Source organism: Phocoena phocoena, chromosome 16, assembly GCF_963924675.1.
Source record: "Phocoena phocoena chromosome 16, mPhoPho1.1, whole genome shotgun sequence".
Taxonomy (NCBI): domain Eukaryota; kingdom Metazoa; phylum Chordata; class Mammalia; order Artiodactyla; family Phocoenidae; genus Phocoena; species Phocoena phocoena.
In genome coordinates, this window is record NC_089234.1 from 78,713,894 (window position 1) to 79,290,609 (window position 576,716).

The following is a 576,716-nucleotide window of genomic DNA, read 5'->3' on the forward strand; positions in this document are numbered from 1 at the left end:
CCGTTTGGTGTTTTCAATCTTTGAAATTTTAGCCATTCTGATGGGTGTGAAGTGGTATTTCTTTGAGGGTTTAATTTGCATTTCTCTAAGGAATAATGATACTCACACCTTTTCAGATGCTTACATTTGCACATCTTCATTTGTTAAGTGTCTGCTCAAGACATTTGCATATTTTTGTTTGATAGATATATGAAGAATATATGTTGAAGGAAACTGATTTTATTGGCACATTAAATGTTGAAGGCAATGCATATTTACTGACACATTCTAAGTAGGCTTACAGCTGAACCCTTTACGCATCTGTCAATGGAAAACTGAATGACCCTGAAATACGGAAAAAAAATCTTGCATATATGATGTCAGATAACTGTAAATAACTTTAAATTATATAAAACCAAAAATCTAAAAATTAAATAATTTTAAATTACATAAAATAAACTTAAATAACTTTATCCATTATGCTTATTACACATCAAGCTCTTTGAAGGTGAGATTGTGACTTCTCCATGGACTTCTCTATGGTTGAAGGCAAAGTGAAAACCCAAGTCATTGATTCAGTTTGCCTAGGATTGAGCTAGAAACCAAACCAGTACCGTGCATGCTAAGGTGAGGTTTCTGTACTTAGCAGTAGATGCTGTCAGATATACAGAACATACAGACACGTGGACTATTTGGGGGACTCTACATGTGGGAGCATAAGCATTGTGTGCGAAGGGCTGCATGCAAGAGTCCACTTGGGCATTTGACTGCCGGCGTCGTGGTGGGTATCTCGTTTTCAGCCCTATCCCTGGCTCATAGCTAGAGTACTTTTCAGGGCCTCTACCTCATTCTTGGGTTTTCGTTATTTATTTTTTATGCAGATATCGGGAACCCATTTCGGACCCAGTGTGTCAGTCTCTGTGTGGGTGGTGCCAGGCTGCACCTTTTTGAAAAAAGAGCTTCTAGGTGATCGTGAGTGGTGTACCTCTGGCCCATCCTCACAGCGCCTGAATGATTTAAAGCCCTCGGGCGGGCCAATCTCCAATTAGGAATCGATGGAGTTGGTATAGATACGACATTAACGTTTAACGAGGGCCTCTTTTCCTCTTACAAAAGTAAGGGGCAGAAGCGAGAGGATCAGATCCAAGGCAGTTCTGGTGAGACCTGCCCAAAGCACGCCTAGCAGGACTAGGGCAGGGCTGCAAGCCCCCTACCTGCGGGCGCGCGCCCGGGCCCACCGCGCACGCGCACGCACTAGCGCACGCCGGCGCCTTCCTGCGGGCGCTCGGGTCAAATGGAGTGGGTGCTGGCGGATACGCTGCTCTCGCAGAGCCGGGACCCTCGGGTCCTGCTTGGGGCGCTGTGCTGCGAGGAGGCGTCCGCGGAGCGCGTGGAGACGCTGCGCTTTCTTCTGCAGCGACTGGAGGACGAGGAGGCGCGCGGCGGCGGCGCGGGCGCGCTCCCGGAGGCGGCGCGCGAGGTCGCCGCCGGGTACCTGGTGCCGCTGCTGAGGGGCCTGCGCGGGCGCCCCGCGGGCGGCGCGGACACCGGCCCAGCGGCCCGCCAGCGCCGGCGCGTGCTGAGAGCGGCGGGCGCGGCCCTGCGCTCGTGCGCCCGCCTCGCCGGGGGCCCGCAGCTGGCGGCCGCGCTGGCCGAGGAGGCGCTGCGCGACCTGCTCGCCGCGGGCCCCGCGCCCGGCCTCGACGGGGCCGCCGAAGCGGCCGTGGAGGTGTTGGCGGCCGTGGGGCCCTGCCTGCGGCCCCGCGAGGACGCGCCGCTGCTGGAGGCGGTGGCGCGGGCCGCCCTCGCCCTGGCGCTAGGCGGGGACGAGGCGGGGCCCGCCGAGGGCGCGGCGGCGCTGGTGGCCGGTCGGCTGCTGCCGGCGCTGGGCCGGTGCGGCGGGGCGGCGCTGCGGGCCTTGTGGGGCGGGCTGGTCGCCCCCGGGGCTCCCGAGGGCCCGGGCCGAGTCGGGCCGAAGCTGCTGGTGCTGAGCGCCCTGGCGGAGAAGCTGCTGCCCGAGCCTGGCGCGGAGCGCGCCACCGCGGCGCGCGAGGCGGACCCGGACGCCCGGCGCTGCTGGCGCTTCTGGAGGACGGTGCAGGCGGGGCTGACCCGGGCCGAGGACGCCCTGACGCGCAAGCGGGCGCGTTACCTGCTGCAGCGGGCTGTGGAGGTGTCGGCGGAGCTGGGGACCGACTGCGCCTGCGCCCCCCAGGAAGGAACCGGTACTTGCTTCTTTGCCCCCGGGCCCATCCCTACTTGGCTTTCTGGGAGGGAGGCCCCCTGCTTCCGGCAGTCAGCTCCTGGGGTAGTCTCCGAGATCCGTACTGAATTGGATTATTCTCATGGTCCCCATAAAGCCTGAAAAACCTTGGGAACCTCGTGTCGAGGGTGTTTTCTGAACTGACACAGATCACTGCAGCCGAGAGGAGTCTGCATCTCCTAAACTTTCTGAGCCAGAGCAGGTGGAATACTGCATCCGTGGGAATAATTTAGGAACGAGCCCAGGCAGGATTTTACAGACCAAATTTGCACTATATCGTGGTAGGTCCGTTCTAACAGGGAAGAAGAGTTAGCGCCCATCAAATTGAAAGGAAAATTATTTACATGTACTGAGCGATGAATTGAGTCTCGAGTGTTAGAATTTTGTAATGGAAACTAGCACATTCTTTTGAAATTTCCCTTGGTAGTTCTTTTAGCAGGATTTTAAAATATTTGTTAAGCATATGGACCTTAAGTCGACCTTTGGAGAGTATTTTTGAAATTGATTTAATTGAGTGAGGTTTCAGTTTTTTTACATTTTGAGCCTGTGCTTCCTACCACTTTATTACAGAACAAGAGTAGATGAAATAGCAAGGCCTCCCTTCAATTTGGTATGTTCCTATTGATTGATTTGCTCACTGAAATTATGTGAAAGTAAAATTCTCGTCTTAAGTTTGAGCTATCAAAGTCAAAAATGGATTGACTGATTCAAAACTGCTTCAATTGATAGAAAATGTCTACTTTTTCAACTGGAGCTGCCTACTTATTTATACTGGTAAAGGATTTTTGTTTGGCTGAAGTTGTGAGTAGATTAGATTTTTATATAAGCTTAAAACATCAGGTAGTAAATATTTTAACAGTCCAAAAGTTGGTGATCATCCAATGAGAGTCGTCACTGGAAAACATTTTTTAAATTACCAAAGTTAAACACTCATTTATTTTAAAGAGTCAGTCATTCTGCAGTTTTAAAGATAAGCAGTGGTCTCATGCTTGTGCCCCCGCCCATTTCCTTCATTTCAGAGGGCAGCCACCTTTACCTCTTTTAGCTGATTATTTTGGTATTTACCCCCGTATCTTGAAATGATCTAGTAATGTCATAAAGTCCATTGTCATTCTTGTAATTTTGGTTAAATGTGAGTTCAACAAAATTATGACTATGAAAATACTGTTCACAGGTGATCTGTGTATATATATGATGGTTTTTTTCCTTCCTGCAAGTTTTTGCTAGATTAATGTCATTTATGTTTCGTTGTCTCCATTCTTATCACTAATTCAACCCCAGATTCTTAGTTAATTGTCTAAATCTTTCCTGTACAAAGTCAGATCATCAGGCATTATAAGTTTTCCTGAAGAAGTGTCTCCTAGAGTCCTCTTACAAGCTCAGTCTGGTGCACAGCTGACGTTCTTAGATCTGCCTTCACTATCATCTGGGAAATTCCCTTCACCTGATTCTGTGTTGGGGCTCTTGTTTCCTGGAGTTCATCCTCTTCTTTGGTTTACTCATTTGTTGTAATGTATTTTCTAATAGTTCCCTGAGATAAAACTTTTTAAGACCTTGCATATCTGATAATTTAATCAAAGGATCCTTTATGTCTGATATGTTTTCATTTCTATCATTTCTATCTGTCACTTTTTTATAGTTTCCATCTCCTGAAAATCCCCAACTGTTCATGCATGTTGTCTACCTTTTCCATTAGATCCTTTAACATACTCATCATAGTTATGTACAAGTTCTGTACTTGGACCATATCTGAGTTTGGTTTTGTTTTCTGTTTTATCTCTTGGCAGTGGGATCACTTTTTTCAGCAGAGACTGAAATATTTATGCCTTCGATGATAGGCACTCCTCTCTGTTAGACTATTTGGGTTGAGTCACTCTGGTGAGCTGGCTTTGGATTTTGTTGGTGGTGGATTGTTGCCTCCTAATGTTTAGTGTGAAGCCTATAAGGTTTTTCTCAGTGTTCTAGTTTTTCTCAAGCCCTCGATGCCGACTCCACGGATGGAGAGCTTCCTCCATGCCTTTGTCCTTCCCTCGAGGGTAGACTGCTGGTGTTGGTTACCTGGTGCAAAGCTTGAGATGGGGAAGGCGGAAACTTTTCATTTCTCCTACAACAGCCTCTTCTTAGGCCCCATGTGCCCGATCCTTAGGGTTAAACTTTTTTTTTTTTTTTTTTGGTACGCGGGCCCCTCACTGCTGTGGCCTCTCCCGTTGCGGAGCACAGGCTCCGGACGCGCAGGCTCAGCGGCCATGGCTCACGGGCCCAGCCGCTCCACGGCATGTGGGATCCTCCCGGACCGGGGCACGAACCCGTGTCCCCTGCATAGGCAGGCGGACTCTCAACCACTGCGCCACCAGGGAAGCCCAGGGTTCAAACTTTTTAGCCATCTCTGCTCCCTCTCCAGTGGCACATAACCTCTGCCTCCTACTTAATGAAGGGTTAAGAGTTTCCTTAACTTCTCCTGTGGCGGCTGCATTCTGCTTATATCTGTGGTGGGTCTTGAGGGCTGATACTCTGCCCTCCTCCACAGCAGCAGACCTGCTTCATATGAGTGCCGGACACATAAGAGGCTTTCCTCGTGTCAGTGCAGGGTCGAGGGGAGAGCAAGTGTTTAGCCATCCCCAGGGGCAGCCAACTTTGCCTGGTGTGAGAGCAGGGACAAGGGTGGGATTGTGGGAGGGTTTCCTCCGGCGGCCGACAGCTTTGGCCTCCTGTCAGGGAAGGGTCCAGGGTGCAGGCAGGCATCTTCAGTTGACCACCACCTTGTGCTCCTGCAGGGCATGGATGGGCCCTGCATGCCCACGCCTCTAGGGTCCCCTGCCCTGCCCACAGTCTTTCTTGAACACATGGGGGAGGCCTTGAGGAAAAGAGCTGGTGAGTGGGTGTAGACTCCCTTGGGGTTCCCAGAGTTTCTAAGTTGTCCACACTTGGCTTTTAAAAACTTGTCAAATTTTTATTTTATTTTTTAACTGCAGTTCGTGTGTCCTGTCTTATTCTTGGAGAGGCTTTTTGCCCTTTGGAATTCAGAGAGCAATGCGACCTCAGCTCTCTGATGGACCTCCCCCCACAAAAAAAAAGTTTAGGGTTTTGTTGATAATCCAGCCTTTCTTCTCTTTGTTGGTGTGGCAGTAATGTTTTCTTGTGGCTTTCTTGGAAGCCAAGACCAAGCATATCTAGACACTTTTATTTTGCCCTCACATTCAAGTGATGGTTTGATTGGGGTAGAATTCTGGCTTGGAAAACATTTCTGTTCAAAATCTTAAAGGCATCCATCCATCTGATGTCTTAGAGGCTCGAGCTCCCATTGTTACTGTTGAGAAGTCTGAAACCATTTGAATCCTGTTTATTTGTATGTGAGCTGTTTCTTCTCCATGGATGATTATAGAGACTGTGTCCCCAGCTTTCTGCCCTTTCCGTTTTGAGGGCCTGTTTACATCCTGGTGTAGGGCACTCGGACCTTTTCAATCTGGAAATCGTGTCCTTCGGTCCTGAGAACTGCCCTCGTATTACTTTGATTTCCTCCCTTCCTTTTTTGCTTTCTGTTCTCTTTTTGGTTATTGAACCTCCTGGACTGGCCTTTAACACATCTCTTCTCTCATGTTTTCTGTGGTTTTGTCTTTGTGCTCCGCTTCCTGGGTGATTTCCTCAACTTTATTTCCAGTCCTTTCTTTGAGTTTCTTCTTTTTGCTATCAGATTTTTATTCTCATGAGATCTTTTTTGTTCTTGGAATGCCCCCTTGTTAATAGTATCCTGTTTTTATATCATAACCACACTATCTTATCTCCCTTTAAAATATTAGTGAAAGTTTTTTCTTTTTTAGGTTTTCTTTTTCCTGTGTAGTTTTGTTTTCTCCAGATTTCCTTGTTTATTTGTTTTGGTCTTGATCTTTAGTGTAGAGGTTTCCCTAGATGTCTGGTGAGCCTTAGACACCTGCTTATGTACGTAAGAATGTGGGACGAAAAGTCAAGTTTAAAGCTCTAAACACATGCGTGGTGCTTGTTGACTGTGCACTTCGCTGTAAGGCGATCTGGCCAGGGCATTTTGTTAGGTAATCTCTGGTGAAAGTATTTTCAGGTCTTTCCTCTTGGGGTGGCCACATGCCATGGAGATGGTCCTCTGGGACCTGAGAGGCCAAGACGGTGATGGGGGCAGGTGGAAGGGGGTCTCAGCATCCAGGGTGCATACGTGTTCACTTCCCATTTTCATGTGGCACTCACCCTGACATCAGCCGTGTCCAGTGCCCCTCAATCTGGAGACCCACTCTTTTACCTTCCCCAGAGAATCAATCCCAGTCTTCTTCCTGTTCAGAACACAGGAAAGGGCATCTGGGGATCTGTTTCTTAAACACGTTAAACAAATCCTTTTTAGTTTAGCCTTGATTTTCACCTCTACTTACTGAAGTATTTTTTTCTGCCAGTTCCTTAGGCTTGGGGGGATTTTGTAGTGTGAATCAGATTTTTTTCTTTGCTTTCCTTGTGCCAACTTACTAGGCACTTGTCTTGATTCTGCTTGCTTTTAATCTGATCTGTGGCTCCTGATTTCATTGCTGTTGTCTGCTCCCCTGTTTTCTCCAATTCTTGGGTTTTTGCCTTTGAAAAATCTCTTACTGTTATAGTGAGATTCTTAGGGAGAGAAAGTAGAGTACATGTGTTCAAATCTGTCATCCTTACCCAGAGTTCCAAGGTAGTAACCTTAATTTTTTTTGAAAAAACCTCCTTTTGAGATTCTTGTTTGCCCAAGCCTCCTACCTAGGCTCTAATACAGGGGCACCCTCCATTGTTAGAGAAAACAACATTTGGTAATAGTAGCATAATTTTAAGAACTGTTATCATTTGGAAGCTTATGAAAGTTTCTGATTTAGGAACTAAATCTAGGAACTAATTTTCTTTTTTAAACCATATCAGGCCCAAGTCTGTTTTGGTGGTCTGAGAAGAAAAAAGATGAGCTTCTAAAGTTTTGGGAAAACTATATATTAATTATGGAAACTCTTGAAGGAAATCAGGTAAGTGTTTTCATATTTTAACAAATCCTATGTAAATGCAGTTCTTGGGGGTTTTTCCCAAACATTCTGTAAAAGCAATACAAAAAGGCCAACTTGGATGTAGCATAATGGAGTAAAGCTCCATAAAGCGTACTTTGTTTTCTGGCAATTTAAGATTGAATATAAACTCAGGAAATTAAAGAATACTTTCAGGTGACTTAAGTTATCATTCAAAGAATTCAGTCTTATTTGATCTTCCCTTGGCATTTACTTCTAAAATGTTTACGAGTTTTTAGTTTCTTGATGTTATGAATAATCTCCTAAGAAATGCACACTAAGGGAAATGTTACTTAAAGTCTGAGGTAAATTGTTATTAACTAAATAATGACCCTATAATGGCCCTTTGATTTTGTAGATTTCCTTCCTTCCTTCCTTCCCTCCTTCCTTCCTTCCTTCCTTCCTTCCTTCCCTCCCACCCTCCTCCCTCCCCCTCCCACCCTCCTCCCTCCCCCCCACCCTCCTCCCTCCTCCCCCTCCCTCCCACCCTCCTCCCCCTCCCTCCCACCCTCCTCCCCCTCCCTCCCACCCTCCTCCCCCTCCCTCCCACCCTCCTCCCTCCTCCCCCTCCCTCCCACCCTCCTCCCTCCTCCCCCTCCCTCCCACCCTCCTCCCTCCTCCCCCTCCCTCCCACCCTCCTCCCTCCTCCCCCTCCCTCCCACCCTCCTCCCTCCACCCCTCCCTCCCACCCTCCTCCCTCTTCCCCCTCCCTCCCACCCTCCTCCCTCCTCCCCCTCCCTCCCACCCTCCTCCCTCCTCCCCCTCCCTCCCACCCTCCTCCCTCCCCCTCTGTCTCTCCCTCCCTCCCTCCCTCCCTCCCTCTCTCTCTTACATCTTTGCATTCTTGGTCCTGAGAATGGAAACTTGAAAAATCATTTGCAGTCAACTTTGAGTTCATTTTTGTAGGATCTTAAGAGTTTTTAAGTTGAGAAGAATCTCTTAAGATTACCTACTCTAGTGCAATGTTCTCAAACTTTAACATTCATTAGAATCACCCAGATGGCTCATGAAAGTGTCTGGCCTGCAAAGTTTCTGATTCAGTAGGTCTGCGGTGGGGCCTGAGAAGTCAGATATTTTACATGTTCCTTGGAGATCCATAAGCTGCCATTCTGGGCACCACACTTGGAGAACCCCTGTTGTAGGGGTTCTCAGTCCATAAGGTGCGGGGCCTGCCATCGTGGAGCCGCTGGGAGGTGTCAGTCCAGACGCATTGTTTGTGGACTAAAATAAATAATTACTCATATGTACTAAATATATGTAGGTACAAGGATGAGCAATAAAGGAAAAGCATTTCTAAACTTATGGTTTTCCTGAATCAGTATATCCTCAAGACCCTCGCTATTTAGAAACTGTGATTTACCTTTAGTTTGTAGGGTATGTAAATTAGACGCTGGTATCTGTAGCAGAGTCTAAGAACGAAGAGCCTTGAACTCAGAACTGACTCTGCTTCTAAATGTGTGGCCTTGAGCAACGTGAGTAACTAGATAAAGCATCGCAGTATTTTTTCCTCTTTGTAACATATTGGTATACAGGCCCTGCCTCTTCTCCAGGGTGGTAAGGAGGAACAGAGTGACTGTTGTATAAATAGATGAAAAGTCTTTTGAGTTTTGAACGGTGAATTTTCATTTCCTGTGGCTTTTTGCTTTTGTTTTTTCAGATACATGTTATAAAGCCAGTTTTACCAAAGCTAAACAATCTGTTTGAATATGCAGTGTCAGAGGAAAATGGTAACAGTTACTTTATTTTGCTTTTTTGTAACACTTACAGTTTTTCCCCTTAATTTTATAATTAACTCTTATTCATTATAGAGCATGTTATAGGAATATATGAATTTACTGCTACCAAGAGACAGCTGCTAACATTCCAGATACACACCTTGTGGATTGATTGTTCATGGTTTTTTCTCACTCAGCAGTATAGCCAAATGCATTTACCTATGTCCTTAAATAGTCTTTGAGAATTTAATTTTAAATGGCTGCAGAGTTTTCTATAATTTAGAGGTCTGGTAACTTATAAACTTCTGATTATAGAAAATTTCAGACATTCATGGAAGGAGAAGAGTTTGTATGATGAACCCCACCACCCGGCTTTAGCAGTGATCAACTTGTGCCAGTCTCTGTCTCACATCATACGTGGCCTTTCCTGCTCCCTCCCCATCAAACGATTTTGAAGCCCATTCCTAGACAGCATATCATTTCATCTGTAATTTTTTTCAGTATATATCCTTGAAAGATAAGGGCTCTTTGGTAATGTTTTAGTCATGGTGTATTATTCATTTTTAATAAGAGCTCTTTGGTATTACATATTTTAAGTGCTTTCCATCCTTATTCTCTTAATGTATCTGTTTCATTGTTAGAGTTATTTTCTTCGGGTTTCAGCTATTCTGTAGGTTGGACTTCTTAGGAAGAGAAAATTCCAAGATGCTATTTGAAATACGGTTTTTAAGTCCTGTATCAGTTCTATATTATGAGGGCTTTTCAGGAGAAATAAAATGAAGCTGGAGCTTCTTAAAATTATTTTATGAAATTAAGTTTAGATCAACGAGACAGCTAAATGCAAGCTCATGGTGTTTTGTATTCATATGAATGATAAAATGCTACATTATCATGTTTACACATGAGAAATAACCTAGGTAGATGGGTTTTAGTGCCTACTTTAGATAATTACAACTTTAGTAGTTCGACCCCTTAGGAATTGAGCTTTATTCAGCTGATTGCTATGGTTGTTTTCTGATACACTGGGATTTTTCACAGACCGTAGGAATCTGTAGTCCCACCTGGGGCTAGAATTTAATTGAATCCTGTTGTGACTTCACTTATGCATTTACTGTTAAAATGATTCTCTTATTACCACGTCTTGCCCACAGCTCTTGGCAAACCAAATCAAATGGCGGTGACAGATTTTGTAAAATCACTGCCAAAGGATTAAACAAGCATCTTGGTGTAAATTAAAAAAAAAAAAAAAAAAAAAAAGACTGATTTATTTATAGAATGCCATGAGTTAAAAATGCTGAGTTTTTTTTCTAATAGTGTTAAAGGATATTTCAAAAAAGTTAAAGTATGTCCAAGGTACATACTCCATTTTTTGTTTCTCACTCATTTGTATATTTACTTAATAGATGTTTACCTAGTGTCCAATACATGCTAAGCGCTGGGATAAAGTGGTGAGACAGATGTACTCTTTTTCACTTGATTTTTACCTGTTTTCCAGGAAAAAATAGCTTTGATGGTAAGTTCTAGACAGGCAACAAACAAGAGGCAGAAATGGAGTTATTTTGATGATAAGTTCTAGACAGGCAACAAACAAGAGGCAGAAATGGAGTTATCTAGTGAGTGAGGCCATACCTTGGAGAGGGCAGCTAGGAAAGACCTGCCTGAAGAGTGACACAGAGGTTGAGGAGACAGCTCTGGGTGCAGAAGCCCTGAGATGGGAACAGCTGAGTGGGGTAGAGGACCCAACCAGTAAACCACAGCACAGTGGTGTGGGAAGGCGGGTTAAGGTCGGAGTAGTTGTCAGAAGCAGTTCATGCCTCGCTTGTTTTTCAGTCTGAGTTTTGAGAAGCCACGCAAGGGTTTTAAATAGAGCAGGGACAGTTTCACGTTTCTGTATGAAAAATGGATTGAAGTAAGGTGAGAGAAGAATTGGTTGAAATCACCCCAAACCTAGAGTTTCAACCTGCGTGGGGTTGTATTTAATTTTTGTACGCTGTAGCCACTATGACACTCGCTTGCGGCCTTTCTCAATGAATCTCTCTGAAAATGGAATGCCAAATACTGAAGTTATTTTGGTTATTCAGTAATTAAACACCCTCAGATGCGATTAAAAAGAGACTCACTTTTGCGGTGTTGTAATGAAGTTAATGTGTTTGTGTTTAGTTTTGAATATATAGTCTACATGGGGCAACATGATGTGAGAATCTGAAGTCAACATTTGGTGTTTATTTCCACAGGATGTTGGCTCTTTCACCCATCCTGGCATCTGTGTATTTATAAAAGAATGTTTGAAAGTGAAAATAAAATCCTGACCAAAGAAGGCGTTACCCATTTTTTGGAGCTCTATGAAACAAGGGTTCTTCCATTTTCAGCAGAATTTTCTGAGGTAATGACAGCCTTTCCCTTTCCTTTTTCCCTTTGTCAAAAGATGAGGGGCGAAGGTATTTGTTTTATCCTATGTGATCTTCAAAAAATATACACTAGGCCTTGAAAATCACAAGTAGCATTTTAGAGGTTTGCATACAACAAATCCTATTTCTCTAAACTTAGCTATCGTACTGGGAGAACGCTTTCTGTCATGTAGTTTGTCGATAGGCTGCCTGCATCATTACCAGTAGTTCTTTGTTATCAGTATTCTGAACAAAAGTCAACAGCATGAAAACTGGTATAGAAGCGTGTTAGTGATATTGTTTCCACAGTTCTGAATCACAGAATTACCGCTCTTTGTTTAGTCACGCTAGTCCCCCAGTTCTGAGTCGATGAATTACTATCGACTGTACTGAGCAGAGGTTGCCTTTAGAGCTATATTATTAGCATCTATGCTTCCATTTATCAGAAATCACAGAAAGCAAAGAGAGTGTGAGAGCTACAGCTGTGACTTAAAGTTTTATATTATGGTGCCACATGAGTCAGGTGGTCCCTGACTTTGGTATGGTAATGTACCTCTCATTTAGAGGTAACTGAAGTAAACTTTCCTAATTGTCCAACTACATGTATAGTGTTTTAATATGCATCATTTTTCTACATTCTCGTAGCCTTCTTGCACTTCTGGAAGCTTGCTTTTTTGTCTAGTAACATTTTTGAAGATATACTTTTCCCCCTTTATCTTCCAGGCATAGGGGCTTGAATTTCCTCTTGAGTATCTTTTTGTTTTTTCCTTTGTTACTATCTTTATTTTCCACCATGTGTCCCTTCTTTGGACTCTTTTCTTCCTTCTCAGCACAGCATGTACTCACTCTCCTCTCAGTATTCCATATGTTTTTATCAGGTGGGAAAATTCAGTATTTGTTTTGTTATTCTGGTGGAATTAAGGTATCCTCCAAGACTATCATAAACCAACCTACAGCATGAGAGATCAGCTTTGCTTGTAACAGCTCTTCTGTAGCCCTGTGTAGGATATGCAGTTACAGCAAGCTGACTGTTCAAAATTACAGTTACAACTTAACATCAAATACTTTTTTCCTTTTTTTTTTTAGTTTATTGTTGGGGCATTAATGGATGCACTTTCACAGAGCTCTCTATACAGCAGGTAAACAAACATTGTTATTTAGCAGCAATGCAGTCATATGTATTTGGTATATAAATTTAATGTGATTATGAAGTATGACCAGATTGTTTAATGAATTTGTTCCATAAATATACGTTGCCTTGTAGATATTCAGCTTTTTCTAACCATGTCATCCCTTCTGTGTTTGTTATTCTTCTTGCCTTTCTTCCAGTAGTTGTGTCAGGTGTTTCTCTTTTTCTTTCCTTTCCTACTTTGAACCCATCCATTCTTGACCTTTTGGGAAGGATATCTTACATAGCTACTTCTTCTCCCTTACTCCTGATTTCTGCCCTCTTGGAAATTGTAGTGACTTTGGCTAACCAACACTTGACACTTATTTTTTCCTTTTTCTTTTAACTTTTGATCTTGACTTATAGAAAAGTTGTGAGAATAATACAAAGAATTCTCATTTATCTTTTATCCACATTCCCTAAGTGATACTGTTTAACCATATGTGCTTAATCGTCTTCTCTCTCATGACGATTTTGTGTGTGTGTGTGTGTATACCTCTGTTTCTTAGCTCTGTCTGCTGAGCAGACTTACCGTCTATATTTCAGTATCTGTCTGTCCATCCATCCATATTAAAGACCATCAGTTCACACCAGCACATCCATTTCTAGTCCACTACCACAGGGTTCATTCTAACTTCCCCCTTTCCCTATCTGACGGTGGAGGCCATTCTCCATGACATATTGTTTATTTGACGCCATTACCCTTTGTCCAGGTTGATACTGGGAAGAGTTTGTCAGTATTGTGCCTTATTCTCATTTTTTGAGCATTACCTGTATTCTTGAATTATATCTTCAAAAAGTTCCCTTGCTTTTGAAATTATGTTGTCTAATTTTGAAAACTACGTTTTTTTTATACTTGCAAGTCTTGTTTGGTATACCTCTAATAGAAAAAAACTCACCACCAACTTCTTTAAAATTTTTAAGTTAGTCTGTGCTAAGTTATATTAATATTTAGTCCTATTGAATATCGAAAGAGCATAGCAACGCTAGATTTGCCGATTATTTTTCAATTTCAAATAATCATTACTGTTGAATAGTTTTCTGAAGCAATTAGACCGCTGGAAAGCAGTAAAACCAACGTGGTGCTTTCTGAGAGTTGACAAACACATTTATTACGAAATGCCTTCAGTTCCCTAGCACCCTAATGTGTTCAATTAACAGATAATGTCCCTGGCCAAAGCATATAGCAAAAAAAAAAAAAAAAAAAAAAAAAAAAAGACAATGTGACTTCAGTAGATGTTAATAATTAAATGCTCTTGCAAAAGTTACTTATTACTAACATATGTCTTTCTGTGAATGTTATTCCTTTTATTTAATACTTAAAGATTTAAAATCATTGGATTAGGTGTTGGGAACAATAAAATATAATTTTAAAGTTTCATTTTTAGACTTTTTTTTAAACGATACTATTTGGCAAGGTTCATATATGTGTGTCAGAGAAAGTGTCATTAAAAAAGAAATCCATGCCTGCTTAGTGTCGCACATTGCTAACTCACGTCTGTTTTCCTAGAAGATCTCTGATGTTTTTAGCAGAAGGATCCTCAAGATTTTACTGAAAAATAGAATGCAGGTTTAGAAGAAGAAGATGGTTTTATTGTTTTATTGTTGAAAGACATTTGGGCCATATTCCATTTAGTTTCAGTCTACTTATTTGTAAATAGATTTAAAATATTTGTTTTTTTTCCCCTTTGTCTGTAGGTCCCCAGGCCAGCTGATAGGAAGTGGTTCTCCACTGGGATTGAAATTACAGAAGTTCTTAGTCACTTACATTTCTCTTCTTCCAGAAGAAATAAAGAGTATGTGTCAGTAAAGAGTTTCTTTTTAATTTATTAGCTTAAATTTTTAGTATGTTGGTTATAAGCACCAACCTATGACTATTATAATCAGTATTATCAAAATAGTTCCTTTTTCCAGAGTATGCAAATTTTGTCAGAATTATACACATGTCCATTGAAACTGAGTACACAATTTTACTTTTGTATGTAACGTGATACCAGTATTGGTATCCGTAGCATGGAAGCAGTTTTGCAGTGTGTGCTGCAGTTGGCTGTTCTTTCCACTTGTCTCCATTCAGTTTCAAAAATGAGCAAAATAGGTCGAAGAAAGAAAGAACCTGGGCTTAGGAAAAAGTTATAAACAGAGTGTCTATTGTGGCAAAGTTGTCCCTTTATAGATATTGACTCAGAAAGATAAGAAAGGGAAAAAATACTTGCTTTTCGTAAGACGTTGTATCCTAGAAATATCCCACTTCTTCAGGTTGGAGATGTACTTTTCTTCCTGATGGGCTATGTTGGTAAGCAAAGCAGAAAACCGGTGGTATTTTGCTTGCCGAGTAGCAGGGCCCGCTCTTCTTTCCGAGTCTTTTTTTTCATTCTGGGCTTTGTGACTTAGAAAGTGACCCTGGCTATAAAATATATATATATATATATATATATATATATATATATATACTTTTTCTTTTGTATTTAATCTGCAAATAGGGTGACCAATGACCAGTGGTACTATGTATTCAAAAGTCAGGGAAGAAAGAGAAAAGATGGTCACCTGTATATCACAACTTTAGATTTATAGAAAATGGATTGTTTTGATGACTTTTTTAAAAAGTTAAACTGGAGAAGATAACTGTCAGAGCCGTTCTTTAGTTTGCTAGAATTTGGAAGCTTACAGTCTGGGGATTCATTTGCCAACCACATTGGCACATCTCACGTCATGACGGTGATCAGTGCCCCCCAGAGTTTGAGCGCCTAGAGTTTGTGGCCGTGTGACCCTGTCAGTGTGGTGAGTGAACAAGCAGTAGAGGCATGGCTGTTGCCATCGTCCTTGTGTCACGAGAGAGCTGTGAGGCAGAAGATGGGAACTGAATTAGTCCAGCAGGAGGGAGGGCAGGTAGAATGTTTATTTACAGTTCTTACTTTGTAGTTTTTTCTGTCAACAATATCCTAAGCGTATCTAGTTCTGAGCTAGGCACTTCGGGAGATATAAAATACAGGTCATACCCTTTGAGGAGCGTCCAGGGATTTCTTAAAAGTCATCGTAAGTGATGATCTCAGGAAACAGACATTTTTATTAACTACTATGACTTGAAGATCCTTAAGATATCACATATTAGCAGAGAAAGCGGGATAGAGCACCATCCTTTTGTATCTCAAAATACTTAATTACAGTGATTAGATCCAGGGTAGGTACGAAATAACCTGTGAGAAAGATCTAATATCACTGCTTGCAGATACCAGAGGCCAGCTACCATTGGTACTTCTCATCCTGTGTTTCTTTAATATCTCCAACAGATGAATGGTTTCCAACAGTAAAAAGATTATCTTTTACCTTAACTATTAAATATATAGCTACATGGTTATCAGAATTTCTACAATGCACTAGAATACTTACCTTACTAAAAAGGAATGAAATTGAAATGACATTGATTTTTTTTTTGTTCCCAACAGCTTTATTGAGATATAATTCACACACCATAAAATTCACCCTTTTAAATTGTTCAGTTCAGTGGTTTTTTAGTATAGTCACAAAGTTATACAACTATCACCACTAGTTCCAGAATATTTTCATCATCCCCAAAAGAAACTCCTTGCCCATAAGTAATCAAGTCTCATTTTCCTTTCCCCTGGTTCCTGTCAGCCGCTAATTTACTTTCTGTCTCTCTAGATTTGCCTATTCTAAACATTTCATATAAATGGAATCATATAATACGTGGCCTTGTATTTTATGTCTGGCTTCTTTTGCTTAGCATAATGTTTTTAAGATTCACCTATGTTGTAACATTTATCAATATTCCATTCCTTTCTGTAGCTGAATAATATTCCACTGTGGAGATACTTCACATTCTGTTTATCCATTCATCAGTTGATAGATGTTTGGATTGTTTCCACTTTTAACTATTAGGAATAACTCCTATGAATATTCACATACAGGTTTTTATATGAATGTAATCTTTCACTTCTCTTAATTATATACCTAGGAGTAGAATTATTAGGTCAAATAGTAACTCTGTGTTTAACTTTTTTTTTTTTTTTTTTTTTTTGCGGTACGCGGGCCTTTCGCTGTTGTGGCCTCTTCCGTTTTGGAGCACAGGCTCCAGACGCGCAGGCTCAGCGGCCATGGCTCGCAGGCCCAGCCGCTCCACGGCATGTGGGATCCTCCCGGACCGGGGCTCGAACCCGTGTCCCCTGCATAGGCAGGCGGACTCTCAACCACTGTGCCACCAGGGAAGCCCTGTGTTTAACTTTTAAAGGAGCCACCAAACTCTTTTCCACACTGGCTGTACCATTTTACATTTCCACCAAGAATGTCTGAGCGTTCATGTCTCCACATCCTGGTTAATACTTGTTATTGTCTGTCCTTTTGATGGTAGCCATCCTAATGGGTGTGAAGTTGTATCTCATTATGGTTTTTGATTTGCATTTCTCTACATAAAGTATGATGTTGAGCATCTTTTCATGTGCTTGTTGGCAACAATGACGTCTTAAAACTTTTTCTTTCAGGTAGTTTCCTGTTAAAGTTTATTCAGAAGATGACGAGCCGACATTGGTGTGCTATTCCCATTTTGTTTCTATCTAAGGCTTTGGCAAATATCCCAAGATGTAAAGCCCTGGGTATAGAAGGGCTTCTTGCCCTGAGGTAATGTACTCTGAGTATGTTCACATACGGTTATTTGTTGTACCTTTCCATTAGTAAATTTTGTTTTTCCTTCTGCTTTAATCCCTAGTGAGTGGTTTTAGTTAATATCAGCATCGGGATTTTTCGCTCTTAATTTTATATAATAAAAAAGTAAATTAAAAAAATCTGTTCATATAGTTGAATTTATTTTGTTTTATGAATTACTAATTTAAATATATGCCATAATACATACTATTGGATTATGGTCACTTTAAAAATAAGGCCAGTAAGTTGTTTTTATTACATTGATATGTAGGAAGCTAGAGATAAAATAACAAATATTACTATTGATTACAAAGTATTTCAAAAAAGTGTAAAATTCTTACTTTGAAATTGTCTTTTTTTAAAAAATAAATTTATTTATTTTTGGCTGCGTTAGGTCTTCATTGCTGTGCGCGGGCTTTCTCTAGTTGCGGCGAGCAGAGGCTACTCTTTTTTGCGGTGCGTGGGCTTCTCATTGTGGTGGCTTCTCTTGCTGCGGCGCGTGGACTCCAGGCGTGCGAGCTTCATTAGTTGTGGCACACAGGCTCAGTAGTTGTGGCTCACAGGCTCAGCAGTTGTGGCACACGGGCTTAGTTGCTCCATGGCATGTGGGATCTTGCCAGACGAGGGATTGAACCCGTGTCCCCTGTATTGGCAGGCGGATTCTTAACCCCTGCGCCACCAGGGAAGTCCTTATCTTGTTGTTTTTAAAAGGAGATTTGTTTCATATTAAAATTGAGCTCCACTAGAGGCCTTAATTATTTAATAGCTTTGAAATTCTCCTGGCAGTGACTGTCTGCGTTAGAAAGTGTAGATATATTAAATCAAGTTGTCAGTTACCACAAACTATCAGAATTGTCCTGAGACCATGGAAGTGCATGTGTTTTCTCCTGTGTCAGGGACGTTCTTCAGTGCACCATGATCACACATCAGATCCTGCTGCGAGGGGCAGCGCAGTGCTATCTCCTTCAGACGGCCATGAATCTGGTAGACGTGGTGAGTTTATCTTTCTTCCTAATGTTAACTCCAGTTTCCTAGTCTTTCTTAGTGAGCGGCTGTTCATAGAAGAGTTAACACAGCAGGCCTGTGATGCTGTCGTTAGAAAGCCCTGCTTATAAGGTTGGCCCTTGGCTGGCATCTGGGAACTTGGATTTCAGGAGGGTTCCCACCATCCTACCTACTGTGCCTGCACTACTCATACAAACAGTGTGGTCTCTACTGAACACCTGCTTTCCTTCCCGGGGTCTGGAATTGTAGCTGCGATGCAGGGGGTGTCTGTGTGACCAGCTCCCAGTAAAAACCCTGGGTGCTGGGTCTCTAAGGAGCTCCCCTGGTAGGCATTTTACACGTCGGTGGGGTAGCTGGATGACCGTACCGGGAGAGGACTCTTGGAAGCTTTCACCTGGTTTCCTCTGTACTTTTTGTGCACGTCTTCCAGGAAATTGACATTCAAGGAAAACCTTTATTCTCTGTTTTTCACAGAGCTCCGGTAACACTACTGCTGAGAACAGGGATCAGCAAACATTTTTGTGAAGGGCTGGATTAGTATATATTTTAGGCTTTTTGAGTCAAACGGTCTCTGTCACAACTACTCAAGAGCAGCCATAGACCATTTATAAATAAATGGGCATGGCTGTGTTCCAGTAGAACTTCACTTACAAAACAGGCTGTGAGTGGTTTTGCTGACCCCCGGCTTAGAGCAAGCTATCTTAATTGAAGATGCTCAACCTTCAGGGAATGAAAAGACCCGGGTGGTTTTCTTAAGGCGGGGTCATTTTTGCAGCGTTGAAAAGTAAGATTCGCTTTTAAGTAATAAGTAATTTCTTACAGGCTGTTTCTGTTTTTGCTTTTAGATCTGTGACTGTTTTACCTCTAAGATAGCAACCTCGATTTTAAGGAAACTAGATATATGAAGTGATCTTTCATTTTCTATAATGGTCATAGATAATTGCATATAATTGCATGTTTGTAGTCAATGTCTTCCTATTAAAAGTTGAATAATGTTTTCTTTTTAGAAAGTAGCTTTCGATTTACCAAATAGTATTCTACTGTAAGTGGTCTGCTAGACTGCTTTTGCAGTGATTTTGATTCAGTGATGTTTGATTCAAACATTTTTAAATGAGTAATTTTTTTAAAACTGCCCTGCCCCCCCCCCCAGGAGAAAGTATCCCTCTCTGATGTCTCATCTCTTGTCATGTCACTGAGACAAGAGGAGTCCTTCGGACGAGGAACTTCATTGTGGACAGAGGTGAGCCTGAAAATAACTTAATGATAAGGTCTTTGAAAACTTTGTGAAAAATTGTTATCTAATTGAATTCGTTACTAGCCTTTTATGTAAAATATGATTGCTTTGCTATCTGTCACCAGGGGTTTTTAAAACTTGTTTATTTGCTTTGAGTGGATGTAACCAGTAACGCTGCTGAGGTTCCTATGGAGAAACGGGGGCAGGAAGTATCTGGAATAGAGAAGGACCGGTTTGGGGTCGGGGGGCAGTGTTAGTGGGCAGATCCCGATTCCGGATGAGATGTCCTGGGAGTGATGATTTTAAATGATATATTAATACATATGATATTTCTAAACAAATTAAGATTATACTGTTTTTGAATTTTATTTTTCATCTTTACCTACATTTGAATATTATATAGCATGTTGGCTAAATAGTTCCCCAATATGGGATATTTAAAAATTCGGTTGATTAAATATTTTAGAATTTATTTAATCAGTTCCTTTTGTTGGACTTCTGCTTCATATCTTATTTCATCTAGAAATATGTACTACTAAAAGATGAAGATACTGCTAAGAAATATGCCCTTATCACACCTAAAAATGTTATTAATTTCTTGATTCAAATATTTGGTGTTTAATTTATCCAGATGTTCAATAAATGTGTTCTTCTGTTTGTTTTTTGCATTTTGTTTGTTCAAATAGTCAGTTTTATTCAAGTACCCAAATAAGGTCTATTCATTGGATCAATATGTATAGTTTGTAAATGGTGGTTAATCCACCTGGAACTTACTTTGATATCTGGTGTGAGCTGTGAGGTTTAAATGAAAAAATGCATGTAAACATGTTTCAGACTGTGCTTGGCCCACGCTAAGTGTAAATATCTACGGCTACTATTGTCTTTTTCCCTTGGTTTGATCAGATAGCTGCTTGGTTTAAGTTTATAGAAAAAAAATGAACAGAAAGTACAGAGTTCCCATATACCCGCTGGGTACCCTCCGCATCCAACACCTGTGGCTGTTATTATTAGCATCTTGCGTTAAACATGGTACATTGTTACAATTGATGAGCCAATGCTGATACATTATTATTAACTACTGTTCATAATTTACATTAGGGTTCACTCTTTGTGCCATACATTCTGTGGGCTCTGGCATGTGTCCACCGTTGCAGTATCACACAGAATAGTTTCCGTGCTGGAAAAATCCCCAGTTCACCCAGTAATTCCTGTTTTCTCTTGCTCCCCCAGACCCCTGGCAGCCCCAGGTATTTCACTGCCTCCATAGTTTCCAGAACGTCCTGCAGTTGGAATCATACGTTGTGAAGCCTTTTCAGATTGGCTTCTTTCAATAAGCTATAATATGCCTTTGAGGTTCCTCCATGTCTTTTCATGGCTTGGTAGCACGTTTCTTTTTAGCACTGAATAATATTCCTTTGTCTGGGTGTGCCGTTGTTTATCCATTCACCAACTGAAGGACATCTTGTTCGCTTTTCAGTCCTGGCAGTTATGAGTAAAGTTGGTATAAACATTTACATACAGGTTTGTGTGTGGACATAACTTTTCAGCTCATTAGAGTAAATACCGAGGAACACAGTTGCTGGATTTTATGGCAAGAGTATGTTTGTTTTCTTAAGAAACTGCCCTTCATCTGAGGACGTGTACAACCATGGATCATGAAGTATCATAGTATTTACTACTGAAAAAATCCACATGTAAGTGGACCTGCACAGTGTAAACCCGTGTCGTTAAGGATCAACTGTATTTTTTTTAAACATCTTTATTGGAGTATAATTGCATTACAGTGTTGTGTTAGTTTCTGCTGTATAACAAAGTGAATCAGCTGTATGCATACGTTTATCCCCATATACTCTCCTTCTTATGTCTCCTTCCCACCCTCCCTATCCCACCCCTCTAGGTGGTCACAAGGCACTGAGCAGATCTCCCTGTGCTATGCGGCTGCTTCCCACTAGCTATCTATTTTACATTTGGTGGTGTATATATGTCAATGCTACTCTCTCACTTCATCCCAGCTTACCCTTCCCCCTCCCCGTGTCCTCGAGTCCATTCTCTACATCTGCATCTTTATTCCTGTCCTGCCCCTAGGTTCATCAGAACCCTTTTTTTTAGATTCCATATATATGTGTTAGCATACGGTATTTGTTTTTCTCTTTCTGACTGACTTCAACTCTCTATGACGGACCCTGGGTCCATCCACCTTACTACAAATAACTCAATTTCGTTTCTTTTTATGGCTGAGTAATATTCCTTGTATATATGTGTGACATCTTCTTTATCCATTTATCTCTCGATGGACGCTTAGGTTGCTTCCATGTCCTGGCTATTGTAAATAGAGCTGCAGTGAACATGGTGGTACATGACTCTTTGAATTATGGTTTTCTCAGGGTATATGCCCAGTAGTGGGATTGCTGGGTCATATGGTAGTTCTATTTTTAGCTTTTTAAGGAACCTCCATACTGTTCTCCATAGTGGCTGTATCAATTTACATTCCCACCAACAGTGCAGGAGGGTTCCCCTTTCTCCACACCCTCTCCAGCATTTGTTGTTTGTAGATTTTCTGTTGATGGCCATTCTGCCTGGTGTGAGATGATATCTCATTGTAGTTTTGATTTGCATTTCTCTAATGATTAGTGATGTTGAGCATTCTTTCATGTGTTTGTTGGCAGTCTGTATATATTCTTTGGGGAAATGTCTATTTAGGTCTTCTGCCCATTTTTGGATTGGGTTGTTTGTTTTTCTGATATTGAGCTGCATGAGCTGCTTGTATAATTTGGAGATTAATCCTTTATCCGTTGATTTGTTTGCAAATATTTTCTATTCTGAGTTGTCTTTGCATCTTGTTTATGGTTTCCTTTGCTGTGCAAAAGCTTTTAAGTTTCATTTGGTCCCATTTGTTTATTTTTGTTTTTATTTCCATTTCTGTAGGAGGTGGGTCAAAAAGGATCTTGCTGCTATGTATGTCATAGAGTGTTCTGCCTATGTTTTCCTCTAAGAGTTTTAAAGTGTCTGGCCTTACATTTGTGTGTGTGGGGGTTTTCTTTTAAACCTAACTTTTTGTTTGTTTGTTTTTGGTTGTGTTGGATCTTTGTTGCTGCGTGTGGGCTTTCTCTAGTTGCGTCAAGAGGGAGCTACTCTTCGTTGTGGTGCGTGGGCTTCTCATTGTGGTGGCTTCTCTTGTTGCAGATCACGGGCTCTAGGTGCCCGGGCTTCACTGGTTGTGGCTTGCAGGCTGCAGAGTGCAGGATCAGTAGTTGTAGCACACAGGTTTAGTTGCTCTGCAGCATGTGGGATCTTCCCAGACCAGGGATTGAACCCGTGTCCCCTGCATTGGTAGGTGGATTCTTAACCCCTGCCCACCAGGGAAGTCCTGGCCTTACATTTGCATCAACTGTATTTTAAAATGCACATATCATAGAAAATAAACTTGCAAGAAGGGTAGGAACTTTCATTATAACTTATATCTCAAATTCTATGTTCTCTCATAAATAAATATATACCTCGTTTTAGTATATGAAGCTGGAATAAATTTTAATTTAAGACTGTAATTTGTTGTGCATAATGTTGTGCATTATTTTTCGTAGAGATGTTCGTTAGAACACCTTATCAAAATGTGCATTTTATATTAGGTGCTTTAAAAATTCTTGCCTGTTAATGAAGTTTATAAGTTCTTTGAAGAGGTTAGAAAACACACACACACCACACACACGTATGTGTATATACACACATACATACGAACACTTTTCTGTCTGAGCTATCTGCGGAACTCAATCATGACAATAAATGTTCTGTTACTTTGTTGTGTTCAGTCATTTAAATTCAGTTTATTGTGGAGGAAAGAAAATTGGCTTAGGGAAGTTAGAAACCCTTTGTTCAGTTAAGCTTTTAAAATAAGTAATCACTTTTCTTTTCTAGCTCTGTGATTGGCTGCGTGTTAATGAAAGCTGTTTTAGGCGACCCTTAACTTGTAGTTCCATGGGACTTCACGAGACATCCTCTTTAAATGCTTATGTAAAGAACCTAGTCCAAGAGTATATTAAGTCACCTGCCTGGGAAGGTAAGTCTGAAATCATTTTTATGGACTGATATATCCAAAACATTTTCAAAGAGCTTTTTAGTAGTTTTTCAGATCGAGATTCAGGCTTAACCAAATATATGCCAATTTATGGATGTCAGACTTGTATTTCAGCCAAATAATGTGAATAAACAGAATGTAAAAATACTGTTTCGTAACCTGTACTTATTTGTTCTAGAACTTGAGATTTTAAACATTTTAAATGTTTTAAGAAGTTGCCTGGGTAGGACTCGGGCACAAGTCCATTTATTAATTTATTCTATAAGTACAGAATCTTTGTTGGCTCGATCTGCAGATGGGTTTTTGGAGCCTCGGTAGTGGAAATATTTGTAGATAAATCTGTTCATCTTTTGTTTGTTTTCAAAGCATTACATTTAGTGTGAACTGATTATGAAAAGTAATTTTAGAGAAAAATTATGTTTGTTCGTTTCTTCTTTTTACCAGATACTTAGCAAAGATCAATTTTGCATCTTCTTTAGGGAAATGTGTTAAGACTGCCTTCTAATGCTTCCTCATCATTAAAGTCATTAGTGATAATTGGGGTAAATTGCACCTTTGAATTTAAGGTGTCTTAAATTTCCTAGCTTTGTCTCAGACCAAGTCATTTTCATCTCCTGATTTCTCTAATCTGATCATGGAATAGGTCTTAAATGGTTAGATAATTATCCTTCCAAAATACATGAGTTTATCTGTTTGTTCTTCTTAGAACATTTCTCTTTTATGTTTTATTCTCTTTGTCGTCTAGTAAATTTTCTGTACTGTTACTTGCGAGATTCTTTTCTTAGGCCTATAAAAGTAAATAAATTTTAGTCCCTACTAGAGTAAACATAGATTCAACTCCCTGAAGTATCTATAGAACTTGTCTTATAATTCAGTACATAACAGCATCAAGTCTGATTAAATAATTCAAAATTGGATAAAATAAGATTTTTAGAGTTTCTTCCTTAACATTTCTAGAAATTAAAATATACTGTTTATATAATATGCTATGTTAAGTTTTTAAAAAATTGATCTCAAGTGCAAAGGAGGTGTGTGTGTGTGTGTGTGTGTGTGTGTGTGTGTGTGGAATATTTTTGACTCTTAATGCCCTTGGCTAAGTGCCTTTATAAAATTTTAGTTTAGTTATCAATTACTGGGCAGTTTTCAGAACAAGGTAATAAATTCCAAAGCACACATGTAACTTGAGTTTTTGAGCATAAAATACATATAACATTCAAATTTGTTTTTATATAAAGACTCCTCAGCTCAAATGTTTTTAATCAGATTCTACGCCTGAAGGAGCTTTTTCCTTTGGGTTTGACATGGTCAGTACAGATAGATTTTACACGGATGATTCAGCAACCATATATCAAATGTTAGTTCTAGGTGCCAGACACTGGAGTTACAGAGATAAAAGGTATGTCCCCTGCCCTCAGAGAGAGCATGGTCTAGCAAGGGAGTTGATAAGTGAGCAGATAATCTTAGCGCAATGCCCTGAAAGCCATAAGCACTGGGATGGGGAACCCGGGTAAGCAATACTGATCCAGAACAGGTAGACCTGTGGGGGTCAGGAGAGGTCACCAGATGAGGTGACAGCTAACGAGTGAATAGAAATTAAGGTGGAAAGGGAGAAGGCGTATCCTGCAAGGCTTGGATGAACTTGCATCCAGGGAACTGAAAGTAGGTAGGCATCCATCTGTTTCTGTCTGTCTATAGCATGGACCCCAGGTAGGAATGGTTAAGAGATAAGGATGGATATATGTTAGGTAGATATATATGTACCATACCATATATGTGATATATAGCAAAACAAAGCAACAACAACTAAAACCACACAAAACCAGCGTCATCAACAAGCAGAAATGTTGGAGAGCTTTCAGAGAAGGCTTTCAGAAATAGAGAAAGTGAGATAGAGTTCGGAAGCAGCAGTAAAAGCTTGTCAAAACTTGGAAATGTTAAGATCAACCAAAAAGTGAAATATATTTGAAGAAATTTATACATAAATTAGAGAGTCCATCAGAAAGGATATTTTGAGTCAAGATTTTGTAGTTAAATGATGTGCCTACTTAAAACGTAACCAAGCTGAAGATGTGTAATAATCCCAAAGTAGTATACTGCAGCTGTGTAACGGATTTTAGAAACAGCTTTATTGAGTATGACTGGCATACATTAAGTTGCACGTATTTAAACTATGCAGTGTAATGGGTTTGACCTCTGTGTATGCTCACAAAACCATCAGGATCACAAGATAATGAACACATCCATCACCCCCCACCCCCGAAGTGTTTTCACACCTCTTTGTATTATAATCCCTGTCTCCCACTTCTACCTGTCCCTCTCCATCCCCAGACCAACCCTGGTATGCTTTCTGACACTATAGATTACTTTGCATCTTCTAGAATTACACTCAGTTTTTAGAATTCGTGGTAGCAAGATTTGAGTGATAATTTAGGGGTAAATTAAGGTGATTGAAGATAGCCAGTGACCTTTTGTTTCTTTAAGACCATTGTTGCTTACTTTCACTTTTCTAGCCTCAGAGAGAGAAAGGGGGGAGAGCGTAAAAAGGATTCTCTGCCAGTCGTTCTCCGAGAAGGATTTCCAGACAGGCAGCATCAGCACCACCTGGAAACATTTTAGAAATGTGAATTCTCAAACTCTATCCCACACCTGCTGAATCAGAAACTCTGAGTGTAGGGCTCATCCTCTGGGTTTTAACAAGCCCTCTGGGGGACTTCTAATACATGCTGAGGTTTGCGACCCACTGTTCTGTAGCCTGGATTTCCCTAGTGTGGTGGTAGAGGACTTGGCAGAAAACTCTGCAGGAGTGGCCTCCACTGGCCACTCTAATGTTATCAGCCTGATCCTGTGGCTCTCCTTGAAATCAGAAATCATTAAAAATCCACTAAACTTCTGATTTATAACCTTCCCTTTCAGTATCTGAAGTGAAAAATTGTTTAGGACTTCAAAAAGTGGCATTGTGATTGGAAACATTTCATTCTCAAATAGCACCCCTACCTGATCCCTGCCTCCTACAAGGTCAAAAAGTATCTGATTATATGATTGCTAGAAATTATAGGCAACTGAATACTGAATTGGCATTTGATTTCATTTTAATCTTCATTAATGAGTTTTTATATGTAAATGTGGGATATGAAGCTAATGTGAGTAAAAATGTTTCAGAGAACAAGTTTCAATAATTCACTTTTATAAACACCTATAAACTTAACCTATCTTGGAGAGCACCAACTTTTAGATTTTCTAAAAAATACAGATTTCTTACTGATAACTAAATGATATTTATAACATCTTAAAGAATAAAGTTTATCCTTTTGTTGCATTTTTAAACTAAGTTGCCCTCCATACGAGTGTGTTTTTAGTATTGTCTGTCTTCTGTACTGTTCTAACTAATTTGTATCAAAATATATTAAATTACTCCCCAAATTTATTAGAATATTTAAAAATATGTTTTAAGTATCTGAACCGCTGGGCTGGAAAACTAGATCCCTTAAGCAAATTTTTCTTGGGAGTTGAGATGAAGAGTATTATCTTACAACAGAATGAAAGTGAAATGTTCTATCTATGATTTATTTTATTTTAACTGGCTTTCAGTGATAGGAAAATAATTTTATCAGTTAACCAAGTTCTGTCTTCCAAAAGTTGTTCTAGGAACTCTGCATATATTATTTAATTTTTATAATAAACCCAAGGAAAGTCATAGGTTTATTTAGTTTGATTTCATAGAAGATGACCTAAGCTTTCGGAGAGAACATTCGTCTGTCCCAGACTCCCACAGCTAACAAAGAGTAGGACTGGGGTTTGAACACAGGTCTAAGAAGCAAAGCCTTTGGTGTCTGTATCCAGTCCATCCCCTTTCTGGTTCCACTTCAGGGAACTCTCACCTCTCAACTGAGATGCCAGAATTGCGTCTTAACCGGTCACCTTGCACCTACTCTTGCTTCCTCTAAAATCGCTTTTCCACATTGTACCTAGAGAAGTCTTTTCAAAATACAAACTTGGATCTAACAGATGTCTCCTCCACTTCTTTACACACATTCACTTTGACCTTTCGTGTCTTCCTCTTGCCTTTGGGATGAAGACAGACACCCGTTACATGCCTACGAAGTCCCTGGTCTCTCCCGCCTGGTCCTGTAACCTCATCTTTGGTGCTCCCTCCTATTGTTTACCTCAGCCCTTTCCCGGAATATGGTGTGCCTCTCCCCTGCTGGAGGCCCCTGACATGTACTTCCTTCCACCTGGAAAGGTCATGTCTCCCTTCACCTACCTCATTCTTTCCCAGCTTTTTATACCCAGCTCAACTGTCATTGCTTCAGAGTGACTTTGTCTTACTTCCCATTATACACTCTACTTGCACCATTTAGAGCACTCACTACAGTTATCATTTTACATTTCTCTGCATATTCTTTGATGAATGCTCTTTTCTTCTGCACTCTAAGTATCGTGAGGACAGGAACCATTGTGTCTGCAGCACTGAGGCCAGTGCATGGCACGTAGTCGGCGTGCAGAGATGTCTTTGTGTTCACAGTTAAGTATGTAACAATGAGCCATGCTGTGGGGTGTTCTACTATATTTCTTCTCCGCTGTATTCCTCTAATATGGATAAAACATAATCATTTAGCTGTGTTATTTTTGAAACATCATCTTGGAAGGATTTTGATAATGCTTTGCAAACCTTAACTATTGTTATTTAAGGAGGAGAAAACTGCTGTATGCCTGATTGGCTTGAAGCCAAGCTTGTTGCTGTGATGGTCTTGCTGGCCATAGATGTGGAAGGAATGAAGAGTCAATATAGGTAAGTGTTTCTAAACTTGAAAAGAAAACTTTCTTTAAAAAAGGCTAATCAGATTTATGGTACATATTCAGACTTTTCAATGATTGGTATGGAATTGATCAGTGTATTCAAGGAAGGAACTAGAACATTGGCAGTATACTTTAAAAATGTTTAAAATTAACAATAAGTTCATAGGATGAGAGGTTTAAACTAGAGACGGTCAAAAAAAAAAAAACTGTATACACGAATCACAGGTCTTGTATGAGAATATTAGAAGAATGGGTTGTAAGGTCCTAGCATAAGATTAGGTAAAGACATTTACTGGATTTTACCCTTTTGTAAAATGTGTTATTTTTTTAAAAGGTAATAAAGATAGAACAATCTCATCTATATTTTGAGAAACGTGAGCATATTGTCACCAGATTATAATTGTTGCAGTAAGCAGCTTCATTAGGTAGTGTACACATTTGCATGATAATACAATTAATTTGATTAACATCAAATCTCTTTTCTAGACAAAGTTTTAGTACTAAAGTTAGTGACAACAGTTTTTCACAAATCTTCAGTGCTTCGTATATATTTTTGTTAACATATCTCATTTCCTTGGCTGGCATGTATTTGTTTTGTTTTTTGGTTTTTTTGAGATATGGAAGCGAGGTCTCAGCATTGTAATTTGCCAGTAAATCGGATATAGGATTTCATTCGTACTGTGCCCAGAGTTGAGAACAGAGTTGTGTTACTTCCTGTGCTTTCTCCTCCAGTGAATCGCTGAACCCACTGAAAAAGCACAAACAGAAAGGTCCATCCTAATAGGTTCTAGGTGTTTGGATCATCCCTAAAAGTAATTCTGTCCAATGGAATCATTAGCTAACCAGTTCTACGACTGTAGCTGGAAAACAATTTCTTTTTGCTTTTGAAATGCTTGATTTGGGCGTGTCTTTTAATGTCTAGTGAAAAGCGGAGGACACAGAATGTATTAAGGATATTCTTAGATCCTCTCCTGGATGCCCTTGTGAAGTTTGGTACAAATGCCTACATGCCCTTGCTGAAAACTGACAGATGCCTGCAGTTGCTGTTGAAGTTACTGCACACTTGCTTGTTGCAAGGTTCCGGTACCCAAGATGGTGAGGATCATTGGTTTCTGTTGGTGTTTTGCTGGATATATCGTTGGTACTCAGAATGAGAGGAAATTCCTGACCCTTTAACTTCGTGCATTCAACAGATATTTACTGAGTATCTCCTGTTGGTGCTGGGGATGCAGAGGCAGAGTAACAGACTGCCCTCACCGAGCTGACATTTTAATGTTTACATTTGTTGCTCGCTGTTGATTTTAGAATGTGATTGCATTTGCTTTTGCTCTTTTTTTTTTTTTTTTCCAATGGGCTCTCACTGATTTCCAGACTACTGAAAATGATCACTATTTCATACATGTTTTAAGCCAAGATCCATTTCTAATTGCCACTGTGCTGCTGGATGTTGCAGAAAGTAAAGCATGAGAATAGCAATAATTTTATAATTATTTGTTTTTAAATATGTTCATCCCTCAGCACCTCTAAGTAGAAAATACTTCATCCAGGAAGTACAGGGGTGGTAGATGGAAGCATTGAACACTTTCTTCGTTCCTTAAACTAAGATTTATATAAAACAGTAGTTGAAAACCCATGGACATCAGATATGAGAATATCGATGGGTAAGCCTTGATTCCCAATCTTTCTGACCAGTTTCATTTGGAATTTTAGAAATTTTCTATTTAGAAAAGAGTATTCTAGAGAAGCATTGGTATTAGGTTAAACCTGAGGATAATGTGGAAGTTTAGGTTTTAATATAGGCTTGTGAAATATTAAAGCTTGTTTCCAAGTTCTGGTATTTTTGGTAATGGTAGCAGAACCGAATGCTGTACACGTAACAGTAACTTTTTATAAGACTTTTAACTCCTTTAAGGGCATAAATTTGGGTTCATTTGACATGTCTTGACTGTTGAAAGCACTAGACTCAGTGCCTTCAAGTGCAGGACTGGGTTACAGGTACCTTTTGGAAAATCGTGATATTTGATACACACAAGAACGTGTGATGGTTATATGTAATTATGATGCAAAATAATGGAATAAACACCCACGAACGCACCACCACGGCATTTGCTGCTAAGAAGGGATTTACCTGTGACTCCTCAATCCCTGCCTTTTGCCTCCTTATTTTGACTTTTATCTGTATCACTTCCATGCACTTAAAAAATGGTTTTACCACATACATCGATGCTCCTCAGCAATATATGGTCTCATTTTCCTGCTTTTGAGCTTTATAGAAATGTCACTTTACTGTAAGAAGCCTTCTGTAACTTCTTCACGTAGCAGGTTTCTAAGAATCATCCGTGCGTGTCCTTTCTTACACTTGCGCGTTTTCCCCGTTGTGTTACCTTCCGTTGTGTGATGACACCACAGTTATGCGTTCTTCTGTTGCTGGACACTGGATTGCATTCCGTCTACTACTATTGTGTACAGCGCTGCCTTAAACACTTGTCTACGTGTCTCTTCTAGGCCTGTGTCTCTCCAGGGCACATGCGTGCCCCTGGGGCCAAAGTGACCGGTTCTTAGAGTATGTGCATATTGGAAAATTGGTTTTCTAAGCAGTTGTGTACACGTTTTATGTTCTCATCTGCAGAATGTAAGTTCCCATTGATGCTCCTGCATCTCTCATTATACTACAAGCGAGAGCCAAAGAAATCAGTGTGTAATTTTGATAGTAACTGACTTCCAGATAATTGGTAAACCATAATAAGCTTAATTAACTTTATGGTTTTTTAGTTGAAGTATAGCTGTTCACACTGTTGTGTTAATTTCTGCTGTCCAGTAAAGTGACTCAGTTATACATATATTTACCTTTTGTTAATATTCTTTTCCATTATGGTTTATCATAGGATATTGAATATAGTTCTCTGTGCTATACAGTAGGACCTTGTTGTTTATCCATTCTATATATAATAGCTTACATCTGCTAATTTAGATCTATTTAACGAACTTTAAATAGATCTAAATCCTGAAAGGATTTCTTTGATGGGGGAAGAGGAAACGAGTTTTTCCGTTTTATTAATGAGTAAATAATCTAGGATTAACTACTAGTACAAGGGTCAATGAACACATAATGGTAAAGTCAGAAATAACTAGGTACAGTCAGCCGTCTGTATTTATGAATTCAACCAACCATGGGCAGAAAATATTCAGGGGAAAGATTCCAGAAAGTTCCAAAAAGCAAAACTTGAATTTGCCGTGCTCCAGCAACTATTTACAGCTATTTATATAGTATATACAAGGATACTTGGCTAAGCCTGGGTCTGCTGCAGAAGGGAAGATATGTAAAATTAAAACATACTCCTGGGAAATGCAAACACATTTTCACCTACTTATGAGCAATAATGGCTTATGTGGGAAAACCCGTTTTACTTAAAACTCCCCCAAAGATGTCCTAAAATGTTCAAAATAAACTAAAGCCTAATTCATAACTTTGGTTAAATGGTCTTTGCTGCTTCTGTCAGCTTAAAGCTCTAAATAAATGATGTTCCAGTGGTTATTTTATTTTAATTCAGAATAATTGTACAATGTTTATTTTAATATTTGAGGAAACGTACTTATAGTTACACTGTAACTCTCCCTTTGTTGCTTTGGATTATATGGGTCAAAGTAACTAGCCTAATCACTGACTACTTGCTGAATGTGTCACAATATCTACATATAATATATTGGGTTGGCCAAAAATTGCGTTCCGTTTTTGCCATACCATCTTATGGAAAAACCCAAATGAACTTTTGGCCAACCCAATATATGTGGATATATCCACATACAATATCCACTTGTAATCCTTGTTGCTGTCAGTTTTTTCCTGAGTTGCTTTTGTTTTCTGGCCTTGATCTTTTGTGTCTCTTTGAACTTTTCTTCCTGAGGTAGCTTTTATTTTTTAAAAATTGTGGTAAAATATACATAACAAAATTTACACTTTAACCATTTTTTTTTTCTTTAACATCTTTACTGGACTATAACTGCTTTACGGTGTTGTGTTAGTTTCTGCTGTATAACAGAGTGAATCAGCTGTATGTATATCCCCATATTCCCTCCCTCTTGCTTCTTCCTCTGACCCTCCTTATCCCACCCCCTAGGTGGTAGCAAAGCAGTGAGCAGATCTCCCTGTGCTATGCAGCTGCTTCCCACTAGCTATCTGTTTTACATTTGGTAGTGTATATATGTCAGTGTTACTCTCTCACTTTGTCCCAGCTTACCCTTCCCCCTCCCCGTGTCCTCAAGTCCATTCTCTACGTCTCCATCTTTATTCCTGTCTTGCCCCTAGGTTCATCAGGGCCTTTTTTTCTTTTAGATTCCATCTATATGTGTTAGCATACAGTATTTGTTTTTCTCTTTCTGACTTACTTCACTCTCTATGACAGACTCTAGGTCCATCCACCTCACTACAAATAACTCAATTTCATTTCTTTTCATGGCTGAGTAATATTCCATCGTATATATGGGCCACATCTTCTTTAGCCATTCATCTGTCAATGGACACTTCCATGTCCTGCCTATTGTAAATAGTGCTGCAGTGAACATTGTAGTACATGACTCTTTTTGAATTATGGTTTTCTCAGGGTATATGCCCAGTAGTGGGATTGCTGGGTCATATGGTAGTTCTATTTTTAATTTTTAAGGAACCTGTATACTGTTCTCCATAGTGGCTGTATCAATTTACATTCCCACCGACAGTGCAGAGGGTTCCCTTTTCTCCATACCCTCTCCAGCATTTATTGTTTGTAGATTTTTTGATGATGCCCATTCTGACCGGTGTGAGGTGATACCTCATTGTAGTTCTGATTTGCATTTCTCTAATGATTAGTGATGTTGAGCATCTTTTCATGTGTTCGTTGGCAATCTGTATATCTTCTCTGGAGAAATGTCTATTTAGTTCTTCTGCTTGTTTTTGGATTGGGTTGTTTGTTTTTTTTGATATTGAGCTGCATGAGTTGCTTGTATATTTTGGAGATTAATCCCCTGTCAGTTGCTTCATTTGAAAATATTTTCTCCCGTTCTGAGTGTTGTCTTTTCATCTTTTTTATGGTTTCCTTTGCTGTGCAAAAGCTTTTAAGTTTCCTTAGGTCCCATTTGTTTATTTTTGTTTTTATTTCTATTTCTCTAGGAGGTGGGTCAAAAAGGATCTTGCTGTGATTTATGTCGTAGAGCATTCTGCCTATGTTTTCCTCTAAGAGTTTTATAGTGTCTGGCCTTCCATTTAGGTCTTTAATCCATTTTGAGTTTATTTTTGTGTATGGTGTTAGGGAGTGTTCTAATTTCATTCTTTTACATGTAGCTGTCCAGTTTTCCCAGCACCACTTATTGAAGAGGCTGTCTTTTCTCCATTGTATACTCTTGCCTCCTTTATCAAAGATAAGGTGACCATATGTGCATGGGTGTATCTCTGGGCTTTCTATCCCGTTCCATTGATCTATCTTTCTGTTTTTGTGCCAGTACCATACTGTCTTGATTACTGTAGCTTTGTAGTATAGTCTGAAGTCTGGGATCCTGATTCCTCCAGCTCCATTTTTCTTTCTCAAGATTGCTTTGGCTATTCAGGGTCTTTTGTGTTTCCATACACATTGTGCAGTTTTTTTGTTCTAGTTCTGTGAAAAATTCCATTGGTGTTTTGATAGGGATTGCGTTGAATCTGTAGATTGCTTTGGATGGTGTAGTCATTTTCACTATGTTGATTCTTCCAATCCAAGAACATGGTATATCTCTCCATCTGTTTGTGTCATCTTTAATTTTTTTCATCAGTGTCTTACAGTTTTCTGCATACAGATCTTTTGTCTCCTTAGATAGGTTTATTCCTAGGTATTTTATTCTTTTTGTTGCAGTGGTAAATGGGAGTGTCTGTACTAGACACGATTAAATTATACACTTTTAATGGGTGAATTGTAAGATGTGATTTATAGCTCAATATTTTATTGACCATATTTATGTGGATCTGTTTCTGGATTCTTTTGATCTGTATTTTTATCCCTTTGCCAATACTGTACTGTTTTGGTTACTGTAGATTTACAGTAAGTCTCTAAATAGGTATTGTGATTCTTTCAAATTTATTCTTCTTTGTCAAAGATATTTCTAGCTATTCTAGCTCCTTTGCCTTTCAATATAAACTTTATAATCAGCTTGTTTGCATTTACCAAAAAAAAAAAAATCCTGCTGGAATTGATTGGAATTGCATTAAATCTACAGATCAATTTTTTTAGAATTGCTTTCTTTATTATATTGAGGCTTTTAATTCATGAATATGGTACGTCTCTTGATTTATTTAGGCTGTCTTTTATTTCTTTCATCAGAGTTTTTTAGCTCTCAGCATATAGATCCTGTGCAGGTTTTGTTAGATTTATATCTTTTGGAGGAAGATTATTGTAAATGATATATTTTAAAATGTTTTGGTTTTCAGTTGTGCATTGCTGGTATACAGAAATGTGATTGATTTTTGTGTGTTGACCTTGCGTCCTGTAACCTTGCTGAAGCTCTTATTAGTTGTAGCAGTGTTTTTAATAGGTGCTTGGGATTTTTTGGTAGACAGAGATGTCATTTGTGAATGAGGACAGTTGTGTTTGTAGGGTTGTGCATAGTGCTCCCTTATGCTTTAAATGCCTGCAGGATCTGGGGTCTGATGTAATTCCTTTGTAACTCCTGATAGTGGCAGTGCTCTCTCTCTGTCTCTCTAAGACTGGCTAGTGGTTTATCAATTTTATTGACCTTTTCAAAGAACCAACTTTTGGTTTCATTGAATTTTCTCTGTTGATCTTTCTCCTTTCAATTTCATTGATTTCTGGGTTTTTATATTTACATCTTTGTGCTTACTTTTGGTTTATTTTGCCTTTTTATTGACATTTAGGTGGAAGCTTAGATCATTGATTTTAGATCTCTCTTCTTTTTTAAAATGACATTTAGATTTTCTTAAGTTTTGTTGTAACTGCATCCCACAAATTTTGGTATGTTGTATTTTCAGTTAAGAATATTTTTTTTGGGAGACTTTCTTTTACCCGTGAATTATTTGCAAATGTATTTAGAGATTTTTCTATTGTCTTTCTGTTACTGCTTTTTTTTTTTTTTTTTTTTTTTTTTTTGGCGGTACGCAGGCCTCTCACTGTTGTGGCCTCTCCCGTTGCGGAGCACAGGCTCCGGACGCGCAGGCTCAGCGACCATGGCTCACGGGCCCAGCCGCTCCACGGCATGTGGGATCTTCCCGGACCGGGGCACAAACCCGCGTCCCCTGCATCGGCAGGTGGACTCTCAACCACTGCGCCACCAGGGAAGCCCTCTGTTATTGCTTTTTAATTTAATTCTGTTCTAGTCAAAAGAGCATACTTTGTACAATTTCAACTTTTAAAAAATTGTTAAGGTTTATTTAATGATCTAGGTATGGCTTATTTTGGTGACTGTTCCATGTACACTTGAAAAGAGTATGTGTTCTGCTGTCGTCGGGAGGAGTGTCCTATAAATGTCAGTTGTATTCAAGAGCTTCATGGTGTTTTTTGTATTCTTGCTGATTTTAGGATTGTTGAACCCAACTATAATTATGGACTTATCTTTTACTCTAAGGATTATGATGTACATACTTTTTACAGTCAGCTTAGAATTAATATTTTACCACTTAAAATTAACATAGAAATGTTACTACCTTATAGGTCCCTTAACCTCCTCTCCCCCATTTATTACAGATATCTTACATTTACTCTTGTTGAAAATCCTACTGGACAATGTTCTGTTTTTTGCTGTCAACCATCAAACACATTTTAAAGACTCAAGAGAAGAGTCTGTTGTATTTACCAAGATATTTACAGTTTCTTTTGCTCTTTCATCCCTGACCTTCCGTGTTTTCCTGTGGCATTGTATACCGTGTGTTCGAAAAATGTCTTTTAATATTTCTTTTGTAGCAAGTTTCTTGGCAATGAATTCTCATAGTTTCCCTTCATCTGAGAATGCCTTTATTTTGCCTTCTGAGTAGTATTTTTGTTGGATATAAAATTCTGCTTTGATAGGTCTTTTCTTTCAGCAATTGAAAAGTGTTGCATTTGCTTCTGGCCTCCATGGTTTCTCAGTAGAACTCTGTAGTCATTCACATTGTTTTTCCCCCAGGCAATAAGTTGTTTCTCTGTGCTTTCAAGATTGTTTCTTCGTTTTCGGTTGTCAGCAGTTTGGCTACACCGTGTCAGATTGCATATTTTATTGATTGGTTTTCAAGTTCACTGATTCTTTTCTCTTGCATCTCCTTTCTATTAATCCCATCCAGTGAGTTTTTAAATTTTCAGTTATTGTACTTTCAGTGATAAACATCTCTGTTTGGTTTTTGTGTATATCTTCTCTTTCTTTCCTGAGACTTTCTGGTTTTCCATTTGTTTCAAGAGTGTGTGTTGATTGATTGTTGAAGCATTTTTTAATAGCTGCTTTAAAGTCTTGGTCAGGTTATTCTTAAATCACCATCATCTTGGTGTTTTCATTCGTAGATTCTTTTCCCATGTGAGATAAGGAATAGCTCATGCTTCATATACCCAGTTATTTTTGATTGTATCCTAGATATTTTGAATATTGTGTTGTGAGGCCCTGGATCTTGGTCAGATCCTGAGACAGTGTTGATATTTTCGTGTAGCAGACAGTCAGTCTGGCTTGGTTTAGGCCTCAATTCCTGATGTTCCGGCTTTTGTGGGTGCTGGTTCCACAGTTTTGTTTTCATGTCCTCTGCAATGCTATCTTGACCTGTGCCCCACGTGTTCCATCTGGTGGTCAGGCTGGGACCTGTCCAGTTGTCTGTTAGCTCCATTCTGAAAGTCTTTGACGTGCTGAATAGTATCACATCCAGGCCTAGCAGTTCAGGGGTGAGCCCAGCACTTCATAAGCCACTTGCTGGGGCCATTTTCCTGAGCGCCTCCCTCTCTGGAATCTCCTAAGTACTCACCGTCCGGTTCTCTGAGATTCTCCTTTTTCATTCCCTGAGCAGAAGGTGGGCGCCCAGTCTGCCGCCCACTTTCTTGACTGCTCCGCCATCTGGGTCCAGTCTGTAGGAGGACAGGCGCAAACTCACCGCCGTTCAGGGTTACTTCTTTCTGAATCCATCTGCTGCTTTTTGCCTTTCAGAGTCTTCAAATAGCTGTTTTGAATATTCCGTCCAGGTTTTGTAGCTGAATTCAGTGAGAGAGGGCAGTGTGTCTTTGTTGTATCTTATCCAGAACTAAAACGCCTAAATGATTTTTAAGATTAATTGTAGAGATCCCCATGGTATCAATGACTATTCTATTAGAATTCATTTTTGGTAAGTGATTCATGTATATGCTTAACATAGGTGAGCTTTTACTAGACCGTCGGGTGTACTTTGTACCAAATAAACTTATTTCTCTCATTTTAGTTGCGCATACAGATGAGGTGTTTACTCTCCTTCAGAACTTTGTCATGTCTACCACAGAGAGCGTTTCGGAATTTATTCTCAGAAGACTTACTATGAAGGAACTAAGTAGGGTATGTATGTATTGGAGTAACTTTTCAGTCTTTTCATCAATATTTTGAGTGATTACTGACTGGCAGGCCCTGAATTAAGTTGAAAATTAACGTGATAGTTTCTCAAAAAGTGGCCTTTGGGAGCAGAAAAAGATACAAGCTTTAGGGCTTCCCTGGTGGCGCAGTGGTTGAGAGTCAGCCTGCCGATGCAGGGGACGCGGGCTCGTGCCCTGGTCTGGGAGGATCCCACATGCCGCGGAGCGGCTGGACCCTGCGTGTCCGGAGCCTGTGCTCCGCAACGGGAGAGGCTGGGCGGTGAGAGGCCCGCGTACCGCAAAAAAAAAAAAAAAAAAAAAAAAGGAAAGGTTAATGTGATTTTATCCTTCAGATGGAAAGATTTTTAAAAGTAAACTCATTATATAATAGTTTAAAATTATTTTGAAAAACCCACTCTTTAATACATTAGGTATTAGAATTCCCAATTAAGCACATTTGTCTGGTAGCTTATTAGAGTTTAATAAAAATCTCTTCCCCATTTTCCTTCCCCTCCGCAGCGTGATGGTCAGTATTTAACAACTGGCTCTTGGGGGAAAAGCCCTGATTTGTAGTGTTTATTAGTTCCTGTGGTTGATTTCAAGGTACCCGCACGGGGCCATGAATCAGGGAGAGATGAACCGTCCCCCTCACTTCACAGAGGAAACAGCAGCCTCGGCCGGCGTCACCCCCGCTTCAGACTGCCCGGTGTCTGCCTCACCCGCCCCTGAATCCATCCTCCCTGCCTTCCCTCCCTTACAGGAGAGGAAGGTGGTCTGGACCTCATCCCCTCCCATTTGCTCAGCGACTTTACCCTGTTGATCAGCCTCTCTCTTTCTTGTATTTCTCACCTCTCCTTTCCTCCTGGATCCTTTCCATGAGCGCTGAAACGGCTTTAAGGGTCCCTCATCTAACAAGAACCCGCTCAATTCCGCGTTCCTTCTGGTGCCCTGTTTCCTTCCCTTTGTGAGCTGGTCTGTAAACAGACCCCGCAGCTCTGGTGAGTAGAAGTGGCTCCTTTATCCTGCACCTGGCGATGCTTTGCAGACCACGTTTCTCTCGACCCCCTCAGCCCCAGTGGACACTGTTGACGCCTCCGCCTTGAGACGCCGGCGTTTATGACATCCTCCTCCTGCTGTTTCCCCTCCCTCTGGCCGTTACTCCCACGAATGTCCATTCTCTGCTGCGTAGCCTTGGAAGTCAGAGTCTTTCAGGTTGGCCCGGGCCCCTCCTTTTCTCATTCTCTCCTGTCTAGGTGACCTCACCGGCATCCCCAGCTTTAGTTATGCCGGGGACCGTCACATTCCTTTCTACCTCAGATTGACCTGAGGTGAACGCCCATTCAGCGAGTTGCTGTTTGGCAACTCAGGTTGAATTTCCCCCATATACGCTACTTAAAACTGAACTCCTTTTCGTTCCTGCAGGAGGTTATCCGCCTTCCCCCGCCCCAGGTTCCCTTCTCGGGGGATGTGCGTGATCCAGCCTGTTTCTTCAAGCCTAAAACTTGGGAATCCTGGCAGCTTTATCCCTCACTCTCACCCGCTGTGTTCAGTCTTGGCACCAAGCCCTGGCGTTGTTTCCTTCTCTCTGCATTGTATCCTAGCGCTCGGCAAAGTGTCTGGCATCTAAGCATTGCTCGGTAAAAACTGATAAACTGAATGGATTCTGTGCTTCCTGTGTGCCACAGAAGCCTGAGGGTAGAGGAATTGGCACGGCGATAATAAGCAAGGCTACCACTCAGGGCCAGTCCCTTCAGAATGCTTTCTCTCACTTAATTCAACAAAAACCCTGTGATGGAGAGATACTACCCTCCCCATTTTACGGGTCAGGAATCTGAGGCCCAAAGAGGTTAGGTCATTGGCAGTAGGTCACAGAGCTGGTGATGATAGAGCTGGACCGAACCCAGTCTGCCTGTGTCTATGAGTCGAGAAGCCCTGCCTTTAATTCTGCCCCCTTCCCTGCCCCCCATCCAGCTTACTAGCTCTGATATGCTGGGTAAGTTGTTTAACCTCTCTGAACTTCGGAAAGCGGGACAGTGACCGTTCCTTGTGAGAATGGAGTATTACAACTGCCTGAAGGAAAGGAAGTGGCAGTGGCAGTTGCTATACTTGTTATTGTGATTATTTATGATGTGTTAGCCTGGGATGCAAGAATTGGTAGAACATAGTTTCTGCCTTCCAGGGTCTCGTAATCAAGGTGGGGAGCCAGCTGAGTAAGTCGTGCTGATTGCAGAGTCACCGTCTAAGCACAGAGGAGGACGTGCTTAGCTCTGCCTGGGGAGTTGATGGAAGGCTTCTTGGAAGAGATGACTTCTCTCATCAATGTCATCTTTCAGTACTTTTAGATAAACTAATTTATTTCCTGCCTAAACTCTCATAGCTTTGTGAAAATCATGAACCTTGCTTGTTAAGTGTTTTATTGTTTCTCTTAGGTTTCAGATCTGGAACGTTGCCATTTGTACCTGATGGTATTAACTGAACTTATAAATCTCCACTTGAAGGTTGGATGGAAAAGAGGCAACCCTATTTGGAGAGTTATTTCTCCTTTGAAAAACGCATCCATTCGGCATCTTCAAGAGATGGACCGTGGACAGGTAATCCTCTTTGCTTCAAGGCTTGTAATTATGTTGAGTGAGGCATACACAGAATACATATTTGACTATTGGACAATATTTTGATACATAAAAAGCATCTGCTGAAATTTAATTTTGAAAATAATATCCCTTGTTCATCATATTTGATGAAGATTGGGACTCCTGTCATAATATTAGGCACATAATGAAGGTGTGGTGAACTGCAATCGTAAAATCATTTAGATACAGATAGTGGATTTTCACTAGGTCTTTTGCCTGGGTACCAGTAAGGGACATTTTAATGTGTCCAAATTCAGTCCAGTGTCCAGAGCCTCCATGCTTGGATTTCTACGTCATTTTCTAGCCCAGTTCACAGCGTCTCCCCTTCCTTTCCACAGAGCCCCTCTATGCTGCAGTCACGCTAGGCCACCATAGGGAGCGTCACAGATCACAGCACATGCCATATCCTGCCTCATCTGGGCTTTCATTGTGTCTCGTCCTTCCACTGAGAACGCCCTCCCCTCAACATACACTTGTCAGTATCTGGTGCATCCTTTTCGTCCCAGCTCAAGTTACATTTTCTCTTAAATGAAATTTGATCAGTGTCTCATTCTTTTCTTCATTTACCTGTTGCTCTTTATGCCTCCATTTTTGTGTTTTTTTCCATCTTACTTGTTTTTGGAATAATTTATGTATATATGTCTTCTTCACTAGATTTCAGTACCTAGAGGCATTTCTGAAACATGATATAATAAGGCATAGTGGTTATGAGCACAGGCTTTGGAGTTAGACTTCCTGGTTCTGAATCCTGGCTTTATCTTTACTAGCTGTAAAGATACTAGCTGTAAAGACCTTGGGGAACTTACTTAACCTCTCTGTGCTTCATTTACTGCACCTGCGAAATAAGGGTTATAAGGTTGATGTGAGGATTAAAGCAAGCTCATGCATGGTAAACCTTTAGAACAGTACCTGGCACGTAGAGAGTCCTCAGTAAATGTTAGCTGTTTTCACTTAACACACACGGTAAGGGTTTTAAAAATTTGAGCTGAATCATAGTCTAGTCTGGGCTGCTAATTAAAAGAGCTACTTGATTGCTTTAATAATCTAATTTTTAAAGTAGTTTTCGAGAACTGTATTAAAAGAAAATTATAAGGAGGACTGATTAATATTTCAGCATCCTGTCTACTGAATATTAATGTATTAGTGTTACAGAAGGACATTGTGAGCTTTGAATGTAGACCAGAATTGTGAACCATACCACAGTGATTTTTAAAGATTGGCTTACTCCCTTTACTAATTCACTGAATTACTTTAAGGTTAATAGGGAACGTACTGGCTCAAAAGTAGCCCTAAATTTTATTTCCTGTATTGGCAGTGTTGCTGAGTAAAATTTATCTGCACAGAGAGTTGATTTTCTGTGGTGGTGGTGAGGGAAGGTATGAAATAAGTAGTAGAAGGTTCCTTTCTGTAGAGATGTTACTGGTGGGCGGTATTTGGGAGAACTGCTTTGGTCTCTCAGGGAAGTATTTTCCCTATCTAGGTTCTTACCTGCACTCCTGGCTTCTTGGTTGAGATTATTGACTTTCTCTCTGTAAGAACAAAGCCAGGCTGTCTTGGTTTCCTCCTTTCTGCTCCTGCCTGTAGAGTTCCAAGTGCTTTACATGAAATAACCGATTTATTGAATCTTCGCAATAATCCTGTGAAGTAGATTCTGTTACTGTCCCCATCTTACGGATGAGTAAACCAAGGTGTAGCGTGTCCACAGTCAGCTGGTGGTAAGTGCAGAGCCAGGGTCCAGACCTAGGCCATGCGGTTCGAGTCCAGCTCTTAACTGCTGTGCTGTATCACCAAAAGCGGCATACAGCTGACTGAAGGAGTTGTTTATATATATGCCAGGAGTCTTTTTTTAAGTCTGTTTTAGCCAAACAGTTGAAGTAAGACTCACCCATAGGAACTTTGTATCCAAGTTGTCTTTCAGTCTGAATTGCTGAATTTTTATTGCCACCTTGTTTGCCACCAGTCTGTACAGAAATGGTAAAGAGTGACGTATATTGGATTTCCTTTTATTTCCTCTGATATTCAGTAGCAGGCACAAAGAGGGGAAGGAGGGCGTGAGATTCCCATAGACTGGGAGCTCAGGTCCTTATTGGTTAGGATTTGCTTATGTTCGATAAAAGATTGTCCCATTTGCTCCCCAGGAACCGACACTGGGTAGACAGATTCAGAGAGTCGTTAGTATGGCTGCCTTGGCCATGGTGTGTGAGGCCATTGACCAGAAGCCAGAGCTACAGCTGGACTCTCAGGATGCGGGAGCCACGGAAAGGTTCCTCTCCTCTCTCCAGCTCAATCAGACGCTGCAGAAGCCCCACACAGAGGAGGACAGCAGGTGTGTTCACCCCTTGGAGAGAAGCATATACGTGAAAGGCATCTTTTTTGCTCATGTTTAAAAGTCCATTTTTGTTTGAGTCATTGAGATAATTAGTGATTGCTCAACCTTACGTAAAGGGTCATGGAAGCTTCGAGATGAGGCTTCATTCAGGATGATAACGTATTATCAAATTATTCATCCCTGTTACTGGAAGCCCATTAACTTTTCTGCATTTAGTTTTCAGTGAATCATTTAAAGTGAGTGCAAGCACCTACTTTCAGTGTAGTTAGGAAATTGAGGTTTGTGTCGTTTCCTCGTTTATTGGTAGACAGGATGTTTAATAATGACTGTTTAATTTCTCCCCTTGTAAGGGTAGTGTACTACTACACGCAAAAGAAGTGGAGACAGGCTTAAAGAAGGATGGGGTAGTGACTTTATTTTTTGTCTCAGTTTTTTTGAAGAGTCGTCATCTTCCCAAGGATGGGGGAAAATAGTTGCACAATATATTCACGATCAGTGGGTCTGCCTCTCTTTCTTGTTGAAAAAATATCACACCCTTATACCAGCCTCAGAGGATGAAATTCTGGAACCCATTCTACCTGCTGTTCAAATGCCAATAAGGACTTTGCAGTCCGCACTAGAAGCCCTCACAATTCTTCCTTCTGATCAAGTTTTACCTGTGTTCCACTGCATGAAAATTTTGGTTCCCAAGGTAAGATACAGTGAGACCTGAATTAAAGAATAACCATAAGAACAGACCATCAGTTTCTGAAATTGTGATAATTATGTATTTCTTTTTCTTTTTTTTTTTCCCTACCAGCTTCTGACCTCCTCTGAATCTCTCTGCATAGTGTCTTTTGACATGGCTTGGAAAATCATAGCTTCTTTAAGCAACACTCAGCTGATATTCTGGTCTAACTTAAAAGCTTTTGTTCAGTTTGTTTTTGATCCCAAAGTTCTTACCATTGCTGCAAAAATCAAGGGCCAGGCATATTTCAAAATCAAAGAGGTAACTTTTTTTAAAATTGGGATTAAAAAACATGTAACATAGGATGTGGCATCTTAACCATTTTTAAGTGTACTGTTCAGTAGTGTTAACTATATTTACATAATTGTGAAAGACCCCCAGAACTTTTTCATCTTGTGGAACTGAAGCTCTGTCCCCATTAAGCATCTCCCCTTTCCCCACCCCGCCTTCCAGCCCCTGGCAAGCACCGTTCTACTTTATTTCTGTGAATCTGATGATTTTAGAAAAAAGAGGGAACTTTTTGTTTTCATTTTAATTTGTGTGACCTGTAGCACATGAAGAAGAAGAGAGTTATATTTGTAATTACGTATTAGATTTGTTGTTATTTATTTATTCAGTCAGTAAATATTTTGAACCTTCTTCAGTGTCATGAGTAAGAACAAAGTCTGCTAGATGTAAAGAAGTAGGTAGCCCATGAACCACATCTGCCTTACAAACATATTTGGTTCATATAATCAAATTAAAATCTTTTGAATTAGTTGCCAGCTTTTAAGGATTGGGAACTTTGCATGAAAATCTGTATTTCCTCTTCTCTTGGAAAATTGTACGATCTGGCAATGCTGGTCATTCCTACATGAGAGCAGTGTCCCCCGGTGGTCACTGGTCCCTGGCCCTTCCGGGTGGGGCACACCCTTTCTGTTGCTCCACTCCAGACCGTGGCTTGATTTCTCCTGGACCCTGAGGGCAAACGTCACGTGCCATTTGTCAGTGCATCTGTGCGGTTGCTTTTCTTGTTCAAGGAAATATTTCTCTGAATATAACCTATCCAAAGGTCTTTCTGGTTTCTGGAGGCATGTGTGTTTACAGTCACTGATACGTAGTAGGGAACATAAGGTGATGGAATTACATCATGCCTCAGACTCACATACACTCCTTATCCAAAGGGGAAGATGGAAAATAAATCCATTTATTACCCTGCTGTCTCTGCATCCTTTCCTGACCCACGGTACACACTTAGAGAGGGGGGCCTCTTTTGTTTTGAGGCAAGGGAGGCCCCTGGCAAGTGCAGAGAAAACTGAAAATGTCAAGGGTGAGGCGTTTTTTCTCCCTTTCATTCCCTATCACTTTGGGCAGTTGTTCCTCTGGGATAGTTCTGGGTGAATATCAGTATCAGTAAAATTTTATTTATTTTTAGTATTAAGAAATGAGAAATTAGCATTCTGTGATTGGTTAACATCGTGCAAACAGTGAAGAGTTTTTAATTTTTTAGACTCTATTTATGGTTATGTTGAAACTATCATTTGAAGGCGTTCAAGTAACAGTTTTTAGCAACATGAATTTTTTTTTCTCTTTTTTGAAAAAACTTAATTGGTCAAAGGATAAAGTAACTATTGTATTTCATTCCAGATTATGTACAGGATAATTGAAATGTCTGCTATAAAAACTGGAGTCTTCAATATATTGATAAGTTATTGCTGCCAATCTTGGATCGTTTCTGCTTCAAATGTGTCTTTATCTACTGCTAAAAATTACAGCGAACTTGTCCTTGAGGCGTGTATATTTGGAACAGTGTTTCGGCGTGATCAAAGGTAAAAGATGCCATTATTTCAGCCTCACGTAACTTATAGTAAGTGTCCATCTGGGTAGAATTGTGTCTTTATCTTAAGGCTTTCCGTTAGAAGAATATTGATTAATTTTTAATTTGGGACTTTAATTTTTTTCTTCTAAAACTTGTTGTTCTTTGTCACATGTGTTTTATGGAAAGACTTATTCAGGATGTACAGACCTTCATAGAAAATCTTGGGCATGAGTGTGCAGTGAACACGGTTATTGAAAAGTAAGTATGGTGGGTCTTCCATATCTTGATATAAATGCGGCATTCAAAATGTGAGAAACATTCTGTATAAGATACTGCATGAGCCTTCCAAATTCTGTTAGAAATTATATTGCCTTGCTCATATGTTTTCTTCAGATCTGTCACTATTTACTGAAACATGATAAACTTTAAAAAAATTTAGTGTGGGGCTTCCCTGGTGGCGCAGTGGTTGAGAGTCCGCCTGCCGATGCAGGGGACGCGGGTTCGTGCCCTGGTCCGGGAGGATCCCACATGCCGCGGAGCGGCTGGGCCCGTGAGCCACGGCCGCTGAGCCTGCGCGTCCGGAGCCTGTGCTCCTCAACGGGAGAGGCCACGGCAGTGAGAGGCCCGCGTACCGCAAAAAAAAAAAAAAAAAAAAAAATTTAGTGCCAAGTCCAGCATAAATAAGGAAATAACTGTGGGGAATATGCAATTCCTATCCCTCTTCTTTATTTGGGTGGAGGGGTGATCATCAGTGCACATAGTTTATTTTTTTTTTGGCTAAAATCCACTATTTAACAAGTCACTATGCTCACGCAAAAATAAAATTACTGTTGGAGTAGGCCCTAAAGTTTTGATGTCTGGGATAAGCCTATTCTTATCTAACCGCTGAAATAATTTTTTTGGAGCTTTTTAAAAAGTTTTTATTTTCTCACATAATTTTCAAAACTTTGTGCATAGGTGTTTATGAAGAAGATAATAAATTGTGTTGTCATGATTCACTTTGATTTTCGAGTTTAGGACAACAAATGACAATTGTGTACAGTTACCACAAAGTTTATTATTCTAAGAGTCACAGCTGTGTTTTAACTCTGCCACTCTTCATTAAATATATACATTTTTCATTGTTAATTATTTTAATTAATTTTTTGTTTTCTTGGCTGGTTGGAGTATAACAATAAGTGAAATTTATTTAGTTGACGTTTCCAGAATATTTTGATTTCTACTAGACAGATATTGTTAAGTTAAAATGACATTTACTCACATGATAGTCATTTTAATGAACCTGGAAATAATTAACAATTTCAGTGAATTTATTTTTCCCCGTTTGGATACTGAAAATGCTGGGATGCTCAGCACACACAGTGAGTGCTCTCTGAGTTTGCCCTTCACCTAGAGACGTGCACTTAGACTACACAGTGACGACAGCATCGAGGTGTTGATGTGTGTTCTTGCCCCTGAGCAGGAGGTGTCTGTGGTCCTCTTCCAGGAACAGTGTCATGAGCTGTGATCTGTTTTGTCCACAGATGAGGTATTATTGACCCAGTATCAGTAGTGTGTGCCTTGTTTTTCCAGAAGTCTGGGTGAATTTGTGCTCATTCAGACTTTGTGTACAGGATCTCCTGTTGATGTATTTGTTACCGTCCACTGTCTATCCTGATTTAAAATGCATTGTCGGGGAGGGGGAAGGGTGAGCTGTGACAAAGCGAGAGAGTGGCATAGACACATATACACTACCAAACGTAAAATAGATAGCTAGTGGGAAGCAGCCGCATAGCACAGGGAGATCAGCTCGGTGCTTTGTGACCACCTAGAGGGGTGGGATAGGGAGGGAGGCGCAAGAGGGAAGAGATATGGGAACATATGTATATGTATAACTGATTCACTTTGTTATAAAGCAGAAACTAACACACCACTGTAAAGCAGTTATACTCCAATAAAGATGTAAAAACATAATAATAAAATGCATTGTCATTAAATATGAAGCTACTTAATTTTAGAAAACTTTTGGAAGGTTTTGATATTTTGAAATTAATATCTAATGTATTTTTTAATTTTGAAAATGTATTAACATAATCTATCATTTTATATTTTTTAGTACTAAAAGAGAGGACCATTATGTGAGAATTTGTGCTGTCAAATTCCTGTGTTTATTAGATGGCTCAAATATGTCTCATAAGTTGTTTATGGAAGATCTTGCAGTCAAGCTATTAGAAAAAGTAAATATGCTTTATTTTACCTTCAGGTATCTTAACTTAGCAGTTCAAGCAGTAGCAGTGACGTACCAGAAGTAAACCTGCCAGTTGGCTGAATTTAGACAGCCCAGACCATTAAAGCCGGGGAGAGCGCTGCTCACGTAGGACTCTGTGCTGCTGTTGCCTTGTGTCTGGTGATGGCACTGTCCGTTTACTGAGGTGCCCCTGTCTTAGTGGGGTCTATATCAAATTGTAGATCCCATCATTCCAAACTTACACAATCAAGGGGCGTTGTATTCCCTTGCTAATATATATTCTTCAGATCTGTCACTATTTACTAAAATACGATAAACTTAAAAAAATTTTTAGTGCCAAGTCCACCCCTGTGACCCCATGTCTCCCCCTTAACTGGGCACAAGGAAGGAGAAGTATATTTTCAGGTACTTTTTTTACTACGTAAATTTGTATGGTTCCTTTTCTAATTTTAAAAGCAGATAAGTTTAGACTTCCTGGTGGTCCAGTGGTTAAGACTCCACGCTTCCAATGCAAGGGGCATGGGTTCGATCCCTGGTCAGGGAACTAAGATCCCACATGCTGCGCGGCGTGGCCCAGAAATAAAAATAAATAAATTAATTAAATAAGAATAATAAAACTTAAAAAAAAAAGATAAGTTAAACAAAAGAACGAAATTCATTGTTTTGAAAGGAAACTTGGGAAAAGTATCATAAGAAAGTGTCTTTCTTATCCTTCTGCCTTTCAGAGTATAACAGGCTCCTATGCCCAGTTTATACTTTTTAAACTTGAAGTTGTCACTGATTTTATTTTCATTAATCACGAATTCAGTAGGTAATTTAATATTGGTTCCACCCTCTCCCCCGCCCCCCAAGGATGAATTGGTGTCCAAGTCAAGAACTCGATACTATGTGAATTCTCAACAACATAGAGTGAAGAACCGAATATGGCAGACTCTGCTTGTACTTTTCCCCAGATTCGATCAGGTATAACATTTATTACCTTCGTACCTTAAAGCGTAATGTTTTCATATGAATAAACTATGTAGTAGAAATTGTCACGTGCTACTTTAAAATTGAGAAAGTCGTCTGCTTAAAATTTATACTTTAGTTCTTAAAATTGAAGTTTATTCAGAAGTTTTTTTAATAGAATACTAAGGCAATTAGGTGTTGTAGAAATAAATTGGAAACTGATTTACATGGCCCCATTTAATATATTTTTCCCCTCAGTATTTTATTGTAATATTTTAACTGTTTAAAGACTCATATGCCACGATAAAACTTTAAGCTGTTTTTTAATAGTGACTATTTCTTAATTAAAATTAGTAACCATTTTCAAAGTTGATAAGGAATAGATTTTAATTTTTCCCACCACAGAAGAGAAATCACTACGTGACATGAGAGAGACTAGTGCTGCTAAGGTGGTAGTCATAATGCGACGTATAAATGTATCATCACAAAGTGAGAGAGTGGCACTGACATATATACACTATCAAACGTAAAATAGCTAGCTAGTGGGAAGCAGCCGTGTGGCACAGGGAGATCAGCTCGGTGCTTTGTGACCGCCTAGAGGGGTGGGATAGGGAGGGTGGGAGGGAGGGAGACGCAAGGGGAAGAGATATGGGGATATATGTATACGTATAACTGATTCACTTTGTTATAAAGCAGAAACTAACACACCACTGTAAAGCAATTACACTCCAGTAAACATGTTTAAAAATAAATAAATAAATAAATGTCTCATCACATCAACATGTTGTACACCTAAACTTATACATTATATGTCAGTGATATCTCAATAAAAATAATTTTTTAAAATTAATAACCATAACAGTTTAATTTGTGTGCTTTATTTTTCTCAGAATTTCTTGAATAGAATTATTGACAAGATTTTCCAGGCTGGTTTCATCAATAATCAAGCATCCATAAAATATTTTATAGAATGGATTATTATACTGATTCTTCATAAATTCCCTCAATTTCTTCCGAAGTTCTGGGACTGTTTTTCTTACGTAAGTAAAGGAGATTTTTCATAATTTTTTTTTAATGAGGAAAAGATCTTAGCTATGCTGGGAGATTGTTTCACTTCAATAGTTTTCTGGCTGTCAGTTGCCCTGCCCCTAATGTACTGATATCCTAAATTGTGTTTTGCAAGATTTGAATTAATTTAGACAGAGACAGAAAGCCCTGGCGTTTATCTTGAGTATGGCATAATCTTTATTTGAGAGTTCTTCTATTCCAACAAAACAAAGAGGGAAAAGGTTTCTGTTGTTAAGGAGTAAGGGGAATAGGTGCTTTCTATATTTTCATTTACCAAGCAAAGTCTTTGTTTGATCTTAGAGGTAAGAATGCTGAGGAATTGGGGACTTCCCTGGTAGTCCAGTGGTTAAGACTCCATGCTTCCGACGCAGGGGTGCAGGTTCGATCCCTGGTTGGGGAACGAAGATCCCACATGCTGCAGGGTGCAGCCAGAAAGTAAAAAAAAAAAACAACAACAACAAAGAATGATGAGGAATTAAATGCATTCCTTACAATTTTAAAGAATTTCTTAGTAGGGAAATTTCAAATATAACCAAAGCAGAGAGAGTAGAAGGGAGCCCCTACCACCCAGCCAAAAGCAAGTGTCAGTTCGTTTCCATTCTTACCTCCTCTGTACCCTCACGCACACCTCTGACACCTCATCCCCAACATTCTTAAATCTTGAAAATCATTTGTAAGGCATCGATACTAAGATTAGTGATAGAGTTTGCAGTTGCGGGCTTCCTGACAAATAGCAAGTTGTTTCTAAACATCAGTTCTAAATACTTGCCTCAAGTATTTTCTGCTGGTTCCCAAGTTCACCCTTCCCTTTCTGGGTAAATGACCTTGCCTTCTGTGTGTGAAAAGCATCTCTTTCTGTTTCTTCCTTTCTGTTTCAGGGGGAGAAACTGTTGTTCTCTCTTGCTCATCTGTAGCTGTGTCCTTATGTGCCCTGAGCTCTTCACTCTTATTCTGTTGACTTTTGCTCCCTCCTGCCATCGTCCTAGTGTCTTCTTTTCCTTCTATTAAACTTCGAGAGTGAGTATCTTTGCCTTTCTCTCTTGCTCTTCTTAAACCACTGGGCTTTCCCGCATCTTCAGAAGTCACACGTTGAGGGCTTCATGTGCAGCTACAAGCAGCCTTGTCTTTTTCTTCCTCTTCCTTACTGCCGCGCAGCCTTTCTCGTTGACTGTTGCTTTTTTTCTCCAGCTGACTGTACACTGTGGTGGTCCCTTCTCCAGTCCCTTGTCCTTCTCTTCCTATACTCCCTGTCTCTGCTGGTTTGCTGCATCCCAGCCACCTCCTAGGCCCTCTAACGTAATCACTTCAAACTTCATCCTGTGTAACACGAAATTGATGAGCATGTCTTTGCCTGAAATCCCCCCCCCCACACACACACACACACACACACACACCGCGGTCCTTCACACACACACACACACACACACACACACACACACACACACACTCCTTCCTTCACTGTCCCAGGCTCCTCTCCTGAAACCTGGACACACACACACACCCTCACTCACTCACTCACTCACTCACTCACTCACTCACTGTCCCAGGCTCCTCTCCTGAAACCTGGCTGTTACGATAAGCATGGCGGCATCATCTTCACAGTGATCCTGAAAAGTAGGTCAGAATTTTTACATTTTACTTAGTGAAAAAACTGAAGTCCAGAGAGATTAAGTAACTTGTCACACCACTAAGAAATGACAAAGCTCTAATTCAGGTGTCTGTTTCCTTTCAGAAGCCGCGTTCGCCTTCACTGTTCCAAGGTTCCTCTCCTGGCTCTTCCTTCTTCTCTTCATGCCCATAGAATTAAGAAACATACTTTGACATTTTTTCCTTGCGTTGCTTCTCAGACCTGTTGCTTTATTAATCTTGTTTGTCTGCTCTCGAGAGGGTGGGCGCTGCCTCAGAAATTCTCACGGAAGGCCCCTGGCTCTGGTGTGCTTCCAGCCCCCCTGACTCTCCTGTCCCTGGTCAAGCCACCAGTTCCGTCCCGTTTCTCCACTCTGCTCAGTCTCTCATTTTCCATAAAGAGCTCTCAGAGCTGGTATAGTCTCTTCACATCTTTTCCTTGTGGACATCAGGGTTTTTCACTGTAAGCAAGTAAAACGTTTGCTGATTGAATCAAAGGGATGGAAAACAGACAGTGGAGATGGGGGAAGTGAGGTAGCCCAGAAAGCTGCAGAATCCAGCTTGGAAAATAGGCAGGAACAAGGTGGGGCTCGGTGGTTTCCAGAACCGTAGCCACAGGCGTGCCGTAGAGCGGGTCCACCAGGGACATTGCTTCACCCCACTGGACGCCTGGCGCCGTCACGGCAGTGCTGCAGCCTTGGCCAGCCGTCCGCCTGCATGGAGTGGGTTCTCTGTGGGCTCTGCCTCTCTGGGTAAACAGTTCTCAACCCAGCATTCAGGGCAGGTGTCTCCGGATCCAGGTCAGGTGACTTCTCTTAGCTGCAGGGAGGCTGGGAAAATGAATGTCTGGCATTTCCAGCTTCTCACAAGACCTATAAGGTGAAGAATTCCCTGAACTGGGAAGGGGATTCAGAAGAGATACCCGCAAACAGGCAGTGTCCACTACACCCTTTTCCTCCTTTATTTGAAGCAGGTGACCTTAGCTTTTATGTTTCTGAGAAAGTGGCAGTCATCGCATAGGAATACCTTTACCTTCTCAAGAGCAGTCACGCAAATAAATATATAGGATTGGCCGAAAAGTTCATTCAGGTTTTGCTGTAACGTCTTCTGGAAAAACCCGAACGAACTTTTCGGCCAACCCAATACCTTGTCCATATCCACCCAAGACTGCTTCCCTCCTATATCATCAAGGACCTACCTGAATCTGCTGTTGGGGTAATTCCTCTGCTTGTTCTCCGGCTTCTCTTCCTGTCTGCCTTCTCGGGAACCTTAGCCCTCGGTCTCTCTCCTATACCTAGTGTCCCCTTCTTAACCAGGTGGTTTCTCATCCATTGTTACGGGTATTTACACTGAGCTGCTCCTATAGAGGACGCCTGTAATCACCTATCTCCCTACCCTGTCAGAGCCAGACTTGCTGAAAGAAGTGTGTGTATGCCAGTTTCGGGGTTTTCATGTTCTCTCTGCCCACAGTTCAGTCCAGCGGACCCACCTCCGGCTTGGTCACTTCTCAGACGACCCTTCGCCAGGGTCGGTGGTCAGCCTCCTGCTTCCCCCCATCCGTCCATGCTGCAGACGACCTCCTTGTTCCTGGTTCAGTAACACTTCCCTGGTTCCCCCTGCCCCTGTGTTTCCTCTTTTCTGTGTCCTTTCTGGGCATTCCCTTCCCTGCCCAGCTGTTAAATGTCAGTGCCTCTCAAGGCTGGGCCGCCTTCTTTCCTTAATTTCTCCTTGTTTTATAGTCAGTTTTATCTGGGTCATGGATTCACTTATTATCTGATGTGAATCACCCAATAATTTCTCTTTCTCTTCCAGCCATCTTCCCCTAAGTGCCCCATCAGGCTGACTGCAGCCACGCCCGGCCTGGCCACGTTTGATGGAGCACAGCCATGCCTGTTCATGTATCAGTACCTATCGTTCATGGCTGTGTTTGAGCTAAAAGGAGAGTCGAGTGTTTGCAGCAGACTGTATGGACCTCAGAGCTGTATTTTTATTCACTGTTTGGTCCTTTACAGAAAGCTTTGCTGACCCCCGCTGTGGACATTCTTCTTGAATGTTTATAAATCATCTAAAACTTGGATGTCTGACACCAGGTGCCTTATATTTGCCCCAAACTTGATCTTTTTCTACTATTGTAAACAGCACCACCGTCTGTACAGCTGCACAAAGCAGGGAACTCAGCGCTCTTCCTGACTCTGGACCAGATCCTGTCGCTCTTACCTCCCGAGTGTTTCTCAGTCACCATCTCCCGTCTCTGCGTTTGGCCTTGGTCCAGGCTGCATCGTCCACTGCACCGCTCCCCTCGGTGGACTGCGTCCCCTCTTCCTCCCTTTCGATCTCCTCTCCACACCGAGGCCAGAGCAGGTTCTTCAAAATGAAAATGTGATCAGGTCGTCCACTTTCAGCCGTGCGTGGCCTACAGGTCTCACGTGGCCTGTGCCCTCTTCCCCGTCCAGTCCGTGTGCCCCGCGTTCCCACCTCTGCACTCGAGTCATGGATGCATGCATGGGCTCAGTTTTCTGTTGCTGGAACATTCCAAAGGCCAGCGGTGTGAACAACGCTCTGCTATTTTTCCTGCTTCTGGATTGACAGGACCAGGCTGGGCTGTCGTGCCTGTGGTGTCCACTGGGCTGGGACCTGCAAACGACTTCTTTGGCCATGTGATAAGCTCACCTTGGCTGCAGTAGTGGGGACAGCCGCGGGGCCGGGCACCACTGGTTCTGTAGCTGTGTGTGTGGTCGCTCAGGGTGCCGAGGACTGCTTATTGGCCAGGGCGGATGGCGTGACCAAGCCCCCCAGGGGGCGTGGCCCGCCTTAGGGCCTGATTACTGGACAGCTTGCTTCATCGGGGCCCCCATGTGGCCGAGTACCACCCTGACCTTTTCTGTTCTTTTTCCTCTCTGCCTGCATAACTGCTGCTCTTCCTTCAGATCGCAGTTCACGTGTCGTTTGTGTTTTTTTTTTTCCCTGTACGCGGGCCTCTGACTGTTGTGGCCTCTCCCGTTGCGGAGCACAGGCTCCGGACGCGCAGGCTCAGCGGCCACGGCTCACGGGCCCAGCCGCTTCCGCGGCACGCGGGATCCTCCCGGACCGGGGCACGAACCCGTGTACCCTGCATCGGCAGGCAGACCCCCAACCACAGCGCCACCAGGGCAGCCCTCTTGAGGCTCTTTTTAAGCAGCTGCAGGGCCCCATTTAACCTCTGCTGCTCCCCTCCGCACGGGGGCCTTTGCTTCCCGCTTGCCCGTCTTGGTTCGTCTTGGTCATCTTCACCTGTTCCCCCGCCCACCCCCGCTTTCTCCAGCCAGCCCTTCTCTCCCTGCAGTGAGCTCACCCTGGTCTCCCCCAGGTACTCCTCGCCTGAGTGGTTAGCGGCCGTGTGTTGGATGAGTGCTGTGCGTGCCGGCATTTCGCTCTGGGACATTCCTGTGCGTTCTCGCTTTTCCTCCTCTCCTGCCACCCAGGCCGTGGCTGCGTCGGGGAAGAGCCGGCCTCATGGCCCGGGCCCCAAGCATCCAGCCCGGTGCCTTGATGTGCACGGGCTCGCGGCAGCCTTGAGTGACTGTTTCGTGTATCTGATTTATTTTCAGGCCGAAGAAAACCTTAAAACAAGCATTTGTACGTTTTTATCAGTTTTGTCGCATTTGGACATCATTACTGAAAATATTCCAGAGAAGGTAGGTTTATATCGTTTCTGAGAAGAGTTCAGACTTGACATCAAAATAGAACTTACACATTTGTGCTAACTGTTCTCATTTAGAGTAGTCCTCGTGTGTTTTGCCGTTTCTCCCCTTCCCTTCCACTCCCCTCCTAATGGCACACGCACTTAGACACAAATGCACAGTAAGGTGTTACCACAGGCACACACACACACTGAGATAACGCCTGAGCCCATGTTAAATCTCTAGACAAATGAATGGGCTTAACTTGATGCAGGTATTTACGTAAGATTATTTAAAGACGACCTTCCCCTATTGCATTTAAGTGTTCCTTGGCTGGCAGAGTTACTTAACAAATGCTGGTACAAAGAAACTCATGGTCAGAGTATTAAAAGCCATTGTGTTACGGAAGGTTTATATAAAATGACTGTCACTATGCAGAGTGTGAAAGCCAGTTCTTCACCTTTCTCGGGTTTAAAGCATCTTCCCTAGATAAGTAGAGATCTTAGCTCATTCTGGTTAATCACCGTGGTAACTGTGGAGAATTCAGGAAAACCTGCCGGTAAAGATCTAGAGCAAGATTCTATATTATTGAATCTACACAGAGTGTCCTTATATGTTGTAAACTCTGGGAGAAACTTAACACGGTCGACCCTCGGTCAACACAGGAGTTGGGAGTACCGACCCTCTGCGCAGTGGGAAATCCACACGTATCTTTACAGTCACCGTAATCCAGGGTTCCTCATCTGTATCTGTGGATTCAACTACCCGAGGATCCTGTCGCTCTGTAGTACGTCTTTAGTGAAAACAAATCCACGTATAAGTGGACCTGCACAGTTCAAACCCCTGTTGTTCAGTGGTCAGCTGTCTGAAAGAAATGTTGTTTGGTGTTGAAAGTGAGGCAAAAATATTGGGGGGATAGGTTTCCTAGAACTTTTCAAAGTGTTGTCTTTGGGCATGGTAACAATCAGATTTCGTTGTTCACCTATTTCATCAATCCTAAGAACAGGTCTTTCTTCCCACCACATTTTAACCTCAAAAACCATAATATCTTAAAATTGATGGTGTGTTACAGTGTCTGTCCGCCAGATGGCAGTGTGTTAGTTATAGTTACGTGAAAACTTGTGTTTCTGGTAAGAGTTACGAAAGCTCTAGCATCCGGTAATAGCAGTTGTTCTCTTTCTGTTTTAAATATGTGCAGGGAAGAGATTTGCTTACAATCTGTTGAGAGAAGTAAGACAGACAGGAAACTACTATTGCAGGGCTCTTAGCTTGGTGTAGCCCAGTAACATTTACAGATGAGCCGTCTGTAGGAGCATTAAGGTAGCTCCTGATAACTGTATTAAAAGTTTGAGTCCATCTGGTTTCCACATTAATACATGTCACTTCCTTTGCCTTTCAATATCTGTTGAACTGTGTGGCTTTAGAAATCAGGGATTATCATTGCATAAAATCTCCTGGCTGTGAAGGTGAAAAACTCTGTGAATTCCCAGGAAAAGACGACAGGGAAGTTTAAACTCTTATTATTTTTCTCCCCACTTCTTAATTTTCCTGCCACCACTCAGTGCTGTGTGGGTCCAAGGTCACTATTAGGGAAAACAGAGTAGTTCAGACCATGGGAAAACAGCATTTTATGAGGTACCTTGCTCAAGTTCACTTAATATTTCTAACTTTTTCAGCCCATGGTAAGGTAATAAGTGATGGAGACATCTTTAAAACACTGGTCATACAGTGGTTAGCATGAAAGTACTTCATTCAGATTAACCTAGGTACCGGAGTATGGGGGAGAACATGTGTGGCAGCATGGTAAATAAAAACTAAAGAGCTGGGAAGATACTTTTCCTTCTTGAGGAAATCACTCCTGCCAGTTTATCTGTCTGAGAATGACGATGCAGAAACAGTGAAATGAGATTTTACTTTGTAGCATTTTTGTCACCTGTTCTTGGTCATACAGTCAAGGGTAAAATGGTCCATGTTTACATCTGAAGAATGTTTCTCCTTTTCAGAAACTAATTCTGAAGCAAGCCCTTATTGTCGTACTGCACTGGTGTTTTAATCACAACTTTAGCATCCGACTGTATGCCTTAGTTGCTCTTAAGAAAATCTGGAGCATGTGTAAGACATTGCACGTTGAAGAACTTGATGCGTTGACTTCCGTTATTGAATCCAGTCTGAATCAAGTGGAAAACATGCATGGAGCAGGGTAAGCAGGCCTTGTCCCCTTACCCCTCGGTCCAGCATTGTGTGCAGAGAGGGCAGAGAGGGTGCCCAGCTTTTAGCAGCTCCTGTTGGGCCCATCACGCTGCAGTGCACAGAGCTCGGATTAAACAGCTCACTGTTGGATGTGCGGTTTTATTACAGTTCTGGGTGCTGTCAGCTCCGTCATTGACTTATTTTCTTTTTCTTTTTTTTGCTCTTTAATCCTTGATCTTTAATTTAGGGACCTCTAGACGTTTCTCTTCAGCGTAGCCAAATGTTTTCATCCTCTGTTGTCAAAGAACTGCTGAGAAGTAGCATGACTGGACTCTAAAGCCGTGCTCATAACCCCTCAGATGTCCGGGTTAAAGCTGGAAGCTCTTGCCTTTTTCTTTTCTAAGAGAACTTCTCTATCCCCCAAACAAAATCCTAGTCAGACGCTCAGTATCAAACAGATACAACACCGCTGCTGTGATGGAGTAGGTCAGGGCGCACGACTCAGTAGCAAAACCCAGGGGGATGGGAGCTCGGACACACATTGGGGTGCTGTCCTTTGAAGAGACCCTTGAAAGCCAAGGGGCGGAGAAGACAGGTGCATAAGGAGGGGCCAGTCTCTCATCTCAGGTCTCCTCTCCTCACGCCGCTGATGTTGGGGCCCAGCCGGCAGTGCAGGAGGGGCTGGGAACTCGGGGGTGAAGGGGGTACGTTGGCCAGAGCAGAACGATCTCACCGGGAGGGCGTCTTGAAATTGCTGCGTAGCTTTTGGGTTGTTGGTCATGAATCTAAACTGAAACCTGCCGGTGGCCATGTTTTGTCACTTTTATTCCTCCCTCTTTTGCCTTCTAAAACTTGACAAATTTTTGGTTTTTGTTGTTTGTGAGTATGTACCTAAGTATTTAAAACCTCTTACTTTCATCGGGCTTAACAGAAGTTGGTAGAGTTTGGCTGCGTGTCGTGGATCTTCAGGGTAGAAAACGTGACTTACGTGGACTTCCCTGGCAGTCCCGAGGTTAAGACTCCGCGCTTCCACTGCAGTGGGCAGTCAGTCGCTGGTCGGGGAACTGAGATCCCACATGCTGCGCGGCACAGCCAAAAACAAAAAAGTAACTTATGTAACGATTTTCTCTCCTGGGAAAAAAAAAAAAGCATTTATGGCCAGAGAGAGACATAAGGATCCCAGCCTAGATTTCTTACACGGTTCCCTTTTAGAATTCTTTTTGCCCAAGCAAGGGAGTTGTACCTGCGGCAGCCGTTCCTGTGAGATTTTCCCATCGTTGTCTGTTGACTGACGACTGTCTCTTTGATGGAGTGGAGACCTGAGTTTCATTCTTGTTGAGTCATTGTTTGACGTAGGACTGTGAGAGTGTTATTTAATTTGTCTGTCTTTCAGTTTCACTTCAAAACGTCAGATTTAGGGTCAGCTTTTAAGGACGCTGACCTTGGAGATAGGGGTTATAAATCTTGGGATAAAATTCACAATATTTTCCACTCATTCTAAATTCTGCAGTGCCTCTTTAAGAGAGCTATTTGGTTTTCCCCCTTACCAGAGTGGGTTCACTAGTCTGTACCTCACATGTATCTTTAACACTTAGGAACGCGAAGAAGAATTGGCAACGGATCCAGGAGCATTTCTTTTTTGCAGCGTTCCACCCACTTAAGGACTACTGTCTGGAGGTGAGCAGAGGGTCTCATTTGGGAACGACTCTCTTCCGTATCTTTAGTCCCGGTGCTTCCTTTCTGCCGCGGTTGTTGAAGTGTACTGAGGTTAACTGTCCTTACAACACCGCCTTCACGGTCGTAAAGTGCTCCGTGTAATTTTGTCACGGCTGCTTGCGCTTCACTCTTCAGCACTGAAAACTGGCTAGTCATTTTCACTTTCTGTTTCTCAGGCAGTGTCTGGCTTGTAAACACTGGAAGGGGGAATATTTAACTCTGAACAGAAATCTGTTCTGACATTAAAAGGAAATGAGTGAGAACATTTGTGCAGGTGAGATTTGTTGTAACGAACGAAGCCCATTGTTATGAAAGAGCGAGAAGACCAACTCTTTTGTTAAGTGCCTGTTTTAGGTTCTGGATGGCTGGAATTGTATAGCAAATGACCCACCATCTCAGTGATCCTAACACAATGTGCTTATAACTTCTTTAGTTACAGTTAGCGTGTGAATCAATGTACAGATTATTAAAATTTGTACATATGTTACTTTCTCCTTTTCGACTACAGTTACAGCCTTGGAATTTAAAACGCGATCTAGGAATCTGGAAGTGTCAGAAACTTTAGCGACCATGCATAAGCAGTTTTTTTTGTTGTTGTTGGGTTGTGTGTGTGTGTGTGTGTGGATTACTAGTAAACTGGCCTTTAAAAAAAATACAGATATGTTGTGAGATAGTCATCATAAAACATTATTGTGTACTTTGTTGCTTCGTTGCAAAAATTATTTAGGATTTTTCAAATATTTTAACGTGCTCTGTTCTGTGTCCTTTAGCACCCAGAATGCTTTGTTTGACATCTTTCTGAAGGACTCTTAATAACTCTCTAGTGCTAAGTCAGCCTTTTCTATTCAGTTCTCCAGCAGGAGTAAGTCCCTTGCTTCCACTTTTCCTTCATCCTGACTCTGACTGCCTCACCCTCATATGTTTTATATATTTTATTCTCTATTAATTATACGAACTATAACTGTACATATCAATAAAATAGTGGCACACAAGAACTCTGTTTCTCTGTACATTTGGAGCTATACTTGGTACCTACTTAATAAGCAGTTGCATTCATCATGCCAGTTTCAATTTGCACAGATATTGCTAATAAAGAGAAAACCATATTCATTCTAAAAACTTGTATGAAGACTTGGACATTGTTATCAGTTTATTACTTTGTTTTTAAATTGCCTCCTGTGCTTCTGACTCCTGTGCCTTTTCACATTTGAGGGTTATCTGGATCTCAGTTTTCTTGTCATAGGTAAGGAAAGGGGAGGATTGTCATGTAGTGACTGAATAACTGCTGTCCACAGTGGTGTCACACTGTACAGTTTACAGATCACTTTCATGTGCTCTTCTTACCTGATTTTACCCTCGTTTTACCAGCGAGGAGGTTGAAGCTGAGAGAGGCTAATGGCTTGTCTAAGGTCACACAGCTAAGATACAGTCGAGGCAAAATCTAGACTCTAAATTTGTATATTGGCAGCGAGAGTGAGGATCTGGCACCACAGGAGCTTGAGTTTGATTTTGCTTACGGAGGTGTCTGGTTGTCAATAAATAGCATTTATCCAAATGTTGTCCAACATTAATGCTCATTAATTCCAAAACACTTCTTGCTTGTATTAAGAGCACGGTGTATACTATGTTACATACAGTTAGAAATACTGGAGTGGAAGATTTGCCCGCTCTCAAGGATTTCCTAAATTAATCCCTTAATTTCTTAGAGAAGATAAGAAGTATAGATAGTTGCTACAAGATATAAATGAAAGTATGTCATTTGATCAGATGTGATAGTTTGGGAGAACACATCAGTAATAATAATTAAGTTGTACTTTAAACATGTTATCATGTATTTCTTTGTTATTTTTAAGGGAAGAAAATTCAGATGTTTACAATTCTCCTTTCAGACCATATTTTATACCCTTCCACGCCTTTCTGGCCTTGTTGAGGACGAATGGATTGCCATTGGTAAATTCACCAGGTTCACTGACATTCCTTTAGACGCAAGATTTCAGTGGTACCTTTCTCCAGCTCAACTTTGTGAACTAAAACCAGGTGACTGGTCCCAGCAGGACACAGGTAAGAAAAACTTCTGTTTTACTTGTCCTCCCTGTAGCCTTGGTCAGGCTCATTGATTCACGTTACTTAGAATAGGTGGTTGATAGTACCACTTTTTCATTGATGTGGTGAATTCTGCTCCACTTAAGAGGAAAGACAGAAGGCGTGCTGTCACTCTGACTAGTACTTTCTGTTGACGTTGGCTTTGCTCTTAATAGCCAAAGAGAGCTTGACCGGCTTTACTATATAAAGCTAAAGGCTTCTGTCTTCTTTGAAGTATTGATAATAAATATTCATTGCCCTTCTACTCTCTATTTCTGAAAAAATACAGATATAAAAAAGGGCCAAATTAAGAAATCTCTTTTCTTGTCCTATTTGGGAGTGAAGCAGAGCTCTCTGCATTCCCTGCTCCGTCTGGCCGAACATCACTCATCTCTTACCCCTCTTTTCCCTATGGCTCCAGCCCTCCTTCCATGTGCCCCCGCCCCCATCCTTCCCTGCAGCTTTCTCAAGGACCCCCCCTTTTCCCTCTGTTACTTCCCGTCCTCCTCCTTCCCTTCACAGTCCAGCTGCCCCAAAAAACCGGGAACAAGTCCCCCGCCCATTTTTAAAATCACAACTAACCTTAAGAGATGTGTAGTAGCGATCTGCGTTCTCAGCATCTCTGTCAATCACATTTTGTCCTCCTTCTGGCTTCCCCAGCCCATAAGCATCATGGAAACTTCTTTCAGAAAAGCAGAAACTGTCTTTGTCTACTTCTTTACAAAATCTAAACAGATGCTCTTTTCTTACCATACCTGACCCTGCGTAGCATTTATTTGCTCATTTCTTGCTCTCCTGATTTTTCTCCTCAGTCTGACTTTCCTCACTCTCCTCTGAGTTCCCCTCCCTCGTCCCTTATATTTACAGTTCTCTCAAATGTTAGCGTTTTCAGGAATCCCTTGGACATCATGGTGAAGGTGCAGATTCTTGGGTCCCACCCTTAGATTTTTGTCTGGAGGAGAGTTCTAGGAAAGTGCATTTTTTTAATCGAATACTCTAGGTGGTTCATTTTAAGACGATCACCTTAAATTTATTTACTAGGTCAACAAAGATTGACTTATTGCCCCCTGTGTGCTGAACAAAAGACAGAGGCCCTGCCCTCAGGGCACTTACATTCCTCCAGGGGGACAACCCTAAACAAACAGATAAGATGTCAGGTAGTATGGAGAAAAGAAAGCAGAGTAAGGAGTGTGAGAGAGGATTAAAAAGACCTTTTTAAGGAGTTGACATCGAGCAGAGGCTACATGAAGTGACAGCAAGTCAGGCAAAGCCTGGGGAAGAGCAAATGTGGATTTGGGGGCAAAAGACAGTGACGGGAGCCTTCTCAGGGCGGAGGGGCCCGCCTGACCGGGAGGGGAGGGGAGGAGAGGGGAGCCGCACATCTGCACATCTTGTCTGACGTGAGTGGGGCAGAGAAGTGGGGAGTTACTGGATGGGGAGAAGGCTACAGAGGTCTTTCTGTGTGTTTTGTTTGTTTTTGGTAAAGAGGGGGATATTGCAACAGGGTTTCTCTGCTGAGACATGAATGCTAAAATGCTTTCATTGGCCTGGTTTTCTTCTCATTCTGTTTGCTCTCCCTGCACGTTTTTATTAATTTCCACAACTGGAAACCACCACCATGTAACTGCAACTTTCAGATCCTTATCTCTGGCCAGCCTCCTTCCTGAGCCTTCTAGACGCTTCACTAGCTCATCTGTAAGCTCTTTAAACTCAGCATCCAAATCCACGTTACCTTTCTGCCCAGACGCGCCTCTTCTAATCCCCTTCCTGTTAGTGGTCTCCCAGGAGTCATTCTTCTGCCGTCCCTCTAGCCACATCCGTCTGTCCGTTATCAGATCTTGGCGATTCTGCCCTTCCTCTTCAGCCCCTCTTGCAGAGACTGTTTTTGTCTTTTTTGGGCTAGTGTGAAAGCCTCTCGGTGGTTTTCCCTCCCCACTCGTTTTTAAGAGGGGTTTTTTCTGCAACACAAAACCAGTACTGTTACCCCCCTTCTTAAAACCCTGTACTGCCTCCTGTCTGTAGAATAAATTCTTTATCATTTTATACACAAAGCCCTAACGACCTGGTCTGAGTCACGTCCCTCCCTCCACTGCAGGCTGTGAGCGATGCCTGAGTCCGTGTCCTTCCGCGTCTGCCCGTGTGCAACATGTCCAGTCTGCCCCGCCCTTCCCACTCGCTCTCCTTTGCAGACTTTTACACTCCCTTCCCTGAGCCCTCCTGCGTCTTGCTTTTTGGCCCCTCCCTCCCCCAGACATTAGCAACTCCTGTCTGTGTGGGCACACCCTCAGTATAGTACCATGCGTGTCTCTTCCCTCCCCAGTAACCTGAGTGCCCCCGTTTGCTCAGTCAGGTCTGGAGTGGGAAGGAGAGCCTGGAAGGAGAGTCTCAGTCCTGAACTAGAGATCACAACGCACATTAGACAGCTCGGTAACATCCGTGTACTCATCGCGGTAGCCAAGAGATAACTGCTCCAAAGAACAGTCCTCGTTTTTAGAAAAGGTCCCCCAAGTACTTGCAAGATAATTTAAGATAAAGCCTGTTTGTTGTTTTCCGGCATACAATATTTCTACAGAAAATTCCAATCTAATAACACCCTTGTTTGTAAGATACGCCATTATTTTATGTAACTCTAAGAAAAAAATGCTGCCAAACCCATGGTACCCTTATGGATTCTAAGATGCTTCCCAATTCGGGGTATGCTAAAATGGAAAAAATGTGCATCTTTGATTTTCATGAAATACTGTCGTATTTTGGTTAGCAGGGTAGAATTTGAACATTTTAAACTGTTACCGAAAATGACAAGTGTATCTGAATCCAAATAAAGTTCTTTAGTCAATGAATCTCATTCTAAACTATCATTTTAAGCTCTTAAAAAAGTATATATGCATGTAAATCAATAGAGAGGGAGATTTATATTTTCTTTTTCTTTCCCAGGTTCTAACTCAGGCGAAGCAGATATCGAGTCAGAGTGCAGTGATGTTCAGAAGAAGATTATCCCCTGGAGAAGCAGTGTTCCCGACTTAGACCTGGAGCTGGTATTTCAGGATCGTGTGGCCAAACTTGGGAAGTCACGCAGCAGACTGATTGTGGTGGCCTCACTCGTTGACAAACCAACCAACTTAGGAGGTAAAATTGGAGTTTCCACTGGGCTTGCTTAACATCTTCTGATCCCGAGAATTTGTAATTGACCCAGTGCCATTTGTGGCCTCTCTTCCACATTTCCCCCCCTCCGGGAGCTTCAGAGGAATGCCTGGGACCTAGTGAACTTGGCCTTAGACTGGCGGCAGTAACCCCGGCTTGTCCTGTGCAGGGCTGTGCCGGACCTGTGAGGTGTTCGGGGCCTCGGCGCTCGTGGTTGGCAGCCTTCAGTGCATCAGAGACAAGCAGTTTCAGCACCTCAGCGTTTCGGCAGAACAGTGGCTTCCTTTAGTGGAGGTGGGCGCAAAGTGATGTATTATTAAAATTTTCATTTGCTAGACTCTCTTGTAGTACTCTGTCTTCACGTTATCAACCCTTTTGCAGTAGTCCAGCCTTTGATAGCTTAAAAATAATACTGAAAAGTAAACTACAGCCCACTCTGTTCTCATTATCTTTCACACTGTTGTATTTTTAGAAATCAATAATGTAGAATTCTTTTCAGTAAAATGTGTCCTGTTATAAGTCACTCTCGTTTGATAAATTTATGAGCTGTTGGGAGCGTTCTTTTTTATAGTGTATAATAATTCTGTCCTTTTCCTTTTAACAAATTTCGGTTTCATGAAAGTGTTTTTTTCTTGAACTGATTTTACCCCCAGGAGGGCTGTAAATGAATGATTTAATATTCTGCTCTTTGTAAACGAATATTAAGGTAAAACCACCTCAGCTGATCGATTATCTGCAACAGAAAAAAGCAGAAGGTTACACCATCGTGGGTGTGGAACAGACTGTGAAAAGTTTAGACCTAACCCAGTACTGCTTCCCTGAGAAGTCTCTACTCTTGTTGGGGTAAGAACACTGTCTTGAGAGTCTGTCTAGAAAACGTTTCAGAAGGTTTACAGTTTGATCATACACCTGTACCTGGCTTTTGACTTGCAAGGTTTATGGAAAGCCCCCCTAAGTTTTCGTTTTATTTCACCCGTTTGGGATGGTCAGGTGAACACAGAATTGACCCATAAGCCTTCTTGTTACACTCTTCTTTATCTTCCTGGTACCACAGACTTGTGTCATTGTGTTAACCTGTCTCTTCCAGTAACATCCAGGATAGCTGAGAAGAAAATTGTTTATTATAAGAAAACTAACCTTTCTTCTCCCATTTTTCTGAATCAGAAATGAACGGGAAGGAATTCCAGCAAATCTGATCCAGCAACTGGACGTGTGTGTGGAAATTCCTCAACAGGGCATCATCCGCTCCCTCAACGTCCACGTGAGTGGAGCTCTGCTCATCTGGGAATACACCAGGCAGCAGCTGCTGAAGCAGGGGGACCCCGGGTCCTGAGGCTTGTGCCTTGTCTGAGACGAGTTATCGAGTTATCTATCGGTGCTGTTGAAACATTGTTTAGAACTATTTGGACTGATGAGATAGATTCTGAAATCTGTTGGGATAATTTGCATTTCTTTATTTGCAGTTTAATGCCAAAACTTTGTCATGTGCCTTAACTATATTGCTGTATGTTGTCCCCTTTAATAAACCGTTTTTAAAGCTAAGTTGTATTGCTTCTTTAATAAAATTGCTTCTTTTAAGCAACTGTGGAAATAAAACAATGTATTATAGAAAGGTCATTTCTGTCCTAGAAACTAGTATTGTCAGAAATGTGGCCCATGGTAGGAGGAAGGCAGAATTAGGGCAGCTCTGATTGATTACCTGTGAATACCACACCCCTGTCACGAGCGAGCACGGGGCGGGGGGAGCAAAGCTTCAGCGTGAGGAGGAGCCATTGGCCTCTTCTGATTCGCAGGGAGGAAACGTGCTTGGCAAGGTGCCAAACCAGCTTCCCTGTGAAGTTCATAACTTATTTTTAAAGCCATAAACTAGGCCATAATCGTTCATATGAAGTTTTTAGGAAATTTTCACATGCCATCTTCGCTCAGGGTTCAACTAGTGATTAGAAATAGTCTACCTTCTGACGGTTGTCAACGTGGACCCGAAGGAGGTGACACCCTTGCACATCGTTACCAGTAGTGGGAATGGAACCCACGAGGGTTGATGTGCTGTTTCTCTTCTTCTGAGGGTTTTTTGTTTGATATTAGGATTACTTTATTATTTAATGGTAACTGTCACCATCCAGCAATGCACTTCAATCATGTCTGGGTCCTTCCTTTTTTTTTCTTTTTTTTTTGTGTGTGTTTTTTTTTGCGGTACGCGGGCCTCCCACTGCTGTGGGCTCTCCCGTTGCGGAGCACAGGCTCCGGACGCGCAGGCTCAGCGGCCATGGTTTACGGGCCCAGCCGCTCCGCGGCATGTGGGATCTTCCGGGATCTTCCCGGACCGGGGCACGAACCCATGTCCCCTGCATCGGCAGGCGGACTCTCAACCACTGCGCCACCAGGGAAGCCCCTGGGTCCTTTTTTAATAGTAATTAAGTTTCAGAGTTCGTTACCTGTTATGTACTTTTTTCTTCTGTAGCTTTATTTTTTAATTTATTTTTTTACTCTACAATATCACTTATATGTAGAATCTAAAAAATAATACAAATGGATCTATATGCAAAACCGAAACAGACTCACAGATACAGAAAAAAAAAAAAACCTAGTGGGGGCTTCCCTGGTGGCGCAGTGGTTGAGACTCCGCCTGCCGGTGCGGGGGACGCGGGTTCGTGCCCCGGTCTGAGGGGATCCCACGTGCCGCGGGGGGGGCTGGGCCTGTGGGCCATGGCTGCTGAGCCTGCGCGTCCGGAGCCTGTGCTCCGCAACGGGAGAGGCCACAGCAGTGAGAGGCCCGCGTACCGGAAAAAAAAAAACACACACAAAAAAACCTAGTGGTTACCAAAGGGGAGAAGGAAGGGGGGAGGGCCAAGTTAGGGGTATGGGATTAACAGATACAAGCTACTATATATAAAATAGATAAGCAACAAGGATATACTGTATAGCACAGTGAACTATACCCAGTATCTTGAAATAACCTATAATGGAATATAATCTGTAAAAACACCGAATCACTATGCTGTACACCTGCAACTAACAATATTGTAAATGAACTATACTTCAATTTAAAAGAAAAAAAGAAAATGAATACAAAGAACTTGCATTTAAAGAAAATAGCCGAGACTATACAAACATATAGAGGAAGAAATGTAGAGAATAATTAGAATTAGGTGGGGTTTTCCACCCATTATATCATAAAGCAAATTTTGCACTCACATTCTTCATTCCACTTTGGAGGCTCAAGTCAGAATTAAAAGAGTCAATTTGTTGCTGGTCATTTGACATTAGCTCTTCGTTGTTACTGTAAGAATAATACATTCTCATGAGGAAAAAATTAAAAGTCTGGTGAAGGATGGAGAGGGGACAGTAAAAGTGGACGCCACATAAATCCAGGGTAGAATATTCAGTGGTGGGATTGAATAGAATTATATCATTTGGAAGCCCCAGAACAACATTTCTCCTCCTACTTCTCTATACTTCAGGTACAGTAATCCACCCCCATCACCTGGCACAGAGACGGAAATAAATAGGAACAAAGTGATAAGGTGACTTTCTCACAGTCTCACACATCAGTTGGCTTCAAAAATCAGACTAGTGTAATAAGAGTCAGCTTGATTTCCAGACAAAAGGATGTGAACATCCTCGGTTCGGCACCGAAAGCCTTGGCCCTTCTGAAGTCACTCATCACAAATTCCAGACATAACCTGCTGGAATTTGTCAGTGAGAATGCAGGTTGCAGCAAGGGCCAAGCTAGTCAACGCGGATGCCAAGTTCTCTGTCGTTCATTGTTTCTGCATTCCAGGCACTAAGCACGTTACGTGCATTTTCTCATGTAATCCCCAAGGACCTACGTGATGAATCTGGGAAAGGAACTGGAGACTGGGAGGCTCAGCAGTTTCTGGGCTCTTACTTTTCCAGGGAGAGTTCTCAAGTTGTAAGATTACCATGTGGGGGCTTGCCGCGGAACATTCTGGATTGTTTCCACTTTTCCAGTGAAAACAATGCCGCAGTGAAGACTCGCAGACGTGGTCTTGCTCGTTCCGCTGCTTTGAATCATACTGTTGACTCGTATTTCCGGGGTTCCGTATTGGCACACCCGACTCAGACTAGTGATAGAGCGGCCACCGAGCTCCAGCAAGACCCAGACCAGGAATTCCACGCGGCGGGGCAGTGCCTCTTCCCGGGAGGCGTGTCTGTAGCTTTATTAAAATAATTTTTGTTTTGCAGGAGAGCTGCAAAGATAGTGCATCGTTTCCATATGCCCTTCACCCAGATGCCTCTAATAGGATCTTACATAACCATGGACATTTATCAAAACTAAGCAGTTAACGTTGATAATGGTGCTGTTCACTAAGCGGACTACAATCCTGATCTATATCCAGATTTTCCACTTCCCACTAGTAACACTTCTTCTGTTCCAGGAGCACTGACTTTGGCATCCAGGATGCTGCTCCTTTATTACCTGGAATTCCTCTGTAAGGAAGTCTTGTCCTTTCGTCAGTCATCTGTTTATGGCAGGGTGGATGGTTGGCTCTTGTGTCTTTTGGCATGCCCTTTTTTTTTTTTTTAAAGTACTTTCTTACATTCTTATATACACAATGCTCCAGGCTCATCTTTACTCCCTCTGTACCAGTTGTAGAGTCAGACATTTCTCCAAGGATCACTGGTTCCATTTACTGGTGAATACTATTAGAAATCGAGATCTGGGTGCTGGATGTGCTCGTTGCTCCTGGACTTGTCACTGCAGGCCCTCTCAGTGGACAGAGCTAGGGGACCTGGGTGTCCACCAGCCCATGTGTGTACAAGTACTAGGTCCAGATATGTTCACATAAACAGGAATTCTTCCCGCTATCTCTGACACCAATCCAACACCACAAGGTTCATTCTAACATGCACCTCTTATTTTTAACTGCTTTTTCCTAACACAAACCTGGTTCTCATGACTGTAGTTTCAGAATTGCTGCCCCACAGCCCTGTGAAATTTAGCGATGTGCATAGTTCTTTTTGTCTTCAGTCTTACAGAATCCAGTCAGAACTCCATTTTTCAAAGTTACGTGGGTCAGCCCCTTTCTTATCCATCCCTTTCAGTGAGTTTGTCATATATTTATAATACTTAGATTCATTTACCATTCTTCGTTCCAAACTAGAATTCCTCCAAAATCCTGGTTGATTTCATTTTTATTTATTTACTTATTTTGAGATGGATGGGACTAATATTTTCTTTTTTTCTTTAGGCTGTGTGGGCTCTTCGTTCCTGCAGACGCACGGGCTTCTCTAGTTGCGACCCAAAGGCTCTAGAGCGCGTGGGCTCAGTAGCTGTGGCATGTGGGCTTTGCTGCAGTACGTGGAATCTTAGTTTCCCGACCAGGGATCGAACCCGGGCCCCCTGCATTGGGAGTGCAGAGTCTTAACCACTGGACCACCAGGGAAGTCCCCCTGGTTGATTTGATTTTAATGTGCACACAAAGTCACTCTCTACAGTGTACAGTCCTGTGGGCTTTGACAAGTGCATACATGGATGCACCACCACAGTGCCAAAGAAAACAGCTTCCAGCTAAAAATTCCTTTGTGTAACCCTTTCAGAGTCAACCCCTTTCCCCACCAGCAGTGAATGCCAGGTTTCTGTTGCTCTGCATCTTCATCAGTACTTGGTACTATCAACTTTTTTTAATTTAAGGCACTCTAATAGGTGTGTAGTGATAGGTCATCACAGTTTTAATTTACTCTACAAATAATATGGAGCATCTTTTCATAATATAATATTTCTAACACTATGAATAGAGTTGTGAAAATATTCACGTAATTTGCCTATTTTTTAAACTTGGGCTATATTTAAAATAAGGGTTTGTTATTCTGGATACAAGTTCTTTGATGAGATATGTGATCTGCAATATTTTGTCCCAGTTTTATCTTTTCATTCTCTTAATTGTATCTTTCACAGAGCAGAAATTTTTAATACTGATAAAGTCCAACTTAGCTTTTTTTTTTCCCTCTTATGGATTGTGCTTTTGAGGTCATCATCTAAAAATTCACCTCCAGGGCTTCCCTGGTGGCGCAGTGGTTAAGAATCCACCTGCCAGTGCAGGGGACACGGGTTCGATTCCTAGTCCAGGAAGATCACAGATGCCACGGGGCAACTAAGCCCATGCGCCACAACTACTGAGCCTGTGCTCTAGAGCCCGCGAGCCACAACTGCTGAAGTCTGTGTGCCTACAGCCCATGCTCTGCAACAAGAGAAGCCACTGCAATGAGAAGCCCACACACCACAAAGGAGATCCAATGCAGCCAAAAATAAAATAAATAAAACAAATTTTTTAAAAACTTAAGATGTTATAAAAATTCACTTCTAAACCCCAAATCATGCAGAATTTCTCCATATTTTCTTCTGGAAGTTATATAGTTTTATATTTTACATTTAAGTCTATAACCCATTTCGAGTTTTTTTGTGTTTTCTTTTTAACAAGGTGTAGTTTATGTCAAGGCTCTTTTTGTTGTGCACGGACATCCAATTCTTCCAGCACCATTTGCTGAAAAGATTATCCTTTACAGGATCGCCTTTTCACCTTGTCCAAACTCAGTTGACTCTAGCTGTGTGGGTATATTTCTGGGCTCTGTTCTGTTCTACTGAACTATGTGTCTATCCTTCTGCCAATACCATACTATCTTAATCACTGTAGCTTTACAATAAGCATTAAAATCGTATAATATGAATCTTCCAATTTTGTTCTTTTCAGAATTCTTTTGGCTATCTTAGGTCCTTTGACTTTCCATACAAATTTTAGAGTCAGCTTGTCAATATCTACCAAAAATCTTGAGATTTTGATTGGGGTTGTTTTGAACATAGAACAAACTGGGGAGAACTTAACAGTAAATTAACAACACTGAGTCTTCTAATCCATGAACACTGTACCTCTCCCCAATTAAGTTGATCTCTGATTTCAAGTGTTTTGTAGTTCTCAGGATATAGGTCCTGCACATACTGTTAGATTTATATGTAAGTACTCCTTTTATTTTTAGTTTTTTTAATGCTATTGTAAATGGCACATTTTAAATTTTATTTTAGATTCCAGCTGTTCATTGCTGGTATACACAAATATGATTTTCTTTTGTATATTGACCTTGTTTCCTGCCACCTTTCTAAGATTCACTTATTAATTCTAGGTGCTCTTTTTGTCGATTCTTTGGGATTTTCTACAGAGATAATCATATTGTCCATGAATAGAGCCAGTTTTATTTGTTCCTGCCCATTTGTGTGCTTTTTTTCTTTTGAGGTAGCTAGGAATCCAGTACCATGTTGAATAGGAGAAGTGAGGATATCCTTCCCTTGATACTGATTTGAGGGAAAAAGCATTCATTGTCTTATCATTAACTATATTAGCTGTAGGGTTTTTTGTTGATGGTCTTTATTATTTTACCTGTATATTTTAAGTTGAACCTTCTTCCATTCCTCATTTTTTTCTGTCTGTGTTAAAATGCTAACTCCCAGGACAATGGCAAATCTTATTTTTTTCAGTGTATATCCATATCTCTATCAATAATAGTATTTGCCTACTACCCATCCTCCAACAACAAAAAAGGTACATGTTTTCATAATAAGCTTTAATTTTGTTTTTTTTCTTAAAATATGTGTTTTTTACTCAATTAAGCATATTTCATACCATTTTATTTCAAGTCTGTCTTTTGAAAATTGGAATCTTGTTACTTGACCATTTAAATTAAGAGTTGTATATATGGAACAAGCATTGGTGTTTGCCATCATTCAAACTACTGTTGTCACATAGAGCATTTTTGAATGTCCAGAAAAAATAATTTCAACCTTTCTGAAATGTTCAGGAACAGCCTAGGACTTTGCGGCTGTTTTCGGAGGCTGGAACTCTCCGGCTTCAAATTTTTCTTTGAATTTTAAGTAGTCTCTTCTTTTATCAAAATATTTTATCTGTTGAGAAAAAAGGGTCTGAGATAAGGGCAAGCTATGCAGCTTAAACAAAAGCACAGATTTAAATGTAACTAATTATTCAATATAAATCATGTAAGTAGCCTAAGTAATTTATATTTTAGAACCATTTTGAATCAGTGCATCTTATGTATAAGAGTCTCTAAAGAGAGTATAGACCAGTGAGTCCTAACCCTTTTTGAGTTACTGATCCTGCTGAGAATTTGAGTGCCCTGTGCACCTTCTCAAGAAGTGTATGTGCTTACACATGTGAAATGTACTATGTAAGTTCACAGTCCATAGGACTCTCAGGTCATAAGACTTCATGATTTAGAACTCCGGCAGCTCGGGGTCTCTTCCCTACGCCGTCACGGAACTCCCCGGAGGCCAAGGGGAGGGCGGCCTCACTGAGGCTGCCGGTTCTGGAGGGGCCCCGGAGGCCGAAGCTGCGACACTCGTGTGGACGGCGGGCCGGAGATTTATCCTGTAATAAAATACCGTCTATCGAAAGACGTACATGTGAACCACTATCTTTTTTGCAGTTTATAAATCTTGGTTGCAATTTACTCACAGAACTGAGCTTTGGAACTTCCAGGCCCAGCATGGAATGCACTTTTTCCACAAGTAATACACCAAAAGTACATCTACACGTGGAACAACTGCTACAGAACACCTACTGAACACTGGCAGAAGACCTCAGACCTCCCAAAAGACAACGAATCATCACAAATTGAGGAGGTGGACTATGGAGAGCAAGATTTATGATATTTTCCCCTTTTCTTCTTTTTGTGAGTGTGTATGTGTATGCTTCTGTGTGAGAGTTTGTCTGTATAGCTTTCCTTCCACTATTTGTCCTAGGGCTCTATACATCCTTTTTTTTTAAATTTTTTTTCTCTTAATTATTTTTATACTTTAATAAATTTATTATATTTTATCTTATTTTATTTTACTTTACCTTCATCCTTTCTTCTTTTCCTTCCTTCCCTCCTTCCTTTCTTCCTCCCTCCCTCCCTCCTTCCTTCCTTTCTTCCTTCCTTCCTTCCCTCCTTCTTTCCTTTCCTTCCTTCCTTCCTTTCTTTCTTTCTTCCATCCTTCCTTTCTTTCGTCCTTCCTTCCCTCCTTCCTCCTTTCCTTTCCTTCCTTCCTTCCTTCCTTTCTTTCTTTCTTCCTTCCTTCCCTTTCCTTCCTTCCTTCCTTCCTCCCTGCCTCCCTCCCTCCCTCCCTCTCTCTCTCTCTCTCTCTCTCTCTCTCTTTCTTTCTTTCTTCTAATTCTTTCTTTCCACTTTTTCTCACTTTTATTCTGAGCCATGTGGATGAAAGGCTCTTGGTGCTGCAGCCAGGAGTCAGTGCTGTGCCTCTGAGGTGGGAGAGCCAACTTCAGGACACTGGTCCACAAAAGCCCTCCCAGCTCCACATAATATCAAACGGTGAAAATCTCCCAGAGATCTCCATCTCAACACCAACAACCAGCTTCACTCAACGATCAGCAAGCTACACTGCTGGACACCCTATGCCAAACAACTAGCAAGACAGGAACACAAGCCCACCCATTAGCAGAGAGGCTGCCTAAAATCATAATAAGGCCACAGACACCCCAAAACACACCACCAGACGTGGACCTGCCCACCAGAAAGACAAGATCCAGCCTCATCCACCAGAACACAGGCACTAGTCCCCTCCCCCAAGAAGCTTACACAACCCACTGAACCAACCTTAGCCACTGGGGACAGACACCAAAAACAACAGGAACTACGAACCTGCAGCCTGCAAAAAGGAGACACCAAACACAGTAAGATAAGCAAAATGAGAAGACAGAAAAACACACAGCAGATGAAGGAGCAAGATAAAAACCTACCAGACCTAACAAATGAAGAGGAAATGGGCAGTCTACCTGAAAAAGAATTCAGAATAATGATAGTAAAGATGATCCAAAATCTTGGAAATAGAACAGACAAAATGCAAGAAACATTTAACAAGGACCCAGAAGAACTAAAGATGAAACAAACAATGATGAACAACACAATAAATGAAATTAAAAATACTTTGGACGGGATCAATAGCAGAATAACTGAGGCAGAAGAACGGATAAGTTACCTGGAATATAAAATAGTGGAAATAACTACTGCAGAGCAGAATAAAGAAAAAAGAATGAAAAGAACTGAGGACAGTCTCAGAAACCTCTGGGACAACAGTAAACGCACCAATATTCGAATTATAGGGGTTCCAGAAGAAAAAGAGAAAAAGAAAGGGACTGAGAAATTATTTGAAGAGATTATAGTTGAAAACTTCCCTAATATGGGAAAGGAAATAGTTCATCAGGTCCAGGAAGCACAGATAGTCCCATACAGGATAAAACCAAGGAGAAATACGCCAAGACACATATTAATCAAACTGTCAAAAATTAAATACAAAGAAAACATATTTATTAAAAGCAGGAAGGGAAAAACAACACATAACACACCAGGGAATCCCCATAAGGTTAACAGCTGATCTTTCGGCAGAAACTCTGCAAGCCAGAAGGGACTGGCAGGACATATTTAAAGTGATGAAGGAGGAAAACCTGCAACCAAGATTACTCTACCCAGCGAGGATCTCATTCAGATTTGATGGAGAAATTAAAACCTTTACAGACAAGCAAAAGCTGAGCGAGTTCAGCACCACCAAACCAGCTCTACAGCAACTGCTAAAGGAACTTCTCTAGGCAAGAAACGCAAGAGAAGGAAAAGACCTACAGTAACGAGCCCAAAACAGTTAAGAAAATGGGAATAGGAACATACATATCGATAATTACCTTAAATGTAAATGGACTAAACGCTCCCACCAAAAGACACAGACTGGCTGAATGGATAAAAAACAAGACCCATATATCTGCTGTCTACAAGAGACCCACTTCAGACCTAGAGACACATACAGACTGAAAGTAAGGGGATGGAAAAAGATATTTCATGCAAATGGAAACCAAAAGAAAGCTGGAGTAGCAATTCTCATAACAGACAAAATAGACTTTAAAATAAACACTATTAGAAGAGACAAAGAAGGACACTACATAATGATCAAGGGATCAATCCAAGAAGAAGATACAACAATTGTAAGTATTTATGCTCCCAACATAGGAGCACCTCAATACATAAGGCAAATACTAACAGCCATAAGAGGGGAAATCGACAGTAACACATTCATAGTAGGGGACTTTAACACCCCACTTTCACCAATGGACAGATCATCCAAAATGAAAATAAATAAGGAAACACAAGCTTTAAATGATACATTGAAAAAGATGGACTTAATTGATATTTATAGGACATTACATCCAAAAACAACAGAATACACATTTTTCTATAGTGCTCATGGAACATTCTCCAGGATAGATCATATCTTGGGTCACCAATCAAGTCTTGGTAAATTTAAGAAAATCGAAATTATATCAAGTATCTTGTCCGACCACAACACTATGAGACTAGATATCAATTACAGGAAAAGATCTGTAAAAACTACAAACACATGGAGGCTAAACAATACACTACTTATTAATAACGAAGTGATCACTGAAGAAATCAAAGAGGAAATGAAAAAATACCTACAAACAAATGACAATGGAGACACGACGACCCAAAATCTATGGGATGCAGCAAAAGCAGTTCTAAGAGGTAAGTTTATAGCAATACAATCCTACCTTAGGAAACAGGAAGCATCTCGAATAAACAACCTAACCTTGCACCTCAAGCAATTAGAAAAAAAAGAACAAAAAAACCCCATATTTAGCAGAAGGAAAGAAATCATAAAAATCAGATCAGAAATAAATGAAAAAGAAATGAAGAAAAAAATAGCAAAGATCAATAAAACTAAAAGCTGGTTCTTTGAGAAGATAAACAAAATAGATAAACCACTAGCGAGACTCATCAAGAAAAAAACGGAGAAGACTCAAATCAATAGAATTAGAAATGAAAAAGGACAAGTAACAACTGACACGGCAGAAATACAAAAGATCGTGAGAGATTACTGCAAGCAACTCTATGCCAATAAAATGGACAATCTGGAACAAATGGACAAATTCTTAGAAATGCACAACCTGCCAAGACCGAATCAGGAAGAAATAGAAAATATGAACAGACCAATCACAAGCACAGAAATTGAAACTGTGATTAAATATCTTCCAACAAACAAAAGCCCAGGACCAGGTGGCTTCACAGGCCAATTCTATCAAACATTTAGAGAAGAGCTAACACCTATCCTTCTCAAACTCTTCCAAAATACAGCAGAGGGAGGAACACTCCCAAATTCCTTCTGCGAGGCCACCATCACCTTGATACCAAAACCAGACAAGGATGTCACAAAGAAAGAAAACTACAGGCCAATATCACTGATGAACATAGACGCAAAAATCCTCAACAAAATACTAGCAAACAGAATCCAACAGCACATTAAAAGGATCATACACCATGATCAAGTGGGGTTTATTCCAGGAATGCAAGGATTCTTCAATATACGCAAATCTATCAATGGGATAAACCATATTAACAAACTGAAGGAGAAAAACCATATGATCATCTCAATAGATGCAGAGAAAGCTTTTGACAAAATTCAACACCCATTTATGATAAAAACCCTGCACAAAGTAGGCATAGAGGGAACTTTCCTCAACATAATGAAGGCCATATATGACAAGCCAACATCATCCTCAATGGTGAAAAACTGAAAGCATTTCCACTAAGATCAGGAACAAGACAAGGTTGCCCACTCTCACCACTCTTATTCAACATAGTTTTGCAAGTTTTAGCCACAGCAATCAGAGAAGAAAAGGAAATAAAAGGAATCCAAGTCGGAAGAGAAGAAGTAAAGCTGTCACTGTTTGCAGATGACACGATACTACACATAGAGAATCCTAAAGATGCTACCAGAAAACTACTAGAGCTAATCAATGAATCTGGTAAAGTAGCAGGACACAAAATTAATGCACAGAAATCTCTGGCATTCCTACGCACTAATGATGAAAAATCTGAAAGTGAAATCAAGAAAACACTCCCACTTACCACTGCAACAAAAAGAATAAAATATCTAGGAATAAAGCTACCTAAGGAGACAAAAGACCTGTATGCAGGAAATTATAAGACACTGATGAAAGAAATTAAAGATGATACAAATAGATGGAGAGATATACCATGTTCTTGGATTGGAAGAATCAACATTGTGAAAATGACTCTACTACCCAAAGCAATCTACAGAGTCATTGCAATCCCTATCAAACTACCACTGGCATTTTTCACAGAACTAGAACAAAAAATTTCGCAACTTGTATTTGTATGGAAACACAAAAGACCCCGAATAGCCAAAGCAATCTTGAGAACGAAAAAAGGAGCTGGAGGAATCAGGCTCCCTGACTTCAGAATATACTACAAAGCAACAGTAATCAAGACAGTATGGTACTGGCACAAAAACAGAAAGATAGATCAGTGGAACAGGATAGAAAGCCCAGAGATAAACCCACGTACATATGGACACCTTATCTTTGATAAAGGAGGCAGGAATGTACAGTGGAGAAAGGACAGCCTCTTCAATAAATGGTGCTGGGAAAACTGGACAGGTACATGTAAAAGTATGAGATTAGATCACTCCCTAACACCATACACAAAAATAAGCTCAGAATGGATTAAAGACCTAAATGTAAGGCCAGAAACTATCAAACTCTTAGAGGAAAACATAGGAAGAACACTCTGACATAAATCACAGCAAGATCCTTTCTGACCCACCTCCTAGAGTAATGGAAATAAAAACAAAAATAAACAAATGGGACCTAATGAAACTTCAAAGCTTTTGCACAGCAAAGGAAACCATAATCAAGACCAAAAGACAACCCTCAGAATGGGAGAAAACATTTGCAAATGAAGCAACTGACAAAGGATTCATCTCCAAAATTTACCACCAGCTCATGCAGCTCAATAACAGAAAAACAAACAACCCCATCCAAACATGGGCAGAAGACCTAAATAGACATTTCTCCAAAGAAGATATACAGAATGCCAACAAACACATGAAAGAATGCTCAACATCATTAATCATTAGAGAAATGCAAATCAAAACTACAATGAGATATCATCTCACACCAGTCAGAATGGCCATCATCAAAAAATCTAGAAACAATAAATGCTGGAGAGGGTGTGGAGAAAAGGGGACACTCTTGCACTGCTGGTGGGAATGTGAATTGGTTCAGCCACTATGGAGAACAGTATGGAGGTTCCTTAAAAAACTACAAATAGAATTACCATATGACCCAGCAATCCCACTACTGGGCATATACCCTGAGAAAACCAAAATTCAAAAAGAGTCATGTACCAAAATGTTCATTGCAGCTCTATTTACAATAGCCCGGAGATGGAAACAACCTAAGCGCCCATCATCGGATGAATGGATAAAGAAGATGTGGCACATATACACAATGGAATATTACTCAGCCTTAAAAAGAAATGAAACTGAGTTATTTGTCATGAGATGGATAGACCTAGAGTCTGTCATACAGAGTGAAGTAAGTCAGAAAGAAAAAGACAAATACCGTATGCTAACACATATATATGGAATTTAAGGGGAAAAAAATGTCATAAAGAACCTAGGGGTAAGATAGGAATAAAGACGCAGACCTACTGGAGAACGGACTTGAGGATATGGGGAGGGGGAAGGGTGAGTTTTGACAGGGCGAGAGAGAGTCATGGACATATACACACTAACAAACGTAGTAAGGTAGATAGCTGGGGGGAAGCAGCCGCAAGGCACAGGGATATTAGCTCGGTGCTTTGTGACAGCCTGGAGGGGTGGGATGGGGAGGGTGGGAGGGAGGGAGAAAAAGAACAAAAAAACTAAGCAATACATTAACATGGGGAAAAACTGAATTTTTGTAAATTTTGTAATATCAGAGTAACTCACAAATTAGCCTGGAGACAGAAACCGTTCTAATCGAGCTGTCTTCTTAAAGGCAAGTGTCTAAAAGGCTCTGGAGCTGTGTTTTTTGTTGTTGTTTTTTTTATTTTAGAAGAATCAGATCATCAGCTTCCTCTATGGCAAGTAATAAAGTCTTGCTTAGTGGAAAAAAAAAAAAAAAAATCTTCCAACAAACAAAAGCCCAGGACCAGGTGGCTTCACAGGCGAATTCTATCAAACATTTAGAGAAGAGCTAACACCTATCCTTCTCAAACTCTTCCAAAATACAGCAGAGGGAGGAACACTCCCAAATTCCTTCTGCGAGGCCACCATCACCTCGATACCAAAACCAGACAAGGATGTCACAAAGAAAGAAAACTGCAGGCCAATATCACTGATGAACATAGATGCAAAAATCCTCAACAAAATACTAGCAAACAGAATCCAACAGCACATTAAAAGGATCATACACCATGATCAAGTGGGGTTTATTCCAGGAATGCAAGGATTCTTCAATATACACAAAAATAAGCTCAGAATGGATTAAAGACCTAAATAGAAGGGAGGAAACTATCAAACTCTTAGAGCGAAACATAGGCAGGACACTCTATGACATAAATCACAGCAAGATCCTTTCTGACTCACCTCCTAGAGTAATGGAAATAAAAACAAAAATAAACAAATGGGACCTAATGAAACTTCAAAGCTTTTGTACAGCGAATGAAACCATAAACAAGACCAAAACACAACCCTCAAAATGGGAGAAAATATTTGCAAATGAAGCAACTGACAAAGTGTTCATTTCCAAAATTTACAAGCAGCTCATGCAGCTCAATAAGAAAAAAAACAAAGAACCCAATCCAAAAATGGGCAGAAGACCTAAATAGACATTTCTCCAAATAAGATATACAGACTGCCAACAAAAACATGAAAGAATGCTCAACATCACTAAGCATTAGAGAAATGCAAATCAAAACTACAATGAGATATTATCTCACAGCAATCAGAATGGCCGTCATCATAAAATCTAGAAACAATAAATGCTGGAGAGGGTGTGGAGAAAAGGGGACACTCTTGCACTGTTGGTGGCAATGTAAATTGATACAGCCACTGTGGAGAACAGTATGGAGGTTCCTTAAGAAACTACAAATAGAACTACCATATGACCCAGCAATCCTACTACTGGGCATATACCCTGAGAAAACCATAATTCAAAAAGAGTCATGTACCATTGCAGCTCTATTTACAATAGCCCAGAGATGGAAACAACCTAAGTGTCCATCATCGGATGAATGGATAAAGAAGATGTGGCACATATATACAATGGAATATTACTCAGCCGTAAAAAGTAATGAAATTGAGCTATTTGTAATGAGGTGGAAAGACCTAGAGTCTGTCATACAGAGTGAAGTAAGTCAGAAAGAAAAAGAGAAATACCATACGCTAACACATATATTTGGAATTTAAGGGGAAAAAATGTCATGAAGAACCTAGGTTTAAGACAGGAATAAAGACACAGACCTACTAGAGAATGGACTTGAGGATATGAGGAGGGGGAAGGGTAAGCTGTGACAAAGCGAGAGAGAGGCATGGACATATATACAGTACCAAACGTAAGGTAGAGAGCTAGTGGGAAGCAGCCGCATAGCACCGGGCGATAAGGTCGGTGCTTTGTGATCGCCTGGAGGGGTGGGATAGGGAGGGTGGGAGGGAGGGAGACGCAAGAGGGAAGAGATATGGGAACATGTATATATATATAACAAATTCATTTTGTTGTAAAGCAGAAACTGACACACCAGTGTAAAGCAATTACACTCCAATAAAGATGTTAAGAAAAAAAAAGGACTTCATGATTTAAAGACATTGTACAGGTTTTTCCTGTCAACTAAGTTCAACAAGTTTTTTAATTCACCAGCCATCATATTTGTATTAAGTTTATCTTATCCGGAACATACATTTAAGGAGATAGACACATAGTTAAAAATTATATTCGTGAACTATGAATAAGTAAACTGATGGCAAAACTTTCATACACTAAATATTTCATTTTATTATTTCTATTTACATCCTCCTCTTGCCATAGGGAATTTGGAGTTTCTTAAATCCCCATATCCTGAAACAGTAAAATCACAGAAGTAGAAAATCAAGGCCAACCACCAAATCCTCATAGCATCTGCACCTGAGTTGCTTTGCAGACAAGACAAAGGCATGATACCACACACGTTTTCACTGTCAGAACAGAAAAGCTTTTCTTAGGATTTAATTCTTAAATATTTCAGTAGAGCCTGAGTTAAGAATGTAAAACTGTGCCTGCCCTGTCTCAAGCTGGGATAAGAGACTCAGATAAAGCCAGCTACAAAGTTAACGTTCCTCTGTAGGACACACCGCAGCCAGACACTGTCCTAAGAGACCCCTTTGAGTGACTAATGCTTTTTTTTTGGGGGGGGGCTGTGTTGGGTCTTCGTTGCTGTGCGCGGGCTTTCTCTAGCTGCAGCGAGCAGGGGCTACTCTTCGTTGCGGTGCACGGGCTTCTCATTGCAGTGGCTTCTCTTGTTGTGGAGCACAGGCTCTAGGAGTGCGGGCTTTAGGAGTTGCGGCACGCAGGCTCAGTAGTTGTGGCTTGTGGACTCTAGAGCGCAGGCTCAGTAGTTGTGGCGCACGGGCTTAGTTGGTCCGTGGCATGTGGGATCTTCCCGGACCAGGGCTGGAACCTGTGTCCCCTGCACTGGCAGGTGGATTCTTAACCACTGCACCACCAGGGAAGTCCCTACCGCTTTCTTATTCACCAAGAAACTCTGTTCTCTAAAATCAAACTATCAGAAATTTGCTCTTTGAAGTTGTTTTGGTAAGAATGCAACACCCCACTTTTGCCTGGGAGGGATCTGATAGGCACTTTGACAAAAAGAAGCAGTCTTGATTTCCAACTCAGGTGCAGGACTTCACATAAGGATTTCTGAGCATGACGACATGGAAGCATTAATCTTTGTGGAAAATAAGACCCTGGGTCCACTTCTCAGTCCAGAGTTGACGACCTGCTTATACACAGCCCTGCTTTGCTCTGAATCTATCAAAGCACCACTTCATTTCAGTTTCACCTAAACTCCATCCTTCCCCAAACGCTCTGATAGCTCCTTTCCCTTGGCTGGTGAAACGCCCACAGCAGCTCCAGTGCGTGGGGCTCCCTGGTTAGAGCACGTTAATAAATCTCACTGTCAGACTCCACACCCCTGGTGTCCTTAGGCTGACTGAGCTGGGACGGGTGTTATATGTAAAGGGCACCAGATGAAGAAGTGGAGAATGCTCTTAACGTTTTTGTGGCAAATCAATAGATCTTTGCATCTCTTGTCACATCTCCAACTGCCTAAATGACAATGCCATTTAGTGGTCCTACTTATACTTCAGTCCCAACTTGTCCAGAACTCAGCTCCTCTCCAGACATGTTTCTCCTCCCGTCATCTATTTCAGTGACCGCGTCACTGTCCACCCAAATGCTCCGATCTCTTTCCCCCTCTTGATCGCGACAGTACAGGCCCACATCATTCCTCACGTGGATTGTTTTAATAGCTCTTTAACTGGTTTCTCTACCCTCCTTCATCCATCCATCACACCGCTGCCAAGAATAATCTTTTTGAAATTCCAATTTGATCATGGCACTGCTTGTTTAAAGATCTTTCAAGGTATCCCTACTGCCTTCAAGGTCAACATCCAAACTTCTCAGTAAGACAAATCAGGTCATTCATGGCTCAATCTCTGCCCATCTGTCTATCTTCTGGGTTTACCACCAGTCCCTGAAATGCTACCCGTCCAGAGCTACCCCATTTCCTGAATGTGCTGATTTCTCATGCATCTTGCTTCCATGCCTTTGCATATACCGTACTCTCTGCTTGAAAAGCTCTGCTCCAGTCTTTTCCATTCAATTAACAGTTGAGGACCCTCGACATGTGGCACCTCGAAGAGGCTAATGTCCAAAAGGCTAATAAACCAACAAGCAATTCTTGAGAAGCACTGTGTATGTATAATGCTAGTGTCCTCTAAGCCATTAGATGAGATGCAGGATAGTAGCATGAATGCCAAAATACTGGAATTTCTGAGACATTTCAAAGGTTCACAGGGAAAAGACAGTATCTGAAATTGATGTTAGGATCAAGTATCTTGGCTGTCCGGTTGCTCTATTTGTGGAAGACCGCGTTGGATGATGCTACAATAACAGACGTGATCCCTGCTCCTTCCTAAGTTACGAACCAATAGGAGGCTTTAAATCGGGCCATTATGCAAGGCCGACTGAGGAGCACTATAAAAGGGATAAGCAAAGGGGCAGAGAAGAGTAATTTGGTTTTGTGACAGCACAGTTTTATGGCATATTTATTATGTAAGAAATTTTTATTTTTAGTGTTTTATCATAGAAGTATTCATTGTGAATCTCTATTTGGTGGTTTTATTTTTACCTTTATTCTCTGGCTGTGGCTTCAGCTAAGTAAAAGAATCCAAACTTTGCAATCAGAGAGACCTACTTTCAAATCCCCTCTCTACTACTTGGCTGGTTAGCCGATCTTGAACAAATCATTTCACCTTTCTGAGCCTTAGTTTCTATTACATAAAAGAGATACAATAGTACCTCACAAGACTGAATGAAAATTAAAGCTAATGGAAACACAATTTCTCACACAGAATGCACTCAGAGAATACTCCCATCACTTCTCCCTCTGTCTCCTTCCCCACCTTCTCTCACAAATCTCTGTAAATACCGTTCGCTTTTATTCTATGGCCACTGGGCATGACTCCTGAGTAGAGAGCACGGGTGAAAAGGGAGCAAAGGGCTGAGGGTGCAGGCTGGGAAAGGGAGCTCAGTTACAGACTAAGAATAGTCTGCAGATGACAACGGTTTTCCCTGGGAGCACGGCTGTCAGTGTCAGATGCAGCAGCAGTTATTCTGATTGCTTTGCTCTACCGCTCCCTTCTTTGTTGGCGTAACCTATAACTTTGTAGGTTACTGTCAGTTTCTCTAACAATGTTCATGTCATAACTCTTGCGTGGTTCAGTATCCATGTGGTTGATCCTGCCAGACCCTGGCCTCTCAGGTCCTTGGCCTCTTTCTTCAATGATCTTGTCCTCCAACCCACCTTACTGCCAGGATCAAAGCCTAGGCCTCGTCCTTACCAACAAACACAGCCCTGCCGTAATCTCAATTCCGAGCATCCCATTCTCCAGCCCCAACAGTGAAAAAGCAAGTTATTTCAATGCTCTGGGCTTCAGTCGCCTCCTCTGGAAATTGACGGCAACACCGCCCATCTCAAAGGGTAGTGATGAAGGAGCATCAGGCACTCACACAGGGGCACTTACTAAGCCCAGTGATGTTAGTTCCCTTTTCCAACCCCTCCCATTCTAAGGACTGGCAATACAGAGCAAGAGCCCGTGTCGGCGAGGCACTTGGAGCAGCTGGTGGCAAAATCCACCATATGATCATTTAGTTTCTTCCACTTTCTAAACTCCTTTGTATTTGCATTTTGGGTATATGACCATATGATTTGTGGCGGGCAACTGGGAATGCTTTATTTCTGATAGCAGCTCTAGGCCAATGAATTTGCCAACTCTTGCCCAAGAGTAAATACTATCCCTTCAGAAGATCCAGGAGAAATCTACCAATTTAGAAGGCTGGAATTTTTTGGTTAGCGTGCGTATGTTTTGCTTTCAATCATCTTTAAAGTGTCAGGTGACATTTTCCAAAGGTGTGCCTGCTATGTACATAAAACAAGCCTGGATTACGAGACAAGGTTTTCTCTGCTGCTCACGGAAACCGCTCATTTGACATGCCTCAAACGGTGCCTCATTTCATAGCCCACCACTCACCGTAAGCTCTATGTATTTTGACAGCAAACAGAAACACGTCCCAGTGTGACTTACCCACTGTTGGGGACAGCTTGATTCAAATGAGCTTCTTAACTTCTTGCACCGAGAAGCGTCCTCTGTGTTCTCATCTAAACACTTCCAGTACTCATCCCGGGCTCCCCAGCAAGCCTGCCTTTCTTTCATAGATGGGGCTGCCATTCCTAGTGGGCTCAAGCTGCCAACCAAAACATGTGATATTAGCAAGGAACTTGTAATTCGAGAGAAGGTAAGCCAAAGAAAACATACTGTTGCTCCCTCCAAACCCCTCTTTTTTCAAAGTTATGCCTCCGTTTCTTAATGATGTGACTGAAACCAATCAGTTCTATTACATTAACGGTATCGTAAGAGCACTCGCTTTTGACGCTTATCCCTTACACCAGGTAATTTGCTCCATTGCTGGAGTGGCAGCTTGGTCTCAGAAAGCCGGAGTTAGGGGCTTCCCTGGTGGCGCAGTGGTTGACAGTCCGCCTGCCGATGCAGGGGACGCAGGTTCGTTCCCGTCTGGGAAGATCCCACATGCCGCGGAGCGGCTGGGCCCGTGAGCCATGGCCGCTGAGCCTGCGCGTCCGGAGCCTGCGCTCCGCAACGGGAGAGGCCACAGCTGTGAGAGGCCCGCGTACCGCAAAAAAAAAAAAAAAAAAGCCGAAGTTAGAATTACGGCTCTCACACGGTCTGTCACTAAGACACTTCAGTTATCCTCTCGAGCCTGTTTCCCCTTCGATAAAACAGGGGAGCGGTGCCCATTTTACGAGGTTGCTGTTCGAACCAAAGTGCTATACAAATAAATGCACGAGGGCAAAATCACCAGGCAGTACACGGAGTGCTGCTGCGTCTTGCAGAAGGCTCGCAGAAAGTCAGCGACCTCCGGGGTCCATACCCTCCCCGGCCCGCCCCGCCAGCCCCGCCAGCAAGCCCACCTCTCCGCCCGCCCAGAACCAGGCTCCCTTCGGCGCCGACTGGAGCAGAGGCACGCAGCCCAGCAACCAAGAAAGAAGGTCGCGGTGCCGAAGACTGGCGCCGCACTGCCGCCTCGCCCGCCGGAACTCAAGCGTCGTAGAACCCCGCCCCCTCAAGGAAACAATCCACGCGGCGAATGCGCTGGCCTTGGAATGATCCTTACGGGCTACCGTTCGCTGTTCCAGGAGGGCGGGACTTCCTGTTCCGTTCTGTTACCTGTCGCAGTGACTTCCGGGCCTGCTCGGGCGAGGGAGGCGGGTCCTGGGGCTGTGGGGGTGGGAAGTGAGTGGGATCGGGTCACTCCTCAGAGCGGTCTTGGCTTTATTAACGTCTCGGTGCCTCTCTCCCTGCAGTTTTTCGTGATTTTAACGAACTGTGCTTCTTTCATGAATCTAAATTTCTGCATATATCTCGCCAAGCGCCGTTCGGAAAGCTTAACGTGCGAGCCCTGCCGGAAACGGCGGCTTTGTGTGGAAGTTGGCACCTGAGATGAGAGCGGGACGAACCGTTAAAGGGCCGCGAAGGCTTAACTCGTCGCTTTTTAAATTAAAGGAAAGAAAAGAAAGAATTGATCCCAGAAAGAGGCGGGTGACACCCCAGGACACTTGGCAAATAAGTGACAGAGCTGAGAACCCAGGGCACCCAGCTCCCAGTTTCCTGATTCACATTTGATCCTGTTACACTTACCAACATTGTCACCTTTCCCTTGCTTGAACCTTTGCGGCTTTCTTCTGTAGATGGACAAGATCCTTTTAGTTGGTATTGGGAGACATCTAGTGAAAGAATATGAAAGCCAAGTTCCAGTCGGCTGAGATCTGATAGTTCGTGGGATTAAAATGTGAGCCCGATTAGAGTTTACAGCTAAGATCTTTGGACTTGGATCTGAAAGTTGACGGAGGTAATACAAATTGGTCAGGAGAGTGGGTAAAATTAATACCTGTATTATTGTTTTAATCTTACTTGTGGCTTTTTTTACTCCCTAAACGCTGAGGTGTTTTTCAAAAGGAATGAAAAGCGCTGCTCCAGATATTTTGAAATATGCTCTTTTTAATATTTTAGTGAATATCTCAGCAATATCTTTATTTGAAAGCACGTTTGTAGATACAGGTCAGTCGTCCAGGTCTCTTAAAGATCCCATCTGCGGCATCATCTAGTCCTGTTGAATTCTAAGTGCTTATAAAACTCACAAGCAGTTTACAGCTCTGCACTCAGTGCTGGTATTTAATCCTTTACAAATAAACATACGCAGATTTTCAGGTTGGCTGTGTGAAGCCTAAGTACCACCAAACATATGTTCTACAATATGGGAAGGATTTCTGTAACAGTTAATGGAGTCTACTAAGTGGATTGCTTTAGCTTTACCAGGACCACCAATTCTTTTACACTGTGTCTATCAAGGGCAGTTTATATAAAGATAGTATTTTTAAAGTATGACTAATGAGATACAAAAAGGATGGAAGGAGTCTTGAATGACTTATGAGTTGAAAAAAAAATATTTAAAGTTTAAAATTTTTATGCACTTAATAATAAATATATATATATGTAATATATAAAGGGAATCGATGAAATTATAAAGAAAAAAATATATGGCCATAGTGGGTGATTTTAACAGGCCTTTCCCAGTCATTGTTAAGACAAACGAAAGAAAAATCGGGGTATAGAAAATTTGAATAACATGATGTACAAACTTGACCTAATGAATATACACAGAAAAACACAACCAAAATCAGAACATGTTTTTTGGAACGTAAACATGACATATTACCAAAATCAACTGCACGCTTAGCTGTAAAGCAACTCTCCACGAATTTAAAGATTGAAATCATTGAGCACGTGTTTTCTGAGCACAGTGCTGTTAAGCTAGAAATCAATAAAGAACTCTAAAAACAAGTCCATGTAACCCAGAGCCAAAGAGTCATAATGGTAATGAGAAAATTTTTTGAGCTGAATAATAAAATATAATAGCAACACCTGTGGAATAAAGTTAACGTATAGTACGTAGAGGGAGGTTTATAGCCTTAAGTAAGTACATTAGAAAAGAGGCTGAAAGGTCTTTAGCTAAACATTCCCTTTCAAGAAGTTAGAAAAAGGAGAGTAAAATTAAGGAAAGTGGAAGGAGGGACATAATGCTGAAAGCAGAAATGAATGAAATGGGAAATGAAAGTAGTGGTGTGCCAGACACTGCCTTCACTGGCTCAGGAGAGCCAACTGTGCACACCTCTTCTGGTAGTGTTTTGTTTCATTATGTTCAGAACTAATTAACTAGCACACCACTGCATACAGTAGATTTTAAAAATCCAGAAGTTGATTTTTTTTTTTGGAAAAGACTAATAAAATTGACAAATATTTAACAGTATTGAGCAATGAAAGGAGAGATGTTAACAACCTATGTCAATAACAAAAACTATACTTTAGAAATCAAAACACAACATCTTGTAAACAATCTGATGCAAATAAAATGTAGATGATTGTACAAATCTCAAGAAAAACACTAGCTGACTAAAGAGGAGAAAATATGAATAGTCCCAAACCATTAAAAATTTGAATCAGTAGTAATGAAGGTTCACACACAAATTCCAGGTCAATGGCTCCACTGGTAAGTTCCTTCAAACTTTGAAATAATTCCATTTTTATTGTATGAGGCTACCATAACTTTTGTACTAATTACAAAATCCCCAAACCTTGAAACATCAAACTCTTTGGAACTCATTTGTTGAAAAATGTAACTTAGTGTCACGATAGTCGTTATTTATACATCACTTAGTTGACTATAAGTTTTGCTGTAGAAATATTGATATTTTTGATTATAGGTACTGTCCCAGTTCTTGCTACATAGTATACATTGTACATTCCATGGTACCTTTCCAATATCCAAAAAAGTCTGTATTCCAGAACACATCTGTCTCCAAGTATTTCAGATAAATTTTGTGGACCTGTATGGAAGAATGATTCTATGACTTTAGGATTGAGAATAATTTTTTTTTAGCCATAAAGGAAAAGATCAATAAATTCAACTACATTAAAATTAAGGACTTTTGTTTACCAAATAACACCATAAAGTGAGTGGAAGAGTCACAATATGGGAGAAGAAGTTTGCAAAGCATATAACAAGGAATTAGTACCCAGAATATATAAAAAACACCTACATCAGGCTTCCCTGGTGGCGCAGTGGTTAAGAATCCACCTGCCAATGAAGAGGACATGGGTTCGATCCCTGGTCCAGAAAGATCCCACATGCCACGGAACAACTAAGCCTGTGCGCCACAACTACTGAGCCTGCGCGCTAGAGCCCGTGAGCCACAACTACAACTACTGAAGCCCACGCACCTAGAGTCCATGCTCCGCAACAAGAGATACTCTAATGGTAGTATAAATTGATACAGTCACTTTGGAAAACTGACTTTTGTAAAGTTGAAGATACACATTCGCTATCACTCAGCAATTCTATTCAGAATCTCTTGTATATGTGCAAGTTTGTAATAGCTAAAAACAATATACAATCCAAACATATCAACAATAGAATGGATAAATTATGATGTCATAAGGTGAAGTATAATGCACCAATGAAAATGAACAACTATAACCATTTATAATAATATGATGAATCTCAGTATTGAGTGAAAGAAGCAAGTCAATCAAAGAATAGATATCTTGTGTTTCCACTTACATAAGGTTCAGAAATGCAAAACTCAACTCTCCTGTTAAGGATACATACATCAAATAGCAAAACTATTAAGAAAAGAGAAATGGGATGTGACCAGGGAGGGCTTCTGAGGGGCTGACAATGTTCTGTTTCTGAAACTGGATAGTTGTTTTATAATTATTCTTTAAATAAACTGTACAAGTAAATCTTATACACTCTTCTGTGAATGAGAATGAATATATGTCACGTATATGCATGACATGTGTCATAATTTTTACGTAAAGTAGAGTAGTTTGCCTGAGAAAGGTCATCTTTAGTACATTTGATTCACAGAAAGGTAAAAATAATGGTCATTCAGAATATTTATAGTGTGATGACTAAGTTTTTAATGGATTTACCATCTTATGTGGCCTTCAAGGTCAAAAGTCAGTAGTCTCTAGTGCTAACTGTCACTTGGGCAGCTAAGCAACTCCTACTGGTCAGTAGTAGGCCTAGGGCAGAGATAAAGTATTACCAAAGAGTCAATGAATTGCAATAATGCCCCTTCCCCCACCAGCTTACTCTCAAGGAGCTCTGTGGTCTAGCCAACAGAGCAAAAACAACTAGAAGAGAGAAATTTTGAGGTGTAGATATGGTAAAAAATATATATATATATGTTAATAACAACAGCAATAATGCAGGATAAGAGTTGGAGAGGCCACATTCACCTTACAAAATTTGGAAGACTATGGGCAAGTAAAAGAATGTGGGTGCCATGAGATGATTTCAGATGTGCTGTTTTGATACAGAGAGGGTGTAATCTCCAACCTATGTTTGGAGGAGAGAGGAGGTGAAGAGAAGTCAGTGTGAAGAGGTGGAAGACATGTCGTGTTACCATCGAGAGGAGTTTCATGTGGGTGTTCTCCGGTCTGAACTAAGTTGCTCCCCAAACCAATGGTGGGCAGGGCCAGACAGACCCAGTAGCACTGAAAACGTATGTGTTGTTTTTCTGTTGCTGCCCACAGACTTTTTTATTTATAATCTGTACTGTTTTACAAAGCAGTCATCACAGACACCTACTCAGGGACACAAACAAGAAAGATTCCTTTGACTTCAGTGTTGCTGCAGAGATCCTTCTGAATTTCTTTTAGATCTCTATGCTGACTCCTTGTCCTTTTTCCTCCTATTAACTATAGGTACGCTCCAAGATGCTGCCTTTTTTTCTCTCTTTTTCTTTTCTTTGCATTCTGTTTTCCATGGTGAGCTGATTCACCCCCGGAGCTTCAGTTAGCACTTCTTTCAAAAAGACTTGGAAGTCTATGTTTTAGTCCTAATGGAACCTTTGTGCCCATTTTCTCTTTCCAAGTCCCTTGACGGCTATCTCCATTTGTTTGTCCTTCCATCACTCCAATAAGTTCAAAACTGGAACTCGTAGTATTCTTTCTCCAGGAAAGCTTCTCTTTCTAAGCTGTTCCTTTTCATCGGATCTACTAGTGCTTCAGCTGCCAGTTGGGAACCGTTGATCCTTCTTTCATCCTTCTTGCTCTGTACTTACATAGCTTGCACAGTGCCAGGCACTGTGGTCAGCCTTGGGGATATAAAGATGAATAAGGATAGATCTTGGTCCTTGAGAAGCTCAGTCTTATGGAGGACACAGGCCATACTCTCCTCTAATAAAGAGTAATAAGACCTATGAGAGAGGCATGCACCAAATGCAGCGGGAGCCCAGCAGGAGTTAAATCAAGAAGGGAAACACAGGCAGTATTAGAGGCAGCAAAGTTCAGTGGCTAAGAGTGTAGGTTCAGAACCAGACTGGGCTTGAATCCTGCCCCCCTCCCCCACCAGTGATGTCAAGCTGTGTGACCTTGGACAGGTTCCTGAACTTCTACATACATGGGTTTCCTTAAGTGAAAATGTTGATGATTCTAATATCTACTTAGGTTTCTTGTGAAAGTTAAATAGAATAATCCAAGCAAAGCACTTAGAACAGCACTTACAAAGATTTCATTCATTCACTCAACAAGTATTTATTGAGAACTTACTCTGTGCCAGGCACTGTTTTAGGGGCTTGGGAGACATCAGAGAACAATATAGATGAAAACTGCTGCTCTACCTAGCAGGGAGACAATAAGCAATAACCATAAACAATAAATTCTATATATAGTATGTCAGAAAAGTGTCATAGGAAAAAGAAAAACATAAATGTTAGTTATTAGTATTACTATATTTTAGAGGTCATTTGATCTTGGACTTAGAGAGAAGTCCTTTAAAGGGAATAATACTATGTTTCATCAAATCTAAAATGCATTAATTATAATTTGCCCCATTGTTTTACGTACCCCTAAGAAAGGAAAAAGCGCTGCCAATTAAACTATAACACAATGCTTTTTCATTACCTAAGATTCTTATCTTAAACTTATTTAGACGTATTTAGGCATGAATTTTAAAAAATCGTATCACAGTAATACATACAGAATAAGGAAAATAAAAGCAGAAATTGATTACGGTATTCATGAAACTTCATTACATTTCAAGTTCCAGTCATCAGAATCACTTTTTGATTCGGTCACCAATGTCTGTGTTTTTCCACCAATCTTATCATCAATGGCATTAGGCACTTTGAGCAAGTCCTCTTACCGTATCTTCTCCCCTCCCCTCCTCTTGTCTTTCCAGATCCACTAAAGAGCTAAAAGCCATTGGTGCTGAACAATTCATCCAACTTTGTAATTGGGTACAGGGAGCTTACTCTTCACTCCTATTTTGGGAATGTTGCTTAAACACGTCAGAATGACCCTCCACCTGTCTCCTTAACATTTTGATTCTTAGAGGTTAAGAGTGCCCCCTTCTGATCTCCTAGATTGTCTTCTAGGCCACGGACACTCACTCTGCAAGTACGGAATGCTAGTGCTTTCGACGTGTATGCGCACACAGGCAGTGACAACTATGTTATGACTGGGGTCTGGCGACAGTTGGGTGCCATCCCCGGTACGATGAGTCCGAGGTGTGAAAATGCAGGAACAAGAATGGACGTGTTAGAGTCAATGAAACACTACGTTATTAACTAGTCTATTTTCCTTTTTCCGAGTATTTACTCTTTGACAGGCACTGGGCTAAACATTTTACACTTAGGATCTCATTTAATCTTTCTCATTTTATAATAGAGCGCCATTGAGGTAGGCACTCTATTATTCCCATTTTATAGAGCTGCGTTATCCAATAGAAATATAAGGCAAGCCACATATGTAGTTTAAAACTTTCTAGTAGCCACATTAAAAAAAGTAAAATAGAAAATAGAAGCAGGCGGAATGAATTATAGTAATATATTTCTTTTAACCCAATATATTAAAAATATTATCATTTTATCCTATAATCAACCTAAAATATTTGATTTTCCTTTTTTCATACTATTCTAAATCCAGTGTCTATTTTAACTTAAAACACATGTTAATCTGGACTAATCACATTTCAAGTCCTCAGCGGCCACATGTAGGTAGCAGCTACCGTATTAGACAATGTACTTATAGATGACAAGAGGATTCCAGTTGTCCAAGACACGCATAAAATATGTGGCCGAGTGGATTCTCCAACTGAGATGTAGATATAGCTATGTGACTAATTCTTGACATGCGAGTAAAAGTATTTTCTTGCAACTAAGGAAACTTTCCTAAAAAGATAACTGGTGTGATCCATAATGCACATGTGGGCATAGAAGGAGCCCGATGGGGCCTCTTCATAGAGCAGAGCTGTCATGCCAACACTGGGCAGCCTACCTCTGGACTTTTGCATGAGAGATACTTAAACTCCTATCTTGCCGAAGGCATGACTTTAAGTCTTTGTTAACTTGAGGTGCAGAAATAAAAAGAACTTGATACAATCTTCCTGAAAGACAAAGAAAATAAGAGTAAGATGGAATATAAGAGAAAGAAAGAAAATTAGGGGATCAGTCCTTTAAATCCAAACATCCTACTAACAGTTCAAGAAAGAGAGAAAAGAGAGGGGAGGAAATTTCCCAGAACCAAAGGACACAAGACTCTAGATTGAAAAGGCTCACCGTGTGCCTAGCAAAAGGTGTGGAAGAGACTCAAATCGAGGCATGTTGTGAAAGTTCAGAACACCAGAGATGCCCCTGGAAACTTCTATTAAGCTAAATAAAGACTACTTACAAATTACTGGCAATCAGAATGGCTTTGTCTTTCTCAAGTGGCATCAGAAGGCAAATGACAACAAATCAAATACCTTCAAGATTCTGAGGGAAAATTATTTGCAGCTTAGAATTCGAGAGCCAGCTAAACTATCAATCAATTGTGAGGGCAGGATAGAGACATTTTCAGATTTTCGAAAACCTCTCATACACTTTGCTGTAACAGGCTATGGAGAATACCTTCCACCAAAAACAAGAAATCAAAAGGAAGACATGGCACAGGATCCAGGAAAGAGGATCTGTGGCACAAAGGGAAATCTCACAATGAAATCTTTGCAGAGAGCCAATAGGTATCATAGCAGAAGAAAGGAAGGAAAGTGTTCTCAGGAAATAAACACACAAACTGTTAATGTACATATGGCAGAAACATTGGCACATTTGAGAAGAAAATTAACAATAGGTAGGTAGAATTTCAGACTCCCCAAAAGGGCTAGTATCAAGCCTCAGTAAAAAGGAAGGAGAAAAAAGAAAAGAAATATGTAAATAGTATATTACTTGGCTCAGAAATTAGCAAGGTTGGCATAGCCACAATAATGTAAATACTAACTATTCATTTAAAAATCATAATCGGGACTTCCCTGGTGGTCCAGTGGTTGAGACTTCACCTTCCACTGCTGGGGGCATGGGTTCAATCCCTGGCCGGGGAACTAAGATCCCACATGCCTCGGGGCCAAAAAACCAAAACCAAAAACAGAAGCAATATTGTAACAAATTCAATAAAGGCTTTAAAAATGGTCCACATCAAAAAATCTTAAAACAAAAAAATCATAATAAAATTAAGTTAGGGGGATGGAGGGAATACAAGCTGGGGTGGCGAGGGGGGTGTAGAGAGCTAACAGAATAAAGGCTTAGTGTGGAGTAGCCAGATTGCCTTACTTCACATCACAGCTGTCTTCTTACTGGTTGTATGATGTTAGGTAAGTTATTCCATTTCTTATCTCTGAGTTTCCTCATCTGTAAAATGAGGATAATAATACCACTTACCTCAGTTGTTGTTTTTTGTTTTATTTTGTTTTTTGGCTGCACTACTCAGCTTGCGGGATCTTAGTTCCCCGACCAGGGATTGAACTCGGGCCCTCGGCAGTGAAAGCACGGAGTCCTAACCACTGGATCTCCAGGGAATTCAAACTCAGTTGCTGTAAGGATAAAATGAGTGTGTGTTTGTGTGTATGTATATAGTTTAAGTATATAAAATATACTGGTAGGGCTTCCCTGGTGGCACAGTGGTTAAGAATCCGCCTGCCAATGCAGGGGACATGGGTTCGAGCCCTGCTCCGGGAAGATCCCATATGCCGTGGAGCAACTGAGCCCGTGCGCCACAACTACTGAGCCTGCGCTCTAGAGCCCGCGAGCCACAACTACTGAGCCCACGTACCACATCTACTGAAGCCCACACACCTAGAGCCCGTGCTCTGCAACAAGAGAAGCCACCGCAATGAGAAGGCTGCGCACCGCAACGAAGAGTAGCCCCCGCTCGCCTCAACTAGAGAAAGCCCGCACGCAGCAATGAAGACCCAACGCAGCCAAAAATAAATAAATAAATAAATATTTCTTTAAAAAAAAAGAAACTCTCTTGTGGTGTGTAGAGGAGAGAAGACAGTATTAGCTATTACGATTATTTGCATATCTAAAGCTTGTTTTTCTGGCAAAAACAACCACCGCTATTAACAAATATGAACATAAAAGGCCGTCACCACCAAGAACAGTTCAGTTAGCAATAACTATTTGGTCTTTCTTAGATGATGCTCTTTCACCCCATTAAAATTCAAAGCATTTCTTTGATACAGACCAATGGGTTTCCATGGAAACCTGCTTTATTACCTAGGCAACTAAGGGCTCATGCTGGTACTGTTAGATTATTTAAAAATTGTCAGGAAATTCAGGTCTACTTAGCTTCTTGGCTAGGTTGAAACTGTATTTCATTATTCCCCTGTGCCAGACTTGAAACTTTCTAGTTAGCCTCAATAAACACAAACAATAATGAAGTTTCTAATTGATCTTGTGAATTCTACAATTCTTTATATTAACCAGGTAGATATTAAAGGAGTTACAGTTCACCAAAGGTTTTATGAAGGATCTATTTGATAAAATCCATACTTTCTTAGAAGATTGATTGAAGACCAATCCATTCAAGGTTGAGATTCAAACGTCTGGGATGGGAAAGATTTTGCAGTTTAAAAGAATGCACAGTAAACTTCAATAGCTTCATCTCAGAGGGCTGGCGAAAGGTTTAAAAAAGATAATGAGTGTAAATCATGTGTACTGAAATAAGCAATCAATAATATCTGCTCTTGAGAACTGTGGACTAGATGCTGCTATACGTGAGTGATACATGGTTGGATAAGCATAGCCCAAGGAATCTGGGTAATCACCCTGAAGGAAGGTCACTTTTAGAGTTGTGACTAGGGTTATCACTTTTATATATTTTGTAGTTGAATTAGAGAAGCGTAATCAAGGATGCTTATCAAACCTGCATAGGGTCTGGGGATGGAGGCGATAGCTCATAGTTTTAGTGAAAGACTCAAGGATCTCAACAGGTTAGGATGATGGGCTGGTATAAAGAAGATTGAATCATGCTACTTAATTAGTTAATTAGTTCTAGTGGCTTACTTAGTTCTAGTGGCTTTCTATTGCTGACCAACAAATGCCCTGATATCCCAGCATGGCACTGAAGACCCTCACATTAGGACTTAGCCTGTCTTCTGACTTTATCTCCTACTGCTCCCTACAGATGCCCATCTCTTTATCTTAGCTATTTGCTGTTCCCAGATCTTGCCTCTAACATTCTGCCTCTCTTCCTGCTCTTCCAGTCATCTGAACTGCCCAGCCACCCACCTGTTTCTGAAAACCCTATTCATTAGGCCCAACTCAAAAAGTTATTTCCTTCATGAAGTAGTTTGCAATCCCTCCCGATCCAAACAGCACAAAGTCTGCCCCTGAGAGTCAATCGTCTCACGCTGCCTTAATATCAGAGGTCCTGGTGACCTTGGTCAGTCCTCTTATTAATTTCAAAGTTTCTTAAAGACAGGAGCTGGTTCAGTTATGCAGATTCCATTTTTACAGTATTTATGGGACAAACAAATAAACGGTAAGTGTGAAATCCTGTTTGTGTCCAAAACAAAACAATTTCAGGGGAATAGGACGGAATGAACATCTAACTAAATCTTAGGGGTCTAGTTGACTGCAAGTAAAATAAGTACAATTACCGTGGGCACTAAGAGCTAATGTAAACATAGGCTACATGCTCCAGGTGAGTGAACAACTGTCGTGTTACGAGATGTGAGGCAATTATCATTCTATACGGCCTCTGATTATCGGATGCTTAGAGAATTGCTAGACGGTGTGCTTATGGTGGGAAGGGCTTCACCTGCAGGGTGGTGAATTCTCGTTTACCTTGCCAATAACAGCATATTCCTCACCCTGGGACTGGAGTAAATCTCTCCACATTCTCAGCCCTACAGAGACGAAGAAGCTTGAATCCTATGTCTCTGGCCATGGCCAGAATGGGGACACACTGGCCAAAAAGGAATGGGTTTATCTTATGGTGGGAAATAAGGGACAGGCTGAGAATCATGAATCGGCATGGGAGCCCAAGAAGGATGACCACTGCAGGAGTTAGGCTGAAAACGTGCGCGTCAAGCCAAGAGCCCTGATGGAAGTGACCACTGGAGAAGGGGGAGGGGCAGCCGGCAGCCTGCAGAGTAGAACAGCCCTTTCGCTGAAGGATCAGAGGGTCGGATGGGAGCGGCATCTATGTCTGGGCAGTCTGTGCTTCTGTAATCATTTCTGTTTTGGTCCACCTCATTACTTCTTAGAGTATTTTGAAAGAGTAAGGAAAGCCCTTCTGGTTTCCAGCTCTGCATGTGGGGAGCTTAGAATTTGCCACTCCATCCTAACAAGTAAAAAGCTGAACAGACTAAAAAATCAACTGTTCTAGGACAGAAGGCAAACCACTGCCCCCAAGACTGGAGAGACAGACAGATGAACACAGAGAAAACTTAGCAGAGACAAACAAACAGAAACTACGTGGGAACGAGTGCCAGGGTAGGAAAGTCAGAACTGTAATTGACAAATGCCAGAGGCTCAGTGTGGACCACTCTGAGAGTTAAAAACTCCAGGGGGACCCGGTCATAGGGGGCCTCCACGACTGTGAAACTGACCTCCAGGAGCTCAACCAGGTTCCCACAGTAAATATCGGAGGAAAATTCCCTCATGCTTCTAGCAGGGGGAGGGGAAAAGGAGCCATTCTGAAATATGCTGGTGCACTCTGTTCTTCTTAACAAAGCCTTCCATCAGAAGAAACTAGTTAACCAGAGCCGAACCTGCTGGGGGTATTATCAGACCCCAAGAGACCTGGGCAAGGGAAATACCCAACTCCAGACAGCAACAGCCTTCCACGTGGGAAAAGGGAAATACCCAACTCTAGCCCACTCTAGCCATCCTCTCCCACCTAAGAGAGGAGGAAAAAAATAAGACTCATTTGAGAAGTCTACAGTCCAGAGCACAGGCTCACTGAAAGAGACCTAATCATACACAGGACTATAGAATGGTTCCCCTCCCCTTATACCTTACCACGTTACTAAAGACCTATTTACAACAGTTCCTTTTAGCTGGTACAGCATGTCCGGTTATCAAGAAAAAATTTACAAGGCATACCAAAAGGCAAAAAAAACATAACTTGAAGAGACAGAGCAAGCATCAGAAGCAGGAATGACAGGGATGTTGGAATCTTCAGATTGGGAATTTATCACAACTATAATTCATGTGTTAAGGGGTAAAAGAGACAGCAGGCAAGAACAGATGGGCAATGTAAGTGGGGAGAGATGGAAATCCTAAGAAAGAACCAAAAAGAAACGCTAGAGATAAAAAACACTGTCATAGAAATGAAGAATGCCTTTGATGGGCTTCTTAGTAGACTAGATACAGTTGAGGAGAGAATCTCTGAGCTGGAGGATGTATCAATAGAAACCTCCCTAACTGAAAAGCAAAGAAACAAAGACTGGAAAAACAGAACAGAATATGCAAGGACAGTGAGACAACACTGACAGGTAACACACCCAAAATGGGAATACCGAGAAGGAGAAGAAAGGGAGAAAGAAACAGAAGAAATATTTGAAACAATAATGGCTGATAATTTCTACCAACTTAATGTCAGACACCAAAACACAACTCCAGGAAGCTCAGAGAACACGATAATATAAATAAATGCAAAAACAAAAACAAAATAACTCAGGCATATCGTTTTCAAACTATAGAAAATCAAAGATAGGGAAAAAAATCCTGTATCTACAGAGAAAGATAAGAATTACAGGTGGTTTCTGCTCAGAAACCAGGCAGGCAATAGAAGCAGTGAAACGGACTTCCCTGGTGACACAGTGGTTAGGAATCCACCTGCCAATGCTGGGGACATGCGTTCGAGCCCTGGTCCGGGAAGATCCCACATGCGTGGAGCAACTAAGCCCATGCACCACAACTACTGAGCCTGTGCTCTAGAGCCTGTGAGACACAACTACTGAGCCCGCGTGCCACAACTACTGAAGCCCACACACCTAGAGCCTGTGCTCTGCAACAAGAGAAGCCACCGCAATAAGAAGCCCGTGCACCACAATGAAGAGTAGCCCCCGCTCGCCGCAACTAGAGAAAGCCCGTGCGCAGCAACGAACACACAATGCAACCATAAAATAAAAGTAAGTAAATAAATAAATAAATTCCAAAAAAAGGAGTGAAACATTTAAAGTGTTGAGAGAAAACCCCCACCAATCTAGAATTCCTTATCCCACAAAATTATCCTTCAAAAATGGAGAAATAAACAAACAAAAATCAAGGAAATTTGTTGCCAGTAGACCTGCCTTGCAAGCAATGTTTAAACAAATTCTTTAGAGAGAATAAAAAATAGGTCAGAAACTTGGGTCTACATAAAGAAAGGAAGAGCTTTGAAAAAGGAGTAAGTAAAGGTAAAATTAAAATTTTTATTTTTATTTCTAACTGACTTAGTGGATAACAGTTTATTAAGAACGATAATAGCAACAATGTATGCGATTATGTACGCTTATGCATCTTTTTCATATGTGTGTATATGTACACTTACATATAAATAAAATGAATGACAGCAATGATAACAAGGGATGGGGGAAATTAGGATTATTTTGTTATTATAAGGTACTCACACTACACATGACGTGGTATAGTGTTATTTGGATTAGTTGTAAATGTATATTGCAAACTCTACGGCAACCACTAACAACAGTTAAAAAAAATAAGTATAATTTATATTCTAAAAAGGAGAGAAAATAGAATCATGTAAAGTGCTCAATATTAAAACCACAAAAGGCAGAAAAAGAGTGAAAGACAAAAATAAGAACAAAGAACAAGGGCAGCTGCATAGTAGAAGAGACGTGCGCATCCCCTTCAGCTGAGCCCTGCACCAGCCTGGCAGCCAGCCCAGGCAGACCCTCACCTGCCGCCGGGCCGCTCAGCTGAGCCAGGCCTGGCAGCCACAGCGCAATCCCTTGCAGACCCATGAACCCAGGCACACAAATGCGTGTTGAAGCCACTGAGTTCCAGGTGGACTTTTAATGCGGCATCATCGTGGCACTATTTGACTAAGAAAAAGAGCCTAGCTGCCCTGTGTCACATTCTCTCAGGGGTGTAAGGGGTGACTTGGTGGCCGGTCACTGAAGCGAATTCTGAGTAACAGGCTCCATGAGCTCAGTGGATGGCGGATGGCTCTTTCCAGATTCTGACTTTGAATTTCAAAAAGGCCTTTCTGGAAATGGTGTGCTTTGCCTCAAAAAAGTGGCTCCATAGTATTTTCCAGTGACCGAGGTAGTGAGCTAATAGCTGTAGACACATAGCCAGAGCAGATCAAAGGACTCTTTTCTGCTTCCCCACTCCCGGGGCTGCTCAGAGGCCTGGTGTAGACTGGACAGAAACTGCAAGCCACTGAATATAATGACTGCTGCTTTTTCTTGCTGTTGCTGCACAGCTAGAACTGTATCAAATGTTGAATTTAATTAATAGAACCTCAAAAGTAATGCACTAAAGCAAAACATCATAGATGCTGAAGAAATCACTTTAGTTTCTAGTTGTTAGTATGAATTGTTTAGAACAATTCCCAGATTCATACACGAGAGTGACAGACTACTACAGATGAAAGAGGAAATATGTTCTTTAGCATACACAGAATTTTTAGAATCGATTTCTTCATCGTGAGTGACGTATAAAATAACCTAGCAACAGCCTAAAAGAGTCTTAGGATTCCCTATGGTTGAGTTGTTTGGAAACATGTAGTGTTTCCTGCAAACATCTATTATTAATTCTAATGTTAATAAAATCGTGTAGTATACACTTACGAGTTCCCATAAAAGTTAAAAGAGTTTCTATTTTTAGTTGACTTTTCCACTTGCTGACTCTTCATCCACACGGAACTCTCTCTGCCAGACCTTGGCTGGGGAACTGAAGTGCCCTCCTTATTGATTCTTTGCTTGCTTGATTGATCTGGTCACATCTCTGTTGAAAGCAGCCACTCTTGAGTCCATTAGCTGATCTTATCAGCATGGCACCCATGTACAGTCCCAGATGGGATTCTAGGACCAGCCTGCCTCCACCTGCTCTGACAGTGTGTGATCGCCCCTGGCTCTGCTCTTTGTCAATTTTTAGACAGATGCCTGCTACCTGCTCCCTCCTAGAGTTCCATCATGGTGCTTTGTGAGGATAGGACACCTCCCCAATGGTCCTTTTGGCCTAAGCTCTTTTTAGTCACAGTTTATGCATCAGTCAGGAAAAGGTGGGTATTTGGAAGGATTAATACTCATGATTGCACCCTACGTGTCTCTCTAGGATTATCTTCTGCCATAAATATTGCTCTTCCCTCTGTTTTTAGTACTCCTCTCCCACTTTATTTACCTTGAAAATGCTCACTTAAGTGGTACGTCATCTATAAAGTCTTCCTGGGCTCCTTCTTTCCTAGGCCATTAGTCAGTTCCAGTCCCACCCCATCTGTCCTTGGATATATGACCATCGTAGTACTTACCACATTCTATTTTCTGTCTCCATCCATAGCCCATGCTTAAAAAAAAAAATTGTAGTAAAATAAAGGTAACATAAAATTTGCAACTTTAACCATATAAATCAGTGTCATTAATTATATTCAAACTGCTATGTAACCATTGTCACTATGTATTTCCAAAACTTTTCACTCCAAACAGAAACTCTGTACCCATTAAGCAATAACTCCCCATTTCCTTCTCTCCCTCCTGGGCCCTGGTAACCTCTCATCTACTTCCTAAGCCTATGTCAGTAAGTTTGTGGAGTACCTAATATTCTAGGTACGTTGTAAAAGTGAAATCATACAGCATTTGTCCTTCAGTGACCAGCTTATTTCACTTAGCTTAATATTTCCCAAATTTATCCATGTTGTAGCATGCATCAGAACTTCATACGTTTTATGGCTGAATGATATTCCAGTGTATGTCTATATTTTATGTTGTTTATCCATTCATCTTTTGATGGGCACTTGGGTTGTTTCTACCTTTTGGCTGTTGTGAATAATGTTGTAGTGAACATTGTAGAAGTGTTCAAATATCTGTGTACAAATATCTGTTCACATTCCTGTTTTTGATTCTTTGGGGTCTATACCTAGGAGTGGAACTGCTGGGTCATATGGTAATTCTATGTTTAGCTTTTTGGGGAAATGGAAAACTTTTCCACAGTAGTTGTACCATTTTACATTCCCACCAGCAATGTATGAGTTCCAATTTTCCCACATCCTCACAAACCAGATCAATGTTTAAAAATACATACACACACACACACACACACACACACACACACACACACATATATATTACAGGGCCCCACCAACCAATCAAAAATGGGAAGTGAGGCAGCTCTTTAGGTTTTTCAGGTCAAAACTTGACTGTTCCCAAATTCAGGTAAAGGTTGGGAGTTGGGATTTGACATTTCAGTTGCAGTTGTAAGTTAATATCCAAGTAAAAAGTCATAAATAATTCAATATTTATTGAGCACCCACCATGTAGCAGGCATGTCCTAGAAACTAAGATTATAAAGCGAAATTAAATACTCACTTTACCCACTCATTTATTCAACAGAGAGGCATTGGGGCAAACCAAACTTTTAATTAAAAAAATATATATAAACATTGCCATCCTAGTAGGTATGAAGTGGTATCTTACTGTGGTTTTGACTTGCTTTTCCCTAATGATTAGTGATGTCGAGCATCTTCTTCTGTGCTTATTGGCCGTTTGCATATCTTCATTAGAGAAATGTTTATTCAAGTTCTTTGCTTATTTTTAATGGGTTGTTTGTCTTTTTATTGTTGAGCATTAGAAGTTTTTATATATTCTGATTATTCAACCCTTATCAGATATATGATTTTCAAATATTTTCTCCCATTCTGTAGATTGTATTTTTTACTGTCTCGATAATGTACTTTGATGCACAAAATTTTTAATTTTGATGAAGTTCAACTTATTTTCTTTTGTTTCTCAAGCTTCTGGTATCATTGCCAAAGTCAAGTCATGAAGATTTACTCCTATCTTATCTTCTAAGAGTTTTAAGAGGTTTTTGCTCTTTTATTTAGGTCTCTGATCCATTCTGAGTTAATTTTTGTATATGGCATAAGGTAGGGTTTGAACTTCATTCTTTTGCATGTGGAGATCCAGTTGTCCCAGCACTATTTGTTAAAGAGATTGACCTTTCCTCATTGGGTGTACTTGGCATCCTTGTCAAAAATCAATTGACCATAGATATATGGGTTTATTTCTGAATCTCATTTCTATTCCATTGGTCTATTTGTTAATCCTCATGCCAGTACCACACCATTTTAATTACTACAGCTTTGAAGTAAATTTTGAAATCAGGAGGTGTGAGTCCTCTGATTTTGTTCTTCTTTTTCAAGGTTGTTTTGGCTATTTGAGTCTCTTGAAATTCCATAAGAATTTGAAGATCAGTTTTTCCAATTCTGCAAAAATGGCTGTTGAAATTTTGATAGGGATTGGTTTGAATCTGTATATCACTTTGGATAGTACTGATATCTTAAACAATGCTAAGTCTTCCAATTCATGAACATAGGATATCTTTCCACTTATTTAGGGCTCTTTAATTTTTTTTTTTTTTGGCAATGTTTGTAGTTTTCAATGTACAAATCTTTCACTTCCTTGGTTAAAGTTATTCCTAGGTATTTTATTCTGTTTTGGTGCTATTGTAAATGGAAGATTTTTTCTTTCTAAATTTCTCTCTTGGATTGTTTATTGCATATATACAGAACACAATTGATTTTTGTGCGTTGATCTTGCCCCCTGCAACTTTGTTGAATTAGTTTATTAGCTAATAAATAGCTAATAAACTATCTCTATTTTATTTATTTCCACTCTAATCTTAATTATTCCTTCCTTCTATTAGCTTTGGGTTTAGTTTGCTCTTCTTTTTATTGTTCCCCAAGGTGTAAAGTTAGATTTTGAGATTTGAGATCTTTTTTCTTTTTTAAATGTATGCATATGCAGCTATTAATTTTCCTCTGCATACTGCCTTTGTTGCATCCCATATGTTTTGGTATGGTATGTTTTGTTTTAATTTTTCTCTCAGTATTTGATAATTTTCTTTATGATTTCTCCTTCAATCTGTTGGTTGATTGGGAATATGTTGTTTAATTTCCACAAACTTGTGAGTTTTCCAGTTTCCTTCTGTTATTGATTTCTAGTTTCATTCCACGGTGATTGGAAAGGATAGTTTGTATGATTTCACTCTTTTAAATTTATGGAGACTTGTTCTGTGGCCAACATGTGGTCTATCTTGGAGAATGGACCATGTACATTGGAGAAGAACATATATTCTGCTATTGTTAGGTGGAGTGACTGCATCTGGAGATAGGACAAAAAACCTACCACTGACTTTAGTTAGAAAGAAATAACAGAGGGGAACTTATGGGCATAATGGTATTTGTAGAAAACTTCCAGCTTACAGAGATTTCATGATAACTGAAATCTTTCAAAGTCCCAGGAGACATTTCTTTCAGAAGGGCCCTAGACAAGGTCACTCAGCAGGGAAGCTTGTCCTAAGACCTTTTCCCTTTGTGCAGTCTCCCCACAAACAGGGCCTGGGGGATGGGACAATCTGCTCGGCCTCTCCCAGCCATATGGCCTTGTGCAAGTCCCTTGATAATTACTTAACAGAGCCATAGAACATTCTGCAGATTGTAAGTTACTTTCACAAACATATCCTTGACAACTCTGGAGACCAGGTTTCATTTCATTTTATGTATTATGATTGATTTTAGCAGTTGACATTTAAGAAGCAGGTGGCCCTCTATTGTCCCTGGCCTCAAAATCTTTTCATTCCTCTTATACTCCGAAGTCCTGGACAAATGTTTTTTAAGTGATCTCTTGGCATCTAAAGTTCTAACAGCATTTGTCCTGGATGGGAAAAGATAACAGAACATGGCTTATTCTCTTAATTTCTGAGAAACACCAAGCAAAAATGCTCTGCAACAGGTAAAACCTAGAATTCACTAGAATTTCATCTTACTAAATGGTCATTGGTAAGAGAGAGCAAAGGTTCTGACAGAGAATTCAGAAAAGTAGTTGAGACTGCTAAACAGTAACTCAGCACCTTCTCTCTGCTTAAAGAAAAGACAGGAAAATAAATGCTATCAGAAAATATAAGAAAATCTAGACAAAAGTAACACGTTAAACTTTTGATGCAATAACGCTCTCAGGAAAGCCAGATCTGGGGGGCAGCTAAATGTCCAAATGTACTTTGGACTTTAAATTGGTGCTAATGGTAAGACTTGGTTTTAAAAGTTAAGCTTTGGAGAAAAACACCAGGTCCCTAAATGATGATTGCATGGGATAAGGGGTTAAAGACAGTCACTAGGTTGTAGCTGGATAAGTATACGTCTAACTTTAATGGTATCATTAAAAAAATTAGTGATTATTATGTAGTGATTGGTTTGCATGAATGATTTACTTAAACAAAATTTAAAAAAAGTAGAAATAGCCTAATTGATTGGAAAGATGTGCTAACTATATGCCCACAGTACATGTGGCAAATGCATGCACACACTCACACATGAGGTCCTTGAGGAAATCCAACATCTGGTGCAGTACCATTCAGCAGGGCTATCTACAAAGTATAGACATTTGCAAAATCCTTGAAAAGCGCTAGGCTACCAGCATCCCCACAAGGCTGCCTGCTCTGCACCCTCCAGATTATAAAGGAAAGTACGTCATAAATGCAGTTTTCTCACTATGGGGATAAAATCGGGTAACAAGGAGAGTGAGGGAACACTGGCTGAATAAGTACATCTACTCGGTGTAACTGAATCTACAGTTCCCATAAATGGGGTGTCACAAGAGGGTGGCCAGGGGCATAAAAAACATCGAACTCTAGTCCCTGATACATAGGTGTATGTTGAAAAAGAACACCATAGTGATATGCTAACTGCTTTTCTTTACTTATACCCAAATTTCCCCTGCACAGGTACTGCTGTATGTGGGCATAAGCAGGGCCCTTTAACCCTTGTCTCTTCCTAGCCTCTGAGATTCCCCAGGTCGATAGCATAGCATAGATTCCTAACAAACTGAATGCTTTAGGGGGCCAGCAGTCTTGTTTCTAATGGAGAATAAACACTGGGGACTCCTGAAATTTCCATCTGGAGGTTTTGAAGTCCCTCTCATTTTTTTCTTATGGCAGAGAGCCTCTTCTGTGGGGTGCCTGTCACCCTCAGAGAGGAAGAGCCTGGGGGTTCCCTCCAGCTCTTCTTGGTGAGATTCTGGGCTCACTCTCCGGTGTCAGAGGCCACTGCTATTACTGCTACTGCTGCTTTGGGTACAAATGCACTTCTTGCTGGCTTGTGGCTTGATGGGTATTTCCCACTTTTTTACAGGAAACCTATTCTTTTTTCAATAAGAGGAAAAATTCACAATGTTTTGTTTGAGTTAAAATTTACAATACATAATACATTACATTACATAAAAATCTCATTTGTTACTAGTAACTCCACATTTTTGGATAATTTAGAGATTTGCCTTAGCTGAAGCTTACCACCATTTTAACTCAAGAAAATGACTTTCTCAAGATTTTGACAATGCTGAATACATGAAAAATTATGTAAGGGAAAATATTATTCTTTAAAAAAATTTTAAATGTATTTTAAGCATTGTGAAAAAATTTTAAACCCTCTTTATTTATATATCATGGGTGTATTTCTTATGAATCAGTCTCCTCCATTCTTTAAAGCAGTTTGACCAAGGAGTCCTGCTAGGCCATAATGAGCCCAGATTCAAGAAGTGTGAGTACCAGAAAGTAAAAACAAACAAACCCCCAAAAAAGAGTCCAACTTTTTTCTTTGAACATTCCAGTTTTCTCCCACATATTATTCAGAGTTCTTGGATTCAAGCAATAGCAGTGGCTTCTTGCTGTCTTAAACAAAAAAACATTTTTTGGAAGCCTCTTAGAGACTGTATGTGTCTGAAGGATCTGTTTGGAAAAGGGAGGAATACAAACCTCCATGGTGGGAGGAGGCCGGAGCCACAGCAGGACCCTGGAGGACTGGCCGGTCAGCATGGCCTTCCTGGGCTGTTCTGTGGGGTCTGGTTAAGCCCTGGGAGACTGGCCCACTGGCCAAGTCCAGTTCACACCCTCCCCTTCTCCTCCGGACGCTGGGGTCTGAAATGGAGACTCTATTCCCTTCAGCTTCTGCAACAACAGCAAGATGGTATTTCCAACAGAGATCAGATGCTGGGCAGCCAAAACCAAGCCAACAACCCCACAGATGTCCTTCCTACTGGTGAGATTTGGGCAAAAGAATTTTAAATCATTTTGTGAGGCAACTATTTATTCACTAAACCACTTGACTGAGATATACCAATAATTCACGGACCATAAAATTCACCCACTTGAAGTGTACAATTTTTAAAAATGTTAGCATATTTGTAGGATTGTACAACTACCACTATATTCTAATTTTAGAACAAATCATTTGTATTGAAAATTGAAGATAAAGAACTCCATGTTACACATCGTTGCCTAGATTCGGAAACACCTCTGTTCTGTAAGGAGGTAGGTCTCTGACCACAGCTTCCTGCCTCTGGAGTCTCTTTACCCTTGTCAGCCCAAGTAAGGAGGAGCTCAGGGTCTGCACAGCGGGTGGGTTCCTAGAGACAGCGCTGACTCAGTGTGGCAGGGGGGCGCTGGCTGATCACTTTGTATCCTCTGGCCCCAAACGTCCACATTCTGAGGGGGGCGGGCTGGAGCAGCAGAGACCCCATAGCCTCTTTGTACCTTCCATCTTCATTTTACTTTTGTTCCTTAAAGGAGCAAAAATAGAGAAATCCTTTAACTGTTTTCCAGACTGGCCTCTAGGGGGCAGACAATCCCCCCAGGGGGAGCAAAAATGGAGCCTGTTTCCCAAAGCCACCCCCAAGGTTCCATCAGAAGGAACCCCTTCCTGAGATTTTCTGTTCATGGGTCCTTCCTGGTTTGCCATAGCTCCTCCCAATTCTCGAAATCTGCATGGTAGGGATAGAGGGGGTCAGAGGAGTTGTGGTTTGCATTCTTGGAAAGAAATCTCTTACATCTCCAACCCTCACCCCAACTCAGGTTTATAATGTCCTGAAAGGGGCATGAACCTCTCCTGCAAGTTTTAACCTTTCTATTTCACGTACCTAACCTTTCTATTTCACATACCTTACTCTTCATAGTCTTTTTTTGTAATTGGAGTAAAACATACATAACATAAAAAGTTACCATTTGGACCCTTTCTCAGTGCACAGCTCAGAGGCAGGAAGTACATTCATACTGTTGGGCAACCAGCACCACCACTGACCTCCAGAACGTCTTTGATCTTATAAAACTGAAACTCTGCACCCATTGAACAATAACCCCTCATTCCCAGCCCCCAATAACCAGCATCCTACTTTCTGTCTCTGTGAGTTCCACGACTCCAGGTACCTCATATTAGTGCAATCAGCTAATATTTGTCCCCTGTGAGTGGCTTATTTCACTTAGTATAGTGTCTTCAAGGTTCCTCCGTGTTGTAGCCTGGGTCAGAATTGCATTCCTTTCTAAGGTTGAATACTATTCCATTGTGCGTGTTTACCACGTGTTGTGTATCCATTCATCCATCCATGGACACCTGGGTTGCTTCCACCCCTTGGCTGCTGTAAATAATGCTGCTCCGATTATAGGTGTATAAAGATCTCTTTGAGTCCCTACTCTTAATTCTTTGGGGTCTTCACAGTCTTTTATGCCCATGGGAGAAGAAGGTAAATCTGCTCTCGTGTAGGGTTTCCCAATTTTTCAGGTTATGGCTTACAAAGGAAATATTTGTTTGGCACCTTGGGGTAACTCGAGAGGCTGGGAGCCCAGACAGTCATGGAGGTGATGGGCTCGGGCTCCACTGTAGGGCTCCCGGCGAGCACGGGAGACATGGGCAGGGGAGCCCTTTGATCTGGACGACTACACTCCCCAGGTTACAACCCCACGTAGCAAGTGTTGCATGGTGTACAGATGCTCTAGGGATGGGTGTCGGGGCAAAGTGTCCTAAAGAGGCTGTCATCTCCTCTCCATTCACACGCCCTCTTAGAGAACCCAGCCCTTTGTGGCCAGAGGATGAGAGACATTGGACCTCAGAGCGCCTGGCCACAGCTGCCTGCAACAGTGACATACACGTTACATCAAATTCCCTCTAGAGCCTGAACAGGTCAGGGCACCTAAGGCAGAAGTCAGGTGTGGGAGCTGAGCTGGAAGACCAGGTCAGTTTAGGGACCGAGGCTGCCACTCTGAGGCCCGAGTGTAAGGGAGCCAGGGAACCGGGCTGCATAGGAAAGGGCTGCAACCCCAGAGCTACACAGAGGGCGGCATCCGAGGAGAGGAGACAGGACGGGGCAGGAGGACGGGAGGGGAACACTGCCCGGAGACCTTTCCTTCGAGGCCGCCTCTGTGTCTTGCATTTCTCTTTTGTGAAAGTCAACTCTGTCTGCAATAAGAACTTTCTTCCCTTGAGACGGCTGAATGGCTTCCTGTGCCTTGAAGGTTCAGGAGAGTGGGGCTCGCTGGGAGAAAAGTATAAGGTGAGGAAGCTGGAAAGTCAGGTCTAGCCTAGTGGGAAAGGAACAGAGTTGCCACCAAGACGGCGCCGAATGCTTCTTTTTTAAATCGTTTATTAATCTGTTTGGTTAAACAGGTAATGGAAACCGAGAATAATAATTTGCTTAAAAAGTTCAGGTCACGAATGCCCTTTCCCCTAGGAAACGAAAGACTCCATGGTTACAGAGCACACCACTGGGTTATGACACCGTTTCAAAATAAGGTTTCCAATTCGTTATGTAACAATGTAAACTTCAAAAATAGTAAACTCTAACCCCCTTGTCCCTCTTTACAGATCTATCACAGATAGAATTTTCTGGCAGACCTCAATTGTGGAAGTAAACAGCCCGGTGCTTAAAAGTTTCATAAAAAGGTTTGCAGATTCGGTAAATCTTGCGGTCTTGTTCAGGAAGTAAAAGCAACCAGCAATTCATCTTCTGTGGAGTCTACCTTATATGCACACCATGACCCGTGTTCTACTACACCGGTCATCAGCTTTGCCACTTTTGTACACACACACACGCGCGCACACACACACACACACACAATGTATAGTCTTTTGTTTCTAAAGATTTCTACATCTAAATGATAAGACGGCACCAGTGACCTATAAAGTCACCTCGCTTCACATAGGTAAAGACAAAAATTCTGTAGAAGGCACTGTAACTTCTCTTCCATGATCTTACATAGACACGTGAGAGCAAGCCAGCTGGGGCTGGGACTTAACCTTCCCTTTCTGTTACCCGGCTCGGGCCCGTCCTCCTCCGATCGCCACCCCCAGTTAGCCACAGTCCGTGGTTTTTTTCCATGTCCATTATCCTTTTCTGCTCCAGCTTTTCACACCACATCAACCCATCCATCCAACAATCCGTTTATCCAGATGAACTCAGAGTGATCTTTTGGTTCATTGAAATCCCTTAAAATTAAGAGTACAGCTCTGGTATAAAACACGGTATGACCTACCAGAGCTGAAAAATAATCAGCATGCAGTGTAATTTTCAGTTGGGAAGAGTCCAAACACCTGCCCTGCCTTGTCGAGAACATCTGTCATCCCAAACAATCTAGGCAAGCAACATTTTCTGCTGCTTTATCATCTAAAAAGAGCGGAGAGGTTCTTTTCTCTCCCGTATTTAACTGGTACCCTTAAGTTGAAAGGTCTGATGTGAAAAAAAGTGCAAGCAAATTGGACATGCCAATAAATACCATATAACTCACCGCAGATTACCAAAACTGTACAGGTATGTACACCTCACCAAACCGAGGTTCCCCCTGCGGGGAAGAGATTCCGAGTCACCCACGCGAGCGTCACACAGAGTTCTCGGGCAGACCGTCAGCGGGCGAAGGAGGGCCGGGCCCTTCCGCCCTTGTTCTGAGGTCCCGAGCCCAGGTCCGCGCCGCCCTCCGCCGCCTCCTCCTTTTTCCTCACTTTCAGGCGGGTGAGCAGCTTCATCAACCAGACGTCCCACTCCTCGGGCAGAAGCAGGAGGAGGAAGCCCAGGCCGATGATGACCATGGCGATGACCCGGACCCCATTGAAGACGATCTTACTGGTGTAGCGATCAACAACTGCAGGGGATGGAGAGCGTGGGTTACCGCGGGGGGCGATCTTGCCAGGCCATCAGGAGAGCAGGGCCCCGGCCAGGCCAGAGCCTGGGGGGCGCCCCCTTCCGCGGGCCCGGAGCTGTTTTCCCTTGACCAGGCGGGCAGAGGCTGCCTCCCAGAAATCCCCCGTTAACTTTACAAACCCTGTCTGCTGCGAGGCCTTGCGCTGTGTTTCACTTTCCCCAATTGACCTGATACCTTAGTTCCCACATTAATCTGTGCGAGAGACAAAACGAAACACCAGGGGCAGTTGGAGATGTGCGTGTGTATTAATATATACATCCACCAAAGTTAATCGTGGCCACCTCCGGGTTGGCAGGATAATTAAAACGTTACTGCTTTCTTTATATTCTTGGCACTTTTCACATTTTCTACAGTGACATACTTTATTTTTATAATTTAAGAGCATGATATATATAATATACGTTTTGAAGACCAAACTTGACCTGGTTCTTTGAAGATAATAAATACCAACTTTTGTTCCACCCCAGGATATTATTAGTGTGAGGCTCTAATGCCACCTGTGTCACCACCGATTATGAAAGTTGATTAAAGGCCCAAGAAGCTCATTCCTGACCCACATCAGGTGAGGGAACAAAATGAGGACAGGATTCATGTCAGGTCGTACAAATCTAGATCATCATTCTCTTCATAACTAAAGATCAAAAGCGTTTCAAATGTTGGTTTTCTTTTTTTGCTTTCTTGTTCTCTTTTCCTAACTAAATCAAACAAAGAAAATTTAGGGCCTGCCTCTCCACAAGGGAGAATTAGATTGCTTTTTTTTTGCGGTACGCGGGTCTCTCACTGCTGTGGCCTCTCCTGTTGCGGAGCACAGTCTCCGGACGCGCAGGCTCAGCGGCCAGGGCTCACGGGCCCAGTCGCTCCGCGGCATGTGGGATCTTCCCGGACCGGGTCACGAACCCGTGTCCCCTGCATCGGCAGGCGGACTCTCAACCACTGCGCCACCAGGGAAGCCCTAGATTGCTTTTTTTGAATGCATTTTGTGAAAGAGGGTTTTCTGACTTGCATGTGCCGCTTCTGAAGCCTGACATGCTGGACCGCTGTCCCCCGCCCCCAGCTCGCCCGCCGCATGAGGGGGCTGCTCTGTCATCCCCCCTTGCACCTGACTCTCACCTCTGTCTGGAGGGTGGGTAGAGAGGTAAAAGTTAAACCTGAAAAAAAGCACTTTGTGGGCTTCCCTGGTGGCGCAGTGGTTGAGAGTCCGCCTGCCGATGCAGGGGACACGGGTTCGTGCCCTGGTCCGGGAGGATCCCACATGCCGCGGAGCGGCTGCGCCTGTGAGCCATGGCCGCTGAGCCTGCGCGTCCGGAGCCTGTGCTCCGCAATGGCAGAGGCCACAGCAGTGAGAGGCCCGCGTACCACCAAAAAAAAAAAAAAAGGCACTTTGTTAGTAGCCCTTTTGTGGAATTAAAGTGCCACTTTTATCTCACTCTAATTCAGAAGCAGTTTGATTTTTAATATTGGCAGCATGGCCTGTTAATTCACAGATGGGGAGAGTCAGTTAGCAAGCCATACAAGCTGCACTAGAGAGGGCGTCAGGGAAAGTCAGAAAGCCCAGCAAGGGCTCTGCTGTGACAGTCGGGTAACAGCCGACTCCTCGGCTTCTCTCCTCCTCTGGAGAACTGAAGGTAATTCCTTCCCCTGACACGTTACGGACCCTCTTACGTTGCAGGTAAGTAGTAAGAGAATTCTGATTAACCTCTCACACACTCGGCTGTATGATATGGTCAAAGTAGCTTCTATACCAGGGCCGCCTGGAATATGCCTCCTTGAAATAAGAACACTGTGGGACTATAAAGACACACCAAGATGCAGCGGGGGTAAGTTGATGCGTTATTTTTCAGAAGCCTGTAGTGTATGGAAACTGACAAGCTGGACCACTTTTTTTACCAATTTTCCAGGAGCTCAGGGGGCTTTCCTACCTTTGGAAGTTCTGCCTCATAGGTCATCTCATGTGGTTCTCGTATCAACCAAGGTGATGACGTGGGGACGACCTTCACTTTTAGGGGACAAGCAAAGGCCCAGAGAGGTGATGCGTGGGGACCGCCATCCTCCCTCTGGGCAGGGATGGTGCTGGGCCCAAGGAGTCTGGGGCCAGGGTGAGGCATATACAGAACGTGTGAAATGGGACAGCAGGAAGAGGTTTAGGAAGTTGATTGCGGCTTTGCCTGTGCTTCCAGGCTTACTAACGCCAGACTGAACAGGATAAGGGGTTGCCATCCCCTGGGGGCCTAATCCTCTAATGGCCCAGAAGCGGGAGGGTCAGGAGATGGCTTTGGCGGGAGCCCAAGGGGGTGAATGCTCTGGGGAGAAGTGATTCACAAACAGGTTCTACAGGGAGGGCAGGTGTGAGGCGGGGGGCGTTCTGGGAGGAAAATCTGAAATTCATAGCAGAAGAAGCCAGGAAAAGGAAGGAGGTGAGGGGCAGGTCAGCTGAGCGTGTCGGCGAGTCCCCAGTGAAAGAGCGAGCCGGGTCCTGAGCAGCTGGGAGAAGGGCTGTCTTCTGGGACTCGGGGAACAGTGTTTACGCTTTTGCAGTTTGCAGACATGCCTCTACCTCAGGCCTTCCATAACCTGAGCTAGCGGTCTCTTCTGGAAAGCCACTTAACAAAAAGTAAAAATTTCCTCTGCTACATATTTGTCTATACTTATCAATAGTATTCATGATATACATCTGATCCCCCCACGCCAGTTTGAATGGAGATGGCTTTAGACTTTCTGTATCTTGGTGTGGCATGTGAAAATCAAGCCGCCCTGGAGAAAATATTGCATGTGTCACAAACGGCAACGTTTTACCGAAGTGCTTTCTTTCTACAGAGAAGGTTAAACATGCCTGCTATACCACAGCCAGAATACACGTATGTGTGCGCACATGCGTGTTTGTGTGTGTTTGCATGTGTGTGTGCTTACAAGCAGATACAGAAAGCCATATAGGTTTACCTGCATTCACAGGTACACTGAGGACGATTCCAAGAGACATCAGAGTGGGATATGTAACAGCAATTCCAAAATTTAATACAATATTGAATGCTGAAATACAGAATTAAAAAAAACAGGTGTTATTCACGACTGGCCCTAGACTTTCCCCTGGTCCGTCGGACCCCAGCTTCTCTGATGAGGCTGGAGTCGTAGGTGTTTTGCCCTTTACTCTGACTCAGTGAATTCCGGGTTCCTGCAAGGGCTCCAGAACTGGGGGATCAGGGCCAAACATCCTGCTGACTCAGCTCTCCTCTCTTTCCTGAGCTTTGAGGAAGGGAAAAGAAATCTGGAAAAGGTAACCAGCGAGCAGGCACTAGAAAAGAGGATTGGGGGCCCTCCTATGTATCCTCCTAACTTTGCTTTTCTCTGTTGCTGGCAATGATTCTGGGATGACTACGAATAGGAGCTTTGGAACGTACGTTTTTATTTTTAAATTTATTTTAATTTAGTTCTTTTTCTTTTTGAATTTTTTTAATTGCGGTAAAATACATAGAGCATAAATTTTATTATCCTAATCGTTTTTAAGTGGTATGTACAGTTTTTGATGGAAAAGGGATGAGGCACCTCCTTGGTTTCCTTCCTGCTTAGGACCAGCCTTATGTCAACTAATGGTGGTGACGACACTAATGTTGATAATCGGTGGTATTTACTGAACATCATCAGGCAGTGCTCTAAGAGCTCTCTGCATGCACTAACTTACTAACCTCTTACCAGCCCTCTATAAGAGATGTACTATTATTAGTAGACAACACGCAGCACACTGGGCTACCAGTTCACTATCCAGAGCACCAAATGACCATGGCCACTACTGCAGCGACCGTAGTCCTGGAATTAGAATCCAGTGTCACCATTTCAAAGGCTTTCCTTTTCGCGACACAATGACCTAGAACAGCACGGGGAACTTAAGGATAATAACAGACTCGTTTTTCTCCTTCAGGACACGGGTTTCCAAAGACTCCCCTTGAGCTGGCCGGATGCCGCTCTGTCAAGTCCCTGCTTTCTGGTGATTCTGACAGCGTGATCGCCACTTACTCAATAAGAGGACCGAAAATCCACAAAGGTTTCCCCATGGAATGTCATCGAAAGAGCTCCAGTATTCCACTTTGGTAAAGTAGAGGATGACAGGAATACAGGTGATGAAGAGGATGTTAAACACACCCAAAATGGACAGAAATAAGGCGGCTTCTCCAAACTTAGCACTGCCCAGGAGGAGCTTGAACAGGACCTGACGGAGAGAGCAGAGGAGGAGGGGTGATGGCTCACCTAAGACTCCAACTTGCCATGGAGAAGCGAGTGCACCTGGCAAGCTGGGGCTGGACCACGGGACCGACAGCCACGTTACAGGTAAATTCTACCTCATATGGCCTTCCGTGAAGGGTGGTGGGCTTTACCTACGCCCAGGAGCAACACGATGGAGAGTTACTCTCCAGGTACACAGAGAGCAACTTCAGAAACCACAGGTTGTCACACTAGGCTTGATTCCTCTGTGCTGTATTCACGACACCACATCCCGGCTTCAGAGCACTGAAGACGAGGAAGCCACATAAATTAGAAGCCACTTAAATTAGAAGCCACTTAAATTAGAAGCGTCTGCCATGATTACACATTCCTCTCGGGGACCCCTAACATTCATCTCTGACCTTGAACAACACGGTTTGAAGACCACTGCCCCCCAAACAACAGGGCTTTGGCTGTAAAGACATTTCCTATAAATCAAAGGGAGAGGGATTATAACACTCACGGCTCTCCGCTCCAGCTCACCACCCCTGTTGCCGACGTGGCATGGGTTTTAGCAGAACACACCCGACTTTGGTTTCGTGCACCTGTTCCTGTTTGTACGTATCTGAGATGCATGAAAAGCCAGGAGAGGGAAAAAGGTGACTGGAGAAGTCGGGAAGCTGAGCTCCCAGAGGCCACCGTCCGGCCCCCATGTTTACTGAACCGTCCACAGTTACGGACCTGATGGTCCAATTTCAGTCTCTGCCTTGCTGTCCTTCCTACTTTCCTCCTTCTTCCTCTTCCAGCCATTTCACATCTCTCTCAGGTATCTCTGGGCATTTCTGGGCAGGAAGCACGGAAAGGGAAATACAGTCAATTGCTTTCATCCTTCCACCTACCGGCCTCTCTGTGTAAAGATCAGGCAGTGTAGGAGATGGAAATGTAAGTCTAAGTCAGAATATCTGTGTTCATCGTGGATCGCGTTTCTACCCGCTCTCGGCTTCCCGTTAGAAGAGAGCAGAGTGTGACCTCTCAATATTTTCTGCATTTTGGACCATGGCTCTGGAGTCCCAGAATGGGGCTAGACTATCACATCCTCTAAGTGAGATGTGTCCCAGAGGGGGAAGATGGCCCATGTGTGGTGGGGCAGTGAGGCCAGGGAGCTGACGAAAAGTAAGATGGTACAGATGTTTCACTTTCCAAAAGTGTCTTCCTCCCAGTGCCGGAAAAAAGCTCCTTTTCTTAGAACTTTCTACAATCCTTTACGTTCTCTGCCCAACCGTCTGGATCCACAAAGGGCCAATAAGTTTCGAAGCTAAAATCTCATTTCTCACCGAATCCTCCAGTTCAGTTTCCCAACCCTGGAGACCACAAAATATTTGCATTCTTGACTTTGGATCCAAAGAGAAGGGCAGGTGAGGGGAGAGAGTGGCTGAGAGGCAGAATGGCGCAGGGGAGAGAGTGAGGCGCGAGTGTGGGGATAAAAATTGTTCTCTCGAGACTTGCAGTTGGCCACGCCTCCCAACAGTTCCCAATATTTTGTCAAAAATATTTTATAATTCCCCATATGATAGTAGCTGTGCTTTTATTCGTTCAGTCTACGGGCAACGCTTGAAATGCATACGGATTCATGTTGAATACTGGTGAGCTCAAAAACCATGTGATAAAAGATTTCAATGCTGTACCAGATATTCAAATGTTCATTTCCAATCTGGTAGGAAAGTATCTGACCGAACACTGAGCCAGCCAGTTAGGGCCCCGGATCCTTCTCCAGTCCTTGCCAAACAAGAAAGTCACCAATCGGACTCAGCCAGTCCATGGTTCCACCCGTTTTATCCCAAATGCTGCAAATGTACAGCCATTGATGGAAAGGTCTGGAAAGCCAGGGCTAAGAGCTGCTGTGTGTCTCATCACCACGAGGCTTCGTGTGCCCGGTGCCCCCTGGAAAACAACGGCTCACCTTCAAGCCCAGCCTCCCCCAAAGCAACAGGCTGGCCACGCCGAGGCCTGCCCTTCCCTCCCAGGAGGGCCCAGAGAGCCTGCTCCCCGCGTCTACCTTGTAGAGTGCGGACACGGATGCCGAGCCCACCACCAGGGCTATGCCGATGACAGAGTGGCTGTGGAAGCCATCCGCGTAGGTCATCATCACGATCCCAGCGATGGCGAGGATGGCGGCCACGATCTGGATGGAAGGAAGACACGGTGGTCAGGGCAGCGGTGGGGAATCGGAGGGGCCCCCTAAGTGCCAAGGGGTAGGCATGTTCATGGGGGTGCGAGGGCGGGGAGGCTCCTTTTCAGTCCTTCTTTGGGGACCAGGCAAAGGCTGCTTTCCTGTCTAAATATTTGCCCCTGCTTGCGAGGGGGCACTCGGCAAAGCCCGGCATGACCCAGGAACTGGGAACGGTTGGCAGCAAGGAGTGGCACCGTGGCTCGGCATCACGTGGGAGGGGGGCAGCCGCGGGATTCCCGGGCACCCGAGAGAAGGCGGTCATAATCCCAACGACAGGCCATTTGGTCGTGACGAGGCCTGGTGGTGACCACCTCTTAGTTCCCTCGCAACCTTCCGTAAGCACCTCATAGGGTCCCGCTTTTATGTATCTCATGTCTCAACAGAGAAGGCACAGTGACGACCACAGGCCTTGGCCCCATTTTACATGCCAGCAGTAGGACCTTTTGAGGGAGCGTGTGTCACGGGCCAATCAGGGCTACAAACAGTGTCCTAACCCTGGCTACTGCAGGGCCTGACCTCCACGGCCCACCCCCTCCAACCTCTTCTCAGGTGGAGTGGATGCTCCAGGGACACATACACATTCCTGCTGTGCAAAGTCAAACTGTCAGAGCGCACAGGAGATCCACTGACTTGGGATAACACTTCGCAAAGGAGAAATGCATTAGCACCCAGAATAAGCGTAAGTTCTAATCAGAGGTGATCGTGGAGCTGCAGAGACGTTGCTGGGTGGCAGGTGCTAAGGGGCCGCTGTAGGCAGAACCCGGGGAGGGCAGGACAAACGAGCGCAGCACAAGTTCTGACCGCTGGATCTACTGGGAGTTTCTCTCTCTTACGGATTTGCTCAAAATTCCCTCTGCTCTCTGTAGCAATATCGAGTAGCTGACATTTACTGAGTGGTCACGGGATACATGTTTTCTGTGTATCTTCTCATTTAATCCTCAAACTAGGTAGACATTATCATTCATTTCATTTTATAGGCATGGACACTTAGGCTCAGAGAGGTTCAGCAACTTGCCCAAAGTCACAGAGCTGCTGTGTAGCAGAGCAGGGACACACATTTCAGGTCTAATTGCAAAGTCAGTGTATATATAAACACAGAAAGTAGGATTCACATAATAAGCCACTGCCAATTCTACTCTGAGATCTAAAGAGAGGTTTCCTGCATGGTTGAAGCACGCAGTGTTTAGGTTAGTGAGAGGTAAAGTGCTTGGGTCCCAGCAGCTCGAGTTGTGCATTCCTCATGCAGTGTTTTCATATAAAGACACATACACCCACACACAGAGGCCCTTGAGAGAACAGGAGATCATCATTTCCTAGAGAAGTGCCATCCCTGCTCTGTCTACTTGCTCCTTCTGGTTTAGTGATTCACCTTTATCTCTCATTATCACATAATGCACACATTTTATATTCAAATGCTACACGTACTGTGTACGACTCTTCATTAAGAGAAAGAAACAGAGGCACAAGACAGTAAGTGACCTTTTTTCCCTCCAGGAGAACAAGGGGCTAATGAAAAAGCAGGCAGGGCAAGGGGTGTGGGTTCTGCTCCAGAGGACACGCACGGTGCAAAGATGATGTATCCAGCAGCTGGATACATCTGGCAGCTGCCAGCTGGCAGCCAGGTAAACAGAGAGAGGGAACTAATTAGAAAAAGAAGGGAAGGAGAGAGAGAGAGGGAAGAATACAGCTACATTTCAGACGATGTGTCGCATCTCCAAAGGTACTTGAGTCTTTCCAAACATAAAGATGAAGTTTGAGGGGATGAAGGAGAACAAGCGTTATTTTTTCCTGAAGATTTACAAGGCAGATTTTGGATCTCCTCACTCTCTTTTCTCTATTGATTAAATGACAAACAGCTAAAAGCTTCCGCCTGAGCTGTGCTGTACAGAAGAGCTGAGGGAAGAGGCAAGAAATAGAGAGCGTGGGTGGCCACCGGCTTCCTGGCCAACATTTGCCCAGTCCAGGCCGGTGGGTTCATTCCGACAGGTGGCACCGGGGACAGTGATCTCCCCGTTCACGCCTCCAGGGCTTCCCCTCTTGGGGGTCCCCGCCACACGTCACAGGCTTGACCCACCCGATTACAGGGCTCTCACTCTCTGGGCATCAAGAGTTCCCCTGGAACCCCCGACCCGGAGCCTGAGGCCCTGACCGCCATGCTGGAGGGGAAGCTGGCGCTCACCTCGCGTCCAACACCCCTAATAGCAGAGCAGAGTTGAAACATACCCTGCAGCTCTGGGGGGCAGAGCCTGAGCGTCCTTCCCCCAAACCTGCCATTCCCTTGAAGATAGATACCAGATCTCTTTAAAAAATAAGTGCAGAGTACATTTTCACCCTAACATGTCTGGTTTCTTGGTTTACATTTGGAAACGTTCCCTGCCTGTTTCCTGCACTCAGATGAACTCTCCGGGAAGGCCGGTCCTGCGTGTCCTGTGGTTTCACGTGGTCCTCACCTTCTAGATCCGGGCCTCCCTGGGGGAGAACGGCGAGTCTCAGGATGGAATCAAGTGAATTTCCCTCCTTCCCCCCACCCCTCCTTTCTCACACTTTCCTGTTGCCCCCAACCCCAATGTATCCCACTGAACAAGAACTTGGGGATCCACACAGATGGGTGACAGTGGCCTGAGACCAACAGGGGTGACAGCCACCACCTCTACTTCGGCTGGGGAAAATCTTCCCGGGGAAGAGGAAGAAACATGGGCATGGGGGACGCTGAGGCCAGCATGCTGCCGTTTAACCTCTTAATGGGGGCCTTGCCCGTGTGGTTATAACCTGCCCGGCCCCCAGGGCTCTGGATTCAGGGCCCCAGCAACCCACCGATGCCCCCGTCTCCCCCATGGCACACTGTTCCCCATCAGATGTCAGGCCGAGAGGTAAGGTGTAGCCCTCAGTGGAGTCTGCCCGCCTCTCAGACCAGCGCCACTTCTCACTCCTGCTAAAGATGTGACGGGCTGCATGTTCTCTGCCAGACAGAGCCCCGTCTGCAATGCATTTCAGATCTGCACAGTCTGGGGCAGTTTAAAAAAGGGAGAGGACAGGCTCATTTTTAAATTTACCTCCCCTTAACATTTCCCCTCCCGACCGCCGTGCTGCCCTCATCGACTCCAAGAGAGTCCGGAGGAATTTCCAGATGCTCTAGTTCACCCCTCTCGTGTCGGAGGCTGGGAAGGGGTCTGAGCCGGGAATCCCCCGCCCCGGGTTCCCCTACGCTCTGTGTGCCCTGTGCCCTCCCCCAGGCTGTGCTCAGGTGGAAGGGGACAGCCGCCCAAACAGAAGTCGGAGTCGGGATCAGTAGCTGGGGTTACCGTTCAGGGATGGCCCCGTGGGAGAGGCCGCCAGCGTGTCACTATGGAAGACATCAGCTGGGACCTTACTGAGATGGGAACTGCTCTTGGAAGAAGTCCAGGCTCCCCAGGACCGAGCTGCGGTGGTTGGATGCCGCCCAGATGATCCCTCAGCTTGTCTCCTTGCTCCTCCTCCAGTCCTCCTGGTGTGAACGCTCTAGCTGCAGTGGGTGATTTTGAAGAGCTGAGGGTCCCATCTGCCACCTCCTCTGAGATGCGGGCTGCGGGCAGTGCAGCTGGTCAACCGCTCCTTCATCCAGCTGCGGGCCACAGCCAGGCGGACTTTGGCCTGGGAGGGGCCGTACCTCCTGCCCCCAGAATTCTACTCGCTCTCATTCTCCTGCTGCTTCTGCTACACCAAACCGCCTCCCTAAACAGTTGCCAGCCTCTGACACTGTCGGCCAAAGACTGGACAGGTCGGTCAAACGCCTCTTATTGAGAAGGAATAAGAAGAATAACAACGCTGAGGAAAGATGACATTTATCGGGTTTCACGTGTCGGGCACGCATACCTTATTTTATTCTTACAACTGTTCTCTGAGTACTAACATTCTATTTTAACGTCGGGTAATTAACGCTCAGAGATGTTAAGTAACTAGCTCAAGGTCCAACAGCTCATGAGAGTGGACCCAAACCCTCATCGCTCGACTCTAGGTTAGAGGACCCATTATGACCCCAAGCCTGGAAGACACGTGAAACGCACATCTGAGTACACAGTCAAGGGGTGATATGGGGGCCAACGTGGGCTCCTCTCATACACTCATCACTGATGCCACATGTGGCTACGATCTCCCCAGCATTCGAAGATAAACATTTTCTTCTCTCTGGTCTGTCTGCATGACTCGGCCCTGTTGATGTTTTCTAGGAACCACAGCCCTTGTGATTTGAGTCACTGCCTTAATAACTCAGGCCCTCTACGTCACCTGTTCCACAAACATCTGTCCTCTACATCTGTGTGACGCTCAGGCCAGTCTGCTCAGCCCTCCAGGATGGAAAAGAGTGTCAGTTGCCTTCAATCTCTGGCAATGACCCAGTAGAAGACGCCAGCTAACCCAGCATTCCGAGGGCAGTCTCAGAGAACCTGTGTACTGGTTAGGTCTCATCCTGGGCTCAAATCTCCATCTGTTTCTCAAGGGGGGCCTTTCAGTCACACCGGCCAGCTGCCGACATCTTACAGATTTTACTAGCTCTCTTAGTAAAATCTCGGCGTGGGATGACCTTAGAGGACAGGTCACGTACTTCTAAGAGGGGTGATGATTATTAGAGAGACTCACAACTGCGTGGTGCTTTACAGGTTACGAAGTTCCATCACCGACACCGGCTCCTGGATCTTCATTTCAGTGCTGGCCTCGTGCCAAAGGCTTCAACACGAAAATCTGTTCAGTCTACAGGGGTCGGCACAGCCCAAGCTGGGCAGGCGTCCAGGATGGCAGGACTGAATCACAGCTCAGGGATGTTAGCGGAAATCCTCTTTAACCATGAATAGCAACGAAGAGAAGATCTGGGTGTGCCACTCTGTTCTCTGTGAGTCCAAGTGGGTTTCAGTGTTTTCACACCTCCTTCTTTTAACCTCAAAAACTTTCTGTTTTCTTCTGCTTAGATGCAGGATGAACCTTGAAGCCTCTCTTCACAGTAACAATCTCATCCGGAATTTGTTTTGGACATCAGAATCACGCCTCCAAATGCTCCACGCATCCCCCTGGCTTTTGGCCTCAAAATAAAGCCGCAGTGGGTCCTAGGACATCCGAATCTTTAGCGTCCAGGCGATTGGACCGATTGCCTCTGGCCGTACCTCATTTCTAGTGGAGGTGTACTCGATGGTCTATTGGCTCAAAGCTTTTCTGGGTGGTAGCACAGCGAGCTGAGTTCTTATTCCAAAATTAACACGAGGCCTCAAAACAAATTTTCCCCCTACTGCAAGCCAAAAATCTGACTCAGCAGTTGACTCACGTCCCCTCTGCTGTTTGAGAAACTAGGTGGGCGTGAATCCACCATGAAGGTGATGCCACTGTCCCCAGGACAATTAGCCAAGGACACAAGCCTGGAGTCTGCCCCTTGCTGGGTTCCCAGCAGGGTTCACTCTAAAGCAGAGGTCCCCAGCCCCTGGGCCGTGGACCGGTACCGGTCCGCGGCCCATTAGGAACTGGGCCGCAGAGCAGGAGGTGAGTGGCGGACGGGCGAGCGAGCGAAGCTTCATCTGTGTTTACAGCCGCTCCCATCGTTCCCATTACCGTCTGACCATTCCCACCGTCCACCTCCCCACCCCCGTCCCTGGAAAAACTGTCTTCCACGAAACCCGACCCCGGTGCCCAAAAGGTTGGGGACCGCTGCTCTAAAGGGACTGCCCTTCAAAAGGACTCTGAGCTTCGTGGGCTTCCTACACGGCCTGAGGGTGCAGGAAGGAGTAAGCGAGGCGCTCTGACTACAGGACTACCAGCTGCCTGGTCGAATCCTTTCTGTCCTTGTTTGTGACAAGGTGATGGTGGTGCAGTGGCAGGTCCTGGCCAGCAGAGGGAGACAAGCAGAAGCCGGCAGGATTCTGTCAAGGCTAAATATCACCTGTTCCTTTTATCTATATTTCGGCTCCTGTTTGATAGCGCACTTGTCATATTTCACACAACTGTTCTGAAATGTGACTAGCTAAATCTGGCTCGATTTTAAGGGAATTTACGCAGTCTCAGATGTAACGACCAGAGGTGATTCGGGGGTATCATTTCATTCTCCCTTGCTCTGGGGTTGAAGGGAGTGAAACTGTCCCTCCAAAGTTTGGACTTAGCATAAGCGTGTCCGGCCCACTTGGGCATTGAACCCACGGTCCAGACAAAGGGCCTCCAAGACTGCACGTCCGTGTGGATGCAGAAGGACCTCTGGCTTTCAGATACCTCCTAAGCAGACAGTGGCAGTGTTAGCAGAGGGCTCCAGGCCGCAGGACCCCTGAAAGGCGGGGTGAGCACATCACTCCTCCCAGAGGGGGTCCCCGAGCAGCACACACTTTAGGGAATGCTTGTTGAAATGCTTGAAATGAAAGGTGCTTTAATGAACGCTTGTCTAGAATGGTTCGCAAGCAAGAAGGTTGGCAAGGCACCCCGAGAGCCGGGCTCCCTTTCCACTGCAAATGAGAAGGAAAGTGGCTATAGCAGCTTATGCTTAACGGCCCAGCACAGGGGGCTAAGCAAGCCGATGGGCAGGTTTTGGTTGGCATGACTGAGTGAGGGAGGAAGACAGAGAATAAGGAACTTACCCTCACTCCCATGAACCTGTCCCTGAGAACGATCCACGAGAGCAAAAACACAAAAGCTTTGTTGCAGCAGAACAATACGGACACGTCCGTAGTGTTTATTTTCTTTATTGCATGTAAGTACAGGTAGTTTGTGAGTGTCCAAAGAACACCAAAGGGTGCTGCCTTGGTAAAAAACACCTTCAAAGTCAAGCCATTGTCTCCAAAAAATCGACAGCATTCCCTAAAACAAGGAAAGAGAGTCAGTGTTATTATATTCTCGGGTTGAGACAGACCATTTTTTCCCCCTCTACCCAGTTTATTTATTTATCTTTAGCAGATGCAGGACGGGGTGGGGTCCTTTTGTTTATTATTATGTTTTAGCAACATCTTTCTATCAAAGCCCTTCAATCTATGCTTCAGTCCATTGAGGAAAGTGTCGCACAAGGATGTGCTGTCGTGGATTACTCCTCTGTCCATGTTGGCTTTGGAATGGGTGGTGCCGGCAGAAGGTAATGCTGGGACCATCTGATCTGAAGAAGCCCCAATTCCACGGTGACTGCCTAAGGGATTCCGCCACTTGGCTAGTAAGACAAGGACATCTCTAGACCTTTTCTTCTCAGGGGGCTGGATATTGAAGAGAATTCACTGAAACGTATTTTTAACAAATTTGCCCCCAGGTGAAATTGTCTGTGATCCGGCCATGGCAGTCATTCCCTGGGCACATCGAATATAGTTTGGCTATGATATCAATGGTGTCAACCGTCTATACATTTTCTCCACGAGGCCCTTTCTAGAGTTTGTCATTTCACCAAGTGCGAGGGCCTGTCCCCACGCCATCTGAGAGGTTAGCACAGGAGGAATGAACAGGTCCAACAGCTCAGCATCTTAAGAGAGGAAGAGGTGAGGAAATGCCTGTAGAAGAAAGTTTTCCAGTGCCATCATTCCAGATTCTAGGGGAAGGATCATTGATATCTGAAAAGCTGCTTGAGAAAAAGAAAGCCAGGCTTCCCTGGTGGTGCAGTGGTTAAGAATCCGCCTGCCAAGGCAGGGGATGTGGGTTCGAGCCCTGGTCCGGGAAGATCCCACATGCCGCGGAGCAACTAAGCATGTGCGCCACAACTACTGAGCCCGCGCTCTAGAGCCCGCGAGCCACAACTACTGAGCCCGCGTGCCGCAACTACTGAAGCCCGCGCGCCTAGAGCCCGTGCTCCGCAACAAGAGAAGCCACCACGGTGAGAAGCCCGCGCACCGCAATGAAGAGTAGCTCCCGCTCGCCGCAATTGGAGAAAGCCCGCGCGCAGCAACGAAGACCCAACGCAGCCAAAAATAAAATAAGTAATATAAACAAATTTAAAAACGAAAAGAAAAAGAAAGCCAACCTGGCCCAGGCAGAAGAAGATGGGAAGAGGAGGCTGTGGGCAGAGGGTGTGGAGAGAGGGCTGAGGGGCCTGGCTCTATAGACAGCTGTCCGCTGCCCTGGGTGGGAGTGGAGAGCATCGTTCTTGCCCCACGAGCCCGGCCAAGGACAGGGACGAGTGAGGACATGCAGCCCCACAGCCATCACTGTCCAGGCTCACAGGGTGGCCCACGTACCAGCGAGTGAGCAGTCAGGGAGAGAAAAGAGAAAAGATGGAACAAGAATGAGCCATATGCGCTAAGGTGGGGAAGAGCTGCAGCCCATGCCACTCGGCATGAAAATGCAGCAGTCACGGAGGAAAATGGAAAACAAGAGTCAAAGGGGATGTGATGTGATTTTAAATTTAATCCTGTTTGTTCTTTTCATCAATCTCAGATGCAATCTGCCTTTATTCATTGCTCCACTATGGGATCCACAGAAGAAACAGAAAACTCATCACCGTTTGCTGAACCCAGAGTCTTACGTTGCTTCTAAACCAACAGCAGGTAAATATAAAACATTCAAATCACTAAATTTACCATGAAACCAATTCAACTGAATTGATTCCCTTTTGGCTCTCTATGAATGGAACTTTCACCTAACTGACATGTTGATATTTCTGTTTGCCGTGTAATTTTTGTTTTGTTTTTTTTTTTTTGCGGTACGCGGGCCTCTCACTGTTGTGGCCTCTCCCGTTGCGGAGCACAGGCTCCGGACACGCAGGCCCAGCGGCCATGGCTCACGGGCCCAGCCGCTCCGCGGCACGTGGGATCTTCCCGGACCGGGGCACGAACCCGCGTCCCCTGCATCGGCGGGCGGACTCCCAACCACTGCGCCACCAGGGCAGCCCTGCCGTGTAATTTTCATACAATAGTTCAGCTGCATTTTCCATGGGTCTTTCTGCAGCCCCTATTTACAGGGCAGTCTTCTTTCCCCCAGGGACCGTGACCAGGGGCAGCTTCCTTCATGTTTGTGATTATGGCGGCTATAAAGTGATGAGAGTGATCAACAGGAAATCCAAGTATTCTTTCTTGTCATTTTTTATGTCAACCTATTCTAACCCAACTTAGAGGCTGTTACCCTACTTAAGGAACATAACACAAGGAGGATTTCCAAGTTTCTCCTATTATAAAAAATGATTCATGTTGCTGCAGGGGCCATACAGAGTCAACCGGGACACCTTACGTCCTCTCTGAGAATCTACGTCTGATTCATCCAATGTGTGATGGTTGTAGAAGTGATGGGTGGGGTACAGACATGGCTGGGTAGTGAATGGCCCAAGCTGTTGACCAGAAGTGGGGAGGAGAGTGGGGACCCATCCTGGAGATGGAAAAGGCAAGATTTCTGGGCCCCGCAGAGCTCTGTTGGCCCTTTGAGGACTCACGGTCAGGGGATTACGGGCCAGGTGGGCAGATCTTGGTTCTAATGAGACCAAGATGATTGATCCCTGAGCCAGTGAGCCTAGTGCTGTTTTAAAACCCAAGACTGTGCACTAATCCACGTCAGCTGGCTTGGGTATATGGCCCACATATACCCTTGATGGCAAGGGGACCCAAGAGAGATGATAAACACAAATCCACCTCTTCTTGGTGTATCAAGAAGAGAGGACAATAGATACTCTCTCGCCTGATTTCCACTTGGCTGACGCGACAGTCTAATAATGCCCTTCATTCCTGGCACAAGAAAGGCCTGAGGCTGGCAGGTTACTGCCCAGCATGCCCAAGCCCTGCGGTTCCTACTAACTGAATCATGTGTTGGCCAAGATTTCAACGTCTTTGTTTCCAGTCCTGCTTGTGTCAACTGTTCTTGGATGTTTCAAGCACATAATTCAATTAAATATTTCCTAAATCAATGAAGTATGACTGAGAGAAGAAAGTTGTGCTTTTCCTACGAAATCTAAATTGAGAGCTTCAAGGAAGACTTAATAAAAGCAAGTCACTAAAATATTGCTACCGGATTAGATGTGAATGAAACACTGTGAAAGATAGGGAAAACCATACAAATCTCTAAGTTCTACACTCATATTATTTAACAAAAACCTATGTTCTCGGTTCTCTTTAAAGAACTCTGACTGGGACAGGCTGGCTTGATGGGATTAGGATGGCTTGCCATTTAATTCAAATCAACAAGCACCTGTTTATCACTTGTTATAGTCACAATTCCAGACACTGTAGCTGATACAAAACAAGTAAATAGTCCCTCCTCTTGAAAAAATTATGGTAGGGCTTCCCTGGTGGCGCAGTGGTTGAGAGTCCGCCTGCCGATGCAGGGCACACGGGTTCGTGCCCCGGTCCGGGAGGATCCCACATGCCGCGGAGCGGCTGGGCCCGTGAGCCATGGCCGCTGAGCCTGCGCGTCCGGAGCCTGTGCTCCGCAACGGGAGAGGCCACAACAGTGAGAGCCCCGCGTACTGCAAAAAAAAAAAAAAAAAAATTATGGTAAAATTGGGAGGATAAGACTGATTCCTCAATAGGAAGTAATGCAAGTTTAAATAAAATCACCTATTAGGTGGTGTGGAATATAATAATGCTATAGAATTCCCATCAAGTGGAGAGAGTTGGACTGATTGGAAAAGGTCTCATAAAAGATAAGATTTTGAGTTAAACCTTTAAGGATAGCTAGGATTTATACAGTTGGGGTTGGGGAAGATATAATATCCTTAGAGAGAAGAAATTGCACCCATGACACAAGAACAAATGGCTATAAAAATGGAAATAATCTTGCAAATTAAATACAGAATAGCCAAATTTTAAAACTTAATAGAAGAGTTAGAATATACAGTCAAGATAAACTCGAGCAGGGGGGAGAGAGTGAAAGTGAGAGCGAGACAGATAGAAAGAAAAGCTAATATGAGAAGGTCAAGCCAGAAGGTCCAATATTGAACTTAAAAAGAAACACCAGAAAGAGAAAATGAAAAAATGAAATGGAGGAAATTACAAAATAAATAATTCAAGAAAGTTTTTTAGAACTATAGGACATGGGTCTTCATAATGAAAGGACTCACCAAGCACCAAGCAAAATGAAGAGCCACGACAAGACATATACTTGTAGCAAAAAGGGATAAAGACAAGACTTAAGGCTCCCAAGAGAAATAAAACAAAATTGGGAGAATTGGGAGTGACTGAGAGTGAGTGGGTGTGGAACAGGAGTTAGCATTTTTTAATGATAATTCTTTTATTATTCATTTGCTTTTCTAACGTATGTGCAAGTATTAAAATGCTAAAAATAAAAATTATTTAAAAACACGAGAGGTCAAGTTGCTGTGACTGAAGCTGCAAAGTGAGTACCCTGAGATAGCTTTGAGGGGTGCAGTTTGAAAGCCACAGATACAGAGAAACCCTACTAGTTACAGATAAGGATCCCGTAGCTCAGACAGATTAAATGACGCGCTCACGTTCAAGTTCAATCAGATAGTGGCGGAGCCAGACCTGCAGCCTGTGCTCACTCCTCAACGAACACTCCCAGTGACCCCCTCTCTCTTCTGGATCCTTTCCATCACCATTTCAACATGTCTAAGCCTCGCCAACCTTGAAAGACGCCCCCAAAACACGAGCAAGCACCTTCAGCCCCTTTTCCTCTCTCTTCCCCTCTTTCAGAGGCAAGATTTTAGAACCGTCAGCTGCATTCATGCCCCCGTGACCACCTCTCTCACTCTTCAGCTCTCTCTGATCCAGTGTCTGCCCCCACCACTCACCCAAACTCCTAGACTGATTACCAATGACCTCCCAGTTGCTGAATCCCATGGGTGCTTCCCGGTGTTACTTTTGGGAGCCTTTGACATTGTTGACTGTTCCTTTTTTTTTTTTTGCGGTACGCGGGCCTCTCACTGTTGTGGCCTCTCCCGTTGCGGAGCACAGGCTCCGGACGCACAGGCCCAGCGGCCACAGCCCATGGGCCCAGCCGCTCCGCGGCATGTGGGATCTTCCCGGACCGGGGCACGAACCCGTGTGCCCTGCATCGGCAGGCAGACTCTCAACCACTGCGCCACCAGGGAAGCCCTTGACTGTTCCTCCTTTATCCAACCTTCTTGGTTTCCAACTCAGCACACTCCCCCGGGTTTCCTTCTACCTCTCCACAGCCTCCCAAGCCTTCCTTGGTATTTTGCTAGGGTTCTCTTCTAGGTCCCCTTCTTTTGACCCTACAAACAGTCACTGAGCAGTCTAATCTACTGTCAGAGTTTCAAAGCCCAGCCACAGTGACTCTGTAGTCAGGACGCTTCTCCTATCTGGTGCCATCTGCATCCTGGACATTCCCAGACACCAAAAATTCAGCCTCCCCAAATGAACTCCCCAAATTCCTCTCAATTCTCAATCACCAGAAGGTACCACGATTCATATTTCTTCTACTGGCTAGATACTTTGGAATCATTCTTAATGTCTCCTTTTTCCTCCTCACATCTCATTCATCAACAAGGCTTACAGGTTCCTTCTCCTAAGTATCTCATTGCCATGACCACCACCTGGCCCATGCCTCTGTCTCCTCTCACTTGGACTATGGTCACTGGAATCTGAGCTTCTCTCCACGGTTGCCTCTCCTCCAATTCAATCCATTCCATACTCCATGCTGCAGTCAGAGAGATCCTTCTCTTCCCTCACTTCCCCTTAGGATGAGGGTCAAGCTCCCCACAGACTCACCAGGTCCTTTCCGACCTGGCCTCTGCCCATCCTGTAGCCTTTATCCATCACTTCTCCACCCCTACTCTGAAGTTAAGCCATCTTGAACTCATTACAGTCACTTGGATTCAGTGTTCTTTCTTTCTCCGCTCTGGGTCTCATCGGATCCTCTATTCCCCTGAAACACTCTTCCTCCTTCTTTAGTTGGTTTCTTTCCATCCATTGGGTATCAGTTCATATACCCCCTTCAGTGAAGTGCCCTGAAATGTGCTCCCCAAATGCCCTGGATGCCCCATCATACGTATAGGACCCTTTATTGTAACTGCTAATTTAATCATCTGACTTCACTAGAACGTAAGCTCCGGGTATAAGCTCATTATATTTCTGCTTCATCTTATATCCCCTGAGCTTGACTCATGATATGTGTTAATAAATAATTTACTTTTACAGAATGAATGTGCTTATTGCTTTACGGGGGACCACTGGTTTTCAAACAGTGATGCACAGACCATCAGTCTTAGAAATCTCAGGGAGCTTTTAAAAATACGAATTGCTTCGATTCAGCTCTAGACATATTCAATCATACTTTCCTGCGAGGGGCCTAGGATTCTGTAGAGAATGGTGCAGTTCGTATGAGGGTGTCAGTCCTGACAGCATTCCATAATTCAACATTTACACATCTTGATTTGTTTTCCCACAGTAGCACCATGTTTCTATTTGCCAGCTCACGTTAACACTGCCACCTGGCATTTATAGTTCCCTTGGCCTCTCCGAGTTGACACTGTGATCCTTGTTTAACTTTTAAAATCTCGAGGGAGTCACATTATTTGAAATTTTATGCATAAATGAAACATTAGTCATACCTGTATTTTGTTACTGCAAATTTGCATTAAAATGCGACTGCATTGTATTTTAAAGAATTTCCAAATGATTCTCAAGTGCCGCTAAGTTTGGATCCAAAAGTTCACGCTGTCTCTCTCTCTCTGCTTTATTTCTTTGAAAAAATTTAAAACGTCATAGTAAAATCCACATAACATAAAAGTTACCATCTTAACCATTTTTAAGTATACAGTTCAGTGGTGGTAAAAACATTCGCAAAAAAAAAAACAAAAAAAAAACATTCCCAATGCTGTGTAACCAACCTCTAGAATTCTTTTCACCTTGCAAAACTGAAACTTAGTACTTACTCTAAATTAAACGATTCCCCACTCTCCCCTCCCTACAGCTGCTCGCAACTGCCACTCTACTTTGTCTCTATGAATCTGTCTACTGCAGGCACCTCATATAAGTGGGATCATACAGTATTTGTCCCTTTGTGACTAGCTTATATCACTAAGCATAATGCCCTCAAGGTTCATCCATATTGTGTCATGTGTCAAAATCTCCTTCCATTTAAGGCTGAATAATATTCCGTTGTATATATCACATTTTGTGTACCCACTCATCCACTGATGGACATGTGGGTTGCTTCTACCTCTTGGCTATTGTGAATAATGCTGCTAGGACACGGATATACAAATATCTCTTGGAGACCCTGATTTCAATTCTTTTGTACATATACCCGGAAGTGGAATTACTGGATCATATGATAATTCTATGCTTAATTTTTTGAGGAATCGTCACTCTGTTTTGCATAGTGGTCGTACCATTTTCCGTTCCACCAAAAGCACACAAGGGTTCCCTTTTTTTACATCCTCATCAACACTTATTATTTTCTGGTTTTTTAAAATTTAAATTTTAGCCATCGTAATGGATGTGAGGTGATATCTCATTGTGGTTTTTTTTTTTTTTTTTTTTTTTTTTTTGCGCTATGCGGGCCTCTCACTGCTGTGGCCTCTCCCGTTGCGGAGCACAGGGTCCGGACGCGCAGGCTCAGCAGCCATGGGTCACGGGCCAGCCACTCCGCGGCATGTGGGATCCTCCCAGACCGGGGCACGAACCCGCGTCCCCTGCATCGGCAGGCGGACTCTCAACCACTGCGCCACCAGGGAAGCCCCTCATTGTGGTTTTGATTTGCATTTCTGTCATGATTAGTGATGTTGAGCATCTTTTCATGAGCTTGTTGGACATTTATATATCATCTTTGAAGAATGTCTATTCGAGTCCTTTACTTATTTTTTCAGTGTTTCTTTTTATTGCTGTTGTTAAGTTATAGGAGTTCTTCATATATTCTGGATAGTAACCTCTTATCAGATATATGATTTGCAAATATTTTTCCCATTCCATAGGTTGCCTTTTCACTCTGTTGATTGTGTCCTTTGATGCACAAGAGTTTTACATTTTGATGTAATCCAATTTATCTATTTTTACTTTTGTTGCCTGTGTTTTTGGTGTCTTATCCGAGAGATCATTTCCAAATACAACACCATAAAGCCCCTATGCTTTCTCCTACGAGTTTTATAGTGTTATCTCTTACATTTAGATATTTGATTCATCTTGAGTTAATTTTTGTGTATGTTGTAAAGTTAGGATCCAACTTCTTTCTTTTGCATGTGGATATCCAGTTTTCCTAGCACTATTTGTAGAAAGGCTGTCCCTTCCCCCACTGAATGGTCCTGACACCCTTGTCAACATCATTTGACCACATATGTGAGGGTTTATTTCTGGGTTCTCTATTCTGTTCCATTGGTCTATATGTCTTCATGCCAGTATCACACTTCACGCCAGTTTTAATTACTGTAAGTTTATAATAAGTTTTGTAATCAGGAAATGTGAGACCTCTAATTTTGTTCTCTTTTTTTCAAGATCATTTTGGCTATTTGGTATCCCTTGAGATTCTATATGAATTTTAGGATGGATTTTCCTATTTCTGAAAAAAATGCTGTTGGGATTTTGATAGGGATTGCATTAAATTTGTAGATAGCTTTGGGTATTATTGATATCTTATCAACATTAAGTCTTCCCAGCCACGAACACTGGATGTCTTTCTATTTGTCTGCGTCTTTAATTTCTTTCAGGAATGTTTTGTAGTTTTCCATATACAAGTCTTTCACCTCCTTAGTTAAGTTTACTCCTAAGTATTTTATTCTTTTTGATCATATTGTAAATGGAATTATTTTACTTTTTTCTTTTTTAAAAATCGGAGTATAACACATGTCTTTATGTGCACAAAGATTAAAATGGACAGTTTAATTTTTGTAAAGTAAAATCATACATGTAACACCATCTCTATCAAGATATAGAATATATACCAACACTCCAGAAGCTTCCTCTGTGCCCTCTCCTAGTCATTATTTATCCCCTTAAATATAATCAGTATGGAGAGTTCTGTCTCCATGGTTTATTTTTTCCTTTATAAAGATGGAACTGAACATCATGTACCCTTTTGTGTCTGGTTTCTTTTACTCAATGACTCAGGGTCATTGAAATAATTCAATCAGCCAGTGTTTTGGACCCCCACCAACCCTGTCCACAGCTTGTACTGAAATAAGCTTGCAATAATGTTAGTATGTATTGATGGTGACAGAATATGTTATCCTATTTCAGGGACACACACACACAGCGTCGAAGATCAAAAATATATAGATTTAGGTAGATAGATTGAAAAAGAGAGACTGAATTATGTATGAAATAAAACATAGAATTAAATGAATTATGAAATACTGAATGACTAATTTGGGCTTCCCTTTGGCTGCAAATACAAACCGTACTTATTGAAAATAAAAATCATGACTGGAAATATTAGCATTGCAAAAATTAGAACCGTAATCACAGTGATACCCTTTGATCTCCTTCCTTTCATAGGTCTTAAGGCCTACAGTCAGTTAAGACAAAATGTCATCTAATGGGACTTCCCTGGCGGTCCAGTGGTTAAGACTCCGCGCTTCCACTGTAGTGGGGGCAGGTTCGATCCCGGTCAGGGAACTAAGATCCTGCAAGCCGCGCGGCCAAAGAGGAAAAAAAAAAAAAAAAAAAAAAGAAAAAACATGAAATGTCATTTAAGTACATTTGGATACACAAAAGAAAGTTAAATGTGTGGGTTCTGGCTCAGAAGACGTTAAAAGGAATAAGAAAATGGGAGAAGTAAAAGAATGTAATGGAAGAAATGAAAATAGTTTCTGAAAAAGCAAAATAGTAAATCAATAGGGCAGTAATTGGGGGTTTGGGGAAAGGCAGAGGCACAGAGACACAGGATAAATTCCCAAAGTATTGCTCGGTAACAGACTGAGATGATGCTTCCCGTCTTTCCCCCAGAGATGTGTTTACACAGGTGTGATCACTGTGTCACGTTAGCCCATATCGTGCTTTTTAACTGATGACATCTCCTAAGAATGTTCCCTTGATGTTACACGGTTTTCTACTTACTGGATTATTTTTTATTTCATCTATGTAGCTCTGGGGCAGTGAGATTCCACATGGATAACTGCATGGATATTCTGTGATAGTCTGCATAGAACTGGGGCTGGTGGATTACATTGTCAGTCTCAGCTGTTTCCCTATTACTGGACACTATATTACACCCATTTTTTCCTATGATAATAAAAAGGTGACAAATATCTTCGTTCTTATAGTTTTCTGTACATTTCAGGAAATTTTCCTGAAGAATAACTGCATTCATAATAGAATGTTAGGGGGTTTAATGATGACCCAAGCGTTACTTTAAAATTCACTACCGACTCCCATTAGGGCATATCTGATACCTAACTGTATTATAAAGAAACAGGTGTCTTGGAGAGAACTAGCTTCCAGCCCCTGGGGGGTGTATTTGGATGCTCATTTAGCATCCAAGGGGTAGTTCTTTAGACTTCAGCACATACTGAAGGACTTTATTGGAAGGTAGATGGCAGAATGGCCTAGAAGCACAGCGTATTTATACAGCCCTGTGCCACTTGGCATCTTCATTCAGAGTACCAATGAGCAGGCTGTAAGGCAGTTGTAAAAGATATCACTCCAGCATTGCAGGGGGTTGGACTCCATAGTCCTGAATGCTTTTCATCTTTGAGATTCTGCGATTAGAAAATAAAACCTTTTTAAAGGGCAAAAGTCAGAGTGGCATCCTGTTACACTGGGGTAAATGTTTATATCGCCCCCTTTTTTGTGTTTGCATTAATTTAGAGCTTTAGGTTGACAGAAGAAGCAGAGAGCAGTTAACCAAAGTTATGAATCAGGCTTTAGTTTATTTTGAACATTTTAAGACATCGTTGGGGGAGTTTTAAGTAAAATGGGTTTTCCCACGTAAGCCACCCTTGTTCATAAGTAGGTGAAAATGTGTTTGTATTTCCCATGAATATGTTTGTTTTTTGGTTTTTTTTTTTTTTCGGTACGCAGGCCTCTCACTGTTGTGGCCTCTCCCGTTGCGGAGCACAGGCCCCGGACGCGCAGGCTCAGCGGCCATGGCTCACGGGCCCAGCCGCTCCGCGGCATGTGGGATCTTCCCGGACCAGGGCACGGACCCGCGTCCCCTGCATCGGCAGGCGGACTCTCAACCACTGCGCCACCAGGGAAGCCCCCATGAATATGTTATAATGTTACACATCTTCCCTCCCCCCCAGCAGACCCAGGCTTAGCCAAGTATCCTTGTATCTTAAAATCAAGTCGTAAAGACTTGCTTAAACAATCTAAAAGATTAAGTTTTACAGCACAGCAAAAATACTGAATCATTTTATTAGCTTGGTTTCCTACACTGTAGGTTTTCTGAGCAACTAGCAGAGTGCTCTGTTAGCTGTGAGTCCAAAAATTGTGTCTGTCTGAAACTGCATGCATCTCTATCTATCGATCCACTATCTATCTTGTCATTGGTCTGTTCCTAAAACAGAAACCTGAGACATTTAGAGGCAGAAAAAGATAGGTCTTCCATGATGTTAGTGGTGATGACCTTTTTGGAAAGGGATCTGAGAGAACTGAAGGGCATTCATAGCGTACAAAGAATTCTGTTCCCTGAGCTGTTCCCCCAGGAATGGTCGAGCCTTAACCGTGTCTCAGAGAAGCACAGATTGCATACGTGTCCCACTAACTGGGAATTTCACAGCCTGCTCCACAGGAATCTGTTTGCTCTTTGGGGCTCAGCTGCTTTTGCACGCGTAATCAAAGAGCAGAAATGTCTGAAAAGTGCAGAGAGAGCGCCTGCTCCCTGAGTACTGTCCTGTCCATAGGGCTGCTGGCTAACCTGCCGGTCACTGTAAGTACTTCTGTGCTCCATCCAAAGGTGAAGATCGAAGCGGCAGACAGGGAAGACCAACAGCTTCCATGTATATGTGGAGGCTCAAGCGTCAGCTGAAGTCCTTTGGCCACTTAAGAAGGGTGGGCCCCCAGAATTGCTGTGCATTTCGTCCCAGTCTGAAACAGCCGCTTGATATCAGAAACCATTCTTCCTGTTCTAGGGAGTTCTTTCAAATATCTGCCGCTCAGAATAAAGCCGCTCTGGGAACCTTGGCTTGTGGTCTGCTCAACCCAATGAGATTGGACACGAGGCTTCCTGTAGCAGAAGACATCACAGGACCATCTGTTGCAAGATGGGATTCCTCTCCTGTGCAGGTAGGAGACAAGCTGCAGATGGGCTCTAATGAGGCCTGTTAGCCCTGAGATGGGACTGGTGCTTCAGGAAGAGTCCGTCTACTGCGTTAAGGAAGCACATTCCGCTACAGAGCAGAGGGACAGAGCACCCGGCGCCGCATCAATGGGTCCCAGAAAATTACAGATGCTGAGCTTTTGCATCTACTTTGCTGCCTTTCAGCAAGGACTCGTTTTGAGTTTCACTAAGCTGTCAAGATTTGAACCAGGAATACATTTTTACAACACAGGACCCAACAGCATTTTTATCACAGTGGAAAAGTCATGTCTGATCTGTGGACCTTTCCTTGGCCATCTAAAGAAAGCTAGAGCTCAGACGTCGTAAGGATAGGGTGATATGGGATCTGACGGCGTCCACCAGAGTCCTGGAACTGGAACCCACAGCTACAGCACATGCCTGTATTCACCTGCTAGCCGGACTGCCTTTCTTCCCAGTGGGTGGCTATTTGTTTGGGGCTTTGGAGTGGGACAAAGGGGCCTATTTAGCTCACTGCGAGGAAGAACTTTCTAATAATTGTTCAACAAAAGAGCCTCGTTCAACGACCGAGCCCATGCACTCACTTTTGTTCTCCCACACCACCTTTCAGGGACCTGGGATTCTATCCATGCAGCAAGATGACCAGCAGAAATTCCAACGATCTGGTCGAATTTCCTGAAGACCTTGGGTAAACAGCCCTCTCTCTCTGTCCCAGACCGTCTCCCATCTTTGCAATGGAAAGTCCAAGGCTTGAGACTGAGGCCTGGACCAATGACCGGGGTGCTCTCTGCTTCTGTCACAATGAAAGGCAGTGGCATTTGGTCTGTGGTCAGAATGGCCATCTTCAAAGCCCAAGCTCTGAAGGGAGTAATGCAATGTACAGTGAGCTATTTCATACAGGTGTTTCATAGATCCACCCACAGATAGGCAACGATGGTATAATGGGATAGTTAAATTCTGCTATGCGGATTCCAAAGGACTTTTAGCTTGACTTTACAGTCACTTTGTCACTCATGCTGTATCTTCTGCTGTCTTGGGCCTTTCTCAGAGGAGAATGAACAATACTTGTCCTGATGGCCTGTCCTCTAAAGCTGCCCACAGGATATCAGAGCTGCTGTCACAAGAGCCAGCCAGGACTGCAGAGCACGGAGGTGGGGTCCTGCCTCGTTAGGGATCAGGGCAGTTCTCTGTACTGGGCTGAACTTGGTTCTCATGGGCTTCAGGACTTTGAAGACACCCCTCCACTGCTATCCCCTCCACAGAGCTACCGGGCATCTCCTCCACCAGGGCTTCCTCTTCGACCTCCCTTCTCCTCCCAGCACCCTGCAAATCTGCCCCTGCAATATTCTGTGTCAGCTCCCTCACCGCCCCCCCCAGAGTTTCATAATTACTGTTTGCATCCATGTCTCTTCCAGTTGACTACTGGTCTCTTCCTGGATGAAGGGGTCTTAGGCACCTTTGTACCTGCCAGGACCTAGGAGAGCACCTGACTGTCCTAGGTGAATAACTGACCACCACTCGGCTCTTGATATCTAGGCATATTTGGCAGCATCAGCATCTTTATACTGTAGAAAGTTTAGCAAGTGGATATCGTAAAACCGGACTATCCATGCTGGCAGGGATGTGGGAGACCCGACTTCCTTGTTTACACATAGGGAAGCTCAGGCACAGAGGTGAAGAGCTCTGTCCAGGGTTGCAGAGCTAGTTAGTGGCAGGGCTGAGTGTAGAACTAGGGGCTCCCAATTCACTTCTCCACTCTCTGGATTTATTTTGGTGAAACCTTACTGGTGTCTGACGTGCCAGGTAAAGTGGAATATCTTAATCACAGAGAGAGTAGGTGCTTTCCCACTTGACCGGCCGGGACAGAATCAGGAAACCAAGCACAGCCTGTTGCAATGGTTCCCTTGCTACTTCATGCTCAGTGATTGTGCAAAGGGCCTGTGTGGAGTGCTGACCATGAAGAATCTGCTTCCCTGGATTTTGCAGAAATGGCCATGTGGATTTAGGGTATACTCCCTGCAACTAATTATACAGATGTGTGGGCAATGCTCTTTGCTATTTTCAGGAGCTGTGCCCAAACTATTTAAAACCATGGGCATACTTTGTCTTCAGAAAGAAAAATTCAGGGAAGTTATCCTAAAGGCTCTACCTCTGGCTTATCAATGGATTTTTGCTTTTAAAAAACAGCTTCCTTCAAACTGAAGAGATGTAAAGATTTGTGTAACTCAGTGTTGGATGAACAGTCTGTGTTCTCCCGACCTTGAACCTGGAGTAAAACAAAGATGCCACAAACTCAACAGGGGCTAAAAAATCAGGGTTAACTCAGGAGAAGAATTTTACAAAAGTTGAAATGAAATTTTGTTGTATTTCAAGGACAGAAGTGTTTATGGACAAGGCCAATTCCATAATGTGCCATCTGGGATGGAACTGATTTATATTAGCTGTAAAGCTTTTCAAGGCTGGAGACTGGTGTGTGGCTATGTGTCCGCTGATTTTTTTTATATAAATTTATTTGTTTTATTTATTTATTTTTGGCTGTGTTGGGTCTTTGTTGCTGCATGCGGGCTTTTCTCTAGTTGCAGAGAGCAGGGGCTCCTCTTCATTGCGGTGCACGGGCTTCTCACTGCAGCGGCTTCTCTTGTTGCAGAGCATGGGTTCTAGACACGTGGGCTTCAGTAGTTGTGGCTTGCGGGCTCTAGAGGGCAGGCTCAGTAGTTGTGGCATGTGGGCTCAGTAGTTGTGGTTCACGGGCTCTAGAGCGCAGGCTCAATAGTTGTGGCACGTGGGCTCAGTAGTTGTGGCACGCGGGCTCAGCACTTGTGGCGCACGGGCTCAGTTGCTCCACGGCATGTGGGATCTTCCCGGACCAGGGCTCAAACCCGTGTCCCCTGCACTGGCAGGCAGGTTCCCAACCCCAGTGCCCCCCCGGGAAGACCTGCCCACTGATGTTTGAAGGCAGTTTCCCTGTGTGTCCTTCACACACAGCCAGGACTGCCTTCATCTGAACTACCAGCAGCGACTTCTTCAGAGCTGCATGGATTCCACGGCACATACCAACAGCTCCTTCTAAAGTTGCCCAAGTGCCCTTTTTGGGAATCTGAAAATGAGCTGTAGGACTCTTAAATCTAAAAATCAACTAGCTGTTATGTCCCCAGGCCTCAGTTTTTTCATCTGTGAAATGCAGGACCCGTTCGAGATCCATTTATAGTCAATAATCTACGAGTACGTGATTCATATTCTAGTAGTTTAAAATTCGAAGTAATACCCTGGAGCAGAGGCCCGGGCCCAGCCCAGTTATATATGTATAACTGAATCACTTAACTGTACAGAACAAACGAACATAACATCGTAAATCAACTAGATTTCAATTAAAAAAGAAACAAAAAACACCAGTCCAGTGGGGCCTGAGTCCCACACTGCAAACTTGCAGGGCCCTTTCCCATCTAAGGCAGGGCATTTGGGAGTGTCAGGGTTCTAAGTCTAGCCTCCCAGAAGGCTCCACCAAGCGTCACAATTGTTTTCATCATTTCTTGGTAACATTTCAGAAAGGAGATGATTTAGGGAGTCAGAATCTTCCCTGAGCATGTTCTCTATGAAAACCCTGAATGGAGACCCTGCTGGCCTGCAGAGGGCCACAGCTCAGAAGCCACATGGCTTCCCGGCTGTCCTCAGTAGACCTGGAAGGGATCAACTGCCTCAACCATTGCTCTGCCTGTCATGGTTCTAAATGTTCCAGGTGGTCAAAACTCAGCACAAAAGGCAGTAGACAGGCATCAGAACAACATTTACAGGGATGGATAAATCCAGCCCTCACGAATCTCTGCCCACTTCATCCCGAGACATAGACACAAGCCAGCAGCCCTGCAGCCAAGCCCAGACCTGTGCAACTCAAGATTGGTGAGCTACGGTTTCCCTGAAGCCAGGACAGCTGGGCGTCACCCTCTGCCACTCTCCACCTCATGTTCCCCTGTAACTCTCATCCCATCTCAGAGCCCAGGGCTCTTTTTCTGTCCTCCACGCATCAAGGGCCTCCACCAGCTCGTGGATGATTTTTGCCTTTTGCCTTTACATGTATTTGGAAAGTACCAGGTCCAGCTATAGTTGTTTTTGCTTTCCGAATGCAAGAACACCCTGACTGCGACGAACACAGATCGTGGTGGTTTCTCTCATCGCAAAAATCCCTCTAAGTGGCCAGCTCTGCGCTAACTCTCGTTTTTTGGGGGAAATCGCAACTCCTCCTGGCACACCCCGACTCCCCGCCAGCTCCAGCCAAGGTCCTCATGGTGTGGTCCAGGGACCAGCCCCGTCAGCATTGCCTGGGAGCTTGTCAGGAACACAGACTCTCCGACTTCACCCCAGACCCTCTTCTCAGACGTCAGAATCTGCATTTGAACAAGCTCTCCGGGAGGTCTGTGTGCACACGAGGGGCAAGCGACCCAAGCTGGGCTCCAGGCCATCACCCACAACAGCTACAGCAATCAGCCCTTGGCTTTTTCAAACCCCTGGTGGAGAAGAGTCTATTCTTCCTAAGTGGAACATCTGAAGTTGAAGACCGTATCGTGATGTTTCTGCCATCAACTCGGTCTGCGTATTGACTGGAAGTTCTGGTGACAAAGGCCCCCCCAGAATCCCAGGAAGGGTGGTCCTCTCCCATGCAAGCTTAATACATCATCACTGGGTATCCGTTAATTAGCCTTTCAAGGTCCTAGGCACCATGTCTCACTTAAAGAATTGTGCTCATCATACATACGCTTTCTCTTTCTCCATTCTCCCTCTGAGTTCTCCCACTGCGATGCTTATAATTCTCCGATCAAACAACTGGGGCAGCCAGAGGCTTCTGATGACCTCCGTAGGGAACAATCGCATTTGCAACGAGTAGCACCACAGTTATGGTCATCCTTTAGCCTTTGGTTCCTACTGCCTCGACCAGGGGGCAGCATGGGTCAGTGTATAAGACAATAACTTCTGAAACCCGAGAGACAAAGATTAAACATTGCTTCACTACTTGAAGTGGTGGGGTTGTAAACAACTTGTGGAATCTCTGGGATCCTTAATTTCTTCATCAGGAAAATGGGCATTTTAATAGCAGCCTTGGAGGACCAAGGTTAAATGAGATAAAATGAGTTTAGCCATCACCGAAGTGGCTGCCATTGTAGAAACACCTTATGTATTATCCTCACCACCCTTCCCATTCCTGCCTTTTAAAAGGACAGACTTCAATTTAAGGAAAATACTTTGAGGCTTGAGTCTAATCTTTCATGGTGCCAACAGAACAGACTAAAAATGTCCTTAGCATTTTGTACCAAATCACAGTAGACACAGGGGTTAGCTGACTGCATTTCTGAAACTTTTATTAATAGTTGCTACACTGGAAGAGTAATGAGGGTTTTTAAAAAAAATAAATTTATTTATTTTATTTTTGGCTGTGTTGTGTTGTGTCTTGTTTGCTGCAAGTGGGCTTTCTCTAGCTGCAGAGAGTGGACTTCTCACTGCGGTGGCTTCTCTTGTTGCAGAGCACAGGTCCTAGGCGTGCGGGCTTCAGTAGTTGTGGTACACAGTCTCCAGAGCGCGGGCTCAGTAGTTGTGGTGCACGGGCTTAGTTGCTCTGCAGCATGTGGGATCTTCCCGGACCAGGGCTCGAACCCGTGTCCCCTGCATTGGCAGGCAGATTCTTAACCACTGCACCACCAGGGAAACCCGAGGGTTTTTTTTTTTTTGAAAACCACTAGACGTATAATGATTTATATCTTGTGCGTTTAATTAAAGTTCTACCAAATTCTAGATGGTATTCAACCATCTCAGCTTCCTAAGGCTGTGGGTTTTACTGCCGTTCTTGTTTTTCACAGGTGCAGTGCTCTGGCTTGGGGGACGGGGAGTCTACAGTGTGGTACAGACCGTGCCCTTGAACATCTGGGTAACACAAAGGCTTGCCCTATACCAACCTCAACATGGAGACAACCGTCTTTCAACCCAAAGTCAATGCAAATGAAGCAAAGGGAATTTAAGCTTAGAGTCAAAGTAAATGATCCCATTCAGATACTGAAGTCTCACATCCTTGGGCAAAAGTGTTTACTACACTGCGGCGGCCCTTCATGGACGCTGAGAACGCAGACAGGCAACAGAAAATGTGTTTAAAGGCACCGGCTCTAGAGCCAGACGGCCTGAGTCCAAATACTGGGTAGGACAGTTACCTGGGCCAGTTACACAGCCTCTCTGTGCTTCAGCTTCAGCATCTGTAAAATGCGGATAATAATAACATCCACTTCATACAGCTGTTAAATGAATTGCTTTGTAGAAGCTGCCTAGATGGTGCCTGTATAAAGTAAGCATTCAATGAACATTAGCTCTTCTTACTATTATTTTTATTATTATCATTAGTGATTTTAGGTACATGAATCCCTCCTTAAGAAGGCTCACCAGGCAACATATCCCAGTAGAGCATGGATTTGGGTGTTGGGCAGACCTGGAACCAAAACTTCATTCTTCTATTATTAGCTACGTGCTTTGTGTAAGTTATTTAACCTCTGTGAATCTGTTTCCTTATATCCAATATGGGTGGAAGGCAGAATTTTCAGAATTATTGTGCAGGTAAAATAAGAGAGTATGTGAAAAAGTGCAGTGTCTGGCTGATGCTTCATGAATATTAGTTACTTTTTCTACTAATGCAAAATTCACTACTTTTGCTGAAGTCCACAGCGCTTTGGAGAGCTCTGAGTGAACGCTCTCTTTTTATCCTGATGTATGATCTACCTTCATAAAACTACTACATAGTGGTCCGAATTCTACCTCTTAAAAACAGTTTCATACCTTTCCTATTTATATGGACAATCAAATATTTGGAAGTTCCTTTTCTCCAGACTATTTATCCCCGATTTTCTATCACATCTCGTGGGACTTGATTTGGGGTCTTCTTGCCACCCTCATTGCCACTCATCCCTGTCTCTCTTAAAATGTGGCCCCATACAACATTACAGGTATAAGCTGGTCACTGCAGAAAAGGACAAAACTGTCAGTTCCTAAATTCAAATGACTGTAGTTTATCATGTAACCCAGAACAAATTAGAATTTTTTGATGGCTCCATCACGCAAATGACTCATGTTACAGTTATAACCCACGGACGTCCTTTTCACAGGTGCGGCCGTCAGGTTGTCCCTCCCCGCCATCCAGCCTGGTCCTGTAGCTTGTGGATCCATGTGGACAGTTTACACTTATTCCTATTACATTTCTTATTGTATCTGGCCCTGCTTTCTAGCCAGCCAGATCTTTTTGGATCCTGGTTTTAACATACGACAGCATTATCCCTCCTACAATTTGGGTCATTTACAATTTTGACAAATGTAACTTTCATGATTTCACCAAAGTCATTGCTAAAAATACCTATCAGACTAAGCCCAGTTAGAGGTCCTGAGAAATTTCCCTTGGGGTTGACATTGATATTTGACACACATCTTTGGGGGCAGTTACTCTAGCACCTACATGCCTCCTTTCAACCCTTGTTTCTCCACTCAAGCTTCTTATAAGATGAGGTCGGATGCTTTGCTGAAGTTCGTCTATATAGGGTCTACCATATACCCTTGAGCTACCACGAAGGAGTTCTCACCACGAAAGGAAACAGTGCTCAACTGACATGACATATCCTTGGAGAACGTCAGCTGTCCCCCTGTAGTGATCATCACTTATGTTAATTTTTTTAGTTTTTTTTTTAATTGAGTGAAAGATTCTTTAAATTCTATAGTGCTTTGTAATTTTCAAAAGTTTCACACCTATGATTTCATAGAGTCTCATAATAACCCTTCCCTCTCCCCACGGGTAACCAGTAGTTTGTCCTCTACATCTGTGAGCCTGCTTCTTTTTTGTTTTATTCACTAGTTTGTGGTATTTTTTAGATTCCACATATAAGTGGACATACAGTATTTGTCCTTCTCTGTCTGACTTATTTCACTTAGCATAATGCCCTCCAAGTCCATCCATGTTGCTGCAAACGGCATTATTTCAGTCTTGTTTATGGCTGAGTAGTATTCCACTGTATATATGTACCACATCTTCTTCATCCATTAATCTGTCGATGGACACTTAGTTGCTTCCATACCTTGGCAGTTGTTAATAATGCAGCGATGCACACCACTTGTGTTAACTTAAGGGCTCACAAAGCATCCTGTAAGTAATCCAGCCTAGCACTTGGCCTGGGATCAAACCTTGCATGCAAGTTGGAATTTGTGGAGTCTTTCTTCTTCCCTTGCCCATCTCTGTTCTTCTGCTCTCCTTCCTCCTCAAAGACCAGGAGCTGTGAGTCAGTTTTCTCACTTGCTAGTTCCTTTGACACCTTGGAATGCCACCATTTGGATCAAGTGATCTGGACCCCTGCATTTAGAGAAGCCAGGAGCACTCTAACCCTCTCCTCCTCTTTCTGGGCCTTTGGTGGCCTCTAATTTTTCCTCCTATTCTTTTGAATTCTTTAACACAGGAGACTGAGCTACAGTGAAAGGCTTTCTGCCTTCTCTTCTACATTTTCCCACATTCCCCAAGCCACTAGAACAGAACCAGGAATGTAGAAGCAGCTCAACGTACATTTCTTAGGTGTATGAATTCTATCTGAAAGTGAACCAATGGTTCCAGTAACAACTCACGGGGGAGAGGGGCAGTGATGAAGAGTTCAAGGTAAACATTTATGTGGAACATGAACAGGAGCAAAGGGAGGAGCGGACATGTGCCCTACAGCAAACAGCTGTTTTGTGCACAAACGTAAAAGTCAGACAGACACACCAAGATATGAATTCTTATCACTTCCTAGCTGTGTGATCTTGGGAAAGTTAATTTCACTCTCTGAGCCTCATATCTGTCCTCTATCAAATGGGGATAATAATACCTATCAAAAGAGTTATGATCAATATTTCATTAGACATGGCATCTAAAGCTTCCTGACTTGTAGTAAATGCTCCAAAAGTGGTATCTGTACTGAAATCTGTTCTTGATTTCAATCACCATCATCCTCCTAATAATGAGTGTGTTCTTAAAAGTTCCAGGCTCTGAAGGTGACCATTCTCTTGCTGTAATGCCCGGGCACCACACTTTTTTTTTTACCACCCATCAACACTTCTACTGCAGAGTGTCTGCACATCATTGCCGGTAGAGTCGTAAGGCTTGATCCTCCAGGCCCATATTCCCTGGTAGGCTGGATTCGTCTGCCTTCAAAGATTTCTGCCCTTTCAAGCAGTCCAGAGTTTGCCTGTGCTTCAGTGGTGCCTCACATTACGGAATCCTTTTACTCTCAACATTATTAGGGTCTATCTTAGGGACAACTGGTCCAATCCAATTTCCTTTGGGCCAGCGGTGCTATTTCGTATTTGCCAGTGCTTTCAATGAAGCTTCAAGTAGACCTAAACTCCTGGCTACTAACTCGCCATTAACCGCACAACTGTTCATCGTTTGTGATTTGTGAGAAAATGACAGTAATTAGTAGAAAATACCGGCCTTTGCGTTTTAAGAATATTTGCTGGATAAAGCGTAAGGAAGTGAGACCGTCTGCTCAGAACAGTTCCTGCCGAATGAAGCCTTGCCTTATGGTCACGTGCACTTGGGTGTGGGCCGGCCTGATGGGAGAGGGCCGTGGAGTCAGTCCTCCAACAGGAGGCCCCTGGGAAGGCTCTGTTCTAAACCGCGGAAAGGGGTTCTCCTCTGGGTCAGACCCAGGTCAAGGGCAGGAGTGGGAGAAACCAGCAGCTTCACCCACCTGGATCATGAATTGAAGGCCCAGCAGGGGCCCGCAGCGTATTGTCAGGCTCGTGGACCAGACAAGCACCCGAGGCTGCAGCCCTGGTTAACATCAGGCACTCACCGTGCGTCAGTGTGGCGGGTCCGCTGAACACTTTTTTCCTCCAGACCCGAGCACAGCGGACGCTACCTGGTGAAGAATTTAGGATTGTTTCTCTCCTGTAGAGAGTGCCTGTGCGCCTCCAGACACAACCACGTCCACAGGTGTTGGGAGGCGCCTTCGTTCTGCCTGGCCGCTCACCGCACAGGGCTGTGAGGCCGGGATCCCCCTCTCCACCCTGCACCAGGGGAAACGGACGCTCTGGAAGAGGACAGATCGCGTAGCTCAGCTGCAGTCAGCAGTCCCAGCTCACTCCTTGCTCCCCGGGCAGGGCTGCGGCTCTGACGGTAATCTGACATGATGCGTAATAGATGAGCAAGTGATTGGTTGGGGGCTTCACAATGCGCTGTAATCCTGAGACAAAGTACACAGAAGTCTTCACACAAGCTGGATACGACGGATTCCCAGGGGCTGACAACACAGGGCGTCTCTTTCCAAGTGAAAGGCCGAGCCATTGTGAAGGTCACCTTGGAGGCGTGCGTTATTTTACCACTGATCTTGGACCCGTTTCCGGTTCAAGAAAGACCTGAGCTGCCTCCTTTGTTTACATATACTTGTTCTATGATGTGTGTCTGCAGATCGTATTTTAAACCACCAGCTGTCTTTTGGGTTGTTGTTCTGAGGCTTTAAAAAAGTCTGTTTTAACACCTCATTAAATCTCTGTTTCTCCAGAGGTTGATGTAGATTGACTTTATGTCCGTTCTCTTCTCTGCCAACTGCGGACAAACAGGAGACAGAAGCCTCAGACCACGTGTATTTTTCTGCAAGGGCTGCCGTAATGAAGTACCATAGGCTGGGTAGCTGAGACAACAGACATTTATGTCCTCACAGTTCTGGAGGCTAGAAGTCTGAGATCAAGGTATGAGCAGGGCTGGTTCCTTCTGAGGCCTCTCTCCTTGGCTGGCAGATGGCCGTCTTCTCCCCCTGCCTTCACATGGTCTCCCTCTGTGTGTGTCTGTGTCCCAATCTCCTCTTCTTATAGGGACACCAGTCATCCTAATGACCTCATTTTATTTAGTGATTGATTGGAGTATAATTGCTTTACAGTGTTGTGTTAGTTTCTGCTGTACAACGAAGTGAATCAGCTACATGTACACCTGTATCCCCTCCCTCTTGGACCTCCCCGCCCACTCCCCCAATGACCTCATTTTGATTTAATCACACCTTTAAAGGCCATGTCTCCAAAAAAAAAAGTCACATTCCGAGGTACTGGAGGTTAGGGTTTCAGCATATGTATTTTAGGGGTATACAACTCAGCCCACAGAACTCAGGTAAGGACCCAGCAGGCTGGGAAGGCACTGTGCCAGCCCCACTGTGACCCTGATGACCGTTGCCTTCAAGAGGACATCCGGCCCTGACCACAGTTGCTATGCGGAATCTGCAGGCACTTCATCTTGGTGTCCCAAGCGACCCAGCCGTCGCAGACACGATGAGGATGCTGTCAGCAAGGCAGCATCTGGACGCGCTGTTGGGCTCAAACCCTGCCTGTGACACCTGACAAGCTACTCAACCGCTCTGAGCCTCTCCATCTTTAAAGGGGAAATGGTAGTAATACTTAACCTCCTAGGAGGTAAGTATTACCCCCCCCCCATTTACATAATGGAGCAAAGCCAACCTCTGATAACACAGCTGTAAATGGGACCAATCCCCAGGTTAGCATTTTGGTCTTTTTTGTGTAAGGGAAGCCGACCCCCCAGACCCACCACTCGAGTAGCCTGGCCATTTCCGCAACGTCCTGCCCGCTTGCACTTCCATGCTGGGCTCCCGGCGTTCGCTTTCCCAGGGCTCTGTTCCCCACCCTGCTCTGTCTGCGGTCTCTGGGCAGCCCACGACCACTCTGCTGGGACCTGCTGGCCCTGCCTGCCCGCCTGACTCTCAGGCCCCCAGTCTAGGGAGGGGCTTGAAAGTTGGAAGGTCCCTGCTCCTCTCATCTCTGCCTTCCCATCTCTGTTTTTAAAAACCACAGGAGTCCGAGCAAGCCTCGCGTAAAGTCATCTTAGGAGAAAGACACCCGAACGACAACATTCCAGCTTTGGTTCCCTCTCTCCCAAATGATGCAGTGCCCTCCTTCTAGAGTTAGTAACTCCTTCCTCAGCCTTTCCCGCTCTCATCCTGCAGTGTCTTTTGCCTCCCAGAAAACCAATTTAAAACCATAAATCTTGTTCGTTCTAATTCCTAGCCAGAGTCTACCACTGCCTTTTGCAGAAGGCCACGGTCACTTGATGATGATGAAAAGAACAAGAGAAATCCACAGTGAAGGAGCTACGGAGGGGGGCGAGAGGGAGCCCCCTTCATTGTTTCTTCTTTAGAAAAGTGAGATCAGCATTTAATGAGACTTCAGGCTAGAACACAAACCCATTCCAAAGCTGGTAGTTTAGAAGAGTATCAAAGGGCCCTAAGTGTAGATATTCTTTTCCCACCTACGCAGCACTGATGTAAATCTGGCTGAGAGGTCCTGTGTGTCTGGGTATAAGGGACCCGCCCTATTCCTAGATATTTTCGTTAGAGCACGAAGTGCTTGCCTCCACGTTCAATGTCTTACCCAACCTTCTCTTCTCCTTACAAAATCACAGCAAGACAAAACATGGCTGTTGGGTGATGCGCCTTCGCTCTAAAGCTCCCTAATCAGAAAATAACATCTGACAAATGTGCTTCAAGCAGCCTCCAAACCGTATGGGAAGGAGTCCCGTCTCCGCTTTGCTGCCTCTGCCGCCCACTGGCCCCCGTGCATGACCCTCATCCACAGGGACAGGACGGTCCTCCTCCGGAGATCAAGCCCCTGGGACACAGGGTCCTTCTTCTTCTGTTTTCTGCCACACTACCCCACCCAGCCCTGCCTGCAGTACAGAAACCAATGGGTGGTGTTACAATGACACTGAATCCCTGTGTCTTTGAGGGCTCGAGCTATCTACCAAACAGATAGATTTGGGTTCCATGGCACATGTCAGGCAACGCAGGTCAACTTAACTTGGCTGAAAATCTCTTCCAAGCACCCCTAGTTTTATATCCAAGCTCCCCCTTTGACCAGATCATATGGAGGGTCTATTCCTCCTGCTGGTTTCTCTCTGCCACCATCTCCTCCGGACCACATAAGAGGCATTCTTTTTTCTTTTTTTTCTTGGACTGGGTTTCTTTTTATTTGAATAGGTTCTTACAAAATATGTATTGCTGTTTTGCATGCATGCAGTTTTAAAACAATTTTTATTTTATTTTAATTTTTTTTAACATCTTTAATGGAATATAATTGCTTTACGGTGTTGTGTTAGTTGCTGTATGCATATGTATATCCCCATATCCCCTCCCTCTTGTGTCTCCCTCCCACCCTCCCTATCCCACCCCTCTAGGTGGTCACAAAGCACCGAGCTGATCTCCCCGTGCTCTGCGGCTGCTTCCCACTAGCTATCTATTTTACATTTGGTAGTGTATATACGTCCATGCTACTCTCTCACTTCGTCCCAGCTTACCCTTCCCCCTCCCCGCGTCCTCAAGTCCATTCTCTACATCTCCATCTTTATTCCTGTCCTGCCCCTAGGTTCATCAGGACCTTTTTTTTTTTTTAGATTCCATCTATATAGTGTTAGCATACAGTATTTGTTCTTCTCTTTCTGATTTACTTCACTCTCTATGACAGACTCTAGGTCCATCCACCTCACTACAAATAACTCAATTTCGTTTCTTTTTATGGCTAATATTCCATTGTATATATGTGCCACATCTTCTTTATCCATTCATCTGTCGATGGACACTTAGGCTGCTTCCATGCCCTGGCTATTGTAAATAGTGCTGCAGTGAACATTGTGGTACATGTCCCTTTTTGAATTATGGTTTTCTCTGGGTATAAGAGGCATCCTTTTTAATCCCTCAATTGTCAAGAAAGCAGGCGGCTTTCTCTTTGGGTCCTCAGTCCTAGGAGTACGGGTCCAAATTACTCTCCCATAGCTTTCTTTTTCTTTCTTTTTTTTTTTTAAATTTTATTGCAGTATAGTTGATTTACAATGTTGTGTTAGTTTACACCATTGTGTTAATTTCTGCTGTACAGAAAAGTGATTCAATTATACGTATATATATATGTATATATATACACATTCTTTTTCAGATTCTTTTCCATTATGGTTATCCCAGGATATTGAGTATAGTTCCCTGTGCCCTACAGAGCACCATGCTGTTTATTCCTGTAGCTCTGTGGCCTTGGCTTAGTACTGTCTGCAGATCTGCCAACAAGGTCCCAGAAGCTCTTCTGCTGGAGGCCCCAACGTCCTTGCCAGCAATCGGAGTCGCTCCTCTGTCCCTGTTCATCTCCTCCCAGACTCCTCTGCTGGCACCCACACCCACCTCAGAGAATTCCATCTGGGAAGGCTCCCACCTCCGCTCCTCTCTGCTCTCAGACCCTTTTAGCCTTAAGTATCACTGCTCTTAGAGGCCATCTGGGCTGACCTGCCTCTCGTCCCACCCTCTTTCACCTCCAGCAGCCCCAGTCTGGAGCTCCAGAAGCTCAGAGACCCCTCCAGGCACTGAGGGGAAGGCCAATCCACTATTGCACAGCTCCAAGACCGAGACATTCTTTCTTTATTGAGTGTCTGTGTAGGAACAATGCAGTGTTAACAGTCACAGCTGACGGACACGGGAGCCACAATCTATGAAGTGGTGGAACAGGATTTGAACTCAAGGCTCCAGGCTTAGCAGACACACACCACTGTACATAAAGTAGATAAACAACAAGGTCCTACTGTGCCGCACGAGGAACTTTTTGCTCAGTACCCTGTGATAAACCAGAATGGAAAAGAATCTGAATATATACGCATATATTTATAGATAGATAGATTGATCACGTTGCTGTACGCCAGAAACTAACACAACATTGTAAATCATCTATACGTCAATAAAAAAACTGAAAAAATATAAAAAGAACCTCCTACACTGTTGGTGGGAATGTAAGTTGGTGTGGCCACTTTGGAGAACAATATGGAGGTTCCTTAAAAAACTAAAAATAGAGCTACCATATGGTACAGCAATCCTAGTCTCGGGCAGATATCCAGAGAAAACCATAATTCGAAAAGATACATGCACCCCAATGTTCACTGCAGTACTATTTACAATAGTTAAGACATGGAAGCAACCTAAGTGTCCATCAACAGAGGAATGGATAAAGAAGATGTGCTACATATAGACAATGGAATATTAGTCAGCCATAAAAAAGAATGAAATAACGCCATTTGCAGCAACATGGATGGAACCAGAGATTATCATACTAAGTGAAGTAGGCCAGACAGAGAAAGACAGATATCATATGATATCACTTATGTGTGGAATCTAAAAAATGATACAAATGAACTTATTTACAAAACAGAAACAGACTCACAGACATAAAACACAAACGTATCGTTACCAAAGGGGAGGGGGGCAGACGGATAAATCTGGCATTTGGGATTAAAATATATACACTACTGTATATAAAATAAATAACCAACAAGGACCTACTGTATAGTACAGGGAACTCTACTCAATATCTTATAATAACCTACAATGCAAGAGAATGTAAAAAAAATATATGTATTCATATATACATATAACCTGAATCACTTTACTATACACCTGAAACTAACACAACATTGTAAATCAACTTTATTTCAATAAATTTTTTTTTTTTTTGCGGTACGCGGGCCCCTCACTGCTGTGGCCTCTCCCGTTGCGGAGCACAGGCTCCGGACGCACAGGCTCAGCGGCCATGGCTCACGGGCCCAGCCGCTCCGCGGCATGTGGGATCTTCCCGGACCGGGGCACGAACCTGTATCCCCTGCATCGGCAGGCGGACTCTCAACCACTGCGCCACCAGAGAAGCCCTCAATAAAAATTTTTTTAAAAGAAAGAAAGAAAGAAAAGAAACTAGGCTCCATTATATTCATAACCATCACAAGCAATCTCCAGTCTTCTTGGAAACTTCGAATTTTGCCCTCCAAAGTAATTTAAAAAATAGTGAAATTCTGACCACGCTGGTACATGACAGTGCCTCAACATACTGGAAAACACTGAAGAGATACCCTTCTCCCAGACTTTTCAAGTTAAGCATTTAAAATTCTTCCTAAAGCTAGACTGTATGATACGGTGGCCGAGCCACATATGGCTTTTTAAATACAAATGAACGAAAATGAAAGAAAACTAAACATTCAGCTTCTCGGTCGGGTTAGCCACATTTCAAGCACGCGGTAGTAACGGGTGCTGAGTCGGAGCCTTGCTGGATGAGCATCTCGTCTGTAGCAGGGAGTCCTCACGGTGGTGCTCAGGGACCTCCGAGGTCCATATTCTAGACGCATCACCATCCTGAGCATCCTCCTTGGTACAGAACTTCAAGCGGCAGTGACGGACCCCTGACCCACACAGAGATCCTGTCCCTCTAGTGCAGAATTCCCAGCACTCTTGTCCCGGACACGTTAGCATCTGCTCCACACGTGCTATGACCCACTCCCCATATTCACAGCATAGGCCACGTAGGGCCAGGCCGAGCAGGATCAGCACACACTTTGAGATCTGGGGCTTTTGTTGGGAATCCCATTTTGGATCTAAAGATGGAACTTAGTGCCAGGGTTAACACCCTGGTCACTATCTGGTCCTTTTCAGAAAGTTTGCCAGCCCTGCCTGAGGTCCAAGAACTTTGGCTACGTCATGAGACGAATTCCCTAGGACGGGGGGCAAGTCGGGGGCAGACAGCATCTATCTTTACAAGAACGGAGGTTTTACTTCTGCCAAAGATGCCCGTCTGCAGCCATCAGGGCCTCGTTGGCACCCTAAATCTCATCAGTATTCTCACACTGCAGCACTTTTGGGGTACAGACTTCTAATATATTTAGTTGGCTTAATTATGGTGACTCAGTCAGATTGGAACACTCAACGGCTGAAGCCAAGGAGCCTAAGTTGGGAACGGGTTGGCCAGAGACCACTTGCAAAGCGAGGGACCCCAGAAAATCTGATTTAGCACGTGTCAGGGAGACCTAGGACTCTGCATGTTAACAAGTTCCCAAGTGATTTGCTGTAGGGGGACCACGCATCATGTTTTGAGAACCTCCCATTTTCTTGAACAACCACCTCCCCCAAATAGCAGAGGCTGCTATGGACTTTCCAGAAACGGTTGTGCCTGAAGGGGTCTTTCTCTGGCAAATGAAAGCAGGACTGTCATCACTTTCTCACTGATGTCATCACTTTCTCACTAATGAGAAATGACCCTCTTTTTGCCTTGGTCATCCTTGGAGCTTAGTGACTTTGTCAGCACCTCCAGATTCTATTTGGGGAGGGGGAAGCTGCAGCAGGGAAGGGCAATGCCAGAGAGCTATCTGCCACTTGACGCTTGGCTGGGGAGCGCAGCTGGGCTGCGATGACTCAGTTTACCCCAGCGGAAAGACGGGCTGGGTCCACGTTGGCGGAACACCTCTGAGCAGCCACAGCCTTTACTGTCTGCTCCCTTTCCAAGAGCCGCAGCTCTTCCTAGAGCGGGGGAAGCTGGTGGCCCTAGGGGTGGAGGGAACCCAGCCAGGGAGAGCAGACTGGCTGGTGGCTTGGGGAGCTTGGGGTGGGCGGGGGGAAGAACCAGCCGTTCCCACAGGAGCAGAGGATTCTGCAGTGAAAGAACTCCCGTGGGGAGTGTGCAGGCTGGGTCCCAGTTCTGGCTGTGTGGCTCGGGTGGTCGCTGAACTGACTTGGATTTTACTTCCCCATCATTAAAACTGGGAATGGGACTAGATACGCAGTCTCTAACGTAACATGCTAGGAAAGGCTGACCAAGGTCACACAGAGCTCTGCGAGCCCTCCTCTGCCTACAGCCTCCCATCGAAGCTTGAATAAAACCTGAGCTCCTCCCCACAGGTGCCAAGGCCACGTATTTCGCTCACCCCGGCTCCACGCTCCCCAATCACACGGCACTGCTTTGGTCCTTCTCACTTTCACACTTCTCATCAGCCCAGAGTCTGGAGAAAAATAATTTTCTCCAGAGGACCTGCATCACGTGAACCTGCATGAACATATGTACTATATATGCCTGTACGTATCTTTATGTACATCGTGTATAGAAGCATGTGTACACGTGCCAGCACATAAATGTGTGCATGTGTGTTTGAGCGTGGTGTACGTGTGCACGCACGTGTGTGTATATGCATGTGCGTGCACGCGTGTGTTTACTGTCTGCCACCTTCCCCAGAACACACGCCCCACGAGGACAGACACTGGGTCTTGATGGCTGTGCTATCACCAGCGACTAGGACAGGGCTTGGTACATCTTAAATAATCAATGTTTGTTGAAAAAACAAATAAGTTAGGTGTCAATGATAACTCAATAAAACTGGGGGGCAAAAAAACCCAAGTAAGTGGTTGAATAAATCAGTGACTCCAAAATAAAGCAGAAGAGAAACAAGGCGGGTGTTAGGAATCTCCTCCCATTTTGCAGGTGAGGCTGTCGGCTAAAAGAAGGACTAAGTGATTTGCTCAAGATTACAGAAAAGCCAGCAATGATCGGGGAAAGAGAAGCCCCAGCCCAGGCTCTTCTGTCTCTTCCTTCTTCTCCAGTCATGGTAGGTGGGCGCTTGGACCAAGCTCTGGATCTAGGGGTGGTATAAGGCCCACTATGGGGGATACGGTACTGCAATGAATGGGGCATTTTATAAAAAAGGATCACTTTCAAGTTCATGCTCAGTTACCTCTTCTTCCCTGAGCTGATACTGATGGGGTCCCCAACATCCACATGTGCCCCAGTTACACCCGCTCACGTGGACCCTCCCAGCCATGGCGTCCTGGAGGCCGGATTTCGTTACCTCCTGTTGCAAAGTGTATGATGATGGATTTTGTAAAGACCTCCCTCCCTCCTCCCCGATGATGTCAGAGAAGGCAGCATCCTCCCTGTTAGAATGGCTCTGGTCTTTCTCCTTTTCCTCTTAAGCAACTGAGAAATTGCTATTTTAAGTCCCCGGTGTTCAGAGCCCGGCACGCAGGAGAGACACCCCGAAGCTGCCCCGACAGTTCCGAGTGGGCCCCTCTGTGCTTCCCATCTGCCTTCACCATAGATGCTGGTGGCGAGCGGCCAGCTGTCGGCCTTTGTGGGCACCAAGTGTTATTTATAACAAGGCCCTCACTGGAGTCCACTAACATCCAAGGCAAGATTTGTCCTCATTTTTCATTTAATTCAACTATAATTCCTACCTATTATTCTGCACGATACTTTTCGTTTTTGGTTTCCTCCAGGCCTGCAGGCCATTATAAAACAGAAACAGGCACAGAAAGTGACCCATCTCGAGAAAGAATCTGCCAGAAGGAGAGCTGTCATGATGTGGCCTGGGGCTCATTCCACCCGGCCCTCCGCGCACTCCGTGTTTTTAACGATCTCCCATCTCAGGTTAGGGTTTGGGTTAGGGGTAGAGTTCTCCCATCTCAGGCACTGGGCTAGGCCCTGATGATGTATTTAGATCGATGGACATGGGTCCTGCCTTCACGGAGGTGTCCACTCAGTTGGTTAGAAAGCACGTACCATACGCTGTGGTGTCAGATTCTACGTGTATCATGCTTCAGGCAGAGTGGTGACCCACACAGATGCCGGGAGGCTGCTGGCACCGCCCTCCAGGGCCCCGTCGTCCACTGTCCCTCCCACCCCAAGGCTCTGCTCTTGAGCCCTTGCAGACTCTGCTGGCATGTCTCATGGTGGACGAGAAAAGTCAGGCCTGGAGGGCGGAGCTCAAGTCCAAGGCCATGTCGTGCCTGAGAACCTGGAACACAGGCTGTGTTTCAGTGATTCTGAAATAGAAGAGACTTGGACTGCCTGTGTGAGGACTGTTGCTGATTTCTGCCGTAAGAAAATATTCCACTTCATCGGCCGTGAAGAGGAATAAGAAAATGTCAGATCAATGACCATGACCAGGTCTCCCAGGAGCCACCTGCCCCAGCGTTGCCTCGGGGATGAGTAAGCGTGGGCTCTGGGCTGAGACCACCAAGCTCAGCTTCCCACTCTTCATTTTACAGACATGTGTCTCGGGCAGCTGAGTGGTGAGAGCTGCCAGTGCCTCAGCATTACGTGGAAAATGAAAACAATCAAGGCACTGATTCCGTGGGGCTCTTGGTAGGTTTACGTTATTTAGTAGAGGCACGGTCCTTAGAAGAGTACCTAGCACATAACGAATGCTAAATAAGTGTTAGTTGCCATTATTATCTTTTGTGTGTATATATCTGTATCTAGTATTGCAGTGTGCATCAATGATGTTTCAGCCATCAGAGTTGAGTTGACTTGATCAGAGAACATACCATAGCCAAACTGACTGAGATTAAGACACACGTGACCTCTGTGTTTGTGTGTGGTGCACCCATGTATGCACGTATGTATGTGTGTATAAGTATACTTACACGCATACTCATATATATTTGAGTACTGTATATATCCATCCATCTAACTGTCCATTGGTCCATCCATCTATCCATCCATCCATCCCTTCATCTGTCTACCTACCACCTACGTCTATCTATGTATTTCTGTATCTAGGTACCTAGGTGCGTGTGTACATGTGTATACATTTATTTAGCTTACATAGGAGTTTTAAACACCCCTCTGCCTCTGCAACATTGAAAAGAGCATCTGTGACCCCTTAACTAGGAATGACGTAAAATGAGAAATGTAGGGAAATGCAACTGGAATCTTACTGAACTAATGAGATGTAATGCGGAATTCTCAGTCTGCAGCATTGAAGAGTAACGTCTGTTGAGGACAAGACAGACACCAACTGGAAGCAAAGCCACCAGTCAGGGAGTTCCCCCTGCATGAGTGTCGTCTGTACCACTACACCTTCCCTGGCTCGGACAGCTCTTCCCCGTTGGTTTGGAGATGTGCAGAGCAGAGCATCACCGACGGCCAGCAGGGAGGACCTGGGTCTCTCGCCCAGGGCTCCACCTGGGTTTGTTCCTACACTTGTCCCCTCTCCCGAAATGATTGCCTAGTTATCTCACTTGGCAGGATTTTGTGCTGTCTCTTGTGAAGCTTCCTGGGTTTCTTTTTAACACATTATATGTACTTGTTTTCCTAAATAGATCATAATTTCCCTGGGAGCACCAGACCATGTCTTTTTCGTATCTATTCCCATTTCCCTGATGCCTCCACCCACGCCTCTATGTGTCACAGCACATACTAAGCCTTTATTAAGACTTTTGCCTCTTTGAACGCCCAGAAACTCCAACAAGATACCTTTAATTAGAAACAGTAGTCCCCTAAGAACTATCAAAATTTTACTGCCAACAAGCCTAGGAGTTGAGCTGTATCATAAGTTACGTCTTTCATCTCTCTTTTAAGTGTCCTTCAATGTATATGAATAAATTTTTAACCAAAATGCTATGTCCTAGAGTACGACCTATTCTATACACAAATGTTACTAAACGGTATGTGATAAGAAAGAGAGGCTCAAAATCCCTCTGACTGGTCAGTCTTAACTTTTCCTAGACTTGGATGCCTCCAGGTGCTGTTTCCTGACACCCCTGGGCTCAGGGACTTCCCAGACTGCTCTCTACTTCCCTCACACCTCCAACTGCTCTAGATGTCATTTCACGAGTTTGCCATCCTTCACCAAGTTTCCGTGTGTTCCTTCAAGTATCCCCCGGACCCATTCCTACCTGATTCCAGACGCTCACACTTTGTGCATGGATTACTGCAGTGACCCTTCTGAAAGCCTTCCTAGCCACTCCACGCCTTCCCATGACCTGTCCCAAAATCCTATATCATTTATGATCTGTATCACATAATTGATGATTCCTTTACACCTGTGTTGGCCCTTCTGGGCATCATTGATAAAGGATGAGTCTAAGGGACTCCATCGCTGACACTCTGAAGTCTCACAGGCAACAGCCTACATAACGGGTAGAAAAAATAAGTAAAGGCATAGCAGAAGTCCGATGTCTGGCTTTGGAAATGAGTCAAATAAAAATCAATGCATTGATTCTACTCCTGGGCATATATTTGGGAAAGATGAAAACTCTAATTCAAAAAGATACACGCACCCCAATGTACATAGCAGTACTAGTTACAATAGCCAAGACTTGAAAACCTAAATGTCCACCAACAGATGAATGGATAAAGAAGATGTGGTACATATATATAATGGAATACTAGTCAGCCATAAAAAAGGATGAAACATTGCCATTTGCAGCAACATGGATGGACCTAGAGAATATTATGCTTAGTGAAATAAGTCAGAGAAAGACAAATATATGATATCACTTATATGTGGAATCTAAAAAAATGCTACAAATGAACTTATTTATAAAACAGTCTATGAAATAGGCTCACAGATGTATAAAAAATTGCAGTTTACCAAAGGGGAGAGAGTGGGGGGGTATAGATTAGGAATTTGGGAATAACAGATACATACCACTATACATAAAGCAGATAAACAACAAGGACCTACTGTATAGCACAGGGAACTATACTCAATATCCTGTAATACTCCATAATGGAAAGCACACTGTGTGTGTGTGTGTGTGTGTGTGTGTGTGTGTGTGTATAGGAACCCGAATCCCTTTGCTGTACACCTGAAACCTTGTAGATTAACTATACTTCGATCTAAAAAAATCAGTGCATTGAAGGAGGGAGTTTCATCTACAGAAAAACAGACAGGACAGCTAGAGTGAGTCAATACTGGTAGATCTCTGGAACACAGGAGGTGTCAGATGATAACATAATGGTCACACGATTAAATAATGGAGGGTAGAGGCTAAGGGAAGAGCACAGAGTCACTTCAAGCTGTGTGGTCTAGACTCAGCCCCTTCTTGTTAATACATCCCAGGGCTGCGGCCATCCTGTGAGGACTTCAAAGTCCATCTAATACTTCTGGTACTGTGCTGAAGCAATGGCCGCCATTATAACAGGGGAGAAGGGATGGGAAAACATGTGGGATTTAAGAAAGATTTGATATGCCTTTCACACATCTTTAGAAAGAGCAATAAAGCTCTGATTAAGTCGTAAGACACAGACTCTCAGGGGTGGAAGAGATCTTAAGAGCACCGAGGCCAACCTCACATCCATCTCCTGACTTCCTTCACAGCCAATCTGATGATGGTTGGATTGGCCAATGCTCGCACCCCACCCTCTGCCTACCCTCCAGCCCACTCCGTCTCAGGACAGCTTCACGTGCAGGGGAGGACCACAAATAAGGAGGTCACAGGGAGAACAGTGCTCCAACAACTACGTATGCAAAGGCAGTGCTGAAGATGCCCTGGACGTGCTACTTCTTAACTTTCCCGATCCTGCAGTCTACAGCTGACGTGAGTTGTTCTGCTTCTAAAAGCCCTTACGTCCTATTTCCCATCTTCCTGTAAAAGTTTCATTGATAGCGATCCACTGCTCTTTTATCATCCTGCTGACCATCCTCTGGCAAGTATACGGAGTTTATTCCAATAGGAATATATAGTCACGTGATTTCCGACAAGGGTGCCAAGACCGTTCAACGGGGGAAATGAGAGTCTCTTCGACAAGCAGTGATGGGAAACAACATGCAAAAGAATGAATTTGTAGCCTTACCTTACAGTGTATACAAAAATTAACTCAAAAAGGATCAAAGATCTAAACATAAGACCTAAAACTATACAACTCGTAGAAGAAAACACAGAGGAAAAGCCTCATGATGCTGGATTTGACAACGATTCCTTGGATGCGACACCAGAAGCACAGGCAACAAACGCAAACGTAGATAAACTGGATTACATCAAAGTTTAAAACTTCATGCAACAAAAAACACAATCAACAGAGTGAAAAGACAACCTATGCAATGGGAAAAAACATTTGTAGATCATTTATCTGATCGTGGGTTAATATCCAGGATATATTAACAAAACTCCTACAGCTCAACGGCAACAAAAAGACCAAATAACCTGATGAACAAATAGGCAAAGGACTTGAATAGATGTTTCTCCAAAGATGACATAAGATGGCCAACAAGCGGGACTTCCCTGGCGGTCCAATGGTTAAGACTTCACGCTCCCAATGCAGGGGGCCCAGGTTCCATCCCTGGTCAGGGAACTAGATCCCGCATGCAGCAATGAAGATCCCATGTGCCTCAACTAAGACCTGATGCAGCCAAATAAATAAATAAATACTTTTTTAAAAAAGATGGCCAACAAGCATATGAAAAGATGTTCGAAATCACTAATCATTAGGGAAATGCAAACCAAAACCATAGTGAGATATCACCTTACATCCATTACAATGGCTAACATTAAAAAAAAGCAGAAAATAACAAGTGTCGATGAGGATGTGAAGAAACTAGAATCCTTGTGTACTTTTGGTGGAACGGAAAATGGTGTGGCCACCATGATGCAAAACAGTAGGATGGTTCCTCAAAAAATTAAAAGTAGAATCATCGTATGATTCAGCAAACCCACTTCTGAGTATATATGCGAAAGAACCGAAACACCGTCTCAAAGAAGTATTTGTACACCCACGTTCATGGCAGCATTATTCACAATAGCCAAGACATGGAAGCAATCCAAGTGTACGTTAATGGATGAACAGATAAACAAAATGTGGCATCAACACAAAAAGGAATATTATTCAACCTCAAAAAAGGAAGGAGATTCTGACAGAGGATACAACGTGATGAATCTGGAGGACATAACGTTAATTAAGCATAGTGCTAAGAGGCATAATAAGTGACATAATAAGTGAAATGTCAGTCACAGAAAGACAAATACTGTACAAGGTCTCTAGAATAATCAGATACATAGAAACAGAGAGTAGAATGGTGGTTCCCAGGGGCTTGGGGAAGAGGGGAAATGGGATGCTGTTGCTTCATGGGGACAGAGTTTCAGTTTGGGAAGAGGAAAAAGTTCTGGAGCCAGATGGAGGTGATGGTGGTACAACAGTGTCAAGCACTTAATGCCATTGAATTGTACAACTAAAAACGGTTAAGATGGTAAACTTGATGTCATGTGTATTTTACTACAATTTAAAAAAATCAACACAACATTGTAAATCAACTATACTCCAATATAAATAAAAATAAACATAACATACAAAGGAATTACATTAGACTTCTTGTCAGAAACTATGCAAGCCAGAAAATAATGGAGAGACATCTTTCAGATACTGAAAGAAAAAAATAACCGTCAGCATAAAATTCTATATCCAGTAGAAATATCTTTCAAACTTAAAGGCTAAATAAAAACATTTTCTAAAGAAGAAAAAAAAATCAAATGCCTATTCTCTGCCAGGCAGTATTCTAGGTTCTGGGATATGGCAGTGAACAAAGCAAACATACATCCTAGAAGAGAGAGGACACAAGCAAACACACGTGTAAATAAAGAGTGGCCCAGATGCCCCTAAGTACTGTCGAGAAAAAGAGAGCAGGGTGGGTGAGAGAGAAAGAGAGAGAGGGCACGCTGAACTGTGGTGTCAGGAAAAGCCTCACTGAAGTGGGGGAAGCAGCATTTGAGACCTGACTGAGCCCTGCAGATACAGGGGGAGAGACTTCTAGAAAGAAGGGAAACAAAGGGCAGGGCTTGGATGCCCTGGACTGTTTAGAGGTCAGGGAAGAGGCAGGAACCGGTAAAGCAGGTGGGAAGGAAGAGCCAGGGTGGCAGGGACCAACACAGAGAATGAGGTGTCCCAGGAGCCAGGCCAAGAAAGTGTTTCCAGAAGGGAGGCGTGACCACGTGAGAGGTTAAGTAAGACCGGAACTGAGAATGACCCTGGACTTGGCACCTATGACTCTGATAAGGGCTTCTTGGTGGTAGTGAGGGTTTAAGAGGGAAAAAGGAGCCAAAGAGGAAAACCTACTCTGCTGGTGAGTTTCGCTGTATTCAGAGAGATGAACAAGGTGGCCCTGGGGCAAAGGTATTTGGTAAATTCTTGGAGCTACGCTGTTACAGTTAGCTGATGGGAATGATACACCAAGAGGTGAACGCTGGTGAGCAGGAGAGAGCGAGGGCTGCTGCTGGAGTGTTGTCCTTCTGGAGACAAGGTGGAAGGTCCCTGGCTCTCAGAGAAGAGCGTGGCAGACGGTACTCAGGATATTAATCCTTTGTCAGTAATCTGTGTTGCTAATGTCTTCTCTCAACGTAAGGTGCCTTTTTTCTGAAAGGTATTCTTAATTTTCATGTGGTCGACCTGACCACTCTTCACTTCATCACCGAGCCCCTGAGCCCCCCAGGGCTGTCAGGATGGAAGCTCCTAATCTCAGGGTGGGGCACGTGTCCCCGAGGTTAAGGCTGGGTCCAAGGCTCACCTAGAGCTCCCCCCGCACCCCTGCCCAGTGACAGAGCCCAGAACAGAGAAGTAAGCAGGATAAAATTTTACTTAAGGTTTCACATGGGAGGTGGAAGAGAGGATTTATTTTGCATGTGAAACACTATTCTTTGTAAGAATTAAACTTCTCATTAGAAATGTCTGTTTTCCTTTAAAATTCTTGCAGCTCTCTTAGACATTCTTCTTTAAAAATTTTTCTTTAAGCACGCCTACTTCTTACTCTCATCAGAACGGAGTCTATCCCTAGCCCCCAGATTTTCCCTCTGTGCCCCTGCACATCTCTCCCTGTCTCAGACAGGGCATCTCTGGTCTCCACAGCAGCCGGCGCAGTGAGCCGTGTTACCAGGGTCAAACATTTGAGTTACTGTACATAGCAACTCTTTTCTTTCATCAGCAGTCTTGTGTGTGCGTGTTTGATCCCATTAGCAAGGTAACCAAACGCAGAGCCCCATGACAACGGGCACACCTGCTCCGAATATGAACCGTAACCCAGAATGGCAACAACTTGGACACGTAAGCAGCCTGCTCTCGTTCCAGGGCCTAACCCATTAGTCAAATAGCTGTTTGCCTAATAAAAACTCAGCTCTGTATGGCTAACGATGTTAGAACACAAACAGTCCAGTTTCCCTAAAGCAGATGGTGTTCCAGGAACCCCCAGCTGGGGGCTGGTTAGGGAGGAATGAGAAGGAGGGGACCAGACCCCTGGTACCTGCCCCGAGGCTACAACCAGAACCTCATTCTGGAACCAGCGACATGTCACCCTGAAGCTGCTGCAGGTCACAGTTTACCCACAGGAAACACGCTGATGGGATAGGCAGGAGAGAGGCTTCATTTGGTACACTCGGGTCCTGATTCTGCTGAAATCAGATGTCAGAGGACCTCTCGAGGACCAGGAAGGGGAATAATGAGGAAAGCTCCCCTGGAAGGAAGTGGAGCTGTTTCCTTCTCCTGTAAGAAGAGCCAGACACGAAAGCTGCCACCACAGCCATCACCACCATTTCTCGAGTGCCAACCCTGTACCAGGCACTGCGCTAGGACTTTTACATGCACTCTTTTTTTTTTTTTTTAACATTTCAGTTTGAACTAATTTTAGACTTAGAGAAAACTTGCAAAAATAGTACAAAGAGTTTCCTTATATGCCTTACCAGGCTTTCCCAAATGTTAACATCTTATGTAACTATAGTACATGCACTCTTTATTAATGCATTTATTCTCAAATTATTTCGTACAGTCATTGCAAACGACACGGTAGGGTCAGTCTTATCAGCCCCATCACACAGGTGAGAAAACTAAGACTCAGAAGAATAAATACCTTACCCGGATACACACAGAGTCAGTGCCACAGCGGGTCTCTGCCCGTCTTAGCCCATTATGGGGTGCCTTGAGAGTTGAGGTCACGTCTTAGTCATCATTTTGCCCTCCATCCAGCACTCAACACAGAGCTTGACACATAGTGAACATTAAGTAATTATCTGTTGACCACCAAGAGCCTTCTCTGCACCTTGCCAGGTAATAGTCCTGGGGGTGACTTAGAGGGTGGAGAGATGTCAATCTCGTGAGCATATAAGGGCATAGGATTTCTTGCTTACAAACCCAGACGCGAGTCTTCAACCTTCTGACGACAGGACACTAATTAAGTCTTTTAGTTTTTCTGTTTCCTTACCCATGGATCTCCTTCAGGGGAGGTGCAAGAGTGTCCCCAAACAATGTCCTACCAGCAGGACCGTCAAGAGGATTCCAGGCCTGCCACACCCCCTTGTCCTGCCCAGAAGAGGGTGAGTGAGGGAGACAAGTTGGATGGTGTCCCTGCAGCAAACCCTGGTTGGCACTGTGTTAGCCAAAACTGGACTTGATAAAATTATTTTCATCTTTAAGAGAAAAAGAATTTCAGTCCATAAACTTTCTGCTTTTCTTCATCTGGCTTTATGTAAAAAAAAAAAAAAAAAGTTGTCCCTATTGAAGTATTGATTTTTAACTTCTTCCCTCTAATGGGCACTGTGCTGTGTGTACTTGGGGCTACAACTGAGGGAGGCGAGCACAGAGAAGTCCAGTCAAGCATCTCCTTCCTGCTGCTCCCGGATAATTAATGACCCTGGTGGACAGGAAGTGAGGGAGAAAGGAGGGACTAAGGTTTGCTGGCTTCTCCCATGAGCCATGTGCTCACCTGTGAAATGGCTCATCGCATCTAATCCTCATTATTAGTCTTACTATTGAGATGTTAATTAATTTTTATTGCAGTATAGTTGATTTACAGTGTTGTGTGAAGTTCTGCTGTACAGCAAAGTGACTCAGTTATACACATATATACATTCTTTTTTTCAGATTCTTTTCCATTATGGTGTATCACAGGATACTGAACACAGTTCCCTGTGCTATACAGTAGGGCCTTGTTGTTTATCCATCGTTTTTCTTCTTTTTTTAATTGGGGTATAGTTATTTTACAATGTTGAGTTAATTTCTACTGTACCGCAAAGTGGAATTCCCTGTGCTATACAGCAGGTTCTCATTAGTTATCTATTTTATACATATTAGTGTATATATGTCAATCCCAATCTCCCAATTCATCCCACCCCCCCATTCCCCCCTTGGTGTCCATACGTTCGTTCTCTACATCTGTGTCTCTGTTTCTGCCTTGCAAACCGGTTCATCTGTACCATTTTTCTAGATTCCATATATATGCATTAATATAGAATATTTGTTTTTCTCTTTCTGACTTACGTCATTCTGTATGACAGTCTCTAGGTCGACATGTCTCTACAAATGACCCAATTTCGTTCCTTGTTTATCCATTCTATATGTAATAGTTTACATCTGCTAACCCAGCCTCCCACTCCATCCCTCCCTCAACCCCCTCCCCCTTGGCAACCACAAGTCTGTTCTCTATGTCTACGAGTCTGTTTCTGTTTCATAGGTTCATCTGTGTGATATTTTAGATTTCACATGTAAGTGATATCATATGGTATTTGTCTTCTTTTTTGCAGTACACGGGCCTCTCACTGTTGTGGCCTCTCCCGTTGTGGAGCACAGGCTCCGGACACGCAGGCTCAGCGGCCACGGCTCACGGGCCCAGCCGCTCTGCGGCATGTGGGATCTTCCCGGACTGGGGCACGAACCCGTGTCCCCTGCCTCGGCAGGCGGACTCTCAACCACTGCGCCACCAGGGAAGCCCTCTCAATCATTCTTTATGCGAAATGGCTTTTAGTCTCCCCACTCCCACTCCTAAATTATCCCATACACCTTCCTCTGAACACAATTTATCAAAACCCTTCTAAGAGTGTGGAGCTCAGAATAAGACACATTACCCCACATGGTCCCATCAGTGCAGAATGCAGGGTGACTCATCTCCAGTCAGGATGGTGTCGTTTAATTAACCCAGACAAGAATGACATTAGCTTCTTAGGTAGCTGTCTGATACTGTTGGCTTGCCTTCAGCTGGACATGAACTAAAACCATGACTTGTAAGCAAAGGTGCAACAAGCCATAGCGGCAATCTACACTGAACATCTGAAATTAGCCTCTTGGGACTTCCCAGGTGGCGCAGTGGATAAGACTCCACGCCGCCAATGCAGAGGGCCTGGGTTCGATCCCAGGTCAGGGAACTAGATCCCACATGCGTGCTGCAACTAAGAGTTTGCATGCCACAACAAAGGAGCCCATGAGACGCAACTAAGGAGCCCACCTGCTGCAACTAAAACCCAGTGCAACCAAATAAATATTTTAATAGAGAAAGTTAAAAAAAATGAAATTAGTCTCTTAAACTCAAACAGATGATGTATTAAAGGTCGTGTGTGTTAAATCTCCCCTTACTGGTTTAGGCTGATCATTTCCATCTTGTCAACATCTTTTTGAATCCTGGTAGGACCATCTACTCTTTAACCCATTAGTTCAGTTTGGTTTCATCTACATTATGTTATTTTAAAAATGCATCCTGTTTCTCCAAGGCATTCTCACACCTTTATGATCGTAGTCTCTGTAGTTACAAAACTGCATAGGAAAGCAAAACTCATCCTAACACGAAATTATTCTCTAGTGAACCAACTCTACTGCAGTGTAAAAGTATTTCCTACTCAAATTCTCTTTCCCCCTTCAACACTAGCATCTATGCTCATCCTTTGTTTCTACATCCTTGTCCATCTTCTTCTGCTGAGTGCAAATACAGGGCAATTCGTTGCTAAGTATATGGCAAATCTTGCCAAAAACAAAAACAAAGAAAACAAACCAAACCAGTAATCCATGGCACTGATATTGGAGAACAGATCAAGTATATAAAACCACTGACCAATGGAGGTCAGGGGATTTAGAAGAGTTACCAACTAAAGAAGAGGCATTTAACAAGGATGATGACTTCAAAGAAGGTTTAAAAGAGAATGGTCTAAATATGAAAGTATTTAAAGGAGACTTGGAAAAAAACAGATAAAGCCCTTGTAAAAATAATTCTCTTTAGAATCATGCAGTAAAAGCCACACTGTGAAGGATGGTATTTTCTGCTTTGATACAATTTTGGCATAAAAATTATAGCCCCAACTCACTCACCTCATTAAAAAAAATTCTTCAGTAAGGTATAAGTTACATACAACACAAGGAATTATTTTAACGTGTAAAAATCCATGAGTTTTGATACATTTATACAATCATGACACTATCACTACTGTCAAGGTAGAACATTTCCATCACCCCTAAAAGTTACTTGACTCACTTTTTATTCATTCTAAGAATTCACTGTTGCATTTATAAACTAAATTTTTTTTTTTTTGCGATACACGGGCCTCTCACTGTTGTGGCCTCTCCCGTCGCGGAGCACAAGCTCCGGATGCGCAGGCTCAGCGGCCATGGCTCACGGGCCCAGCCACTCCGCGGCATGTGGGATCTTCCCGGACCGGGGCACGAACCCGTGTCCCCTGCATCGGCAGGCGGACTCTCAACCACTGCACCACCAGGGAAGCCCTATAAACTAAATTTTTTAAAGGCCTATTTCTTAATTTTTAGTTTCATTTTAAGAAACGTTCCCAACTGAGTATTGTTTTCTACTTTTAATTTTGACATTTAAAAAATAGATAGACTGCTCTTTTTTTTAGAGCAGTTTTAGGTTTACAGAAAAACTGAGCAGAAGGTCCAGGGAGTGCCTATATACTCTACCCCCTCATTACTAATATCTTGCATTGGAGGTACGTTTGTCACAACTGATGAACCAATCTTGACACATTATTATTAACTGAAGTCTATCATTTAAATTAGGGTTCACGCTTTGTGTTGTACAGTTTTTCGTTTTGGTTTTGGTTTTTACAGATGCATAATGACATGCATCCACCGTTACAGTACCATACAAAATAGCTTCACTGCTCTAAAATTCCCCTGTGCGTCATCTGTTTGTCTCTTCCCTTCCCCTCTCCATCACTGATCTGTTTTTTACCTTGTGTATGGTTTTTGCCTTTCCCAGATGTCATATAGTTGGAATCATGGTATACAGCCTTTTTAGGTTGGTTTCTTTCACTTAGCAGTATGCATTTCAGGTTCCTTCAAGGACATCTTGGTTGCTTCCATATTTCGGCAATTATGAATAAAGCTGTTACAAACATCACTGTGAAGGCTGTCGTGTGGACGTAAGTTTTCATCTTATGGGTAAATACCAAAGAGCGCATACGGTAAGAGTATGTTTGCTTTTTTAAGAAACCACCAACCTGCCTTCCAAAGGGGCTGTCCTATTTTGCATTTTCACCAGCAATGAATGAGAGTTCCTGTACCTCAATATCCTCATCAGCGTTCAGTGTTGTCAGTGTTTTGAATTTTAGCCATTCTAATAGGTGTATAGTGGTATCTTATTGTTGTTTTGATTTGCAATTCCACGATGATATGACATTGAGCATCTTTTCATACACTTATTTGCCATCTGTATATCTTCTCGAGTGAGGTGTCTGTTCATGTATTTTGCCCACTTTTAAATTGTATTTTCCTATTTTTTTTTCCTTCTTTTTCAATTTATTTTTTATTGTGGTAATAAAATATCCATGGCATAAAATTTGCCATTTAACCATTTTTAAGTATACAGTTCAGTCATCTATCTCTATAGTTCTTTCATCTTGTAAAACTAAAACTGTGCCCAGTAAATAATAACTTCCCATTTCCCCCTTTCCTAGACTCTGGCAACCAACATTTTACCTTCTGTCTCTATGATTCTGACTATACTAAGTACCTAATATAAGTGGAATCATACTGTACTTGTCTTTTGTGATTGGCTTATTTCACTTAGAAAAATGTCCTCAAGGTTCATCCATGTTGTAAAATATGTCAGAATTTCTTTCCTTTTAAGGCTGAAAAATATTCCATTGTATGTATAAACCACACTTTGCCTATCCATTCATTCATCAAGAGACATTTGGATTGCTTCCACCTCTTGGCTATTGTGAATAATACTGCTGTGAAAATAGGTGCTCATGTCTCTTTCAGATCCTACTTTCAATTCGATTTTGGTGTATATACTCAGAAGTAGAATTGATGGATGATACAGTAATTTTATTATTTTTTATTTTTATTTATTTATTTATTTTTCTGCGGTACGTGGGCCTCTCACTGTTGTGGCCTCTCCCGTTGCGGAGCACAGGCTCCGGACGCGCAGGCTCAGCGGCCATGGCTCACGGGCTCAGCCGCTCCGCGGCATGTGGGATCCTCCCGGACCGGGGCACGAACCCGTGTCCCCTGCATCGGCAGGCGGACTCTCAACCACTGCGCCACCAGGGAAGCCCCATATCGTTAAGTTTTAAAGATGTTTTGCAAATATTTTCTTCCAGCCTGTGGCTTGCCTTTTCATTCCCTTAACAGTATCTTTCACAAAGTCCAAGTTTAATTAGTTCTGAAATTTTAAAATACATTATGTAAAACAGCGTTATCATAGGAAAACAAAGCCCTCTACTACATATGCGCATCTTAGTTCCTGACGAAAGTACTGAATGGGACAGTGCAAAGATGTTAAACATTGCATACCTCCCTCCAGCTGGACAATAGTCAAAAGAAGCTGACAAAGGTTTCACAGCTAATTTGGCGTAAGTTTTTAATAAACGAACCATCCTGGCTTCTGCATTTCTTTACTCAGTGCTCACGAACTGTTTAATAATTCATTCATGAGTCTTACTATGAATCCATGTTACTTGGTGGAGAGTATTTTTTCCCACCACTTGGAAAACTGAGAAGTGATCCTCCAATATCCTTCCTTTTCTTATAATATCTTTCCCAGTCACGTTTGAATGCTTTTTCGTTATCCTGGGATAGTATTAACTTGGGCCTGAAGACTTGAAGATATTTAGAGTGGCTAAGTGTACTTCTTCAATCTCGTCTCCTTTTGTAGATTTTAACTCCTTCTTAGTAAAGTCTGTGCTTCATTTTCCTTCCTCCATTTGAAGGTTATCCTTCTTGGATTAGAGAAGATGGCAATGCTTCTCTCCAATGGCTTGGTACCCAAAGAGCGAAGCCCACATCTGCACCACTAGTGGCCTCTGGAACAGAGAGTCCAAGGCCTGGTGGAAGCATTCTTGGCTGATTTAGCAGCTGTCTGGAGGCTGAAGTGAATTCCAGAATGAGTTTTGAGAACAGAGGAGAGTGTGAACACTACTCAAGGATACAAAACGTTAGTGCCCATTTTGGCTTTGAAGGAGACAAGACCATAAAGGGGATAATCAGCCCATGAGAACAAGGTCGAGCCAAGCACTGTGCTCCCAGGTCAGTAAGCAAAAAACCAACACAAAACAAAACACCCCAAGACAACCCCCAAACAACCAAGGCCAATCTTGGCGTAAGTCAATGACCCAGATAGCTACACGGGAGCGAACAACCTGTACAAGCAGGGCTTAAAGGTTCCACATCTAAGAAGCAGTAGGGTCGAACAGGAGAGCAATTCTACTTTCTGTGTGCTGCCAAGGAGCACCCTGCCATCTTCCCCTGGCAGTGGTTGTGGTAGCCTTTCGTGTTCTGTTTTCGCTGCAAATATCCAAAAATGTCCCTTGTTCCTGGCATCTTTCACAAGGCTTAGCTCATCCTGGGGGTTATTCTTGCCCTTACTTGCCATTCAGCCTTGGGTATGTGCCTCTCCTATTTTCTGTACATATCAATACTCTTAAAAAACTCTGAACTCATCAGAGAGCAACCTGGATGGTCCATACTAATGTTCTTGGTGCCCCTCACTATTAAAATTTGTTTAATTAAAAAAAATTATGTATTCCTCTTTGACTACATAATGCAGTAAACTATTTTCTCTGTTCCAATCCCGCTAATAGGTGGCCACAGTTTTTAATTTATTGCTCATCTTTCCTTTAATGCATATTCAAAAAAATACCAATAACTATTCTTTTTTCCCTGTTTTTATTAAAAAAATACAAATACTAGTATACTCTTCTTTTGCACTGAACAGTATTTCTTGGAGAGCGTTCCTTATCACTGCGTATGCAGCTGCTATTATTCATTTGCTAAAGCTCTGAGATTTTTATTTACATTGACAAGTTTTCACTAGGAATTGTATACAAAGTGTCAAAAGCACATGTCTTGGGTGATGAAAATACAAGAGATGAAAATTTGAGGTGAAATATAGGGTAATCAAATGCTATTCAAAAAGCATCAAAAGATTCTTATAACCATGCACTCCATGCTTCCTTGTCTCTAATAGCCTTTTACTTTTTACCTTTGTTTTTTTAAAGCAAAAAACTAATTCTTTTTCAGTTAGTTTTTCTTGAGTACATTTCTTTGGTTATTTAGGTTACATAGAATATACCCATGATTAATCTCTTGGCTATAGTCATGAGATGAGTTTAATATTCTGGGCATCCAATTATCATCACTGGGAAACTAATGTTCTAGACTGTGGTCTGAAAGACAGGAGACATGATTGCATTTGAGGTAACAGGCTTTGGTTTCTACCTGTAGGGTCCTTCTTTTTTCCTGACTGACCAGTAGTTGATATTTCCTTTATTGCTGTAAAATCAGTCATGTGGTGGCAATAATAGCTACACAGACTAACCCGCACAGAAGGTAGGAAGGTGAGACCCTGACACTAGTAGGCATTAGTGTTTTCTGACCGCCATTCAACATTGACCCAAAAACCTGGAGCCAAACTGTAAAACATAGAGTGAGCGTCCTTATATATGCAGGTGTCAATACGATAAATTTCTCAAAGTGGAATCGGCTGGTTAATGGGCATTTAAAACATTAATAGACATTGACCTCCAAAACTATTGTACCAATTTATCCTCCCTCCGCAGGATGTGAGAAGGCCAAATTCTGCTTGCCTTCACTTACACTGGGTATCATTAAACTGATTGATCTTTGCAGTATAAGAGTCACAGCGGTTCTCACCATGTTGGCAGACAGAAGTAGGGCTAATATCTGTGAAAACTTTAAAAATAAGTGTCACGTTCATTCAGCATTCGTGATGGTATTTTATGGAACGTGTAAGAGTTGAGGATGGGAACTGAGGTCTGAAAGGTGGTAGATGGGTCAAAGTGGGGTGGCAAGTGGTTTTAGCTGACACTGACCGAAAGCATCCTCTCTTTATTTACAGCTGAATAGCATCCACTATAAGCCTGTACCATAATCTCTTTAGCCAGTCTCCCACTGATGAATATTTGGGGAGAAATATTTAGCCAATTACAAACAATGCTGCAGGGCTACTCTGTTTATACTTCATGATCCAGGCTTTCTTGTACATCTTGTAATGTAAATTCCTAGAAGGTAAGTCCTAGTCAAAGTGAATATATTTGTGATTTTGATAGGTACTACTATACAAACTGCCCTATGTAAGGCAATGTACTAAAGTACTTGCTTCTCACAACTTTGCCAACACAGCATATTATCAAACCTTTTTATTTTTGTTTTGTCAGTAACACAGGTAAAAAAAATTACCAGTTTTAATTTACATTTCTCTCATAAGTAAGATTAAGCATTTTTTCATACATGTATAAGATGTCTTCGTTTCCTTTCCTAAGAACTACTTGTCACAACTTTTGCACGTTTTTCTATTGAGTTGGTCATTTTTATATTGATTTGTAAGAGCTCTTTATTTATTAGAGAGCTTAACCCTTTGTTTGTTATATGAATTGCAAACATTTTCCCCAGTTTATCAGTTTGTTTTTCTCACTTTGCTTATGGTGATTATTATTTTTTTGCCAAGCAGTAGTCTTTAAACATCTTTTAAAATGTAGTTTAATTTATAATTTATTAATCTTCTTTTGATGATTTCTAGGCTTTGAATCACAGTGAGAAAGGTAATAAAAGAAAAGTAGTAACGGATTACCTCATGTTTTATCTGTTTTATCTAGCACTCATAAAATTTTAGGTTTTACAATTAAATTCCATTTGGAATTTCTCTAGGCTTTGAGCAGTCAAATTAATTTTTTCCTAGATGTCTTTCCAGTTGTCCCAATATCACTCACTAAGTAGTTCATCTTTCCTTTGCTTACATGAGACAGCACACAACATATACTAAAGTTCTTCTTTATGTACTTAGATCTACTTGTGGACGTTCTGTTACATTTGATCAGTCCTCTGTTTAATCGTGTGCCAGCATCACACTGCCTTAATTCCTCCAAAACATGGCCTCCTACCATGTTTTAACCTCGAGAACAGCGAGTTCCCCCTTACTGCTTTTCTTTCTCAGGGCTTTCTTGTCCATTTCCTAAGACAAACCTTTTGGTATTTTAATTGGGATACCATTACACTCAGAAATGAACGGAGGGAGGACTGACATTTTTATGTTGTTGAGTCTCCAGAATTTTGAAGCCTTCTTCATAGAGGTCCTATAAAATTGTGTTATGTTTATTACTAGGGATTTCAAATTGTTTTGGTTGACCTTGTAAATGGGTTGCTTTCTTCCATATAGTTTCCATCTGGTGGTTATTCCCATTATCAGCCTATAGGGCCAAAGGGTCAAACTCAAATGATCTCTTATTTTAAGATCTCTCCACACCCACAAATATGTGCTTCCCTTTCATAAACTTTAGGATGCCACTGTCACCTTCTCTTGTGTCCCTGTAATCTTCACTCACTAAGTTGTTTTTCCTTATTGGTCAAATAACACCATTCCTCGTTATTTCCTTCACCTCTTGAGCAATGAAATTACTCTAAAGAAGGTCAAAGGTTTATGAGAGGACCAGAGTTTAGCTCAACGAGGCATCCAGCAGTGGTCAAGAATAACCCATTCTTCTTGCATGTTCCAGTTGGAATTTGCTGGCACTGTCATCGCTACAAAGCAGGATTCATCTCTGGCCTCCCTCTGCTGGGGACCATGTCCCAGCTACTCTGCTCTCTGCCTCTGCTTCTGTCTCAACCAAACGCTCTCTCTACCAACTGCCACATATTACACCTCTTTTTAATTAAGAGTTCCATCCATTTCTCCTTCTTCTATTTGGAATAATTATTTCAAAACTTATCTTCAAAAACATACTTCTTAGAATGCTAGTACATGCGTTACGTTCAGTAGAGAAAGGGCTTGATAATTCGCTGTGTTGGGAGACAGCCCGTGTTGTATGTCACGTGTAAGGTCCCAGGGCATGTTAACACTTTAAGGACCGAGAATTTCTGGAGTAAACACTATGCATTTCGCAAGTGGATTTGCCCACGGAAGCTTAATTAACACCCTGCACTCCTCACATTCGGGGAACACATTTTGGGGGATGCAGCCTCAAGAGAAGAAGCACCCAGGTCTGCCTGAGTCCTTCTGCTGGGCACACCTGTGACAGCAATTATCTACCTGGGCTAAAGTGTCAAGGTCACTTACGAACTGTAACCCGGTTAGAGGAGCAGCGATTCTTGAATCTTGTTTTCTATATAGCATTTCCCTGTGTGATTTTCTTTGAACCAGAAGAAAGTATTTCTCTGCTAAACATCCCCAAACCAAAAACTAACTAGCCAACCAATCAACCAAACCAATCAACTGACCAACCGACCAACTAACTAACCTATCAAACAACAAAGTTTAAAACCATTGTTATGGGACTTCCCTGGTGGTCCAGTGATTAGCACTCCGCACTTTTACTGCAGGGGTCTCAGGCTGGATCCCTGATCGGGGAACCAAGAATCCCACATGCCTTGCAGCACGGCCAAAAAAACAGAGAGAGAGAGAGAGAGAGAGATTTGCCAAAGCTTAAATGGAAATAGATTACTAGTAAAAAAAAAAGCCATTATTCTGTCTCCCCCTTCCTCCATCCCCGTCCTTCTCTCTTTGCAGCAAGCAGCACCCAGTATGCTCGTGCCCTTAGCCTTGGAACTGCTTAGTATCTGCGCTCCATCCCACCCACTAAGGTGGTTCCACACCTTAGTCTGCTGCCCCATGAACTCTGCCAGGTCTTGGACTCGGCTGTGGTTTTCCCTTCTTCGAGGCCACCATATCCTGCCATGTCTGTCGCATTTCTGGTGGCCCCCCAGACTCCTGGGACAGCGCACGGTCTGGCCTTATCACTCACCTGTACCATCTGACCTGAGCACACGTGGCAGCCAACAAAGGCTCCCAGCTCTCAGAGCTCTCGGTCCACAGAGCCACAAGGACACTCTGCTCTGCTGTCCTGGACGCTTCTGGGAGCAAATTCCTAGTCACGCTTTAACCCATCACACGGCTGTTTTTGTCTTACGTGTGGCTTTAGTTAATGAGAGTTTTTCTGGCAGCTCAGTGCATAAGAGGACGTGACTTGAGTTATAAATTCCTATGATGGCAAGGGCCTGTAACACTGCAGTCCTTACATTATTTGCATAAAAACAATACACATCCTTAGCAGGGGAAAAATCAGTATAGAAAAAGGTAGCAAGGAGATACCTGGACGGTAAACACATCATGTGTCTGTTCTTGTAATTCAGCAGTTCCAGAGTAGTTTTACCCTCTGTGAATCAGTTATTATCACTTTTATTAGCCTTCTCTACCCGGGGTGATATTATTTTCTGCTTTACTGATAAGGGTGCTAATTCTCAAAGACAGAAGACGGCGGCGGAAATCTGGGGTGAAGCTGGAGCAGAATCTGACCTGGAGATGCCCCAGGTGCCCGGATGGGCTGGGCAGTGGTCTGGCCACGCTCACCGGCTTCAGGAGGATAGCAGGGCTCTGACGCCTCCCCCAGGTCAGGGGACAGAGATGCCTTGAGGCCCTGCTGCCTCCCTGATAGAATTCTCCTCCAGAGTCACGTCCTTTGCCACCCCTCCCCAAGCCTCTGGCCTGCGTTCTGTAGCCCAGACACACCTTTTTCTGACAGAGGGAGGCCACCACCCTCCCCCATGCCCCACACTGGCTTTAGATGCTGTGTATTCTCCAAAGGTGGTGGCAACAAAGCTTCCATCCCATGCACTCTTCCTCCAGGGATCTCACCGTCCTCCAGCTGAGGGGTGGGGTCCATGTTCCCTTTGAAACTGGGCAGGCTTGTGACAGAAAAAGTACAGTGGAAAGGTCACTGTGGCTTCCGGGGCTAAGTCCTAAAAGGAATGAGATCCCTTTTCCCTGGGACACTCACTGTCGGGGCTCTGAGTCATCATGAACACCTGACTCTCCTGGGCTACCATGTCGTGGGGAAGCCCAGGTCACCCAAAGAGGCCAGGTGTAGGTGCTCAGGTTGACAGCCCCAGCAGAGGTAGCAGGTGACAGCCAGCATCAACCACCAGACCTGGAGGGGAGACCCCCAGAGGATTATAGCCCCAGCTACCGAGTTACCCACCCAGCAAATCTTCCCAGTGGAGGCTTCTGACATCACGGAGCAGGGAAGACCCATCCCTCGTGCCCTGTCAGAATTCCTCACCCAAGACCATAACGAAAGGGGTGCTGGTGCCATGAAGTTTGGGGGTACCTCGTTAAACTGCAACAGTAACTGGAACAGACGTCAAATCTCAAATCTCACAGCTGGTTATAATGTCTGCAAGACGTTTAAAACCCTGAATACACAAATCCTCTAAATTCCTCTGTTCTGGGATGCAACGAGCGTGTAGTTTTAAAAGAATGTGAAATTCTAGCCAGTAAAAAGGCCACATTGAACTTACATGAGGATGGGTGTTTACTCTGGCTTTAATCAGACAGTTAAAGGGGCATCCGCTGAACTGGAAGTGTCCTAATTTCAGAACTAATTTCCAAAGAGTGGCCGATAATCAAACACTTCTTTATCTAAAATTGTTTCATCATTAAAGAGCTCTTTCAGAATGGGGTCAGTGTATCATTCTGGCTGGGAAGGGAACGGCTTGCTGTAAGGATAGAGGGTGTCTCCCAGAGCTGCCGCCTAGCAAAGCGCCTTCCGAGAGCTGGTCTCAGCACCTGCTCTGCCAGTGAATATGAGGGTGATGATACTGACACCGCCCACGTGATTATTTCTTCCTCCCCCTCCTGCCCTCCCTCCTACCAGCACCTGTTCTGTGTCTGCTCTGTGCCAGACCCTGAGCTAGGTGCTAGAGATACACAGGGGAGACCCTCCCCTTGTGTTTAGGTGGTGCCATTTTCTGTCCAGGTACACTTTTACAATTTTTATTATATTGGGAATAAAAATAAAACCCCATGGAAGCTCCTGGGTAGTGAGGATGCCCAAGTGCACGTTGTGGAGGAAGTAGGTTTTCAGATGGACCGCAACTCTGCGGGTTGGGGTAGAAGGACGGGGACTGTACTAATTAGCATATTGGCTGCTGTGTCTACCCCACTAATCTGGAGGCTGAGCACAACAGAAGTTCAGTTCTGAGTCACGGTATTGGAAGACAGGCGGTGTTTTACCACTTGGCGCTTCTCCTATTTGCTTCGCCAAAAGTGTACGCACATCATGCTGTTTCTACCCTTGGCATTTCAAAAACAGACCACAGGATACGGGTCCCATTCCATCCAGGTTGAAGAAGGTGAAGGCTGATTTTGGTCACTGACACCAGCGACGTGGAGATCACCGGTGGTTTTGCCATGATCCATTTCCACCGAGCGGTGGGGATGGAAGTAGTGGTGGGGATGAAAAGTCGTGTGTTCAAGAAAAGAACCCAGGAAGAAAAAACGGAGACAGCAAGTAGAGACAGCTCTTTTGAGGTGTCTTTTGTTCTGCTTTAACCTCAGTCACTTAAAATCTCATCACATTCGGGAACCAGAGGCTCTGCCATCTTTGGGAACCTGGGAATCCCGTGTGTGCGGCCAGTGGAGCAGAGAAGAGGAGGGTGGGCGATGCCTGCCTGGCCCTAATCTGTCTTGCTTGACACCCCCAAGTGGTCTCTGGGAGGAAGTCACTTGGCCCAACACAGAAGCCAAGGGAGGCTGGGAGATATAGTCCCTGGCTGGACACCCCCTCTTGGCAATAACCCCACAATATGGTAGGAAGAGTAGGGATCTCGTCATGGATTTCCCCATCTCTGCTGCAGGATGACTGCAAAGTTCTCCATGGTGCCAGCGCACTACGGAATGCCAGGGGCTTGGCTGCCCCCGAGAGCTGGGGGCTTGCCCAGGAAGCTTGCCCAGCTCCATCCCTCCTCTCCAGGGGAGATCTACGAAGCCTCACAAGCCCCCCAGGAGGATTCTGTAAAATGCATGTGTACACATACCTCTCAGTGCACCTTGTTAATTCCCCCTGCTCTCTACATGGGAGAAAACATCTTCACCAAGAAACAAGGGCTCTCTCCGAGCTGGACTTAAACATACCAACTGTGATCTAACTTTCATAAAACCAAACACTTGAAAAATAACCAATAAAGCATTGAAAAGACCCAATCCCCCCAACTTTAATCCATAATAAAATATTAACAAGCCAGTCTCCATCCTGCAGGTGGAGCATCTAAAGCCCATCACTGAAAATTTTCACTTCCATTTCCCACCCCCCTGCAGAGAAACACACAGCAAAATATTCCACATAATGGTTCTAATATGTTCCTGCAATGAGGGAGCTTTAGTTTCCAGTGCTTTTAATTTCGTTTATGTTATAAATTAATAATGTATGTATGGTAGAGAGTAACTCATTAACCGTTAAGTGTCACGGAGTCAGGCACTTAGATAAGAAAAGCGAGAAAGGATCTAAGCACATAAATCATTTTGTTTCCTCTCTACTTGAAGTAGAAAACAGCTGAGGAGGTAAATGTAATGACTATGATTCTATTTTAAAATATCCAGGAAGCACGAGAATAGAATTTGCATAAACATCGAAAAGGCAATCAGATTTGTCATCTTTTGTGACAAACTCAACTAGATGGTATGGGGTGTGGCCATTAAACCAATATGCTGTTTCAATGACACAGAGCTTGCCAGGGCCAGGTTCACGGGCTCTGAGGCACAGGAGACCCACCAACAGCTGGGGTCTCTCTTAGAACATGACGGCCCAGGCTGGGAAATGCATCTGAAGGGTCTCAGGGACCCTCAGCTGGAGACCCGCCCCCTGCCCCTCGCCAAGCTTTCAGGTCCAGACCTGGGTGATGGGTGGAGGGGAAGATTGGCCTGAGGGAGCCTGGTCTGCTCTGGCTCATGCTTGAAGTATATAACACATGTTTTGAGAGTTCACTGGTGATCCAGTGGTTAGGACTCTGCGCTTTTACCGCCGAGGGCCCAGGTTCAATCCCTGGTCAGGGAACTAAGATCCCGTAAGGTGTGGCAAGGCCAAAAAAAAAAAAGAAAATGTGATTTGGTGAAGGGAGGACTGACTCTCTGAAGCACTTGGCATAGACTCTGGCTATATAAGGGAATGTGATTGGATTTTGCTTTAAAAATCAGAGGGCTTCCCTGGTGGCGCAGTGGTTGAGAGTCCTCCTGCCGATGCAGGGGACGTGGGTCGTGCCCCGGTCCGGGAAGATCCCACATGCCGCGGAGCGGCTGGGCCCGCGAGCCATGGCCGCTGAGCCTGCGCGTCCGGAGCCTGTGCTCCGCAACGGGAGAGGCCACAGCAGTGAGAGGCCCGCGTACCACAAAAAAAAAAAAAAAAAAAAAATCAGGCATAACACATGGGGGAGGGGGGCGGGGAAGGATGGAGTGGGAGTTTGGGGTTAGCAGATGTAAGCTTTTATATATAGGATGGATAAACAACAAGGTCCTGGTGTATAGCACAGAGACCTGTATTCAATATCCTATGATAAACCATAATGGAAAAGAATATTTTAAAAAATGTAAAAAAAAATGTAGAACCACAAAAGAAAACAAAAAAATCAGGCATAACAATTTCTTGTGATTGCTCTCTCCACAGACTCCCAATTCCTTAGCTGAGGAAGGCCTATGTGGAGTGTAATATAATGAAATAACGTAGGAGAGAATGCACGTACCAAAAAGTCCCTTTGCTCTGTGGCTCAGTTAGAAATGAAATGGCTCAGAGAAATATGTATGTGCAGTAAGGCTGTTAAGGCAGAGTATGCAAATTAACGATCACCACCATAGGGGTCACTGTTTCAGCAGTGGGAGGCACCGTGACCACTATTAATTCAGTACCAACCAACAGCCAAGTTCAGACAAGTACCCCAACTCTTGCAGCCAGCCTGTGGAAATAGGCAGTATTGGCCCATTCTTAAGTATCAGATCACTGAAGTGAAGGAAAACTTTGGAGTGGTGCAGATTTGTAAGCAGTAGATTTGGGAACCTGAATCAGCTGGACTCCAATGCCCCCACCATGTGGCCTCGTTCTTCTCTGCATCCTTGGTGTCTGGTGCGAGTGTCACACTAGTAGGTATGCAAATGCTGTATGGGGCGGGAAGCGGGGTGAAGGCTGTGGAAGCCATTATAATGGCTGTTCCCATGTCAGGAGTGACCACTCCAATTTAGCTCTGAGTTGTATACAATCAAGGCTAGAGTGGTGCCCGTGGAAGAAAAATGACACGATAAGGCGTGCCTGCTTTAACGTTCTGCACTGTCCCAGCATTTCCGCTCCCTTTTTCTTTTTTAGCTTTCAAAACACCAAAAAGAACATCAAGAGCTTGACAGGACATTGCTTTCTAGACATATGAATCACCTCGCATTTCTGGCTTGCTTTCAGCTCATTCTAGAATGACACATGGCATGTACCACATGAGTTCTCTGCCCTTTTCCTGGCAAACTTGTCTCAAAGCTCACTTCTGCCAAGAAATGCCCCCTTCCCAACAGCCCAAAAGAATGACAAGGCAAGAAGCTGCCCTCTCTACTGTGGGCTCCACACCAGTTACATGACTTTCTCATGAGGCGAAAGACTCAGTCATGCGTGGTTGGAATGTTCTCCATCACCATCATTATCATCACCATCATCATCACCATCACCGTCGTCACCATCACCATCGTCATTACTATCACCAATGCCATCATCACCATCATCGTCACCATTACCAACATCACCATGACCACCATCACCATCATCACCATCCTCAGATTCATCACCATCACCATCACCATCACCATCACCATCACCATCACCATCACCATCATCTTGGAGTCAACCAAAGATGGGTAGCCAACCTCTGGACCAAGCAAGGTTTGGGGCTTTATAGGCACTATCATATTTACTTCTGTTCAGTTCAAACACAAGATCTCTGCAGAAACTGGGAAAGCCCGGAAGAAGGGAAATGCCAATTGCAACACTCAGATGTATTAGGGTCTCCACTTTATGGATAAGGAGTGAGGCTTAGAGCTTTTAGTGACTAAGCTCTGGCAACAGAGCCAAATGAAGGCAAAGCTGGGTTTCAAACGTGAGCTGACTGATGGCAAGCCTGCCTTCTTATCATCTGATCACAGTGCCCCAAGCAAGGGCTAGCAGCATTGTCCTCCCCCGCACCACCACCCCCGCCCCCCGTCATCTATCCTGCCCAGGCACCACCTCCACATTCCTTCCTATGAGGAAGAGTTTTGACCGTTTCTTCCCTGCTAGCATTTCTGGAGAGGTCTGGGGTTGGAACGAACAAAGGTCTCACGCCCTTTCTCTGAGCATCTGTGGCCTCTTTAGTATGGATTAGATTAGCATGGATGATTTGGATTAGAGAGCTGTCAAAGTCCCTTTTTCATCTTTGGGATCTCTATGCAGATATCTTCTTCCCAAATGTAGTGAGATTTTAAAATTCCAATGCACCTATGAGCTGATTTCCTAGTCTTGATTCTCTGATTAGGAAGCACATGGAAAGTAAAAAATGGCTCAACGTGAGCTGGTGGGATGGGCGGGGTCTGTGCCTCCTAGTCACACCAGTGGCATCCCCTCTTCCTGTAGCCCATACACATCTGTACATGCCCCTCTGCACCTTCCCGCACGCCACGCACAGGAGCCCTTTTCCATCGCCTGACCTGTGCAATGTTAACTGCCCCTCAGGACCCGCTGGCTGAAGGATCCCCCTCTGGGATCTGGGGATCCCCTGCTCTCCACCTCTTATGCCACTGCAACACCGATCTTGCAAAGGTTCACAGGGACCGTGGTGATTTGTGCTAAAACTGTTACTAAATCTCTTGTTAAGAAGCACAGCCTAGGGTAACTTGACCCTCAAAGAGCCACAATCACCCTGATAGGGCAATTATCTCAGTGGCTGGCATTCTTCAAGCCCACAAACAGATCACTGGAACCGACCTTTGGCAAAATTTCAATGAAACTGCGTGGGGAAACCACATGGCTGCAGCTGAATTAGACCTGCTCTGAAATTACAAGGGTGCATTAGCATAACCCTTAAGGTGCTGCACTGCAAAGACCCATCCTTGATATCTGTTCAAGGATGGACAGAGAGCTCAGGTAACTGGGGGCTGAACGGTGGCTGAAGTACCTGAGAACAGAGGAGACTGGGAGTTAATATGACACTTCCTATTTGCCTGAGTGAAAGCTGAAGAGTTACTCGTAGAATGTTCTGGACTCATCTTTGTGGGTGTGTGGCTGTCACTGAACTTCCCTGGGATGAGGCCAGCAGCTGTTGAACTGAGATGTGGAGGTGGGACGGGCGTGACATCCACGGGGAAACTACAAGTACCGTGATGACAGGACGGAGCAGCGGGGACCTGGCGTAAATGTGCGAGGTCAGCGTCACCGCCTAGGGCACAGGACTGATGCTCTGTGTTTCGTGTCTCCACTGACGCATTCTTGAATATTTCAATTGCTGTCTTAAGACAGGCAGAGACTACGTAAGCCTTTGTCAGCCACCCTCATCTCATTTCTGCCTTGGCTGACACTGGGACCCACGATGATGTCTTATGACATCCTACTTAGATCCAGAGCATTGACTATGGGCGGTCCTGTGGCTGTACCACAGGTTCTGATGCTCAGATGGCTGTGTGTGTGTGTGTGTGTGTGTGTGTGTGTGTCTGTGTTTAGTATAGTTGATTTATAATGCCGTGTTAGTTTCAGGTATACAGCACAGTGATTCAGTTACACACACACCACACACACACACACACACACACACACACACACGTTTTTTCTCTTTCGGATTCTTTTCCCTTACAGGTTATTTTAAAATATTGAGTCTAGTTCCCTGTGCTCTACAGTAGGTCCTTGTTAGTTACCTATTTTTTATACAGTAGTTTGTGTCTGTTAATGCCAACCTCCTAAGGTATCCCTTTCTCCCTCTCCCCGCTCCCCTTGAAGACGTTTATGCATAATTACCATTATTTACCAGCAAACAGAAAACACGGGTCCAGTGAACAACTGCGGTTCCCAAATATTTTGCCCATTTCTTTTAAACCAGTTACAAAAACAAACAACAACATCAACTGCAAGGGCTCCGGATGCAGCTTGCTGCTCCTCGGGGGGCTGATTCTTGGAAATAAGACAGGAAACAAGAAGGCTACGAGTTAGGAGGAAGGGAAAAGGCAAAGAGATGGCTGAGCCCAGGAAACGCCTCTGTCCCTGGGCCTGAGGCTGGTGGCCACACAGGGCTCTTGGACCCCATGGAGGCCATGCTGGTGAGACCTCCTTGCCACTGGACTCCTGTATCCTGTGCTCTAAGTGGGGCTTAACCCTTGGGCTCCAGACATCTCAAGGGCAGGGTCCTGTAGCGCGTGTTCAGAGTTGACAGTCATGAGTGTACATTACTGTAGCAATGAACAAAGAATGAATGAATGAGTGAGTAACGGGGGCTAACCCAGGCTTTTGGGTATGGACGGGGTGAGGAGATGCTGGTATAACCACAAGCGCCTTCAGAAGGACAGACAGACAGGTCCCCAGCCTGACATCAATGTTTCTCTGCCCAGCACCTCCACTCCAGCCCTGCCCCATCTTTCTTCACAGCACTCAGCACCCTCTGACCTACTGTATTCTAGTTGTTTGCTGTTTGTCTCCCCACTAAAAGGTAAGCTCCATGAAGGCGGGAATTTTCATTTGCTTGGGTCACTGCTGTTTCCCTAGCACCTAAAACAGTGCCTGAGGGACTTCCCTGGTGGCACAGTGGTTAAGAATCCACCTGCCAATGCAGGGGACATGGGTTCGAGCCTTGGTCACATGCTGCAGAGCAACTAAGCCCATGTGCCACAACGACCGAGCCTGCGCTCTACAGCCCGCGAGCCACAACTACTGAACCCATGAGCCACAACTACTGAAGCCCACGTGCCTAGAGCCCGTGCTCCGCAACAAGAGAAGCCACTGCAATGAGAAGCCCGCGCACCACAACGAAGAGTAGCCCCCGTTCGCCGCAACTAGAGAAAGCCCACATGCGGCAGCGAAGACCCAACACAGCCATAAATAAATATTTATTTATTTAAAAAATAATTAAAAAATAAAGTAATGCCTGACATACAGAAAACCCTTGGCAGATTTTGTGGAATGAGTGAAGGGCTATCTCTAGCTTCTTAGAATGGAGGGTCCCTGTGGACTTGTTTACAGAGCGCCCTCACCTTCTGCAGAACAACTGTTGATGGCAGCAACGGGCCAGAGCACGTCCAGGGCTCAGGGAAGAAAAAGCAAGTAAGGGGTCCCATCAGCTCACATCAGCTAGGAGGCCCGACAGTGCTAGGAGGGCAGGGCGTGCTGGGGCATCGCTATTTTCGGCGGCCTCGGCCATGCGTTCATACTCACATCGGGCCTGAAAAACATGTACTGGTGTTTCCCAGAAAGGAGGTTTCCCTCGCCAATTTCCAGAATGCTTGAGTTGAGTGAGAAAATAACCACTGAAATGCTTTTCACCAACACAGGAGTTTGCTTTCAACTGAAGAAGTAGCTGACAATTCAAAGCAAGAGACCTGGCCTCGTAATACTTCAAGGTCTACACTCAAAACAAAGAAACAAACAAAAACCCAAAATACTGAGTCATTCTACCTCTGACGTGAAACAGGCACACGTTCTGTAACCAGTTATGTGATTGGCACTCTCCCGCTTTTGAAAGCAGCTCTGATTACATCAGTCCTGGATTCAAAAACTTTCCGAGGCTCCCACTGCCTGGGGAATAAAGCCCCAGCCCCTTAAGCCAGCACCCACAGGGCCCCCCATCCCGGCCTCTGACTGTTCAGTCCCGCACTCCACTTGGCCCTGTCCTCAAATCCAAGCTGCAGCCCAGCCAGTCTGCCCCACTGTTGCCTGCCATTACACCCCATTCTGTTTTTCATACAGGTCTCTCTCCCACTTGGATGTGAGCTCCTAAGGTCGGGAACAACATCTGTGTCACTCACACGTGCCCACATGCCCCCGCGAATGAAAAGTGCCACCTGCCACACCAGTAAACAAAGGATGTTGCCGCCATCGAGCCATCACATTACGGCTACCCCGACGGTGAGCCCTGAGGGAACTCAGGATGGAAACAGGACGCTGGCCCCGGATAGCTGAGGTGCATATCCAAGGGATGATTTCTGTGAGCGCACTCTTGCATCTTCCCATACACAGGAAAGCGCTGAATTCCCTAACTTTGAGATATCTGGTTTTCTTTAATTAACAGTAATCTTCCGATGTTCCGACGACCTGGTCTTTGTTGCAAAAACTCCTGCATATCCTGGCTCCCCCCTTACCTCTTCGGAACAGTCCCTCAGAGCGATCTGAGAGGCTGTGTCCCGGGCTTAAGCCCTCAGAATGTCCACTGAATAAAACATAACTCTCAACTTTTAGGTTGTGCGTTTTTTTCAGGCGACACCCCGACACACAGACATCAAGCCCATGCCTGTTCTACGGGCCCGGCCTCCGTGTGCCCTCAACCGAGGGATGGTGGCACTGCTGAAGGTCCAGTCTGATGGCTTCTCTGCCCCCCACTCCCACCGCCTGCCCACATTCGCACCAGAAGCCAACCTTCTCCGCATATGCGTGTAGGAGTCAGGGGGTCTGCTGCCGCCTGCCCTTCCGCTCCTCTGCGGCTCTCCACCCGCTTTCCACCCCCCATCAGAGCTTCCCATGTGCCGTGCTCTCTCAGCCTCTGTGCCATTCCCACACTACTCTACCTGCCTGGGACTCAGCGCCTACAGGACCATCTGCTTGTCTTCCAAGAGACTGCTCCTCGGTCATTTCCTCTAAGAACCCTTTCCGCCTGTCCCAGGAGCCGCGCACCTGGGCCTCTCCCCTGGGCCCCCTGCACACACCCTCACCTTGCCTGGCTATCTGACTCCCTTACCGGGCTGCGGGCTCCTTGAAGACAAGGACCAGCTATGCTTCTATCCCTGAGAAGAGGTGCAATAACCATTTCCAGAAGGAGTGAGCCTCCAGACTGTGACCGCTCTGCTCTGCTCCTTAGACTCTGAAAGTTTCAGCGGCGAGACCCCTTATGGATCCCGCGGAAGTCTGAGCCGCTACGAACGCACAGCCGGCCCTCGGGGGATTGAAGACAAACGAGTGGCATCAAAACTGCCCTTTCTTGGCTCAGAACGTCTGCGGGCGTTTCTGAAACGGAATCAACTGGCTAGCTTCCAGAAGCCTGGAACTACAAAAGACCAAGGGAAACATCTGTCACCACTGTATCGTTCGTTCACTTCTCTGGCAGCCGCAGGAGAGCAGAAGCTTCTAGTGTTTGCTCATGAAAAGAGGTCAGTACTGGGAGAAGTTCCTGGAAGGCTTTCTGACAAGCCGGCAAGTGCCCCACATCTGCTCTGGCTGATTTCTGCTGGCCGTGGCAGCCCTGGGATCCGAGACGCTGTCCTCCTGTCCCAGGGTCAAAGGGGCTGGGAGGCTGTGTGTCATCACACCTGCCCTTGACAGTCTCCCCAGGGCCATGAACCTGACACGGCCTCCCCTGTGTGCCTCCCTCTGGCGCCTGGCTTTGCACAGACTCCTGGGAGCTGAACCCCCTTTCAGGTCACGCCTACAGTTTCTGCAGCGCCCACACGCATCTCTGTGGCCAGAGCCCTCCCTGGGTCCTGGACACTACTGCTTCCTCAGGGCATCCCTGAGACTGGCTGTCAGTGAGAAACAGGGAAGGTGAGGGAGGGGTGTTGATGGTCTGAGGAAAGAGAAGAGCTCACTTTACTCCCAGAGGTCTGGGGTGGTGTCGCTGGGGAGACCACAGGCTTGAGGCTGAAAACCCAGGACAGCTGGGCTTGAGAGGCTTTCACATGCACACTCTCATTCCTGACAACAGTGCCCCATCACCCCTGATCATTCCAGAATGCCCTGTGCAGCCAACAGACCTGCAAGCTGATTTCTGCAAGGTGTAACACCTGCATGACCCTGCAGGGCTTGGCCACTCCCTGTAAGACCCACCCCTGCAGTTTAAACAGGCCACCATGAGGCGGCCGATGAACTGACCAGCAGCTGCCTCGTACCCCGTGGAGAATATCACAATAGGGTTTCTGGCATTTTTATGGCATCTCACAGCCCTTACGGCACTTGCACGTACGGGGTCTCATACGATCACACGACAACCTTTTGTGCTGGGCGGTGCGTGTGTCATCACCCTCCGTTTACAAACGAGCATCTGAGGCTCCCGGAGCTTAAAAGACTTGCCCATGGAGCCTCCCCTCCCTTGCAAGTGGCACCGGACTAGGACTCAAAACAGCCCTGGGGCCCGAAGCCAGTCACTCATGGTACGGTGAGTCCTGCTTCCTACTTGCTTGGGCAGATCAGCAACCTTTTAAAAACCATGCAGCTGAGACTCAACAACTCCAGGGCCTTTACAGCCCAAGCCCAGCCCGTGGGTCAGCAGCATTAGCATCTCCTGGAATCTCCTTAGGAAAGCAGAGCCTCGGGTCCACACAGACCTACGGAATCATCGTCGTCGGCTCTTCAACAAGATCTCGGAGACGCCTAGGGTTTGAGGAGCTCCGTGTGAGGCACCACATGCTTTCCTCCCTGTGCTTTAGGTGACTCTTCTAGCTTCACGTTGGGGAAGTAGCCTCGGTGGGGAGGGCTCAGAGAAAAGAAACTTCTACCTGATTGCTTCTTGAAAACCACAAGAAAAGCTGGCTTATTGGGCCAGCTTCCCTCTCTGAAAACGGTCTCTACCTTTTCCCTTTTCTCCCCAGCTCCCTGCTACAACACTTTCACCCAGAGACACATCTCTTCAGTTGACTCTCCATCTTCTCCATTCACTTTGATACAAGCACAAACATGGAAGATGTGATTTCAGTTTGCCTTGACTTCTGCCATTCCTAAAGTCTGTTTAAAGAACTCCCAATTCCGTAGGGGATGAAAAGGTACAAATTACTGATACCAAGCAGGACCCTGTGGGGCTCCTGGGCACAAAAGCCTTTCTGTGTCCCCCATTTGTTGATTACAGGAAATAGGCTTCATTCAGCCTCCAAGACCTTCCCTGAGTTCCAAGGGGCAGGTTCAGACCGTTGCAAATTAGGGAAGGGAGGGGATACACAGACAAGAGAGAAACAGTCAAGAAACAATAGCGCAGCCTTGGGGCAGGGTCCGGGTTCCCCCTCAAGGGATACACAGAACAGTATCTTTGAGCTGTTTTGCAGACATTGAAACCCTCACCAGGGGGAAGAAGTTAACTGTTTGCTGCCCACAAGCACGTAGATCCCAGACTGGTTGGAACCAGAAGGTTGATGATGCAGACTCCCGCTTACCTCACCACCAACCAATCAGAGGAAGGTCCACGAGCTGATCACACCCTCTTTGAACCATTGCTATAAAACTCCTCACTACTCCCTCCAGGTCGGGACACACAGTTTTGAGGGCATTAGCCCGCTGTGTCCCCCTTTGCCTGGCAAAGCAATAAAGCTCTTCTTTTCTACTTCACCCAAAACTCTGTCTCTGAGATTCAGTTCGGTGTTGGGGTACAGACGCCTGATTCGGCTTCACTACTAGGTATAAAACAAGCTACAAGGATACATGGTACGATACAGGGAATATAGCCAATATCTTATAATAACTATAAATGGAGTATAGCCTTTAAAAATGGTGGATCACTATATCGTACACCTGCACCTTACATAATACCGTACATCGACTATACTTCAATTAAAAAAAAACCCGCCAAAAAAAAAAAGAACTCCCAGTTTGAGTTGTGACACAGCGACACATTTTTCTCTCCTTTTTTGGAGAAAGAATGCCCCTTCACTCCTCCAGTGGTGTGCATGGCTTAACCGACATACCCAAAAATTGGTTGCAAATTAGCAGCTCTGTTTAGCCACAGGGAGAACACGGTTTACAATCAGAAAGATTTTTTTAAGTGGTGAGCTAAGCTTTATTACAGACATTGGGCAAGGTTTTAACTGGCTTCTCTAATCAAGTGATGCTTTTGCCCCCTGCCCCCCACTGTTCTCCAGTTGACACACCAGTCACCATCATCCTCTCATGATTCCTCCCAGATACTTTTTACAGGAAGACAATAAGCTTCCTTATCAAGGAAATCAAGGAAGTCAAGGTGTGATGTCTTTCGATGTTTAATGTGCTTCAATGACCTTTCATTTTTTCCTCCCTTGACCTTCTACCAACTTCGTTGGTAAGAGAGCTTCGTTCCTTCTGCGTTGTCTTCAGCACAATTGGTTAATGGTGCCAGGCCTGCCCTAAGTGGCCAGCAATGCTAGTCTGGTCCCAAGGTAAGTGTCACGTTGAGGATACATCTTTAGGGCAGTAGAGGGTCCTGCTCCTCAGGGGAGGCCCTCTTTGAGCTGCCATGTTTGAAGGAAGCAGCGAAAGACCATTTCATCTTCCCTCCAGTAATTCTCCATCAAGAAAGGGCACATGGGCTCACTTTATGAGAGGCAGCAGCAAAATATTCTACTCCGTTTCAAGAAAGGCAAACTCCTAATTACAAACTGAGTACACTCAGGGCTCCTTTACTGTTAAATACATCATTTACTGAATACTTGTTTTTCTCTGGGACTAAAAGCAGGCCGTTATTTCTCCCTTGCCTTTGGGACAATCTGGGGCCCTGTCAACGTTACTAAACCGATTTGTTTCAGCCTGCTTTCCGCTGCTGCTCAGAAGAGGCACATCAAGTGTCTCTTGAGCAATTTCTGCCTGGTCCATGAAGCCACTGGTTTAAGTCAACGCTGGCAATGCCCCAGGCCTGGGCAACGGTTCCAGGCTCCAGGCTGCCACGTGCTTTGTTTTGAGAATCCCCTCTGAGTCCCTTCCACCACGGGGACCTGTGACGCCGGTCTCGTGACTCAATCTGAGCTCCAGCAGTGCCTCTTCTTCTAGAATGAGCGCTCTGACTTACACCTTTTAAAGGAGCCGGTCCAAATTCCCTCTGAACACTACACCTCCAAGTCTACAGTGACAAAACGGTAGAATCTCAGAAAAAATTCGGATCGGAGTGTAACCTCCATTCCCAAACCTTCTTGCTCCTTGGACCCAGTGATGTTTTTAGCTAGCTTGCACCTTCTAAGGGTAACTTTTCAGAATGCGGCTGAAGTCTGAAGCAGATGGTAAATGGGACGTGGTGATTGTATGCGGGGGGTGCTTGGTGGGGTGGCGGTAGAGTGGGGAAGAAGGCGGTACTGAAAGAGTAATACAGCCCTCAGCTTTCAAATTTTTTCCCACCTCTGGGGCTGACGAAAGATACATTCCCAGGGCCTATCTGGTCACCTTGGCCAGCATGCTTTCCCTGGGGTTTTTTTTTTCTGAGTAGATCTGATTTGGGCCAACAGTGGGTCCTTGATGTAGCCACAGAAGACCTCAGCTTTGGGTGACCATGAGATCCAGGGACTGGCACAGATGGGACCCCGAGGCCAACACTGACCGTCCGACTCCCAAGGAGGCTGGGGGAGCCCTGCTGTACGTTGTGGCAGAGGGCTGGTGTCAGGGTTTCTGTCCTCTTTTAAAGGGAGGTCATATCAATGAGGAAATACCGTGAGATCATATCAACCAGAAAATACAGTCAACAGAGCTCAAAGAGTACCTTGACTTTGACGACCCCGTGGGTCTGCCAGATGTTCAGACCCATGCAACCACATAACCAAAGGAGCAGAAGGCTTGGGTTGGAGAGGAGAGGAGAAATCTTCACCACGAACATCGCCACGTGGGAAGGTAAGTTACAGGAAGCAGCCGGGTCCCCTGGCTCCATGGACCTGTCCCCAGCCCAGTCTGAGGAGGGATAAAAGAGCTACAGAGCTTTCCCATTTCTACCCTTTCTGGGCACCTACCACAGCACACCTCCGGAAGATGCTGCCTTCTCCTGTCTAATATAAAGCAGTTCCTAGCGTTGAGGGGCTCGAGGCAGAGGAAAGGTGTTACCACTCTGAGGGGAGAGAATGCCGAGCCTGGAACCTCACTAAGACAGCAGGTGACACGGTGACTTCTCACCACGGTGCCCACTGGCCCCTCCCAGTGACCGCCACTAGGGCAGCCCGGTAGCATCAGCGATTGGGAGAGGAGCCCAGCGCCGGGCCGGCATCCTGGCATCCCGGAGCCACCTACCTGTATCTCTGCTTCACCGACTGTTTCTCTGCCGACTTGCAGACGTGGCCCGCGTAGTACAACGGGAAGAATAAAAAGTTCCAGTTGGTGGCGAACCATGTCAGGGTGAAGGGAGCATCGAACTTCCTGAAGGTCAGCTTGGCGAGCTGGGTGGCACCGGCCCAGGAGGAACACACGCACAGCACCACTGCCACGCCCCAGAAGATCTTCTTGAGCTGCGCCTGGGAACATCTCCAGCAGCGAGGGCTCGGTCTCCCGCCCGTGTCGGTCCCCACCGGCGCCTGGGCCTCTGCCGGGCCCGGGGGGTCCCGGGGGCGCTCCTCCCCTGGGGGAAGAGAGGGGCACGGTTAACCGGGGCCTCCACACGTCCACCGTGGCCAGGAGCAAGAGAGCAACCAACTGTCATTGTCATGGCCAGCCACCCGGGGGAGGGGAGGGGAGATGGGGATAGGGGCGTGGACGCAGCTTCCTGAAACAAAACTTAAAGACATTTTCAGTGGTTTCCTTCTCCTCTAGAATCTGGACCCTCAAAAGATGGTGCATGGCTGGCAGCAGCAGGACCATCCCCAGCCTGTTGGCAATGGAGAATCTCAGGAACCCGGGCGTCAGAATCTTTACTTCGAGAGGTGCTCTCTGGGCCCGTCTGAAGAAGGGGAAGCATTTCTCCAGAACACACGGAGTGGCTCAAATAGTTCACCAAGTGTCAGCTCACACGGAGTGATGTGCTACCCGGCCTGGGCAGTGCTAGGGGCTGCGGATTCCCCCCTGAGGAGGTCATAGGTCTTGACCTCTAAAAGCTCCCAGGACATCGAGAGAAGCTCCTCCCTGCCTGTTACTTAAGGGCAGGGATGCCAAGAGTCTCATCTTCTTTTGCACGGAGAGCCAAAAAAGATCTGTCTCTCTCATTTCTCTATTTGCTCTTACTGACTTCCAGCTGATGGCCGTCAGTCCCACTTTGAAGTGTTACTTAAAAACCACAGCCTCGGGCAGCTGGTGCCGTGCAAGGCCTCAGACGCTCCATTTGAGAATTGTGTGACTCCTGGAAACCAGGCCACAGGCCAGAGCACGGCTGTGCAGCAGCACCGTCCCCACAGACCATGAGAAGCGTGGAAAAGGCGTTATTTTCCACTGTTTGGTTTTCATTCATGATTGTGTGCGGGTCAGTCCTCTGGAAATTTAAACAGAGCTGTAACTTGTATCAGATGTGACCGTGGATGGATGTGAATTTCCAGGGGACGGCCTACTTGCCTTTTATATGTTCAGCCAGGCACTTAGCTGAATGAGGGCACACAGTGTAGGGGTACACGAGATGGGTACAAAATATAATGGCGTCAAATGTACTCTATGGATTTTGTTTAAACTTAGCAGTAAGTTAAATAGCTCTAATACCACGAAACCAAGTTTTATACGTCATACTGTCTGGAATATAATAATCCTACGAGGAAAAAATCCTGATTCGAGGTAGCCTATTATATAGGGATTAGCTAATCCTATCATTAATTGACAGGTCTGGTTTTATCTTTTTTCTTTTTTTGGCCTCACCTCGTGGCTTGTGGGATCTTAGTTCCCCGACCAGGGATTGAACCCGGCCTTTGGCAGTGAAAGCGCTGAGTCCCAACCACTAGACCACCAGGGAATTCCCTGGTTGTATCTCTTTTAGCCAAAGGTCATCCTAAGCCTTCGTGGCTGGCCAAGGAGAGAGAATGTCTTTACTGACCCAAAATCCTTGACCCCATCTGTACTGTGCTTCTTTGCCTGCTTTATTAATATTTAATCTCCCTCTTCCTCTTTCTTTCCATGTGTGTATATACCTGAGTCAGAAAGCCCTTGGAAAACCAAATGGCTGACCACCTCTGAACTTCCAACAAGTTGTCGGTTTCTGGCATGGGCTGCAGGGCAGGGAGAAGCAGAGGGGGCAAAAGCAAGGCAGATTCCTCCCCTTCTGTTTGATGCCCTCCCACCAGGACGTCTTGATTTTGTTCACAAGGAATCCCTACAACTTATGGCAAATTCATTTTCAGACAGAAGCATGCACGTTTCAATTTATACACTGGTTCTCTGACATTTGGGGTGAGCCTCTGCAACCCTTCACTACTGGGATAATTTTCAAGCAGTGTTGTGGGTTGGCAGATTCCTCGACTACCAGCATCAACTGTCAGAAAGTCCTACTGAAAAGATAATTACGGAGATGAAAAAAAAGTCCGCCTAGAAAGGCAATGCAGTTTCACGGTACTAACTGGCCATTTAAGAAGGGAGTCTGGAGGAGGTTGAAAAAAATTCAGGCTCACGGCGTGTTTTTTCATCTAGCTTTGCATTGTGGCAGATTAAGTTTTAAAACTTAAAGGATGAAGCGAAGACTGATGCTATGTTGCTGTTACAATGAAAGAGAAAAAAATCACCAAATCATGTAAGATTGTACCGTTCAAATGCTTTTACAGATTTGGATAAAAGAAGTTATTCTCTAACTTTGTACGCTCTCTGGCTTATTTGACCAGGGGAATACTGACAATACACAAACAAAATAAAGACATTTTGCGCTCTATTATTTAAAAATAAGATAGAACGGTGTTTCCCAAAGTGTAATGCAGTTAACAGGTATTATAAGAAAAAAAGGATCCCACGATCAGAAAAGCTTGGGAAACACCAGGTAAGCCAGACGGGTTCCTTTGCTGTAGGAGTATTCAGGGCTAATGGATGTGGTGGATTTCCAAAGGCAGCTAGAGAATGTGTGCTTCCCATATTATCTAAATGTAACACCTGTGATAGGACTGGGGTCCCCTGGAACATACTTTGGGAAACACTGGACTAGACCCATAAAGAATCAGAGGTATCCAAACCTAATTCATTGCAAACTTTCCATTTCACCACACCGAGTCTCTTACAGTAATAATCACTTATCAATTTCAATACCCGCTCATTCCTAATAATTCTTTTAAACTAGACCTACTTCATGTAAACTAAAAATATTCTTTACAGAACCTTTAGTAAAGTACTGCATGGAATAAATAAAAAGCAATGCACTGTATACTAATCTTAGTACCCAGAGATATCGCTGGACATTTTGCTGCAGTTTTCCCAGTCTTTTTGTATCTTTGCACGAAACACACACACACACACACACACACACACACACACACACACACACACACAGCAAAACTGGGAGCATACTGTATTTTCGGCCAGCAGTCATTTACCCTGATGCATAAGAGCATGGACTTTATAAATCTCACAGGGCTCTGTATAGTACGACGCAGCCTAGGAGCATTTCAATCCGCTAGGAAGTTGCCATGAAGTCTCCATCTGCCTTGTGCCAAGAACTCTGGGCGGTCAATAAATAAATACAAAACATGATTACGTCCTGCTCTTCAGGAACTTACAGTCTATCTGGGAGTGACAAAATGGATCTATGAAAGAATTACAGAACAACTACAAATGGAGTGATTTGACTGTAACACAAATTCTAAAGACAGCGCAACCAGTGTGGGCTGTGATCACAGCAAGAAGAGCCGGAGAAAGCGGAAGCTTGGCCTGGGCCTTGCAGTATAGAAAGGATGAGGAACAAGAGGAGCAAAGTTCAGGGTCAGGAACACGCCTGGTCTGCCCCAGGAGCGGTGAGGAAGGTGGTGAGATCTGAAATCCACCGTTTCCTTGGCCCACTGTGATGCTCAATCTTGCTTTGGTCAGACACGCAGTAGGAGAAGTTGCCAGGCTGGTGGAAGGACTTCAGCAAATTCAGATTTTGGAATTTACATTCTCTAGGAAGTATGCCCCAGTGTCCATAACAAACAGATAAAATTAGTTGAAGCATAGGTATAGAATGACATAATAAATTTGGTCAGCAGACGCGTTTATTCTCCGCGATTTGAAACGCAACAAATGCATCCCACCCTACCACTCTCAAGGTCATTTTCAACAAGCTGTCCAACTGATGCTCATATTTCAGAGAGAAAGAATTACACTGGGGCGGGGGGGATGGGGGCAGAATATCCACTCTCAAAAGCCTCTCATGTTTTCCCGTGCAAGAAACTTTGGTTTACTTTCTCTCCCCTCCTAAATTAACAAGTCGAGGGATTCCTCTGTGCCTGGTATCTCTCTTGTATCACGCCTGAAAGAGGCAGTACAGAGTGCCTCGAAGAAATCAGTACTGAATGAGCCTCACGCTGTGTCCTGTCCCAGCTCCTCGGACTCTTATCACACAACTAGAAATACTGTTTATGTCAGCCTCACTCACTAACATCCCCTCCCCACTAACAACCCCTCTACTTATGATCTTGAACTTTCCATCTTAACCTTGCACTTGAGCCAAGAGTTCTGGGCTCAGCGCAAAGTAGATTATATTCTCTGGCCCAATGGTTGTGCTGACAGATGCGGTTACTGCTGCCTCTAAAGGCTTAGTTTACGCCACTTAATTCACTCGGAAGCGCTGGGGGACAGGCGGGCTCTCCCCAGTTCTATTGCCAGAGCTGCCTCCACTGAGCATTTTGGAGAAAGGTGTGTGTGTGTGTGTGTGTGTGTGTGCGCGCGTGTTTAAGGGGAGTGTTCTCCAGCATACAATGTATACTCCACGGCGTGCCAAGATATAACCGTACCTGTGCGTGAACTTCCATTCTGAGCTCTGTTCAGAGTCAGGCAATTTACTGAAACCATGTATTAGTCCTACCTGCAGAATCACACCTGATACTCCTCTCCTACCAGGAATCTATAAAACATATGCACTCTTCGGTCAAGCAGTACCTAGAGGCAATGTCTGCTCAGCGGAAGGAAACTCTAGGTGCTAATGGGTGAGCTGGAGGTCTGGTTTAGCCACTAACTCATTCTGGGACCCAGGCAAGTCCTCTGTCTCACGAGCTGTCCATTGCTTTCTGCTGAGCAAATGATGAACTGGGGGCTTTTTAAGTTTATTTAGTGAAAGCCATTTCTCCAATGAGAAAGCTAGAACAATTGGAAAATTCACTCACTCTCAACTTCGAGTTCCCATAAAATGGCTCTTGCAAACCGCCAAGAGAACACAAATGTTTCTTTTTCGAGGTCCCCTGAGAATAGGGAGACCCTTGGTGACGCTCTCTGAAGAAGTGTCCAGGAAGTTTTGCACTTAGAAAGTGCAAGAGTCATGTCTTAGGGATGAGGGACCCAGCGCTGGGCTCAAAGACCACCCACTGGCTGGCCTGGTCCCAGCCTCCTGAAAGCAGAGAGATAGCATTGTGTAGAGACCAGGAGAAGACACCTCCCAATGGCACCTCCATCAGTAAGATCTACACAGTTAATTTTTCACAGCTTTTTTTTTTTTTTTTTTTTTTTTGCAGTACGCGTGCCTCTCACTGTTGTGGCCTCTCCCATTGCGGAGCACAGGCTCCGGATGCACAGGCTCAGCGGCCATGGCTCACGGGCCCAGCCGCTCCGCGGCATGTGGGATCCTCCCGGACTGGGGCATGAACCCGTGTCCCCTGCATAGGCAGGCGGACTCTCAACCACTGCGCCACCAGGGAAGCCCCTCAAAGCTTTTTTGAGGCTTAATTTTCATAGCCGTAAAATTCACTTGTTTCAGGATTGCAATTCATGATCCTCAGTAAATCTACAGAATCGTTTAACTGTATCACCACCATCCAGTCTTAGAATATTTCCATCACCACAAAATGGGTCCTCATGCACATCCGTAGCTGCTCCCCCTTCCCCCCGCCTCAACCCCAGCCAACCACAAATCTGCTTTCCATGTGTACAGATTTCCCTCCTTTGTATATTTCACATGACTTAGTAAACTTTCACATCTGACTTCTTTCACTTAGCATAATGTATTTGGGGTTCCTCCATGGCATACATAGCATGCGTCAGGAGTTCATTCTTTTTACGTCTATAAGGATATTCCATATTTTGTTTTTGTTTTTAACTTATTTTTGGCTGCGTTGGGTCTTCGTTGCTGCACACGGGCTTTCTCTAGTTGCGGCGAGCGGGGGCTACTCTTCGTTGCGGTGCGAGGGGTTCTCATCACAGTGGGCGGAGCAGGGCTCTAGGGGTGCGGGCTTCAGTAGTTGTGGCACGAGGGCTCAGTAGTTGTGGCTCGTGGGCTCTAGAGCGCAGGCTCCATAGTTGTGGCGCACGGGCTTAGTTGCTCCGTGGCATGTGGGATCTTCCCTGACTAGGACTCGAACCTGTGTCCCCTGCGTTGGCAGGCGGATTCTTAACCACTGCGCCACCAGGGAAGTCCCATATTTTGTTTATCCAGTCATCAGTTGATGGACAGGGGTATAGTTTCCAGTTTTTTGGCCACTGTGAATAAGGCTGCTATGAACACTCATATATAAGTCTTTGTGTGGATATGTTTTCGCTTCTCTTGGGTGGACTAGTTAAATTTTTAGGCCACTCAGCCAACAAACATTTATTGCCACCTACTGTGGGGCATAAGGCAGACACCCCCTTCCCTAGGAGAGCTTGCTCAGCCTGAGTGGAGGGGCTTACAATGTCCACGTCATAGATGGTTCTGTGTCTCCAAATCCAACCCAAACAAACACAGTTGACGGCTGCTCTGGGAATACAGCCACCACCCTTTTATTTTTCTGGATTGCCCAGGGGAAGAGAGCTTGATGAACAATTTTCCCATTTGTTGATCACTGATGCATATACCCGTTCAGGGCCCAGCCACCCAACTAAATAGCTTTTATAAAATCAGGAGCTTGGAAGAAAGCTTTTGTTTATGGCCATTTGCAAGTGTAATTCATCTCCCAAAAATGCAGTTCGGGTTCTGTTTATCTCATCTACTCATTAAATACTTGCTCAGTGAATTTATGGGTGATTGTTTTTTCTCAGGCAGTGATTTGGAGGAAAGGGAAGAAAAGGCTGTCTCGTGTATCAGGCCACCATGGGCCCTGGGTGTCCCCAAAGCAATCCTGATTTTACATATCCCGACCAATGATGTCCACCTGTAGTTGCCAGACCATCTGTTTGGATTCTTGGACTTTGGGTCATAAAATGTTCCCACTATTCATACATGTTGAGGCCTTAGCCGTGCTCCTAACTGGCACTTGTCCCTGGGAAAAGATAGAATCCACAGATAATTAAACTTGACTCTGAGTAAGGGAGAAGAAGGAGGGCACAGGGAAGTAAAAGACAAGTGACAGTTATTTTTTTATTTTTTTAGGCCGTGCCACGTGGCTTGCAGGATCTTAGTTCCCCAACCAGGGAACTGAACCTGGGCCCACAGCAGTGAAAGCGCCAAGTATTAACCACTGGATGGCCAGGGAATCCCCCAAGTGCCAGTTAAACACACAGCATATATGCCATGTTCTCTGCCAGGAGATTATATACCTTTTTTTAAAAACCTGTCTTAATGTTGGAGTGTGACTATCCTTGCTTTGTGGATGGGACAGCTGAGGGTCTGACAGTTACTCTCCCAAGGTCACAGACTAGTGAGGGGCTGAATGCAGTTCCAAGCATCTGTCTGACTCCAAAGCAACCAGAGGAATGCAGAGCATCCTTAGTCTTCCCTTTGGAAGTTGATCAGGGCCATGGTGCTGAACACCCCAGTCAGAACTGCCGATCACTAAAGAGGGACTTCAAGATTCCAAGAGGACAGACGTGGTTTTTAAATTTGGAACATCCTGAGTATGTATGGAACTCTGGGCTGGGACTCACCAGCACGGAATGAGGGCTGTTATGAGATGAGTGTCTGTGTCCTCCCTCAGTTTATGTGCTAAGACTGTAACCTCCGGTATGGCTGTATTTGCAAATGGAGCCTCGAAGGATATAATGAAGGTTAAATGAGGTCATACGGGTGGGGCCCTGATCTGATAGGGTTGGTGGACTTATATTCTCCTGTCTTCTCTTTGTGCACATAGAGGGGAAGCATGTGAGGGCACAGCAAGGAGGTGGCCATCTACAAACCAGGAAAAGAGTCCCCACCAGAAACCAAATTTTCCCATACCTTGATCTTGGACTTCCAGCCTGTAGAACTGTGAGAAAATAAATGTCTGTTAAGTCATCCAAGCTGCGGTACTTTGTCATGGCAACCTGAGCAGACTGACCTGAGGGTATTACAGAAGGGACTGTGCTGTGTTTGTGAAGGTGTGAGGTACAGACCGAGAGCTGTCACTGTGCTGGACAGGGTGTGGTGACGAGCTGTGGATGACTATTTACTGTGATAACCCCTTAGGAGAAGAAATAATTCCCATATCATAGCCAAGAGAAGACTAGAACGACATGCAATATGCGATCCTAGATCGGATCCTAGAACAGAAAAAAGACATATGGTTAAAAACCAAAGAAACCCAAATAAAGTATGAACTTTAGTTAATAAGAATGCGTCAATATTGGTTCATTAATTGTGACAAATGTACCATACTGAGAGAAGATGTTAATAATAGAGGAAACTGGGTGTGAAGTAGTTAACAACTCTTTGCAGTGTCTCTGCAACTTTTCTGTAAGTCTAAACTATTCTAAAATGAAAGATATATTAAAAAAAAGAAAGAAAGAACTGCCGCAGATGACGAGATTAGAAATATCAGGTACTACCTTCTATTTGTCTGCCTTCTCTGAATTGCGTTAAGTCTTTGTTGTCATTCCTGGAGATCAGTGTGTAGAGATAGAAGAAAACCTGGCAGCTGCAAAGTTGTTTTTAAAACCCCAAATTCTTTCCCTGGTGTGGATACAGAATTGGGAGGTGAATGAAGGCTGCTTTTTGCGGGGTGGAGTGGGATGATGGGAGGTTTGTCCGAGATTCCCCGGAAGTTCCACCCGGCTGCAGAGCTAGTCTGAATCAGGCCTAGATCTGGTCCACTCTCCTGCCATCACCACCACTCTAGTGAACAGACACTTGTACCGGCCTTTCTGCCCCACTCCTCACATCCTTAGAGGTCCCCGAATAACTCCCAATGTCCAAATCACAGTGCCTCTTGCAGTGGATTTAAGACAACTCTGGAATGTTCACAGCCCAAGGCGCACGTGAGAACGTGACTGGATACGGGTAAGCTTGAAATAATGCCCTTTGCGCCTTGAGGGAGGGAAGAGGCCACTGGGGAGGGGAGCAAGGGCCTGTTTGGACCCGTGGTCTGAAGACACCTGGGCTGGAGGGGATCAGTTTTAATCCCCGTGCCTGCCAGTCGTGGCCTCTTCAGCCTCCCGAAGTCTCACCGTTTCCACCACCCGCCCGGGCACATGACACCTCTGTACACAGCAGACGCTCACCCGGGACCGATCAGGAGATATTCCAGCGCTGCCGGTGACCCGCACACAAACACCGACACAAGCACACCCCCCTCTTCTCTGCCATTTCTATTTATCAGAGGATATGCCCTCACATCCATGTGGTGGGAATCTGGCTGCCATGTCTCACGGGGAGAGCGGGGCTCGGCAGCACGGCCCCCCAGGAAGCAAGGGGTGCGTGGAGCCTTCCCCCCTGGAGGGGAGCAGGGGAACAAGGGTGATATTTTAACTGGTGGCCTGGGGGGTTCCACAACTCATCTTGATGCACAAAGCATTGTCTTCTAATACATCCTGTTCTCAGTGGAGTCGTGTAACGTACATCTGTAAGGCAGGACTGAGCTTGCGTGAGGTATGACAGGTGTCGTCCTCAGCTTCACTCCTCCCCAAGGGCAGGCCCTCTGCGTGGGCCGAGGGTGATGGGCTGAGCGCATCCCGGGCAGAGAGGCTTTGCTGTGGAAACGCCTGGGTCAGCCCCAGGCAAAGCTGAGAAGTGGCATGTTCCTCTCTGGGATCTTTCTAGACGGCTTTTTGTACCCCCGTCATCGGGGTGGGGGGGGGGGGCCGCTGTCTGGAGTCCTGTGCTTTCCTGCTGCTGAAGAGTCACAGAATCTAAGTGCTCACCTAGCTGGCCTTTCCTCTTCCTGCTCCAATGCCAAATCCCACCCCTGAAACACACACACACACACACACACACACACACACACACACACAGGCACGTACACACATGCACGCACACACACATGCACACCTACACACACGCACAAGCACACACGCGTGTGCACACACACGCCAAATTTCTGACTTGTCCTGGGTCTAATTCCCTCAGAACTCTGCTCTCTGGTTCGAGCTAGTAAAGGGTTTAATCAAATAAACCAAGCTCTGGTGATGAGTAAGCTACCTCCTAGACTCATAGACTGTTCCTGCTGAAAGAGCCGATGGAAGATCTACTCTAATCCCCTTTCTTTTCAGAAAAGAGAAGCCTGGGCTCCAGGAGGTGAGGAGACACGTCCCATACACGAATCAGCTAGTGGCGGAGCAGGACACTCCCCCAGGCGGGGCTCTTCCCCTGCACGCTCCCCCCAAGTGACACGGTGTCTTCACCAGTGAGAACGGGTCACTCGCCTAAAAGGCTTTTAAGAACTACATCTCTTCTTGCCTCGCCCATACAGCTCCTGCGAACACTGTCCCACCTCTGTGAGCCTTCCATCCATCACTTCTGGGAGACAGTGCCACTTCATACATGACAAAGAAGATCCAAGTCAGCAGCGCAGGTCCCCGGCTTCCCTCCCCCGCAGCCCACATTTCTCTATGTCTTTGCCCTCATCTCTTCCCTTCTCCTTTGCTGGGCTAACCACCCCTTCTCTGGTCCGTTCTGCTCTCCCGGGGCCCCCCTCCCCCCCTTCCCCCCTCCCCCTCCCCCGCCTCTGGCTGCGTCAATCACATTCTCTTGGGGCCACCACAGACCTGTCCCAGCACCAGCCTCCTTCCTCTGGTTTCCAGAATCGCCTGCTCTCCCCAAGTCCCTCCCCTGCCCCCTAAAGAGAGCATAACTCCCCCCACCTCTCTCCCTGCTGGACACCTTTACCTGCTTTTCTCCTCCTTCCCCAAACACTCACCCCTTGCCATCTGGCTGGGGGACCAGCACCCACTTAAAACTGTTTCTACACAACCACATCCTTTGGCCGTACCTGATGCTCCACCACGCTTCCTCTTTCTTGGCTTTCTTCCTGGGGTCTCCACGATGCCCTAGGATCTGGGTTCTGCCTCCTATCTCCCTGGTGTCTGTGGCCAGCAGGCTTCTGGGCCGGCCTGTTCACCTCCACGGGGCCACCTCCCACCTGAGCTGTCACTCGGCCGCCACCACCTCTTTCTCCCGGGTCCTTGTCTCCTACATGCCACACCTGCCCTTGAAGGAACCGCCAAAGCCTCCCCTTCAACTTGTCTCAATTGGACGTCCCCTGTCTCCCTTGCTGTGACTGCCAATGGCATCTTAATCTTTATCATTTTTTTTTTAATTTTATTTTTTTTGGCTGCGAAGCGCAGCTTGTGGGATCCGAGTTCCCCGACCAGGGATCGAACCCGCGCCCCCTGTGGTGGAGCTGCAGAGTTCTAACCACCAGACAGCGAGGGAATTCCCTACTCTCGTTATCAAGAGGGATATATTGTAACTGTCATTTCCATACCAAAAAACTGATTCCCAGAGAGCTCTAATCATTAAACCAAAGTTACCTGCCCCAGCAGGAGTGGCGGGCCCCAAACCCAGTCCATCTAACTCCAAAGCCCTCATTCTTTCCGCAATTCTACATGTGGCCGGCCTCTTGGGGGAATTTACTGTCTTGTTCTCAACGGTTAATTCCAGTGCATGTAATTTTACTGAACACGAATTAGCAGGCTGTGAATACAGATGATCCAAGTAAATACTCTACTAAAGATGTGTTACTGATCGATATTCAGGGTCTGAGTCCAGTGGGAATGCCAGGAAAGGAATATGAAAACAAGGCGTGCCGTCCGACAGGACAGACGCCATCACCCTGGCTGGAAGTCCCTTTTCAAGCCTTTTCAAGCAGACTCCTCATGCTTTCTGGCCAGACCTGTGCACACGCCATTCCCTCTGCCCGAAGAAGCGTCCTCTCCCCTCCTTGCCTGACAAGTTTTCTCACTCCCATTGCAATGCCTCTACCTCAGATTACCCAGTTATCAGTCTCCCCGTAACACTCTGGCCCCAGTTCTGAAGCACAACTTACTGCCTTGCGCTGGATAATTTATTTATCTGTACGTCTCTTTCCCACTAGACTGAAACTCCCTTAAGAGAATGAAGCTAGCGTTGCTCCACTTTGCATTTCCAGGGCTTAGCTAAGTAGACAAAGGACACAGAGCAGGGTCGGAGGAGGTATTTGTTGGGTAAATGAAGTCATCTTGTCCACCTTCCTGTGTCTGAGTTCCACTAAGCGCTGTATTTTCTATTTTGGTTTTATATGTACCACATGCTGGTGCCTTCTTGCCTCCCCTTAGAAGACACACCGCACAAGCTAATAAATATTCCTTGCTGGCTGTGTTCCGTTTCTGAAGCCTGCCTGCCATCCACACAGAAACAGTCACAGTATGGGGACCACCTTATTCTGTGCATCCAAGGCAAAACAAAATGATTCAACACTTCCAAAACAAGCACGCAAGATGCAAATGGTTCCAAAAAATAGACCCAAAGCCAAATTGAACACAAATACCAAGGGAAAAAATGCAGGCAGAGAGAGCTATATGAAAGTCTAGGCATACCCAGGGCAGGTTTAATCAGCCTTGCCCTGCAGACGCCTGCTGACACACACATATATCCTATACAAAAAGGCCACTGGAGACTTTCTAGCATCACTGGAACGCTGCTTCTAGATACTTCTAGATGCTCGTAGATACTTCTAGATACCCCACACACGCACTCTTTGAGAACAGCAAGGTTTGCTGAAGGTGCGAGACAGTCTGTGACTGGAGGATTGCCAGATATTTATTAAGCACCTACTGTGTGCCAGGCCATGTGCTAGGTATTGTCACCTACCTACCTTCCTCACTGCATTCATTCCCCAAATTCTGCTGAGGTAGGTTGTTAGTTCTCTTCTACAGCTGAGGAAACCGAGGCTCAGTGTTTATGATTTATATACATCACACTGCAGAAGGGGAGTCTTCATCCCCAGATCTGTCCGATTCTTAGTTTAATACACTTTCCACTATCCACAGACATTTACATGCAAATGTTGGTTTAAAAACCAAGCTCGTGGACTTCCCTGGTGGCACAGTGGTTAAGAATCCGCCTGCCAATACAGGGGACACGGGTTCAATCCCTGGTCCGGGAAGATCCCACATGCCGCAGAGCAACTAAGCCCGTGAGCCACTACTACTGAGCCTGTGCTCTAGAGCCCATGCGCCACAACTACTGAGCCCACGTGCCACAACTACTGAAGCCCATGTGCCTAGAGCCCGTGCTCCGCAACAAGAGAAGCCACCACAATGAGAAGCCCACGCACCGCAACAAAGAGTAGCCCCCGCTCGCCGCAACTGAGAAAGCCCGCGCGCAGAAACGAAGACCCAATGCAGCCAAGAATAAATAAATAAATTTATTTAAAAAAAAAAAAAAAAAACAAGCTCGTGGTTTGCCATGATTGTCCCTGAGAACAGGAGGCTCAAAGCTCACCCGGCAGTAGCCCTGAGAGACTTTGGGGAGGGTATCCCCATTTTCACCCCCTGATGGCCAACTCCAGGCCTGGCTAGAGGGAAGCACCTGTGCTTGGCATGTCACCCCCCCGCCCGACCCCTGCAGCACATGAGGTCACAGTGCCCAGCCTCGGAGCCCCGCCATACATGCCCAGCCTGATTCCGAGGGCTCCTGGGACCGGTCCTGCCCGAGGTGGGCCGGGGGCTGCCCGGGGAAGGTACCTGCTGCTGAAGAGCAGAGCTGACCTGGCTGACTTAAACAGTGCGGGCAGAGCAACTTCCTATGAAGACCGCATGAACGAGCAGACATTTCCAGTTTCCCCAAGGGAAGCGAATATCCAACCCTTCCCCTTCCCAACCTGCGCATGTATCTAGGCAAGGTCCCTGAGGAGGCTTGAAAATGCAATGCCTCACCCGACCCCAGAGGTAGCACATGCACTGAATTTAGGTGTAGCTCACTGATACCAAGTATTTCCTAAGACTGGGATATGGGGGAAGCGAGGAGACAGCCACTCGAAGGAAAAAAAAAAAAATCAACCTCCTAAAGGTAGGAAATGAGAAACAGGTAAGTAGTCGCAGGTTAGTGCAAAGTGATGTTCTGAAAAGCATGTATCCAACAGCCCAGGATTCCACTCCTGCTTCCCCACCTACTTAGCTGTAGGTCTTGCACAAGTCCATCCACCTTTCTGGGCCTTATAGAGTCCTCATCTCTAGGATGGGGGGTAATGGTACCAGGCCTGCTACTGGCGGACTTCTGTGGACCCGCCGAGCGTGGAGCACACAACTGCCCTGCTAGCTTCCGTCTCCCTCTCACTGGTTCTCAGTCTCACTGTAACAAACAGGAACTCGCGAGGGGATACAGGGTCCTCGGAGACCATCACACAGAGGTCCCAGCTCCAGGATGCCATCCCAGGGACATAGCTGAAGCCGGGCTCACTCTCAGAGCCCACGGGCTCCTGTTTGACTGGGCTCCTTAGTTCAGGAAAAGTGAGGGCCTGGAACTGAGGGGTCTGCTTTCCTCTCCCTGCTGCCGGTCCCTTCCCAGCCCCCCACCTGGCCAACCCGGCCAGCTCTCGGGAGACTCGGGTCACTTCCCCTCTGCCTCCTGGGAGGAGGAGTCCGGGGCTGAGGCTGGCTCTCTCTGCTGCCCGTCCCATGCTTGCCATGGGAAAGCAAGGTCTTCTGTGCTCCTGCGGGATGCCCGCTGGGTCTGAGTAAGGCACAGCTCTCCGGGTCCGCCGGGGCCGGGAGTCTCTTCCTTCCCCTGGGCTCTGCCTCAAGTCCCCGGACTGGGGGGAAAGAAGACGTTTCCAGGCTGCTGGTGGCTTTGCGCTCACCTGCTGGCCCTGCCACGGAGCGGGGCATCACTGGGCTAGTGGGCTGGGGAAGGCTCAGAGCGAGGCGAGGCGAGGCGGGGCGTGGGGGTGGGGGGGGAATGTCTCAGCCTGCAGCAGCCAACCCTCTCCCGCCTCGCCTCCGGCAGCTGAGCAACGCCTCTGGTCAGCCTGGGGGCATGGGGGGCGGCGGTGGGATGCTCCAGACCCAGGGGACTCAGGACAGGCCTGGAAGGAGCCGAGGAGCCCGGGAATGAGGCAGCCGGGTGGGCAGCCCGCGGCATCTCGGGGCAGCCGGGCGGCCGAGTCGCCAGCCCCGCAGGCGCGCGGCGCTGCCCGGGGGCCACAGGTAACAGGGTGCCGGGCTCCCGTTCCAGGCCCCGCCGCCCCGGGCCGTTACCTTCCACTTTGGTGAGGGTCAGGACCGGACTGTTGCAGGCGCTGAGCGGGGCCACCCGGGCCGAGTGCTTCTTCATGATGAGCCGTCCGCCTGCAGAAGCGCCGCCGCCGATCGCCTACATGCTGGGGCCAGCTGGAGAGCGCCTCGCGGGCCCGGGGGCCTCCTCCGGGGAGGAGCGCGAGCGGCTGGCCGCCCCGGCCCTGCCTTCCCGGGCTGCCGTGTCCGCGCGGGGCTCACTGCGGCGGCCGCCCCGCGGAGCGCATCGCCTCCGGCCGCGCAGCCACTCCGCACCCGCGCGCACAGCCTCCCGCTCCGAGGTTGCCGCAAACTCCAACGTCACGTACAAGTGCGCTCCCCGCTCCCACCCCGCGGGCTCACCTGCTCCGCCCCCCGCCCCGGGCCGCCCAGCCCCGCAGCCCGGCTTCCTCCCTCGGAGCCCGGCCCCGGGTGCAGCCTCCGGGCAGCGGGCCGGCCCGCAGCTCCCCGGCAGCCCCTGCCCTTTCCTGTGACCAGAGCAGGGGAGGGAGGCCCTGCAAACTTAGCCTCGGCGCTTCACAAGTTTAAACGGGGAGTTGTTCGACTTCGGACGGAGAGCTGCCTCCTCCCTGCGCAAATTCCTGAATTATTGGTTTACGGAGCGAAGCTTCCCGCGGCTGGCATTAACTTCTTTGAATGAGTCTAAGGCACATTTTCTGCCTGACCCCGGTGGACAGCTCTTTTTTCTTTTGGAGACGATGCCAAGTCCAGAGAAGCAGGGCAGCCACAAGAAAACCAAGGCTTGAGATTTCTGCCCCTGCCCCTGCCCCAGTCCGGAGAGGCCAAACTCTCTGGGAAGCGGGGAAAGCTTCATTTCCGCCCAGATCCCAGATTTTCGCTGCAGCTTTTGCCTCTGCAGGCACTGGTCTCACTGCTCCCACTCAGACCCACCTGTAAGCCACTGACCAACCAATGATGCTTGATAAAAAGCAATGACATACCCCTTGCATCACTAGCTGGGCGATCCCTGAGTGACTCCCTGGTACCCAGGGCGTTTATCCCATGATAATGCACCATCAAAAACACCCTGCCATCGTCTCTGCAGGTAGGATGCACAGGACTTGTGTGGCCCCCAAACTCCAAGGGTTTTATGGGCATCTCATTCACGCATGCGCAGCCATCAGTTATCCGTTTTGGTCTCAGTCTCCACTGGGAATCTGAAGGCTCCGTAGTGACTCAAGGTGGGTTTCGTTGTTATTGTTAAATCCTTACCCAGAGTCTCGGACCCCCCCCCCCCCACTCTACCTGGTTTCCTGTCTCAAAGTTGATGTTCTACTCTGTGACGGCATCCTCGGCACCCATAAGGGTAACTCAGTGGCATGGCAGAGGCGGAGAGTGACCTCAGAGCTACAGGGTTTCCCTAGCCTGGCACCTACCAGCTGTCTCTGGTGACATCCACCTGCATGCTCCCAGGTTTCTGGTGGAAGTGGTTCCTACAAGCTGCTCTTGTAGGGTTCTTGTTATTACTTGCCCTCTTGAACAGCCGTGATGAATAGAATGGCTCCTGGGTCTCCAAAAAGCCAGGGTTGCTGCCTCATTATAGCCAAGGAAAGGTTTTTAGGGTCTCCTCAGAGCCCTCTAGTGGTAGCCTCCACGCTGTGCGCCTCTCACAGGGAGCTCGTCCCCAGATCCCGAGATGACATTACAGTAAGTCACTAAACCATCCCTTTCCTCGTAAATATTAAGCACAAATAAGCTTAAAGCAAAAAAAACAAAAACAAACAAAAAAACAAACCTCTTCTATAATACTCTTATGTGTTATTTCATCAAGTTCATCAATCAACATTTACTATATGCCCAGTAACTAAAATAAATATCACATCATAACAGTACCCATTTTTGAGCACTGTTTCAAGTACTGTGCTAAGTGTTTTACATAAATCATTTCATCTTCTACTCACAAAAGCTCTGTAAAAATCATTGTTACCTTGTTTTACAGATGGGGAAACTGAGGCGAGGAGAGTTTAACTAAAATGTCCCAGGTCAAACAGGCTGAGCAGGGATTTAAATCCGAGTCTGAACGAATCAAAAGCCTACACTTACCACTGCTCTGCTATTCTCTTACATTATAAATGTAAAATGCAAAAATCCCACGTAACTATTCCAGCTGAGGTGGGAGACACAAGTCATCCACAATCCATCTCCTTTCATTTGAATGTGGTTTTGGAAAAGTTCATCGTGCTCACGCTTGTCCGAACTGTCCACACTCATTCTACTGCACAGGTCACAGCCAAACTGTCCAATAAATATCTGTCTGATTGTTTTTTAGGTTATCTACTTTCTATTTATCGCAATGTTATGTACAAGCCAAATAGGTAATTAAATATTATCAACATTAAATACCCCTGTCATTAATTTCACTCATTAACTGTTACCTAAACTTCTTTTCCCCCTGCAGGATACCCCAGGACCTTATGATACCTGAGAGATCATCACCTCTTCATGGATGTCAATTTCTGCTTACCAAAGAGGCGGTACCAATTCTCAATTTCCTCCCCTTAAGTACTCAGTGCTGTTCTTTTTTTCTATATTCAACTCGATCAGCCTTGGGTACTCCCTCACCTTGTGTTCCAAACAAACAAACAAAAAAACTTACTCTTCCTCCTGAAATAAAAAACAAACTTCCTGCACTCTGTTTTAAATCAGGAGTCTCTGCTGATTTCCATACGAGTACTGCTACCCCTCAGCATACATCTTTTTTGGGAGTAGGTGTGATGCGGACGCATATTTAAAAACTTACATACATAAAATTATTCTAGAAAGTTAACTGTGTACTGGTGTATGAGTACACACTAGTATTTTGAGAATTCCAACAAGTTAAAACTCTATGCTGGAGTTAGGCTATGATGATCTAACTCAGGGATATCTAGAAAATCACCAAGTTCCCCACTTAACACCTAAATCTCAAATGACCCAAAAAAGGTGCTAATAATTCTTTCAACAAAGAGAGAGACATGATCCCTGAAATATCAATGGAAACAACTTTGTATAAGTAACATCCAGGCCAGAAGATGGAGCATTTGACCTCTTACCTCCATTTCTCTTTGGAGGGTATGAGTGTGAGCTAATAACTGAAGGATATCATTGGGCATCCACCTGTCTTAAATTTAGTATTACAGGGATTTATCTGAAAGGAGATCTGGGGTGACTTTTCAGGTCATATTCATTACCAGATCTTCCCTGTCATCATCTGAAAACGTATGGTATGGTGGTTCGCCCATCAAAGCCAAGCCTTTCCTTAGCTCTACATGAGATGGCAGCTGTTCTGACAGAAGCCTGTTCTTTGTCACTAACCCCACTCCCTTGTTTGTTTTTCTCTTTTCATCAGTGCAGTTGAGGAGGGGGGATATTTAATGGAAGTTTGTGGCTGCCTGGTACGGTGCGCTCATAAAGACGAGATGGTCTTTGTGTCCCTAGTATTACAGCCCGATCACTGAAGTTAAGTTCACTGAATAGATACAAGGGTAACAAGGCTTTGATGCAGAACTTACACACCACAAGCCTGAGTGTTACACTCCCTGGCCTGCCCCCAAGAGCGTCTCTACCGTCTCCCCACTTCCCACTTGCAAACCAGAGAGGAAGAAGTAAAAAGAGGGGGCCCAGAGAAGAAAGGAGGTGAAGCAGCCAGTTTTTCCTACCACCAAGTGGCTCTATCTCAATTGCAACCCAGCGGTGGGGATCCACCCATGACCCTTGAGGGGTGAATCACCAGGAAGGGGCTGCTATGCAGGGCCTGGCTGATTCCTCAAACTCTGGAGGATCACGATGCTTCCTCCTGGCACTGGGCTCCCAGCTCTGGGCTTATACTCAGGCTCCAGCCTCCCGAAATAACTCGCGTTGCCCAAATAACCTGTCCTGCCTTCCTGAGCAGACTCGCACTTCTGACATCCATGGGGGTCACTGGCCTGTTCTTTCCTCTGTGCTGGTATATGAATACCTACAGTCCAACTGTACCATTCCAAGAAGGCATCCAATCTCTTTGGTGGGGTTGAGTGGTACTTATGATTCTCTTGAGGCCAAGACAGCATGGAAAATGTCTTGAACAACAGCCAGGAGCCAATCGGAGTGGCCAACCTTGAGTGGTCACTCAGCCTATTTCGGCCTCGGTTTCCTAACTGGGGCCCGAGAGGGTTTTCAAACTGTGTTTCCTGGTCTCTGTGCAAAGCAACTCTACTTTTACCTGTCGGGGTTCCATGTTAGACTTGGTTTATAAAAATGTTGCCACTGTAAAAAGAAAGTTCTGAAAACCACTGACTCTACAGCTTCTAAGATCCTGTTTGGCTTTAAAATTTGGGGTGTGTGAAATTATCTTCTTAGATAAGACAACCGTCACTGCCTCCAAAGGCCTTAAAAGGATCTTATTCTTTGTGAATATCTCCACTTAGTTAAGTAGACTCTTGCTTTAGGTGGTTTTCTCGCTTTTTGGACAAAGTTAGAAACACATTTACATTTGTCAAAATTCATAAAGTTGTACAGTAAAAAGGATGAATGTTACTGTTTGTAAATTATATGTCATTTTTAAAATTGGGGAAATATGTTTTACATATACAAACATATATAACTGACTTTAATATTTAATAAAATATACCCTTTACCATGTTTTAGCTGTTCTATTTTTTCTATTCATCTTGTTCTATTCTTTTGTGTTCTTTCATTGCAAAAAAATGCCGACTGTGATCAGCTTAGTTGGTTTTATACCTTACTCATGGGTCATAATCCACGTGATTTGAAAAATATTGTTAACAATAATATTCTTTGTATGTGAAGATCTTTACTTAATCGGTTCAAAATAAATAATAAAAATGTAAAATCCAGCTAAGATTTTCAATAACCAGAAAGCAGACCACTTCAATTAATTCACTCTGAACTATTAACACTGTTTCATCGTCCTCCTACAGTATTAAGTAGTAAGAGTAATAAATTTTTTTTGTGGTTACCAGCATTTAAAAATAATCACTTAAAGTAGTTCCAGGAACCAGAAATGGACTTTTACCCAAATAAGTCAGTCTGCAGCATTCAGAGTGGAGCAAACATTGGTATTTCCAACAGGAGAGAAAGTCTCATGATGAAAAGAAATTAACTCTCATGCGCTGGGCAGCTCATTGCCCTGATCCGGCAGGAATAATTGATAACCTTTTTCAATAACTTCAAGTGCAAGCGCCGGAAACAGGATGGTGGCCTTCCCCGTCCTCACCTCTCCCTTCTCTTCTTCAGCACTGTGTATGACCAGGATAAACTCAGACTCACTGCGGTTCCATAGGATTTCTCCTCTTTCTCTAAGGAGAAATGTCAAGGTTGGATAACTCCAGGCAGGACATCAAGAGGCCGGATCACTGGATGTCACCAGTGGGCTTCCAGACACATCCTGTCCGGGCACCTCCAAGCCTTCTCCACGGTGACTAGACAACAGCTGGCCCTGTGGTCATGCCGGGCCCAGAGCTGGGATCACGATGAACGATGGGGGAGGCACAGAGGCGGGAACAGGATGTCCGGTAGTTTCCTTTGTGGATCCTAGCCTGTCTTGTGCTCAGGGAGAGCGTCACAGCTGGGGGCGCTCCTAGGTGGACGCCTGGATTAGCCTGGGGGTCCCTCTCCCGGGACTTCAGAGACCTAGCCAGGTGCCAACACAGTTGAGGGGTGTAGAGGGACCACACAGTGTCTGGTCCCCAGTAGGTACTCAAGAAATGACTGTTCTCTTCCACCTTGGGAAATGGACATGGCCAGCTGCCTCGAATTCCTTCCAACACCCTGAGTCAGTATAGAAAGGGGCACTGCTTATAAATGTTTTCATTAGGGCAAGTTGTTCAGTCTCTCCAGGCTCAGCCACTTCATCCTTAAAATGGAGATAATACTAGTAGATACCTCATGGTGGTGTTGTGAAGAGTAAAGGAACGGATACTCTGGTAAGTGATTACAATAGCATGTGGAGGACGGCAAGCACTCAGAACACATCAGGTGCTATTTTCAGTCTCTCCCACTAGGTTCTTTAATGGGGAGGGGCCGTCTCTGTTTTGCTGTTATCTCCAGGGCCGAACACAGTGTATGGCTTATGTAGTAGGTGCTCAAAGCAGGAAGGAAGGCAGGAAGGAAACAAGGGAGAGAGGGAGGGAAGGAGGAGGGAGGGAGGGAGGGGGGGAATTCACAGGACCCAGAGTTCTTCTAGAATTGTCGGCTTCACCCTCCCCCAGGACTGTGCCTTCCGCCCGCGTGGTACCAGGGGTGACTAACCGCGCTGGCTGATTCCCCTGTGCCCAGGGCTCTCTGGCCCTCACTGGCTTCATCTCAGAGGAAGTGCTTTAGAGACCAGGGCAGTGGACTCAAGGTGCGGAGCCCGATCTGATGGCATTTAGCTCAGAAACAGCTGCCTGCCGTTCTCCGGATGATTCATCGACCCCAGCTGGCCTCCCTTCCGATCCCCCTGCTCCTCCTCCTCTGCGGGGTGGGAGCTAGGATACTGACCTACATCACATCCCTGTCAGCACCCGGGGCAGACTCCCTTGGCTGGTGTTTGTTTCCAAGGGTGAAACAAAGCGACTGGCCTTCAGACTCGGCTTGAAAAGAGGAAAGATGTGTGGGTTTGGGAAGGAGCCACTCCACTCCTGAGTTACTAGGCGCAGGACAGGGCAGCACCCACAGGCAAGGGTGCCGTTCCCTGAGGACCATTCAAGTTGGGCGGACAGAAGTTCAGAAGTTCTGATTTCTGAGATCGGGGCCTGCTCTGACTCAGAACGCCCTTTGTATTTGTCCGAGGCAGTGATCACCTCTGCCCCGCCCTGCAGTTAGCTGTATACTCTTCAGCTTCCCGCTGGGCTGTAAACCCTGGGAGGCAGGGACCTTGCCCACGAACAGGGCCTACGTAAGCCTCATTGAGGGAAGGAATGAAAAATCACCAGGGCAGAGAGAGCTGGAAGCTGCCAGTGGTGGAGAGGGACAAGAAGCTGAGTCCAGAGCAGCAGGCTGTGAGAGGCAGGCTCTGTCAGGACGCGCGTCCTGAAGCAGCCCCTGCAGGATCAGGGAAGTCCTGCCCCTTCGTCCGAGGAGCTCCAGGCAGCAAAACCTCCTGTGTGCTCTTCACGCCATCCCTGACCCCCGCTGGCTTCTTTCCTCTCCCGAGGACCTGGCTCTCCTCCTCGGTTCCTCGTTTAGGCTGGTGGATCCAGGAAAGAGCTCAGCCCCCCCCCGCGTTTTCCCAGTGCCAGCAGCTGCTACACGCCCCTCACCTGCCCCTTCTTCTACCCCCCACCCCCAACCCCGGCTCCAGGCCCACCATCCTCCTTGCCAAGCAAAACGTCCTGGGAAGTGTCTTCTGTTGACCTGACCCTGGAATTCCTGTGCCTAAAACCCTCCTCCTTGCTAGACTGCTTTCCCCGAAGTCTTGGTCTGGCTCTTTTTTTCCCTGAGGACAAACTTTCCTCTGGCAACTGGTGCCCCCTGCTTCCACCCAAAGAACGAAGCACGTTGCTCCCAGCAGAAGGTTTCACTCTTGGCCAAGCTGCTGTCTTCAGATGCCCTCAGGCCCTGCCCTGGCCTCTGGCTGTTTTCTGCCACCTCAGTCTCTGGTTTCAGAGAAAGGGGGGCCCTGGTGGAGGCCAGGAAAGCCAGGTTCTTGGTGGGGGAGGGACCCGAGTGTGGTTCTAGCATTCCTGCTCTCTGGAACTCACGCTTACCAATCACTTCGCTGAAACGCTTCAATGAAGCGCATATTCTGTTCCTGGGGGTGTGCTCCCTGCTCGGTGACAGTGAAGGTGAGTTCTGACCAGTGACACCCCACGCATGACATGCTGAGGCCACATCTCAGAGCACAGCTGACCGAGTCCAGTGGAACTCTGTGAACTCCCTGCGTGAGAGTGACAACTGTGCCTGTCAGAGATGATTACCAAATGATCCACTGGCCCCAAAAGTATAAAGTGCTCCAAAGAAACAACTGTGTCTTCCCCAAAAGCACTGAGAATGGGCCCTTTTCTCCCTTGTTTTGCATAAGGTATCTATCGACCTGTAGTGGGCATATGGGGGACTGGTTGCAGTAGTCACCAGACAAGCAGGTGCAGGACAAAGGAAGAAAGATGTTCCCCGATTTAATCAGATACAAGGAACACACCTCTTTTTTTTTTTGGCAAAAGCAAACAAACCAAAATCCTGCTTAAGGCCAAGTCTGTTCTTTGCTTGGGGGCTGAAAGAGAAGGTCCCACCAATTCTGGACAAAAGCAAGAAGAGGCCAGAGGTCTGGAGGTTACATCCTCCTCCTGACTGAGGCAGTTGGTTACGCCTTCCCGCCCAAATGAGTGGCTAATGTAGGACAAGGGGACAAGCCTCAAGGTTTCCCTAAAGCTCTGGTGGGGGTTGGAGGGTTAAAGGCATGCATGGCTGTTCCTAAAATTATCTTGCTGGTATTAGAGTATTTCTGTCTTGTGGATTCCAGAAATATGTTCCAATGAATAACTCCTTGTCACTTTGACAAAGGTGAGCTTCTCAGTGCTTCAAGGGCACATCTGAGGCAATGGATCAGGGACCAGCCCAGAGCACTCGTTGGTGAGACCACTAGGCTTGGTTTACGTTCGCCAGAGCATGTCAACACAAGTATGATTTTCTAGCCAATGGGAACGTTTTGAAATTATCTACACAAAGTTTGTTCTTGGATTTTTGTCAGTCCCCATTTTGCTTTTAAGATGATTGTCTTTGGAAGTTTCGTGTACTACTGATGGGAGCAAAAATATACCCTTTCTGAAAGTTGGCAGAATCTATTGAAATTCCTACAAAATAAAAGCTTTTATGGCTTATTACCCACTATTTCCATTTTTAGGAATTTCTCCCAAGAAATCATCTGATGTGAATAGAGATATATTACAAAGATGTTCATCCAAGTTTTCGTCTTAATAAGTAAAAAGTTGAAAAAAAAAAAATAAGTAAAAAGTTGGAAACAACCTAAATGTTCAACCACAGGGAAATGAGAAATAAAGTATGGTGTACTTACACAAGAGAGTTTAAGTTTAACACAGCTGATAAAACAAGTTGTTCAATAACACAGAGAAAGTTCTAGGGAAAAAAACAAACTACACATTTTATCCAATATGATCTTTACCTACACTACATAGTTCCTTCATCTGTAGACCATGTCATTCATATATATATATAACACATATATATATAATATATATGTTATATATATAACATATACGTTATACATATAATATATATATGTTATATATATTCAGAAAAAAAGTAAATAGGCTACCACTTTTTCCCCATTTTTTTCTAACCACCACAAATAAAAACAGTGATTCATTCACTTTCTCCGTGACACTTCTCTAAAGGAGAAGGTTGTTCAGTAGAGGACGGGATTGAGACCAATCTTGATGCTTAAGAATAGTTCAAAGGGTCTAAAAATGTGTCTCTTGTAAACACACAAATGCTAATAATAACAGGAAAAGTCTTCATGTACAGGAGCGCATAAAATAATGGTGTGGTTGGTTTTTCTTCTAAAATATTTAGACAATTTCTATTCTTTTTTATAGAAAATCTTTTTACATCCGTGCTTTTAGAGCCATTGTTCCTCTGTCTTTGCAGAAGTGTCTATTATAATATCAAAAATAAATATACAGTTCTGTTCTCTGTATTTTAAATATTTTGCTTTCTCACATCCTTTTTATATCCTTGCTGTATAAATTTTCAGAACATGCTAGTAATGAGCAAACAGAAGGCAGGAGTGAGAAAGGTGCTTTAATAAGAGCATTGACTTCTTCACGCAGAAGGGAAGGAGTGCAGACCTTGAAAGCTCTTGAGTTGGTGAGAGGCATTGGTCCCCCTCCTACCTGGGTGGAGATCTCCTGGGCTCAGCAATGACCAGTTGGCTTGACCTGACTGCTTCTGCCTTTGCTCCAATCTCAGTGAAATCTTTCCCTGTCCTCTCTCTCCTTCACCTTTTCATTCCCGCTTCAATGTAGCTTTAGATTTTGCCCTTGAGTGTACATGAGTGAAAAGGCTAATGGGTCAGCATCTGTCTTAGACGGGAGGATGGCCATCGCCTTGCGTCCTGGCTGGGCTCCTTGCTGCCCCATCACCTCAGTTTCAGGGCCTGGGGTAGAAATTATTATTAGACATTATTTTATTAATGGATTTGTGTATACCCATTACATATTGTTTATTAATACAAATACTTCTCAGCTTGGATTTATTTGGTCTGATCCATTCTCTCTACTTCCTGAAAGCTCGAATGTACAAAGTGTGACACAATTCACGATCCCCTCTTTCTCTCAAGCTTGATTTCTTTCCTTGATGCTGTCTAAAACATGCCCCTTTTCCATCTCCACCCTACCTCTCCTTTAAGCCCATTCTTCTTGGAAAACTATAAAAATGGAAACAAAAAACCAGACCATCAAAAGGAAACCATCATGCAAAACTATAATCCAAAAAGATACGTGCACCCCAATGTTCATAGCAGCAGTATTCACAATAGCCAAGACATGGAAACAACCTAAATGTCCATCAACAGATGAATGGATAAAGAAGATATGGTACATATACACAATGGAATACTACTCAGCCATAAAAAAAGAATGAAATAACGCCATTTGCAGCAACATGGACGGGCCTAGAAATTATCACACTAAGTGAAGCAAGTCAGAAAGAGAAAGTCAAATGCCATACGATATCACTTATATGTGGGATCTAAAATAGGACACAAATGAACTCATCTACAAAACAGACTCACAGACACAGAGAACAGACCTGTGGTTGCCAAGGGGGAGGGGGGACAGGGGAGGGATGGAGTGGGAGTTTTGGATTAGCAGATGCAAGCTATTATTCTCTATAGAATGGATAAACAACAAGGTCCTACTGTAGAGCACAGGGAACTGTACTCAATACCCTGTGATAAACCATAATGGAAAAGAATATGAAAAAGGATATATATATATATATATATATATGAATCACTTTGCTGGATACCTGACACTAACACAACATTGTAAATCAACTATACTTCAATAAAAAAAAAACTTTGTTTTAATTTTAAAAAATAAATAAAATAATTAAAAAAGGAAACTGTCATGGACACTTGCATTCAAGTCTTGAATTCCCTGCTTTTGGCGGTGAGAACCAAGCCTGGTACAGCCCTGTGAGGGGCCCAACTTATGGGAAACATGAGAGCAGCTCATCGATTTTTGTTTTAACCTTGACTGCTTATTTAAAGTGAGCTGGCATCAAATGCTCTATTGACAGCGGTATTCTAATTTGGGATGAGAAGCGGCCTAAAACATCTAAGACATGATGACTATGCTTGAAAATCTGTCCCCGGCAGTGGCATTCTCAGAATTTAAGGCACACTTCACCCGTGGCCCTGGATGCATTATTTGGTTCATTCATGAGATGGGAAAAATAAACCACAGAGGGTTCAATTCAACTATCCTTGGAGCTAACTGGAGATAAGAAACAAACAAAAAACCAAAAACAAAACCAAAAAGGTAATTTAAGGTGTTAGCCTAAACTGGAATTAAAAAAAAAGTCACTTGCATTGCAAAATATTCATCCACAACTCTGTCCAGAAATGATATAGGTAAACATAATTTGTCTCCACTCAGATACATATTTGTAGGAAACCTCTCTATGAATCTGAATGGTCGTGACAGAATCAAGCCGGGATGTGGAAAGCATGTACCTAATCCGATTCACAGCTGGGGCCTCGCTTGGATTTTGGCGAAAGTTCAGTCCTGCTTGGGCTTTGGGTATGGCTTACAGATGATACCCTGTGGCCAGTCCAAGTGGTTAAGAGCACGGACCTTCCGAGGTAGAAAGGGTTTTGGAAATCGTCTAGTGCATCACTCTTAATTTGGGCCAGGAAGGAATAAAACTAAAAGGAATGCAGAGAAACAAAAGACTATGGCTATTCTGGGAACGCCAAATAGAGACAACCTAAATATACCTCCAGAAGTGCACAACGGCCAAAACGAGGAGGTCTGTCTTGCAGCTGCTGCTAGGAAGCTGAGAGTATTTTAGATCGATGGGACCCACCTGCATTTCAGAGACTCTTCTGCAGGTAAAATAAAGAGGCTATTCTTTCTTGGACTTCAATTTTAAACTTTGGACGAGATTCAGGAAAATTCTAATGCCTTTAAAGTGACTCGTGTTTAGGAAAGGAAGTTGTGCCTCTAGGAAAAAAAAAATTCAATCTGAAGAAAGAAAAGACAATATGAGTGCTTCCTAGCTCCATATGGAAGTTTTCTGGGAGATGGGGGTTTCACAAGGTGAAGTTAGGTGAATTAGAGCATCTGGTAAGGCGTTTTGTCAGAAAGGAAGACATAGGAAAAATAGCAAACTCATATGCTTCTCACCAGCAAGAAAGTGAAAAGATAACAAATAGAATGGGAGAAAATATTCCCAGACCACATATCTGACTAGGGATTTTTATCCAAAACATGTAAGAACTCTGATGACTCAATAATAAAAAGATAATTCAATTTAAAAATAGGTAAAGGTGAGGGCTTCCCTGGTGGCGCAGTGGTTGAGGGTCCGCCTGCCGATGCGGGGGGCGCGGGTTCGTGCCCCAGTCCGGGAAGATCCCACATGCCGTGGAGCAGCTGGGCCCATGAGCCATGGCCGCTGAGCCTGCGCGTCCGGAGCCTGTGCTCTGCAACGGGAGAGGCCGCGGCAGTGAGAGGCCCGCATACCGCAAAAAAAAAAAAAATTGAAAATGGGCCAAAGAATACCTCACCGAAGAAGATGTACAGATGGCAAATAAGCAGGTGAAGAGATGCTCCACATCATATGTCATCAGGGAAATGCAAATTAAGACAACGATGAAATACCCTTATACATCCATTAGAAGGGCCAAAATCTGAAACCCTGACAACACCAAATACTGGCGAGGATGTGTAGCAACAGAAGCTCTGCCATATTCTTGGTGGAAACGCAAAATGGTGCAACCACTTTGGGAGACAGTTTGGCAGTGTCTTTCAAAACGGAACCTACTCTTACCATATGATCTGGCCATCGTGCTCCTTGGTATTTACTGCAAGAAGCTGAAAACTTATGCCCACACAAAAGCCTGCACACAGATGTTGACAGCAGCTACGTTGATAACTGCCAAAACCTGGAACCAACCAAGATGTCCTTCAGTAGGTGAATGGGTAAATAAACTGGTCTATCCAGACAATGGAATATTACTAAGTGAAAGAATCTGATGTGAAAAGGCTATATATGATAGGATTCCAACCATATGATATTATGGAAAAGGCAAAACTATGGAGACAGTAAAAAGATCAGTGGTTGCCAGAGAGGGGGTGTGGTAGAAGGGGGGGGAATGAATATGCAGAGTACAGAGGAATTTTAGGGCAGTGAAAATACCCTGTATGATGTTATAATGATGGAGAGATGTCCTTACCCATTTGTCCAGCACCAAGAGTGAACCCTAAGGTAAACTGTGGACGGTGAGTGATTATGATGTGTCAGTGTAGGTTCATTCTTGGTAAAACATGTACCGCTTTGGTAAGCGATGTTGATAATGGAGGCTATTTATGTGTCAGGGTCGGGGGTGTATGAGAAATCTGTGTACCTTTCTCTCAATTCTGTTATAAACCTGAAACTGCTCCAAAACAATTCAATCTTTAAAAATTGAAAAAGAAAAAAGGGCAGAAGATCTGAATAGCCATTTCTGCGAAAAAGATATACAAATGGCCAACGGACGCACATGAAAAGATGCACAACATCAACAGACCTCAGGGAAATGCAAATCAGAACCACAAGGAGATACGACTTCACACCCATTCGGATGGCTAGAACCAAAAAGTCAGACAACAACAAGCGTTGGAGAGGATGTAGAGGAATGGAGAGGAAAACCTCATACACTCTGGTAGAATTGTAAAATGTGCAGACACTTTTAGAAAACAACCTGTCAGTTCCTCAAAAGGTTCAACATAGAGTTATTATTATTACCCAGAAATCCCACCTCTAGGTACGTGCCCAAGAGAATGAAAACACGCGTCCATACAATGACATGTACATGCATGCTCAGAGCGACATTGTTCGTAACAGCCCCACATGGAAGCATCCTCAATGGCCACCGACTGAGGAATGAACACGGAAAACTTGGGTGTGTCCACAGAAAGGAACAGTATTCGACCGTAAAAGGGAATGAAGCGCTGATACATTCTATAACGTCGATGAGTCTGAAAACATCAGGCTAAGTAAAAGACTACATCTTGTATGACCCCATTTATGTGAAACGTCCAGAACAAGCAAATTTATAGAGACAGAGAGTAGACCAGTGGTTCCTAGGGGGCTGGGGTGGGGGGACTGCTCATGGGTAAGAAGTTTCTTTGGGGGGTGGTAAAAATGTACTAACATTAAAGGTGGTGATGGTTACATGATTCTGTGAATATACTAAAAGTCACTGAATCGCACACTTTAGGTGAATTGTGTGGTTTGTGAGTTACATCTCAATAAAACTTACTGAAAAAACTTAAGATCTTTAAAAATGCTTCTTAAAATCTAACATAAAAATCTATTCTGAACTATGGTCACACATATCTATTGGTATCTGTTATTAAAGAGTAAGGTTTTTTCACAAAAATATCGATCGTAGTTTACTGTGTTCGGTGGCATTGCGAGGTGACTTTGAAAGTCATTTCTCTTGTTCCATTTTTGGGGACTGATTTTTCTTAAGCAAATATGTGCTAAAAATGTTGTCATGAAAACAAACAAAAGATCGGTCAGGTTTTAAAACTGACTACATACAGCCTTCAGACCAAATGTTTAATACATCTACTCACTACCCTACTCCTTCGGCCTTTGACTTTTTTTTACATATTTTTTTAGTTTAGTTAATTAATTATTTTGGCTGAACTGTGGCTTAGTTGCGGCACGCAGGATCTTCATTTTGGCACACAGGATCTTCATTTTGGCACGCAGGATCTTCATTTTGGCACGCAGGATCTTCATTTTGGCACGCAGGATCTTCATTTTGGCACGCAGGATCTTCATTTTGGCACGCAGGATCTTTTTTTAGTTGCGGCATGTGAACTCTTGGCTGCGGCACGCGTGCGGGATCTAGTTCCCCAACCAGGGATTGAACCTGGGTCCCCTGCATTGGGAGCGCGGAGTCTTACCCACTGGACCACCAGGGAAGTCCCAGGCCTTTGACATCCTTAAGCGTTTGTCCTCAGAGCCCATTAAGTCACTAGAGATGATTATAATCCATCCCTAAATATTTCAGCTCCTCCCTCTGTGAAGCGGGCCTGTCCCTATCTTCCTGGCACGGTGGGGGGTGGGGGACTGAGTGGAACCCTGCATCAATCAAAACTGCCCAGCAGTGCAGCGATGTGGCCTGGAGCCAACTACTTCATCCACTCATTGGCTGGGCAAGGTCGCCAGGGGCTGGCCTGGTTCCCCATGTGACTGTTTCAGCTCCGTCCCTCAGCAAAGTACAAGCCGCCCACATCGTAGGTGTCAAGGGTGCTTACAAATGGCCCCAATGCAAGAGTTAAGTCTAGGAATGCCAAGGGCTGCTGCAGATTTCCAACAAAAGTTCTCTCATCAGTGCTTATCCCAGACTTTATTTTCCCCCTTTTCTATGTATGTTTTCCCTAAAGGCCAATATAGGGAAAATAATGCCAAAAAATAGGGACCCATTCTTCCCTTTTTTCTACAGTGCATGATTTTCTACAGTATAATTACTTCTTTTTCTTTCCAGGCAATCAGAATATCTACCCCCTTCACAAAGGCGATCAAACTAGGCTGGACGCATGCCTTCTACCAACCAAGCAGGAGGCTTCCCAAGGGAACTAACTGGTTTATCAAAGCCACTCAGGACAAGGTTATACTGACCAAGCACAGAGAAAACACCTTACAGTGAGTCTTGTATGTTTCCCTTTTTCAAAATCCTTGAAGGCCATACACAGTCCAATCCAGACGATTTACTCTATATCCTGGGAAGTGCTAAACCAGCTCTCCGAAAATAAAAGCCCCGATGTGAGGCATTTTCCAACTGCCCTGATGTAAACACGGATGATACGGTCCATTTCAGGCTATCAATATGATGTCCCTGGACTTGAAATTGGGAGATGTGTACAACTGCCTCTCGTGAACTGGCACGAGCCCGCTTCGGCACACCACTAGGTGTTATTTAAGAGCACGTGAACGATAATAAAATTTTAGGCCACCCAGTTCAGTGATTACAGCACCAGTCTGAGCACCTTTCAGTAAGGGGGGTTAGCGAATCAACTAAAGCATATACATCTTCAATCTTAACTGCCCGTTATGGACTCTGATGCTCTCATGACCCCAGTTATCCAGCACATTTTAACCCGCCCTGGGCTGGCTGGCTGCAACGGCGAAGACTGGGGAAGCCCAGTCCTTTGACAGCTGTATCGAAACCCAGTCTATCGTAGCTTCAACGTTCTTCCTTTCTGATGTAGCTTTTCATTAAATTCTGCTGATTCTCACGGATATATTTTAAACTGTCTTGTCCCTCCTCTGTCTCCACTCTCATTCATTTTCCAAAGCGCCCTGGCCGGCACGGTTGCTGGTTTCTTAACTGGTCCCCTGGCATTGAGTCCTAGCCTCTCATGGCCGCTCGCTGTCACCAGAGGGGTCTTTCGGAAATGGAAGCGCTCCAGGCTCAGACGATCCACGCCAACCATCACCCACCTGCCTTCTCCCTGCAGACATGCTCACCTTCCCTGCACACCTTTCCTTCCTGTCTGTTGCTTTCTACTCCTTTGAGCTCAGCTTCAGTGTCACTTCTACCAGGATGCCTCCACTGGCCCTCGGCCCTCTGGGCCACGTCTCACACACACACTCGTGGTGGTCGGCCGCCTTCTGCAGCATCCGTCACCCTCTCCCCAAATAGGCCGCCATGCACGGATTCTTCGAGCCTCGGTTCTTCCTGATCTGAGTGAGCTCCAGGAGGGCAGGAGTCTGTCCAGCCTCATCTCTAGGGCTTCGATGATGCAGGGCACAGGGGGAGCTGCTCAGTCACTGGCATGAGGACAGGTGCGAGGCGCTGAGAAAGGACTCTGAACTTGTCCACTTAACCCCCCTGATGGCTCTCCATCATCTGCAGCAGGAGTTTGCAACTTTGGCTGCTCACTGGGTCACGTGAAAATACAGGTGCTCAGACAGACTCCTATCTCAGACCAACCAAATAACCTCAGGGAGGGAGGGATAAGGCATGCCTAGGCATCTGCACCCCTAAAGAGCATCCCAGGTGACCCTGCTGCAGAATGAGGACACAGGACCATGCACCTAGCCTTCCCCAGACTCCACACCCACCTCTCACATCCCTGACTTCTAGAACCAGCTGTATGACCTTGGAGATGCCTTTCTTCCACCTCCACCACCCTCTGGATGGAAAATTCCTCCTCTGCACTTTTGAAGACCCAGATCAGATGCTCTCTTCTCTGAGAAGCCCTTCCTGATGCTTCCCGGTAGAGCTGCTCTCTTGCATGCTCCCAGCAACACTGTGTTGCATGTGCAGTTCCCAAAGTGTGTTCCTTGGAACTCTAGCTTCTAGGGGTGGGGACTATGGGAGACGGGAAGGGCTGCACAACACATACCCACCCACCGCCCCCCAGAAGATCCACAGTGTACATTAGCTTATTAAAGGCTCTGATAAGATCTGCAATAGAAACAATTAACACAAAACAAAAACCCACGGAAACTGATTTAACCCATTGTCTCTTACACTTATTTGATCAAGGGCCCATTTTTCCTCAGCCCAACACTTAGGAAAATTCCTCAGGAGTTACTGTAATTATTTGTTTAAACACAGTTCTCTTCTGGACTGGTCTCCGAGCTCCTGGAGGACAGGGGTCATGTCTATTTAGCTTTCCATCTTTGCTACTTGGCAAACTTAGAGCATTAGCATGTGTTTCTTGAACAAATTGTTGAATACCTTGTTATCTCTCGTGACTTTTCTCTGAAAATCTCAACTATCAGGATTTCCGGCATTTGCTTTTTCAAAATATTTGCTCAGAACGGGGATGCTGAGTTTCTGCTCCGTTCCTACAAAGACCAACTCCACGGCGATTTAGAAACTGGAGTGTAATTCTTGCCTCATCCATCCAACTGTCATGAATGTTTTATTCTCTTATCCATCACAGTTTCCTGGGAACAGTTTCATCTTTTAAAAGAAATACATAATCCTGGTTATCAACAGGAAAATGAGCAAAACGCCTTCACAGGAACTCATTTCTTACTTCAGCAAAAGGTGTTACTCAATACATTAGAACACCGATTGAGGGCTCTTCTATTTCCTCTCTTTTTCCTTTGAAAGGAAAAGATACTTACTTTCTTTTTCCTCTGAAATTGCTCAGCTGCCAGAGTTGATACTCAAGAGGGTTAACCGTCTACTAAAAATCTCTCCAGTGCCTCTGGGGTGTGAGTTGGTATCCATGTGTCAATACATCTTCCTATGTTGATATTTACAGTGTGTTACCGGTGAGAGGAAAACCTGGAGGGCATTTCTAACAGCTCATCCTTAATGATGATCATGGTGTGTACAGGATATCAGAGAAGTAAATCTACTTAATCGTGTTAAGAATAAAAAATGTGGGTGTCGTTCAGCTACCTGCGTTTTTTCTGGCTGGTCTTTCATCACAACAGATGTGTTATTACTGCAAATACACTCCCATTACAACCTGACGTTGCTTCTTTTGAAACTTCTGTTCTCTGGAATCAGTGATATTGAGTCAAGGTCAATGAAGATTTGGAAGCATCTCTGCAGATGCTCTTGGACAAGGACTGCGGCGCTCTCTGAGGGAGCAACAGGAGGCACGTGGCCTGATTTCACAGCCTGGAGTCTGCAGAGATGTCACCCTCCTCCCTGGGGTTCTTCATGGGTAAGAGAATGCCCTACATTTCTCCCTGCACCCACCTGCCAACCTACACCAGGCTGTTACTTGTTCACTCCTTTGTTCCTTGAGTCAATGAATGTTTACTGAGCACTTACTTGTCGACTGAAAAGAAATATGTACAACCTGAAAGTTGAGAGCTATGTCTTATTCAGTGAACGTTCTGAGGACTTAAAAGCCCAGGACACGGCATCTCAGAGAACTCCGGGAAACTGTTCGGAAGAGGCAAAGGGTGCAGGGTGCGGGGGCAGGGAGAAGCCAGGATATAGAGGAGTTTTTGCAACAAAGACCAGGTAGTCGGAACCTCAAAAGATTACTGTTAATAAAAAAAAACCAGATAGCTTAAGTTAAAGAATTTAGTGCTTTTAGTGCTTTTCTCTGTATGGGCAGATACAAGAGTCTGGGTTCACTGAAATCACTCCTTTGATAGGCACCTCAGCTACCTGGGGCCAGGATCCTATGCTTCTCATTCTGAGTCTCCAAAGGGTGCACCGTCGGGGTGACTGCAGCAGCTGCCTGCTAGATGGGGGAGCGTCCTGTTTCCATCCTGGGCTCCCCCAGGGCTCACGGTCAGGGCGGCTGTGATGTGATGGCTTGATGGCTGCAATATCCTTTGTTTACTGATACGGCAGGCAGGATTTTAGCTCACACATCAGGCACTGTGCTGGTGGCTGGAGCTTGACAAAGACTGTCCCTGACCAAAGTCCAACCCAGCTCCTCTGAGCCCACTTCTCAACTGGGCCCATAAAGACTAGAACAGGGCTTCCCTGGTGGCACAGTGGTTGAGAGTCCGCCTGCCGATGCAGGGGACACGGGTTCGTGCCCCGGTCCGGGAGGATCCCACATGCCGCGGAGCGGCTGGGCCCGTGAGCCATGGCCGCTGAGCCTGCGCGTCCGGAGCCTGTGCTCCGCAACGGGAGAGGCCACAGCAGTGAGAGGCCCCTGTACCGCAAAAAAAAAAAAAGACTAGAACAAACACTAACATACTTTAAAAAAATTTTTTTTTATTGAAGTATAGTTGATATACAATGTTGTGTTAATTTCTTCTGTACAGCAAAGTGACTCAGTCATACATATATGTATTATTTTTCATATTCTTTTTTTAAAAGATTTTTTTAACGTGGACCATTTTTAAAGTCTTTATTGAATTTCTTACAATACTGCTTCTGTTTTACGTTTTGGTTTTTTGGCCGCGAGGCATGTGGGATCTTAGCTCCCTGACCAGGGATTGAATCCACACCCCCTGCATCAGAAGGCGAAGTCTTAACCACTGGACCGCCAGGGAAGTCCCCTCTTTTCCATATTCTTTTCCACTGAGGCTTATCACAGGATATTGAGTATTGTTCCCTGTGTATACTTTCTAACAGCTCCAAGGCACATCCCTGGGATGACGCCCCTTCCCTTAAAGAGCCTGTCTGCGAAAACTGAAGGCTGCCCAAAGAATTGACTGTTTGCTCCAGCCAACCCCTGATGACACCCTGTCTCCTGGTCTCTGTGGGAGGGCAGGAGTCAGATTTCAATAAGTGCCAGGTAACGAACCCAGACGGGTTTCTTAGGAACCACCCCCGTCCTGCATTTTCTAATTCTTCACTTTCCTGCCTCTACTGTCTACTGTGCTTGATGCTGCTGAGTCCCACACCCACTCCTTTCCAGTCACCTCCGTGTGAACTAAGAATGCCACATGCCATATCAGTAAAGAAAGGATGTTGCAGCCACCAAGCCGTCACATTACAGCCGCCCTGACGGTGAGCCCTGAGGGAACCCAGGATGGAAACAAGATGCTCCCCCATAAAACCATCAGATACTACAGCCACCCCGAACAGTGCACTCTGCGGAAGCTCAGGATGGGAAAGCACAGGATACGGGCCCCAGGTAGCCGAGGTGCATGTCAAAGGGGTATTTCAGTGAGCCCAGACTTTGTACTTTCCCATACATAGGAAAGTGCTAAATTCCGTAACTTGAGATTTCTGGTTTTCTTTTATTAACAGTAATCTTTTGATGTTCCGACTGCCTAGTCTTTTGTTGCAAAAATTCCTATATATCCTGGCTCCCCCACTTGCCTCTTCGGGAGAGTTTCTCAGCATTATCTGAGATGCTGTGGCCGGGCTTAAAGTCCTCAGAATGTCTGCCGAATAGAACACAACTCTCAACTTCTAGGTTGTGCTTTTTTTTTTTTCAGTCGACATCTGTACCATCCGAGTGGAGTTCAGTGCTTTCCCCTACCATCAGCGGTCACTGAATCAAACCCATTTTCCTGCTTTTACTGACATGCAGCTGTGTTCATGTTGGACAAGATCAAGCATCTGCCCTCGTGGGGCTTACACTTCAGCGGGAGACAGTGAAGAAGTAGAGCAGGAAGCGGGGTGATGTGCTAGGTCTGTGGGGGTCAGGGAGGCTCCCTCAGAGAATGTGAAAACTTAGCTGAAACCTGGAGGAAGAATAAGCTAAGAGCTGGGAGAAGAACATTCCAGCCAAAGGAGACACGAGGAAAGGAGGTGCACGTCCCAAGAACAGAGCGAGCAGGACATGCGTCAAGGGGTGAGGCTGAAAAAGCAGGTAGGGACCCAACCCACCTGGTCTTGAGGCCTCGATACCTCCGGACTATCAAAATGTTCCTTTATCTCCTTCTGCCCCCGGCCAGGGTCACGGTGGGAAGCCAAAAGTGTGGGAAACCAGGTGGAATAAAGTCAAATTTGAATCAAGACATTGTACCGTGGGAACGGGATGGAAATAAGGCAAGAGGTAAATCTGCAGTGCAATAGTCAGGATCATCGCATGCCTGGGGGAGGCTGGAGTGAAGGGGGTGCTGGGATGGTACGTGAGTTCTTTGACAAAGACCGTCTTAGCAACTGCTCCCTGGAAGGCCTGGCCGGGACAGCCGCGGGGCAGAGAAAGCAGCAGAGAGCAGATGGGCTCTGACCGCACGTGCCCTCTGGTCGCTCCTTCCCTTTCCACTGGTCCACTTGCTTGTGGTTGGTCTTCCTTGCCCTTCTCAGAGCCGCGTGTAGTTTTAAGAGGCAGGAATGCTGAGCTGTTGTTTTATCCCCTGCTTAGAGAGGAGTGTCTCCAAGCTCACGGAAAGGCTGGCAGGAAGGATGCTCACATATGTGCTCTTTCCAAACATGCAGACACCTGGTTTTTTTATGTGTGTGTGTGTCTGTTTTTTTTTTGGCTGCGACATGAGGCATGTGGGCTCTTAGTTCCCCGACCAGGGATCGAACCCACCCCCCTCTGCACTGAAAGCACAGAGTCGTAACCACTGGACTGCCAGAGAAGTCCCTCTTGTCTGTCTTTCTAACTGCTCTTCTGCAGAACTGGGCATGGTAGGAAACAGGGAAATGGGTTGAAAATCACCAGAATCGGAACATTCTGGGACCAAGGATGCACATAGACAAGTCACCTCCTATCACAGAGAGAGTCTGGAGATGCCCAGGGTCTCTTATGGAAGTGCTCACGTCTGTTCCTTAGCCCTTAAGGGGTCCTGCTGACCCTCTGTGTATCCAGGAGCCGCTTATCCTCACTTCCTGTGTCTGGGATCCTCTCTCCTCCCCACCTGAGTCACTTCCTGACAGCCCTGTGTTTGTATGGGCAAGCCTGGCTGGTTCTCCTTTTATCTAGGAGGTAGGAAGCTTTACGTAGAGCATCTGATTTAAAAATCTTTCACACAAGGTGGGATCAGCGGGTAATAACTGGGGCCCCTGCAGAGGTGCTGATGGAAAGTGACAAGAGCCCCAGAGTCAAGAACCTAGGGAACTACCGTCAATTTTCCCCTCCCGATAGAAGAGCTGCTATGTGTATCAGACCAATTTCCCTCCTTGGAGAGCCAGGAGGGCTGGGCATACAGGGGAGGGTAGGAAAGCTGGGGTAGCTAAGATGAGGAAGGAGGGTTCAGAGCCAGGCCAGAGACCAAGGGAAAGGGAAGAGGCTCCATAGCCCCGAGCGTTTTTCAAGCGCCAGGCTCACGACTGGCCTCCTGCCATGGTGTCCCATCATCATCCTGATAATAACAGAGATTACGACCTTGCAAAAGGACGCCGTGAGGATTAGGTGAGGCGCCTAGCCCAGCACTTTGCACACAGTGAGTCACTATTTCCACGGTTCTTGAAAATAATTGCTGAAACGGCGGATTCACTGGATGCGAGTTGTGTCAACAGAACAGAATATTCGAGATCAGGCTGATGCGGAAGAATTATGCAATTTACCTTATGCTCCAATAATCCCTCTTCTAGCAATCAATCTCAAGAGAGGTACCTAAAGACATCTGTACAGGGTATTTGTTGCGGCGCTATTTTTAACAGCAGAGGACTGGAAAGAACACAAATGTTCACCAAGAGGGGATGGAGAGTAAACCAGGGCATGATCACATGGCAGAGTCTGAAGCGGCTAAAGAAAGCAACAAGCACTCCCAGCGCGGTGACTGGGGTCTCCGAATACAACTGGAATATCAATAAGGGTAATAACTGTAATGGATTCAAACACACCAAATGCGTTTGAAACCATGAGTTTATAAAAATACTTGGGAAAAAAGTCTTGGTTACTTTTGTTTTGTTTTGTTTTGTTTTTTTGGTACGCGGGCCTCTCACTGTTGTGGCCTCTCCCGTTGCGGAGCACAGGCTCCGGACGCGCAGGCTCAGCGGCCATGGCTCACGGGCCCAGCCGCTCCGCGGCATGTGGGATCTTCCCGGACCGGGGCACGAACCCGCGTCCCCTGCATCAGCAGGCGGACTCTCAACCACTGTGCCACCAGGGAAGCCCCCAAGATGGTTTTTAAGAATGAAAACTAATTAATTGTCCTCCTTCTAAACAAGGTGAGGGGAAAAAATTAGCTAATATTGTTCTTTTTGATCCATATGAAGAGGATTTTCCCAGGGTGGATACTACCGGAGCTTCTTGATTAGAGATTTGAATAAAATAATACATGGAAGTTGAGAGGCATAGAATGAAAAAGTTTACTGGACAGGTTAACTATGGTGACATCTCCACTTGAGATACAGAACCTGTAGGCTTGTTTCTGAGCCCAAGAAAATTCTGAAGTTCACAAGAGATCTAAAAACAAAAAATAGACGATGGTGGGCAGTAGCAAAACCCACCTTCAAATCTGCTGGTCCAAGCGAGAGAGAGGCATGGACATATATACACTACCAAACGTAAGGTAGACAGCTAGTGGGAAGCAGCCGCATAGCACAGGGAGATCAGCTCGGTGCTTTGTGACCGCCTGCAGGGGTGGGATAGGGAGGGTGGGAGGGAGGGAGATGCAAGAGGGAAGAGATATGGGAACATACGTATATATATAACTGATTCACTTTGTTATGAAGCAGAAACTAACACACCATTGTAAAGCAATTATACTCCAATAAAGACGTTAAAAAAAAATCTGCTGGTCCATCAGCAGATAATAGGATCTTTCAGTCCCCACCAGGACTGAAATCTTTGTTGGAAAAGGACCTCAGCCTTCTCTCCCTCACTCCCTGCCTGACATTCTCTGACAGCAAAAGCTTTTCCCCTGTGGCTAAGGTGAGAACATTGCTCTTGGTGGGCAGGCATCGGGGCTGTTCCCTGAGTCAGGTTGACAGGTTATCAAGGATGACATTTCCTACAAACGTTTTCCAAGACTGCCTGTTCAAAGAGGGAACTTATACCCTCCTGTTGTGGACCTTTTGGGTTTTCTTCGGTGATGGGGTTTCCCTGGGACCTCTGGCTGGGAGGTATGAGTTTTGCATTGGCACAGACGCTCATGTACATGCACACGGTGGAGTGGAATCTATTTCAGCACCTGGTACCTGGCCTCAGGCAGGTCGCTGATGCTCTGAATCTCAGGTTCCTCGTGTGCAAAATGGGGACCATAATCACCTCTCTCCTAGAGACACTGGGCGGTTAAATAAGATGATGTCTGTACGTAGAGAACAGACTTGCGGTTGCCAAGGTGGGCGGGGTGGGGAGCTAGATTGGGAGCTTGGGATTAGCAGATGCAAACAAGCTATTATATAGAGGATGGATAAACAACAAGGTCCTACTGTATAGCACAAGGAACTATATCCAGTATCCTGGGATAAACCATAATGGAAAATAATATGAAAAAGAATGTATACCTGTGCATAAATGAATCACTTTGCTGTACAGCAGAAATTAACACAACACTGTACATCAACCATACTTCAATAAAACAAATGTTTAAAAATGGTGTCTGTAACACATCCACACAATGTCTGGCACATAGTAGGTGCTCAATAAACAGCAGCTATTATAATCATTATGCATCCAAAATGGCTAAAACTACCATTTTTTTAATCCACTGATGCAAGGTCAGGTTGTCATAAGCTAACAGGAGGAGGCGGGATGGCGGGTACTGGGAGTGCTAGGGACTCCATCTCCACTGGGTCTTGTTAGAGGTCTTGTCTGCTTGCCCTTGGCGTGAGCACAGAGCGAGCAGGGGCCCCAGGAGCCTCCCTTGATTGGTCCTACATTCCTGTCACAGATGTGCAGTGAAGTAGCAGAGCAGGTGGCCCCACGGAGGCCGCCCGCACAGAGACAAGGCATCCGTGGCACCATGGCAACAGCAGCACAGGAGTTCCACGCGGTTGCCCAGGTTGGACCTGCACCAGGCGAGGATGCGTGGGGGCTGCGCCTGCCCAGGCTCTGCTGGCCAAGCCGGCTCCCCCGCTCCTTACTGCTCTGTGACTCGGGGTCCGTCACCTAACATTTCTGTGCCTCTCGTTCCTCATCTGTGATCCTGGGATGACAGCAAGAGTATCTACCTTACAGGACTTTGGTAAGGACTAACGAGTCAATATACATGAAGTACTGAGAACCACACCCGGCAAGTAATGATATCATGAAAGTGTTTTGATATTTTCGTGATTCCCGTTCACGAGCTTTTAAGTGGGAAGCAGAAGATCACAGTTTCTATTCCAGCCCCTCCACTAGCTCTCGATGTAAGGCTGGACTGGGAAATCCACTCCTTGGTAAGCTAGCTATCAGAACCCTTAGGAAATGGGACACAGGCACTACGAAAGCACACAAAAAATGACTGTTTGGGGAAATGGGAATAGGTCTCGAATCTAGTTAACACTCTTGTACCTATATGACTCAACTACAGGCAGGTAAGATGCTACCACTGGGGCAGCTGGATGGAGGCCACTCGGTACCTCTTCATCCCATTTTCACGACATCCTGTGAGTCTAAGTGATTTCAAAAGTGATCGTTTAAAAAAATGATAGGTAGGTTCTTGGGGCTGCGACACTGACCACATTGCAAGGCATCCTGAGATTTCAGGTCAGGAACTAGTTAGAAGGGCAGGTGGCCGCTTGAAATCTAGGAAGCAGTATGGCTCAAGGCTGGAGGTCAGGAAAAGGTCAGGACACAGAAATCCATGCAGGCCACCGTCTGGTGCAAACCTGTGCTCACGCAGAGATGACCCAGACACTCCTGATTGCTTTGCACTGGGGAGAGACGGGCATCAGTCAGGGGGTGCTGAGGCCTTCCTCATGGGCCAGAGCTGGCGCCAGAGGTTCCGTCTCTGCCCCAGCTCTGTAAGGAATGGCTTTCGGTGTCCTCTCATCCAAATCTAATGACGTGAGGAACACGAGTGGCCTGGGTTTGTTTGAGAAGAACCAGACCAGACAAGAGCGCTGTGTCATTCTGTTCTCTTGCTTGGCAGGGTTGTCTGCTCTGCAGATAGGACGTAAGCGCCAGGAGATTTCACAGGAGCAAACAGGGCTGGAGAGAACGCAGAGGAGTGTGGGTAGGGAGGGCCCGGCACTCACCAGGCCAGTGCTTACACAAGGCAGGAGTGACGCACTCTTACTCTGGGGCCTTCATACTCCCCACACCTCCCACTCCACCTCTCCCATGCCCTCCACCATCTAAACATTTGGAATTCACTCAAACCTGGCCCACGGCTGGGGTTGAATTGTGTCCCCGCAAAAGACATGTTGAAATTCTATCCCTCAGCACCTCAACACGTGACTTGATTTATGGTACAACCACTATGGAGAACAGTATGGAGGTTCCTTAAAAAAAACTAAAAATAGAACTACCATATGATCCAGCCATCCCACTACTGGGTATATATCTGGAGAAAACTCTAATTCGAAAAGACACATGCACCCCAGTGTTCATAGCAGCACTATTTACAATAGTCAAGACATGGAAGCAACCTAAGTGTCCATCGACAGAGGAATGGATAAAGAAGATGTGGTATATATACACAATGGAATATGACTCAGCTATCAAAAAGAATGAAATAATGCCATTTGCAGCAACATGAATGGACCTAAAGATTATCATACTAAGTGAAGTTAAGTCAGAGAGAGAAAGACAAATATCATATGATATCACTTATCTGTGGAATCTAAAAAGATAATATAAATGAGCTTACTTACAGAACAGAAACAGACTCACAGACTTCAAAAACAAACTTCTGGTTACCAAAGGGGAAAGGTGTCCGGGGAGGGATAAATTAGGAGTTTGGGGTTAACAGATACACACCACTATATATAAAATAGATAATCAGCAAGGACCTACTGTACAGCACAGGGAACTCTACTCAAGATTCTGTTATAATCTACATGGGAAAAGAATCAGAAAAAGAATGGATATATGTATATGTATAACTGAATCACTTTACAGTATACCTGAAATTAATGCAACACTGTAAATCAACTGTAGTCCAACATGAAATAAAAATTAAATTAAAAACAAAAAAAAACGTGACTTGATTTAGAAATAGGGTCCTTGCAGGTACAATTAGTTAAGATGTAGTCATACCAGAGTCAGAAGCCCCTAATCCAATAATCCTGGCGTCTTCATAAAATGAGGAGGAGAGACACAGAGACACACACAGGAGGGAGACAGCCAGGTGATTCAACTGAGGCAGAGACTAGAGTTTCACGGCCGAAAGTCAAGAAATACCTGGAGCCGCCGGAAGCTGGAAGACGCAAGAAAGGACCCTCCCCTAGAGACTATGAAGAGAGCGTGGCCCTGAGAACACCTTGATTTCTAACTTCTGGCCTCCAAAACTGTGAGAGAAAAGGTTTCTCTTGTTTTAAGCCACCAGGTTTGTGCTATTTTTTACAGCAGCCCTAGGAAATGAATACATTCATGTTCCGTAGTCTATAAATCGAAGTGGGCATAAGCACAGCTGGGTGTTCTGAGCCTGTGTTTCTCAGATTAAGGCTGGCAGACCATCAATGTCAAAATCATCTAGAGGGTGTATTCTGAATGCGGATTCCTGGGACCATCCCTGCTGCACAGAATCAGAATCCCCGAGGGTCCAGCCCTGGAATAGACATGCATTATAGGCCTTCCAGGTGATTTTTACATACATACATCGTAGTCTGAGAATCCCTTGCTGTGTCCAGGTGCCCCCAAGGCCAAGTAAACAGGACCTCTGAGACCGGGGCTGGGGCGTTAGATACTCTTCAGAGGTCACTCGGTGATCCCACGCGCAGCCACGTTTGGGCGGCATGCATCAGAGTCCCCTGGAAGGCTCGCTGCAATCCGGATTCCTGGGCCCCAGCCCTGGGGTTTCTGACTCAGGATGTCTGGAGGGAGGCCTGGCAATGGGTGTTTCTACCAAGCTCCCAGGACATACTGAGGCTGCCGGTTCGAGGACCACCCTTTGAGAACCACTGTGCAGAAAGAGTAGTCCCGCGGCTGTGAGAGACTTAACCTACTTACCTCATCACAGGATGTACGGAAACGACTCTGAAGTGAGCTAAGCATGAGTGGGCAAATTAAATTTCTTAATTATACTCTTGGTGTCGCCCAACAAGGACCAGTTTGGCTGCCAAGATCCTGAGAGGGTGACCGTCCCCACGGCAGGGCCACGTCAGAGTGACTTGGGAGGAAAGGAAATGCTGCCTTATTGCAATTTAAGTACTTGCTGTAAATGCACTTCCTTGAACACTCCCTGGATGCCTCTGTACATGCTGTGGATCCTGCCACTATAAAGCTGGATTCTGGGGCTCCTAAGAGCCAGGACACACACAGGGCTGCAGCGAGAGGGTGGAGGACGCCATGGGAGCTGGAGCTTTCGCCTCTATGCCCAGGAAGGGGTGGGCAGCTGGGCAGGGTCCGCTGTCTACTTGGGGCTGGACTTGGGTTGGAATGGGCGCTCCCTACCCTGGGGTCTGCCTGCCAGTGGGTGGCCTAACCACCACGGAGCACCCTAAGGACCACCAGCCAAAATGCACGAGCTGCAGTGCCTGAAGTGTCACCTTTGTGCCGGTCCCTGGGCTTCAGCCCCTACTCGGAAGGCGGCATGGTGAGGGAGAAACAGCTTTGTCTTGGGCATCAGTTAGATTGAGCTTGAGCCCAAGCACCTTCCCTTCCCAGCACATGATTCATCCTCTGGGATCCACAGTGTCCTCCTCTGTGATGGGAGCAGGCTACCTGCCTCTCAAGGTCTGGTGAGGATGAAATGAGATGGGGATGCCTGTGATGTCCCCAGCACAGGGCCCGACACACAGGGGCCTCATGTCTGCCCAGGGGTATTTTAAAGAACTGGTTCACGTGATTGTGAAGCCTGGCCCGTCCAAAATCTGCCAGGCCAGGCCAACAGACGGAGACCCAGGGTAGAGCTGATGCTACAGTTTGAATCTAAAGGCAGCCTGGAGGCAGAATGCCCGCTTTCTTGTGGGAGGTCAATTTTTTTCTCTTAAGACCTTCAGCTGATTTGATGGTGTCCACACACATTATGGAGGGAAATCTGCTTTTTCCCCAGTCTACTGATTTAAATATTAAGCTCACCTTAAAAAAAAGCTTTCACTCTACGGAGATTCCTTAAAAAAACTAAAAACAGAGTTACCATATGATCCAGCCGTCCCACTCTTGGGCAAGTATCTGGAGAAAACTCTAATTCGAAAAGATACATGCACCTCAGTGTTCATAGCAGCACTATTTACAATGGCAGCACATGGAGACAACCTAAATGCCCATCGACAGAGGAATGGCTAAGGAAGATGTGGTACATATACACAATGGGATACTACTCAGCCATAAAAAAGAATGAAATAATGCCATTTACAGCAACTTGGATGGGCCTAGCATATTTAGTGAATTAAGTCAGACAGAGAAAGACAAATACCATACGTTATCCCTTATATGTGGAATCTAAAAACAGGATACAAATGAACTTATTTACAAAACAGAAATAGACTCACAGACATAGAAAACAAACTTATGGTTACTAAAGGGGAAAGCAGGGGGAGGGATAAATTAGGAGTTTGGGATGAAAATATGCACGCTACTATATATAAAATAAGTAAACAGTAAGGACCTACTGTAGAGCCCAGGGAGCTATATTCGATGTCTTGGAATAACCTATAATGGAAAAGAATCTGAAAAAGGATATATATGTGTATATATATAACATGTATAACTGAATCATTTTGCTGTACACATGAAACTAACACAACATTGTAAATAAATTATATTTCAATAAATTTTTTTTTAAAAGTAACTTCACAGCAACATATAGACTGGTGTTTGACCAAATAGCTGGGTACTATGCCTAGCCAAGTGGACACATAGATTAACCATCATAGAGACTGAGGGCAGGGCTGGAGAAGACACATAAAGGTTGACGACATAAAGTGATGCTCACTCAGGGATAATGTGCTTCATCTTCATTGCCGGGCACCTGGGGGCTCTGCATCCATCCTCTGGACCAGAGACTGGCAGCCTCTGAGCATGGACTCCCTGTGGGGCACGTGGGTGGCTGCCTCCCACGGTGGGACTGTCAGTCCTGTGGTTAACAAGGCATCTGGGAGCAGGAAGGATGCCCCTGTCCAGGGCATTATTCTCAGACAGTCACAGCCAGGACCACTTGCGAACCCAACAGAGCTTCCAGGCAGAGGCCAGTAGCCCTTTGGCGGCCCAGTGCTATAGAACCACAGAATGTCAGCGCCCAGAGGCCGTGATGGGAAAACTGAGGCCTGATGTGGATCAGGAAACAGCTTTTCCAAGGTGATGTCACTAACTGGTTACAAAGCTGGTGTGAGAGCCCAGGCCCCGTGACTACAGCTCCTATACCCGCTGCAGCCACAGGTGGGGAGCCCCCCAAAGGCAGCCACACCTCCTGGGGGAGGGCCTCCCCTGGGGCCTGTCTACATGGGCATCCGTACCAGCTCTAGCTGGTGGTCCAGGATAGATACCTGACCAGAGCCAGGCCAATCAAATTCCCTCTCGGCGGGACTAGAACATGGGCCGAGACACACAGACTGGGAGTCTTGGGGCCGGGTTCCTGAAGGCGGCCGTGCGATGCCATCACGCTGCGGGCCATGCATCACAGCGGTCCTGTCCTCTGCTCCCTGGCCTGTCTGTCCCCTAATTCTGTGGACTCCAGGGAAACACCTCAGGTCCTCTTCCAGAATTTCCTTTGTGCTTAGGGTAGCCGGAAGCCCAGCCCACGTCCCGATGCTGCCTGTGCAGGTGCGGTACCCACAGCCCTGGCCCCTGAGCCACTGGAGGCAGGTGGGCAGACGTGGGCCTCCTCTGTGTGGACGAACCCCGAGTCCCTCAGAGGCAGGGGTAGGGCGTTTGTCAGGGTGTCTGCTCCAGCCCCGAGTCATCTGGTTGGAGGGCATCCCCAGGGGGCGGGTCAAGCTCCTGAGACCCCAGAGGCTCCCCCTGCAGCCGTCCCACCCTTACCACGCACCGGGAATGGTAAATCGCAGCCCTGAACCCTCCCCCTGCATTTCCTGGCAGGAAGTCAGCAGCAGAATCACAGATGCTGTGCTCCACAGGCCAAGAGCCATTAACAGCCACTGCGGTAAATAACGGTGACCCTCCGGCCAGCTGTCCTGTCCTGTCCACTTAGAATGCCAATGGTCGGAATGGCACGAACACTTCCAGGATGGGCAGAGCCACAGCCCGGCACCTCTGCCTCATTCATTACGGGAAATGAGGATGCAGGCCTCTGGATGTCCCTGGAGAGGTGACTGCAGCCTGGCTGGGCTGTGTGGGGTGACCTGGAGGGAACCCTGAGGGAGCATCTTGGCCACCATCGGTTTTCTGAGAGGCTCGATGACATGAAGCCACAGCAAATCTTTAGATCATCTGAAAGTCATATTCTGGCCCTAAGGTGCAGGGTTCTGGTGCTGTGGCTTCAGGACAGCCTGAGGGCAGTTCAGCTACATCAGAGGTTCTGGACTCCAAACAGCTATGCGGACCAGGGTCTGGCTCGCCATTTGCTTTGGTCGGTGCCATTTCTTCAGACACAGCCATACCTTCTTGCTTAGGTTATTGTCAATGGCTTCTCTGGGCTGCAAGTGCAGAGCTGAGTCGCTGTCACTGGGGACCACGCGGCCCACAAAGCCTAATATATTGACTATCTGACGCTTTCCAGAAAAAGTTTGCTGTCCTCTGGACTAGGGGACAGAACATGGGCTGGGCAGCAGGTCAGCTCCTTCAGGGAACCTTAGCCAAATTAGCCTCACCACGGCCCCAGCTTTCTCATCTGTATAATGAGATCATGATATCCACTTCACCAAGTCATACGCGGGAGGATTAGATGCTGTGATTTGCTGGCACAAGGGACATTCTCAATAGTCATCTTTCCCTCTGCTTGCTACGAAACGGGGTTGCTGATGGCGGCCCGATCCACTTCAAAAGTGGTTATTAGTTTATCATGGATGTGAAAGCGCTCTGAAAAGTTAAAAGCGCTCTGTAGTTATAAGACCCCATTACGAGTATTATTCGTGAGATGGGAAGTCTGGAGCTGGCACGCCAAGGTGGATCTAAATAGTTCTGTGTCGATTAACATGTCAGTGAGAAACCTGGCCAGCCGTGGATGTGGACTCGAAGCCCCTCTGTATTACTTGTTCACCTGCATCCTCACGGGGCTTCCTGGAGGCGGCCTGCCTTCCCACCAGGGCTCCAGCCCTTGTGAGCTGCGAGGCCATGGGCATTTCCTTCGCCTCTCCAAGCCTCAGTTTCTCACTTGAAAAACAGTGATGTCAATCACACTTTTCTCAGAGAAGTGCAGTAAGGACACAGTAAGATGTAATGACACCCCAAGAACTCCAGACAGGAAGTTGTAAAATGTTAGTTATTACTTTCATTGTCATTCTAGTTACATTTGCAGCGAACAGCTGGCAGAGTGGCAGTGATCTGCACGGGGCCTGAGATGGAGGGAGAGAATGATGAAGAATTCTCCATCCACAAAGGTACGTGGTCCTGATGCGGCCCTTGCAGTGGGTTCGACCCCGGGGGACAGGCGCCATCTCTCCATCTCTGGGTGGACCCCTGAGTGACCTGGGACCCTAAGTGATCCTCCCACACACTAGGGGCGGCCAACACCCCTAGTAAGAGGAGGTGAAAAAGCCTTTACAATCCTGCCCCCGTGGAATTGGAGTGGGGAGCCAGGCAGGTTTTAAGTTTTTGCTGGTCGTCGGGGATATTTCTTAATCCCCTGAAACCAACACTGAAGAACCACAAAGTCAGATGGGAACCTCAAGGAGGATTTCTCAGCTTTATAAAAAGACCATAAAATGCCTCAGCGTGAGCCAGGAGGCCTTCCCTCATCCAAAATCGTTCAAGGGTCCCTGATTTGAGCGCCACTGACATGATACTCTGTCTGATCAAGGTCTGAGGGGCTTCCCCTGTCCCCTCCTGTCTTGGAGGGATACAGAAACCCAGGAGCTGCGGCCCCAGGGCCACCCAATCCCCCCTTCAGACTCCCAGGGCTCCCCCAGCCTCTCCTGCCTGACTTGTCCCTGCAGAGAAGTCCCCACCCGCATGGGACAGGCAGTCACACAGCCCCACTCAGGACAGGGCTGCTCTCCCTGCCAGGACAAGACGTGGGCATGGAGATGGACTTTCCTATTTCCTCTTTTATTAAAACTGAGGCTTCCTCATGGCACGATCGTGATGGACACACGTCATTTCACATTTGTCAAAACCCACGGAATGTACAACGCCAAGAGTGAACCTAAGGTAAGCCATGGCTTTGGGCTATGATGTTTTTTTGAGGGATGATGAGGGGCAGGGGGTGTCTAGCAACTTTCTGTAACTTCTTAATTTTGCTGTGAGCCTAAAACTGCTCCAAAAAATAAAGCCTATTGTTTTTTTTTAAAAAATCGAAGCTAGAGACAAGCTGACCACAAAATGAAATCAGCAACCCCCCACCAGGAGGCCGTCCTAGCCGCAGTATTTGGGGACCTCCTCCTCTTGGTGGAGTTCAGTCAACAGCTCAGATGCTCATCTCTTTACAGATAATACGATGGAATTGTGGTTGTTTTTGTTTTTTTAATTAGGAGGCTTTTTCAGAAAGACATCGCCACTTTTTCTGACGTTATTTTTCATAAAATAAAGATGGCCTCAAAATATCACAGCATCTTCTTGAGAAATGTCAACAAAATATCTTTCTCAGTGTCTCAGGGATGCTGAGTACAACTGCGCTTGAGAAAAGTGCCAGCGATAACCTTGCGATGTTCCTACAGAGGGCAAAGGTGAGCTGCCCCACCAGATGTTCCATTCCGAAGGGAGGATTCTTTCTTCATCTCTGCTGCCCGGGATGGGCCAGCAGGAGTGAGGCAAGCCTGCACTTTGCTGAACGAGAAGGCAATATGACAATTGGAAAAGCCTGGGCATCGGTATTTAAAGTCTGACAGAGTAAGCCACATGAACCAGGGTTCTAATCACTGTGCCTGGGGTGACAGAGGTAGTGAGAGGCTCAGCTGGGGGAGGGGGACAAGAGGAGGGGAGGGGAAGGGGAGAAAGATGGGAGGAGGGAAGGGTAAAGAGAAACAGAGGAGGGGGAAGAGAGAGGAAAATTTCTATCAGTGAGATCCCTTCTCTACCATTTCTCCTGCATTTTAATCAGACTTTTTTGTGTGTGTGGCATTTTTTTTTCTTTTGGCTGCGTTGGGTCTTCATTGTTGCGTGCAGGCTTTCTCTAGTTGCAGGGAGTGGGGGGCTACTCTTTGTTGAGGTGTGTGGCCTTCAGTAGTTGCAGCTCGCGGGCTCAGTAGTTGCAGCTCGCGGGCTCAGTAGTTGTGGCTCGTGGGCTCAGTAGTTGCAGCTCGCAGGCTCAGTAGTTGTGGCTTGCGGGCTCAGTAGCTGCAGCTCGCAGGCTCAGTAGTTGTGGCTCACGGGCTCTAGAGCACAGGCTCAGTAGTGCCTGTGACGCACGGGCTTAGCTGCTCCACGGCACATGGGATCTTCCCGGACCAGGGCTCAAACCCGTGTCCCCTGCACTGGCAGGCAGATTCTTAACCACTGTGCCACCAGGGAAGCCCTTTTTTGGTATTATTAAGGAGAGATTTTTTTTTCCCCCTCTTTCTTTTTGAGGAGGAATATTAGTTTGACTTTTGAAACAGAGAGAAGAAAGCTGACAGTCTCTGAATAAGCTCTTTCCCCCGGGGAACTGAGCAAAGGGAAGAAGATAAATGATTCTGAGGACACTGGAGGGCAAAAGAGAACCCTCTGAGGAGGCCTGGCAGAGCTGGAGGACAATCAAAGTTCAGTTCAGAGGTGGCTCGGGAGAGAAAGGGCCTTGCCAAGTCTAGTCAATGCATTTAAAAGCATGGCCAGCTCTTGGATGGGGCTCAGACAAATCTGTTTGGTTCGTGGTCTCCTCCCCTCTAGAAAGAATCTCCTCTAGGAAACCTGTCAAGATGAGAGAGTTTCCTAAGGAATGGACAGAGGCTCCAGGCCACCCTTCCTCTTGGCAAGTGCATCCCTTTCACCGGCCCATTTGCTTTCCTTGCCCATCCCTCCATCACCAGCACAGTCAGCGTCCTGTTGCCCCGCCCCGAACACTCTCCCCCTCACCCCCTCTGCCTCAGCAGAGCAGACCCTGTCCTGCAGGACACCTCCTCCTGTCTTGCCTGGTCCTACTTTCCATCCTGCCTGCAATCACTCCTGTGCCACCCACCACACTGTTCTTCTCCACTTTCCCCCGAACATCAGCAGATAAGAGGTGTGCTGCATTCCCAACACCCGCTGGTGTGTAGGCGAGAAGGAATATGTTAGTATATGCGGCAATCTGTGGTAGAAATATCGAATACTGCCAGAAAAAAAAAATGATGAAAGTTCAAAATGCCGCGAGACCTTAGAAATAAGACAGTCTTTTGGGGCAAAGGCATCAAAAGCAAACTGCAAGGCAGAGAGATACTCCCCAAGGGGCAAAGCCGTCTGCAAACAGCTACGGCAGCTGTGATGGGGACGCGAAGTTTACGGACATGCAGCATGAAACCCAGGTCACTGTTCTGATTACCTCCTACCTTTCCAGTGTTAGCACACTCAGCACTGTATGGAAATCCAAGAGAAACAGCACACGGGACACCTCACTCTTAATTAGGAGAAACACGGCCAGAGGAAGCCACCTTCGCACGTCGGGTTCGCAAGAGAATTATGCCACGGGAACCTCAGGCCAGCAGACCTGGCTTGTTACATAGGGCTGTGGCTCTTATCTCCTGCTATCCTCCCAGCAAGCCGCACAGAGCCGTCGTGATTCCTGTGACCTTCCTGCTCTCACGTCCCTGGTCCCTTTTTCTAAGGCCTTGAGGTATGACGGCTTCAGTAGCTGGAAAGGGCAAGTGAAGAGGAGCCCCACGTGAGATGGTCTTTTCCCCTAAGGTCCACGGCAGGCAGAGGTGGCCTCAGCCGCTTACTCCGAGCATCCTTTCCCTGGATCCACCTCAGCTTTGCTGGCCTTTGGCGGAAGTTGGGGGAAGGGGTTGAGGGGGGAGAGCAGAGGAGTGCCAGGCGAGGGGCGCAAGAAGGTGGCGGCCCTGTCCCACAGGATAGACAGCCTTCCACCAAAAAGGACAAGACTCAAGAGGGTGTCGCCCAGGTTCCCCTTCTGACGCTCTTCTCCTCCTGGTGTGGATTCCTGAAATCCCTGGGTACCCCTCCCCTCTTGGGGGTGCGGTGAGCTGGCAGCAGGGGTGAGAGGGGGTGGGTAGGAGAAAACACCTTGAGCACTCACGGGAGGGAGGGCAGGTGCCAGCGCTCCCAAGCTCCTCTCACTGCGGCAGGTGGCATTTCACTGAGTCTACACCTCGGGCCAGGTTGGCCCCCAGGAGCTCTGAGGGCTCCTGGGTTGCCACTGAGTAGGGTTTCAAAGCTTGCCTTCCAGAAATGACAAACCCTGCCCCCAGGGAAAATAAAGTAAAGAGGCAGGTGGGAGCCCCAGACAGCAGCGACAATTAGACAAGGACGGCACCGGGACAGACAGAGCACAGGCACTGCACACACAAGTCCAGGGCGGCAGGGGCTGGGCGATGCTGGGCGCAGGTACTGATCAGAGCGGAGGTGTTAGTTAGCCTGCGATTACTCGGAGGCAGTTAGTGGGTGCGGACAGAGGAGGGCACACATCAAAGCCTTGGCTCAAAGGCAGGTCCAGGCACTTTCCTGGCGGTCCCGTGGTTAAGACTCCACGCTTCCACTGCAGGGGGTGCAGGTTCCATCCCTGGTCAGGGAACTAAGATTCCCGCATGCTGCGGGGTGTGGCCAAAAAAAAAAAAAAAAAATCAGAAAATAACCCCCAGCAAGTCCAGAAAGGATACACAGGGGTCACAGACCAGGAGTTTATGTACAAACCAACGTGTCTGGGTTTGATGGGAGAGCCAGTGATAGTCACTCTAAGTTCCCAGGAAGAGGCAGAATTTGCCAGATGATGGGAAACAGGGTAGCACAGCACAAAGAGCTCCACCTCTGGAGAAAGACAGCCTCTAAAGTTACTATCAGTTTGGTCTTGGACGAGTTACTTAACACCTCTATCCCTGTTTCTCCATTTGTAAAATCGCGATAAAAATGCTACCTGTCGGGCTTCCCTGGTGGCGCAGTGGTTGGGAGTCCGCCTGCCGATGCAGGGGACGCGGGTTCGTGCCCCGGTCCGGGAAGATCCCACACGCCGCGGAGCGGCTGGGCCCGTGAGCCATGGCCGCTGAGCCTGCGCATCCGGAGCCTGTGCTCCGCAACGAGAGAGGCCACAACAGTGAGAGACCCGCGCACGGCAAAAAAAATTAAAAATTTTTAAAAATTAAAAAATAATTGAACAGAAGCTGGTGATTCTTCTTGCCGATCGTAGACTAGATGGTAGAAGTGGGAGGTGAAAGTCAAGCACAAGGTCTGGGGCCTGGACCACTGGGGCTACAGAAATGGAGAGAAGCAAGGAAGACGGAAGCCACGAGAGATGGAGGAATAACCTGGAGTTTGACAGAGATAAATGCTCATCCACACACAGAGAAAGAATGCCCGCTTGTATATGTCACAGATGTATTTCAGCTTCGATGTATATACCACATAAACTTGGGTTAAAGTTTTATCACTGAGCAGGGAACAGCTGCAGAGAAACCTGGTGAGAAATTCTCGTTAACAAGGAGCTAAGTGCATCTTGACGTTCTTGGTTGGCTGGGACGAGGGAGAAGATTTGGGAATTATTATAAGGAAGATGACCATATGCCCTGGTCCTCCTGGGACAGTCCCGGTCTATGCTATTGTCCTGGTGAATATTTTTTTTTATTTTATATTGGAGTACAGTTGATTTACAATGTTGTGTCGATTTCAGGTGTACAGCAAAGTGATTCAGTTATGCATATACACGTATCTATTCTTTTTCCAATTGCCCTGGTGAATACTGATGGTGTCTCCTTTGCTCTCTCCTGCATCCCGGTTTGGATGACCCATGTTCAATCTAACTCCAAAGGGAAAGACTACACGTGAAGCCCCCATGCTCGCTCTGGGCAGGATGGAGCTGTGAGCTTCACCTCTGGAGTTGGGGTACCAGCCTCCAAAGCTGCTGTCCCTCCGACTGCCAGAGCTGGCAACAGTCTTGTGCCCAGCAATTCCCATCATCAGTGACTACTGTCAGGTCTCTCCGACTTCCCTTCAAAGTACGAGCCTGGGTCCTTCGTGGTTTCTGTATTTGTGTTGGTCTGTCTACTCCAGGACCGTAGGCAGCAGGCAGAGGGGCAGGGGTCATATTTTCAAAGTTTTATGTATGGGCGTGCTATATATTTCAACTCTAAAAGATAATCTTGTTTGCTTAATGAGGCTCCTGAGTTTCCATGGCAATTCTCCTTAGCCCATATGGCATGAGGCTGGGCCCTTGATACAGAAATAGAAGGCTTTATCCTTGAATCTAACTCCTGGTTGATAATAGTGATCTTGGAATTCCTGAGACCCATCCTGGTCTAGAACTTTAAGAGAAATCAGTCCAGACAACAGGGTACGCCCTTGTCACCCTCATGCCCATTTTTGGCCATGACCCTGTATGGTGATTACTGTTAACCTTACCAACCAGACTGTGAGGGCAGATATGTGACTGACTAAAGGAACGAAGGAAGGAATGAATCAGAGGTCTACAAAGTCAATTCTAGAAGGAAAATTCTAGAACTGGACCAAAATCTGCTTAGATGGAAAAGCAGGTCATCCAAGGGGTCAGATGACGCATAGGGAGAAATGATGGTCCTAGTTTGTAAAGCATATCGGACAATTCCTAAGGTAATGTCATCTTAATGCTTTATTTATTTCTAAAACTTTCTTCTCTCTGTAGATCTGATGGTTCTTCAGTATTGGAAGTACCAGCAGTTCTTTTTATTGGTTGTTTTCCTTGGCAGGCAAGAAGGTTTTTCAGAGACACTGAGACATGCGGGAACCGGGTTCAAGTCTCAGTAGCACTGCTGGGTTAGGGAGTGTGCACTTTTCAAAGGCATCAGATATATATTGCAAAATTATCTTTCAGAGAGGTTGTACCAATCTGTAACAGCACAGACAGTATATAATTGACAATTTCACACATTCTCAACACTAATGAGCAATACTATTCTTTTTAATCTTTTCCAATCCAGTATGAAAACATGCATTCTCTGTTTCTGTTATATTTCTTTGACTTATTGTTAATTTAAAATATATTTTAATGTGTTCATTTGGGTTGCTCTTTACCTTATTTTAAATAATATTTTCCATATATTAAGGACAGAAACTTTTTATTGTATAAGTCAGAAGTCATTTTCCCAATTTGTTGTTTACCTTTTAATTTTCCCCATGGTATTCTTCACCAAACAGAAGTTTAAATGTTTAGGTAGATATATTTATCAATATATTTTTTTTTTTTTTTTTTTTTTGCGGTACGCGGGCCTCTCACTGCCGCAGCCCCTCCTGTTGCGGAGCACAGGCTCCAGACACGCAGGCTCAGCGGCCATGGCTCACAGGCCCAGCCGCTCCGCGGCATGTGGGATCTTCCCGGACCAGGGCACGAACCCATGTCCCCTGCATCGGCAGGTGGACTCTCAAGCACTGCACCACCAGGGAAGCCCCAATATCATTTTTATTGTTTCTACATTTGATATCACGCTTAGAAAAGTCTTACTTCCCGCAAGAATACACAAATATAAAACTATTTTCTTATAGTAATTTTAAGTTCTCATTTTCACATTTAAAAATTATTCCACCCTCATTCTTTTATTTTTTTTGGATGTGGTATGAAATAGAGCTCTCGTTCATCTATGAATAATCCATCCTTTTCTCACCATTTTTTTTCAGTAATTGTTAGCATTTACTTAATTCTTACATGTTCATGAAACGCTTTACTTTCTATTCTTTTCTATTAAAATATATATGTTCAGACAGTTCCACAACATTTTAATTGCTGTATTTCATAAAGGATATTTTAAAATCTGTTAAGGCAAATATCCCCATATTTTCCCCTCTCCAAAGTTTCCTGATTATCTTCTGTTTTTGTTATGAAGTGAATTTTGATATTTTTCAGGCTCCTACCTAAAAAATCCAGTCATAATCTATAAATTAAACACTACTTAAATCAGACTAACTTAGGGAAGCACAGCCATCTTTATAACATGGAATTTGCCAATGCAAGGATGAGAGAACTTTCTATTTACTCATGTTGTCTTTTATGGTTCTTAGATGTCTTGTTCTTTTATCGCCATAGATCTTACATTCCTCTTGCTAAGTTTATTTTAAACCCTTTACATTTGTGTCTACTTTGAACGGGATTTAAAATTAATGTATTTCTTACTGGTTATTTTTAGTAGGTATTTTGATTTTTTTTTCAAATTTCTTATGTCATCAGCTATATTACTACACTACCTATTATGCTAATAGATTTTAGTTGATTCCCTTGGGTTCCAGGTAGAGAGTCATTATCACCCACAAATGGTAATCCTTCAGCTTCCTCTCCAACGCATAGCCCTTATTTCTGTGCTGGCCAGAGGTTTCAGGACCACAGTAAATAAGGACGATCCTAGTGGGCGTGCTTGGCTGCTTTTTCTTCAGTAGGAGTAGAAATTCCTCTACCGTTCCCCATAAGGTCCCAGTGTGGGCCTTGGGTCTGAGACACACACACATTTTCATTGGATGGAAGAAGTATCTGTTAATTCCTAGTTTAATGAGAACTGTTTTAGTTAAAACTGGGAATCAGTTCTTATACTGAAAGCATTTTAAGCATCTAACAAGAGAATCCTATGGATTGTCACTGTTGATACATTAATATAACCATCATGAATAGCTTTCCTAATTATCAAATGATTCCTGCATTTTTGGATCAGCCCTACTCGTTCACGCTACATTACCCTTTTTATTATACCGCTGGGTTGGATTTGCCAGTCTTTTTTTTTTTTTCTTAAACATCTTTATTGGGGTATAATTGCTTTACAATGGTGTGTTAGTTTCTGCTTTATAACAAAGTGAATCAGTTATACATATACATATGTTCCCATATGTCTTCCCTCTTGCGTCTCCCTCCCTCCCACCCTCCCTATCCCACCCCTCCAGGCTGTCACAAAGCACCGAGCCAATATCCCTGTGCCATGCGGCTGCTTCCCACTAGCTATCTACCTTACGTTTGTTAGTGTGTATATGTCCATGACTCTCTCTCACCCTCTCACAGCTCACCCTTCCCCCTCCCCATATCCTCAAGCCCGTTCTCCAGTAGGTCTGCGTCTTTATTCCTGTCTTACCCCTAGGTTCTTCATGACATTTTTTTTTCTTAGATTCCATATATATGTGTTAGCATATGGTATTTGTCTTTTTCTTTCTGACTTACTTCACTCTGTATGACAGACTCTAGGTCTATCCACCTCATGACAAATAGCTCAATTTCATTTCTTTTTATGGCTGAGTAATATTCCATTGTATATATGTGCCACATCTTCTTTATCCATTCATCTGATGATGGGCACTTAGGTTGTTTCCATCTCCGGGCTATTGTAAATAGAGCTGCAATGAACATTTTGCTACATGACTCTTTTTGTATTATGGTTTTCTCAGGGTATATGCCCAGTAGTGGGATTGCTGGGTCATATGGTAATTCTATTTGTAGTTTTTAAAGGAACCTCCATACTGTTCTCCATAGTGGCTGAACCAATTCACATTCCCACCAGCAGTGCAAGAGTGTTCCGTTTCCTCCACACCCTCTCCAGCATTTATTGTTTCTAGATTTTTTGATGATGGCCATTCTGACCGGTGTGAGATGATATCTCATTGTAGTTTTGATTTGCATTTCTCTAATGATTAATGATGTTGAGCATTCTTTCATGTGTTTGTTGGCATTCTGTATATCTTCTTTGGAGAAATGTCTATTTAGGTCTTCTGCCCATTTTTGGATGGGGTTGTTTGTTTTTCTGTTATTGAGCTGCATGAGCTGGTGGTAAATTTTGGAGATGAATCCTTTGTCAGTTGCTTCATTTGCAAATATTTTCTCCCATTCTGAGGGTTGTCTTTTGGTCTTGTTTATGGTTTCCTTTGCTGTGCAAAAGCTTTGAAGTTTCACTAGGCCCCATTTGTTTATTTTTGTTTTTATTTCCATTACTCTAGGAGGTGGGTCAGAAAGGATCTTGCTGTGATTTATGTCATAGAGTGTTCTTCCTATGTTTTCCTCTAAGAGTTTGATAGTTTCTGGCCTTACATTTAGGTCTTTAATCCATTTTGAGCTTATTTTTGTGTATGGTGTTAGGGAGTGATCTAATCTCATACTTTTACATGTACCTGTCCAGTTTTCCCAGCACCACTTATTGAAGAGGCTGTCCTTTCTCCACTGTACATTCCTGCCACCTTTATCAAAGATAAGGTGTCCATACGTGCGTGGGTTTATCTCTGGGCTTTCTATCCTGTTCCATTGATCTATCTTTCTGTTTTTGTGCCAGTACCATACTGTCTTGATTACTGTAGCTTTGTAGTATAGTCTGAAGTCAGGGAGCCTGATTCCTCCAGCTCCTTTTTTCGTTCTCAAGATTGCTTTGGCTATTCGGGGTCTTTTGTGTTTCCATACAAATTGCGAAATTTTTTGTTCTAGTTCTGTGAAAAATGCCAGTGGTAGTTTGATAGGGATTGCATTGACTCTATAGATTGCTTTGGGTAGTAGAGTCATTTTCACAGTGTTGATTCTTCCAATCCAAGAACATGGTATATCTCTCCATCTATTTGTATCATCTTTAATTTCTTTCATCAGTGTCTTATAATTTTCTGCATACAGGTCTTTTGTCTCCTTAGGTAGGTTTATTCCTAGATATTTTATTCTTTTTGTTGCAATGGTAAATGGGAGTGTTTTCTTGATTTCACTTTCAGATTTTTCACCATTAGTATATAGGAATGCCAGAGACTTCTGTGCATTAATTTTGTATCCTGCTACTTTACCAAATTCATTGATTAGCTCTAGTAGTTTTCTGGTAGCATCTTTAGGATTCTCTATGTATAGTATCATGTCATCTGCAAACAGTGACAGCTTTACTTCTTCTTTTCCAATTTGGATTCCTTTTATTTCCTTTTCTTCTCTGATTGCTGTGGCTAAAACTTGCAAAACCATGTTGAATAAGAGTGGTGAGAGTGGGCAACCTTGTCTTGTTCCTGATCTTAGTGGAAATGGTTTCAGTTTTTCACCATTGAGGATGATGTTGGCTGTCGGTTTCTCATATATGACCTTTATTATGTTGAGGTAAGTTCCCTCTGTGCCTACTTTCTGGAGGGTTTTTATCATAAATGGGTGTTAAATTTTGTCAAAAGCTTTCTCTGCATCTCTTGAGATGATTATATGGTTTTTCTCCTTATTTGTTAATATGGTGTATCACATTGATTCATTTGCATATATTGAAGAATCCTTGCATTCCTGGGCTAAACCCCACTTGATCATGGTGTATGATCCTTTTAATGTGCTGTTGGATTCTGTTTGCTAGTATTTTGTAGAGGATGGATTTGCCAGTCTTTTGTTTAGAATTTCTACATCTATCTTTTCCTTTAAATTTTTTGAAGTATAGTTGATTTACAATGTTGAGTTAATTTCTGCTGTACAGCAGAGTAATTCAGTTATACATATATATATTCGTTTTCATATTCTTTTCCATTACGGTTTATCACAGAGTACTGAGTATAGTTCCCTGTGCTTCACAGTAAGTCCTTGTTTATCCATCCTATATATAAAATATTGGGCTGGCCAAAAATTTCGTTCCGGTTTTCATAAGATGTTACGGAAAAACGCGAACGAAGTTTTTGGCCGACCCAATAGTTTGCATCTACTAATCCCAAATTCCCAATCTTTCCCTCCCCCACCCCCCTCCCCCTTGGCAACCAAAAGTCTGTTCTCTATGTCTGTGAGTCTGTTTCTGTTTCATAGATAATTTCATTTGTGTCATATTTTAGATTCCACATGTAAGTGATATCATACGGTATTTGTCTTTCTCTTTCTGACTTACTTCACATAGTATGATTATCTCTAGGCTTATCCATGTAGCTGCAAATGGCATTATGTCATTCTTTTATTTTTTAATAAATTTATTTATTTTTGGCTGTGTTGAGTCCTTGTTGCTGTGCACGGGCTTTCTCTAGTTTCGGTCAGCAGGGGCTACTCTTCGTTGAGGTGCACAGGCTTCTCCTGGCAGTCGTTTTCCTTGTTGTGGAGCATGGGCTCTAGGTGCGCAGGCTTCAGTAGCTGTGGCACGTAGGCTCAGTAGTTGTGGCTCGCGGGCTCTAGAGCACAGGCTCAGTAGTCGTGGCACACGGGCTTAGCTGCTCTGTGGCATGTGGGATCGAACCTGTGTCTCCTGCATTGGCAGGTGGATTATTAACCACTACACCACCAGGGACGTCCCACGTCATTCCTTTTTATGGCTGAGTAATATTCCATTGTATATATACCACATCTCCTTTATCCATTCATCTGTCAATGAACATTTAGGTTGTTTCTATGTCTTGGCTATTTTAAATAGTGCTGCTATGAACACAGGGATCCCTGTATCTTTTTGAATTACAGTTTTTTTCTGGGTATATGCCCAGAAGTGGGATTGCTGGATCATAGGGTAGCTCTATTTTTAGTTTTTTGAGAAATCTCCATACTGTTCTCCATCGTGGCTGTATCAATTTACATTCCCACCAACAGTGTAGCAGGGTTCCCTTTTCTCCACACCGTCTCCAGCACTTATTATTGTAGACTTTTTAATAACGGCCATTCTGACTGGTGTGAATCGGCATTGGTGGTATAGTGGTGCGCATAGCTGCCTTCCATGAACGGCGTGAGGTGGTACCTCTTGTTGTTTACATCTATCTTTCTAACAGGTTTGTTTTATGTTTTCTCTCTCAGGCTAGGCTCATCAGGATTGGTGGTGGCTTAGGTAACTGTGCCCTTTCCACTGTCCCAGTCCATTCTAACCCTGGCATTTCCTGCCCCATGAGAAGAGGCCTTGGTCTACAGCTCAGCTGTCTGGAGGAGAAGAGAAGTGACATTCACCGCAAGCCAGCGCCGTTCAGCACCATTTGCTGCAATTTAGAACCGAGGCTTACAGATCCCGTGTGCCCAGGAAAACTAATTTGGACGAAGCTGGGATTCTAGACCACCTTAGTCACTCAGAAACTGGACTCCTATTCATTACCGTCATCTTTCTGACAGTTATTAACACAGTCAAAATCATTACCAAACTCTGTCCAAGCTAGGCACCTCACTGATATTCACGGATTAATTACAATCAAGAATCTGTCGACTCCTCAGAGTACAGGAGCTGCTTAGCTGAATGAGTATGAAATGCAGACATGCGAACATTCTCTTGGAGCATCTTCTGGAGCCAGGTAAGCCCCCCAGAGAACATGCCCCAGGCTGGGTCATTAAAGAGGCTGGCAAACCTCTTCACGCCTCCTGGCTTTCTGCGATCAAGAGTGCCTGTTTGGGGGCTCCCCTGGTGGCGCAGTGGTTGAGAGTCCGCCTGCCGATGCAGGGGACGCGGGTGCGTGCCCCGGTCCGCGAAGATCCCACATGCCGCGGAGCGGCTGGACCCGTGAGCCATGGCTGCTGAGCCTGCGCGTCCGGAGCCTGTGCTCCGCAGCGGGAGGCGCCGCAGCAGTGAGAGGCCCGCGTACCGCAAAAAAAAAAAGAAAAAAAGAGTGCCTGTTTGGCTGCAGCCTTTATTAACCGGAAGCCTGTGTCCACTCAAGGGTCCTGCATGAGGCACTGGAACTTTAATTGGTAGAATTCAATTGAAGCGGGAAGCACTTTGTCATCGCCATGGTGACTGATCCTCTTCTGCAGGCGCGGGCACTCCACGATCGAGGCACTCCTGCTACAGCAGGGGCTCACGCCCCTTTGTGGGCTGCAGGCTCTCGAGCGTGTGTTGAAAACCATGGCTCCTGCTGCCTGAAAAGCTGTGTACATGCGCATACACACACACCAACAGCCAACTAAGACGTTCGTGGCATCCTCCAGCCCAGACATGGAACCTGGTCAGGGGTCTCTAAATCTGGCTGTGCCTCGGATACACTGCCTGGAGAACTTCTGAAAACACATAATTTTAGGCCTTACTTCTAAAGAGATGGATGACAACCTCACATGGTGGCAAGATGTGCTCTTGACCCCCTGGTACTCAGGACAAAGCAGGCTGCAGAACGGCACGCAGGCCCAAGGTCCCACGGGTCACTGACTGAGCCCCATGTTAGGACCCCCTGCTGCAGGTGCAAAAGAGGTGCAGGGGAGAACTCATCGGATAACCCAATTCAGAGAATCACATAAGCTGGTCTGCTCAGGTCTTCTTGGGCTATGAAAGAATCCAAGAAATTTTATAGAACTCTATGCTAGCATCTAAGATGTGGTCAATCAACTATGTGGATATGAAGATCTGACCTCTTAAAGTAGACAGAAGGACATGAACAAGGTTTTGGTGGACTGCTAATAAAAAGAAAGGAAATCCTTTTAAACCTTACAATGAAGAACTGACTCTGCATAAGAATGAGAAACTAACAATTTTCAAAATCTGTTAATATCGGTGATAGAAGTGCTTCCAATGAAATGACTCCAATTTAAATTCCGATCAGTTACCTTGGATGTTTTGAGAGTGTTTGTGTTCGTAATTGATAAAGCCTAGGGGTCAGCCAGCTATCTGATTCAACATGTAAGCTAATAATCAAGCAAATAGCAGTTTTCACTTAGAAAGACAGGGACATTTATCAAGACCCTTTAAAAGAAGGGGACAAGGAACTAGTCATGACAGAAACCTTCAGTAGACAATCTGTCCCCAAGTAATATTTCTCCCTGAAATAAAGTTGTCTTAAAGCAAAACCAAACAAAGAAACAAAAACAAGGAAACGAATTCTGCCTGTACTTGCTTATATTGCCCCCTGCTGGATTTCTTTTGTCATTACAGCAGGCAGGGGCCCCTCTAAGCGGTGGATCAGGGCTCTTGGACAGGCTGAAGGAGGCTGGATTAAAACCTTTAGAATACCAAGCACCAAAAATGCTTATGAGAGCATTCTGTGCCCACGTATTAAATAAATTTTGCTGACATGAAAGGAACTGTAAGGAAATCTGACAAAGATCTGATTTTTAAAATTTTAGTTTTGATGGCTACTTTGATTTGGGGCAGCGGGGGGAACAATGTCAAACATCTAATTTGTTCTCCTTGAATTTGCTTTTGGTGCCCCTGCATGACCGTGCTTTGTTTTATGCTTTCTCAGTGAAACCCTGATTGTCCAGAAAATGAAATAAAGTCCATTTACTGCCACCCATATTCATTCTCTTTGATGGTTTTTATGCTTTTAGTGACAGTAGAGTATGACTGTGATTTCTGACGGCTTCCTCACTATCTGATATTCCAAGAGAATCCAGGTTCATTGCGTATCTTTCCTGCCCAGACCTGGAATCGGCTATTCCTGCAAGAATCCCTGGTTTCTATTAATGAGTGAGAGATGCTCACTGCTCGTGGGTTGGCCAGTGAACTAGTAAGTATCCATATGGAGACAGATATTGGACAACACATCTGTGAAATACCTCATGAGTTCTTACTGAGACTTCCAAGTCAAGTGCAAGATTCAGGGCTCTTATTTACCATCCCCTGCTGTACCTGATGTCCTTTCTTGCACACACAGAATGTGGGCTTTCAGAGACTACAGGGGATGACAGAATTAAAATACAGTCTATCATAATCACTCACTTGCTTCATCTGATAGTACACACACAACAGTCTCTGAATAACGGTCTGATACGACCTCCCACGTGATTGCTGAAAATACTCAGGTTTTGAATGTGTTCTTCCCAGCCTTCCCCCTTTTCTTAGTTGTGTTCTACCTGCACTGTCAGAGCATCAACCCCAACACTCTGAGCTCACCTCAACTTAGATTAACGCTCCACACCAGTCCTTACATCAACGTCTTGCTCGTCATTTGGTTGTCTGAAGCCAGTGTTCTAGAAGATTCCACAGGAAGTGTTCATGGAAACAATGTGCCCTGAGTTCTCTCATGCTGATAAGAGTTTTTGTCCTTTATACTTGATATAAAACCCTTGGATCACACTTTTTTTTCACTTGAGTAGATAAATATGTTATTCCATTTTCTTCTGGGATTTCTGTTGAAAAAACTGATGATAACCAATTTTTCTTTCCCTCTTACATTATGTATTCTTTTTTTCCTAAGTGCCAAGGGATTTATTTTCTTTGTGTCTAAAATCCAGTTGTTTTATTGATACAAGACAAAGTCTTGGTGTTGGCCATTCTGGGATCATTCTTCTTAGACACACATCATGCTTTTTTCACATGTAGTTTCAATTTTTCTTTATTTTGGGAAAGTTTTCTTGAATTATAATTTTCAGTATTTGTTCTGAAATACTTTGTTCCATCGCTTTGGTTTTTCTCTTAAGGAACTCCTGTTAGCCATAAGTTTGATCTTTTTTTGTCCATCTTCCATATCTGCAATTTTCAAATTCTTTTTGTCTCTTCAACTATATTTGATTGTAACATTTTTCCCTTTTTTACTATTTCTTTTAAGGCATCGTGTTAGGTTTGTTTGTTCCTGTGTTCCTTCTAGATTGATCTTAATCTCTGAAATGACTTTTCCTTTTATTTCTAATTCTTTCCTGAATTGTGTGTCACCTCCTTTCTGAGTTTGGCTAATTCTGACTTATGTTATTTCTTACATATCTTATAGAATTTCCCACTATTTTGAAATTCTAGGTGACATTGTTATTCTGTTTGTGAGCATGTCTTTCCATCATGCTTTTATTGTGTAGGGTTTTTATTCTGCTCCTTAGTCTCTTTTTTTCTTATAATAACTCTGTATGGGATTTGATTATTTTTCTGTTGTTCATTTTGATGTGAAATTGTTTTTTGTTCCCTGAACTATTTTTAAAATAAATTTATTTACTTTTATTTTATTTTTGGCTGCGTTGGGTCTTCGTTGCTGCATGGGCTTTCTCTAGTTGAGGTGAGCAGGCTTCTCATGGTGGTGGCTTCTCTTGTTGTGGAGCACGGGCTCTAGGTGCGCGGGCTTCAGCAGTTGTGGCTCGCGGGCTTCAGTGGTTGTGGCTCGCAGACTCTAGAGCGCAGGCTCAGTAGTTGTGGCACACGGGCTTAGCTGCTCCGCAGCATGTGGGATCTTCCCGGGCCAGGGCTCCAACCCATGTCCCCTGCACTGACAGGTGGATTCTTTAACCAGTGCGCCACCAGGGAAGCCCTGTTCCCTGGACTTTTAGAATGAGATGGGATTTGGAAAAGCTTCTCTAGCTCTACAGGGCTTCGTTTTTGTGTGTAGTTTATATATATGGCAACTTGTCTCTGGGTTGTCCTGGCTCTGTCCCCCTCCCCAGCTGTGCTCTGGAATTTCTCTTTTCTTCCTTCCTGTTTGTCCCCATCGTGTTCAATCTTGACCCCTCCCAGCAGCCCCTCCTTGTGAGTTTCGTCTCAGGAGGGAGCTGAGGGGGTTCGTCTCCAGCATCCACAGGGGCTCTGGCTCTAACCCCTTCAGTCTTCCTGGCCCTGGGCCCCCTACACTGACTTGGTATCAGAAAAGGCAAAGCCCCATTCAGTGTTAGGGAGGTTCTTAACACGGCCTGCTCCTTCCAGAGAATACCTGTTGGCTATTTGGAGTCCTCTTGTTCTCGCATTCATCAGCAGCTGCCCATCGCTTCTTTCTTCCCCTCACAGGTGCCAGGACCAGGCAGGACCTGTGGCTTGTTGATCGTCGGTCTCTACCCACCTGTATTCTGGGGACCTGGGATATCTTTTCATTTCGTTTTGTTACAAATTCCCATGGGCTTTTGTCTTTGCTATCTAGTTATTTTATTTATTTTAAAAGTTTAATTTAATTTTTATTTTATATTGGAGTATGGTTGATTTACAGTGTTGTGTTAGCTTCAGGTGTACAGCAAAGTGAGTCAGTTATACATATATATATATATACCCATTCTTTTTCAGATTCTTTTCCCATAGAGGTTATCACAGAATATTGAGCAGAGTTTCCTGTTCTCTACAGTAGGTCCTTGTTGGTTATCTATTTCATATATAGTTGTGTGTATGTGTTAATCCCAAACTCCTAGCTTATCCCTCCCTACCACCTTTCCCCTCTGGTAGCCATAAGTCTGTTTTCAAAGTCTGTGAGTCTGTTTCTGTTTTGTAAATAAGTTCATTTGTACAATGTTTTTAGATTCCACATATAATGATATCATATGATATTTGTCTTTCTCTGACTTACTTCACTTAGTATGATAATCTCTAGGTCCATCCGTGTTGCTGCAAATGGCATGGCATTCTTTTTTATGGCTGAGTAGTAGTCCATTGTATATATGTACCACATCTTCTTTATCCACTCCTCTGTCAGGGATACAGATAGAAAAACTACACTGTCACTGCTACCATCTTCCTGGAATCTTCTCCACACCTGGTCAACCTTTAGATAATCACTGGCAGATTTCAATGGGATATATTCTGATGAGATTAGCCAACAAGGTATGATATGGGAGGGGAGAAGGATGAAAAAGAAGGTGAACACGCATTTAAAAAAATAATCTTGGGATCGCATAGAGGTCTTTTGTTTGTTTGTTTGTTTTGCGGTACACAGGCCTCTCACTGCTGTGGCCTCTCCCCTTGGAGCACAGGCTCCGGATGCGCAGGCTCAGCGGCCATGGCTCACGGGCCCAGCCGCTCTGCGGCATGTGGGATCTTCCCAGACCGGGGCACGAACCTGTGTCCCCTGCGTCGGCAGACGGACTCTCAACCACTGCGCCACCAGGGAAGCCCCGCATAGAGGTCTTTAAGTATGCTTAGACAGCACAGGAGTAGACAAAGCATCGACGCATGGACCTGACAAAAATGTATGAGATGGTGGTACAGCACTGTCGGGAGATAAAGAGAAGCCCAGAGAAAGCCACGGTCACCAGTCCTTCCTACCCCACAGTCTGAAAACTAATAGCATCTTTCCCTCCAGCTGGGTCATCAAATAAGGCTAGCCCTTACGAAACTCAAAGAAAATTGGTTGCTTTATTTACAGTGAGTTTCCATTCATACATATTCTGCCTCAGGAAGTACAGATAATTACCCCTTAGGTTTGAGCGAAATTTAAGTGCAGACAATTAGCTGAAACTTGAAAGAATAAATCACGCTCCCTAGACTTTGTGGTTTTGAGTATTGGGTTTGGGTGAGCAAGCTGTTCCAGAGAAAACCTGAATGAACGTCTCGGCCAACCCCATACTATCAGAGGGTGGTTTCACTTCCAGTTCCACAGGCCACAGGAGGGCCAGAGCCCACGGGGTCAGGATGTGTGGGAAAAGCTGGAGGCCCTGGAACCCTTCCATGGCAGAGAATCAGCGTTAGGCATCTCTCTGGAGAAAGGCATAAAAGGCCACCCACACTACGTGCTCACCATTAACCCTGCTGAAAGGATTTGATTTCCAGGTACCATCTGGTCTGCCGGAGACTGGACTGTTCTGGGCAGTTATCAATCGTGTATGGCCAAAATACAGAGTATTGACGCATTTACACTGTAAATGTTTCTTATAGGAACAATGCAATGACTTCTTATAGGAAGATTCAAAACCATGTATAGTCACCCAAAAAGGCTGCTCCTGATTCCGCCGATTTTGGCCAGTGACACGGGGCAGCTCACATTCCTTCTGAAATATCAATCGTGAGAACATAGCTCTCTCAGGGTGTTTCTCAAGGGGAGGAAGAAAAGAGCATATGAAACGGATGTCGTGGAATTCACAGGATCACGGCCGCCTGGAATATCTCCCAACAATCGGTAGGCACATTACGGTGCTCGAAAACCGTCACTAAGCCTTTGATGATGCGTAACGACTAAAAACGTCAACGCTGTGAAGAAAGATTGAGCGTTCCGATTGGACTTTAAGGAAAAAAAGGCTCACAGAAGCTTAGGACTTGCAAGTCACTTTGTCCAACTTTTTTTTTTCTTTTCAATTTTTACTGGAGGGTGGTTGACTTACAATGTTGTGTTAGTTTCAGGTGTACAGCAAAGTGAATCAGTTATACATATATATCCATTCTTTTTCAGATTCCTTTCCCATATAGGTTATTACAAAGTATTGAGGAGAGTTCCCTGTGCTATACGGTAGGTCCTTATTATTTATCTACTTTATATATAGTAGTGTGTATATGTCAATCCCAATCTCCCAATGTATCCCTCCCTGCCACCCGCTGGTAACCATAAGTTCGTTTTTTACATCTGTGAGTCAGAGAGAGAAAGACAAATATCATACGCTATCGCTTACATATGCAATCTAAAAAAAAGGGTACAAACGAACTTATCTACAAAACAGAAACAGAGTCACAGGTGCAAGCATTTCTTAAGTCTGCCTTCTAGTAGCGTCCCCTTATTCTTATGATCAGCTACCTTTACTCACTACATATTTGCTGAGGGGTGACCGTGACCAGGCTCTGTGGAAGGCGGTGAGGGACAGAGTGGTGAGTAAGGCAGATGTGGTCTTTTTTTGTGTGTGTGTGGTACGCGGGCCTCTCACTGTTGTGGCCTCTCCCGTTGCGGAGCACAGGCTCCGGACGCGCAGGCTCAGCGGCCATGGCTCACGGGCCCAGCCGCTCCGCGGCATGTGGGATCTTCCCGGACCGGGGCACGAACTCGCGTCCCCTGCATCGGCAGGTGGGCTCTCAACCACTGCGCCACCAGGGAAGCCCCAGATGTGGTCTTTGAAGTGACTTGGTTTATGTCTGATGGGGGCAAAGGTCAGTACGATACGGTGAAGCAAGTGCTAGGATACAGAGGGGCTGAGGCCGCCGCGGGGACTCCCAGGAGGGTGGGGATGGGAGGAAATGATACCCGGCACACGTCTGAAGGATGAGTAGGTGTCATCCTGGGGCTGACAGGATGGAGGGGGGAGCTAGAGAGCAGTGTTTCAGGCAAGGGCTCACCATGGCCGACGGTCTGGGAATTCCAGAGGATTTTAGCAAGTGGTTCACTGCGTGGAACTTGGATACAAAGAGGGGTTTCTTCAAAGACGAGCTGGCGGGTGTAAAGACCCTCGTGGACTGGTTTGGAATTGATCTGAAAGGCATCGTGGGGCCACCGAAAGACAAACAGAGGTGAGGTGAGCTGCTCATCACGCGGGACCAGCAAAGGGGCAGTGCTGGGCCCAGGACCTGGGTTTCCACCTACACCGGATGCAACAGGAGACGCAGTGAACACCCGAAAGGCTTTAGAAAGGACATCGCTCAACAGCTCATAATGCTCTGTTATTACCTCGTTTTGCTTCTTCATTTATTAGAGGCCTTCTTTTGGCAGTACATTATCCAGGAAGAAGCCAGGGAAGTGACACCACCAACATACCAAACAAGAGGACGCTGACTGTCCTTCTGCCAGGCCCAGCCTCAGTGACTGCCCTGAAAAATGGCTTCTGTGAACCACACAGCCACTCCCTAATTGAACTGCCACCCTGGGCAAAATGCCCCGTGATAAATTCCATCTAGTCCAATTGATAGCTGCCCCATCCCTTGTCATCCTTCCCTCTTTGAAGTTTCAGGCCCACCCATCAAGGATTCTAAGGAGCTTATTACCCTGCCGTGAAACGTTCTGTCGACCCAGGAGAACAGTGATCCCTTGGCAACAACTCCAGGCGTAAATCAAATTGCCTTTGGGCAAAACCGACGGGGAAAAGGATGTGAGACAGACCGGGTCAATCTTATTAATCTTATTTTTTAGATAAAGCAGGATGGCTCAGCAATGCTCCCTGAACCCAAAGCAGAGATAAAGGAGGAATGAATATGCCAACACATCAAATTGTTTCCACTGCTGAATTTCTATTATGAACATCCTCCTGAGGGCTCACCTGTCATTTCTGAACTTCTGTATGATTTACTAAAGCCTAAATTCTAGAAAGGATGGGGAAAAGCAGTTCAGTGGAGTGGACTCATTTCGTTCTCACTTACAAGTATTTCTGAGGGCAGTATCTCATTTTTCTTTTTTTTTAATTTTTATTTATTTATTTATCTTTTTATTCATTTATCCTTTTATTCATTGAAAAAAGGATGAATTAATATAAAAGTGATATAAAAGCTGTATGTCCTATACTCACATGTCCTATATGATATTTCTATAGAATATTACAGAGTGCCTTTACCTGGAGGGCTGGTTTTTTTTAAGGGTAACGTACCTATCTTTGGGGACCATACAGCACTGTTTCCGCAAGAAGAAGAACTATGGTTTGCTGTCCATTTGAGGCTCCTACGTCTTATACAAGAACCTGAATTAGACCCTGAACTGGAATAGATATCAGAGGTGACATGTGCATTTCTCTAAAACTGTCCTAGCATCTCAAGGAGGGAAAAATTTGGAACTGTACGTAGCCACGCGGATTTTAGTCTTGGTGAAACTTTGAAAAATGGTCCCATCTAACCCTTGGTACATGGCACCGTGCAGAAAAAGGGTTAACACAGCAGGCCTGAGACTGCTCTCCTGAGAAAGGCCGGCGTCTGGGGACTCAGATTTCAGAGAAATCACAAACAAGTGGCTTCTACTGAACACCTGCTTTCCTTCTGGGAGTCTGGACTCTTGGTATGTGTCAGGCGAGGGCGCCTACAGGACCAGCCCCCAAGAAAGACCCCGGGCACTGTGCTGCATGAGACTCCCTGGTGGATGGCATTTCACACGTGTTGTCACGACTTGTCCCTCCAGGTCTTAAGCGTGTCCTGTGTGACTCCACGGAGGGAAGCCTCTCAGAAACTTGCAGCCAGTTCCCCTAGATCTCACACCATGTGTTTTTCCCCTTTGCTGATTTTGCTTTGTATCCTTTTGCTGTAAGAAACCTCAGTCCTGCGTACGACCATACGGTGAGTCCTCCTAGGAAATCATGGAATCTTGGGGTGGGCTTGGCAACCCCCAACCTAAGGTGCCCAGTTAATTTAATCCTCTCCGAACAAGCTTCGCTGACACCATCCCATATACTGATGCAGTCTGTCCATTCGTTCATTCACTCTTCCATGACTCCTAAGTGCCGGATGTCGGGCCGGATGCTGACAACACAGCTTTCCTGGATATCCGCGTGGCCTGTTCCTCCACCCTAGTCTCTGCTCAAACAGAGAGGCCCTCTCTCACCAGACCTTCTAAAGGGTACTGTCCTCATTCTCTGACTTGGTGCTTCTCACCCTGGCTGCACATTAGAAAATGTCACCTCCGGGGTCCACCCCGGAGGTTTTAATCCCCTTGTCCTCAGGCAGGGATCTGGGCATCACTGTTTTCCAAACCTCTCTGGAAGATTCCAGTGTGCAGGCAGGGTTGAGGCTGAGGACCACAGCTCTCTCTCTTCGTCCTATTTTATTTTCCTTCATCGTACTTAAGTGTTACCCGATAAGTTATAACTTTAAAAAATTTTGCTTGTCTTCCCCACTAGAAAATACTTTTTGTAAGAGTAGAAAATTTGGTCTGTTTTTTTTTTTTTTTTTTTCACTGCTATTTCCTTGGTGCCTAGAATGGTATCTGTCATCCAGTGGATGCTCAGTAAATAGTTTTCAAATGAAAGAGTAAATATCTTAATTTACTAAGAATAATAAATATCTTAAAGAATAAATTATCCTCTGGTGTGGCATTCAGAGCTCCCTGTGATCTGAAAGAGCCAGCTTATCCCGCCTTTCTCATTCTCTTCTCTCAAATATACTCCATGTATCATGGGCTATATTGGCTCCCCTCATTTTTCATATTCATCCCGGTCTCTCCACACTGGACCCACCTGGGCACATACCCATCCACCTCCTCCACGAGACAGGAGATCCGTCTCCCATGGCTCACTGAGGATGCTGCCTTGTTCAAAGCAGGGGTCCCGCCTGTGGATTGCACTGAATGTGTTCTGGATCCATAAAATCAATGACATTTCAGAGAAAGGATAATTCAGCCACTGGATTAAGCCACTGGTTTCAATTAAGCCGCTGAAGGAACGGCTTACCAGAAGAGAAGGTTACAGCCACTATCTTATTCCTAACTTGGAACCCCGATCGATTGCTACATGCCTGACATCCCTGTCCAATGCCTGCTTTCTTTTCTCCTACATTCAACTCTTTTTTTTTTTTTTTTTTTTTTTTTGAGGTATGCAGGCGTCTCACTGTTGTGGCCTCTCCCGTTGCGGAGCACAGGCTCCGGACGCGCAGGCTCGGCGGCCATGGCTCACGGGCCCAGCTGCTCTACAGCATGTGGGATCTTCCCGGACCGGGGCACAAACCCGTGTCCCCTGCATCGGCAGGCGGACTCTCAACCACTGCGCCACCAGGGAAGCCCTCCTACATTCAACTCTTGATCAGCTGGGCCAAGGTTGAGACCCTGGTGTAGAAAATGGAAAATTATGAGTCTTCCAAGAGGTCATAGTGGTAGTTCCAACACTAATCGTATGTCAAATTTTTCTGTGTTTCACGTGCGACAGGGAATCTGAATTCTGAAGAGCTGGGGATTCTTTGGTGGAGGATGCTTCCTCAGTACAGCTGGTCCTCCAGAGCATGGAAAAATCTTCACTTAGGTCTCCGGATGCCTCTTCAAACGAGTCAAAGGAAAGCTGCCTCAGGAATCTAAGTGACATTTCACTTCTCTGGGTCTCAAAAATTTATATTGTTTTTCTTGTTGTAGAGTGGATTTGGAGATTTTTATGCTTTCAAAAAAATATGACCTTATTCCAAATTATTCCAGCTATTTTGGGATGAGTTTTCAGTAAATACAAAAGGAAGTTGCTATAATTCTTTGAAAAGGCACTCCCAGGAAAAAAACTGAAAGAGAGAATATCACGCGCAGACTTACTACATTAAAATTCCAGCTTCGTTACTTACTAGCTTTGGACCCTAGACGAGTTACTTAACCATTCTCTGCCACAGTTTACTCATCTATAAAATGGGCACAATAATAATAGACGACCTCATAGATAGTAAGGAGGGTTAAATGATTACGTACATGTAAAGCACTCCCAACAGTGCCCAGCACAAAGTTAGCACTTAATAGCTGTTGGCTATCACTAGAAATTTAGTGTGAAAATTAAAACATAAAAGTTCTAAAAGAAATATGTGTGAATAGTCATATAGTATTAGAATGGGATTACCATTTCTAAGTATGACAAAACAGATTGAAATCATAAACCACCATGAATAAAATTCAAAGACAAATGCAAAGTAAAGAAAAAAAGTTGTAGCATAGGAAGAGATTCTTAATATGCAAAAAGCTCCAACCTATCAATAACAAAAAAAATTAACACCATGATAAAATGGGCAAAAGATTGAAAAACTTAATTCTTAAATGAAAACTATGGTCAAAACATGAAAAAATGTCATTAAAAGATAAATATTTGCATCACAACATACAATATTTCCTCTATCAAATCAAATTGCAAAGATCAGATGAAACGTTAATTTACAATGTTGTCAAGAGTGCAAGGAAATTGGCATGCTCACACACTGCTGTTAGGAATTACAACCTCAGATGCCAACTTGGCCATAAGGCCAAAAATTTTTTAAATCTGCATATTCTTAGAGTCAACAAATCCACTTCCAAAAAGTGTCTTAGGAAAATAACTATGGACGTACACCAATGTATACTCATCACAGCACTGCTAAGAGCAATGAAACAGTTTAAATAACCTAAATATATAACAAAAGGAGATTGTTTAATAGCAATTTATTAGACAGCAATTACAAATGGTGTTGAAGCAGGTTATGCTACAATGTGAGATGTTCAAAACATATTTTTCAGTAATGAACGCAAGTAAAAGACAGGATTGCACCACAGCAAATTTTTCTTAAAAGGCATATGCAAACAGAAAGAAATACCGGAAAAATAAACAGTGGCGCTCTCTGAGCAATGACGTGGTAGATGCCTTTTTTCTTTTTGTTTGTCTTAAATGTTCTCTAGTGGGCATGAATTAATTTTGTGATAGGCAAAAAGTAACAAGATGCACACCCCCAGAGAGAGAGGGAAAGAGAGACAGACAGACAGAGACAGGAAGGCAGCAGGACAGCAGTCCTCTCTGACCCCCACCTTGTTAGATGAAGTAAGTTCATGCTCCACGTGCTCCAAAACCCCCTTCCTAGTATTTTCTTTCTGACCTCTGTGTCCTGGCAATGTTTGTGATGTTCCCAATCTCAGCTGCTTCTAGGGAAAAAGAACTAGGGGGGCAGCCTCTCCTCCGCCCCACTCCCCGGAGCTGATCCATAGTCTAGAATAAACAAAAAAGTTGTTTGCACAAGACAGCCTTATTATTATTACTTATTATTTGCTAAACATCAACATTGCAGCTCTATTTACACTAGCCCGGAGATGGAAACAACCTAAGTGTCCATCATCGGATGAATGGATAAGAAGATGTGGCCCATATATACAATGGAATATTACTCAGCCATAAAAAGAAACGAAATTGAGCTGTTTGTAATGAGGTGGATAGACCTAGAGTCTGTCATACAGAGTGAAGTAAGTCAGAAAGAGAAAGACAGATACCGTATGCTAACACATATATATGGAATTTAAGGGAAAAAATGTCATGAAGAACCTAGGGGTAAGACAGGACTAAAGACACAGACCTACTAGAGAATGGACTTGAGGATATGGGGAGGGGTAAGGGTAAGCTGTGACAAAGTGAGGGAGAGGCATGGACATATATACACTACAAAACGTAAGGTAGATAGCTAGGGGGAAGGAGCCGCATAGCACAGGGAGATCAGCTTGGTGCTTTGTGACAGCCTGGAGGGGTGGGATAGGGAGGGTGGGAGGGAGGGAGACGTAAGAGGGAGGGGATATGGGAACATATGTATATGTATAACTGATTCACTTTGTTATAAAGCAGAAACTAACACACCATTATAAAGCAATTATACCCCAATAAAGATGTATAAAAAAAAAAAAGAAAAACCCAAAAAACAGTTCTTTATAAAAAGAGACAAGCGATCTGTTCTAAATTAGGCTGACTAATAAATGCCTGGCTCTCGGCAACACGGCCACCTGCCAAATGCTTTCTAGTCTGGGGTCTATTAAAAGCTCTTCCCCTCCAGACTCCTCCAATCAGAAGGAAGACAGCACGGTTGAATCTGTTACAGACTCTAGTTGGGAAATGATGTGCCCGCCAACACGGACGCTGATGGATGTTGGGCTGGATCCCTTCTCTCCACAACCATGAGCTTAGACGGATGTGATGTATGACGCTGATAGTCTTCAACCCTAGTTCCAGATCTGGTTTGCTTTTGACCTTGGCTTAATTTATGCATTCATACGGTGTCCATAAATACTCCATGAGGATGTCAAGCAAGGGAATAGCTGCTGCTGAGACAGGGCAGGGGAGGGTGGTTCACGTGCTTGAAGCCAGATAGGTGGTGGGAGCAGCAAACAGCCTTTCTGACTCTCCTCCCACAGTGGAAAATCAGAAAGATAGATGTGCAAATTAAGACATGCATGAACCGGTTTGCAGGGCAGAAACAGAGACACAGAAGTAGAGAACAGACGTATGGACACCAAGGGGGGAAAGCGGCAGGGATGGTGGTGGTGGTGGTGGTGGTGGGATGAATTGGGAGATTGGGATTGACATGTCTACACCAATATGTATAAAATGGATAACTAATAAGAACCTGCTGTATAGAAAAATAAATAAAATTAAACAAGAGCGAAGCTGTGAAAAAAAAAGGACATGAAAATATTCAGTTAACTATTTCCCACAGTTTCTAAGCCTAGAGATTCGTTTTGCCTCTTTTTGAACTATATAAACATAAAATGGTACAGCATGCTTTTGTCCGTGAGATTTTTTTTTTTCATGTTTCATTTAACCATGTTTCTTCATTTTCATGTGTGGTATTCCAGTATATGAATAGACCACAATTTATTTACCCATCAGATTGTTGCTAAACATTTGGGTGGCTTCCATGTTTCAGCTGTCATGAGTACTGCCTTTTACATAGGTTTTTTGATCCACTTGCGCCTGCATCTCCAGTGGATTAAGCTTCAGAATGGAACTGCTGGGTCATCTGGCATCTTCAACGTTTGTGATACTGTCCCACATTTTTTACAAAGTGACTGTTATCAACTGACACTCCCACCAGCAGTATGTGAGTTTCACTTGGCTTGCCAACACTTGGTTTTGAGAATCTTTTAAAATTTAAATTAAATTTTAAATACATGGTAAGATACTTAGAAAAAGATAATTTAAATGTGTCCTTTAACACAACAGCCAAGACACGGAAGCAAACTGAATGTCCATCAACAGACAAATGGATAAAGAAGACGTGGTAGGTAATATACAATGGAATATTATTCAGCCATAAAAAGAAGGAAATAATGCCATTTGCAGCAAGATGGGTAGACCTACAGATGATCATACTATGTGAAGTAAGTCAGACAGAGAAAGACAAATACCATATGATATCACTTACATGTGGAATCTAAAAAGAAATACTAATGAACTTATTTATAAAACAGACTCACAGACTTTGAAAACAAACTTATTGTTACCAAAAGAGAAAGGTGGGGGGGAGAGGTAAATTAGGAGGTTGGGATTAACATATACGCACTACTATATGTAAAACAGATAACCAACAAGGACCTACTGTAGAGCACAGGGACCTCTACTCAATATTCTGTAATAAACTATAAGGGAAAAGAATCTGAAAAATATGTATGTATGTATAACTGCATCACTTTGCTGTACACCTGAAACTAACACCACATTGTAAATGGATTATACTCCAATATAAAATAAAAATAATTAAATTTTAATAATTTAAATTATTGAGTGGGTGTGTGTGGATGTGAACTGGTGATCTAGTTGGCAAAATACTCCTATTTTTCCAGGTTCTGTGAACCACTCTAGCAAATTAAACCCAAGAGGGGGTCACTGAAACTTCCAATCTATAGCCAGTCAGTCAGAAGCATGGGTGACAACCTGGACTTGTGATTGGTGTCTTCAAGTAGGGGGGCTGGGGGACAGTTTGGTAGGACTGAGCCCTTAACCTGTTGGGTATGATGCTTTCTCCAGGTAGATAGTGTCAGAATTGAGTTCATTGCTTGGTGGTGTGTAAAAAAAAAAAACACACTGGATTTGGGTGCAGAATCGCTAGGTGGTATAAGCTGTGTTTTTTATTATTATTATTATTATTGAGGTATAGGTTACAATGTCGTGTTAGTTGCAGGTGTACAGCACAGTGATTCAGTTATATATAGTTTTATATACATATATATTCTTTTTCAGATTCTTTTCCATTACAGATTATTACAAGACATTGAGTATAGTTCCCTGTGCTGTACAGTAGGTCCTTGTTGTTTACCTATTTTATATATAACAGTGTGTATATGATAAACCCCAACTCCTAATTTATCTCCCCCGCCCCTCCCACTACCCTCTTTGGTAACCCTAGTTTGTTTTCTACGTCTGTGAGTCTTTTTCTTATAAACTGTGACTTTAATACACTGTTATCTGAGAGCAATGACGCCAAACAACTTTTCATACGTTTACTGTCCATTTAGGTAATTTTGTAAAATGCCTATTCAAGTCTCTTGCCCATTTAAAAAAACCAGGTTGTTTGAATTCTTATCATTAATTTAAAGGATTATTTATATACCGGGGAATTTCTTGTTCAGATGGACAAATTGTAAATATATTTTGCAGTTTGTGGTTGGTTTTGCTTAATGGTCGTCAAGCTTTTATATTTGGTGACGTGAATTTATCACTTTTTTCTTCCATGTTAGTGCTTTTTGTGCCCTTTCTAAGAAATATTACCTCAAGGTAATAAAGATATTTCTCTATCCTTTCTTCTAGAGGTTTTAGAGTTTTAGCTTTTTCGTTTAAGCCTAGGATTCATCTAGAAGGAATTTTTGTTTATGGTGAGAGGTACAGGTCAGAGTTTATTTTTCCCCCCTCATGGGTATTCAGTTGTTTCAGCATCATTTATTGAGAAGACCCTCTTTTTCATATTATTGGCATCTTCATGAAAAATCAAGCCGCTTTGGGGGTTGGCTGTATTTATGACCTCTGTGTTCTTTTCTATTATCTATTTGTTTATCCTAATACCAATTCTATACTCTTAATCAGTGTAGCATCATAATTTTTAGAATCTGGTGGTCTAGTTTTCTAAAGTTGTTCTTTGCTGGTCTAGATTTTCTGCTATAAATTTTATAATGTCTGTCAATTTCTAAAAAGTTCTCAAGGACTTTGATTGAGATTTCACCGACTCTATGAAGCAATTTTGGGGAACCGACATCTTAATGTTGATGTCATAACAGAAACATGATGTTATCTTTCCATTTATCTGGGTCTTCGCTAGTACTTCTCAGCAATGTCTTATGGTTTTCATCAGAAAGTCTTGTACATCTTTTATTTGCTGTATTTATGCCTACGTATTTGGTGGTTTGGGGGTCTGTTGTATTATTACTTTCTTTTAAACTATGACCACTGGATGGAGGTACTGGTATATCATTTTGGTTTTGACTTGTATTCCCCTGATGACCAACTGAGGTTGGGCACCTTTTCATGTGTATTAACCAATGGAGCTCCTCTTGCAAAGTGCTTGTTGACGTTTTTAGGTCATGTCAACAAAAACGGTCTGTGTTTTTCTTCTTTATTTGCAGGGATTCTTTATATATTCTGAACACAGGCCATTTTTAGGGTATACATGTTGCAAGTATCTTCTTCTGCTCTGTTGCTTACCTCTTTACTCTCCTGACGAGCAACAGCTCAAACCCACCACTTCACTCCGTGTTCAGCTGCAGAAATACTGATCTCTTCCAAGGCTGGAGGAAAACATGTTTGTGCTGAATTCACAGCATTTTATGGACAACTTCAGAGAGTTTTTCAAGAGCAACTTTAACCTCTAATTTTTCCCTTGCACACTGCCTTTGGAGCCCATCCCCTAAGTTGAGTCTACGGAGATGTCCCAGATTTTATGATAAAGCAAAAAAGGTGTGAGGTACAATCCTTGATCTCCAGACTCTCAAAATTTAGGTAAGGAAACAGATTCCACATTACAGCACCAAGGAACGATTATAATTCCCTGAACATAACCTGCCTTTTCCATACAGTCTTTCTGGAAGTTCTTTCTTTGTCTAGAATGCCCTTTCCACTTGATCCCTACTTATCTTTCAAAATTAAGCTCAAATATCCCCTCTTCTTCGTGTATTTCCCCACTGAAGTAGGTTCTCAGCTGTGTCTCTTGTTCATTTACAGTTTTTCTCCAGCTCTCTGTTAAGTCTACCCTGATTCTCATCCCTCATCCCACCATCCAAGGTCCTGACTTTCGGAGTCAGCACCTTCCACCCCAGAGACCCCGAGGATGTGCCTCTCCCCTGACTAGCCTCCTCCTGGAGAACTCAATCCACAATGACGGTGGCTTTCAGGGCTGGCCTTTCCGATCTCCTTAGCCAGGTGAAGAGAGAGAGTGAAGGGTAGAACATGGCCCTGCTGTGCATTTGCATCCAACAGTTGGAAATGAAATCACGACGCACCCCAGACACAACTGCTCCCTGAAGAGTCAGTTCCTTGAATCTTCTCGCTTTCTTCCTGACTCCTACTGTGTTTCTGAACACACTTCCTTCCTGACCTTTCTAGACTTGACCCTTCTTTATGATCATGATGCCAATTCATTTTCTCCAGTTTTGCTCTCGCCACTTTGAGGAAACAGCTGGCTGGCATTTGCCCTTTGGCTCTGCTGACTTCTGTTAACCATCTTGCCTCTCTGAGCCCTCCCGGGACCCCAACCTGATGTCAGGCAGAGTGTGAGCAACTTTAACCTCTAATTTTTCCCTTGCACACTGCCTTTGGAGCCCGTCCCCTAAGTTGAGTCTACTGAGATGTCCCAGATTTTATGATAAAGCAAAAAAGGTGTGAGGTACAATCCTTGATCTCCAGACTCTCAAAATTTAGGTAAGGCCTGCAGAGTGTGCCCTGGTCCTCTGGATGGAGCAATGGACAGATGGTTCTCGAATGCATGTTGTAAATCACCAGGCATAGCTGACTCATGCCCTGTGAGGACCTCAGCCCTAAATGTATGTGTGTGGGGGGTTATGTATGCATACATGATGTTTAAGTAGATTTTTATGTTGACACTTCCAGCGCATTCGTAGGCAACAGAGAATCTTTCCAGATTTATGCTAAAAAGGAACATGGCCACGCTTACTAATCTCTTCTGCTCTAAACTGGTGTTCAATTTATTCCCTGCAAAGACAACCTAGGGCATCATATTTTTAATACTCTGCTTTTACTATGGTAATACTTGTATATCACAACACCTAAGCTATCATCCCCCAAAGGAGGCTTTTGAATCAGTGTATTTATGATATCAGCTTACTTTTTTAAAAAAAATCTCCTTGTTCTACAATTTTTCTTCTACACAGAGCCAGGAACATCTGCTCCTTCAGCTGTACCCAAATGACAGGATTATTCAGTCTTCTTGAATCATACCAGGAGATGGCTTCATATACAAAATATGTCTCAAAGAGTCTCACCATTAGCAGTTACTGGGGGCCTACCGGGAGAGGTGCTGCCCTTGACATTCACAAAGCCAGGAGAGGGCACAGCTCTTCTGTATCAAGACACGCACAATGGCAGGAGAGAGGCTTTCATAGGAAATGACGTGAAATGCAGAAATACCTTTAAAACCCTGAAGAGTTATGCAAATATAAAACCTGGCTATTATATAGCTTTGAATCACAGAGAAGTATTCAAGGGGGCCCTGAGATGGGGTCATGAAGCCTTGAAAGATGAGTAGGCAGCAATAAAAAGGAACAAAGTATGAATACCCACAACAACTTAGACGATTCTCCCGGGAATTATGTTGAGAGAAAAAAGCCAATCCCAGACGGTTGCATCTTGTATGGTTCCCTCTATGCAGCATTTTTTAAATTTTTTATTTATTTATTTTTTTGTGGTACGCGGGCCTCTCACTGCTGTGGCCTCTCCCGTTGCGGAGCACAGGCTCCGGACGTGCAGGCTCAGCGGCCATGGCTCACGGGCCCAGCCGCGGCATGTGGGATCGTCCTGGACCGGGGCACAAACCCGCGTCCCCTGCATCGGCAGGCAGACTCTCAACCACTGCGCCACCAGGGAAGCCCTGTAACTTCTTTTCTAAGTCTCAAATTATCTCAAAATAATTTGACATGTAAAGTGGGGTTAGTAACTAGATCTTGGGTTTACCTTATTCTCCATCATTTGGACTTCAGAAATGGGTTGTAATTTAGGGCAACAAATTGGGGTCCTAAGCCCTGAGACAAAACTGAAAGCGAAGCACAGGGTAAACACGGGAGTAGAACAGTCCCAGGGAAAGGCTTTGGGTTGGCAATCAGAAAGCAGCCAGGACTTTTGGTCCTCTGAGCGGCGCATATGTAAGTGCATACACGGACCAGATGACAAGAGAGACAGAAATGAAAACCACAGATTCCCAAAGCACCTCAAGTGGAGGCTTCTACATAAACAGACATATGGGCAGCAGTGGGCAAAAGGGGCAGAGATATGAACAAGTAAAGACGGGATGGGTGGTCAGACTAAGAAGTCCTCCCCAAGGAAGAGAGAAACCTTGCACATCAAGGTCCTTCCAGGAGATTCTGACACGCTTCCTTCCTGGAGCATAAACCAACCTGAGCTCTTAGTCAACTGCAAGCAATAGCAGGAAAGATGAATGTGCTTCTCTGCAGAGAAGGGAAGTCGGGGGACAGAAGCAGAGCCTTTAGCCCTCCTCACATTCATCTGTTCGTTTTACAGACTTTATGAATTATTTTCCAGCAATTTTTATATTGACTCAGTACCAATCTCCTCTTTAAAGATCCTTAAAACACACACACACACACCGACACGTAGATCACATCTTAAAACTACTCATTTCTAAATACTCTTTTAAAACAAGAGAACCATGCTTAAAGACACTCCTTTAGCACCATCTTGTGTCTGCATTTAAGTGACGAAAAATTTCTCTTCCCAATTCTCCCCCGAAAGGTCCAAGAAAGGACATTCCTTCTCAGGCCAACCTAAAATTCTGCTAGGTGTTTAAATCTCTTGTTCTGAGGCTGAATTAGAAAAAAAAAAAAACAGATTAAAAACAATCAGATCTATATTCTCAATAAACAAGGACATCATTTTCAATGTCAAGTGTACATGAACCCAAGGAGAGATTGATGGTTCTGTACAAAGCAGGATAACGAAACCAAATCATTCACGACTCACAAATATTTTAACTACCATACGGTATTTTGCAATTCTCCCCTTAAACTGAGAGTCCTGCATTAAAACAGAACCTCTCCTAAATATGTCAGTTTATAATTAAAGATAAATCAGCCACATTAAATATGTAGCTTTATTCACTTCCCTTTTCTCACATCTAAAGGAGCAAATAAGTAATCTTAAAAAGAAAAGAATTATAAGCCTTTCACAGAAATTCAAGTGCACATTTTCAAATTTGTTTTTTTCCATACTTAAGCAAAAACTCAGTATATTTCTATCAGCAATGAAGACACGTACTATAACCTTCCACATAACAGTAGAAATCTATTAATGGTATGCAGTGATGTGTTCAAGCTAATTCCTGCTGGTTCGTGAGACCACCGTGTACAGCTTTTCCCAATCACACATTTGGCGACATCACACTGGACATTTGAAATCATCTATGGTGGCAGCACTGCCACTACGGAAACTGACGAATGCTACTAGGCAGAGCTCCCCCTCCACTCGGGGAGACCTGGCTGTGAAACGTTTACCAATGCGTCACTGCACAAGGCGGGCAACAGAACACCCGTATCAGCCCGCGTGCTCTGGCGAGAAGTCATCTTACATGTCACCATGTGCCACGAACTAATAAAGCCAAGGAAAAGAGAAAGACTTCATTTCAGGGTATATTATAATCAAACACTTAAATATCTTTAATCCCAGTGATACCCTCCAACACTGTATCTACATATATCAGCTCCCTCCTCCTCTATCATCTCTTCTCGACATGAATCATAAAAGACCATAAATATCAACCTGTAGCAAGTATATTCAGAGCTTTCCCCCCAGAATCAAATTTCCTGGAAAGGCAAGCAAAAAGCAAATGTTTAAGGGATCTCCTGAAGGGCTCCGAGGTTTTCACTGGTCCCATCCTAGTTCTTTTGTGTCCTGGGCCTCAGTCCCAGAGCTTGTTTTGATGACTATGGCAATTATATCTGTAGCTGGACACAGAGGATACACGTGGGAACCAGCAGAGGCTTACAAGACGTCTTTGCTTCCCTGAGAAACTTTCTTTTGATATCATTATTCCTGGAACCAGCCATTAAGAAGGCAAGTTATAACCTTCTCTCTAAGACTGGGCAGAATTCCCAAGTATACAGTGTAAAGGAGTTGTTGTTTAATGCTGGAGGGGGTATGGAGAAAAGGGAACCCTCCTACACTGTTGGTGGGAATGTAAATTGGTGAGGCCACTGTGGAGAACAGTATGGAGGTTCCTCAAAAAAACTAAAAACAGAGTTACCATATGACCCAGCAATTCCACTCCTGGCCATGTATCTGGACAAAACTGTAATTCAAACAGATACATGCACCCCAGTGTTCATAGCAGCACTATTCACAATAGCCAAAACATGGAAACAACCTAAATGTCCATCAACAGATGAATGAATGAAGAAGATGTGGTACATGTATACACTGGAATACTACTCGGCCATAAAAAAGAACTAAAAATAATGCCATTTGCAGAAAGATGGATGGACCTAGAGATTATCATACTAAGTGAAATAAGTCAGAAAGAGAACGACAGGTACCATATGATATCACTTATATGTGGAATCTAAAATAGGACACAAATGAACTTATCTACAAAACAGAAACAGACTCGCTGACATAGAGAACAGACTTGTGGTTGCCAAGGGGGAGAGGGGGTGGGCGAGGGATGGATTAGGAGTTTGGGGTTAGCAGATGCAAACTATTACATATAGGATGGATAAACAACAAGGTCCTACTGTAGAGCATGGGGAACTATATTCAATATCCTGTGATAAACCACAATGGAAAAGAATATAAAAAAAGAAAAGTATATCTATAGTTATCTATAGATATATAGAGAGATATATAGATGAATCACTCTGCTGTACAGACGAAATTAATACAGTGTTGTCAATCAACTATACTACAATAAAATAAATTTTTTTAAAAAAAGAGTGGTTGTTTGAGATATCTTTTGGAAATAGAGGGTAGAAGATAAATTTTTTTTTTTTTTTTTTTGCGGTACGCGGGTCTCTCACTGTTGTGGCCTCTCCCGTTGCGGAGCACAGGCTCAGGATGCGCAGGCTCAGCGGCCATGGCTCACGGGCCCAGCCGCTCCGCGGCATGTGGGATCTTCCCAGACCGGGGCACGAACCCGTGTCCCCTGCATCGGCAGGCGGACTCTTAACCACTGCGCCACCAGGGAAGCCCTGAGCATTGCTTTAATGGTAAGAATACATTTCTGTGTATCTCAGCACAGATTTAACCAGGCAGCCATGGCAAGGATGGGAGCAGATCCGAGGTGCTGCAGAAAGGATGGCCTGCATTGAACTCTCCCCACTCCACTGCAAGGGTGAGTGACTACCGATTCCCCCAGAATCCTGACAGGGGTTCCACAGGACACAAAGAGACAAGGTCAGCCTCCCCCTAAATGTCTCACTGTGTCTTGGAAGCCCCATTTTATTGTTTCCTCTATTTTTAAAAAAGTCTTTTTTCCCTTTTCTTTTCTTTTTCAAATGTATTTTATTGAAGTATAGTTGATTTACAATGTTGTGTTAATTTCTGCTGTACAGTGAAGTAATTCAGTTATACGTATATATATTCTTTTTCAGATTCTTTTATATTACAGCTCATTACAAGATATTGAATATAGTTCCTTGTGCTATACAGGAGGTCCTTATTGTTTATATATTTTATATATAGAAGTGTGTATTTTTTAATCACAAATTGCTTATTTATCCTTCCCCCTGCTTCTCCCCTTTGGTAACCATAAGTTTCTTTTCTACGTCTGTGAGTCTGTTTCTGTTTTGTAAGTTCATCTGTAACCTTTTTTTTTTTTTTTAGATTCCACATATAAGTGATATCATATGATATTTGTCTTTCTCTGTCTGAGTTACTTCACTTAGTATGATAACCTCTAGGTCCATCCATGTTGTTGCAATTGGCATTATTTCGTTCTTTTTTTACGGCTGAGTAATATTCCATGGTATATATGTACCACATCTCCTTTAGCCATTCCTCTGTTGATGGACACTTAGGTTGTTTCCATGTCTTGGCTATTGCAAATAGTGCTGCTATGAACACAGGGGTGCATGTGTCTTTTTGAATTAGCATTTCTCTTAAGGCAGGTCTAGTGGTGATGGATTCCTTCAGCTTTTGTTTGAGAAGTCTTTATCCTTTATTTCTGAAAGATAACTTTGCTGAATAGAGTATTCTTGCTTGCCATTTTTTTCTTTCAGCCCTTTGAAAATATCATCTTCTCAGGTTTCTGCTGAGAAATCTGCTGATAGCCTAGTAGGGGTTTCTTCGTACATTATCATCTTTTCTATTACCGCCTTTAGGGTTCTCTGTCTTTGATTTTTGACAGTTTTATTATAATATGTCTTAGAAAAGATTGTTTTGGTTTGAAATAATAGGATGATCTATTAGCTTCATGAACTTGGAACTCCAAACCTGTTCCTGGGTTTGGGAAGCACCCGGCCATTATTTCTTTGAATTAGTGCCCTATCCCCTTCTCCATCTCTTCTGGAATTCCAATGATTTAGTTATTGGTTTTCTTAATATTGTCTCGTAGATCACGTAGGCTTTCTTCCCTGCTCTTCATCCTTCTTTCTCCTCAAACAGGGGTATTTCAAAGCCCCCATTCTCTACCTCACTGCCTGTTTTCTTCTATTTAATCTACGTAATGTTGATTCTTTCTATCGCATTTTTCACTTCATTCACTGAATTCTTCAGCTCTGGAATCTGTTTGGTTCTTTATCCTGATTACTGTTTCTTTGTTAAATTTCTCATTTTGGTTATGTATTGTTTTCCTGATCTCATTGACCTGTCTTTCTGTGTTTTCTTATAGCTCACCGAGCTTCCCGAAAAGAGCTGTTTCAAATTCTTTATTGGGTAAATTGCAGACCTGCATGTCTTTGGGTTCGATTACTGGAAGATTACTGTGATCTTTTGGTGATGTCACGTTTCCTTGGTTTTTCATGGTCCTTGGAGTTTTGCGTTGTTGTTTTCATTTTGTTGCTGTTTTTGTTGTCTGCGCCACTTGGCTTGTGGGATCTTAGCTCCCCCACCAGGGACTGAACCCAGGCCCTGGGCAGTGAGAGCCCCGAGTCCTAGCCACTGGCCCGCCAGGGAAGTCCCCTTGTTTTCATATTTGGGGTAGCAGTCACGTCGTCTAATTTGTACTAAGTGCCTCCGGGGTAAAATATCTTTTGTCAGCCCTGCTACAGATTCTGAGGCTTTCTCAGACCGCGTATGCATATACCTGCTCCAAGCTTCCATCTCCCTCTCTGGCAGAATTCGTAAGCTTGAGGGTCTTCTCTCCCTCCTACAATGCACCAGGTGGGCTGCTGACCGCCTTTCCTTTGTCTTCCTGAAGGTGGCGCTGCGACTCAAGTTTGTGGCTTCTCCCTTGCGGGAGGACTCCGCCAGCTTTCTGCCTGTATTCCGGGTCCACCAGGGCTCATTCTTGCCGCTGCCCTGAGGCCCTCACACGGGGAGCCCGGCTGCAAAGTGGGGAGGTGTGGGCTTGGCACATGGTGTGCTGGGGGTGCGCACAGGCCAGCTGGGGAGATCTGTGGGTCAGATTTTCCCCACAGCTCATGAGCTGGCTTCCTGATGGCACCCAGAAGGCTGTCAGCAGGAACCATTTCCTTTATTGCCCTCCAGGAATCTTAAATGCTGCTCTCCCAATGTCCTCCCTCTCCGCAGCCACAGAGCTCCTAATTCAATAGTCTGGACGCTGTGAGAGATAGAAATGAGTCCCTCTGGCAGCATCCTGCCAAACTGGAGGAGCTGGGCTTTACTCACTGGCCCTCCCTTCCTCCCACAGGAGAATCACAGGCTGTCTTGTTTATTAGCCCTAAGAGTGCTGTCTTGGGAGGGAGGTGATGCTGGCACATTCACGCTGTGTCCAAACTCTTCTTTTTTTTCCTCCAGTGAGGTGCTGGGACTTCTCCTCTGGAAACCTGGGCTTCCACAAAGGCTCACTCGTCCACAGGTGACCGCCCAACTCAGTGCCCTGCAGGCACTCCTGGACCACAGCCCAGAGGGGCCGGAGCTGGTTCACAGTCTCCTGCAGGGACCACAGCCCATAACAAAATCCATCTGCCCATCACCCAGTGCACTGGTGGGCGAGATTCGTCCTGGGCCCCTTGGCACACGTTGCTGGGTCCCACGACTCTCAAACATTTCTGTTTGTGGATGGATGCCAAATTTTTGCTGTCGAAGGGGGGAAAATTCGGGGTGTCCTATGCCACGGTCATGCTTATATCACGCCCTGCCCAAGGGCTGTTTTAAATTTGGAATGACACAAACTCCGTAGTCCAGGCTGGTGGTTCACTGGTCAGTGTCACTTTCTCATCACGTAGTCATATGTGTACCAATTGGATTCTTTTAAAAAATTTTTTATTGGAGTATAGTTGATTTACAATGTCGTGTTAGTTTCTGCTGTAGAGCAAAGTGAATCGGCTATACATATACATACATCCACTCTTTTTTAGATTCTTTTCCCATATAGGCCATTACAGAGTATTGAGTAGAGTTCCCTGTGCTCTACAGTAGGTCCTTATTATCTATTTTATATATAGTAGTGTGTATATGTCAGTCCAAATTTCCCAATTTATCCCTCCCCTGCTTTCCCCCTTGGTAAGCATAAGTTTGCTTTCTACATCTGTAACTCTCTTTCTGTTTTGTAAATAAGTTCATTTGTATCCTTTTTTTAGATTCCACATAGAAGTGATATCATAGGATGTTTGTCTGGCTCACTTCACGTAGTATGATAACCTCTAGGTGCATCCATGTTGCTGCAAATGGCTTCATTTCACTCTTCTTTTATGGCTGAGCAGTATTCCAGTGTCTGGATTATACCAATCTGAGTCTTAGTCAATGCCACACGCTGGTCACCATGCCTACATTTTTTTTTTTTTTTTGAGATGTGCGGTCTCCCTAGACGTCACGGATCGTACCCTGAGACTGGCACAGCCATGCCCTTAGTCTCTTTCACTCGAACCGCTTTGCTCAAAGGAATATATTTACTAGAGGTCATCTCGATGGATTCAGGTGTTTTACCCAAGGGCACCATGGCTACATCACTGATATGGGCCTCAGCTCAAGGCTGACTTTTAATTGGCCATTGTCATTTGAAAGCCTACTCAGTCTGACCATTTATCCTTTGCATCTTTTCATGGTACACGTCCCTGAACTTCTGGGCACTTTATTCCCTTTCAATCCTGTTTGCAGACAGAGCAGTTCGTCCTTTTCTGATCGTTTCTTTCTTGTACTTTGCTAACTACACCCAAGAGCAGTGAAATTTGCTATTAACATTGTTTTCCCACCTTTTCGCCTAAAGCCACAGACACATTAACGACATCATCTGCCTTCCAAGGTATTTCAGGTGAGAACTTGACCTAATTTTTCCCCACTGCACAACACAGGTTGTCATCCTTCCACCTTCTTACAGTTCCCTCTGTACCCACTTCCCAGAACCAAAGCCAACGCTGTCCATGTCCGGTGCCAGTTATGGGGGTAGGCAAGGTTACAGCCAAATGTCAGTGGCTAAATGAAAACCAAGTTACATGTTTCTGGTGGGTCAGCTGTGACTGGGCTCCATGTTGACTTCATTCTGTAACCTCGGCTGATGGGACTTCTCTCTCTCTGAAATGTTGCTGATCTCATGGCTGAGGGAAGGTGACCTGGTGGCCCACAGGCGTGCTTTCGTCGCTTCTGTTCAGAAGTGACACCCATCACTTCTGCTCACACTTCACTGGCTAGAGCAGGTCCACGGCCAAGCTGCCGTCAATGAGCAGGGAAGTAGAGTCCTCTCCCAAAGGAAGGACAGTGCATATTTGGAAACAATCATGCATGCAGCCTAGCAGGATGTTTCTGTTAACAAAGAGCTGTTGGGCAAGTAGAATCTGCCCCAGATCGGAGGGTCTTGCCTAGACAGAGACACTGGACTCAGTATCTCAGCTTGGATTTAAATCATTCTAAGAGCTATTTCTAAAACTTCCCCAAGTGCAAAGTCTGCTGCTATGGTGTCGGACATCCCATGTTGCACCTACACACCTGTGGCCATGACCCAGCCTGCTGATGCGTGTGAGTAACCGTTCCAGAGCCCATCACTCGGAAGACACGGTCCTTGATAACTTTTGCTTATGTACAACCCTGAAGATCGGGCTCCCTCTCCCAGCTGTGATGACAGGCAGATGCTCTCAGATGCAGTGCATTTCTCTCATGAATAATAATGAAACAGAATTGCCAAGGCAACATCAGGGAAGCGTTGAGAAGGGGTGGGAGTGAGAAGTTACCAAGGCAGATGAACGCACATCCTTTCCTGCGTCACCTTTCCATGGACACACGGACAGGCAGGCTGAACCTTAATAATGCACTGCTGTCTCTCTCACATATTAACCAGAAGGCTGGGTTAAAAATGTTGCCCAGAAAGCTACATCCATCTTTTGTGCCTTCTCCTCCAACTTCCGTGTATTTTATGGTGAGTCTCATCTTACATGTATATTTTGTTTGTTTTTATTTTCCCAAAGCACTTGAATGTGTGTATAGAGTGACATGTCACTTTGCCCAACGTGGATTTAGGCAGATAACACTGCCATCAGTGAGTTTCCCAGGCTCTGCCCCATCCACTCTTCCTTCTCTCCCACGTGTCTGGCTTCTGTTTCAGTTACAAGCAAATAAATGGGCTTGTTGAGCCATCTGTGGGTGTTTCCTGCCAAACACTTTTTCAGAAGTTCAGACTTCAGCTGCTGTGGTTTGGAACCTTCGCGTGGAAAGCCGACAGCTGCTCGAGCAGCAACTCTTGGGCGTGTTTACTGGGGTGTCTAATTGCAGACGGAATGAGAGGGGACACGGAAGGACCTGAAGATGTTAGGTCACAGGCAGCAGTCACAGCGGGGCCGACATCTTGGGTTTCTGTGTTCTTCACCCCAGTTTGATTCTCACCTCCCCGGCAACGAAACATGTCGGAGCCCAGGCCCTCACTCACTCACTCATCTTTTATCCACCCTGGGGAGGGTGTAATGTTCACAGTTTACAGACTAGGAAATTAGCACATGTGCTGAAAGGCTGGATCTTGCATAAGGCTGGATTCTTCTAGAAAAGGCCTTCCATCCCCTTCCCTGCTCAGACAATCCAAGACACATCCCTAACCTTGCTTTTCTGTCTTCTCCCAAACAAGGAATCAAGATAAGAAACAAACAACAGCAACAATAAGGACAAATCTTCCCAAACAAAACTGAGCCAGATAAGAATCTGGGCTGAGATCCTGTTCTCAAGTTTCCAAGAATGCAAGGGCAGATCCGGACTCAAAACGCAAGCTTTTATATACACACTATTCTACATAAAATAAATAACCAACAGGGACCTACTGTACAGCACAGGGAACTCTACTCAAAATCTTGTAATAACCTATAATGAAAGAGAATGTAATAAAAGAATATCTATTAATACAACATTATAAACATTACATTAACACAACATTGTAAATCAACTATATTTCGATAAAATTTTTTTTAAAAACCTCAAGCTTTTATTCGACAGACAGGGCATCTCTTTTCTGAAGAGCTCCCAGGAAACAGAAGTTATGAGGTTCCTCTTTTCCTCCCACACGAAGAAGGGAAGAGTCATAAATTCATACTACATAACTATTGGTACTGATACTTTCTTTTTTTTTTCTTTTATATCGGAGTATAGTTGATGTACAATATCGTGTTGGTTTCAGGTGTACAGCAAAGTGATTCAATTATACGTGTACACGTATCTGTGCTTTTTCAGATTCGGTACTGATGCTTTCTGAAGGGATGAAAGCTGGACCCAGAAACTTCTACAGCAGTTACGTGTGGCATGGCAGTCCCGCACTCCTCTGGTGAAAAGCCATGTGGGGTTAAGGCATTCTCCTCTCTGGTGAGCAGAAGGGGCCTCCTCCAATCTATGTTTTAGGCTTTTTTTTTTTTTTTTTTGTGGTACGCAGGCCTCTCACTGTTGTGGCCTCTCCCGTTGCAGAGCACAGGCTCCGGATGCGCAGGCTCAGTGGCCATGGCTCACGGGCCCAGCCGCTCCGCGGCATGTGGGATCTTCCCAGACCGGGGCACGAACCCGCGTCCCCTGCAACGGCAGGCGGACTCTCAACCACTGCGCCACCAGGGAAGCCCTGTTTTAGGCTTCTTGAATCCGAGGCAGAAAATGCATTTGGCCAATTGTAAGCTTATCTAGGTATTGCCACAACAAAAATCAAATGCTTTGCCCAGAGTTAATCGACTCTGAAGGATGAAGAACGTCTGCCATGGTTTGACCGACGGGCCTTCCGATACATTTCTGGAAGGATGTGGAAAGACAACGGGCCCTGACTTGTTTGCTAAATTTTATCACAGTGCTTCCACCTCCAACCACTGCGCCTGAGAATTCCTGGGCACAAAATGATCTGGAGGATGGCTATAAGCATCTTCCTGGGCTCAGGAAAATAACCAACACTTATTGAGTACTTACCGTGTGCCAGGAACCATGTGAAGCTTGTACTATCGTACTTACTCTTCACAACAACGCGGATAAACTCAGAGCAATTCTGCTAAGAACAGAGCGTGTGTGCTAACTTCCCAAATTAACTATAATTTGTAGAGACTAACAACAGACGTAGTAGGTGAGCAAGTGACATGACCGTGACATCAGCCAGGTGAGGGTCTATTGTAATGTCTGTGCCATTCAGCTCTCAGACGCACTGAGGCCAAACCATGACAGCACGTTTCTTGTACACAGGCAATCAACAGGAAGTATTCATTGAATAAGAGTATTTACTGAGTGAGAAAGGGAGGCTGTCCGCCCACATGGAGCTCAGAGTGTGCAAAGGAAGGCACACCCAACTGCTGAATGAATGACCACTACAGGGGGTTGCTGGGAAGTTCTGAGGCTGAGGCTGTCCCAAGGGTACCTGGCTGCCTTGGCGGCTCAGGGATGGATGTCTTCTCTGAGCCCTTCCAGGGCAGGAGGAGTTTAGCTCATGTGCGATGGAAAGGTTAGACTAAAAAGCATTCCCAGCAGAGGGCAAGGCATGGGTGGAGACCTTCTGATGGGAAGTTGCTCATGTTCTGGGGACTAAAAGAAGACCCAAGAGGTTGAAGTATAGTTGGTGAAATGAAGAAGGATAAGAAGGGAGGCTCGTGAGACTGGTCACCACCAAAGAAGAGCTCTAGAAAACTCTCTGAGGAGATGTAACAAAGGGCATGAATAACAGAGTGGCTTAGCTCGGGTCCCTGCCCCATCCTGGCAGTGCCCTTTCTGGCAGAAGTTACGTGTTCTGCCAGACATGTAATGGATGTATGAATTACATCCATAATCCAAGGCACCAATTTTGGGCTCCCTGGGAAGACCGTGTTTGACTTTGAGTTCATCGTGTCGGGCAGAGATGAAAGGACCCCCCCTCCTTCCCCCCTCCCGCCCCCGCTTCTTGTCTCCCTCCCACAGAGTAGGAATGTGCACATGTGTGTCCACACTTTCACTCTATTTATTTCCAAGTCAGAGCACCAAGTTGTTCCAGGACTGTTTGGATTCATTATAACGACAAACAGATTTAGGGAAGATTCTGAACATTTCCTTGAGAAATATATAGAGGGATTGACCAAAATCTCCCAGGGATTCCAAAGGGGAGAACTCACCAATCCTCTTTAATTATCTATTAGGCGACACCAGCTTCCTGGGAGCCTTTTTACTTTTCAGAGTGGGTTTCACACAAAAATACCCCTTGAGGAACAACATAGAGAAAATGAGAGGGTACTGTGGGGGCATATACATAATGATATCCATTGTAACTGTTATTGGAGATGCTGCAGTAGAGGCGGAGGGGCTGCTTCCTTTGAGGGGTGCTGCAGGAAGAAGTATCTGAGAAGGTCTGGTTCTTTCCAGGAGGGTTTTATTCGGAACTGTGACCCAAAGGTTAACTGTTGTGTAGGGAAAGCTAGCGTGCGATGGTGGTGATAATGCCGTTCACTTGTTCTCGTCTTGTTTCTTTCTCTTCTTTTGAGTGCTATTTAGCTGCCATGTTTTATGAACACCACAAAACCTAGTTTATATTTACTTCATTAAGAAGTAAGATCCACACACCCCATCATTTAGAATACACTGGGTCTTCATGTCCTACGACTGCTGTGTATTACAGAAAGCAACTGTCATTCAAAGCACACTGACCCTCTAAGAACTTTCTTTGTATTAACTCTGTTAAGAGAGTTGTAGGATGCTCTGGGCTGTGAACTCAGTGGCTATTTCTAAATCAGGTTTGTGATAACAAATTCACATCAACTCAAAGGTGCAAAATGTTTCCATTTTACATTCCGCTCGGATGTTTCCCTATTTGCTCCTTTGGTCATCCAACAGTTACTGGACATCAGCTTTGTTCCACACACTAAGATTAAATCTACTCCCTCATTACACGGTATCAAAGTATCCTCTGGGGCTTCCCTGGTGGCGCAGTGGCTGAGAGTCCGCCTGCCGATGCAGGGGACACGGGTTCGCGCCCCGGTCCGGGAAGATCCCACATGCCGCGGAGAGGCTGGGCCCGTGAGCCATGGCCGCTGAGCCTGCGCGTCTGGAGCCTGTGCTCCGCAACGGGAGAGGCTGCAACAGTGAGAGGCCCGTGTACCGCCAAAAAAAAAAAAAAAAGTATCCTCTGATTACAAGAGTGATAGCTAATACTTCCTGAGTATTCATGATGTACCAAGCACGTTTCTAAGTGCTTTACACCCATGAACTCCTTCGTCCTCACCACCTCCCTATGAGTTACTGTTACTATTCCCATTTCACAGATAAGAAGACTGAAGCGCAGAGAAGTTGAACCTGCCAAATTTCTCCAGTGAGTAAGTGGCAGATCTATCACTGGCCTCCAGACAGCTGGGCTCCAGGGAAAGCCCTTATCAACTTATGACATCTTGCTTCCCTTCAGAATACCGATTCCCACGTTCTGACACATCAGATCCTCTTTCATTTAAATAAAGTGTGCCTAAGAAATTCATATGGTCTCCAAATCACTAGTACTGACTTATAAGGAGTGCAAGTCACCTGCAGAATAACACACGTCAAGTCACATCGCTTCTCTTGGCTTTGAGTCCATCAGTCTTAACTAATTCACACTCTGTTCCCTTTTCACGCCTGCCCTCCCCTCATCCAGCTTGGACCACACGGCTCGTCATCGGCTCGTCATCATATGCACGTGTTCTTAGATATAGTCCCACCTTCACACTCACCAAGCAAAAGCCCCAATCTGGTTAATCACACAGCACACGGCCATACTGGCTGGTCTGCTTGAAGTGAATGACCATCAACTTCATGTGGGCCCTTGGTGCTTTCCTGCAATCTTGCTATAGTTTCCTAAGCTTAGATGGTTTGCTCCCTTCTCTGGGGGGTAATTTCAGGTCCAATAGTAAAATTCATGGAAAATGATAGCAACCTGAAAAAGGTGGCACCACTGACAATGTAGGCCTTTCAGGAATGAAGGTTTAAGATACGCCATCAGATAAAACACCCCAACCAGCCAAGTACCTGGCTGAGGGTAAAGGTCATGACGTACAGTGTGAGAAGGAAGCTGTAACACCAACAATGGCCTTCTGACCAGTTAGTGTAGCAGGTAAACAGGCATGCTTCTTCCCTGTCTCTTTCATGTATGTATGGAGATACATACGGTTACATAAATGTATAGGTATGTATATCCATGAAGACAGAGTGAAAGAGCTGTTCACCCTCCTGCCATTTTAAGCCATAGCTGCCCCTTTGGATAAAAATCTACTTCCACAATTGCCGCTGGAACCACCAGAGTCCCTGATGTGGCCGAAAACGCGGCCTCTGTGCACCTGTGTCAGATCAAATCTCAGAGACAGAGCTTTGGGTGAAGTAGAAAAGAATTGCTTTATTGCTGTGCCAGGCAAAGGGGGACACAGGGAGCTCGGGCCCTCAAAACTGTGCGTCCCAGCCAGGGGGGATTTGGTGAGGAGTTTTTATAGCAACAGTCCAAGTTTTTATAGCAACAGAGGGCTTGCTGATAAGAAGCAAGTATGTGGAGCCTGCAATCCTTTAATCTGGCTTAGGCGGCTTCTCTGGAATGAAGAATGCTGACATCTTCAATTTGCTGGGGGTTTTAGTTCTATATAGAGCTCAAAGATATTGTTACATGTAACCCTTGAGGGGGAACCAGGACCCTGCCCCAAGGCTGCGCTATTGTTTCTTGGTGGCTCCGCCCTTGTCTCTGCATCCCCTCCCTTCCCTGATTAGCAACTGTTCAAATCTGCCCTTTGGAACTCAGGGAAGTTCATGGAGGCTGGAGTCTATTCCCTACAAACAAGAAACAGGGGACATGGAAAAGGCATCTATGCCCAGTAGCCCCACAGGGTCCCACTCAGTTTCACCACCAAGCCTCCCTGATGCTCCATCACCGCCAACTCCCATGCTGCCATGAGATTCAGAAACGGATAAGATAGAGAGGCATTTGGAAATTAGTGGCCCTCAAACCCTGGGGCTCTGGATCAGTGCCAACAGTTCCTTTAAGGGTTAGGTAGTGCTGTCCCCATAAACGACCATCATTTACATGCTGTTTCTATGGAAACTACTAACACAATCAGGCATCAACTGAGAATTGCCTGTAGCACCCAAAGAGCCTCTCTGATAGCAAGGCATCTTTCCTCTGATGCAGAGCAGGCTTAAGAAACTTAGCCATGAGCACTTGGTGCTTCTACCATCTGAGGCCCAGCTTCAAATCACTGCATGAAGCACGGACTTAGAGGATTTAAAAGGAAAATCAATTTCCTACCAGTTCCAGTTGGATTCTGAAGCTGAGTATCATTTAGCTGGCCTCCCTCTAAAAATGGAGGCAGAGGAGGGATGAGCATAGACTCCTTCGTTTGTCTTAAAAATAACAGGCTTCTAGGGGGCTTCCCTGGTGGGGCAGTGGTTAAGAATCCGTCTGCCAATGCAGGGGACACGGGTTCGAGCCCTGGTCTGGGAAGATCCCACATGCCGCAGAGCAACTAAGCCCGTGCGCCATAACTACTGAGCCTGTGCTCTAGAGCCTGCAAGCCACAACTACTGAGCCCACGAGCCACAACTACTGAAGCCCACGCGCCACAACTACTGAAGCCCGTGAGCCACAACTACTAAGGCCTGTGTGCCACAACTACTGAGCCCGCGTGCCACAACTACTGAAGCCCACGCACCACAGCTACTGAAGCCCGCGAGCCACAACTACTGAGCCCACGGGCCTAGAGCCCGTGCTCCGCAACAAGAGAAGCCACTGCGCAGTACAATGAAGCGTTAGCCCCGCTGGCCGCAACTAGAGAGAGCCCGCATGCAGCAACAAAGACCCAACGCAGCCAAAAATTAACTAATTAATTTAAAAAAATAACAGGCTTCTAATAAGTTCTCTCAAGTGGAAGTTGCTGCTATTAACAGAGAGAACCAAATTCTGGGCAAAGACTCAGCTCCGAGAGGCAAAGGCAAGTTCGCACTGCAGGAAATGAGACAGAGGAGACCCCAGCTTGACCAGCCCTCCTGGGAGTCTGACCTGACAGCTGAATGCACGACTGCAGGTCTGTGCACAGGAAACTCTGCTGCCCCGCCCGCCTGCCGCCTGGGTGGTCCACCGCTTGCACAGAGCTGGTGGAGTGAGCATCGGCCTCCACTACAGATACCTCCTCCGGCAGCGTTCCAGTTTTTCTGGCCCTCCTCAGCCTGTTTCGATCATCTTGGTACCACGGGCACAGGGGAACTGGCCAGTCCAGAGGCATGAGTCTTTACACCTGCTCAGAGCACACTGAAGAGGCCGGCATGTCCTTCTTCCTCAGCTGGACGAGTTCTCCCTCTTGAGCCGGGTGGAAGGTGTGCTGGTGAGGCCCAGGGCTGGAGATGGGAGAGCAGACTTCCCACCCTTGTCCCAGGAGTCGGGGAGGCGGATCTGAAAGCCTTGGAGACTCTGCGGCAGTGAGAGGGGAGCCACAGTAGAGGACGGACCTTACCTGACAGCCGCAGTGATGAGGAAAAGGCCTGGGGAACTGGTAGCTGGAGATGAAACCATGGTCCCGGCAACTCACAATGTTTCTCTTTCTACGTCCTTAACCAGCCCGATACAGGAACCCCCACCCCCAAATCATTCCCCCTGTTATTTAAGCAAAGCAGGAGACTGCCACCAGGTCAGGATGGATTTAGCTCTGGCCTCAGAGGACCCGGGACCGCCCATCACAGCTTTGCTGCAGGAGCTGGGCTCGCTAGGTCGTCTCATTGACCTCATAATAATGTGAGCCCACGTCTTACGCCACTGAAATTCCTGGACCCCACAGATGGTGAATCTTGACTGTATTAATTTGTTTTCATCTTCAATTTTCATTCACTGGATTTTCTGAAACAGGAGCGCACTTAGCTAAACTCTCATTCATCAAGAGGAACGGTCAATTTTGGAAGTAAAAAGTTATGTTCGTGGAGAGCGGCAGGAAACGGACTATCGTGAAGGTGTGGCCAAGCCAAAACACCCAGAAGGTCATACCTAGAGTTCTTAAACGTTTATGTTAAATTTACACACCCACCAAAGGAGGACGTGGTCTATTTTCTTCACAGCACTCACAGTAGACTTATATATTACGATATGTAAACCTTATTCTAAAACAACAATGAAAGGAGATGTCTATAAAAGCCAATTTTCCATCCTCAAGTCCTGAATCTTCCGAGACCTGAAAATGTAAATGTCAAACCAGAAGCCTATTTCTTTCAAAAAGAAGCACATTTTATCAGCAGATCTCATATCCCTTTCACATTCTCCCTTCCCACACCCAAGACTGCAAGCACGTGGATCATACAATCAACCTTTTCAAAGACACACACCAAGTGTGCTACTATTCTTCCTCTCATCATAGAAATGCTCCATGTTTTTTGTTGTTTTCAGGTTACTTGAGGCAACTGGCATTCTTTTTCCACTGTCTTCTTTTTAAGTTATTCTAAAATAAAATAAAGTAAAATTTTACAAAAATAAAGGCTTCAGTGTTTTGATGCTGAATCTTCTAATACCCTACTCTGGCTTGGAGTGTCTGCTTCCCAAACTGTCAGGGATAAATGCACCAGGATCCCCTACGAGGAGAAGAAACTGGTAATAAATAATCCATGTCCCCAGATACTACAGTGCCTAAACTATACATGGCTTACCCTGGGATTTGTTTGGACACGGTATTTTAAGACAGTTAAGTCAAACAATTTTCATGTTTTAACTTGATTTAAAGAGCACACATGAAAATCCTATGGAATTAAGTATGTAAAATGAATAGAATTAGCCACAGCACCACAATTACACAGAAAGATATTACATGTGACTAAGTGTGTCAGGGTGAGCCGTGGGTCCCTGGGGGAGTATTTGCAGTTTTGTTATGTGACACAACCCGCTGGGAGAAAACATGTAGGACTTACTTATAATCTTGGAGCAGAATCATGACGACTCTACTGAATCGTGGACTATAATAGCTGTAAAAGGTCTTAGAAGAACTTTCTAAAACCCCGATAAATAAATGAAAATTAGAACAAGATACTTTTTTTTGATCTGTTGAATGTTAAACTGACCTCTGAATAAAGTCCTTCTCGGTCGAACACTTGGAGCTCCAAACCCCAACAATTTCCCAGTAAAAAGTCCCACCCAACCACAGAGCACCGGAATATTAATACATGATGGAGACACTGAAAGAAATGGAGGGAGAAACAGACAATTCAACAATAATAGGTGGAGACCTCAATACCCCGCTTTTAATAATAGATACAAAAACTGGGCAAACGAAAACAAGGAAGCAGAAGAAATGAACTCTGAAAACCAGCTACACCTAAGACATCTATAGGATGTCCAACAGTAACACAATACACATTCTTCTCAAGTACACATGGAACATTTCCAGGACAGACCACATGCTAGGCTATAAAATAAATCTTAACAAAGTTTAAAGTATTGAAATAATACAAAGTATATTCTCTAAACACAGTGGAATGAAATTATAAATCAGAAATCAATAACAAAAAATTGGGGAAACTCACAAATAAATGGAAGTTAAAACACTTCTATATAACCATAAGTCAAAGAAGCAATCAAAAGGGAAATCAGAAAATACTTTGAGATGAATGACAATTTTGTAAGACGCAACTTACAAAACTGTATAGGATACAGCTAAAGCAGTGTCTAGAAGGAAGTTTATAGCTGTAAATGCCTTTGTTAAGGAAGAAGACAGATATCAAATCAGTAACCTAACCTTCCACCATGAGACAGTGGGAAGAGCTGAACAAACTCAACCTAAAACAAGCAGAAGGAAGGGAATAAAAAAGATGAGAGTGAAATTTAATGATATACAGGACAAAAAAAAAGATAGAGCAAAATCAATGAAACCAAAAGCTATTTCTTTGAAGAGGCCAACAAAACTGACAAACATTTAGCTAGATTGTCCAAGAAGAAAAGGAGAGAAAACTCAATTAGTAGAATCAGAAATGAAAGAAGGCACATTACAAATAAACTTACAGGAAAAAAAATCATAAAATATACTACGAACAGTTGTATGTCAATAAATTAGGTAACTTAGATGAAATGGAAAAATTCCTAGAAAGACAAAAGCTACTGAAACTGACTTAAGAAGAAATAGATGATCTGAATAGAACTATAATGAATGAAGAGACTGAATAAGTAAAAAGAAACAAAAAACCCTAAAAACTATCCACAGAGAAAAGCTCAGGACCAAATAGCTTAACTGCTGAATTCTACTAAATACAATTATTCACAAATTCTTCCAAAAACAGAAGGCGAGGAACACTTCCCAACTCATTCCATGAGGCCAGCATCACCCCCTCATACTAAAACAGGACAAATACATCACAAGACAACTACAGACGAATACTTCTAGTGAAAATGAGTGCAAAAGAGTCAACAAAATACTAGGAAATGAAATTCAGCAGTATATACAAAGAGCATTACATACCATTGCTAAGTGGGATTTAGTCTGGCAATGCAATGTTAGTTTAATGTCAAAAGTAATTACTATAATATACCATATCGATGGAATAAAAAACAAAAACCACATGACCATCTCAATAGGTGAAAAAAAATCCACAAAATCTAATACTCTTTCATGATAAAAGCACTCAGTAAACTACAAATACAAGGGAACTTCCTCATCCTCATAAAGGCACCCATGAAATTCCATAGCTAACATCATATTTAATGGTGAAAAAAATGGATGCTTTCTTGCTATGATCAGACACAGGACGCAGAACCAGATCACTCTCACCACTTCTAGTTAACATCACACTGGAGGTTTTAGCCAAGGCAATTAGGTAAGAAAAAGAAACAAAAGGCATCCACACTGGGGAAGGAAGAGGTAAAACTATCTCTATTCACAGATGATTTGAGCTTGTCTACAGAAAATCCTGAGAAATCCACCAAAAAATATGGATAATTTAGAGAAATAAATTGAGAGATACTCCATGATCGTGGTTAAGAAGAGACAATATTGTCAACATGTCATTCTTCCCAACAATATCTATAGCTTTCATGCAATCCAAATCAAAATCACAGCAAAACTGTTTTGTAGATATGGACAAACTGATTCTAAAGTTTTTATAAAGAGGCAAAAGAGGCAGTATAGCCAACACAATCCTGAAGGAAAATAACAAAGTTGGAGGTCTGACACTGACTTCAAGACGTACTATAAAGCTACAGTAATCAAGGTAGTATGGTACTGACAAAAGAATAAATGGATAAATGGAACAGAATAGAGAGCCCAGAAATAGACCCATAAATATTGTCACTAATTTTTTATAAAGGAGCAAAGGCAATAAAATGGAGCAAAGATAGGTTTTTCAACAAACGGTGCTGGAACAACTGGACATCCGCATGCAAGAAAATGCATCTAGACACAGACCCTACATCTTTCCCAAAAATAAACTCAAAGTGAATCGTAGACCTAAGTGTAAAATGCAAAACTATGACACTCCTAGAAGGTAATATACTAGAAAACTTACATGACTTGATTATGGCAATGACTTTTTAGTTACAACACCAAAGGCACAATCCATGAAAAATATAGTCAATAAGCTGGACTTCATTAAAATTTAAAATTTCTCTGTCAGAGACAATGTCAAGAGAATTAGAAGACAATCCAAGGACTGAGAAAAAATATTTGCAAACGACATATCTGATAAAGGACTGTTATCCAAAATACACAAAAACCTCTTAAAACTCCACAATAAGAAAACAAGCAAAAATGATTAAAAAATGGGTCAAAGACCTTAACAGACATCTCACCGATGAAGATATACAGATGGCAAAGAAACATATGAAAAGATGCTCCACATCATATGTCATCAGGGAAATGCAAATTAGAACAACAATGAGATGCCACTGCACACCTATTAGAACAGCCAAAATCTGGAACACTGACAAAACCAAGGGGTGGAGAGCGTGCGGAACAACAGGGACTCTCAGTAACTGCTGGTAGGAATACAAAATAGTACAGCCACTTTTTTTAAGGGCAGTGAGAATATTCCATGTAATATTATAATTGATGGATATATGTCTTTATACATTTGTCCAAACCCGTAGAACATATAACACCAAGCATGAACCCTAATATAAACTATGGACTTTGGGTGATTATGATCTGCCAATATAGGTTCATCAATTGTAACAAAGGCACCATTCTGGTGAGGGATGTTAATAATGGGAGAGACTGTGCGTGTGGCAGTGGGGCAGGGGTTATATGGGAAATCCCTGAACCTAACTCTCACTTTTGTTGGGAACCTAAAACCGCTCTAAAAAAATTAAGTCCTTAAAAATAAACTATTAGATCTAATAAATTAGTTCAGCAGTTTTGCAGGATATAAGCCCTATACACAAAAATCTTTTTTTGCACTTGTAAAAAATAATCAGAAAATGAAATTAAGAAAACACATACTTTTGCAGTAGCACAAAAAATACTCAGTAATAAACTTAACAAAATACATCCAAAAGTTATACTCTGAAAACTATAAAACATTGTTGAAAGAAATTCAAGAACACCTAAATAGAAAGACATCCCATGTTCCTGGATCAGAAATCTTAATATCGTTAGCGGCAATATTCCCTAAATGGATCCACGTATTCAATGTAATTCCTATAGTAATCCCTGCTGACCTCTTTACAGATATTGACAAACTGATTATAAGATTCAGATTGAATAGCAGGAACCCAAATGCTCAAAATAATCTTCAAAAAGAAGAATAAAATTTTAAAAGTCAGACTTCCTGATTTCAGAGGTTACTACGAAGAAACTATCACCAAGACATCATGGTAATGGCATTACAATAAACATATCAATCAAGGGAACAGAATCAATGGGACTTCCCTGGCGGTCCGGTGGTTAAGACTCCGTGCTTCCAACGCAGGGGGCACTGGATCGATCCCTGGTCGGGGAACTAAGATCCCACATGCCATGCAGGGTGGCCAAAAAAAAAAAAAGGAATAGAATTGGGAGTCCAGACATAAACCCATATATCTATGATTAACTGCTTTTCAACAAGTGTGCCAAAACCATCCAACAGAGAAAGAACAGTCTTTTCAACAAAAGGTACCAGGATAACTGGATATCCACATGAAAAAGGATGTCACTGGACCCTTACCTCACACCATATAAGATATTAAATCAAAATGGATCAAAGACCAAAATATAAGAGCTAAAACTATAAAACTTTTAGAAGAAAACATAGGAATAAATCTTCATGACTCTGAATTTGACAAAGCATTCTTAGATTTGACACCAAAAGCATGAGCAGCAAAAGAAAAAACATAAATTGGATGAAACTTGAAAACATTATGCTAAGTGAAAGAAGTCACTCATAAAACATCACTTATTACTTGATTCCATTTAAATGAAACTTCCACAACAGTCAAATCTATAGAGACAGAAAATAGTGGTTGCTTAGTGCTGGTAGATAGAGTAGGGAAGAGGGTAAGGCTAAAGGGTAAAGTGTTCTTTCTGAGGCCATGGAAATGTTCTAAAATGGACTGTAGTGATGGTTGCATATATCTGTGAATGTACTAAAAACTACTGCATTATACACTTTGGCAAATTGTATATGTGAATTATATCTCAAAAAACTGTTTAAAAAAAACCCCAGATGTTTCAAGAAACAGAAAATTTTAAAAATTAATTGTGATCAATGCACTCAAAGAGACTTAATAAACTCTGGGGATTCATAAATACTATATATCTGTTAAATAAGAATATAGTGTAATAAAAGAGAATGAATGAAAAAGTTTTTAAAAATAAAATGAATCAATAAAGTTGAGAATAAATTAATACTTAGAGTCTTGGGCAAAACACAAGGGAAAGAAAACATTAAAAAAAATAATAAAAGAGATACGTGAATCAATTCAGGAGACCCAATTTTGAACTAATAGGGGTCAGAGAGTGAAAGAACAGAGGAAATAGGGGGAGAAAGAAAGAAAGAAAGAACATTTTCCCCAGAGCTAAAGTACACAGCCTTTCAGAGTAACAGGCTCACTGAATTCCTAGCACAAAGAATTCAAAGAAATAAACAAAACAAAACTCAAAAGACAAAACCTGTAAGTCTACGTAATCTTATAAATGTCAGGAGAAAGATCCTAAAAAGCTGCCACAGAGATTAAAAAAAAAGTCACTTCAGAAGGAGACATATCATCCTGGAATCTACAGTAGTGAATGACAGACGAAAAATGGACACCTTCCTTCAAAGTCTGAAGAAAAATAATTTTCTAACCTAAATTCTATATCCAAATATCTGTTAATGTAAAATAAAAATATATATATTTTTAGACAAGAAAAATCTGTGTTTTCTGGCTGGCATCTGAGACATGATCCTCTGCAGCTTTGCTCTGATCCATCTCCATGTGGGTCTGTTCACTACTTAGGGTGCACTTCCAATCTGAGAACTCCTGTCTTCAACTCTGAACAACTCTCAGCTATTTTCTCTTTAAATATTGTTCCTCTGTTATTCCCTTTATTCTACTCTTCTGGAACTTCTGTTATAATTGAATGGTGAATTTTCTCCTTGATCTGTTCTCCTTGTCTTTTAACTACTATTTCTAGTTTTTAAAAAATTGTTTTCTCTCTTTGTTGCTTTTCAGGTGAATTCCTCAGTACTACCTTCATATTACTAATCATCTTCATTTGTATCTAGTCGAGAGAACTTCTCATCTATAGCATTTACCTATCGCAATGACAGAATTTTTCTTTTCTAAAATTTATAATTAGATATCTACCTGTTCTTATTTTCTCTCTTCCTATTTTCCCTATAATTTCTTGGGCTTTTTATTTATTTTTTTAATAAATTTATTTTATTTATTTTTGGCTGCGTTAGGTGTTCTTGCTGAGCGCGGGCTTTCTCTAGTTGCAGCGAGCGGGCTTCTCATTGCGGTGGCTTCTCTTGAGCACGGGCTCTAGGTGCATGGGTTTCAGTAGTTGTGGCATGCGGGCTTCAGTAGCTGTGGCACGTGGGTTTCAGTAGTTGTGGCACGCGGGCTTCAGTAGTTGTGGCACATGGGCTTAGTTGCTCTGCGGCACGTGGGATCTTCCTGGACCAGGGCTCAAACCTGTGTCCCCTGTCCCCTGGATTGGCAGGCAGATTCTTAACCACTGTGCCACCAAGGAAGCCCTCTTGTGCTTTTTAGATGGAGCTTCTGTCTTTATCTTTAGCAACTTTAAATTTATTTTAAAGTCTTTGTCTTTCTACTCTAGAAAATTAATTCCATCTGGAGTGAATTCATATTCTTATCACTGTCTTTGCTATTGTACCATTAGATTTGCCCATGTATTTTGCTCTTTCGATTGGCATGCCAACTTAGAAAAGGAGGGGTTTTTCCTTGTTTGTTTGTTTAGTTTTTGCACTATTTTCACTCTTTCTTCTTTCCTGTATTTTAGTGAGATGTTCTGTGTGGCCCTTTGGCATTTAATCCATAATCAGATCTTATAATGACTTTTCAGAGTTTTCTGCTCCAGTGTATTACCAGCCAACATGTGGCCTGATGCAGCTCCTTGTCAGGAGGTTAAGTATCTGACCACCACCCCTCCCAGCTGCTGGCCCGCACATTTTCTGACACAGCTCTTGGCAATAAGTTTACTACCTTGTTTTTCCTTTCATGGGCAAGGGGTTGAACCTCCCCACCCCAGTATCTTGCTTTTCTTTTTCCAGATTTACTGAGATATAATCGACATACAATATTGTGTGAGTTTAAGGTGTACAATGTGGTGATCTGATACACTGATGTACTACAATATGATTACCACCATCGTGTTAGCTAACACCTTCAACACTTTACGTAATTACCATTTCTTTTCCATGGTGAGATTTAAGCTCTACTGTCTTAGCACCTTTCAAGTATTTAATACAACATTGTTAACTACAATCACAATGCTGTGTGTTAGATCCCCAGAACTTATTTATCTCACAGCTGGAAGTCTGTACTCACTGATCAACATCTCCCCACTTTCCTCACCCCCAACCTCTGGTACCTACCATTCTGTTTCTATGAGTTCACTATACACACACATACATATATACACACATACACTACATCACCATATACATACATACATATATATATATATAATATAATATAATATAATATAATATAATATAATATAATATAATATAATGTAATATCTTCTTTACCCAGGATCTGGCTTTAAGCTGTAAGCCTTACTCTTTTCTTCCTTATTGAGCAAAACAGTTTCTTCTTCCTCACCCCGCAAAAGCCAAGATCCCTCTCTCACTGCCCGCCCTGGGTCTTGCACTGGGCTCTGTGCACCGTGTACCTGTGGCATCAGTTCCACCCATCACCTTGAGTTTCCATTCCATTTCTGGACCACAGAGCTGTTTAGCACATTCTGAGCACGATCTTCCTATTTCAGCCAGCTCGTTCCAATTTCAGCTGTTGCTGGCATGACTTTGGAGCAAAGGAATGTTCTGTAGATGGGTCTTCATTTATGAAGGTCACCGAATGAGAACAGTGAGGTCAATGGCATTGAAAGGAAAGTTTACATCACTCGCAGTCCCCTTGGCACGGGAGGAACAGGTCACCAGGCAGGGCCATGGGAGGGCACCAGGTTTTGGTCAGGAAGCAGAAGCAGGAGTGAGCGACTGGTTTAGGCAGAGCCTTTACTGGGGTCTCTGTGGGAAAGGCAGGGCAGGGCAGAGTAAATGGTTTAGGACTGGCTCGTTTAAACAATTTTGAAGGCTCTAAGCTCTGGGGGGTGTCCTCAGTTGCCTGGTCCCTGGTCCAGGGATGATTAAGAACAGTTGACTCCTCTATTCACAGTAGTGACAACTTAGGTGTCCATCCGCAGAGGAATGGACAAAGAAGGTGTGGTACATATACACAATGGAGTACTACTCAGCCATCAAAAAGAACGAAATAATGCCATCTGCAGCAACATGGATGCACCTAGAGATGATCATACTAAGTGAAGTCAGTCAGACAGAGAAAGACAAATACCATATGAGATCACTTCTATGTGGAATCTAAAATAGGACACAAATGAACTCATCTACAAAACAGAAACAGACTCACAGAGACAAAGAACAGACTTGTGGTTGCCAGTGGGGAGGGCTGTGGGGAAGGGATGGATTGGGAGTTTGGGGTCAGCAGGTGCAAACTATTGTATATAGGATGCAAACTATTGTATATAGGATGGATAAACAACAAGGTCTTACTGGATAACACAGGGAACTAGATTAACCATAATGGAAAAGAGTATGAAAAAGAATGTATATATATGTATAACAGAATCACGCTGCTGTAAAGCAGAAATTAACACAACCTTGTAAATCAACTGTACTGCAATAAAATACATTAAAAACAGATAAATAAAAGAACAGTGCCTCTTCTGGTGTTGGCACCAGGTAGAGGAGGTGTGACTCTGGACTGGTGAGTCTGCAGACCAAGGACCCGCTGGGGCTGAGCCCTCATTACTCTCTGAAGACTGGCTGGCCAGTCTCTGCCCAGCCAGAAAGGTTTATTTTTATTTTTTTGCCTGTGTTGCGTCTTCGTTGCGGTGCGTGGGCTTCCCATTGCGGTGGCTTCTCTTGTTGCGGAGCACAGGCTCTAGGTGCGCAGGCTTCAGTAGTTGTGACACATGGGCTCAGTAGTTGAGGCTCATGGGCTCTAGAACACATGCTCAGTAGTTGTGGCACACGGGCTTAGTTGCTCCACGGCATGTGGGATCTTCCCGAGCCAGGGCTCGAACCCGTGTCCCTGAATTGGCAGGCAGATTCTTAACCACTGCGCCACCACGGAAGCCCCCAGAAAGGTTTTTTAAGATGTCAAAACATCATAAAGAAAACAGAAACATGATTAATATAGGAAGTGTTTCAAAGCATGAACTCACAGATTTGTCCTGGCCAAAATTCTGTTTCTAGAATAATCAGCCTTAGATTATCTATTGTTCCTTCAATTTGAAAGATGGGCGTCCAATGCATTTATACTTCCCCTTTCTTCTTTCAATGTATATATGTGTGTGTGTGTATATATATATGTACATAAATTATTTATACATATATATAAATAATGATTTCTTTATTAATTTTAAATAATATAGCCACACTTAAAGTTGATCCCATCAGTTTTCAGTACGTCTGATTTCCTGACTCCTACCATGTAGGATGAGGACATTCAAGCCCCCATCCTTTGCTCCCTCTTTCCCACGCCCCTCTGTCAGACCACACTTGTACTATTAACATGTCAAGTCTAGTGACATTTACATTCTGACCTGCAAGTACAGCCATGCCTTTCTAGCTCTTTGTACACACTGATGCTAAAAGCTGAGAATAAAAAGAGAAAAATCTATGGCAGCAATAACAACATTATGATTCAGGTTCATGGCCAAAGAAGTGCTTAACGTTTTCAAAATATGTAGAAGCATATTTTTATAATCTCAGGGGACAGAATTATTTCTTAGACAAGAAACATGTATTGATAAACCACAAATGAAAGTATTCATAAGTGTGAACGTATACAAATAAAAAAGACCCTATAGGGCTTCCCTGGTGGCGCAGTGGTTGGGAGTCCGCCTGCCGATGCAGGGGACGCGGGTGCGTGCCCCGGTCCGGGATGATCCCACGTGCCGCGGAGCGGCTGGGCCCGTGAGCCATGGCCGCTGAGCCTGCGCGTCCGGGGCCTGTGCTCCGCAACGGGAGAGGCCACAACAGTGAGAGGCCCGCGTACCGCAAAAAAAAAAAAAAGACCCTATAAACAAAGTACAAATAAAACCCACAAAACCTTACAATACAAAAAATTATTTTGCAATGCAGATAATTGACAAAGGACTTATCCAGACTATGTAAAGAATTACAAATCAATACAGAAAAGACAACTTAATTGAAAAGTAAACATAGCAATTTGCCAAAGAGGACATCCAAATGGCCAATAAGCGTACAAAATACAGTCACCCTCACTAGTAAGGAAGAAATTGCTAATTAAATCTATAAACTACCATCTATTTCATAAGCATCAGATTGGCAACATATCCAGTCTTCAATATCAAATATTAGTAAGGATATAGAATAATCCTCTATATTCACCCTTATACTCCTTTTAAACATTTCCAGTGTAAACTCAGATAGGTATAAACACTTTGGAGATATTAATTGTTAGATGTATCTAGCTTGATAATTAGATAGTAAGATATTGGTCATTGGGAATACTTTTTTTTTTTTTCTTTTCTTTCGGTACGCGGGCCTCTCACCGTTGTGGCCTCTCCCGTTGCGGAGCACAGGCTCCGGACGCGCAGGCTCAGCGGCCATGGCTCACGGGCCCAGCCACTCTGCGGCATGTGGGATCTTCCCGGACCGGGGCACGAACCCGCGTCCCCTGCATCGGCAGGTGGACTCTCAACCACTGCGCCACCAGGGAAGCCCTACTGTGCTTTTTATTGCGTACCATTTCCTCTGACTCTGTCAGTCTAACAGTTGTTTGCTGGATAAAAGCAGAATCCCTGGAGTCTGGCAGTGAGAGAGGGGAATTTACCAGGCAGCTGGCCTGGCTCTATATTCACGGGCTGGACCGAAGCAGTCAAGGTGGACACGCATGTCCGTAAAGATGATGGCTTGAGCTCAGAGCGCACTGACCAGCACCCCTTCCCGTGCATCATGAGAAGCAGTGACCAAGGAAGGGTCTAGGAGGTTTTGCTTTGTCTTTAGTATGGAGCATCTAAAGAACGACTTCCAGGGTAGGAGATAAACTAAGGGAAGGCAGTTTCACGGAAGTCTCCCAAAAAGGTGGAGACAAAGGCTCTATTTGGGCAAAGTTGAAAGGACCATGCCTATGCTGCGGCCAGGTTAGATGAAAAAATGAAGAAAAGAATTTCTACATATGGAATCATAAGTAAATACTTTTTGAGGAAAAAGGAACATTCAGTGGGTGACGCAGGGGTGTATCAGGTTCCTAGGACTGTCAAGACAAATTACCACTAATTAGGTAGCTTAAAATATCAGAAATTATTCTAAGTTCCAGAGGTGAAAAGTCCAAAATCCAGGTGTCAGCAAGGTTGGCTCCTTCTGGAGGTTCCGAGGGAGAATCTGTTCCACCCTCTCCTGGCTTCTATTGTTGCCAGCATTCCTTGGCTTATAGCTGCATCACCTCAATCTCTGCCTCCTTTGCCCCCGACCTTTTTCTCTGTGTTCTCTTTTCCTATAAGGACACTAGTAGTCATTGGACATACGGTCCACACTAAATCCAGGATGATTTCATCTCAAGATCCTTAATTAACTTTATCTTTAGAGACGGTATTTCCAAATCAGATCACATTCTGAGATTCCAAGTAGACATGAGTTTGGGGGTATAGTATTCAATCTACTCTAAGGAGCCAGGCAAAATAAAAGTGTTAAAGGCACGTGTGCACTGAATCCAATTCTTGTCGCCAGTGAAGGGAAACTGATTTAAAGACAGGCCATTTGAGAGGACTCTGTATTAACAACACTCACCGCAGGGAAAGTCCTTTAACTCCTCCAAAGCAAAAAAAAAAAAAAAATTTTCTGCTTTGTTCAGTCTACTCACCATCCCATCCAAGGATCTACTCATCAATGTGATTACTGAACACCTGGATGTTTTTGCACTGGGCTGGGTACGATGTACTTATACTGGAAACTGAGGCTTCAACAGGAATCATTTAGTTGTAACAGAATATAACCTCATTCACCTTCAGATAAGCTGTCATGCTGCTCTGGTTTGCAAACAAAACTTCTGCTATAAAATGGGCACAGGACTAGAAGAGCATTTACAAGAATAACTGTAAAACATGCTACTGTTTAATCTGCTGTGTGTGTGCGTGTGTGTGTGTGTACGTAGACAGATGATAGATAGATAGATAGGCAGATAGACAGACTGGATGGACAGCTCAATATATGCTTTCAAATCTCATTCTCTCTTCCTGGACAAGCAAGATTACACCTTCAGTCTCCTTTGCAGTTAAGCTGGGAGCATGTTACTGGATTCTGGCCAGTGAAATTAGGTGACAGGGATGTATGCCATTTCAAGGTCTGGAAAAATATTCTTCTTTCCCTTCCGTGGAGACCATGTGCCAAAGGTCTTCAGTTCAAGATGGAAGAAGCACGGATCCCTAAAGAACATGGAGGAGAAAGACCAAGTAGACCCACTGCATTCACATCAGACAGCGATAAGAGTAAGAAACCAACCTTTAACGTAGGAAGCCATTGAGAATTGGGGGTTATTTATCACAGAAGCTGTGGTACTTTCCCGTGGGTACCTGCAGGCACTTTCTCCTTCCCACCTGCTACCTGATGATGCTTGCTAGTCAACCCGCTTGCTTTCACCGTCCGAAATTTCATATTAGCTTATTCTTTTATTATCTGTCTCTTCTCCTTAGAATGCAAGCTCTGAGTGTGGGAATACTAGCTTTTTTCTCTCCTGCTAAATACCTAGTGCTAAAACATGGTAGGTTCCCAATAAAATTTTGTTAAATGAGTGAATAAATGAACAAACAAACAAAATGTCCTTCTCTTCATCCAAAGAACTGGTCAGCAGGTTTTACCGACTGTATTTCTTAAATATCTCTCCCACGTGTTCCTTCCTCTCCATCACCTGTGACCACGTTAGTTCCAGCCCTCACTTTTTCTTGCTTAGGTGAGAAAACAGCCTTCTGGTCTACCTATGGCCGCCCTAACACTCTATCTTCCCTTCTCTACATCACCACCAGATGGACTGAAACACAAAACTAATCATGTCCCTGCTCTGCTTAGACGTTTCCCAGGACTCCCCATGGTCTATACTAGGCAAGATCTGATGCCCTGAACGTGGTATAAAAGGCCCTCTGAAAAATGGTTCTGATGAACCTAGGGGCAGGACAGGAATAAAGATGCAGACGTAGAGAGAGGACGTGAGGACACGGGCGGCGGCGGGGGGCGGCGCGGGGAAGCTGGGATGAATTGAGACAGTAGCACTGACATATATACACTACCAAACCTAAAACAGATAGCTAGTGGGAAGCAGCCGCATAGCACAGGGAGATCAGCTCGGTGCTTTGTGACCATCTAGAAGGGTGGGATAGGGAGGGTGGGAGGGAGACGCAAGAGGGAGGGGATATGGGGATATATGTATACGTATAGCTGATTCACTTTGTTATACAGCAGAAACTAACATAACACTGTAAAGCAATTATACTCCAATAAAGATGTAAAAAAAAGAGAAAGGTCCTCTGTAACCTGGGCCTGTTCTTGTTCTCGGCACCCTCCCGCACCACTTCCTACCTCACCCTCTCTCTGCTCCAGTTAAATCGAACGGTCTGCATTACTCAAATATTCCATGCTTCTTTTTTAAAATATTAACTTTTTACTTGAGAATAGTTTCAATTTACAGAAAAGTTGAAAAGATAGTACAGATATATCTGTACATCTGCACATAGGCTTCACATAGTCTCTCCAGTTATTAACATCTTACATTACTTTGATACATTTATCACAGTTAATGAATCCATACTGATATATTACTAACTAACATCCATACATTATTCAGGTTTCCTTCGTTTTACCTAACGTCCTTTTTCTGCTTCAGGATCCCATCCAGATCCCAGAGTACAGTTAGTTTTCATGTCTCCTTAGACACCTCTTGGCTGTAATAGTTTCTCAGGCTTTCCTAGGTTTTGATGATCTTAAGATGTACTGGCCAGGTGTTGAAGTGTCTCTCAGCTGGGACCTGTCTGATGTTTTTCTCATGATTAGACTGGGGTTATGGGTTTGGGGAAGGAAGACCACAGAGATGAAGTGCCCTTCTCATCACATCTTATCAAGGGTACATGCTACCAACATGACTTACTGTGATACTGACCCTGATCACTTGGCTAAGGTCGTGTTTGTCTGGTTTCTCTACTGTAAAGTCACTACTCCACTCTCCTGCCCTCCTTAACTCTCCTCTTTAGAAGGACATCACTGTGGACATCACTAAGACACCTCCTTAAGGCAGAGTGTCTACAAAAATTATCTGGAATTCTTCTCCAAGGGAGATTTGCCTTCTCCCTCATTTATTAATTTATCCGACTGTTTATCTATATCAGTAGGAATTCGTGCATATTTATTTTATACTTTGTGTTATGATCAAATACTGCTTTGTTTATTTCGTTGTTCACTTGTTGCAACTTTGTCCACTGGAAGCTCTTTCCATGGGTTCCTGTGCCCCTAAGCCATACCCCCAACATTTTGTTAAGCACATCCCTAGTTCATGTTCTTGGCGTGACAAGACATTCCAGGCTCCTCTGCATATTGCTGCCCCAGCCCTAAAACCAGCATGTCTCCAGGGAGTCTTGGTTCCGCTTACTGGAGAAGGGTACTGGAAATGAAGACGCGTGCACTGCGCCCACCCAGTGGTCTTCTACCTCCGTGCTTCCTTCGCAGGCCGCCTCTCTCGGAACCCCTACTCCCCCCTCCGTCCCTCTTCCCTGCGAAGTAAGTCTTCATTATCTTTAAGGCTCAGTGCAGGTATCTCTTTTAACAGGGAAACCTCTCGGCCTTCCCTCCAAGGTGGAGGGTTGGGTCCTGCTCTGCTGTCACACGAGCCCCTTTTGCACTGCATTGTACGGAAGTCCATTTGTTCGACTCTTCCACTGGCTGAGCTGCCTTTGGGCACAGACTCTGTTTTCACCTTCTAAGAAAGAGTCCGACTCAGAAAGGCCCCACCACTACATATTTCTTTCGGCGAATGCATTCATAGATGCCTAACTAAATACTTGGATGCTCTTCGTGGACCTTGTTGAGACTAGTGAACAATGTCATCCCTAGAAGCACTTCCCAGAAATGCCTGAGCTACGAACTAATGAATTTGCTTAATATAAGAATCAAGCCAGGGTGCTGTATTATGGGAGGAAAGCTGGGCATAAAACATACTCTTAGGACGGTACAAATCTGAGGCTAATCACACTACATGTCACCAGCAACATCTTTCTTTTTTAATTTTTCTGGTAGACAGAAGTTTGAGAAATGACACTTAACCAAGAATAAAAGTCTGAATGGTGTATGAAAGAGCAAGACCAGTGGTGACCAACAGGTGGTTCCGGACCTGACAAGATTCCCAAAGGCAGCGTGAGAGTCCTCAAGCTCTTTCCCATAGTTTCAACAACCTGGCAGACAGCATAGCCTAATCACATCATTAAGTGTCTGCATCTGGCCAGGTTGTAGCACTCTGGGTGGCAGGCCTGGATATCACACTGGTCAATAGTTGTTAAACACAGTTACGTAGGGCTTTGACGGATGAACAATGAGGCAGTAACTAGTCACTCAATAAATCCAGTGGGTAGATAAACCTATTTCAAACTGTAGAGAGCCCTTGGGAAGCTCTTCTACTTTTTCATTTCAAAGAAATGATAATATGTGGGATTAAAGATTTTGCCTGAGTGATGGTGGGCACGCCCATCTAGAAGACAAGAAGCCTATTCTAGAATCCAACAGCAGAATCCCTTCCTTCACCCTTGCTGTCTGCTTCCTTACATTACTGCCCAGTACCAGAACACATCTTATCAGAGCACCAACTTAGGGTGATTTGCCGGCCCCAGAGGTGATCTTCATGTTCAAAGTCCTGGGGATACTGTGGACGGGGCAGTATCTTGTAGGGTCACAAGCTCTGTCTTGGCATCAGAAGACCTGTGTACGAGACCCATTCTGCTTTGCAGGCCAGGTGGCCTGATGTATCCCACGGGCAACCTCAACTTCCTCGCTACAAAAGGAAAGGATGGATAGGGGATCTTTCCAAAATCTAAATTCTCCATAGCTATGCCTTTATGAGGCTTTGTGAGAACGAGCTGCTCATTTACTGCATCCAGCTTGCATTCCTAGGATCCTGAAGCAGCAAGTGAATACTCTGGGGCCATGTGCTAAATGGGACCTCTGAGGAGCGAACCCTGAAATGAGCCCGACAAACCTAGGAACAGTGTGGTGAATTTGCAGGGTCCAGGGAGGGTTGCAGACCTGTGCTCAACATTCGAAGTCATTTCCCTGCCTACCATCTTGGGCCCTTTCTTTCTTCAGAAGAAAGAAAATAACTCACAATAGAAAAAATTATGTAGCACCAAATGAATTCCTGCTAATTAGAATCTTCTACAACCTAATGTTCCTGGGCGTTACTAAAAGAGAAAGAATGAATTTCTAAAGAGCAGTCTGGATTCAAGCCAACTTCTAGCAAGCTAATCCTCCTACTGCCCGTTTAGAATACAGATAACGCACAATCTAAAAGAGAAAAGGAAGGAAGGGAGGGGAAGCAAGAAAGGGAGAGGTATCCTACTGCCAGAATATTTGACTGCTAACTTCAGGAAGAACAAGGTTATAGGAACAGACTGCTTCTGCCCATGGATTTAGCTAGATTTCTAAGTACAAAGAGAGCACTTTGTTACAATGGGAATGGAAATATATCATACTAGAGAATCCACCCAAGGGTAAATAAATAACTACAGAGGAACGCGCAATCTTTGAAAGCCAATAAATAACGAATAGGAACCAAAAACATTTTTAAAAACTGGTCAGAATGGTTAACGCTACAACAGGATGAAATCCCCTAAGATAACAATACAGTAACTACTTCCTCGAAACTGGTTTTCCAAACTTCTCCAGGAGATAGAATGGTATGCAAGAGCTTACCCACGTGGCCTCAGGAATCCCTGTAACCATCCAGAATCTCATTTTCAACCCTGTTGTCTAACTTGCTATCACCAACCTAAACATACATCTTCTCGCTCATGAGCTTCTTGGAGCAATAGTTACGAGGCCACACTGCATCTCAGACTGCCCTTGAATGGACCATCAGAATGTGTCAACTGAGTAACCCCTGGCTCTTGGCATTTACGGATTTCACAGTTGTAATTTTAGCCACCCAATCCAGCAGGAGTTCCTAAATGCTTAAGACAGTGGAAATGCACGGCTTTTTTTTTTCCCCTGAGGCTTGAATTTTAATCACATTTGCTGAGCTACAGATGGTTCTGAAGACATCTAGTGAGGGAGGAAATATGATGGTTAAGTGCCCACTTGACTAGGCTATGGTTACCCAGTTGTTCAGTCAAACACCAGTCTAGATGTTGCTGTGAAGTATTTTTCAGATGTGATTAACTTTTAAATCTGTAGACTCTGAGTCAAGTAGATTGCCCTCCACAATATGGGTGGGTCTCATCCAATCAGCTGAAAGCTTTAGTAGAAAAAAGACAGCTCCCCTGAGCAAGCAGGAATTCTGCCAGCAGATGGCCTTTGGACTTGAGCTACCACTCTTCCCTGGGCCTCCAGCCTGCCCGTCTGTCCTGTAGATTTTGGACTTGTCAGCTTCCATAATCTCAGGAGCCAGCTCCTTAAATTAAATCTTTCTGTCTCTGTCTCTCTGTCAGTCCCTGTCTCTGTCTCTCTCTCTCTCTCTCCACACACACACACACACACACACACACACACACACACACACACAGATACACACACATCCTTACATATGCATATCCTATTGGTTCTGTTTCTCTAGAGAACCTTGACTAATACAGGGAATAACCACGCCTCACCCCCTGAATCTTGCAACTAAACAGTTTAGGAAACTACATCTTTCCTGACCATCTTGACCTCTGCCTGAAAACCCTAGTAACAGAGAAGTCACCACCTCATGAATTCTGGAGGAGCTGTCAAGAAAGTTTCCTCTTAGACTTGGTGAAATATGCCTCCCTGTTATTTGGTCTCGATTCCAGTTCTGGCAGACGCGTGCCGGGCAGTTCCTCTGGGCCAAGTGGAAGCCTGCTCCCACCTGGTCAGGTTGGAACATGAACCAGCTGGAAGCCGATTCTGATCTTCTTTCATCTTCAAATATCTAGCTGCTATTCCTTGAATTACCAATGGAATTGATGCATGCAACTGATCCCTCTCCAGAGAGACAGCATGTAATCACTGTAGGTCAATGAGGAAATTATATTAGAAAGAAAAAACAATAGAACCTTAAATAAATTGACAGAAAAAATGTTTAATTTCCCAAATGACACCCTGGACCATACTGCCAACATAAGTTCTGTGTCAAGGAAAGGTGAACTAAAATGAATTTTTGGCAGAGATGCTGTATCACTGCTTCTTATGACTGACCTTATGAACAAACACGGGAAGGCGAGGTCGCGAGGATGGATCTAGAGATCTCTGACCAGATTCGGTGGTGTGTTTCCACCAGTCCCATGGCTGCTGGTATTTCTCTACCTTCCCAGTACCTGGGACAGTAATGCCTGGACAGAAGGGGCAATGTCGTGGGGTCTTTGCATCCACTACCACCCTAAGCTGACCCTTGCACATGGTAAGAAGTGTGGAGGGAAGGAAGGAAAGAAGAAGGAGAAGAGAGAGAACACACGGGTCGGAGAGACGGGAGACAGCCAGCGAAGAGAAATCAGGAGGATCTCTTCCACTACTGTTTCCTGTGTTTCTGGCCACACCTCCCTGAGAGCCAGCGGAATGGACAAGGTGGAGTACAGATGTGTCCTGGCCCTTCACTGTCTCTCTCCGGGAGCTTAAAGTAACGAGAGTAACAATAACAGCAAAGAGGATCAAGTACAGTTGATCCTCTTTATTCAGATCCCACGTTTGCATGTCTTCCAACTTGGTAACATTTTTTTTGTAACTTTTTTTTTTTTTGGTAACTCAGAAATCAAGACTCCAAGTCCTGTCACAGTCGCTGCAGACATGCACGGAAAGGTACAGTCTTCGTGTCCCCAGACTCCCACTGTCCAGCTAAGGTCAAACAAGGGCAACCTTTGGTCTTCTTGTTCCAGCTCTCAGACTATAAAGAAATACCCTTCTTGTGCTCTATTTAGTGCCATATATTTTGCATTTTTGTCGGTGATTTTGCTGTTGAAAATGACCCTCAAGCACAGTACTGAAGTTTAGTGTTCCTACATGCAAGAAGGCTGTGACGTGCCCTGTGTGTGTGAGACAAGCTTCGCTCAGGCACAAGTCACAGTGCTGTTGGCTACGAGTTCAATGTTAATGGATCAACAATATGTATTAAATCAGGTGGCATTAAACAGAAATCCACATAAAACTGAGTTATTGCTGTATTTCTCTTAGGAGTGACGCTACACTTTTCTCTAATGCAGTGCTCACGGTGACAACAGAACATAAGTATTGCAAATAATGAGAACTGACTGTGTTATTATTATCTTTCTGATTACTGAGTTTTTTGCCACCTTAATCCTGGCCCCAGGGCTGGAAGCCAATGGGGCAAGAGGTGAGTTTTCACTAATTCAGTGTCCATAGTGATCATGGAACTTAACTACCAGGAATAATGAGAACTGCCTATATTTTCCACTTACTATTTTACATAACCCTCACTGGTAGCTCTATAAGGTATGGACTCTTATCACTAAGACTTATTATCACTAAGACTTACGAGTTGAGAAAATAAGGTCTAGTGAGGTTAAGTGACTTGCCCAAGGTAATCACAGACCCAGTAACTGTAGGGACCAAGAATCAAATCCAGTTAGTCTGACTCCAGCGCCTACATATGGATCCTCTGGGCTACACCGCCTGCCACCCACTTTCCTACCCCTCCTGGGGACAGAGGCAGGTGAGTGGCTGCAGAGACACCAGGCTGGGGCTTCTTAACTCCTATGCCACAGACTCCTCTGGCAGACTGAGAAAGCCTTTGGACTCCTTTCTGGATTAAAGTTTTTAACCCCTCGAAAGAAAGCACATAGGATTATAAAAGAAATCCATTTTATTGAAATTCACTGATCAAATTACTAAAAAGTTCTAGAGCACAATCATATATGTACTTATTTATGAATGCATTCAACAATAAGATCCTGCAGAGGCCCCCATAAGTACTCCAATTTTGGAGTATTGATTAATATAAAAAATACCTTCAACTAATATAATGTGATATGAAAATGTTATTTCTGTTGGTAACAAAGCCATGGCTGCTGTACATTCCAATGTAGTGTCTGCAAACAACCAAAATGAAGGAAATACGAAATTTCAGTCTGAATTTGGCAAAATAGATCCTGTCTTCCATCTCCCGCCCAATGCAGGTTCCTTTTTCCCACGAATTCTTTCCACGGATGCCTTGGTTGAGGTTCCCTGCACCAGCCAAAGTCAGATCTGATTGAGGAAGATGCCTAAAAGCCGGCAGTGTATGGAAGTTTTTTTGGCTTAGAAACCATTTTTTCTATCTTTACTAGTCCGTCAGGTAACAGAATAGTTTCTGTCTAGCACCCTTTCAATCCTCTGCCCCTTCATTTACAGCACAAAGTGTGGAAGAATAAAATGGATTGAGTGAGTGGGCTTGGTGGGATTTTACAGATATTTGACTTGTAGGATCTGAGAAGTATTTTTGGAATAGCAGCAAGTGTGTAGCAGGAAGGAAGCCAAAAGTCACTACATCCTTCTTTCTGGCTGTAAGGGAAGAAGAGCACCTCAGACTATACACACACAGTTCAGAGGGTTGACCGGATCTGTAAGCAAGCTCATAAACAAACAAACATTTGTGCCAATGATCTCAGCTCACTATGGTAACTCCAATTCCTTATCAATTTCTCACAGTGAAGACTGATTTGTGAAGGGTAGCAGTTTCCGTGAACTGCCTCACGTATGAAATTAACATAAATCTCACAGAGTACCATGAGTTCCTCAAGGAGCTGAACCCCTAAGAGGGAGGGAGGGCTGTTCAGTGCACTGCACGGTCCTGGTGCTCACGTGTGTAATTATCCAGCAAAGCTGGAGGAGGCAGCTGGGAAGGTCGTTACACTACCCTGCGGCAGACCAGGGCGTGAGTGTTCATTTCTTTGCCCTGATGAAAACGGCAGAAAGCAAGTTTAGACTGGGATGAGCAGATTAAAAGAAAATTCTGGTTTAGAGGAGCCCAGGATGATGGCATGCTCTGCTCTTAGCCGGTGTGGGAACAGTCACCAACTGCATGGAATTATGAGTGTGGCGCTTGAATCAACGTGAAGGTGAACTAAATTGGTAACAAGTATCTAAGAAAATTAAATTCCACAGGCATCTGCAAACACAGTCGCCAGTGGCGTCTGGCTTGGAAGGCTGGAGGGTTTTGCAAAACACATCTAAAAACATAAAAGACAAGGCACGGGGATATTAGCTCGGGGCTTTGTGACAGCCTGGAGGGGTGGGATGGGGAGGGAGGGAGGGAGGGAGACACAAGAGGGAAGACATATGGGAACATGTGTATATGTATAGCTGATGCACTTTGTTATAAAGCAGAAACTAACACACTGTTGTAAAGCAATTATACCCCAATAAAGATGTTTAAAAAAAAAAAAACATAAAAGAGAGGAAACCTGTGTCATTTCCTACTCAAACGCCTCCCCTTCCTTCAAAAATTAAATGGAATGGTTCTGGGGTGCTTGTGTCCAACAGACAGGAATGTGGGGACTCCTACAGAAAGAGACCCATGGTTCAGTGCATTTCAGTAGCACATAAACAACGGTGAGGTTAAAACAAAGACAAATACTGTTTAGAATATTTACCTTAGGTAAACAGTATAGGCAAGTGATATGAGCCCGGAGATGGAAACAACCTAAGTGCCCACCATCGGATGAAGGGATAAAGAAGATGTGGCACATATATACAATGGAATATTACTCAGCCACAAAAAGAAATGAAATTGAGCTATTTGTCATGAGGTGGATAGACCTAGAGTCTGTCATACAGAGTGAAGTAAGTCAGAAAGGGAAAGACAAATACCGTATGCTAACACATATATATGGAATTTAAGAAAAAAAAATGTCATGAAGAACCTAGGGGTAAGACAGGACTAAAGACACAGACCTACTAAAGAATGGACTTGAGGATATGGGGAGGGGGAAGGGTGAGCTGTGACAAAGCGAGAGAGAGGCATGGACATATATACACTACCAAACGTAAGGTAGATAGCTAGTGGGAAGCAGCCGCATAGCACAGGGAGATCAGCTCGGTGCTCTGTGACCGTCTGGAGGGGTGGGATAGGGAGGGTGGGAGGGAAGAAGACGCAAGAGGGAAGGGATATGGGGATATATGTATATGTATAGCTGATTCACTTTGTTATAAAGCAGAAACTAACACACCATTGTAAAGCAATTATACCTCAATAAAGATGTTAAAAAAAATTTTTTTTAAATAAACTTTTACCTCCGTTAAGAACTAAATGAAGGTTTTCTTCCTATCCCCTCCCCATCTTGTCATCAGAAACTGGGAAGAGAAATTTACCAGGCAGATTTCAGGAGTCTGGAGTCACAGTTTGGAGATGGCTGGGAGCAGATCTGACAGAAGGACTCCTACAGGTGCTGGGTGACAGCCAGCAGTGGTTGCAGAAGCCAGGGCCATCCTCGGGAACTCACAGGAGTGGGCAAAGGTGGCTCTGCCAGCCACTCCTCCAAGATAGGCTGGAAACTTCCTCAGCACCTGTCTCTGTCTCATTACCAGAACCGCAGAGGCCGGAGCAAGGGGAGTGGGGTGGGCAGGGCAGCAGAGATGAATGTAGCACGTTGACACAGAGCTAAGAAAGGACTGGCTTTCCGTGGCCCAGAGAAAAGAGGACTTTACAGCCGTCTCCACAAACAAACAGCTCTAACCCAGAGGATGGAGAGGAGAGAAGAGAAGAAAAATGCTGGAAACATGCTCCTTTTGCTACAGTCCCAAAAAGCGACATTTCCAGGGAAAACGCAACTGCTGTTGCATCATGAACAAGTGCCTGGAACGGTATTTTGGCTTCAGGACACCTGGCTCCGGGTAGCACGTGTCATCCTGACTTTGCCACCTGGAACCGTGCTGTCCTCCGTCGGCATTTACGGAATGACCAGCGTGGGATCTGTGAACAGAAAGCGGCTTGCTTTGGGGGAGGAACCAAACAAGTAAGAAAGAACAAGGATGGAGAGAAGAAAGGGCATCCCCAGCCACTCTCCAATTCAAAAGCAACCACAGCCCCTGGCGTCTGCTGCTAGAACTCTGGAATCCAGAAGACAGAGAAAATAATTCTTAATTTAATAATTATCAATTATCAACCTTGAATGATTAAACCTGACCTTTTCTTAAATATATTCATCTACTTAGTCCTAATCTGGGAATGCCTCTCATCCCCAAACTGAATTCCTCATAAAACCTCATAAAACCTCATAAAACACGTGAGAAGGCATGTTAAGAAACAGGCACCCCAGTGTTCATAGCAGCACTATTTACAATAGCCAAGACATGGAAGCAACCTAAATGTCCGAGGATGTGGTACATACATACAATGGAATTCTACTCAGCCATAAAAAAGAACGAAATAATACCATTTGCAGCAACATGGATGGACCTAGAGAGATTATCATACTAAGTGAAGTAAGTAAGACAAAGAAGGACAAATATCATATAATATCACTTACAGGTGGAATCTTAAAAATGACACAAATGAACTTATTTACAAAACAGAAACAGACTCACAGCCATAGAAAACAAACTTATGGTTACCAAAGAGAAAGGATGGGGGAGGGATAAATTAGGAGTTTGGGATTAACAGAGTCACACTACTATATAAAATAGACAACAAAGACCTACTGTTAGCACAGAGAACGATATTCAATATCTTGTAATAACCTATAATGGAAAAGAATCTGAAAAAGAATACATTCATATATATAAACTGAATGACTTTGCTGTATACCTGAAACATCATAAATCAACTATACTTCAATTAAAAAAAAAAAAAGAAAGCATCTTACAGGGTCAAATGGACCCCATGGACATATTCCTGGGGAATCCGTGATTTTATTACAGTAGGTTTTAAACATTTTTACACCTTCATTTTTATGATAATCTTTAAAATAATAATGAAAGCGTATTCCGAGCACCTCAGTGACCACCCGTTAACCAAAAGCTTCGAAGTGCAGTATTTACATCTGAGTTCACGCTCTTGTGGATTCCAAGCTGTACTACTCCTTCCACAGCTGCTTTATCAGTTTGCTGAGAGCAACAGAACCAAAGCAAGCATGACACCCAAGAGGACAGTCACACACACGCAGAGGCCAATCCACACCTGCAGCAGCTCCCGTCCCACTCAGGGTAAAAGGCCCGCTCTCCTGGCCCTCATTACTCCCTCTCTGATCTCAGCGTCCACTCCTGCCCCTCCGTCCCTCTGCTACAGCCAAGCTGGCCAGCTTCCTCAGAAGTGGGCAACCCCATGGTCGGGGCTTCCCTCTGCCCGCAATGTGATTCCCTCACAAAGCCATGTGACTCATTCACCCCCACAACTTTGCTCAGGCATCCCCTTCTGAATTTATGTAAAAGCACCGCCCTCATCTTCCCAGCACTTCTATCCCCCTTCCCCTGCTCAATGTTCTCTCTTTCCATAGCACTGACCTAACTTCTTCATTGCTGCGCTCTGGGCGAGCGGGGGCTACACTGAGGGGCGCGGGCTTCTCATCGCGGTGGCTTCTCTTGCTGCGGAGCACAGGCTCTAGGCGCGTGGACTTCAGTAGTTGTGGCTCGCGGGCCCTAGAGCGCAGGCTCAGTAGTTGTGGCGCACAGGCTTAGTTGCTCCGCGGCATGTGGGATCTTCCCGGACCAGGGCTCGAACCCGTGTCCCCTGCATTGGTAGGTGGATTCCTAACCACTGCGCCACCAGGGAAGTCCCTCACCTTGGTTTCTAATACTACTCTCCAATAAAAGGAACTAGGGCTCCTTGGAGAAATGGCTAATTCTAGGACTAGGGCAGGAAACATGAAATGTGCCCTGGGGTGTCTTGTAGTATCAGGAAGGAAGGAAACAGTCAAAACAAAACAATAACAAAAATCCCACCCACAAGACGGAGGTGAGTCAAAGTGACACAGAGACTACCTGAAGGAACTCCTGATGGACCAAGTGCAACAATTTGGGCAAGCATACAGAGTGCTGGATTGTAACCCAAAGGATAAAATAAATATCCGAGTCCATTCATAACTGACTGAATAAATAAATAAACAGGGGAGGAGAGACCGTTCTGCCTTGAAGAAGAAACCCAAATGATTTATGCAGACACTCAGCCTTCAAGGAGATGGAACACAACTCCCCACTACATATGTGAGGGCGAAGCATGGTGATGTCTTTCCAAAGAGGCTGGTACGGAGATGGGGTGAGGGGCAACTCTGCACAGGGGAAATGTGATCAACATTACCTCGGCCAGACCAAGGCCAATATATACAGGGCAACGTTATGTTGGTGGCGTGTCCTCTTGACGCGATGTGATGGAAATGGCCTGTATGGTCTTCTCCAAACCCACAGCCCCAGTCTAATCATGAGAAAAACATTAGAGAGATCCCCACTGAGGGGCAGTCTACAAAATACCTGCCTGGTCGTCCTCAAAACTGTGCAGGTCACCAAAAACAAGGAAGGTCCAAGAAACTGTCACAGCCAAGAAGAGTCTTAAGGAGACGTGACAACTAAAGGTAATGTGGTGTCTTGGATGGGATCCCGGGACAGAAAAAGGACATTGGAGTAGAACTAAGGAAACATGAATAAAGTATGGACTTAATAATAAAGTATCTGTACTGGTTCATCAACGTGACTAACATAACACACCAATGTATGGTGTTACTCACAGGAGAAACTGGGTCCATAAGAACTCTGTACACTGCACGATCTTTCTGTAAATCTCAAACTCTTCCAAAATAAAATGCTTATGTAAGTAAGATGGAGAGATACGAGACTATCTTTTCATGCAGACATCACTGACAGACAGGTCTGAAAACCCTACCGCCAGGAGCCCAACTGGTCCCCAGGCAGAGGCTGGTCCTCCTACAGAAAGAGAGTGCCCGCTTCTCTGCACTTGGAGCAAACCCATTTAAAGTGGTTTGCGGGCTTCCCTTGGTGGCGCAGTGGTTGAGAGTCCGCCTGCCGATGCAGGGGACACGGGTTTGTGCCCCGGTCTGGGAGGATCCCACATGCCGCGGAGCGGCTGGGCCCGTGAGCCACGGCCGCTGAGCCTGCGCGTCCGGAGCCTGTGCTCCGCAACGGGAGAGGCCACAACAGTGAGAGGCCCACGTACCACAATAAATAAATAAATAAAGTGGTTTGCCACCCTCCCACTGTTCTTACCAAGCCTTTAGAGATTTAGGACAGCTTGACGATGACAGCCAGCAGGGCAGATGACAGACACACCAAAACGGACAATCAGTCAGGGATTATCTCCCCCAAGATGGGGGATCAGGGGATTGATTCAGGACATTTCGATACATACAGCTGCACGCAGAATGTAACCAAGCTATGGTTCTGCCATCTTCCTTGCTAAACTCTTTTCTTTTCCACTGAATGAAAGAAAGATTTCTTAAACTGTAGGACCTAGAGAAAACTGACTACCAGCAGTAATAATATCTTTACTGCATCAGTCCTACTCGTGAAAACCTCTGTACGGCTCAATTCTCTTGAGTGTAAAATGGGGATGGTACCCACCTTGTTTATCTGCTACGGTGATTGTGAGAAAAGAGGGACTATTGAGGTAAAGACACCTGGAGTCTGATAAAGCACAAAACAAATGAAAACTTTCAATGGCATGACTGGCAAAAATGATGCCAAGAGCCATCCATTCAATACTGGAAATCCAATTTCCAATACCTGTGGCTTGATAGAGGAACAGAACGTAGTACTGCCTTATCTATATTTTCTGGAGCTTATCCAGAAAGTGTTGCTTGTTTAGCAAGTGGTGTCTGAGGAGAGGGATACCACATGCATTACTGGCTTCCCCGTTTCATTGAGAAAATGATCATGAATTCAAGATCCTGCTACGTCACCAAGCAGGATTCCATCTCTGATAGCGCAAAACCCTTTGAGGTTGGCAGATTTCTGCCTTGCTGCCCACCTTGATCGAACAGGCCAACTGCAGGCATCACCCCAAAGAAAACGGTTTTATCCAGGGCTTTGTCACGTGGCCACACGTTTTAGGGTCCAACTCCCCAGTCTGGGTTTTATTTTCAAGAAGCCAGCCTCTGCAAGGATCAAATTCTCTGAACTCCTGCCTCCAGGCTTAAGACTTGCTCCTTTTGTCTCTCCCTAAATTCAAGTATTAGCCCCTCAAGGGGAATGTCACTGTCACCGTTAAACAGTAGCAGCCATCCTCTCTTGATGCCAGTTACAGCAAAAATCGCCCAAGGAAGCAGAGTTCACCCTGAATAAAGAAATTAGCTTCCACGACAACTCATCCATTCTGGCCCTGGCCCCCCTCCAGGCTCTGGCAAAGGTCTAACTGAGAAGCTTCATTTCTAAGCTCGATAATGTGCTAATTCCCTTTCCACTCTAAAAATCAGAAACAGCTGGATTTTTAAATTTTCATTTGCAGTGAATTCAGACCTTTCTTGGCTTCTGTTCCATTACTGGTTTTGGTCACAGAGGGGCACTCCACAGTTGCTTCTGGACTCTAATCCAGCAATCAACAGCACCTTCAGACGTAACAATGGCTTATAAAACCATCTCCTGTTTGACATGATGGGTGCTCCTGGGTCTTTCTTAACGCTTCTTTATGGCACCTAGTACCAGGTCACACCCACCAGCATGTCATGAATACACTGTCAATTTCAGATAGGCTTGCTAACCAGCAATATGCCCCCCTGCCATGCCTAAAACTGGGAACAAAAGTAGGCTATTTTCACATTAATGACAACACCAAACCTAAATCTAAGTCAAAGTGAAAGGCAAAGACTTGAATCCATCTTTAGCTTCTGAGTTAGAAATGGTTTTTCTAACTGCATGCACTCCTAATTAACTACATGTATGCTTATTACACCAGGAGTAGGAAGCTGTTTATTCACCAAAGAAATGAAAGTAGTCCATGTTTTCTACTAAATGCATACATGAATTCCTCCTTGAGTTAGACCCTTTGTCATTCACCGGCAGTGTTCATATTCACTTTAAAAATCTTCTAATATCCTAACTACATAGAGATCAGAGTTCCTGTGATGAAGAGGATATACTTTGTGATTTTATAAACAAAGGGCTTTCCTAGGAAGAGGGTCCCACTGTGAGTGAGTGCCTGGGGTAATTCTCATTATAAAAGGACTGCTTTAGAAGAGGAATCATATCGTAAGTGTTGAACTATTCTCATTCATTTTAATTAATCTTTAACATCTTCTGGGTTTGGTATGGTGATACTGTGAGGAACACAGAGAGATAAAGACACCAACCCCGTCTTTGTGGATTTTAAAGTCTAGAAAGGAAATGTATGCAAATACAAATGCTGTGAGGCAGTACAGACACACAGAGGTATGAAGGCGCATGGAAGGGGAGCATATGAGGTCCCAGCACCTGCCTGTCAGGGGCAGCCTCCGAGCTGGGCACAGGGGCACAGAGTCTCAGTAGGCAGGAGAGAGACAGGCACTGTGGCAGCCAGAACAGGACAGGCACTGCAGACAAGAAGCAGAGTAAGCAAAGGGGGGAGAGGAGCGTGAAGGAACACAGTCATAGCTGCTGTTCTTGCAAAATGTCTAAAGGATGGGTGGGGGCAGGTGAGAGAGGCACACTGGGCAACAAGTCCCAAAACGCATGAAAAAGAAGGCAGAGAAGAGGAAGACTATCCCGAATCTCTGCTATGAATGGGCGTCCAGAATTGGTGCTAAACCCCTATGTCCACTGCAGCACTGTTTACAAGAGCCAAGACATGGAAGCAACCTAAGGGTCTATGGACAGATGAATGGATAAAGAAGATGTGGTACATATATATACAATGGCATACTACTCAGCCATCAAAAAGAATGAAATAATGCCATTTGCAGCAACATGGATGCAACTAGAGATTATCAGACTAAGTGAGCTCAGTCAGAGAAAGGCAAATACCATATGATATCACTTATATATGGAATCTAAAATAGGACACAAATGAACCTATCTATGAAACAGAAACAGACTCATGGACATAGAAAACAGAATGGTGCTTGCCAAGGGGGAGGGGCTTGGGGGAGGGAAGGATTGGGAGTTTGGGATTAGCAGATGCAAACTATTATATATAGGGTGGATAAACAACAAGGTCCTACTGTACAGCACAGAGAACTATATTCAATATCCTGTGATAAAACGTAATGGAAAAGCATGTAAAGAAAAAAGAGTGTGTGTGTGTGTGTATCTGAATCACTGCTGTACAACTATAACACAACACTGTAAATCAACTGTACTTCAAAATAAATGAATAGGAATTGGTGTTAAAGTACCCTGGGGTCCACACTCTAAGCCAGTGGGTACGCAGGACGCAGAATGGAAAAAGTGAGATCACTCCCAACTTGTGCAGGAACACAGATCAAGGGGGAACCATGGCTCATGTCTACCCCATCTGTCTTCCCTCCCAGACCTGAGGCCAGGAACTATAAGTCACATCCAAATCTCTAGTGCCCACTGTAAGGTAATAATGGAATGACAAGAAGATGAAGAGCTGCCATCTTTCATGGCCACCAGGTTGAAAGGCTTTGCCTCTATCATAATCCTAGAAAGCAGGCATCACAGGCCCTATTATACAGACAAAGAATCTACCTGGCATCCAGTATCTACCTGGCATCCAGTAGGCTGATACTTGCTAAATATCTGTCAAATTACTCATCATTCAGCATTCAGCAGAACTGGTCATTTAGGGACACATCAACAAAAACACAGTCTTTTCCACTATCAGCAGATATTGAGTTAAAACTTTTATTTATTTTTTCCAGCTCTACTGAGATATATCACTGACAAAAACTGTATATGTTTAAGATGTAGATGTTTTGTCATATGTGTACATTGTGAAATGATTACCACAACCAAGTTAATTAACATTTTTATCACCTCACATAGTTACTTTTGTGTGTGTGTGTGTGGAGAACACTTAAGAACTACTCTCCTAACAAATTTCAAGTATATGATACAGTATTATTAACTATAGTCACCACGCTGTAGATCAGATCTGCAGAACTAAAACTTCGTCCCCTCTGACCGACGTCCCCCCATTTCCCACACCACCCAGCCCCCCTACAATAACCATTCTACTCTCTGCTTTTCCAAGTTCAGCTTTCTTAGATTCTACATATAAGCGATACCACTCAGTATTTGTCTTCCTGTGATTAGATGTTCCTTTAAATCCTGCTTCTAAAACTGTCCAATACAATAGCCACTAGCCGTATGTGGCTATTTAAAGTAATTAAGATGGAATGAAATTTAAAACTCAGTTTCTCAATAAAACCAGCCACATTTTAAGTGTTCGGTAGTCACATATGACCAGCGACTGCCGAGCTGGGCAGTGCAGATATGGAACACTTTCATTACTGCAGAAAGTTCTTTTAGACAGCACTGCTCTATAACCTCAGACGATTTCCTAGGAGAAAAACTTTACCAGGTAGAAAGTCATTGCCCTAGTCAGGCAGACCACCTTCTCTGAAGAGCCCTCCACATTCTACACCCCAGTGACACTGTAGAATTTCAACAAGCAATTGTTCTGCATCTCTTCTCCATCAGGTATAATATTCATTAAGTGCGGGGGACACAAACCAAAGTCCAACATGATTTCTGCCCTGAAGGAGTTACAGCCTAAAAGAGGAAGAAGAGCTTGACGAAATATAATTAGATGTTGTCATAGTCCCAACATACATGACAAACGATTGATATCTGAAATATGGAAACCACCTCCGTCGGAGAATGACTGAATCGTGGCATATTCATAGCACAGAATACCGCAGGAGCAGTGTACGTGACTGAACCAGAATGACACACGTCAACATGGGTAGGTCATACGATCAAAACATGGACGGGAATAATTAAATCACAGAACAATATTTCTGCTGTGGCAGAAACATGAATCCATCTTAAATAAAATTAATAATAGAATCTATAAAATTTTAAATTAAATTTTAATAAAATAAATATAATATTAATAAATAAAATAATATTAATAAAAATAGTAAAACTTAAAGACACAGAGCAATAGCATATGATGTTTGTAGATACACTTATCTACCCAGAATGTTTTTGTGTTTCATTAAAGACAGACCTGAAGCAAATATGAACACGTGAGCAGCTGTGCATCCCAACTGAGACTATTTATTACATTACACAAAATCAAAGAAGGAAGCGAAGGAGCACGGAAAAAGAGAAAAGAAAAGAATCAGTGTTCCGGTGAATGAAGGAGGGAGCACGTGCAGGACAGGAGGGGAGAGCAGGTGCATCCAGAGAGGCTTGAAGGCGAGGTGACACGAGGGATGAATCACTGAAGTTAAGTCACGTGGGAACAAACACCGGGACAAAAATGAGGCGTAGGAAGCGGCAATGGTGTTTCGGGAAACCCCAAAGCAATTTGGTCTGGATGGAAGCAAAGCAGAGAGCTGGGCGGTGGAGACAGACACTGCAGAGGCACGTAGCAGCTGGGTCACTGGAGAGCTTAAACACACCACTAACCATCCAGTCCCTTCCCCTGCGGGCAGTGGGGAGCCACTGAGGCATCTGGGGCTGTAGGATGGCAGGACCGTTACACTAAAGACCATCTGCTGCAGGGTCTTTCTAGAAAGACTGTTGAGAGAGTCCCTCTCTGCTCTTGTGAGCAGTCACAGGACAGTCTAGCCAACTGGAGAGTCAGAAAGGCCAGAGCCGACCGGCAAGGAAAGCAAAGCTCGCGGCACTGGAGGATGTGCTCAGCGAATTCTTCAAGGCTCCTCTCAAATGTTACCGCCAAGCTGTTCCTGAATGAACCTCCAGATGGTTAGGCCATGTATGACCTCTCAGCTCTAAATGCCCCCTTCCTCTGCTCCGTGGCAGTGAGCGGAATGGATTCATTTAGGTATCTGTCTGTTGCCAAGAGCACAAGGTTACAGTTTCCCAGTGGAGGATGCTAAGGGAGCCTGCAGGAAGCAGGGACTTCTCTGCCTGATTCCAGGGCTGTGCCAGCGGCCAGCGATGTGGCCTTGAAGACACGGAAGGTCAAGGTGCTCTGTCCCAGGCGTACCCCAGAACTCAAGGTCCCCCTGAAACCTCACGGCACTGGCCCAGCCTGGGGACCTTTCCCGCAGACCGCTCAGTGCAGACCCACCTGTACCAGCGCCCTGACTCCCTGTGTCCACCTGCCCCCATCCAGGAAGTCGGTCTCCCATGGCCCTACCTGCACAGACACTGGGTGCCCCAGGCCTCCCGCCCACCCTGGTGCCCTCACAAACTCTGCACACCATGCAAGCTCCATTCTCCTGAGCCTTGCAGGGTTGCTTTTTGCTTACAGGCCACCTCTAGCCCTAGCAAACCAGGAAACTTCTCTGCTGCCTGGGGGGAGGCTACCAAATCTTTTCCAGTAGGGTGAGCCTTCCAGCCTTGGAGAGGGGGCCTCCATCCAAGTTTGTCCTTCCCTGGGTAGTCTCTCTCAGCCCCAAGGTACCCTGTAGAGCTCTCTTACACCTTATACTTACTCTTTCATCACAGCTTAATAAATGCTTACATTAAACTTCTCTGTTGAAATCACTGCGTGGTTTCCATCTCCTGACTGCACCAGACTGATAACGGCATCTTTAAAATTGTACTTATATCACATTTGCTATTCTGATGCCATCTGTCTATCTACTAGGCGGTGAGCTCCCTGGGGGCAAGGACCATCTTTTACTCCAGGAACACAACAAAGGGAAGGGGGAAGGGGGGTCCCAGGTGTCAAAAGAGGCACCATAAGGACACGAGTTTTGGCAAAATGCATCCCTGTGCAGCAGTCAGGAGAGAGGGTACCAACGCACTCATTTACCCCGGGAGCAATTTACCCTCCTCTGCTGTTTTCTTATTCATCTTCGGATGCAGTGAGTCTCATTCAGCACCTCGTTCATAGCAAATGTTTAATAGAGCTTTGTGGCGAGCAGAGCGCTTTATATGGGATGGAATCATGTCCTTGCCAAGTAGTTAAAATAGAGGAATTATGAAAAACATGCCCTGGGTCTTTATATGAAGTCCCAGGGCTTCCCTAGGAACAGACATCCCTGAGAAGCTAAGTAACTGAACGGAAGTGTGGGCCTTGCTCTCCGGAAGCTTAGCATTTACATGGTGTTCTGTGAGTTTACATGTTAAAAACACACAGCCTTTGTATTTCACTGGGAAAAAAAACCCTGAAGCCCCAAAAGATTAGGGAATAATCATGGCCAGGAGAAGCAGAGCCACAACCCATAAAAGCAGAACTTAGACATATGACCCTGGGTTGCAGGGTTACCCCACAGAGGGTCACATCTCATTCCACCGGTTACCAAGTTTTGACAAGTGTCTTAACGAAGTCAAGCTTCAGTTTCTTCACCTTATGAAAAGGGGATGAGATTACCTGCTTGCTGTCAGTATCAAATGAGAGGATGCAAAGAAGCACCACTCGGCACAGGGCATGGACCCCCACCAGCCCCTAGTGATGGTGAATCCGTATTAATCACTGTAGAATGGGGTGTCCTCAGACACACTCTACATGTGGATGAACACAATGCAGGGCACTGAGATGCTCATCACAGGAGCCGATAAATGCCTTCAGCGGCACTTGCCAGAAAGAGAATTTTTTTTTTTTTTTTTTTTGCGGTACACGGGCCTCTCCCGTTGCGGAGCACAGGCTCCGGATGCGCAGGCTCAGTGGCCATGGCTCACGGGCCTAGTCGCTCCGCGGCATGTGCGATCTTCCCAGAACCGGGCACGAACCCGCGTCCCCTGCATCGGCAGGCGGACTCCCAACCACTGCGCCACCAGGGAAGCCCCAGAAAGGGAACGTTTTGGTAACCAGTGTGAGGGCTCCGGGGAGTCCACCAAGTCCTCGTCCTCCCAGAGGACCTCTCCTAGCTCACTGTTTGTCAGCTGAACTATCCTTCCAAATTCACCCTTGATGAGATCAGCATTAGAACAGAAAGTGTGTGTGTGTGTGTGTGTGTGTATGTGTGTGTGTGTGTATCACTGATAAAATGTTCCATGTGCTCAAAGATGACAGTAAAATGCCCACAGGTGAAGACAATTCAATTTAGTTTGCTGAAACTCTGTGCAGGCATCCACAGTAGAGTCCAGATAAGAAAAACTTTGTTCACCTACCTCGTCTCTCAGGCTATGCTCTTCCTAAAGTACCCAGAAAGACGTACTAGAAAAATGTACTACAATGGGCTTTTACTAAGAGGCTGCAGATGTCGGATGTCAGCAGAGGCAGGGGTCCCATCTGCCTCCTGAATCCCAGCCCTGCCTCCTTGCTGGGGGCGGGGGGATGCCGGTCACACACAAGGCCCCTCCCGTGACTTCTAGACTCTGTGAGGCTGGTGAGCATGTGAGCAACGGCGTGCCCGGCTGCTTGCTATTACACGTGTGCTACTCACCAGGGATGAGCAGGGAGGCTTCACGTTCCCTTCTCTTCTGCTGCTGGTACCCCGAGACTTGTCTAAGCAAAGCCTCTATTCTCAGGGCATCACAAAGTATTTAAAAGCAACTCAGATGATGACTGCCTGGCCGGCTTTATCAGAGACCAAAGCAGCTGCCCCATTAAAGACTGGTAATCAGTCTTCACACAAGTGGAGGGTCCGGGCACTGCCAACAGCTCATCTCACATAAACAGCGTTCGTGCATGTGCAGGCTGCCGCTCCAGCCAGGCACAGCTTCATCCTTCTCATCAGGGGCTCCCCGCTCCTATGCCCACAATTTTCAATCACGCTGTGACCCACTGCCTGATTCTCCCTCTGTCTCCTTCTCACCAAACCATCCTCTGTTGTCAGAAACGCTAGTTGCAGATCCTTACTACACTAACCTGTGTATCTGGCTCTGTCCTGTAGAAAAAAATGTGTACGTGGGAATGTTTTAGATATATTTTTAGTATTGAGTGCTACACTCTTTTTTATCTCACATTGTCCATTAGTCGTGATGGTGACAGTGGTGATGATGGGGATGGTGATGATAACGATGATGATGATAGCGATAATGGGTAATATTTATTGGGCATTTACTGTGTGGCTGGTATTGTGCTGTGCGTATTAGCTTGTTTAATCCCCCCGAGGACTCTGTGAGGTAGACCTCTCTATTCTTACAAATGTGAGGTCTGTAGAGATGAAGGAATCTGCACAAGAGCACAGAATTAGAAAGTGAAAGCACAGGGACCCAAACCAAGGTGAGCTGTCTCCAGAGCTGGCTTTCTTCCCGTTAGCTTCGAAGTACTTTTATAATTGGAGGGTTTTTGTAAGAGCTTGAAGGACCTTAGAAATCACCTCTTTGAAAATCTTCCATTTCAGAGATAAGGAAATTGAGGCCCAGGGAACTGTCTTTTCCAAAGTCACAAGGGAGGCAGTGGTCGAGCCTGGGCTACAACCCAGTCACTTAGTTCCCACGAGGTACTTTTTAATTTTTACCAGGAAGACTCTCCAGCCACAATATTTCACTGCATCATGGGAAGAAGAGAAAGAAAGCTAAAGAGGTCTGATGAATTCCCCTTGGGGCTGAGCAGTCTCTTCAAACGAAAGCCAAGAAAGGAGTAAGGCAGATTGTTTCTGTTCTGGATCACAACTTAACCAGTGTCTAGTGGTCTCAGAAAACGGGCTGTGTGCCCATGAGGGTTAACTAATCCACACCACATTCTGCTATATTTATAGAGAGGCTGACGAGTATTGTGGTTAAGAGTTTGCACGCCAGAGTTACATCAACCTGAGTGTAAATTCTTACCCTACCTCTTATGACATCTGCCATCTTGGATAACTTTTTCATCCTCAGTTTTCTCATCTGTAAAACGGGGATATAAGAATACACGCCACAAAATGCTCTTATAAAGTTTCAAAGATCAGGCCTGGTCCACAGTGAGGGCCCATCAAAGTTTATCCATCATTACTATGAATGGCATTACTACTAACTTCTCCACTGGCCTGTCTCTCACTTAGTCCTGTCTCGGTGGCCTGCCTCTGCAATGGCACTGGGAATAGGTGCTGATACCGCGGCGAGATAAACCCACCGGAAGCAGCAAGTGTTTCCCATCTGTCAGGGATGTGGCCTTTGACTCCACTTCTCCAAAGTCATGGTGACAATTAAATACCCTGCGCCCCCATGGCCGCAGAGAAGCACCATTGCTTTGTATTTGTCACTCTGGTAACCAGGCAACTGACAGTCTTTTCACACAATAAACATGTTGCAAATGCTTCACTCTGATTCATTTCAGCAGGCAGCCAGCTGAGCAGCTGAGTCATCTGTACTTCCTGAGAGGTACAATTAGGGACCATGGTTTTTAGCAGAACCACTCATCATTCCCCAGGTATTAGGCTAAGCTGAGAACAGAGGCAGAATCCCCAGGGCACATGAACTCCACACGGTCCGGGGCCTAGGAGTAGACCTTTTCAGGAGGTGGTGTGTTTTTGAGAATGAACGCTGGACCAGACTTCAAAAGACTGGCTCTGCCCCACACTGAGCCATATGATCCTAGACAAGTCATTTAATGGCCTGGGTCTCCGTTTCCTTACCTGTGAAAAAAGGGTGTTAAAGTAGAGAACCTCTTGGGACTTCCCTGGCAGTCCAGTGGTTAAGACCTCGTGCTGCCAGTGCAGGGGGCCCAGGTTCGATCCCTGGTCGGGGAACTAAGATCCCACATGCCACATGGTGCGGCAAAAAAAAAATAATCATAAAAAAATAAAAGTAAAGTAAGCTACCAAAAAAGGTAGAGAACGTCTCAAAGAGCCTCTTAGCCCTCAATCTCTGTGATTAAATAACAACGGCTATTTGCATGGGAAAAACCCATTCCCTTACAAAGGATGCCCTTCAGATTTAAAAGGGATTTTTGATCAACCTATTATAAACAAACCCATGACTTTTAGCTAGTGGGTCGGGGCTTCAAAGCAGGTTCCCCACAAGGTTGAAGATGGGAGATCTTCAAATCCATCACATTTCGTCCTCTTTCAGGGCGGACTCTGACCTCTACCACCAGTCCAGAAAGACGGATCAAGCTGCGCTCACTCCGAGTTGGGTGATAGGATCAATTGTATCCTTTGGACTTTCTTTTCCTTTCCTTTGAAGTTAGTGGCAGGCTTTGATGAGCTAACAACTCCCCGGGTGAATAGCAAAGGGCACAGCAGACAAGGCACGGGCATGTCAAACGTGTTCGAATGACGAAGTGTATTAGTGAACACCTACTGCACGGGGAGCGAAGCTGTGGGAAATATTCTCGGCGCTTCCACAGGAGCCCAGACAAGCCTCCCTCTCACCTTCCTTCCTTCCTTCTCTTCTCTCTGTTGCCCCAGCCCCACCCCACATGCCCTGTTTTCTAAGAAGCTCTTGCAATCCCCTTGCTATGCTGTCCACCTATCCAGACTCTTGTAAGAATAGCTGCATAACTGGATTGTCCAAGATGGGCTCCTATACCAAATAAAACAGTATTTACTTATTGTTTTTACAAAGTGATGCAGTAAACAATTCTCGAGGGAAGTGAGTGGAAGAGGGGACCCTCCTCCTGCCCTCTGCCTTTTGTCCACAGACCAGTCCTTTCACATTTTTGTCCAAAAAGCACCCTGGCCTCCTGTGTCAGGAAGGTCCCTCACCTTCCTGTGAGTGAAATGTCCACTTCTGGTCTTCCATAGACTTTACCAATTCCTTCCTTTACTCTCCTCAGTAGTCCCAGCTCTTATCAGTACAATGAAAGCTTTAGCAATTAGCCATTAAACATTTAAAGGGAAGAGCTGTTGTTTTTCTTCCTATCGGGAGAATGAACAGATAGACTTTTTTATTTTCTTCAATCTGGTTCTCCAAAAAAAGAATTTGAAATATTTCATTAAAATATATAATGCAGTAGTATAATATTAGATAGATATGGTGATTAAAGCAATGAGAAAATAGTAATAATATATTTTTTAAGTAGCTACAGGCAAGGTTTATCCCTCCAAATGCATGCTGAAAGAAGGTTCCCAGAGGGTTGTAAAATATGGATGACATTAGTTGCTGAGCTTCCTGGTGGCCAGAGCAAAAGGAGAAAGTATAATTGGTTAAAAGATTCATAGAGTCTAAAAGTAAAAAACAAGTCAGCCCAACGTTTCCTTAAAGATATTCTATTTATAAGGAAGCTGAATGGTGTGGCAAAGTCCATAGCTTTCCGACGGGAGAGCACAACCCAGGGATGAAAGAGCAACTGAATACTCTTTGGGTCAAAGTTGGCAACAAAATTCTACCTCTTCAGTTCACTCTAGTGGCTCCCGGAGGATTCCAAGGCCATGATAGGGCTCTGTTCCCAAGAAAGAAGGGCACAGCTCTCCAACATGAGTTTAGGGTAAGAGGTGGGACATCTGTCTTCTCTCTTTGGGAGAGCCACATTATTTAACACAACTCAGCTTTTGAAAAAGTAGGGCATCCGAGAGTTCAAGACACTAGGTGTCCAGTTTTACCACATGTAACTGGGTCCACATGCCATGTCACCATTATCACCATCAACATTTCATAATTATTAATAGATGTCAGTTACTGAGCATTTTTCTAGGCATTTAATTAAATACTTTAATATACTGTGTATATAGTATTTGGGTTGAGGAAACAGAAAACTGCATGCTAATTTTCCCACCTTCACATTGCTAGTAAGTAACAGCTGAGATCTGAATCTAGGTCAGTCTCCTCCCAACCCTTGGCTTTAAACTCAGTCTTCATTTTTTAATTTAGTTCAGACACCCCTAACACTAAAAATGCAATTTGAGCATGCCCTCCCATGATATGCATATCACTTACAAATTTATATGTTAATAAATGAATAATTATGTCCATTGTAAAACTGCTAAAACATATATTTTAAGGCTAAAGAGGAAATAAACATTTAAGTTTTCAAAAATTTATTACCAGTACAATATTTCGCTGTCACTAACTTTGTGAACAATGTATCATTTTTTTTTAAGTCTTGGTTTACTATTTTATGACGCCACAATCCAAGATCTGATTATAAGTTTACTTTGACAGATACTCACCACTAAAATATGGTGATAAAAATGCAGTACGTCTTTGTTCTTATTAAATGACATTCATTTTTCAATCTTTGCCACCAACTAGGGAAAGATTTTTGCCATAATTCAACTAGAAATTTTCCATTTTCTCTTGAACTCAGCTGTGAACTAGTCACAAGGAAAGATGTTGTTGTATTTTTCATAGTTTCAAAAGCTACTGACACTCTTCATTTGGAATATCCTTAAACTGGTTAGAAAATCTGTTACCAAGTTTTTTTTTTTTTAAGTATGTAGGCATGAGTTTAACGTGTGAAATATTGTTTTCAACAAAAACATTTACATAATTCCAGACACATTTAAAACACTGAGTTTCATAACCAACAAGGACCTACTGTATAGCACAAGGAACTAAACTCAATATTTTGTAACAGGGCTTCCCTGGTGGCGCAGTGGTTGAGAGTCCGCCTGCCGATGCAGGGGACACGGGTTCGTGCCCCCGTCCGGGAAGATCCCACATGCCACGGAGTGGCTGGGCCCGTGCGCCATGGCCACTGAGCCTGCGCGTCCGGAGCCTGTGCTCCCCGACGGGAGAGGCCACAACAGTGAGAGGCCCGCGTACCAAAAAAATATATATATATATTTTGTAACAACCTATAAGGGAAAAGAATCTGCAAAAGAATATATATATATATTTCTCTGAATCACTGCGCTGTACACCTGAAACTAATGCGACATTGTAAATCAACTATACTTCAATTAAAAATAAAATAAAATAAATAAAAGAATCCAAAAATAAATAAAACACTGAGTTTCAAAATGCTCACTAAAGACCACCAGTTCCTTTTAAAATTATATTATTTTCTCACTCAGTGTTAAAACATCACCTTTGCCTTAGAGACAGATGCCTGTGTTTGTTTGTTTGCAATATTTGCTTAGCATTGTATTCCCATAGCACCTCTTGTAACAGAGAAGGCCACAGTTTATATTTTTTGCCTTCTTGTAAAACAAAAAAATGTACAACATCCTTAAGCTCAGTAATATTTTTAAGTACTTTGTTATGACCAGACTCTTAGTATGGAACAAAAGATTTCCATAGTGATTCCCAATCCTGTTTTTATAAAATTAACCAGATCCAGAAAACCTGTAGCACTATAAGGGCAATACATTTCGATATTCCAAATGAGAATGAAAGGGGCCCACTGTCCACTTTGCCTAGACTCCTTTGTTATCAGGAAGTCCTGTGCACCACGGGTAATTCATGACCATCTTGACAAATACATCAAATCGGAAAAAGTTTATAATATTAACAGTATTCGCAAAGCTTAAATTCTTTTCATTTTTCGATTAAAAATATAAATGGAAATTCTAATATCTTCCTAATGCCAATGATACGATTGGAGACCACTGCTCTAGACCATGATGTCTTACAGCCTCCCAAGCACCACTACAGCCTACTTTGACCATCATCCAGGCAAAGGGCAGAGCTGAAATTCTCCTGTGAAAATTAAAGGGAGACTTCTGATAAGAATTGGCAGAGTAAATCCCTGTTCAACCTCAATTTCTCTGGAATCACACTTAAATGATAGTAACAGGATAACAAGGGCAGAACTCCACAAGGACAGAGAGAATAGGAGAGAAACCCGTAACGGTCAAGAGACGGCCATATAATTTTAGAAGCAGAAAAGCAGATGGATAAATGGTAATTGACTTAGAAGACCCAACAAAGTGTGTGTAGGGAGGGAAGTAAACCAGGAAGCAAGTATGTTTGAGTGACAGGACCTCTGAAGAGCTCCATCTTTATCAGCACCCAGTACTTCTGAAGGCAAGGGTACATACAGATGGCAAAGAAAACAGGGGAACCGGTAGAAACTCTGTGTAAGAAGCAGTCAGACCCTAGATCATCGTGCAGCTAGGCAAGACCTCTGGATGCCAAGTTCAGCTTGTTCAACTGGAAGTATGCAATTAAGTTCAAGTTTACATATCCAACGGTAAGACCCTGATCGGCCTCCGTCCCCACTCATTTCCTTAAAAAAACAGCAGCCGGATCTGTATTTTTCAGGCAAAGAACTGAATGACTGCTTTCTGGAGAAACTGATACAATCAAGAGATAAAATTCCCAGTTACTGACAACTTGGAGTCCTTCAGTGACGCCACTTGACCCTTAGCTACTAACCCTAAAATGAAGCTCACCGCTTGCTAAAAGACGACCCTTGCACTTGGAGCTCCTTGTACACAGACTGTGTGTGCTTCTGCTTTAATCTGAATGACCAGCAAGTCATCAAACATGAGAGGACATATTCTGACCTAAAAGACAGAGATCAAATCAAACCAACAAAGAATTTGGAAGAAACAGAATCAATGGAGGAGCTGAAGAAAGCTTAAAAGCTATTTCTATAACTAGAAACCTTCAACACTTGAGAGATGGGAAGAAACTGAAGCAACAATATAAAAGAGCTCTTTAAAATTAAAATATGATCTCAGGAGGAAAGAAATTAATAGGAGAGTTAAAAGATAAATTTGCAGAAACCTTCATAAAAGATAGATATTTGGAAAATGAGATAAAATGTAAAAAGATTAGATTATAAGATTAACCCAGGAGGTCTAACATCTGAGTAACAGGTGACCCAAAAGAAGAAAAGAGAGAAAATTACAGGGGGAGAAGTTATCAAAAATACTACTAAGATTATTTCCCAAATCTGAAATAAATTTTTAAAAATCTTACAACCAAGACATATTATTGAAAGGTGTCAAAGTATCAGAGATAAAAGTAATATCCTAAAAGCTGCCAGAGGGAAAATGTAAATCAAAATCAAACTATGGAGTGTATATTTGTGTGTGTGTGTGTGTGTAACTGAATCACTCTGCTGCATACCTGAAACCAACACAACATTGTAAATCAACTACACTTCAATTTTTTAAAGATGGGGGTGTCAGAATAGTTTCAGACATCCCATTAGCAACAGTGAAATCCAACTAAAACACAATGGACAATGCCTTCAAAATTCAGGCAGAAAATGGTATGCTACCTAGAATCCCATCCTTAGCGAATCTTTCAGTCAAGAAGAGGTTCATAGAAAGGCATTTTCATACACCCAAGTTCACAAAAATTGTACCAATCTCACATGATTTCTCAAGAAGCTACTAAAGGACATGGTTCAACAAAATAAGGAAGAAAACAGAAAGGGAAAAATGAGCCCAGGAAACAAAGGATCCAATACAGAAGGGAGGTACAGGGCTTCCCTAGTGGCGCAGTGGTTAAGAATCTGCCTGCCAATGCAGGGGACATGGGTCCGGTCCCCGGTCAGGGAAGATCCCACATGCCACAGAGCAAGTAAGCCTGTGCGTCCCAACTACTGAAGCCCGCATGCAGCGACGAAGACCCAATGCAGCCAAAAACATTAAAATAAAATCTTTAAAAAAAAAAAAAGATGACTCGGACATATGTATATGATAGCCAACCAACACAAAAGCTACTCTAAATACTGATTTAATATCTAGGGGATGCAAGGACTATGAAGCCAACTCCTTATTTTTTATATTTGGAAATCAAACAGTCATTTTAAAAACTGGGAAAATGTTCAGAATGGAAGTAATTAACAAGACAAAAAGACAAGAGTTGAAGGCGGCAGCCTCTCATAAGTGGGAAACTTGGGGTGGAGAGAAGGTGGGTGAAACATAAGCCTCAAAAACTTCCACGGATTTAAGGTACTTGTATTATTTTGATAAAAAATAAAAATTAAATCAAAAGAAAAGCAAAAAGAATATTAAGGGCTATATGAAAGGATAATAGCTAATACATACTGCACACATCTTTGAAGCACTTTTCAGATATTTACGTATTTTCTAAGCCCCACCACCCAATGAGGAAAGCCTTATAAGACCCATTTTCAGACCAGGATACTAAGGCTTACAGATCCTAAGTGACTTGCCCAAGGTTGCCCAGTTAGGAAGCAGTAAAAGCAGAATTTTAACCCACACAGCATGGCTCCAGTGCCTGCATTGTTAACCACTCTGCTATACTGAAGTGGAAGATATTTAAAAGGCAGACTGAGAACGTTTGTCTCATTACAAGTCCATCCACCTCTGCAAGGGGTTCCTGCAAGCCGGAGTTTTCTCCGAGAACGGTTCAGGGTCTGCGCCCACACATAGATGGGTGAGCAGCTGTGGTTCCGATATTCTCTGCCTTATGCTTTTATGCATGATTTTAGCTTAGTGAATTATCCAACACAGCCACGTAAAAGGCCTAACAGGGGCTTCCCTGGTGGCGCAGTGGTTGAGAATCCGCCTGCCGATGCAGGGCACACGGGTTCGAGCCCTGGTCCGGGAAGATCCCACATGCCGCGGAACAACTGGGCCCGTGAGCCACAACTACTGAGCCTGCATGTCTGGAGCCTGGGCTCCGCAACAAGAGAGGCCGCGATAGTGAGAGGCCCGCGCACCGCGATGAAGAGGGGCCCCCGCTTGCCACAACTAGAGAAAGCCCTCGCGCAGAAACGAAGACCCAACACAGCCAAAAAATAAAAACTATCTAAAAATAAATAAATAAAAAGACCTAATAAAGCACCCCTAGAATATCTACAGAAAGGCAGACTGCTACGGGCTGTGGTCAACACACACCCTCATTAACTTACACGACGTACCAGTAATTGTAAAGAGAACGCAGGGGAAGAAAAACTGTGTGGTCTCAAAAGCACTGCACACCCACACGAAATATTAAGAAAATACAGACAAATCAGTCTTCCATATGTCTAGGTTTGGAAGCAGCTGATAGATTCTTCCAATACAGATTCAATCACGGTGGGACGACCAGAGAAAAGCAAACATGATTGCATGATTAATATAATATTTAACTGACACGACTCAAAGAATCCTCATGGAGCACAAAGAGAAATGGCATGAAAAGCCTCACTGGGTCGATTTTTCTCTGTAAACCATCCTGAGCGCTGTTTGGTAAATGTTATTATTTCGGAGAGGGAGAGGCTCCTCTGGAATCATGACGTCATATGTCATGGCGGGGTCTTATTGATTTGCTAGGAAAGGGAGCTGGATGAATTCATGGGAATTCTTCCTATCCTTCAAGTGCCTCTGAGTGGGCCTCATACCAGGAGAGCCGTCATCATTAACAGGCTTTCACACCCCACTGTACACTTTTCAAATATGTGTTGCTCTTCTTGGGTTTTTGCGCAATTCTACAGAGCGGTGGCAGGGACACAGAGAAATGCCCGCAGTGAGTCTGCTCAGGAGCCCAGGAGAGAGAGTCACAGGGCTTTTTGAACCCCTAACCTCAGGAAAGAGAGCACCACTGCTCAGCCACCAAGCATCCGGGGACCAGCTCTTGATCTAACTTCTCTTGAGGACATGGAAGGGGAAGGGCCCGAGCAGAGACAAGTGGGGGGGGACAATGGAGGGTGCATCAGAGTAACAGAGAAGAGCACGTCAAAGGCCTTGAGTACGGGCACCCCGTTTCCTGAACTGTCACAGTGATGACTCTACAGACAAACCTCCTTCTACTGCACTCTGATTGACTGCATTTCACAGATACTGTGTTTTATACAAATTGAAGGTTTGTGGCAACCCCGCATTGTCAGATGACAGCATTTTTTAGCCATAAAGTATTTTTAATTAAAGTGTGTACATTGCTGAAACAGAACGCTATGGCACACTTAACAGACTACAGTAAACCTAACTTCTTCATGCACCGGGAAACCAAAATTTCGTGTGACTCGCTGGATTGCAATATTCATTTTATTGCGATGGTCTGCGACCCAACGCACAGTATCTCCAAGGTCTGCCTGTATTGTGTCTTGGTGTCAGGCCACGCGGTCTGATTTCAGCTCAGGAGGCGCTGTCTCCAAATCTAAAGGAAACCCACACATGCTTAGATATTCCACCTCTGGGATTCTTCTACTTGCTTCTAAAATTCCAATTGCGAGAAATGGGCCCTGTGTATCGCTTATGACTGTGAGGGAACCAGTGGGGGGTTTTCGCTTTAATTTGAAACTATGCATATTGGATCCAGACTCTCTTAAATGCTGTTGATAGTGGTTTCTAAAGGAGTCAGTTGGTGAGGATTGCTAGCAAGGGGAGCATGAAGTCAGCAACCTTGGAGACAAGAGAGAACACGCTGTGAGCAATTCTACCTGTAAAAAAAGAGATAAGTTAAGAAACAGTGTGCATCGAGGTCAAAGTTCTTCAAATTTTACACTCCTGAAGCTCGCTAAGCTTCTATGGAGGTACTGAACAGAATTAGACTCTAGATGTTTGGTAAAATCACTCAATTTTCAAACATTAAAGTTGCATGAGGTATATTATTTATGGATCCAGTTCTGTTCTACAGGAAATGATCACCTTTCCCCTGTACTAGGGCACTTGCTCCCAAATTCAACTGAGGATCGGGTCGTAAAAAGAACAAAACAGTAGTTCTTTTGGCTTCGTCAGCCTGTTGTCACATTTTTTATCTTAGTATCACAAGTTTCATGATGGCAAAAAATGTGAAGTGTACTTTCTGATGGTTGAGCAGTTACAGACAGAGAGGGGGAAGGGCGATCTGATCTCAGAGGTGAAGGAAGACATAGTTCTGGGGTTTCTTTACTGCTGTGTATGCATTTCTTCATTGGGGACTAAAAATCAGTTCCAGGCAAGAGCAGGGGAAGATGCAAAGTCACCTGGAGGAACCCCACCCCTACCTACCCCACTCACACCTGTTCCAGGTCACCCCCTCCTCCTCCTTCAGTTCTTGGTTCAGTTCCTGGACTCCCCAGCCCCCAGGTCAGGTGACGTCTCTCTAGCCACTGCCCGTTCTCAGGTACCACGGTTCTCCTTCGTGACCCTTCATGACCACAGCTAAAAATCTCTAACAGTGTAATAAGCAGTGGTTAATGTCTCCCTCCCCACTAGAGTAGAAGCTCTCCGTGGGCAGAGAGAAAGACCATCTGTTCATTGCTGAATCCCCAGGTCCTTGCATGTAGTCAGCTCTCAATAAAAATGAATGTGGGTACCTGACAAAGGACTCATATCTAGACTATATAAAGAGCTCTCAAACTGAACACTAAAAACAAGAAAGAAAGAAAACAATCCAATTAGAAGATGGACAAAAGAGATGAACACATACTTCATCAAAGAGGATATCTGAATCCAACTAAGCACATGAGAAGATGTTCAACATCATTTGTCATTAGGAAAATGCAAAGTAAAACCATGATGAGTATTACCATGTACCTATCAGAGCAACTGTTTAAAAAGGTGACTTTACATCAAATGCTGATGAAGATGCAAAGAAATCGATCACTCGGGCTCCCCTGGTGGCGCAGTGGTTGAGAGTCCGCCTGCCGATGCAGGGGACACGGGTTCGTGCCCCAGTCCGGGAAGATCCCACGTGCCGCGGAGCGGCTGGGCCCGTGAGCCATGGCCGCTGAGCCTGCGAGCCATGGCCGCTGAGCCTGCGCGTCCGGAGCCTGTGCTCCGCAACGGGAGAAGCCACAACGGTGAGAGGCCCGCGTACCGCAAAAAAAAAAGAAATCGGATCACTCACACATTGCTGCTGGGAATATAAAATGATACTGCCACTCTGGAAGATGGTTTGGTAGTTTCTTCAACAACTCAATATGTACTTGCCATATAACCCAACATTTGCATTTCTGCATTTTTCTGAAAAGAAAAACATCTGTCCACATAAAACCCTGTACATTAATGTTCACAGCGGCTTTATTCATAACAGCCCCAAACTGATAATGACCCAAACGTTCTCAAGTAGGTGAAAGGTCAGATGACCGTGACACAGCCATACCATGGAGTCTTACTCAGTGAGAAAAAGGAACAAACCTGCAACACACAGCCACCTGGATGCATCTCCAGCGCATTCTGATGAGTGAAAGAAGCTGATCTCAAAAGGTTATGAAGGCCATCTGTACAGCATTCCCGAAATGACAGAATTACAGAGATGCGGCAGAGGTCAGGGGTTAGGGATGGCAGGAGGTGGATATGATTGAATATGATTATGAAGTGGTAGCACGAGGGAGACCTTTGTGGTGAGGGACTTGTTCTGTATCTTAAGTGTGGCGGTGATTACACAGATCTACACACACACACACACACACACACACACACAAAAACTGGTAGGATCTGATTAAGGTCTGGGGATGGTATCAATGTCCATTTCCCGGTTATGATATAGTTATGCATGGTGTTACCAGCATGGGAAACTGGGCAAAGGTTGTACAGGATCTCTTTGTTCTCCTTCTGCATCTTCCTGTCCATGTTTAACTATTTCAAAATAAAAAGGTAAAAAGAGCTGAGCACAGTGAATGTAGACAGGGAAACCGTAGGCTCAGAGGGAAAGCAGTATCTCTGGTGAGCCACCGGGGCTTGCGTGCGAGGGTACACAAAACACGGCTTCCTGGGTGAAGCAGGAAGCTGGCGGGAGCATGAATGCAGATGAGGACACAGGCTTTATCATGAGATTAAACGTGCTCCCAAGGATGTGATGAGCTTGGGCTCAACCGGCACGGGCAGCAGTACCTCTGGGTAGAGGCAGTCAAAGCCCAAGGGCTCAAGCTAAGTAAGGTGGCCCCATACCTCAGTGCACCTCAGCGTACTTCAAGGGGACATCAATTAACACCTGTAACGATTTTTAGCAACATCTTTCACATTTAGGAGGGCCCGGGGGCGTGGCAAATTATTTGGACACCCTTAGAGGTGACCCCATCGTGGTTTTATAAGGATAAAAAACTTTAAAGCAGGATGAGGGTGTGGACATGATCAAGACCCTAGAAGAGGGCCTGGCAGGGACTCAGGAGATGGCTGGGGGCAGAGTCAATAAGCAGGGGCCATATGAGCCACATGGGAGTCTAGGGCAAGAGGAGAACTCAGTCACTCTAATCCTCTCTTGACTGAAAATTTTCTATTTTATTCATCCTGGATTTTTTGGTATTAACTCTGATTCTTTAAAATATTGCATCAAAATACAGTCCATCCTCATTATTTGCAGATTACACATTTGTGAGTTTGCCTACTTACTAAAATGTATGTGAAACCTCAAAATCAATACCTGCAGGTTTCAGGGTCATTTGTGGGCACGTGCAGGGGGCAACAGATTGAAAGCCCCAAAGGCTCAGGTTCCCAGCTGGGGATGAAACTTTGGTTCTCAGGTGTCCTCTTTGTGATCTACTCAGTGCCACATTTTTCACATTTTTGTGTTCTGTAACGGTGATTTTGCTGTTCAAAATAGTCCCCAGCATGATCTTAAAGTGCTGTCTGGTGTTCCCAAGTGCAAAAGGCTGCGATGTGCCTTATGGAAAAAGCACATGTTAGATAAGCTTTACTCAGGCATGAGTTCCAGAGCTGTTGGCTGTGAGTTCAGTGTTAATGAATAAACGTAATACATTAAATAAGGTGTCATTAAAGAGAAACACACACAGAACGGGATTATGTATTGATGGATAAATGCACTGTGACCAGAGGCTCTCAGGGGCCTAACCCTATACTTCCCCTGGGAACACGGTTCACTATTCACAGACTCAGTGTTCGCAGCAACTTTATAGAACATAATCACTGTGAGTAACAAGAATTGACTGTATTATTGATCTTGATTACTGGTACACCAATCTTAGCCCCCATGATGGAGACCCATGGCTTAGGGTTCCCAGACCAAATTTCTCCCAAAATGTTGGGTATCAACATATGCTCTCAATGAAAAGGGACCCTCTTGCAGTGTTGGTGGGAATGTAAATTGGTACAGCCACTATGGAGAACAGTATGGAGGTTCCTCGGAAAACTAAAAACAGAGCTACCAAATGAGCCTAAAAGCCCACTCCTGGGCATATATCCAAACAACGCTACGATTCAAAAAGATACATGCACCCCTATGTTCACAGCAGCACTATTCACAATAGCCAAGACATGGAAACAGCCTAAGTGTCCATCAACAGATGAATGGATAAAGAAGATGTGGTACATATATACAGTGGAATACTACTCAGCCATAAAAAAGAATGAAATAATGCTATTTGCAGCAACAGGGATGGACCTAGAGATGATCATACTAAGTGAAGTAAGTTCGAAACAGAAAGACAAATATCATATGATATCACTTATATGTGGAATCTAAAATACGACAGAAATGAACATACCTACGAAACAAAAACAGACTCACAAATATAGAGAACGGATTTGTGGTTGCCAAGGGGGGGCGGAGGGAGGGATGGATTGGGAGTTTGGGGTTAGCAGATGCAAACTATTATCTATAGGATGGATAAACAACAAGGTCCTACTGTATAACACAGGGGACTACATTCAATATGCTGTGATAAACTATAATGGGAAAGAATATATATGTGCGTATAACTGAGTCACTTTGCTGTACAGCAGAAATTAACAACATTGTAAATCAACCACACTTCAATAAAATTTTTTAAAAACTATGTTCTCCGTCATTTCATTAGGCCAAGTAAGATATCTGAAATACCCAGGACCATCTACAATGACTATACATTAACGAAAGAAAAAAAATTAACATAAAAAATGTGGGAAGGACAAGATCTCAGAAGAAAGGATAGCCCTTCTCCAAAAAAGACAGTTAGCAATTTTACATTGTTTTAAAGGATATGATTTTAAAAGTTTTAAATGCAGGCAAAATAAAATTTTATTTCAGAATATTACTTTCCATGTTACATTTTTTCTTGATTTCTGTCAGTTTCAATATTTAGAGTGAGGTCATCTTTTTTTTAAATTGAGGTATAGCTGATGGACAATATTATACAAGTTTCAGGGGTACAACATAGTGATTCACAATTTTTAAAGGTTATATTCCATTCATAGTTACTATAAAACATTGGTTATATTCCCTGCGCTGTACAATGTATCCTTGTAGCTTATTTATTTTATATATAGCAGTATGTACACCTCTCACTCCCATACCCCTTATCTCGTCCCTCCCTCCTTCCCTCTCCCCACTGGTAAGCACTAGTTTGTATCTGTGAGTCTGTTGCCGTTTCATTATGTTCATTAGTTTTCTGTATTTTTTAGATTCCACATATAAGCGATAGCATAAAGTGTTTCTCTGTTCTTAAATTTATCTCTGGCCAGACCTAAAAGAAGACAAAGACAGGCGTCCCCAGACTGCCTGGGTTCAAATCCTATCTCTGCCCCCTTCCAGCTATGTGAGTTTAGGAGAGGGGGAAAAAATGACTGATCTATACGATCCTTTCTTCACTTTTGAAACGGGGGAAATAATATTACCTATTGGCTAATGCGTAAGAAGATGCTAAGACAATGCTTGGCACAAACTAAGTGCCAGTGAATGCCAGCTGCTATCATTTGATGATAATGATGAGAATTATCATTATTACAGTTGATGGTACAACGTGAAGGGAGCTCAAATTTCCACCTTATTTCAGTATATTACCCCAAATCACGGTCATTACGAAAAAATGTGGTTTCACAAAAGTACGATGATGAAAATATCATTTCATTCCATTTGGAAATTCTGGGCTGAGATAGGCTGGGAATCCACCACCTGCCCTCAGTCTTTGGTCTTGTCCCTTTCCTCCCCTCAGGAAGGTCAGAAAGAATCTTCAGGGGATGCAGGCTTGGGAGCCACAGGCCCCCGGCGGGTAGCACGATGTGGTGGAAAGAGACCAAGGCCAAGTCCCAGCTGGCCGCTGATCTCCTACTTCTAAGCGCCGCCCACCCCCCACCGCCACCGCCGTCCTGTGGGCCAGGCTGGCCACTCTTGAATCCCCAGAACCCAACAGAGGGTCTGGCACGTAGTGAGTACAAAATAAACACTGGCTGAATCGAGGCTGGGTAATGCCACCCATGTTGCTTCCAACTGGCGAAGTCCTACCCATCCTTAAAGGTACACCATATGTCCCTATGAGGCTGCTGTGAGGATTAAATGAAATATATGTGAAGGCAAAGCTGGCAAGAAGCTGGAACTCTCTCTCGCATACACACACACACACACACACACACACACGAGCCCTCCCCGTCCCTGCCAGGAAGCCGAGTTACACGGTAGAAGGCACAGCTGGTACGGATCAGGTGGGCAGGTGACACTTCTGCTTGCTCTGTGAGCCCACCTAAGCCTCACTGGGTCAGCAGAAGTCGATGGTGACAAGACAGCCCCTGCTGCCACTAGATTCCTCACCTGTCAAACTACAGAACAAGACCCTGTCGATGAGATTCCCTCAATCTTCACATTACCCTTCCATTTTAGATGGCGCGGCCCGTGCAGAACCCACGACGACCCACCCACAGGAGCAGGTGGTCCAGATGTATCACCCCCACGAGCAAAGCATGACAGTCAGCATCTCAGTGCATCGAGCCAAGCTGCTCCCTTGTGCTCTGGTACCTCGCCCAGCTCACCGATGACAAGACAGCGCATCTAGGCACAGAGCACGAACTATTTAACATCGGGCCGTCTTGGTCAGGTCTCCGCAAGATGAATGAGCCTGCTGCGGTCATGTGTCGAAGTCAGGGAGCAAAGACCGGCTGCCAGACATCAGGACACAACGACCTTCTTCCAGTCACACTGCCTGGCAGGCTTGGGTCCTGTGTGGCTTGAATAATTCACCATATGTTTGCTGTTATTATTCCCGTGGGCTTTCTGACTCAAGTTGCTTTTCTAATCATTTGGGGGAGTTTAAAAACCTCCTACTGGGCAGGGAGACTTGAAGTCCATGTGGAATCACTTCCTCCACTTTACAGATGAGAACACTGAGGCCGGAAGGTCAGATCTTCTGGCACTCAGGGTGGAACAGGTGAGTCAGGATTCAAACCCAAGTCCTCCGAAACTGCGCCCTGTGATCTCTGCCCGGAATCACACCATCCACTTCATTTATTTCTTACTAACCACACCACACAGATCGGCCCTCTTCCCTCTACCTCCTGCATGAAGTCAACAGAGGTGATGTTCCATAAACATCACGGATACCACACTCCGTCACGGACAGAACGACGAGGTGAGACCCCGGGCGCTGAGCAGTGACGTCAAGTAATTCACACACCCACGCTCAGGAGCCCTAGATGCTCCCTCCACAGGACCCCTGATCTCCGTGCAGCTGCAGTCCCTGCATCACTGAGGTTTTGCCCAGGAAGCCTAGCTATTTACAGAGTCATTCTGTGGCTCACTGTCTTGCTCTAAGGAATGGCTTTAGATAATAACCAAGTTCTTTTGAAGACTAATCTATTCTAGCCACAATCTATGCAGAAGACGACCACTCATCCCCTTGCATATTTTTTTTAGGAAGGCTTCTTTGCAAAATAAGAAGGCTGCCATCTCTGCATTGATGAAGGAAGCCGTGGTTCCAAATACACAAGCCACCTCCAATCTCTATGGGAGGGGTCACGCAGATCGACAGTGGCCAAGAAGGAGTGAGGTGTGCTTGGTCCAACCAACCACCGTGCACCCAGCTCCTCTGCTTTGCCCCAGCCCCCGTCCTTCCCCACCTCTCTCCTTCTTCAGAGGTTTATCCTGTTGGTTGGCAGACACCTCCTAGCCTCTAGTCACTGTGATCAGCCTCCCCAGAATCTAGCACCTGCGACATCTCAGCCACCTGCAGAAACAGTGACTAGACGCGTACACATCCTGTGGGACCCCTGACTTACAGCTGAGAAGGGGACCTAAGGGTCACTATCATTTCTCGTCTCTGAACCTGCAGAACGCACACGTGCAGCCCCTTCCTGCCAACTGAGGTCATCAGAGTCCCTTCACGTTTTCACTGTGAAATGGACAGCATTCACTGACCCAGTCTAAGCATCCTGGCTTGACCACCGCAGATCTTGCCTGGTGTCGTAAGACCTGTACCTGCATCCAGTGCCTGCAAAACGGTGGGCACTCAGTGACTGAGGAACCAGACTGCTATAGTGAGTGTAAAGCACAGGACAGGCTTGGTGCCATAACTTACGCAGGCAACTGGCCCAAAATGCTTCACGACTAATGATGATATTCATGTGATTTATCAGCACAGAGCACCTGACATATACGATAGGGAGTAGCCCTCAGTAAGTATTATGAATAGAGGCAGGTCATTATTGCAGCAGAAAAAGGAACCCACCAGCAGCGGCCCTGCTGTGTAGCGTACTTCCCTCTCCCATGGGGGGACAAGAGAACTAGGTGCTCTGGTGCATCAGGAGGTGAGGGAACTGAAGAAACCTGTACTTCTTCAATCTGAGAGCTGTGGTTAGGAAGGTCTATCTTCACTGTGAATTTTCTCCTCTAAAGCCAAAACCGCAACTTTGTAATTCCATAGGCACGTGGAGGTGGATGATTTGCTCAAACCTCCAATAAAGTTACTTGCAAGGAACAGCTATTGTGGGAAGAGAAAAGAATCCTTGCAACTACGTAAGGCTGCGAAACATAAGCCCAGAGGGATGCCTGGCTCCAGGATGCCAAGTAGAAGCCCAGCTCTCAGACCGGCAGGGAGGAGGTGGACGAGACACAGCCGGGCTAACCACGGGGCGGGCACAGGATCCTGTCCGCCAAGCGATATTTGAATGTTATCACCTTTGCCTTTAACAAGGATGCTTTGGGAAAGGTCTCAGGGAGGTGGCTCCTGTATTTGCTGTAAACCCACTGTCAGATCAATTGTCAAAACGTTACCAGGATCACATCTGGGTGATACCTTGTTTTTAAAATTTAATGCCAACCATACCATGAAATAAGGCACATTATGTTTTAAAAAATAATTTTCAATGACATGGCAGTAAAAATAAACTCACAATAGGAAATTAGAGAAAACAAGAGGTGCATCCTGATGTATAGTCTGGAGCTCAAAAAGCTGTCAGAGCACAGCAGAACACCGGTAATTGCTTCGTGTCTGATACATGAGAAATCACTACTCTGCTCTCTATTTCTGCCTTACGTCTGAAATTTTCCAGAATAAAAAGTTAAAAAGAACAAAATAATCTGCAATGCAATGAAATGCCAACTGTGTTTAATATTGGGTAGTAGGATTAGTGATGATTTCTATTTTTTCTTGTTTATATGCAGTTTCAAAATTTTCTACAAGACTATTATATTCTATAAGAAGAAACCAGGCTACTTTAAAAATGTGTGCCATAAACATAGATTTTGAAGTATTGTTATATATTTTTTTCTTCTTCTCCCTTCCCCTCTCCCCTTCTCCTTCTCTCATTTTGTTTTAAGAAAAATTACACAACCAAGGTATTTTCCTCTTTGCCCCTGGCTCCTTTATGGTAAAGACCTGAGCTCTCACAGTTACCTGATTTTCTTCCCTTTCCCATGACTCTGACAGTCTATCTCTATACCACACACATTGCAAACACTCACCATGAACACGACACATCCATGTCATTTATCCACGCACACCCCAAAGCCTTTTTGGAAAGAGACAGGACTACCATACACAAGGCAGAAGCCGGGATACCCAGGGATAAAAGATGCCACAGCCCTCCTCCATGCCAGCAACATGTACCCCCAAATGAACATGTGAGCTTGGCCAGGGAGAACCCCCAATCCTTCATGCATCTGCTCGAGTTTCTGGCTGACTACATCCTCGACGGATGGCTTCTGGTTCACCTTCCAACCATCACCCTGCCCACGGCGGCTCAAGAGGAAGAGCCTGGGGCCCTTCCATGGCCGGGCTCTTTCTGGGTCCCATTACTGACACCGAGTCCATCACTAATGGACAGTAATGATGGCCCCTTCTGGCACCGTGATTTCCTCGTTTGTCAAATGGGAGAGAGAGAAACTTCTGCCTTCATTCTCTGCCAGCAATCCTCCAAACGCACGGGACTGTGACCTGCAAAGATTATTCTAGCTTCTTAGAGGCGGTGCACGGCACAGATATTACATGGTAAGATCATTTTTACAAGATCCCAACTCACAACCCAGAGGGTCCCATCAGCAGGTGACATCCCCAGTGACGCAGACACAGGCCAGCACAACTGCCAGGTAGCTACGATTTCCCAGCAGAGTGCTTTGCTTTTAACATCCAAGTGCCTTCCCCTACCTTCTTCATTTACAGAGACTCTCTCACTGTTTTTTAAAGCATTATTTCTCAAACTACGGTTTATGGACCACCTACAGCAGAAGGCTAGGGGGCAGGCATTACAATGCAGATTCTTAGGTCCCAGCCCTGACTTCCTGACTCCCAATCTCTGGGAATGGGGCCTGGAAATCTTCATTTCAGCTTTTCTATAAATGATGTGCTTCACATGTTCAAAGCCTCTGCTCTGCAGCCTGGCTCGCCTTCCACGCCTCTGGGCTCTGTCCACAGCTTCCGCAGCCCCTCCTGGTGTCTGTCCTCCTCTCTGAACTTTCTGGCATTTGCATCTGTAATGCACAGATTAGGATCTGATGACACGGATGTCTCTAACACTAGCTATTTTATGTAGCTATGTCTCCTCAAGTATTACGGTCTCAAAATAATTAAGCTCTACATCTCTTGTGTGTAGTACAAACCCCTATCTGTGTCATCACATTTATCTGAGACACAGAATGAACTAAACTGTGGCTTCTGAGGAAACTCAGGGGCCTTTGCTGGATGTTCAATCTGTTACTGTCACTGCCCTGTTGCTGGAAAACATAAAGTCAGTGCTCAAAAAATACAGAAAGTAATTCCAGAAATCAAGGAGAGCAAAGCAATGCGAAACAGCAAATGCATGCATACTTTTTATTAGAACTGAACACTGAGTAAAGGGGGATGGTAGATCAAATAAAAGGACTGAACCCCTCTGAGGCACCCTGATTTTGTGTAAAGAGGAAGAACCCAACATGGTTACAGGGTCACCAATCAAATTAGCTTTATTAGAAACCAAATGGAAATAGATCCTGCAAAGTTTTAATCACCTGCCTCTGGAATGCATTTAGCTTTTTCCTGAAAAACTAGCTTTCTAAGAGAAAACTGCCATCAGAGAGGGTCTCTATAATGAGCAAACACACCAAGTCATCAGCAAGGATTTCAGTTTAGCTTGGAAAAAAATTAAAAATCAGTATGAAGGTGTTAGAGGGATTAAAAGGTTTCTTCAGAGTCGACTGTCTAGCCAGGTCTGTTCAGACTTCTGAAAAATGTTGTACCAGCCATCAGCCTTGTAATAAAAGGACAGTCTGCACCGGCTTAAAAAAAAAAGAGCCGAAGCAAAAACTGCCTTAGCTCTTCCATGAAGCCAGTTTGCCTACGTGCATTTGAACCCACCCTCTTTCCGCATCCAGGGGAGGAGGGCCTCCACCCTGCTTCCCCATCCACGTGGCTACGGCGGCCTGCGCTCCATCCTTCTGGGCTTCCCTGTCTACATCACAACCAAGTCCTTTGTCCTCAGTCTCCTTTCTATATCACAAGCTTCTCAACAACAGGAAACACACATTCCAAACAGGAATTTGAATCCTCAACTCCTCCCAAGACCCTAGGATGTAAGAGAAGATCTATAAATGTCTGAGCACTTCTGAAGGTCAGTTTATAATCAGGGTCCACCCCGTGATGTGCAAGTTGGAGGGGTTGGTGGTCCACCTCACCTGCACGGACGTGGTCCCCCAGGACCATGCTCAGGGGATACAGAGCATCTGTAACTTCTCCTGGTAACTGCTCACTTCTCCATGGCACCTCCCCTCAGCTGGAGGTGCCCCGACTGTGACCTCAAGTCCTACGGCTCTGCTTCTCAACCTGGGACTATCAGGGATGGTCAGTTTCAGCACCAAGAGAAGATATTACTCTAGACTTCACAGGAGACATTGGAGTCACGTCTCCAATGACAGAGGGGACTGCAGATGTGGCCCCCGAGCCACACAGCTGTATTGTTACCCATGGTGACGATGTCTTTAGGCCCTGATGGACATCCATTCATTGCCAGGGACAAGAATGGTGAGGTTTGGACACGGAGACATGATAAGTCCAAGATCTGTCTTGCGGTCACAGTGGAGACCAAGGTGTCAGGGCAGCTCATGGGGCAGTGGGGCAGGGTGCTCTGTCAATTTGTGACACACCTGAATCTTACTTCTCTCTTCTCTAAAATAAGGTAGTAACAGCTAACCATTTAGCAACGATGCAATTATACCAGCTGTGTAAGTCACCAGGATGCCTTGCTCAATAACCCCAGTAATGCGTTTGAAACGTAGAAACAAGAAAAAAATGGTCGCTGTACATCTTGACCTCTCCTGTTACTCTGCTGTGAAAACAATGATGGTGATGATGGTGATGATGGTGGTGATGACAGTGATGGTGATGATGACGATGGTCACGATGACAGTGATGATGGTGATGATGATGGTGATGGTGATGATGGTCATGGTCATGATGATGGTGATGATAATGACGGTGATGGTGACGATGGTGATGACAGTGATGGTGACGATGGTGATGGTCATGATGATGGTCACGATGATAGTGATGATGGTGATGATAATGATGGCGATGGTGATGGTGATGATGGTGATGACAGTGATGGTGATGATGACGATGGTCATGATGATGGTCATGATGATAGTGATGATGATGATGGTAATGGTGATGATAATGATGGTGATGGTGATGATGGTCATGGTCATGATGATGGTCATGGTCATGATGATGGTGATGATAATGACGGTGATGGTGATGATGGTGATGACAGTGATGGTGATGACGATGATGGTGACAAGCATGACGTCTTGAGCTCACCAAGCTCTGCATGTTTGGCCCGTTTACTCTAAACAACCATGAGGTAGTTATGAGCATCACCCACGTTTTCAAGACGAGGAAGCTGAGGTGTAGAGAAGGTCGCACAGCTACAGGTGGGGGAGCTGGAATTCAAATCTGACTGTGCCCTTAATCACACCCTTCATTTTTACCCCCTCCTTGGGAAAAGGGGGAAATAAAATCGTAACAAAGGGCTCACAATGACTGTTTATAATGTGTCAGACATTGTGTAAAATGCTTTTAGACATGTTATGCTGTTTAAGACTCAGACAAGTCCTTTAAATTTACCAGTATGATCCTGGGGAAGCCGAGGCAGTATGTGAAGCCTAGCAGTCAAATGCCAAAGCTCCTGGGCTTTACCACCCACCACACTGCCTCCACAGCAAATGCTCAGTCACACATTTGGAGCCAGCAATGTTGGCAATCAATGGCCAAACTGCCTTGATGCAATGCTTCAAATACCTCCCCAACACGTCTGGAGGCACGGCTGCGAGGAGAGTGACGGATGTCTGGTGCATCTTGGACTTACGGTCCCTGCTCCCTGAAGGCCACTGACTCAGTGTGAGGCTTGAGTGGCCAAGGGGCCCCCGCCAAGCCCTTGGGGCCGCGGGAGATATCCATTCCCATCAGGTGACAGACCTGGGACACCCAGGGTTTATATGGGTGTTTGGCCCTTTCCAGGATGGCTCTGTGTCTCTTCTCGTCCAGCCGGTACCCACACCAACGAGGCCTGGTCCAAGACTAACTGTGGCCTCCTTGCTTACAACAAGGGAGCCAGCAGAAGAGACCTGGACATCTTCTGATAACCCTACTCATTATCGTAGGATTTGACCTGGATGATGATTTTTTTTCTCCATTCTTTTATTGCTGTCACCAGATGATACATTAAACTTTTGTTTGCCAATGTCTCTTGGGAGTGGGCTTCCTCTTTGTAACGATGTTGAATTTTGGTCACAGAGAACTCTGACGAGTTGGGTGTGGCATCCAATCCTGGGCATCCAATCTCTGGGCATCCGATCCTTCCTCCATACAGCTGACAAGTCTGTGACTGGGGAAGGTGCCATGGACACCAGTGTTATTCAAACGCACTCAGCAGTCAAATTCTGCACGTCAGCTTCGAGTGCCCTGTGCCCGGAAGTGCCCTGGATTTAGACATGCTGCCTCTGAACCAGGGTCTAGATATGAGTGAAGAGAATAGCCACAGACATAAAAAGAATAACAAAACCACTCTTGCTGTTCACGTGCCATTGAACAAGCCCAGCCGAAGATTATCAGGCAAGTTTAGGAACTGAATATAGTACAAATCCCTCTTCTTGGGTTAGATTGGGCCTTGGTTAGTTAGGGCCCAGCCTACTAACCTCATTTGAACTTAATTCCCTCTTTAAAGACTTCATCTCCAAATACCATCACACTCCGAGGTACTGGGGGTTAGGACATCAATGTATGAATTTGCGGGAGGGCACAATTTAGCCCATAACACTGCCCACTGTCCCCGCAAAATTCATGTTCTTCTCACATGCAAAAAACTTTCAGTCCCATCCCCAAAGCCCCAAAGTCTTCATCCTTTGCAGCATCAACTAAATCGCACCTAAATCTCATCTAAATCACATTTGGGTGAGACTTGCGGTATGGTTCATCCTAAGGCCACAGGTCTTATCTTTCTTTGCGTCATAGACCCTGGAAGCATGTAGCTTCTTAGAAAGCTCTTACTGATTGTTCGCCACTAGGCCCTTTCCAACACCCCTAGAGGGTGGCTGGGTTCTAACTATGATGTACACTCAGCAGACAGGAGAAGGAAGAGGCTCTGTGGTGCAGCGGGTCCCCAGGGTCACTGCAAGGCTGGGCCATGCTCGCTGTGGCAGAGGCCACCAGCATCTACCCATCACCTCCTCTCCCCTCTTCTCACTAACAGGACCCCTGTGTTGGTGAAAGGTAGCAACCTGCTCCACAAGAAATAGATTTCCAGGCTTCCTGTAAGGGGAGGGGGGATGTTCAATGAGATTGGAAGTCCAGGAGAGCTCTGTAAGGGGGTCAACCTCGGGGAGGAGAGAGTCCCCTTCCCCTCCACCTCCTTCATCGCTCCTGCTTCGAGCAAAGATCCCATGACTTGATAACAGAAGCCAGCCTCAATGAAGGTGGAGCAGAAAAGCAAGAGGACCCAAGTCTCTCATGGTCTCATGGCACTGATGCCAAAAACTTGGCCTCTGTGCACCAGTGCCAAATCAAATCTCAGAGACAAGAGGTTTGGGTGAAGTAGAAGAGAAAAGCTTTATTGTTTCGCTGGGCAAAGGGGGACACAGTGGGATCCTGCCCCTCAAAACCGTGTCCCAACCCAGGAGGATTTGGTGAGTTTTATAGCAATGGTTCAAGGGTAGGGCTGCTGCTAAGATTAAGGTGTGTGCAAGGCCTGCACGCCTTTAATCTGGTCTCAGGTGATCTCTAGATGAGCTTCTCCGGTTCCTTTAATCTGGCCTCAGGTGGCTTGTCTGGAGTGAAGAATGCTGACCTCTTCCTTGTGTTGGGAGTATTAGTTCTATAAAGAGCTCAAAGATGCTTGAGGCAGAACCAGGACCCTGCCCCAAGGCTGCACTATTGTTTCTTGGCGGCTCCGCCCTTGTCTCTGCATCCCCTCCCTTCCCTGATTAGCAACTGTTTGAATCTGCCCTTGGGACTCAGGGAAGGTCATGGAGGCTGGAGTCTGTTCCCTACAAACAAGAAATGGGGCACACGGAAAGGCTTCTGTGCCCAGGAGCCCCACAGGGTCCTGCTCGGTTTGTTCACCATCTCACTAGCTCTGTGTATTTCTGGAACTCACGTTAAGTAACAGAAGACAGATACCTATCTTTTTTTTTTTTTAAGGGACTATTTCAGGTCTCTTCACAAAGCGGTTAAAGAGAACTTGCCTTCTGACACTAGGCGTGCGCCACAGTCCACACTCGGCACTTAATTAGCTGTGGCTTTCATGTGACAGTTTGTCTTTGAAGAATCAGGGATGCTGCAGAGAGAAGCCTCGCCCAGTTAATCTGCCTCTCACTGTCAAACGTGGGGCGCAGGGACACCAGGAGAGCAGACCGGCAGGAAGGGCACAGGGGAGGAGAAAGGAAGGAGGAAGGGCAACCAGAGAGCAACGCTACATGTAGGAGGCAGCGTTGCTGGGCAGCACCCACAGGCCTTCAAGCCCTATACCTGCCCAGCCTTGAGACCAAAGGAAGAGCTCGAGTCAGCAACAGAGACATCACTCACTGCCTTAAAGGATGGGGGAGCTTACAGGTGTGAAGCAAGGCCCTGGGGGAACACGCTGTGCCACCATGTACAGCAGACGGTGGGCAGGGTGTGGCAGTCTTTGCTACCAGGGGGAGAGGGAGGTTACCAGTTACAGGGGAACTGATGTCAGGTTGGCTTATCAGTTACCAGGGAAACCAGCAGAGGAGCATGCCCCTCACACCACCCCTCTGATAAGCTATCATGGTGGAGCCATTCCGATCTAGAGGTTAGAACAATAACTGGAGGGGCTGGACGCATTTACTGATTAAGAAGGTCAGTCATGGGAGTGGGGTGTGGGTGAGGCACAGACTGTCCAAGCAGGGGTTGTACAGAGAGCAAGAGAACAGCCATGCTGGGGGGCCTGACCATACCGGCGTCCAGGCCAGCCTTCAGTCAGGCCTCCTGATGGAAACCAGATCACCTCTCTGTGGGCAGCGCCACTGATGACCACACTCATGGCTGCCACAAGGACCTCTGTCCTAGTGCAGGAGAGAGTGGGCCACTGAAAACCAGCCCTCCCTACAGCCCCTCTGAATTGACAACGCTCACGGAAGGGTAAACATTCCAGGAGAGCACAGGAGAGCCACATACACAGCCATCTGAAAACCTGAGAATTGCAGAAAGAAGGGAAAATGTAATAACATTGCCTAAGTTTTCTCTGATTGCAACATGCATACTCTATGTGCTGGGTTGAAATGTGTCCCCAAGAAAGATACATCAGGACCTCCCTGATGGTGCGGTGACTGAGAATCCGCCTGCCAACACAGGGCATACGGGTTCAAGCAATGGTCCAGGAAGATCCCACACGCCACATAGCAACTAAGCCCATGTGCCGTAACTACTGAGCCTGCGCTCTAGAGCCTGCAAGCTGCAACTACTGAGCCCGCGAGTCATAACTACTGAAGCCCACGTGCCTAGAGCCTGTGCTACGCAACAAGAGAAGCCACCGCGATGAGAAGCCCGTGCACTGCAACAAAGAGTAACTCCCGCTCGCTACAACTAGAAAAAGCCCGCACGCAGCAACGAGGACCCAACGCAGTCATAAATAAATAAATAAACAAATAAATAATATATATACATATATATGTGTGTGTGTGTATATATACACACACACACACACACACACAAGACACATTGAGGTCCTAACCCCCAGGACCTCAGAATGTGACCTTATTTGGAGGTAGGGTCATTGTGCAGATGAATTATTGAAGGTAAGGTCATACTGGAGTAGGGTGGGCCCCTAATCCAACATGCCTGGTGTCCTTATGAGAAGACAGCCATGTGAAGACACAGCAACACAGGGAGGACGCCATGGGAAGATGGGGGCAGGGCTGGAGTGATGCATCTAGAAGCCAAGACCACCAAGGATTGCTGGCAACCCCTGCAGGGTCTACAAGGGAGGTCTGGCACAGATTCTTCTCAGAGCCTCCAGAAGGAACCCACCCTGCCGACACCTTGACTTGAGTCGACTAACCACCAGATGAATGAGACAATAAATTTGTGCTATTTTAAGCCACCTTGTTTGCTGTACTTTGTTGTAGCAGCCCTAGGGGAAAAAATTCACCCTATATTCCTAAAACTTTCCATTCAGTGGAGAAATTGTAGCTTCAGTTTGGAGGCAAGGTTTTCTCTTTTTTTTCCCCCCTTTTTAAATCAAAAGACCTAATTTAACATTAAAACATCAAAGAACTTAGTTTTTTCCCGATGGTAATTAAATCTATCTTAGGCTTCAGAATAAATAAATGCCTTTCAATACTCCAGAGCAGAAAAACTGATGGAGGCATGGGCTGGAGTTTTTGACTCACTTAAATCTGCTTTAAAATGATTCTTTTAATGAAAAGTCACCTGCATGTAGTTTCTAGTAAAAAATTTCTTCTGATTCGGTTCCATATTGGTCTCAACTCATAAGATGCTATCACATTAACTAATTAGCATAAACATGATCATTAAAACAAGGTTCCCATATTGTACAGAACGCAGTAATACTGAAGTTCAACGTCAAATTTTACATTTCCTTCTTACGTAAACAAAGATTGAGGAAAAGATATTATGAATCATTCTTGGGCTTCCCTGGTGGCGCAGAGGTTAAGAATCCGCCTGCCAATGCAGGGGATACGGGTTCAGGCTCTGGTCCCAGAAGATCCCACATGCAGCAGAGCAACTAAGCCCGGGCACCACAACTACTGAAGCCCGTGCACCTAGAGCCCGTGCTCCGCAACAAGAGAAGCCTCGGCAACAAGAGAAGCCACCGCAATGAGAAGCCCGCGCACTGCAACAAAGAGTAGCCCCTGCTCGCCGCAACTAGAGAAAGGCCTGTGCACAGCAACGAAGACCCAACATAGCCAAAAATAAATATAAATATTTTTTTTAAATCACTCTTACCTAATAAAATAAAATTAAAACTACATATGGATACACAGAATTCCTTACCAATGATCCTGCTTCCTTTTTTACAGCCTTTAAAGTGGAATGGTATTTCTAAAAGATTGCTTAAATATATGTCTGGGGCAGGGCTCTCATTTTCAGATGAAATGACTCTACAATAGGATTGCCAGATCAAATACAGGATGCTCAATGAAATTTGAATTTCAGATCGACAGTGAATTCTTTTTCAGAATAAGGATATCCCACACAATATCTGACACAATTATATGAAGACATGATTTGTTGTTGATATGAAATTCAAATACACCTGGGTGTCCTATATTTTTATATGCTAAATCTAGCAACCCTACTTTGAAAGTATAGATGGAAAGCTGAGTCACTGCCATAGGTAAATTCCACTGACGGAAAGGAGCTTTTAATCCAGGAAAAGCCAATCTCAGTACGTCTTACAGAGCTGGAGGTCTGTTGATCCTTGTTCATTCAAGGCCGGCATTGATGATTTCTCTCCAAAGAAAACAAAGGAACTGAAATATAATCAAGAGTTTCCTTTGCTTTTCTATCAAATTCCTAGAACCACCCCCATAAATCTGTATCTGACCCTCAGCAAAATTAGCATGTGAGAGGAGGAAGGCTTTCTATGACTTAGGAAATACTAAAGTCATTCTTTAAATGGATGACTTTCTGGTTCTCTTCTAAGAGTACCAGAGACTGTTTCTCTACTTTTGTTATTTTTTTCAAAGAATCCTTAGAAATTCTTGATGTGGGCAGTCTTGAGGCTATTTTGCTGGTCAAATAGTGGTACTAAGTGAGCACCCCCATCCAGATTAGGTCTGACAGAGTCCAGATCCATTTCTGTTTATTGAAAACTTCCCCAACTCTTCCTGCTACTGCATAACAAACTACTACAAATTTAAAGGTTTGTACATTTATTAGCACAATTCTATGGGTCAGGAATCTGGGCACAGCTTAATGGGATCTTCTATTGCAACCAAGCTGGGGTCCAGGGCTATGTTCTCATCTGGAGACTCGACTGGGTTAGAATCCACTCCCAAGCTCACTCAGGTTATTGGTAGACTTTATTTCCCTGGGGCTGTAAGAATGAGGGCCCTGGCTTCTGGCTGGCTCCTGGCTGGAGGCTGTCCTCAGCTCCTAGAGGCCACCTTTAGTTCCTTGTCACGTGGGCTTCTCAACATGGTCACTTGCTTCATCACATCAACAAGGACAGCCTCTCTAGCGTCTGCAAGCAAAACAGAGTTTCATATGATGTAACATGACCGCAGGAGTGAGAGCCCATCATGTCTGCCATACTGTACTGGTTAGAAGCAAGGCACAGCTCTCACCCAGACTCAGGGGAGGGGACCAGACGAAGGGATGAGAAACAGGAAGAATAAGGTGCTCAGCCCTCAAGCTGTAAGCCTGGGGAGCTGCTGAGACATCTTACTGTGGATCCCAAGTAACAAGTAACAGTTCTAAAGAGTATGTGTATATCTTTGGTGTCTTGCTTCTTTGAGTCACATATCTGAACAACAACCACGTACTGTCCTCTAAAAGTACCAACTCTTAAGAGAACTTCTTTAGTTGCACATTTTCAGAAGGACCACAGACCCAAAGCCTGAATTGGTTTAAAAGGAACTAGGCTATAGGTAAAGGTTTTATCAAAAACAATTACTGGAATTACTTTTCTTTAGACCCCAGTGTTCAGAGTCTAACAGTAATATCAACTTGGTGACATCAGTAAGGCAGAGGGCTGGGGACAATTCTACTGATAAAAATCTTGGTCCAGATCAATTTCCTTCCACTTCCACAAGAGGGTGGTGTACCCCAAGCTCCTCTAACGATGGTGTGGTCTTCCTAATTCTCCGCGGCAGTGGTGGGTACCATGTCCTCGGTGGGGAAACATCATGGTCGGGGCAACGGCAGGACAAGCAGTGGTGGCAGCCAGGCTGGGAGGAGCTCGTGAGCACGACACAGGGCGCACCATCAGGACCACACCATGCTGCTGTCTCCTGCACAGCTGTTTCACTTGTTGGCCCCTCTGTCAGGAACACGTCCTCTGACCCCTGGTACAACTGGCTGGCTGCTCTTGTTGTCCAGGTCTCGACTTGAATTCAGCTCCTTGGAGATGTTTCCCTGAACACATGCACCAAAAGCAGCCCTCCGGTCAGTCTCCTCACCCTGGTTTGCTGCCTTCACAGCACTGACCTTGGTCCTGGAAGCAATCTCCTCCCTTATTTACGTTGTCATACGTCACTGGCCTCACTCCACGTTGCCTCGTGCACGATCGGGTCCTTGATGCTGACAACGCGCCTGGCACTTAGGAGGCTCCGGTGAGTATTTTTGGATGAATGAACAAGTGGACCAGAGCCTTCGTTCCACTCCTGGCCACTTCAGAAAGAAGGGCTGACAGCAGCTTCTAAGGGTCGATGCACCTGTTTCAAGTCACATCCCACATCTGTCTTCTGACGTGGTTTTCTCCTCTGGGAGATGAGAAACATGATTCTCGCCCTTTAACAAAACGTGAAACAGTTCAAAGTGGCCCAAGTGTGGTCCAAGGCAAACCTCTTCTTAGCTCACGGGGCTGGAGTCCAGCTTTACTAGATGTGAAAGTCGGGGGCAATAACTCAAAATGTTAGAAAGTTTTGGTGACACAGATGTGTCCAGGAGCAGTTTGATAAGTTTTAACTGCCATATTTATACAGAAAGTGGCCTTGGTTTGTGTTGAACTCTTTAGAAATGATGACAACTCTTTCAACCTGCTCTGAGTGGGTAAAGCCCTCCTCAGGGTAGGGAAGCCCAGATCTGGGGTACGGGTCCACATGGGTATCAGCCAACCTGATTCCGGGAGGAAATGAGGTTCAAACCCGGAGTATCTCCAGCTGACCTGGAGAGCAAACCTTAAGCGCAAAGCTGGGGTAGTAACTGGGTTATAGTAAATGACCGACTACAGCTTTGCAGTAAGATACTCCAACACGGTTCTAGATTTGTCACTGGCAAGTAGCAAAGTAAGCCCTTCACCTCCTGAATCTACAAGGTCAGACAGCTTACAAGGTGCCTCTGTTAGCCTGTGAAACTCTGCACTTTCTCTGCACTTTCTCTGATAGGAGCTGGCCTGGATTAAAGGGTGCCCAAGCAGCTGGCAGGAGCCCTCACCATCCCAAAAGGCTCTCCACACTGGGGACAGACAGAGTGGGCAAAGTGAGTCAGGTACGTGAAAGATACCGTTATGAGCTGAGCTGTCCATCACTTAAGATGTGGAGAGAGAAGTCCCAATGATACCAATGCCAAGTTTGCAAGAGCAAAAGTGGAGACGGCCACAGAGAGCTCCCAAGAGCCATCTGCCTGATGTCTGCCTCTGTGCCCCAGGAGGGCTCACAGTTGAGGATTTCGGACAACATCCTCATCGCTGTTGAAACAGCTTGCAGTTAGTTACGCACAAAATTCACTCTTCCAAAATGCTAAGCTATTTTACTATGCAAGTAACAGCTTTCTTTATTATGAGGCCTGTGAGAGCAGTGTCAGTGAATTCATCACTGCCAGGCCCCCAGATGCCATATTCCTCTTCCAGGGCCTTCTAAGTCACTAGGCTCAACTATGAAAAGGGATGCGCTGGAGAGGTCTGAGAACATCCTGAAAACGTGATGTTTAGGTTCTGTCTGAGTCATTAACCATTGTACGCTCAAGGATAAATTGTTGTCAATGTTGTCTACTTTAGCAATGAAGGGCTGTGTCACCTGTGAAACGTCAGAAGCAGCAGCTTCTCAAGGAAGAAAAACACACACAAACACACAAAGTAGAATATTAGCATACCGACTCTGACCCTCTGTAGAAACTACCAAAGCACTCAATTCATTTTACTACGAACTCTCTGCCAATAAGTAATTAGCAGCTTCAGGCTCAGTAGGAATTCGATCAACGTGCTGTGTTCCCAGAGATTCACAGACATGAATGAGGAACGCAGTGCTACTTATACAGGAAGAGGGCTGGAAAGAAAAAACATTGAATTTCCAGCAGTGACAACATGGATGAGCAGTAACACAACCATTTAAAATCTCACTCTGGTGGTCCAGGCTAAGATAGCGACGAGGTGGCATGGAAGACCCGGGGGGCACAGAGCTCCCTTCAGCCTTCTAGCAAGCTGGCCCTGGGACAGGAAGCAGCTGTTGCTCCCAGGCCAGGCGGATGGAGAGAGTGAGTCTTACCCGAGGTCAAGGTCGAAGGAACTTACAGCTTATCAAGCAGCCCACTGTACCCATGCCTTAAGGGGATGCCAGCAGTGGGTCTCTGTTCTGGTCGCTTTTCCAAACATGCCTTCCCTCAGGAAACACAGAGTGAACTAGGACCTAATGTGGAGTTTGTAACGAGGGGAGTCTGCTGGGGCAACGTGAGAAATGATCTAACCTAAGAAGGACCACTGATAACTAGTGCCATCCAACAGCTGACTAGGCTGTGCTGGGAGAAACGACTCCTTTCTCTGTGGGCATCCAAGCCTGAGCCGGAGAGCTATCCGCCAGGCGTGCAGAGAGAGAACTTCTGCCCAGCAAGACATCAGTGATCTGTGAAGCCCTTTCCAACTCTAAATTCTGGGTTTCAAAGGGACACGGGGTTACCTGCCTGGGGAGAAAAATGGTCCTCTGTACTGGAACATAAAGAAAAAAGAGACAGGCGTTTAACTGCCTCACCTGAAGGTCACAGAGGCACTTCCGTACTCTGTCATCTCCTGGCAAGGTCACGGGTGAGGGGAAAGTAGTAAGAAGGTACGGCTGTTCACATAGGTGAGGGAAGGAGAGCCAAGAGTAAAGCTGCAGGTACCAATCAGCACAACAAAATACACAGTTTGGGGGCTTCCCTGGTGGCACAGTGGTTGAGAGTCCGCCTGCCGATGCAGGGGACGCGGGTTCGTGCCCTGGTCCGGGAAGATCCCACACGCCGCGGAGGGGCTGGGCCCGTGAGCCATGGCCGCTGAGCCTGCGCGTCTGGAGCCTGTGCTCCGCAACGGGAGAGGCCACAATGGTGAGAGGCCCACGTACAGCTAAAAAATAAATAAATAAATAGGGGGACCCACCCCCAGAAAGACCAGCTGTGATCCCAATTTTAATGATCTTGTTCAGGCCGCCTGAGACCCAGAGGCGAGTCTGTAGGGATATGAAAACAGGGTAGGGGAGCAGACATGTGTCTGTATGAAGGGAAGAAATATACGTCCTGCCAACCACAAAATCCCGCACAGAACAGACGATGCCAGGAAAACAAACTGCAAAGGAAGGCTGGTGATGCAGGTCCCCCAATGTGCAGGTCACCCCCGACCAACTAACTAAGAATGTCTGGGGTGGACCCAGGCATCAGGATTGTTGAAACTCCCAGTTGACTGCAAGGTGCAGGCAGAGGTGGGACGTGTGGATCTAGCCCCGCTACCAACTAAACAACCCAGGTCAAGTCGCGGGACCCAAGAAAGATCCATCTGTAGGGTCTCCTTCAGCAATAAACGTTCCATTGTTCCACGAAACTTTTAAAGCTTGCAGTTATTTCTACTCATTTAGTCTTAAAATTTGACTGACACCCATAGTACTTACAGGGGTCAAACCACAGAATTCCATTAGTTTCCCAGGGTGACCCGTTACTGAAAAAAATTGTATCTTTTTTCACCCTTTAATACTGCTGGCTGCAAACCCTCCCTATTTCTGCTCCCCAGTGACTCCCCGCCCTGGGCCGAGAGGAAATGGAAAGGCCACTGGGGAGAGATTTCCATTATGTGTACTTACTGCATGTTTCTCTTTTCCGCAACAGCTACAGGCAAAAAGTCCTGAAGTATTTTGAAATATCTGGCTGTCAAAATATTCAATGCTGGAACTGCAGATAAGACTAAGCTGCCTTCTTAAAAAACAAAACAAAAACAAAAACCTAAATAAGTGATAAGTAACTGATGCGTAACTACTGTATTGGGGAATAAATTAGGTCATTAGAAAATAAGAATAACCGTTAGTCAGCCGTACATGCAAATGCCATTAACAACCATTTAACTGGCTGTTCAAATGTGTATTATAATTTTATAATAGCCTCTAGAGACGTCTGGCAAATGGAAAGTAAACCGTGCTCCCTTGGGAAGCAAGGTCGCTTTTTTTTTTTTCATTATTTTTGTTCATTTTGGAGGTACCTGATCATATCCATAGTTCAAAAATAAAAAAATATAAACAGTTGTTTGAGATGTTTTTCTACTTTCTACCATGGAAAAAAGGGTAAGGGCTGGGGCAAGAACTCATGTGTTTCTTGAGTCTTCAAAGGTCAAGTAAAACGTGAGCCAGTTTGAAAGAACCTGCTTGTATTTTTTCTTATTTTATATTTTGTAACTTGGAACTAATCTTTAACTCTCTCCCCCTCCAAAAATTCTGGGGTAACTCTGGATTTATGCCCTGGAGTATAGCTATCAATGGGTATACTGAAATTGACAATCACAGAGCATTTTGCTTTTATATTTTGTAATTTTAAAAATATTTCCTCCTGTATTATTACATGTAATATATTGTCTCACTCTTGTCTTGAAACTCTCTCTTGACCAAGATTCATGAAATCTTTAAGTTGGAAAGGACCTCAAACGTCACTTGGTCAAACATGCAGGGGTACATCCTACAAAAACCCTTGTGATGGTCCTATCTCCCCTACTGGAACGGCCTTCACAGGTATGAATGGGCTCATTCACTCATTCATTCAACACTTATTACATGCCTACGGTGTGTCCTCTTGCTAGCACTAATGAAACCAGAGTGAGAGAGTCAGGACCATTCGGGAGATTAGAGTCTAACCAGGGAGAAAGTGGCAATGAAACCAAAATCTATGTTCAGGGCACAAAAGGTTATGGGGAGGGGGAAGGGTGAGCTGTGACAAAGCAAGAGAGAGGCGTGGACATATATACACTACCAAACGTGAGGCAGATAGCTAGTGGGAAGCAGCCGCATAGCACAGGGAGATCAGCTCGGTGCTTTGTGACTGCCTGGAGGGGTGGGATAGGGAGGGTGGGGGGGAGGGAGGAAGACGCAAGAGGGAAGAGATATGGGAACATACGTATATGCATAACTGATTCACTTTGTTATAAAGCAGAAACTAACACACCGTTCATTGTAAAGCAATTATACTCCAATATAGATGTAAAAAATAAATAAAAATAAAGGTTATCAGACCTGAGTTGAGTTGATAAGTGTTATCAGAGAAGACTTAGGGACCAGGTAGGATACGTCAGCCAGAAGGATTATTACAAGCCAAAAATCAGAAACATAAAATAGAAGAGGGTCCTCAGCAGCAGGAATTCAGCATTAGGGATACTGTGCCCATCCTGAACTAGCCTCTAAGAGGCAGCTTCTATTTCCTCCCTTTGGGATACTGGAGGAGTCACGTGGAGATGCTCCATGAGGAGGCCACGTGGAGTGAGAGGTCCTCAAATTGGAAGAGATCCAGTCTCCCCAGCATCCTAGCTGAGCTTCCAGATGTGTTTAGTCCCAGCTGCCACCTGACCACAACCGCAAGAGACTCAAGAACTACCACCAGAAGAACCACCCAGCAGAGCCCAGTCAACCCGTAAGCCACAAACAACGATCAAACAGTGGCTGCTTTCATGCCATGCGGTTTAGATGTGGCCGGTCATGCAGCAATAGATAACTGAAATGTTCAGAAAACTTCACACTATATAGTAAGGCTAGAAAATGGAGTATCCTGAAAGAAGGAAAGTATGGAGGCTAGAGGGGGACAAGCCCAGATCTAGCAGGACCGAGAACACCAGTTAGTGGAATGAAGACACAGTGGTCTCACTTCCACCTGTCACTCCTAGCTGTGTGTGCTTAATCTTCCTTTACCCTGCAGCCTCCTTTAATCAGTGAACTAGTCCGGCTTAAAACTCCAATTTCATATCTGATACAACACCATCTCTACCTGCTCAGGAGGCCAGACTGTGGACAGGAACTCCTGGAGCAGGCATGGGGGCTCTTTTATGCCCCTCCCACCTGACGCTCTGAGCTTCTTGGTTCTTCAGGGTAACAACAGGACAGCAGAACAGGAAAAGGCCCCTTCATTTAACTGGGGGCAGTTGTCATCCATTCCTGGTTAGTCACCACAGCTGACAGAAGTGGGTGATGCCCTCCGTATGCGAGGGTCCCTGGGGGCCCTGGAAGCCTCCCCACTGCAAATACCCCTGATGGGGAAGTTTAGGCTTCTCTCCATCTCTTCCACACTCCATCCCCCAGGCGTTTCATCCACAGCTTGCTGCTTGAGTCCCATCCCTGGTGGGCAGCCTCCTTGGTGGGGTACTGGTAAGAGGTCTCCAATCTAGTTACCTTCCGTGGGAAACTCACACATCATCAACTATGTGTATGGTGCATGCGGGCTGTTCCCTGCTGCCCTCTCTCTCTGCCCTGCCACTTCCTTCCGATTCATCTTCCTGCTCAGATGGGCCCAGTGCATGAGTAGATGTCCACTCTCCTCTTCTACTGGCACTTGTCTCCCCTCCTGTGGCCTCCGGAGAGAGGAAGAACCCGAAGGAGGGAAGGGAAGTCTCGATACAAACAGCGCCCTTCCCCCGGGCCCAATAACAGCTACATCTACAAGGCACAGCCTTCTCCTCTTCGTCTATAACTGCTGTGGGCTGGGGGGACGTGATGGTAGCAGGGCCACTTCTGTTGCTTCCTTAGTGACACCTGGTTGGCTGCGTGTGGGCAAGCGGGGTGCTCTGGCTCCAACGTTTGCTGACTTTGTTTAAAGTACAGACTCTGCTGCCAATTCCAGGGAAACACAGAAAGTTATACTCAACTTTTGACTTTTAAACAAACTTAATAGTTTGGGTGGTGGAGATGTACTCTGTAGGATTTTTAAGCAGAGATGTAACAGAAACAGATGTGGAAGTTTCTTAACATTAATGTGAAGGATTAGAGGCTGGGAGACAGTTAGAAATGGCCTTTAGTCGCACACATAAGAGATGGTAAGAGCCTGGACCAAGGCAGCGAGAAGAGGGACAACGGGGTGACCTGAAAATAATATCATGTACTTCATACATGTCATCATCGTGTGTATACTTTCCATCACAACCTCGCAAACATTACAGAGATAAGTTCAACCTAAGTCCACAATTAGATTTGCAGGTTGTAGGAGAGGGAGCGATGGTTGACTCCTCGTTTCTGGCCTGGTCGACCAGATAGCTGGTGGGGACATTCATCAAGTGGGGATACAAGGTGGGAGTTACGGGGGCGGGGGGAAGAGCTGTTTCAGAGAAAAAGACAAAGGAAGTCCATTCTATCGCTGAACTACCCCAATCAATAGAAAGGCCTTCTTGATTGAACTTAAATCTTTCTTCCTGCAATTCAGAATAGGATACCTGTCAGTTAAAAATGAATTCAGTCGCAAGTAACAGAAAGCCAGCCAACATTGGCTGAAACAGATACGATTGATTTTTCTCAGGTAGGAATAGGACTGGAGATGCACAGGCCCGGGCTGGTGTGGCTGTTTACGGATGTCAGCCAAGACCCAGACTGCTTCCACCTTCCCAGTCTGCATCCTCCTCAGGGAGCTTTCATCCTCGTGGTTGCCAGAGGGCTACTGCACTGTGTCCAAATCTCAGCAGGGTGGAGGTGGGAGGGCAAAGGACACAGCATTTTCTCTTAGAAAGGCTTCTTTTTATTTGGTAAGGGACTCCTTTCCCAGGCATTCCCATGGATGTTTCACTGCCCAAAACTACGGCAGCCACCCTGAGCTACAAAGGATGCTTAGAGATTGAGTTGCTTGCCGGTATGGAAAAGAGACAGGTCAGCCAGAAAGGCCCTTCAGTTCTCTGAGACTCCTTCTAGCACCTCTTCCCTGACACTCTCTTCTCCTGACCTAACTTCTGCACATGCAGGGCTCACCGTCTGGGTCCCTGCCCCTACCCCTTTCTGGCACACCCTATGTGGTCAGAATTTCAGTGTCTTTCTTTAAAAGAGGTTCTAAGTTTTGGAGCTGTGTTCAGATGAAGCCTAGCACTGAAGAAATACAATGGGTTTATTATCTATCATGACTGCCTGGAAATGCCACCTTCAGTGAAGCAGCTTGGTCCTGCCTTAGCTTTCTCAGCAAGATGCATCTTCCAACTGGCTCACGTTGTTTGCACTTTTTTTTCTTTTTGATGTTGCACCTTTCTAATACTGTTCCTGCCTCTCTGACTTGGCTCTGATCCAGGTCCTCTTCCTCCTGCCATTCTGCAAATATCATTGCTCCCAAAAGAGCTATCTTTAGTCGCTGATTTTCTCTCTCATCCTAGCCTGTGAAACTTCATGGATTCCTCATCACCTGTATTTGTGCCGTTGTCGCCTCTCTCCTAAATCTCGCTCCTGCTGAGACAGATGCCACCAGCCAAGGCAGTGCAGGGCATCAATCTCCTCCACAGGGATGACAGTGCCAACAGAGCCATGATGGATGGCCCACCAAGACTGCTCTCCTCTGGAATGCGACTGAAGGACATCTGTGTCTCTCCGATCTATCATTTTAAGGTAATTGTACGGCTCCACGATGATTACTTTTGTGTTGACTTTAACTCCACTCTCAGAGGGTAATCTTATTTCTTTTATCCAAAAGTACTAAGCCTTAGTGAAATCCCAGCGATTATGCCACAGGCTCATTTATTCTACTTCTCCCTTAGTTTCAAACTTGAAATCATTCCTAACTCCTCTTTCCCCCATCAAACCTAATACACCTTCAAGCATTATTGATGTTTCCGTCTCACTATTTCTTGTATTTTTCTCTCCTTGGCAATCCTATCACCCCTGACTCAGCTCGGCCATTACCGTCTCACACCAGGGTGCTGCTACCTTAGATTTCAGACTTCTCGCCCAGGCTCTAGTGTTTCTTACTTTGAACTGATACTTCACAATCCAACCACAGTGTTAATCCTCAAGCTTTTCTTCCATTTTGTTTCACTATTCAAGTGTCTTAATGGCGATCCATCATCACAGGCTAAAGGGCAAAGCCCTCCACTTGGAAGGACCACTGTTTTGGGTGGCATAAAGTTAGTGCTTTCTCCTTATCCTCCTGGAAATCATCCAAAAGCAGCCCCCCAAAATGAGGACAAAACTCCATTTTTGGTGAAATGAAGAGTTAACATCCCCAATTCCAAAAACTGGTGGAAAGTCTACCTCGAATCAATGGCAAATGAACAGAAGTCCACGTGAGAGGAAGAGGAGAGAAGAATCAGAGGCTGAGGATTAAAAAGAGCTGAGAAGGCATCATTCTCAAAGTCAAGAGGCGTTTCTGGAGGTGCAAAACCTAAAGGCTGTGGGTGCTGCAGCAGTGGTGTGGTGTATGGCAGACCCTGGGCCAGGCGTGGAAACGGGGCAGGTCCAAGGAGAAGACACAGGAATGAGGCTGCAGTGGGGAAAAGAGACACTTCACTGTGAAAAACCACACTGCTGGGCTTCCCTGGTGGTGCAGTGGTTAAGAATCCGCCTGCCAATGCAGGGGACACGGGTTCGAGCCCTGGTCTGGGCTCTGCCACAGAGCAGTTAAGCCTGTGAGCCACAACTACTGAGCCTGTGCTCCAGAGCCCGAGAGCCACAACTTCTGAAGCCTGCGTGCCTAGAGCCCTTGCTCCGCAGCAAGAGAAGCCACTGATGAGAAGCCCGTGCGCTGCAACTAGAGAAAGTCTCGCGCAGCAATGAAGACCCAATGCAGCCAAAAATAGATAAATAAAATAAAAAATTTTTTTAAAGTCTTCATGGACAAAGCACCAAAATATAGTCAAAAGCAAATGACCAACTGAGAAAATTACTTTTATTACAAATTAGTATTTTGGGGGTTTTGGTTCTTTTTTGGGGGGCGGAGGAGTGGGAAAGGCCACAAATTAATGGCTTAACCGTTAACCATTTATTTGCTCGCTTTCCTCGAGTTGGCAATTCAGGCTGGGCTCAGCTAAGCAGTTCTCCAGCTGGTGTGTGTTGGGTTCACTTACACACAATCACAGTCAGCTGGCGGGGGGAATGGCTGGATGGCCAAGGTGACCTCACTCACAGTCCTCGTAGTTGGCAGTACCCTGTCATCGCTCGTCCTGGAAGAAGCTAGCCCAGTTCTCTCTGAAGGCAGCAAGGGATGAGAGAGTTCTCTTGAGGCCTTGCTTAGAATTCAAACAATATCACTTCCTTCCACAATCCACTGGTCAGAGCAAGTCACAAAACCAGGCCCAGTTCAAAGCATGGAAAAAGCTGCATGGAATGTGGAGGCATTTTTAATCCCATCACTCATTTGATAGATAACTTTAATAATGCCTGTGAATCAAATTTTAAAAAAGCAAGTGACTGAAAGGGCAATAGATACAAAGAAAGAACGCCCAGAAAGGAAATTCAAATAGCTCTTAAATATATAAAAACATACTTAAACTCAATCATCAAAGGAGAAAAGAAGATTAAATTCCACCGAAGGTTCTATGTTTTACCAGATTGTCAAAATTTAGTTAGGGCTTCCCTGGTGGTACAGTGGTTAAGAATCTGCCTGCTGATGCAGGGGACACGGGTTCGAGCCCTGGTCTGGGAGGATCCCACAGGCCACGGAGCGGCTGGGCCCGTGAGCCACAACTACTGAGCCTGCGTGTCTGGAGCCTATGCTCCGCAACAAGGGAGGCCGCGATAGTGAGAGGCCCGCGCACCGCGATGAAGAGTGGTCCCCGCTTGTCACAACTAGAGAAAGCCCTCGCACAGAAACGAAGACCCAACACAGCAAAAATAAGTAAATTAATAAAAAAGAAAGAAAAAGAAAAAAATTAGTTAGATATCACTACTTTGACAATGGTATGGGGGAAAGGCACTCTTATTCATTTCTAGTAGGAGTGCCAACTGATATAACCTTTATTGAGAACAATCTGGCAGTACCTATCGCCACCACCAATGCATACTCTTTGACCAGCAATTTCACTTCTAGGAATACATCTTAACAGATAGAAACATGGGAACAGAGTGTGTACTGGCTATTCTTTACAGCCTTGTTTGTGTTAACGAAAGACTGTAAATGGTCCAACTGTTCTTCAGTACGGGCTGGTTAAACAGATTATGGTTCTGCCATACAGCAAATATGATACAGCTATAAAAACGAATGGGGAGATTAATTACGTACAGATGCATGTACCACTGTGTGTGTGTGTGTGTGTGTGTGTGTGTGTGTGTGTGAGAGAGAGAGAGAGAGAGAGAGAGAGAGAGGTATAAACACAACCCATTTCTTTGGTAGGCTAAATAAAAACCAGGTAACATTAACAGTACTGTACACTCTCTTGTTCGTTTAAAATTTTGAGCTATGTGAGATACGAACTACCATATATAAAATAGACAAACAACAAGGTCTTACTGTATAGCACAGGGAACTATATTCAATATCCTGTAATAAACCATAATGGAAAATAATATGAAAAAGAATATATATGAATCACTTTGTTATACACCAGAAACTAACACAACACTGTAACTCAACTATACTTCAATAAAAATATATATAAATTTAAACAAAAAAAATTTTTTGAGCTACATGAATGTATTACATATTCAATAAATAACTCATTTTTTCAAGTGCTCACGCTGAAATGGAAAGCCATTTCCACTCTGGCTACAGGTTTCCTGCCTAGAATTACTTCCCTCCACCCTGCTTTATGGTACACTGGTTTTCACCAGGATGGTCTAATTACTGCCCTCTTAACTCACCTAGAATCTGGCTTCCAAGCTTCTGGGTATCTTTCTCTAAGCCGTGATTTCCTCTCCTTTGTCTATGTGAATGTACCCAGCCTCCCAGATTCATCTCAATGATTCCTGAAGCTTTCTTTGACCACCTCAGCCTCAGAGCTCCCTCCTTTATAAACTCCTGAAGCTCTATTGTCTGTTCTGATTCACCTTTAGCACTTACAATCATTTTTTCATTCTCTCCTTCATGTTAGTCGTTTATACATGTCTTTGTTCCCCAACCGCACTGTATCCTCTTGAGGGTGGGACTGTATTCATATACCTTTGTTTCTCCATTAAACCCAGCACAGTACCTTGCATGGAGCAGAATATCAACAATGTTTCCTAGTTTGAGACTGAGATGATCCTGGTGGGCGGGGCCGATAATAGCTCCCAAAGTCCTGGAGCCTCTGAATGTTCCCTTTTATCGTAAAGATTCTGCACATGTGATTAAATTAAGAATTCTAAGATGAAGAAGTTATGCTAAATGATCTGGGTGAGCCCTGTGAGAAGGGCTGAGATCTGGGTGAGACGTGGAAGGAGATGAGATACCACACACAAGACAAGGCAGTGTGACCACAGGGGCAGACACTGGAGTAGTGCAACAAGCCAAGGACTGCCAGCAGCCACCAGAGGCTGGAAGAAGGAAGGAACAGACTTTCCCCTTGAGCACAGACGGAGCACAGCTGTGCCAACACCTTGATTCCAGCCCAGTGAAACGCATGTTGGTCTTCTGGCCTCCAGAACTGCGAGAGAATCCATTTCTGTTGTTTTATGCCACCAGGTCTGTGGTCACCTGTTATGGCAGCCACAGGAAACGAACACACCTAGCGCTAAACTGTGGTACCACAGACAGACAGGTACAGGACAGTCAAGGTAACAGAGATGGTGAAGCCAGGTGACCTGCTCCAGGTCAGACCCTGAATGAGCACAGATCGGATCAGAACCCAGGTCTCCTGACACGCAGTCCAAGGTTTTTCGTGACTCTGCCTCAACCCCTCAGACTCGTGCAGTGTGTAATCCTACAGCCCATCCTTCTCCTAGGATTTGGAGAAGATGGAAGCAAGGCCAACTTGTCCTGTGTGATGGAGCTGCCCCTCTTGATTACCCACCCTCTTGGAAACGATGACCTTAACAACCCATGTCTTCCTATACTTTAAGAGTTCACTGTTTTTATGGAACAGGGGATCCCAACCATTCACAATGGGGCACTTTAGAAGTAGCGTCACAAAAGTCCCTGCTCAGATACCCAGGGCATGCTGCAGCACGAAATACCTTATACCTCGTGCTTAAGCTAATGGATGCCTTGTCTTTCAGAACTATATTCTTTCAAAGCCCTCAGCTACCACAGCTAGACACACCTGCTCTAAGAGACATGGCATCACATATTGCCAAGAACAAGGATGTACACTGTACATGAAAAGCATTTCTCGGGCCTTCCCGGTGGCGCAGTGGTTGAGAGTCCGCCTGCCGATGCAGGGGACGCGGGTTCGTGCCCCGGTCTGGGAAGATCCCACATGCCGCGGAGCGGCTGGGCCGGTGAGCCGTGGCCGCTGAGCCTGCGCGTCCGGAGCCTGTGCTCCGCAACGGAAGAAGCCACAACAGTGAGAGGCCTGCGTACCGCAAAAAAAAAAAAAGAAAGAAAAAAAAAAGAAAAGCATTTCTCTGCCTCAACTCTCCCTTCTTCCTCCCACCTCAAACTGTCCAGGGAGAAATGTGTCTATTAGAAATCTTTTCTAAAAGGGAACCCTCCTGTACTGTTGGTGGGAATGTAAACTGGTGCAGCCACTATGGAAGACAGTATGGAGGTTCCTCAAAAAAACTAAAAACAGAGCTGCCATACGATCGAGCAATCCCACTCCTGGGCATATATCCAGACAAAACTATAATTCAAAAAGCTACATGGACCCCTATGTTCACAGCAGCACTATTTACAATAGCCAAGACATGGAAGCAACCTGGATGTCCATCGACAGATGAATGGATAAAGAAGATGCAGCACATATATACAATGGACTATTATTCAGCCATAAAAAGAATGAAATAATGCCATCTGTAGCAACAGGGATGGACCTAGAGATGATCATAGTAAGTGAAGTAACTTAGAAAGACAAATATCATATGATATCACTGATATGTGGAATCTAAAATATAACACAAGTGAACTCATCTATGAAACAGAAACAGACTCACAGACGTAGAGAACTGACTTGTGGTTGCCAGGGGGGTGGGAGTTGCGGGGAGGGAAGGATTGGGACTTTGGGATTAGCAGATGCAAACTATTTTACAGAAAATGGATAAACAGCAAGGTCCTACTGTGGAGCACGGGGAACTATACTCAGTATCCTGTGATAAACCATAATGGACAAGAATATGTGTGTGTGTTTGTATGTGTATACCTGAATCACTGTGCTGTACAGCAGAAATTAACACGATATGGTAAATCAACTATATTTCAATAAAAATTTTTTAAAAAAGAAATCTTTCCTATTTCCTCATTTGAGGTTACTATCGTTAGAGCTTACTACTCTAAAAGCTAGGTTTGTCCAGAGTGTCCTTAAAATCAGACACTATTCTAGATACCGCAGAGAACAAACCAAAGTTACCATTCTAGTGAGGGAAGGTAGACAACAGATAAACAACTAAAAATACATAACATCAAGGGCCAAGTCCAATGAGGAAAAAATAAGGCGAGGTAAAGGGATAAAGCATAATAGGGGATGCTCTTTTAGACTTTTTTTTTTCCTAGGAAAACCTGTTTTCTGCGCAGTTTTTGGGTTGAGGTGCCCTTTAACACAAGGAGGGAGGGACGGAAGGAAACATTTCTTGACTGATGTCCGTTTTCTAGCTTATTTTCTCCTTTCCCTCCGTGGAGTGTTCCCTCTGAGAACTGATCAATACAATGGAGACAGACGGCTGGCTTTTGTGCCCCAAAACGCTGATGTTCACAGGCTTTCGTACCTCGTGTGCAGAGGTGTCTGAGAAAACCAACTTGGGACTAACAGACTGTTTCCAACCAGGTCTGACCGGAGGCCGCCTCTGCTTCTGAGGAACAGCCTTGCTGCCTGCGCCTCTGCCTGGGGACTGTGTGTGTGCCCTTTGGGTCTTACAGCGCTTCCTTGGCAACATCTCCTTGGGGGCTGCCTCACCACGAGCAGCAGCTTAGATTCCCTGATGTTGGACCTTCTTGGTTCTCAGCAAGTTTAGTCTGAAACTCAGGTTATGAGAAAACAAGCCAGCCGTCAGCGGGTCTACAGGGCAGAGTGGGGTAAAGGGCAGAATTTCTGGATGAGGATCACATTAACGCCAATGGAAGGGGCCCTGGAGCGGGACGGGGAGGCGGGGGGCATTGAGGGCTCTAGTGCTGGTTCCACCACGAGCTGGGTGTCCTCAGCCAGCTCCTCCCATCTGAGAAAGCATCTAAGCTGGGGCTGTATTTGTATTCAGGCAGGCAAGACTAACTGGGAAGCGCCTTAACTAAATTTCTGCCTCTTCCTAGCCTAGGCTGCAATCGTTCCTCTGAAGTCTCTTCCTTTACATTTTAACTACTGTGATGCCCATCTGAGCTGTTGACTTGCCAAGACACTGACCTCGACTGCAAACCACAGAGGTTAACATGGAAATGGCCCCATCCTCAGGGGGTGGGGGGGCAAAGAGAACCTAAGATGGCACTGGAGGAAGAACAAATTCAGGGAGTGATGCACTAAGATTTCTCTTTGTTTGGCTCTTCGCCCTGAGAATATGTCATCTTGCTACTTATTTACACTTGTTTTCAAGCGACAGATCTTTTCAGATTCTTTTTCCATATAGGTTATTACAGAATATTGAGGATACAAAATTAATACACAGAAATCTGCTGCATTTCCAAACAATGACAACGAAAATCAGAAAGAGAAATTAAGGAAACACTCCCATTTACCATCGCATCAAAAAGAATAAAATACCTAGGAATAAACCTACCTAAGGAGGCAAAAGACCTGCACTCCAAAAAGTATAGGACGCTGATGAAAGAAATCGAAAATGACACAAACTGATGGAAAGATATACCACGTTCTTGGACTGGAAGAATCGATCTTGTCAAAATGACTGTACTACCCAAGGCAATCTACAGACTCAATGCAATCCCTATCAAATTACCAATGGCATTTTTCACAGAACTAGAACAAAAAATTTTTTACTTTGTATGGAAACACAAAAGACCCCAAATAACCAAAGGAATCCCGAGAAAGAAAAATGGAGCTGGAAGAATCAAGTGGCAGATCTTCATATTCTCTTCGTTTTTTTTTTTGTTTTGTTTTGTTTTTTTTTACTGCTCAAAGGAGTGTGGACACACACCCCATGGGACACGTTAAAATTCAGGTCACATGAGGCATAGTTGACTAAGAAGATAAATTTTCATAGATTAAATATTTATTCGTGTTGGAACAGATGTTAAATTACTTACCAAAAAACAGAAGTTGGCAGATCTCCAGAAGCATCCAGCTCACGGAAGTGTGCTTTTTGGCTAAGTTTTTTATAGTATTTTTTAAAAGCTTTAATTAGTTGCAAATATTAAAGTTGAAGAGTTTTTACTCACAATGCCATGGACAATCCCGAGAGTCTCAATACCACCCATCTTGCCTGTGTACTCGAAGGATAGTCCAGCCCTCACTATGGAAGAATAGTTTTGTACCTGCTTCCTATTTCTTCCTACACATCCTCAGAAAAGAAGTACACTTACTGCTCATGAGGTAACTGAATTGGTCATTTTCCCTCTTTCCTTCTTGCTGAATCACATTCCAGAGGCATTCTGTGGACCAGAGTCTGTGTTCTTATGAAGCTGCATGAAGCCTGGCTGCCGGGGGCGGGACAGGGAGGGGGAAACGGGCGGGTAACTGGCTTTTATAGCAGTGCCCTTGCAGCTTGCACATTTCAACGGTGCTACATCAGTACTGACCTTGAATAGCCTTCTCCGGTCTACATCAGAGTTCGCAACATAATCATTAACCAAATGGAAACCTCCTCTTCTTTTTCTAAAATTTTTATTGAAATATAGTTGATTTACAGTGTTGTGTTAATTTCTACTGTACAGCCAAGTGATTCAGTTATACATACATATATTCTTCTTCAGATCCTTTTCCATTATAGGTTATTACACGATATGGAGTACAGTTCCCTGTGCTCTACAGTAGGTCCTTGTTGCTTATCTGTTTTATACATAGTAGTGTGTACCTGTTAATCCCAGGCTCCTAATCTATACCCCCCAAACCTCGTCTACTTGTATAGATTTTCAATTTTGAACAGAACAACCAAATCCCACCAAGCCTTTGCCCCTCCTATACGTGTGCAAGTATATTAATTCATACTCTGCATATAGGTGGTTTCATCCCAGTGAAAGCAAAATACCTCCAAGGATACACAACCAATAGCAACTGTTCTTCCAATTAGATGTGGTGCATATCATCCAAGTTCCAACAGTGTCCTTTAACTAAGGAATTCTGGCATAGTTCCTTCTATTCTCTCCACAATCATAAAAACATAATTTATCACTAGCTTTGTAGCCGGTTTTACAAGCTTCTCAGCAGTGGTACGACTTGTATGTGTTTCTGCCATGAGGAGGCCACTAATGATGGATGCTTCCTTCCTTAGTTTGGATCTCTTCTCTGCCATTAGCAACAAAATTCAACCCTCTCGCGGTGGAAAAAATGTACTCTGTGCTTCTCTGGAAAGGACTGATTTACAGCAGGTCAATGGACTTTGCTTGAAACTGACCAACAACAGACTCTAGATGCCTGCCCCAGACCCTGGGTGTCACCAAAGTCAACCCCAAGGACTGGAACCTGCTCTTTCCCAGACGTGAGGTTCAAGTTGTCACACTTCCTACTCAGCGTGGAAGCCCTGACCCAGAAACTAAAGTGAAAACTGGAAATCACAACAGAAATTAGGTAATTGGCTAATATTTACAACTGAATGCCCACATAAGCATCATAGAGCAAAACACAGAATGTAATTAGATTGGTACTTAGCGCCTTAGATACATATTTTTAAACAGAATCACTTTTAGAAATAGATGAAGCAAGTGTTCAACCCAGGAAGCTGAAACAAAAACAAAAACAAACAAATACAAAACAACTATGGCAGGAACCTCCCCCAAATTAAGGAAGCAATTAAAATTGATGCTGAATTTTTAAAAAATATATGTATCCCAATATTTGTAAAGTTTTATCATGACACACTTCAGCCTAGAGGCAAATGGACTGGTTATCCAACAAATTTCAATTTTTAGCTATTCATCAAGGTTCATCTTTTTACACTTTTCCTTTCATTTGCTTATGTAAAGCTATCACCTTAACAGATATACATGGCCCAGTCCATATAAATTTGTTCTACATTTGCACTGGGGTCTTCTGCATTCTTTAAATTCAACAGATTATCCTAAAACTATAGTATTTATGTTATTCCTTTATCCAGGCTTTTACACTTTGATGAACCGGAGTTGCATCACTTATCCATGTTTTAATATCAGGGATACAACTGAAACAATGAAAAATGCAAACTTAGTAGAAATAGTAACAGGAAAATGACACATAAACATACTAGCCAAATCTACTTTCATTCTGTTAACTAAACATGATTTGTGTTATCAGCTAACCAAGCTTTAAAAAACAAAATAATTAATAATTTAACGAGACCATGGAAAAATCATGTGCAATCTTACTCTTCAAATTGGGAAAATATCTGTGAAAAAGATTATTTCACCATTTTTCACTCAGATAACTACCAAACTCCCCTTGGACTACTGATGATTGATAGAGATCTACAGACTCCAAATGAGATCAATAGTCTTCTTGCTTTGTAAGCAAGGTTTGTTTCAAATGTCAAAGAGCATTATCCACTATGGCCTCCCATTTTCATCACCTGAATTACCTCAGAACAATGTCTGGCTATTTTCTAAAACAAAATTTAGCCTCCATTCTCCCGTCAATGAACATTTGGGTTGTTTCCATATGATGGCTTCTGTGAATAATAGGAAATCCTGCCAACTGTAACTACATGGATGAACTTGGAGGACATTATGCTAAGAGAAATAAGCCAGGCACAGAAGTGCAAATACTATATGATTCCACTTATATGAAGTACCTGAAATAGTACTTATAGAAGCAGAGAATAGAATGGTGGTTGCCCAGAGCTGGCAGGGGAAAGAAATTAGAGGTTGTTAAAGTTTCAGTTATACAAGATTAGTAAGATCTAGAGGTCTGCTGTACAACACAGTATCTACGGTTAACAATACTGTATGGTGCACTTAAAAATTTAAGAGAGGGGCTTCCTTGGTGGCGCAGTGGTTGAGAGTCCGCCTGCCGATGCAGGGGACACGGGTCCGTGCCCTGGTCTGGGAAGATCCCACATGCCGCGGAGCAACTAAGCCCGTGCATCACAACTACCGAGCCTGCGCGTCTGGAGCCTGTGCTCCGCAACAAGAGAGGCCGCGATAGTGAGAGGCCCGCGCACCGCGATGAAGAGTGGCCCCTGCTTGCCACAACTAGAGAAAGCCCTCGCACAGAAACGAAGACCCAACACAGCCATAAATAAATAAATTTTTAAAAAAAACTTAAGAGAGTAGATTTCATATTAAGGGTTCTAATCACAAAACAAAGAGGCACAAGGAAGCTTTTGGGGGTGATGGATTATGTCCAGCACCTTGATAAGGGGATGGTTTCATAGTTACATGCATATATCCAAACCCATCAAATTGTACACACTAGATGTGTGCAATGTTTTGAATATCAACTATACCTCAGGAAAGCTGTCAAAAAAAATCTACCCTCAAAGGTTAATGATTTGCCATCCCGAGGATAATCAAAAGAAAAGTATTCCTGTGATGCAATTTATCAAGGAAATTCCCTTCAAAGGGTTCTAAAAATAGTCTGAGTACTGGCAGCACAGATATAATTAGGGGTAGAGCTCAACTTGACCACCATGTAGCTGTGATAGTCATCTGGGTGTCCAATTTGTAGTATAATTGGTTTTTCAAAACCCACAAAGCTTTAATTGATTTGATTAATTTATTCCACAAAGATGCTGTGAGCACAGACCATCTGTCAAGCACTGTTCTAGCTGCCGGGGTACAAAAATGCACAGCAAGGTGATCCCTGCCTTTCCGGAGGGTCCTCAAATGGGGCTGGTCTAATGGGAGAGATTCACATTAAATAAAGTTATTCAGCAACAGTTTTTCTACAGCAGCTTTAAAGACACACCTCTTCCCTCTTCCCAGCAAACTGTTATGAGATTTTAAAGCTTGTACTTATTCCAGTAACAAAGTTATGATGTGAAGATCACAACAGCTCCAATTAAATAGTTTTCCAGAAAAGGGCCCTGATGTGCTGTGAAGAATAATGAAAACATCAGTAGAAATCACAGAGGGACAGAAATACCATAGTTACAAAAATGGGAGAAAGGCGTGCTTCCTGGGACTCGGTACCTTAGCTACATCCATATAAGGTGCGTGGAAGGAGAACAGCTCATTCCCTTAACCGCTCCAACCACCTACACTAAATGCAGGCACGGTGCGGCAGCCAGTCGAGTGATTGTTATGGTGGCAAGAATTCTTACGGAGGAAAAAGAAAGAAAAAGAAGCTATGGCCTATCCAGTACCCAAGGAACTGGGCACCCTCATGGACACTTAGTGCAAGCATTGCAAATCTGTACACGCTTTCTGGAAGGCATTCCGCAGTGATAGCATCTTCCTGGTAAATATTAACATGCATTCCCTTCAACCCAGTAATTGCGTTTCTATGTATCTGTCTCATGCAAACACCAAAGACAAATCCACAAGATAAACGTGCAAGGATGGTGGCTGCAGACATTTTAATAATAGTTAAAAAAAAAAACAAAAAAACAACAACAGGAAACGACCTTACTGTCCCTCACCAGGGACAGGCTTAAATCAACGACAGTCCCCTGCCAACAGGGGGACCGAGGCAATACACCTTCCATAGGAGTGAGGTTTGACTTAGTCAAAATGATCTCTGATGGCTGTTTCCTCGGGTGAGTAGGAAAGGCAGGAGTTGGTTTGTGCTTAGGAATCCTGCTTAGGGATCCTCAGGAAGGGAGACTCAGGCTCAGTGTGGCCGAGCGCCCGCAGCAAGGATGCGGGCCCTGAGCCCTGGTGGGGATGGCAGGGGCGGCAGAGTGGAGAGCGGATAGAGCAGCGGGCAAGCATCAGCCCAACCACTTCAATCGTGTTTCATTCCTGATCTCCGTGCAGGCATCTCTGCACCTCTTTGTCTTTTTCTGGGTCCCCTTCTGTCAAGCCCAAACAATTAAATGGAAATAAGTTCAGTATGCAAAGGGTGCTCTTTCGCCGTATGGTTGATAGGTACTAGCATTATCGTGTGTGTGTGTGTGTGTGTGTGTGTGCGCGCACGCGTATTATTAGGTGAACAAAAAGCACAACAATGTGCCAATTATGATCCCGTTCTAAAAAAATACAGGTGTGAGTACATGCATATGAGTGTAAGCGCCTATGATAAATGAGTTAGGCTCGCGTCAATATATAAACAGGGGTCACCTCTTGGGAGCAGTTTCAGAAAATCGGGCAGGGTACTTATGTTATGTTAGTCCTTCTGTACACTGCTTAAATTAATAGAATACTTTGATGTCTTTAAAATATTTTAAAATATGGAAACAAAGGCCACTGTGGCCTTTGACCTCTGAGCCTTTGGTGGTTTCTAGAGCTCCTTAGCTTCTTCCTCCCTGAATGTCATGCTCGGCCTTGCTTCAAAAAATGTTCGGTCCCAAGAGAGTCCAAGTGAAGAACCATTCTTCTAAATGGGATTCACGCTGATTTCTGTAAGTGGTTCTCCCACAAGTGAAGCCGTAAGTGTCAGAGCAGGACTGAGCCATGACTATGATTCGGGCACTCTGACACCTCCCAGCTGTGGCAATGATGCCCTTCAACTCTCTGTGACACACGCATCTCATTACTATGCGATGTTATAAAGACATTTCCAACACGACCTGAGACGTCACCTCGTCTTTGCAAATAGAGATTCCCAAAGTTCCCAACAATACTTAACTTGTACTATTATCGAAGCCAATTAAATGTGAAGTAGGATTTAGGCACTTAGCTCAGTGTTCCAAGCACTAGCTACCGCTTTTGAGATCCTGGTAACTTGAAAGAAACTGAAGCATCCTAAAAAAGACTGGGAAGAATAGATATGCTTGCCATTCCAAATTCTACAGTCGATAATGGCGAGTGGGTGCTCTGAGATTCAATAATCTACTAATAAACCAAACGGATGCTTTTTAGTCCTCATCTTCCTTAAATGCCACATTGCATTTAATGTTATTAACCAGTCCTGCTTCCTTATCACCTTTTCCTTTCCTGGCTTCCATAAGCCTATATTCTTTTATTTGTTCTCCTTCAGTCTTTCTGACTCCATTTGCCTACATGAGTTCCTTTACCTCGGTATGTCTATACATCCATCGGTCCAGCCACCCATCCATCCATCCATCCATCCATCCATCCATCCACCCTAGTTTTAGCTTTTCTTTCCTCTTTGGCCGTACCTTCCTTAGTTATAATGACCCTTTTGTTGTTTTCTGAAAGCCATTCCCTCTATTAGTATCCCAAAATCTGTTTGGGGGGAAATTCTCAGTGCCTATCATCTTGACAGAAGGCAATATTCTGAGCGTGACTCTCAACGCATCTTCCAACCACCTAAGCTAGGGCCCCAAGATTCTTCAACATCTTACCTCCTGGTACAGCCAGAGGAAGATGCCCTGACCCAGATTCAGCCAATCAGATGTCTGTAAATCTTGCGCAAGTGAAGCAAAGACAGAGGGACCAACTGGAGATCAGATTTATCAGTTGCGGGCCTTCTTCTTAGGTATGGACTTTGCTGTGGTCTCTGCTTCCTAGTATCTGGAGACCCAGCATCACTTCCGTTTTTCAGGCTTGGCCATTTGATCACCTTTCGTTTATATGAGTCTTCAGTGCTCTTCCAGAAAGTACCTTTTTGCATATGATTGACAGATTGGATATCTGTTGCTTGTGACCAAGAACACCAACTAATCCATAAGAGCAATGGCACTGATACACTTCATTTATCTCTAGTCACCTATAGTTTGGTAGCAGAGTCGACCCAAACCTCTCTTCTGAATTCTGCAAACTACCTCCAACTAATTAATGTCTGTTCATTACCTGAAGATCACCCAGTCACCCCAGTCAGAAATTTGAACGTCAGCCTCTCCTCACCCCTAGTGACCTGGCCTTAGTTGTGATGTTTAGTTTCTTTTGCCTAAATTACAGCATTTTAAGCTTCCTAACCGGGCAATGCTTTCAGCCCAGTCTCCATGCTGGTTAAGTGGACTTTCTTAAATGCACCTAGGATCCTATCACTTCCCTTTTCCAAACACTTCAAAGGCTCTTCTTTGCCGACATCAGAGAACCTCAAACCTGTTTTTCCAAACGTTAGACGATTCCAACAGGGCACTTTAGTGTTAATATAAAATAACTGGTATCTTCAAATTCATAGGAAAAGTCTTAATTTTCAAAATAATGGGCAAGCATAAACAGAGAGCTAATCCGACGGGCTGGGATTATCTTTATTAGGGCAGAGATCTACAGACAGACAGCCCTGGACAATTTTTCTCCTTACTCTTTCTTTTTTTTTTTAAATCAAAAAGGTATATCCCATCTTGAATGTTTAAACCCTCTTTACCCACTCAGTTTACGTTCAGATCATTTTGTATCCCGGCTAAAGCCTTTATCAAAGATAATCACTTTCTAAAATGCCCTTCATCTCCTTTTCTAAGGCTATGTCCTCACATACACGGCCTTCTAATTCACCGAAAGGCTTTTCCTTGCCTCCTACTGCGTGAAGGTGGTGTTCTTTATCTTTTTCCCTTTCTATGAAACTTCTGGGGGTGTCTCATTTTGATGTGGTGGAGGCATTTGGTGCCAAACGTTGTGAACTGCTGGCTTCATGGGGGTAGATGGGAGGAGAGAGAGGGATCATTCAGTGCTAAGCGGCAGGTCTTGCTATCACAAAACTCTACGACAAGGCTCTGGATGGGGATCAGGAAAGGAAGCACCAAATGCACCCCCAGCCCTCCCTGTCTTGGTCTGAGATGTAAGTTTTGATAATGACACGCATGGACTACAAGACACGTAGCAAAGACAGGATACAGACCAGACAGTAAGTAACCTATAAAAATTTACCGAACCAGGAAAACCTTACTCCTTTGACCTGAGCTGAAGATGTCACTTTGTCTGCTCCCCTTTTACAAACAATTATCAAAAGGTCAATAACGTTTCCTAAGATGTATCTCTGTCTTCACTAGGCTAACACTAGGGACTGCAGAGAGGTCACAGCAACCTAGAAGGAAGGATGTGTAGTAATACTTATCATCCCTTACCTCTCAGTAAGTTGGTGATATTCACCAAAACCAAACACAAACTATATAGGGACTTCCCCGGCGGTCCAGTGGTCAAAACTTCACCTTCCAATGCAGGGGGTGCAGGTTCGATCCCTGGTCGGGGAGCTAAGATCCCACATGCCTCGTGGCCAAAAAAACATAAAACAGAAACAATACTGTAGCAAATTCAATAGACTTTAAAAGTGGCCCACATCAAAAAAAATCTTTAAAAGACGGCAAATACATAATTAATATGCATTTAAAACTTAGAACCAAGTTTTACTTCTCCTCAAAATGCAGAAAGACTCAAGAGAACGTTATTTTAACCAAACAACAACAAAGAGTTGGATAATATACAAATTATAATATTTATTGAGTCCAGCAGACAGCAGAGGTAGGAAGCAAGTAAACTGATTTCCGAAGGGGGACAAGTGCCTCAAAGCTGACATGAAAACACCACCTGTTTCACCTTTTGCACAGCATGGAAGAAAGAGGAGGCTTCCATACCAGTGGGTAAGAAGAAATCACCTCAATGTTTAATGAATTCTTAAAGGAAAAATACAGACTGGTATATCAATTTGGAAGAGCTGGGAGTCTCAGACACAAGGGGAGTTTGTTCCCTGAGCCTCTACCAAGTAGCTCTCTAGAAGCATTAGGGGCAGGCAGGAGACAGAGAGAGCCTTTCAGGGCAGCAATGGCTCCCAGGAGGCGACCAGGGGCTACCGGGAGACAGGCACGAAGCCCCCTGTCCACTTCCCCATCCCTCCTCTCATACAAAGAAAAAGTCTTAAGCCACTGGGCAGCAAACTCTCTTATGCCAGTGCCAAGAAAAACAATCTCTTGCTTCTAGGGCAGAAGGAGGAACAAAGCCAGCTCACTCTGGGGGTGAAGCAGGAAATCCTCTTGACCCCAGGACACAAGCAAAGATCCACTGCCACTGCCACAGGGGGAGAGAGAGGGTTAAAATGGAACCCCCCCCCAAAAAAAAACCCAAACCCAGATCAGTTCCCAGCTAGATTGGCTCAACTCCCCATACTAATGGCCTGATACAAGAAACTGCGTGCACATTTCTGGGCATCAATCATCTATAGCCCAGTCTCTTTTGTTCTTATCCACATAGTATTTAGTATTCAATCAGCTATTACTAGATACACAAAAAAGCAAGGAAAAGCAACCCGCTATCAAGAAATAAAGCAATCAATAGAACCAGATACAAAGACTACCAGACATTGGTTCTGTCAGAGAGGAACTTTGTTTTAATAACTATGATTAATATGTTAAGGCATCTAATGGAACAGGTGGGCAAACATGCATGAACAGATAGGAATTTCAGCAGAGAGATCTGCCTGGAAGACAGCGCTTCCAAAGGGGCATTAACATTATAAAGTAAACCTAGAGCTTCCAAGGAGCGTGATGAGATCCCATTTTTCATATGATGCTCATCTTACAATGTATGAAAGATGCCTTCCTTGATCATCGCAGCAAACATCAGTGCTAGACAAAAGGCTTCCTTATAAAGGACAGGATACAGCCAGATTTTCATCAAAACATCTTTCACGTCTGCAGGAAGCCACCTTCGCAACAGAATGAAAGCTTATGGCTTTTTTGATCACTTTAAAATTGAGGAGAGCACCCATGCAGGTGTCACAAAAATAAACAGTCTACATGCCTATAACATTCTGTGTCTTGATCCGGATACGGAAAACATGAGTATATTCGTTTGGTAAAAATTCATCCATCGAACTATACATTTAAAACTTACACTCATTTCATTATGGATATTTTACTTCAATGAGAATGCCTTTTTTTTTTTTTTTTGACTGCGCGGCTTGTGAGATCTTAGCTCCCAGAAGAGAGATCGAACCCGGGCCCTAGGCAGTGAAAACGCGGAGTCCTAACCACTGGACCACCAGGGAATTCCAGAGAATGTCTTTTTAAAATAGCTCATTTTCAGTAGAGCACAGGGGACTCTACTCAATGTTCTGTAATCATCAATATGGGAAAAGATTCTGAAAAAGAATAGATACATGCATATGTATAACTGAATCACTCTGCTGTATACCTGAAACTAACACAACACTGTAAATCAACTAGACTCCAACATAAGATAAAAAATTTTTAAAACTTTTTTAAACAGCTCATTAAAATATTCCTGGTAAAATTTTAATTTTTATCTTATCTAATGGTAGTTGTTTTAAAAGCAACTTAAATATATATGGGCTGTGTAACTCAATAGTGTAACCCATCTAGCTGACTAGTTATTATCAGGGAAATTATCTGGATGACATGATTGGCTTTATAAAGACTTCTTTTAAGAATAAGGAAGTCAAGTGCATAGAAAAGATCCAGTAGCAAACGTAATGGAAACACAAGCAGCAAAAATGTCTTGGGGGGCTTCCCTGGTGGCGCAGTGGTTGAGAGTCCACCTGCCGATGCAGGGGACACGGGTTCGTGTCCCGGTCCGGGAAGATCCCACATGCTGCGGAGCGGCTGGGCCCGTGAGCCATGGCCACTGAGCCTGCGCGTCCAGAGCCCACAACAGTGAGAGGCCCGCGTACAGCAAAAAAAAAAAAAAAAAAAAAAAAGTCTTGGGAAGCAAGGATCTGGATATGGATCCTGGGGCCTTCACTTTTCTCTAAAACTTTACTCAGGGAAGCTCACATGGATAGAGGCCACTTGTGATTCATAGGATAAAATATGTATCCATTCTATAGCCTGGGCACATCTGAACCTGAGGACATACTTCAACTCCTTAGATGAATAATTGATATCCTATATCATCCTTCTTAACATGTAAAGAATAGTATTAAAAGTATGGCTCTAAGTATATTTTGCAATTTTTTAAAAAATCACAGGCTTGTTAGCAGCTCTTTGCAGGAAACCACCCTCAGCAGGAAGCCCCTTTTCTTGTCACTTTAGCAAAGCTATATGGTAACTAACTTTTAAACACGGCACCCCCATGCTCTACTCATCTCCTGCCCAAGCACAGCTTTCAAATCTTTAAATCACACGTTACTTTGCCTAACTTGTCGGTTCTTTCTGCAGGTCAAAGTGGAAATGAAGAATAAGTAATGAACAGATGGCCAGATCTCTTCCCTAGCTTCCCCTTCAGTAATCTTGCGAACAAACTGTGTCACCAAACTGTGTGAACAAGATAACATCTAGGGAAAATCACAAGTCAACGAGCCCGCACACACGCCTGCACACAGTGGGGTATGGCGACGACTCTGACCCCCTACCTCAATGATTCACTGAGATGACCTCCCTGTTTCCCTTTAAAAGCTTTCATGGCCGAGCAGAATCTTAGGAGGTAGTTTTGGGGGGACACCGAGTCCACCACCTCCCCAGATTGCCGACATTCCGATTAAAGGCACTTTTCCTTTCTGTGAGTATTAATTTTGTAAGCGGTGAGCAACAGGACCTGATTCTTTCGATAACAGGCGTTTAGACTACATTTTGCAAACTTCCACTTTGCGTGTGCAATTTTCTGAAGACCAGAATTCACAGAGAAAATGGTATCCAAAATTATAGCCAACAATAAGTTGGCTGGAGTTAACTGAAGCACAGAAATTTAAACAAAGAAAAGCCCTCAACCCTTAGCTTTAGCTGCTTCTTCTATAAACAATTTGCAATTAACATGGATAAAACTTTTAAGTGAAGCAATTTGTGCTTCACCAACCTCTGCCATCTCCTCGGGGGAAAACTAGTAAGTAGTAAAATGATGGTGAGGTACAGCACAAAGGGTCATATCCAAAGTCCCAATTATTTTTACTATGGCCTCGCCATTACTTAAAGAGCCAGGGCTTCCCTGGTGGCACAGTGGCTGAGAGTCCGCCTGCCGATGCAGGGGACGCGGGTTTGTGCCCCGGTCCGGGAAGATCCCACGTGCCGTGGAGCGGCTGGGCCCGTGAGCCATGGCCGCTGAGGCTGCGCGTCCGGAGCCTGTGCTCTGCAACGGGAGGGGCCACGGCAGTGAGAGGCCCGTGTACCGCAAAAAAAAAAAAAAAAAAAAAAAAGAGCCGAAACCTATGGTTTTCTTTAAGGCACACACTTCAGAACTTCCACCGCACTAAAGCAGTCTCTAAATCTGTGAGTTGACTTTGCAAAAAAAGAGAAAGTGGCCTTCCTTTAAAAAGGGAAAAATGAGATCTGCTTCTATTTACAAACATCTAGATGTCCAAAACAAGTGGGACTATGTTTTAGAGGGACCCTGCTATTCAGGATTTCAGTGGAACCATGACAATGACAACAGCAGAGCCAGAGTTGTAATTTCCAGTTCTGATTTCCAGAGGTCCTCAATGGTCACCATCCCCCACAAACAACCTGATCCATCCAGGCACCAATGTCTCCATAGAGACTAGTCTCCTCCTCCCAGTGACCACCTTTTGAAAAGAGATGTTTACGGTGTTATAACACAAACAGCAAAGCACGTGATACGTTTTTACACCCATAGACCCTTTTACACACATATACCCTGCCACCCAGATTCCCACATGGAGTATTTGCACCACACAAGAAAGAAGGCTCCCTAACGCCCCTTCCCAGACCAGAAACCCTAAGTGTAACCACTCTTCCAAACTTCATCGCCACAGAGTACTTGTGCCAGCTTTCGAACTTTATATAGATGGAATCATACAGTATGTGTTGGGATAATCCTCTGTTGCAAAGCTCACCAACTTCAAAGGTACTCGGAGAACCACATGAAAGTACGAGGGTTCTATGAGTGGGTTGTTCAACGGTCCTTGTCCCAGCCTTCTGGCTTCCATAGCTGGCCAGGTGGGAAATTATAACACCTCTTTGCAGCGAGAAAAAAAAAAAAAAATCAAAAAGCCAATCATACCTCACTTTCCCGCCAGAAATCAAAGGAAACTCTTGCTGCCCTGGCAGAGAGGGATGGAGACCAAGGACAGCTGGGTCCTTCCCCCTCTGACACCTGATCAGCTGCTTCCAGGGACGACTCCCTTACAGGAGAAACTGGCAGTGGTAGAATAAAGCACTTTCTGTCTGGGGTGCAGGAGTTTCCCTTATCAATTGCTCTTAAAGGAGCAACTCCCCAGAGCTGGTCCTCTCAACAACCTCTCCGATTTTCTCCACTTCTATTTCCTCTCTCACCCCCAAGAAGAGCTCCCCACCAGATTTAATCTGTCGGCACCATCTCTGCAGAGCTGCTCATCACAAAGGCTGCAAGGAATTTATTCAAAGCCCTAAAAACTGTCTTACAGAAACAATGCAGTGAAAGCCATGTTAAGTCTCCTGGTCACCTATTCTGCTCCCTAAAAAGTGTGACCCCAGGACTGGGTACTCCTGTGGCCCAAAAGGAAATCCTCATTTTAAGAGTTGCATTAGAAACTGGAACTGCTTTTTCTCTTATCTGCCAAGCTTTGAAATGCAAAAGCTGAATCTACCACGGTTGAGTGTTCAACATAACTAATCAAAGAAGATTTGGTCCAGAACTGGTTCTCACCTAAAGGCTCAGCTAGGGAAGGATTTGCTTTTCCACTCGAATGGCTGTTGGGCAGCCTTCAGCTCCTTGTGGCTGTAAGGCTGCGAGCTTCCATTTTTGCCAGCCAGAGGCCATCCTCAAGTATTAAAGGTCACCTGCAGTTCTTTGTCACACAGGCCTCCCCATATGGCCAATCCTTTCATCAAGGCTGGAGAGAGAAGATCTAAAGCAAGTTTGCTGGCAAAATGGAATCTCACGTAACACGACCCAATCACAGAAGGGATCTCCCATCACCTGTCATATTCTATTGGTTAGAACCAAGTCCCAGGTCCCACCCACACTCAGAAAGAGGGAATTACTCAAGGGCTGAACATCAGACGCGGGCATCAATGCGGAACACCTTCAAGTTTGTCTGCCATGACACTACAACCCTGGGATTCCCCTCCTGGATGTATATCCAAAAGAAGTGGGTGCCAATACTCTTCTAACACAACTACAAAGATGTCCACAGCAGCTCTATAAGGTACCTGTCACCTCTCCTCCCTCAGCTTCGCACCTTCACACATGCTTCTCCTCATAAAAACTGTTTGAAATTCAAACCCCACCCTTGCCTCCCACTCAATACTCTTCCTGCAACCTTGCAAGCAGACTTGATTCTGAAACCAATCAATCTCTCCCACCCCCAGCTCAAGGAGCCTTGGCCTTAATACACTTTAGCATTTCTGCTTTCTCTGTTCCATTGAGGATTCCAAAAGGGTCTCCCTTTTTCTTATTCTTAAGGAGAAGATCTTCCCTTTTTTAACAAGGGAACCCCCCCATAACTTATAATAATGCCTCTAATTCTCATGCATTCACCTTGAGGCAGAAGTAATATGATCCCTGAGTGGTTGAAACCTAACAGAACCCTGGGGGGCTCCTGGGCACAAAAGCCTTTCTGTGTCCCCCATTTCTTGATTACAGGAAATAGGCTTCATTCCGCCTCTAGGACCTTCTCTGAGTTCCAAGGAGCAGGTTCAAACAGTTGCTAATCAGGGAAGAGAGGGGATGCAGAGACAAGGGAGGAAGAGTCAAAAAACAATAGCGCAGGACTTCTCTGGTGGTGCAGTGATTAAGAATCAGCCTGCCAATGCAGGGGACATGGGTTCAATCCCTGGTCCAGGAAGATCCCTACATGCCACAAAGCAAATAAGCCCGTGCACCACAACTACTGAGCCCGCGTGCCTAGAGCCCGTGTTCTGCAACAAGATAAGCCACCCCAAGGAGAAGCCCGAGCACCTCAACGTAAGAGTAGCCCCCGCTCACCACAACTAGAGAAAGCCCACACGCAGCAATGAAGACCCAATGCAGCCAAAAAAAAAAAAATTAAATTAAAGGTTAAATAAAACACACTTTATATTGAGGTATGATTAACATACAAAAAGCCATACATATTTCATGTATACAAATGGATGAGTTTGGGGATAGGTATACATTGATGAAAACGATCTATGCCACAAACACATCCCGCTGAAGAGCATGTTTGGGGGACAGTGATGTGGCCAGAGGTGGGGGATGGGGACCAAGGCAGATGTCCCTGAGGGTCTTGGTCGGTTCGGGCTGCTATCACAGGTGGCACAGACTGAGTGGCGAAATTCATTTCCCACAGTTCTGGAGGCTGGAAGTCTGACATGAGGGTGCCAGCACAGTTGGGTTCTGGTGAAAGCCCTCTTCCGGGCTGTAGATAGCCATCTTCTCACTGTGTCCTCACATGGTAGAAAGAGAGTGACCTAGCTCTCTGCACTCTTCTTAGAAGGGCACTAACTCTATTCATGAAGGCACCACCTCATGACCTAATCACCTCCCAAAGGCCCACCTCCTTATTCCATCACACTGGGGGTTAGGATTTCAACATGCACATTTTCCTGGGACAAAAACACTCAGACCATAATACTTGGGTTCAGTCCTACCTGGAAGACCACACAAGCACTGAATGCTGGAGGGAACCAGTGACAGCGCTGCCTGGGAAGTGTAGAACCTCCACCTTCCCTGAGACAACATGTCACAGTGCACACAGTTCTCCCTGCTTTTTGGATAAATTCTGATATAATAATGTTACAAGTCCCTGGGCCCAATGCACAGCAAGGCTAAAAAAACTGAAACGTCAGAGTTTGGAGCAGAGAAAGGTCTGTTGCAGGGCCAAGCAAGGAGAACGGGTGGCTCACGCCCCAAAAGCCCCAAACTCCCCAAAGGGTTTCAGCAAAGCATTTTTAAAGGCCAGGTGAAGGAATGGGGGGTTGCAGGGTATGTGATGAGCTTGTGTACAATTCTCTGATTGGCTGATGGTGAGGTCACAGGGCAGTGTCACAGGGGTCTTTAGGTGCCAGTAGGTGTGGGGGCTCCTGATCATTGAGTAGTGACTTTCTTCCATTTGGAGGTGGTTTTAGCATCTGTAAAACTAGTCAGGAAATATGCATGAGGTAGTATTATTTGGGTGCTTCAGAGAGGAGCTACAGCAGAGGATAACGGGGGCAGGGTCTGTCCTGGGGAGGCGCCGTAAGGTAGGGTCTTGGTTACAATAACTCTAACCCTTTAAGGCCTGGGCTATGCTATGCCATTGGCTGAAACAACGACATTTTTATTTCAAAAATGTTCACATTTACCGAGAGGCTGGGAAAATAGTCCAATGAACACACATATATCTATTATTCAGATTCACCAAAAATTACAATTTCGCCACATTCTGTTCATCTGTCATTCAATCTAACTATCGATCTATAATTGATTTTGTTGAACTACTTAAGGTACGTGACAAACATAACAACACTCTATCCCTAAATACTTCAGTATCTCTTAGGAATACGGACATTCTCCTATGTGACCACGCTAATATTATTAAGCCCAAGAAAAATAACAGTATTCCATAAAATAACTTAATAAACTGTAGGCATTCAAATTTCCTCCAATTGCCTCCAAAATGTCTTTCATACCTATGGGTGATATTGTGATTTATAGTAAAAAATATGTATTTGGTTTTCATCCCCATTTCTGGCACTGAGCTCCTAAACCCCTTGGAATTTCCTAAGTGCTAAAAACAGGAAACATGTCTTTTGTTATTCATAGCAAGCCTCTTTCAACCACACCTGAGTTTATGTTAATGAAGTGACTTTTGGAAAGCCCCTAAGGATGGGGGCTGGTTGCCGGGGGAACCAATTCATTAGAGGGTTCTTACTTTCTGTCCCACCTACCCCCATCTCCAGGAGAGGAGAGGGACTGGAGGGTGAATCAACCACCACTGGCCAATGATTTAATCAGTCACACCTAGGTAATGGGGCTTCCAAAATAACCCAAGAGGAGGGAGCTTGGAAAGTTCCAGACTGATGGACATAGCATGTGGAGGTGCTGGGAGGGTGGTGCACCCAGAGCGGGCATGGAAGCTCTGTGCCCCTTCCCACATCCCTTGCCCTGTGCATCTTTCCACTGGGCTGTTCTTAAGTTACATCCTTTCATGATAAACAGATGATCTAGTAAGTAAATTGTTTTCCTGAGTTCTGTGAGCCACTTTAGCAACTTAAATGAACCCAAGGAGGGGACTGTAGGAATCTCTACTAGTGACTGGCATCTGAAGTGAGGGGCAGTCTTGTGGGACAGAGCCCTTAACCTGTGGGATCTGATGCCATCTCCAGATAGAGTGTCAGAAATGAGTTAAATTGTAGCACACCCAGCTGGTGTCACAGAATTGTTTGCTATGGGAAAAACTACCACACATTTGGTGACCAGAAATGTCAGAAGTGAGGTACTATTCAGAGAGTAAAATGTAAAGGAAAACAATAGTGTGTTTTCTCTTTATTCTGTTTCCCCCAAAGCAACACAGACACCTCTACACAGAAAATGAGGCAGCCTCAGTACGTTACTGAGGCCTTGGGACCAGAGATGGAAGCCACTAGAAGATAACTATTATCTTGTCACCTCCTGGCCTTTCATCAAGGGCAAGGTGGCCAAGGGACCCTGGCTGACTAAGCCACCTCCCTCCCCTACAGAAGCCACAGCAACAGAAAACAGTAGAGAAATCCAGGTCCCTAGGTACTGATTCGAGGGACTTTTGGTCACTTGCTGACCATTAGGAAGCATCAGTTCCAAAGACGCACAGCCTCCTCTCCACGCTCAGACTTCCATGTGCACAGTTCAAGGAGAAGGTGGGGGCCTAGGAAGGAGGCGAGCAAGACAGGAAAGGAGGAGGGAGCTAGACACTGTTCTCGAACAACTCAACCTCATCCTATATTTTAGCGCAAACCCATCCCTGGGTCTTAGACTCATCCACACATGGGGAAGTGGTTCCAGGATCACCTAGCACCAGCCAGAATGGCCATCATCAAAAAGTCTACAGATAATAAGTGCCGGAGAGGGTGTGGAGAAAAAGGAACCCTCATACACCACTGATGGAAATGTAAGTTGGTGTAGCCGCTATGGAGAACAGCATGGAGGTTCCTTAAGAAACTGAAAACAGAGCTACCATATGATCCAGCAATCCCACTCCTGGGCATATATCTGGAGAAAGCCATAATTCGAAAAGATACAGGCACCCCACCATTCACTGCAGACCATTCACAATAGCCAGGACAGGGAAGCAACCTAAATTTCGTTCATCGACAGATGAATGGATAAAGGAGATGTGGTGTATTTATATAACGGAATACTACTCAGCCATAAAAGGGAATGAAATCATGCCAGTTGCAGCAAAGTGGATGGACCTAGAGATGATCACACTGAGTGAAGTAAGCCAGACAGAGAAAGACAAATATCGTATGATGTCACTTACACGCGGAGTCTAAAAAAAAAGAATGATGCAGATGAACCTGTATAGAGAATAGAGACAGACCCACAGACACAGAGGACAAACTTACGATTGGATCAGGGGACAGATTAGGAATTTGGAATTGACATAAACACACTACTACGTATAAAACAGATAGCCGGGCTTCCCTGGTGGCGCAGTGGTTGAGAGTCCGCCTGCCGATGCAGGGGACGCGGGTTCGTGCCCCGGTCTGGGAGGATCCCACGTGCCGCGGAGCGGCTGGGCCCGTGAGCCATGGCCGGTGAGCCTGCGTGTCCGGACCCTGTGCTCCGCAACAGGAGAGGCCACAACAGTGAGAGGCCCGCGTACCGCAAAAAAAAGAAAAAGAAACAGATAGCCGATAAGGACCTACTGTAGAGCACAGGGAACTCTACTCAATGTTTTGTAATAGCCTATAAGGGAAAAGAATCTGAAAATATATATATATATAATATATATGATTGAATCACTTTGCTAGACACCTGAAACTATCACAACACTGGAAATCAACTATATTTCAATAAAATACATATATCTATATTCAAAGTAGCAGGCACGTAAATCAGGACGTTTTGATTTTTATTAACAGAGAAAAGTAGAGATGCCTCTTAGAAAGACCACTCCCTTCACATCTAGAAGAACTGGACAGTGTTATGATTCTTAAGCTGAACAACCAAGAGAATAGCTTTAAAGGAGTATTTCTACGGACATGGGGACAGCATAAGCAGAACAGGCAGCAACACGGGATAGAACACGTAGAGCTGGAAGTAAATCCCCACTCCCTTGAAATCCAGTCTACTGCTATTTCTGTAAGGACCCTAGCGAGAGGAAGAAAAACGTCTCAGGTCTCAGGCTAGCTTTGTTCAGAGCTGGAAAGAAACGGAATGCCTGCGGCAGAAAACATTAGGGAAAAAAAAAACATGTGGGCTTAGTAGCTTAATCTCATCAACTCAGTCAAAAATCTTTGTTGTTGCATGATTACACGAAAAAGAAAAACTGTTTCATGCCTGGGCTAAAACAAAAGAACAAATTAGAACTCTCACTACAACAGCAGAACTCAAGTTTCCAAAGGAAGAGAAAAACAACTTCACTAAGGCTCAGACCCTATCCTGACTCTAACTAGCTGTTCATGGTGCCCGTAATAAAATATTATGCAGTAATATGTATATAATAGAGTTTAGTGTAAGGCTGGTCAATGTGCACCCAAAATACCCCAAGATGTTTAGTTGGGGAAGCACCAAAAAGAAACATGTAATCCACCTGAGATGGCCCCCAAACAAGGAAAGTATGGGACTTCATGGAGGAGATGTCTGTCTTGTCTCCCTGCTCTGTAATTTTCTAGGAAATACGCCATATATGTAGTGTATGTTCATCTTAGCAGTGAAAATATTCACTGCCTATTAGAAGCAGTGAACTATTTGATGTCTGAATGAATGAGTGAGTGAGTGAGTGATTGGAAGGATGGATGGATGGATGAATGGCTCAATGAATATGCACTCACAGGTTCCATTGTTTGATTTGTTTCCAAACCACTGGCCAATGAACCCTTCCATGAGTAGTGTTTGAAACTTCATGCAGTGTTTTCTGAAGCCCCTGCCTGGCCTACAGGCTCCTCAAGAGGGAGAATTGTGGCAGTGGGGTCTGGTCTGAAGGTGTTCCTCTCTCCACCTTCCAGCCACCACACTGAAACTCTTCCATGTATTCTGAGAGAAACACAAGACACATGCAGGTTACAGACAGAACAAACACGATGACACATGCACCACTACTAGTTTTCCTAGTGGTTTTAGAATAAATTCGAATTACGTAAATTTCACTGACATGGAACTGAAAACACACCAACAGCGTAAAATCAGATACACCTACCAAAAATGTTCATGTTAAAGATTTAATAAAACCAAATGCTGACTTCAAAGGAAAGAGTTTGGATAAACCCTTGAAATCTGCTGCTCTGGGTTATGGCATTTAAATGGTCTTCAAACGATTTCATTCTTTCTCTTAAAAAAATGGTATAGAGGTGGGAAGTTCAAGTCCTTCCTCGGTATCGAATGCCAGCATAACGCACTTGCCGATAAAGAGTGTTTCTTAAACTCTCACACGTGCATGGCATGAGACGAACACTGCACAAACAAAACCGAACTGTTTCATACCTACGATCGTAATTATATATATTTTTTTAAGGACAGGACATCTTCATATACATTCACTGCAAATGAGCAAACAATTTCTAAAAAGAAAATGAAGGAAGGAAAGATGGTATTCATTAAGTAGCATCTTTCTTCTGGCCCTTCTGAATAAAACTCTGAGGATATATGCAAGTTTTTACAACACTACATGGGTACAAACTCGATGATGAAAAAGGATAAAAATAACTCTCCTAAGAAATTCTTACCTAGTCAAGTACTATGGATGTTGTGCAGCAGGCTGGCAAGCAGCAAACGTGAACGTCACAGAAAACACGTATCACAACTGGAAAACGGTTCTGAGAAGTTACACTGAATATCTGTCTGTCGCAGGGCTCTGTAACAGCCTTGAGCCTTCGGGGCTGCAAATCACCTGAGAGAAGCAATTTATTTCCTACCATCTCGAAGGCTGTCATAAATTAAGGCCACCTCCAGCTGCATAAGAGAAAAATGTGCCCATGTCCCAGGCAATTGTTCAAGGGCTTGTCACCATCATTAACCAAAAGAACTGACCAGATTCCTAATTGTCCCAGTCCCTTTCCAGGCTTTGCAATAAGATAAGAGAACAAAACTGATCTATTACTCTACTGATCAATACACATTCACCAAAGAATTGATCCAAAAGACATCATGTATTAAAAAAAAAAAATCTACTTCAATCCCCTGACACAGGGTAAGGAAATACTCAATGCACCTGGGGTTGCTGGGTGTCCACCTCTTTTTGCAGCTCTCCAGTGATGGAGGCTCCAGGACCTTCTTTACCTCAGCAGTCAGGAAGTGATTTCTCATTTCCAATGAAAAATTCTTTGTTTATGTACATCCTTGTTCTGTCCTACGTGGGCCTGAGCAGAAGTGGCTCAGAAATCTTCTTCAGCTAGGAGTCCGCAGTTGCATGGGACAAAACTTAGGTTCCGCTCACTTCACAGGAAGGGGCTGTTGCGCTGCAACAGTGGTGTCTCCTGGAGCTCGCAGGAGGCGCTACAGCAAGATCTTGACGTTGGAGGGAAATGGTACCCAGCGTGGAGTGCAGGAAAATGTCAAGGCTCTCTCTGGGTTGCTTACACATCTGCTTTATTCTTCCCTCTACGTGGACCAGCTTTCTCTGCCTCTCCCTCCACATGAAAGCCAGGCTAGCTCCCTCATAGCTTCTCCTCCACTTAAAAGACCACACCAACTAAACCACAATCTCCTGGTTTTAATCTCAAATTCCAGGAGGGAGATATTGATCAAGTGACTGTGGGTCAAGGGTCCACCCCAATCTAATCTATGGTGTCCAGGAGGAAGGTGATGCTAAGGGCACACCCTGAAGACACGGTGCAGGGCAGTTAAGGGGGTTATGGTGAGCTGGGAAGGTGTCCACTCCAATTGTTCTCATAAAGACATGCTGTTTGCCTGATTCACCTCTCTCTCCCCCAATATTTAAACCTTGCCTACAGAACACGTTTTTAAATCCCACTGATCCATTTTCTCTTCTTCCCTGTTCATTTCTTCCAAATTGCTTTTTTTTTTTTTGCGGTACGCGGGCCTCTCACTGTTGGGGCCTCTCCCGTTGCGGAGCACAGGCTCTGGATGCGCAGGCTCAGCGGCCACGGCCCACGGGGCCAGCCACTCCGTGGCATGTAGGATCTTCCCGGACCAGGGCACGAACCCGTGTCCCCTCCATCGGCAGGCGGACTCTCAACCACTGCACCACCAGGGAAGCCCCCAAATTGCTTTTAAAGTGAGGTTATCAGAATGAGGCAAAACACTCTGACGTGAGACTGACGAATGTAAGCTCTAGCAGTGAGATGGCTTGTCGGTGTTTTTAGGTGACCAAGCAGTGGGCGTCCCATTTCTTGACTGAGAAAGGCAATCAGAAGTGTTCTATGCAGGATAATTCTGGAAGACCCCCACAGAAATGGAGATGCTTAGGAACTGTTTCTGTGTGCGTGTAAATGGCCTTTCGTTAGTACATTTAACAAATGTTTATCGATTTAGGTGCCAGGGACACTCTGTGATCTGGGGATAGAATCATCACAGTTCTACGTTCCAAGAACGACACTGAGGGGCTGGCGACATGGGAAAGAGCCCTGCCCTCGCAGAGCTTTCCACCTGTAGGTTTCAGCCACACGATTAAACTAGCCATGACAATATGTATGGGAAGTGACAGCACCATGGGAGCCCAGGCAAGGACACCTCACCGGATCCAACGCAGTCAGGGAGGCTCCCTGGGAGAAGTGACGCTCAGACTGGGCCTTGGATGAGTAAGGTGGCATTTCTGCATTAATGGCCCTCCTGAGGACACACGTCAAATGACCAAAGCGTAATGTCAGTTTCCATTCACAGTCCAACTTCATCTTGTACATTTCTGTGACGCTATGTTCCAGTCAAGCTGGATGACCTTCCAGCAACAGCTCCTGTACATTGTATACTGTGCCTTTGCCTGAAATGCAAACCTCCCCTCCACCCACTTCCTGTGGTTTATTACTCCTCCAGCTTCTGACCTGAAACTCACCACTCCAGAGCCATATTATTTCACTTTCCTCTCCCTCCAGTCTGTAAGATTGGAAGGCAAGAACCCGCTTCCCAATACAAATAATGTGTACACTGTCTTATAGTAATTCATGCACAGTATCAAATGGTATTTTAGACTTTTCTCATTTTTGCATAGAATTAGAAAATAGGTCAGCCTGAAGTTTATTATTAATTTCTTCTGTGTTTTCCTGCAGATTCAGAAGATTCAATCCTATTAAAAAGTAGGCTAAGAAATTTTTAAGAATCTTCTTGTCTTTCTATTCTTTTCTTTTTTAGAATGTCTTATAAATACTGAAAGTTATGAATAACAGATTACTCCACATTTCCTACTTAATAAAGAAAAAAAAAGAAGTCTTGTCTCCCATCACTTATCTCTATATTCTGGTACATGCTCAAAAAGTTTGCGAAGTGAATAAATGAAAATAAAGGCGCATTTATGGATGCCAGGCAAAGGGCTAGATGCCAGATATTCATTATTTCATTTCATCCTCATGACCATCCTGAAAAGCAGTTATATTCGCCCCCATTTTGTAGATGAGAAAACAGAGGCTCACAAAAGTGAGTAACTTGCCAGCAGAGACATTGCTGGGATGTGAAGAGAGCTCCCCGTGTGGATTCTATTCCCCCTGATTCTCCCGACAACACAGAAAAAACTGCAGTGGTCCCCTCCTTCATGGGAGGCTACGATTCAGTCAGCATCCTTATCAACGCTCAGTGAAACACTTAACAGAGTTAAATGGCTCATACACATGTGGATTCATTTTTTTAATGCAACTCACCTGATTTTTTCCAGCTGCTTAAGGAAAGGAGAAACACTCAACACTGGAGTGTTTTATTTCAGACTAGGCACTTTGTAGACACTCAGGACAGACTTGTGAAGAACAGTGAGAAATCTCTTTGCCCAAGCCTCTTCCAAAGCCAGGAAGACTAGGCTTTTCCTGGAGGTGAGAATCTGGACCATTTGCAAAGGGCTTATAACTCCCGGTCAATGATCTGAGTGTACTGGGGAGAAATGTGCTCCCTTCAAAAAGAAGAGTTCTGCATTGTAATCTTCTCAAATCTCAGAAAGCTATTTACTAAATTGTTAGCACGGATTCATATTCATGAATAAAACTGATGCTCTGAGACATCAGAAAATGTTACGCTCTATGCCCTCCCCACCCTACCCCCGCCCCCTCCAACTTTTTTCCTTTTAAAATCTTTTCAATCTATAATGCCATTTGCAGCAACATGGATGGACCTAGAGATTACCATACTAAGTGGAGTAAGTCAGACAGAAAGGGACAAATATCATATGATATCACTTACATGTGGAACCTAAAATATGACACAAATGAACTTATCTATGAAAGAGAAACAGATTCACAGACATAGAGAACAGACTTGTGGTTGCCAAGGAGGAGAGGGGGTGGAAGAGGGATGGATTGGGAGTTTGGGATTAGAAGATGCAAACTATTATATATAGGACGGGTAAACAACAAGGTCTTACTATATTCAATATCCTATAATAAACTGTAACAGAAACTATATTCAATATCCTATAATAAACTATATTCAGTATCAGGGAACTATATTCAATATCCTGTAATAAACCATAATGCAAAAGATTATGAAAAAGAATTCCATTCTAGAATAAACTTTTACAACCAAATTATACAGCTCTTCCAAGTGGGTCATTTTTGAATTGCTGACCTGACCTTTACTATCTTGGGAGGATCAAGCAGAAGTTGCTCACCATGAATTCAATTATACTACGAGCCACTGTTCCAGTTATCCCTGGAAACCACGTAAGCAACATCTACTCATGGTCTGGTCTGAAAGGGCACACAGAAGTAGAAAGACTGTCCTTCTCCATAAACCTCCCCCCCTCACCTCACACAAACCCTTCCTAACATTTGAAACCTGAAGGGTCCTGAAACATGCGATTTCCTTGTCACTAGGTGAGCTATTCAATGCCCTCCCGTTTTCTCCGCTTGAACTACGAAACCTCCCCCGAAATAAACTGGGTTTTGCTCAGCAATCTGCAGGCTCTTAACCTTGATTCAAGTCGCCAATGGCAGGCCCGGAGGGATAGGCTGGAGATGGGGTGGCCATTTGGGATTAGCCTACCGTCTACTCTAAAAGTGACTTACAAACTAAACCCATCAGCATTTAAAAAAAAAAAAATCATTTGTATTTGCACATACCAGCACCATGAAGTATTAATAAGCCCACTCAGGAGTCAAGTGTATAGTATAGTCAAGTGTATAGCTCCAAAAGCTATTCCTAGGAAGTTTCTTTACTAGAAAAGTTTGTGAGCTCACTGTTTGAAAACATCCTTTAGGGAAACCTTTTGCTAAGTAACGCATCCCTGCTAACTGTGAACAATGTGTCTGTGGATTTCTGTTTCTCGACAAGGGCACACCTCAGCCATGGGCACCATAAATGTTCTCAAAAACTTTGCTAAATGAATAAATGAAAATAAAGGAGCATATATAGATGTTCTTTCATCCTGCATAAGAACCTGTGTCTGGGATCTCCAAGACCCACTACTTCAAGCATCCCTTCCTCTCCACAGCCATCTCCTCCCCAACTGCGATCTATCCCAGAGGAATAAGAAAGGAAGGGGGAAGCAGAAGAGATTCCAGCCAGTCATTTCTCTTCTGCTGTGGCACAGGTGGGAGGGGAAAGGAAATCAGTAGGAAAGCTTTCCAAACTGTTCTGAGTTCTGAAGCACTTTCTCCAGGGTATCAATTTACGGTGAGTGGGTGTGGAATCACGTTCGCTGCACAAGCAACGGGGCTCTTTCAGAAAGCTGTTCATTCTAGCCTGGCCCCTCCTGGAAGCCCAATCAGTGGTTCAGGAAGAAGGAAGAGAAGAGAAGGCCCGGAATTCAAAGGCAGGCCTGCTCAGTTAGCACTACTGCTCCACGGAAGACAGGTCACTTGCAGCAGAAATTTGGGGTGAGGCTAAATGAGGGCTTCTCATCACTCCTACGGGACATCTGGCATTGTTTGGAAACACTTTTGGTTGTCACAGCTTGGGGGGGGGGGTGTGAACTAGAGGCCAGGGATGCTGCTAAACACCCTCCCATGCTCAGGATCCCCTCTCCCCATAATAAAGGATTATTCAGTACAAAGTGTCAGTTAGTGCTGAAGGTGAGAAACCCTGGGCTAACTCAAAGCTTGCCATCGAGAATTCTGATCTATTGTGGTTGCCAAGGAGGAAGGGGAGAGGGGGAAGGTTGGATTGGAGTGGGAGTTTGGGATTAGCAGATGCAAACTATTATACATAAGATGGATAAACAACAAGGTCCTATTGTATAGCACAGGGAACTCTATTCAATATCCTGTAATAAACCATAATGGAAAAGAATATGAAAAAGGATATATGTATAACTGCATCACTTTACTATACACCAGAAACTAACACAACATTGTAAGTCAACTATACTTCAATTTAAAAAAAAAAACCACACAAACATCTTAAGGGTTTGCTGTAGGCATGCAAGATTATTTAATATTAGAAAATCAGTCAACGTAATTCATTATATTTAAATAAACTAAAGACAATTCAAAAAAAAAAAGGATTCTGGTGTAGTCTAGGTTCAGAAAGCCAAGGATGACACCATGGAAGAATAAGGAAAGGGCAAAGCAATTCCAACCTAACATAAGTCTGCATAAAGAATTAAGTAATAGGGAATTCCCTGGTGGTCCAGTGGTTAGGACTCCACGCTTTCACTGCCGAGGGCCCAGGTTCAATCCCTGGTCGGGAAACTAATATCCTGCAAGCCATGCAGAGCGGCCAAAAAAGAGAATTAAATAATACAGATTACTATGAAGGTACATTCAAAGGTTCTCTCTTCCAGAGGTCGATGTTTCAGGCCGCATCCACTCACTCATTCAACAAATATTAACTGAGCAACTAGCCAGGACATGGAAGCAATCTAAATGTCTGTCAACAGAGGAATGGATAAAGAATATGTAGTGTACATATATACAATGGAATATCGCTCGGCCATAAAAAGGAACAAAACTTTGCTATTTGCAGAGACGTGGATAGACCTAGAGACTCTCATACAGAGCGCAGTAAGTCAGAAAGAGAAAAACAAATATCATCTATTTATGCATATATGTGGAATTTAGAAAAATGGTACAGATGAACCTATTTGCAAAGAAGAAACAGAGACACAGACGTGGAAAAGAAACATATGGACACCAAGGGGGTAGGGGCAGGTAGGATGGATTGGGAGATTGGGATTGACGTATGTACAATACTATGTATGAAGTAGATGGCTGATGAGGGTCAACTTATAGCACAGCGGGGGGAGGGGGGGGAGAAGGTACAATCTGTTTGCAGGACATATGTTAAAGTTAACTTTAAAAATGAATTCCAATATACATTAGGTGCAGACAAATACTGTTTGATTCCACTTATACGAGATACCTACAACGGTCAAATTCATAGACTCGGAAGGTACACTGGTAGATGCCAGGGGCCGGGGGTGGGGGTGGGGAGGGGAAATAGGGAGTTAGTGTTTAATGGGAACAGAGTTTCAGTTCAGGAAGGTGAAAAATTTGGGAGATGAACGATGGTGAGAGTTCCACAACAATGTGAATGTACTTAGTGCCACTGAACCGACAGTTAAATATGGTTAAAGTAATATGTTTTATGTTATGTGATTTTTACCACAATAAAAAAAAAATTTTAATCTATTTTTTAAAAACCTCAATATTAATTGAGCAACTACTGTGGATCATGTACCTCCTGGGCTCTGGGTACACTTGCAGCTGGGAAGCCAAGGAATCTGCAGGAAAACTGCCCAGGGGTTTGGTTCAAAAACAGGCAATGTGGAATCGGAGGACTGTGGCTGCTGAGAAGAGGAATTCAACCCTCCCACCTGCTTGTTTGTACCAACAGCTTAATTCTCAGTTGAATGTTACATACAAACCGACCCTCTCAGACCCAGGGGTCTTTAGGATTTTTTAAAACAACTCCTCACAAGAAGTCACTTGTCGAGAGTAAAATCTGTTCAACTGATTGGGCTGAGAAACCCAAACAAAGATCATTTCTGCACTGTTTGCTATCATCTCATTTATCTTCACCACCCCAAACAAAGTCTAAAAGAGGATAACGGTGAGTACTTGGTCATTCAAATAATTTCTGCTGCTACAAAGGCAGCTAACTTACACTCTCAACTAATCCAGACACTCTCACTGTCAACTCCCCCAGTGGGGACACAAAGAAGCCACTTTGAAAGATGACTCAAAGGTGACACAACGACGTCAAGGATGAAGCTTGGAACGTCCCATAACTTACTCTGGAGACCCTGAGAGGAATATTTATTTCATAATCATCATCTCTCCCAGTTAGCTGACTGTGATTATTAACCAACAAACAAAATAACTCACTGATACCAACAGACAGATAAGCCTCTTTATTACTTTTTTCTACTTGGGTAGAAATAGCAAACAGCCAAAGTACTACCTTAAAACATCTTTGGCTACATTAATAAAACATAAGCTTCTCTAAATTTAAATGTAAAGTCCAATTCATTCATCAAAATGTCAGGTGTCACCTAAAGCATCTTAGTAAAAAAGAAATCCCTTGGAATAAAGAAGAATCTTCACAGGAATAGAGGGGGGAGTGAGATGATTTTCTTCTGATTATAATGACCACTGTACCCTTGTCTACTGCTCTTTATTCCTTCAATGAAGCCTCAGAGAGAGGGTATTTAAGAATACCACTGGTGGTACAAGGGACTCATTTTCCAGGCCTTCCCCCTGCCTTAATTATAAAGTGTGTTTGTACCAAACACAGTCAATCACTGCTGAAAGCTCCCCGCCAACCCTGCAGAGTCACAAGCCTTGGTGAAAATTTCTATAAAGCTCATGGGGCCAGTTGCAAATATTTAGAACTACAATGATAAACCTTATGATTCCAGGGGCTAAACAGACGGCTCTATGAAGGCTGTAATTTGTACAACTGTCTTTAGACAATTCTAATTTCTTACTAAGAAAGCTAAGAAGAGAAATAAGAAACAGACCATTTCTAAACGAAATTTACTTTTTTTTTTTTTTTTTTTTTTTGCAGCACGCGGGCCTCTCACCGTTGCGGCCTCCCCCGCTGCGGAGCACAGGCCCAGCGGCCATGGCTCACGGGCCCAGCCGCTCCGCGGCATGTGGGATCCTCCCGGACCGGGGCACAAACCCGTGTTCCCTGCATCGGCAGGCGGACTCTCAACCACTGCACCACCAGGGAAGCCCCTCTAAACGAAATTTAGAAAGTGTAAATAGAAACTGAGTGTCCTACCCCCTATCTATAAGAGAAATGGTTTCCAATGGGTTTTCATTCTTTTATCCTATACCTGACGTTTCTCAGCTGAAAAGAAAACATGGTCCCTTGTCTCCCTTCCGGGATCCAAAGCCAATTTATCAGCTACAATTTTAGCAGATTAGAGGAGAGGCAGATAACCTTTTAAAGGTTGATACAGAGTTAAAGGCAATCACCGCCGTCCTTTAAAAACAAGTAAGGGCATGAAACAAAACACTAAAATCTAATGTTTCTTCCTGCAAATAAAAGTAACCAGCTAACTGCTAGCATACCCCTGACCTTCGGCTTGGAATCCAGGGTTTTATGAAAAAACTCAAGGGAGACGTATTTTTAGAACTCAATATGACGAATTTACAAAAGCCTGATATTTTGTTCCTAAGGACCCATAAAATATGTTCCAATTTCAAGCCATGAAGAGTAAAACCATATCTCAAAATCATTAAGCCGTTAGTCTTGATTACATATGGAACGAAGCAATACTCAATTCTCTGACTGACTGAGGTGATAAACGGCTCTCTTTCTGCTTGTCCAACGACAGTGGTGAGGCCACCGAATTGTGGCTTACAGTTATAGGTTCTGGAGTTTGTTAGAGCCAACTTCTCCCTTCCAAAATGAGAGAAAGAAATGTCCACCACATTAGTCCTGGTCACACAGGTAATATCTGTATAACTGATCACAGCATTGCCAGAGCCATCCGCTGGGGCCCACTGGCAAAGAAAAGTCTCAGCTGTTCCACCTGGCACCGACCGTTTATCTCTCAGGGACCAAATGCCAATAGCTAGAATGATCCATATAGAACCTCCACACTGAGGACAGCTAAAGACCTGGGGCAAAGGGAGTGAATGACATCTAAAATGAAGGCCCCGAGAATTGTCCTCCATCATCGGGGCCTAGGGGACCCAGGGAAGAGTTAAAATCCAGGCGTGCTAAGTCTGTCGTCTGTAACCAAGCCAGCTGAGCCCCGACCCGGGGCGACTGACACGTTCGTATCCACAGAGAAGCCACACAGTGCGGGATACACTGAGTTCCCAACCTGTCTCCTTATTGTGACATCTCAAGCGCAAGGAGATAAAGACAGAGAGGTGTCTGTGGGAAGGAGAGGGGATTTAAGAAAATGGATCAGATATTCCCAAAGGTCCCGGAAAACCGTCTCCGGGCCTCTTCCTGAAACGTGCAAGCCCGGGTCGGTGTCTGCGGTCAGGGCAGCGGGGGGGAGCGGGGCGGCTGGTCGCGGGGCTGCGCGCGCTCCCCGAGGCCGCCGTGCCAGCCGCAGGGGGAGATGCGCCGGCGGACAGGGGAAATGAGGCGAGGGGGTCTTACTTTTGTAGCTCGCCGCCCAGGGCTGGTAGCCGTAGTAGCCGGTGATGCGCAGGATCCGCTCCTCGATGGACGTGAGCCCCACGGGCCCGCTGGTGAGGTCCTCCACCGAGCGCGACCATTTCAGATCCTCCTTAATCGCCTCGTCCACCACCAAGTACTTGAGCTGCCGGAGCTGGGGGCTGATGTCGGACAGTCTCCTGGGGCTGACGTCCGGTGACCTCCTCATACCACTGAGGCCGCGGGCAGGTGGGCAGGGAGGGAGAGAAGGGCGCTGAGATCGGAGGGCGAGCAGGGGCGCAACCTGGTCCCGTTAGGGGCAGATGCGGCCGCAGGGCCGGCGCTTCCCCGCTCCCACCGCACACCAGCTCCCTCCGCACCCTGAGCGTCGGGTCCCGTCTCCGGAGCCCTGCGCCGGGAGCTTCGGGGCAGAGCAGGTTGGGACGAGTGGAAAGGAAGAGGATGCCCTAAACTTCCCGAGCAGCTCCACCGCGCGCGCCGCCCCCTCCCGAGCCCCAGACCGCCCGGCGTCCCGACTGCCGAGAGCCCCCGGCCGCCCGCTCGCGCACCCGCACGCGGGGCGCTACTCACATGGCGATGCTTTTGCCCCCGGGTGCGCCGCCGGGAAACTCTCGGATCCCCATAGGCAATGGCAGAGTGGGACCGGAAGCTCCCAGACTGGAGGCGGAGGGGCTGCGGGCCTTAGCTGCCCGCGGCCGCGGCCCCTGGGAAGGTAGGCGCGAGGCCGGGCGAGGGTCCCCGCGCCGCCCGTGCGCGCCCGCGCGGCGGTCCCCGAGCGCCCCCGCGGTGTGCGGGGGGAGGCCGGCGCGGCGGCTCAGCCCGGCTCCAGCCGGTCCGCGGCGCTCGCTGCAGCCTACCGGCCGCAGGTCAGTGGGCGCCACGCCCCTCGCCTGCGCCGCCGCCGCCGCCGCCGCCGCGGCCCCGGCACACGGCAGGCGCGGGAGCCGCCGAATCCGGTAGAACGCCGGCCGCGGTGTGCGCTCTCGAGGCACCTGGGCGGGCGGGACTTGCCCGGCCCCCGAGCGCAGGAACCAGGCGGGGGCGCTGCTGCCCCCTTCCCGCCGCCAGCGTGCGGCACGCGGCACGCGGCACCCGCACTCCGCCCCGCGACCCTGGGGCTGTGGGCGCGCTCCTCCTCCCCTCTCTTAGGACCTATCAGATCATTCTGTTCCTGGTTCAGTAGTTCAGTTCAGTTTCTCTCTCTCTCTCTCTCTCTCCTCCTCTGTCTCCACATTCTAAAATAATGAGCAAAACCACCTGGAAAGACAGAAACCTGGTTCCAAACCTGGTTCCAAAACCATGTTCAGAATGCCAAATACATAAACGGCATTTCATAGTCAAAGCTGAGACGCAAGGTGACTTGATTTATTGCGCTGTGGGCGTACTTCGGTCACACCTGGCCCTCAGAGAGCTTACATTCTCGTTGCTGACCTGGTCACTACATCAGTTCTCTCTTAGATTTGCATTTTATTTGGCCTCTAATTTTTTTCTTCTGTCTGCAAGTCATTCTTTCTAGAACACTTCATCGTTTTTCATAATGTTATTTTTCTGTTATACAAAATACATATAGGTTCATTGGGGAGAATTTAGAAAATACAGAAATATATAAAGAAGAAAATACCCATTTTCCAGCCAAAAATGACTACTTTGAATTAAGTAGTCCACAAAGTAGTCCTTCCACTCTTTTTTTTTTCTCTTTTTTTCAATGTAAAATACCTTTTTCACGAAATCAGGATCAAACTGTACACACTATTTTGGGTACTTGTTTATATTAAAATTATATTGTGTCTAAGCAAACTAGGAATAGAGGAGACTTCCTCATATTAATAAAAAGACGTCTACAAAAACCTACATTCAGACTGAATGGAAAGAAACTAGAAACTTCCTTACTTAGGTCAGAAGCAAGGCAAGGATGTCTCTCTCACCACTCCTTTTCAATATTCTACTGCAAGTCCTAGCTAATGCAATTAGATAAGAAAAGGAAATTTAAAAGTTTATCTACTGGGGAGAAAGAAATAAAACTATCTTTGTTCACAGATGACATGATCGTCTAAGTAGAAAACCTCGAAGAATCGGCCCAAACTTGACCTGGAACAGATATGAATAATAGCAAGGTTGCAGTATACAACGTAAATGTACAAAAGTCAGTCAACTTCCCATACATCAGCAATAAGCCATTGTAATTTGAAACTGAAAATGTAATACCACCTACATTAGCACACAAAAATGAAGTATTCAGGTATGAATAGAACATAATAGATATGAGATCTGTATGAGGAAAACTACAAAACTTTGAGGAAAGAAATCGGAGATGAACTAGATAAATGGAGAGATAGTTCAGGTTCACTGGTAGGAAGACTCAATATTTTTAGGATGTAGTTTTTTCCAACTTAATGTATAGGTTCATTGTAAACCCAATCAAAACCTCAGCAAGCTATTTTGTGGCTATCAACTAAGTGATTCTAAAGTTTATGTGAAGAGGCAAAAGACCCGGAATAGGCAACACAATATTCAAGGAGAAGAACAAAGTTGGAGGACCGACACTACTAGACTTCAAGACTTACTGTAAAGTTACAGTAAACAATACAGTGTGGTATTGGGGAAAGAATAAACAAATAGGTAAATGGAACAGAATAGAGAGCCCAGAAATAGTCATACAAATATAGTCATGTGACCTTTGACAAATGAGCAAAGTCAATTCAATGGAGAGAGGATAGTATTTGCAATAAATGGTGCTGGAACAACTGGACATCCATTTGCAAAAAAATGATCATAGGCCTAAATATAAAACACAAAACCAGAAAACTCTGGAATATAACATAGGAGAAAATCTAGATAACTTTGGATTTGGTGATGTCTTTTTAGATATAAGACCAAAAGTATGTCCCATGGTAGAAAAAATCGGTAAGTTGGACTTCATTAAAAGTAAAAACTTCTGCCAAGATGATGAGATGATAAGCCACAACCTGACAGAAAATATGAGTGAAAGACATATCTGATAAAGGGCTAATATACGAAGTAAGAACTCTTGAACTCAACTATAAGAGAATGAACAATCCAATTAAAAAATTGGCAAGATAACACAGATATATCACCAAAGATGATATAAGGACCATCAAAAACATATGAAATGATGTTCAACATCATATGTCGTTAGGGGGTTACAAATTAAAACAATGAGTGAGATACCACTACACACCTACTTGAATGGATACAGTCACAAAACACTGACAACATCAAATGCTGACAAGGATATGGAGCCCCAGGAACTCTCATTCATTGCCAGTGGAAATGCAAAATGGTACAGTCACTTTGGAAGACAGAGTTGCAGTTTCTTACACAGCCAAATATATTTTTACCACATAATCCACCAATTGCATAACTTGTTATTTATCTACATTGAGTTGAAAACTTAAGTCCACACAAAAACCTGCACACAAATATTTATAGAAGCTTTATTCATAACTGCCAAAATATGGAAACAGCCAATATGTTCTTCAATAGGTGAATGGATAAAGGATGGTGCATCCATATGATGATATATTATCCAGTGACAAAACCTAATGAACTATCAAGTCATGGAAAGACATGAGGGGACCTTAAATGTGTGCTGCCAAGTGAAAGGAGCCAATCTTAAAGGCTGTATAGTATATGATTCCACTTATATGGCACTGTGGAAGAGGCAAAGTTAGGGAGACAGTAAAAAGATCAGTGGTTACCAGGGGTTCCTGGCGTGTGTAGGGATAAGTAGGGTTGCAGGGGAATGAAGCAGTGAGCACAGGGGATTTTTAGAGCAGTGAAACTCTTTTGTATGATACTATAATGGTGGATACATGTCATTTTACATTTGTCAAAATCCACAGATTATACAAAACCAAGAGTAAACCCTAATATAGACTTTGGTTGATAATGATGTATCAGTGTCGGTTCCCTGATTGTAAGAAACATACCACACTAACGCAGGACGTTGATCATTGGTGGGGAGGTTCTGCGTGTACATGGGGGTGGCAGGAATTTGGGGCCTCTCTTTACTTTCCTCTCAATTTTGCTGTGAACCCAAAATTGCTCTAAGAAACAAAGTCTATTGAATTAAAAATTGTATTTTTCAGCTTTCCAGTGTCATAATATTCTTCTAAAAGATTGATTTACTGGATGCATTTTAACTTTTATGACTGTTATGATCATAAAAGCAACAAAGCCATTATAAAATAAAGTAACAAGTAATATCAGGTATATAAATTTTAAAAGTTACTACCTTTGTACATATTTTTTAATCTTTCTGTGTGTGTGAGAGAGAGACTTAGGAACAAGACACTTCTCTCTCCCTCCCCCCACACCCCGTGTGTTTGTGTGTGAAGACTTTCTTCTTTTTTTATTTTTTTAAAGATTGTTTTGATGTGGACCATTTATTTTTGAAGTCTTTATTGATTTTGTTACACTATTGCTTATGTTTTATGTTATGGTTTCTTGGCTGCGAGGCATGTGGGATCTTAGCTCCCCGACCAGGGATGGAACCCACACCCCCTGCATTGGAAGGTGAAGTCTTAACCACAGGACCACCAGGGAAGTCCCTGAAGACTTTCTTCTTAATCTCTTCTTCTGAGACTTGAAACAACCCTTCTTTTTCCCTTGTACCTGACCTATCTCATCTTAAGCTGGTCTTGGACTGCCATGAACTGGTGTTTCTAGAGCATCCTCAGAGGACCATGTGATGTCAGAATCACTCGGGAATATTGTTTAAAATGCTGATTCTGAATGATCACCTCTGAGTGTGGGCATGGAGCTCTCCATGCCACCGATTCCCTGGATGGGCCCTAGGCACGCTCAGAACCACTCATGTAAATAGGAGGTGAAGTTTCATGAACTCAGAATCCTGCACCTTGCTTTTACAGGCACAAATACTAACCCCAAGGAAAGATCTGGGCACAGCCAGAAGAAAACCGGGGTCTCTCTTCATTCAGTCACCACATTCTGGCTACTGTAACCCTGGGCAAGGTCTCTGACCTTTCTGAGCCTCAGTCCCCTCAACTGTATAAAAAAGATGACCTTGTAAGATTGTTGTGAAGATAAAATGAGTTAATGCATGTAAGGTGTTTAGAATAAGACCTAGTACATGGCCAGGGCCAGCACTTAAAAGATATGAGCTATTATTATTAACAATGCAGCAAAAGGTTAAATTGATTATATTTTTTTGACAGCCACATCACACTGTTGACTCATATCCATGTTTATTCCCTAAATTGTCTACATAATTTTTACATGTGCAGTTGCTAAGCCACATCACTCCCCTCTTTTTTTTTTAAATAAATAGCATGGAATTTATTTTATTTTTTTAAATTTATTTATTCATTTATTTTTGGCTGCATTGGGTCTTCGTTGCTGTGCACGGGCTTTCTCTAGTTGCAGCGAGCAGGGGCTACTCTTCGTTGCAGTGCGCGGGCTTCTCATTGCGGCGGCTTCTCTTGTTGCGGAGCACAGGTTCTAGGTGCACAGGCTTCAGTAGTTGTGGGACGCGGGCTCAGTAGTTGTGGCGCACGGGCTTAGTTGTTCCACGGCATGTGAGATCTTCCCAGACCAGGGCTTGAACCCGTGTCCCCTGCATTGGCGGATTCTTAACCACTGAGCCACCAGGGAAGCCCCTAGCATGGGATTTAGAGTCAGATAAAATGCCTTAAATACTGGCTTCTCCACTCACCAGCTAGATAACCTTGGGAACCTAATTTAACTCCTCCAAGCTTCATTTTTTCATATCAGCCTCAAATAGTTATTACAAAGATTAACTAAGTTCAAGTATATTAAGAATTTAGCACAGTGGAGAGCCTGGGCTTGGTACTCAATAAGTAGCAGCAATAACAATTATTGTCACCTGCTGCCCCACCAACATTATTTACTTTTCAAGCTGTTGCAATGAAACTGGTGATCTGCCAACACCTGGTACATCCTACCTGAATGTAGATGTCTTCCTGATACTTATTTTTATAGATGGGTATTTTTCATTTTTTAAAGCAGTCATGTACTTATATCAAAGCTAACACATTTTATCAAGCTACCCTCATAAATTTGCTATGTTAACATTCTTTTTTTTTTTTTCAGTTGGCTTCCCTTTGGCTCCTGGGTTAATTTGAAGGAAGGCGGTGAGGCACGGAAATGATTGTGTGCTGGCTTCATTTTGCTTAGTTGGTATTTTATTCGTTTCTGAATAATTTCAGTTCCGTGACTGAAATGTGAGTCTGTATATCTGCATGCTGTGTCAGAAGAAATCCTACTAATTTTTTAACCTGAGCGAGGTTATGTATTTTTCATTTTCTGCCCATAATAAAACCTCAGTTGGTAAGTTCATCAAAGCGGGTGGTGCGTTACAAGCCAAGCCAATCAGCTGCTGCTTGTTAGTAAGGGATATGTTCTGCAAATATGTTTCTATAGCTTAATTGTTCAATCAGTAAATGAAGTTGGCCTCGTTAACTTTTAAATATTACTTTACTAGAAGCATGCTGTTTGACATGAGAAAGATGTATTCTTCACAAAAGGTCCAAGTACCTTGACATACTTATGATATTAAGGTATATGTTTATTTTACAATTAATTAAACATTTATTGAGTGTATACCATGCCTAGTATTCTTTCCTAAACATAGTTTTCATGTCTCCCTTGCATCTTTGTTTCTTTATCCACATCTTTTTCTCTCTCTGCTTAATGGCAACTACCCTGAGGCTCTCAGAGTTGGGAATACCACATATGTTAATCTGAGAAGATTCACTCAATCTTCTTTTTCCAGAGCCTGTAAAGTCCCATTTCTTCTTCTTCGGGGTCTAGCGGCAATTGACTCTTCCAGTCCTGCAAGCCTCCAAATTTCTGGACTGCATCTGTTTTGTTTCTTTTCCTCTTATAAACAAACTTTCTCTCTTGAGTTCATCTCTTTCTATAATGCCTTGCCAAACACAGATGATAGTAGCTAACGCAGAGGAATACTTTGAAACACAGAGCATCGTCTTTACTACAGTCAAAGTGTCATAATCCTGGCTAAGAATATCTTAGCTGGTCTGGTCAAATGTCTGCGGGATCAGAGTAAAGACCTCCTTCCTATTGCACATTGTACAACATTAGAAATCTACTTGTCTTTCTGCCTGTTATTGGTTAATCCAACAACAGGATTCACTTAATCATTGAACTATAAGAGAAATAAATGGAAGACACGATCCCTATATTAAAGGAAACAATGGAGAAGGGATTCCCTCCTGAAAATCAGAATCAGGATTTAATCAAAGAATTTTCCCTCCCTCTCCCCAATAGGGTAGGAAGCCATCCCAACGCCTGCCCTATAGGATTTCATTACTGCTGTGGACCAATGACTTCTCTATATTACCCGTCTTTCCCCTTTCTCCAGGAAGTATGTGTTACTGTCATCCTGTCCCTATTCCGCTACTGTGTCTTGAGTGCACTTAGGGAACCAGATAACTTGTCTTTCTACTCAAAGATTGCTTTAAACAGTCACATTTGAATTTGAGGAAGAGGAAAATTTAAAAATTCATACATCACTGGGAGGTCCTGGACTTTGATCTATAGGCAGTGACTTGATGGAACTTTGAGTTGTTTTCTTAAGGGAAAGGGTGAGCATATTCTAGACGCTCACAGAGTGATAAAATGGGTATTTGGTCACTATGGCAGAGACAGTGCTTCATGTTTGCCAAACCTATTTCGCCGACACTTTATGCCCTAACAAGGGCATATAGAAAGACCACGTGTCTCAGCCTCCTTTAAAAGTGAAGCCATCTTCTTAATGGAATGTAGGTAGAAGTCATGTGTACTACTTCCAGACTTGACCCCTAAAATTTTTTGAGAAATACTTTACGGGTTCTCTATTTGCTTTGGCGCTAGGGAATGATGGTGCCACTTGGTACAAGAAGCCTGGGTCTCAGAGTGTCCAGTTGGAGGAGAGCTGTCTTGGAGAGCCACCCAACCAGCAACATCCGTTTGGGACATTTCACGAGCAAAAAGCAAAACTTTAATTGTATAAAAATAAGCATAAACGTTGTATGTGCACTAACCCATGGACATTTGTGCGTGTCTCTGTCACCGCAGCATAGAAGAATTGTCTTGAGTTGCTTGCCTTGGCAAATACAATGCACCACCACGAATTCACTGGTTCTCCTCTCCCCTTTTACTTGGCCCTATATTTCCTCTTAGCTACAGAGTTCTTGCATTTGGCACCTTTGTTTAATCATGGAAAACTAAAAAGAAAAAAAGATTAGCTTCCGGAGAAACATCACCCACTTGTACCTTTCCAAGATTTTTAGGCACTCTGAATGATGTACAGTTGAAAGCTATGCCCTCAAGGAATGGCAGAGCAGTAGGAAACAAGACACATGCACAAATGACTAAAATAAAAGGTAAAAAGTAGAAGGTGCTTAAGTTAGACACAGAGTTCTGTAAGAATTTGGAGGAACCAGTGATTACTTCCTATACTGCAAATTAAATGCAGATAAACCCATGGCCCTGATTTTTAAGAAATTATGAATATGCCCCTCCCTCCATTCCTAATTATTTATCACCTGGACATACACTTTATCTGCTTCAGATTTTAAATTCTTCACCCAGCATATATGAGAACTGTCAACTCCTGTGAGTGTATGTGAGCTTTGGGGATTAAACCATTCCAGTTTTAACCAAGACAGATACTGGTAGGTACAGAAAACTGATTTCAAAAACAGAGCCCACAGACAAACATAAGTTCTTTAAGTATTACATACTAAGTGACTTTGCCCTCTATATGCATGGGTAATCAATGTAAGATTCCTAACAACTAAATAAATTTAAGTTTTCTAGAAAGACTTGAGTAATTAGCTACTTCTGCTGCCTTTTCAGTGAGAAATCTCTTCCGTGGCATCTCTAAGAGGGAGGAATCTAGTCTCTGCTTAAGTACCCCCAGTGTCTGGGATCTCATGACTTCTAAAGAAGGTTTTCCTGCTGATGGACAACTTAAAACCCGGCTCCACTTTTATCAGTCTAAGCAGATAAATCACTTTCATTTTGAACTCCAGTCCACTCTTCTTTGCTTTTACTTCAAATAATTCTTCATTGATTCATTGGTTCTTCAACTCTTTTGTTATTTCTAATACTTCTTCATTGAGAAAGGGTTGTTATATGGAGTTGAAAGAAAAGAATACCTACATAGAAAAAAACCCAAAGGAATGAGAGAAGCTATAGATATTTGTCCACAGCCCCTCTGCTCAAGGATAGAGGTGCTTGACCCTGGTGCCTCCTACTCGTGGCTTTGCTCTTGATTTATGTTTGTTTTTTTATCCAGTAGGTCCTAGGGCGTTACATCCACTCCATGATGATCACCCTGAACCATTTCATACTCTCCCAGTGATGCCAAAGCTCTGTTTGAAGCGTTTCCAGTTTCTATCTGCTCAGGCCCACGTGCCCTTCCAGGGAGGTGGAGACTCAAGGGGGAACTGGTGACCGATGCACTCAGCACAGCACAGTTTGTCCTCTGTTACATTGGCCCTTTAATCTCTTTAAGATGCTGCTGCCAAACACTGAAATATCCCCCAGGGGTCTGGGGGGATTTGTAGGAGGGCACAAACACACATCCATATGATTTTGAGTATCACTTTAAGAAATTCACAGACCTGAAGAGGACCTATGCACCTCAAGTTAAGGCTCTGAGCCTTACTACAGAGCTGAGTGACTGACTCCTAGCATCCAGTTCAAATTACCAAGAACTTACTGAGCATGGACTCTGGTCAAACACAGCACTGGGCGTTAGTCAGACGAGAAGAAAGCACAGTACACACAAGGGCACACTCCCTCAAGGGGAAGTAGACACACACTCAATTTTAATAGAGCAAGTTTTCTTCTTTTTTATTAAAGTATAGTTGATTTACAATATGGTGTTAGTTTCAGGTGTACAGCAAAGTGATTCAGTTACATAGAGAGAGACATTTTTTTCAGATCACCTTCCATTATAGGTTATTACAAGATGTCGAATATAGTTCCCTGTGCTGTATAGTAAATCCTTGTTGCTTGTCTATTTTATGTATAGTAGTTTGTATCTGTTAATCTCATACTCCTAATTTATCCACCTCCCCCCCTTTGGCAACCAGAAGTTTGTTTTCTATGTCTGTGAGCCTGTTTCTGTTTTGTACATAGATTCATTCATATTATTTTTTTAGATTTCACATATAAGTGATATCATATGATATTTGTCTTTGTCTGACTTACTTCACTAAGTATGATATTCTCTGGGTCCATCTGTGTTGCTGCAAATGGCAATATTTCATTCTCTTTCATGGCTGAGTACTATTCCATTGTATATATGTATTACATCTTCTTAAGCCAATGGTCTATTGAAGGACACTTGGGTTGCTCCCATGTCTTGGCTATCGTGAATAGTGCTACTATGAACATTGGGGCACATGTATCTTTTCATATTAGTGTTTTTGTCTTTTCTGGATATATAGCCAGGAGTGAGATTGCTGGATTATACGGTAGTAATACAGAGCAGTCTCTGATGTATAATGGTGGTTAAATGTGCTTCTAGTGAGACAAGATGGATTGCAGCCAAGCGGTCTTCATTGTGACTATTGAGGGGCTCTGTGAAAACATCCCACAACAGCAAGGCTGTTAGGTTCAGTCTTTCATCATCACATCCTTGCCACCCTGTACGTGATGAAGTTAATGAGATTGATACATGATAAATAGCTGTGTAATCTTCGGTGGAAATTCCATTAACTTCTAAAAACATCTCAGTGTCCTCTTAAACAGAAGGGAGCATTGTACTAGAGGACTTTAAGATCTATTCCAATTTTCTTTTTATGATGCTACACGAAGTGATTTGAATTTTGTGTGCGTTTCCTGCTTGCTTATTCAAAGTTTCTGGGTAGTTAGGAGACCGGCAAGAACGTCTGGAATGTTTTTCATTGGAGATAGTTTGTCACTGCTGGAGTTGATCGGCACTTGACTTTGTAATTTTTTCCCATTCTACCAACTGCAGTAAAGGCCAGGCAGCTGGTCCAGCTGGCATGGCGTGGGGAGGAAGCTCTTATTCTTGGACACAGGTGTAGGTGGATGAAAGCAAAGTCACGTCCCAGAGAGAAAAGCCTCTGAGTTTCAGAGAAGAGGACCAAAATGGAGCTTCCGAGGAAGGGAACCGAGGCACGTTTCTGAAGTTAAGATACAGAACCATAAGTCAAAGATTCAAACGTCAGTGGATTCGCACAGAAAAGCAGGAGGGTGTCCGGGCAAATAACAGGAATTAAGAGCGTTGCTGTGATGGGCTTTTCCTGTGTCACAGCAGTATGTTCTCCGTGGGCCGAATCCACTTAAATCCAAGGGTTGGATCAAGATTAGGAACACCCCTTTGTCCACTTCTGCTTCCACTTCCTTGCTACCATCATTGACGAGTCATCTTCCAGACTCCCGAGGATCTATTTTAATAATGATTTCTTTAGAACAGCCGTTGTAACCAACCCTCAGTGATCCAGAGGAGAGGAAATAGATCATGCGTAGATAATAGGATTCCCACATCATTCATTTAAACCAACAGTTTTGATTAATATCTCATCAAATCATTCAACAGAACTGCCAGTAAATAACCAAATTTGGGGGTCTTATCTCTTTTCCTCTTCCCTTGTGTCTATCTGATAGAAATTTGATGTAGTAAAGATGACCCTTTGATAACTTTAACCAGTGTGTTTCACATTCCTCTCTCTGTAAATGACGACTCTCCGGCAGCCATCTCGCCAGAGCTCTGGGGATGGGGGTGAAGGCTGACGTTGCCGAGGGCAGGAGGGGGAGAGTGTGCTGTCAGGGACGTCTTGCCTAAATAGAGAGAAGAAAGGAAACTCGCATCTGGACTGTGGGAGATGAGAGACAGAGACCAAATTAGAGCCAAGAAGTTGGAAGTCAAGTTTCCCATTGGTCCCAGAGTTGAGGCTACATCTCCAAGGGCGGGGTCAAGGTGCTGTAGAAACTTCTTGGTAAGTCTCGAGGACACCCAGAACATCGGGGCTTGTGGCGTGTTTCCCTGGGCAGAAGAAAGACCGGCTGTGGATTCCTGATAGAGGAGATGACATGACTTTGGTCCTTCTGGCAGCCAGTGAGAAGGTGGGTAGAAGGTATGTGTGCTACTTCCAGACTTAGAAGCTACTTCCCGATAAAGGAGCCAGAGAGAGACAGACAGACAGGGACAGGGACAGAGACAGAGAGTGCCTTAGCCCCTTCCTTCCCAGTGCTGGCCACATGCCCCACTGATGAGAAGACCACAGTATTGGCACAATCCTAAGGTCTGCCAGACAAAACCACTGTGCAGGGGACTCCCAATGGTTAGGGGCAAGGCAAGCCAGTGGTCAGTGGCGACAGACGCCATCACACACCGAAAGGCCAGAGGGACCAGTTGCACTTCAGAAGATACTGGTCCCAGCCCAACCAACTATTCCACAACAGAGACCAGAGGGATCCAGAGAACCCTGCATTGATCCAGGACAGTCTCAACTAACTGTCAACACTAAGATACTTCCTTGGAGGAGAAGGAGAAGGTATACAATTATGAAAGCAATTGTTTTAATACAAAAGGAGACCCTTTAAACTGGAAAAAGACAGATATGTTGTTAATGGGCTCGTTGAAGTTTCCCCACTATCCAGTGAGTTGGAAAAGAGGGTGGATAATTGCAAAAGCCAATTTTCTTTGCATCACTGAGGGCAGAATGGAAAACTCTACTAATCACGAGAGAAAAGACCGCCAGAGACAGTCAGCGAAGAGGAAGAATAACCAAGACAGTGCAGAGGCAGAATAATTAGCTTCTGAATAATTAAGACCTTTTGATGAACAGAACGTCCATTACCCTTATAAAGAAAAAGACTCATTTCCAGAGGGTAAACAAGTTGCCTGGAGACAGTCACACCTTAACTGCAGAGCTCGGGTTAGAATTCACAAACATTGAGCCCAATCTTTAATCTCATTAAAAATCTTCACACACATTAACTGATTTTTATGTAATGTGTCTTTATGTCCATGGTCTGGATGGAAAGGCTGAGGATCAGTAGACAACTGACGTGAACGATACGAACTGGCACCAGTCAGAAGGTAGGAGAACGTACCGCTGGGTTTGCATTTCACACTGGGTCATAGACCCTCCGCTCTATGGAACCAGGGCTCAACGGTATTTCTCAGAGTAGCTTTCCTCTTACAATGGCATGACGTTTGGGTGACTCTGGCTATACAGCTAACACTGTGAGTCGATCTCATTTTCAAAGTTGACAGAAGGTCGGGGAACTTTGGTAAAGTTGCTGGGAGCTGTACAGAATTGGCAATAGTAATGATTCATCCTGCCCGAGGGCAGCTGTAGAGAAAGATCTGCACGTTACACGCTTAGAATGCAAATACCCAGAGCGTGGAGAAGAGGGTCAGGTTCTGGAAAGGAAGATAACCTTGAGAAGGATTTACAATTAGAATTATCCCAGAGAATTTTCTTAAAGTTGCTTCAGAAGCAGAAGCATCCCCCAGGGTAGCATCTATTCAAGGCCACAGAGGTCCTGTCATTCTTGACTCTGACTTCTGTAAAAGGAATAGATAAAAGGGAATTTCAGGGTGGCCCAATGGTTAAGAATCCGCCTGCCAATGCAGGTGACACGGGTTCGAGCCCTGGTCCGGGAAGATCCCACATGCCACGGAGCAACTAAGCCCGTGCTCCACAACTACTGAGCCCGTGTGCCACAGCTACTGAAGTCCATGCACCTAGAGCCTGTGCTCCACAGCAAGAGAAGCCACTGCAATGAGAAGTCCGTGCACTGCAATGAAGAGCAGCCCCGCTCGCTGTAACTAGAGAAAGCCCGTGCACAGCAATGAAGAACCAACGCAGCCAAAATAAAGAAATGAATAAATAAGTAAATAAAATGAATAATTTCAAAAAAAGGGAATTTCAAAGAAGGCAACTTCGTCTTCCTGTCTGGGTCCCACCAGCTCAAGCAGCTTTATCACCTGTGACAGTCCTGAGGTCCCAGCTGGAGGACCATACTAGTGCAGCCTTCAGTCCTCTTCATGTGCTCCAGCACTTCGCCACAAGGGGCGCTGCTCACTCAGCCACCTCCGCCCTCCTGCCATTGTCTCCTGAGCCCACTTGGATTTGGAACGTCTAATAACAGCAAAAGGGGTTCTTGTTATTCTAGACCTCATAGAGGCAAGGAAAAGAAGGATAACTTGAGAATGGCATAACGTAACTGTTAATTTAAGGATATAAACATACATTAATATATATTTATACCTGTGCATCGAATTAAAATATTTTAAGTTATAACTCTGTGTCATATGTTATCAGGCACTGATGAAACCTGCAGCCAAGATTGTCCAGAAGAATGATCCCGCCCAAGCCTCTCCCTCTTTGCACGTGCTTCCAGAATCCTTTTCTGAACCCTCCTCCAGTCCACGTTTCCTGCTATTCCTCACGAGTCCACCTCTGTCTGGTCACTCTGGTGTCATTGCCCGTATGCTAATTAATTACAGAGATTTCTGGGAGAATTTGTGCAATGACTGAACGTTTAGACTTTCCAGTACCAAGTCTATGGTTAATGCATTGCTAGATCCCCATCTATTTCTGTTCCTATATCTGACCCAATTTTCTGCAACAAGCCTCTCTCCTTCTCTATATGGGAAGCAGTCAAGAAGTCCCATGGCTGATAGTGGAAGAGAAAGAGCTTATGGGTGGCACCTGAAAAACGTCCTCCATTACTTAAAAGCTATTTATACTCTCATTGCAAGACTAAATGCCCCATCCTGGGGCACTGGGACACTGGTGTTATGGAACAAAGTTTGGGTCTGCTTGCCCACGCCTAGTAGAGCCAATCTACTGACACCGAGTCATGGTGAAGGAAAATGCAGTGTTCATTCCAGGTATCAAGCAGCTAGTGTTCAAAAGGCCAAAACTCCCTGATGGTTTTCAGGGAATGGTACGGGGTGAGGGAGGGGGCTTGTGGGGTGTGTGATCAGCTCGTGGACCTTCTTCTGGGTCATGATCTTCATGACCTTCTTCTGGTTGGTGGTGAGGTAATTGGAAGTCAGCATCATCAACTTTCTGGTTCCAACTGGCTTGCGGCCTACATGCTTGTGGGCAGTTAACTTCTTCCACCTGGTGAGGGCTTCAGTCTCTGCAAAACAGCTCAACGGACATGGCTCGGAATATTGTCTATAGCCCTTGAGGAAGAACTAAAGGTCCTTGGCTTTGTTTGATGGCTAAACTATTATTATTTTGTCTTGCTTGACAGTTTTCCTTTCTTTCTTTATTTTTTCACCTCTATGATTAAGTTTACTCTTTGCAATATGGGAAGGCCTAAGAGGCTGAAGTTTCTCTACAGACAAGAGGAAGGACATGGAGGGCAAGGGTCTGTTCCGAGAAGGCCCCATAGCATCCTGCTCAGTTACACTGGGACGGATCTTCACATACTGCTTCTCTAGGCTGTTGCTGTTTCATGCCCACTAGGATGAATGTTGTACAGACATCCTATCTTCATTTATTGTTACCCACTGCTCTGGAGCCTCAAGTCTGATTTCACCACAAAACAGACATGAAAGCATAATGACTTAAGGTCATATAGAGAGAGAGCCTATACGTATATATAGCATATAGACCCAAATAAGTGTTATTTTCTTCAGTGCCACCCATGAGGGACTCCTTCATTTATGACTTTTTTTTTTTTTTTTTTGCGTTACACGGGCCTCTCACTGCTGTGGCCTCTCCCGTTGCGGAGCACAGGCTCCGGACGCGCAGGCTCAGCGGCCATGGCTCACGGGCCCAGCCGCTGCGCGGCATGTGGGATCTTCCCGGACCGGGGCACGAACCCGCGTCCCCTGCATTGGCAGGTGGATTCTCAACCACTGCGCCACCAGGGAAGCCCATGAGAGATTCCTTCAATTCAATCCTATTGCTATTGCTCAAAAAAAATTTTGAAATTGTTTGTAGATTCTATAGCACAAACTTTTCAATATGTTCTGTGGTGATGATATTTATTCATGTAGGTGGCTTTGGATTTGGAAAATATTCAAAAGTCATTTGGATCAAACTCTGATTAAAATGTGGTTGATTGAGCTAAAGTGAAATCAATTTAGGGTTTTTTTTTTTGTTTGTTTTGGATTGTTTTTTTTTTGCCAAATATTCACACATTTGGAGAATTGTCAGGAGACAGAAGCCAATCAGTGGGCCATAGCACAGTCTTTTTCTTTTGCACAAAAATCTCTCAGATGCTTCAGTTTTTACATGATGATTCTCCTGGACTATTTGATGGTAAAGAGTAAAATCTACATAAACAATGCATTATGTCAAAGAAACAAATGAACATTTAACAATTTTGCCACATATGTTTTCTGGACTCTCTAAGACATTGTCATTTTTCTATTGTTGACTTAATTTTAGTTTTCAGATCATATTCAAAATAATAAACCAAAAATCCTTTGCTTCATCTCTGGGCATTTCCTCAAGAGTTTGTGAAAGTCACATTAAAAGAAACAGGCTCCCTCCCACCCTCCCTATCAAGAGGGAGGAGATATGGGATATATGTATATACATGGCTGATTTGCTTTGTTGTACAGAAGAAACTAATGCAACATTGTAAAGCAATTATACTCCAATAAAGATGTTAAAAAAAAAAAAAAGGAAAAGGCTCATGAAATTCAGGAGGCTGGTAACTCCAGAATGTGCAGAGCCGACTTCCAGTTTGAGTCCGAAAGCTGGCAGGCTGAAGAATTCTCCCTTACTAGGGGTAGGGTCAACCTTTTGTTTTACACAGGCCTTCAACTGATTGGACAAGGCCCACCCACATTACGGAGGGCAATCTGGGGGCAAAGGCTGTGACCCACACGCACGTCACCATGCCTCTTCAGTGTGATTCCAATGGTAAGTGAAGGCCACAGCTTTCCTATTCAGCTGACATTACTACAGGTATACACGGCATCACACATCCTCACCAGGTTTAAACACACTTGCTCGACAAATTCATTGTTCCAATGATCTATCTGCTATAACTCTATGCTCAGTTGTTAACTATAGCCAAACATCCTTCTGCTGACTGCCTGAGAAAGAAAAATAACAAAATGATTTCTGCTTCCTTGGATGAAAATTGGGAAATCCTTTCTCTTCTTTCTTCTTTTTTAAAAAAATATTTATTTACTTGGCTGCATCAGGTCTTAGCTGTGGCTTGCGGGATCTTCGTGGTCACGTGTGCAGGATCTAGTTCCCTGTCCGGGGATCAAACCCGGGCCCCCTGCGTTGGGAGTGTGGAGTCTTAGCCACTGGACCGCCAGGGAAGTCCTGTTTCTCTTCTTTCTTACCATGGAGATCTCCATGAGAGTGGGACAGCAACACAGCTTAATGCTCATGCGTGTCTCCCAGGAAAATGCTTTTATTGCCTTATGAAAACCTCAAATCTTTGTGCCCTTGAACAACGCAGAGGTTAGGGGTGCTGACCCTTTGTGTAGTTGAAAATCTGGGTAGAGTCAGCCCTCTATATATGAAGTTCCTCTGTATCAGCAGTTCTGCATCCATGGATTCAACCAACGCCAGGTTGTACAGTACTGCAGTATTTAAAAAATCTGCATATAAGCGGACCCACGTAGTTCAAGCCTGTATTGTTCGAGAATCAACTGTATATATATTTTAACCTTGTAAAGCAGGAGTTTAGACAAAAGCAGAGAGTTGTATTTTTTTAGGCAACAAATATTTATTGAACAGGTATAATATGAAAACAATGATAATAAACATTTTATGTTCATGGTTATTTCCCTTTGAAGACCTCATTATACACAGGCATATGGAGACAGGAAAAATAGTTGTGACCAATTATTTTGGAATTAAGATGTGTGTTTAAAGGGAAAAAAAAGCATGAGTAATCCTGAAATGAGCATTTAGGGGAAATGTGACTACAGTTCATCCCTATAAGAAGCAGAGAGTTTAAAGCAGTTCATGAAATGAGGTAGTTTAAGAGTATCAAAGAAAATATCAAAGAATAACTGTATACAAAAACCTAAACTTTTATGGAAAATCAACTGAATTTTCCACTAAAATACATGTGAATTATTAAGAAATAGTTGATATCTTACTAAATCATATTCCAAGTGTTCTGCTTGAGTCAAGGATACATTTTGTTTTCATAAAATAGATGTAAGATTGGATAAAACGAGCACATTTAGATTTGCACATGTCACTGGTACCATATGAAAATTTTTTAAATGACAAAAGAGATCTACAAAAAAATGCTGGGCTTCCCTGGTGGCGCAGTGGTTGAGAGTCCGCCTGCCGATGCAGGGGACACGGGTTCGTGCCCCGGTCCGGGGGGATCCCACATGCCGCGGAGCGGCTGGGCCCGTGAGCCATGGCCACTGAGACTGCGCGTCGGGAGCCTGTGCTCCGCGACGGGAGAGGCCACAACAGTGAGAGGCCTGCGTACCGAAAAAAAAAAAAAAAAAAGATAATAGATAAGAAAATAGAAAAAATAAAATGAGAGGAATAAGTTAAAGCTTATCAATGAAACTATATGTGAAGAAATTAAAATTTCATATTAAAATTGGCTTAAAAATCAAACAAAGTCCAGGTATACCCTATTTATCAGAGATATTTCAAAACACTGGCTTCAAAGATATAGTCCTACATCTGTGATGAGCTCCCCTTTTCTGTGTAAATTGGCTCTAATATGTTTATGTAGCTTTGAAACAGAATTCCTAATAAGTAGAATGAAGGCATGGCTCCTTCCCCCAACTCCATTGCAAGACCTTAACAGTAAGAAATATGTCACTTTATTTCATTCATTCATTCATTGAACTAATATTTAATAAGCACCTACTATGTACCAAACACTGGTGTAGGAGCCTAGAACACAATAGTGAACACGATACCGAAAATGCTTATATCAGGATGTGCTACAATAGACAGGATGGTCAGGGAAGGGCTCTCTGAGGAGAAGATATTTAAATAGAAACCTGACAGAGGTTAGGGAGTAGACATTGATGCTGAAGGCAAAAGAATGATAAAGGCAAAGTTTCTGAGATGGGAACGTGTTTGGCACGTGAGGAACAGAAGCCAGAGTGTCTGGGAGTGAGCCCTTCCTCACTCTGGAGTAAGCAAGGAAAAGTGAGGTGGCAGTGGGGTTGGTAAGGAAACCTGGTGCCATGTCCCATAGGGCCTGGATTCAGATTGTAGGGTGATGGGAAGCCATGGAGGGCTTAAGGTAGGGGAGAGCCTCGTCTGATAGATGCTTTTAAGTGATCATTCTACTTGGGGTGTAGAGAATTAACTGGGGTGGGAGTGGGCAGAGGGGAAGCGAGATGGGGAGAAAAGAGACCAGACGGGCTGCTCTTGCAGGATCCAGGCAAGACACGAAAGGTGCTCTCACTACAATGATGGTGAAGGAAGTGAGAAGTGGGCGGACTCGGGATGGATTCCAAAGACCGAGCTCACAGGGTCCGCCCTAGATGTGATATTTGAGAGAAAAAGAGGATTTGAGAATGACTCCAGGGATTTTGGCTTAAGTAACTGGCAGAAGGCAGTTGCCATTTCCTGAGATAGGAGAGACTTGGAGAGAAGCAGTTGGGTAAGAAAAACAAAGAATTATGTTTTTCATATGCTAATATTAAATTAGATATCAAAGTGAGATGTCAAAGAGGCTGTTGGATACTCATATTGGAGCTCAGAGGAGAGCAGGTTCACGAATGCTCACTTTCTTGTTATTCTTTATTTCTCTTTACCTGTCACGATATTATAGACCATCTTTTGTCCCTACTCAACTTCTTTCAAAATAATTTAAAAAATAAAAACGAGTGAATGGTAAGCAAACATGGTGTTGTCATATCATAATCTTTAATTTGACGGTAGGATCACAAGTATTCGTCTTACGAGGTTTCATAAATTACACATACATTGCATTTGTTCTTTTTTGGGTATGACAGATACCATAAGAAAAATGAAAAGAAGGACTGGGAGGTAAAGATATATAATCTCAAGTTGAGAGAACTCTTAAACTTGAATCTAAGAGCCTGCAGGGAACTTGGGCAGCAGTTGAACTTGGATGTGGGATCAACTGGTCCATTGTGGGACGTGGAATCAACCTCGTGCTGGTGGGGACTGGTATCAGCACGCTCGCATGTAGATGGAACGGCCAGGGGAGAAAGTATGATGCTGTAAAGGAGGGAGGGATGGAAGCCACTGCACACCGTTGCAGCTGGCCTTGGTGCTGAGCGGAGGCCATTCTCCTCCATCTCAGGAGGGAAGTGTGAGTGGATGGCACCCACGGGGCACATTGAGCAGGTTGGCAGTTCCTGCTCAGCACCAGGATAGATCTGCACACATCCTAGGTGGTCCTCAGCTGGAGCTGCACATTAGAAGAACCTGGAAGCTTAAAAAAAAAACCTAATGCCTAGACCTCACCTCGCATCAATCAAATCACAACCCCTAGGAACAAGGGCTTTGCATCAGTATCGTTTAGAAGCTTCCCGGGAAATTGGCATGTGGATCCAGCTTTGAGGAACAGAAATCTAGCTCCTGAAAATGCACTGAGTGGAGAAAACAAGAGAGGAAACTTCTATAGATGATGAGCCTTTCATGTTTGAAGTAGCAAAGCATTCAATAACCTGGACACAGAAATGCTGTTTGAAAAAATGTCTCAGGCTCCAGCTAAGCTCTGCCCTGGGCTGCCTGTAAATTCTCTCCTCTCTGTCCAGCCTCTACCCCCAAATCTGCTCTCATAAAACTTCATTAGCATTCCCAGAGCACTTTCTTTTGGCAGAATATTTCACCACTTGGAAAGGAAGCACATCCTATTATACCCACAAGAGGAAAATAAAGCTCGTGGAAAGAGGAGCAAATAAGGCTTCGTGGGCAGAATCTGATGGTCAGCGTCAGTACTTGCTTGATTTTCTGAGTTTTTCTCTGACTTTTGAGACCCACCCTTCCCTTTTCTCTGCAGTATCCCTTAGATTCCTGTAACATTTAGAACTGGGGCGAGGGAGCTTTGGGAATGTCCACAGTTATGGCTTGTGATTTTTTTTAATTTTTATTTTTAAATTTCTAAAAATAAATTTATTTATTTATTTTTGGTCACGTTGGGTCTTCTTTGCTGCGTGCAGGCTTTCTCTAGTTGCGGCGAGCCAAGGCTTCTTATTGCAGTGGCTTCTTTTGTTATGGAGTACAGGCTCTAGGCACGTGGACTCAGTAGTTGTGGCTCGTGGGCTCTATAGCGCAGGGGCTTAGTTGCTCCGTGGCATGTGGGATCTTCCCAGGCCAGGGCTCAAACCCACAACCCCTGCATTGGCAGGAGGATTTCTAACCATTGTGCCAGCAGGGAAGTCCCCTATTTTTTAAAATTTAAGCCCCAAACACACTAAGCAAGCATATCTAAGCTGGCATGGGGGCCCAAAATGTAGCTTCTTGGGTTGAGGCAGACCTCCCTCTCTCCAGGGGGCCCTAGAGAGCAAGGTGTGCAGATCTGAACAGTACAACCCCTTAATTTGTAGATGAAGAAGTGGGGCTGGGAGAGCTGATGCGTCTTGTCCAAGGACAGCCAACCAGTGAATGACCACAGTCAGCAGAGGCTCCTTCTACATCCCCAAACTGCCCTCCTCCTGCGTGGAGACACAGTGCACTGCTAGAATAAATTGGTTTAAAAGCTATGATGGGGGCTTCCCTGGTGGCGCAGTGGTTAAGAATCCGCCTGCCAATGCAGGGGACACGGGTTCAAGCCCTGGCCAGGGAAGATCCCACATGCCGGGGAGCAACTAAGTCCGTGCACCACGACTACTGAGCCTGTGCTCTAGAGCCCTCGAGCCACAACTCCTGAAGCCCACGCGCCTAGAGCCTGTGCTCTGCAACAAGAGAAGCCACCATGAAGAGAAGCCAGCGCACCACAACGAAGAGTAGCCCCCGCTCGCCACAACTAGAGAAAGCCCGTGGCAGCGACGAAAATCCAACACAGCCAAAAATAAATAAAAAATAAAATAACTCATTAAAATCTATTAAAAAAAAAATAGGTGTGGCATGGGCCCCACCCAATCCGAATGAGCTTCTTCTGAGGTTCTGAGCCCATGTGTGCCAACTGTGCGTCAGCCCAGATAAACATACACATAGACACCTAGAAGTGTATGGTGAGGACATTCCATGCCCATCCCTGAGTGGGTCTAGCTGGGGAGGGAATGAGAGCTGAACAAGTAATATAGCAGGAGGTGGAGGACTTCAATGGAGTAAGGGATATACTCAGCTCCATTCTGTAAGGTCAGGCCACGAAAGGGAGAAGGTGAACTCTGAGAAGGAACCACAAAGTGACACTGTTGAGTGACACACCCACTATACAGCCTTACAACCCCACTGCTAAACCAATAGAGTGGTCAACCGAAGGAACTGTGTTCCTTTTCTGGTGCAGGGGCTGAATGTCTCTATAACTTCACCTCTCTATGCCTCGCTTGTTCCTCAACACAGAACCTCATTCATTCATTTCATCCAACCAATATTTATCGGGCAGTTACCACGTGCCAGGAGGTGTTCTAGATACCGGAGATGCGGTGGTGACACAAAGACACAGCCCCTGCTGTTGTCATGGAGCTGATGGTCTAATTGTCTTACAACAGCTTTCAAGGGAGTACCAGGGGCGCCCCCTGCTGCAGGCGCTACAGGGGGCCTTCACCCTGTAGTTAGGACCGCCCGACAGTCTCCTCTCCTTGTTCCTAATGAACTAAAATTCCCCAACTCAAGAACAGGCTAGGTACGCCTGCCCCTCCTAATCAGTCAGTCTCCTATTCAGCCCAGATTCCTTTTCCATGGAGAATGTGCTGCTGTCACATTTCTGAGGGATCCAGTTGCCTTTGGGCTTTAGTGGTCCAAGAACCTGCTCAGCAGGTCCCCTACCCTGAGGCTTCCATAGTGGCCACTTCACTTCATGAGACAAGGTAACCATGGACTCCTGGTCCCCAAGGGACCTCTTCACTCCCAGGCTCTAGTGGCCCCGGGAAACCACATCACCAAGTTTAGCCAGGAGAGCCTGCAGACGTAACGTAGTTAATGAGATCTCCCCTGCCAACAGCTGACCTTCCCAGCGACCTCCCCTTGCCGCCAATGGGATGTGTGTGATGAAAGCATCTTGAGGTGGTCTAGTCAGTCTTCTGCCAGGCTCTGGGTGGCTTCTGCTCCCCCTTCAGCAGCCCCTCTGTCATACTGTGACTTGAGCTATCACTTGGTGCCATGTGGAACTCACAGGCAGAAGGGCCATAGTCACCCCCTCCCTCATCCTCACAGCATCTACAGACAGGTATGTCTAGACAGATCACAGCTGATGTGATATGGGACTGTGTTCCAAAAGAGACACCCCAGCCCTCGTTGATCTCCTTTTTATCAGGTAGAAAGGAGAGTAACCTTGCACAGGAGAATAAGCACCTGAGCTTACCTACCAGCTATTTAGGTGAGGACTGGAAAGCGCCTGCTGCTCTGCGCTTCAAGACCTTGGGATCCCTGGTCCCCTAAAGAGATGAGTTTACGTGTAGTCCCTCCAGCTGGGGGAATGAGTAGCCTCTGGTCCCAGCTGGCTTGTTTCCAGGCAACGAAGAGCTAGCTCACATAGCCATTCACAGTTCCGCTGGACTCCGTTGAGGGACAGGCAATGAACAAAATAGAAAAAAAGGCATATAGTGGGCTAGAAGGTGATAAGCACTGTGGAGGAAAGTACATCTTGGGAGAACATTTAGGTTGTGCCTGAATCTCGGGGGACAGTGTGGAGCTGGATTCCGTTTCATCACTCCTCTGAAATTGTTCTTGCCATGGTAACCAACAATCTCTTCTGATGAAGATCACCAGAGTGATGACCTTCACTCTGTAGCCGTTTCATATTTGCTCTCTTGACGGCATTCAACTCTGTGGAATACTCCATTCTTCTTTATATTCCCATAGCTGTCTCAGATTCATGGCTTTTTCCTCACTCTTTCTGTCCCTAGAGCACACTTTCTATTCTTATTTGTCATCACCATCCAATTAGACTCCCAAACCAGAAACCTGGGAGTCATGCTGGACAGACCGGATTCAGGGCTAGGCTCTGGGTAAGTACTTGTCAGTAGAGACCTAGTCCCTTGCATCACAGAGCTAACGAAGTGTCAAGTTGGTGATGAGCATTATGGGACCTCCAGTAGCTCCTCCAGTAGGAGGAGCTATAAAAATGTATATTTTCATGAACATTGAAATTATTTTCTATGATGCTCCATTTTACACTGCAATTTACTCAATTACCACTTATTGAGGGACTTTACACATGTCACTGATACATATATATATATTCAAAATATACATCTTAGGATTTTTTTGGTTATACATTTCATAATAGTGGTTGTCAATGGGGAAGTTTGGGGGTCAGAATTACATCATAGGCTTTGTTCAGTACTACACACTTACACATGTGTGCATACACGTGTATTTATACAAAACCATGTTGAAGACTACAAATTGGGGGAAAATTCAGAAGCATCTGGGAAGTCATCACACATTTACTATGTCTTTATTTACAACTGATCACGTTTCTAACTCTAAAACTGCCTCTGTTTTATGATCCAAAGCCTTATCAAGCAATCATGAAATAAAGAGCATTCTGTGAGGCTGGTGGAAATGATCTAGCAGTTTTTTAAAAAATTAATTCGGGGCTTCTTTGGTGGCGCAGTGGTTGAGAGTCTGCCTGCCGATGGGCGGGACGCGGGTTCGCATCCCGATCCGGGAAGATCCCACATGCCACGGAGCGGCTAGGCCCGTGAGCCATGGCCGCTGAGCCTGCGCGTCCGGAGCCTGTGCTCCGCAACGGGAGAGGCCACAGCAGTGAGAGGCCCGCGTACCGCAAAAAAAAAAAAAAAAACCCAAAACAACAACAACAAAAAGAACAGCTTCCCTAATTTTTGTCCCTGTTTCCAACCAGAGAAATCTAACCAATCAGAAGAAGCCAGATATGCTCCCCTAACCAATCACATCGGATGCTCTAGTTACCCCGCCTCCAGCTTCTCCAGGCCAAGAGCCTCCAGTCACACCTGGAACCTTCCTTTGTTCCACTGTGAAGCTTTCCCTCTCCTCTGTCGGCCCTTCAGCGTCTCCCGGTGATGGTGTCTGACTCCTTTGCTCCAGCGAGCTCTGAAGGACAAACAGCCTTCACTTTTCCATCCGGTGGGTCTCCATTCTTCACCACCCTGCTGTTCAGACCCACCAAATCTAATCTGTGGCCGCAAGCGCTCAGCTCCAGATTTTGTCTTCTTAGCTCTTCTCTTGGCATGCTCTTGAGAGTGAACGATGAATAGCTTAATTTGTTTAAAAGGACTGAGTTAGGGCAAGACCACTGGTTTTGGATAACTCTTTAGAAATATGAGAAGACAAGATAGCATTCTCATCTTTGAAAAAAAGCTTTTCTTGTGAGGTATAGCAGCAAGGTACAGGTGGTATAGGTATAGATGTAGATAGTATAGGTATAGATGTAGATTTTTGTCCTCTATTTGGTATAAAGGATGAGGTGAAGGGGAAAGAATTTTATCCCCTGTTAAGCGATAAGTGAATAAGAAAGTGGAAAGAAATGGAAAACAAGTAACTGACAACTCTAACCACAAGAATAATATTTCTCCTTGAAAATTAGCCACACATCAGCTGACATGTGTGTGCATTTATAAACTACACACACACACACACACACACACACACACACACAGCTTCTATTTTAACGTCTAGCAATACATCTTTTACTTTTCTTCTCCCTTACCCATAGGCAATCTTATGATCCTTTATAATTGCCTCTAAAATTATTATATGCACCGAAGTGTAAAATTATCAATACTTGAAATATTCTAGATGTTAGAGCACAGCAAAGGAAACGAAGACAAACAAAATTGGTCTAAACAAACACTTTCTTCTTCTGCTCTTTATAAAGTAGTAGCTGTATTCACACAGCGCTTACACTAAAATTCCAGAGGGAGTCAGGAGGAAACATACAAGTAGCTTATAGTTTTGAGTTTCTACATGAGACAACCATATGGTCTTTCTTACCTAACTCCCCCTATGCTCTGCTCCCACCCAACCCCACCCCCTCCCAACAATCTTTCACTCATTTCCATCTCTGTTTTTTTGTTTTTTTTAGTACGCGGGCCTCTCACTGTTGTGGCCTCTCCCGTTGCGGAGCACAGGCTCCGGACGCGCAGGCTCAGCGGCCATGGCTCACGGGCCCAGCTGCTCCGCGGCACGTGGGATCTTCCCGGACCGGGGCACAAACCCCCATCTCTGTTATGTACCTCTTAAACAGTATTCCTTTAAAAAATATTTGTCTTAAAACCTAGAAAATTAAGAATTCAGTAGTTACAGACAAGAGCAAGGAAGTGTCCATATCCCTCTGAGGTGAAACAAACAGGTCCCGTGTTTAATTTAGAAGCTCCCTGACACAGGATCGGACCCAATAACGGTTATCAGAAGTCCCTCCACAAACACCTCTTCATTTGTCCCTGTACCGGGTTGCTCTTCTTTCCCTCGTGTGGCCCTGTCAGCTCCAGGAGCAGGTTTGAACGCTCAGGAAGCCACGTGTAACCTCAGGTACTGCATCATTTCCCTTTATGACCGCCCCCTTGCATCTGCTGCATGTCAGTCATCCTGTGAGGTGGGGAGCTTTCACACAGAGTATCCCTGGGGGTGGGGGTGGGGTGCATGTATCCTGGAAACTTGTTTTCTACCTCTTTCTTTAAAAACACGACCTTGCTTTCTTTGAAATACTGATCAAAACGCTCTTCCACGAAGACTTCCCAGACGAATACCCAATGAGCCCTTATTAAAGGGATCCCTCCAGCCTCCCAGCTGCACTGACAGAAATATGCAACTCTCCACTCCTACAGTTTCTTCCCTCGCCTCTGTTCTCAGCTCCCCATGTGACTTTACCAACTCCGCTTCTCAAGGAACACGGATGTTTCCATCCCTGTGGAAAAGAGAGAGGAAGGCGTTTCCACAATCCATCTCTCAACCAAAACACTTAATTATGTCCTGCATCGACAGGTACTGTGTGCAGCGGGAAGCAAGCTGGGAGCTGCTAAGTGTGCCCGTGTTTCGGCAAGTTTCTCTCATCAGTGGGGGAAAGACGGTACTTCTCATCAGCTAAACAGAGCCAGAGAAACTCAGCAGCCCAGGAACGAAAAGCTTGTGAGTGTTTTGTTTTGTTTTTTTAAAGTTAGATTGACATGTCTACTTTTTTTTTTTTTTTTTTTTGGCTGTGTTGGGTCTTTGTTGCTGCGCACAGGATTTTCTCTAGTTGCGGTGAGCGGGGGCCACTCTTTGTTGCAGTGCACGGGCTCTAGGGGCATGGGCTTCAGTAGTTGTGGCGCACGGGCTCAGGAGTTGTGGTGCACGGGCTCAGTAGTTGTGGCTCGCGGGCTCTAGAACACAGGCTCAGTAGTTGTGGCACATGGGCTTAGTTGCTCTGCGGCATGGGGGATCTTCCCGGACCAGGGCTCGAACCCGCGTCCCCTGCATTGGCAGGCGGATTCTTAACCACTGCACCACTAGGAAAGCCCCAACGAGTGTTTTTTATAAACCTTCCACTGGGTCTTCAATGCTTAACTCAGTGTAACAGGAACAGAAATGCTGGTTGTTGGTGGCTTCTCCCCCATCCCCAACCAGTCTTTCAAAAGAGAGCCCATGGTTTCCCCATTCCCCAACTAGGGTGAGTGAACAGTTTTCCCTGAATAGTGTTAGATGTGGAGATACAGATCTGGAGAAAATGAGGAAGGCTGAATGGTCTGTAAGAGGAAGGTCATCAAGACAGATTCCTGGAGCAAATAATAACAACAACAACAACAACTTGAAAGGTGTGGAGGGCTGAGAGAGCTTGGCCAAAGTAGAAGGGCAGTGAGAAGACAGTGACGTGACTTGGGAATGTCTGGAGGCAGCAGGCAGCAGGACTTGGGGACAGTCCTGGTGACAAGTGATGCTTTGGGAAAGAGAGATGTCCAAAACAGGTTTTTTTTTTTTTTTTTTAAACATCTTTATTGGGGTATAATTGCTTTACAATGGTGTGTTAGTTTCTGCTTTATAACAAAGTGAATCAGCTATACATATACATATGTTCCCATATGTCTTCCCTCTTGCGTCTCCCTCCCTCCCACTCTCCCCATCCCACACTTCCAGGCTGTCACAAAGCACCGAGCTAATATCCCTGTGCCTTGCGGCTGCTTCCCCCCAGCTATCTACCTTACTACGTTTGTTAGTGTGTATATGTCCATGACTCTCTCTCGCCCTGTCAAAACTCACCCTTCCCCCTCCCCATATCCTCAAGTCCGTTCTCCAGTAGGTCTGCGTCTTTATTCCTATCTTACCCCTAGGTTCTTCATGACATTCCAAAACAGGTTTTTCATACGTCTCTCCATGTGTTGTAGGATGTAAATGCCCACCTCACCTTCATGCTCTCTACACTTCCCCAGTGAACTTTCAGAAAAGACCTGCATTGTTTTGCAGCGCTTTTGTGGTGCTGGGTTTGGCGTCTTCTGGGTGCTGTGCTATTCAAGGTAGGAGCAAAGGGGCCTGTTCGATGGTTTGGTTTGTCTGGTGGACTGCCAACTGGGAATGGAGGCCAATGTACCCAACCATACCTTGGTTGAAATCCCAGCCTAGAACTGGGTCATCAGAGTGATTTCACCACAACTGCCAAGGTACTGGACCGGTGCTGTGAGGGGCTCAGGGTGTAACAAGCACCATCTGTGATGACCAGAAGTGAAGGAAATTACTCTTGAGTTCAGAATTACGGTTTTGGGGAGAAAGCACTGGGAGTCTGTATATATCCCATGGAAACCCAACCTTTGCATGGATCTCCCCCTCTCTGATAGGGAAAGCCTGAGAAAGTTTCTCACAAGTTCGCAGGCTGGGAATGAGTATTTGCCTCGAATTCTGGGGAGACACAGTTCTGTAGGAAGGGGAGAGATGTCCGACTTCCCTATGGGACAATTGCTGCGCTGCCCTGGTGTCGTAGGGTCACACGGGTGTGACTCCCGCATGTGGCTCCATCACGTCACCGTAGGAGGAATTTGTAGCTGGGAGTTACTTTAAAAACTTAAACTTCTCCAAAAGCCATATGAATTCTAGAAACTAGCAAAACTAATTTAGATGGATATGGCAATGCCTGTGTTCAGAAAACAAGACCAAATAACGCCAGGACCAAAATTGGCATTGGAGACCTGGGAGGGGGCGGGAAGCGCCATATATGTGACTCAGTCTGCTGCAAGTAGGGACCTAGTAAGCGGTCATAAATGTGTTTCCTAACCCTCATCAGGGCCTCCCCCCACCTGTATCCTGCCCCCCAGTCATCTGGTTTGGATCATATAGGATGCCTCTGATTTGCTTTCAGGTGATAGAAGTGATAAGAAAACCTGAACACCACTTAGGACTTGAAACAATCCACATATCCTTGCACTGGGCAGGGTTCTGATGATGAGAAACACCTGGTGGCAGTCTGTGCCCATGAGGAGAGAACTCTGTGAAAACCCCATCTTTCTCCTCTAACAGAAACATTGGACCCTGGGACCTGGGAGAGACACCCACAATACCCCGTGGAAACTTCCACGGTGTTTTATTCCCAAGACAGCCATCCAGCGTTGGTATGTAAACTTATATTAGTTCATGTTCGTTATATGTGAACATTGTTTGGATATCTTGGATAGGGATGGCATACTCCATAGCTTTTTAAAATTATTATTTGTAAACATTTTAAAAATTTTATATTGGAGTATGGTTGATTTACAATGTTGTGTTAGTTTCAGGTGTACAGCAAAGTGATTTAGTTATACATATACATATATCTGTTCTTTTTTCAGATTCTTTTCCCATATAGGTTTTTACAAAGTATTGGGTAGAGTTCCCTGTGCTATACAGTAGGTCCTTGTGGATTACCTATTTTATATACAGTAGTCACACCATACTCTGTGTTATTGAAATTTAGGATTAAAAAAAATTCACCAGCTTTCCACTTAAGTGGTGGAGTTTATGAGAACAAATGAATCGTTTTAAGAGATGGATTGTCTTACCAAGATTTCTTTGGAAAGGGGAATTTGGTTCCCCTCATTTGCTGATGTCAAAGTACATGAGCCTGCTGAAAGAGCCAGTCTGCGCTGGGTGGTGCTCCCCCCGCCCCAACCTCAGCACCCTCACCAAGTGACTGGAAACTTCGGGGAAGAAAACTGCTTCTGCTTGGAAGAGAACGTTGGGGGAGGGGGAGAGGTCTCAAGAGGATTCCCTGGAAGTCTTGTTGGGTGACATGCAACAGAAACGCTCTCTTTGCTCCGCATGAAGTATCATGGGTGAGGGTCGGTCCTCGGTGATCTTCTCAAGTCTGTTTTGTGGGTTTTTTTCTGGGTGCTTCGCATGGGGACACTTGTCTCCAGGCTGGACCAGCTCTAAGCCCTTCCGTATGGGTTATGATAATTAAGACTATCAGATCCATACATTCAAATGTAAACACTCAGTAAGCTTTCCGTCTGTCATGGGAGTCTTTATAGAGACAGCACTGGGATTCAGACATGGCAGCAGCCCAAAGAAATCTTTATTTCTTTGGCATTAGAAGTCTTGTCAAAATGAGGGTTAGGGTTTCCCTGATGGTGCAGTGGTTGAGAGTCCGTCTCCCGATGCAGGGGACGCGGGTTCTTGCCCGGTCCGGGAAGATCCCACATGCCGCGGAGCGGCTGGGCCCGTGAGCCATGGCCGCTGAGCCTGCGCGTCTGGAGCCTGTGCTCCGCAACGGGAGAGCCCACAACAGTGAGAGGCCCGCGGACCGCAAAAAAAAAAAAAAAAATGAGGGTTGGATGTGAGTCCCATTGGCAGAGGTGAGACCTGGGGAGGAAAAGTACCTCTCTCTGCATGTGCTAATCCCCTCCATGAACTCTTTCATGAGCCCCGTGGGGAGAGGGGAGCAGGCAGTCAAGGTCACGGGGACCAAGGTGGGATGCTTCCTGCGGCACACGGGAAGACTCTCCATTGGGTGCGGCGCCCCACGGTGAGAGTGGCCTTGCGTGGACACTGGGTTTGCCGCTGGTGGCCTCAGAGGACCAGCCCTTGGCTGGAGAGTCAGCACCAACCCCACGAATAGCCCTGCAGCAGTGCAGCCTGTAGATGGCTCTCAGGGTCTCTACCTATGTGGACATAAGCAAGGGGCCTGAAGGGGGAGATGCTTTTAGAGACCTCAATTCCTGCCTCGTGGGACTTTGAGAAGAGGGCTGTCCAGGTGTGTGGGTTAGGCAGAAGGTAGTCAAATGTCAATGAATAATTTATGCATAGGCGGGGATCCCGAAAAACCCAGGATCACTCAGACTGAGGAGATACTACTTGACCGTTTAAATAAATAATACAACCTCTTCTGCTTCTATAAGGAGGGGACTGTGGATCTGTCATTAGAGGACATTCACTTGGCATTTTTGTGGTTGCTGTTGTTATTGGGTTTTGTGGTTATTTTTGTTGTCTGTCTGTTGTAATGCTCTTTAGCAGCGATGACAGATTCTCAAGTGGGAAGTCCTCAGTCTCTTACGAATGATGACTTGCCTGTTGGACACTTGCTAAGCTTAAGCATGTGACGAGGGACAGAGGCATAGTTTGTAACTGAGGCGTAAAGAGAAGAGAATGGTCAGATGAGGATGAAATCTGTTACCTAGGCCCTAATAATAATGTGTACTGTTTTACTCATTAAGTTAAGTCAGTTTCTACTCGTGCCAAGCTGGTAGAGCCGTAGAGATGAACAATGCACCATCTCTGCCTTTGATGGGGGGCAACCTGAACACAAATGATTGTAATGGAATATTAAAAGTGCTAGGACAGAGTTGCATTTGAGAATAGATGTGCAAAAAAAAAATTCTTTGCCTTGAGATCTGAGAGGGTTTCACAGAGAAAGTGACAGTTGAACTGCATATTGAAGGGTAGGTGGGGATTTCCTTAAGGAGAATTAAAAAAAAAAAAAAAAGAGGAACGCTGGATTACGTACCAACCCTCTCGATAATCCATCTTCCCCCTTGAAGCAGATAATTAAGGCTTGGCTTTGAGACTGAAAAGCTAGTATTAGTCAACCAGGAGCGTCTACATGTGTTTCTGTCAGATGCTTTGGGGAAGATGCCAGAAACACCGACAAGGTTCTCACTCAACAATTGTACTGATCATGTCTTTTTTTAGCACTTTCTTTTTTTAACTGAAGTACAGTTGATTTATAATGTTAGTTTCAGGTGTACAGCAAAGTGATTCAGTTAAACATATCTATACATTCTTTTTAATGGTTTCTTACAGGATATTGAGTATAGTTCCCTGTGCTAGCCAGTAGGTCCCTGCTGTTTATTTTATATATAGTAGTTTGTATCTGCTAATCCCAAACTCCTAATTTATCCCTCCCCCATCCCCTTTCCCTCTTTTTTTTTTTTTTTTTTTTTTTTTTTTTGCGGTACACGGGCCTCTCACTGTTGTGGCCTCTCCCGTCGCGGAGCACAGGCTCCGGACGCGCAGGCTCAGCGGCCATGGCTCACGGGCCCAGCCACTCTGCGGCATGTGGGATCCTCCCGGACCGGGGCACGAGCCCGTGTCCCCCGCATCGTCAGGCGGACTCTCAACCACTGCGCCACCAGGGAAGCCTCCCTTTCCCTTTTGGTAACCATAAGTTTGGTTTCTACACAAACCGTAAGTATGTGCCTGTTTCTAAAACATGAACACTTCCTAATGTAAGCTGTACTCCTGCAGAGGTAGGGATATCGGGAAGGGGGCCTTTCACTATCTTGATATCGCTGTTACAAGGCAAATCAGCCCGTTCTGATATTCTTTTGCCTTATTTACCTAAGAAAGAAGTAAATAGCAATTTTGCATGAAAACTTCCCCTAAACAACCCATCTTACTGTGGAATTTATTATATGCTCCTTACTCCCACAAAGAACCAAATATATTCTGTAATTCAGAGGCAGGCCTAGTATTCTTAATGTTCTAAAACTCAGTGGACTAAGAAATCTGTCTTGATCCCAGTCACAGGGCAATCACATCCCACTTCACTCCCGTGACCACGCAGAGCTTTGAGTGAACTCAGGGTTGCTCCCCGAAAATGGGCTGACTCTCAGATTTGCCAAACTGTGGTCCCTTTTGTCTAAGACCTGGAGCCCATTTACCAACCACTGCTCTAATTCGCTGAGAGAATTACTCTGGCTGTTGTGGTTTTATGATGTCACTGCAGATAACAGGAAGTATTATGAACCAGAGTATGGGGTTGGTGCCCAACACCACAGGTTCTGAAGAGCCCATGTACCTGTGGTTGGTACAGGGAAACACATGGAGAGCGAGAACAGTTGTGGAGCCCTGAACCAGCTTTCCCCATTCCTGGGAAGTCATCCAGCCTTAGAAGACGCAGGAATTGCCCCCATGATGGGATGTGTCCGTCTCCCGGCCCATCTCGTGATCACTCTATGGTAGCGCAAAATCTCACTCTTAGACCTTTAGCCTCTACCCTTATATGAAAGGCACCAACCCTGGCAAAGCTACATACGGCCAGGCTTGCCCTTTGGGATGATTAAAGAACCTGGAAAAAGGGAGAAAAAGGGCAGGAGAGAACACATTAGAGAGAGAAGCATTTTCAAAGCTGAGGAAGTGAAGGTACCTTTTCTTTGATGCTACGTGTGACAGGAAGACTTGAAAGGAAGAAGGAAAAAAAGGTCAAGGAGGGACTCAGGATTGAGCTGCGGAAACGTGCAGGCGATTTCAGATGCTGCCGTGGGTGGCACCCCACCTCTGGGAGCAGCCACCGTGATGGTGGCCCTAAAGAGTGATGTACAGAAGACAGATGTGGCAGGAAGGGCAGCAGAAGTCTGAGAAAAACCCGGGAGGTGTTTTATTTAGGATTTCAATGATTCCGTCTGAGGCTCTTCTAACTTATTGGCCCTGGGGCCAGGGTGGACGTGGGGCGTTGAAATTCGCATGGCTGAAATAAATTCTCCCAAATCCTACAGTTATATGGAAAGAGCCCCGGGCGCATTTCCCTAAAGCAGCCCTGAGTATTTTGTAAGGAGTGTCTCTGACATTCCTGGAGACACAGAGGAGCCATCTGGGCGAGCATGGCTCTTTTCCTTTCTTCACTGTGCATATTGTGACCAGTGGCATTGATGGAGGGTGGAGATGGGGCATCGGGGATCCTGACTCACCCGCCATTCATCCCACAACTGGTCACAGTGTTTCCTCCATACCAACCGCGGGCCTCGCCGTGCTCTGTCTTCTTGGGACGATGCACCAGCTTGGAAGGAAGTCAGAGCAGACGTGCTCTCTCCAAAGGCAGCAGCAGCCTTTGAAGCCAGTCCAGGTGCTGCTGGAGGGGTGCTGGAGGGCATGAAAGCTGCCCAGCAGAGACCTCACTCCCTCCCCTTCACTGGACACCCTGCAAGCATGGCCCTCCCAGGCCACTTCTTCTGTGGGGGTAGAAAACACAGCTTTCGGTGTCCTTGTTGAGAGAGCTGCCTTGCAGGGACTCAGGGATGGTTTTCATCTTCTCGGCAGACAAATCCTTGCCCAAACCAGGAGCCTGGGTGACCTGCAGAAGGACAGGGACGGGAGCACCTGTCTTTGGCCTCTCTGTAGGGACTGTGGCTCCTCAGCTAGGATGGTGGGTCCCTGTGCCTGACCCACCCTTTCAGTAGGAATGAGCATCTCTGAACGTCTGTGCAGCCGCTACCAACCCCCGACAGGGGCAGGTGGCCTCAGGTGCCCGGGGAAGGTGACACCAGAGAGGGGGGAGGAGAGAAGGTCTACTGACTGCCCCCTGTTCCTGCCAAGCATCTTATACTGACCATGTCCTTCCTCCGTGCCCCCCTTCCTTCCTTCCTTCTACAGATATTCACTGAGCACCTCCCATGTGTGAGGCCCAGGCCCATATAGAGCAACCAGGGCCACGGTAATACCCGGTTCTGAGGAACTTGGGCTCACAGAGGCTAACACTTTTGCTGTTGTCACCTAGTCCTGCAGATGGAAGGGTTGAAATGTGGACCAAAGACTGACTAACTTCAAAGTCCTTTTCACTCTCTCAGGTTACGTCTTGCTCTGAGAACACATCTACTATAGCTCTTTTCTTCACAGAGGAATGAAATGGACCAAGCCCGGACACATCTTATTCTGTGCCATGTCTGCTGGATGGAGTCTACACTCACCTGGCGGTCATGATGTCTCAGTCCCCTGGACGATGCAACCTGGACAAGCCTGCAGATACCTGCACGTACCATTACTCACCTATTGCTCTCTGCCACACATGAGAAAAGAGCCATAATTGAGTTAGAAAATGCTTTAAGATTATCCTAGTACCAATATCAAGAAGAAAAATTGCAGAAGCCCAGACAATGGGGCTCATAAACCAAGACTTGATGATATTGGGGAGTAAACTGAAAGAAATAATTCTTGCCCTGGTCTCTGAGAAAGTGGACTGCATGCCCTCACCGCACCCAGTCCGGTGATTTCCACCCTGTCCTGTGAGAGGGCATACGGTGGTGGAGAGGCAGGCTGTGGTTCAGAGCACAGGATCTGGGATCAGACAGCCTGTATTCAAAACTCAGAATCTGGGCTTCCCTGGTGGCACAGTGGTTGAGAGTCCGCCTGCCGATGCAGGGGACGTGGGTTCGAGCCCTGGTCTGGGAGGATCCCGCATGCCGCGGAGCAGCTGGGCCCGTGAGCCACAACTACTGAGCCTGCGCGTCTGGAGCCTGTGCTCCGCAACGAGAGGCCGCAATAGTGAGAGGCCCACGCACCGCGATGAAGAGTGGCCCCCGCTCGCCACAACTGGAGAAAGCCCTCGCACAGAAACGAAGACCCAACACAGCCAAAAATAAATAAATAATAAATTTTAAAAATATATATATATTAAAAAAAACAACAACAACTCAGAATCTGCCCCCGTGTGACCTTGAGGCCAAAGCCTCCGAGCCTCAGGTTCGTCCTGTAAAATGAGGCCAGTAACAGTCCCCAGCTTGTGGGCCTGTTAACTAAGTTGGTTAATGCACTGAAAGCAGTGTCAGGCAGGGTGTAAGCTCTCAGCAAGTGCTGCTAATACTGCCACTACCGACACAGGCTTTCGTTCTAACTAACCCTATCTTTCACACAGGGATTTGAATATGAGGACCCTGACACTGTTCCCAAACCAGGCTTGGGTCCGCTTGCCCAAGAAGTAAAGCCAATCTACTGACACCCGGTGGTGGTGAAGGGAAGTGCAGCGTCTATTGCAGGCGCCAAGCAAGGAGTTGAGGTAGCCTAGTGCTTAAAAGGCCCGAGCTCCCCGAGGCTTTCAGGGGAAGGTTTATAAAGACAGAGGGAGGGAGAGGGCTTGTGGGGTGTGTGATCAGCTCGTGGACATTCTTCTGATTGGTTGATGGTGAGGTAATCAGAGGTCAGCCTCATCATCCTTCTAGTTCCAACTGGTCTGGGGTGTATGTTCTTGTGAGCAGCAAACAGTTAACTTCTTCCACCTGGTGAGGGTTTCAGTATCTGCCAAAGAGCTCAAAGGACATGGCTCAGAATATTATCTGTATCCCTTGAGAAGGAACGAAAGGTCCTTGATTTTGTTTAATGGCTAAACTATTATTATTTTGTATTCCTTGACTGTTTTCCTTTCTTTCTGCATTTTCTCACTTCTCTGATTAAATTTACCTTTGGAACTAGGGGAAGACCCCAGAGGCTAAAGTTTCTCTACAGACAAGAGGCAGGCAGAGGACATGGAGGGGGTGTGGTTTGTTCTGGAAAGACCCAATAGGGTCCTGTTTAGTTACAACACCACTAATCCCAGCAAGTCTTAGAAGACAACGCAGTGTCTAAGACGTTCTATTCTACAAAGTGACACTCACCTTTTCCAAAGGGCTTAGGCTAAATTACCAAAGTCACTGCTGCTTTGTAAAGAAAAGTTTTTAATGAATATTATAATACTTTCATATTTTATATCTGATAATATTTCCATACTTTTTAGGACCCTCTAAACTGTTGGCTGGGCTCTCTCAGCCCCTGGTATCCCACTAAGTCCACAGAAGAAGCAACAGCTATGTTGGAGGTGAGTGGTGGAGGAGAGGGGAAGCTGGCTAAGAACAAAACAATGATGATGATGAATAATTAAATAAAACAACTCTCACTGTCTTCCGTTCAGGCCTAATTTCAGTTTGTGATTCAGACAGAGGCTAAGGGTATGAGAGGAAGCAGGTGAGGAAGTGGGCATTGCTCTAGCATCTCAGAACTCATGAGACAGGTCCCTTTATCTCTGTCACCTGTCTCCTTTTAGCTGCCCTGAACGGGCCTTCCCTGACCCAACTCTCTTAGGTCCAATTTCTCAAAACCCCAGTTTCCCCAGTTTTTGTTGTTTTTTGACTGGATTTCAATAGATGCTTTTTGGCAAACTGGTCCCATTGCCTGATGTCTTTGCTCAGTTACCTGATCTGTTTCTTTAGAAAGTACCTTAAAGAGGGACCCCAACACAAGACATTTAAGGAAGGACTCAGGACACCCAGAAAATATGGATGTTGTGGGGTGTATCAGCCAGGGTCCTCCAGAGGAACAGAACCAATAAGGTACAGAGAGATCCAGATAAGAGGAGATGGATTACAAGAATTGGCTCACCTGATTATAAGGGCTGAGACGTCCCACCATCTACCGTCCGAAAGCTGGAGACCCAGAAAAGCTGTGGTGTAATTCAGTTTGAGTCTGAAGTCCTGAGAATCAGGGGGGTCAATGGTGTGAGTCCCAGTCTGAGCCCCAAGGCCCAAGAGCCAGGAACCCTGATGTCTGAGGATGGGAGAAAACAGACAAGAGCGCTTTCGTAAGTCCAATTTGTTTGTAAGTCCAACAAAGTTAGCCTAGGTACCCAATGACACAATCGGCTATCCAGGACTGTACTGTAGGTTTATAATACTTTTCACACAAATAATACATTAAAAAACAAACACAAAAAAATAAAGAAAACATTTTTAATCTTACAGTACAGTCCCTTGAAAAGAGCAGTAGTCCAGGACAACAGCTGGTGTACAGGGGCTGGCATCGAGTGAACAGGCAAGAAATAAAGATACTGTACTGCCGTACTCTCCACAATACTGTAAAGTACACAAAAGCACAACCACTTGTAGAGGACGCACGCACGTGACGACATACGCCAGACATGTGAACTAACTTACGTGATTGGACATGCGAACACACGTTCGCATCTTTGAAAGTGCGCAACTTGAAGGTTCGTATGTAGGGGACTTACTGTAATTCACCCTTCCTCTGCCTTCTTGTTCTACTGGGGCCTCAATGGACCTGGGTGATGCTCCCTCACATTGGTGAGGGCGATCTTCTTTACTCAGTCTACCCATTCAAACGCTAATCTCCTCTGGAAACACCCTCGCAGTCATACCCAGCAATCAGGTTTCACCAGCTATCTGGGCATCCCAACCCAGTCCAGTTGACACATAAAATTAGCCCTCACATAGGTGGTGTGAGCACGGCTTAAACGCTGCCAAAAGACACGCGATTGGGTTAGCCATCTGTGCAGTGGCAAACGGCTTGGTGCAGAGATTATTTTCAAACCTCTGCTAAGTAATAAAGGCGCAAGCCACTCCACAGTACATGGAGCTGAACGAATCACACTGCAGCGAGGAGGGCTGAGCCTGTAAAATAAGCCACCTAATGGTGTGGAGCCGTTGCTGGCCTTGCTGGTTGATAACTGTCCGTGCCAGGAGGCCTCCAGGACACATGGCCAGGCTGCCTTTAAGGCAATATAGATTCTGCAGCATGTGATGTGTGGAGAAACACAAAACATGCTGCCGGACTCTACAGAGCATTAGTGCAGCTCTGGCCGAGCACAGATGGAAACTTCACTGTCCGTATGTGATGTGCCCTCATTCTGTCTGCCGCGCTGAAAATTACGGCACAAACCAAGGCACAAAATGACAGCCGCCTCCCCGCTTGTCATATTTTATTCAGAAGCTTAAAACGTAAGCCTGTTATATTCTACTCTAGTTTGGATCAACTGGAAATTCAAAGATAAGGGTATGAATTAGAGTTTTGCATTCCCATTTGCATTATGTTCAAATTGCAACTTTTTATTTTCAAGTGAAATACTCTTTAAAATACAAGAAGGAAGATTAAACACCAAATTTGACTATTCTTTCATGTTAAATTGCAAAGTAGGGTTTTCCGACTATTGTCCCTAATATCTGAAATAAATGACAGTTTAAAAGAGGCCCACCCCTAACTCTTAAGGAAAACAAAGTGCGGAACCCCAAAGCCTGTCACCTATGGCTCTATCTGAATTTCTGTGTTGTGCTCCTGCACAGCCACTAGAGGACGCACAAGCTAACGAACGTGCCTGGTCCCCAGAACTCTGGCACCTTTGAGGACGCTTGCAGCTGAATTTAGGACACGATATCCATGCTTCCATCTTGGTATCTGTTCTGCAAAAATACTGAATGAACTGGAAACAAAATCATAATACTGGGAGAGCGGCGTTTCACTGTCCGAGTGTCCTTTGTTCCTGGAAACTCCAGGAACACCAAGAGCAGACAGGAGAGAGCATCTTGATCCTGGTTAAAGAGCTTTAGGGCAAGGGCATCCAGGAATGCACAGACCGCAAGAAGGCCTCAGTCAGTTTCCAACTTGCCTTCCTTGAGTGGGGTCGGGGTGTGGGTTCTCTGACGTGGAATCCAGGCAAGCCCCCATGGAGAGAGGGGTGGTATAGAGAGGGGTGTGTGTGTGTGTGTGTGTGTGTGTGTGTGTGTGTGTGTGTGTAGGGCCATAGGCAAATTCTCTAATTGTGCAAAATCTTTCCAAGGTATCCTACTAGATCAGGAGCTGGGAAACATCTGAATCCTAATAACCAGAAAGTGTTTTCCAGTGAGGGTAGCAGCAGGAAAGCCTTTTTTATTTTATTTTAACTCAGCTCATAGAAAATACTGTCCACACTCATGTGGTAAAATTGGTAAGTAATTTATTTCTCCCAGGAAGAAAAGAGAATGTCCAAGTTACATTATCACTTTCTGATCTGTTTTCTAGTAGGGAGGATCCTTCCTTCCTTAGGCTTAGATTATACTGCAGACTACTTTAGAATGCCCCAAAAGGATTTTGAGGCTTGAGAAAGAAGCCCAGAAAATAAAAGTTAAGGGCAGCACACACATTGGAAGGCATTTCTTAATTTAATCATTATTTATTGAGATTTTACTATATGCCCGTTGGAAACCATGCCCTGATAATTCAGTAGTGTAGGAAGTTTTTGGTGTGTGGTGACCACTCAACAAATGTTTAATAAATGAATAAATGAAAGAGTGAGTGAGTGAATGAATGTTATGATAGAAGAAAGTACAGGGTGCTGAAGAATCATGAAAGGAGGGGTGGAGAGAGGAGGTGTTGGGGGGATTTGGGGAGGAGGAGGCCTGAAGGATGGCTGGAAGGCAGGGAATTAGGGAAGATGAGGTGCCAGTAGGATGGAACATTGTAGGCAAAGGGAGGAGCATGTCCAAAGATGCTGAGTGAGATGTGAAAGAACAAATACATCGGAGAAATTGCAGGTAGCTTAGTATCATGGGAACATAGAGATTACGAAGACCTTAACTAAACATCAAGATTAATTTATAGGTAACTTTGAAATTTGATAAGCATTAATAATAATAATGGCCAACAACCAGGCCCAGCACTAAATGCTTCCTGCATGCTAACACACTTAGTCGTCACAACAGTATAAGGTAGGTATTCTTATTTCTTATTATCCCCATTTTGCAAGTGAAAAAACTGAGGTGCAGAGTATTTAAGAAACATGCACCAAGTCACATGGATCTAATGTGTTATTAGGAGGTACTGAAATTTTTTTCCAGAAACCCAACAACTTAGAAGGACTATATGATAAAGACTATACTTTTTAATCATACAACCTTTAAAGGCTATAGTCTTTCAAAGCTACCCCTTGGAAAGATTTTCAAAGATGAAGTGAATGGTCCACTGGTTTGGCCAAGTCTGGTTTTCTTGATATTTACCTGGAGAAAAATAATACAAGTCATTTCAAACAAAGAAGACATCTACATCATAGGTTAAACCATTATCTGGAGCTCGAATCTTAAATGGGGGAGGTATAACATTACATGTAACTTAATTTACTCAATTACAAATACTAATAGCCAATTCAAAAAGTGACAGAGCAAAATCTTGACAGTTGAAAGAGCAGAGTTGGGAAAGAGAATAGTTAGATTTAGGGGAAATGCTTACTTTTTACAGAAAGTATTTGCATTAATATAATATAAAATTAGAGTCCAGCTCACATAATTAAAAAAAATAAATTTCCAAATAAGCCAGTATTTAACATTAAAAATGAAAATATGCAGAAAAATATATAGGTATATGTGTATATATATATATATATATATATACATATATATATAATCTTAGGGGAAAGAAAGCATAGAGGTAAAGATTAATAAAATTAATGAAAAGTATCTAAATTTTCTATGTTAAAAAAAATGGTCATATTTCCAAAGCCGACATAGAAATGACCAATAAATACGTGAAAACATGCTCAGCATCACTCATCATCGGGGAAGTGCAAATCAAAACCACAATGAGATATCGCCTCACACTATTAGGATGGCTATTATAAAAAAGGCCAGAAATAACAAGTGTTGGTGAGGATGCAAAGAAAAGGGAACCCTTGTGCACTGTTGGTGTGAATGTCCATTGGTGCAGCCACTATGGAAAACAGTTCCTCAAAAAATCAGCAATCCCACTTCTGGATATATATGAAAAGGAAATAAAATCACTATCTTGAAGAGATATCTGCACCCCCATGTTCATTGCAGTGTTATTCACAATAACCAATTTATGGAAATTATAAACTAAATGTCTCTAGACAGATGAATGAGTTATATCTACACACAGTGGAATACTATTCAGCCTTTAAAAAAGAAGAAAATCCTGCTACTTGTGACAACGTGGATTGACCTGGACATTATACTATAAGTGAAATAAGCTGGATACAGAAGACAAATACTGGGTGACCTCATTTGTATGTGATAGCTACATATACCATGAACTCAGAGTAACAGAGTAGAATGGTGATTTCCAGGGGCTGAGGGAAAGGGGGAAGGGGAATTATTGTTTAACGGGGACGAAGTTTCAGTTTTGCAAGATGGAAAGAGCTCTGGCGGTGGATGGTGGTGATGGTTGCATAACAACATGAATATGCTTTAGTATCACTGAACTGTACACTTTAAAATGGTTACGCTGGTAAATTTCATGTTAAGCATATTTCACCACAATAAGAGAAAATTAGTCAAACTTTATATGTGTGCGAAAAACCGAGAAAGAACATTTGCAACCTGTTTGACATTTTAAAAATTAATAAGAAAAGAAATTACATCCAAATGCAAAAAGAAATAGGGCTAAAACAAGAATAGAGCATTTGGTTGTTTTTTTTTTTTAAAGATTAATATAAGGAATTAATGATCTGAAAGAATAAACTCACTAGGAATAAAAGAAGCTCCAATTAAAATATGTTACCCCGGGCTGCCCTGGTGGCGCAGTGGTTGACAGTCCGCCTGCCGATGCAGGGGTCGCGGGTTCGCGCCCCGGTTCGGGAAGATCCCACATGCCGCGGAGCAGCTGGGCCCGTGAGCCATGGCCGCTGAGCCTGCGCATCCGGAGCCTTGATCCGCAACCAGTTACCCTGTGAAATAGCTGCTTTAATGCTTCATTAGTAAGATAGCAAATTGGTTTAAAATTTTTGAAGGAAAATTTGGAATATTTAAAATATTTACACTAAAATATGGAAGGATCCAGGACCCACCCCCTGCGGATACCAAAATCTGAAGATGTTCAAGTCCCTAAATCCCTTATATAAAATGGCATAGTATTCGCCATTCTCCGAATACTTTAAATCTAGATTACTAATACAATGTAATACATTATAAATGCTATATAAAATGTTGGAAATACAATGTAGATAGTTCCCTGTGTGTGTGTCTGTGTGTGTGTGTGTGTGTAAATGTAAGAGAATGAAGAAAGATTGGAAAGCATCAAGTTTGATTTCTATCTCATATCAAAGACATTTTAAAAAGTTCATCCACATCTTTTTGACATAAAATTTCACTTCTAAGGAAATTAATCAGACATGCAAACGAATATTTATAGCAAGGATATTTATTTTAGTGTTATCTACCCTAATAAAAAACTAGAAACAAATGTACAAACGTAAAATATTGTACCTCTAGATAACAGATTACTATGCAACCACTGAAAATCTTGATTAAACATTATTTAAATCCATGAGGAAATGCTGACAACATGATTGTTTAAAATAGAGTTCAAAACTCTACCAGTATTATCCCAGTTTTATTTTAAAAATCTACACATTTAGATGTTTGTAGTAGTTGTCTATAAGAGGCCAATTCAAAATTATTTTTAAGTTTCTTCTATACATATTATATTCTTTTTTCACAAAACTACAGAGGCTGTGTGCTTTTTTTTTTTAATTTTCAAAGAAAACTGAAGGCTAATTATGAAAAAAAGAAAAGGAAAATAAGCAAAGCAGACTTCCTTTAGTCTGCAGAGAAAAATCTCTTCACTGAGGCTTTTTGGTTAAAGTCCCCAAGTATCATGTCCAGGGACTTTGGGACTAAATTATGTCTTGGATTTCATATGGCAGAGAAGCTTCATTTGTTTTTTTCTTGGAGTTGAATAATCTCAACTCAAATTTCATCTATTATAACGCCTTGGAATTTCTCATTAAGTACTTATTTCTCTTCTTACTCTTTACTAAATTTCAGGCCAATGCCTTGTATCAGCAGCTCCTGTTGCCCTATGGCTTGTACACATCATTCCAGGTTTCTCTATTAAATGGCACTGCCATTTAAAATTTTTATTTTTATGTGATGCTCTTTGGAAGGCCCAGAACATTTTGTATAGGAGCAATTAAAAAGTAAAGGTCCACATTCCCCCTTGGGTAATAAATCATTCACAGACTGATGTTCTCCTTTTAAATGAGTTCCTAGGCTACGTTTAGTATCTCCTATTCAGCTTCTACTTTATGAAAGCTTACTGCATCTGTGTCATAAATGGTGTTTATAATTTATACTGAAGTTACTTCTAGACAGATTTAGGATGGCTTATGATAAAATATGCATGCCTTTATTTGTATACCCACATACACTCAAGAGAATATGCATTCTCATTGGGGATGATATCACCACCAACGGGATGAAAACTGGTGCTTGGAGGGTTAAAAGGTCTTATATATTATAATAGTCTGTGGCCCTCCAAAGCTCCCCTCTACCCAACAAAGTCTTGTTCTTTAGTATTTAATTTCTCTCATTACAAGGAAATTAAATAAATATAATCAATAAATATGTCATTAAAATTTAAGTTCAATTTATTTTTTCCCTTTAGTGGGAGCAGTAATGGAAAAAGGCTGAAAAACACTGTAATAGAATAATAAGATGAGAGAAGAAAAAATGAAGGCTACGTGACACGCTTGGAGATGTAGTACAGTCATAACTGTCAGGCAATGGGACATTAAAAAATGCAGGATAGGAGATGGACAAAACTATAATGCACCCCATGTTCATAGCAGCACTATTCACAATAGCCCAGACATGGAAACAACCTAAATGTCCATCGACAGATGAATGGATAAGGAAGATGTGGTACGTATGTACAATGGAATATTAGTCAGCCATAAAAAACAGTGAAATAATGCCATTTGCAGCAACGTGGATGAAATTAGAGGTTATCATACTAAGTGAAGTAAGTCAGAAAGAGAAAGACAAATACCATATGATATCACTTATATATGGAATCTAAAATAGGACACAAATGACCATATCTAGGAAACAGAAACAGACTCACAGACATAGAGAACAGACTTGTGGTTGCCAAGCGGGGGGGGTGGGATGGATTGGGAGTTTGGGATTAGCAGATGCAAACTATGATATATAGGATGGATAAACAACAAGGTCCTACTGTAGAGCACAGGGAACTATATTCAATATCTTGTGATAAACCGTAACGGAAAACAATATAAAAAAAGAATGTAAAAAAATATAGAATAGGAGACACAGGTGAGGGTAGAATGCTGTCGTCACCACATGGAGTTCTGTTTTATTACTAGTGAACATGGACCTCCCCTCTGACCTGTCCATAACATGCACTTTCTGTCTGCCTCTATGATGTTTTTTTTACCCATTAATTACACAGCGGTGTGAATACCAAGCTGTGCTTTCTTATGCGTGCTCTGTCCACAGGATAATATCCTTCATGTACAAACGTGCTCACAGTAATTGCTCTGAATCAAAGTGTTTTTTGGAATGTCTCTTCTGACATTGCCAGTTGATGAGGTGAACAAAGCACATCTTCAGGTGACTCTCTTAATAAAGTAACTGCCATGTTGCAAAACTGCCCCCAGAACTGTCACACTCTTCTTTCTTTTTTATAAATTTATTTATTTTATTTATATTTATTTTTGGCTGCATTGGGTCTTCGTTGCTGCGCGGGCTTTCTCCAGTTGCGGCGAACAGGGGCTACTCTTCGTTGTGGTGCGCAGGCTTCTCATTGCAGTGGCTTCTCTAGTTGCAGAGCACAGGCTCTAGGCGAGCAGGCTTCAGTAGTTGTGGCTCGCGGGCTCAGTAGTTGTGGCGCACGGGCTTAGTTGCTCCGCGGCATGTGGGATCTTCCCGGACCAGGGCTCGAACCCGTGTCCGCTGCATTGACAGGTGGATTCTTAACCACTGCACTACCAGGGAAACCCCACATCAATTGTTTTTAACCCTCAGTATTCCCATGAGATGACGTTTTTATTACTGCTTTACAGAGGAGAAAACCGAGGGGTTAAGTACGTTTCTCAAGGTCACAGAGAGAGGAAACTGGACCCCTTGGATTGAAAGGCAGATCTGTCCGACTCCAGAGGTCTGTGCTCGGTCTGCCGCCTCTAAACCTCATCCCCAGTGTGCTCTGGAGGGGCCGAGCTGATGTAAATAACTCTGCTTCGAGCAATAAAGAGTCCCGTGGGCCTACTGCACACACGTGACTTCAGATCACCTCGGGAATGTTCAATTTCAGGCGCTGCAAGTGAACTTTGATATCCACACACAACAACCAAATGTTAGCTTTCTGGGATTTTAATGTTTATTTTCTCAAAGAAAAGAAAGAAATTTTGAGTGTAAAGAAGTGATCTCTCCTTTCTCGCTGGCAAGATGTGCAAATAACCAGCAATGGCTTCATTTGAACCTTAACACTGATTAAGGCTGAATAGTTATCTTGTCTTTCAAAAGAGGAAAGCAAGGGGCCCAGGGCAACTTTTAGGGGTGACAGAAACATTGTGTATTTGGATTATGGTGGTGATAACGTGACTCTATATATTTTCTAAATTCATCAAGCTTAACCCTTAAAGTAGGTGAATTTTACTGTATGTAAATTATATCTCAATAAAGCTGCTAAAAATAAAAGCAGAGAAAGCTTGGACTGCTCCAGAGATTCGAGTATCGCAGAGAGCTTGTCTCGGTGGCTAGAGAGGATCAGATTAGTCAATTAACTGCATGTGTGTCTTCCATGGTCAGGACTCACAAGCCTGTGTCCGGGCCTCGTTTCTCCAAATCCAGACAAAACGTAGCAGAGGGCAATGAGGCAGAATTTTATCTATTTTGTAGGTCCTCAGTAAATGTTGATCACCTCAGTTCTGGTCATTGCTTTCAAACTCCTGTCGATGAGATTTTACATATTTAAAGGTGTAACAATTATTGTTTTATATTCTGGCGTATTCACTAAGGAATCACTTATATTTCCACTGCTTTAGGAAACTTATATGGGAAATAACAAGTTATTTCTGAGAGGTTGAGAAGGAACCAGTCACAGGTCCGGCTGGGCCAGAAATGACATAAATTATAAATCCCAGAGAAAGCAGCCTCTTTGTGTTTGAGACTGTTTAACCCTCTTTTCATATCTCTTTCCTTTTCTTTTTTTTATTGAGATATTATTGACATATAACATTATATTATTTCATGTGTATAATATAATGATTCAATATTTGTACGTAGCAAAATGATCACCACAGTAAGTCTAGTTAACATCCATCATCATTGTTACAGGTTTTTTTGTCTTGTGATGAGAACTTTTAAGATCAACTCTCTTAACAACTTTCAAATATGCAATAGAGAATTGTTAACTCTAGTCACCGGGCTGTACATTACATCCTCAGGACTTATTTATTTTATAACTGGGAGTTTGTTCCTTTTGATCCCCTAGATCTATTTCATACCCTCTCCCCCGCCTCCGGCAACCACTCATCTATTCTCTGTATCTAAGGGTTCAGTTTGGTTTTATCTCACTTTTCTGAATAATAAATTTAAAAGATTATAATGTCTTTACGATATTATAAATCTAAAGGTTAATAGAACATTTTTCCATCCCCAAAAGCTATTTCAGTGGTAAATAAGGCATCAGCACATTCCCAGAGGGGGGCGGACTATTTCTGTTTTGATCTCTATCGGTCACTGACACATAAACTTTTAAAGCAAACTTGGCCCAGTTAGAGGTGATACGGCCCCTCCTAGATAACAACCTTTTTCTTCCAAACAGCATTGCTGTATAGCAGCACCCGAGGGTTTGTAAACAGACACCTGCACGATGCTCCTTAAATTGCTTGATTTGTCAACGCAAAAATACCCTTTAAAACATTTAAAAATAAGTAGAGGGAATTCCCTGGCAGTCCAGTGGTTAGAATTCCATGCTCTCACTGCTGAGGGCCCAGATTCGATCCCTGATCAGGGAACTAAAAATCCCACAAGCTGTACAGCATGGCCAAAAAAACAAAAAAAAGTACAGATGTATCTGTGTTGAGAGGGCTGCATATGCAGTTAGGACATGAATTCTTGAAATCACTTCCATCTACATAATGAGAATGACTGGAAAGTTTAGGACAAGAAATTTGATGCAAATGACACAGCCTCTAAGCAGGTGTAAGTAAAGGCAGCACACAAACATGGTTGTGTAACCAAGTGGGACCCTGTGAGGTCTCCCTGGGACAGACCGTCCCCCATATCCTCTGCTTTAGCTTCTCTCTGAAGTACCTAGATAACAGTATTTGATGCACATTTCCTGAGTTGTTTTACAGATACTAAAAACACCACCAAATGGAAGAAATTCACTACTCGATGATCAGGAGCCCCCAGACCTACTGGCACCCAAGGACCCCCATGACACCACCCTGTGACGTCACCATCAGCCAATCAGAGAACTGTGCATGAGCTGTTCACATACCTGCGACCCCCCATCCCTCACCTGGCCTTTAAAAGTGCTTTGCTGAAACCCTTTGAGGAGTTTGGAGCTTCTGGGGCACGAGCCACCCGTTCTCCTTGCTGAGCCCTGCAGTAAACCTTTCTCTGCTCCAAACCCTGATGTTTTGGTATCGTTTGGCCTCACTGTGCGTTGGGCGTGCGAACTTGCATTTAGTAAGAGTTGCATTCTTGCAGGCTCTGCCTTAAGTTGTGTAAAAATTCACACTAGTGGAGCATGTCCACCCTGGGCTGGGAGTCTGGAAAGGAGAACGCCAGTTTCCAGATCACCAGATCACCATGGGTTTGACTCTCTTGTTTATCCGGACATCGATCTGCTCTTTTTGCAGAAGTGTTCGTAAGTATGAAGGTGTTAGGCATAGCTAAGGCAAGAAGAGACGTAAAAAAAAAAACCCTGAAAATTAAGCTGAGAGGTGAGATATACACATGGAACATTTGAATATTGCTCAGGGCTCTCACCAACACTTGGCAGGGCCCAGGCAAGGGCACCAATAGAGGCTGCCTACTATTTAGAACCAGGTCAGCAAACTTACCTAACATACGTTTTCCCATCCTAGTCACCGCATATACCTTCATGGTGATCTGAAGACCAGGCTGGTCCTGAGGATGTTCAGCGCCCACAGCTGGAAGCTGATGGGGCAGGGAAAACCCACCCCTTTTTCTTCCCACCTTTGGTTCCGTTCTGCCCTGCAAGGTCCTTACACGTGCGTGTGGACCCCCCGCCTCGGTAACACAGCCATGTTCCATTCACACCCTCTTGCAGGGACTTGACCTTGGGGCCTGGGTGCATATGGGGGTATATGCACCAGCAATGGAGTGGACCCAGGGTAGAGGCCTATGCAGGTCCCATCACCCCTGTGGGGTTGGGACATTTGGGCAGGGAATTCCCAGGTTTTAAATACATGGAGCATAGTCTAGGGGGGATGGCATGGGGTCCCAGAGGGCATGCCCCACTGGCCCTGCAGACTCCTCATTCCATGGGAGCAGCATAGCCAGAGGAGACAGAGTGAAAGGGCCTCTCTACCTTGAGGCCCAGGGTAGGGGATCCTCTTACCTAGACCTAAAGGTGGTCCCAGAGCCCAACAAGGATGCTGCCGTCTAGCCTATGTAGACCTGGTAAACACAGGGACAAGGGACAAACAGGGAGTTGTACCTAATTCACCAAAGGGTTCCAGGAGGCAGAAGACTAACAGTCAGAAGTAAGGGCTGGTAACGATCGTACGCACATGGGCTTTCTTAACTGCCGCACGACACTTCTCCTAGAGGATCAGGGATGAAAAGTGGGTCCAAAGACACCTTTTTAGAAGTAGCAGATGGAGTCCAGCACGACGAAGTTTTTCTACAAACGCTGGGCAGACGCTGAAACCAAAGGTGAAGCGTTCTTTCATGTGTTGATGCGAGATATTCACCAAGGCCCTTGTGTGTGCCTGGCACTGTCCTGGGTGTAGACGATACCTAGGTGAGGAAGCACTGCGAGATCCCTGCATCCTGGTACCTGAATTCCAGTGGGAGACAGACGAGAGCACGGGAATAAGCCAATGCATTCCTGTTAGCGGCCGATTCCCGGAAGAAAATGAAACAGGGAGACAAAAGCAAATGAGGAGGGCTGCGGTGTGTGTGTGTGTGTGTGCGCGTGTGCGTGTGTGTGTGTGCGGGTGTGCACACGTGTGTGTGTGTGCGTGTGTGTGTAGGGGTGGTTGCTTCAGCTAGAGAATCAGGGATGACCTCAGTGACAAAGTCAAAGTGCTCAGTGACCACCGATGACAAATCCTGCTAATGGAGTGGTTGGGCTCGTGGGCAGATCCGGTCTCCTACGGGGTGATGCTGAGTCTGAGGGGTACAGAGGTTCCCTTCTGCATGGGAACCCCAGCTGCTCCCTAACCAGTCACATGTCCTGGGGTAAATCCATGCACCTCTCCCTGCCTCATTAAGGGACTTATGAATTCTTGTTGTGAACCCTAAGTGGGACCAGACACACAAAGTGAAGAAGCCCAGTGGAGACCACCAGTGGAGACAGCTCTCAATACTAAGTCATAATAATTACAGTAGTTGAAATAAACCTCGACTGCCAACCTTTTCTCATCCAGAGTATGGTGAGGCTCAACGCCTGAGATGGGACCACAGTTGTAAAATAGAGCGCACCTGTTTGTCGGGTGGAGAATGTCCACTGAGGACTGTCAGATGACAGCTGGGGGATCACAAAGACAACAGCTCCGAAGCTCAGGGGGATTTTGCAAGAAAACAGTGTTTGGCTGACTTAGGGTCCTGAGATTCAGCCCCGGCTCTGCCGTGAGCTGGCTGTGTGACCTTAGGTGGGTCTTTTCACCTCCCTGGGCAGTGTTTTTATCACCTTCAGAGTACAATCATGAACCAGATGCATTCTCATTGAAGTAGCTCGAGGATGAGCTTGTTAAAAGTTAGAGAGATCCTGATGCAGTAGGTCTGAGCTGGAGACAAAGAAACTGCATTTTTACTAAGTACCCAAGTAGTTCTCAGCTGGGTGGTTCCCTGAGCCCACTTTGAGTGACACGGAGCTGGATGACAATCTTGGGTCCTGGGTAACCCCATCTATGAAAATCTACCCCATGTTTGGCTTGAGAGTCTGCTTATATTATAGGATCAGATGACCCCTACATGTGAGCAGGCTTGGGATCAATTTCCCTAACTCCCAAACCTGCTACAGTGTTTGCTGGACAGATGAATATATGCCACCTGCATTGGGCACCTCAAAAGAGGGGCATTGTCTGTCTCGACATGGAAATAGGTAACTGAGTGTTTGCAACGAACTCTGAGGTCGCCAGAGGACGGAGGAGCTGTGTAAATGCAAATCAGCACTGTGTCTGTATTATAATTTTTAGCAGCTTGGAGGAAAGCAAACCTTGATGCTTCAGTTGGGCTCCTGGGAAACCGATCTTTCCAGTTGGGGTAGGACCTAACAGTTCCTATCCAGCTCACACTCAAAAATGTTAAATTTTGGCTCTGGGAGCAATGAGTTTTGTGAACGTGATACTCTACCTCAAATTCAAATGGTCCTTTCTGTGTAACAACAAAATAAAATATAAAATAAAAACGAAGACATAACACAAGGAGCCAGGCTACCTGGTATTTCTAGGTTCCGATCTACTACTAAGTGGTTATGTGACTTGGGTCTGGGGAGATTTCATTTTTTCATTTACAGCAGTATCACTTCTTTCTACTCATTTGTGGGTCAGGGCAGGTAATGGCTCTGGAACCACACAGGACGTGATGGGGCTTTTCACTCCCTTTGTATCATCCTAGCAGCATCTCTCCAAACTGCACCTGTGAGGTTGCTCCACATCTGTCAGATGTTGGAGGACGCTAGGACAGTTTAGGATGGCTGCAAGTGAGGGCGGAGAGTCATCAGAAGAAGAAATGCTGGCCGGAGGCGATTGTGTGGAGGAAGAGGGAGCAGAGGCTGTGATTATTCTGCCTACAACAGAGGCTAGATCATCGGACAAGAGTTTCTGAAATGGCTCAAACCGCAGGGCATAAAGGAGAAAAGAAACACTGGAGGCAGACATCAGTGAAATCTCATCAGATACTGCACGGGGCCAGGAGAGCCAAAGATGAGACACATCCAAAGGGTAGAGGAAGTGTGGCCACTGCTATGATGGACACTCACGAAGTCCTTTCTCTGTTGATCTTGTTGCCTTTCCTTCCGTTTGGTTCTCTTCAATTTATTGCTTGTTTCTACTGAAGCTTTCACAGGGGCTGCTCTACACGAGCCCCTCACCCTTTAAGTCCCCAGTATCAACTCTGCCTCTAAGCTGACAATTTCCACATGGAATTTCCTAAATCACTAAGGTCACCTGACGCAGGCTCCCTTTGTGGTCTGTTCTCCACCAGCCTCTCTCTCTGTAATAAACACTCTGGCTTCTCCTTGAACCTAACCTTCGCCCTGTCTTCTCCATTTCGTCCTCATCGCGGTGCCTTTTCCCCATCTTTGGGCTGTAAGGTATCCTTTTTCTACCTCTGCCCACCATCCCTCCTCCTCTGCATCTGCAGCCTGGCACTGTCTCCCCTGAGTCCCAGAATTCCCTTGCCCCCTCGGGACCACACCTGATGGCCAGCATCTCCTCAGATTCAATAGTGAGCTCATACACGACCTCTCCCCCACCCTCAAAAACAGGACAAAGCAAAACAAAACAAAACCCTAGGCTCTTGTAGGACTCTTTCTTCATTTCCTTTAATCATCCAGACTTCAGAACTGCCTTTGACAACTTCTTATCACCCTTCACATCTAAAAGGCCAACAATTGAGATTTTTGTTTTAAGAGCTTAGCCAGCCGTGACCTAAAAGAGTTACACCTCAGATACTCAACAGACTCCACAGAAAAGGAAAATTTAGGTCTAACTGGGTGACTCATCTTTTCCCCAAGCCAGCACTCGGCTGCCTATGGCAATGATTTTCTGCTTATCACAGAAAAGCACAGGGGCTGCTCTCACGCGTCCCTCTGCCTGCTGGTGTAGATGCTGTATTTCAGGAACAGCGGGGTGACCGTGCACCTCCTCATGCAGTGTCAGAGAGAGAGTAAGGGCTTTGTGGACAAAGTTCTCATCGGTCACCTCCTGTGCCCCCGGGGTTTCTCCCAGTCTCTGCATCCATTTCTCATGCCTGTTGTTTCTGTCATCTTCAGGGTTTAGATCCAGGGAAAGTCAGCAAACTTAGTTTCCCATGATGTGCAGAACAATAAAACGATTGAGAAAGTAGAATAATAAATAAAAGTTTAAAAAACGGAGTCTTCGAAATTTTTAAAATAAATATTATTTTACATAAAGAAATTCAAAGTCAGTATTATTTCTATAAATAGATTTTTCTTTTTGGCCACACCGCAGCTTGTGGGATCTTAGCTCCCCAACCTAGGATCAAACTTGGGTCCCCTGCCATGGAAGCCTGGAGTCTAACCACTGGACCGCTAGGGAATTCCCTAGAATTTAAAAATAAAGGAGAAGAATGGCAAAACCTCCTAAACAGAATAGGGGGAAAAAAATAATGAAATGAAAGAAGAAATTTAAACTTTACAAATAAACTTTAAAAAGGCAAAGGCAGAAAATGATAACCAAAAAGGCAAAAATTTTTAAAATTAGGAATCATGAAGATGAGAAAGATATATGGTAAAGTTGGATAAGTATAGAATGTACCAACCCAAACACAAACCCAAGGCTATAGAAGATTTATTTAACAAAAAATTCATAGTAAAGAAAATAAGCAGAAAAACCATAAAAATACAAAATCCTTGGAAATGAGCATTTCAAAATGTTTTCTTAAACTAGAAGTTTATCACAAGGAGGGATTCGGGAGTGGAAAACCTCAGGGGGAAAGCTTCCGGCATGGAGTTGCCTAGCAGACTGTAACGTCTACAGCTGGGCTCTTTGCCGCTCCATCATGGGTCCAAATAAGACGTGTTTCTTTACCAAGTGGCTAAAGCACTCAGACTCCGGAGCTGGACGGCCAAGATTCCAACCTCTGCTCTTCCACTTAATAACTATGCTGCCCTTGGCAAATTATGTAGCTTTCTGCGCCTACAGTTCCCCAGATATAACATGGGCTTAATAACAGTACTTATCCCACTGGGGTCCCTGTAAATATTAAATAGGTAATGTGCTTGGAACAATGCTCGACGTTCCATATGTGCTTTATGAGTTAGTTGTTACTGGTTATAGGTCTCCAAGAAAATACTTTAAAGAAAACCTTTTTATTATGGAAAATTTCCAATATAAGCAAAAGTAGAGAAAACAGTATAATGAACCCCATGTGCACATCACTCAGCTTTGACAGTTATCAACTCATGGCCAAAATGTTCCCCATCAACTCTGTCTGCCCTCCCCTTCAGAGTATTTGGAACCAAATCCTAGATGTTGTATTAGTTCATCTTTCAACATTTCAGTGTATACCTCTAAAAGATAAGATTTTTTCAAAAAAGAGAACCTAACCACAATGTCATTTTTGCACCTAAAAAATATTAACAAAGCAAACACTTGATAGGTCTTAGAACAGTCAGTGCATGTATCAAGCGCTTGTATGAAGGCCAAAACTTAATCTATTGTTATTTCCTTTAGATTTCAGCATGTAAAGCACGTGCTCATTGGTATTCATCAACTGAAGCTAAAGTTTTTCCTTGTCTAACAATTTTGTGGTGACTCATATTATACAATGAGAGTAGTTTTGTTGTTTTGAAAGTGAAAAAGAACCAAAGCTTTTCTCTAAACGCTCCAGGAATACATCCTGTGAGGTATGCTTTAAGAAACCATTGACAACAATTACACTTTTTCTCTGGATTCATTCTTCTGTGAGAAAGAGTTGTTGGTGTTGCCAATGGAATTCTTGAGGATACACATTGCACATTGTGTAGTCTACACGGGGATTCTTTCTTTCTTTCTTTCTTTTTTGTGGCTGCGCCGCACAGCATGTGGGATCTCAGTTCCCCAACCAGGGATCGAACCCGTGCCCCCGGCAGCGGAAGCGCGGAGTCCTAACCACTGGACCGCTAGGGAAGTCCCCTCTTTCTTTTTCATGTGAAAGACACATTTCAGTTCTAGAAAGGTTATCGTTATCTATTCCATATCCTTCAAAGCATATTATTACTGTGACTCTTGAAATTCTTGTATTTCCAAAGAGAGGGAGGACAGAAGGAAAAACGTGGAACCTTCCATAGCACCAATCACGGTAGCATCCACTCCCACACCTGCCCCTGCTCCTCCCCAACTTTACGTAATCACCTTAGAAGGCTAGTCAGTAAATGGTAGAGTCTTTGCTCTGCCTCTGTTCCTAAGGCAAACCCCATACTGAAGTCTGAACACCATCTGGCTCTGCGTTGCTTTACAGTGTTCAGACAGAATTCATTTAGTCTCTTGTTTCTCTGCAGTTCCCAATGTGCTCACAGAGAAAAATTTTCAAGAGAGATGTATAACTCTCAACTTTCAAGAGAGATGTATAACATGGAAAATGAATTCATTTAGTCTCTTGTTTCTCTGCAGTTCCCAATGTGCTCATAGAGAAAAACTTTCAAGAGAGATGTATAACTTTCAACTTGCGAGACAGATGTATAACATGGAAAATGATTAAGGTTTTACTTTATCATAATTAGTTCGTTTCTCTAAATTAGACTTTCCTTGATTTGGCCAGAAAGTGAAGTCTGGACGTCAAACCGTGATTTAATCAATTCTCCTGAGAGTTGAGTCAACCTTGTTTGTCTAGAGGTACAAATAGAGAAATTGAGGTGCAGTCTGCATTTAGCGTGCATTTTGGCAATGTGATCATTATTCAGGTACGGTAACACAGTTACGTTAGTATATTATCGCAGTAAATCAATTCCTAGAAGACCAGTAGTTCATGTGCCCTGGTTACTAATACTAGTGACAGATGCAGTAAAGAAAAACCCAGCTCCATACAAGTAGCACAAAAGTAAAGCGTAGATGTTATTATTTTTTATTTATTTTTATTATTATTTTCTGGAAGTGTTGGATACGTTTATTACCTTGATTGTGGAGATGGTAACATGGATGTACGCACTTGTCCAAACCCATCACATTGTATACATTAATACATGAAGGTTTTGTATACAAATTATACTTCAAAAAAGCTGAAAGAACAATACCCTGGAGATCACTCCATAGGGCTTTCTAGAGATATCTCTCACTCCTTTCAATAGCTACAGAGTACACCATTGTGTGGATGAGCCACAGTTTAGTCAACTAACCTTCTGTTGATGGACACTTTGGTTGTACCTACTCTTGCTATTACAGACACAGCTGTAATGAATAGACTTGTGACATCATCTTTAGCGGTTTTTATCAATATGCCTTTGAGATCAATCCTAAGATACACTATTGCTGAAGAAAGGGTAAAAACACATATAATCTTAGAGCATAGGTGTTTTTAAAAGGATGTCCAAACGCACATTATAAAAATTCATGCTAAGAGAAAGGTAATTAAGTTCGAGGCTCTGACTGCTAGGACTACATCTGATTACAAGCTGTCATGTATTTCTGGGCTGAACTTCTGCATTGTTGCTCTTAATTTCCCCTAATGAACCTGTGGAAATAGAGAATCATAGTGTGAAATGGCAAAAACAAAACCTTCAAAAATAAAATAAATAATTAATAATAATAAATAAAATAATAATAAATATAATAATAAATATATATATTAAATAAATATAATATTAAACAAATAGAATAACTAAATAATAATAAATATAATAGCATTAAATAAACATAATAATTAAATAAGGATAAATATAATAATATTAAACAAATATAATAAATATAAATAAATAAAATATATAATAATAAATTATTATTATTATTATAAAACCTTCAAAAATAAAACCTTGCAATTCAATCCATCTGGTGATCAGTTTTAGGGTCAAGATAATCAGGAGGATTTGACACTTGGGGAACAGTAAGGGTTCGCATGCGTATTTTTTGTTTTGTTTTATTTTGTTTTGTTTTGTTTTGCGGAAGGCGGGCCTCTCACTGCCGTGGCCTCTCCCGTTGCGGAGCACAGGCTCCGGACGCACAGGCTCAGCGGCCATGGCTCACGGGCCCAGCCGCTCCGCGGCATGTGGGATCTTCGCTGACCGGGACACGAACCCGCGTCCCCTGCATCGGCAGGCGGGCTCTCAACCACTGTGCCACCAGGGAAGCCCCGCATGTGTGTTTGATAGGCAGGCAGCCACACTCAGATGGAAGGGAAATTCAGATCTGGGGCTCCACATGACCTTCCAGGGGTGCACAGATGACCTTCTGGGGAAACCTCTGCCACTATATTCAAGATAGTATATCTCTGTGAGAAGCTTAACTTCTATCAAACTTTCAAGGGATTCATTTACTTCTGGATATTCAGATATGATACCGATAGGAATGGTCAAGTCTGGAGTAGAGGAGAGGGGCAGGGGGCTGTGTAAGCAGAGGTTCCGTTCAGCTGTGGTCGGGACAGAGGTGCAGAGTGCAGTGAGTTTCCCTGACCTTGCTGTCCCTACCTGAAGCCTTGGGCACCTCCCAGTCACCACGCTGAGGAGCACAGCCATCGCAGCCCTGTCTGTGCCCTGCTTTTGTCCTTCACACGGTGCCATGTCCATGCACTCCAACCAGCTGTGACTGCCACCATGGGCTTGTCTGGGCCCTTTTCTGGCTCACAGGAAGCTGCTCTCCCTCCTTCATGGTAAGCCCGACGCGCTGGAGACTTCACCTCCCCTGAGAGCAGCCCTGGACCAACGACTCTTGGAGCTGGTGTATAAATACTCCAGCTCACCTACCCCTCAGTTGGGATAATCCTGAGATGCGTGTTTTATACCATTTCCCAGAGTCCCACACGCACAGCATGGGATTAAGCCCCTAAAGGCCACTGTGGAAGCTGGTTTAATAATGCACACACATGAGCCATCTTCTCACCCCTGTATCACCTCTCCACTCTCCTAGTGGTCTTCTCTGCATCTCCCAAGAAAACTACTTGCACTTGAACCCTAGTCACACGGGTTCGCTTGTGGGGAAAACTGGACCAAAACCAGCCAAGCCCTGACCTCAGTCTCTCAGCACTAGTGACAGCCATCCTATTTTCTGGCCAGCCTTCTCAAAGAAAGAATTTCCTGCAAGAGTCTCCATTAGCAGATACAAACTACTATATATAAAATAGATAAACAGCAAGGACCTACTTATAGCACAAGGGAACTGTATTCAATTTCCTGTAATAAACCATAATGGAAAAGAATATTAAAAAGAATATATATGTATGTATGCATAACTGAATCACTTTGCTGTACACCCAAAACTAACACAACATTGTAAATCAACTATATTTCAATTAAAAAAACAAAAAGAGTTTCCAGAGGTCTCAACAGGTGCAGAGGGGCAGGCAGCTAAGGCTCCAACAAGAAGCTACTGAGGCAGATTTGTTTTCCTGAGAGGTCCCTCAATTGTGAAGAGCATCGGCGTCCAGACTCCTCCTACACCCTGACTTCTGGGAAGTGCGGTCCCTTTTGGTCTCTTTGCCCCCTCGGAGGTGTCCTTTCCTGAGAGGGTTGGCTGCCCAGGAAGAAGTCAATGTCCCCTGGGTGCTGCTGGCTCTGCCTCTGGCTCAGGTCAATGCACAGCGTGTCTGAGGTTGCCTGGGCTGTGGTCCCCAGATCTCAGAAGACTGTTTCCTGTGACCAGTGCCTCTCTTGTATCTCTGTGAAGGATTGTCATCTTGGGCCCTAGTTCTCCACCGAGGCGTCTAGGCTTTTCTTTCAGCAAAAACCCAAATCTCCTGCTCCCTGGGCCATAGCTACTTTACCCAGTGGAGGCAACTATGCTCTTGGAGAAAGAGAACCGTGCTGGACACAGAACATCTGGGTTTATGTTCTAATTCCAGCTGTGTGAACTTCTGCAAATCATTCAACCTCTCTACACTCCAGTGAAATGGGCAAAATTAACAAAATGATATCTATCTAACAGGGTTGTGATGTGGATGAAGAGAGATGGATGATGATGACAGCATCTTGTAAATGCGAATTAAACCTAGTGAGAGAGCATTTTTCTCCTGTCAGTTTAGCAAATATAGAAATGTCTGATAATACGCTGTACAGGTGAGGGTGGGGAAACAGGAGCTCTCATATGTTGCCAATGGCAATGTAAATTGTTGTCACTTCCCTGAAGGGACATTTGGCAAAAAGCTTTCAAAATTACAGACACATGCCCTTTAGCCTAGCAATTCCGCTCACGAGAATGTGTTCTCCGAGATACTTCATTCACGTGCAAAATACCTACACACACACACACACACACACACACACACACAGACACACAGAAAAGATGGGAATATTAATCATGTTATTTATGCTAGAAAAATACTGAAACAACCTGAATAGCCATCAAAAGAGAATAGGTTAAAGGAGTCACAGTTCGGTGCAATTCCATGCCACTGGGGGAAGAGCAAATCAACACCATCTATCATGACACAGAGTCATCTTTGCAATACACTGATGAATGAAAACAAAGCCAGATGCAGAACAGTATGTACAGTTTGCAGTAATTTGTCTAAAAACAATTACATGTGTGTGCAGACACCACCTCTGGAAAGATTCACAGGTGCCCCTGGAGAGGAGGATCATGTGGCTGGAGGACCAGAGAGCTGAGGGCGTCTTATCTTCTTCCAATACTTTTTCTTTTTAATTAATAGGAAAAATAAGTATTTATTTTTATATTATATAATATTTTAAAAACAATAAAACTAGTGCTAATAAAATTTTTTAAGTTAATTATTTGAAAAAATAGTGGATAAACTGATGGATAATCTCATGGCTCAATAAATACCTTTTTTTAAATTTATTTTTTATTTTATATTGGACTATAGTGGACTTAAAACGTTGTGTTGGTTTCAGGTGCACAGCAAAGTGATTCAGTTATACATATACATGTATCCATTCTTTTTCAGACTCTTTTCCCATGTAGGTTATTACAGAATATGGAGTATACTGTGCTATACAGTAGGTCCTTGTTGATTATCTATTTTATATATAGTAGTGTGTATATGTTAATCTCAAACTCCTAATTTATCTCTCCCCACCTCCTTCCCCTTTGGTAACCATAAGTTTGTTTTCGAAGTCTGCTTCTCTTTTGTAAATAAGTTCATGTGTATCTTTTTTTAGATTCCACATATAAGTGATATCATATAATATTTGTCTTTCTCTGTTTGACTTACTTCACTAGTATGAAAATCTCTAGGTCCATCCCTGTTGCTGCAAATGGCATTATTTCATCCTTTTTTATGGCTAATACTTTTTTGTACTTCTTCAATATCATGACATGTACAACTATTACCTATCCAAATATTGTTGATAAAAAAACTGGAAGGAAATCCAAGAAAGAGAGGGTATATGTCTACATATGGCTGATTCACTTTGCTGTACAGCAGAAACTGACAAAGCAATGTAAAGCAACTAATACTCCAATAAAAAAAACTGGAAAATGTGTACAATATACAAAATTATTAAAACTAATAATCAGTGGGAGTAAAACCTGATAATAGTGCTTGCAAAGCAAAATCCTGCACGTAAGATCCTGGACAAACTTGTGGAACAGGCTGCCTGGCACCAGGGACAGTTCAGCCTCCACCCCTAGATGGCACCATGATGCTTGTGCGGTTCGATCCTGAGATCCACTTCCGTCTCATCCCACTGGGTCACAGCCCAGGGGCAGGGGCAACCTCTTTTCCTTTCCGTAGCAGGTGGCCAGCTGGTTGGCATAAGATCAATCATTTTCCCCATTTCCTTACCCTGTGTTCCCTCTCGACATGCAGACACTAGCCTGTTGGGTACGTTTGCAGAGATACACTGATGAGTCCCATAACCAGATGTGTTTTTGTTTACTCCGGCTCTGCCTTCGCACGTATTTGTTTTCCTCACACCTGCTCTCATTAGGCCGTCTGGAAATTGTGTGCCTGTCGTGTGGACAGCACATGTTGCTACCTTACGTTGTGAAGGATTGTCATCTTGGGCCCTAGTTCTCAAAGGGACACAAAATGGTGCTGACATGTACCTGACTGGGCTTCTTTTTAGATGAAGACCATCTGCGGAGCCTGTCCCAGAGGTGCCCACTGTCTTAGTCTTTCTGGCTGCTGTAAGAAATTACCATAGACTGGGCTGCTTGGCCACCAATTCATGTGCGACAGCTTTGGAGGCTGGCCGTTCAACATCAGGGAGCTGGCAGATGGAAGATGCTATATCATCACATAGCAGAGAGAGGGGAAACAAGCTCTCCTGTCTCTTATACAAAAGCACTAATCCCATACTAAGGGCTCCATCCTCATGACCTAATCACCTTGCAAAGGCCCCACCTCCTAATACCATCCTATTCAGGGGTCAGGGTTTCAAACTATGAATTTGTAGGGGACGCAAACATGTAGTTCATGACACTCACCCACCAGCCCAGCAGGGGGCTCAAAGGAATCTTTAGAGATAGATCACAGGTGACGCAGCAGTTACTCTGAGTGTATAAACTGCTGAGGTGATGGCCTGGAGGGTCAAAAAGTGTGGTGCGCTAAGGAGTTCCAGGGGTGTTCTAGGCCAGAGTTTCTCAATACTATCCAACCGATGTTCCTTTCTAACAAATACATTGTAACATCCTCCTCATTATTCTGAAATGAAATTTATAAACATTACCACCTACACGTAGAATTTCAAGAAAACAAATCATTCTAATTGCAATATAAATTAAACCCATAGGAAAGATGCTTGTAATAAAATGCTGTGTCTTTCCATATGGAAATGCTCAGGTCTGCCCACACTACAGGACATCGTGGGTGGTGTAGTTGGATGTTTGTACTAACTGTACATGGAATCACCAGGATGCAACAGCTACAAACAAAAACACGATGGGGTATATTATATTAGTGTCGAGAGAGCAACGACAGAAGCAATGGAATTTTATGAAACCAGAAATTACTCCTGTTCGTGTTCTAGACAAAGAAAATACAATCTTACAGTAACACTCTGGGAAAATTTAAGTCATGGGACAATACTTTGAGCTTCTACGTAAAAGAAAGTTTTACATATAAAATGGACTTAGATACACATAAATTGGGTTTTCCTGACATAAAGGTCCAGTGGGATACCTGAAAATCATGCAGGATGTGTGGACAATTCCTTATGGGGTGTGACTCTTGCCCAAGGATATTTAGCATTTCTGGCCCATATCTAAATGCCAATATCCACCTGACTCCCCAATAATCATGACAAACAGGAAATGCTTGCACAAATTTCCAAAACACACTGACAGAGCCAGCCTTCTCTGGGCTCCATCTGGCCCAAAGGATCTCCCCAACTGGATTCCAAGAGACCTTAACTGTCCACCCTTAGAATCACTAGCTTGAGTTAATATACTTTCTTCAGAGCATCACTGCAAAACTGACACGTTACCTGGAAATGACGGAGAACGAACAGCTTGGCACGAATTCATGTATTGAACACATGAACTGCTATATTAGAGCACGCATCCCTGACGTAATAGAAATTGGGCAGAAATGGTCAGATCTGAGGTGGGAATGGGGAGGAAATGAGAGACACCCCAACATGAAAGCCCGCAGAGAAGAAGCAGGTCCAGGTGCAATGCTACACAGACTGTTAGCCTCGGGGAATATTAGTGCACCTGTCTTCAAAGTTCTTTTGCCTGTGGGCTCCCGAAAGATATGTAAAATCTATCACCTAGCATATTGTGAGGTTGACGACAAAATTTTTTATCTTAAGTTTATACGGTTGCAAAGATGATAATTTCTGAGTATTGTACATATTGTCATTTTAAGACAAAACAGTTACATTTACCTTTTATATTAAATACCAGAGTGGTGTGATACCCTCACCCAATGTCTTCTATTGTATTATAAAAAATTTAAACATACAGAAAAGGTGAAATAACTTTACATTGAACACCCATATACCTACCGCCTAGACTGAACCATTACAGTTTCTGTACTTGACTTATTACATATGTATCCATCTCTCTATCAGTCTATCCAACCATCATCCATCTTATTTTTATGCATTTCAAAGTAGGTTGAAGACATCAGACACACCTGAAAAATCTCCAGCATGCATGCTGTATACAATTAGAATTCCATATTTGCTGATAGATTTTTTTCTTTCGAGTTAAACTGAAGTAAATAAAATGTACAAATCTTTTAAATATATCACCTGAAACTCAAACCCCTGTAAGACACAGTGCATTATCTTCACCTCGGAAAGATCATTTGTACCCCTTCCAAGTAACTCAACGTCTCCATTCCCTCAAAGTTCTGATTTTTTTCATACAATAGTCTTGCCTATTCTAGAAATTCATACAAATAGAATCATACAGGAAACACTGTTTCGCTCAGAAAGTTTCTGACATTCATCCTATTGTTGCACGTAGCAGTCCCTTCCAATTTATGGTAAGCAGTATCCCACAGTGTGAATTTACAACAAATCTCCTGGTTTTTGTTTTTTTAACAGGCTCAAAGGGCTAGATTTATTCAACTAAATCTCTGATCTAAACCCAAAAGAAAAGCTCTCAAAATTTTCCACCATTAGAGCCCTTTAGAGAGTAATATCAATTGTATACAAATACACATCCACAAGTACTACTTAAAAGAAAACCAATTAAGTCAAAATTTATATACATGCAAAAAACAATCTTGTTAGATTTTTCCAGGAAATCAACGGCAAGATCCTCAACTACTTTATACTGTAATATGTTAATAGATCTAGCAGTAACAATAAACTTCGTGTGCAAAATGCACTCTTAGGTAATATTTTGACTACGGTGATATTCCACAAGCTGTCAGCATGGATAGAAAATTTCCATAATTTTAGAAAACTAGCTCAACATCATATAGATACATTGTACATAATCCAGTCTATTCTGTCGATATCTTAACTCTAGCAGGAATGTGAATTCCATAATACAGTGAAATCAAATCAGAATTTCTAAAATTGTGTCCATCTTGTTGATGGACACAAGCTGATCCTAAGTTTCATATAGGATCCTCAATTTCATGTAGAAATTTAAGGGACCCAGAAAAGCCAAAACTACCTTTAAAAAGAACAAATTTGGAGGACTCACACTTCCGGATTTCAAAACTTACTACAAAACTACAGTTACCAAGATTACATGGTGTGGCTTAAGAATAGACACACAGACCATTGTAATAGAATGGAGAGTCCAGAAATATACCCTTACATTTGTGGTCAATTGATTTTTGACAAGGATGCCAAGACAATTGAATGGGGAAATAATAGTCATTCAAGCAAGTTATTCTGGGACAAGTGGATATCTACATGCGAAAGAATAACATTGGACACTTTCCTCACACCATACACAAAAATTAACTCAAAATGGATCACAGACATCATGTAAGAGTTAAAACTATAAAACTCTGACAAAAATATAGAAGTAAACCTTCATGAACTTGAAACAGGCACAAGTAACCAAAAACAGAAGTAATGAAAGAAAAAAATAGACAAGTTAGACTTTATAAAAATTAAAAACTTTTCTGCAAATCATATCATCAAGAAAGTGAAAGCACAGCTCACAGAATGGGGGAAAATATTTGCTAACTATGTTTCTGATAAGGGATTTGTATCCAGAATACGTAAAAAACTTATAAAACTCAATAACAAAAGGATAACCCAATTTGCTGTACAATAGAAATTAACCCAGCATTGCATATCAACTATACTTCAATTAAAAAATTAATAAATTATAAAAAAGACTAGTATACAAAAAAATGGGTAAAGTGTATCAACAGACATTTCTTCAAAGAAGATATACAAATGGCCAATAAACACATGAAAAAATACTTAGCATCATTAGACATTAGGGAACCACAAATCAAAAGCACAATTAGATATCATTTTGCTCCCTTTAGAAGGCCTATGATTAAAAGACAGACAACAGTGTTGGCCAGGCTATGGAGAAATCAGAACCTTCATACACTGTTGGTGGAAACGTAAAATGGTGCAGCTGTTGTGAAAAACATTTTGGCAGGTCCTCACAATGTGAAACATGGAGGGACCGTATGATCCAACAGTTCCACTCCTAGGTGTATACCCAAAAGAATAAAAAGCATGTTCAAATGATAATGTTCATGGCACATTTATTCCTAATAGCCAAAAACTGGAAACCACCCAAATGTCCATCAGCTGATGAATGGATAAATAAAATATGGTATATCAAAACAACAGAAGATTTTTCAGCCATACAATGGAATCAAGTACTGATTTACGCTACAACATGGATGAACCTTCAATAAATGATGCTATGTGAAAGAAACAAGTCACAAAAGACCACATGTTATATGATTCCTTTTACACGAAATGTCCAGAACACGCAAATCTATAGCGACAGAAAGCAGATTAGCGACTGCCTGGGACCAGAAGTGGGGAGGATTGGAGATGACGACATGGATTGGCTGCTCCTGGGTACTGAGTTTCTTTCTGGCTGATAAAAACATTCTAAAATTAGATTGCAGCAATGGTTGCAAAGCTGTGACCATACTAAAAATCATTGACTGACGTACTTCAGATGGGTGAGTTGTATGGTATGTGAATTATATCTCAGTAAAGCTGTTAAGTATTAACATAGTACTGTCTGAGAATATTAACATAATAAATGTAACTTGTATTTATTCCCATTATTAGGAACAAAGTATTAGGGGTAAATACGTCAAGCATTCCATGTTTAAAAACCTTCAGAGGGGCTTCCCTGGTGGCGCAGTGGTTGAGAGTCCTTCTGCCGATGCAGGGGACACGGGTTCGTGCCCCGGTCCGGGAAGATCCCACATGCCACGGAGCGGCTGGGCCCGTGAGCCATGGCCGCTGAGCCTGCGTGTCTGGAGCCTGTGCTCCGCAACGGGAGAGGCCACAACACTGAGAGGCCCGCGTACCGCAAAAAAAAAAAAAAAAAACCTTCAGAAACCAGCCATCATTAGAATGAGGGTAGATTTTTAAACACAAATTTGGACTTTGGCTGTTTTGTGGATTTGTCAATTTGAATTGATAGGAATTCAAAGAAGTATTACATTTAAAATAACAACACTGAACTAAGTTTTTTCACATAGATTTTTATCATTTTAAATCCATTTTATAGTTTTACTCTGACACATTGATCCTCTAGCAAGCACAGCATAACTGAGCTTCACTCAAATTTTTCTCTAGGTTATTATCATTTATCATTTGACAGCGTCAAAGCCATCACAATGTCTCTGCTCTGGGAGAATTTGCTCTTCTTACAGACACAGAGGTCTAATGAGATGCCTGCTGCTATTTCTTCTAATTCCTAAAACTACGCTCGTGTGATTTATATTTTATTTTCATCTCCTCTCCACTTGGACCAGATGCAAAACGGAAGTAATTAAAAATGCAGTCAATGAAAAACAGACCAGCAGGATGCTTCATTTTTGCTGAGTTTTGCCTGGTATGCCAATGCAGGTTCATTCTTAAAGCTCTGAGCCAGCCTTGGGCTTAGCTCTCTCTTGGAAATGGCCAATTTCATTCAAGCAAGTGAAGCATGAAGTCATAGCAGAGATTGCTGCAAGACGTGACCAGAGGCCAGACACCAGAAATATGTGATTGGAATTGAACAGTTTTGTCCCCTAGCTGATGCTGTTTCAGTGGAAGGTCTTAATTCCTTTCCTATCTTGAAGGGCTTCGGGGCACACGGACAAAATTAGTTGCCGGTCGTTCAGGACTCTCCTCAAAGGATAGATTCCACAGACGCACATTTGACAAAATTGAGTCATAAGTTTGGAGATTACAGAGATGAATCTAAATTTTTTAATGAAAACCTCAAGGAAGAGCCAATAAGCAGCTTGGAGGGTGATTCCCATGATAACACTTTTAGGAGAGCAAAGCAATTCTCGCTATCAGAGAAAGTTTATTTCTGATGACCTCATTTTAAAGTAAATTCCTATAAGCACAAGTTCTGCCAACCTATAGTGTGCAGAGTCGCACGAAGAATTCCTGGGCTCATGGTTTCCCTTTGTCTACCAGTCTGGCTTCCGGTTAAATAGCATCACGTAGACGGCTCTCCAAGGACGGTCCATAGTCCCCATATGGGCATCTCACCAGTCCAGATGGAATAAGCAGGGCTAGATGGTTCAGGGAGAGCAGGTGGGATGCGAAAAATGCCTGAATCTATGGCGTGTCCCCCCAAGGGTGTGTGCACGTGTGTACACACATGCAAGTGTGCCATTCCGGAGTTCCCCGTTTCCTGGTCACCTCAATACACTCCTCCTTACTTACCGCTGGTGCAGTACCGTCGCTCTCTGGCTGTTCAACCTCTTCCTCCTTTCACTGCCGCGTCCCATCCAGGTCTGACCTAGCCACACTGCCTCTTTATATTTTATGTTAGGAAAACAGTGTAATCAAAATCCATTGTTACGGTATCCTGAAAACGTAGTTGCTTTTATTTATTTGTTAAAATATTTATTTAGTTATTTGGCTACACCGGGTCTTAGTTGCAGCACATGGGATCTTCACTGTGGCACGTGAGATCTTGAGTTGCGGCAGGCGGGATCTAGCTCCCTGACCAGAAATTGAATCTGGGCCCCCTGCGTTGGGAGCACGGACCACCAGGGAAGTCCCAAAGGTAGTTGCTTTTAAACTTTGTGACTTCAAAGGCCTGTTCTGTTTTTTATTAATTCATCCTCCCACCTCCTGATTCCTTTGAAGTATGAGTTATCTATCGGTGATCATAATAAGTTCTAGAAGAAGATTTTGTTGAGGACAGTTAGGGATGCAGAGGCAGTAACTTATTTTTCGAATTTCCAGGGCCCAGCCTCTTCTACTGCCAGATACCAAGAGTTACAATGTGATCACTGGCCTGTCCCTCAGTATCCAAGCCAATCTAGATTTTTATCACGGCAGCACCTAACTTCTAGGTATCAATTTTTGTATCAGCTAGTTATTTCTGTGTAACAAACCACCACCAAAATTAGTGGGTACATTAGGGACAAGCATACTGAGTTCCTGGGTCTGTGTGGCAACTGGGCAGTTCTGGTGACCTGGGCTAGGCTCAGCTGGTCTTGGCTGGACTCACCCCTGTATCTCTGATCAGCTGGTGGCTCAGCTAGAGATGACCGGTCAAGGTGGGCCTCGGTTGGAAAGGCTCATCTGTGGTCCATGTACTCTCATCCTCCAGCAGGTCCACCCAAACTGGCTCACGCGGCAGCCGGCAGAGTTGTGAGAGAGAGAACAGAGCACACAAGGCCTTTTGAGATCTAACTTGGAGCTGGGATATCAGTTCTGCTGCATTTAAAAAATTTTTATTTTTATGGAAGTAGAGTTGATTTACAATATTATGTTAGTTTCATGTGTACAGCAAAGTGATTCAGTTATATATATTTTTTTCAGATTATTTTCCACTATGGATTATTGTAAGATATTGAATATGGTTCCCTGAGCTATACAATAAATCCTTGTTGCTTATCCATTTTATGTATAGTAGTTTGTATCTGTTAATCCCATACTCCTAATTTGTCCCTTCCCTCTTCCCCTTTGCTATCCACAGTTTGTTTTCTCTATGTTTGTGAGTCTGTTTCTGTTTTGTATATAGATTCATTTGTATTCGTTTTTAGATTCCACATATAAGTGATAACATAATGGTATTTGTCTTTCTCTGTCTGACTTATTTCACTAAGCATAATATTCTCTAGGTCCATCCATGTTGCTACAAATGGCATTACTGTACTTCATTCTTTTTATGGCTGAGTAATATTCCACTGTATGTATGTACCACATCTTTATCCATTCCTCTGTTGATGGACATTTAGGCTGCTTCTATGTCTCGGCTACTGTAAATAGCGCTCCTCTGAACATTGAGGTGCATGTATCTTTTCTAATAAGAGTTTTCTCCGTATATATGCTCAGGAGTGGGATTGCTGGACCATATGGTAGTTCTAGTTTTAGTTTTTTAAGTAACCTCCATGCTGTTTTCCATAGTGGCTGCCCTAATTTACATTCCCAGCCAACGGTGTAGGAGGCTCCCCTTCTCTCCACACCCTCTTCAGCATTTATTGTTTGTGGATTTTTTGATGACAGTCATTTTGACTGGTGTTAGGTAATATCTCATTGTAGTTTTGATTTGCATTTCTCTAATAATTAGTGATGCACCAGTGGGCCATCTGTATGCCTTCTTTGGAGAAATGTCTATTTAGATCGTCTACCCATTTTTTGATTGGGTTGCTTGTTTCTTTCTTTTGTTGTTGAGTTGTATGAGCTGTTTGTATATATTTTTTATTAACCCCTTGTCAGTCACATCATTTGTAAATATTTTCTTCCACTCCATAGGTCAGCTTTTTGTTTTGTTGATGGTTTCCTTTGCTGTGCAAAAGCTTTTAAGTTTGATTAGGTCCCATTTATTTATTTTTGCAGTTCTGCTGCATTTTCATTGGTCAAAGCAAGAGACAATCCTAGCCCAGAATCAAGATGTAGGGAAGGGCTTTCCTGGTAGCGCAGTAGTTAAGAATCTGCCTGCCAATGCAGGGGACTCGGGTTCGATCCCTGGTCCAGGAAGATCCCACATGCCACGGAGCAATTAATCCCGTGAGCCACAACTACTGAGCCCGTGAGCCACAACTATTGAAGCCCGCACACCTAGTGCCCGTGCTGTGCAACAAGAGAAGCCACCGCAATGAGAAGCCCAAGCACAGCAACAAAGACCCATCGCAACCAAAAATAAATAAATAAAATTTTTAAAAATGCTTAATCATAATAAAAAAAGTAAAGGAAGCATACAAATATGATGATTCCTTTATTTCTGGCACGTTGTTTATAAACTGTCAGCTTTGAAGATTTTTTAGTATGCATTTTGAAGGGAGAGGCAGAATAAATATGACTTCAATTGAAAATTAGGAGGAAAAGCTCTATAAGAAAAAAAACAATGAACTTACCTACATCATTCATAAGAGCTCTGTTGGCAAGAAAAGTATATATACAATGGCATTATGTCAAGGACAATATACTGGAATAGGAACTAGCAAAAGTTACGTCATTTAATATGACCCTAATGAACTGGAATCAGATTCTGGAATTCAGTCAAAGAGAAGTACCTAGACATCTAGTGTTTTCTGTTCACAATGGAAAAACAATCTCCAAATAGATCTTGGTTAATATTTATTAAACGTCAGAGTCAGATACTGTTCTAAGAGTTTTACATGTATTAACTCACGTCATTCTTCCAACAACCTTGTGACTCAGGGATTATTATCACCTTCATTTTACAGGTGAGAACACTAGACACAGAAAGACCGGCCAAGATCCCATAGCTAAATGTACCAGGATGCAAACCCAGTGATCTAGATCAAGATTCCAAATGTGGAATCTAGAGTTCACTTTCAGAAATGAAAAGTTGCATCTCTAATAATTCACACAGTCATTCACTAGCAGAAGCCTAAGATATTGGAGACTTCACCCTACATCATTCTTCTCAATATCAGATCTAACCTGTGACTGTGTACAGATGCCCTAAGACATCATTTCATTTTCAAGACAACTTTTAGCCAACGGTACACTCTTTTATTTAGAAGACTCACGTCAGGTTTGATTTAGTGTGGCTGCGAGCACAGCATGGACTCTCAGAGCTCTCATTTCTTGAACAGGTAGGTAATTCGTCTTAAAACAGGTAGGTAATTAGTCTTAAAACATTTGCCTCGTATAATGGAATATGACTGTTTTCCTTCTGTGATTTTCTGAGTTCTAGACCTTCTCATTTTTTTTTTTAACATCTTTATTGGAGTAAAATTGCTTTACAATGGTGTGTTAGTTTCTGCTGTATACCATGGTGAATCAGCTGTATGTATACATATATCCCCATATCCCCTCCCTCTTGCATCTCCCTCCCACCTTCCCTATGCCACCCCTTTAGGTGGTCACAAAGCACGGAGCTGATCTCTCTGTGCTATGCGGCTGCTTCCCACTAGCTATCTATTTTACATTTGGTGGTGTATATATGTCCATGACACTCTCTCACTACATCCCAGCTTACGTTCCCCCTCCCCATGTCCTTAAGTCCATTCTCTACATCTGTGTCTAGACTTTCCCTTAACCTCTAAGAAGAGGTTTGGGTTCTGTCACCCCAGGCCAGAATGAGAGGAGTGGAAGAAACCCAGGAGTGATGCCCGACAGAGCTGGTGATGGGGCTCCCAAGAGGAAGTGTCACTGACATCGCTTTCTTGGTCCCCATGCGAGCTTCACAGAGGAGCAAGAAAGGCAATGCTCCCTCTGCACCTGGTAGTCTAAGACTGGATAGGTTTTATCTGCTAGGGAGAGCAGTAACCCAGCTCGGTGCTACCCTCACTGGGCGGCCTTCCCAGGCATCTCTCAGTCTGAGCACCCTCCCTCTCTCCCTCCCTCCCTCCTTCCATGCCATCCCTATGACTGCCTGTTGGTTTGTGTAGCCCTCTAATAGGAGCAGTAATTTTTTTTATTTAATAAGCTTCGAGGATAGTAATATGGGTGCCTTGCACGCTGCATAAAATAGAGTGAGAGCTTAATGAATGAGAATGGAATAGAAAGAAGGAGGAAAAAGAAGACCAATACGAAGTTGGAGTGGGAACTCTAGGGCATCTTGCCAAAGACTCTCTGACCCAGAGACTTCATTCTGGCCTGACATTGACTTGAAATTCACTTACCAGGGGGAAGGCCAGGACCTCTATGCTCTAAACTTGTGGAAAATTCTCTCCAGTGTCTGCACTTTGCCAAAGTCGAATGGAATGGCATCGGGCAGAATCACTGTCTGCCTGACCTGTTATGACCTTGCATGTGAAGGGGAACTTTTTCAGGTAGTGCAGATACAAAGGGAGAGTGAGCCCCAGGCAATGTGGCCAGGTAAATATAGAGAGGCGCTTTGAAAAATGCAATCTTGGCCGCTCCAAGTGTCTGAAAAGACCTGCCTGCCACTGCCAAGGGCAAAGGATCAGCTTTTTCTGGACTGTATGAGAATTCAAGGACCTATATGGAATTGAAACATATCATCTGTAACTTAGCCCTAGAAAATTATCACAGCTAATTATGGACAGGTTGCCTCCCGGCCTAATTTCTCTGCGGTGGCCATAGAACCGTTTTTATCACTGTTTTGCAGCAGCCCTGGAAGCAGGGCTAACACGGTTTTTTGGTTTTGTTTTAATTAATTAATTTATTTTTGTCTGTGTTGGGTCTTCGTTTCTGTGCGAGGGCTTTCTCTAGTTGCGGCAAGCGGGGGCCACTCTTCATCACGGTGCGCGGGCCTCTCACTATCGCGGCCTCTCTCGTTGCGGAGCACAGGCTCCAGACGCGCAGGCTCAGTGGTTGTGGCTCACGGGCCTAGGTGCTCTGCGGCATGTGGGGTCTTCCCGGACCAGGGCTCGAACCCGTGTCCCCTGCATCGGCAGGCGGACTCTCAACCACTGCGCCACCAGGGAAGCCCCCTAACACGGTTTTATAGATAAAGAACTGGGAGCCAGTGTTTAGTGCCCCCAAGCATCCCTTCAGCTCTCAGGGGAAGAGGCTGTCGCTAGGGGAAAAGAAATAATGTCACATGAAATATGGGCTTTGTCACAAAATGACAGGCCACAGCAACGAGAGGGCAGAATGTTCTTAATGGCACTAAATTGTCTGGGAACAGGTAAAGCAAATTCTTCACCCGCCGAAGCTGCTCTGGGCCATCAAGCATCGCTCTGTGAGGCCCCTTCAGGTAAGGGCAGAAAGTGGAAATCGACAGGGAATCATTTCCTTACAATTTACAGCTTGTACCGCCTAGCATATCACACGCCTCTTACCCCAAAAGCCAGGGGAAACCAGTGGCTTAGTTGAAGCCAAGGAGGTGAGCTTCCTCAGTGGCCTCAGTGGACCAGCTGGGCCGGAGGATAAAGAGAACAGCCTGACTGGAAACTGGATGGTGTCCAAGCACCTTCACCAAAATACATGAAGCTTGGGCTTCCCTGGTGGCGCAGTGGTTGAGAATCCGCCTGCCGATGCAGGGGATGCGGGTTCATGCCCCAGTCCGGGAAGATCCCACATGCCGCGGAGCGGCTGGGCCCGTGAGCCATGGCCGCTGAGCCTGCGCGTCCGGAGCCTGTGCTCCGCGACTGGAGAGGCCACAACAGTGAGAGGCCTGCGTACCGCAAAAAAAAAAAAAAAAATACACGAAGCTTGCTTATCATAAAAATATACGCTGCATGCATCGAAGCTTATATCACCGCACTAAATTATGTGCAAAGACCGTGAGAGAAGAACACAGCTACGGAAGGCAGGATTTTGTAACAGGGAAGAGCTAAATCGGACTCCATGTTCAATCTGTATCTTTGACTTTAAGCTTTGCTTTTCTTTGCTTTTGTTATAATCATACATAATGGTCCGCCACAGGGAACCCTGCCCCTCTGCCTGAAAGTTAAACTAAAGAGCCTCTGTTCAGCCCGCAGGGAGACAATCTGACCCCGTGCACCTGTGCATGGCTGCAAGAAAGAAGAACTTAACACACCCCCTGCCCAGAGGCTGGCTATTCCAGGGGGTATTTGCAAAACTTATGGCCTTTTTATTTTACTTCCTCATCTCCTCCCCCTCTCTGTGCTATAAAAGAAACTGGCATCCAATCCCCCATAAGATGGTCTTTCTGAGACACTAGTCGTGTCTTCTCAGTCTGCCAGCTTTCCGAATGAAGTCTTATTCCCTGCCTCAGCACCACATCTCCGATTCATCGGCCTGTCGTGCGGCGAGCAGAGCGAGCTTGAACTTGGTAATAATTTCACTGCGGCACGAGCTCTGCTGTCTGGAGTCCTCACTTCAAATCCATCTGCATCACTCATGATCGGGGTGACACTGGGCCAGTCACTTAACTTCTATGCCTCATGTGAAAAAGAGAGACAATAAGAGTGCTCATTTCTGGGTTTGTTCTGAAGATCAAGTGAGTCGATAACATGCAAAGCGCTCAGAAACAGGTCCAGCACATAGGAAATGGTTGGTAAATAGCTGCTTATGAATGCAGAAAGCACAGGGTAATTTAGGACCTTAGGTGTGCAGAACGGTACAGACGGGGACAGGCAGAGAAGGAAATAGCGTTTCCTACAGTCACCCGTGAACAGAGGCCAGAGCCAGCTATCCAGAGGCGCCCTGGCCTCCCTTGGGCAAGCGTAACCGGACTCTAAGGGGCACCAGGGCACTGGGTGTGCTCGGCAAAGCGTTCCTCTTCTTCGCACGAACAGATCAGGCTGCCTGATGTACTGAAACATAACTTGCTATGACCTGGTTCCTTCCTCCTGGAGAGGAGCTTCCTTCAAGGAGCTGGTGGGAGGCAAGCCCGAGGATGCCAAAGTTCAGGTGTTTAGGGGCCTACTGACTGCCCAGAAGGGACGGGGCAGGTACCTGCCAGGTTTCTGACTCTGGACCAAATGTCAAAATTTTTGAGCAATTTTCCTAAGCGTGTGTCAATCGCTTCGCTCCAGGTGTCAGGCTCCCGGGGACAGAAGTGCTGGAGGTCTGAGGGCCCTGGGGGGCACAGTTTGGCTGTGCAGACGAGCCCTTACCAGGAGCGCAGTGAGGCTGATGTGTACCCGTGGACACTGCGGGGCTGAAGGAATTCATGTCCCTGCAAGAGGGGTGGGGGGTTGCCGATTGCTTTGTACCTTCCAGAAGGAAAATCAGATGGAACAAGGGAGTTAATGATCCCTCCTGGCAGTGAGGCTGCTTTCATTCAGGGAAAGAGTGGAAAGGTAGGATAAGGAGCCTTAATAGAATTACAAAGGCATGAAGCCTAAGGGCATCCATCCATTCACTCACTCAACAAATACTGTTCAGAGCTGACTCTTCAAAAGGCACTGGGATAGGCACTCTTGTGGCTCCAATTTTCTCTGGCAAGATCTTCAACGTCTAAAAGTCGTCACCAGCAAAGGCACAGCCAGCAGCCAGGAAGTCCTGGAGCGACCAGGGCGATGGTATCTCTGGGAAAGGCTTCTTGGAAGAGGTACTTTGGGACACCGAATTTCCATTTCCTAGGCCTATTACTTAGAAAGAGGTATATATACCGGGTGATTCACTAATAGATCTCAAAGTCTACTCCACATAACCCTATTGACAAGGCAATTTTTTCTGCCACATCTCTGAAGTTTGCTGAGCTCCCCCTCGGGAGAGCATCGGTTAAGAACTGAATTATCACCAGCTCTTCCTGTGACACAGGATCTTGACTCTCCGGGGAACTCAGTGATCAAGGGCAGGCGACAGCTGTGCTAAGGAGACAGCGTTGCTGCTACTGGGCCCACCGTCCATCATGGCAAGATTATATTGTGTATAAGAAATTAGATTGTGTTTTTCTTCCTTCTGTCTGCTCCCCGCTCCCACTATCAAGTAAGCAGCCGGGCTTTGGAATCTCTCGCCTCAGAGCGGGGCGCGCATTGCAAAGCAAGAGCGGCCTCAAATCAAGGCTCCTCCAGTGTCCCTGGATGTGCCTGAGGAGAGGAGAGGGTGAGGGTGCTTTTGAGAATCAGGAGGACCTTCGCCAGACGCTCTGGTAACAGCTCTGAAAGGGGACATCACCTCTGGGAGAATGACTGAATGATCCCCGGGGGGGAATCAGATCCAGCTCTGCACCTCCCACTTTTGCCGAAATCTCTGTCTTCTCCAGCCTGGCCAGGAAGTGGCAAAACCTCTGGATAAGAAGGAACCACGTATGATAATCTCTAGGTCCATCCACGTTGCTGCAAATGGCATCATTTCATTCTTTTTTATGGTTCCAATTTCTCCACATCCTTTCTAACACTTGTTTTCTGGGTTTTGGTAGTAGCCATCGTAATGGGTGTGAGCTACGTCATTGTGGTTTTGATTTGCATTTCACTGACGATTAGTGACGTTGAGTATCTTTTCATGTGTTATTTGGCCATCTGTACGTCTCCTTTGGAGAAATATCTCTTCAAGTCCTTCATATCTTTTTTAATGGGGTTGTTGTTTTGTTGTTGTTTTTGGGTAACATGTTTTTGTTTGATAACTGTCTTGTCCGAAGTTTCTTCTTATCAAAAATGCAGATGGAAAATATTACACTATTCTCAACATCATCCCTCCCTGTCATGCTTCCTTTGGCCCTGGAATAAACCTTGACACCGTGGTCATCCTGTGTCTTTTTTTTTTTTAATTAATTTTTTTATTGGAATACAGTTGATTTACAATGTTGTGTTAGTTTCTGCTGTACAGCAAAGTGAATCAGCCATACATATACATATAGCCACTCTCTTCCAGACTCCATTCCCATATAGGTCATTACAGAGCACCAAATAGAGTTCCCTGTGCTATAGAGTAGGTTCTTATTAGTTACCTTTTATATATAGTAGTGTGTATATGTCAATTCCAATCTCCCAATTTATCCCCCCTTTTCCCCTTTAGTAACCATAGGTTTGTTTTCTACATCTGTGACCCAATTTCTGTTCTGTAAATAGGTTCATTACAAGAGTCCACATATAAGTGAGATCATATGATATCTGTCCTTCTCTGTCTGACTTACTTCACTCAGTATGACAATCTCTAGGTCCATCCATGTTGCTACAAATGGCGTTATTTCATTCTTTTTTATGGCTGAGTAATATTCCATTGTATACATGTACCACATCTTCTTTATCCATTCATCTGTTAATGGACACTTAGGTTGCTTCCATATCTTGGCTATTGTAAATAGTGCTGCTATGAACGTAGGGGTGCATGTATCTTTTTGAATGAGAATTGTTTTCCAGATATATGCACAGGAGTGGGATTGCTGGATCATATGGTAGCTCTATTTCTAGTTTTTTAAGGGCCTCTTGTGTCTTAAGGTGACTCATTTTCTCAAGCAGCTTGTTTTTGCATCATGTAAATAAACCCCTTCAGGGTCTCAACCACCAGCCTTTTACAACTCTGTCGGACATGGCTGCATCCTCCAAGGGACACCTTTTAGGATTAAAATGGTAGCTCTACTACAACTACATTTTCCAGAAAACAATAACAACAACACAAACTTTCCTCCCACTGCAAGTATTACCAACGTGTAAGTGCTGGTGCCCACCCAGCTCACAAGCAGCGCTGATGACCAAGGAGGCCCTGGCCTTCGGTCTTCCCCACACCGTGGACTGAGCTGGGCTGTGTTCGCCAGCATCATCCTTGGTCTCCACTAGGGGGCATCGCAAGGGCCTCTCTGGGAAGGAAGGACTCAGGCCTCAAACCACTGCCTAGCACGCAGTCTTACCTCCTGCCAGCCAGCCAGAAATAAACAAATAAACAGCACACCTGAGGGCTACAGAGCTGGAACGGTGAGAGTTGAATAATGCCATCTATCTACCTCGATCTTAAGAAGAAAAAGCGCCTTATTGAGGAGTTTCTATTCCGCCAGCAGAGTTCCCTGTAATTCTTGTGGATTCTATACAAAGTAAAACAATTATTTTTGTGCAGAAGACATACCACTCAAATACTGTGATTTGAGAGTCATCCCCACCACTCCATCTCTCTGAAACAGTTACTCAATTTACCTCTCCCGTTCGCGTGAAGACTCCCCCGTTAGTGCTGTCTCCAACACTAAAAGGCATCATAACTTGAGTTAGTAGGAGCCTTCCTTCCTCTGAGCAGCTTCCCCTGCCTCCCCAAGCTGGTTTTGGGGCTCACCTTCCGGTCTCATCATTCCCCACGGATACCTCTGTCACCTCACCCTGGAACATGTCACCCACGCTAGACCTTGTGTTCCTTCAGGGCAGTAACTGGGTTTTATTCACCTTTGATTCAGAGTGCTTGGTTCATAGTAGAACCAAAAGAGGTGCTCAGAAGAATTTGTCCTGGACTTCCCTGGTGGCGCAGTGGTTAATAATCCGCCTGCCGATGCAGGGGACACAGGTTCGAGCCCTGGTCCGGGAAGATTCCCAAGTGCCGCGGAGCAACTAAGCCCGTGCGCCACAACTACTGAGCCTGCGCTCTAGAGCCCGTGAGCCACAACTACTGAACCCACGTGCCACAACTACTGAAGCCCACGCGCCTAGAGCCCGTGCTCTGCAACGAGAGAAGCCACCGCAATGAGAAGCCCGCGCACCGCAATGAAGAGTAGCCCCCGCTCGCCTCAACTAGAGAAAGCCCGCGCACTGGAATGAAGACCCAACGCAGCCATAAATAAATAAGTAAATAAATAAACAAACAAATAAATAAATAAAATAAAATAAAATAAGAATTTGTCCTATGAATGAATGAAAGCAACACTGTCCTGCTAATAATCAGCACATCTGACACCTTTACCAATCGGGGGCTTCTGGAGAGAGATGGGGAGATGTGAGTTCTGAGACATCAGGTGAGGGTGGTCACGTGCTCCTTTCGTGGAGGAACGCGTGCTTCCACTTGTAGTGGACGTAGCTCTCCCCCCGGGGGGCCTTTCCCCGGGCAACGCTTTGGCATCTGTGCACCCTTAGTGTAGCCTCATTCCTGTGCATGTGGCACGCGTCCTGTTAAAATGAACGGCTCTGGAACCCGTGGAGTCGCGAGATCAGCTTTTCAGCTGCAGCAGGCACGTGGAGGAGAAGTGTTCTCTTTGACAGACACTCAGGGTAATTACCAGCAGCCGTAGGTGGAGATGTGTCACATAACCCAGTACATGTGACAAGCATGCCCTTTTTTCAGGTGATGTTGAAGAGTTTTTGCCCAAGCACAGGATATGAGGGATAAAGTGCATTTGTATTTAAAACAAAAAATGTTGTGGATAAAACCTTTGAGCAGTGAATGATGTTCAAAGCCATAGTCATCGAGCTTCTGCTGGATATGAACATACGTGGGTAAAGGAAAGCTTAAGAGACTAGTCGGGGATGGGAGGTAGGTGGGGAGATTCTCAGAATCTCTGAAGGGTACATGTGGGAACTATAGACAGTTATTAAATGAAGTATTATAAAAATGCCTCTATATTTGAGGGTTGGTGAGTCATACGAGACATAAGCATATAAATAAAATTCTGATACCTGTACAAATTCAGGGAGCTTCTCCTCCTATCTCTAGTATAATTTCACAACCCTATTATGTTGGGGCCACCCCTGAACAGTGCTCCTATTGTAGTAACAGTATGGTAACTTACTTTTAAAATTCTTTAGAATAAAGATGTGATGTCTGTGCAAATTAGCTCTCATCTGGACCTGAGCTCTTGACCCGTCAGTTATAAATCAGAGGTTCCCAGAAACCCCTCCTGGGGTTCAATTAATTTGCTAGAGCAGCTTGCAGAACTCAGGAAGTTTACTTACCGTTTACCAATTTATTATAAAAGGGTATGATGAAGGGCCCAGATGAATATCCAGGTGGAGAGAGGCATCGAGAGAGAGGAATATCCAGGTGCGGAGATTACCATGCCCTCTCTGAGTTCGCCATGCTGCCCTCACCTCCACGTGTTCACCAACGTGGAAGTTTGCCAAACTCCATACTTCGGGGATTTTTATGGAGGCTTCCTCATGCAGGCATGGTCAATCATTAACTTCTTTTCCAGCCTTTCTTCCCCTGCTGGAGATTGGAGGTGGAGCTGAAAATTTCTAGTTTCTAATCCTGGCTTGGTCTTTCTGGTGACAAACCCCTATCCAGGAGCCCACCTAGAGTCACCTCATTAGAACAGAGACATTATCTGGGACTTCCCTGGTGGTCCACTGGCTAAGACTCCGACTCTGCGCTCCCAATGCAGGGGGCCCGAGTTCAATCCCTGGTTAGGGAACTAGATCCCACGTTCTGCAACTGAGAGTTTGCATGCCGCAACTAAAGGTCCTGTGTGCCGCAACTAAGACCCGGCACAGCTAAATAAATAAGTAAATAAATGGGAAAAAAACCCCAAACATAGACATTATCACCCAGGAAATTCCAAGGGGGTTAGGAACCCTGTGTCAGGAACCTAGGTCAGAGACTAAATATAAGGACAAAAGATAGGGCTTGCCTGGTGGCGCAGTGGTTGAGAGTCCGCCTGCCGATGCAGGGGACACGGGTTCGTGCCCCGGTCCGGGAAGATCCCACGTGCCGCAGAGCGGCTGGGCCCGTGAGCCATGGCCGCTGAGCCTGCGCGTTGCAACAGGAGAGGCCACAACAGTGAGAGGCCTGCGTACCACAACAAAGAGTAGCCCACTCTCTCTGCAACTAGAGAAAGCCCATGTGCAGCAACGAAGACCCAATGCAGCCAAAAAAAAAAAAAAAAAAATCAATCCCTTGTCCTACAGCAGAGATACATGAGTTCTTGTTAAAGAGAAGGGCATTAGGCTGTCAGAACCTCACTGAAAGTCACATGCAAAAATATTTTTTTAAATTAAAAAATTAGAAAGTAGAATCCAGACTTCTTCCACAAATAAGTAACAAGGAAAAAAGAAACAGGTGAGGCACTTAAAAGAAATCAACTAATTGTAATCAGTGAACCAATCAGATCCAGATTCAAACAAACTGTAAAAAAAAAAAAATCATGACATTTATGAGACAATTGGAGATTTGAATACCAACTGGATATTGGGCGATGTTATTGGTAATATTTTAGATGTGATAATGGTATTGTGGTAATGTTAAAAATGGGTCCTTATCTTTTAGAGAGACACACTGACGTAGTCACAGGTGAAATGACTTACATCAAAGTAATAGGAGAGAGGGAACAGGAGTAGGGATACAGGTAAACAATAAGTAAAATAATAAGTACATAAATAAGCATTTAAAAAAGGCACATGTGCATCCTGACATAATTGTGGAGGGTGGGGATGTGGTTCTGGAAATGGGAACCTTGATGATCCCTCCCTAAACAGGCTCACGAGACACATTGAGAAGCATTGTGAGCACACGACATTTACAGCATTTCATGATGTTGTCTATGTGATGTAGATGTCATTGAAGTTTCATTGGCCTATGTCTCCATCTTCCCTGCATTCTTTGGAATTGTTTCAGTGATGAATCTCCTTAAGTTTAAAGTGTGAGCCATGTCCACCAGGTATTCAGAGTGAACCCTGTGCAGGGGGCCCTCACTGTTGGAGAAGGGGGAGTGGACGGAGGACCTTGTGCTTGCTCTAGGGCAAGGCTGAGAACTCTATCCTGAATCAGTGTGGCCTGGGGCCTCCTGGATATGGCAGGCCCGTGCTAGAAAGAAACACGGGTGGGTCAGAAGGAGTCAGTTAGCAATGGAATCATGGAAAACGGAGAGCCTCAGAGTGGGCAGTGTTCATCCAGCTACTGTCTCTAAGGAGACACTCACCTTCCTGCAGAGGACCCTGAAGACATTGAATATTCATCTCTTATACCGGCCAGCCTTGCTTTCATTCTTTCCTCACCAGGCAATCCGCTGATGGTTCAGCTTCTATTGACATTGAAACAACATCTGATATTTTTTAAAATGCTACCGTTGTCTTCTGGCCGGAACTAAAGGACGCTAAAGTCACAAAATGGAATGAGCTAAATCTTTAGTCACTGTATGGAAAGTCACCCCCGCCACACACACTGCACTGTGACGTCAGTATGAATTAAATTCCACTGCGGTAAATTTCTGGCATTTGGGGTTCGCTAGTACAGAAGCTTGCATTATGTGAGCGGATATACCTAGAAACCCCTCATCTTCTTTTTTTTTTTTTTTCGGTACGCGGGCCTCTCACCGCTGCGGCCTCTCCCGTTGTGGAACACAGGCTCCGGACGCGCAGGCTCAGCGGCCATGGCTCACGGGTCCAGCCGCTCCGCGGCATGTGGGATCCTCCTGGACCGGGGCACGCACCCGTGTCCCCTGCATCGGCAGGCGGACTCTCAACCACTGCGCCACCAGGGAAGCCCGCTCGTCTTCTTAAGTTTAACAACTTCTTCCTCCTCCTCTTTCCCACATCTGATAATTGGGTTGGGAAGGACGGTGGGCCAGGAAAGAAGAAAAGGAGTCTATTGACTCATACGACACTGTTGTAAAATAACTCAGACGTGATGTATGTGGACGTGGGTCTCCTGTAGCTCCTCTCTTCCGCATACTGTGTGTTCAGCCAGCCTGTAGAAAATATAAGGCACTCTCAAAATGGGTCTATTAATTTGAAAGCACATTGACATACAAGCCAAAAACTAATGATGTTGTACTATTTCAGCCTGGATAATATCCTTCACAAATCAAGAGTAATTTCTAAAATAACATAGTTACAGGATTTATAGATTTGATTTCACTAGTAGCATACAGGTTACTTACTAAGCAGGTGATAGAATTTCTGTTTGATACAGTCCACTGCATGAAAAGAACAAAGCATAACCCCTGCAGCACTCAGAATAATAGGAGATCATTAACTGTGATATAACCTCTGCAATGAATTAGTAATGAATGCAATCAAGCATAATTTTGATAGTTTGAAGAAAATGTCTTTGATAGCTAAAAATTATTAATAATTTTCAATAATAAACTTAAATGACTTTTGAAAACAGGAAAAAACACTTAATTAAAAAAGAAAGAGAAGCCCATATTATGGTATATTTATACAATGATACTATGTAGCAATTATGAAGAATTAAAAGGAGTCCAAAATGTAGTGCTAGATGAAAACATCAAGGCTATATAATAACAGTCATGACTAACTTTAAAATATACATCTATCCTTAACATACACATGGTAGATCTACATCTATATCTGTACCTATCTATATACACACACACACAATTGAAATCTATCCTTACCTATATATACATATACAAACACACAAATATATATCTAATCTATACATATATATATATATACAATATATTTTTTTAAGTGAATAATGGTATTTCTGGTAAGTGATATTGAGAGAGCCAGGAAGCATGGAGAAAGACTTGGGTTTTTTTTTCACTGTACACCCTTCTATGGGTTTAGTTTTTGATATATATGCAAATATGCCTTTTTATAAAGTCTTTCGTTGATCAATGGCAGAGAGTAGGCAAAATTATGAAGATGAAAAAATTTAACTTGCTGAGTTTGAGGACCTAAGGGGGTTTAGTAAAATCGTATTTTGTAATAAAAATAGGCTAGAAAGAAAAAAGAAGAAAGCAAGGAAGAGGAGGTGGGCAGAGAAGAGGGAGGGAAGGAGGGGAGAGGGCTGTGGATGTTCCGTGACTGAGTGTGTAGACATATTGTGTGTAACCTGACACAAGTATCATCAATTCCTCTGCAGAAACATAGCAAACTCAGTTATCCTCCTTGACATTATGCAGGTATCAATAAGACCATTTTAGAGACCACTATGCTTGTAGTCAGGGGATTAGCACCATGAATTGTGTGGTCAAGGAGACCAAGAAGTTATTAATAATTTTATGATACGTTTTCCTTTTTCTCTGCCTCTTCTAAAACCTTTAAATCCATTAGCATAGTAACATGGATTTAATCCCAACACAATGGAGAAATCTGAAATCACAGCATGAAAGGTGGTTTAATATTGCCTTCTGGGCAGAGAATTTTTTCTTGATTAAAAGCTAGTGATTTAGGATTAAAGTTATAAGATTATTGTTATCGAGCTTTAGAACAAATAAATGTTCTTCTTCAAGACTGAATGTTTTAAAAACATTACACTAGACCACCACTTAGAAGACTGACCTTTGTATCTATCACTAAGAAAGAGAAAATCTCTAGGAAAGCAACTCTCTCGCTCCAAGAAAACTTGAGAACAATTTCATTTAATACTAATAACAATTCAGAGTGTATCAGACTGTTTCTGTAAAAATCTACGTCATATGAAATTCTTACCATGTTTGTTCATCTGAGTTTGACATTTCTTGGGAGAATGATCAATATTTGATATAACTGTAATAAAATCTTTTTTTTTCAGACAAGTTGAACAAATCCACAAAAGACATGAAAGAAGACAAAATGAGTTCATATAAAGACATGAAGTATCTATTTACAAGCACCATAAATTCACAAAACTAAGGAAATATGATAGGCAAAATACATAGCATGCAAATAACACAGTTTATTAGATTTTTTATCCACAAGACGATGGCGAGAACAAAGACAGTTAATGATACAGTGCTAAAGGAAAGCTATGAACAGGAGGCCCAGTGATCCTGGTGGCCCAGAATGAAGAATGAAAAGTTCAAGACTGATGCAAAGTTGCTAGTTGACTGCGCTCCACATCCGCATGGTATCTCCCCCTTAGGAAGAATTGTTTCTTGTTCCTACTAGGGCCCAGGTGTGGTGCTCATCCCTGGGGCTACAGAAACGCCAGCACTGTCCTTGTCTTCAAGGAAATCCACAGCGAAGTGAGGAAGACCGACAACTAAGCAATTTCCGTGCTGCTCTGGTCAGTGTTTGGCAGCAGATAACAGAATCCACTACTGCTACCTTAAGTGGGAGGAGACTTATTTCAGGGCATTACGAGGTTTACGAAATCACTGGTGGAAGAACTGACTCCACCTGAGCTTCTGTGAAGAGTGTCCCCTGACATAGTAGGGAGCTGTGAGAACCGGGAGGCTGTCTGAGGAACTGAGGTGCTGGCTCCACAAACACTCTACCTCTGCCCTGACCTCCACAGCAGAATGGACACCCTGCACCCTGCTTCCCCACCATGTACATTCTGAAGTCGGGGCTCCCTGCTCTCCATTAAGGCTTAGTGGAACTTCAGTGAGGTCTGAAAAGGATATAATGTGAGAAAAAGCTTGGGGAGATAGTGAAAGAAGGGAGCAAAGGAGGAGGAAAGGTAGACATTCCCCCTCAGGGCCTTGGTAAACTGTGTGTGTGTGTGTGTGTGTGTGTGTGTGTGTGTGTGTGTGAGGGTGGGGGCGTTTTAGGGAGGTGAAACTTACGCAGAGGGTGGGAATGGAGGTATTGATGCCTCTGTCCCCACTCAAGCTCTGCTAAATCATCATCTCTCAAAGTGCCTCTTCACCCGTTGGGGCATGGCCACGTCACCGTGGGAGTATTACCTGCTGCAGCCACTCTTAGTTCCCACAGAGCGTGGACAGTGAGATGAGAGCCAGATGTCTGACCGTGATGCCAGCGGTGGCGGGGCCAGGGGACCCCGTGGCAGACACTGGCAACGGACTGTCAGGCTCAGGGGCTGGATGGAGGATGTGACAGAGACTTCGGAACCGGCACTGCAGAAACCAAGATGAGGACAAACCGGCCACTGCTGGCACCGTGGGATTCTGAACAAGCAGGGAGAGATCAGACAGCTGAGAACCCATAGTCTATGCCTCCTCCACAGGCTCCCTTACGACATCCCTTCCGTGTGCCTGGCCACCATTTCAGGACCGGAGGCAGGGAATGGGACACGCTATTAGAGAAAGAACATTCTTTAAATGCAAGAAAAATTAGGCACTTATGGGACTATACTAGTTGTCAGATCAGTCTAAGTTTTAAAACATGAAGAAAGTTAAATTTTTATTTATGCTTGGTATGTAGGGCTCAATAGGAAGACTAAAATAGTAGAGGGATTCTGCCTATCTGAATTTCAGCCTTAGTGAAACTATGACCTCACCACAAATATTAAAAAACATTTTATCTCGGTGCCTGGTGCCAAGTATAAGGCATTTTAAGGTGCCTCCCACGAGTATGTATGGACCATGAAATATAGTTCATTGTAGGAGTGTGCCCTTACTCCCTGGGCTTAACTGCAGACAATGAGGTTGTATTCCTTTGGTAGTTCGTGCATGTGTTAATCCAGGTCCTTTGGGAAGCTGATGCCAGGGTGGGATTAAACACCAATGACTTTATTAGAAGCTATACCTCTGCTATAGTTTCTAATAAAGAGTAAATGGGGAGGTCCAGGAAGGCTGCTGGACCCTGACGCAAATCTGACGCCGAGTACGAGGCAGGAGATAGATGGGCCCCAGGCTGAGCTGCTGGAGTTCGTCCCCTGTGGACGGATACTCCAGAATAGCAGGAGGGAAGAGAAGCTGAGCTCTGCCCAGATAAGACATAAAGAGACCACATATTCCTCATCCTCGAGGTCAAGGAGACCTTCCCGACTACACATGCACAGAAAAGCTCCTGGGAGGTCAAAAAGGGAGGGCGTGCCACTCCATAGGAGGTGATGTCAACCTACCCACAGGCCTCTTCGCTAGAATCCATCTTGGCTAAGAGATGTGTGCACACCCAGGGGAGGACCCTGAGACAAACCAAATACAGACTCAGAGCCAGGCAAACAAGATGATTGGCCAGAGGAAACCCGGAAGAAATGTCCCATATAAGTGATTCAAACTACCACGGGGGCACGACTCTTTCTCTGCGTCTGCCCGCGTAAGTCTATTCACATGAACCCTTTTTCCTCCTAAGAAGCACTTTACTTGTTTCATTTCTTTCGCCTCTTGGTGGGAATTCATTTCTACAAAGTCGACGGGCCAGGGCTCTTGTCACTGGCCGCTGGTCCCTGGTGCTAGCGACTAGGATTCGGTGCTCTCACTGCCAGGGCCTGACGTCAGTCTATGGATGGGGAACTGAAATGCTGCTTCAAGCCGCTGCAGGCCTAGGACAGTCAAGAACAAGAGAAGGAGAGAGAAGGGCATGGTTAATGGAAGCGTCCATCACAGATGACTGTGCCTGGTGCCATCTGAGGAAGGTTCTGCTGGACCATCAGGAGGTCCTCAAGCCAAATCAGATGTCAGGAAGTCCAGTGGCTCCTGGGAATGGCCCGCTTTATGGACCCTGTTGCTCTCACTCATTGACTTCATCATGGCTTCAGGGCAAATGCAGTGATAGATTTCAGGGCACCACAGCCAGAGCCTTTGCTCAATTAAACTCCCTGGGATTGGAGATCTGTGAAATGTATTCTCACAGCCCCTGCTTTGTACAATTGCTCTGCCTCAACATATAACAAAAACAATTCCTGCATCATGGCTTTGGCAGGTATGATTATCTTACAAATGCGTAGATCTTAAGCTTAATAAAGGAGATGCATTTCTTAGGAACACCATTAGTATTTAAATACACACTCTTGTTATTTTAATTACTGTATCTGAGCCTGGCCCTTGGAATGTCTCTAATTTACCTTCTTTGGAGTAGTTTATGCCTTCTGTTGCCAATCTTTTTTGAAGTCCAAGGCTGCTTTCTTCAATTTATTTAATAAGCATCTCACATATTTTCTTAACCGTGATTAAGTATACCTCCCACAGTGATAAGCCATAATTTCTCATATAACCATGAGTATTTTTCCTTAAGCCAAGAGGGTAAGAGAAGCAAGAATAACTCTTTGAAACAAATGATCAGGAAACCTCACATTCCTCACCTATAAAATAGGGGACATAGGGCTTCCCTGGGGGCGCAGTGGTTGAGAGTCCGCCTGCTGATGCAGGGGACACGGGTTCGTGCCCCGGTCCGGGAAGATCCCACATGCTGCGGAGCGGCTGGGCCCGTGAGCCATGGCCACTGGGCCTGCACGTACGAAGCCTGTGCTCCGCAATGGGAGAGGCCACAATGGTGAGAGGCCTGCGTACCGCAAAAAAAAAAAAAAAAAGGGGGGGGGTGGGAAATAATATCTACCTTATGATATAAAGGGAAGGATTAGCATTGTGTTAGTCACAAGGCAATTCCAAACCACTCCAGGTATTTTAATCAAAAGGGGTTTAATACAAGTAGCAAAGTGCTTACAGAATTGCTGGCAGGACCCTCAGAACAACACCCCAAATAATTGCTAACTCTGCCACAGCCAGGAAGCTGGGGAATTAGGAAGCCAAAGCTCTAACGAGTGACTTCAGGATCACACCACCCTGGCTTCAATCTTTGGACAGATCAGGAAGCTCCACAGGGTCATCCCAGGATGACCGCAGCCAAGTGGACGCCTCTTGCCCTGCTGTGTTCCTTCTGCTAAACTCTGCTCCAAGTTTACATCTCGTACAGGAAATTATTAAAGTTTATAAGGAAACTACAATTTCTCTGGGGCTTCACTTAAATGGTTTTGCATTTTCAAATCTACATTCCAGGAATTTCTAGATGAATGAGCTTTGAGAATCCCACCTTGTAATATCAAGACACATCCATTTGGGGGTTTTCAATGCTAGGATATTACTTTTTAAGTTTTAATTTTGAAGCATTGTAAAAACAGGAAGCACAGAATACCTCAAGTCACAAACATTGGGGATCTTTTGGAAAATAATTAAATTGAAATTTAAAATTTTGAAGAATTTAAGATTTTAAAGAAGGAATTAGAATAAGAACTCATCTTGAGGAAAGTTTCCTACTTAACAACTTGGTTGAAACCATTATATATATATATTTTTTTTTTTCAAAAGTATATTTCATTTCCGTATCAACTAATTTTTTCTGTACTTATATAATCCGTTTCAGGGATGGATTTTCCATCTGAACCAGGTTTAAGTAAGAGTGGTATTGTTACAGCAAACTTCTGTTTCCAAAAATAGTATCATTCCATTGATACCTCATTAATGGGAGACGTCCAATAATTTGTTTCCGAGCAGTAGAAAGCCATTTCTTCACGACTGAGAGAACTGGTCACCTCATGTTGTGTTTCAATGTGGAAGTCCCTGGAAGGATTTTTCCAGCTCTTTGGACAGTAGGGGAAAAACAATTCAGGAGCTCAGGGCTCAAAAAAGGAGACTGGGTTTGTTACACAAACAAAGCCGTTGACACTGGAGACAGTACATGTTTCCTGTGTGTCAGGGAGAGAAGAGATCTCTGGGCATCTTCCTGGTTCCCAGTTTACCAGAGCACAACCACAGATTCAGCTCCATCAGAGGCCTCGTCATCCAGGTTCGAGAACCCACGTGGAGGGACGGGTCTGTCCTTTGCTGTGCCTGGGCGCCTGCTGTCGTTGGTTATGGTGGGTGGGCTGCAGGCCTGAGGAGGTGAGGCTAGGTGGTCTGAGCTCTCAGTAGGCTTGTGCACCAGGGCCTGCGGAGCCCAGAGGTTTTCTTTTTCTTTTTTTTTAAATTAATTAATTTATTTTTAATTTTAATTTCTAAAAATATATTTATTTTTTGGCTGCGCTGGGTCTTCGGTGCTGTGCATGGGCTTTCTCTAGTTGCAGCGAGCAGGAGCTACTCTTCATTTCGGTGCGTGGGCTTCTCATTGCAGTGGCTTCTATTGTTGCGGAGCAGGGGCTCTAGGCTCGCGGGCTCAGTAGTTGTGGCACGCGGGCTCAGCAGTTGTGGCTCTCGGGCTCTAGAGCGCAGGCTCAGTAGTTGTGGCACACGGGCTTAGTTGCTCCACGGCATGTGGGATCTTCCCGGACCAGGGCTCGAACCCATGTCCCCTTCATTGGCAGGTGGATTCTTAACCACTGTGTCACCAGGAAAGTCCCGAGCCCAGAGGTCTTCTGAGCTGGAGGGTAACATCTTAAAATTTGCATTTTAAGGTTGGGGAATGAGGAGGGACAGGACTCTGAGAAAAGACCTGCCGAAGGCATTGTCTGGTCTGGAGAACAACAGCCAGAGTAATTGGAGACTCATGGGAAGTTTCCGAGGACAATTCTGGGGTCTTCATCTGGCTGAAGACAGGACCACGTCCAGAGGAGCAGCTAGCCCTCCGGTGGGCAGGGAGGTTACCTGTTCAACAGGACTCCAGGTGGGCACACCTGTGAGGCTGTTAGCTTTGTGATCTAGAGCATAGGTCTGCCAGTGTGTGACAAGCCACCAAAACGCCAGCCTGTTGTCCCAGGGCAGGACGGCCAGGTGCTCCCTGCACTCTGTCTGGCCTCACAGGCTGTCTGTCTGGTCCTGGAATCAACTCCACCTCTTTGTCAAGAGCAAGACCCTTCCCTTTACACACCTCCAACCTCCTTCTTCTCGTGATCTTAGTCTATCGAAGATACAGCAGGAAACAAACCAGGAGGTACAGGTGGCTGATGCATCTGCCCAGCCTTCCTACTTCCTTTCACAATTACACAGGACATCTAGGTTGTGCGGTGTGACCTTGGTTCACGGCTGCAGAGCGGCTGCCGGAAGAGCAGTGCACTCACCTGGTCCCCCTGGCCGGTCACTGGTGCCTGGAGAAGCCTCTTGTTACGCAGCCAGGCCAGGAGTGCAGACTATTAGGTTCCTGACTCACCTGGGCCACCTTCTTCATTAAGCAAAAGGCCCCGTATCCGCCCGTGCTCTGTGCCCTGGGCCAGCCCTCCTCCTGCCATCTGCCTTGCTGTTACAGGGGAGTGATGAGTTTTGTAGAGAAATGACTCATTCACATATGACTTATTCGAAACAGTAACCGTACAATTTATTAATGAGTATCCAGGACCTAGGCTGGTCAGAGCCTGCCTTTAAGGGGCCACTCTGCCTGGAGAGCAGTGCCAGATCCAGGCTTTAGGGTGTCCTGCCCAGTGGCTCCTGGGTACCAGGAGTGCCGTGGCAAGGAAGTCAGGAACACGAGGTTTTTATATTCCACATAATGAAAGATCTTGCTGGGGCCGCAGCAGTGCTGGCACCACTGTAACCGGGGGAGATCCCATTTGGGCTGCGTGCAGGGCAGAGCTAAGGGCCAAGTGAAGGATCCCACAGGAGCCAAGAGCTTCTCCCAGCACCGCTGGACTCCATCTGCTTCCTTCGGCGCTGGCATTCAGCTCCAAGGAGCAGGTTCTCCGTTCAATTTTATGTAAAAGCACAGCCTCCGTAGCCAGAGCCTAGAGCAGCTGTTGCATCCCTGCCAACCCTCGAGTGAAACTTTTGGTCAAGATGACTGTTCCCTTCTCCGTTCTGGGCCTCCATTCGTTTTCACAGCAATTTATTTTTCACTTTATTTAAAAAATATTTTTTTTCATTTACAAATTTGTATTTTATTTATTTTTTAATTGAAGTATAGTTGATTTACAGTGTTATGTTAATTTCTGCTGTACAGCAAAGTGATTCAGTTATACATATATGTATATATATATATAGTCTTTTTTTAATATTCTTTTCCATTATGGTTTGTCATAGGATATTGAATACAGTTCCCTGTGCTATACTGTAGGACCTTGTTGTTTATCCATCCTTTATGTAATAGTTTGCATCTGCTAATCCCAAACTCCCAGTCTATCCCTCCCCCAAACCCTTCCCCCTCGGCAACCACAAGCCTGTTCTCCACATCTGTGAGTATGACAGCATTTTACTTTAAATGTCACAGTAAAACAGGAGAGTGAAAGACTGAGTCAGAATAGCTCATGGGGTGTGAAGAAATGTCATCACCTGAAAAAGAAAAGAAATGAGGCTTGAGTTGCTTTCCTCTACTTAGAGAGGGCAACATTGGCATGTGTTTTTTTGGGGTTTTTTTTTGTTGTTTTTTTTTAACATCTTTATTGGGGTATAATTGCTTTACAATGGTGTGTTAGTTTCTGCTTTATAACAAAGTAAATCAGTTATACATATGTTCCCATATCTCTTCCCTCTTGCATCTCCCTCCCTCCCACCTTCCCTACCCCACCCCTCCAGGCGGTCACAAAGCACCGGGCTGATCTCCCTGTGCTATGCGGCTGCTTCCCACTAGCTATCTACCTTACGTTTGTTAGTGTATATATGTCCATGCCACTCTCTCGCTTTGTCACAGCTTACCCTTCCCCCTCCCCATATCCTCAAGTCCATTCTCTAGTAGGTCTGTGTCTTTTAGTCCTGTCTTACCCCTAGGTTCTTCATGACATTTTTTTTTTTTTTTTGCGATACGCGGGCCTCTCACTACTGTGGCCTTTGTTTGACTTCCAGTAAACCTAGGTACAATAAAAGTATTACACTTAATGCTGAGGACTCTAAAGACATGTCTGTATTAACTAAACCAACACATTTAAGCTAACTTTAATACCAAATATTAATTTAATACTGAATATTTCCCAGATTACAGGAACCTGAAATTCATTTGGGTTAGTTTTTTTACATTTTTTATTTATTTTTATTTCTGAGAAGTTATGTAAGCACTTAATTTTTCTTTAAGCCAACCAAATAGATCTCTTTCACGGATTAATTTTGGAAATGCCATCCAGAGGTATCTAAAACATACACATGTGATATAAACAGACACAGCCAGAAATCTTTCAGTTTCCTTTTAAAATTTAGTCATGAATCAGGTATTACAATACAAAACTTGCTAGTTTGAAAAGAACAGTTGGAATAAATGAAGCTTACTCATTTGAATCTAAAAAGACCTTTCTCTTTTTTTTCTTCTCAGTCTCAGGAATTGGAGCTGGTCTAGATAAGAGTAAGATAAGAGTTCCTGAGAGCCCTATTAGAACATTTACATCTCAAAGGCACAGGGAGAAAAATGCAAGTTGCTCCTAGAAGGGCTTTTGTTCCCTTAGGGTCAGAATTTTGAAAAGATGTTTTATCAATCTGGTTTTCTCTAACTGCACACACAAATGTCTTTGGAATGTGAAAGACCCTCATCTTGGCCATTTTTAGGGTGAGATTTCTTTAATTCCAAATCAAGTAAGTACTTGCAAGTGTAAATTCCATAAACCCATCTGGGGTGTTGTCAGAGGTTAGCTGACATCCCTTGTTTCTCTGTTTGGGAAACTCTGTTAGCCATTTAAAAGTTGGTTTGTCAGAGTAAAATTGCTAATGAAATTGTGTGGTGAGCCAGTGTACTGTTTTTGAGCTTAATTCCTCTAGATGTCGCCATAGAGTCATTTCAGCTCTCTTTTGTGTTTCTCCCTCATGCAGTCTGACACCGCCATGGGCACTCGGAGCCCTGGATGGCCAAACCTGTGTGTGTGTCCACAGGTGGATGAGTTTCTTTAAAGCAATAAGTGGTTTTCCCTATGGGGCCACTGCACGGTTATGAGAACTCGCCTCCACCACTCTTGTAAATTTCTTAGTTGCCGGAGAAAGCCGTTACCAGCTGGGAAAAGCTGTGTCCCTTATCTTCGGAGTTAAGAGGTCTCCTATGGTACCTTTACTTTTATTCTGACAAACTCTGTTAAGGTATCCAAACCAAGGAAAGATGTCAGGTCAGCCTCCTACCTAATCACCCAATCCAACCAGCTCAGTGTCTCTCAACTGAGAAAAATCTTCCAATGTCTCCCAGTTGAGGAATACAGGTACCCCTTTTTGAACGTAATCTCAAAGGAAACCTAATCCTCACAGAGAGGAGTTTATCCACCACTGAATAAAACTCAAGATTGTCAACCAGTGATGGGTGACCCAAGACCGGAGAGACTCAAACAAATTCGTCAAGGCTTGCTGAGAAGGTGAACAGGCATGAGGTCCCTTGTTGGTACCAAGGCTCCAGATCTTTGTAGAGTTCAGGTGGTGGGGAAGATGCCCTGCGTCCCTTCATGGTCACCAAAACTGTTACTGAATTTAAAAACATATGTAAGAGCACTGAGATTCAGTTTTATTTGGGGACCTCACTGAGGATTATAGCCTGGGAGACAGTCTCTTAGATAGCTCTGAGGAACTGTTCTGCAGAGGTAAGGGAAAAACCAGTATATATATGAGTTTGGGGGCTGGGAAATACACGTAGTCAAGCATAAAAAGATTACTGATAATCACAAAGAACAGATATGTCAAGTTAATGATTTTAGTGCTCTTCTACATATGATCTAAGGTCATTGAAATTCTTCCTTAGATAAGCATCTTAACCATCCGGGGCCCATTTATCCAAAGCACAGAATGTTTCCTGTCTTTTCTATACTGAATTCCCCTCAGGGTGCAGTGTCAGTGGGCAGTTGCAATGGCCAATGACTTGACCCTTGTAGAACTGGAATGGTGGGTGCTATTTTTTCTTTACACTAACACACTGTTACTGAGTCTGAGTTCAAGCTCATACTGCTTGCTGTACAACAGGCAAACACATGGAGAGATGAGTTGTTGTTACAAGGAATAGCGACTTTATTCAGAAAGCCAGCAGACCGAGAAGAAGGTGGACTAGTGTCCCAAAGAACCATCTTACCCGAATTAGGATTCAGGCTTCTTTTATACTAAAAGGGGTCGGGGGCGCGGTGTGACTGGTCGGTGCAGACTCCTTGGTGCCTGAATCCTTTGTTCTTGCAGCTGTCCCTGCATGTCTGGTCACGAGGTTCCTGTAAACCTTCAAGACAGTTGATATTTTCTGTTCTACAACTTTTTATCTCTGTTGAATGGAAAAGTACTTTACTACCTTTAAAGGTCAAGCCTGGGAGGGAGAACATTAAGAAAGGGCTATTATGTATATTTCATGCTATAGGCAACATTCTTTTATAAAAGCTGCAGAGCCAGCATGACTCAGCACAACAGAGCACAAAACAGCAACAAAAGTTAGAGCTAAAAGAATAGATTCAATGTGGAATAAGCCTCTGTTTCTGCCCACTCACCCGCCAAACACAGAGTACCGGCAGAATTGAGACCATCAGTTCTTCAGTGTTGGGAAATAACTCTCCGTGGGCATTTTTACATCCATACACAGAGCCTTCTGAGCAAGACTTACTGGCAACCTGGATTAAAGGATGATTGAGTGGCAAACATGCTTTGGAACTGAGATAGGAGAGGCTCTGGGGTTGCCAAGACGTCCATTTTAGACCTATCGTACATTTGAAGTGGCAACTAAGAGGAGGAGGGTTAAAAGGGGACTTAATACTCATTTAAAACTCAAGACATAAAAAGGTTTTTGTTCTGTGTCTATCGGGGAACCAGGGATCTCTGAAATTGATAGCTTAAAAAAAATTGAATAAGGTTAACATTGCAATTTTATACATATTTTTATGTCATACGTATATCATGTCACCATAATCAGTAAACTGTTAAAGTGTCAGAAAATTCTGCTACCTTATTTTCATTCTGATAGGAAGTAGATGGAATTAGTGTGTCATGTAGAAAGCCAAGTTCCTTCACAATTTATAGCCCAGTTTCTCAGACAAACTATTTAGAGTGATACATTTTTCAATGAGACCATTGACCAGCACAATAGCTGTGTCTATACGGCATGTTTATGCCAAATGCCACTACATCGATTATGTCATTTTAATGCTAGGACCTTCCCAAAAGGCAGTTAGGGGCTGGAACTATTACCCACAGTTTCGTCAACCAGAAAGCTGATGTGTGGCTCCCAAGGACACGTGCAGATACTGATAGAACTGGCAATGGAACCAGCTCTCTACAGTGGCAGCCCTGGTCCTTTGCCCCAAATGCTCAAGCCCTTGGTTCTTTTATTTCCCTATTGTCACTGTCCAATCCCTAGGCCCTATTTGTGTTTCTAAAGTGAAATGAAGGGTGAATCTATCCCCATGCTGTAATTTCTGAAACTGAGTTTTCTAATCTTTTGCACTCCCACCGCTGTAAATGACAAAATAAAAACATGCTCATGGTCCTTGGCACTTCAAATAATGAAAAGCTGTTATTATATTTTGGAAAGAGATTAACCTTGGTCTTTGCACGTTGTTTGAATGGCTAGCTGAACCTGCTCTCAACCTCCAAATACTCAAACCCAGAATATTTTGTTTTCACCTCAGTGAAGTGTTCCAGTCTTTATTTTCTGGGGAGGACTAAGGGAAAGCAATTTTTCATGAGTTAATGAACATTAAAAGCCAGTCGTTTTAAAGCCTGGCTAATTATCAGATTTCCTTGGAGGGCTTTTAAAAAGTATGTTATTGTGTTTTTTATTATACTGAAATCTCCATATTTATTAAATTAGACTCTCCAGAGGTGGGGAGAAGGGGAGAACTTTGATCTTTTTTACATTCCCTAGTAATTCTGGTGATTATGCATTTGGGGGAAAGTCCAACTTTGAACACAGCGCTCCTGAAATGATTATAGCTGTTCTCTGAGATTAAGCCCCTTTACCTGCCTCCATCTGTCATCCCCCTAGGAGACTTGTAGAGATCAAATTATCCCATCGTTCTCATAAATGATAACCTCTTCCCCTTTACTGGTTCCTTCTCAAGCATTTAATGTGTTCAAGTGTCTTCCATCTTTAAAGACAATTAAAAAAATGTTTCCTCAGCCTTACACCTCCCTCCACTGTCTCTTCTCTATTCTACGTTTGGCTCACTGCCCCCTTGAGATCTCCAAACTCACCATCCCTACCCTTGGCTTTTAACTGAGTACACCTTTTCAGCTCATACCTTCCTGGGCTTCCTGGCAGCATCACAACTCTTGGCCTCTCCTTCCATTCTGGAACACCCTTTGCTTGGCTCTTATGACAGCACATCCCTCTAGTTGTTTCTTTTTTTTCCTTTTCTGTGCACTGCTTTTCAGAGGATTGGCCATCTGCCTTCCTTGTGACCCTGAGAAATATGTTTCTTAAAGAAGGATCAGAATCATGGCAGGTGCTAACGAAAAATCTAGAGTCCCGGACCTACTAAACCAGAATCGTAGGGGAGATGGGTAGAGAATCTCAATTTTTAGCATACATTGTAAGTCTGAACTTCCCAACCAGTGAGCCACAAATGAATTAAACAAGATGTAGATGCTGCCTCTGACCCCAGCTTTCTAGGGGCTGGTGGCAAAGGAAGGCATAGGCTCTGGGCTGGTTGTCCTCCTACATGAATGGCTTCATTCATTTATCCCAGGTTTCTTATCAATAGAATCATTTCTGTGGATGCCAAGAGGTGACAGAAGTGGGAAGCAGCGCCCAAAGTAATCTGTATGTACCGTCAAGTTTGAGGACCACTGCCCTGAATGCAGGCATTCCTTGGGTTCTCCGGTCTGGGCCAGCATCTTTTCTCACTACTGTACTGTCTTGTCCACGACAATTCCATCCACTTCACAGCTCCGATGCCCGTAGCTACAGCTCTGCCTAGATCTCCTGTCTGAGACCTACAACCGCATGCCTAATTGCCTTTTGGCCATCAACTATTAAATGTCCCGAGGATCCCTAAAACCAAGACGCATCAGGCCCAGAATGGAAGACAAATCTCCCCATGTCCTAAATCAACTCATCTGGACTCTATCGTACCTTCCCATAGTCTTGTAAATTGCTTTAATTGTAACAGCTGGATGAAACATCTCCTCGATATTGTTGAGGTTGTAAAGTTATTTATGGCAGGAACTTTATTTCTGCAGTTTTAACCTAGCTTGGCACTGTATTATTACTTTTTACATAAAAGATACTCAATAAGCGATAACTTCCTCCTGAGTTCCTTTTTTTTCTTTTTATAGTTGTATAGAAGTATAGTATAGAGGTGTAGCTGATTTACAATGTTGTGTTAGTTTCTGGTGTACAGCACAGTGATTCAGCGATACATATATATGTATATATATTCTTTTTCATAAACAAATTGTTCTATTATTCTGGAAATTGAGATTTTTTAATCTGGAAATTGAGACATGACTATTCATTTCACAGAGTTGGTGAGGAAAAGCTTACAAAGTAACTAGAAAAAAATGCCAAGCACACAGTAGGCGCTCGGCAATTATTAGTGTCCTCGCCTAACATTTACCTTATGAGACGGGCATGCACCACTTTTCACAGATGAGAGAACAAAGACATTCAAAAGAACATTCCCAATGCCATTTTGGGCACGGTACCTGGCTTACGGGATCGCTGTGAGAATAAAATGAAATAATATATGTACTTCTCTCAGTGGGGCCTGGTGCAGAGTAAGTGACTTCTTATATGTTAGCTCTTTTAAGGGCAAGTATTGGAGGGGCAATATTTTTGTCTTCTGTTCATTGATGTGTCCCAAGTACCTAGAACTGTGCCTGCTGCATTGTAAGAACTGAAGACATAAGTGTTGATAAAATAAATGTCAGTTCCCTATCCTCACTTCCACTTTTTTACTCACTATAAACGAAGCATTAAGAAGTTTCTGCTCCCCACGTAGCTTGCCTGCAAGACACTAGAAATAAGGCAGAATTAGCCATGGCTCCCGTTCAATGGCCTGACAAAATCACTTAATCCATCTGGGAGAAAAAGGAAGATAGAGTGCGACATGTCGCCAAACCACGGAGGGGAAGGGGCTAAGAGAAAATATTGGGACTGAACAGCATGGCTCACGGGAACAGTTTTGAAACAACAACAGAAGAATCTAGAAATGAATGCCATATTGGTACATAGCAGGGGGTGAAGTAGAAAAGAGGAGGAAGAGAAAATTAGAAACTGCAGGGACAGAGCTATAACTGGCACCGGCACAGACACTGAGGTGAAGGCTGGCAGTAGTGCAGGATGAGGCTATTAGAACACCAGCGGATTGCGGTCAGGACAAATGGGCACCGAGCTGGAGCCAGCGATGGCAGCAAATAAAACAGGAAGCAAGAGGAAACTGAAGTGGCAGTAAAAGTAGAGTTAGAAGGATGAACACGTAGCCTAAGACCCATTCATTCACGCAGCTAAGCATTCGATAGCAATATGGCAGCAAGTCCTCACCATGTGGCAGGGACTGAGCTAGGCAGGGGACCTGGAACTTTGTTGATAAGACATAGAGTTGAAGGGTTTACATGGCCTGTTCCTTCTGCCTCAGCATCAGGCACATACTTCCCCTAAGTACCTAGAAGGAGTAAACATAAGATGAAATGATGGTTCTTTTGGGGATGCCAGACACGAAGCAGTTTCTATAGGAGCAGCAGAACCCTGTAATAGGATGGCTCTGTATGGATAACAGGGCTCTCTAGGGGCAGATCTGTTGTGTGAGATGAATCACAGACAAGTGTGTCAAAGCTTCAAAGAAACGGGAGGAGGGTAGGAAGTCTGCAACGCATGATGAATGGGAACGTGCCACTTGGTAGGGAATTTGATTGCTAACCCTCAACTTTGGAAAACAATTCAAAAAAATTTTAAAAAGCCTTGCTCTCAGAAGGTAAGACTTGCTTTGCAAGAGAAACTGTCTGTCAAGTTTTTATATCTATATTAATTTATTTGGACAGGAAACACAAGGTCTCTGGATCACAGAATAGACCTTTGCTCTCACCGAGCGCTGCAGCAGGACCGGCTTCCTGTGGAGTCATACACCTGCACGTGCAAGGTTGTACCACAGGAGAGGACTCTCCAAGCTATGAAACTCGGAGTTTATATAGTTGGCTGGCGCGTCTGCCCTGCCTTTCCTCTCTGGGCAGCGTGGGTGAGGGTAAGAAGGTTGGGAGGAGAGAGAGAAAGGCCTTTGCTTTTTGTTTTTTTTCTTTGCTTTGCATTGTAAACAGATACTCTCTAGGAAGAGGAAGTTGCCCCCGCCCTGCTTTTTTTTTTTTTTTTCACTCTTTTGAACGTAAGCAAATATCTCCAGATGAGATAAGACTTCAAATTCCTCCACAGCAATAAACAGGATCTCAGTTCCAAAGCATGTTTGCCAGTCAATCATCCTTTAACCCAGGTTGCCAGTAAGCTTTGCTCAGAAGGCTCTGTGTATGGATATGAAAATGCCCACGGAGAGTTATTTCCCAACACTGAAGAACTGAAGTGTCTTAGTTCTGCTGATGCTGTGTGTATGGCGGGGTGAGTGGGCACAAGTGGAGGCTTATCTCTGTTTGACGGACAGTCCATAGCCCCTGCTTGGCTTTTTCTGACACCACCTGAGTCGGGGCATTGGGGTGCCTTGTTATAGCCTAGCGAGGGTAGAGGTCTATGCTCCCCACTCTGTCTTTGCTGCCATGAATGTGGTGGGACGAGTTTTTTCTGTGGTGTGTCTTTCTTGGACCCTAAGTTCCATAGCTGGTATGCTTTCATGGCTCCACTTTTCACTCTTCTTGTGTTTATCTTACACATAATGTGCAGGTTTGAATTAATGGGAGGAGTAGGGAAAGTACCTCTACTCCATCTTTTGAGATGCAGAATTCTAAGTTTACTTTGACTTGCCAAGAGGCTAGATCTTTTTTATTTTTAATTTTATTGAAGTATAGTTGATTTACAATGTTGTGTTAATTTCTGCTGTATAGCAAAGTGATTCATATATATATTCTTTTCCATTATGGTTTATCACAGGATATTGAATATAGTTCTCTGTGCTATACAGTAGGACCTTGTTGTTTATCCATCCTGTATATACTAGCTTGCATCTGCTAATCCCACACTCCCACTCCTTCCTTCCCCATCCCCCCACCCCCTTGGCAACCACAGGTCTGTTCTCTATGTCTGTGAGGTCTGTTTTGTAGATGAGTTCATTTGTGTCCTATTTTAGATTCCATATATAAGTGATATCATATGGTATTTGTCTTTCTCTTTCTGATTTACTTCACTTAGTATGATCATCTCTAGGTCCATCCATGTTGCTACAAATGGCATTATTTCATTCTTTTATATGACTGAGTAATATTCCATTGTATATTGTATAGACGTACCACATCTTCTTTATCCATTCCTCTGTCGATGGACATTTAGGTTGCTTCCATGTCTTGGCTATTGTGACTAGTGCTGCTATGAACATAGGGGTGCATGTATCTTTTTGAATTATAGCTTTGTCTGGATATATGAAGAGGCTAGATCTTAATTATTCCCACCACAAAAAAAGAAATAATAATTATGTGATGTGATAGAAGTTCCAACTATCGCTACAATTGCAATCAAATTGCAACATATAAATGTATCAGATCAACTCGTTGCGCACCTTAAACTTACACAATGTTATATATCAAACATATTTCAATTTTTTAAAAAAAGGTGGGGTTTCCCTGGTGGCGCAGTGGTTGAGAGTCCGCCTGCCGATGGAGGGGACACAGGTTCGTGCCCTGGTCCGGGAAGATCCCACATGCCGCGGAGCGGCTGGGCCCGTGAGCCATGGCCGCTGAGCCTGCGTGTCCGGAGCCTGTGCTCCGCAGAGGGAGAGGCCACAGCAGTGAGAGGCCCACGTACCGCAAAAAAAAAAAAAAAAAAAAGGTGGAGAAGGGAAGGCAAAGCTGGCAATGAGGGAAATGAAACTTAAATAGTGAGACATTGCTCAAGGCCCCCGTGGAGCCTGCCAAGAATTCACATTGTCTTAGGATTCTGCCTCATTTTGAATTAAGTCACTCTTGTCATTGTGAAAGTGTCAGACCTTCTCAGTAGGTGGTGAGACAGCCTAAATTTGAGGAGAGAAAGTCACTACTTTCTTCGTTGGGTGCGCGGGCCTCTCATTGCAGTGGCTTCTCTTGTTGCGGAGCATGGGCTCTAGGCACGTGGGCTCAGTAGTTGTGGCACGTGGGCTCAGTAGTTGTGGCACGTGGGCTCTAGAGCGCAGGCTCAGTAGTCGTGGTGCATGGGCTTAGCTGCTCTGCGGCATGTGGGATCACCCCAGACCAGGGCTCGAACCAGTGTCCCCTGCAATGGCAGGCGGATTCTTAACCACTGTGCCACCAGGGAAGTCCCAACATTTGTTATTTACTGGGATGGCAGCCACATTTCTTGTCCACACTTGCCTCTCTTCTCACTTAATTCCTACGCCCTTCCAGCAGGGCTTTCTGCTTTCCTGGAGAAGTAACCTTCTTGTGTTTTTGGAAACCGTGAGCATTTGAGGAGTGTCCCCAGCAACTCTGAGCCAGCAGAGGGGATGGCTCTGGGGCCGTGGCTCTCACACTGTTAGTTTCAGGCTCAAGGTGGTTGAACAGACCTTGAATCTGCCCTGGGTGCGTTCAGCTCCCAGTAACTCCGTTTCTTATTCAATACTGCCCACAACCAGTGGGGATGTACACTCAGGCTGGATGTGCCTGAGTGCTGTCCTGGAGAGGAAGATGATTTGAGAAGCTCTGAGCAACAAAGCTGCTGGGAAACCCATCAAAGGCCTGCGTGAACTCGGCAGTGACCCAGCATGGGGTGTCAGGGGGACAGGCAGCCCCTCACCAGGGAGGTGCGTCTTCTCTCGAGGAGCCCATCTGGCTCCCAGTGTGCCTTTATCCCCCAGTAGTTATTGGCACACAGTCCACAAAAGGAAGATGAGTGGAATAATTGAAGTTGTGTCTGCCCCCGCCTGTTAATAGTAATGTTATTGGTTAGGGATGCCCGAGGCCTTCCCCGGGGCACTGAGCCCACAGACATTTCCTGACCAGAGTCAATGTTGTGGCTGGACCAATCCCTGTGGTTTTTATTATGACTGCAGGATGCATCTCCACTGGAGGGCACACGGCACGCCCGGGGCCCACACAGTGAGGTCAAGGGTAAAGCGAGTGTGGACCTGGGGTTCTGCCGTTGTTAGGATACAAGGGTGGGGTGTCTAGGGTTTCATGGGTTCACTCTTTATTGGATAATTTAAGACATAAGGGTGGGAATTAGGGTGCAGAAGGGAGAAATGGGGCCACGCAAGTGGTCCGTTATCTGGGTCACCCAGTGTTTCCTGATAGAGGGAAGCTTCATGGGTCGGGGGGTGGCCTAATTCCTTATCTGGTTGTTGGGCTCGTAGCTATGTAGCTATGTCACAGGGCTGGCAGGCGCTTATTCAAGATGGATGGCTTTGGAAAGGGACGCCTTGGCCATCAGAAGCTCCATGTCAGTAGTTTCGCTACAGAAGCACCGAGAAAACTAGCAAAGCAAGAGAGGAGACAGAAAAGAGTTACTGAAAGTTTAAATTTATGTCAAGAGAGAGCAGAGGATGGCCCTAATCAAAGTCTCCCAGCGTTCCTTTTCTTTTACCTGAAACACAAAACCTAAATTATTAAAGTAGGCTAGTATAACAACATAAACCCCTCTGCCTTTCTGTAACTGTCCTGCCAGCTCTTTGCCCTCAGGCCCGAACTGGCTCAGTTGTAGCTCTTGGACCCCCTGCATGTAGGCTCAGCCATGTTCCAAATTGTGCCCGATACTGGCCCTGGGTGGGGGGATGAGGAACGACTGGGTCATTTCCCGTCATTCTGTCCCTCTTGCTTGCTACTGGCTCTAACTGAGCTCTGACAGCAATGGCACGTACCATAAATTACAGCGACCTTTAAGAAAAGGGAACTTTTCAACACTGTTGGTGGGAATGTAAGCCGGTGCAGCCACTATGGAAAACAGTGTGGAGGTTCCTCAGAAAACTAAAAATAGTTGCCATATGATCCAGCAATCCCACTTCTGGGAATATACCCGGACAAAACCATAATTCAAAAAGCTACATGCACCCCTATGTCCGTAGCAGCACTAGTTACAATAGCCAAGACATGGAAGCAACCTAAGTGTCCAACGACAGATGAATGGATAAAGAAGACGTGGTACATATATACAATGGACTCTTACTCAGCCATAAAAAAGAACGAAATAATGCCATTTGTAGCAACATGGATGGACCTAGTGAAGTGAGTCAGACAGAGAAAGACAAATAGCATACGATATCACTTATATGTGGAATCTAAAATAGGACACAAATGAACTCATCTATGAAACAGAAACAGTCACAGACATAGAGAACAGACTTGTGGTTGCCAAAGGGAAGGGGGTGGGGGAGAGAAGGACTGGGAGTTTGGGATGAGCAGATGCAAACTATTACATATAGAATGGATAAACAACAAGGTCCTACTGTACAGCACAGAGAACTATATTCAATATCCTGTGATAAACCATAATGGAAAAGAATATGAAAAAGAATGTGTACAACTGAATCACTTTGCTGTACAGCAGAAATTAACACAACATTGTAAATCAACTCTACTCCAATAAAAAAAAATGCAGTGACCCTTAAAATCTAGGTTGGTCACTGCTTAATGGCTGGAAATAAGTTTAGTCCCCATTTTAAGGTTACACTGTCCTAAACTGCAAGCATTAAGTTGGGAACACCTGCACAGAAGACAGCGTTCATTACGCAATCGAGCACATGAATAAAAGGACACTTTTCCCAAGAATGCAGCAATTTGAGGGAACAGTGTTTACACAGAGCACGAACAAAGGAACGCAGGAGTTTCAGGTAAATTATGCTGATGTCTTTGAGCATGTATGGATTCATGAGAAGGTTAAATACCTCATGGCTGATGGGCTCTGGGTTTCTAGCCACTGCTTAGAAATGGAGATTAAGTGCTGAGTTATATGATAGATGTATATAGAATTATATATAAAAACTCTCAAAACTCAGTTTCTTCAACTAAAAATAAATAATATAGATACATAATTTATTTACAGAAGACGTAAGCAGTGGTCTCCTCTTCACATGTCAGTGGCAGCGAGGCCATACATTTGTTACCAAGCTACCTCCTGTTGGAAAGTGAGATGCTTAGTCTAAGGGAATTTCCTAGACAGTGGAAATGATCACTTCAAAAGCAAGGCTCTTAAAAACGAATTCTAATCATTTTGTATGGAAATACATTTTCTTTTATCTCCTTAAACAGAGCATATCAAACAGAGTTTAACATTGCTATGAAAATTGTGTAACTGAAATAACATCAATAAAAATACTGTACCATCCCCGGAACTATTTGCCTCAGCCTGTGAAGGTTTTAGAGGGCAGGTCTTTTCTTCTTCATCTGGGTCTGTCCCTCATGTCAGGCTCCCAGAAGCCTGCTCTCCTTGGTGGACTTACCAGCGGTTAACACAAGGTTCTCAGCCGGGGTGGCAATACGCTCAGATCCACAAACCACACACAGGCGGCCAAGCAGATTTTTATCCATGTGGAAAGTCCATTTTTGCCACAAATTTATACTTTTACAATCATATCGACCTGAGCATGTCCCGCCATTTGGCTTAGAATGGATCCAGCTTGCTGTGAATAACAGAGTTGTTGCGTTCCTGGAGCATCTGACGATTTTCCTCCTGAGTACACTAGAGGGGTCAGGAAGTAAACTCTTCTTCCCCGATGCGGAGCACAGGAGGCCAAGGGGATGGTGCAGGCACCGTGGATGCTTTTACCGGAACAGAGAAACTGCTCATTTAAAGCTGCCCAAGCAACTACATGGTCATTATTTCCAACTTGCGTCTTGAGACAATTTTTTCTTTTTGTACTCTGCCCCCCAAAATTATAACATGAACAGTCTAGGAACTATTGGGAAGCAGCACGCTCGTTTATTTTCTGTGGGTTGGGAAATCAGAGCAGTAATTTTTTGAGACCTGTGTGTAAAGTAAGTATAAGCTCTGAGGGAAGCCAAGAGGGGGCTTATTTATTAAACGTACTTGACTGTCAGGCTGGGAAAAATACTTAAAATCATTTTTATTTACTTCTGGGTTCATTATTGCATTTTAGAAAAGTGAGGTTGGGGCTTCCCGGTGGCACAGTGGTTGAGAGTCCGCCTGGCAGTGCACGCGACACGGGTTCGTGCCCCGGTCCGGGAAGATCCCACATGCTGCGGAGCGGCTGGGCCTGTGAGCCATGGCCGCTGAGCCTGCGCGTCCGGAGCCTGTGCTCCGCAACGGGAGAGGCCACAACAGTGAGAGGCCCGCGTACCGCAAAAAAAGAAAGCTGAGGTTGCCTGACAGCACATATTAGATAAGTGAGATGTTTGGAATATTGTCTTCAGCAAACAATCTCATGTTTTGCCTCATACAGAAAGCTTGGATGTACCAAATTTTCATAAAGTAAAACTCTTGGAAAATAATACATCAGTACATGGAAAACTTTAAATGTATTAAAGACACATATCTGAAATCTTACTGGGCACAGTTGAATAAAGTAAATGGTAAATACTGTATTATTTCAACTTCAGCTTTCTAAGGGAGGGTTATTTCTAATTTTGCCCAGGATCTGTTTGACCATGTAACGCATTTCTGAAACTACATCCCAAAAGGACTGACTGCCTTCCTGAGCTGAGGATATCGGGATTCATCACAGCTCTCTTCAGCGTGGAAGATTTAACAACAAATCACCAAATGGATGCACTATGCCACGCAATTGGGAAATTCTGCTCACTGAATTCTGCGTGAGAGATAGATAATCCCATGATTGCCCTCCAATGCATGCTTGTGTCAATTTAAAATGAACTCTTTTCTGGAGCAAATATTAGCTGCTTTTAGTAAGAAGCCAGGGTGCCACTGATAATTTTAAAGGGTTAAAAGCATTTTGCATTGAACATTTCAGTTACCGTGACATCTCAGGGTTTGCAAATATCTCCTTATTCATTTCCTAAAAGGCACGTAAGGCTGGTCTGTAGGAAGTATGACTGACTGTTTTCCAGACATTCCTAAACATTTCTTCCTGAAGCCACTCATAAATGGAGTTATTAGGGCCAAACTTTGTCTGTCCCATGGGTTTCTTTTTAAGATTCTTTGGGAGACGGCTCCAATGCCTTGGTCTGTAGTCCCTTTGATTTGGGGGGAGGCTAATTCTTACTCTGAGCTACCATTCGTTGAGTATACCTGCTGCTCCAAAATCAACATACCTACTGGACACGCCCGACTTTAAATTCACACACAATGAAGGACAATGCTTTCTGCTGGTTCTCTATCCTGAGGGTGTTCTGTGGGATTCTTAAGAACTCAGCCTAGAAGACTCCTGCCCAGGACTTCCACCCTTCAGCTTATATTCTGCTCACTCCAAATCCTCTTCTTTCTTTTTCCCCCAGAATCCTCTGCTTTAGCGTTCACTTTGACTTCAACTTCACACTTGCTCACCTCCAACTAGAGGGTTCCAATGACATTTCTGGCCCAGCCTCTCACTTCCTCATCCTGCCCCCAGGGGACCCTGCCTCTGTTCTCTGGCTGACACAGCTCCCCCTTCCTCAGGACTCCAGGGCAGCATCTGTCCCTTGGCCAGTGACAAAAAGAAAGTCTGGAGAAGACACTCTCCCTTACATTTCATTTCTGACAGGGAGGCAAAACCTGCTCCACTTCTTGAACCTCATCCTTCATATGAAAAAGAACAAAAACAATGTGAAGGGTATTAAGGTTTAGCATTTAGTTAAGGGTATTCTCTGCAAATTCACAAAAGCTTTGCAAGTGAAGTATTACGTTCTCTTCTAAAAGTCCTAATGGCGTCCTATGTACAGCACTTAAATGTTGCCTTTATGGTTCCTACAAATGCTTATGAATGACATCCTGATTCAGAATTTTCCCTTTAGGCTCTCCCTCGTTTTCTGTATCTTGCACTCCCCTCTCACATTGGAGTCAAGGAGTGATGGCACATCATTGTTTCCTGCATTGCATAAAATGCAGTGACACTCCGCGGGTATAATCCACCTTTTCTCCAATTTATATTCTTCAGCATCTTGTGATCACCATGCCAAGAACTGTGATCACCATGAGCTTTCCGAACCCAGTCCTGTCCAGGAAGCATGTACCCTCCTAGGGGTCTCTAGTCCAACCCTTTACTCAATGACCAACCCAGGGTGAGCCGTCTCTCACCGTGGAGACACAGTCAGCCTAGAATGCAGACAAAAATGTGCTTACAGGGCAGGATAACCCAGAACGGAGGGACAGGACGACACGTTTGGAATTAAACACCGGAAAGGATCCGCCGAGGACGGTTCCCTGTTACAGGAGCTATGGAGTGAGGCACTGGGGCTACAGAGTGGATGTCATTCCTTCTCATGGTTTTGCCACTCTCAGACAAGATGGGATTTTATACAATAAAGAAGGGCTCTGTTCTAAGTCAGGGGATACAGTGTTTGAAGGCTAACAGCAGTGAGCAGGACAGAGCTGGTAACGGTGTGCCCAGGGCACACGGTGAAGGAGGTGGAGAGGCTTCTGTGGGGGCCCCAAGGAGAGGATGCTCTGCTCAGCTGGCTCACCAGCAGGCTGTTGACTTCTACCAACACGTCAAGCATCATCTCCTGGGCACGGGAGATTGGGACTTGGCTAGTGGGTCGCTGAGCATCCGTCATCACACAGGGTCTAATTTTCTCTTCTAAAATTCCTAATAGCGTCCTGTGTACAGCATTTAAATGTTGCCTTTATGGTTTCTACCAAGGAGTGCATGCCTATTATCTATGTGGAGGGAAACTTTTCCCGATATATTAAAGCATACAACTGCAACCAACTAACATTTTTATTTCTTCAACGTATAAATTAAAAAAACTCTCGGACTAATTTGACAGAATCTGTTCATTTGGAGTGTCTGCGTTCCGGTTCTGTGCTTTAGTACTAGGTGATAGCAAATCATAATTCACTTTCAAAACAAAATATCTTAACTTTTTCTTTTCTTTCTTTTTTTTTCTTTACAAAATCATATTCTTTGTTACTTGTTCACCTCCAGAGAAATGCTTACAAACATTTTAGACATTTGAGACCATACTACTGCGAGAGGGTAGAAACATTTATTGTAGCAGAATATTAAAGTAATTCACTCATAAGTGTGTTATTCCCCTTATTTTATTGCAACAACTTTTGATTCTTCAGTATAAAGAGAAATCAAAAGGGAAAATCTCTACAGTCTTGGGTTAAGAAGTGTGCTGGGATCTGGTGACCTAAACCGTATGTACAGGATATAAACACATTTATACTTTATATGTACACAGTTAATGGTTATCTAGTCATTATAAATAGTAGGTTTAACTTAGAGTCTACAAAAATAATGATTTTAGATGGGCACATGCAAACCAGTACACATAAACTTATTTGTAAAACACATCTCTATGCTTTTCTTTTTTGCTTTTAAATATAAATGTTGCCATTTAACCATCAGCTAAATGATTTAAATGCAAATCCCAAAGTCCCCAACGAAAAGTATAAAATCTGCTTCTCTCCACAGAGGCACCCTGCTTCAAGTGTTGTTCACCTATTAGTAAAGTCGAGATAATTTTGTCACGTATGAATGACGGGTACAGACCCCATTTTCTCGGATTTAAGACAGTCCTCCAGAGTAAAAGCTTCCTTTGCTCCATTATACAAAAAATCTTGCAGACAGTAGATACTTGTTAAAATGTCACCTTGGCTTTTACCTACTCATCAAAATGAACAAAGTGAAGCCTCCGCCCACTGCCCTGAGCCTGCGCTCTGGGACAGCGCGGCAAAGCCCTAAGCCTACTGGTTCGCGGCACCGTCGGCAAAGGCCGGTGACTGGGGGGGCACAAAAGGCTCATCCTGCTTCTGGTCCTCCTTCACGCTGGCCGCTTGGTCCGTGATGGAGGAGAAGGACATCTGGTCGTGCTCTATGATGTGCACTTGATCCTCCTCCTTGTCTTTCTTCACATAGAACATTTTTCTGAACTTCTTCAGCTCGTGGAGCTCACAGAAGGTTTCCAGAACCACCAACATGGCAATAAGACCAAGAAGCAGGTAACCTGTGTGAGAGAAATGACAGCGTCTCAGTGCGATCAAGCCACGCAAGACGCAACCTATCTGCTGATGAATAAATCCATTGCCACTTCTATAATTTCTAGGGATGTTTTGAATTCCACGGCTCAAAGAGGGACGACCCAGAGAAAAATGGAGAATGACTTAACCTCCTAGACCTAAACAGACGTTTCTCCAGAGAAGGCATACAGATAGCCAACAGGCACATGAAAAGATGCTCAATATCGCTAATTATTAGAGAAATACAAATCAACACTACAGTGTGGTATCACCTCACACCAGTCAGATGGCCATGATTAAAAAATCTTCAGATAACAAATGCTGGAGAGGGTGTGGAGAAAAGGGACCCTCTTACACTGTTGGTGGGAATGTAGATTTGGTACAGCCACTATGGAAAACGGTATGGAGGTTCCTCAAAAAACTAAAAATAGAGCTACCATACGATCCTGCTATCCCACTCATGGGCATATATCCAGAGAAAACTCTAATTTGAAAAGATGCATGCACCCCAATGTTTATAGCAGAACTATTTACAATAGCCAAGACATGGAAGTAACCTAAGTGTCCATCGACAGGTGAATGGATAAAGATGTGGTACGTATATACAATGGGACATTACTCAGCCATAAAAAAGAATGAAATAATGCCATTTGCAGCAACAAGGATAGACCCAGAGATTATCAAACTAAGTGAAGTAAGTCAGAAAGAGAAAGAAAAATACCATATGATGTCACTTATATGTGGAATCTAAAATATGACACAAATAAACTTATCTATGAAACAGAAACAGACTCACAGACATAGAGAACAGACTTGTGGTTGCCAAGGGGGAGGGATGGATTAGGAGTTTGGGGTTAGCAGATGCAAACTATTATATATAAGATGGATAAACAAGGTCCTACTGTACAGCACAGGGAACTACATTCAACATCCTGTGTTAAACCATAATGGAAAAGAATATGAAAAACAATGTATATCTGTATCGCTGACTCACTTTGCTGTACAGCAGAAATTAACACAACATTGTAAATCAACTATACTTCAATAAAATAAATTAAAAAAAAAAAGGAATGACTTAACCTTCTACAACCCTGGATGATTCAGAATCACATGGTGTGACTTTGGGAAAAAAAGAAGTTGGGGCTGATGAGGCATTGTTGAAGAGAGAGAACACACTGCACTCACCCAAGGGCAACCCCCCCTCCACTGTATAATCAGTGCTTCTCAAAAAGCCAGTGACATCGCGGAAGAGTTTCTGATCTATCAGGAGTGCTTGGAACAAAGCTTGCCGCCCTTTTCAGCACTCAATGCTTTTAGCAGTAGAAATTACAGTTTAAGCTAGATGAAAATTCCCTTAAGAATGGACGTGGAGGGACTTCCCTGGTGGTGCAGTGGTTAAAAAAACTCCACGCTCCCAATGCAGGGGGCCCGGGTTCAGTCCCTGGTGAGGGAACTAAATCCCACATGCCGCAACCAAGAGTTCGCATGCCACAACTAAGGAGCCCGCCTGCTGCAACTAAGAACCCAGCGTAACCAAATAAATAAATAAATATTAAAAAAAAAAAAAAGGAACAATGTGGATATTTACAAGGTCTTTGGGTGTGGTTATTTACACTTTCACTGGGACCCGGCTAGCAGACTAAGCTTTCCATTATGTGACCAGTCATTTCTGGGGCACACGGACCATTCATCAAGTAACTCTATGTTTCTTACTCCAAAATGAAAGATAACCTGTTGCTTCAGGTAAAGTGCTATTCCTTGGAATCCGTGATAGGAAAACGGTAATTTTAAGTCAATTCCAAGGCATTTAAAATCGGTTTTCCGGAAAAAAATGTTTTTCATCAGGAAAAGGAACAAAAACACGAAAATGAAAACTCAAAGAGTAACAAAAATCCCAGTTTCATGACCCCAAATGGTAAAACGTTTGAGGACTATTTTCAGAAAATAAATGAACCAGGGAAGTCAGAATCGGTAGCATACTAGGAACAAGGAGGCTGATTACGTCAAGAACGCAAAGTGACAGTTTTCTAGTATCTTTAGAATTTGGTTATTAGGGTTTGGTAATAAGATAGCATATTTTAGAAACAGCAATGACATTGTTAGTAGACTAATGGCTAATCTCCTCCTTTTCCTTTATCCATTATGTAGCCGAACTCTTGAGTGCTGGCAAAAAGAGCCATGATGTTTCAGACAAAAGCTGTGGGACTTTAGCCTATCCACAAACTAATATACCTTTGGAACGTTCATTTGCTCCACCTGGCACACGCACTATTCAGAGAGCCTAAGAAAGCTACAATTCACATGGAAACAAGCCTTAAAACGTTCTGTAAGGATTTAGTACTGCATGAAACATTGAGGACATTAAACCGTTGGGCAAAATTTATGAGCAAATAATTAGCACAAGAGAAAAGCAGAGCTAGCCACCATAATTAATTACAGAAACAAATTCAACATCTCTTAACTCATGAAAAAATTAAATTCAGAGAAGGAGGTAAACATTTTACCCTAATGCAAGACAAGAAAGTCTTGCATTAGGTAATTCTGGTGATACTATAAACTCATAAGGCCATTGGGAAAGCACTGGGTCAACACGATCTATGAGTCACCAAAGGGCATGTTCACTTTGGGTCAGCCAGCCCGCTTCCTGGAAAGATAACAAATTAGAAAAACATGTAAACATACAAAAGTATTTACTGCAGTATTATTTATAATGCCCCCCAACTGGAAGCAATCTAAATATTTGATGGAGGGCTTCCCTGGTGGCACAGTGGTTAAGAATCTGCCTGCCAATGCAAGGGACACGGGTTCGAGCCCAGGCCCGGGAAGATCCCACATGCCGCAGAGCAACTAAGCCAGTGCACCACAACTACTGAGCCTGAGCTCTAGAGCCCGCAAGCCACAACCACTGAGCCCGCGTGTCACAACTACTGAAGCCTGTGTGCCTAGAGCCCGTGCTCCGCAACAAGAGAAGCCACCGCAATGAGAAGCCCGTGCACCGCAACGAACAGTAGCCCCCGCTCACCGCAACTAGAGAAAGCCCACGCGCAGCAACGAAGACCCAACGCAGCCAAAAATAAATAAATAAATTTATTTTAAAAAATAACAAATAAATAAACAAACAAATACTTGATCGAAGCAGGACTAGATGATGGTATAGGCACCCGATAAAATATTATGCGGATATTAAAGATAAATATGGTAACTAGAGGAAGTGTGCAATCACTCCTGTAACCATTTGGTAAATATTTATGGAACTTGTACGGTAGCCAGGCACTGCTGAAAGCACTGGGTGTTTATTAGTGAAGCCTTTGCCCTGAGTGAGCATGGTTTCATAGAAAAGCTAAAACACATACAGTTCAACTAAGCATTCTGTCATGTTAAGACTACAGGATAGGGCCAGGCCAGAACATCTGGCTGCCTGAGTATGTACTGTGATTTCCTAGAAGACATGGCATGAGCCGAGTCTTGAAAAATTCCTGAGAAGGCAGAAATGAAAACTATACGTACGGGGGATGGTGGTGGTGAGATGAACTGGGAGACTGGGATTGACATATATACACTAATATGTATAAAATAGAGAACCAATAAGAACCTGCTGGGTAAAAACATTAAATTCAATACATACAGTATGATGTAATTCTACACATTGTGAAAAGACAGGAAACAGACACACAAAAATAAACAGTTTCTTGCCAATGGATTTCTAAGTTTTCCATGACATTATATTGAATTTTTAAAATATTAAGTTATAAGTCACTGGCCATCTGAATTTTATGCCTATTTTCCACATATAAAATTCTGAAAGCGGCAAACATAGTCTAACTTCTTCAAAAAAGAACCAGATGGACAAATGAGATAAGCAACTGCTTTACGATTTTCCTGGTAAGTGAAAGAACATGATGGATTGTTAACAGGCTACATCCTAGTCCTGGTTTTCTTGAGCTTAAAATAGTTAATAAAGTAGAGCAATTTTTTTTAAGTCAAAAGTTGATTATCGGGCTTCCCTGGTGGCGCAGTGGTTGGGAGTCCGCCTGCCAATGCGAGGGACACGGGTTCACGCCCCGGTCTGGGAGGATCCCACATGCCACGGGGCGGCTGGGCCCGTGGGCCATGGCCGCTGAGCCTGCGCGTCCGGAGCCTGTGCTCCGCCACGGGAGAGGCCACAGCCGTGAGAGGACCGCGTACCGCAAAAAAAAAAGTTGATTATCAAGTTATGCTGTGTGGTGCATTCTTGTGCTACCATTTATAATGTCTATTACATTACTAGTAAGAAATTGATGGGTACTTTTAAGGTGCCTGGGAAAAAATAATTCTCAGTAATAAGACTTTTGCTTAAAGCATTTTGAAAGGAATCATGATGAAATGAAAGTTATGGGAAGGTGGCAAAATGGAAAACTTATCCATGGAAAGCAGTCAGGTCTCTGATGAGCGGCTCTCCACGAGTGGGTGAGGTGGAGCTTGGAACTGCAAACAGAGCCCCGGAGGGCGCAGAGTCTGTGAACCCCAATACTCACACGTGATCCCAATCTTGTAGAGCTCCCTGAATTTTTGATTATAGCCCTCTCCGGGAACATAATCCCCGAGGCCAATGGTGCTCAGGGAAATGAAGCAGAAGTAAAAGGATTCCAGGAAGTTCCAGTCATCCTCTAGGAGGGAGAACACCGCGGCCGGGATGAAGAAGAAGCAGGACACAGTGATCACACCGAGAAGGACAGCGTGGACGATGGCCACCGCCTGCTTGGAGAAGCCCCAGCGGACGTGGAAGTAGAGGACTGGCCTGCGGGTGACATGGATGGTGACACGCTGGACCACTGCCGTCAGGAACAGGAGGGTGAAAGGGATGCCGATGACCGAGTAGATGATGCAGAAGGCCTTGCCCCCGTCGGACAGGGGCACAGTGTGGCCATAACCTGAAAGGGGAAGAGGTGGAAAACACCTTATAAATAACACACGCCTGCCGTCCAGCCGTCCTCCCCTCCCACCCAGGAGATGAGCCAGACGAAATTTACGTTGGTGCTTCAAAGGCTGTATCCTGTTACTGCAGTAAGATTCAACAGTGGGTGCCATACATTTGGGAAGTCCATCCCTCTGGATCAGATCTACCCGGCTCTTCCCGACGCATCCAAGCCTGGTTTTGAGGTCATTGTCAGGCTGAAATAGAAGCTCTGTGTGTGGGGGAGCTAACACCTCGCCGTCTTAGGCCATCAGGGAAAATGCATGATGGGATGCCTCTCTGCCAGGAGGGTGTACCCCTCCCCACTCCGCTCCCCCCAACCCTCCCCAGGAGCCTCGTTAGGATCCAAAGCCAGTACAGACTTGCTCCAAAACACTAGAACCAGGCAGATGATGGTACAGTGGGAAGATGGCGGAAGACTCAGTGAGGATACAGACGTCAAAAAACAGGAAGATAAACGAAGGTTAAAGCACACCGAGTCACAGGGCTGAGTGCTTCTTTTCAAATACTTTGTTCGATGATCTGGTTAAACGGCACATCCACAAACTGTTAACATTTTTTCCGCCTTGTCATTTCTGTAGGTTCCAAGATGCCATATATTCCACAAAACAGACATAAAAAACCCCCACCCGTTAGGGTCAGTGGTCAAAACCTATGTCTCTGATTTTCCACTAGGTTTCAGTCATTCTCAAATCAAGCTAGTCAAGAGACTTCATCTGACAAATGCCTGCAAGAGAGAAGCCAACGGACTGTTTTTAAAATCTCACAAGCCCTGGGGCTTCCCTGGTGGCGCAGGGGTTGAGAGTCCGCCTGCCGATGCAAGGGACGCGGGTTCGTGCCCGGGTCCGGGAAGATCCCACATGCCGCGGGGCAGTGGGGCCCGCGAGGCATGGCCGCTGAGCCTGCGCGTCCGGAGCCTGTGCTCCGCAACGGGAGAGGCCACAACAGTGAGAGGCCCGCATACCGGAAAAAAATAAAAAATAAATCTCACAATTCCTTCATCCTGAAAGGATGCCCATGTCTGAACAAGTCTGTCCAGGAAAAAGCCAACTAAATGCATTTTTGGGGGTGAAATCAGCTTCTGAAAAAAAAAACCCTCACTCATGGGGTTATTATTGAAAAGTGGTTTCAAAATCTGATTTCTAAAATATAACCTGCTTAGAAATAACTCTGAAAAACCTTCAGCTTCAGATCTCCTGATTCTCTGCTTTATACCAGTTTCTGGGGGTACGGGGGGCGGCCCAGGTCTATATGGCCACCAAGAAGCTGCCCCGGTTACTCCTGTGCCTGGCCTCAGCATGACAGTCAAGGTGGTTAATCCCAGAAGGTTATGAACAAATAGGGAGTCCCAGCAATCTACTGAAATTGTATCCACTTGAACCTATCTCCACACCCGTGCATTTTCTGTAAAGAGATGCCGCAGCTCAGACGCTCAGAGGATTGCGAACCACTGTGCTGAGCATCGGGTCCTGAACCCGTCTGGTCCTCGCACACCTAGCTGCTCCTGGAATGCTTCAGCTGATTCCGGGCATGGTTAAAGAGGGAGATGAGTCAGTTAGCGTTTCCAGAGGGTAACGTGAAGGATGGAGAAAGCTTGTCGAATTCTGTTCATGCAAAAAAGGGAAGCAGCAGAAATGTGAACGCCTCACTTTTGAGGAAAAAACGTATTACAGAGGAATCAGACTTTATAAGTAAAGCAGCCCGTATCACAGAAGACAGGGGCCAATCAGAGTCATGCCGGGCACTAAGGAGGAAGGATATTTTAATGGTCAGAGATCTGGAAACAGAATCTGATCATGGAATCTTATTTAACACAACAAAGCCGACTGGAAAGTGATTCACAAATTTGGTAATGAGCCTCTGACCAAAAGTATCAGGACACAACAGGGGAGCAAGCAGAGACTCTGTAAGGGATGGATTGACTTTGGCAGGAATTGTGTAGAGAAAACGTAAGATTAGCTGAACTTGTTAGACTACGTAAAAGTCTTGAAGCCATGATTTTATTACTGTTTGGAAGCATTGCTATGAATTATCTTCACTAAAAGTGTAACACACCTATTTCACATAGCCCACCTCTTCTGTAGCATCTGTTCCAATAAACTACACGATTTCAGTACTAGTAGAAAAAAAAATTAATTTCTAGTTTCAAAATACTTCAGGCTACAGTTTTTACTCTCCAGTGATAATAGCTCTTTTTATTAGAATCTTAACTAAACTTCCATTTACTAAAATGTTATCTCCAAGCCAGAGAGATAATCATTACAAGACTTTAGGATGGCTGTCTGCAGTAATGCTTTTTTTTTTTTTTTCGGTCAGTAGTGTGTTCCCACTAAGAGATTAAAAATCACTAAAGTGTAGATGCCTCTTGAAAGCCAGTTTCTCCTTCTGATGTTTGCATAAATGATTTTTGTTAGTGGAAAGTACACTGTAAAATTTATATCTCATCTGCAGTCTTTACACTTTCAGTGCTTTACTGAGTACACAGCAGTTCTTTTGCAATGGACAGCTGAATGCACCAGACAGAAACCTTCAGTCCTAGTGAATTATAATGAAGCAGTGAATAATTTACTCAAGTTCAGTCAACTGACTCCCCAGATAAATCGCAAAGCAAAGCTCATATTTTTATCTCAGAACCACGTTAAAACCCTTTACAAACTCGGAAGGATTTAGCAGAATGTTAATACCTTACTTATTTGGTGTTCCTTAAATTTTTCTAAGGCTATGCGTATAATTTTGGGGCCCAAAAGATTGAGCATGGCAAAGTCTACTGGAAAAACGAACTTCAAAAACTTAGGATCCAGGGACGTCCCTGGTGGCGCAGTGGTTAAGAATCCGCCTGCCAATGCAGGGGACACGGGTTCAATTCCTGGTCCAGGAAGATCCCACATGCCGCGGAGCAACAAAGCTCATGCGCCACAACTACTGAACCTGCGCTCTACAGCCCGTGAGCCACAACTACTGAGCCTGCATGCCACAACTACTGAAGCCTGCGTGCCACAACTACTGAAGCCCGCGTGCCACAACTACTGAGCCCACGCGCCTAGAGCCCATGCTCCGCAACAAGAGAAGCCAGCGCAATGAGAAGCCCACGCACCACAACAAAGAGTAGCTCCCGCTCGCTGCAACTAGAAAAAGTCCGCATACAGCAACAAAGACCCAACGCAGCCAAACATAAATAAATAAATAATATAATATAATATATATATATTTAAAAAACAAAAACTTAGGATCCAGAGACGAAACTAGGATGTACAAATATTCTTATAGAGTAGCCTCCTATCCCACAATTGCTGGGTTTTCTGTTCTGATTCTGCACCTGTAGAGCAGGTAGGAGGACATGTATCATGCAGGTGAGGGCGTAGGGGGCGCATCACACCGATGACAGTCTCCCAAGAAATCTGGCTTCCCCATCTGTCACTCTAACTGAACAGCCCTGACACGAGGCTAGCTAACATCCAATTTGGAGCCACGCCATGCTGGACACGGGCCTTCTAGTTTTTCTTGTATTTACATCCTCCTGAATGAGATCCAAGAGAACCTGTGGGCTCCTATTCCGTCCATTACAGCAAGTCACAAACGTGCAATTTCTTCACGTGTACCTGATGCTTTTGAGAGAAGTGCCGCTCACCACTACCTCTTGTGGTGACCCTGCCCATATAAAAAAATACTCTTGGGAATTCCCTGGTAGTCCAGTGGTTAGCAGTCCGAGCTCTCACTGCTGAGGGTCCGGGTTCAATCCCTGGTTGGGGAACTAAAATCCCACAAGACATGTGGCACGGCCAAAAAAAAAACAACAACAAACCTCTCATTTATTCATATTATGTAATATAACATGGTACAATGTATGCATTTTCCATTAAGTTTGCTTTACACACGCTAAAAAAAAAAGTTACACAAGAAGAACCTCCAGCTCAGAAGTCAACCCCAGGAGAAAGTCTGAAATAGGTCGCCAACGCTTCCTCTTCCGTAAAAGAGACTTTCACTTGCAATCCTGGATTTCAGCTTCTTCATATCTCTTTCCCTCTAGATTGTGAACCCCCTGAGCGAGAGATCACGTCCTCCTCCACTGTGAATCTCTCCCTGTTCCCCGAAAAGTGCTGGCCAATCCACGGAGGCAACTAACAGTGGGGCTGTGACTGCAAATTCAGGAGGGCTAGAAACTCACTGCACGGCAATGAAGAGGCTTCATTCAGGTCAAGTTGCCTTGTCCTGCCACTTGAATCCTATCTTTCACTTGAAATTCGTTTTTGTTCCACAGTTTCCATAAGTGGTTCATTTCTAGATACCCTGCATACAACAGGTCTTCAAAATTCCTGTTTTACAGCAATCCTTTTCAAAGACCTGCATATGCATAAACTCTGTTCAACCCTCCCACCCAGGCCATCTACACAACAGGGAACGTACAACTTGTGTTACTTTGCTTATAAAAGGAAGTGTGTTTACCAGGGAGAGAGACTCAAGGGAGGTCTAAAGCAGACCCAGTAGAAACAGTGGCAAAGGTTGAAAGTGGGCTACACTCAACACATGTAATGAAGGATGCACAGATGGTAAGAGGTAACAGAGGTAAGACGTCTTGGGAGGTGCAAGTGCTTTTATCAGCATCGCTTCTGCTGTCCCATTCATTCAATCCTTCTCTAAACACTTGGCCTGCTTCTACTCAATCACGATGGCTTCACATCCAAAGAGAGAGAGGCAGTGGCATTCCTGGTTGGGACGCTGCTCTGGTTCCTTACCTCAGGGTGATCATCTCTAAGAGACAGACTGCATTAGCACACTGTAGTTAAAAACTAGCGAATCCTAGCACATGGCTTGAATGTCATAGATGGGAACACCCAGCACTTTTCACAATGGGACTTTCCACCAAAAATGGCACCACGTGAAAGAACAATTAGAAATGATAGCTTAGGCAAGGGGCACCTTCCATGCATGCATGAGTCTGAGGTTCTGGAAAGGAGGTAGGTGAGCTCAAAAGAGCTCCCACTGCTGCCTGCTGTGTGTTTGTGCGCGCGCACATGTTTGTGTAAAATTGAGAATCTCCATAACAAGATTCAAATCCTAAAGTTCTTATTTCCACTTTACAAATGAGAAGACTGAGTTTCCAAGAGTGCAAACAACTGGCTCGAAGTCATACAAATAAATAGATCCCACAGTCTTTCCACTGTGCCACCCCGCTGTGTTGTGTGATGCAAAAAGCCAATGATGCCTCAAAAGTCAACTCAAGTCCTGACGTTATGTCTCAAGAGCTCATGGGGACGAGGTGATGGTGGTGGCCGTCACTCAGAGAAAAGCAATCGTGTTTTTTCCAGTGGCTCCGCGGATCTGAACGTGAGATAATGAAACTCTGGAAGGAGGGGACAGAAAGGGACGAACAAAGGACTGTGTGGCTCTCACACAGAGATGGTTCAGGAGCGAAGAGACTGGGGTGACCCTACAGGATCAGGAGGCAGGTCAGCACCTAATCCATCAAGGGCCAGTGGGCACAGCCATGTCAGCTCCAGATCCCTGAATTCCAGCTTAGAAGCCACGTGGATGAACCACTATGCTAAGTGGTCATCAATGAAGAAGAGGTTAGAGGAGAGTCTTTATGTTACATCAAGAAAACATGAAATCCTAACAAATGAGCGGTGACCTTGGAAAGTAGAGTTTCTGTGGCCATAACTAATATCAGTGATATAACCATAGAATAAGGTCCAATAAAATTCCTATATTCCTGCTTTAATTGTTAAACTTAAATGTTGATAACTCCATCTGGAATCCTTGCCTACAAATAAATACACAACTGCAGAGGCACCAGTCAAATGGGATAGGATGCCCTGTGGCCCAGAAGATGAGTTATATTCCAAAGAGGTTCACATAAACATCAGCTGAAAGTTTCCATCAAAACTGTATGTTGGGGGCTTCCCTGGTGGCGCAGTGGTTGAGAGTCCGCCTGCCCATGCAAGGGACACAAGTTCTTGCCCCGGTCCGGGAAGATCCCACGTGCCGCGGAGCGGCTGGGCCCGTGAGCCATGGCCGCTGAGCCTGCGACTCCGCAGCCTCTGCTCCGCAGCGGGAGAGGCCACAACAGTGAGAGGCCCGAGTACCGCAAAAAACAAAAACAAAACAAAACAAAAAACTGTATGTTGTAAAAAAACGATTCATTCTTCAATATGGAAAGTACATTTTCATTGGAAAACTTCACAGAATACTGATGAAAAGGTCTCCTTGACCACCCACCTCCTCTTCAACTCCAGGTCTCCAGAGGTGACTGTTATGAGTCTGTAGCCAATAGTTCCTGAAATTTTTCAAAGCATTTAGCTCCATATACATAGATTTCCAGAAAAACACAGTTTTAGTTTGTTTCTATCATGAATAGTATACCGCACGTATGGCTGTTCTGCTACTGTTTTCTTTCTGATGATTCTGCTTCAACGTGTAGTTTTTCACCGTTTGCTACCTGCTTATTGAGCGTTTGTTCTACAGTATCCAATCAGAAAGATTAAATTTTCTAATTTAAATTTTTCAGCGAGCAACCTGGCCAACTTTGGGATTCCTATTATGAATGCTTTCTTTTCTAAGCATTAACAACTTTCAGGGTTCATTTCCTGTCACTCTAAAACCATGTGCTTACAAATGAACTTATTTACAAAACAGAAATGAACTTATTTACGGATATCGAAAACAAACTTATGGTTACCAAAGAGGAAACGTGGCGGTGGGGGGAGGAAGGAATAAATCAGGAGCTTAGGATTAACATACATACACTACTGTATATAAGACAGATAACCAACAAGGACCTACTGTAGAGCACAGGGAACTCTACTCAATATTCTGTGATAACCCATGTGAGAAAAGAATCTGAAAAAGAATGCATATATGTATATGTATAAACGAATCACTTTCGTTGTACACCTGAAACTAATGCAACATTGTAAATCAACTAGACTCCAATAAAATTTTAAAATAAATAAAAAATAAAATATGTGTTTATTCATTTTACCCCTTACACTAGTCCTATGAATACTATCTAGTGCTAAGTGATCCCAACTGTTTCATTTCTATTTGTTTTCTTTTCCTTCGCACTGTTTAATTTTTTAATCTCTTGAATGGTGTTTTTTAGCTCTAGAGTTCAAATTACAATGATCTTTACCTTTTTCCTTTTTCATATTTTTAGACCATCTTCAATCTTTTTTTTTTTTTTTTTTTTTTTTTTGCGGTGCAACGGCAGGCTCAGCGGCCATGGCGCACGGGCCCAGCCACTCCGCGGCATGTGGGATCTTCCCGGACCGGGGCACGAACCCGTGTCCCCTGCATCGGCAGGCGGACTCTCAACCACTGCACCACCAGGAAAGCCCCTCAATCTATTTTTAAGACATGTATCCCTATAATGTCTTCTCCTACCAGCCTCTCCATATCCTCACAAGCCAAGATCACCTTATGAAGCCCTGCTTCATAAAATCGAAATTATCAGAGACATAAATAAAAGTTGTGGAAACTTGGGCTTCCCTGGTGGCGCAGTGGTTGAGAGTCTGCCTGCCGATGCAGGGGACGCGGGTTCGTGCCCAGTTCCGCGAAGATCCCACATGCCGCGGAGCGACTGGGCCCGTGAGCCATGGCCGCTGAGCCTGAGCGACCGGAGCCTGTGCTCCGCAACGGGAGAGGCCACAGCAGGGAGAGGCCCGCGTACCGCAAAAAAAAAAAAAAAAAAAAATGCTAACAGGCCCGCTCGCACTGTTCGGCCATCATTTAGCAACATTTGCAGGAAGATGTTACACACTGCAGGGGTGCTGGCCAGGAAACGGTGGCCAAGGGCACTTCTGGCTGATCATCGCAGGTCTCTACCTGTTCCCTCTGAAAGAGAATCAGGTCATAATCTCTCTGTACCTTCCCCAGCACCAGCTTGCTCAAGCGGCCACCTACTGAGCACTGTCACTTAATCCCCTTGTTAGGTTACCAGAGGCGCAAGAGGGTAGCGCGTGACCCAATAGCCAATATGAGATCATCACCAGATTAGTTCCGGTTTTCAGTATAGCTTTCCCAGGATTCCACGCAGCCCCATGTATTGTGGTCTCCCAGAAGGGAACAGACGAGGCAGGGTAAACAGGCTTAGAGCTGGCTAGTTGGAGTCATTTCAGGGGGCTCTGGCATGCAGGGGCTGGTCCTAGTTGTCTGGAACCTGGTGCTGGGGTAGTCCCCTGGTACAAGGGCGGCGGGAGAGTATCTTAGAAAGACAGCCCGATAAAGGAGGTGCTGGGGTGAGGGCTCTGGACTGGCTGGTTTGGATAGGAAAAGCACAGTCACAGGTGGGCCCTTTACCATCTCGGGATTGGCTAAGCCTGGGAGGGGCAGTTCCTGCAGGATCAACAAGGCCCCAAGATTCCAGAGTATCACAATAAAGAGACACGTCATACAGAAGGAGAGCGAAACCAGAGCCTACCTCTAGGGAGGCACGCCCATCGGGCTGGCCCAGAAGCAGTGCCAAGCCTGAGCTTATTCTAGCAACCAAACCAGGAAGAATCCAGCGTAGTGGATATGGGAATGGGGAGGTGAGCTTGCGAGCATTCAGGGAATAAGGCCAATACATAATTACAATGACACTTCATGATACTTCAAATTTCTAGAACCTTTAAAGTATCCTCGGGACCTCCCTGGCGGTCCAGTGGTTACGACTCCGCACCTCCAATGCAGGGGACGTGGGTTCCACCCCCGGTCGGGGAAGTAAGATCCCATGTGCCACATGGTACGGCCAAAAAAAAAAATCCTCATATTTGGTCCTTGTTAACTCTGGTCTCCCCTGCAGACCTGGGAAGAGTGTTCCAAAGAGAAAATGAATGTAAAGCATTTGGTATGTTATGACCCAGGCACTTGCTTTCTAAGTGTCATCTCCTTTAATCTTCACATCAGCTCTTTGAGATAAGCATGCCAAGTCCCTAGTTTACAGAAAAAGAGACACTGAGATTAGACCGTTTACCGAAGTTCTAAGAGCAAGCTCATGGCAGAGGCAGGATTTGAACCGTGTGTTTACCAATCTTTTAAATCAGGCCATAGGGGCTGTGATGAGGGGTAACAGGGAAAAACAGAGGAGCGATGATGGCTGACTACATGGGCGATAAAAGCTGGAGAAATCCCTGTGTGTTCCCAAATCACGGAATACTCTGAGACAGGTCAGACCTAAAGCAATGACCACAGGGCATGGCTAACCTGTGCTGGGAGCTCCCAGAAACTCACCCTGCCCTGAGGGTCCGGGGCCCTGGGTGAGAGCTAGGCTATGATAAAAGAAATTTTCACATATTGAGATTTAGGGGGGTCGTTCTGGCTAATACAAGAGATAACTTGAATTTTATGCTAACTAAAAATAGCCTGTTTGGGCTTCTCTGGTGGCACAGTGGTTAAGAATCCACCTGCCAATGCAGGGGACACAGGTTGGAGCCCTCATCCAAAAAGATCCCACATGATGCGGAGCAACTAAGCTCGTGTACCACATCTACTGAGCCTGCGCTCTAGAGCCCACGAGCCACAACTACTGAGCCCGCATGCCACAACTACTGAAGCCTGCGAGCCTAGAGCTCGTGCTCCGCAACAAGAGAAGCCACCGCAATGAGAAGCCCGCGCGCTGCAACAAAGAGTAGCCCCCGCTTGCCGCAACTGGAGAAAGCCCGTACGCAGTAACAAAGACCCAACACAGCCAAAAATAAAATAAATAAATAAACTTTAAAAAAACCCAACCTGTTTGTGGCCTGTCAAATCTACATTGTACATCTGCTTTAATTTTTAAAGAAAAGGGCACACTGACCAGAAGTAAAGAAGGTCCACACGAAACACAAAGATTAAATGCCTCCCTTCCTAGGATACCAAGGCTGGGACTCCTTTGATGACAAGCCTGCCTTCCCAGGTGCTAAGGCCATGCTGACTTGCTGTGCATGTGCTGGTCTGTTTCTTTTAAACCTTGAAGGAATGGATCCCTGACTTGTTTGACGTTCTTTGTTCTGACAAGATATAAAACTGTGTCGAAAGCCATGCTTCTCTAGAGCAGTTTCTCAGAGTCATATGGGAAGCTGGCTCCCGGGCTATAGTCCTCAGATGGCTCAGATAACACTCTTTTCTATTCTTATTATTGATTGTTTATTGATTTTTTTTTCATCCACAGCTATCTAGGCAGCACACTGACCTGTTCTGATTCTCCCCTGGACCTGAGACTTCTGCTTGGCCCAGTCTGTTTCTAATTCATTGTTTTTCTGGGGTTTTTTTGTTTTGTTTTTAAAATATTTATTTATTTGGTTGTGCCAGGTCTTAGGTGCGGCACGTGGGCTCCTTAGGTGCGGCACGTGGGCTCCTTAGGTGCGGCACGCGGGCTCCTTAGGTGCGGCACGCGGGCTCCTTAGGTGCGGCACGCGTGTAGGATCTAGTTCCCTGACTAGGGATCGAACCCAGGCCCCTGCATTGGGAGCGCAGAGTCTTATTATCCACTGCGCCACCAGGGAAGTCCCTGTTTCTAGTTCACTGCTGCCTTTGCTTTGGGGTTACTCTCAGTATTTCTTTCCACCTCTGTTCCCCTTTGAGCTAATGTAGAAGAAATGTTTAGGTCACCCCTGGTCCACCCGGTCCCAATTCCACGAGAACAGGGATGAGAGGGTTTATACCCCCTCCTGATGAGTGCCCTCCACACCAACCTCTTGCAGACGTTACAGCCCGTTGCAGAGGATGCTCTACACCCACGGGCCCGGCATTCTCACCCCGGCTGCTTCTGTCGTGCGTGTGGCAGCACCCCGTCCCCGCTCCTTGTGTAGGGGTCAGCATACCTGTGCAGGCCCCCGCTCCCCCCGTGTGTCTGTCACACACAGACCTACCTTCCACCCCTGGGACCTCTGACGGAAGAGTTGGAATCCTGATCTAGAGCCTGATTGCTGTGCAAAACAGCGCGGCTGAGGAATCACACGTCATATTCTAGTCTGTCTTTTTGTGATTTCTTTTTCGTTTCCTCTCTCACCCATTCCTGACCACGTCTTAGAAATTTCTGACAACAGGAAAACAATGAGAAGAAAAACTGAAGGAAGCAACAGAACGAGGGTCTAGTCCTTCCGAAAGCGCCAGTATTTTAAACAAGCCTTTCTCATCATATTTCCTCCACCTGCCACTTCCCTCAGGTGTGCCTTTGGGTTTGACATAATTATACCGCAGCCACCACTTCCCTGAGGTCTAAAGTTCTTAGACTGTAAAGGCTTCCCAGTCGTGCACTTTTAGAACAGGGTTTGAAAATTCATGCTGGTAGGCATCTTCCCCCCGGGCGTGGATGCTGCGCAGACAATTCCAATATCTTTTCCCCTAGGAACAGCAGGCACCTTGCCCTGTGGAAGACAGGGTAAAGGTAAAGGAGAAAGTGCTGGAGGACAAGAAGACACACCATTTACTTGACCCTGAATTTCCAAGCCCCGCCATGCAGATAAACAGCATAGTTCCTGTCTGGGCCCAAGCCTAAATCCAGGCTAGAAGTGGTCCTAAACTCTTTGTCTGGTGTAAAGGGGTGGAGGGGCCCTGGATGCCTGCTGGGCCAAACCACCCCTCGCTTTACAGAGACTCAAAGCAGTGACGTCCCAAGGTTTTCTGGCAGGAAAACACAGGTGTCTACTTCACCTTGGTGGAAAAATCTCTATACCTTTTAAAGGCAGACGTTCCTGGAATAAACTTTCCCTTTCTCTTCCATTTGACTTTAAAGACTCTGATGCTCTTGGACATTGAGAAAATAGGGAGGAAAGTGCAAACAAAAAAGTCCTTTGCGGGCTTCCCTGGTGGCGCAGTGGTTGAGAGTCCGCCTGCCGATGCAGGGGACGCGGGTTCGTGCCCCGGTCTGGGAAGATCCCACATGCCGCGGAGCGGCTGGGCCCGTGAGCCATGGCCGCTGAGCCTGCACGTCCGGAGCCTGAGCTCCGCAACGGGAGAGGCCACAACAGTGAGAGGCCCGCGTACCGCAAAAAAAAAAAAAAAAATTAAAAAAAAAAAAAAGTCCTTTCCAATACCACACGTGTAAACCAAAGGTGGTGCTTAGGGAAACGGGCCGAGGAATCTGACATCCTAAATTTGAATCCCAGCTTTGCTTCTTACTAGCTGCGTGGCCCTGCAAAACTTTATGCCTTCATTTCCTCATCTGTCAAATATGAACGATACCTCTTACCTCTTGGAGGTGTGATTAGGATTACACCAAAGCATCCATGCACAGATGCTGGTACCTAGGAAGTACAGAGCGAGTAAACTCTTCTATGGGTGCTGAGAGAACTAACTGAATTCTCTCGACAATATGTACGCTCTTCCAGACTGGCCACTAGGCGTGCTAGTGAGAAGACGTCTGTATTCTCTCCTCTGTTCTCTGCTCACATTTTCATTTTCCCTCCATCCCTCAACACTCCTCTACCACACTGATGGGTAAAGCAGTTCCTGGTGACAGCGAAACACCTAACAACAGCACTCAGGGAACAATCTGACACACGGGACTTTGTGGCCTCTCTGTAGTTGGGGACAACACTAACGACCCCCATTCCAACAGAAAAATCCAAAGGCTCCCTCTCAACTTCTCACTCCCTTCACTGTAAACGGCCCAGTAAGGCCCCATTCACCACAACCACGTTCTTATGGGTAGACCCCAGGAAATTCCAATGATTCAAGGTAGGTGAGACCCCTCCCACAAAGTTTCTCTACTAGGTGGTATATTCTACAAAGAAAAGAGGCACTACACAGCCACACAACCTATTGTTAGCACAGGGAAATTCAAGTTCTCTCTCCTTTAGGTACTGAGACAAGCAGTTACCTGAAAGGTTGGGCGGAGGTGGATACCACACTCTCTAGAAGCCAGATTTCAACCACCTTCTGGCCCAATTAGGTGACAGAATTCTCAGGATGCTTGGTGAAGTGGCAGAGCATTGAAGACGGCCGAGTCCTCGAGCCGGAATGCCATGGTGAAGGATATCCATTTGCTGGGTTCTAAAGGTTTTATACCCCCTCGTGCAAGAGTAGATGAAAAACACCTCTAGTCAACCTACGTGACTTGAATGAAAAACCATCCATGTTACCCATGAAAATACTTGTAGTAATCCTTATGCTAATTCATGGACTCTAGTCTATACTTAGGCCTTGCCGAGACCTCGGGAGAGTGGATTCCTAGTTACGGTCTCTCAAATGCTAACTAACTTCCCCTGGAGTACATGTTTCTAATCGGGGAACTTCACATGCTAACTCCCTGCCTCTGGACTACAGACTAATTGATAGGAAGGCCATCACACCATCGATATGGGAATACACAACACCTCTGTACTCCTCTTAGGGCCTGACGTGACTGACTTTTCCTTCTAGCAAATCTCACTTCTCTCAGCTCTGGGTCATGGCCCACTCGGCACAGGATCTCCTTCAGGAACACCCGTGAGTGGGTCTTCCACAGGGTGAGGCTCGCCTTGCTGCCTTGGTCCCAGGGCAAAGCCACATGCATCCGCCAAGGACACGTGCCTTGGTTACTGGAAGCCACTGAGATCAGGGCCACGTCACCGCAGCATCGCTTAGCCGAAACTTACTAACCCAACATGCCAGGGAAAACTCAAAAGCGGGTGGGGGAGGTGTGTGGGATGGGGGAGGTGTGTGGGATGGAGGAGATAAGAATGGGAAGATTCAGCGTGTTGACAGCTGGCTTGTGGGTACACGGAGGATCCATTATGCAACTCTCTCTAATTCTGTCTATATTTGAAAATAACCTAGAAGGACGGACTTAAAAGTTAAGGCTTTGATGTGTGGATGTAAGAACAGTTTTCCGTCTACATAACAGCGAGGAGGACATTCTAGATTTTTCTTTACTCCTTGAAATCCTGCTTTGGTACAGGGCAGTGCTGGAAGTTAGCACATGAACAGAAGATCAATTAGGACACAGAGGTGTGGCACTCAGAGACATGAAGATACAAATGTGCTTTTTTAAACTGTTACAGGGACTTCCCTGGTGGCCCAGTGGCTAAGACTCTGCGCTCCCAATGCAGGGGGCCCGGGTTCAATCCCTGATCGGGGGACTAGATCCCACATGCATGCCACAACTAAGAGTCCACATGCTGCAACTAAGAGTCCGCATGCTGCAACTAAAGATCCTGCATGCCACAACTAAGACCCAGTGCAGCCAAATAAATAAATGAATGAATTAATGAATGAATAAATAACGGTGCTGGAATTATATATTTAAAAAAATAAACTGTTACAAGTCTGTAACAATTCCATAATCTCCTTGAACAGATGGCTTAACACCTCCCGTTGTGCTTTGAGAGCACAAACTCCCAGGCTGTAGGCAGCTCAGACGTGTGTGGGCCGGATGGATGCGGGGATGTCAATTCTGCAGCTTCCTCAGGAGAACTGCCAGGGGGCCCATGCACACCTGCTGTCTGCTCCTAGATGGGGGACACAGTTCTCAGGTCCATCTGCCAGCCTTGGGGCGGGGGGAGTTGCAGCGGTGCGGCCCAGGGAGCACCTCCTGTCCTGGCAACCCATCACTGATGAGTAGCGTTCCAGAAAATGCTATTTCTCTAAGGCTGAAGGAAGTGCAATCCGCTCCAACACGGCTCCCCACAAATGCTGGGCCTGACTTCATTCTCCTGTGAAACTCCCGGGGCAGGGGGAGAGGATTCTTGGGGCGGCGGAGGGGGGGGGCAAGCACTAGAGCGGAACAGAGGATTTGCAGCCGGAACCCAAAGGCAAGGCAGCCCTCCCGGCTCGGCATCGGGGGAGTGGGAGCCCTGAGGACAGAGCAGGGCAGAGGCAGGGGGGTGAGGGCGGTCCGGGTGGCGGGACTGCGGGGGGCGTGTAAAGGGCCAAGCTCTCCCGGCCACCCCGGTGGCTCAGGTGCCCTCCTCCCAAGGGACCCCCAGATGTGGACCTGGCTCTCCCCGGGGGGATGCTGTGTCTGCCTTAAGGTGATTTCAGCCCTAAGTTACAATTGATGTTTGCTGAGCCCTGGATGTGTTCCAGGCAGCGGGGTTTGACGACCTCATTTACATTCAGGTACGAAGTCATTCAACTGGAATCACCTTGCTCAAGAGAAACCACATAAACTCACTGATCCCCCAGCCTGGGGAGAGGATCCCTCTGTAGCAAAGGCAGACTGAAAAGAAAAAGATTTACGTGAATGGAAACAGAGGCGCAGATGACACACCCACTTATAAAGCTGACACCTTAATAAGGGGATTCGGGTACCATATTCCCAAAGATGAAACACTGGGCTCAAAAGAGTCACTTTGAACAGAATTTTCTAGCTCACAGATATGCCGGAGTTTAAGCGGGGAAAGGAGAAGGAACAGGTCCGTCAGAGGCCTCCCTCACTGGCCCAGGTTTGCCGGGAAGATCTGTGGACCCAAACGCACTTCCTTCTACTGGTTCAATATGACCTCCATCTAAACCACTGTGTTGAAACCGGTCTGTCTCCTCCAGGTCACCAATGGCTTCCATCTTGTGAAATCCCCCCAATAGTTCTGTTCTCACGTTTCTCAACTTCTAAGCGCCATCTGACCAAGCTGACGGCCCCCTTGAAACAGTTTCTTCCCTTGGCTTCTCCCTCTCATTCGCTGTCTCCCGGCTCACAGGCCCTTCTCAGGGTCCTTCACTGGTCCTTCCTCCGTGGTGAGCGTGCCAGACTCGAGCCCTCCAGGACTCACCCCTCATACTCTGTCTACACTCACTGTCAACCCCAGACTACAGCCACCTGAAAGCAGAGGGGGATCAGAGTCGAGCCCACTTGTGACCCCACAGCAGCGTCACATCTCTGAGGCAGCTCTGCCTTGGATGATCGCATCCAGACTCGAAGCTTTAAGTACCATTTTTACGCCTGTGGTTCTTCAACCTGGCTGCACATTAGCTTCACCTGGGGGCTCTTCAATACCTTAGAGATGTCACTTCAGCTGGTCCGGGATGCTGGTATACACACACACACACACACACACACACACACACACACATATATATATTTTAGAAGATGTTGGGGATAGGAGTCTATTAATTAATTTATTTATTTATGGCTGTGTTGGGTCTTTGTTTCTGTGCGAGGGCTTTCTCTAGCTGCGGCAAGCGGGGGCCACTCTTCATCACAGTGCGCGGGCCTCTCCTATCGCGGCCTCTCTTGTTGCGGAGCACGGGCTCCAGACGCGCAGGCTCAGTAGTTGTCGCTCATGGGCTTAGTTGCTCCGCGACATGTGGGATCCTCCCAGACCAGGGCTCGAACCCATGTCCCCTGCATCGGCAGGCGGACTCTCAACCACTGCACCACCAGGGAAGCCCTGGTATATATATTTAAGCTCCCCAAGAGACTCCAACATACAGCTAGGATTGAGAACCACTGATCTATATACTACAGTGATGGCTCCCATATTTACTTGTCTTGTTTTCTGAGCTTTCAATTTATGCCTAACATCCTAGTCAAAATCCTGTCTTGGATGTGATACAGGCATCTCAAAATTAATGCGTCCACAAAAGATGTCTCGATTATGACATACTTAGGGGACCACCTCTGCCCTCATCATCACCCCTCACCCGGAAAGCCCCAGCCCAAATCTGCCCCTTCCCTAGCCTAGTCTTCCTCGTTTCAGGAAACAGTACTGGCATCTGGTTCATGCTTCAGGCCAAACACCAAGGCGATTTTTAAAAAATTCTTCTTTCCCTTCTCCGCAACCTCTGATCGATCAGCAAATCCTATTGGTTTCACTTCCAAAATATGTTCTAAAGCAAATCACTTTTCATCATTCTCCCTGCTGCTGGATCCATGGCCCATGGTTTTTCTCCTGCATCACTTTATCGGTCTCCCATTTCCCCTCACGATTCCACTCCCCCAGCCGCTGATGTGTGCCGAAGCTATAAGACACTTGCGTTAGCGCCCTGTAGCTGCCTTGAGAAGCCGACTTGGAGGCTTAAAACGGCAGAAGTGTATCTTCTCCCAGTTCTGGGGGCCAGGGGTCTGAAATCAAGATGTTGGCAGGGCCGCACTGCCTGCAAAGGCTCTGGGGGAGGATCGTCCGTGCTCTCCCAGCTTCTGGTGGCTCCAGGCCTCCAGGAAGGTGGTTTTCTTGGCTTGTGGCCGCATCACTCCATGTCTAACTCCACCTCCACCTGGCCTTCCCTCTGCATCGTCTCCTTTTCTGTCTCATATCATGACATCTGTTACAGCATTCAGGGCCCATACGGACGACCTCACCTCGAGATCTTTAACTCAGCTACATCTGCAAGGACCCTCTTTACAAATAACATCAGAGGATCCAGGGTTAGGACCTGAACATAAACTGGGGGCACGCGGGGGGCACCATTCCACCCACTTCAATACTATAAGGTTAGCTTTTTTTTTTTTTTGTGGTACGTGGGCCTCTCACTGTTGTGGCCTCTCCCGTTGTGGAGCACAGGCTCCGGACACGCAGGCTCAGCGGCCATGGCTCACGGGCCCAGCCGCTCTGCGGCATGTGGGATCTTCCCGGACCGGGGCACGAACCCGCGTCCCCTGCATCGGCAGGCAGACTCTCAACCACTGCGCCACCAGGGAAGCCCTGCTTTTTTAAAAAAAAACAAAACTACTTCTCAGACAGCTCTGCTAAACCCAACAGCGGTACAGAAGGCTGACAGATTACAGGGAGCACTTCCTTTTTTTTTAAGATTTTTTAAATTAATTAATAAATTAATTTATGTTTTTGGGTGCGTTGGGTCTCCATTGCTGCGTGCGGGCTTTCTCTAGTGAGGTGAGTGGAGGCTACTCATCGTTGCGGTGCGCGGGCTTCTCACTGCGGTAGCTTCTCTTGTTGCGGAGCACGGCCTCTAGGCGCACGGGCTTCAGTAGTTGTGGCACACAGGCTCAGTAGTTGTGGCTCACGGGCTCTAGAGTGCAGGCTCAGTAGTTGTGGCGCACGGGCTTAGTTGCTCTGTGGCATGTGGGATCTTCCTGGACCGGGGCTCGAACCCGTGCCCCCTGCGTTGGCAGGCGAATTCTCTTTTTTTTAATATGAATTTTATTTTTTACCCAGCAGGTTCTTATTAGTTACCTATTTTATACATATTGGTGTATATATGTCAACCCCAATCTCCCAATTTATCCCACCCCGCCACTTTCCCCCCTTGGTGGCCATACATTTGTTCTCTATGGCAGGCAGATTCTTAACCACTGCACCACCAGGGGAGTCCCTAACGTCATGTTTGAATAATGAAAATCATATCACATCACCCCTTGGATTAGAAATCTCTAATGACTTTTCACTGCAAGTACTGGAAATAGAACACAATCTTTAATTCCTTGCTATAGCTTTTTGGACTCTAAAGATCTGGCCCCTGGCTACTTCTCTGCCCAAACTTCCTACTACTACCCCCCTCATATACTACTCTCTGGAAAACACCGGCCTCTTGTCTCTTCTTCCAAAAGTTTGAGCTCTGTCACAGGAGTGGCTCCTTTTCTTCATTCAGGTCTCAGAACAATATCACTGCCTGAGAGAGGGCTCCAGAGCACCCTCTCGAAAGTGGTCCCATCCCTTCCATCACTCTGAAGCCACTACCCCATCTCAGTTTCCTGTCTCGCACCAAACACCGCCTTACTTAGTTACATACTAAGATGTCTTGTTGACTGTTCCATGCCCAAGTGCCCAGAAGAGCCGCTTGGTCAGTAGGGTGCACTGAATAACTGTTTGTGGACTATATGGATTAGTAGGGTATCTGTTTAAGAAGCACCGTGAACGCCCCTGAGATGGGTGGCAGTTTTATTGTCAAGACACGTGAACTTCGAAAACTCCTTTGGGATTGTGGCAGCACAGCTGATTCTGTCTTATTTACACTTTCCCTCCGGGGTCCAAATGGTCTACACTGAGCGTGGCACGGGGGAGAGGCGAACTCAGATGACGCCGGGTCCGGAGATGGTGTGAGCTGTGGTGTATACGGATTCAGCCACATCACGCCATGCCATAAGGGGGGTGACGCGGGGCCAAGCAGAAGCGGCCAAAGGCCCCATAGACAGCCCACACCCAGCTGAGAAGTTCAGGTCTCCACACCTCCTCCTCTGACCTCTGTAAACAGGGAATGACAGGGTATCACAGTCCGAGGACTCGATAAGGAAAGAGAACCACAGCAAGGGCGGAAGTGCAGTAGCTAAAGGGGACTCACTCTGGGGCAAATGTCTACTAATAGCTCATCAGAGAAAATCTTATCCTCTAGAAGGAAATGTCTACCTATAAAGTCCTAAGTTGCCTGAGTTCCACCACCGTGCGGTGCGCTAGAGTGGGCCACCCTCTTACCCTGGACTCCACCCAGACATTTTATTTCAACTGGTACCTACACGCTCCCCCAAGAATTGCCTAATTTATATATACCCCAACCGCCCAGTTCTCCCATCAAACCCCACCCTCCGTTCCCAACCACCTAGAGGCGAATGTACGGTAAGCACCTCTAACCCAGCAAATCTACAAAGGAACCCGAAAGCTCATCCCTCAAATGAGATCGGACACTGGCTCCCCTGTCCACCCGCCGGCTGCCTGGGAAGGATCCCCGACTCGCTCTGCCCCACCACCACCGTGCAAGGGCGCACCGAGAGCCCCTGACTGCGGGAGAATCGCCCCTGCCGCCTCCTTTTTCTCTGTCATCGCTGCGCTGTTACGGTTGAGGATATTATCATCCCTCCTCTGTACCCAGAGGAGCTACCGGCTCTTCTCCCACTCTGCCCATCCCCCGCGCCACCATTTCTCACTGCAAAAGGTTAAGATTCAGACCCCCAGGTGAACGCTTAGTGCCCGTCGGGTCGGCCTCACGGCCTGCTCAGGGCTGATCAAAGAGAACCGGGAGATGCTGCCGAAAGAACACACCCTGCCCTTCACGCTTACACGATTTCACACGCACTGCTCCCTTTCGTCTTTCTGGCCTGTCCCCGAGCCCCCGCAGCATCGCCGTGACAGCCCCCAAGGCACGTAGCCCCCTGCCCCCTCGCCTGTCGCTACCAGAGGCGGGCACAGCCACCCAGTTCCTGCCCTCATCACCCCGCAAGTCAGGAGTGACCACACGTGCATAGCGCGGGATAATCAGCTGTCCCTGGAAATGGCCTGGAGGGGAGCTGGTCTGGGGAACCTTTGTTTCTTCCCACTTTATCACCAACAGCATGCGGGGAGCAGAGGGGCCATCCTGTGATGCTGAGGGTCTGGCCCGAGGGGAGGGCGCGGCAGGCAGGAAGCTGCACCAAACAGCTACCAGCTAGACCAACGCCTGCAACCGCTCCCCAGCGGACGATATAATGGGAGAAAAATCACCCCCCCCCGCCACGCACCAGTTTAAGCCACTATAAATTGGGATTTTTCTTTACCGCAGCTGAAAGCAATGTTCATTGGTACAGTCACTTGTATTATGGTGATCATTTACATGCTTCTCTAAGATACGTTTGATTCTTCTAACTCTGAAACCCTAGCACAGGGCCTTGCATATGGCGAGCTGATGAAGGCTATAAAACCCATAAAGTGGGGGCTTCCCTGGTGGCGCAGTGGTTGGGAGTCCGCCTGCTGATGCAGGGGACACGGGCTCGTGCCCCGGTCCAAGAAGATCCCACATGCCGCGGAGCGGCTGGGCCCGTAAGCCATGGCCGCTGAGCCTGCGCGTCCGGAGCCTGTGCTCCGCAACGGGAGAAGCCACAACGGTGAGAGGCCCGCGTGCTGGAAAAAAAACAAAACAAAACCCAGAAAGTGTTGCCTGTGAGGAAAGCAGCCCTAAGAGGCTGTCCAGGCAGACACGAGACGTACCTGACATTTATGCTCCACATTTTCCCAGAAAACCACCTCTTTTGGAACAATTTACAAGAGTACTTTAAGAGACTGAAAATACATATGTAGAGAACAGACTTGTGATTGCCGAGGTGGAAGGTGGATGGGCGAGGGATGGAATGGGAGTCTGGGATTAGCAGAGGCAAACTATTATACATAGGCTGGATAAACAAGGTCCTACTGTAGAGCACAGGGAACGATTCAATATCCTGTGATAAACCGTAATGGAAAAGAATCTGAAAAAGAATGTATACGTATATATGTATAACTGAATCACTCTGCCGTACAGCAGAAATTAACACAACTTTGTAAATCAACTACACTTCAATAAAGTAAATTAAAAAAAAAACACAAATGTAAACTGTTGTCAAATTTCCACCATAGGGATATTAGTTCACTTGATAAGAAAACAACTTTTGGAGCCAATTAATTTTACCATGGACACCTAACTGTAATTAATTACCTTCAAGTCTGTTTTGTTTTTCAACGGAGATGAAATGAGAAATATAATGAGTCTGCTGAATTCAAGCTTATCACTAGGGCCAAAAGCCAGGCTGGGCTTCCAGACAGTTCCTGAGAGTTCAGCACTGAGAATTCCAACGGCCCCTTTATTACTCACCTGCCTACCTGCAAAAAATCAGGCTCAGAGTTAAGCCCACACTGACAGCAATATCGCACAATGACTATTTCTTATGTTTCCTTGCCTTTTCAAAACTACTCATGGTGCCAAAAAAGTTCTATTTTATCAGAGGAGTACATTTCCAACGTATTCAAATGTTACCAAAAATGTTTAACTCTTCAAGCCAGTATCATATGTTTTTTTCTCCCTGTTGCTTCCTATGTACCTGGGGTATGTCTTTCTATTTGGACAAGAGAATTCTCATCTCAGATCTCTTTTTGGATATAAAGTTTATAGTCCCCTTTGCAAATCCTCATTGAAAAAACGAGAATAGTGAAGTAATCGCGGGACCCACTCCCTACCCACACCGCGCTCAATTGCTAATCAGTTTCTTTCCCGTTCACCCCAATGGCCCAGGTTAGCAGATGCAGAAAGCCAGAATGAGGCAAGGGGGAGAGCCCCAGAGGATCTCATCGGGTGAGTGTGACCTGGAGAAAGGAACAAGCATTCAGTACTTTTGAGGAAGGAGTTTTCAGGATAAAAGTCAGGAGCACAAAACTAAAACCCAAACCACAGCCAAGTACACATGTGAACAAACTGAGACAGGCTGGGACCTGGGACCTGGTACCCTTTGCCGCAGCGCTTGTAGCTGGCTGAAGGTCTCTCCTGCAGCGACAGAATACAAAGAAACCTTAAGGGACTAAAAACAACGCATGCACAAGCAACTGGGACAAATTATGGACAACAAGATACAAAAAGACCAAAAACCCAACTGCCACTTCTGAAGAGCCGGGAGCAAAAGCAAGGGGGTCAGGGGCAAAAGCGGGGTACTGTTCATGCACCGTGCCCACAACACCACCTAAGTAGTGGGCAAACCACCTAAGCTACCCCTCCGGCCGACCTTTGGACCTGCCCCTACCCTCACCCCATATAAGGGACAAGCTCCCCCACCCTGAGGGAAGCAAGCGATAGAAACTGTTACTTGTTTTCACTCCCCAGCTGCTGCAGCAAGGGCCCTAATAAAGCCTTGCCTGAATTTCTTGTCTGGCTTCTTATCAATTTCTATTGATTAAGGAAGGCCAAGAACCCTGGTCAGTAATAAAACTACAATGCCAAGTTCATGAGATGACTGATTGCCTCCAGGTTGTTTTTATAAACACTGGACAGCCTAAAGAGCGTTGATTCTCCCCCCAGGATATTAATGGGGAAAGGATCAAGTATTTGACACAAACACACAGGGAATGTTCAATACTTTGTCAGATTCTTCTATTTTAAATATCCTAGGCAAATAAACGAGAAGAAAGCTTGGTGGTGAAAAGGACGGTATCTCTTATGGGAGAAGAGAGATTCAACCAGGCAACATAAAAGTTGGAAAATCAACCCCTCTCATAAATGTTGATAGCTCAAAAAATCAGGAATGTGCTATGGTTGTGATGTTCGGGTCTATATGGCACACCTATTATGGATCAAACATTTAGAGACGCTGCAGGTTCTTCAAAGAAACATAGAACCAGCTCCATGCTCCTCTTGTCTTATGAAAAATATAGTTGTGGAAACAAAAAGAGAACATTCTTAAAAAGGCAGAACCGTGTATTATTAGGGGCTAAGTGTGTGGTCAGAAATGCTCTATATAAAAAAAGAGGTGAGGGCTTCCCTGGTGGCGCAGTGGTTGAGAGTCCGCCTTCCGATGCAGGGGACACGGGTTCGTGCCCTGGTCTGGGAAGATCCCACATGCCGCAGAGCGGCTGGGCCCGTGAGCCATGGCTGCTGGGCCTGCGGGTCCAGAGCCTGTGCTCCGCAACGGGAGAGGCCACAGCAGTGAGAGGCCCGCGTACCGCAAAAAAAAAAAAAAGAGGTGGGCAAGCACGATGTGAAGTCAGTGTCAGCCCTTTCTTTGATCTGGGTCCTGATTTAGGGTCATACGGATGAAAAACTCAAATCCATTCACCTCTTCTTTTGGTGCTTCAGGACGGGAGCCTAATCGCAAGCCAACAGTCGTGGGTGAATATAACACATGGGTGCAAAAATATGAAGACTTTTGTTTGAAGACTTTGGTCAGTGGAAACTAATCATCACTGGGCTTATGTTTTGTTTCCCCAAAAAGTGACTGGTATCATTTGTTTTGTGGGCAATTACCCTTAGGGAGCAGGAAAATGTATCTGCCGCTTCTGTGGACCCACGTGCTACCCCACAGAGCCAGACGTAGGAAGGACAAGCTGCTTGGCAGAATCACATGAATTCTTCCCTTTCTAAAAATATTACTTTCTGGCATAAAACACTTTCCCGAGTGTGGCTCAACTCAGTCACACAGCCCAGCGATGCAGAGCTGGGATATTCAGCACGTCCTGCTTCCCACCAGCTGGGTCCCCAGAGCTCGCACCTGCGCAGTAGGGCGGCTCAGCCACAAAGAGCTCAGTGTGTCCCAGAGAAGGGGCTGGGAGGCTGGCGGTCTCCACGCCCTGCTGCGCTGCAGCCTCCAGGATCTGTCACCACTTCACAACGCTGCACAGCAGAGCTCCTTCTGCAGTGCTTCAGTCCATCTGTCTCAGGAAACATTCTCACTTCTACAAAACCATCATTTCCTGAGCGGATTTCTTTTTTGGAAACATCATTAAATAAAAACACAAAAAGAGAAAACAGTCACTGTTTCTTCTTTTCCTAACCCACGTCTTTGTATGACATCATTAAAGAGAAGCAGTGAGCCCCCTGTTTAGGGAGGGCACATTGTAGAGTCAGGGGACGTAGAGGCACATGGGGTCCCCCCCACTTTTAAGCATCTCAGATCGGACACTAACTTGGCTCTGTTTTACCGTTTAAGACAGAAAGAGTGAATATCCAAACCAGCGTTTTATTAACTTTAAAAGTCAACGCTCCTTTTGGATAAATGAAACAAGGACAAGAAATCCATCATGGGGTGGGGTCCCACTTCTCACTGGCAGGGGAGGGGAGGGATAGCCCTTTATGTTTTTCCACAGCCCAGAACATTCTCTCAAATGTTAATTTCTGTAATTGGCACTGTAATAGAGAAGAACAAATCTGACTCCATATTGGATCTGTTTCTTTTACTTTAACCTTTGTACTCGATTGCTTTTGCTACAAGTTAAGAATGTTGCCTGTAGCCTGAAATATAGCCCATTCTCAAGGCTGTGACCTTTAAAGGTATAGTGCTTTTCCATTCATATAGAGATAAAAAGTTGCAGAACAGAGAATAACATTTGTCTTGTTGGAGGTTTATAGGAACACCATGGCCTGACCTACGTGGACAGATGCAATAACAAAGGATTCCAACACCAAGGAGTCTGCAACAACCAGCCACACCCCCTCCCCCCTTTAGTATAAAAGAAGCCTGAATTCTAATTCAGGTAAGATGGTTCTTTGGGACATTAGTCCACCTTCTTATCCATCTGCTGGAGATTCCAATAAAGTGGCTATTCATTGCCCCAGCAACTAGTCTCTCAATTTATTGGCCTTTCGTGCAGCGAGCAGTCTGAGCTTGGACTCAGTAACAGCATGGTAAATAATAAATATAAAATATAATACTTAGTATTCAAACTGCATATCCCTCTCCCCACATAGCCATTGAGAATCTCTGCTCTGAAAGGCCTTAATTGCTGTTTCTAATCAGTCCAATAAATAGAACCATTTAAAATATAAAATGAGGGACTTACCTGGTGGTCCAGTGATTAAGAACCTGCCTTCCAGTGCAGGGGATGCAGGTTTGATCCCTGGCCAGGGAACTAAGAGCCCACATGCTGCAAGGCAACTAAGCCCACATACCGCAACTACTGAGCCCGCACACTCTAGAGCCCGCGTGCTGCAACTAGAGAGCCCGCGCCACAACTAGAGAGAAGCCTGCGCACCACAGCGAAAGTTCCCACATGCTGCAATGAAGATCCCGCGTGCTGCAACTAAGCCCCGACACAGCCAAATATATACATACGTACATAAATAGATAAATAAAATAAAATGTAAAATGAGCTTCCTGCTCCTCAAATGACCAAACTGTATTTACTTTTAATCCAGAGTTTCCCAAAACAATATTACATTCTAACCATTCCACTGTACCAAAAAAGCAGACTTTCCATTGTACAGGTTTTTTACAGGTGAAATCTCATCACTGGTCAGCCCTGGGAAATACACCACAATCAGAAAGATTCCACTGAAAGCTTGGTAATCCTGTGTTTATGAAAAGATAAACAAGCACCGGCAAATGGAAATTTTAATATGAGTGAGCTGAGGGGCTAGCTTGAAAGAGATGATGGTGAAAACTGAGAGATGGGCAGAAAAACTGGTTAAGTGTATCGGTGAGGTTTTAAGCCCTTTTGTTTCAAATTCCTTACATTTTCATCCCACTGAGCAAACAGAAGCCAACAGAAAAGACTTCCCACAAGAACCCAGCAGCACATCTCCCCACCCATGAAAATTACCACCAGCCTTTCTCTTCTGTTCCTGGGGCCAGCTTTCCACCCGGCCAGGAGGTCCCAGCCCCACTCACCTACCAAATACTCAGCCCAGCAGGTCTACCTTCTTTCCACAAGCAATGTGACTCTCCCATCTTAAAAGAAGAAGCTAACCTTTCTCCTGACCCTCCACTTCCCTGCCAGCTACGGACCATTTTCCTGCTCCTCTGTGTAGCAAAACTGTAAACCATTATCCACCTCTTACCTCTAATTCCTCTCCTATCTCTTTTTTTTTTTTTTTTTTTTTTTTTTGGCGGTACGCAGGCCTCTCACTGCTGTGGCCTCTCCCGTTGCGGAGCACAGGCTCCGGAAGCACAGGCTCAGCGGCCATGGCTCACGGGCCCAGCCACTCCGCAGCACGTGGGATCCTCTTGGACCGGGGCACGAACCCGCGTCCCCTGACCGGCAGGCGGACTCTCAACCACTGAGCCACCAGGGAAGCCCTCCTCTCTCTTTCTAATAGACTTTACTTTTTAGAGCAGAACGGTTCACAGCAACATTGAGTAGAAGGTACAGAGAGTCCCATAAACTCCCTGGCTCTACACAGCCACAGCCTGCCCAGTAACCAACATCCCCCATCAGAGTGGTACATTTGTTACAAGGAATGGACCTACACTGACACATCATTACGGCCCAAAGTCCAGAGTTTACCTTAAGGTTCACTCTCGGTGTTGTACATTCTATGGGTTTTGACAAACATATAATGACATGTATCCATTATTATAGTATCATACAGAATAGTTTCTCCTTGCCCTAAAAATCCTGTGTTCCACCTATTCACCTTTCGCCCCATCCCCTGGACACTACTTTTTGCTGTCTCTATAGTTCTGTCTTTTCCAGAATGTCCTATAGTTGGAATCATACAGTATGTAGCCTTTTCAGATTGGCTTCTTTCACTTAGCAATATGTATTTAAGTTTCTTCCATATGTTTTCATGGCTTGATAGCTCATTTCTTTTTGGTGCTGAATAATGTTCCATTGTCTGGAGGTTTCACAGTTTATTTACCCATTTACCCACTGAAGGACACTCTCTCACTGTCTTCTGAATCTTACTCAGTTGGGTTTTTACCCTCACCAACTCACTGACCTTGCCCTTGCTAAATCCAGTGGCCAGTCTCAGCCTTCACCTATTCATGCCTCCCTGCAACTGCGCTAGCACTGATCACCTGACCTCCAGGCCACGGAGGTCACCTGCTTTTCCTATGACATCACTGATCACCTCTGAGGCTCTCTCATTTGTTTCCTCCTCTTTCGGATCTCTAATGTGGGACAGCCCAGACTCACACATCCCAACAGCTACTCAGTATCTCCACTTGGCCATCACACAGGCATAAACTTAACATGTCCATAGCTGAGCTCCCAACCTACTTCTACCTGGGTTTATCCCCTCAGCTAGTGGCACCTGCACCTCCACCTCACTGTGACTGAAGCCAAAAGCTCTACAGTCATGCTCAGCTCTTCTTGGTTCCTTTCATCCACATCCAATCCATCAGCAAACCCTACAAATGGTTCTGACATTAAAGAACGTCCGTATTGGAACCATCCCCCACTCTACTACTGTGGTCCAAGCCACCAAAATCTCCCTGCTGATCACAGTAATGGTCCTCCAACTGGTCTCCCTGATCTGCCCAGACTCATACACTCTACTCTCCCAACAGTAGCACAGTGACCCTGCGAAAACAAGTCAGATGGTGTTCCTCCTCTGCTTCAGATCCTCCAGCGTGCTCTGCCTCATTGTCTCACGATAAAACCCAAGTCCTTATTATGGCCCATGTGGCCCTACCTGATGTGACCCCCATATCTCTCTAATTTCATCTGCTACCACACCCTGCTTTTACTCAGCTCTAGTCACACCAGCCTCCGAGCTCCATGACAGGCTCAGTCCTGACTCAGGGCCTTTGCACGTGCTGTCCCTGCTGCCTGGAATGGTCTTTCCTCAATATCCATTTGGCTGGCTTACTCACCCACTTCAGGTCTTTATTCAAAAGTGGCCTACTCAGAGAAGCCTCAGCAAGCCCCCTTATAGAAAACATCAATGCTCTCCTCAGTGCAAACCTTGTATGACCCTTCCCTGTTTTACTTTATTTTTCCTTAGCACTTAGTTTATGTAAAGTATTTTATAAATTTCTAAGTTACTTATATTGACTATTATCATTTGTCCTTTCTTGAATGTATATCCCATGGCAGGAATTTTGGTCTACGTTGTTCCCTGATGTCCCTGGGCCCGTGAGCCATGGCCGCTGGGCCTGCGCGTCCGGAGCCTGTGCTCCGCAACGGAAGAGGCCACAACAGTGAGAGGCCCGCGTACAGTAAAAAAAAAAAAACAAAAAGACAGGACTGTCAGAGCACTGGAGTTTGAGTCCCACACTCCGCTCCCAACTGCTTCCGGTTAAACAGGACATTTACATTCACATCTTTAAGGCTGTAGGGGAAACTAAGGGCCGCCCTGCTATCCACGGTTTAATGATCGAAGGAAGCAACGTTAGTGAGAGCAGTTTGAACTGAAAAAGCAATATCAAAATGTAAATATTCTTACTGAGTGCTTATATCTCCTATTGTATCCTGATCTCATTCATTGTCACTGCTGAACACTGGTGTCTACAATTTCTTGTACCCAGCAAATACGCAGTAAATGAATGAATGGCACTATCGTTTTGTTGTGTACTGGACTATTCTAACTCCCCCTTCACAGTACTAAAAGCTAAAGTGGTTTTCCCATTAATTAGTTCATTAAAAGCGAACTGGTTTTCCCTACCATTAATGAGGCTGGGTGTTTTCTTCGTAAATCATATGATTCTAGCATCACCTCATTTCAGATTGTTTCCCCACCCTCAAACAAAAACAAACAAAAAATATATCCCCCAAAAAGCAAAACATGGAATTTTAGACACTGGACACTACCAAAATGTGTCTCCTTTTCAGACTGACCTTAAACACTAAGTAAATTTTATCTTTTACAGGGTATTATTCAAGATTTTAGATAAATCAGCACCACAATTTTGTTCAGCTACAGAGAAGGATCAAATAGGCCTCCAAATTCTGTCTTAAAAAATTAGCAGTATAAGGAATGCAGTAAAGTAAATATTCTCAGATTCAAGAATATTTCTTAATTCCTCAGAAAATCGAACATTAGGTTTAATGAGCCACCAACATTTTCCAAGTATATTATGTTAATCTGGCTTTTTAAAATGTACTGACCTACATGAGAATGCCCTGGGGAAGAGCCCTAAAATACATACTCTAATGGAGTTTTCCTCTTAAAATTTTAATTTTTGTTACATACTTTTACTGTTTCATACCTGACCGCAGGTGCAAATGATAAGTCCATCTATCGTATGGTAGATTTCTAAGGGTCACAGAATGAACCTGTATTGCTTGTAACCTCCTCTCCCCCCCATGCTTCTCAAGGATCCCACAGCTATTTTCATACGATTCACTCATTGGCAATGGATACAATTTTCATTGAAATGACACATGGAATCCAACCGAAGTTAACAATAACCTAGCCTTTGTATGGGCCAAGGAGGCAGCTCTGACGCAGAGCTACAGGTAGACACTGGACACGGGGAAGACAGGTTTCAAAACATTTCTGAGAATAGAGAATATGGCCACTCAGCTCATATCTTCAAAGGCAAAGGCTGTTTAAAAGATGAGAAGCTTCCAGAAGCTAAGTTCTGAGAGCTGAACTGCAAAGGAACCTGATACGGAAGAAAAACTGGAGGACAAAGAAAGAAGTTGGCAGGTCGGGACACTGCAACAGTGAATTGCTTCTGGGAAGAGGTACAAACCCAGGATAATGAGAAAGGGTGACTGAGACCACCAAGATTAGTATGTGTACAGTAGAAGCACCCAATTAAGTGCAAGACAAAGAAACCACATCCGCACGTGGCCTGCTGGATGTGGTCAGCAAGCAGTAGTAACTACCGGAACCACCGAACCAGATCCCCTGGTGAAGTCTAAGCAGCAAACAGAGGACAAATCGTTGCCAGGAAGAGCCCGCAGCAGTGTCTCCACTGGATCTCGACAGGGACTGCAGGCAGTTAAAAAAAGGGTGAGCTCCAGTATTGTAAGACTGTGGAAAAAATGGACCCTTGAGGCTTCTCGTGCATGAATTGACCTTCTCATCCTACCTGGTCAATAGTACAAACAAAACATTCTCCTTGATACGATCAGGTGGTTTGCATGTCACAACTTATCGGCTTCAAGTTAGAGCTGAAATTTTTAGGGAAGAAATGTAGGAAACAGGGCGAGCATGTCCATGTAAAAGTGAATTATTAACTTTGGCAGCAGGCTTGAGGGGAATGAAGAGAACATTGCCTGAAGTAAGCAGACAGAGCACATATTAACTGCTGCTGAGCCCGTCAGCAAACGTCCCGCTCCCACTTAGGACACAAAGCTATGCTTTCCTCTTCCAATGAGCACAGCAGCACACATGTATTGACAGAACCAGGGTACCAGGGTCATGGCATCTTGGGCAGACACTGTCTGGTTTGTGGGGCTAGAGGTTAGAGTTGGTTTTCAGGTCCAGGGCCAGGTTGAGCTATGATCCGTCTCCAGGGACTAGGACAGGGTTCTGCCCGCATCAGAGGGGATCGAACCAGAAGACAGGCTCAGTCACTAAAGCTTCTGGATGACACACTCTCTCTACCTCTGCATTTAACGAGAAATGGAGAGTTACCTGCTGGGGAAAAGGCTGAACCCGTCGGCCTTTAACGAGAGCACACACAGGAACGACCCCACTGTGTGAGAAGTGTGAAGATGCTTCTTTGGGAACATAACACTAAGATTCTAGCCCAGCCTCATTGCACAGGTGAGGGGAAAAAAGGGGAGGCTGGAAAAACTCAGAAGCAAAGGAATCATCTCACTGGGTTCCTGCAGGCACACACCTTTTAAAACATGCGAAGTGGACAGATGAAATTGAGTGGCTTTATTGTACTTTTAGGTAGAAGGGAGAGTGGCTTTCAAAACCATCATGTATATGAGCAAGGAGGAATTCAATTAAATTCACGCTGAGTTAACGCGCTGCATACTCTCTTCAGTGTACCAGGGCACAGGCTAATTTTTTTCCGCTTTCGAGCCGATAACTGTTGGGCTTAAAACCCTACTCATTAAGGAGAAACATAATAATGAGGTGGGCCTAATTAAACTCTGTGTCTTCGAGCAACGACTCTCCTCCTCTTACCCAATAGCTAAACAGACATCAGCTAGCCAGCGTGTGACACGCTCTCGTGGGCATATGCCCTGGTGTGGTATCCGGCTGGTTGGAAAGGGAAAGAAGCACTATGATAATCAGTGACCATCACGCCTTTTAGAATTACGAATTCCCGACACTGGTAGAAATAAAACAGACCGTGGATGGTGCAAAATTCTCCCAGCCAGAGGTAATGCATTTTTTTTTCCTATTCAAGAAAGCTTATTAGAATGGAAGTAAGGGTGACATTATTATAACATTTAACCTATTCTAATTTAGTCTTTTGGAAATGCCCGAGCCCTGCCTCTCACCTGCTTCGGGGGAGCTCTGTATCACTTTTCTGCGGGGCTCTTACTGCCCTGAGAGTACATCTGACCAAGGAGACCTTGGGGCAGGGGTAGGGTCTAACACTGAAATTCGCCAGGGTGGATTCTCAGAGGTTAGATGGCAGATTCTTTTTTTTAAATTAATTTTTATTGGAGGATAGTTGATTTACAACGTTGTGTTTCAGGTGTACAGCAAAGTGGATCAGTTATACAGACATATATCCAAGTCTTCTTTAGATTCTTTCCCCATATAGGTCATTACAGAGTATTGAGTAGAGTTCCCTGTGCTATACGGTAGGTCCTCATTAGTTATCTATTTTATATATGAATATGTCACTCCCAATTTATCCCTGCCCCGACCCCTTTCCCCCTTGGCAACCATAAATTTGTTTGGGCAGATTTTTATTTATTTAATTTATTTATTTTTGGCTGCATTGGGTCTTCGTTGCGGTGTGTGGGCTTCTCATTGCGGCGTCTTCTCTTGTTGTGGAGCACGGGCTCTAGGCGCACGGACTTCAGGAGTTGTGGCTCATGGGCTTAGTTGCTCTGTGGCATGTGGGATCTTCCCGGACCAGGGCTTGAACCCGTGTCCCCTGCATTGGCAGGCGGATTCCTAACCACTGTGCCACCAGGGAAGTCCTAGATGGTGGATTCTTAACCACTGCGCTACCAGGGAAGTCCCTTGGGCAGATTTTTAAGAGAATTAAGAACCTAATCAACTTTGCTTTGCTTTTCAACATTTCCACATATGGGAATCTCTCAGACTCGCCAAGGAGCTGTGGAAATACCTTGGCTACGAAAACAACTGTGCACATGTGGGTTCAACACGGAACACACTTCTTGAGTTCACGGCTTTCCAGTGAGGTAGCAAGAAGGAAAAGGAGACTTTGCTAGTGCGATCACGTGTGTGGTTAAAAATAAAAGTCACATCTGATGAGGAAGAAAACAGAATAAGACCGTGAATTTAAAGATGTATACTAAGGGGTGTCTTTGCCTCAAAGCATTTATGAGTTTTCATATATCTGTTCTGCCATCCCAGCTTCCTTGTGAAGAAAGGATTTGTAATACTGGCTGCCCTTGAAGCAAAAATGAAGACTAGCAGATTAGCGCGAAGCCAGACATCCTTACGCTGAGTCTGTGCACTAGGGAATCCTCTTGAATGATTATGACATGCGAAGAACCGCACGTATAATATGCGTGTTTCTTTTAAAGTCAGGAGCTAGGTCGCTCAGGAACGGGGTTGAAGTTGAGATTTTAGTCTGTCCAAAGAGAACTAACTTAGAGCCAAGTAGATGTATCCACATGATCTGGGGAATGGCTATTCTACCGACTTTGAAGTTTTCAACACTATTTAGAAAGTGCTCCTTTGTAACTAAATGACATACTAATAACTACAAGAAACATTGATTGCCTCAGCCTGGAGAGCTTATTCACCATCCTGTGGCAGAAGCCACGAGAACTTGCGGGGAGGGACCCAGCTCGCCATAGCCTCCCTGCGTCCCCCAGAAACACACCAAAGTCTGGGGGCTGGGCAACCCACAGACGGGTGAGGAGGTGAAGGAGAACAGGCCTGGGGTTGTTTCCGGCCACATACACACCCGGCAAGAACTTGGGCAACATGGTGATCCACGTTAATCTCATGGGGGTGTGGGCTGTGAAATTCTCGGTATGCCAGGCCACGGTGATCTCCCTTATCCCACTGCCCCAGGGCCTAGGAGCCCCCATTTATGTCCACTTACGAGCTCTGTGTGAGCTCTTCCTGGGGCCCTTCCCCACCCCATCCTGCAACTCTCCATACTCTGGTGGTCCTCTGGGCACTTCTGTCTCTTCTTCAGTGCAAGCTACCTGTGTTTGACTGACTGCAAAAGCCTCAGAGCCATGGCCCCTACATTTAGCTTCCCTCCTCTTAAGCCAGTCTGCAGGCCGGACTGTTCATCATAGTGCAGGCTCAGGAACCTGCAGTGGCACCCTATTACCCACAGAGTCCACGCGCAAACTCTGCTTCCCACATTCGAGGCCCTCGCCTTTACATGTACATCTCTTCAGCGGCTCACCCACAGGTGGCTCTGGGCTGGGTGAGGCTGGCATCCCATGCTCTCTCGAAAGCCAGGCTCAATTCCTCTTTGGGTACCAGTGCTGAGCATACGTGAGGCTTCTCTGAGCACCTCAGCCCACCCTGGTCTCCCGTGCAAAATCCTACAGCTGCCCCTAGGGCCTCACACAATTCAGCACATAGGTATCTATCTATACCCCGTACGGCTGTTTATGTATTAGTTTACCCTCTGCAGCTGGACTGCAGCCTTCTTTTTTTTTTTTTGGCTGTGCTGGGTCTTCATTGCAGTGTGTGGCCTTCTCTGGTTGTGGCGATCAGGCTCCAGAGCGCGTGGGCTCAGTAGTTGTGGCACGCTAGCTTCTCTAGTTTTGGCCCAAAGGCTTAGTTGCCCTGCAGCATGTGGGATCTTAGTTCCCTGACCAGGGATCGAAACGGCATCCCCTGAATTAGATGGTGGATTCTTTTTATATATATATAAATTTCTTTACTTTTGGCTGTGTTGGGTCTTCGTCGCTGCATGCAGGCTTTCTCTAGGTGCGGCGAGTGGGGGCTACTGTTCATTGCGGTGCACAGGTGTCTCATTGCGGTGGCTTCTCTCGTTGTGGAGCTAGGGCTCTAGGCACGCGAGCTTCAGTAGTTGTGGCTTGCAGGCCCAATAGTTGTGGCGCACGGGTTTAGTTGCTCCGTGGCATGTGAGATCTTCCCAGACCAGGGCTCGAACCCGCGTCCCCTGCATTAGCAGGTGGATTCCTAACCATTGTGCCACCAGGGAAGTCCTAGATGGTGGACTCTTAACCACTGGCCCACCTGGGAAGTCCCTGGACTGCAGGCTTTTTGAAGTCAGTGGTTATCTCTTTCAGCCATTTTTTTTTTTTTTTTTTTTTTTTATGCGGTACGCGGGCCTCTCACTGTTGTGGCCTCTTCCGTTGCGGAGCACAGGCTCCAGACGCGCAGGCCCAGCGGCCATGGCTCACGGGCCCAGCCGCTCCGCGGCATGTGGGATCTTCCCGGACTAGGGCAGGAACCTGCGTCCCCTGCATCGGCAGGCGGACTCTCAACCACTGCGCCACCAGGGAAGCCCCAGATGATCTTTTTAAATGGTAGATGTTCAGCCAGAGCTGCTAGGAGAACGAATGCAGGCTTAGATCGTGTTCCATAAACTACTAACAGAAGTTTGCATTTTTGTCGCTGTCGTTGTCAATTTCAGTTTGTCCTTTCCATCTTTAAATATAAGATGCATCGGGGAGGCGGGGAGCACAAGGTGGAAGATTGCTGGTCCCCTTGGCGGAGGTGAGGCCGGGGCTCCGCTCCCCCTGCTGGGCACTGCATCTGCATCACTGGCCAGTGGCTGTTTTGCTGCCGTGGCTCAAGTCCCAGTACTGGTGGCAGGTAGGTCGTGATGTGGAGGCTTCTCTCCCCACTCATAACTTCTCAGTGGGGCATCTGACACCCAGGCAGCTGCAGAACAGCCTCTCCGGCTGCTTTAATTAACTTAATCCACCGAACACCAGTCTTTAAATAATTGAGTGCCTTGGCAACCAGTGTTCAAACATTTGAAGAATTTTAGTTACAATAAGGTTTAACCTTTTAATTCTAGTTTCAAACACTGCTTTCCTTCCTGTTACGCACAAGCGGAGACATCAAAAAAACAACATTTGAGAAAAAGAAGAGGATGCTTAGACCATGGATGGCCATGAGCAGGGAGCTATACAAATGGGATCATTTCACGTGGCAATTTGGCAAACTTAAAAAAACAAAATACTCTTGAGGAAATGAAAATTACTCAGGTGGTTTTCTGAGTCACATGATAATTTTCCCATTTGTTACAAATTGTAAATGTGTTTATTTGAAACTGACAGGCTCTGAAAATGTCTAGATCCCTTGTGGGAAAAACAAAAAACTCGTGTTTTTCTTATTTACTTCCTAAAAAGAGAAGCGACCTAGATTGATTCCTTGGTAACTTAAATGTTAGCTGCTCCTAAAAAAAGTATACCAAAGATATCTATTTATTGTTTTTCTTTGGACAAAATATAATGTAAATTTTACATTGAACTGTATCAAATGCTAAATATATGATTGTTAAACTTAAGAAAATATGAAGCAAACCCTTCTGCCCTTTCCCCCCCAGTTTCCCACGCAGCCTTACATAATACTAAAGTAGGAAACAATACGACAGTTTAGATGCTCTTTCTTAGCTTGGAGGTTGAAGCACAGAGTTTAAGCTACGGTTAAATGCATTCCTCAAAGGGCAACTCAGCCCAGAGAATTCACATTTTCAATCTGAGTACTTTCCCCTCTTTTCTATTTAATGACACTCTCTTTCTCCTTCAAGGACAAGTTCAGATATCACCCCTCAAAAGCCTTTAACCTCTGCAGTCAGATAAATGATGCAGGTGACGCTACCTGAAATCAAGGCCCGCTGGACAAATGGAAGCAGTTACAGTCTCCCCAGGCCACCACACTGGGGTGAGTGTATGCTTTGTGGAGACCCCTGGACACCCAGTAGGGATCTCAAGCTCAGCAGGCCCACATCTGAGCTCCACCCGACACCCCATCCTTCCCCAGCTTTCCCTCCGTCTCCACACGGCCAGGGGCTCTGACCAAAAACCTAGGGGGGGGTTCCCTCTTGACCACTCTGTCTCACAAGTCACATCCAATCCATCAGCAAACCCTGTGGGTTCTATCATCAATACATACCTGAAATCTGACAACTCTCACCACCTATTTCCACCGCCCTTTACTAAAAATCTCCCAATGCTCTCCACCTTGCTGAGAGAACAGCAAGATGCTCTGCAGTGGCCTATGACATCCTCCACCACGGGCCCCATCACTCCCCCTCTCACTGGGATCCAGCCACAGAGGCTTTCCAGCTGCCCCTCCAATATGGGGACCCGGTCCTGGAACACAGCTCCCCAGATGGCTATATAATGGCCTCCCACCTCCTTCAGCTCAAATGCCATCTCCTCAGGAAGGCCTCTTTTGGCTTCCTCATCAAAGACCACCCTCCTGGACCCCACCCTGCCCCGAGCACACACTAATACATGCTCCCTAGCTCCTTGGTTCCCTTCGCTGCAGGACGTTTCTCCTTAGATTTATCCCCATGGTACGTACTATGCACTTAACTTAGTTATCTTGTTTCCCGCATCTCTCCCCCTCCTAGATGGACACATCCAGGAAGGCAAGATCCCCAAGGGCCCAATAAACACTGGCTTAAGAATCCCTTCGTCCTTCCTTTAGATCACCCAGGACCCTTCACAGGACACTGAGTGGACATGAGGCACTCAGCTACAACTGCTTTTATACTGTGAATAAAAAATACTGCCTGCTATATATCGGTAAACAATGCTGCAGCCATCAAGCCTTCACATTACAGCCGCCGGATTAGAAGCACAGGACACTGGCCTCAGATAACTGAGGTGCATGTCAAAGGAATGAATTCAGTGAGCCCAGACTTTGCATCTTCCCCTACATAGAAAAGCACGAAATTCCTTAACTTGAGAGGTCCGGTTTTCCTTAATTAACAGTAATCTCTTGATGTCCTGACTACCTGGTCTCTGTTGCAAAAACTCCTCTATATCCTGGCTCCCCCTATGCCTTTTCAGAGCAGTCCCTCAGAGTTATCTGAGATGCTGTGTCCCAAGCTTGAAGTCCTCAGAATGTCCGCCGAATAAAACAAAATCCTCAACTTTTAGGTTGTGCAAAATTTTTCAGTTGACAATATGAATAACTTCCAAAGTTATTAAAGCAATCTGGGCCTCTGTCTCTTCATCAAGGCAATGGAATTATATCTAAAGGCCTCTTGAAAATGAAGAACATCTTTAGAACCTTCCTCATTTTCCAGAGGAGGAAACAGATTCCCAAGTGTGAAGATAGGTGCCTTAAATTGCACTTAATGAGGACCTACTGAGTGCTGGGGATGGGAAGGGAGGCTGAAAATGTGCTCAGACTCAGGGCCGCTCGTGGGAGAGGTCAGATAGAAAACAGATGATGTCAGTACAAGGTGGTAAGTGCTGTAACATTAGAATGGACTGTTCCGACATAAGGTAGTACACAAGGCCTTATGGGAGCCATCAGGCAGAAGGCTCACTGATCAGACCGTGCTGCAGACCAAACAATGAAAACCAGGGTCTGAAAAAACCGCAGGAGGCTTCCATAAAGCTGAGTGGAAAGGGGGCTGAGGCATCGACTTGATTAAACAGCTTAACTCGGGTCACGGTGCCATCCAAGCAGTAACAAGGGCCGGACATTACCATCAGAGCCTCCAACTCTTATTCTCATGTGTAATCTATGGACCACATTCAAGGCAAATGAAAACTAGCATTTTTTATTCTGTGTGCTTTTGCTGTCTCTGCTCTGCACCCATTAGCCAGGGTTATACTGACACTGCATGTACTGGGTCTCTGAGTGCCCCGGGAGCTTTCTGCCTAAAGCTCATCACCAGGTATCAATCCACCCAGGCTTCAGAGGGCAGGCTTTGATTTCACAGAGCAAGTCGACCTGAGCCCGAGGAGCCAATGCAAACAGTTAGACTCTGATTTGGGATTAAGCATATGGGAGCCAATTAAAAAACACTGCCCGGGGCTTCCCTGGTGGCACAGTGATTGAGAGTCCGCCTGCCGGTGCAGGGGACGCGGGTTCGTGCGCTGGTCCGGGAAGATCCCACATGCCGCGGAGTGTCTGGGCCCGTGAGCCATGGCCGCTGAGCCTGCGCGTCCGGAGCCTGTGCTCCGCAACGGGAGAGGCCACAACAGTGAGAGGCTCGCGTACCGCCAAAAAAAAACCCAAAAAAAACCCACTGCCCATGTCTAACATAACCCAATTAATCTCTTTAATATAAGAATTGATTCTGTTTTACCAGTTCAAGAGGAGAAACATGAACACGGCTAGATAATAACAGACAAGCCCTGCTGGTCTGATTCATGCTCAAGGAGAGAATCACACAGCCCTTTCAGATACAGCCCCTCTATACCTCCAAACCCCTTTCTTTTTTTTTTTTTGCATACCATATCATTTCATTTATATGACATTCTAGAAAAGCTACAGCAAAGTAGTCGTCAGTTTCTGACTTTGGGTAGAAGAAAGTGACAAGAAAAGAGCATGAAGAAACCTTGTAGGGTGATGGATGTATTCTCTATCTTGATGATGCTGGTGGGAAAATTCATACAGCTGTATCCTTTAAAAGGATATGTTTTCCCGTACGAAATTACACCTCCATCATCCAGATTTAAAATGAACATTCAAAACAAAGAAACTTATTGGAAAAGAGCAGAGAAACCCATGAGAGTCAAGCAAAAGTACGGCATATTCCTTGAAAACTACAGAATATAGTTTTTATTTGTTGAAAGTGTGGAATAAGAAAGCCAGCAACTCCCCACCCCACTTTCTTCATTTTGACCTCTGGTCAGGGGCACAGCCCTGCCCCGACAGAGAGTGGCCACAAACTCTGAGGACAAGGAATCTACCCAGAAGGAACAAAGCAAGTCAGAGCACCAACTGAGTGAAGGAGAGAGAAAGAAACATCATGGTGGTGAAGACGACGCCTCTGAAGTTGCCCACTTTTCGATAGAGAGACAGCCTTTGTCTCGTGCCGGTAAGAGGCGGTATGATCACACACCAGTTAACGGAGAAGCAAAGCATCTCAGTCTTTCACAGATTTGGCCACAGTTGGGATCGAATGATGACATCTCTTAAGAATAAAATCTAGCACAGGGCACTCTAACTACGCCAAGGAGAGCGTACGGTGTAGACACCGTCTCTGTGCCTGAAGCCAGCTTGTAGTAAGTTGACCCACGTGAGCTGGACATTGGTTGAGCATTAGCAATTCTACTTGCTCCAAACTTCCAGCACTCTACTCCCCCACGTTGGTGCTCTGCCCCAACGACCAGCAGTGCCATAAAACTACTTGTCCTGAAAGGCACCAGACTTCCCCCTAGGCTCCTGGGATAATTGGAGATTGTATTCTTGACAAGACTTACAGTTATATCACAAAAGCAACACATACTTTCTTTCAAGATACATTCATTTATAACAGTACAGTATGTCCCAGGTGCCATAAAACAGGCACAGATAACAGCGTATTTATAGTCGTGAAAAAAAAAAAATCTTTCAAAATACTAAAGAACTGATGTTCTATACACAGGTATGGGTTTACACATTAAACACTAATATCTACTCTTTGATCATTATTGGATGGAAATGTTTCTAGAATTTATCACACACATCTGTGTTTTCTTAAACAGAAGCATGTTGAAGTCCTGTTTTCGGTATTTCCATTATCAATTCAATATATTTCAATTGTATCAATTACTAGACTGTGTTCTAAAACAAGGATGTCCAGCCCAACCCAGGCAAATGAAATTGTTGGCTGCAACAGTAAAGACCTTAAAAATTATGTTTGTGCTCCTATATATTTTGGGGAGGGGTGGAGGGGTTATTCGTACAACTAAAAAATAATTACCTGAGTAATTCTGTATTAGTTTGCTGGGGCTGCCATTACAAAGTGACTGGGTGACTTGAACAAAGAAATTTATTTTCTCCCAGTTCTGGAGGCTGGAAGTCCAAGATCAAGGTGTCTGCAGGGTTGGTTTCTTCCGAGGCCTCTCTCCTTGGCTTGCAGATGGCCACCTTCTCACTGGGTCCTCATTTTAACTTAATCACCTCTTCAAAGGTCCTACCTCCAAGTATATAGTCACACGTTGAAGTACTGGGGTGAGGACTTCAACATCTGAATCTGGGAGACAGGAGTCATCCCAAAACAACCCCCTATGCCCAGACACTAGGTAAAACTCAAGTTCTTAATTCAGACACGTCTGGATTTAAATCAAGGCCAGTCACTTCTAGCTCTGTGACCTAGTTAGAGAAGTCACTCAAGCAAAACTTCCGTCCCAGCCTCTGTAAAGTTAGGATAATGACACCTACACCTCATCACTTCCTGGCAATACACAGAAGGTAATATATGAAAATACTGCCTGGCACACAGTATCATTTTCTTTCCCTGGTTTTTAAGGTATGTGTCTTTTCATGACCTTTCTCTTAACGTTTGCCTGGAGCTGTGCCTTTCCTTTTTTCACTTTTCAGGGGCTTGAAAACCAGATCATTGAATTTGTTAGCATTAAATGTAAAGGCTCAAAATCAAGACCAAAGGCTCTCCTGTGAATAAATAGTGCGAACTTCTGCACGTGGGATGTCAGATGTCTCTTCTGGCTGATAGAGTTTGCTTGTTTGCTTCTGGTGGAATTTCCTTCCTTGTTGTCATTTCTGCTCCAGATATAATATAGTATTTACTGCATATTTTAGATAAGGTAATCCCAACATGAAGTGTAGCTCTGTCACCATTTAAAAAAAAAGAAAAAAAGCAGTGTGTCACAGATTTGACCAAAAACTAGTGACACATCCTATAATAAACAATCATTTGTTCTGGAAGAGGCTATGAGTGGCAGTGCATAATTTAAATGTTGCAAACCACTTAGAAAAGCAGCACAGAGAAACCTGAGGGAGCTAAACTGTCCTCTAGAAAGTTTTCCAAAAGGAAGTAAGGCACTTAGAACTCCTCTGACTTAGAGTTCCTTCCAAGCATCATTTTAAGGAGGGGTTGGCCAACTTTTTCTACAAAAGGCCAGACAGTTAATATTTTAGGGCACATGGGCCTCTAGTTTCTGTCACAACTCTCAGCTCTGCCATTGGACGTGGAAAGCAACCATTATACAGAAGCAGATGGGTGTGCCAAAAAACTTGAATGTGTCAGGAAGTCCTGTTTTCCTTTTGACTTCTTTTCAGCTATTTGAATATATAAAAACCATTCTTAGCTTGGGACAAACAAAAATAGGTGGTAGGTCAGATTTGACCCTGAAGCCATAGTTCACCCACCCCTATTCTATTCTAAGAGCTCAATAAATATCTGTTGTTGGTGAAAATACACTTCTCCTGAAAATAATCTGAAAACTAAGGATCCATCAGGCACCTCCCATTACCTTTTCCCACCCTCTTTTTTTGAAAACTGCCAATGCTGCCGACCTGACTAACACAAAGGCCATTAGAAAACAAGCCAAATTAAGTTCCTTTTCTGGGCCCTTTAAATAAGAGTCTTAAAACAGCTCTTCACAACGAGGGACAAGGCAGCATGCCTGCAAATGACGGAAACGGGGACTGGGCAATCGTGTGGACCCCATACTCGTAAAGCAGCAAAGCTGTGGCAGTTTTAATCACATATACATACAAAAACTGTATATTTTCCCCATCCACCATCATGATAGAGCCTTGCTTAGGGGGATGAATACTGAAGCAATACGTAGTAAACTGACATGACAAACTGTTCTTTTTTTTAAATTATTAATCCCAGAAATACAAAATCAGTTTAATTAATATAATTAGCATATTATAGCATATTAAAGATAGGAAGATTAAAAATCACAAAATTATGTCATTAGAGAAAAAGTATTCGTCAACAAGCAAAACTCTTTCACAGTAAAAATGATCAATAAACACTTAATAGAAGAGGATTTCACCCTGATAAAGAGAATATATGCCATTTCATTTTGTTGATTATTTCCTTTGTGTAGAAGCTTTTGAGTTTGATGTAGTCCCATTTTTGTATTTGGGGCTTTGCTACCTGTGATTTTCAGGTGAAATCCAAAAAATATTGCCATGACCAACGTCCAAGAAGTTTTCCTTATGTTTTTTGAGGAGTTTTACAGTTCTAAGTCTGTGTTTAAGTCTTGCTTACAAATGGAATATCAGTTGGGCATAAAAAGCAGCAAATCTTGCCACTTGCAGCAACACGGATGGACCTGGAGACCATCATACTATGTGAAGCAAGTCAGACAAAGACAAACGTCACTCGGTATCACTCATATGTGGAATCCCATTTAAAAAACGACACAAATGAACTTATTTACAAAACAGAAACAGACGCACAGATCCTGAAAACAAACCCATGGCTACCAAAGGGGAGACACTGGGGGGAGGGACAAATCAGGAGCCTGGGTTGAACATACCCCTTGGTTCTTCTTTTTTAAAAATTAGCATAGGGCTTTTCTGGTGGCGCAGTGGTTGAGAGTCTGCCTGACGATGCAGAGGACACAGGTTCCTGCCCCGGTCCGGGAAGATCCCACATGCCGTGGAGTGGCTGGGCCCGTGAGCCATGGCCGCGGAGCCTGCGCGTCTGGAGCCTGTGCTCCGCAACGGGAGAGGCCACAACAGTCAGAGGCCCACGTACCGCAAAAAAAATTAATTAATTAATTAAATAAAATAAAAATTAGCATAGCTATCAGCAAAACCTTTTCACTCCATATAAACTTTTAACCTTGTGTTAAGTACTGAAATTTATGTACAGAACAGCATATCAAACGTATTTGTATATTTAAAAATTATTATAAAGACAACTATCTAAACACCATCTAAATTACAAAATGTAACACCATCTAAATTACAAAATGTAACACACTAGTAACTGAGAAGACACATATGAGACCCTCCAGAATAACACTCCGTCCTGCCATTTTATTAGTAACTACCCTCTAGATGTCTGTAGTAATCTTTTTTTTTTGCGGTACACGGGCCTCTCACTGTTGTGGCCTCTCCCGTTGCGGAGCACAGGCTCCCGACGCGCAGGCTCAGCGGCCACGGCTCACGGGCCCAGCCGCTCCGCGCCATGTGGGATCTTCCCGCACCGGGGCACGAACCCGTGTCCCCTGCATCGGCAGGCGGACTCTCAACCACTGCGCCACCAGGGAAAACCTGTAGTAATCATTTTTATACATATCATGTTGTCGTTGTGTATGGTTCCCTTATTTTAGGTAAAATTTACGCATGGTCAAATGTACAAATCCAAAGTTCAAAATTCAATGTATCTGGATAAATTCATACACCGGTGTCAACTACAGTCCTGCCAATAAGCAGATTACTTCCATCACCCCAGAAATTACTTTTGTGCTCATTCCTCATTCAGAATTATCCCCTAGTCCTTACCTCTCTTCCACTGTATATTTCACTAGATGTGAATTTTGTTTATTCTAGAACATCACATAAATGGAATTACAGACTAATACTTTTTTGTATTTGGCTTTTGCTCAGAATATTGTACATGAAATTCATACCCGTTTTTGCACAAACTGTTCTTAAGAATGAATGAGATTGCTCACCATTTTATATGGCTACTGAAGAAAAACTATTTCTTACTCTCCAAGAATCACCTAGATATTATTTCTTTAATCCTTGAAAAAAAAATCACAGTTATGTGGGAAATACCCACATGTATAATAACCTCCTTTTATTTTTATACAGCCCTGCCCCCTGAAAAGGTAAAAGTGGACTGCAATTTCTTCCATGCTCACGATTTCCATGTAGATGTTGCTCTAGATCTTTTTATAATCAAGAAGTAAAGAGATGTTCAATTATTTGCTGGAAATAATTCAGAGTCCTTGGCAGAGCAAAGAATGAAGAGAACATTGCTGAATTACGAACCTAAGGCTTCTTCCAAACAGACCATGAAGGAAGACTTTACCCAGTTCTTTCCAGAAATGGAAGCTTGTACTTTCTGGGAGAAGATTCTGCCATCAGTGAGTTCGTGTTCCTGTGTTATGATGGTGACCACCAAGAACCACAACTTTGTAACGCCTATTGTTACCATTCTGGCCAAGCCAGGGGTTGACTGCACTGATTGACAGGGTGACAATTATCTCAGTGAGTTGCCATCATCCGTGGTAGAAGAGTTTTTTAAAAATTACAGCTGGCGGAGGGGCGGGGGGGTGATGAATTGGGAGATTGGGATTGACATATATACACTAATATGTATAAAATGGATAACCAATAATAACCTGCTGTGTACAAAAATAAATAAAATTCAAAAAGAAAAAAAATTACAGCGTGTCTAATATCTACCTGAAGAGAAGCATAAACCAGGATTCCAATTCATTTGAGTTGCCTGGTACTTTTCCAGAAAATATTTTTCTAGCAATGAAGTACACTAGATTGACCCTAAAAATTACCTGATCCTCTGCCACAAAACCAGTAACACATGGAACATCACACATGTCACAGGATGGGTCAATAGAAAACCAAAAAAAGAGTATCTATGATTTAGAATAAAATTCTACATTTTTATTAACATTGTATTTGAATTAATAAATTCTATTCTATCAATGACAAGAATTCACTGATTTGCTCATTTTACAAACCAAGAAGCAAATGTTTTTCATCTAGTTTATCCTTAAGTGCCCCCTTGCACTGATTTCCTAAATGAACTCTTGTTTTGCCTGAATACACACTTTCTTAGGAACTACAATGCAATCCGAATACCAACAATAAGACATCTTTCCCCACCTTTTTTTTTTTTTTTTTAACAAGAACTGCAGATTTTTCTAGTTGCAAAAAGGGAGGGAGGGAATCTGGGAAAGAACTGTCTGTTCAAGATGTAAACTAGTATTTCTGACATTTAATTAGGTGCATCTGATGTTGAGATTATACAAGAGCTGCATCAGTGAATGGAAAATCCCACCCAGGAGCAGCAAACCTGTTCTTTTCCTCATAATGCAGTTCTTACTCCTGTTCCATCTTTGAAGTACCGTTATTTAGAAAGTACTAAAACTTATCATCATTCTCCATAATATTTACCCAACATTGTGACCTAGCTGTAGACCTTCTGCAGCTCAGTGAAACCACTTACTTCTGCAGAGAAGAAATGATTCCCGATTTAGCACAAACATACTCCAAAGGAAAGACAAGGTGAGTTCTAAAGGACCTAAGGAACAGAGTGAGGTAAACACAGTGAAAGCGGGACTGGTCAGAACAAAAACGAAAGAGCAGCGTTGGAAAAGTTAAAAAGTAAGATAACAGGTCTGTCTTAAGGCTACTTTTAGAAAACGTCACAATACAAAGCAGAATTCTACTTCTGTTTATTGCAGGGCAGACTCCTGTCAGTTTAGTAATTCACCCCACACTTGAGTCACCGTATTACATGAAACCTGGATAGTATACCATTACTCATTACCAAATAATTAGCAGAACTGGGTTTAACCCAAGGGGATTATAAAGAAATAATCCCTGGGAGGCGACGGGGAGAAGGCAGAATCCGAGAAACACAAGTTGATTCACCTGTAAAGGTGGGGGGATGGTGTACTGCACGTCCTGGCAGGGAAATCACGAGGCCCAGGTTCCAGGACGACACCGGCAACCAGGAAGCGTGTGACCTTGTGGAAGCCAAGATGGGCTGTTCTAAGAACTGACCTCATGGATAGAGGCGGGACGGCGCGCCGGATGCTCTCTGAGACCACTTGCCAGGGTCCAGAGCCCAATGGATAACACCTGCTCCTCAGGTGTATACGTGCCTCACTTGGCCACTGCTGGGACAACTTAGCCTGTTCCGTCCAATCTGGCATAGTCTCTGCGCCCTGGGGCGTGGGGCCGGCCTCCTCCCGCCCCCAGGACATCCTCCATCCGTGAACGTCCTGCCGGGTGGCCGGGTGAGCGGTGCGAGCGAAGTGGCGCCTAGGAGTTGAAGGGTGGCCTCGCACACGGTAAGTTGAAAAAAAAAATGCTGAATCAGGGTGCCCCCATTTTGCCGGTTCACGGGCAATCGGATGCTCCCTTCCCTCAAACCTCCTCCCGCTCCGAAAAGAAACCGGATCGGCCTGTGCGCTCAAAGGTCACCTGTGATGAGCAGAGCGCTGTCACTCGGCTAACCCTAAAACGGCCCCCACGACAGAAAAGAGCCGAAAACACCACTGCTTCATCCGAAGAGAGGCCCCCTCCGGAAGGTGACCCTTTAACGCGTTATCCTTCGGTTCCGCAGCCTCGGCCGGACGGGGTGGGGGAGGGAGGGAGGTGAGCGCCCTCGGAGCACCGGAGAGTTTCCACCACCCCCGGCCTCGCCGCGCGCTGGCCAGGACGGTACCGACTCCAAGTGGCCGGTCCGGTGTAGGATGTCGCGAACTAAAAACCGCAGCCCGAGGGACCCCTGCAGCCGCCCAGGCCGAAGGGTTAGGGACCACGATCTAAGAGTTCCGGGCGGCCACCCCCGAGTCGCGCTCTGAGGCCACCTCGCCGGCTTCCGGCGCCGCGGAGCCGGTCCCCAGTGATCAGAGCCGGAGGGGCCCGGGGATGGAAGGAGGAAGGCGGGGGGGGGGGGCGGGGGGCGGATCAGGGGGCCGATCGGGGCCGGGGGCGCGGGGCGGGCCTCCTACCTGTGGTGGAGAGCACGGTGCTGGCGAAGAAGAGCGCGGAGGTGAAGTCCCAGTTCCAGTTGCCCGAGGCGTTGCTGAGCACCGACACGCCATAGTTGCTGGCCTCCAGCACCCGGCCCAGGAACTGCTCGAGCTGCGGCTCGGACAGGCACTCGTGCTCCTCCAGGAAGCGCCGCTTCAGCTTGCGCAGCTCCTGGCGCAGCAGGTCCTCGTAGGGCAGCTCCACCGACGAGAAGACCACGGCGCCGAAGACCAGGTAGAGCAGGTAGCCGAGCACCAGGAAGCCGAAGCACCAGGCCGAGCGGTGCCGCTCCACCAGGCGCACGCACGAGCTGCCGGCGAGGGACTGCAGCATCTTCTCAGCCGCCCGGCCGCGAGGCCCGCGCCGCAGACCGGCCCGCCGCCCGCCCGCTCCGGAGAGCTTCTTCGCCCTTCTGTTCCTGTTTCCTTGCAAATAGAAAAAACCCAGATGATGTGGCGCTGACGTGGTGGCCGGTTCAGGTAGCCCGAGAGTCGCCCGAGATCGCCGAGCAAACTTGCAGGCTGCACGGGGCGCTGGGCGCGCGGCCGGGGAGCCCCCGCCCTTGACTCCGCCCCCCGGGCCGCCCGGACCCCGCCCCACCCCGGCCTCGCCTCGCGGCGCCTCCGGCTCCCCGCCCGGGTTCCCCCTCCCAGCCCGCCCGAGCGCCCGGCAGGCGGGGTGGGAGGGAGTGTGTGCTTGCGTGCGTACGTGTGTGTGTGTGTGTGTGTGTGTGTGTGTGTGTATACACACTTCTGTGCTGTTCGCTGCCGCTCCAAGACCCCAGTCCCAGCTACACCGTTTCCCACCTATTTCTTCTTAAAGCCACTACTACAGCAAAGAGAGCGCTGGAATACTTTTCATCTTCTCTTACTGGGCGGAGCGGGTTGAGCAATCTGGTGCCAGTGATGATGGTGAAAAGACCGGAATCTCAGGGCTGGAAGGCACCTGGAACCTGGAGAGGAAGGCAGAGTTTCGGAAAAGCCACATTTCTGAACCCTAATTCTTTAGAACGTGAAGAGTGAAGAAAGGTCCCAAAATGTCAACTACCAGAAGAAACTGAGCTTTCCCGAGTGGCATTTCTTTTTAAGGGGACGACCTTGCTGTGGGCCAGAGTCTGGTTGGTGCACCCTTTTTGCAAAGGCAATTTGAGGGTAGGTTTCAAGAGCCTTGAAAGAGTTTATGTGCTCTGACACCGTGATGTGTCCTAAGAAAAAATAATCAGGGAGACAAAGACTTACAGAGAAGGCTGTTCATAAACAATATATATCTATATTATATACGAAATAATGAAGAGTCAGGAACAATCTAACTATTCCAAAATACAGGAATGGTTAAATAAATTACGATATCTCTAAAAAAGAATGAAATAATGCCATCTGCAGCAACGTGGATGGACCTAGAGATTATCATACTGAGTGAAGTCGGTCACATAAAGAAAGACAAATACCAGATGATATTTTTATGTGGAATCTAAAATATGACACAAATGAACTCTTCTATGAAACAGATTCACAGACATAGACTTGTGGTTGCCAAGCAGGAGGGGGTGTGAGGGAGGGATGGATTCAGAGTTTGGGATTAGCAGATGCAAACTATTACATATAGGATGGATAAACAACAAGGTCCTACTGTAGAGCACAGGGAACCATATTCAGAATCCTGTGATAAACCGTAATGGAAAAGAATATGAAAAAGAACGTATATATGTACGACTGAATCCCTTTGCTGTACACCAGAAACTAACACAACATTGTAAATCAACTATACTTCAATAAAATATTGTAAATTAAATAAATTATGGTGTCTACAGCATGGTTACCATATTAAAGGTGTGTTTAAAGACTACTGAAGCTAAACGATCTCATGTATAGAGTATATATGGTCTTATGTGTAGAATCTCAAATATGTAAAATATTTGCATTTTGTATTGTAAAACAGAACTATCTACATAATAGATCTACTGCAAATCAAACCAGCCCCTAAGAGTTGTCTTTGGATGATAGTAGACTATATAGGGGACATTTATTTCTTTGACATTTTTATATTTTTCAACTTTTCTAAAGTGGACCTTTTTTTTGGGGGGGGCAGTGCTGTGAAGCTTGTGGGATCTTAGTTCCCTGACCAGGGATTGAACCCGTGACGTCAGCAGTGAAAGCGCAGAGTCCTAACCACTGGACTGCCAGGGAATTCCCTACAGTGGACCTATTTTTGTAATCCAGAGAAATATTAAAAATAAACAAAACTGAATTCTTTAGTACAATTATTTAGTACAATTCCTATCTGCCTACTTTAAGAAATTCAAAAAAAACAAAAACAAACCCAACCAAATGAAAACCATTTTGTGTTCATTTATTTAGAAATTTTCATGGAAATCTTTAACATCCTCATCAGTGGGTTTTTTTTACTTTCAGTCAATGAACTTACCTCCTGCTTTACTCGGAGGATTGAAGTCATCCATCTCCTTTACTTCACTTCAAAATCTGTTAATCAGTAATCTACTTCTTTCCTTCCCTGTTACCCTGAGGAAAACAGCTCCTGCTTATTTTCAAGGTGAAGTCTTTAAGCCACCACTCCCAGCCCTTCAGTCTCCAGGAATCTTGACCCCCCCCCACCAGTCCCCTACTATTTTATAACTTGAATACTGCTGCTCTGCTAGCTCTTTTCTCTCTGCTTCAAAAAATCACCTCGAGTCTTCACCATCCTGTAGCACGTTCTCTGCCCTGTGCTCTGTAACCCTTGCCCCTCCTACCGTATCCTTCTTGATCTTCGCCAGTGTGACATGTCGGGGGACCGCCATGCTCCCGAGGTCACCTCCGCCTGCAGCACTCTCTCATTGTCCTTCCGCCTCTCGTGGTGCCTTTTCTTCCAGTGTCACTGTTTTTTCGGTTTTTGTTCGGCCTCAGTGTCTCTGCTCATGTGTTTCAGACAGCCCCTGCCCCAATCACTGTCTGTGATGTACCGCATGTACCTGTGCTTCAGGGCCTGCTTAAATGCCATACCTCATCCGCAGCACCTCGATGCCCCGGGGGGATGTGATTTCTTCCTCCTCTCAAACCACTGAACCCTTTGAACACTGCATTTTGTGGGGTACATGTGGTTAACAACTGCATACACCAGTGTGGTTTTATCATCGTGCCCTCAAATATACATATACATATATGGCAGCTTTAACACATGGCTGCAAATTCTTTGACCCTTTTCTCAACAAAAGGTAGGGTTTTGTGTTTCCTGCTCCCGAAACTCTGTGGGCTTGTGACTCTTTCAACCAACAGAGGTGACACTAGGTGATTTCAAGATTGGGTCATAGAAGGCCAGCAGCTTCAGACATCACTCACTGGAACACCCCTCTCTTGGAGCCCCCAGCCATAACGTAAGATCTCTGATTACCTTGAGGTTCATCGAGGTAAACTGCCATGCTGGAGAGGCCACGTGTAGGAGTTCCAGGTGACCATTCCGGTGGAACCAGCCCCCCCCACCATCCCCACTGAGGCCCAGGACATGCCAGGTTCAACCCCCCAAATCCGGCCATCCACCTGCTGAACGCCACCCAGGGACCTCTGTCAATGTCCCCTGCAACAGAAGAATCTCCTGGCTGAACTTGGCTTGAATCACGAGCTCTAATAAAGTAGGTGTCGTTTTCAGCCATGAAGTTTGGGGGGAGCTTTTTAAGTAAAAAAAAATAGAGAACCCAGAACAGCATGCATCTGGACTATGCCTAACTTCAAAACTCGTCATTAGATGTTTTCTTCCAATGTGTCTGCTGTTCCTTCCCATATTTCACTTCTCTGGCTGAAGGTCCTGCTCAGTTCCATATAACAGCCAGACCAGGGATACCAAATACTTTAAAATCACCTGTTTTATGGCTGAGTCATATTCCATTGTATATATGTACCACATCTTCTTTATCCATTCCTCTGTCGATGGACATTTAGGTTGCTTCCATGTGCTGGCTACTGTAAATAATGCTGCAATGAACATTGGGATGCATTTATCTTTTCGAATTATGGTTTTCTCCAGAGTTCAGGGTTAACAGATACACACTACTATATATAAAATAGATAAAGAAGGACCTACTGTATAGCACAGGAAACTCTACTCAATATTATGTAATAACGTATATGGGAAAAGAATCTGAAAAAGAATGGCTATATGTATATGTAAAACTGAATCACTTTGCTGTACACCTGAAACTTACACAACATTGTAAATCAACTAGACTCTAAAATAAAATAAGAATTAAATTTTAAAAAGCAAAACAAACAAAATAAAATAAAATCACCTGTTACTTCAGACTACAGATAGAAACGAAATTATCATATGCGTGGTCTGACAGGTCCTTCCCTGCAGGGTGAGATTTGTTGAGTAGAGCCAGGAGGCGGGGCTGGGCTGAGGGATGCAAAATTCCTGTATTTCTGGCTCTTGGAGTTGATGGGTATCACCGTGATAGAAGCTGGCTGCCTCCTTCCTCTTCCCAGCCCCCTTTGCTGGACAGTTAGCAATCTTAGTGATGGTAGGATTTTTTTTCCTTCTGTTAAAACCTTTACCCCGCATGGTTTCTATGTACCACACTGCTGAGAAGCTACTTCCCTTCCAGCCTCCTCCTGGGGACCATACAAGCTGGAGCTACCCCACGCCAGTGTGCCAGAGGCCATCCCAAGCATTTCTCAAGAAAAAAAAAATGAGAATGTGGAAGAAAGCTCAGAGAAGAGTGCAGAGATTCCCAAGAATTAGGCAAAGGTGGGAAGGGAGGGGGTTGAAATAAGTGGGAGAGACAGTATGTCACCAGGCTGGGGCTGCTTCCTACATCCTACATTAACATTAAATTATGTTAATCAGTTATGTTTGTGAGAAACAAACCTTGCCCTTGGCACAGAATTGGCAAGTTAATCTGACATGAAGTGAATGATGTAAGCGATCATCGCTGTTGTGCTGTATATGATACTTAGGCATAAATGGCAAACAGTTCATGTAAGTGGGTTTAACTACCTCAACAGGTTGAGATGATGGAACAATTCGTAGAGATGGGAGTTCCATAGGAAAGTCTTTCCCTTGAGATCAAAAAGTAAAATTCACAAACACTGGGTTGGTGAAATCAGGTCAACCAGCAGCAAAAACAAAGTTAGAGTTTATAATTCCATTTGCGGATGTATACCCAAAAGAACTGCAAACAGGAATTCAAAGAGGTATTTGTACACCTGTGTTCATAGCAGCATTATTCACAATAGATAAGAGGTGGAAGCAACGCGAGTGTCCATCAACGGATGAATGATAAAACAAATGTAGTATATACTGACAACAGAATTTTTTCAGCCTTCAAAAGGGATGAAATTCTGACACATGCTGCCATCTGAAAGAACTTTGGAGATGCTATACCACGTGAAATAAACCAATCACTCAAGGACAAACACTGTATAATTCTACTTACATGGGGTACCGAGGGTAGTCAGATTCACAGAGACAGAAGGTAGAAAGAACTGTGGTTGCCAAGGGCCGGAGAGGGGGGAGGGGATGCGGAGTTATTGTTTAATGGGTTCAGAGTTTCAGTGTTGCAAGATGATAAAGTACTGGAGACGGATGGTGGTGATGGTGGCACAACAATGAAATTGTACTTAATGCCACTGAACTGTACACTAAAAACGGCTAAGATGTTCAGTTTTGTGTTATGTGTATTTTACCACAATTTTTTAAAAAGTAAGCGTTTTGAGCTGACAGTGGGATACAGGCATTACGAGTGGGCTGAAGTTTCTCCAACTAGCTCCAGGCTGTATCCATGATGAGGGCCCTTGAAGAAGTAGACATCCTTCACTTCCTGACGGTGTTGGACAGTCCGGGTGGGACACAGCACAAGGGGCCTCAGTGACCTGGCACACGCCCAGGTGAGATACGCCTGGCTAGTGATGGGTCTGGAGGCCCAGCTTGGAGAAATGGCAGGAGTATTCCCAGGCATTTGCCCTGACGAAAGAAAATTTAGTATGATCTGATAGCTGCATGCAGAAAAAAAAAAAAATGTGTGAGTTTATCTTGTAAGTCTTCACAGGGCAGAGCTAGGACTAATGGGTGGAAGATATAGGGCGTAAGATTTAAAAACCACAGCAAGAGAGAACATTCTAATCACATGACTTTACTTCAATGGAATGAGCTGTCTCTAGAAAGTTCCCTGCCATGACTGTTCAAACAGAAGACAAACAATCACAGATTCAAAAGGTAAAATGGAGAGCCTTTTTTCATATAAGGTGCTTTCCGAATCTGAGATGTTATGGTTGCACCATTTATAAGGGCAAGGGTATGGGGAGAAAAGAGTGAAGTAAATGAAGCACAAAGTTGCCCTGAGGTGCTTCTGAAAATCGCTGGATGTCTAACCAGGGACTGCCAAGATGCTCCAGCCCTGGAGTCCCTAAGTCCCAGGTGGAATCATGCCCAGTGCCAGGGAACCCCGACCGAGCAGATCCCCAGCTTCTCTGTCATCTTTGGCAAAGCTTGTTGCTGCCTCCCCCCACCCCTTATTGTGATGGGAGGGGTCCATCCTGGGAGGAGGGCAGATCAGGCTCAGCCTCTAGACAGGCTCAGTCTTTTAACCATGCCTCCCAATCTCACTTTCCCTGTGGATGTTAAAACATAATCCATCCCCCTCACGTCTTATTCAGTCGTTATTTAACATGCCCTCCAGGGGTACAAGAGATAAGGAGGGAAAGGACCAGAAATGAAAAACGGAGAAGGTGAAGTTTAAAAAAATTAGAGGAGCTGTAAGAGTCTAACGACATCCAGGGCTCTGGCTGCCACGCGCCTTGGGAAGGTGGCTCCACCCCCAGTAGCGCCCCCCCCCCCCCCCCCCCCCCCCCCCCGGGCCCCAGAGCACTCGGGGCGCGGTGCGTTGAAAGCAGCAGCCTGAGGCCATCTCATCACTCTTTCCAAAACCAGGTCATATGTCTCAGCAGCTTGGAATGGCTTCTCCCCGGGCTTGGTTTGTCAATGATTTCAGACCATTACACAGTGTGGGGTTTATGGCCCTAATGTTAGAAAAGCGAGAGAAAAAAAAAAAAAAAAAAGAACAGGACAATATCTCTTTTGTCTCCTGGAGTGTCCAACCCAGGCTGCTGGCAATCATCAGGGCTGCTGTGTCCCACTCCTACCGAGGTGATACACGCAAGCTGCAAGCTCCTTGACAGCCTAGGACAATATCCTTCATAAACTATTGTTTGCATGTGACACAGGTCAGCAGCATGGACACGGGTGCCAGCTGGCATCCATGAAGCTTTCCAGCACAGACGGGCTTCATGCTGAAGGTCCGTGTTTTTACCTTTTCAAGAACCCATCTACTCAGAGAGAAAAATTTCAGATCTGGGCACACTGAGATTCCCTACCTACTCCCACTGAACTCTAGGGCCAGGACTCCAAGTGAAGTCTGTAAACTCTCACCCCATACACGGCTCAGTTTGCTGTATCAGTACCTCCCCTAGATCCTAGAATCTTTAATTCCCTCCATATCACAGGCCACTTCCACATAAACTTTCCTGTATTTCAACACCCCATTCAAATCTTCCTTTCAGGTCTCTTTAACTATCAAAACACACAAAACCTCCTCTCTCTCTCTCTCTCTCTCTCTCTCTCTCTCAATTCATGCTACAGACATTATCTGTGCAAATCACTGGGTTCCTAACACGCACCTCGTTGGATCATTCATTTTATGAGTACACGCTCTGTCCTCCCACAGGGCTGTATGCTCTTCGGAGGAATTCCCGTGTCTCTCCGTTCTTTGTACCCTTGACAGCACTCAGCACAATTCTTTCACGTGACATATGTACAGTAAATATCTTAGATTGTTTGATTAATAAATAATCACGATCACACTTTCCCCAGGCATTAGCATATTGTTTTGTGGGAAATATTTTTAGAACGATGGTCAACCACCCTGTGTTTATGCAATAAATATCTGTTATTGCTTTCAATGTGAGGGAACTGGTTCTTAGCACAAGGACTGCCCAAGGGACCCTAGACAGGAAATGATTTACTTGGGGGTAATTTTGTTCTATTGGATTCTAGGATTTTCCATATATAAAGAAGACCTTTCAGGTGCTTTTTTACAATGGAAGGCAAAGATCCTCCAATAGACTTTTAATTTTGAATGTCTGCCCTGCCCATCACCTTTATTTTTTTAAGTTTAATTTAATTTTTAAATTTTATATTGGGTTATAGTTGATTTACAATGTTGTGTTAGTTTCAGGTGTACAGCAAAGTGATTCAATTATACATATATCCATTCTTTTTCAGATTCTTCTCCCGTATAGGTTATTACAGAATATTGAGTAGAGTTCCCTGTTCCCATCACCTTTAAAAACAAAACCAAACACCCTCTTACATATTCTAGAAAAAGCAAGACCGTGCTAATGGAAAAGAATCTGAAAAAGAATATATATATATACACATATATGTATGTGTGTGTGTGTATATATATATATATATATATATAACTGAATCACTTTGCTGTACACCTGAAACATTATAATCAACTATACTTCAATAAAAATAAAAATTAAAAAAATTTTAACAAAGGAGCTGTTGAGAAACTTACCTTGTGGAGTTTTAGGGGGGACAAGAATTGTTGCAGTTAAGGAGAAAGAGGCAGAGAAGTGAAATCCATAAACCTAGAATGTTAATTCAAGTTACTCCATGGAAAGAAAGGAAGCCCGCTAATGGGACTATAGGATAGAAGGTGTGTGTGTGGTTGTGTCTGTGGACATGTGTGTTTAAGACGGGAGAGACTTGAACGTGATTGTGTATCGCAGGGAAGGAGCCAGTGGAGAAGTTGAATTAGAAGCAAGAGAAGAGAGAAGACAATTGATAAAGAGTGGTTCCAGGGGACTTCCCTGGTGGTCCAGTGGCTAAGACGCCACGCTCCCAGTGCAGGGCACCTGGCTTCGATCCCTGGTCAGGGAACTAGATCCCCAATGCTGCAACTAAGACCCAGCGTGGCCAAATAAATAAATAAATGTTTTTAAAAAAAAGAAGAAGAAGAAGAAGAAGAATGGTTCCAGAGGAAGTAGGCATGACTGCGATCAGTAGCACAGAAGCAATAGGCAAAGGAAGGAAGAAACGTGAGTGCCGGGCTGTTCACTCATTGATCTATTGCTTCATTTAACAAATAGAGATTGATGTTTGCCATGTGACAAGAATTGTACTAGGCTCAGAGAATATAATAGTGAGCAAAATGATTGCTCAACATATTCAAGTGAGAGTCAAACGCTAACTAAATATGAAGAGTATGGTGTAGGCAACTCTAAGGCAGGGACCAGGGAAGTCTGCCGGAATATGGAGATCAGAAAGGCTTCCCTGAGTACACACTGAGTCAAGCTGAAAGATGATAGGAATTAACTACTAAAAAAGGAGGTGGGACCCAAGGAGGGGTTGGAACTGGTGGGAAAAACGGCTAGAAAAGCAGGTGGGGGGGCTTTCCTGGTGGCACAATCGTTAAGAATCCACCTGCCAATGCAGAGGACACGGGTTCGAGCTCTGGTCCGGGAAGATCCCACATGCCGCAGAGCAACTAAGCCCGTGCGCCACGACTTCTGAGCCTGAGTGCCGCATCTACTGAAGCCCGTGCGCCTATAGCCCGTGCTCGGCAACAAGAGAAGCCACCGCAATGAGAAGCCCGTGCACCGCAACGAGGAGTAGTCCCCACTCGCCGCAACTAGAGAAAGCCCGCGCGCAGCAACGAAGACTCAACGCAGCCAAAAATAAAAATAAATAAAATAAAATAAATTTTAAAAGAACAGAAAATCAGGTGGGGTCAGACCATGCAGGAAATTGTAAGGTCCTAGGAATTTCCTAGGAATCCAGGGAAGAGTTTTCAGCACAAGAATTTACATTTCCAAATGGCCTCTTTGCAGTGTGAAGAACTGGTCTGAGTAGAGCAGCAGTGGATACTGACGGAACCATGGGTTGGGAGAGGTGTCCCAGGAGGAGAACGATGGCAGCTTACTTCAGTGCATGGCAATACAATAAGGGCAAGGATCACTGTCTGCTCTGTCCATGGTTGTAGCCTCAGCTACTAGACCTAGCACATAGTGGGGCTCAATAAATTGTTGTGGAATGAAAATGAATGAATGAATGTGAGCACAAGGGCATAGAGTTGGAAAGTTCCAGGATTTGGGGCTGCTGAGTGAGAGTAGGTGGGTCTAGGTGGTAAGAAAGGCATCAGGTTTCTGGCTTGTGTATCCGTTTTTTTTGTTTTTTAAAAAATTTTAATATTATTTTATCTTTTTTCGGGCTTTTAAAAATAACTTGCTCCAGTTTGTTTGTGTTTTCTTTCTTTCTTTATATTTTGGGCTGCTTTGGGTCTTCGTTGCTGCATGCAGGCTTCTCATTGCAGTGGCTTCTCTTTGTTTTGGAGCACGGGCACTAGGCACGCGGGCTTCGGTAATTGTGGCGTACGGGCTTAGTTGCTCCGCAGCATGTGGGATCTTCCCGGACCAGGGATCGAACCTGTGTCCCCTGCATTGACAGGCGGATTCTTAACCATGTTGACGATAGTGGTGTCATTAATTGAAGTTGGGAACACTGCAGGAGTATAAGGTTTGCAGGGAAATCTCACAATTTCAGTTTAGGACAAGCTGAGTTTGAGATACTTTTCAGATATCTAAGAGAACATGTCCCACTGGGCAGTTGTATATACGAGCTTGGAGCTCAGAGAATTCTTGGTAGAGATAGAAATCAAAATGGTGTTATCTAATTTACTATTCATATACAAATACCTCTAGGAAATGACTCCGTTTGGCTTTGCGGTAGAAGTATAGTAAAGGTATAAGATTATTGGAATAAAGAAGTTCAAGAACACAGGGGTGTTGGTTGCTGGATGGGACACCCACGTGGATGTTATTTCCCAGGGAGATGATGGGAGTTGAGGTGTGAGGAACAGCATCGGCCATGTGCCAACGTCCTCAGGGACCTGATGAGTGATGGAGAAAACGAAGGAAACAGGCAGAGAAATGGTCCCTAGGGCCACAAAGACCCATGGGTAAAGAGCAGGGCGCTAGGTTGGGTTCTGGAAGACTTGGGCTCCATCTCCTACTAGCCATGCAGCTTGAGCAAGTCGCTTAACGTCCTGAAGCCTCTTTTTCTTTGTGTGCTTAACAAAAAAAAGAACAAAGAGGAATGTTATTAACCCATCACCTGTCTCTATCTAATAGTGAGAATCGAGGAAAATCATTTTTACATACATATATAATTGAGCACTATTGAATAGTAAAGCAGGGGTGCAATTAGTTTTCACAGAGGGGCTCTAATAAAAGCCCCAAGTATTCGGAAGATAAAAGACACGCTGTGAACTTGGTCAGGTTATCCACACCGTCTTCCTGAGGGAAGTCATCCTTGAGCTGGGACTTGAAATAGCAGGTGGTGGATAGGGACCTGTATTTTTTTTAAAAAAAAGTTAGGAAAATATTTGAGACAAGAATTAGCAAGTCACAGATTGACCCTAAAGTAAAAATTTAATTGAAGGCAGAGTGTAAATAAATAAAGTCTAAATAAAAGCTATAGATGGGCTACTGCTTTTTTTTTTTTAATAAATGATCCAACATGGTTATATTCTCCGAAGTACAGAAAACGTGTAGCTATTCTTTTCAGTATAAAGCAGATGTTAAATCTATTTTATTCAGGAAAGGAGGATATAAGTGTAATTATCAATGTGTCAAAGTAATAGGAAGGGAGTTTGTAGCACCTGTGTGTACAGCACAGACTAAGAAGACAGTATGAGGAGCTAAAACACCGTGCAGCACCCTGCCCAGACCTTCTCCCGAAACTCTGCCCCGCATCAGACACTTTGGATTTTGGTGCAAACACATTCCATAACTAGCTATCTTTGGAGGCCCTAATTCACTAAGGCACCCCAAATTAAAAGGCTTTTGGGGGACTTCCCTGGCAGTCCAGTGGTTAGGACTCCGAGCTTCCACTGCAGGGGGCATGGGTTCAATCCCTGGTTGGGGAACTAAGATCCCACAAGCCACGCAGGGTGGCCAAAACAACAACAACAAAACAAACAAAAAAGGGCTTTTCATTTCTTCCTTGTGGTATCTGAGTTGTTCCCACAAGATGCAAAATTAGTTGGATGGACATGGTACATTTTAGTCCCCAGAAGAATTCAGTTTTGCTCTAGTATTTTCTATGCTTGTCCTGTACTTGCTTTTAAAGCAAACCTACTGCAGTAGTGGCCCCTCCCCACTGACCTGTGGCCACTTGCAGTGTTGCGTCAGCACGATAGAGCAGAGTGGTAGGTGGGGTTCTAAAGAAGATCCCCAGAAAGTTCTGTTCTCTGGCTATTCAATTAAATGCTAATCTAGGTGCTGCAGTAAAGGGACTTTGCAGATGGAATTAAGGTTACTAATCAGCTGACCTGGAAATAGAGAGGTTAACCTGGAAGTCGTTGCCTTTTCAGTTTTCTTTCAGTCTTTCAAATTATGTCATTTATTGTCTGTGTGACCTTCAACAAGTTACTTTACTTCTCTGTGGCTCAGTTTTCTCAACTGTGAAATGGGAATGATAAGAAATAGTACCTACCTCATAGGCTGGTTGCGAAGACTAAATGAATTAATAGAGGGAAAGGCTTGCAAAGGTGCCTAGCACGTAGTAAGTCCTCAATAAATATTAGCTCTTATTGTGGTACATATATACAATGGAGTATTACTCAGCCATGAAAGAGAATGAAATATTGCCATTTGAAGCAACATGGATGGACCTAGAGATCATCATACTAAGTAAGTCAGACAGAGAAAGACAAATATCATATGATATCGCTTATATGCAGAATCTAAAAAATGAGATGCAAATGAACTTATCTACAAAACAGAAACAGACACACAGACATAGAAAAAAACTTATGGTTACCAAAGGGGAACGGGGGCAGAGGGATAAATTAGGAATATGGGATTAACAGATACATACTACTATATATAAAATAGATAAACAGTAAGAACCTACTGAATAACACAGGGAACTATATTCAATATCTTATAATAACTTATAATGGAAAAGAATGCGAAAAAGAATATATATATATAAACATATAACTGAATCACTTTGCTGTACACCTAAAATTAGCACCATATTGTAAGTCAACTATACTTCAATAAATAAAGAAATAACAATTCTATAAAGATGTTAGTTATCACTAAGGAAAAATTTGTTACTCTGTCCCCCTATAATTACCTAAAAATGATCGAGGAGGTGAGAAGTCCCTTTGTTGCTCAACCTTCCTGCCTCTGCAAATTTGTACTCGGGCCTCTCACTGTCGTGGCCTCTCCCGTTGCGGAGCACAGGCTCCGGACGCGCAGGCTCAGCGGCCATGGCTCACGGGCCCAGCCGCTCCGCGGCATGTGCGATCTTCCCGGACCGGGGCACGAACCCGCGTCCCCTGCATCGGCAGGCGGACTCTCAACCACTGTGCCACCAGGGAAGCCCTGCAAATTTTTTTAATGCAGAGACTTCTCAGGTAATATGTATCTGGACTGTAACCAGCTGTACTCAATTCACCACAGACATGAAAGCAAAGTATAATTTGTTTTATTTTTTTAACTTTTTAAAAAATATTTTATTTACATTCTATGAAATCAAGAGGAGACCTAGGCCTCTCGGCTGAAATCTAAGCCTTAATTTAATTGTCCAGCAAGACAAATAGCAGGATTAAAATAAGCTAAGAAGAAGAATAATAAAGCCTATTACTTATATAGAGATAAACGCTGGGCTAAGTGATTTATATTTTATTTCATTTAAAGCTCCAACAAGTCCATCAAGCAGGAGCAGTCATCCCTGTGATAAGCATGAGGAAACAGAGACTTAGGGAAATTAAGTAACTTGCCTGAGGTTAAACAGCTCCCAGTGGCAGAATTGGGATTAAGACAAGTTATTGGGGACGTCCCTGGTGGCGCAGTGGTTAAGAATCCACCTGCCAATGCAGGGACACGGGTTCGACCCCTGGTCCAGGAAGATCCCACATGCCGCGGAGAAACTAAGCCCAAAACTACTGAGGCCCACGAGCCACAACTACTGAAGCCCGTGCGCCTAGAGCCCGTGCTCGGCAACAAGAGAAGCCACCGCAATGAGAAGCCCGCGCACCGCAATGAAGAGTAGCCCCCGCTCACCGCAACTAGAGAAAGCCCACGTGTAGCAATGAAGACCCAACGCAGCCAAAATTAAATAAATTTATTTTTAAAAAGTCCTCATACTGCTTAATAAATAAGTAAATTTATTAAAAAAAGACGTTATTGAACACAATGCCTTCTATTTATCTATAATTTCATCCCATTCACTATAATTGTAGAAATCTTTAAATATGTTTATTCTTTCAAAATGTAACAGATTTAAGTCTTTAGCAGAAATTTTATAATATAAAACATTTCTCTTTCTATGAACTGGTGACTTTATATGTTTCTGTTTCCTGCTACTTTTAATTCACATATGAGCTCATTTAAGAACTATTTGTAGCCACACACATAGATTTTTTTCCCTTAGTGTCTTTTTCATTAACATTTCCAACTTAATTCTTTTTTTTTTTTTTTTTTAAACATCTTTATTGGGGTATAATTGCTTTACAATGGTGTGTTAGTTTCTGCTTTACAACAAAGTGAATCCAACTTAATTCTTCTCCAACATATTTTTTCCTTTCCTCTTTCTTTCCTATCTGATCTTTCTCTTTTACAGGCTATAGTATGAAGCTACGGTATATTCCTATTGATCGTGTTCATCTAAAGGACTTTTTACTTTCTGTTCTTAGTTTGTTTTTTTGCGGTACGCGGGCCTCTCACTGCTGTGGCCTCTCCCGCTGCGGAGCACAGGCTCCGGACACACAGGCTCAGCGGCCATGGCTCACGGGCCCAGCCGCTCCACGGCATGTGGGCTTCTCCCGGACCAGGGCACGAACCGGTGTCCTCTAGCATTGGCAGGCGGATTCCCAACCACTGCGCCACCAGGGAAGCCCAAGCCTTCTTGAGAGACAGTATTGTGTAATGGTTCAGAGCCAGAATATTGGAGCAAGACCCCAGTTCTGCTCCTTACGAACTTCTTGACCTTCATTTCTCTGTGCCTTTTTTGCTTTACCTGTAAAATGGA

At 44.5% G+C, this 576,716-nt stretch overlaps 4 protein-coding genes and 1 non-coding gene across 8 annotated transcripts; 2 read left to right on the forward strand and 3 right to left on the reverse strand.

Moving 5' to 3' along the window:
• The first annotated feature begins 1,273 nt into the window (after window positions 1-1,273).
• TARBP1 (TAR (HIV-1) RNA binding protein 1) lies at window positions 1,274-65,549 on the forward strand. Its single transcript, XM_065894635.1, has 30 exons — window positions 1,274-2,204; window positions 7,145-7,242; window positions 8,936-9,005; window positions 11,228-11,376; window positions 12,467-12,519; window positions 14,247-14,344; window positions 17,045-17,180; window positions 18,101-18,197; window positions 19,360-19,449; window positions 23,356-23,497; window positions 28,205-28,304; window positions 29,235-29,407; window positions 37,710-37,807; window positions 40,251-40,412; window positions 42,590-42,796; window positions 43,202-43,471; window positions 43,580-43,768; window positions 45,134-45,315; window positions 45,492-45,563; window positions 47,401-47,521; window positions 48,385-48,495; window positions 49,371-49,520; window positions 54,762-54,848; window positions 56,837-57,033; window positions 58,619-58,700; window positions 60,629-60,800; window positions 63,756-63,947; window positions 64,132-64,256; window positions 64,669-64,805; window positions 65,127-65,549. Exons 1-30 carry the CDS (start codon window positions 1,274-1,276, stop codon window positions 65,293-65,295), a joined length of 4,860 nt encoding a protein of 1,619 aa, XP_065750707.1. The 3' UTR covers window positions 65,296-65,549.
• A 5,992-nt stretch (window positions 65,550-71,541) lies between these two features.
• On the reverse strand, window positions 71,542-85,825 carry COA6 (cytochrome c oxidase assembly factor 6). Of its 3 annotated transcripts, none has more exons than XM_065894566.1 (3): window positions 85,797-85,825; window positions 84,685-84,844; window positions 71,542-71,877 (listed from the first exon to the last, which is right to left on the reverse strand). In XM_065894566.1, exons 2-3 carry the CDS (start codon window positions 84,826-84,828, stop codon window positions 71,782-71,784), a joined length of 240 nt encoding a protein of 79 aa, XP_065750638.1. In that variant the 5' UTR covers window positions 84,829-84,844; window positions 85,797-85,825; the 3' UTR covers window positions 71,542-71,781. The 3 variants fall into 3 exon arrangements, with proteins under 3 accessions (XP_065750638.1, XP_065750640.1, XP_065750639.1); XM_065894568.1 differs by having other exon boundaries at window positions 85,790-85,825; XM_065894567.1 differs by having other exon boundaries at window positions 85,587-85,809.
• Window positions 85,826-109,610: 23,785 nt separating this feature from the next.
• On the reverse strand, window positions 109,611-402,140 carry SLC35F3 (solute carrier family 35 member F3). Of its 2 annotated transcripts, XM_065894431.1 has the most exons (8): window positions 402,088-402,140; window positions 401,500-401,729; window positions 191,385-191,709; window positions 124,188-124,407; window positions 117,433-117,558; window positions 115,191-115,383; window positions 114,120-114,209; window positions 109,611-111,122 (listed from the first exon to the last, which is right to left on the reverse strand). In XM_065894431.1, the coding sequence occupies exons 1-8, from the start codon at window positions 402,138-402,140 to the stop codon at window positions 110,887-110,889; spliced, it is 1,473 nt and encodes a 490-aa protein (XP_065750503.1). In that variant the 3' UTR covers window positions 109,611-110,886. The 2 variants fall into 2 exon arrangements, with proteins under 2 accessions (XP_065750503.1, XP_065750504.1); XM_065894432.1 differs by lacking the exons at window positions 401,500-401,729; window positions 402,088-402,140 and adding an exon at window positions 206,511-206,586 and having other exon boundaries at window positions 110,887-111,122.
• On the forward strand, window positions 179,237-179,309 carry TRNAK-UUU (transfer RNA lysine (anticodon UUU)). The gene has a single exon. It is a non-coding gene; the product is annotated as a tRNA-Lys (tRNA).
• A 106,990-nt stretch (window positions 402,141-509,130) lies between the features above and the next one.
• Window positions 509,131-562,004, reverse strand: KCNK1 (potassium two pore domain channel subfamily K member 1). Its single transcript, XM_065894624.1, has 3 exons — window positions 561,599-562,004; window positions 514,582-514,977; window positions 509,131-510,054 (listed from the first exon to the last, which is right to left on the reverse strand). The coding sequence occupies exons 1-3, from the start codon at window positions 561,951-561,953 to the stop codon at window positions 509,795-509,797; spliced, it is 1,011 nt and encodes a 336-aa protein (XP_065750696.1). The 5' UTR covers window positions 561,954-562,004; the 3' UTR covers window positions 509,131-509,794.
• Between the last annotated feature and the right edge of the window lie 14,712 nt (window positions 562,005-576,716).

Coding starts and splice junctions, on each gene's coding strand:
- TARBP1 (XM_065894635.1), top strand. CDS start 1,274: ATGGAGTGGGTGCTGGCGGATACGCTGCTCTCGCAGAGCCGGGACCCT. Junction 23,498..28,204: donor TAAGTCACCTGCCTGGGAAG/GTAAGTCTGAAA, acceptor TTGTTATTTAAG/GAGGAGAAAACTGCTGTATG. Junction 42,797..43,201: donor GGTGTGTTCACCCCTTGGAG/AGAAGCATATAC, acceptor GACTTTATTTTT/TGTCTCAGTTTTTTTGAAGA.
- COA6 (XM_065894566.1), bottom strand. CDS start 84,828: ATGGCAGCCCCATCTATGAAAGAAAGGCAGGCTTGCTGGGGAGCCCGG. Junction 71,878..84,684: donor CAAGCTGTCCCCAACAGTGG/GTAAGTCACACT, acceptor TTTTCTCAACAG/ATAAAATATTTTGATAAAAG.
- SLC35F3 (XM_065894431.1), bottom strand. CDS start 402,140: ATGGGGATCCGAGAGTTTCCCGGCGGCGCACCCGGGGGCAAAAGCATC. Junction 115,384..117,432: donor CCGTGTCCGCACTCTACAAG/GTAGACGCGGGG, acceptor TCTCTCCGTCAG/GTCCTGTTCAAGCTCCTCCT. Junction 114,210..115,190: donor ATTTTCGGTCCTCTTATTGA/GTAAGTGGCGAT, acceptor TCTGTATTTCAG/CATTCAATATTGTATTAAAT.
- KCNK1 (XM_065894624.1), bottom strand. CDS start 561,953: ATGCTGCAGTCCCTCGCCGGCAGCTCGTGCGTGCGCCTGGTGGAGCGG. Junction 514,978..561,598: donor CACCGTGCTCTCCACCACAG/GTAGGAGGCCCG, acceptor TTCCCCTTTCAG/GTTATGGCCACACTGTGCCC. Junction 510,055..514,581: donor CTACAAGATTGGGATCACGT/GTGAGTATTGGG, acceptor TCTCTCACACAG/GTTACCTGCTTCTTGGTCTT.